This window comes from Phasianus colchicus, chromosome Z (genome assembly GCF_987193195.1).
Source record: "Phasianus colchicus chromosome Z, bPhaCol1.hap1.1, whole genome shotgun sequence".
Lineage (NCBI taxonomy): Eukaryota > Metazoa > Chordata > Aves > Galliformes > Phasianidae > Phasianus > Phasianus colchicus.
This window is the reverse complement of record NC_143476.1, coordinates 24086317-24656357: the sequence shown is the minus strand read 5'-3', so window position 1 is coordinate 24656357 and position 570041 is coordinate 24086317. Positions and strand designations below refer to the sequence as shown.

The following is a 570041-nucleotide window of genomic DNA, read 5'->3' as shown; positions in this document are numbered from 1 at the left end:
ATTCAGGGTAAAGGTCCAAAGTCAAAGAATTTAACTGCTGCAGGATGCAGATCACATTCTGCTTATTTTTAATGCATGCTTAGAAAGTGGTGGAAAAGTGGAAAATGTAAGCCATTACAAGAAATGTAATGAACATTTTCAGGAGTGTCTTATGATACTGTGTTGTATATCAGATATGTATACACACATATGCATATATGTGTCATATATACATTGAGTATCTTCCCATATTTTTTATGTATGCAACGATTCATAGAGGAAAATGGCTTGAAGAGGTTAAGATAGTCAGTAAACAAAAGATGCAGACATCAGCACGATTCAAATGACCTTTCAAAGCGTTTGTGAAAGAACATTTAGATACCGCTTTAAGGCAAGTAAAACAGTAATCAGTATGAGAGCCACAACAGTCTGCATGCTAGCTGCTTTGTTAAACACACTGCAGACCTGATGTCTCTTGTGTACTGTGGCTTAGAGAGTTGTGATAAGTAATCTGTGTGTTCAAACAAGACAAGAGAGTGATGCTAGTTTCTACTCCATCTAGTCTGGTTTTGAGATAAAATTTCAAGAAACAGTGCATCTCAGAAAAGTGAAGCACTAAAAAGAAGGTTCAGAAATCAAACTAAGGACCAGCCCATTTTTTCAGGAGACTTGGCTTCAATTTCCTTGACTGTCCTTGTGACCCTGAGCAAAACATTTGCATGAGCTGTGCCCTCACATTTTCAGCTGTGAGATAAGATTTTTAGTATTCATTTCATTATGCTGTTTTGTGGAAAGAGGCTTTCCAGTGTGTTCCTCGGAAAAAATAAATAAATCAAGGCTATGAATATCAAAACAGAAAGAAAAACCCTTAGAAATTACAACTTTTTTTAAAAGTCCATTCTAAATGATAACACTGAGCAGGCTCCTACTGTTGTTGTGGTTCCGTGTAGTGGAAAATTTTGTTGAAATCACCCAAGAAAGAGGATTGTTGTGATTTTTGTCACCCGAGGAGAGACATTTCTGCACGAGAGAAACAAGTGCCTGGGGTTACAGAGAGAACCCCCTGATGCTGAACTGGAGCAATACATCCATGGCTGTGTTTAACTCATGGGGTAGGCCTAAGGTCCTCATGAACAATTTGTCTCCAGGTTGATTGCATTGTCAGGATGCTGTGAAAGGTTTGTATTAATCTTTTTCCTTAGTTCTTTATTTTATGGACTGTATTTTCAAGGACTCCACCTCCCAGTTCTGTTTTCTTCTCTGATTCACACCGTCTTTGTACCTTGGCTGCAAAATACACTTCCAGGAAGATATTTGAGAATGCCTTTCATGTGAGAAGTGAATTTATTTGCCAGCTCACATCAATGCAGTGCTCAGTTTTTAGATTCAGAAATAATGAAGTGGATTCTTCTTTTAATTAGGCAGATAGCAAGGAGTTTCTTCAGTGATCACGTGTAACAGTCCTGGCTTCCAAAGGACAGTAAGGGAATTGGGTGCTCCATCTGTCCCCTTTGTACCATACCACAAATTCTCCCAGAGTGAAAGAAATACTGTGCAGTTGCAGATCTAATTTAGATAATAGATGTGATGTGCAGCAGGTGACTGTTCAGATATGAATGAACGCAATCAAAACTTTATTTCCTTAATATCTTTTTTTGTGTTTTCTGGGACTACACACCAGTTACATTTGTTGGTTAATGAGAGGAATTATTCCTGTTCTTAGATCCAGTATCTTTCCACAGCCCTAAATTACAAGTGTCACTCATCTCTTGACGCACCTTATGTCAAAGCCAAATGAACTAATTATTGCAGTCTCAACCATGAGGTATCAGTTACAAGACATAACTCTGATTTAAGCCTCTCATTTGCAAGATGTCTGAGACAAGTCATGATTTAGAGCAGACAGAAATACTGTGATGCCTCCTCTCCTCCTGTTATCTTTGGCTTTGGCTATCCTTTTTGTCAATGTCATTTTCTCTTTCTTCCTACAAAGACCTGTTAATTGTATTGGTTGTTGGCTAGCATACAGTTATGCTTGGAAATTATGTCTCTTGCACAGTAAAAACCAGCTTCCTCTTTGATTTTAATGAAATTCTCTTCAATGCTAATTAGAATTATTTGCTTTTCTGTCGTACTTTGTACTGAAGTGATAACTTGCTGAACTGTGAACTGATGCTTATTACCTATGTAATTAATTACATTTCATCACTTTGGTCTCTCTCCTCTTTCACTCTCTCTCTCTTTTTTTCTGTGAGGAAAAGCACTAGAATAAAAAGTTAAGGAGGTTTAACAAATGCCATTTTGGTTGTCCATCTTTCATGCAGTACATTTAGATGTTAAAGGAAGTCATTCATTTGCAGCTATGATACTAACTGCTTTTAAACCCTCTCACCTACTTTAATAGTATACTCTTAGTTCTTTAAGCACATAACTGCCTGGATTTTGTCTGTTCCACTGTTCAAAAAAGCAATGCTCAGACATGTCCTGTATGGCCTACTTCAAGAGGCAGGAAAATTTCAGCGGTTCTGATGAGCATAGGTTATCAAGAAATAGATCAGTTGATGAAAATGGGTATGATTACTTGGCAGAAAAGAGAAGTTACGCTATCAAGTGAGTATGGAAGACATTATTGTGTTAATTTATAATTTTGGTATGATAGCAATACAGAATGTGGAAATGTTCTCTGTCATTGTAGAAAGAAAATTTGTTGTGAATTTCCTGCAGATTGTTCAAGGGAAAAAGTTTGGTGCTCACCATCTCCTCTGCACTTGGCACTCCCATGAAAACATTGTGCTTCAGATCGCTGACATTAAATGCCTAAGGCAGATGACAAGTATATCCAACTTGGTCACAGATTATGTCTACTTCCAAAATGCTCCAGCACCTGCAGGACAGGAAATGGCTTAGAAAATAAAAATAAAATAAATATATAAAAATAAAGAATAAATTAAAATACAAATTCAAGCCATTTGGGCCAGGCCAAATAAGAGGTAGTGTGAGGGGTAGGGATACAGAGTTGGACAGCTAAGGGTTTTATTAAAGCATCCCAACAACTATTTGCTGGCAGACCTTTTTAGGACCACATGCAGTGCATGCAGTGTATGCCATATATTACCTCTCAGTCCTTGTCAGATTACACTGTGAACTCACATTTTGGCTTTTTTTTTCCTTTTTTTTCCCAGACAAATCCAGATGTATTTTGTGACAATCTGTACTTGTTGCTTCTTCTGAAGAACAACAGTTGCATTTGAATAGGTTGTCCAGATTCAGTTTAAGGAGAGGCTTCAACAAAGAAAAAAATACACTATTTTGAGGGGCACACACGTGACAGTTTAGAAATGTTTGTTTCAAAGCGAGGATCGTATCAGCTCAAAGTCCAGTGCTGTGTTATGAGCCAACATCTGTGTGGCTTCAGGAGCTTCTTGTCAGGAGCTTATAGCATTTTTTGATGAAGCAAATAATGCTGATCCTGGAGTTCTTGCCATTTGCTCTGTACATATGCCAAAAGTAGTGCTTTTCTGGTGCTTTGTACCCGTTCTGAAGTCTTTGCTGCACCAAATCAAAGCATACAGTGCTAGGGAAGAGGATATATATGATCACGTTTTATGAATGCTAGTCCAAACAGACTTTGTGAGTTCATTCAGCGGTTCCTATGTTACATCTGCACCTTCTAATGAAATGAGAAAATCAGTTAGAAACACAACTTGCTTTCACACTGCAGCATGAACTATATTCTGTATCCTTCTGTTTGAGTGGATAACTTCTTCCCTTTAAGAAACTAGAATTTATGTGATATATTTTCAGTGTCCAGGGACAGGAGCAGATCAGATGCAACAGACCAGGGAGTTGGTCACAAATCCTGCAGGTGTTAACACACTTTGAGTGAAACATTTCTTCACTTTTCCTTTTGCTTATTTAGATAGAGAAATCTAACAAATTTCCAGTGCTGCTTGTGTATAAAGAAAATTGATATGAGTGGGTAGCAGATTTTCTTTTCTTCCACTCAGTAGGGCCCATTTTCAGTAAATAAAAATCTAACTGGAAAATGAAGGTCATCATCATTTATAGCTCGAAAGCTCACTAGGCACAGAAATCCTTGTTGCCTTCAGAGTAAGCATAGCCCAATTCAAAGCAAGCCAATATCCTGAACTGAAGGTGCACTATACGTATTTGTCAACAGAGTCAGTGTTTGCAGCCTCTACTTCAAATGGAGGGGGACTAGTGTGTTCACATGGACAGAAGCCAGAATTTTTTATCAGTGAACACCTCAGAGCCATCATTTAATACCACGATTTAAGGTGACAACTAGCAAGAATGATGATGACATTATTATCTGCTTGTAGGGCCAATTATTGCCTCTAATTCATGGTTTGCTAGTCACAGGTGAAGCAGCTTTTCCATTACAAGTTTCTTCTATGTGTCTGTATCAATCAGAGCAGGTATTTATCGCAGTAGCTGTCAAACCAGTTATGTGAGGATTTTATGATTAATGAAATTAACTTTATTGCTGTGTCTGAGGCATTTCAGGTGTCACAGTCACTGTTTTCTGGAAGGAAGAGTGGGACAGTTAAGGCTTTGAATAGAAAATTGTTCTGATGCTCAGCTACACAGAGGTGATTTCTTGCCACATGACCAGAATTTTTGATAAAGCAGCAAAATGCAGTGTCTTTGATTTGCACCCCTGCCCACACACTTCTGTGTGAACAAGACTGACTGAAATGTATAAGGAAACTGCTGCAATTTTTGCTTTACACTGAAAGGAAGGTTATAGAATTGGAGAATCTGCTAGCTTTTGTTCCCTCCAACTATTTTCTAATCGTTTTTGAACAATGTCATTTTTGCATTTTTCCTACTTGTTTTCACCACAGTAGCTTTTTTTTTTTTTTTTTTTTTTTTTTAACTGCTTAGAGGACTCTTTGTTGCTTTATATCTACATACTGCAGATAGTGGAGCAAAGCAGGAATTCCTAGAGCAGATGAAGATGCTGTAGACTGGAAAAGAGCTGACTGAGGGGAATAGGATAGAGGAATGTGAAGGAAATAGGGAAGTCATTGTTTCTCATAACAAAATAAATAAGGTACTCAAAATGACACTATATTATTAATTTATTAACATTTTATTAATGTAATACATAGATAATATGAACTATCGATCCCTAGCTCCAAAGTGTTGTGAGGCTGACTTTGCATGGATTAAAAAAGAGACAGGACGAATTCACGGAAGAAAATTAGTTGGAAGTTCATCAGTATGGATAAAGTTGCATGTGCTTTTTGCCTTTTGAAGTTTCCAGCCACAAAACTTAGTGCTTGTGACAAAATTCTTTGGTAGTGTCATTGCAGGTCTGTTCTGACCTTAGATGCATTCTTATCTATGTGGTTTTGGTGTTGCTGAGATATGAAACTGAATAGGCCTTTGGTCTTATCCAGTATGACTATTATTTTGTGCTTTATATGATAGTCTTTGAACTGTTTTCTTCAAGAAAGAGATATGATTACACGGGAGGAAAACTATATTTCCGTTAGCCGTATGGAAACTGTTGCTTTCATTATCAGTCTGTCAACATTCAGAGCACGTCTGCTTCTGATACCAAAATTATGGAATACCTAAATGAAAATTGTCCCGTGACAATTAAAACTGATGGAAAACTTGTCATTTCTGCATATCTGTACACAAGTGCAAGAGCAGGAGAACTTAATTGCATGGATTCAGAAGTGTCTTGAAGAGAAGTGCAGGTTTTGGACAAGTATGGTTTTTTTCCCATTTCATAGTGGAGAGAAATCACTAAATCTGTTGGTGAATCTCAGCTTCTCTTAAATTGTTGAGCTACTCTAAAGGCGGGCTAATGAAAGCCCTATGGACAGTTGCTGATACCTATATATGACTGTTTACATGGATGGACAGTGATAGGACAAGGGGGAATGGTCTTAAACTGAGGTAGAGGAGGTTTAGGTTAGGTATTAGGAGGAAGTTTTTCACCCAGAGGGTGGTGACACACTGGAACAGTTGCCCAAGGAGGCTGTGGATGCCCCATCCCTGGAGGCATTCAAGGCCAGGCTGGATGTGGCTCTAGGCTGGCGACGCTGCACGTAGCAGGGGGTTGAAACTAGATGATCACTGTGATCCTTTTCAATGCAGGCCCTTCTATGATTCGATATATAGAATCATATTGTTCTGGCAGAAGCTTTCATTGAGCTAGAGATTTTTGTGTCAGCAGCAATTTCAGTTAGTCAAGTACTATGCCAGTGATGTGACTGAAGGTGGTGATCCCAAGCTGTCTGCTGGTAGGGTTTGGTGCATGAAAGTTTGTTACTCTTCAATGGCTCTGAAGAGTCTAGATCATGTGCATTAGATAAAATGTTTACACGATGAGGCCTGGAAAATAATCATCTCCCCAAAAACTGCAGAGAGCAGGAGGCTTATACCCTTGTGATAAAACGTAATACTATAGGCCTTATAAAGAACCAGCAACAAAGAGTAAAGGAAGATCTGCAAATGCATTAAGTATTCTCTACATCATTCCAGAAATGAATGCTTTTTGCCATTTCTAATGTTTTCTGACTGTTCTAAACACCTCTTCAATTAAGGAAGTGACTGTAACCCTATACTGATAAATAGACTGGGAGTTGTCATCCCTGAGGAGTAAAGGGAAGCTCTGGGATTCTGTGACAGTTTAATCTTTTTTGAAAAGCTGTATTATGCTGATACTCTGGGAGAAGTTAAGCTGAGATTTAAAGGGAACAGACAGTAGTCTGTCTAAATCTAAATTCACCTGCATCCCAAAGGGAAAGCTGGGAGAGAAGATAAAGGAAATCTAGGAGAGAAAATATACTTGTTTCAAAGGATTTTTTCTAATTGCAGAGACTCTCTTGTCAGTACTCAATGTTGTAGGCTCAGTCAATTAATCTATCCCTATCCAAGTAAGTGGTTCACGAGCTCTTCACTGGGAACACACAGGTTCCACTGCCAGCAACATCTGTTCAGATGCTCTGCTGAATAAGGAAGCACATATAACCATGCATTCAAATTCTTGTCTAAGTCTTTGGGAGAATCAGCTTGCAAATTCAGGTTAGCATGACACAGGAAAGGGTCACAGTGTACAATTAGCCAAAGAACAAGTAAAGATTTTCAGTACAATTTATTTCCCTAAGGCATGCACATATTAACCTCCTTATCCTGGAGGTCCGTGACAGACATTTGTGCAGAGTAATTTTCTACTTAGATACATATATTTTCAGGAGGGCTAGGAGTGCATTTTCCAAATTATGCTAACTCCTGAAAATATCTTTTGCTAAACTTTCTCTTATTACAGCTTTTCCTTGCTGCTACAGTTTTTGCTTTTTTGCTGTGCTTCAGCTTTCATCTTTAAAGTCCTCGTAAAACTGGCATCCAGCTGCAAGCCACATGTGGCTTAAGCCACAAACAAGGATCACAGCCTAGAGAATGCAAAGCTCTTATTTGTTCAGTTATTCAGTTCAGTCCTGTAAAGTCATCTAACTGTTAGAGACCCAACTTTTATTTTGCTTTGTTATGTTATTATGCTTATTAGAGGGATGAGAAAGGGAAGGAAAAGGGAAGTGGTTTTATGAAGAACTTAGAAACCCTGGGGACACAGTCTGACATTCAAGGTTATAAACAACAAACTAAGTTCTTTTCTAGGTCTCCACAGAAAATTTGTGGTTTTCCTGTTACCTTGAACTTGTGTATGTCCCACTGATTCTCAAAGGGAACATCCCACATCTCCCCACTTTGACATTCCAGTTTTCGCTCCTCCCCCTGACCTCGTGTGAAAGCTCATGCAACAGTCAACCAAGTCTGAGAACTGATTAGCTGAAAAAATAATTTTAAAAACATACTTTAAAACTGTCAGACTTAAGATGTTGTGAAATTTTATGCATTCTTCAGCTAGCACAAGGACAGTATAACTGACTTGCCAGGGAATGCAGTGAGAGATAGATATTTCCGTGGGCCTAAAGTGACTGTGTAACAAACAACTTTTTGAGCAGGGGATACTGAGAAGAAGCAGAGCAAATTTTATTTAACAAGTCTGTTCTGTAACAGTTACACAATAAAGGATTCACCAGCCATTTTCAACTTGCTTTTGCATGCATCCCCAGACAAGCTATGTTTTTTGCCAAGGGTCAAGAAAAATCTTTAAGATGTGTTTGGTTTTCTCAAAACTGAAGTATCCTTGAGAAAAAATGGAATTCCCTGGAACATCTAGAAACTCTAAAGCATGGGTGTCCAATCTTTTGGCCTGCCTAGGCCGCACTGAGTGAAGAGGATTTATCTTGGGCCACCACTTGGAGTAATTTGGTTCTCACATGGTGGTGCTCCAGGGAAGAGAAAGCCTATAAGCTAAGTGGACACAGCTGGCACAGTCCATATATGTTTGCAAAATGTCAGGGAAACATGAATAATGTCAATCAGTGGAGAATAAAACTTAGAAAAATGTGCATGCTAGTATTGCCTAACTCATGTTCCCAGGCCAGTTCTAATTTCACAATGTTCACTGTTCTAAACTTGAAAGCCAGGGTCATGGTAAAGAACATATGAGATAGAGTCCCAAGGGCTCAGGAAGAATGTAAGCAAGGCTGGAGTGAGGCCAGGTTGATTCCTGAGGATTCTAAAGGATTGAATATCTATACTTGTGGTGGGAATATTGTATCTGGAAGGCTGTTGGCATCAAAGCTTGTTAGAGAGGGTGAAATTTTGTCCATTTGGGCAGACCATCAACTGGGCTACCTGAGATGTATTTCCTTGCTCCTTTCTTTGGTATGTGCAAGATTTTTGGGGGGTATTAAGAACCCCATACCTCATCTCAGCTGTAGATCCTCTACCTTTTGTAGAGACTGCATGTTCTAGTCACACTCACAGATTTTATATCTGCAACAGCAGAGAGTCATTATGTCTTCATCCTGCATTTGCAGGAGGATTTTTCTGTCTCAGACATTACATTTTCTTAGTGCTTTTGTGTAAATGGTTCATCTGGTGAATCAAAAACACTCTGCCTTACTTCATCTTACTCACAGCAGACCTGTAGCTGTCAAGAGATCCTGCACCATTAATGGGGACATCTAGAAGTCTGCTGTTTTTTAAGCTTTTTGGTTGCAACTACAATGTTCAGACCTTCATGTTCTTGCAAAGAATTGTCATAGCTGCCCTAGAGATTTATTGTCTTACACTTTTTACTCTTGGGTAAAGCATTCATGCGCTTAATACTGAAACTGGGCCAAACTGTTCTAGTTCCTTTAGGTATTCGTATGGGTCTTGATTGTTTTCTTGGCATACACATGCTACAGAGACTAAGAAACTTGCATCATGTCCTTACTTCATACTTTGAGGGCTCAGCTAGAACCTAAGGACTGTGTTGCATTCATCAATCCATTTCCATGGCTCTAGACAGCTCCTGGCATTGAGGAAAGAGAAGAAGAGGAGGACAGGTCAGTGCATGGAGACTCATAAACCGGGAAAAAGATGATTGAGAGATCTTGTAAACTTTGACACTGCAATGATTTTTTATTTTCTGGAAAATTAAATTAAACTCCATTCTCCTCTAAGCTTAAAATCTCTTGTGTACACCACAGAGATATTTCCTTTAGCCCTCTTAACAGACTGATGGGTTTTAAAAACTGATGAACAGATAGAATACTTTTTGTTGTTGTTGTCCACGAATAGATTATTGTCCTGCAAAATTAAGTGCAGTGCCCAGCACTGTCCACAGGGAGGGGCATAAATCCTTGCTCCTAGCATGAGCAGGGATTTTTGCAGAGGCGAGAAAGATCCACATTAGAACATAGGAAAAAAATCTGATTCTGTTTTACCAAACAAAGTGTTCTGGCCAAGATTGCATTTACATTTTTTATAAAGGCAATTATAAAATGAATCTGAACATGAAGAAAGAGGAAGGCATGTCCAACAAAGAGAACTGAGTATAAAATCACAGTCACTCAATGTGTTCTGGTACTTGCTGTCCTAAGAGCTGATCTCTTGGTGGAGATGTATTTCCTGAGCACACCCAGATGCCTATACAACGTTTCTCCATCATTCTCCATGACAGACAAACATAATGCTGACACAGTAAGTTGCAACTGCCTTAGTTCTCCAATGCCAAAGACTGGAGCCAAGTGAGTATGAGACCATGATGAAAATGGGATAGCTAGACTTCTCCCTCAGGTACCTCTGTACTGTGCTCAATCCATGGGCTAGGGATCCCTAGCACTGGCTTAATTCTGCTGAAAGGAATTAGAAAAAGAATGCAAAGGAATGTTGTCCCTATAATCATGTCGCTGTAAACAGTCAGTCCATCTCAACTGTACTGAACCTGCATGTTCATTTTCAAACACGATCTTGAGTCTCTTTACAACAGATTGTTGTAAAGACTGGTGTGATCATCTCCTGGTCAATTTTTGATTGTCCAAATGTTAGATGTTTGTTTTAAGTCCAAACCTCATAGTACCACAAAATCACAGAATCACAGAATTGACTGAAGTTGGAAGGAATCTCTGGTGGCTCAAGCAGGGTCACTTACAGCAGTTTGCCCAAGCCTGTATCCAGGCAGCTTTTGAAGATCTCCAAGGAGGAGACTTCACAGTTTCTCTGAGCACCCCATGCCAATGCTCTGTCACCCTCATAGTACAGAAATGCTCCCTTATGTTTAGAGGGAACCTTCTGTGCTCAAGTTTGTGCCCTCTGGCTCTTGAACCATCACTGGACATCACCGAAGAGTGCTTGATCTGCCTACTTTGCATCCCTCTTTCAGATATTCATACACCTCAGTAAGATCCTCTCTAAGCCTCCTCTTCTCCAGGTTGAGCAGTCCCAACTCTCTGAGCCTTTCCTCACAGAAGAGGTGCTTCAGTCCTTTGACCATCTTGGTAATCCTATGTTGGACTCTTTCCAGTATATCTGGGTCTCTCTTGTACTGGGGGGCCCATAACTGGGCATATCATTCCAAATGTGGCCTTATCAGCACCTGAGTAGAGGGGAAGGATCACTTCTCTTAATCTGTTGGTGATACTTTGCCTAATGCAGCCAAGATACTGTCAGCCTTCTTAGCAGCAAGAGCACATGGCTTATTTGTGTTCAAGTTGGTGTCCACTAGGACACCCAGATCTTTCTGGACAAAGATGCTTTCTGCCTGGGTGACCCTCAGCTGGTCCTGGTATCTGCTGTTGTTCCTTCCCAGATGCAGGATTTTACATTTCTTGTTGAATGTAATAATGTTCTTGTCTTATCTCTCTAGCCTATGAAGATCCCACTGTACAGCAGCACAACTCTCTGGTGAGTCAGCTGTTCCCAGCAGTGCGTTCTGATAAGAAATGGCTTTCCTATCTATACCTTATCCTGTTTGCCACAGATGTCAGTGAGACACTTCACCTTTGCAGGGTACTTATGTGCTTCTCTTGCTGTCCTATGTACATATAAGTCCTCAGCTTGTGCTCTGTGTCAGCCTCCTTTTGGTTTTGTTCAGGCTTTCGTTGGTGGGGGTTGCTTTGTTCAAATGCACGTGCTTAGCATATGAAAGGCTGCCTTCTGTCTCAGGTCCAAGTATGAATAAAACAGTTCATAGCTTCATGCATGGAAGGTGGCTTTGGCAAATTTTGGATGAGGCTTTTGATTTATGCTCAGGGTAGCTAAGCTAAACAAGTTGCTTCTCAAAGTGAAGGTTTGGTCTTACCCTGTGAGTTCAGTCAGACAAGTAGGTGTGCTCAGTCTCACCTATGCAGCAGCAGTTATACTTGTCTGAAACCAAACAAAGACATCACAAATTAATTTTTGTCAAGGAAGTGCAGGAGTGGCTCATCTGCACCTATGGAGTCGTGAAATTTGTGGTTTTTCTCCCTTTACTACTTACTGCCACAGGAGCTGTTTTTTTTCCTTATCCTTTGGCTCAAGAAAAAAGATGATTTATCATGTGTAATGTACGACTTGTACAGAAGGGATTCTGATTTCTTTACTTGCTGGATGTGACGCGGTTATGGGGATTACTATTACAGTCATAAGAAAGCACTGCAATCGCTTTGATTTTATGAGTCAGTGGAAACAAATGAAGTCAAGACTGTTTTGCTGATGCTGTGTGTTTCTCTTCAAATCCCTGGGGAACTATTCTGCTGCAAACATCAAATAACAGCATTGCAGCTAGTATACTTACTCTAAAAAATGAAGAGTCTTTCTGAGAGAGGATTTCATCCTTTTTCTCAGACTTACTATTGACTGCCTTTAAAAGTTAAAATATGTGATGCTTTAGTTTTCTGACACTTTTTGACACTAGATAAGAAGATCAATGCTCTTTAGTAGAAAACTAAATGGGTTTCTATTTTAAATTTGAAGTAAGATTGTAAAAGGAGCCTGCTAGCTGTACTCTAATCATTGAAAACCATGGCCTTAGTTATTTTCAGGTGACAAATCACTCTGTTCTCAGAGATGTTGGATTGCCTTGTGCTACCATCCTTCCATTTTGCCTGAGATAATTAGCTCAGAGAAGGCTAGATGTCTAATTATTATATGTTTGAAGTTAGGTAGGCTAGAAGAGTTGAATCAAATCATATTCTGTTACACTGAGATTTGTTTCTGTAATAGGCGAGGCAGACTGGAGGAATCCTTTCTGCAAGTAACATCAAAGATTTAACAACAGCAGCAAAAAAAAAAAAAAGAAATTAGCTAGGTAGTATTACAGAATCGCAGTCTGGTTGAGGTTGGAAGGGATCTCTAAAAGTCATTTGGTCCAACTTCCTTGCTCAAGGAAGAACACATTCCCAGACTGCTCCAGACAGCTTTTAAATAAAGAAAGGAGACTTTACAACCCCTTTGGGAATCTGTGCCAGTGTTCAGTCACCTGCATATTACAGAAGTTTTTCCTTATATTCTTTTGGAATTTCCTGTATTTCAGTTTTCACCCATCGCCTCTCATCCAATTGCTGGGTATCACTGGAAGGAGTCTGGTCCCACTCTCTTATCACTGATCAGATACTCACTGAGCCTTCTCCAGTCTGAACAGGCCCAGCTCTCTAAGCTTTCCCTTAGATGAGTGGTGTTCCCATCTCTCATTTTATTAGCCATTTTATTGCTGGACTTGCTCCAGGAGCACCAGCTCTCTCTTAAGTTGGGGAGCCCAGAAGTGGGTACAGCACTCCAAATGAGGCCTGACCAGGCAGAGTACATGGGGAGGATCACCTCCCTTGACCTGCTGTCCACACTCTTTTTAATGCACCCCAGGATCCCATTGGCCTTCTTGGCCACCAGGGCACACTGCTGGCTCACAGCCAACCTGTTATCCACCAGGGCCCTCTCTGCAGAGCTCCTTCCCTGCAGGCCAACCCCCTGCCTTTAGTGATGCATGCAGTTATTCCTCCCCAGGTGCAAGACTCTACGCTTGCTCTTGCTGAATTTCAAGAGTCTGACATCAAAAACATTTTCTTCTCAAAGTCTGTAATCTTATCAGTTAAAGTGTTCAGTCATATTCCTTCCAGGACTGTGCTACAGTGATGTGCAATCAATCAGTATTAGTTTTCATTTCCAGGATAAAAATCTTGCATGATGTTATCTGTACTCTTGAGAATATTTGAAAAAGCATCTTGTGAAGACTTCAGTTCAGCTAATTGTCCAGGGCAGCTCATTTAATAAAAAAAGAGAGGGGGAAAAAATGCATGATAAATTGAAGTTTAGAAAGTGTCTAAGATGTCTGGAAACTTACTGTTTTTTTAGTTTTGATATAGCCTGGCATTGCTAGAGGTTGTCTGGGTATATTTAAAAAAAAAAAAAAAAATCAGTGGGAAAAAAAAATCAATAAATTAAAATTCCACTTTTCCCTCTCAAACACAGAAATCTGAAGACCATTTCAACAGAAAATCTGCAATATTTTGTTTGTTTAACCACGGTGCTCAAGGAATCTGCTCAAGTACCCACACTTGCTTGAAGTAAACCTCTGTTCCTGCACATAGGTATCACATACAGCTTGGATATACAATTGAGGTATATTTTATCAGCTTCAACATTAAGGAAAGATACAAGCACTTCCCTGGATTTTGTCAGGACTACAAGAAAGAAGGACTGTTTGCAATTCTGCTACCATATTTCTGTCTACAGCAGGACTGTGAAATACTACAGCAGTCTCCATTTAAATACTTTGCTTCATTGCTCTGCTGTGTGGGGAAAATGCCCTGTAACTCAGAAGCTGAAATTATACTTGTAAAGGAGCTATCTTAGGAGTTTAACAGAAATGTCATAAAAAAGAAAGCTGCTGTAATGGTTCAGTAATGGAGTAAAATTCCAATTGAATCTGAAGGGAAAACTTGATTGTCTAAAAATACCAGACTGTTTCAAATGCTTTGTGTTTCATTTTCTTCCCCATTAATGATGAACATATAAAGCACTTGGACTAGAAAATACCTGCTTTGGCACTCAAGTTTTATAGCTGCTGTGGATGCGTGGTATTTTGCAAAACATAGCCCAGCAGAGACATGTAACGTGAACAGGTTATTTTAGACTGAGATTTAACTTAGGACTGTGGGAGCCCTTAGTTGACTGTAGTTTAGATGCAGCAGACGACAAGTCATCCTGCACAAGACATGATAATTGTCCCCCAAAGTCCACTAATTACTGCTATACACCTAAAGTTCTGTCTACTCTGATGTAAGTGAATGGTGTACTCTTCCCACAATAATTGCACATATCTGTAAACTCTGATTCAATTTCTCACTTGACAACCAAGGAGCTGGCATGTTGCAAAAAATGGCTCATTGTGCCAGAATTAATCCTGGATTAGATGGGAGTTCACATCCTCCTTCCATGCAAATCCAAAGCAGAGCAACTTGTTAAGCAGCTATTAGTAGCAACTATTGTTAGCTCATATTATTAATTATAATTATAGAAGTATAAATATTTACTTGTTATCATCCAAAGAAGATATCTGTTCCACAGCAATGAATGGCAAAACCAGGATATAGTTCCTAAGCTGAATATCTAAACAATTCAAGGTATGAAAAGTCCTTTCACATCCATTTTACAGTCAGAAGCAGAGGAGAGCTGACTGGGAATAGAAATCAGTATTGTAAGAACAGCAAACAAGATGCTCCAGACGTTTCTCATGAGCTTTTCTGATTTGGTTTCAAAAAAAAAAAAAAAGAAAAAAATATTTGTAGGGTAGGTCAAAACCAGGCGTGTTTGTGCTGCCTATGAAGAAGCTAATAGGGTGGATATAAAGCAACCTTAATGAACATAATGAAAACTGATCAAATCTAATGTGACCACATGTGAAGTCTGTGAAGAGATTAAAGCAACATAACTTGGTTCTCTTTTGTCCCAGTTTTTTGTCTAATTTGAAGGTTTATTTATTTTTTTTTTTTCTTCAAATAGTCTTTTTTCTTCAAATTATGGCTGACCTTAAACCAGTGAAGGCCTGGCTCAGTTTCTGTGTTCATTAATTACTGAAGAACAAAGCATAGGAAGCACTAAATGTATTTTAGGAAGAAAAAGTATACAACTTAAAAATCAAGATCCTTCAGTTTTTTCCAACAAAATCATAGAAAAGAGGGAACAAGTATGAAATACGTATTTTTTTCATCACACACGTACAATATTTTTTCTTGTCATAGCAACAGATAAGCTGTGGGCACGATTTATCTCCTGCCCAGCTGCTTTCTGATTGGAGCACTGCTGGTGCAGCAGCAAGATCAGGAGATGAGTCACATCACAGGGAAAGAGACAACATCCAAAGCAGTATATTATTTAATATCTGACTACTGTGTCTCCTCAAGGAATGGTGTGGGAGCAACAGGACAGGATGTTCCTTAGGGCTCTTCCCACTTTCATTTAATATGCTCTCAAAAGCTGAAATTAAGATGTTCAGCTAGTCATTTGCAATATGACTCAGTTGCCTGCATATAGGTGAAAAAACACATTATAGTCTGTTCCTTCAGCTGCCACTCCAGAGGTCCATATCTCCTACAGATTTGTGTCTCTTCTGCAGTCCTAGCTGGATGTCTTGAATGGACTTTCCTATGCCATAGCATTATCAGCTGTCTACCAAGAGAACTGTTTTGTGAGGAAGACACAGTAGTTCAGCCTTTTCAGTCTTAAATTTTCAATACAACTGCTCAAAGATTTATGTTCAAAATGTGCCAGCTAGCTTTACTTATTGATTTATTACTTTATTCTTTTCTCTGAACCTCTTAGGGAAATTTCCTTACTTCATCCAGCAAATAGTCCTACTGATGTACTATGAAAGTGATATTCTGACTTTTCAGGAAGGGAAGGTTCTTATTTTTTCATCTGTGTCCTGAGTTGTCCATCATATATTTTGTCTGACATAGAATGCACTGAAAAAGGGAATAACTTATCTTAACACATCTGTCTTAGAATCACCATGTCTTCACCAATCTCTCCATCTTATAAATCTTTCTGGCTTTCAGTTTTTCCCACTGATGCAAGTGTTACCACTGCAGACAGACATTGCTATTAGGTTTCTTTCTCCTTCTTTTTTTCTTCTCATTTTTACTTTCTATTTTGCAGTTCTGTTACTTCAAAAAAAAAAGATTTGTTAAAAAAAAAATTGCTGCAGAGTTAATGAAGGGAAAAAAAGAGTTGCATTGATCAACTGTGCTAACAGAGATGAATTAGGACTGCTATGCAAACAAGCGTTGGTGCCCACATTTTAAGCAGGGATCCTCTGCAGCCAGGCCTGGAAAGGAGTGCTAGTGTTTTTTTTTCTCCTCAGTGTTTGCACTAAGATAGTAGAAAGCAGTTGGATTTCCCCTCCCTTACATAAAATATAGGCAAAAGGTAGTATATATTCATTCAAATTTGTGCAAATCTGCTTCTAAACATTAAAACATCAATTTCTCCCTTCTTATGGCTGATCTGACTGAATTGTCACAGACACTGCCTTGATGGACAGCAGGCTAGAAGTGAAACAGCAGAATGCCTTTGCAGCAAGGAATGCCAAGCTTTCCCCAGGCTCCCTCAACATGAAGACAGTTAGAAGAGATTTCTGTAATCCTGTATTTCTAAAGAAAGAAAACATTCAAGACCATCTTATCCTTGAGTTGCTTTTTTTTCTTATCATACAAGAACTTTATTCACCTGCTAGGCATAGTTTGGACATGTGGAAAGAAATAGCTTTGAAACTTGAAACCCTGAGCTGATATTTTGCTTGAATCACACACTTTTACTTTGAGATTGAAATAGAATATGAATGTAATGTAAACTGACTTGTTATTTCAAATGACAAAACTTGAAGACCATGCGTGCTGTTGGCTGACTCACTCCAGCTGCAGAGAAACAACTTGTATATTATCCAAAGTGATTTACGGTTCGGTTTGTGATCATATTGATCTGACCTGCTTATTTAGTGAACTAAGTTCAAGTGAAAACAATTCCAAGGACATTAGCAGCAGGCATAGATTTAGCAAGACCAAATTCACTTCAACTACAGGCACTGAGCCTAAGATTCTTACTTTAACATTTTGTAAGTGTTTTTGGACCTTCTTCTCTATCTTTCCTCCTCCACTTGAGGTGACAGTAACCTCTAAGTCCTCCTCACAGTGCTACTCCCAGTGAGTTCTTCTTCCAGTCTGCATACATAATACCTGTTCTCTCTCATGTAATTATGTTTTTTCCCTAGCTATAAATATAAATATTTCAGATTTTTTGTAATCTTTTCAAATCTATCTTGCTGTCCACCCTTGTAATATCCAGTGCCAGAGGTTAATGAAGTGCAGTGTTGTGAGATATTTATTTACAATATTTTTAGAGATATTTTTAAACAAATGGCCTCTCTTTCTTGTTGAAAGCATTCCAGTTCCTCGCTGTCAAAGAGGACAGACAAGAGGATATTGTAATCTGCCTTCATGTAGCCACAAATTGTCTCATTACTGATAGCCCATCCTGTCAATTTTTTCTAGCAGTTATCCCTTTGACTTAGAGAAGTTCCTTCATATACATACAAATTAGTGTGTTGAAGATTGGCTTTGTACCAATACGTGCCTCCATTTCCTGGCAGTTTTGATGCTGTTACCTTCATTGGTTTACTTATTTATTTATTTAAAGGAAGTGCTTACAACCACTGAAATCTACAGTATTCATGTTGGTCTTGACTTTAGTATTTTTTTCCCCTTACTGGTATAAGAGCTTCCCCTTGTATGGTTTGGTGACTTGCTTTTGTTTCACAGGCTGTGCTACAGCTAGAGGGTTTCCCTATGACCCTCTACAACTAGAGGATTGTGCCACAACTAGAGGTGATGGCTACTGAAAGAGTGGACATGTCTTCTTAGCCTCCAGTAAACATACTTCCATTTGATTTATTCTATCTCCCTTTCACACAAACTAAGAATGCACACAGTTCCTCTACCACAGTTTAGATGGCATACAACTTGCTGAACTGCAGCTGTACAGCTTTGCATGATCCCAGACACTTCACCTAGCCATTGTAGCTGTTCCTATCAACTAGATTCATAGATACTTGCTAGAATGACCATAACTGGATTGCAAAGAACATCATTCTTGCGGGGTCAAACTAGGCTCTTTCTGGATCATGATGATGGTCAATTGCCAGTAGGCCAAAGTAACCACCACTGAAATACTGATAGCATTATTGCTCCAACCCTTCCTGACAGCATCCAGACTGCTGGCAGAACGGGAATGGTATCACTGAAGAGCTCATTGTTCTTACTTTTTAATATATACTGCTTATGCTGAACCTCCTCTTTTCATGCCACTGTTTTCAGCTGATGGTTGTACACCACCAGCTTCTCCTCCATGTAGGACAGGAATGGTGAGCTCTTTCAGAACCCCCCAGAACAGAACTCAAATTGACACTTTAAGAGGGAACAGCCATTTCTCGCTGTCAGAAATGTATGTCCTGTGTCTTAGAACAAGAGAGGCCCTAATAATTCTTCCTAAGGGCTGAAGGTTATGCAATTCTCAGTGCTTGCTGAAATGCTTAAGAGAAGGAATAAACATGTTAAGCTACTGCCAGAAACTGCTGTAGTTAGATCTTCCTCCTATACGCAGTGGGAAACTCAAACTGATACTTTCAAGGACTGCACAAATAATGTCCAATCAATCTCATGCTACAAGTAAATCTTTGACTTACATTGATTAAATGGTATTAAATGGAACATGAATTAAGTGGAACATGAAGTTTGTGAAAAGAAAAATAGTTCGTTGTAATTAATTGTGAAATGGGTACAATGGGTCTTGTATGTCTCTGAACATAATTTACAGAAATGCAGCTATTTTTCTCTGCGCAATGTAACAACACAACATTATTGAAACTGGTGTATGTCCAAGGTCCAGACACTGGAAAGTATTTAAATAAACTGTTACTTTCAGATTGCTGAGATTTAGGCACATTAAAGACACCTGGAATTCTTGGCCAAACTGTAGAGTCCTGTGAGCTTTATTGCAAAATATGGTCATAACCTGACAATGTAATCTTATACTCTGATTATTGGATTTAGCTCTGGTACCACAAAGGTGTCTTGACTGCCAGAATAGGTGATTTTAAGAGAACTAGGAATTTATCTTTTCACTGCTGCTAGCTTCTGAGCTACGTAAGCAGAAAGTGTGTTACAAATTCTTTTTATCCAACATAAACAACCTTAGGCCCTCTTGTTTATCTTTTTCAAATCTTTCCATTGAGGAAAATACATACATACAGGCACAAACAGCCCTATCCTGACAAACATAGGACAGCAGAGAAAAATCATGTTAACCTCCACATAAAGTTCTCCAAGAGGCAGCTATAACATTTGCAATGTCCTTCCTAATAATACTAGTATGAAAGCCTGGACCCAATTTCACTTTGGTTAGATAAATGTTTCCGGCATTCCATTCTGTCCTTCGGATAAGGTCTACTTGTGCTATCAGCAATTAGATCACCATTTCCTTAAAGGTATTCAAGGCTGAGCCAAAAGTTGAAAGTAGAATATGTGCTGTCTCAGAATGCAATACAATACAATACAATAAAACAATTGTAAGTTGCGCATAGTGAAGAGACTTCAGTAAAATACTGACAGTAGAGGCTGATGAGGTTCAGAACTGGACTCTAAATCAATTTCTCAAAAATGAATAGGAGTATAATGACTTCAGTTTGTTTTTTGGAAAGACAGAATTTGTCCAGGATAGGAGAATAGTCCTAAACACAAAACATATCTGTAATTGTTTGGTTAGTTCTATTTCTATCCTACTGTATCCTGTCCCCCTGCCACTTGAAGTCGAAGCTTCAGAATGGAGAGCTCAGGGAGGTGGCAGGATTTTTCTCAAGGAATTGTAGCTGTCAACTAGGAAGAGAATTCACACTGAGGCTGGAGCAGCACAGTGGTGTTCACTCATGCCAAGGCATGTTTGGATAAAGCTCCGTGGGAGGAGCACAAGGAGAGAAAATTAACATCTTCACAAGTTGTGTCCAAATGCCAATCTGGTAGACTTGCATTGGTGCTTTAACTCTTAGTTAAATTGATTGCATTAGGAATAGCATTCCTAGCAAGTCAAGGAAGTGATCCTTTCCTTCTACTGCAAGGACTGTGGAGCTTGGCTCTCTTTCTGACCTGAAGGTGAGAGAGCAAAGGCCCCAGTTAGAGGTACAAGGCAAAGGAATCATGGAGAAATATGGGATTTGCACCTTGTTTAAAGGACAAGTATTTAACCCTGCGTGCTCACAGAGTCAAATTTGGGCTTACAGTTCCATTCCAGGCAATGAAATGACCAACGTTTCAAGACACAAGTTTATCCTTGTAGCATCCCTTTATGAGATGCTACTCAGAAACCACCCCCAGCGATTCAGGTGGAGACAGTCAGGGAGCTCCTCCTCCATCTGGACTGTCACAAGCCCATGGGACCGGATGGCCTACACCCTCGGGTGCTGAGAGAGCTGGCAGGGGTGATTGCTGAGCTGCTCTCGGCCATCTATCAGCTCTCCTGGTTAACTGGAGAGGTCCCAGAGGATTGGAAGCTTGCTGATGTGATTCCCATCTTCAGGAAGGGCTGTAAGGAGGATCCGGGGAACTACAGGCCTGTCAGCCTGACCTCGGTACTGGGGAAAGTAATGGAGCAAATCATCTTGGGTGAGATCACACGGCACATGCGTGGTGTCCAGGGGATCAGGCCCGGCCAGCACGGGTTCATGAAAGGCAGGTCGTGCTTGACCAACCTCATCCCCTATGACTGGTTGACCAGACTGGTAGATGAAGGAAAGTTGATGTAGTCTACCTGGACTTCACCAAAGCCTTTGACATGGTCTCTTACAGGCTTCTTCTGGGGAAACTGGCTGCCCATGGCCTGGACAGGTACACACTCCTTTGGGTAATAAACTGGCTGGAGGGCCATGCTCAACAGGTGGTGGTTAATGGAGTGAAGTCCAGCTGGCGATCTGTTTCAAGTGGTGTCCCCCAGGGGCCTATCTTGTTTAATATCTTTACTGATGACTTGGACGAGGGGATTGTGTGTACCCTCAGTAAGTTTGCAGATGACACCAAGCTGGGAGGTGGTGTGGACGTGCCTGAGGGTAGGGAGGCCCTTCAGAGGGATTTAGATAAGCTGGATCACTGGGCTGGGGTGAATGGAATGAGGTTCAACAAGGCCAAGTGCCGGGTTCTGCACTTTGGCCACAACAACCCATGCAGTGCTACAGGCTTGGAGATGAGTGGCTGGATGATTGTGAAGAGGAAAGGTACCTGGGGGTGTTGGTTGATGCTCGGCTGAACATGAGCCAACAGTGTGCCCAGGTGGCCCAGAGGGCCAATGGCATCCTGCCCTGCATTAGAAATGGTGTGGCCAGCAGGAGCAGGGAGGTGATCATCCCCCTGTACTCAGCACTGGTGAGGCCGCACCTCGAGTACTGAGTTCAGTTTTGGGCCCCTCACTACAGGAAAGACATTGAGGCCCTGGAGCGTATCCAGAGAAGGGCAACGAAACTGGTGAGGGGCCTGGAGCACAAGTCTTATGAGGAGCGGCTGAGGGAGCTGGGATTGTTCAGTCTGGAGAAGAGGAGCCTCAGGGGAGACCTCATTGCACTCTACAACTTCCTGAAGGAAGGTTGCGGTGAAGAGGGGTTTGGCCTCTTCTCCTAGGCGACGAACAGGACCCGGGGAAATGGCCGCAAGTTGTATCAGAGGAGGTTTAGGTTAGACTTAAGGAAGAACTTTTTCTCTCAGAGAGTGGTCAGGCACTGGAATGGCTGCCCAGGGAGGTGGTGGAGTCGCCATCTCTGGCAGTGTTCAAGAGGCATCTGGTTGAGGAGCTGCGAGATCTGGTTTTGTGCTTGTGGTAGCAGTGATAGTGTGAAGATGGTTGGACTAGATGATCTTATAGTCGTTTCCAACCTTGTGATTCTATGATTCTATCCTCTTCCACTCCACTCCACTCTTCCTCTCCACAGCCCTTCTGTCCCCCAGGGCATGCCCAGAAAAAAAACAAAACAAAAAACAAAACAAACAAACAACAACAACAAACAGCTTCAATGCCACTAACTGCAGATAGCAAAGGCTGTTTCTATCATTCCGCTTATTGAATGGGCTCCATCTGGGCAGCTGTATTTCAGACATGGGTATTTCTTATTCTAAACAAATATCAGACTCATTTGTTTCCACGAGGTGTTTGCCAACAGTTACAAGCAATTTCACACTTGTGTTTTTATTTTCTATCTCAGATGTATGCTTTACTTATTAGATTATTTTAAGCATTGGTAACAGTAAGTCTCATCCTTCCCCGCTGAGCTGTTGCTGAAAACAAATCAAGGCATAATGTCTTTCTCTATGTTATTGCTTTGGGAGAACAAGCAAATATTGATGCTGTCCTTACTAATACTGTATTTGTAATGCTTGCCAAGCTGAAGCAGTTACAGTACATTACTCGAGCTGAAAGCCACACATAAGCTTTATTTTTCTTTTAATTAGATCTTAATTAAATATATATATATATCTCTCCTTTAATGAAAATGGAGTAACTGCTCTTTTCCAGATTAAAGGCATATCCCATGAGATTATCACAGTGTTCCAGAGTCCCTCCAGGTTTACTAGCTCATTTTTGAAATAAATCTTATGTTTTCCTCTCATAAGAGTGAGGAAAACAATTACTGCCAGATGAAAAGAATCTGATGAGCTAGTAGCTCAGGGTTAGATTTCTCCCTGAATGAATGTTTGCTCTGGATGTGGAAATAATTATTTACCTGGCATTTATTTATTCATTTCATACTCACGAGTGTTATCATTTCCTTCTTTAGCTGGGGCAGAATCAGAAATGATGAAAACCAGTTTGTTCTCAAACATGCTTCTTTTCTGTTTCACATCTATCTAAAACCAAGAAGAACTGATAGACAATGTTTTCAACCAGTTCAGCTTCCAAGCAGATAATAACAATAGGCTTTTCCTTATTATACATACTGCCCTCAGAAGAGATCAGAGACATTTGAGAGTTCCTCCTGTGGATGGAGGAACCTCTTTTCCTCTTTTGGATATTGTTTTCTTGGAGAGAAAAGGAAAACGCTGTTAGATGAATTTAATTTTCATGGAAGGATTGAGGAAATTATTATGAATGGATTTTTAAACTCTTTTCCTCAAATTAAACTCCTTTCCAGAATTAGGCCAAAATAAGGCTTCCTTCTCTTTGGTGGAAGAAGGAAGAATCTGCAGAAGTACTGAATGTTGTTTGATCACTACACTTCATAATCATGTTTCTGCTTTGTTTGTAATAATTTTTGTAAGCACTCCTGTGCAGACAAACACTCAGACAATTGCCTTTTGTCTCGAGTTTGAAATCACTGAATCTCAGTCAAAGCTTCCAACCAAGAGTAAACTGTACAGGCAAAGAATCAGTCTTGAGGGAGACACAGAAGCCCTGGTAGAGACAGAGAGGAATGGTACCTTGAAAGAAAACATATAATGGTAGGATACCAGGTGGAAACTGGAAAATATATGTAAAACATGGTATTTTTTAGTTGTGGAAACTTAACTTACATCCTTAGAATACAAAACAAAGTTGTTATGGCGTTGAGATCTCCATTCAAAAGAAACTCCAGCGAAGAAACTGTTTTATTACTGCATTAGCTAGACAGTGGCTTAATGGGAGCATTGTTTCAATATAGTAGATCAAAACTAGATCTCCATGTATGTATGTTCCAGACATACTTAAAGAACTACTAGCAGCTAAAATGAAAAAAGAGGCTCCCATCAACACATACGTCTGTAGATGTCTGCAGGGAAGAAGTGGTGACTGAACAGTACCAAATTATTCTTGATAGAGTCATTGTTTAATGGGCAAAGGACTATACTTACTTTTAGTTCAGTGCTATTATATAGCCTGTAAAGCTACAGAAAACAGCAGAATTTCAGTTAAAAGGCAGTCGCATTTACTGTCTTCCATGAAATTGTCTTATACTTCTGGAATGAGAGCAGCACTTTATTCCAGGATAGTAGGAGTCCCATAATACTGTTCTTACAAGGCATGAACTCTTACCTCAAAGTGAAGGCTCACATCTTAATGATCTGACATAAAGACAAACAAACAAACAAAACCAGAATAAATATCTGTAAGAGACACTAAGAGGATGTTTAGTCCAGGCTCTTGACTGAGGCTGGGACCAGCTATACGTAAGCCTTTCCTGGCAGAGTTTTTCAGAAGCTACCTCTGCACAAAATAACATCTTCCTGGCATCCTGCTGTGGTGATATCTGTCTACATGGCTGAATAATCATTGCTGATAGCTTAGCTTAGTCTTCTGTACGGCAACTGAAGCTCATTATATCTATCTGCATTATCCAGGGATTGTATGGAAATGGAATGTAGAACGAGGGCTTCTGCTAGAACTGTAAGTATAAGGTTCACATGAGGTTTTGCTGTTAGCAAGCAGTTGGTAGGTCAAACACCAATGGGTGTTTGCAAAATGACCTCTTTACATAAATTACTGCTGATGGGCTGCTGAGTAGAGTGGGCAGTGCTTATTCAAGATACTTGCTGTTATTCTTTTTCTCTACTGAAAGCAGTTGTAAAGTAACTGTTGCATTAATCTGTCAGACAATTCATATATATCAGAATCAATGATGTGTGAAATACTAAATTTAATCAAACAAATCCTTATAGAGCAGCCCATTTACTATAGTGAAATTCACTGATGTGATGTGAGTTTGCCAAAAACATTTTTTTTATCAAAAGCATGTTTGAAAATGAAATTAAAAAAAAATGAAAAAAAGAAGTTTATGACTTTGTATGTAATAGAGGAACGGGCACTAACGGGCCGTTCCCTTGTACCGGTTCTTGGCAGGATTGGTCAGTCAGTCATGTGGATAAGATGCTTGCTTAGCGAGAGACAAAATAACACAGAAATAACTGCAACAGTACTCTATTTCCCCTAAAATCTTAATCTGGAAGACATCCTGGAAACTTACTTTGCCTCCATATTCTGGACAAACAGACAGACATGGAAGTATAGGTAACATTGTCTCACATGATAAAGGAAGCGTAGAATTTCGGTACTTTTATCATGTGATACATCAAAGCAGTCACAATTTACTTTTTCCATTGGTTTATCATTTTATGGCAACACATCAATAAAATCCCATTGTTTTGGAAATTAAACATAAAGGGGGCATGCACCAGATGGATTTGTGTTTGTATTTATGCATAATTTTCATTTTTGAAAGCTACTCTGTGCACTGGATCACTATGAGGGTGAATAGATGTCTGTCTTCTTCCTTGAAAATAAGCACGAATCTGTGTGTATTTCATGTCTCCTTGGCATAGGTTTTGCTCTGACATTAAGTTATACCCATGTGGATCACAGTTTAAGTTCCTTGCTTACTTAAGATAAGTAGCAATCTGCCTAGCTGCTTGGGTTCTGTGGATGTTTCAACACTGAACTAAAATAAATGTCCAGATAATTTTGTAAGTGAGCAATAAATCCATTTTTCCTTCACAAACAACTGATCCTGGAGAAGACGAACTGTCTTTGGACCCTCTGGATCAGCTAATAATAATAATAATAATTTTTAAAAAATAGAGGAGGAAGGAGAAAGAGAAAGGGAAAAGGAAGAAGAAGGAAAGGAAAGGAAAAGAGAAAGGGAAAGGGAAAGGGAAAGGGAAAGGGAAAGGGAAAGGGAAAGGGAGAGGGAAAGGGAGAGGGAAAGGGAAAGGGAGAGGGAGAGGGAAAGGGAGAGGGAGAGGGAAAGGGAGAGGGAAATGGAAAGGGAAAGGGAAAAGGAAAGGGAAAGGGAAAGGGAAAGGGAAAGGGAAAGGGAAAGGGAAAGGGAAAGGGAAAGGGAAAGGGAAAGGGAAAGGGAAAGGGAAAGGGAAAGGGAAAGCATTGCTGTGGAACCTGTGACCTGACAAACTCTAAGAAATCCAAGCATCGGGCTTCATGTCATAACAGTCAGAGGGACTATTCACACCTTCAGTGTCTCAGAGCAGTGTGGACGATGTGATCAGTAATCAGCAGAATGCAGAGGACAAGTGAATATATACTGAAGCTGGTAGCATCTGAGATCATATGATCGCTGTAGGCTGTACCACGTCTTGGGCTTCCTCCATCCTGTTGTGTTTATATATATATATGAGTATCATCCCTGCTTGTACCTGTTCTGTCTGCCTGGTTCTATCTGTTCTGTCTGTCTGACCCTCAATATTACAGGCCACCAGTAGTGACCAGTATAAGATTTGAGTTATGCATTCTCCCTTTGCAGCTACACATGATCACTGCTTGAATAATAAGGTCACAGCTGCAAATGTGAAAAGGTAAGCACTATAGTAGATAGTATCCCCCCCTACTGTGACTTGCCATCTCTGTCCTTTCATGTACCTAGAGAACACAGTCCCTAAATTACAGAGCAGAAACTCAGAAGTAACTCTAGCCAAAATTTTTACAGTTACATGAACATTTCATAATTCCTGTAATTGTCAGAACAATGAGTGTTAAAAAGCCAAAGGACAATATTTTCCTCTGAAAAAGATAGGTAGTAATTTCAAATGCGATTCCTTTTAGGAATGAAGAAGTTATAGTTTGAAGTGTAACACTGAAATTTGGAGGAAGGTTTATTTACCTTTCCCCAGTGGAAAGTTGTTGGGTTTTTTTTTTTTTTTTTCCTGTCATTTTCCATTCTCTTATGACATCTACTCATGTTAGCCACTAATAGTTTCTGGTGTCAGAACAGGCTGCATGCTTCTAGCTGAACTGCCTAGCAATCCTCCAGAAAAAAAATCTCATGCTTCTATCTCATGAAAACAATGTTTGTGTTTGCCCGCCAGGCCTTGCTGTGATCTGTACAGATCTGTACACTTCATCGAGGTATATTAACAATGTTACACAGTGACATACACCTTCATCCAGTACGTTTTACAAAACTATGGCATGCAAAGGCACAAGAAGGAAAAAAAGTCAACAGAAAAGTAGCTGGTAATTAAAATTTTCAGTAAAACAAACCAAAAATAAATTACTTTTGTGAGACAGCTTGATCTTTTTACCTTGACTTCCCCACTCGCTCAATTATAGTGAAAGATGGCAATGATAATAGTGAGATGCAGAGTTTACCAACAACGTTCTATTTTCAAGATCTCCTGGTCTTAACAGATGGTAATTATGTAAAGTGGGGTGTTAGATTCATTATTTTCTTTCAGGAGTACTTTTGGCTGCAGTTTTTTGTCAATGTCAGCTCCAGCTTCCATTAATGGAAGCATATGTGCTGTAGAGCTGTCATGATATATTCCTAAACCAAAGCACATCTCTAGCAGCATTCCTACTCACTTCAATGGGAGCTCCAATGGTTTCAGCCAGACTGCTGACAACAGCAGACACATAAGGAAGGAACTCCTCAAAAAAAACACAAATAGACAAAATGTACTCAGTATGATTGACTGCTTCTTTAATGTCATATACATAAGAGAATACATACCAAACTCTTGCAAAAGTCTCAGAATAATTGAATTTGATTTGTTTAGAAGGTAAACATTGGTGGTAACTCACAAGCATGTTTGTTTAGACGCAATCCATAAATTGCTCAGATGAAATTAGTGATAACACTGATAAAAAAATGGTGGAAAGATAAAGTCATGACAAACTTTTTTTTCCTGCAAGACTATACATGTCCAGATCTCAACCTTCATTACAAAATTTTTCAGGTGTAGCTTTTCTTAAACAACCCTTCCTATTGTCTATATTGTCTATATACATCAAGATGGATATTTTCTCCTTGCTCTTAAGGCAAAACTTCCTCTCACCGAGTCTCATAATATAAGACTTCATAATCTACTGCGTGAGAATGTCTCCAATATTATTTGTATTGTGTTGAGTAGCATAAGATAACAATTCAGACAGAGGCATTTCAAAAATCCTCAACAGTAGACTTTTTTGGTTGTCAAGCAAAGCCAAAAAAGCCAAATAGAGAGCATTACCATTTAGATGAATAGTGAAGTTGCTACAGTAATGAAATGAGGGTAAAGTATGATAGAAGTGAGCAATTTCTAATAATTTTTCTTTGTTTTTCGGATGAGACGATACAGAAGATGGCATAAAACTTGCTTCCACTGGTAACTAGTCCCATGTTTTCAAACAATACATTATTTTTGTATGTGCATATTTACACAAGAAAGAAGTCTGGGGATTCAAAGTACTATTTTGAGCTTTATTTTCTTTTTTAATTTTCAATAATATGTATATTATAATAAATTATTATGTCTAAAGAAGTAATTTTTCTTCTCTTTAGAAGTGCTAGCTTTACATTCTAATTATGCTTAGCAGAATATGCAATGACTCCTGGTTGATGCTGTAGCTGGTCATATACATTACTGAAAAGAGAATGCCATGCAAAATACCTTATTATGTCCTGAGAGAGTTACACATATAACATCTTTAGGTATCTAAAAAAGCCAACAATATAAAACCCAAATCAGATCACTGTTGTACACAACAAGCTTTAAGTGGTGAAATGCTTTAATAAAAATCTACTCGTATTTAAAAATCTGAACCACGATTCAGATGACTGATGCTCTGTGAACTTTACCAAGCCACTTAGCATCACTTCAGTTACTGTTGAAAAAGCAGATTATCTCTGCCTTCTTATTTGGAAGTTATAGAGACCAACTTTCTGAAAGTCTTTCATGGGATGTTCTGCTGCTATCATGTTAATATCATTGAAAGATGTACAGTGCTAATTGAAAATGAACCTTTTTTGTTACTGTCCCATGGCTACTATGAACATGGGGAACTATTTCATATAATTTAGTGTTATGGATTCCTGTTACCATATTCTTCCTATCCTTGGCCAAGAGAAAGGGCACAGAAACATGACATCCAAAATGTAAGCTGCCTGTTGTCTTCCTGCCATTCAAACTGTGCCTCATGAGTCACCTATGGTTCAGGAAGGAAATCAGAGGTCAGCCAGAAGTGGAGGCAGTGTTGCTGACCCAAGGGTTGACCTCTCTGCACTCATATGGAGAGTTACATCTTCCAGTGAATGCTGCCTGGTCATCTAACATCTCTTCTTAAGTGTACTGCTGAATAATGAAAATGTTCAAAGAGTCTAAAGAAAAAAAATACTCTGATATGGGCAGAAGGCTGATTCGAATATAACTGAAAGTGATGTTGGAGAAATGGTAGCCTGAGTCCTGATACTTAGGATCAAATTGCTGCTCTACCAGATATTTATCATCGTAAAATGAACTGTCTCTTTAGTAGAGAGAACATTATTCCAGCATGGAGTCCAGGCCATGTCTACAGTAAAGAAGCCGGAGGAATCCCAGGCATCCATACAGACTGGAAGGAGCGGTTCTTGAGAGCAGCCCTGCAGAGAAGGATCTGGGGGTCTTGAAGGATGAAAAACTTAACATGAGCCAGCAGTGTGTTCTTGCAGCTCGGAAAGCGAATGGTATCTTGGGCTCCACCAGAAGAGGGGTGGTCAGCAGGGACAGGGAGGTGATTGTCCCTCTCTACTCTGCTCTTGTGAGGCCCCATCTGGAGTAGTGTGTCCAGGTCTGGAGCCCCCAGTACAGGAAGGACAGAGAGCTGTTGGAGAGGGTCCAGAGGAGAGACACAAAGATGATCCGGGGGCTGGAGCACCATCCCTATAAAGACAGGCTGAGGGAGCTGGGCTTGTTCAGCCTGGAGAAAAGAAGGCTGCGGGGTGACCTCATTGCAGCATTTCAATACCTAAAGGGAGCCTACAAACAGGAGGGGAATCAACTCTTTGAAAGGGTTGATAATTGCAGGACAAGTGGAAATGGTTTTAAATTGAGAGAGGGAAGATTTAGGTTGGATGTCAAGGGGAAATTCTTTACAGAGAGAGTGGTGAGGTGCTGGAACAGGCTGCCCAGAGAGGTTGTGGATACTCCATCCCTGGAAGTGTTCAAGGCCAGATTGGATGGTGTCCTGGGCAGCCTGGTCTAGTATTAAATTGGTGGCCCCTTCATGTGGCAGGTGGGTTGGAAATTCATGATCCTTGAGGTCCCTTCCAACCCTGGCCATTCTGTGATTCTGTGAGGCTGTCAGGGTGCCCAAGCTTGTCTCTTACCTGTAATCTTGCTGAAGGTTTGTGTCTCCCACATGGACATTGCTGCAGCCTCTGGTGTTAGATGCCTACAGAAGAGTAGGAGAGTGTGTACATCTCTTCTGCTGTGCTTCTGTTTCCTGTACATAGAGGAAAGAAGGCATTGTCCATCCTCACAAAGGTGTTAAGAGGAGATATCTGATGGACTGGGAGAGTTTCTAAGATTACAAACTAAAGAAACACTGAGGCATCTAAAAGACAGTAAACCCAAGGTGCCTTCCAGTTAGAAAATAACTTCTGTGCTTTATTATAGATATAAGAGTGTGAAGACAAAAATGTATTTTGAAAGTGTGTTTGAAAATGAGAGCTAAATGCTTTCCCCAGATAAATGCTGTGTGTGAACAGATTACCTTTGTTACGAATGATGGCCTGCAATTTTAAAGAAACACTAAAACATAACTTGAGAAGAACTATGACTAGGATCTTTAGCATTTCCACTCTCAAGCACAAAGGAAAGGGTCAGGCAGGCAAGTAATTCACTGCTATTAAGTTGGAAAGAACTTATGTGTATAAACTAAACAATTTTGAAGTCCAGGTAAGATTTGTGGGGCTATGACACCATACACTGCTATCAGACATATGGAAGCAGTACCCCAAGTACTCTGCAAAGGATGCTTCAGAACTGGATTTGTTTGTAAAAGGAAATCTTTAAAAACTGTGGATAGAAAAGACATTGTGTGTGACATCTGGGCACTGTGAGGAATTCAAGTGGTGTTATTAGAATAATCTTAGGCAGGACAAGGGAGATTACTTTCCTTATCTATCATTTTTCACTCTGGGACAATATTGCTATCATCTTTGCAGTAGAATGGCTATCTCTTTTTTAAAACATTTTAATAACTGTCTTCTCTCTTTTCCCTAATGTATGAACACGCAATGCCTGTCTATCCTCTTAAGCTGCCATCCCAGAGGACACCATTTTAACCCTGGGAATCCAAGCTGCAGGCACAAAACCCACTGCTGACTCCTACATTGCATTCCCACCCCAGCACAATAAAACACAGCTACCAAGCCCCGCAGGCCCAGTTGCCTCTTTACCAAAGTTTTTATCTCATAGGAGGGTCATGAAAGATGGCTGGAGGGCTGGGAAACCTCTCATGAGGACAAGCTGAGAGAGTTGAGGTTATTTAGCCTAGAGAAGGCTCTGGGGAAACCTTAGAGCTAACAGTTTTAAACGAATAGAGATCTGGTTTAGATTAGATACACAGGTTGCTTTGAAGTAATATCTCCTATTTAGTCCATGGAAACTGCAACCAAGTCTAAGAGCGCAATAACACTATTTGATAAGCAAGGTCTCAGCTTCAAAACTCTCTTTTTCAGCCATTAGTTATGCACAAAAGTCTGCATGCTGTGATCATAAAAATCTGCACTGGCAGAGGTGATCTACTGTTTCACAGCTGCTATGAAAGTATAATTGCTAGGAAAACGTTGCCCACATAGCCCATCTTTCACTGGCTTGAACAGATGGAAGTTAGAAGGCAGTAAATCCAGACTAAATGGTGGGTTTGTTTTTTGTCATATTCAAATTGGTATAGGGCCTGATGTTATGTTGCAAGAGAAAGGTTGTCGTCTTCTCTAACCTGATTCTAAGCCTTCAGTTCAGTTGCTATGCAATCATCAGAGTAACTGTTGCCTTCAGTTCTGCATTGGTTCAATAGGTTCTGACAAACTTACACACTGTGTTCTTCCTGTCTTCTTTCTGTTCCTATGTGAGCATTACTGGGACCCATCTGAAGCAAACTTTGTGATGTTCCTTCCAATGCACTGGAGCTGATAATCAGCTCCATACACACTTCCCTATTTGTAATCCACTGATTTGCACAGATGAACTGATTGAGAGGCTCTTCATTTTGTGTGATACTGGGGTGAGCCAACGTAATTAAGTAGGAGGCGTTACTTCAGACCACCCCTTTCAACAGAAGAAATTATTTGCTGTAGGGGTGGAAAGGCACTGGAACAGGTTGCCCAGAGAAGTTAAGGTTACTCTGTCCCTAGAAGTGTTCAGTAACAGTTTGGATGGGGTTTTGGGTAACCTGGTCTCATAGAAGTTGTTCCTGCCCATGGCAGGATGGGTAAAAACAGCTGATGTTTAAGATCCCTTCCAACCAAAACCATTCTATGCTTCTATGATTCCATAGTTTATGTATATGTGTAAAAATCTTTTTGAAAAGGTAGGCAATGTATTATCCCCAAGAACCTAACTGTTTTCAGCCACACCTACAGGAAGGGTGTAGGCAGATATGTCTTTGCTAAGCGCCTCCCAGGAGATGAATGCAATCTGGGGATATGTGGAGAAACTTCCATGGCAGAATGATTTCTGGGCTTGCCAGGATAGCCTGTTTATGAGGCCCTCTTACTTCAACTACAAGAGGTATAGCACTGACAGGCCCTCATCCTGATGGGGGATTCCAACCATGCAGATGTCTGCTGAGAAAGAAACGTGGTGAGCTGTAAGCAGTCAAAATTCCTGGGGTTCACTGATGACAACTTCTTTGTCCAGGTACTAGATAAACCAACCAGATGTGAAGGGTTACTGGACTTGGTGCAATGCAGAGGAGGTTAAGATTGGAAGCAGGCTGGTCTGCAGCAATCATGCCTTGGTCAAATTCATGATCTTGAGGAACATGAGTCTGGCAAAGAGCAGGGACATGACTCTGAAGTTAAGAAGAGTGAACTTCTGATTGTTTAAGGAATTGTTGGATGAGATCTGCTGGGAAACTGTCCTCAGGGACATAGGAACAGAACAGAGCTGGCAGTATTCTAAGGACACCATACTGAGAGCACAAGAGCTGACCATGCTCCAGCATAAGAAATGAAGCAAAGGAGGCAGGAAATTGGCATGGCTGAGCAAGGTCCTGCTGATCAGACTGAGAGTTACAGAAAAAAAGGGAAAGCAGGGATTTGTGGCCTGGATAGAGTGCCATCTGAACATGCAGAGATGGGATCAAGAAAATCAAGGTGCAGGTGGAACTGAACTTATCGAGGGATGAGAAAATTAGCAAGAAGAGATTATGCAGGTACATTTGTCAAAAGAGGGAAGTTGAGGGCAGTGTACTTACTCTGAAAAATGATGGAAGAATTGGCAACAACAGACATGGAGAAGGCTGAGGTATTAAGTTCTTCTTTGCTTCAGTCTTCAATGGCTGTCAGGCTTCCCATTCCCATGCTCCTCATGTTTCTGAATCTCTAGGCAGGGGTCAGAAGAGCAAAATCTCTCCCACTGTAATAGCAGAGAAAGTCTGAGACCACCTCATAAAACTGAATATGTACAGCTCTATGGGGCTGGATGATGTGCATCGCAGGGTTCTGAAGGAATTCACTGGTGGGGTTGCCAAGCCACTCTCTATTGTACTCAAAAATTCATGGCTGTCAGGTGAAGTCCCCAGTGACTGGAAAAAGGGAAACATCAGTCTCATTTTTAGGAAAGGGAAAAAAGAAGACCTGGGGAACTACAGGCCTGTGACCCTCACCATTGTGCCTGAGAAGATCATGGAGCAGATCCTCCTTTAAGCTATGCCATATGATTTTTCTGCATGATGCACTGGCAAAGCAGATTTAGTAATGCGTTCATCTACAGCATGAAATATGGCATTTATTACACTAACCAATGGAAAATTAGTGTGAAGGTTTTCCTTTCTGCATCTTTTAGGAGAAGGAAAAAAGATTATGAATATTCTTTCTCTTTAGTACTGTGAATCACTGTAAATTCTCTGTTTCTATATTTTCAGCTTGGAGACTGCATATATAGGATAGTATGTACTCAATGTTTCCTCTTAATTGTCCAGCAAAAATGTTTTGAAATGACATGCTTTTGTGACATCAAGTACTGAAAGAATGTGTCTTTCCAGGTAGGGTGCCAACTGAAAACTAGGTAGTTCTTAAATAATAAAACCTTACTAAAGCATGCTGCTTTTTGAAAAAGAAAGAAAACACACATTTTACTGAATGTGAAAGCAGTACACAGAAGGTATGAGATGTGGTTCCAGATATCAAGAAAAGTCTGCTTTTGCTTTAGAAAACATACAGGCAAATCGTCAACACAGTCTTCAACCAAATAGATCTACTCCAGATTTTGAACTCCAGTTTTCCAGAGGTATGTTTAGCCTAAGAGCAGAGCAGCACAGCTTGCTCTTGCAAACGCAGTGCCCAGGGGAGACTTTTGTGGGGGCACACTGCACATGACAAAACTTCTGCCACAGCTTAAGTTCACTGACAGAGAGCCACTTCATGCATATTGTCAGTGTGAGTTGTAATCTATTATATCCAACACACCTCTTCATGAAAAATGCTTGAAAAATGAGAAGACGTGGAGTGTTAAAGCATTTCTGCAAAAGAAATGCCACAAATAGGAGGCATGTCTTGGGGACAATGTCTGTAAGTCCCAGGGACTTACAGCAGCTGACTGGCATGCTGCTGGAAGAAAACTGTGGGGGTGTTGTGGATCCTAGTGACCTCAGTTAGACATGGGGGAAAGATTTTGCTTTCTCAGTAAACACGTCTATCTCAAGGTCTCTGTTTCTCAAGGCTCTACTGACTCTCATATGTCATGTGTCCCAAGGCAATTCAGGGCCCTTTTCTCTGGGACACGTGCCTCTAAATTATGAAATAAGAGTGATGTATAGAACTCCGGTAACAGTGTGAAAGGCTGCGTGGTCTGTCTTCATCTGTTTAATCCATTTCCAGAGAGAGGAAGAGACAAACATTATGGGGAATTTTAGAGTGAATATAGAGATGTATTGTTCTTCCGTTTCCCGGGAGCCCAGTACTGCAAAAAGTCCTCAGTGTAGCCAGGTTTATTCAAAGCACTTGCTTTGTGAGAGATCTCCTATAATTAGGAGTGTCCAATACCCTTGTCAACTCCAAATTTAATGGAAAACTTGAATCTTTGAAATTTAGATTGAGTGTCATCACCAAGGAGAGCTTGCTTCTGACAGTGTGTCAGTATGCATCAGTGACAAAGCCATGATTATTTGCAAATTGAGTGCTCTGCTGTATCTACACAGTTCTTTAGGAAAGAATCTGCTTCCATGCCTAATGGTTTTTGAGAGCAGTGCTAGACTTTTAAACAGCCTGTAATTGTAGTGATGATGATTGGGTCAACTGGAATAGAAATCAAAATTTCAGCATAAAAATGGAACTTAAGATCAAACTGAAAGATGACAATTTTAACTGTCAAAAAAGAGTTTTTGTTCATTTGACATCTGTGTTAGGGTGCCTCATTAAACTTAGAGTACAGCCAGATTTCAAGCAGAGATCTGCCCAGTCAGGTGGTATTTCTCATTTGTCTTCTGCCTTTAAATAAATTATATCTTCAGCTGTGTATTACACAAGCTTTTAAATTCTTACGGTGATTCTGAAATAAAAAAAAGCTTGAGTGAGTAGATCCTTAAAAAGCACTTGTAAATTCCTAGTGAGTTTTTGTTTGTTTGCCTGATAAATACCCGTTTTTAACGTTGGGTGAGCTGTATGCTTATTATCTGCCCCTGTGTTACATAAAATATAGGGGGCCTTTACCCACAAAAGATTGCAAAATGCAAATTGCAAAAGTAACTTCTTTTCCACCTAAGAGTATACTATGATTTTTTTGGATCTGAAGGTCTTATAGAGCAGTCTGCTCAAGTTGCTCAAAGAGCAGCCCTCAACAACAGCTTGGCATAGCTATGTCAGCTGGCAAGCACTGTTCAAGTTTGTCTTAGACATTATGAGTATCTCCAGAGTGACATATATTTCTAAATCACACTCTAAATTCACTGGTAAGAGACTCTTTCCAGGGTGGACTCAGAGTCTGGATCTGTCCCAAAATGTCCATCTTCAGTGATTTTAAAGGATATCCAAGAAGATTGAAGTCTTCAGGCAAACACCTGACATTTTGTGCCAGCAGGCTTGTTCTATATTTCCTGCTACTTCTATAGGTAAGTTTTCTGAAATTAGATCAAAGAGCTTATCAGGTTCCTCTTGAAGAAAGTGATAGGACAGATAAGATGGGAGCAGTTGGAGTGGGTCCAGAGAAGGCCATAAAGATGCTTAGAGGGCAGGAGCACCTCTCCTATGAAGAAAGACTGAGGGAGCTGGGCTTGATCAGCCTGGAGAAGAGAAGGCTGCAAGGAGACCTTCTTGTACCTAAGCAGAGTGTATAAGCAGGAAGGGAGACCAACTTTTACACAGTCTGATAGTGATGGGCATTGGCTTTAAACTAAAAAAGGGGAGATTTAGGTTAGGTGTTAGAAGAAAATACATCACTCAGGGGGAAGTGAGGCCCTGGCACAGCTGCCCAGAGAAGCTGTGGTGCCCCATCCCTGGAAGTGCTCCAGGCCAGGCTGGATGGGGCCCTGAGCAGTTGAGCTGGTGGGGGGGCTCAGGGGAGCTGGGACTGGGTGAGCTTTGAGGTTCCTTCTGACCCAGGTCATTCTGTGATCCTGGGATTCTACGATCAAAGAGATAATCCATTAGCAAGATTTTATAAGACAGGTCTTCATTTAGAACTTACATCAGGCATGACATTCTGGTGAGTAATAATGCATTGGCTTTGTTTTCTTCTCAGGTGCAGGCAGGGACTGACAAAAAAACCTCCTCTTCCTGTGCCTCTGTAGGATGTCCTCGGCAGTGCCATTGAATATCATCATCTCTGATCAGCATGCTCCTGTCAATTTTACTCATGAATACTCTTTGGAAGTTTTGACTTTTCTTATTCTCCTACTGATACAAGGATGAATTTTAAAAACTCCAAGATCTATTAGAAAATGTCTACATTTTAAGTAGTTGTAAAATATTCACCACAATAGCTGTATCTCTCATAATATTTCTCTTTTCTCTAGGAAAACTCTCATCCCAGAAAGTTCATCTGAAATCAAATTGTGGTCCTTCTTTCATTTTGTTATGTTTAGTTTCCATCTTCCTTACATTATCTTTTCTTCAGGAATAAATAGACAAAAATATGGTGAATACAATTTTATTGCACAGAAGCAAACCAGTATTCTGGCAAGAAATGCATTACAAAAAATACAGAAAATGGAATGAAGGCAGACACTGATTTGCATTTTCTGATGGTATAACAATTGTAATTATTGATGTGTTGAATGTGAACTGTACTTTTTATTATAGTTAACTTTGTCTTAGCTCTGCCAAGCCTACGGAGCTGTATTTGCAAGGAGGATTGAGGAGGTAAGGGGTAAGGAAATCTTTATTTTTTTCTTAAGCTTTAATCAATTTTTTAGGCTGTGTTTTCAGTACTCTTTCCACAGTCATCAGCAAGCTTTGATTTAGATGCAAAGAGAGAAAAGGCAATCAGACTAGAACATGTACTGCATATGTCATATATTATGATACAAATGATGTCTTATATAGTTGACGATAACCCCTGCCTAAGCATATCCTATATCTCACATGTCAAATTAGGAGACAAAGTGAAATAAGGGAAGTTCTTATTCTGCACTCCTTTCTAAGTTTTAATTAGATTTGTCATCATGTGGATGGACAAATATCATCACATTTAAGACCCTTAGCTCACTCTCATTAGTCTTGGATTAATAGGTAGTGACAAAAATGGATAGAAGACTTAGCACAACTTTAAGATAAACAGGATAGTTCTCACTGAAACCAGTTATGTTTTCAGGCTGCATGCAGACAGAAGCAGTCATTTTGACATTAATTTATAATCCAAGCACAGCAGTTAGAGGTGTAATGCAATTGTAGTACCACCGCGTTCTCATTTTTGTCCTGATGCCTTCAGAAATGAAAAGCAGGACTCTAGAAACAGTCTAGACCGCATATACAGGCAAGACAGAGAAAGATACAGTGTTCACAGTGTGATGTCTAAGAAGACAAAAAAAATCAAACTTCATTGCAACAACAGACCTGTGGATTTTAGCCTGGAGCTTATTGATAATTAACACACAGAAATCTCAGCTACTCGGGGAAAAATGAAGCTATGACACAGCTTTGTTAATTCAGTTTTCTGAGCTGAATATTAATAGGTTTGTCTCCGGTCATTTGCACTCTTCTTTTACCAGAGCAGTCAGACCTTGACATCTCTACTGCCTATGCAGGTCACCATGTCCCAGAACTCACTGCAACATCTAGAAATTTTTATTCTAGCCTTAACTCCCATAATAGAGCACACGCACTAGTAGCCAGGAAACTTCAATTATTAAATCAACATGGGATTTGAGATAATTAGCTGATCCTGTTAGAATACACTTGCTAGCTAGAAATACTGCTTGTTGAGAGAGACCACAGCTATTTGCCCATGCACGGGGGCACCATGATCCTTGTGGGTCTTTTGCCAAGGAGCTGAGTGGTGTATCACTCTCCTGTTAAAAACAAGCTTCTCTTGCCCTGGGTCCACATCTTCCTGCATGATCTAAGGCTGCTAGAATGGAGTAACAAATCTGTTGAATAGTGAGGCCTGGGACAAAGTCCTGAAAGAGGCTAACAAAGACTGTTTTTTCTTCCCCAAAATGTTAAGATAAGATGCTCTTAATAAATTCTCTTTGATGCTTGCTTTTAGGGGTGTGACCTGGGTCTTTATTTGTAAAGGCATGGGCTTTGGGACCAGCTCTACTAGTATGGAGCAAGTAGGATGCATGAATAGGGCTGGTCAAAAATTAAAAATTTCAAAACCAGCATATTTTTGCCAGAAGTCTTTGTTGGCAAGTTTGCCATGGTTCACAAAACAAACAAAGAAGAGCCAATTAAAGAAAAAGCACAATGCAACAAAGCAAAACCCCGCCACCAAAAAAAATACTGCCAACCATCCCTCCCCATCTCAAACCCAACAAAACTTCTGTTTGAAATGTATCTTAGTTCTGAAGTGAATTCTAGTTCTAAAAGTAATTTTCTGAGAAGCCAAAACACTTGTTTCAAACTTTTGTTTATTTTAACACAATCTGAAAAATGTGAATCAAAACATCATGCTTTTGAGATAACTAGGGAACAACCACCTGAAGGTAGAATTCTTTCCATGAAGAACTACAGAAACCATGATTTTATCCCACTGTGGGAGATGTTTGAAAACGCATACTTTGAAATGTATGAGTATTGGTCAGAAAAGCTTCTCCATACTTTGCTATAATCATATCACTAGACTTGGAACAAGATGAACTTGCTTGTGTAGTGGTTGCAAAATATTAAATAAGATGATATTTTCAAAGGATTTCCTAGTTGGCTTCCTTCTAAAGCCAAGGATTGAACTTCCCCTAGCTTTTAAAGCAGCAGGAGAAAAAGAAACCAGTAGTAACAGCAAAAGTCAATATGGCCTGCAGGATACAGGCCCAGCATAGCCTAACCCAAATGGTCCAGCAACCCAGCAGCAGGTAAGGTCCCAGCATCTAGGGGAAGGCCGGTGAGAAGGAAAATCCCTTTGCTGCTCTCACTGAGTTTGAAGGCATGGATGGACAGGATCTCTTCAGAGACTTGGTATCCCCTTGCATTTGCAGATGGTTGATGTTGATCAGACTATCACTGACAGCTTTATCCTTTTCCCATGGCCATGTAGGGACAGGTCATCCCATCTCTGCAGGACATTTTTCCTGCTCCAGTGGGCCCAGAACTGATCTTGCTTACCTCTAGATATGGCCTCCCTCCAGCATAAGATGGGTGGCTGTTTTCCTGCAGATGTGTGGTCCAGCTGAATAGTCCATGGCTCAGATTCGGCATGTCACTTTGTGGTGTTTACATTGCTCCAGAAAGGAAAAGGAAGCTCTTCTTAGTTAATGGAAAATTTTCCTCACCAGCAACAAGAAGAACAAAGACCAATTCAATATTTTAATTAAGCAGCTGTCTGCAGAGGAGTTCCATGCCTGGGATACATCCTGTAAGGTAAGGATCTATGTCAGCACACAGTGAGGAAGACAGACTCCTCCTCAAATCTCATTCAAGCAAGGTGGGTTTATGGGTGTTCTGCCCTTGTTTGTGCTAGCTCTTACTTCACTTTGATGCAGCATAAAATCAGTGGCATCATGTGGCCTCCTCTCTATTAAAGATGTATGTTCCATATGACAATGCACAATTTCTGTTTCAGCAGTAGCCATGATACTTTCTGTAGGAGCACAGAAGGTGCTGGGAATCAAATATTGCTCCTGCATTAGAATTAGAGAACATTTTGTATTTCGTGGTCTCTGCTGCCATAGTTCTTTTTGGGTGTCTTTCTACTTTACTTGAGGGGTGTCTCTGATAGTTTGCATCACTTATCCTCTAGATGAACTTTCTCCAGGAATGCACACTCAGTATATAGGTGTACATATGCATATTTTATCATGCACATTGCGAGAATATCCTGCTCGAGATTGATCAAACCAGAGAACAAGTCATGGCGTGCGCAAGGAAGCGCCTGAAGAGACATCGGGAAAGCCTGGCATCATCCCGCCCCCCGGTGCTCTTTGTTTAACATAGACTTTGAAGACAATCACCATATCAATACGACAAGAAGAGCACTGAGACATCTTGGAAACAACAGGATGGCTACTGACTGACACCAGGTAACACAGCAATTAACAAATGTAAACTTGGATAAGATTGTGAACCTGGAGTACTCAGCCAATGGGGAAAGAGGGCAGGGGGATGGGCAAAGGGGGAAGCAAGGTACAAATAGCTGTCATTGTGTCCTTAGGGGTGCTTCTACTTGCGGGATGCCCGCCATTGTAATCGCAAATAAAATCTGCTTTTATCAGAGATACCGTTCTGACAAAATTATTTGGATATTTCCAACAGAGTGGAGAAAAGGGTGTAATGACTATAATAGCCAGTGCTCCCTACTACTTCATGGCAGGAGCTAGACTGCCTTTGTACAATAAGGTTGGGGTACAAGAGGAGCCCCTGCATTTGCCCAACAATGATCTTTCATGCATATAATTTGTCCTTTTGTGTGTGTGTGTGTGTGCACACTACTGAACATGTTCCAAGGTGTAAGAGGCTTTCTCTTAAAGGCAATTCTATTTGTGAATGAAAACAGTCTGAGTTTAAAGCAAAATCTTTTAGAGGTTAATTTGCTATTTATGACCCCTGAGTCTTTCACCTTGTGTACTAGGCTGTATGAGAAAGTGGCTTCTGGTGATACAGGTAATTGTTCACAAGGATATTGGCACACAGCTTCCAGATCCTCTTGCAGAGCCTTCCAAAAAGTTGTCAAGTGATGAGTTATGTCTCTGACAACCTGGCCTTGTGGTAGGTGTCTTTCTAATTGATTTTCCTAAGTGGCTTCCCCAGACAAAGAGTTGTCTCAGAGCTCCCCTCCTGACACAGAATTATTCCTGGTGCACCTTTCTTCAGATCTACTACGTTCCACATAGTTTTTGAGTTTGGATTTCCCTTATTTAATTGCAGCAGAACATTGATTCAGTTCTGCCTTTCATACCAAAGGTAGAGCAGTTTTGAAATCACAGAGGGACCCAATAGAGAGGTACATTTTATTTTCAGTTTTCATTATAACCTGGCCAGCTAGTTCAATGCTGACTCTCAGGCAGTGAGACAGGAAGAGTATGGGAGGCAAATCCAATTTCCAGAGATTTTATTATGCCATTTGCCAAGATATTTGAACTTAAAAGGCAGGTTTCCCAAACGTCTTTGGGACCAGGCTGTTCCCATTGTTCTCAGCATACACTGGGGAGATTTTCCTTGTACAAATCAGGGGTGGGATGTGGAGATTTCTTTATTGTTCCCGGACTGGGTGGAGTGAATTTCTATTGTTCTTTAGTGAGAGACAATGGGTTTCAACCACCCTAATCAAGCTGCCGGCTCCATCAGTGTGCTGTCAATGTGCTAGTATGCCTACAGGGCATAATCTATTACTACTACCAATATCTACTATCTACTACCAAGATTTTCTCTGGGGCCTCTATCAGCCATGCTGTGAAAGTAGAGGCTCTGGTTTTAAAAGCTGTATCTTTGACATCACTTCGTGCTTGCAGCCCCGGGTACAGTTTATTCAGCACAAAGTATTCTGTGCTCACAACGTGCCTGCTTTACTTGCCAGCACTAGTCTTCCTAGCATCAGTGCACCTTCATCTCCCTGCAGTACTTGACTATCTCTGCCTCTTACTGTGCTTGCAGTTGCTTTCTGATTTTTTTTTTTTTCACTGCTATGATGCACAAAGTTTTCCCCAAAGCCCTTTGCCAAGGATCGTGGCTATGAAGAATTTCTGCCCATTGAAGTCATGGTCCTATGTATCTAAAAAGTGTTTAAACATGAATGTAAAAGAAGCTATGGCAATAGGCACATCTGTGGTCTCAGACTGCAGATGCATTGTTTTTCTTTTCCCTCATCAGAATGCTTATTTTGGATGTATCTTGCAGAGACTTAGTGGCAAGCCCCAAGCACATCTCCTGAGTGGAAGCATCATCTACTTGTCTTCTCACAGCAGTTATGGCCTGCTTGGGTGGGGAGGGAGATTTATGCAGCAAGGGGAAAAACCATCAAGTCAAACAGACAGCGCCCTTTTCCTCATGGCCTCGGGGAACATTTACCATCTCACAGAGACAAACAAACCATCTTCTCTCCTGAAACCAATTCCCCTCCAAAGGGAAAATGCTGGTGTCCCAATTTCAGCACACAGCCACTCAACCAGCCAAATCCCAAAGTGACTTTGCTAAATACTGAGAGCTATTCATTCAAGAAAGAAATTGGTGTGTCTGACTGGGAGAACCTAATTAAAAGCCTTTCATACCCTGAAAGGCAACACCCTCCTTGTTCATGATGTGTAACATCGAGCAATCAGCAGAACATTGCCTATTTCACAGTGAGATATTCACCACATACTACATTCTTTAAGTCCTTTACTTGAACCCTATCCAGAAAGAGATATTTATGTTTAGAAAGAAAACACACACTTTCCAAAAGGCAATGCGTGGGACAGTATCCCCTTCTGAGCACAAGAAGACTGCACAGAAACCCCTCCTATCCTTACAATTCAAGTCAGGGCAGGTGAATCTGTTCTGTGAAAATGACTCATTCATTTCGGTGGAACGTGAATGTCCAGGCAGCTGTCATCAGATCCTGAGCTCAACCCAATCAGATAGAAAGAAATTCCCTAACATATCCCTAATAGTCCATCTGGTCAGGAAATCTATTTCCAGCATCCAACATATAAATAAACTGTCAAATAAAATAGAAAGCATTCTCTATAAGTAGATTACTCCGTGGACTCCAGAGTATCAATTTCTGTCTTATGGTGTACCCATACCTAAGCCCAAGAGAAATAATCTGTATTATCCTAAGGAGAAGGCCATTACTGCACTGGAAAGCTGTTGAGATCAGGAAGCAGATTCTCTCAAGATGTCTTCAACTGCTTTCTCTCAGGAAAATAAATTGCAGTATTCTGTGCTACAAGCCAGGGAACACTGAAGAACCTTTTACACTTTGATAAAACAAACAAATGAATGAATAGGTAAATAAATAAATAAGCAAACCCCCTAACTCAGAAGACACCTGGTGGGTTTGAGAGTAAAACCAAGGCACCAGGAAAAATTGACTTCTTAGTGCTGAGACATCCATTTTAGTGTCTGAGTTAGTCGGAATTCCGTGGATTTATTATGCTGTGCTGAGACTGACTATGATGAGATTGCCCAATTTACCATATTCAACACATTCAAGTAGAAACAAAAGCATCCTGAAGACAATTACTTCAAGAATGCTAGACATGCTGCCTACACAGCCATTCTTCTGTGCAGAAGAGGGTGCTTGAATTAAAATCCAACCCAGGTGGAAGTTTTGGTATCTTTGATGAAAATACATATGACAACCACGATAGAACCACGTCATGCTCAGAAAAGAGACAAATAGAAGACTCCTGAATCCTGTCCATATCCAAATGGAAATGCCTGCTATTGTGGGAGCAATACAGGAAGTGACAGCTACACCATCCACAGCTCAAGTCCAAAGGAGCTAACCAATTCAAAGAGAGAATTGCTCCTGTGATCATTTCCCCTCGCCAAAGAAGGGCTTGAGCCAAAAGGAAACAGAAGTGCAGGGCTGGTTAATGAAGCTGGCCTGGCAGAAAGGCATGAAGTCCAAGGCTTCAGGAGACCGCTGAGCTTCAGCAGGTACCTGAAGTATTTGTCCAGCACTGGAGCACCATCTGGTGACAAGAAAGGGGAATAGGTTTCTGCAGACCTGATCACGTCTGCAAAGAAACCACATCTTTTCTCTATGATGAACACGTTGTCCAGGCAACTAAGTATTGGAACCTTCAACAGAGAATATCTATTCTCTCGTGGCTCTTTAGCAGGAAATGTGACAGAATATCCAGAGAGGAGGAGTCCATAGCATATACTGATGCAAAATTACTGCATGTCTTTAAATTGCAGGCAAAAAGAAGCTAGCCCAAAGATGTAACCTTGCATACCTAGAAGTTATTCTGTAAGTCTTAATGTAATTAGGAGTAGAGAAGGAAAGACTGTGCACAAGAAAGAATGAGTATGTGTCTAAGTGGTTTGCACTTCCCATGGCTATATTAATCTTGATAGTTTTCAACAGGAATTAATCACCTTATTCCCCTTTGTATGAAATTTCCTGGGCCTTTAAACTTCACTTTTAAAATTAGGACTTCTAGGCTAAAGCATCAATGCTAGCTTTTTTTAATGGTGTTTTTTTTTTTTTTTTTAAACCATTTATATTCTGCACTCTCATGCGAGGATATGTTCAGATCTCTCTTATTTTTATTTCACCAGAAGAAAAAAAAAGGACTATAAAAGGAAACATATCTCTCCAGAGGAAGAGAAACAGATTGCTAAGTTGTTCACAGGGCTCCCTTCTCATCCTTTCTTCACTTTAGATTGGAAAGCTTATGTAATACGTGAACTGGTCATAGCAGAATCTTTAGGATGCCAGTATCTGGCTGTCCAGTGGTGGTTTGCACAGACCACCATCAGAGCTGCTAGAAGTTGCTACCTGTTCCTAGACTGAGGCCTAGACCATCTGTTCCAGCATCACTAGTGAGGCAAAGCTTGTCTCTTTCCACAGCTGTCCAATTGTTTTGTACCTGAGAGCAGAGACGTAAATTTGGAGGCACAACTCACTGGCCTCATGGTATCAGAGAAAAGCATCATCGCTGCATGTAACATTTACAGGATTTTTTTTTTTTTTTTTCTGTGACTAAGTCTTCAAGTCCAATTCATATCTGGTAGTTGGCTGTCCACGTGGCCTACTGGGGTGCAGAGTTGGTAACTTTGAGAGCAGCATGAAATACGATATACGATAAGCTATACCTCCAAACTGGGAAGCCTGATAATATGTAGCATTTGAGAACAGCACCAGCATTTTTCATATTGCAGGACAGCTGTTGCCTGATCTCTGACTCTGGTTTAGATTTCTTAGGTGAAAGAGAACAAATGCCAAAGAAACCCTTTAAATACTGGCTGCATCTCCTTAAAAATGTGTGTTTCAAATTGTGCTCAGTTTTGCAGCTTAGCATGCTAACATTGCTTTTGCAAACAGTGTTGTTAATTGTGCATGGATGTACTACTTTTGGGTAGTCTATACCACAGCTATGAATATCAACAATTCTCAAATCAGGCAGTTATATTTCTCTGGTATTGCTCCTTGCTTGCATTTATGTTAATATTTCTCCATCCCAAAAAGCAGTTTATTCAAGAGTGTTTCTTAAATCAGTGTTGAAGTTGGAGGGAGTTTCTGCAAGACAGAGGAATCTTTCTCATTAACTAGCATATACATTTGCTCTCATTAAATGATGCGCTGGTCTAATTTCTGCTCCTGAACAGGACTGCCAAGGCCACGTTAGATAGTCTAGATGAAGCTGATCCAAACAGAAGCTGATGGATCACACCCTACACTTGTAGAAGTTTTCTTTTTACAATCAAAGCTATCATTTCTTGTCATATGCCCTTGAGGATTAGAAAGTAGTTGTCATGAGGACTGAGAGTACACTCCACACAGAGCATGCTGTGTGACATATAGGTCAGTGGGTGCTCAACTTCTGATTTTCTTTTTCATTTCATACGGCACAAGCTTTAACACAAATGCAGCAGGAGAAGCATTCTCCCAGAACTGATAAGCTAAGCTGTCACTGCTGAACACTACATCCCCACATGCTACATGAAATTTAACACAGCATTGGAAGCTTTAAGACTTTGATCAGTGATTTGTTCCAGAGGTGAACAACCAAACTGTGTCTTGCACTGCAAGTCTAACTGGAAATCCCCATGTTTATGGCCCATTTAAATCCTATTTAATCCTTCTGCTGAGCCTCAGTGAAGGACCCGATGTGAGCCACAGTCCTCATGTGCAGGGATGAGAGCAGAAGCATTAAGTAGTTTACTTAGTAGAAAGAAGGTAGAGTCTGAAAATAAGGAGTGTTCTGTACCAGTAGGAAGAAGCAGTGATTTACACTGTGATGAGACACAACTCTGTTTCTCTGCAGAAGGGAACAGATTGGACTGTGAGTCACTCTGAAAGTACCGTGATCCTTTTATATTTTCAGAGGAACAGGTCTTCCACATACGAGTTGTGACGTTACTGGAAGTATGTGATACAGAAAGAACTTTATTTTCCTTCTGCTATTCACCCACTCGCCTGAAAATCAGACAGCACAATAAACCACTGCGGCAGATAAACACAACTTGCGTTTCTATGTAGAGGCTAAATGCACCCATATTCCAAAGCAGTTGGCAAAGTACAGTAAAGGAAACAAATCCAAGTTTCTTTCCCACATACCTGCTAGTGATTGCCTGCTGTTGCATCTTCCTTTCCCCCAGCCATATCACTGGGTGAGGTGGATCGATGACTGAATATCCTGGCAAACTCTTTCTGAATGCTGAAATTGTGCTGGGGTGAGCTGATAAATATCATGCCATCTTCTTTGACAAGAAAAAACATTAAAGGTAGGAAGGTTTTCAGCACAAAATAGAGAAAACTTTGAAGTTTTCATGCACGTGTTTCTTCCTCCACAGATTTGATAGGTTGTTTTTTATTTGGTTGGGTTTTTAAAAACAAGCCTGAGAAATTTATAGGATGCATAGACTTGCCAGGATCTGCAGATGTCTGAAGTACCATCTGAAAAGCAAAGAATTAGGAAAAGCCATCTCATAGTTTTAAGTACTGTTTCACCTTTATTTTTATTTCTAATTGAAAAGGCACTTAGCTCGAAGGGAGTCGGTTTGTTAGGGAAGCAGATACACTGATGGTGCTTGTGTTCTGAAAGTGCTTCAACCCAGGGTCTGACCTGAGAACTGGAGAACAGCATAGCTGAACAGAACAGCTGCCACTGGGAGGAGATATCTTCGGCTGGAGAAGAACAAAAGAAGCATTCTGCCAATCATATCTTTTCTATTGCATGACTTTTCTGTCATTCAGGTCACACATCCTCACAACCAAGCTCGGCCAGGATGGCTGCAACAGGAAGATGTAACACGCTCATTTGTTGAACAGAGTGGAAGATCTCACTGTTTTTCTGCTCTGGAAGTCTTTTTGTTTTAGAACATGATGGGTAAAACTCTTTGTGCACTTTGAAAGTAAACTCTCCTAAGTGAAACCAAAGCACTTACAGATACCTCCATCTCACAAGCTGATGAGAAACTGGGGCTGTTTAGTCTGGGGAAAGGGAGATTGAGGGGAGACCTTATTGCTCTCTTCCAATATCTGAAAGGTGCTTACAGCTAGAGCAGGGTTGTCACTTCTCACTCGTGACAGGTGACAGGATGAGGGGAAATGGCCTTCTTAAGTTGTGCCAGGGTAAGTTTGGGTTGGATATCAGGAAACACTTCTTTACAGAAAGGTTGTTAAGCACTGGAATAGGCCTGCCCAGGGAGGTGGTTGAGTCACCATCCCTGGTTGTGTTTAAAAACCATTTAGATGTGGTGCTCAAGGACATGATTTAGTGGAGGAGTTGTTAGAGTTAGGGTGGTATGGTTAGGTTGTGGTTGGTCCTGATGATCTTTAAGGTCTTTTCCAATCTCAGCAGTTCTACAATTTTAAGATCCTATGTTTGAATCTCAGAAATTAACAATAAACACTTTGTTGCAAATAACTGTATGTTTATCTAGCATCTGTATCAAAATCTAATATCTGTATCTACTCTCTGTATCTATATAAGAAGAGGCAATTTTTCAACATTCACTTTTCCAAATCCATGGCATGACCAAACTCTTTATGAAAAGGGAAATGAAAGATTTATAGCACTATGTTACACCAAAGACAGAAGCAAGCCTAGTTGCTACCCACAACTGTTCATCTGTGTAGCTCCTAAATGCTTTTGACCAACAAAGCAGAACACATCAATTATTTCTGTATCATGAATGCATACTCAAATCAGGATTTAGTACAAGGCTCATGAAGCAGGCATATGCTTCACTGCAGTATGTGTCCTTGGGGCAGAATAGTTTTCCTTCCATCTCCCCTCCTGGTCCCTGTACTACTATAATTTTAAGATAGACATTTATGATAAACCAACCTGCCTCTCCAGGAAAGGTGGGCTATTTTAATTTCTTGCTTTTATGTCCTGAGCAGGTGTATTTTAGACTGACTGAAATAAAGAAACTCCAGTGGTTAATCATTCATTGCAACTGGTAGCAAAATCTTTCGTGATCAAGTATCATAGCTGATGAAAATGTGCACATTGTTTAAGGGCTGAATTTCTCCAGCTACACTTCTAGCTGTGGAAGCTCCTTTTTCCTCTGCCCACTAGATGGAAGTGCCACATACTGTTTGATTTCATCCCAATGGCAACTGTGTTCTTTCTGTTCATAGGGAATTCACTTAAAATCATGGGGAGAGGTCCCTGTCCTCCTGGAACGTTAGTTCTTTCCAGTTACATTTTGAAAGCTGTCAGACAGGTCTTCATCCATTTAGTGGCTAACATACCAGGTTAGTTCTTGCTTTGAGAACACCCTCCAGTTCCATGTCAAAGAAATACATCAGATATCAACAATATAGATATGCACTGATATTCAGCTTCACTGTAACTAGGAAAAAAAAAAAAATTACATGCTAAACAAGCACTAAAATAAATGAAAATAAACAGCTTTAAAGCCTGATCCAAAGCTATGGACAGAACAGATTGTTTTATTCAAGGCTTTTATTCAAACAGTAGTTTTTTAGGAAAGGAAAATGAAGGTGCAACCCTGCTGGATGCAGACTGCATTCTTTCCAAATGATATTATGGAGAAGAACTGGGCAAGGGAAATAGAAATCCTATTTAGAGCAGTACTAATGCCTCTTATTTCCCTGAATATTTAGGCAGGAGTCATGGAAGCAAAATCCCTCCCACTATAAGAGCAGAGAAAGTCTGAGACCACATCATGAGGCTGAATGTGCATGGATCTGTTGGGCTATACAACATGCATCCCAGGGTCCTAAAGGAACTGGCTGCTGTGGTTGCCAAGTCTCTCTCCATCATATTTGAATGGTCATAGCTGTCAGGTGAAGTCCCTCGTGACCGGAAAAAAGGAAACAGCACTCCCATTTTTAAGAAAGGGAAAAAAGAAGGGAGGAAAGTGAAGACCCATAGAACTACAGGTCAGTGAACCTCACTTCTGTGCCCAAGAAAATCATGGGCACATCTTCCTGGAAGAGATGAAAAGACACATGCAAGATAAGCAGTTGATCTCAGACAGTCAGCATGGCTTCACCAAGGGCAGATTGTGCCTGATCAATCTGGTGGCCTTCCATGATGGAATGATGGCATAAGTGGACAAAGGGCAACTGATGTTTTCTATGTGAATTTCATCAAGACCTTTGACATGGTCCTGTACAACATCCTTACCACTAAATCAGAGAGATAAGGATTTGAAGAGTGAATTAGTTGGTGGATAAAGAATTGGTTGAGTCGCTGCAGCCAAAGGGTTGTGGTCAATGAGTCTGTGTTCAGGTGGAGACTAGTCATGAGTGGTGCCCCACAGGGTCTGTCTTCAGACTGATACTCTTCAATATCTTTATCAATAACATAAATGATGGGATTAAAAGTAACGTCAGTAAGTTCACAGATGACACCAAGCTGACTGATGCAGTTGATGTAATAGAAGGAATGGATGACATTCAAAGAACATGGGAAGACTTGAAAATAGGACCCATGTTAAACAAAAGGAGTTCAACAAGGTCAAGTGTAAAGTGCTGCACTTGGGCTGGGGCAATCCCAAACATGAGTACAGACTGAGAGAAGAAGACATTGAGAACAGCCCTGTGGAGAAGGACTTGGGGGTTCTGGTGGATGAAAAGCTGGACATGAGCCAGCAGTGCGCACTTGTAGTCTGGAAGACCAGTGGTATTTTGGGTTGCATCTACAGAGGGGTGGAAGCAGGGAGAGGGAGGGAGTTGTCTCTTGGAGGTCTTGCCTGGAGGTGCTCAAGGCCAAGTTTAATGTGTCCTTGGAGAGCCTGATCTAATGGGTGGCAACCCTTCACATGAAAAAGGATTGGAACTTGATAAACTTTAAAGAAAGGAAGCAGCAAAGTTAGTAAGAACTGATAACAGCAATCTAAATCATCCCTTGCTCTTCCAATCTCTCTTGTAGTAGGCGTGGCGAGGAGACGGTATGTGACGGGGTCAGGTTCCCTATGCTCAGGGCTTGCCAGGTGCTGTCCCATAATAGGACAGCGTGTATGCAAGGGGTGTAGACAAAGCGGGACAAGAATATTTAAGTGCCTGCTACATTTTAATAAACGCCATTTTGCTTCACCTATACTTGGGGTCTGTGTGAGCATTTGGCCCCGACCTGGTTAGGGTCGGTTTCGCTGGCAAAGCAGCATTTTACGGGGTAGAAAACGAATGATACAGAGAGAGAGACAACACTCTCTCTCTCTTTTTTTTTTTTTTTCAGACAGATCTGCTGCCCTGTGAGAAAGCTGCTCAGTTTCTAAGAAGTCCATAAATGAAATAGCTCTCTAAGAAAACAGAGCACAAATGAGAGAAAAATTGCTCATTGAACTACACAGGCTTATTATAAATATAACAAACATACTGCAGCATACACAGGACTTCTTGCAAAACCTTTTTACACAAAGTTGTGAGGATTTGGGAGTCTTTATATTTGTGTGTAAAATCCAACACAATATTTAGAGGTTTACTAGCTGGCTATCACCAAAAGATCATCAGAGATTAATTCATTTTTAGAACTCTAACTGGTAATGGAATATGGGCATCCTTAAACTGACAAGTCTGAGAATACCTTAACCTCATTTTAAGTATATTCAAGCTCTGCAATTGGTCTTGATTTTGCATGGGGCTCAGTACTTTGCAGTCTTAGCTTCAAGATTGCTGGGTAGCTAATGCTTTTGAGAGCATTATGTTCAATGTGTCTTTCAAATTATTTATAGAAAGTCTGACCCAGTACCTATGGAAGCAGTTCTTGATGTGGTATATAGTCAACCAGAAAGCTGTTACAAAGATTTACTGAAAGCCATGTTTGTATCATTCTACCTTGAGCCAGTAAGTCTTTTCAATTAAGTTCTCAGGCTTTTTGATCATGCCTCTTCACTAATAATGGATGTGTCTAAATATTTCTATGTATTTTTGACTCCTGAGGAAGAGCTGTGCTCTTTTACAAATTAATGAAAACAAAAGCTGTAGTTAGAAAGATATTTTGATCAAGCTTGGTAACTGGTCAATTTTACTGAGCATTTGACTGAGGCATAGCTGTTTGGCTCCCTTAATGAAGGCAGTCAAGCACAAAAGAGGAAGAATTCAATTAAACAACAATTGCATTATTACAGTGTGGTCCGTTCTAATGCTTCATTTGAAAGGCCTGCTGTACTCTCAGAAGTAAGCTCTTGTGAGAACTCACTATATTTTGTCCAGGCCTGGGACCCCCAGCACAAGAAAGACATGGAGCTGAGGAGCGAGTGCAGAGGAGGGCCACTAACATGATCAGAGGGCTGGAGCACCACCTCTGTGAGGACAGGCTGAGAGAGCTGGGGTTCCTCAGCCTAAAGAGAAGGCTTCAACAGGGACCTTACAGAGGACTTCCAGTATCTGAAGGGGGCCTACAGGAAAGATGGGTAGACTTTTCATGAGGGCATGTAGTGACAGGATAAGAGGAAATGATTTTAAACTGGAAGAGGGTAGATTTAAACTAGATATTGGGAAAAAATTCTTTACTGTGAGGTGGTGAGACACTGGAACCGGTTGTCCAGAGAGGCTGTGAATGCCCCCTCTCTGGAAGTGTTCAAGGCCAGGCTGGACGGGGCTTTGAGCAATCTCATCGACTGGGAGGTGTCCCTGCCTACAGCACTGGGGTTGGAACTAGATGATCTTAAATGTCCCTTCCAACCCAAATCATTCTATGATTCTGTGATTCTGTGGTATTCCTAGAAACGTGAAGCAAGTTAAATTGACAATTTCTGGATTATATAGACATGGTATAAAGTTCTCGTGCCTGCAGAATCTTGAAATTAAGTCTAGAACAAAACTACACATGGACTAAGTTATCCTAAGGAAAAAACATACCACTTCTAATCCAACTCCATATGGTGTGAATGGTAGTGACAAGAGGGGGATGCATTCACTCTGTTGCAATCTGCAGTAGACACACATGAAGTTATTTCTGCACAGCATAGTATTAATCCAAGTATCTGACAAATCAAAGTCTGATAAAGCCAAAGCTGGTGCTTTACTCCATGCAGTTATAAGATATGTCACACATCTTCTTGGTTATTTTTTGTTTTTCAAGTACTTTATAACTAGGGTATGCATACTGAGGTTGCTTATGCTCTGATATTGCAAACTGATACTTGTCAAAACAAACTTATGATATTAACTGGAAAAATGCTCAAACCACTCCTGCAAGTGAAATTCAGAATGAATCCAAACTTTCCAAAACTTTCTTGCATAATGTGTGTTGGAGTACTACCTGGGCTGATAAGTCATCCAAGCTAGAACAGGAGAGACAACACAGAATCACACAGAATCACAGAATGACCTGGGTTGGAGGGGACCTCAAGGATCATGTAGTTCCAACCCCCCTGCCTAGCAGGGCCACCAAACATACACCTTTACTAGATCAGGTTGCCCAGAGCCTCGTCCAACCTGGTCTTGAACACCTCCAAGGACGGGGCATCCACAACATCCCTGGGCAGCCTGTTCCAGGACCTAACCACCCTCCTAGTAAAAAACTTCTCCCTAACATCCAACCTAAATCTTCCCTCTTTTAACTTAAAACCATTTCCCCGTGTCCTGCTATTATCAGCCCTTATGAAGAGTTTACTCCCCTCCTGGGAGTAAGTTCCCTTCAGATATTGAAAGGCTGCAATGAGGTCGCCCCGCAACCTTCTCTTCTCCAGGCTGAACAAACCCAAATCCCTCAGCCTGTCCTCATAGGGGAGGTGCTCCAGCTTCATGCACCTCTATATGCATCAGTCCTCTAAGCACAGTAGCTGGGACACCAGAACTGAAGGGATGAACTGCAAATATGCAATAAAAGGGTCTGTGGCATATATTGGCACTGTGATATTTTTATACTCAGACAAGGGATGTTATCTAGTCAGTGTGCGCAATCTTCATAAGTAAGCAGAGATGGTACTGTGAAGTGAATGAAACCCAGGCTCCTGAGGCATGAAACATGTTGGAGAATGAGCAAAAATGTCTCAGAGATAAGATGCGTTACGCATCAACTGTACTCAGGTCCTTGAGAAAAAGCAATCCCATATCTGGGCTCCCCTTTGCCCAAGGCACTGCCATTTCTATGGTTCAACAGGCATTAAGAAACCCTTTCCATGCCCCTAACTCACAACAAACACTCTTTGTCTGCTGCAAACTGCCTCCATACCAGAGCTCCAAAAAGACCTTCCTGCAGGAACACATCCAGATCATTACAGATTGAGGAAGTTTCCCATCAATACTTCAGCTTGGGTGCAAGGCACTGCCACCCTGTCTCCAGAGGAATGAAAGCGCAGGAGCTCCTCCTTTGTCCTCAGCCTTACCCCACCCCCTTTTCCCAACTTCCTGCCATACAGTGTCACAGTACCCATGATGGGGAGCCCCTACATCCCACCCACTGGGTCCTGCAGCCCACAAGTTCATCATCACTGCAGGCAGCAGCCCACAGATAAGTACAGGTTGTGTGACCTCTAAGCCAAGGCTGCTCAGTCTCTGTGCTCTGCATGGATGCATTGTGGACACCCGGAGAAGGGTTTTTTGGTGGTTGTTGCTGACACAGCAACTTGTGAGCCAACCGAGAGATGACAGCACAGTCGTGTCAATTGCTCATCTGGACAGAACACAACCTCAGTTTTCTGTTGTGGCAGCAGCACTTCATGCAGGAGGGAGCATATCAGCAACATTATCACCAGACAGTACTCAGCAGTACAACAGAGGGTGTGTGGCACAAAGTTTATAACACTTGAGACTTTTACTTCATTTTAAATACTTCTTTATATTTGTCAAATAGATTCCAAATACTACAAGTCTTCCAGTGCCATTCAGGGCTTGTGCATGACCAAGGTGCTGGCCCAGCCCTGGTGTCATCAACTGCTGTGGTTTTGTCCTACTGTTGCTTGTGGGGTGGCCTCTTGGGAGGTGGTGTGGAGACCCAGGCAGGGCAAGTCCTCTTTTTCTGGGCTAGAAAAAGAAAAAGAAGTTAGGCTACAATCACTTCATGGTCCCAGAAGGAGAGAAAGAAGTGTACATGTCCCTTAGGGAGGAAAACCTCTAACCTGCTCTACGCGTCTCTACAGCTTCAAGTGTACTTTCTGTGTTCCCTATGCCTTATCTAACCTTTTCTTGAAAATCTTTAGGTCTGGTGACTCTAGCACTTCCCTGGGCAGCCTGTTCCACTACCTCACCACTCTTTCTGTGAAGAAATTTTTCCTATTATCCAATCTGAACCTCCTCAGGTGTAACTTAAGGACATTACTTCTTATCCTATTGCTAGTTACCTGGGAAAAGAGGCTGATCCCCCACCTCACTACAGCTTCCTTTAGGTGGTAGTAGATAGTGATAAGATCTCCCCTCAATCTCCATCAGATCACCCTGGCTATGGTACACATACATACAGCAAGAGAGTGCATTCAGTAAAATCTCATGCAAAGCTGGGAGGTGGCAGGACACCTTCCTTCACTCTTTTTCTACACTCCAGTATGCTAACTAGACCTCTGGGTGCACCTGGTTCTTCCCACAGGAGTTCAAATGCAGCCCTCAGCTTGCTCTCATGTATTTTCTCTCCTAACAGTGCCAGCTTTTCTTCCCAGACTGGTGCTGGCCTTGAGTAGCCTCATGGTGTTTCTTTTTCTTCTCCCTAAGAGTACAGTTAATGTTTTTCAGATAGAGGAATATTCACAGATGGGTAGCCATGTCCTGGCACTGGCCCCCTTGGGCCTTTGTGTACAGGAAGGATTGCAGAAATGGAGATGGTGGTGCCTAGGTCCCTCTCAGCACTGCAGGATCTGAGGAGCATTAAGTGAAGCTGACTGCAGAGAAATGAAAATGGAAGACATTTTTTGCATCATTTTTAACCAATAACTGTGCTCTCAGGAATGCATCCTGATACGTAATGTGATAAAGAGGGGGATGATATTTAAATTCCAATCTTGTGCTCTGAGGAGTATTTAATTGGTAGTATGGGCACGTTCAGATTAGAAGCTTTGAAATTCAAAATAAATTTGTGTTTTTTTCTTTTTCACACTCCTGTGTAAGAAATTACATAGCTTTTAAAGTTTAAAAATAAATTTCTTACATAGTATTTCCAGTAAAAGACAGTTAAATGCTGCAAGAGTTTATGGCCCAGGATAGAGATTCTATCAGCATTCCCATCTGGCCATTAATCTGCTGTGCTCTAATTATTTAATTAATGAAATGGACCCTGCACTTGGTATCACTGAAGAGATACCAAAGAGATACCATGGAAAACTCCATTTCAGAGGGCTAATAGAATTAGGTATTTTAGCAAAGCTTGTTAACAGTTACATCAGTCTTGTTAATTAATATGTAACTTCATTTTAAACATGGTCAAGAGATGATTTTTACTTCTTGTACCATCAATAATATGACTGTAGGTCCTAATGATCTCTGTTTCTTGATGTCAGCCATGCTAGTCCAAGAAAACTGACAGTTTGCCAATTTTGGGAACTGATCTGTGTTAAGATAACTGAAGAACATACAAATAATACACACGTACACTTTATTAGCACAGAGTGTTTAGTGATTAGTACAACATAGTTGGAATTGCCTCTGTCTTTCTCTCTACTCTCGGCTGTTTTGTTCTCACTTCTCAGGAAAAGAAGTTACTTTGCTCAATGAGATCATTATACTTTACAGTAGAGATTTGTCGATGCGCAAACCTGCATGAGCATCTCATAAAATATTCTGAGTAGGAGTGAACAAAAGTTTATCTTCTGTCTCCATACAGGACCACAAAAAATTCGAGCCCTTTGCGACCATCCCTGACCCCCAGCTGCCCTCCCCTGGCACAGCTCCATGCCGTTCCCTCGGGCCCTGTGGCTGTCACACAGAACAGAGCTCAGCACTGCCCTCCGCTCCCTGTGAGGAGCTGCAGCCACCACGAGGGCTCCCATCAGCTCTGTTCTGTGCTGAGCACACGGGGGAACTGGAGCTGCTCCTCAAACACCTTCCCCTCCAGAGCAATCACCATTTTCATAGCTTTCCTTTGACACTCTCTAATGGTTTTATGCCTTTCTTACACTGCGGTACTCAAACCTGCACTCAGTGCTGGAGGTGAGGCTTCACAGAGCAGAGCAGAGCAGGACAACCCCTTCCCTTGATGGCCTGACTGTACCTGATGAATGCTAGGATATGGTTGGCCCTTTTTCTGCCAGGATGCACTAACTCACATTCATTATGCCTTCAACTAAAATACTCAGATTTCTTTCCACAAGGCTGCTCTCCAGCATAATATCCCAGAGTCAGTATGTATAATCAGGATAATCCTGACATCGCTGCAGAAGCCAGCACTTGCTCTTAGTAAATTTCATACAGTTCATGACTGTCCATCCCTTTAATCTGTCAAGATCTCTCTGCAAGCCTCTCTACCTTTGAGAGAGTCAACAGCTCCTCCTAGTTTTCTTAGTGTTCTTTCAACTCCTGCATCCAGATCATTTTCAAAAACACTGAAGGGAACTGGCCCTAAAATTGAGAGCTGAAATTGAACCCTAAAACTGAGTTCTTAATACTTGCATTACTTTTCCATCACAGCTACATGGCTTCCTCGTAACAGCTGTACCTCAACTCCAAAGATTCCTAAATTATTCTTATGTCACCACTCCAGTGGCTAATAGATAGATAGGAATGAGAAAAACATCAGTAGATTAAATTAACTAAGGAAATACCCCCATACTCACCTATCCCCTGTTGTGTCAAAGCTCGGAGATGTACAAAGACATTTTCCCTTAATGGGAAGCTTAGAAAGGGGAAAAGCTAGAGCAGAACAATCTTTATTAATGCTATGCCAGAGTCAACCCAGACTTTTGGAGTCATCTTGGATGAAAGAGAGTGCAAGAGAAAGAATTTCATGGGAAGCAGTGTCTTCTTGACAGCCAAGAACAGGGGTTCAGGAGCAGATCTTCCCATAAACTTTAGATTTGAAATGTGTCTGACAGGAATTACTTTTGGCAGACTCTCTTAACAGTCACTGCCAGACCTTGCAAGGGAGCTGCTGCCAGATTGAAAGTAGACTGTGCTTTGTAGGTAAAAGAGGAAAAGATAGTTACTGACATCAAGATCTTGTTAGCCTGAAGACTAAGCTAAGCTACTACAGCAACACAGGATAGTGGTCTTTGGTATTGAAGATCCCTTGGAGTACTGCCATAGAGAAATGGAATTTGGCATGAATGAAAGCTTGCTTTGCTAGGCTGCCAAGAAAGTTATGAATAAAATTGAACACCTGAAAGTTAGGATGGTTAAATTAGACAGCTGCCATCTTATGGCTGTAAAAGGTATGGACCCCACTGAAGCTCACTTTTTGTTTTAGAGTCTTCTTTTTAAGTGTTACTAATTTTTTGTATGTGTGTGTTCTTTCAGTAAACAATAAAACTAGTAGAAAAACTGAATATGGGCTTTTACTGTATAGAACTGTATGAAATGAGTTTTTAAACAACTGATTGCCAGTGGACTACTTAATTAACATATGGTTAGTGCTTTGCTATGTACAGCATTCCTATTGCCATCTCTTGTGCTGATAAGCACAGTTGAGTTCTTGAATTCTAGCTGACATTAATAAGGAAAACCCTTAACTACAGAACATTTTGGAGGAAGAAGCCTTGAAATGGGTGTTGCCTCTGACTTTGTGAATCAACACAATAAAATAAGAGGCATGACTTTTGGAGCAGCCTTTGTAATAAACTCTCTTGTCTTGTACAGCGGTCCCTAAATCCCGACAATAACCATTTCCAGTATGGTGTCTTTTGATCATGTATACTTGCCACTATAGAATTTTTCAGATTTCTAGGCTCAAGATTCCTTGTATCAGGGCCATGATTCCATCAGCAGCCTCTAATTGCCACACATAGCCTGTTGCTGGCTTTGTTGGCAATCTCCATATTTTACAGGGAAACAGGCTAACGGCTGGCCTGCGGTGTTGATATGAGCTGATGGAGAGTAATTGGGAAAATCCATTATTCCCAAACTTGCTATTGGGAATCCCCTGTATGGCATAAATATAATCCTTCCTGTAATGTGCCTAGCACAGAACATTTCTTAAAAGACCTCTGAAGAAAAGTCAGAGGTTTCAAGGAAACCTGGAGTTGCTAAATAAGCAATAAGTTTACACTGCAGTGAAGAATACGTGTGTTGTGTTGGGAAAAACTTCAGCAGAGTGGTGGTGTGTTTTTTACAGCAGCAGCCTGCAAACTAATATTTATGCCTTGAGAAAATCTGGTCATGCCCCCTGGCAAATGGATTGGTTGACAACTTTTGAGACGAAGACCATGTTTAGAACATGTCATCAGTATCTCTTACTGGCCAGTCACTACATATAGTCTGGAAGAATATTAATGTCATGTAGCATCATGACAGGACTTCTGTCTTTAGATGAATATATGGTAGGAATAGCAGCTCATCTCTGCTTGTTCTCCCTACAGAGAATGCTTTTATTTTGCATCCTTTCTCATTTGATTATGTCCAGATACAACGCACTGGCTATGATTGATCCTCTTATCATTGATAGTACTGTGAAGAGTTTGACTGAATTTGCAGAACAATTTCTGCAGATCATGACATTCAAAAGATGTGGTCTAACTATGCAGAATATACACAGCAGAAAACATTAATATATTTCATAAAACAAAAGGTTTTTTCCAAGCTGAAGTCTTGGTGTAAGCCAGACTAATTTCAGTCATATACAGACTGAGTTCAACTTGCTCTAGTAAAAACTAAGTTCTGATACTTCTTCCTAGTTAGGTTAACTTCACACTTCATTCACTATCAAATGTGTTGTTGTATGTACGTAGCTCTCTGCATCCACATGAGGGGGCAGTTGAATAAAATTTTAAAGAGTTTGCTGCAAAGCTGCTTTTTCATGACTGGTTTTGCGTACAGTGTTCATGTGTGCAAGAGATGAAGAGCAAAGTGACAAAGAAAGTGTATGGAAATAAGCTGAGTAGCCTATCAGTTGATTAGGTAGCTTGTCAAAATCTTCTAATATGTTGTTCTTGCATCATTACGGTCAAGCTTTGCTTCAAGTCCACTAATGCAATGCACACACAAAAAGTAACTTACTAAAGGAAGTAAAAAACTAGCTCATTTAGTTCTGTGGGTTGAAAGGTTTCTCTTCTGTTTCAGAGATCAACAGATCTGTGTCACTTTGTACAGAAGCATTTTTTTTCCATAATTAATGTCTTCACATTTACCTAAAATGAGAAATCTAACAGCGGGAAGAACACAATGCCTTTAATTCAGTCAGACAGAGTGTTAACTGCTAACAGTTCAGTAGCCTGAAAAATCCAGAGATCTCAGCACTGTGCAGAGAAACTGCACCTCAGTTTCACAGCAATTTTTCTTCCAGAATCTGCCTAGAGTATAGCAATGCTTCCTTGCTCTTTCTAGCTCAGTAGCATTCATTTCTACCCAATGTAGAGTTGAATATTTTCAAAACTGCAGCTATAATAGATGTTGGCATTACCTTGAATGTCAGCGGTACCTAGACTCCATCATATTTGAAAAGTCATGGCTGTCAGGTGTGGCCCCGGATGACTGGAGGAAGGGTCACGTCACTCCCATTTACAAGAAGGGGAGCAAGGAGGACCTCGGGAACTACAGGCCAGTGAGTCTCACCTCGGTGCCTGGGAAGATCATGGAACAGATCATCCTGGATGACATGCTTGATCACATGAGGAAAGGGCGTGTGATCCGTGGCAGCCAGCACGGCTTCACCAGAGGAAGGTCGTGCTTGACCAATCTGGTGGCCTTTTATGATGGAGTGACGGCATCGGTGGACAAGGGAAAGGCGACCGATGTCATTTACCTGGACTTGAGCAAGGCCTTTGACATGGTCCCCCACCACATCCTTATCTCCAAACTGGAGGGATGTGGATTTGATGGGTGGACCACTCGATGGATAAGAAACTGATTGAAAGGCCACAGACAGAGGGTGGTCATCAATGGCTCTATGTCCAGGTGGAGGCCGGTAACGAGTGGCGTCCCCCAGGGGTCTGTCTTGGGACCAGTGCTCTTTAACATCTTTATCAGTGACATCGATGACGGAATCGAGGGGACCCTCAGCAAGTTTGCTGACGACACCAAGCTGAGTGGTGCAGTTGATACGGTTGAAGGAAGGGATGCCATTCAGAGGGACCTCGAGAGGCTAGAAAGGTGGGCCCGGGTGAACCTGATGAGGTTCAACACGACAAAGTGCAGAGTTTTGCCCTTGGGCCGGAGGAATCCCAGGCATCCCTACAGACTGGAAGGAGCGGTCCTTGAGAGCAGCCCTGTGGAGAAGGACCTGGGGGTCTTGAAGGATGAAAAACTTAACATGAGCCAGCAGTGTGCCCTTGCAGCTCGGAAGGCAAATGGTATCATGGGCTCCATCAAAAGAGGGGTGGCCAGCAGGGACAGGGAGTTGATTGTTCCCCTCTACTCTGCTCTTGTGAGACCCCATCTGGAGTACTGTGTCCAAGTGTGGAGCCCCCAGTACAAAAAGGACAGGGAGCTGTTGGAGAGGGTCCAGAGGAGAGACACAAAGATGATCCGGGGGCTGGAGCACCATCCCTATAAAGACAGGCTGAGGGAGCTGGGCCTGTTCAGCCTGGAGAAAAGAAGGCTGCGGAGTGACCTCATTGCACCTTTCAGTACCTAAAGGGAGCCTACAGACAGGAGGGGAATCAACTCTTTGAAAGTGTAGATAACTGCAGGATGAGAGGAAATGGTTTGAAGTTGAGGGAGGGGAGATTTAGGTTGGACGTCAGGGGGAAATTCTTTACAGAGAGAGGGGCGAGGTGCCCAGAGAGATTGTGGGTGCCCCATCCCTGGAATTGTTCAAGGCCAGATTGGATGGGGACCTGGGCAGCCTGGTCCAGCATTGAATGAGAAGGTTGACGGCCCTTCATGTGGCAGGGGGGTTGGAGATTCATGATCTTTGAGGTCCCTTCCAACCCTGGCCATTCTGTGATTCTGTGACTTAACTCCACTAACAGACTCAGTGGCAGGTTCTAGTATGCATTTCCCTTTAAAAGATTTAATGTTACTCCTCTTTCCACTCTTGCTTTTGTTCACTTTAAATCCTAAACTCTTGGTACCAACCTTCTGTGCTTTCTTGGGCTGGAGACATCTTGCACAGTGCTCTGTCTTCACTGGAGCACTGAGGGACCTGCTTCTGTTTTGTCAGGATCGTGTGTGTGGTGGAGATGTCTAATTGAAGATCCACTGCAGGAGCAGATTTTGTCCTGTTCATAGATCCAGAGGTTTCCCTGGGCTATATCAGATTTGTCTTACCTCGGGAGGGACAGGGAAAAGATTCCTGCTGACCTCAATTACCAGATTATAAGAGCAAGGAGAGGGAAGAATTAAAAAGGAGATGTGATTTATCTAAAGTAGCATCTTATTTATTGCTGTTTCTTAAAACATATTCCTCTTCTTTTGTCAAGAGGTGGCTGACTCTGCTCTGTCTTCCAGGTGCCCTACAACAGTTAGAAACTAGCTTGAAAACAGTACTTGTAACAAGAGAGCTTATGTGTGGTGGGGACTTGGAATGGGATTAATGAAAGAGAAGGCAGGAAATACTGAAGGTCCATTATTAATGCTGAATGCTGTTCTGTTAACATCTTTGATTATTCAGAACACATTTTATCCACCCTGAAAGCTGTCTACTATCTGACAACTATTCAAGGTCAGCTACAAGAACACCTTCCTGCTTCTTAGACATTGCATCTGCAGAACTGTGGCTGCTAGTTATTTCTTTGACAAAGCTAAGACCATATTCTTTGATTCTTTTTCAGGAGAGGCAGCTGCTTGGCTTCACTTACAGCATTGGATTTGTAAATTCATGAGACTGCAATTGAAAACCAGATCAGTTTTCTAAACACTATTAGCGACACTCTAGGGGATGAGGATTTTAATTTATTGTTATGAATATAAATTTTGTCTCTCTTTTTGTCAGACTGTGAGGGAAGTCTACAACAGACAGGCCTTTCTACTGTGTAGAGGAGTGTAAAGGAGTGTCCCTCAAGCAAAATGGAGACTACAATCAGTATTTTTCCCCTAGTAATATATCTCAACTGCTGGTGGGATATGCATTCCATTAGGAGATGTGATCTAATAAAACAGTGGGCAAACTTCTTGTGCCAACTGTTCCTTTTGTCCAGCTCACACATTTTCTGTGAGACAGTGATGATTTGATGTTCCTATGCTTTCAGTATCTCTCTGCACATCAGACAGACAATTATGCAAAATTTCTTCTTCCTATTTTCAGTATTATCTGAAGAATGGATCCAATAGTACTTTTCACCTTATAACTGGTCCTTTCTGGGATGTCCTCAGAAAATGAGGTGATGCAGTAAGCTGTGGCAATGCAGGAACATGCTATGGCTAGGCATGCTCATCCAAAGCCTTCAGCATTGGCTCAACTCCTTTTCGCTTGATAGTGATTACAACAAATTCCCACTGAGATCAGAATAATCAAGCTAAATTTTCGGTACACTGTCAGCATGTGTTCTATCCTTCCTTTTTCTGAGTGGTGTGTGGGTAGACATTAGCCTAGTCTTCAGTGAGGGATCAGAGAATTTCTGTCACTGTGAACACTGGCAAAATGTTGTTCTGTAACTGTACCAGATGCATCACTGATTGCTAACGGCAGATTTGTAAATGTTGTGGGGTTCAAATCTAGAGAGATGTTATACATATGTCTGTACACATCTGTGTCAAAAGAGGACAAAGGATGATGTAAATAGCAAAATAACAAGAAAGCAGTTGTGTAAAGAGAGCAGTAGGCCTCTGTACAGGTTCAGCACTGTATGTTTTGCTCAGGGCAGTCAGGGACGTATCCAGCCCCGGGCTTGAAAGGAATGCACTTTCATCATGTTATGCTAACTGGCACAGAGTACTGTAAACCAGTTTAAATCTAATCTTTAAGAACTTCTAGGCATATTCAAATAAGAAAAGTCTGAAAACCACCAAATATAAAACACCATCTTTAGTTCAGGAAGTCTGAGCCAATGATATCCAGAGGCTCAAGAAGAAATGCTTAAATCTCTTGCTATGTTCATCTTTTCTTTCCCCCTTTGCTGTAGTCAAACAGCACAATGGCTCATGGGATTTTGTGGGTCTTGTTCAACTGCCCATTTTTCCTCCTCTCTGCTGTTAAAGTGTTCTTTATGCAAGTAAGGCCAAGGTCTTAGGCACAAGTGCATTTTTCTTCTGCAAAGGTTATGGCATTTCAGCAGTTCTGAGGCAGTCACAGTCCAAGGACCAAAGGACAAAGGGATGTCAGCACCTGCAACAAAACACTTTGGCATCTTTAAGCTTTCTTTATGCTTCGCCTCTCCCTCATCCCAAGCCTCATTTTATTCTGCCTCAAGCTCAGTAGTGATGGCATTGAAAACACTAGGAAAGTTCATGGAAAGAAATGGAAAACAGTACAATGGATGAAGGAAGGCAGAATCCAACATTTCAATAATGAAAACTGAGCAATCTAATTTCAGTGTCTTCATCAGTGACATTGACAGTAGGATCGAGTGCACTCTCAGCAAGTTTGAGGATTACCCCAAGATGACATGTCTGAGGAATGGGATGCCATCCAGAGAGACCCAGACAGGCTCAAATAGTGGGCTCAGGCAAACCTCATGAGTTTCAACAAATTTAAGTGCAACATCTGCTCCTGGGTTGAGGCAACCCCCATAGTTAGTACAAGCCAGGGGAAGAAAGGAGAGAGCAAAGCCCTGTCAAAAACGACCTGGAAGTACTGGTGGCTGGCAGATGGACATGAGACAGCAGTGTACCCTCACAGCCCAGAAAGCCAGCCATGTCTTGGGTTGCGTCAAAAGAATCATGGTCAGAAGGACAAGGGAGATGATCATTACCCTCTGCTCTATGCTGGTGAGGCCTCACCTGGAGTACTGTGTCCAAATCTGGAGTCCTCAGTACAGAAGAGACGGGGATCTGCTGTAGCATATGCAGAGGAGGGCCACAAAAATGATCCAAAGGATGGACCATCTTTCCTATGAGGACAGGCTGAGAGAGCTGGAGCTGTTTTGCCTATAAGGGAGGGCTCTGGGGAGATATAACATTGGCCTCTTAGTGTCAAAATAGGGCTGTAAGAAGGAAGACTCTTCAGCAGAATCAGTTGTGATAGGACAAGGGGAGGTGATTTAAAATTAAAAGAGGGGAGATTTAGACTGGATAGAAGGAATAATATTTTTCCAGTAGACTGTTGAGGCACTGGAACAGGTTGCCCAGAGAGGTGGTGGATGCCCCATCCTTGGAGACATTCAAGGTCAGGCTGAATCTGGCTCTGAGCAACCTGATCTAACCATAAGTGTCGCTCTCTGCAGAGGAGTTGAGCTGGATGGTCTTTAAGGGTCCCATCCATCTCCTATGATTCTATAAGGAGATTCTTAAAGCCTTAATTTTTTTCCTTACCACAGACTGTGTGATGAAGAAAGCGGCAATCAGTACTTAATGGTGTAGAAAATCCATCTGCTTGATTGCTTAAGAGCTGTAAATTGTTTAAACTCAAATCTCATGTTGCCTTTTCCTTGGAGAAAGCTCACAGGAAGAACTTCGAAAGTTAAAAGCACAAGAATGATTTTTTTCCTCCATTGCAATGATCAGAGATTTTTGAAGAAAGAAAATTTAAAAGGAAATTCAGCATCCTCAGTGCTCCTACCAGTTATGCTGTCAAGGCCAGGAAAACTCTGACTCAACTGCACAAGGAGAATGATTTGCTAAACGTCTCTGTAAAGGAGAATTTGAAAGTCATTAAAAGCTTTGCCTATTATTTGCTTGACAGAACTGTGGTTCAACAAAACTTAAAGATAATCCTAAAGGAAAACCAGAGAGTACAGACTGGGAAGACAGTTTTTTACTTCTTTCAACAAAAATATACTTGCAAGTTTTGCTGCTGATTTCTTCCCATCTGAAACACACCAAAAATGCTGATAAATACCCCAAACAGCCTTTCTAGTTGCTCTGTGTAGAAAGATGTGAAGTAAATATGGAAAGCAGGGAACAGCAGCTGCAATCACTTAATGGACAATTGCACTTTCAACTAGTTTTGTACTTCCAACCCAAAAAAGTAGAGATTAATCTTCTATGGCACTCTCAGTGATTCTAGATTTTCACAGAACACATTTCATATGAAATACATACACATTCATTAATACATTCATTGCATTCCAAGGATTCCAAGGAAGTGCCAGTCCAGTATTAATGCACATGAAGCCTGATTTCAACTTGTGGTTTAACCCTGCAGTAGCTCAGTATCACTGAGTCTTTTGCTCAATCCCAATTCCCACTGGAATGTGAGAGAGAATTTGGAAAAAAACAACAAAGTAGAACTTGCTGTTTGAGATAAAAACTATGTATTAAGACAGAAAAGGAAGAAAGGAGAATAAGAATTATAATAATTATTATAATAATATGATATATATTTACAGAACAATTGTACACAAAACAATTTCTCACCACTTACTGACCTCTGCCAAGCCAGTCCTTGGGCAACAGCTGCACTCTGGGCAATTCCTCTCAGTTTTTAAATCTTTTTCACGTGATGTTATATGGTTAGGAATTGCTCTTTGGCCAGTCAGGTCAGCTGTCCTTGTTCTGTTCCTTCTCAGCTCCTTGTGCCCCATACCAGACACTATAAAGGGGAAAAAAAACACCCAAAAACCTCTGTCCCAGTTGAAACTAGGACACAAGTACACTTGAGTGATGCAATTTTACAAATACAACATAAAACCACTGACTTAATCCACTGGCCAAGGATGAAAGATCATTCTTGTCCGTATTTGTTCTTGCAAGCAAGGATGGGTTGGGAAGAAAGGTCTTCCTGAAAGACCTCCAACAGTTTCCCTTCATTTCCTTCAGAGAATTAATTAAGAGAAAATGGTAGGGTCTGACATAATAAATACAAGGATTTAGCTCATTATGTATTAGATTGGAATTGGGATGCTGATGTCATTTCTCCAGAATATTTAGAAAACCATATCTAGAATATAACATTTCAGTGGCAACAGGTAGAAAGTTTAAAATGGCTGTTTTTCAAACTTCTCGGCAGTAACATCTTCCTTAACTGACAGCACTTATACAAAAATGAGTGGTTTTCATTTTGGGAAAGAGGACTGAGAGAAGAGATCAAAGAGATCATGGACAGCTACTAAATGTATTTCCATCTGCAAGCATTAAAGATAGAATAGTTATATCAATTCAGTGCGGGTGTTTAGTATCCTGTGTGAAGAAAAAAAAACAAGGCCATATGTGATTTGTATACTTATTTAGGCCCAAAAGTATTTATGCGGACAATAGTAGAAATGTGTATTGTTTCTTATTCTTATCACTGAAAGCAAGATACTCAAATGACTAAGAGTAGTCAGTCATCGTCTTAGGAAAGTTTTTTTCTAATATTAATCAATAAAAGGAACATTTTTCCTGAAAACCTCAGTTGCTACATATGATAAAAGAACCCTTTTAAAAACCAATTGACCTGAAACTTCCTCACTTAAAGGGCACTTGCACTGCAGTGAATGACATGGTGGTTAAGTAACCAGCTGTCTACTTTCAGCATAGCTGTTAGGTAAGATGTGACAATTGCATTGAGCCACAGAAATGGAATCTATTAATGTTCTGTCTAGATCAGGTCAGCCACAGACCTTAAGAGAGAAATACACAGTTTTGTTTCACTACATATAGCACTGAGTAGTTTAGTTGTACAGAACTTGGAATACTTTCCATGGACAGGTCAGTGGGATTGTGCATTGCATTTGGCAAACTTTGCAGTCTTTTCCCATTAAAACAGTGTCTTAATTTGTCAACTGTTTTTTCCACAGACAAAGCAGAAGGCAAGATCAGGAAGGACTTCAAAATGCCTTTGTGAGGGTGGTGAGCTACTGATGCTCTATTAATAGAGAAACATGCTTGCCAAGAACATGGAGGAGAGTGAGCAGTGCCAGCTCTGCATTTCACCACTGCAAAATTAATGCCCAAAGCCAATACAGTGTTCTATAACCTGTGAAGCTGTGTCTTCTGCCACCACTGACCTGTTTATCTATCTCCCTTTGATGGAAACTTGTGTAGTCTGTACCGGATTGTCCTATGATATATTATCTCTGCTTTCTATCACACAAGAATGGACAAAAGGTAGTCTGATGTTTTCAGAATATAAGGCTTGGAAACAAATGATGAAAGAATGGAGTGGCTTGCCTGCAGCTTGTCATGACCTGTTACTTTTCTGGATGTATTGGACTGTTGGAAAGGGCAGAAGCATGGTCCTAGCTCTCTGTATCCATTTTATCCATATAAGCAATAAATAAAATGGTGGCAGCAACTGGAATGGATTTAGTATAAGTAAAGGCAGATTTTAATGCTAACATCAGCAATGGCTGAAGCAGCAGTTGCTGAAAGTAGTATTCTGCCCACATCAGGTTTTCATAGAATGTGACTTGGCATCAGATTGCCCCAGCAAGGCTGAATTTTAAGCTATATGCATTCACATCTGTAAACATAATGTTTCTTGAAATACATCTTAGATCTGACTTCAAAACCTAATACAAAGGTGTAAATAAAAAGAAAGTAGCATCTATTTAACTTCAACCTGAGCCCAGATGGGAAGCTTTCTTACTGTACTGTTGGACTGTTGGATTCTGCTTTCTTTTTCGTGTCCTAATTCTTTAAATCTTTTAATTTCAACATTCAATTATCCTTCTTCACTATCTTCTCAGCAATGTCTGTATCTACTACACTTCCTTTCATTCATTTCCAAACTAACACTTTTAATCACTCTTCAACTGAAAGTATCCAGTTACTGTCAAAATCCTTAGTAGAAAGTGCAAGCTGTTTTACAATAGCAAACTGCTGTACGTAAAGTGGTAGCAGAGTAGGTGCCAGGTTTAAACAGGATAAAACTTTCCTGATAAATGGAACAGAGGCAGATCTGGGTCCTGAACACTGCACAGGGCTATACCCTTAGAATCATAGAATTACTGAGGTTGGAAGATCACCTTAAGATCACTAAGTCCAACCATCAACCTAACACTAGCAAGTCCACTTCTAGACTGCATCCCTAAGTAATATATACACATATCTCCAAAGGTTGCCTCCACCATTTTCTTGGGCAGCCTGCTCCAATGCCCAGCCACCCTCTCTGTGATTTTTTTCCCCCCTAATATCCAGTCTAAGCCTCCCGGAACACAACCTGATATAATGTAGGGTCTGCAGAGACCCTAGACTGAGGTTGTGGCATTTTCTCTTGCTTTTACAAGTAGCCATTATGCCAGATCCTATACGAAAGGTCTTCGAGGCTAAAATGTTTGGTAACATTTGCCTCTTATTACCCCATGCTTCTGTTATTAGAAGCTTATTCTTCAAAGTACCAAGTCATTCTGGTTTCAAATTCTCTAGTCTTGTAACTAGGGCAGAAATGTAACCGATTCTGATTTAAATGGATTCTTGCACTGCCAGCTCAACTGCTCTTGCTCTGACAAATCCCTTCATTGATCACCATTAGAAGATGTGCCATTACAATCTACACAGCATTATTTACTCCTGCAAGTTCACTTTCTTCCACATGTGTGAACAAGTCTTATTATAGAGTTACTAAGGGTTATTTGGAGCTATTCATAGAACCATAAAATGGCCTGGGTTGAAAAAGACCACAATGATCATCTAGTTTCAACCCCCCTGCTGTGTGCAGGGTCACCAACCAGCAGACCAGGCTGCCCAGAGCCACATCCAGCCTGGCCTTGAATGCCTCCAGGGATGGGGCATCCACAGCCTCCTTGGGCAACCTGTTCCAGTACACCACACCCTCTGTGTGAAAGATTTCCTCCTAATATCTAACCTAAACCTTCCCTGTCTCAGTTTAACACCATATCCCCTTCTCCTATCACTATCCACCCTCATAAAGAGCCATTCCCCCTCCTGTTTCTATGCTCCCTTCAAGTGCTGGAAGGCCACAATGAGGTCTCCCTGAAGCCTTCTCTTCTCCAAGCTAAACAATCCCAAGTCCCTCAGCCTTTCCTCATAGCAGAGGCACTCCAGCCCTCTGATCATCTTAGTGCCCTCCTCTGGACCGGTTCCAAGAGCTCCACGTCCTTCCTGTACTGGAGGCCCAGGCCTGGATGCAGTACTGCAGATGGGGCCTCACAAGAGCTGAGTAGAGGGGGACAATCACCTCCCTCTCCCTGCTGGCCTCTCCTCTTTTAATGCAGCCCAGAACACAGTTGGCCTTCTGGGCTGCAAGTGCACACTGCTGGTTCATGTCCAGCTTCTCGTCCACCAGGACCCCCAAGTCTTTCTCCACGGGGCTGCTCTCAAGGAGATCTTCCCCGAGGCTGTATAAAAACCTGGGATTGCCCTGGCCCAAGTGCAGCACCTTGCACTTGGCCTTAATGAACCTCATAAGGTTTTCACAGGCCCACTTCTCCAGCCTGTCCGGATCCCTCTGGATGGCTTCCTTTCCTTCCAGTGTATTGACTGCACTGCTCAGCTTGGTGTCATCTGCAAACTTGCTGAGGGTGCATTTGATGCCAACATCTATGTCATTGATGAAGATATTGAAGAGCACTGGTCCCAGGACCGACCCTTGAGGGACTCTGCTTAAGACCAGCCTCCACCCTGACACAGAACCATTGATAACAACCCTCTGGCTGCATCCAACCAACCAATTCCTAAACCACTGAACTGTCCATCTTTCAAATCCACACCAATTAGAGAGAAGGATGTGGTGAGGGATCATGTCAAAGGCTTTGCAGAAGTCCAGTAGATGACATCCATCGCCCTTCCTTTGTCCACCAATGCCATCACTCCATCATAGAAGGCCACCAGACTGGTCAGGCACAATCTGCCCTTGGTGAAGCTATGCTGGCTGTCTCGGATCACGTATTTATCTCATATGTGCCTTAGCAAAGCTTCTAGGAGGATCTGCTCCATGATCTTCCCAGGCACAGATGTGAGGCTTACCGGTCTTCCTTTCTACCTTTCTTAAAAACAGGAGTAATGTTTCCCTTTTTCCTGTCACCAGGGACTTCACCAGACAGCTATGATTTTTCAAATATGATGGAGAGTGGCTTGGCAACCTGTCAGCTATCCCTAGGATGGATATCATCCAGCCCCATGAACTTAAATACATTCATATGTAGATTTTATATATATATATACACACATATATATAATATACATTCATATTCCATAACACTGTGGAAATGTATGATATAAAGAATAGAAATTGTAAAAGGTAATGTGTTGAGGTGCTCTGGATGAAACAGTTATGATCTAAGATAGCATGGAAGTCACACAGAACGTTGGTAGGTAGTATTTCAAGCTGGAAAGGAGCCACTGGGATTGACACTGCACAAGAAGAAAGGGTGGTTCTGAAATTTCGACCTACCTTTACTGTCACAGCACCTCCTTTCAAAATCTGGAAGGTCGGGAGCTTCATGTGGACAAATGTCCTATGACATATACTTTGCCCATTCTCTAGTGATCTCTCCACAAAGGCTGAGGGGCTTTTAAACTCAAAAGCCAAGTTTTGCCTGAATAAAAATAAATCTTAACTACTAAAACAGAAGACTTGCAGCTACTCTGAGAGACCAAACTGAGATAGATAGACTGGGCACAATTCACCCTGCCCCACTGCTATCCAATAAAGCATTTTCTTCCATTAATCTGTGCACATTCTTCTCACATCTGGAAATATATTGTTCAATGTAAAGCTTTCTGTTACCTCTTGAATCCTGGTGGGTGCTTTCCAGAAATGCTGAGCTTAATGTCCTGTTGTATTTCCTGCCTGTCTTACACTATGGCTTCTGGCATCTCTTCTGAGGCCAGCACAACCTTCTCTCCTCCCTGTAAGTCCATCCAAATCTATTCAAAGAATTCACATGAAGTAAAATGGACTTAGTAGGGCTATTGTTTACACCAGGTAGTGTACCTCATTGAGGGTACAATGAAAATGGAAACTTGAGTCTTGCACCTCAAAGTGCAGCTAGCCCAGGTCAACTTCTTCCAAGCTGGAGAGCTGAAGGGGTTTGGGATTTGAACCCAATTAAAAAGATATGTTTTATCTGAGAAACAACATCAAACACTGTACACCATTCTTCATAAAGACATAGAGAAAATTATGTTCAGATTATGTTGCTAAAATCATGCCTTTATGTACTCTTGTATATTTGATTCCCAGATACAAAGGAGCAAAATATTGCAGGCAGGGTATATCATGAAGCAGAAGAGCCTGAGAGACCAGAGCTTGATCAACATCTGACACATTCCCAGGGGAGCCAAGTCCACCACTCCAATGTGAAAATTGAGTGACATAGAGCCATAAACTCTACACTATTTACCCAGATTGATGTCAGATCTTGCTTGTCTACCCTTGTTAAGCAGCACTCATTTGTTTTTCAGGATCTATCACTTTCTGATTTCTTTCCTCTTCATCACATCCCTGTGGCACATTCCAGGTTGAAGATAAGTGGACAAGCACTAAAGACTCTAGGTCTGACTCTGAAAAAAGTGGAGAAAAAAATGTACTCTAAAAGCCGCTGCTCAAGGGCTCTGAGAAGGAGGTGTTGAGCAGCTCCATGATATGGTGTGCCAGGCTATTTTGGGTAATGAGGCAATGCCAGCTGGCATCCAAGCTAGGTAATTTCACTCAAAGATGAGGAAAACTTAGCACAACAATGATGACTGTGTGGGAGGTGGCAAAGAAATAAAAATGTTGCAAAATTCTGTAGTAGAATACAGATTTACCCAACTGCTTTGTCTTCAAGAAGCCGTCTTACAGTAGCTCCTGTCTCCAGAAATGAATCCCAAATATTTCTAAGGGCAGCAGTGGGGAAGACTGCTATATGCAAGATGTACTGAGACAGAAAATGGATAAAATTTCAGGTGAGATCAAGGACAAATTGCCTGCACCCCACAATGAAATTCAGTCTAGCTGCTCTCAGAAACAGATCCCTTAAACAAGAACTGCATTTTCAAAATGTCCAGAGTTGTGTGGAAAATTATCAGCTTATGTGGTAAACTCATTGAATTGCTGAAGAAGAGAAAAGCTGTTGACAGATTTCAGCTCTTCCTTACAAGGAGTGTCAGGTTTCAGTGGATCAGATTCATGTGACAACATTATGAACTTTCAAAAATCATATGAATTTGGTCCTATTGGATATTGGTTGGTCACCACTCAGCTCAGGTAATTTTTTGTTTCCAGTATAATGGCTAGATGTCTGATTAAACTACTTGCAAGTCAAACCAGCATATTCTAGCCTTTTCTTTGCCTCAAAAGGGGGAAAACTATTATGCAGTACTTTTCAAGGAGCTATCTGTTTCTTGTGTGAGAACAAAGATACAGCATTGGGATCAAACCCATTATTTAACCATGTCTGAGAGTCACATGCATTTTGAATAACCAGGATTTAAAATTTCAGGTCATTTAGAACAATGCATCCTTTTATTCATGAGAGTTGCAGTGGCTAAGTTGACTGTAATTAACCTGATAATTCTGGCTCCTGGGGCAAGCAGAGAATCCTATTATTTTTTGCAGGTATGTGGCCTCATCCGAATGTGATTAACTGACTTTGCTAAGACATCTGCTAGGGAGTTAATTTAGACCAACTGTAATTAATACTATATCACTGTGACTATATTACTGGTAATTTGAAGACGTAGAAAGGGAGAGATGTTATGTAATGACAGAGGTGCCTGCACAACGTCTATTAAGTTGGTAACAAGAGACAAGGAAAAAATTTGAACGCTGTGTCAGAGAGCTCCAGTACAGCAGCATGGGGCATTTTCCTGCTCCTTTATCAGATAGCATATCACAAATAGAAGCTTATAAGCACTTTACACAAGTGAGAGCACACTTTAAACAGGTCAGTACAGTTGAGGTGTGGGAAACAATATGCAAAGATCCACGCAGTTGGTGAATTTTTGTAGGAGTCCAGGGCGTGAGTCAAAGTTTTCAAGGCTTACCTGAGGGGGGAAAAAAAAGCAGAACTTGCAGTCTCTGACTAGCAATTTTTGTAAGATCTAATAACAAAATTGTCTCTGTTTTTGTCTCTATTTTTCATTAAGTAATACATTTTTTTAAATGTCTTTTCACTTTAGAGCCCCCAGCTTGCTCAAAAGACTTCTCTATCTCTGGGACGCTCAGAGGTCACTTATAAAGGCAAAAGAGAAAATACTTGTTCTCTCTTTAATCTGTGTTGTATAATCATGGGTTTCTGCAATACCATCTGCCTATCTAGAGCACAGTGTTGCAAGAAAGAACAAAATGAATAGAAATCACAGAACAGGGAGATGATTTCTAGCAGATACATGGTATAGCATTTCTTGTAGTTAAAGGAACATGAAAGGGATTTATGGCTAACAGTGCCTGCCTGTTGTTGTAGCCTATCATAAAACAAGCTTACTTACAAGGCAAATCTTATTGTGATCTCTGGCAAGTCATTTTAAAGACAGAAGGACTTCTGGGAATACTGTGCCAGTAATTAGAGTAGTCCTTGAAAAATGCTTCATCTGAAAGTGATCAGCACAGTAGCAATGCTATTTCCTAGTGTTTACTTCATTCAGATGTAGGAAGTGTTTTCAGCCCCGTCTCAACTGTTGTTTTCATACCACCAGCATGTTATATCCTCCCCTTTACCTCCTGTAGATATATATATATGAAAATTGCAGTTGATTCAAATCTAAAGTGGACAGCATTTGTTTTACTCCCTTTGCCAGTTTTATGCCTTATAAGTGGCCAGAGGACAGCATTACAAAACATTTGCTATGTGGTCTGGCAGAGTTGTAGCTTCCTGGGACAGAGACACTTTACATTCCTGTACAAATCATATGGCCTGCTACCTCTTGTGCAATCAATGTATGCTATCACTGGGACTGGTGCTTCATGGGAAATGTAACTGTTCTACCACTTGATTTCGAATGGTCTTCAAGTGAGATAGTTAAAGAAATCTTTGTGGCTCTTGGCTTGCTTCTGACCTCAGTTTTTATTTTTATTTTTTGAAGTAGAACTTTATGGAAATCAGTGATCTGCTGTAGGGCAGGTAGAGTCATTGATAACTGTTCTGAGGCTCATAGCTTCAGAACTAGAACTTCTGTGTTCATTTCCACATACCTGAGGTTGCACCTGACCTTCTACTAACAAGTACAAAACATATCACTCTAAACCCTACTTACAGCTATATGTGGATGGTGATATATAATTTTTCTCTGATTTTCTTCTCTTTGGAACTTCTCTGAGCACTGACTTATATGCATCAGTGGTAGCTCTGTCACAGATTCATGGCATGGTGCAAGGGGTGAAATAATCACTGACTATGTTTCTCCAGATAGCCAACAGCTGTTTGTAGCCCAGGGCATACAGTTCTTTCAGTCACTAAACATTGAACTCATCATTTAATGCAGGGCAGAATCAATAGATGCAAAGTTTGGGGCAAAACCGGAGAGCAAGAGGTAAGACCTGGCTTCCTGGCAAAAATCTTTTTCATAGTGTTGAAATAATACTTCAGAGGAGTCATTACGTAGCACATCAGGATGACCAACACAGCCTCCTAACCATCCAAAGCCTCATAACGACAGATTTATGTTGCTGAGAACTGTAAGAGCCATAACAGTAGGGAGAGAGGTTCAGTGGTAGGGGAATGTGTCTGGATCCTATAATTGTTCTGATGTGGAGTTTATTTAGGTGAGATATTTGGGATTATCAACCACTGGGGTCTGTAAAATCCCCACCCTCATCCACATTCTTCCAGAGCCCAAAAAGCTCTGTAGTTAGTCTGGTCAGCATGTTTCCTCTTTTTTTGCTATATCGCTGTTTGCTGTAAACAGAATTCCTTTTTGAGCTAAACCTGCCTTGAATAGTGTGGCTTGCAGATATAACAATCTATTGTGCAGAAAAGGAAATAACACTGAAGAAACAAATCAACAACTAGCTGAACAAAACTTACTCAATATAACTTGATAACTTGATATCAAGTCTGAGTTTTAATGCTACAATCATGTTAAAAATGCAAGGTGCATGACGTTAGCCTGATGTCAAGGACCAACTTATCAACACCTCACTAGAGTGCCCTAGAATTATCTACCTTTGCTTTGAAAACCTGTTATCATGCTGTATGTCTTAACAGCATCACTGTTTGACGTACTACCAGGATGTGCTCTGGTAGAGGCTCTGTCTCATCCCGAGGTGCGAAATTTATAATCTTCTCTTTTCATTCAGAGCTGCACTGCTCCTCTCACTTTCTCCTCACATAGCTGAGACAAGTAAGCCTAGCTTTCTGCAGAGACCAGAGGGAGGTATGGGAAGGGAACTCTGTAGTTAGTCAGAAAAGACTTGTAGATTATGCTGAACTTAAGTTTTCTGTTCTGTATCTGAAGAAAGCAGCTCTCAGAGATTATTGCCTTCACCAGACATTAATGACTGAAGATGTACAATGCAATATGATTGCTTTGTGTTTACTTCGTGGTTCTTAAAATGCATTTCATGTTTGCATTTATGATTATGTGTGTGTGAGAGAGTGGGATGGGCTAACTGGGCCACCTGTCAACCATTAATCTAGGGTAAAATACAAATCAGAGAAAGTAATTACCACAGAATAAATTAGAACATTCAGCCCTTGTAAAACATCGTGTAACCTTTCCTCACTCTTGCAAAGTTCTGCTGCTTCTAGCTAGATTGCTTCCAGCAGCTGCAGGCTGTAACATTGTCTATTATAGTTCAGGGAAGCACTGAGAACAATGTGCCTGCTACTCTTTTGCCTCATCTCTGTGCAATAATAGAGATTTTAGTTTTATGGTTCAGTGATTACTTCTATGAGACAAGGTCATTCTGGAATCTTCAGCAAAAGACAATGTTTAGAAATTTATAACAGAGCACAGAGTTCCCTTCTGAGTTTCAGGCCCACTGTGCTAAGCCATTCTGGTGCCAAGATGCTTAGATACAGTGAAATTGTGATCTCAAGGTCAAAATTCTAACAATGGCTGTGGCAGAAACAAGATTTTGGGAGTACAGCATGCTGGCTTGTGTCCAATCTTTCACTGTATTGCAACTTCACATAGAAAACTTATGAATCTATATCAAATTAAAAGACTGCTCTGGTATAGCATTGTGCATCGGTTAGACTTAGCTTCATATGGATGTCCAAGGAAAGAAAAAAAAATCACAGGACCATACAAGGGCTTGAATTGGAAGGGATCTTAAAGGTCATCCATTCCAACCTCCTTACCATTCCCAGAAGGTCTTTGACTTGGTCAGATTAGTCTAGGCTCCATCTAGCCTGGCCTTGATCATCTACCTCTTCCCAGGTGGAGGCATCAACAACCTCTTCAGATCACCTCTTCTAGCCACCAGTCAGAGTAAAGAATTTTTTCTTTATTCTAAATCCGCTGTTTTAATTCAAAACTGATACCCTTGCTGTATAACTACACATCCTCCTCATCTTTCTTTTAGGCCCCCTTTATAGGCCATAATAAGGTTTTCTCGGAGTCTTCTCTTCTCTAGGCTGAACAGCTCTCTCAACCTCCCTTCATTGAAAAGGAGCTCCAGACCCTGATAATTTTTGTGACCCTCCACTGGACCTGTACTAACAGGTCCGTTCCTTTCTCGTGCTGGGGGTTCCAGATCTGGATTCACTACTCCATGTTGAAGTCTCATGAGAAAAGAGTAGAGAGGAAGAATCATTCCTCCTCGACCTTCTGGCCATACTTTTGGTGCTGCTCAGCATACCATTGATTTTCTGGGCTTCAAGTGCATATTGCTGGTTCTTTTTTGCTCTTTTCATTTGCCAGATCCAAATACTTCTCCACAGGGTTGCTCTCAGTCCATTAATCACCCCAGCCTAAGGATTACTTCAACCTTGGTTCAGGGCCTTGCTGACTCTCATACTATTTGCACAAGCCCATCTCTCAAAGATATCAAGGTCACTCTGGGTGGCATTCCTTCCTCTCTGAAGCATCAACTGCACCACCTAGTTTGGTGTCATCTGCAGACTTGCTAAGGGTGCACTCAATCCCTCTGTCCATGTCATCAATGAGAATAATCCTAGAATCATATAATGGTTTGGGTTGAAAAGGACCTTTAAGTCCATCTAGTTCTAACTCCCCTGCTATAGGCAGGAATACCTTCCACTAGAAGGAAGCAACCACACAGGTTGCTCAAAGCCCCATCCAGCCTGGGCTTGAATGCTTCCAGGGAGGAGGCATCCACAGCCTCACTGTGCAAGCTGATCCGGTGTGTCACCACCCTCACAGTAAAGAATCTCTTCCTAATGTCTAATCTAAATCTACCCTTTTCCAGTTTTAAACCATTTGTCCTCATCCTGTTCCTACCTGCCCTTATAAAAAGTCCCCTCCCAGCTTTCCTGTAGGCCCCCTTCAGATACTGAAAGGCTGCTATAAGGTCCTCCCAGAGCCTTCTCCAGGCTGAACAGCCCCAATTGTCTCAGCCTGTCCTCTTAGGGGAGATGCTCCTGCCCTCTGATCATCTTAGTGGCCCTCCTCTGGACCCACCCCAACAATTCCACGTCTTTCTTGCACTGGGGGCTCCAGAACTGGACACAATACTCCATGTGGGGTCTCATGAGAGCAGAGTAGAGGCGCAGAATCTCTTCCCTTGACCTGCTGTCACACTTATCTTGATGCAACCCAGAGCTGCAAGTGCAATTAATAGTGAAGAGTACCAGTCCCAGTACTGTACTCTGAGGGACTGTACTCTTTGCTGGCCTCCACCTGGACATCAAGCTCTTGACTGCAACTCTTTGGATGGAGCCAACCAGGATGTTTCCTACCCACTAAACAGTCCATCCATCAAATACTTGCCTTTTAGGAAAAAAGGGATTTAGGGAAAAAGAGGATGTGTGGGATCATATTGAAAGATTAACAGAAGACAAAAAGATGTCATCCATTGTTCTTCCCTTGTTTATCAATGCTATCAGTGTTGTAGAAGACCACCAAATTTATTTACTCTTTGAGAATTCATGTTGCTGTCTCCAGTCATCTCTCTATCTCCCTATGGTTTGCAGGAAGACCTGCTCTGTGATTTTCATAGGTATGAAGGTGAGACTCACCAGTTTGTACTTGCTCAGTTCCTTTCATCCTTTTTATAAATGAGAGTGATGTTTGTTCTTTTCCAGTCACTGAAACATTCACTGAAGTGTCACAACTTTTCAAATACATTGACTATCATCTTAGTAGCTTCACCTGTCAATTCCTTCAAGATCCTGAAATGCATCTCACAGGATCTCAAGGGCCTATGCACTTTTAAATTTGTCAGATAGTCTCAAAAATGATTTTCTACCACAGTGAGTAGGTCTTAAATCTCCCAGTTCCTGCTGTGAGTTTCTGTGGCTTGAGAAGTATGCAAATTATAACTGCTGGTGAAGACTGAGGTGAAAAAGTTGTTGACTACCTTCTACATTCTCTCTTTATTCTTTGCATGTCTACCCAAATTGAGATCTATCTGTGCTTTGTTTTTTTCTAATCCAATCCCTACAGTCCTGTACCTCATCCATGTAATCTTTCCAGGATACATATTCCTTCTTCCACTGCATTTTCTTTTTGTGTTTTAGTTTGGTTAAGAAGGCAAACACTGCCATACTGGTCTCCTGCTCTCCTTGCCTGATTTCTTGTAATTGGGAGTTCTTGTTCCCTAAGAAATGACACTTCTTCATGCTATTATATACTATTAACAGACAGAAAAATCAACAAGGTCTTAATATGGGTCACTCTGAAAGTCCAGTGAAGGACTACCAAGATGATGCAACATCTTTGATCTGAGGAAAGGCTGGGATTCATGTGACTCTTGATCCTGCAGCAGAGAAGGCTAGGGGGAATCTCCTCAATATATATATATAAACACCTGGAGAGAGATTTCTAAGAACACAGCAGCCAGGCTGTTTTCAGGGGTGCTCTTCGACAAGGTGAAGAGTGTGCAGGTGACTGAGCACTGCACAGATTGCCTAGAGAGGTTGTGGAGTCTCCCTTTTGGGGATCTTCTAAAGCTGTTTGGACATGGTCCTAGGCAACCTGCTCTAGATTTTTGACCAGAACAAGATGGCTGTTACAGGATTCTTCCAAACCCTGTCATTCTCTGATTCTATGAACATTATTGCATTTTGCATTGCATTAGGACACTTTAAAGTTTATAAAAACAGATTATTGCTACTCTGATGGGCTTTTGGGTAGTGTGTCTTGCTTGCCTTTTACTGACAGCTGGGACAGAAACCTCTGAGTTAATTTTCAGTGCAAAGGAATTGTTTTGCAATAGAACATTTAGAAAAAAAGTAAAGCAGAGATACATCTCCTACTAACTGTTGATTAGCAAAAGTGCTGCTGATAAAAAATTAGTCTTATTATCTACTACAAACAAATGTAATTCCCTCTATATCTTGCAGAAATGACAATATGATGCTTTATCATTGTCAATCTCTAGTTTAAGACAACTGCATCATAGTCGCATATCCTCTTTGCTAATTTAAGTCCAAGAATAGGTATATGCTTTCAATGATATACACCAATTACTCATGCTTGAATCAAGATTTTTAAGGCTTAATCCTTAAGACCTACTTTACCACTCAAGGAAAGTGTAAAATGAAAGAATGGAATTGCAATGCAAAGGAAAACTGAATCTTTTCAGCCAAAGCTGGGAAAGTTAAATTGATTTTATTATTTTGTATTTTGGTAATTAATGTAAGACAAAAATAAATCGATTATTCATATGTGTTTACACATGGTTCCAAGAGGTCAGGATACACGCTTCCATGTGCCACAGATGAGTGAAAGTCATACTCTGGAGGTCTGTTTGCAATGTGAGCAGCTGTACATAGCAAATAACGTGTGTGACTCTCATTAAGCCTCAACCCACAGGAACCATTAACCTGGAGGATCTGCAGAAGAGATTTCAAGCAGACAACTTCTTTATTATGTATAAATCATGCAGTGACTTGGCTCTGGGGAAATTCATTCAAAGCAGAGCAGCTTGGAGGAGAAGATATGCGTATGCATATCTGTAACAAGTGCAAAACATTTGCTTTCTGTCTGTATTCAGCAAGCAGCTGCAGATTCCTTGCGGCACAAAAAAAATGCTCTATTTATATCCAGCAACAATGCTAGTGAATTCCGGAGTTTGCTGGAGCATTCTGGCAATATGAAAACAAAGTTGTTTATTCAATGGCTGAAGGAAGATGTGAAAATGGGAGCTTTCACTGACTCATCACCATCAGAGAGATCATTTCGAAACTAAATTGTTCTCCCAAACTACTATTTCTGCACAAACAACTCATTTGCAATCATAAAGATAAGAGTCTTAGCAGAAATAGGTCCTTCTGTTATTAAAAAGTTACCTTCTTTCTTTATTGTAGATTTCCTTTTCACAAAATGTGTGAATAAATTCTTCATCTCTTCATACCATTTGAAAAGAATGACTGTTATATTAACTTTTCCTTATACAACATTCTCTAAGACAGTATGTATTTTATATTAGTACAACAAAGCAACCATAATTAAAAATTACGCATTAAAAAGAGTATGGCCCGCAGGTCGAGAGAAGTGACCTTCTCCCCTCTACTCTGCCCTGGTAAGGCCTCATCTGGAGTACTCTGTCATGTTTCTGGGCTCCCCTGTACAAAAAAGACAGGGATCTCTTGGAAAGAGTCCAGCAGAGAGCCACAAAGATGGTGAAGGGCCTGGAGCATCTCCCCTGTGAAGAAAGGCTAAGTGATCTGGGTCTGTTTAGCCTTGAGAAAAGAAGACTGAGAGGGGACCTGATCCAGGTCTATAAATATCTAAGGTGTGGGGGGCAGAGGGGCGAGACCAGACTGTTATCAGCAGCGTGCGGAGACAGGACAAGGGGAAATGGCCAGAAACTGGAGCGTAGGAAGTTCCGCACCAATGTGCGCAAGAACTTCTTTACAGTGAGGGTGACGGAGCAGTGGAACAGGCTGCCCAGGGAGGTTGTGGAGTCTCCTTCTCTGCAGATATTCAAGACCCGCCTGGACACCTACTTGTGCGACCTGGTGTGGGGAACCTGCTTTGGCAGGGGGGTTGGACTCAATGTCCCTTCCAACCCCTACAACTCTGTGATTCTGTGATAGTTAAGAATCTGTTCTACTGCCTTCATATATTTTGCTTTTACATTCAGTGTAATTTTCAGCCTGAAATAGGTAACATTTTGAATCAGTGGATTTCTCCTGTGACATCTTAGATCAAATTTGCATACTCTTAACACTTTCAGGGAAAGCTCAGTACAAATGGCAATTCCTTGCTGTAAAATACATGCAGAACAGATTCTGTTCATCAGGCAAGTAGTCAGGATTTCTAGCTGCACCCTGATTTCTGACCTCCATTCCCTGTCCATTTATTTTTCTTAACTTTCCTATCACTTTTTCCAATTTTACCTTCTTTTATGAATAGACACAAGCCTTGATGGGTACCTCTTGGGGCTGTGCTGCAGATCCCACTCTCTGAACTGTTTTGGACTTCTTTGCTCCAGGAGGGAAGCTGAGCTATGCCTGGAGAAGACAGGAGACCACGGTGCAGAGGGGCACTGTGACAAAAGGCATTATGTGAAGGTTAATTTTGCTCTTGCTATAACTCTTTTTTATCTTATGAATGAATGCCAAGCACTTTGAGAACATGGTGATTAAGTTATCAGGACATTTTTGTAACTATTTCTGAAATAAAGGAATCTTTTATTTAGAGACATCAGAAATGATGGAAACTCATCATCAGTAGCCTATGAACAAGACATCAGAAAGTTTATTTGAAGAGTTGTAGTTATTTTATTACTGAATTAAGTGGGGATAAAAGCCTGGCAGAAGATGAGAAGGCTCATTTCTAAGAAACAGGTTTTATGAGCCAGTTCCCATATTTATTTGTAAACTTTCCTGAAGCTCCTTTTCGAGTTAAAGAAAACAGCAAGATAATTTGGTGGAGAATATACCTTTTCTACATATTTTTTTTCACGTAACTTTACATTTATATTTCAAAGCAATGACTCTAACTTAGTTTGTCCTTAACAGATATGTCCTAACTAACAACTGACTTCTTCATGATGTGGACCCTGTCTGAATATACCCTATGCTTTGCAGTGTTGAGATCTAGCCTTTCATTCCCATGGCTCAATCTGTCTTTTGCTGCCTAGTTGTATTTGTGACAACACTTCCAGTTTCCATTCCATACCTATATATTTTCTTCAAAGATTTTCCATGAAAGGTACTCCCAAACACTGTAAAATCAAGACAGATTATAAGCAACCGATTTACTGAACCTGTTTCTATTATAAGTCACAAGTTTCCTACATGGAAACTATGCTAGCTTTTGTTTCAAGTCATTTTACACCAATTCATAAGATTTCATCCTGAGTGGTTGTGCAGTGCACAAACTTCAATAACCTGGAGGTATATCCTTTGTATTTAGAAAAGGAAAGGAAAGGACACTTATCTAGTATCATGGAAACTCATTCAGCAATATTCTTTCTGTGAACTGGAATATCAAATCTATTTCATAACTATTATAAGTTTAAGGGAGATTAACAAATTAAAAGTTCTTTTTAAAAAGGAGTTCTTTGCTCTGAAAATGACAATATATATATATAAATTTAAGAATCTTAAATTCGTCTCCTGGTAACTGCTAAGATCAGAGTTACAGAAAAGGGTGGAGAATCAAAGTTCAAAGAGAAGTGTAGGTTCTGGCTGATTCATTAGCAAAGACAAAGTACTTGATACCCTTTGTGCAAGAAGTGCTACCTAGAAACCTTTACACAGCCCCACCTTCATAGAGTCATAGAATCATAGAATCACAAGGTTGGAAACGACCTGCAAGATCATCTAGTCCAACCGCCTTCCCATTCCTATTAGTACCACAAGCTACTAAGCCATATCTCGTAGCTCCTCATCCAGGCGCCTCTTGAACACTGCCAGGGACGGCGACTCTTCACTGGAGATGAAGCTGTTACGGTTATGAAAAGAGAGAGAATCTCTCTCGAAGTCCCTGTAACTTTTCTGAAAGACAAATACAAATAGACAAACTCTGGAACTCACTGTAGGATGTTGTCATGTTCACCAAATATGCAAAAGAGTTTATAAACAAGTAGACCGGATTACTGGAGCTACTAGACCTTCTAATTAAAGAGGACTAGGTTATATGTATAGTGAGAGGAAGATCAGGTTTTTTTCATTTCACACAGAGCATCTGCTACAGCATGTTGGAAGGGAGGTACTGGACGGATCATTACTTGACCAGTAATTTATTATGCTATTCCATACAAATGATTATGAGCTATTTGAAATGGACAAAATGGAAATGGAAAGAAAATCTTGAAAAGAAAAACTTCATTGCTTTTAAAAAACTTAGAAAACAAACCAAATCCTACAAAAATTCTCTTTAATGAACAATTCTTGTTGTGGGCCATAGTAGTGTTTCCAAAGTGAGTCCTTGAATTTCTGAACTGTATATTTGGTTTTACGTTTTATTTACAGAAGAATACATTGCAAGCAAAGGCTTGGTGAGCATAGATAATGTTAAGACAAATAATTATAGTACTGCCAAGGGAAGGTTTTTCTGATAAAAGAGACAAATGTAATCAAAAGAATGAAAACAAGAGTAAAAAAATTTCAAAATCCACAGAAGAAACCATATCTAAATTTCAAGACTAGGTACCATGGAAGATAAAACATAGCAGATTTCGAGGAATAAACTTACAAATATTTGTTATATTTTAACTAGTTCTCTCAAGAAATGTATTGCAAGCTGCAGAATGTATCTCAATTTATGTGACCTTCAATTGTAAAATCATCTCTGTCCATTATGAGGTGCTCCCATCAGATATACCCTTTGGCTAATGTGGCTAATGTGAAATTCATTTGCTAACTCATTGCTTATTTCAAATATTCCAACCGAGGACTTGACTGAAACGAGGCTTGTCTACATGTATGTATGCAAGGATGTGGAAGGGTTCTGCTTAGTGAGATGGACTGAAGTAGAGCAAATTTTGTCCCATAAGATACTTCTTCAAGTTTGAGAAATTAAATATGCTGAGAAACTGATATTTATTTTCTGTTCAGCTCCAGATGTCAGCAAAACCTTAGGTAGTTGGCTCACTGTCAAGTCTTCTATATGCACACCATGTCAAATGTCTCACCAGATGTTCACTTGCATGATAATCTCTAGGTAATGTACTGAAGTGTGTGGAATCTCTTTGTTGTTCACCCCTATATATTTGTTCTTTGGCATCTCATGTCTGAGCAGCTCAGTGCTTTTTGATGTATATACTTCCAGTTTCTCTGCTGTGGTCACAGGGGACCTCTTTTTAGCTCAGGCCTAATTATTAATTGCTCCTTTCTGCTAGAGGAAGTCTGATACTTGCTAACTCACCAGAGCTGGTACTACCTCTCTCCTCCTGGGCCTCCAATGTAGAGTATTGTAGAACAATGTAGAACAAAGTATTTGAAAGTTTTTCATATTTTTCCCTATATGTTCTAATAATCTACATTTGTGAGACAATATTTCAATGCATAATAGTCTCAGTTGTATGATTTGGTTAAAGGCAAATATTAGAAGAAATTATGAATCACTGGTCCCTGAGCATTCCCCCTTGTTGCTTTAGCATTGGTGAAAAACATACAGCTTGCTCTTTCTTCATGTGTGATCTTTGCATGAAGCTGTTCATTCTGTAAAGCTAGCTGTATTTCTGGTCTTTATATCTGCTGCCCACCAAAAACTAAGCCTACACAACTTTATATTCATGAATGTATTCATAGGCACTGATATAATATCCTTCTTACAGACATACCATTATTTTTGTTAAATGGTGACGAAAAGAGTCTTAGAAATTTTTTTTGTATAGTGCAATTGCTAACAAGCCTCAGAGTTACTAGAGGTCAGTAAATGAAATGATAGACGAAACAAGGCTGAATGTCCTCAGAAAGCCATGCTAAGGATGTGGGAAATGTCTGCTATTGAAGTCATAATTAACAGATTATAAAACAACAATATAGAATCATAGAATCCTTGGAGTTGGAAGGCATCTTTAAAGGTTGTCTAGTCCAGCTCTCCTGCAATGAACAGAGACATTTACAGCTAGATCAGGTTGTTCAGGGCCTGATCCAGCCCTGCCTTGAAGGTTTCTGAGGATGGGGCATTCACCACTACTCTGGGCAACGTGTTCTTGTACCTCACAACCCTCACTGTAAAATACTTTTTCCTTATATCTAACCGAAATCCTCCCTCCTTATGTTTGAAGCCATTTCCCCTTGTTCTATCACCTCAGACCCTGCTAGGGAGCCTGTCCCCTTCTTCTCTTTAGCGCTCCTTTAGATACCGAAAGGCCGCTATCAGGTAACTTTGCAGCTTTCTCCTCTCCAAGCTGAACAGCCCCAGCTCTCTGAGCCTATCCTCCTAGGAGAGGAGTTTCATCCCTCGGATCATTTTCATGGCCCTCCTTAGGACACACGCCAACAGATCCATGTCTCTCCTGTACTGTGGACTTCACATCTGGATGCAGTATTTACAGGTGAGGCTTCACCAGTGCAGAGCAGAGGGGCAGGACCACCTCCCTTGCTCTGCAGACCACACTTCTTTTGAGGCAGTCTGGGATACAGTTGGCTTTCTGGGCTGTGCGGGCACATTGTTTTCACATGTCCAACGTGCCATCTGCCAATATCCCCAGGTCTTTTTCAGCAGGGCTCTGCTCAATCCTTTCATCCCTCAGCTTGTATTAGTAGTGGATGTTGCCTTAACCCAGATGCACTTGGTTTTGTTGAACATCTCAATGTTCACCTGGGCCCACTTCTCAAGCCTGTCTGTGTCCCTCTAGATGGCATCCCATCCCTGTGGTGTGTCGACCACACCCCACATCTTGGTGTCATCAGCAGACTTGCTGAGGGTGCACTCGACCCCACCATCAATATTTCTGATGAAGGGATTAATGAGTATTGGTCCCAGCACTGACCCATGTGGGACACCACTGTCATCAGTTTCATCCAGACACTGAGCCACTGACCGTCACTCTCTGGACTCGATCCTGTGGCTCTTTGTCCACTCATTAAATCTGTATCTTTCCAATTTGGAGAGAAGGATGTAGTGAAATACCATGTCAAAAGCTTTACTGAAGTCCAAATAGATGACATCAATGGCTCTTCCCTTGTCCACTGAAGCAGCTGCACTATCATAGAAGGCCACTATGTTGGTCAAATGGGATTTGCCCTGTGTGAAGCCATGCTGATTTTCCTGTATCATCTCCCTGTATTCCATGTGCCTTAGCATAGCTGCCAGAAGGATCTGCTCCATGATCTTTCCCAGCACAGAGATGAGACTGACAGGTCAATAGTTCCCAAGGTTTCCTGATCAGACGCAAATCTGAGGAGGGAGGAAGATCACAGAGATGGTAAAAGGAAACCACGTGATATGTGAGATGAGTAGCAGGTTTTTAGCAGTGTATTGCACTACAGATTCTGATTATTGGTGCTGGCTGGAAATCATGGTACAGATTTGTAATTCAACAGTTATTGTGGGGAGAGGGAAAAGGAAACTATGCAAATAAATGATTTTCTTATTTAATTATCTTGGGCTTTGGGACACAAAGTCTTACAGTCACTGATGACAGAAGTGAATCTTCCTTTCTTTCTTATGGCAGCCAGTGCAGGTAATAATTCAAAGTCATTTAGCCCACCTTCTATCTACTGATTGTGACATTTTGTGTCATCAATTCAATTTAGAATATACCAAAATGATGCTCATTTTGTGGACATCTAATTTCTAAAGCTACTTAATGTAAGGGAAGACAGATACACTCTTTGTTCTGTTTTAAGAGCAAGAAGGTCAAGTAAGCCAAAACTGGGTCAATTGCATCCCATTCAGATAAAGCCCTTCTTTTGCTCTCTCAAGAGAAGGAAAAAAATTTACTCATTTTTTAGAAAATGATATTTTTGTCACCAGTGTTCCACTGTGGAGTATAGTCTTGACATTTTCTCTGTTAGTTCTGCTTGCTACATTGATTATCCTATATATGTGCTGCAAAAAAAAGTTTTAAAACCCTTCCTTTAGAGTCTGCAGTTAAATCTCATTGGGGTTTAAGTTAGATGTAAGAAGTTGCTAGGGGGTTGGGCAAGATATTTCTCTGTACTGTCAAAAATTCTTGGCTCTGACATTCTCCTGAAAGTGGAACATTTGTGATCAAGTCTTGTTTGTCCGGCTCTTCTTTGTCCTATAAAAGCGAGTTGCCATCTTCTTTCTAGAAAGAGGCTTACCTGGTGTTTCTTGAAAGGATCTCTGCTTTTGCATCCAAGTAGCTTCCCTGAAAAAAGGAATCATTTTTTGCAGAGTCTTTCAGGCACAGACCACAGATTTCATCTACGACTTTATGTACTCCACAGAAGAAGGATTAAGCCTCAGGGAAAAGGATGCTTTATTAATTGCATGTATTTCAAACAAATGAAGAAAATGTCAATTCAAAACCAATGCTTATTTAATACATAGGACCCGCAAGAGGATAATGACAAAAATTCAAGATGTGATTATTTCAATTTCTTGAAATGGAAGGAAACAATCTTACATTTTGGCACTGTCACAAGAGTTAAACTGATATATACTTGAACACTTTCAACACAGAAAGATGATGTATGATTAATGTTGGAGATTTTTGTCTGAACATTGTTTCATTATGTATAACTTTACTTCTAATTTTGCAATGGAAAAATAAGCAGAAAAACAATTTACAGATGAAGTAAATCATAATTACATTTAATATCTTATCAGTTATGCTTCACAAATAAAGAGAGAAATAACTTCCACAAACAACTTTTACATATGCAGTTATATATGAAAAAAGGAGAAGAGGAAAGGAGAGGAGAGGAGAGGAGAGGAGAGGGAGAGGAGAGGAGAGGAGAGGAGAGGAGAGGAGAGGAGAGGAGAGGAGAGGAGAGGAGAGGAGAGGAGAGGAGAGGAGAGGAGAGGAGAGGAGAGGAGAGGAGAGGAGAGGAGAGGGCCATACTTCATGGCAGCTGGCCACTTTGTCCCTTAGAGGATCAGCAAAGCAATTTATGCAGTTAGCTTTGTACATTTTTTGCTTTAGAAAGATTGTATTTATCTTTAGGAGGACTGTCATATACTGCTCTAGATCAGTACCTGCTAAAGAAGCACATTTGGCCTGATCTCCTACTCCCATGGATTTCTGATAGTCTGACACTTAAATTCTGCGAGTGTCTCACACTTCATTTCACTGAACTGTTTAAAAAAGTATATAAGCATATGTATATTTTCAAGACATAATACAAATGCAGCCAGGTTTTGATCACATGCCACTTTTGTATCCTGGTGGGTTGCTCATCCTGACTTATTGTTTTCTGTCCTTAAACTTGTATTCTTATCCTTTTTTAAGGACAGTTAATTTTCTTACACAGAGAATAAGAGGATAACATAAAAATTGTAGCTCAAAAATAGCTGATTTTTGAAGAAAGCTCATGGTTCTCTTGCTATTATTTTTGTACTGATCTTCCAAAAGAGGACAATGATCAAAAGTAGCTAGGTCTACTCAAGTTGTGCCACTCAATCTGAGAAAAAAAGCGCTGTGCTGTTTTCCTTATGATTCTGCTTGTGTAAGTCAAGTAATGGAATTAGCTGAGACTAAAAAAATTTTAACTGAACCTCCAAAGAGGCAGAAGAATAGAAGAGAGACACACATGTTTAGTGAACATGGGCAGTTAATACTGAAATAAGACTTGTCATGCATGCCAGTCACAGCTGACACATGATTTATTAATTGCCTCTCATTTTCTAGATATTTGACTAGCGTGTAATACAGTTTTTTTTCCTTCAAGAATAATGCAAGATCTAAAGCTCTGCACAGAACAGTATGAATGCACTGCATTAACTCTGTCCTCCTGACGCAGGTCTTTATTGATGGAAGGAACATCCTCATATGTGGGGAAACTACCCAACCATGAATTCACTCCTGTTTATAAAACAGCCTTAATCCTATTATAAAATAGCATTGTTTCACTTTCAAAGTAAATTTCTGCCTTGTTTACACCACATCTTTTTAATATTTTCTCAGCATCAAAGGATTTTAATGTAAATGAAAATCAGTTCTTACAAGCTTCTCAGGTATTTGCACATTTATGTAAATTTGGAGACTTGATGTATGCAAAAATAGAATGATATTGTAATAACATAAGGGCTATATGCGTAGAAGCATTTATCTCTGCTTTATGTCTGTTGTAGAGAAATCACTTTGTATCCAAATCTACCTGCAGGCAGGCAATGAATTGAGGACCACATGGAGTTTCATTGCCTTGAAGGTTTTAGGAAAAACAAACAAAAAACCAACATACCACCAACACAAGTAAAAAATACTAACAGGCTTTTAAAAATTATCTTGTATGAAATGGTCTAAACATAAGTAAGTAGAACAGATTTTTTCCAAAAGTGTAAACACTTGAATACCATAATCAGGAGAAAAGATCTAGTTTTTGATTTCTGTAGCTGTTTTATAGTGAAAATAAGGACCAGCTTGACAGATTGTTCTTTCCGTTTGGTCCCAGTTTCCCAATAAACCAAGCTTAATTCCCTCCTTTTCTGTTTTCTGTTCACAGAAAATTTGTCTGCTACTCCTGAAACTGGTAGAAAACAGACATTTTTCTTAGAAGAGTCTTCTACTTTCTGCCTCTCTGCTTCTGGATCAAAGTATTAAGCTTGAATATCTCCAGGGATTTCTTTAAGGAGTCATCTATCTTATTCAAGTTCAGATCAGCATTAACATTGTATATATATGAGCAGCTACTGGATACTGGTGAAAGGTAAAAAAACCAAACAAACAAACCTGTTTTTCATAGGAAAATAAGCTGGGGGTCTAGCTGAAACGAGTTATACAGAGATAACTACAGTATGGTGAGACTCACTGATGGAATAGATCCTCCTGGAAGAGATATTGAGGCACGTGAGGGATGAGTGCATGAGACAGCCAGTAGGGGCTTCACCAAGGGCAGGTTGTATTTGACAAATCTGGTGGGCTTCCATGGCGTGTGAGTGACAACACTGGTGGACAAATGAAAGGAAACTGATGTCATCTACCTGGACTTCTGCAAGGCCATTGACATAGTCCCTCACCAGATCCTTATCTCTAAAGTGGAGAGATATGGGTTTTAAGGGTGAAATATACTGAATAAGTAATTGATTGGATGACTACAGCCAGAGGGTTGTCGTCAATGGCTCGAAGTACAGGCAGAAGCAGCCACTAGTGGTGTCCTCCCAGGGGCTGTCTTGGGACTGATAACTCTTTAACAGCGACGTAGAACAGGGGTTGAGCATACCCTCTCAGCAAGTTTGCCGATGACACCAAGTGCGTGGTGCAGTTGGCATGGCAGAAGGAAGGGATAACATCCAGAGAGACCTTGACAAGATTAAAAAGTTGGCTGATGTAAACCTAATGAGGTTCAACAATGTGTTGTGCTTGGTTCAGGTCAATTCCAGATATGATTACAAGGAAGGAGAAGAACTTTTTGAGAGCAGCCCTGTGAAGAATGATTTGAGGGTCTTGGTAGATGAAAAACGTAACATGATCCAGCAGTGTGCGCTTGCAGCCCAAAAGGCCAACTGTATCCTGTCCTGCAACAAGAGAGAGGTGGCCAGCAAGGTGAAGGAGTTGATTACTCCCCTCTCCTTTGCCCTTGTGAAGATCCCTATGGAGTACTGCATCCAGGTCTGGGCCCCCAGCACAGGAATGATGTGGGAGCTTTTTAAGAAGGCTCAGAGAAAGGTCATGAGGATAATCAGAGAGCTGAAGAACCTCTCCTATAAAGACAGGCTGGGAGAGCTGGGCTTGTTCAGTCTGGAGAAAAGAAGGCTCCAGGGAGGCATCATTATGACATTCCAACATTTAAAGGGAGATCATAAGCAGGAAGTAAATCAACTTTTTACACAGGTAGATAATGATAGGATAAGGGGAGATAGTTTTAAACTAAAGGAGGGAAGATTTAGACTGAATGTCAGGAGGGTGTTTTTCACTCAGAAGTTGGTAAGGTACTGAATGGGTTGCTCAGAGAAGCTGTGAATGCCCCTTCTTGGGGGTGTTCGAGGTCAGGTTGGATGGGGCCCTGAGCAGCCTGATCTAGTGCTTAATCTAGCAGCCACATGGCAGGGTGGGTTGGAACTTTGAGGCCTTTTCCAACTCAATCTATTCTGTGGTTCTCTGATCATATTCACAGCTGGTGAAAGGGCTTCTTTTTGCTACTCCTGTTTTGTGAAGTGCATAGACTTATGCCCCTAGCAAAATTAATTGGAATTGCAGTATTTTCTTTTAGTGCCATTACGATAAATGAAGACCACCTTTGGAAGGTTGTGTTTTGTTGCTGGTAACAAATTTAAGCTATCAGATTTGAAAATGCCAGGAGTTCCCATCTCAGACCTGCTTCACATCAACCCTATCACAAACTGATGAGCAGTTTTTTCCAAAGTGTCGTGAGATTTCAAGAACAAAGTGAAATAGATAGTTCAGGAACTGCATTTATAGTACTGAAAATTCCTACAGAAATGAGTGTCTACAGGACATAAGTTAAATTCCTCACCACAACGAGTTTGTTTTGTAGTAGCTATCAACACAGAGCATATGTCTGTTTCCCTGCTGCAAAAATAAAAAAACAGTATTCCTGTCCTAAGCAGTCAAAATTCCCATGTGCTAATCCTTTCCAAAATGATTGAGGCAAAGATACCACTGGGATCTAATATTTTATTTTTCTGAATGTACAAAGAGAGTTTGCCCAACCAGAAGGCTGGCTTTGTTAACTCAGCAGCAAGTTCATTAATGGTTTGCAATCTAGCCACCAGAGGGAGATAAAAGTCCATATGCATTTCATCTGGGTCATCTCATGTTCTAATACTACAATAATCTGCATTGCTTCTATAAATCTCTTATTAAGTAAGTCTAACTCTTATGTCAAGCATCAGTTATTATTCTGTCGCCATCATACATATGTCACCATCATAAGAAGTAAGGCAAAAAGCTCTTTAGCAGGGTCTGTTGTGATAGGAGAAGGGGAAGTTTTTTCAAACAAAAGAGGGAGGGGATTTAGATTGGGTATTAGGAAGAAGTTTTTCACAATAGGGATGGTCAATCACTGGCACAGGTTTCCCACAGAGGTGGTGGATGCCGCATTTCTTGAGACACTTAAAATCAGGCTGGACAGGGCTATGGGTACCTGATCCAACTATAGGTCTCCCTGTTCACTGCAGGGAAGTAGGACAAGATGGCCTTTAAGGGTCTCTTCTAACTCAAATGATTCCATGATTCTGTGATATGCTACCAGTGAATACCATAATTTTAACTTTGCCTTTGGGACAGCCGATATATACAATCTCAGAGTGGGAAAAAAATTCTAGTGTTATTGGAACGGGTGCATGCTGCCTGTTGAAAATGCTCATAGTGTTCCTGTGCTGTGCACAGATTATTTATTTTATACCTGGCTTTGCTATGTTTTACAGCAAACACTGAAGAAATGCTAAATTACTGTAAACAGCTTCTTTATGTGGTGTTTTTGGAAAAAGTTCCAACCAAGATCAGGCTCTTACTTGTGTTTCTTCTAAAGTATTGTAGGAAAAGGATGTTTTGAAAGAACATCAGTGCTTTTGTCTGAGTTGCTGAACTTGACCATCTCATCTTGTCTCACTTTCCTACTAAATCCATGCTTCACCACCTCTCTGCATGATGCTGAAACATGCACTTCACGCTGCCAGGTAAGAGCTACCAGGGGACCAGCACACACAGATGTGGTGCCAGCAGCACTGAGGTGACAGGCGCGGCCATGATGATGGCTTGTGAAGATCTTATGTGGGCCTGCACCAGGGCCTGCTGGCTCTGCCAGCCCCAGGGCAGGAGGGGACAGTGCTGTGCCTGTGTGCTGTGTGTCCTGTCAGTGTTCTGCAGTGTTTGTCCACCTGTGTCCCTCAGCCTGGGAACACTCCCAAGGATCCAGTCTCTGAATGGAGATGGTCTGCGAAGTGGGAGCTAGGCCATGGCTGCTGGAGGTGGTAACAGATCCTACTATCCTCTAACAGGACAACTTTTATTGAGTATCTTTTGGCACTGACATTGGTACAAAAATGTATGTTTTATGACGTGATTAGCAGGATATCATGTGGGAAGAGTGGGTTACTTTGAGGACTGCAGGGATATAAAGACAGTAGTACGTGGGGTAAGAACACAACAGTGAGAAACAGCCTCCCTTCTGGCAAAACAGAGGAAAGAGCAATATATAAACTGGGGCAGATGGAGAAGCAAATGTGGCCTTTGTGCTTCTGGGTACTTTCAGTAAAAAGCTCCTATTCAAGTCCCTGGTATGATCTCATATGCGTACCTCTGCTGAAGAGTCAGACTGACATTGGGTCAAGACAGGGAAAGCTGTTAGAGCAACTATCAGAAGAAAGGAACAGTCCTTGTCCTTTTTAGATGAGGAAATTGAAATAGCATGTCTTTTTTGTTCTGTGAGAACGAAATCTTAGAGGCAATGCTGAATTTCTCATAAGCAGTCAGGGATGACAAGAGAGGAGGAAAGAATTATTTCAGATAGAGAATCTCCTCATTTTCAGAAAAATGAGCAAAAGCAATTTAAAGTTCCTCCTTGCAAGGCCTTCAGCTTTCTTGCAGATAAAACTACTGCTGCAGTGTGGCAGTCTCTGCTACTGTTGTTCTGTTGTGGAAGACTTCAAGAGCAGAATTCTCATTACATTGTGTAAACAGTATTTTTTTTTTTTTTTAGGTGAAAAAAAAAAAAGATATTTACCCTTTATTTACCATTTTATTGCTCCAAATACTTTTTTTTCCTGCATGTGTAACCTACTATGTTTACTTTTGTGTTCTTTCCTGAAACAGTGCAGGAATGGTGTATATGCACTCTGGATGGACTCCGACCATTTATGTATTCTAAAGAAATTTTTGCTTTTATGCTGCTTTTAACCTTTGCTATATTTGATAACTCTGGTAACTGATGGTTTTTTTCTTTGCTTTCATGGTTTCAAAGCTGCTGGGAAAAAAAAGAAACGAGTACTTTTTTTGCCAGAGAAATTTCAGCCTTCAACACTGCCTGCCATTAATCACACATTATTGAAATTAGGCCTCAGCATATTTTTTATGTGTGAAGTATTCCTACTCTTGAATGCCATCAAATTAAAATATGAAAGACAGCCAAATAAGCTGGTGAAGATGTCAGTGAGTACACGGTAGTTACCAAAAGAGGCAAATGTATCTTAGGGGCTTAGATTCATTTCTAGACCTGCTAACCCTAGCCTGAAGGGTGCTGAAGGTCTTCTTGATACTGAGGATCTGTAGGAATCATCATTTTTTCCTCCGAAACCCTAAGCAGCCACGCATGAGAGTTAAGAACTCAGTGTACTGCATTGTGGAAATTCCCACTGCTGCTGTTGCCCATCCAGACCTGCTGCCACCAAGCGCTGGTCCACAGAGAGCAGCAGAGGGTCACAGCTTGCGAGGGTGCTGGAGTGAACTGCAGAGAGCAGCTCATAAAAGAAGAGCATTGGTTTATGCAGCAGGCCTGGCACTTGGAAGTGGAAGAATGGCAATTTGTCTTGCATGTGTTCTTCTGGAGTTTGTCTGATCTGTGTCACCAGCACGTATTTAGATGATTTACACAGTGCTGTCAAGTTCTGACCTTGTTCTGAGCATGTAAGGGTTATTCTAGTTCTTCTTATCAATGCAGAAGTCTTGACATCTACTCTTAAAACCCTTGAGATAGAAGAGTTTCTGTCAGGAACTGTTTCTTGTTGTCTGCTCACATCACAAACCAGTGAGAAGGCTTGCTGAGCTGTACCACCAGAGCTGACACAAAAGCTGTGTGGAAGGTACTTGTGCTGAATACCCAGCACAATACTGAATGTTTGCTTTGGAAAGCTATGAAAGGATTTCACATGAGCCAGAGAAAGATCTAAGTTTTCCAGTTTTTTAGTCCATACTACTTACTGTGTGGATATGCTGGAGGGCATTGAGTGTACTCATACTGGAAACGAAACTATATTTTTGACATTCTGTCTGAGTATTTTTATTAACTGTTCTTCCAAGACCAAATGCAGATGACTTGATTTTTTCTCCAAAATGAAGTCCTCACTCAGAAAGATGTCTGAGTATCTAAGTATTGGTTGCAGTGCTCTGTTGAATAGCTGAAGTATATTTAACCATAAATGTGTTATTTGGTGCTTAATTAACTGGAGATCCTCACTCAGAATAGTGATTAGTGGGATGGTGATTGCCTTGCAAGTTTAGTTGTGCTCTGGATTGACTTACAAACCTACAACATCATTAAGGAGATAAGTAGTTTTTCATGTTGTTTTTAAAATGCAAATACATGTGAAAATGAAAACTGTGAAACATAAAAGTAGTTTCTTCTACAAAGAAGATAACTTCTTTCCAAATTGCCAGTATCCTAAAAAATAAGCACTACTTCAGTTTTTAAAATGACAGGATGAGGCAAGGGAACCTTTATAAGGCAGGGTATGAAAACAAGAGAGCCTTATCAGCTGGCCAGGGTAGATTTGAGTTGTTGAGCTGCAATCAGCCAGAGTAGCCTGCTTGCAGTGAGGGAGATTAGGTGACACAAAAGGAAATTTATAAAGTGTCACTTTTTAGAAAGTCAAAAATTATCAGCAAGCTGTACTGTCTAGAAATATCTGAGGTCCAATCACAGATTTCATTGCAAATCAGACCTCTTTGTTAAGCACTGCTCAAATTTGGGATGTATTGAAGTAATCAGTAATCTCAGCAAAAAATAAAATATTGTTTTTTTTTTTTGTTATTCACTGCTCATGAATTAGCATTCAGGAGCTTAATACTTAAGTGCACATTTGAAGGAAGAGGCAAGAAAGGACTTCTTGCATTCTGAGTTCAGATGCACACTGGCCATTCTGTCCACACACACTGTATTCTAGATCTTTTGGATACTGTAAAATCTAACAAGTGAAAAGGGTTGTGGGAAAGATACTGGATGCATGGACTGGGAGATGTGTGGATAATGGACAGTACTGTGAAGCTCAAAGTGCTTTAATCAGCCACACAAAGTTTAGCTCGTGGTTAACTAGTAACTAGTGATGTTCCTCTGAAGTAACCAGTAAGGCTGAGACTGCCCAGTGTCCTTACTGATGAGCGGAGTGTTGGGACAGTGCTTTCTTAGCAAGTCTGCTAATGCTTCCTGGCTGGGGTGAGCAGTGGATATATAGGATGAAGTAGCTTTTCAGAGGATCCTCAAAAGGCTGAAGGAAAGGGCAGCTGGGAACCTCCTGGAGTTTAGCCCAGGCAAATGATCAGTTCAGTTTGGGTTCTCTATCAAGCACAAGGCTAACACTGACCCCATGGAGCAAATTCAACAGAGACCATGGAGGTGAGGAGAGGCCTGGAGTGGAGGGCAGCACTGAGCTCTGCTCTGTGTGACAGTGACAGGGCCTGAGGGAACGGCATGGAGCCATCAGGGGAAGCGCAGCTGGGGGTCAGTGAAAGGGTCTGCAGAGGGCAGTGGGCATGGAATGGGCTGCCCAGGGCAGTTGGCATGGCCCCAGTGCTGGAATTCAAGGAGCATTTAGACAATGCTCCCAGACAGAGGGTTTGGAGTTGGGTGGTGCAGCATGAATCCGGGGGTTGGACTGTATGATTTTTATGGGTTCTTTCCAACTCAGGTTATTGTATGGTTCTATGAAATCATCAGAAGTGTCAGGCTGGTCCTGCTGTTTGGTTGGAAAGCATCAGTGAACCACTAGAGGGTTGTTGTTGTTGTTGTTTTAATTAAATGTTAGAAATCTGGGTTCTCCAATGAGTTTTTCAAGATGCAGTCTTGTGGCCTACACTTCTGTTGTTGTTTGCCTATACCGTGCCCTTACACCATTTAGGTTCAGGTGGTATCGCTCTGTGTATGCTTGGAGTTCTGAGACCCTTGCTGATGCCTGTGCCACAGTCGTTTCAATCTGACAGGGTGTTATCTCTATGAGGGAGCACATTACATCCCTACACTACCTCTGTACACCACAGGAACAACATCCACTTCGGTTTAAGAAAGCAGCGGTCGAAAAAAAGCAGTGCCGAATGAACTCCTGCTCACAGCCTCAGAGAGCCGGGGTTCCGGGACTGCTCCAGCCTCCCTGCCAACAGCCCCGGCCGCCGGGGGGCGCACGGTCGCGCGGGAGCCGGGGGCGGCGCGGTGCGCGGGGGGCGGGCGGCGGGCGGGGCGGCGGCGGCGGGCAGCACCATGCGGCCGCGGCTCCCCGCCCTCCCGCTCCGGCTGTGCGCGGCGGCGGCGGCTTCCGCGGGGCGGCCGGGGGCAGGCGAGCCGCCGCCGCTGCCCTCCGCATGGAGCCGCGGCCGCCCGGCGCCACCGCCGCCGCGCTACGGGGGGCGTCGGCGGCGCCGCGGGCGGCGGGCGGCGGCGGCGGCGGCGGCGGGGCGTCCTGCGGGGGATGTGGTGAGTGCCAGCGGCGCCGCGGTGTGCGTGTGCGTGTGTGTGTGTGTGTGCGGGCACCCGGGAGGCGGCCGCGCCCAGCCGGCCCAGAGCCAGCCCCGCGTGTCCCGGCCCGGCGGGCTGCGTGGCTCCGCGGGGCGCTGTCCGTGGTGCTGAGCGCGGCGCCGGGCGCGGCCGCTCCGCGGCGGCTGTGAAGGCACAGAGGGCGCGAGGAAAGGCGGGCTCCCCGTCCTCATTCATGAAACGTAGTCTCCGTGCGGGAGTGGGATAGTCGCTGGGCTAGGGAAGAACGTATGTGGCTGAGCCTTGTCGGGTCCACACGCAGGGTTTTCGATTCAGTCGTCGCAGAAAGCAGCCGGCACATCCGACCATAAGTAATCGGCGAGAACGTAGGGTGACACAAGCACAGCGCGGGATAGCAGCCCAGCGCCGGATGGGCTTTTCTGTTAGCATTTTGAGGCTGTATCTGCTCAGCATTTGTTTGCGGCAGGCAGTGTGAAGTGGCACCCTGCAGTTTTGCAAATGAAAACATACAGTCTGGTTTTGCTGCGCATTAGCTTAAATGAATTTGAGCTCAGTTGAAGCTTACCTCTGTTATTCTTACATTTTCTTAGTCTTATGTCACATAGTGATAAAGCTGATGGCTGGGGGAAAATGCATCCTTAGTTCTAGGAGCAAAATCATTTATTTTAGTGAAAACTTCTCTGATTGTAAAATAAGTAGTAACTATACGCTCCAGTAGAAATCCTCCCTTCTTTCATCCGATGTTTGGCTTGTTAGACTACAGCATCTAACCATGCTGTTCTTCATTGTTTCCATAGCATTTCTTGTAATAAACCTTCTTTTGCATAGGTAATGAACTGCACTGTTGCATGTTTGGAATTACGCTCATTTTTCAATCTTAAATATATTCTTTGCTGATCTCCTGTGTCTCTGGGTGAAGAAGCTATACTTTTGCATTCATCAGTTATCCACAGGTCTTCAATCCTAGATACTCATAAGCTTTAGTAGAAGCTGAACTCTGTAACTCTGTGATGTATGGCATTGTTAGGTTTTTTAATTTTAATTTTATTTAATTTAATTTTATTTTTTGGAAGCTGATAGGAAGTTACCTGCTTAAAAGGCAAACAATACTGCGTATCACAGACATTGCTAGATTAAGACTGAGAGGAGTTAAACTCTGTGATAATAAGTCTGTTGAATAATCAGGAAGGTTAGCTGTGGACAAGAAGCATTGTTTAACTGTGAAGAACCCATCAAAGTACTTTTCTAGAGGTGAAGGTTCCTTATACAAAATGAATAACACAATAATAGCACAATAATTCAGACCAGTCTAAATGGAATTCCATGAAAATCTTGGGTTTGAGGGAGTAAAACTAATAAATCTGGAATCCTCTCAATTTATACTCAGTCTTCTTTTCAGTAGGATTTTTATGTCATTGGCTGGTGTATCCCAGCTTGTAAGCCACAACATATGCTCATTTACTGTGGTAGAAGACCAATGTATTTTTATCATCATTATTTAAGATGAAACTACATCATTTTGCTCGAGTTTGTTCTAAAGAAAATGTTACTTCTTTCCCACTTAGGCCTTTGTTGCTCCTCCTGAAACTGTGGGAGATTAAAAATGAAACAATTCAGGAATGTCTTTACATTCCCTCACATTCCTAAGTTTTCCTTTCCCATTTTCTCTGCTTGTCTAAGTGCTTCTACTGAATTTTGGCAGATTTTACCATGGAAATAAATGTTCCCCACCACTGAAGACAGAACCTTCAGTCATTAGGCTTGTGTGTTCTCTGCTGGCCGTGATTAATCATGCACATAATCATAGATTCTTCCATGCTGGACTGCTCATGTGACTAATGAGAGGAAATCTGAAATGTCTATGTAAAAAGAACACAGAAGCCAATCAATCATGAGATGAAATGTCAACAGAGATAATCTTTTGGCATTCATCTGCCTCTCCATCCCCGTACAGGAGAGGATTTGGGGCACTCAACCTAAGGCTACATGTTGCTTGTGTAGCAACAACTAAACATATATTCCTTCCTACCTTAATTTCTACTGGGCTGTGAAGTTTCCCTGCAACCTCTGCAGAAGGGCTGTGGCAGCACTAGTCAGCATTTGGCTGAGGGTGGGTTCTGATGTAACTTTTTCAGCCTTATGCAGACCCCACATTCTTATTACAAGTACTTCTGTCCCCACTTGCAACATATTTTACTGTCATTGAGCAGCAGTTAAAATAGGAAGAAGTTAAGGATCCAAAATGTTTTGATGGCTCAGTTTTGCAGTCATGTATGCTAATTTTATGGATGGCTATTATAGAATCATAGAATCATTGTTTGGAAAAGACCCATAAGATCATTTAGTCCAACTATCCACCACCACCAATGTTGTCCACTGACCTATGTTCATCAGTACCACATCTGGACTGTTCTTGAGCACCTCCAGGGATGGTGGCTCCTTCGCCTTATTGGGCAGCTTATTCCAATACTACACCACTCTTTCAGTCCAACTTGAAATTCATGAACCAGTTAGCAATAATGTATGTTGTATGTGCTGGCTACAGATGGGCATTTTGACTGGTTTTTTTTTCATGTCTTGAGATTGTCATAAAGCCATATAATGGAATTAACGCTGAGCCTAGTAACAGCCTGATTGTATCTATGTTGGCACTAATTAGGTTTGCAAAAATATCTTTGTACTAACAAAAATTATTTAAACATACTCACCATGGTGCCTAAAGTCCATTTAATTTAATGAGAAGTTAAAATTCATTTTTTCTATTATGGATGGATATAACATGTGAAAATTTTTCATCTCTACACATCAGATTTAACTGCCTGTAGTTGCTTCAGGGGTTGCTCCTAAATTTTAGCAACTTAAAAATACATTTGAAGATCTGAGGTAAAAATAGTTGGCTTAATGTTTGCCTGCAGTAGGGAGTCTGTTTTTATCTTTATTCCCCAGCTTGCACACATGTAATTCTAGTGGGTGTTGCAGGCCTTCTCTGTAACAACAAGGTTAAATCCAGCCCTCAAGTGTGCTAAATCACTTAGGTTTGGTTAGTAGCCCTGTCCGAAGTGTCACGTTTCTTCCTGACATACAGATGTTTCTAATCAAATGAAGAGGGGAGGAATAAGAAAGCTTATTCTAAACTTTAAACATGTTGTCAGCTCAGTCTTTGAATAGCTACGTGATTTCACAGTCATTTTCACAGATGGACTCAAATTAAGAGTAAAGAGCAGACTTGAAACCCACTTTAAATACTTTGCTCTTTCATACTTTGATTTGTAGCCTTTCCCAGCACTACTGAAAATAAACTCCATCAATAGTTCATTTAAAATTGTTTTATCTATAAACATCAGTTTGAGGTTAGCTGAGATTGATTAATGTGTCTCTTTAAAAGAAAGGATGTTCCACTATCTGGAAATACTTATTTCGAGATTGTGTGCTCTGCATGCTTTGCTGAATTGAAAGCATAAATTCTGAATATATTTCTCTGTCTTTCTTTTACATTCATAGTTATGCCTGTGTAAATCCCACATTTACATCATGATACAAATGGGGCAGATTATTTTCTTGAATAGTACTTCTTGTTGGGATAAGCACAGTTCTGAAGGGCTGGATCCTGATCAAGCAGCCTGCCTGGGAGGCCCCTTTGGGACTTTTTCTGTGTTGCTGCTCCAATGGCTGTTTGAACTGCATTTTCTCCTTCTCCCTTTTGCTTGCAGGAGTTTAGTTGCCTGTTACTAGCTCGATGTGCCAAGTTAGATGGTAGCGCTCCTACCTGACTTCTGTGGGCTGGATTTTGCAGCCTTCCTAGCCTCCCCACAATGCTTTCTCACCAATTGCCATTTTTTTTAAGATGGAGAAACTCATCCCAAAAGGCAAATTTTTGCAATGCTAAATGCCTCTTCAGAGTGCACAGTTTACCTCTCATGCTCATCTTGAGACCAATCCCATGTCCTTGAAACAAATGAGAATTTTAGCATTGTCTCTGGCATCTGTGAAGTCTACCCTGTGGTGGGGACCCTGCACTGCCAGGAGGGAACATCTTCCCCCTGACATCACACGTACCTTCATTTACTACTATTTCAACTTACGTGGTAGAAGTAACAGTATTTTTTGACCATTCCTTCCACATGCAACCACACACTTCTGTATTCAGTTTTTTTGACTGGGATTGGTCGTATAAAAGAGTTGAGCAGAGGTTGCCTCTGCTTTGCTTATGTGTCAGTCTCACTGCCCAGAAGGTTCCACTTCTGATACCATCAGCAGCAACAATGGCAAGCATAGTTTTCTTCCAAAATAATATGACTGACAAATCATATCAGAATACCTGCTTTGCAAGATGCATTTCTTAATATTTCTAAATATGAAATGAATCTAGTCACCTTTTTGCATGGGAAAGAAAATCAAGAGATGTGGATTAAATTGTTTTTAGACAACCTGAAAAACTTTGCCCACATTTACATGCATATATATTTATGTATCTTTTGATATGCATGAGAGCTGCACTCTAATGCTTAGTAGTGATGTGCTTTCATTGCATTCTGTTAGTAATTGTTTCTTTGATAGTGAGCATACGTTTTGCCTGCAAATAGACACATCTTTTCTGATTGTGTAATATTCTGGAATAGCATAGGTATATTGCTGTTCTCATGCCAAGATCATCTTCAGCAATGAGATGCATATCTAAATAGGGTGCATCACCATCATTACCTTAATAAAAAGTGAGTCATGCACACCAGCAGTTCCATTGTTAAAATAGTTCACTAAACTGGCATATTAGTTTATTATGGATATTTTTATAATTCATGTCAGCTTACTGATAGGTAGAGTATGCTGTAGAAGAAAAATCTGTTGCTGTACATACAAATAGTCTCAAGCATCTTCCCTGAATCTTGGTGCTTAATTTAGCACTTTATGTCTGAGCAAACTAATGAAGATTTTAAATAAGCATTCACAATGTATGTCTTCACTAACTTTTAACTGAACCTATAAATGTTCAATGATTATAAAGTATGTTATGACTTAACAAAGTTTTAGATTCTTAATTGGATTGCCAGCTAAATATAACAGTTTGTTTTGGAAGGCAGAGAGGAAATACGACTGCTTCATAGCTAGCTCTTAACCTACTATAGCTATTGACAGAAACTGTTGCAGCTCATATCAAAATCTGACCAAAAAAACCCATCCAAAACATGGTCTTCGAGTATCAAATATATGACTCAGAACACCTTTCACATGCTATCTTGAAAAATGTATGCAAGCTCTGGGAAAACAAAAGGGAAACTTGCAACTGTAGAAGCTGTCAGTTCCACATCATGTTTATCTATGCAGGAGATCATAAGTGAGTGAGTCAGAAGAAATTTGGGAAGCATTGCCTTCTTGGGATGATATGATTCCTCCATGTTTCAAGGGGACTTTCTCACTTGCAGGGAAGAAACAGCAAGCTTCAAGGATGCATAAGGAACTTTAGAAAATGTCAGACTTCAACTAAAATGCGTCTGGATTTCTGCACACCTGGGATTCTGGCGTCAAGCTAAGATGCCCAAATAAAAAAAATGCAGTGTAAATTAGCCTATGCATTTTCTATAATGTTCTGAAAATGTTTTCCTGATATTGACTTTCTTAGTAAGTATGTAGCTATCAGAAAATGTTCAGAATGCCCTAATGTATACACAGTACTGCATCTTTTTTTCATCATGCCAGTAAGTATTTTCACGGCAACAGTAATTTATGATCGGTCTGCTTTCAGACAAGAGCAGTTGTTATTTTTTAACGGTTATCTGTATGTACGTTTTAGCACTTTCTTTGTGTGAAGAGCATTTGGTAGCCTGGTGGAGGGATGGAATCTGATTCACAACAGGTGAATAGGGACTCAATTAGTTTTTGGTACAGCTGTCTAAAACAGTCAGTCTTTCTTGCTAGGACAGGCCGCATACATGCTGACCACATTCTTCTTTCTTCTCAACTTTCGTGTTTGTTATTAACTATTTGAGGCTGAAGGAGAACAGTTAATTCTATTGTACTGTTCAATGGGAAACATAAAGCCATGGGAAAAATACCAGCCCCAAGTAGCAAATATGTTTTGATTCATTCCTTTGGTGAAATCATCCGTCATCAATCATGTTTTTACAGAATCAGCTGGCAGTTCAAATTTTTCAGTATTATTTTTTATCATTATTTATTTACAATGTTCAGTACTATTTTTGATCACTATTTCTAGTAATTTTATTTTTCTGAATAATTTTAAAGTCCAGAGTTTTACTACTAGTCGCTGTCTAGTGCTGGTGCTTAAGAATCCAGTCCTACATATTCTGGGAGCAAATGATTGGCATAAAAGAAAAACCATGGCTCCTGAACAATGTTTTACTGGCATATGTTGCCTCCTTAAATCTTAGAGGTGTTTGGCCCCTTTGACTTTGTGTTTGAAAGTGAAACATTAACAGTTTCTAACTGGTGTTGCCATGGTTTTTAACGGAGTGGAAGTAAGCAAAAGATTGTTGCTGTTCAATGGGAATTGTTTTGTAATATACTGAAGAGGCCTACTTCTATCATGGGTGGGAGAATAATAGTGATGGTGTCATACTATTGCTAGTTTTCAACTGGTGCTTTCCTGGAGACAGTAGAGATTAGCACCACAGTGCCTGCTGCTTGATCCTGCAGTGCTTAAACCAAGAACTATTCTACAGACACTCCAAACAGTGGTGAGACAGAACCCTTGGGAGCCAGGGCTGTGTGCAGCACTGATGGAGAGCAGTAGTTCATGACCATTGGTCATTTGTCTTGTTGTGACTGCTGGTCATTGCCGATGATCTCTGTAGGTCAAGTGTGTTTGAACTTAATCAGAAAGAATTCCTGCTGATCTTTTACATCTTATCAAAGAGTTTTGCTGTTCCTTACAAGTGGATAGGTCTTCTCAAGACCAGTGAAGGTTTTGATTGATGTTTTCTATTATGTGCATTGACTGTGATGTGTGGCAAGTCTGAAGTAGCATGAACAAGTCGATCCTTAAGAGATCTGGACATTACTTACACTGTAGGTTTTTGGAAATACACAAAATTCTGATTTATATTAGCACTTGCTTCGCTACTGAAATCAGTGGCAAAACATTTATTGACTTTCACAAACAGCAAGAATAGACCCTGAAGCTGTAGTTATAGTCTAGCATAAATTGCACTGGAAAGCAGTTTGTCAATTTAGATGATTTCAATGGCTATTCTGACATGATTTTTCTCCTTTCACATCCAGTAAATTGCATTGCTGAAAATTTTAAGTATATGCGTATGCTAGAGAATACTTCTCCATCCACTTTCAAATGAGAAGTTTTGGTCCTTTTCACATGGATTTGAATGTGCATCTTCAATATTCCGTAAGAACACCATAAAGATGAGATGGAATATTAATGAAATGCAAGTATTCATTAGAAATATGATACCTACCTATAAACAATGTGCAATGATTACAATTGTTATAATGAAGTACTTGGTGAAATTGGACTAGCTAAGATGTTTTTCTGAGAATCTTTTTATTATACAGTTTAAATTTAAAACAAAACACAATGAATTTTACTTTGGAAATATTTTTTCAGATGCAGAGAGAGCTTTTGACAAGGGAAGATGAAAAATCTCAGGTGATTAATATTTTTTTTCAGAAAACACAAGTAGATAAGAAAAGTAAAACGCTTCGGATCTTTTGCTGGAGATCAAGGCAGCACAGGCTTCATGCTGGTAAATGTGTATTTACAAATATTCTGCAGATTTGAATCTTAATAAAGCTATCAACATTTGAGTACAAAGCTACATCCAGAACATGGAACACAGAAGAAGTGATAGCTTTTCTAGGCATCTTGTCCAAGCGTTTTGGCTGGGAGCTTCAAATCTAGTAAGTGGTTGCTGATGTTTGGATGTTAGAGTATTTTTATTTCATCCAGTTTACTATTAAGTGCTCTGCAGGTTTGTTTTTTGCACAGTAAAGTTATTATGAGCATTTTGACTTTTGGGTAGTTATTTACTGCGAGTTTTGTGATTCGTATTGGGTTTCTGGTGACTAGCTTGTACTGGTCTTGCGATATGCTCTCTTCATCACCTCCTTTCTGTGTCTTGGAGGACCCTGTAGGAGACACAAACCAGGTTTTTATGGAAAAATACCAGAAACCAAGTAAATCCTGAAAGAGTTTATTGACACATCTTTCTCCCTGATACACAGAAATGTATGAAGAAGCTGCTTGATGGATGCTGTGCCAGTAAGTATCTCTGTTCAGATGGATTGAATTTTTGTCCAATTTTGGTAAATGAGTATTTTGTTTCTGGCTTGGAGCCAGATTTTCAATCCTTTAATTTACTTGGGATTTTCTTTTGGCAGGACGGGATGTTCTGCTGTGTCTGTGAAAATGTCTTTCTTTACTGACAAGTTATGAAGGTCAAGAGAAACATTCAGTTAGGTTTGCATGCAGCGATGTCTTCAGAAGATGAATAGTGAGACAGTCGAAGTAGACCATTTACAAATGCAAATTGAATTTAAACTTTCTTCTGTTATTTATATGTAACTGACCGTGCTTTTTACTTTCAATTCTGACCTACTTCCATGTGTAATTCCTGTTCTAGCAGGCTAGTTGTAAGTAGTTCCTTCTGAAAGCATTGTCCAGTCATGGAATAATGAATAATCTCTTTGGTGGTGCAGGTAGGATTGATGCTTTTGCTCCTACTAATGCACAGAAAGTGTGATTTTAAACACTAGCACTTCTGATCAGATTTGCTGACTTTGAGATTTAAACACATATGGAAGGCTATATTCACTCTCTAATGTTGTCTTTGTTCCACATGCTTGTCTTAACTCAGAGTCCCAGGAAACCTCTCATATCAAAAACTTGTTGGCACCTTTAATCTCTCCCTTCCTGGAAGTTCATGAGAAGTTTCTTCCATACATGAAAATTAGTGTTGTTTCTTAAGCTGATATTATAAAGAAAGTTACTTTTAATAGATGTTTATAAAAGAAAAAGAAATACTGATCTAAAGATAATGCTTTGTTTTAAACTTCCTCTATAGCGCAGAGGTGTTTGCTTTATCTGCATCTATTAAGAAGATCAATATTTGCCTTAATATCACAGAGTAGCTATTTACTGCTCCATTGTTATATTGATTTCAGAAATCCCTTTGAAATTAATCTGTCTCACTTTTAGACATCACTCTGGAGACAAAGAACACTATCCTAAGCATGGTCGATTGTGGGATCACCTTTTGACTCACTTAATGAAAGCTTTCCATCTTTCCAGATTCCTTGAACATATTAATCTGCCATCGTGGTTTAGTGGCAGATGAAATTTAAAACTATGATACGTCCTCATCACTTTTCACTTTTGTTTTGCTCAACACAGTTCTAGCAGAGTTGATCATGCTCTCGTATTACTTATGGACACACTTATTTTCTGAAATTTTCTCATTTTTATTTTTTGTATGTGTATAGCAAAACATTGGAACTTTAGAAAACTTTAAATTTCCAGCACTTGTAACAAAGTTAGCTGCTTTTAGTCTTTATGAATTCCTCATGAATTCATGAGGATGAATGAACTCAGGTTTGGTGACCTGGCTAGAAGATAATTGCAGCAAGACATGTAACATACTGAGAACTATGCAGAAGACTGAAATGAAAACAAGTTAATTGCCCGGTGCTAATTTAACACAGGCAAAATGTAGGAAACAGTAACTGTGATGATTACAATTCTGCATTAAAGAAAAACCAACCGGTAATTATATAGAAATGGATGAAACAGATGCTTTTCCCTTTCCCTCCTTGCTTCCCTCCTTGCTTCCCTCCTTGCTTCCCTCCTTGCTTCCCTCCTTGCTTCCCTCCTTGCTTCCCTCCTTGCTTCCCTCCTTGCTTCCCTCCCTCCCTCTGTTCCCCCCTCCCTCCCTTCCTCCCTCCCTTCCTTCCCCTTTCCCTCTTTTTTTTCAATTGACATTGAATGATAATAATTGATAATCAGGATAGGTATTATGTAATCAAATGTTTGAGGAGCTAACTTCTCTTCTTCTACAGGACAGTTCATCTGTAGCTAAAGATCATTGCAATTTTTTTGTGGTTTTATTTCTTTTCTTTTCTTTTTTTTTAATTTTTTTTTTGTTTCTTGTGGGTTGCGATTGCTAGTTGATTTTTAGGTCAATTTTACTGAAATGTATTCTAGTTTCCTTCTTCATATTTTGTGCTAGTCACTTGTTTCTTACAGTTCTATAGGTTTGATCATTTTCTTATGAAGAATAAAATATTTTAGTTTGTACATTTTCATTTGTGGATACTGACTGTTTGGTGTAAAAAGTTGCATTTCTTTTCTTAAGTAGAAGTCAGAAAGGCTGCTTTTGTAAGAAGGAGATTTCATTGTCTCTGGAATTGGAACAGGCTGTTTGTCTTCATCCTCCCCGCTAGAACTTTTTTGTTTTTGAAGTTCCTTTTCTGATAGAAATGTGTATGTTTCCTTGTCACTGGCACTTCATTCTCTGATTGCTCTAAGATCATGCTGGTAGGTGAATCAGGAGGGAGGGACATTTATATGCTGCTGTCACTGTAATGTAATTTGAATTATGCCTCTTTGCAACATGCCATCATCATTTTTGTCTGCTTAAGTCACAACTGCCTCTGCAACTATATGGGACCTTTGCTTAGTTTATAAAATCTTTTGCAATTCAGTTTCAGATTGAAAGAAAACTTGCCTAAGTGTGTACCGGCGATTTTGACATAGAAATCTTTCTTGAGATATTGATAAAAATCTGTGACTGAAGGTAAATGGTATTGATTTAACTTATTAGCCCTGTAGTCTCTCATACTCTGAAACAAAAGTTTTGAGATGAAAGTATTTTAGAAATCAGAAAGCAGTAGGATGCCAATCTATCTAGAGTAATATAGTGACTGTTTATTGGCTTCCTATTCTGAAATAGTCATCTGGAGTAAACCATGAAAACTGCATGTTGACAGTGTGCTAAAGATGGGAGGAGATTACTGGTAGAACATGGCTTTGATCACTTGGTGAGTTGTATGCTATATTAAACAGTATGTACATTTTTACTGTCAGATTCAACAGAGAACTTGTGAAACAGGGACCTTGCTGTACCTTTTGACAGGAGAGCAGGATTTGGAGTAGTCTGAGACAGCATCTATGGAAAGAAATCAGAGTTCATAAACAATGCCAGAACACTGGAACCCACTCTCTTGGAGGAACTGAAAAGATGTTCTTTTAAAAATCTGCTGATATTTGTACATCTTACATTTAAACATGTGGAGTTTCATCTTTCACATGTCTAGTTTTCATGTGAACCCTAGAAAACGATGCAACTGAAGAGATTTCAGAGAAGAACTACAGATCTAGCTAACAGCTGAAAACATGGTTTGCAAGGGATTCAGTCTGCTGTCTCTGCAACAAGCAGAAGTCAATACAATCACTTTCTATTAGAGGAAAATATCACTTGAGGATTTTAAATTAAGACTTTTTGAACAGTGTGGTCCTCCCACATTTATTGGACACTTGAGATCTCTGGGGAAAGTTGTAGAAGCTCTGTGCAGAACTTCAGAAGAGGTAATCTCAGTCATCACTATGTGTCTGAAATTCTAGTAAAAGAACAGTGAAAATGAAATGTCCTAACATTAAAACTTGTTGCTGATTGAGATATGTTTGGTTTTTATCCAACTAAAATCTTGAGAAAAGTGAAATCTTGAGAAAAGTGATAGGCAGACACTCTGTAGTGTTCAAAATATTTATTTGCTGAGACATGACACCTGATTTTCAATTAGCATTTCCAATTTGTGCAGTTGTGTGTGTTTGTGTTCACATCTCTCCCCGTGGCATAATAGAAAATTAAAGCCTTTACGGATAACTCTACAGAGACCAGGTTGTTTTCATGCCCTTTCATGACATTGGTCTATTGTTACTGTCATCCTTTTTTCAGTCATTCTGAAACTCAATGACATTTGAGGGTTTGGAGGGCATTTTGATGTGGATGAGTATACATAAGCAAAGAGATTTGCTATTAAAAAGCTTTGTACTTATATCTTCTGCAGAGGCATTTCCCTAGCTAAAATCTGTCCCTTAAAATTCATTCAGCCTTTTCTTTTGAACTTAGGGACCCATTCGATATTTGGGACAGGATGTTAGAATTTAAGACACAGGCAAACAGACATGAAGTGCCTAGGAGAAAAAGGAAACCTGCTGAGAAGCAATGTGGCCCGGCTGTTAGAGCCCGCTTCCTGGGGACTCAACATATGCCACTGCACTTTAACTTCCCTCTGTTCTTCTGATCAGGTCAGTTATTAACATTTGCAAGAGGAAAACAGTATTACTTTCATGCAAGGATGTGTTTCTGAAGTGCTTGACTATAATGATAAGGAGCATATATTGCTATAAACCTTGGTGCTGTGAAAAAGATTCTGAACTAGCCTTTTTCTGCACTTCCTGTCAACGTACTCTCAACTTCAAGGGTAGCTCCTAGATTCACAATGAACAAAATGTCTTAGTCCTGTCAGGATGGGTGAAGAAGAAAGTAGGATCATCCATCTGTAACTGGAAGTGTCTTGGAGTCAAGAAAGTAACGCGTCATTATGATAGTGAAATGGCTTTCAGATCTTCAGTGATGTTGGCTGGTCACTCACAACATCCTCCCTCCCCTCACTAAAGCAGCACTCTTGCTTTGCCACACTTCAGCCACCACTAGTTTTCTTTTGGGCTGGGAAGTAATTGGGAAGTGGCATCGCTTGTCCCTGAGGAGAAGAATCTGAATTACTAATACTGGCAGTTGTTTGCCAAGCAACCTGATTTTTTTTTTTTTTTAGTGAAACCTGCAGGGACATCCAAAGATGAACATCCTTGGCAGTATCATGCAGGCAATAGCTCCATATGGCTGACACTTAGAGAAAGGGGTCTAATTAGTTTTGGCAGTGGCTTGTAATTCAAAATGACTTGTGTCCTTACTGAAAATACAAGTATGTGGGTGTCTGGTAAACAGAAAAAAACAAAAAGCACTCCTGATTTTCAGATGAGCAAACCTGGTGCATTGGAATTCTGCAGTTATGAGAGGAAAAACTACTCTAGTGTCGTTTGTTTTGGAGAGGTCTCATGCTCAGTTGTCTTGATGATGGGTCCTTCTCAGGGGAATGAGTTGAAGGCATCTTACTGAGTGGAAAAATGATGGAAAAGATACGGAGACAAAAAAGATGATTCCTGCAAGACTCTTTCCTTTATATTGATTTGTTAATGGTCAGCATGGTGGTTCCTATCTTGCAAATATTACAGTAGTCTTGGACCACTGTTTGTTTTAAATCTTAATTAAATTTAATGAGTGATTCTTCAAAACACAAACCTTTAGCATCAGTACTGAGTAGTTTTGAAATCTTCTCTTACTAACAGCTATAATCTTCCCTAATTATTTTTGCAATTAAAACTTAATCTTACTTCATTAATTAACTTATTAACTTATTTGCTCAATAAGTGTGTTGTATCATACAAACTTCAGCATCACTGACTGCAGTACTAATGTTTGTAGATAACCAAGAAGTACCAGATCAGGTCTGCTGCAGCACTTCACTTCTTCTGTACCAATGTATCTTTTTGACCCACTGATATTTCTGATGGACTTACTCACTCATTGCTGGGTTTTTCATTTCCAGTGTTTTAAGCATCATCAACATTTTCCACAGCAACTCACTTTTGCTGCTTCCAGTGCAGATGGATGACTAAAGTATTGCTAGTCTGTGTAATTCTCCCATTGTAACTGTCTTAGTACAGTATTTGAATATGACTTATTATTCCACCTGGCTTAATTCTAATCTATTTTGAAATTAGGTTGCAATGCAGCAGAATACTGTGAACAGCAACAGTTAATTTTTTCCTCAGTAGTTGCTACATAACGTGTAGGCATTTTTCTTAGCAGCTTTGTACATTTGGGGCCACTTCTATGCAGGTAATAATTCATAGCTTGGTATTCAAGATACAGCTCAGAGACATGCAGTTAATGAATGAACACAGTTCTGACAGGCAAATGTCACTATATTTTCAAGAGAAGCCTTTGAAGGATACAATAAATATGAACCAAGTAGGTATTTTAACTGGTCACATGTTGTAAAACTGTCCTAAAAAATGAGAAATGTCTGTGTAGAGAAGACAAGTTATTACAGATACAGGCAACTACATTTCAGATAACAAGATACTGTTGCTTTTTATAGGGCCAGAAGAGACTTCTTGTAAAGTCAGCAATAATAAACTGCTCCATGAGTATTACTCTTAACAGCATACATTTTAATTGTAAAGCAAACTGTGAATAACACCAAACTGCAGTGTGAGGTATTTTCTGTCACATTAAACTTTGATTATTGTAAAATGCATGACTAGCCCTTGGACAGCCAGGAGATATTGTTAAGATGTTGCAGAGGGGAGGAATTTTACAGACACATGTATTAATAACTCATCTTCACTAATGCTGTTCTCTAACATGCTGGGACTAAGATACACACACAATTTTTGCTAATCCTTCTAGAAATAAAGGGGAAAGCCTAATGATGGGAACGTTTAAAATCAGTGCATCAGAATCTAAGTACTTGCCCAAGACCTGAAAGTGTATGAAAAGCAGGAATCTCCCAGGAGAATCAAACTTGGCTCTCTTTTCAGGAAAAGCTAAGTGAACAGACAGGGCTTTTGCCACCTGGCTTGCAGGCACACTTCCTGCTGTCCCTGCCATCTGTGTTGATAGCCATTTAGCCCACCACAATGGCACAGACTGTGTTGGGTTTCACGTTAGAGATGTTATTCATCATTGTTTATGGGTAAAAGCAGTTCCTGAATTTGACACACCTCTCAACTCTGGATATTCAAAGGCTGTGAGTTAGTTGTCAGAAAAAAAAAAAATCAATGTTTTGACTCAGTAAAAATATATTTAGTTGTCCTTTAGTTTTGAAACTCCTTATATAGTCTTCTTGATTGCTGTAAGGGTATTTTAAACAAATAGAAAAGAGAAGATTCTAGCATTATGCTGTAAGTACAAGACCCGATGTAATAAAAAGAAAAGACTAAAATTTGTGACACTCACAGTAAGACAGAGAGGTATTAAAACTGTTATTTTGTTTAAAAGACTCCAAAAGGATGAGCAGAATGGGAAGGTGAGATTTCTGCTAATGTTATGATACTAATCCTGCTGAGAAAGCCTGTTGTCTGTGTAAAAAAAGAAAAAAAAAAAAAAAAAAAGGAAGTTAAAAGAAATAAACAATTGCCAAACACAACCGTATTTCATTCTAGATACTTGATCAATAACTTTAGGAGGAAAGGATTTAAAGAAAAGTATTAAATGTGATGACTTTGGGTACTTCGGTAAATTGGTTAAAGCTTTACTCATGCAAACAATGCTGTGCAAGCAGGCCCCAGCTATGGAGCTAATCCATCTACAAGTAGTGAATTTCCATAACTTTGCTTTTAAGAGTTTTAGCTTTTTAACATTATGTCTGTAAAGGTTAAAAATTGAGACTGTTCTTCATTGTAGCAGTACAATGTCATTTCCCTCCTCATGGACTGTGGTTATAAGAAGTACTTTAATATTTAGAATTAGAATGATGATAATAATAACTACAACATTGACAATGTCTGCCTTGAGGTTTTCTTCTTAATTTGTTTAATAATAGTTGTATGATACCAATTTCTGCCTATTCTGGCAGACTAGAATGTGAAAATAAGTTTTGAAAAGAGAAGACTGAGTAGCAGTTTTGAATTTTAAGTGTTTTTTAATTTTACAATACCTGTGATCATTGCTACAAGCTTCTGGCACATCCACTAAAGTATCTGTTGGAGTGATTCCTGTTTCCTGATTTTACCAAAAAAGCATACAGTATTCTTATTTTGCCTGAGATGCTTCAAAGCTTTGTTCCAGTTGTTTCAAAACTACCAGAAATATGTTGCTCTGCCATTTAAAATATATGTATTGTGTCAGAGCTTATCTTACAAGGTGGTGGGCTCTGGGTTGTGATCCAGCTAAACATTTAGATATATGCTTAAAGTTGGTAACTTGAATGCACAAATCTAGGCACATCTTTAGATGTTCTATTGGAGCATAGCATACTGCCCTGCAGGATCAAAATGTGTAAAACATAACTGCTTTTCCCAGATAGCATTAGCATCACACGGAGAGTACATATGCACAGGCAGCTGTGTGAAGCTGTCAGGATTCCTTTTGAAAATGCATGCATAAGAATTGACATGTTTGTCTGCAATTTCTCAATGCCTGCTGTTTATTAGACAGCTGTGATCACTGCTGAGATGTAGGGGAAAGATGGGCTCTGGAGCTGGTGTCAGCACTCCACCTGAAGTGTTTTTAAGGAGTCTGGCAGTCTGCTCAGGCTCTGTTTTATACTTTATCACTCCAAGCTTTGTCTTTACCAAGGAATTTGTAAACAGCTCTTGTGGAATGACTTTGAAATTTTTCCTTGTGCAGCAAAAACTGTGGCTATTTATTTGAGCTGAATAAATAACTCACAGAGAATAATTAATTAACTGAGTTTCTCTTCTAATTTTCTTTTGTATATATTTCTCACACCTGCAGTGTTGACTTACTGTCATTGAATTGACTGATAGTGAGCACATCTGAGTTTTGGCTATGCAGTCACTAGGTAACGCTTTGACATTGTATTTGGAAATCCTTTTGTGCAAGGCATTGTTTTCACTGTTTTGCAAAAAAATTACCTTAGTCTAATTTATAGTTTTTCTTGCACTACACTAATCTTCTTTCTCATTAAATTGATCCAAAAGCACTGCTTCTGTTCCAAAATGGATAGCTATATTAGACCTTCCAGTGTGAAAATCTGTCAACTACGTCGGTCACTCCAAAAGTAATGTCCTATTTATTTCCACAGAAACTAGAATAGATCCAAAGAGCACAAAGCACTATTTGATAGAGCAGTTTTATCAGCTACAAAACACTATTTTTCAACATAGTTAGCAGCATTAGCTATGCATTTGCACCAGCCTGCATGCTGCTCTTTTAGCAATCAGCACTGGAGGAGGTGACCCACTGTTTTACAGCTGCTATAATAGCACCATAGATAGGAAATTGTTGCCCATGTAGTCCATCTTTCATCAGCCCAAACAGATAGGAGTTAGAAAGTGCTAAACCCATCAGAGAAAGGTTGTATTCTCTGACATTACTCTGGAAACTTAGTCAGCATTGAGATGCAGTGGTTAGAGTTGATGGTTTGTTCTGGTTTCAGAAAATCTGGAAGGATCACCCCTTTCCTATCCTAAAAGATAGTGCACAGTGACCGCTGATGGCTGTGTCTTTAACTTTTTGTTTGATGGGGAATTCATGTCACCACTCCATGGACTCTGTCCTGTAGTGATGACACCACTTCTTGTCACTAGTAAAGATTCAGGAAACTGTCACTGTCAGCCTCCTATTAGATCAGTAGATGCTGACAGACTTGCACGTGGTGTTCTTTCTGTTTCTGTTTGAGCTTTTATAGGACCAACGTGGTACAAACTTTACAAGTGTTTCCAACTCACAGAAGCCAATATTAATCTATGTACACGGTTCCCTGGTCATAATGTACTGATTCATGGGGATGAACTGATTGAGACAATCTTCATTTTGTGGTGTGACCATTGTGCATGGCTGTCCAGAATGTGGCTTGTCTTTCATATTACTGCCACCATTGCTACCACAAAATGTAGTGGAATATTGGTGGGAAGGTTCAATCTCTGCTGTCATAACACCAACCTATGACATCATGGGACATCGTCATAAAATAGGAGACATTACTTTCAGAGCAGCCTTGGAAGCAGCATGTACATTGCCTGCTAGCTCCCAATGAATACCAAATCATAAAGTCCTGCTGAGCATCTCTTTCAATCAATCTGCAAATATATATATTTATGTAAGTTTGTGTTGTTAAAGTTTGTGTTGTGCTTCAGTTTCCTAGCAATATTCACAAGACTTTTAAATTCACTCATTTTTAAATATTAGCAGAAATAAGCTAAATTAGTTCCACATTTGAGGAAAGTGGCCTCAAGATAGAATTAAGCATTTTCTGAAGTAACTTTTTTTTTTGATTGGTTGAAAGGATTCAAATCAGAAAATTCTATGGCTTTTTAATCTGATCCTTTTGACCTCATGGTTCAGGCAGTGTTTACTACAGGCAGTCTGAGAGTTTCTGACTGAACTAGAAAACATTGCAGATAAACTTACAGGTTCTTCTTCTTCAGCACCTCCTGAGGTCTCAGCATTTCTCTGCCACAGAACTCTTCTCCTTGCCTTGCTTTATACCAGATAATCATGAGAGAATTAAATGGCTGTTGATTTTAAAACTACTAATCTCTCAAGCCTCTTTGCATACTAACTTGGATGTTACACATCTACCCACTATTCTTGCCATATGGTCAAAGATGGATCAGAAGCCTTCCTACCGTCAACTATATGTTTATATCTGACTGTTTTCCTGGAAGAACCAACGCTCAGTTCTGACTGATTGCTATTCTTACCTTCTTTCCACCTTTAAATGTAGCCTGCTGCTTCTCAAGCCTCTAGATAACTGAGTGGAGATGACACTGATGGACTGGACTTTGTATTGAACAGGAAATCTGCTGAAGTCGTCTCAAGCAAAGAAAACAAACACTATTGTTGCTATTTGGAAACTTCCATTAAGCAGGACAGAGAAATGAAGTGATGTACACAAAGGATATTTAAAATCCAAGTTAAATTGCCTCTGCTGCTTTGGCTAAGAAAGAATAATTTAGTCTGTCTCTTTATAGCTTAGTTTAGATTTAATTCCCAGCAGGTCTTCACTGCACTTTGTGACTTAGGAAAAGGAGTTGAACAGGCTCAGATCCATTGCCACACCTGGACACAGGCAATTGGATCTGGACCAGTTGTGGCTCTGCATTCTGGAGAGGGATTTTCAACTTCTTCACGGTAGTGCCAACAACTAGCTCTAAAGCCAGGAGAGAATTTGGTTTGCTGCAGGGCATGAGGCAGACCAAGGGACCTGATTATGTAGTGCCTCTCATTCAAGGTACTTCTTGATTACACAATATTAACTTCCATAGTTAATCTCATTCTGTGAGGTTGTGGGAAGCTGCTCTCTCTCTCTCTCTTTTTTTTTTTAATGAAAAAAACCTTTCCTTACACCAGGGCCAAGTTCGTTAGAAAGAAAAAAAGCAATGTGTCTTGCCTCCAAGTAAGATGAGCGATAGGAATGAACCAGCTTTAGGAAAGCTCATTCTGCTGCACAGCCATGGCAGCGCTGCTTCAGGCTCCACTGTTGAGAACACTGCTGTTGCCTCCACTCACCCCTTGCCTGTTCTTTTCTTGACAGCAGATGGGAAGCAGGACACAGAAAACATCCTGAAAAAGTGGTATTACATACTTATCTTTGCTTAATCTTGATTTTTTTTCGGCATCTTCTTTCTTATTAGTTGTTTGGCTGTGCTGTATCAAGAAGAAATCTATTTATGGGACTCTGCAGCTGAAAGTTGTTTACAATGGTAAGTAGAAGGTCTGTCTTTACAGAGATGTGCAGACATGCCCCAAGGGCACACCACACAGAAAAAAATCATTTTCACTTAGTAAGCCAGATCACTGTGCTACCACAGCTGTGTTCACAGAATGAAAGAGTGGCTGAGATTGGCAGGGTCCTCTGGAGGTCCCCAGCAGGGGCACCCAGAGCAGGTTGCCCAGCACTGTGTCCAGGTGGCTTTCGAAGATGTACATCTGAAAAACATTTTTCTTCCTCATCTCCCTTGGATTTGTGCTTAGCCATGTGCCATGGCTGATTTTTTTCTTGCCATTGTTTTCAGAATAATGTGAAGAGTATATGGCGGGTTCTAGAGGGTGAGAGGCCTCTGATTAGTAGACGTGGACATCCTTCCTAGCTTTGGCAAAATGCAGGGAAACTTTACCTGAGAGCAGCACATGCAATTTATCTGCAGAAATGCCAGCCAGACTCCACCTCAGTAGAATGGGTGTATCCTGATGCAAGACAATAGCAAAAGGAAGTTCTCCACTGAGCAGATTTTCAAAACCCTGTAGTGCAGCATCAGCTCTGAACAAGTGAAACTGCTGATGGTCTGAGAGAACTCAGAGATATCTTGTCAAATGGACATACTATAGACAAATGCACATGTATGCATCCTTACAGACTAACACAGATTACAGAATTCATAAAGGCAATTTCATCAAGAATTCTAATTCATTGATACAAGCCCTGAATTAGTGAATAACTTGAACAAAACAACCAATTACTATGAGTCCATTCAGTCCCTGATTTCCGCCCTGTTTCTCACCTTTTAGCACAAAATTCATGTCATTTTCTCATGCATTTTGTGGCCAGATCTGCTTTGTCCATGCTGCCAAATTATTTCAAACTGCGATAATTTTTCTACTAGCATGACACTTAATATCAGGTTTGTATTAGGACTCACAACACCACTGAACTGAAAATGTTTTAGTTAAATAAAAGTTGACAATTTGTCAATTATTAACAGCAGAAACACTGATTATTTTTTTCAAAATACTAAGTCTAGATATATTATTAAGCTCTAGATTTTATGTATTTTGATACTAGAGAGCTTTGGGTCTCAGCTTAGATTCAGAGCTCGCTCTGGTTGCAGTAGTTCCCTTTGGAAGGCACTGGCAAGAAAATTAACATTGATAAACAAGCTTCATAGAGGAAATAGTAATATATGAAGAAGTCACATTCTTTCCATTTTTTTCCTAGAAAAATAGAGTACATAATAACCTCAATTCTTTATTTTTACATCAATTAGAAGCTTCTATCATGGAAGAAAAAAGAATTGCTTCCCTTTGCTCAGGAACATCTTCTTATGCATAGAATAACTCCAGTGTACAGCTGGGCTGTCTTTTTTGTTAGAGAGTGGACTGTGTGCCAAGAGACATTTGGCTGGACCATGGGAATGTAAGGATGCCTGCAAGAGTATGCTTTCAGTACTGTGACAAACAAAAAAGCTGCTTCTTTCATCTGTGAAGCAGGATTCTGGGAAGGGATGTCTTCTCCATGTCAGTAATAACATCTATTTTTCTCCATTCTTCTCCTTTTGAAGAAGATAGAGGAAATTGGGAGGACAACATGTTATAATGGCAGTGGCCGTGCAGGCTCTTCTTCTCAGTATTAGCAGCAGCAGCTGTTACTGCCTCTCTGAAAGGCAAGATTTGTTATAGAAATAGCCATTTGCACTGAAAACCTGTTGTCCTAATTTGGTTTGCTTAGCTAGGCAAAGACAGAAATTGTTTAAAAGGAGAGTGAGGAGAATGTGACTCCTACTTAATCTTGTTATTTGTTTTTTATAAATACCCAGGTAATGAGGAGGTCTGATACTGGCAGCAAGTAATGTAGGTGAGTGAGATAGCTGGCAGCTTGCGAGGACCAGCTCTGTTTTTGTGCATCATACTTGACACCAATCAGAGCTCTCTGTATACAAGCTGCTTCCTCATGAGGTGGTTGAGTCACCATCCGTGGATGTGTTTAGAAATTGTTTGGATGTGGTGCTCAGGGACATGATTTAGCGCAGGGTGGTTAGAGTTAGGGTAGTACGGTTAGGCTGTGGTTTGACTCGATGATCTTTAAAGTCTTTTCCAACCCAAGCGATTCTATGATTCTATGAACAGTGTGTTATTTCTTTCGTGTGTAATGAAGGCTAATGAGGGAAGATTCAGCTTTGCCTCTCAGAGGGTAGTAAGAAGTAAACTGTCCAGACTCATGGCTTCTCTACCTACCACCTGTAAAAACAGGGATTCCCCTGACACCATCTCACAGCTGTACTGACACACTGGCATCTCCTTGCTGAAATGTGAGGAGGCGTTGTGCTGTTGTTAGGAAAGCACTTCTTATGTTGCAGTGATAATTGGTGTTTCTTGCTTGGAGGCTGTTTTTCTGTTGAAGGGAGCTTGAACACATACTGAAAAACATCTCAGATGAAAGTGGTAATTCTTTCTTGTGAGCTATGCTAGGTAATAACAATTCTTCAATTTCTGCAGCTCACAGTCATAACTCTGATGCTACTGCAAAGTGAGAAATGTCCAGGGTAGTTATAGAATGGCTTGAGTTAGAAGAGACCTTCAAGATCATCTAGTCCTAACCCCGTGCCATTGACAGGGCTGCCCTGCCACCCACCAGCTCAGGCTGCCCAGGGCCCATCCAAACTAGCCTTGAGTGCCTCCAGGGATGCAGCATCCATAGCTTCTGGGCAGCTGTGCCAGTACAATACCTCCCTCTGAATAAGAATTTCCTCCTGGTATCTAATCTAAATCTTTCCTCTTTCAAAACTATTCCCTCTTGTTTTATCACTATCAGACTGTGTAAAAAGCGGGCGTCTCTCCTGATCATAATTTGCTGGATGGCTGCAATGAGGTCTTTCATGAACCTTTTCTTCTTCAGGCTGAACAAGCCCAGTACCCTCAGCCTTTCTTCATAGGAGAGGTTCTCCAGCCCTCTGATCATCTTAGTGACCTCCTCTGGACCCTTTCTAACAGCTCCACATCCTTTTGCTGCAGACCCCTGGCCTGCACACAGTACTCCAGGTGAGGCCTCACAAGGGCAGAGCAGATGGGGACAATCCCCTCCAACTCCTGTGCCCTTCATCTGCTGATGCAGCCCAGAATACTGTTGGCCTTCCGGACTTCAAGTGCACACTGCTGGTGTTTTGTCCACTAGAACACCCAGGTCTTTCTCCACAGAGCTGCTCTCTGAGTTATTCTCCCAGTCTGTGCACATATCTGAGATTGCTCTAATCCAAGTAACACCTTGCACTTGACCTTGTTGAACCTCATTTGAGCCCACAGTATCCTGGGATGCATTACAAAGAGCACGGCCAGCAAGTGCAGGGAGGTGATTCCTCCCATCAAAGGTGCCCTGGTGAGATCACATCTGGAGTACTGTGTCCACTTCTGGGATCCACTTCAAGAAAGACATGGGTCTTATAGTCCAGTGGAAGGCTACATAAATGATGCCTGGAGGAGCCTGGAGCATTTCCCACCATATGAGGAAAGTCAGAGAGAGGTGGGGCTCTTATCCTGGAGAAGACTGGGAGGGAGTCATATCAACACTTAAAAATATCCACAGGGTAGGTATCAAGCTGATGGACTCAGGCTCTTTTTGATGTTGCCCAGCAACAGATCAGAGGGTAATAGGAATAAACTGGAACACCAAAAATTCCATACAGACATGAGAATGAAATTCTTCAATGTGAGGTTGGCAGAGCACTGGAGGCTGACCAGAAAGATTGTGAAGTCTCCTTCTCTGGAGATATTTAAGACCCATCTGGATGTTTTACTCTGCAACCTATTGTAGAGTAGGGTACCTGCCTTAGCAAAGGTTTGCACTAGAAGATTCCCAGAGCTCCCTTCTAATCCCTACAGTTCTGTGATTCTATGATTCAACCAATTCCCTATCTGCTGAAACGCTTCAAATCTTTATCTCTCCAATTTAGAGATAAGGATAATGGTGTGGGACCATACTGAATGCCTTGCAGAAGTTGAGGTAAATGACATCAATTGCTCCTCCTTTACTTACTGATGCTGCCATCCCATTGTAGAAAGCTGCCTAATTACTTTTAAATCTTCTAAAATTCATTTGCTTTCTGTGGTCTCTTTCATAGCATGCTGACCTCCCAAAACACATTTAGTAAAGAAAGCAGAATTTTTGTTTGTTTATTTAAGTAATGACAATTAATTTGGATTCTTCACTTGCATCTTCTATATTATGCTGTAATAAAACAGCTCCTGGGCAAAACCTGGAAATTCAAATGCAGATGACAAAGACCAAACACTGCTCAAGAGCATCTCACTGATGATACTATTTCTGTTCAGTTTTCATCAACATTCACTGCCACTGAATGTCACAAAGTAGATGTGGTTCTAATTGGGTTAGGTCAGTACAGGTGTTTCGTGTCTGCTAGTGTAAAGTTTGTGGTCTGTGTAAGGAGAGAAAACAAATGAATTTAACTAACTATAAAGACAGAACCAAGAGCAGAAAATACTACTATGCCTCTTGAATTTTATGCCATGCCCTGAATTGATAGACTACTCTAATCCATGTGAATACTTACATGGCTGCATGTTAAAGTCATGCATTCTGTCTCCTGAAAACATAATTGCTCTTTCTTCAACTCAAATTTTATTACTTAAAAGAAAGGAAAGTAGGTTGAGAGAACAAAACATAGCTTTTTTTTTACCTCATAATGGGTGATCTGTATACTGACTTATAGAGGGCTTTGGCAACATAAATTCTGCCCAAGATGATTCAGAGTACACTGCCAGTAAATTGCATTTCTGGGTGTATAACCTTCATAGAGCTATATAATAATGATAGGAATCTCTCATATTTTGGAGTTCAGGAAGTCACTAGTATAAAATATGTGTAGGAGGTATATATCAATTAATAGTTGAATTAATTTCTATTTTCAGTTTTAAGAAAGCAATGTCTGCTTTTTTTTTTTTTTTTTAAACCTCTTCTCAAGAACAGTATTCCAGCAAAACTCGAAGAAGAAAGTGCAAAGAATATGATCTTTAAAATATGCATCTTTGAATGCAACTGCTTATCATTATTTATCGGAACTGTCAAGCTGTTCCTCGAGACATGTGCTTCTTGCCCTCACTGCTTTCCTTTCCTGTCACTCGCCATTTTTAATGAGGCCAGTTTCTCAGCAGTGTAGTACCTGCCTGAACTTTCTGAACTTGAGCCTGTTACACCTTGGTTCTCTTTGCACCGCTGTATGTGAATCACAGCATTTACAGAGGCTGTGAAATATATGTGCACCTATTTGAGGATTCTCTAACCTGTAGTATTAACAGAAAGCAGTTTCACCATAGGTAGAAAATGCATTATGAAACCTAGTTTTTTTTTCTTGTCGCTTTTCTGTGGTGATGTGTCAATTGAATAGTTGTCCATTTTCTGTTTGAAACTGTCTGAAGTTTTTTTTATCTTGGAATTAAAGCCACTTCATGAGAACTAAGAGTTATTCATACAAAGGAATTAAAGTTAATAGGCACATTTTATTTTTGTGTTGCTGTGCCTCTAAGTGCTTGACTTTGTAGGCTTAATGCTTTTCAAAAGTAGGAAGTTGGTGGGTGAAACTTATTGTGCATGTGTGCAAATGTATGAAAAATGAGTGGTCTGTGGTTCCTAAATCAGTGTCTTGTTCCCTTGATCTAGAGGATTGTATATAATTCAGATGACAATTTTCTTTGTTACTTACCAAAAAATAATAGTCCGCTTCCAGCACTTTTTCTGGATTTGTATCGATGAAGCAACAGAAGATGGATGGTTGGGTCCACAGCAGGCTTTTTTAACATGACATTTTAGTTTGCAGGGTGCTGCAGTGTGATACAGTCTCAAATCAAAGGAAGCCTAAAGAAATAATTTATGCTTCAGGGGAAGAGTGCTGACCTGAATCCTGCAACTGGCTTTCCCAAGCAGAAGTCTAGCTGTTACAAAACAAAGATGTGAAGGAAGTCCAGAGCAGGTCTGTAAGCATGTTTGTGTCTCAGATAGCTGGTAGTCACATAATTTAAGAAGAGTAAAAGGAATTGATCTGGTGCCGAGATCAACAAAGCAATCCTCTTATGTTTTTGTTTGTTTGTTGGCTCGTTTTACTTTGTTACTGTTGTTGTTTTTGTTGGGTAACCTCACCGGTATCTAGATTAGCCTTGAGTTTTGGCAGCTCTGCCTGCCTTTTACAATTGGCCTGCATATTGCTAAGGTCATAACTTCTAGCTTGACAGCTTCTGGTTGAGGAAGAGTCTTGAGAAATCTAGATTAAGGATATTATTCTTATGGATTAGCACCTGGTCAGTGAGAACTAGCAAAAAAGGCAAGTTCCGTATCAGACAGGAAAAGTGATAACATATTCTGTTGATTAGAATGTGTTTCCCACAATTCCCCCGTTAGTAAAGAGGTAGCATCTGTGAAAACTCTGCTGAGAACTCTTGCCACTTATGACCATTATTATTCCAAAGGAACTTGAGAAAATTTGGGCAATCTTAAAGGTAGGTCATTTGTTCTGGAGAGTAACTTTGGAAACTGTTTTGGCTACACTGGCAATGACTGGACTTTTTTCACAGTCACCTGGTGAACTGATGTGTTAATCCTTCTGAATGAGTAGAAGGTTGACTGCAAGTTGTCTACTTGTGTCATGGGAATGTAGACTTATGGGCTTCCTTCCCCTGTGCTGGCATCTTTCTCTTGTACAATTACTAGTCATGTATGGACCACCACCCACAGTCTATCATCTCTGAATAACCCCATCAATCATATCTAGCTGTTGCAGCATGGATGGTAATTTTTTCCTTTTGCCAAGTTTTGCTCATTTATGATAATTTGTGTTTCTGAGGTGATTGTGTTAGAATGGAGAAACACTGTTTTTGTCACATGCTGCAGTAAGCAAATACCAATATGGAAAAGAATGCTGCAGCCTGCATGTCCTGCTGCCAGTTTTGGCCTTCTGACCCTTAGCAATACAATGTTCATGCACAGCATTCAGCATTAACTTGAATTCATCATATGCATCAGTATCCAACAGCTGGCATATTTTTCTTGGTCAAGTTCTTCATGTGAAAGAAGAGGTAGAATTAAGATGCAGACCCAAAACTAGCAATAAAATCAGATGTTAAAAACTCAGCAAATGTGAATTTTAGTTTTGCCTGTAGGGCAGTTGTAGCATCAAGCTGGCTAAGCTGTCAGCCAGGCTTTTAAATGTTGATTAAATTACTGTGCAAGGCTGGAAGACAGTATTACGGCTTGGAAATATGAAGTTGGTGTAAAAGTGAGGTATGCTGTTGTTCTATATATAATCTCAGTATGCTTTGTTCACCCTTTCCTGAATTAGCTCTGTGAAATTGAGATTAAAGCTTTGAATAAATCTAATAGGTTTCTCTTTCATATGCACATTTCTAATTGTCTTGCTCAGTGCTTAGAATCAATATTTAGTACCAGAGCTGGCAGTGAAGCTTGTTTCTTTCTTATATTCCTAGCTGAGCTTTTCATGCAAGATACACAGCAAAACTGTAACCAAATTATGCTGACTTTCTAGATATGTATGAGGTTGTCAGCAAAGAGCTTGTACTGTGGGAATAACATAGGTCTTGGAGAGATAGGTTAGGTTTAATTGTTGAAGAAGACACAGAGTATTGTGGAGATCTTAGCCTGAGGAGAGTGAACTACCTGGTGTTTGGCATACTGGTGCATCCTGGATTTTGGTAATGCACACCAAAGGCATCCCTGCACCAAGAAGAAATTTCTTTTCTTGGCTGTAACATTGCAGAAGAGCTGAAGGAAGTGGTGGAAGATGGTGTAGTAACAGCAGCAGAGCAAGAGCAGGAGCAGAAATGAATGTACTTATGGCCATAGAATATTCTGACTTTTATCAGAAGTAATGTGACCAACAGAACCAGTGAAGGAATTGTCCATCTGTATTCATCACTTAGTGCTACTACCAGAAAGGAGCCTGTAGAAAGGTAGGTGTTGGTGTCCTATTTTAGGGAAGAGGAGGTGAAAAATAACATCAAGTTGTGTTGGGGGATGCTTGGATTCTATATCAGGAGGAACTTCTTCACAGAAAGTATGGTTGGGCATTGGAATGGCTGCCCAGGGAAGTGGTAGAGTTCCCACCCCTGCAGATGTTAAAGAGGTGTCTGGATGTGGTGCTTACAAACAGGGTTTAGTAGTGGACTTGGTAATAATGTTAAATGGTGATTGAATTTCATTATCATATGGGTCTTTTCCAACAACAATACAATGTTTCTATGATGTGTAATTATATGATCTGTGCTGATTTCCACCTCTCTCTGACTGCTGACAGATGGCTATTCTTGTATATTTCCCATGGGGTTGAATGGCAAGGAGCCCTCTGGAACTGTGTAGAGAGGTCCCAGTGATTTTGACATGATTTTGCCACAAGCACAAGGAGCTGAAGATGAAGTAGCACAAAGCTATGGATTCAGAAGGACAGAAAAATTACTACAGTGTTTGTTCTATGAGAACAGCAGATGTGAGGGTTTGTGGAAAATAGGAGAGCCTTTGATGATGAAACAGATCCAAGCAGAGGAAAGGTGTGAGTGTGTAAGGTGGGCTGGGAGGAAGCCCACAGATGCGAAGTGGGTGAGGCAGGAAGGGGTGGTGCGCAGAGGAAGGGTGAGACTGCAATGAAGTTGCTACCAGAAGTTGAAAAAGTTGCATTTCTTACAGAGAGAGAGAAATTGTTAAAATAATACACAGGACATCTGGCACTGTGGAAATAGAGAAGATATCTGCTCTTCAGAATGTCTTGTAGGAAGAAGATGCCAGGTGTGGTTGTGTTGTTCACTTTGTGCTAATGAGTTTTTCTCTGGACTTTGAGAATATGTTTTTCCCATATTTTTACTGTATTGATAAAATCACTAATTAATGATGGTTTAGATGATAAGACATAGGAAGCATTGAGCTTTGCTTATTCTCAGACTTCAAAACTAACTTAGTCTTAAGTGTATGACATATGCTGGGTGTGATTGCTGCACCATCTCAAATATGCTGTTTTCCTAGCAAATGAGAATGCAATGAAAACAACTTGCAAGTTTCAAGAAAAAAATTTCAATCATCCCAAGACCTCACTAATCATCTGCACTCTCCGTTTTCTCCCCATACTTTGGGACTTTGTATGGCTTGTGTAAGGAAAATTAACACAATTCATGTCAGCCATTACCAACTAGTCCACCATCTACGCGCCAGATGCTCTCAAGAATTTGCTACCTGTCGTCTTCTGCAACTATGATTCATGTGAGATGGGAAGGAACCCATGTTTCCCTAAGAGAGTTCATGCTGCAGTTCTGAGCTGTACTACTGCTGTGCCATGGCTGTGACAAATGGGTTTTGACACAGAGGGAGGAAACAGATTCAAACTGGCTGGATGCACACACTGTACCTAGTTTCAGCCCTCCTCCGGGACAGTCAGATTTCACAATACTTTTTGCACAGTACATCTGTCCTTGCTATTGCATTCCGTAGTGAGCAGCATTTGATGGTAATACGCTGCATATTATCTTCTTTCTTCTGTATGTATTCTTCCTCACAAACAACTGTGAGCTTGAATTGGGTCAGGCATGAATTGTCCAGAGTGAAATACACATGTACTGCTCTTGAAGGTGCTCTGGTTCTGACGTTCTTCATGGCTGCACCCCTTGCTCAGCATGCAGTGAAGAGCTGAAACTCAGAAGTGCATTTTTGTTGAGATACATTATACGACATCGGCAGCATACACAGCTCACTGCAAACTTGTTTAAAAAGAAGAAAACTACAAGAACTCTCTAGTGTTGTGTAAATGTTAGTGACTGGCGGTTCTTTCTAAATGTTAGCTGTTACAACAACAACAACACACCAGAAACTTTAAGGTACATTTCCTTTCTTCAGCCCACAGAGGATAACTGATCTCTTTTCCACTTTCTTTTGAGACAGCTCCAAACTGCATCTTTTTCATATGGTCACAAGCTCAAATATTTGTATGATAGTTTTATTAGGATTTGAAAATACTTCCTTGTCTGATGAAATCATAATTTTTTAGCATGCCTGTGATTGTAACAGAACAGCTGATGTGCTGATAAAGGGAGTAACAACTGTTAAATATGAAAATTAGAATTAGTTAGCATTAGTATATATTCTCTTGTTTACTGACCCCTTCCAGCCTTAAAGAGTATCCATGTGAGCATGTCTACTTTTTCTTATTTCTGCTGGTTTTTACAGGTGATAACAAAAATACATGTCTCATCTTTGAGGCGCTCAGGCCTTTTTCAAAAGTTTGGTGCCCATCCTATTGGCTTCTGTTAATAGCATTTGCACATTATGTGTACTAACTGAACAGAAGTAGAACTTCGACAGATTATACTGTCTGCCTATCCAGTGCTGGGTAATGGGTTATGCAAATGTTTGACATGAAAAATGGAATGAAGATAGCGTTCTCCAACTTTCTTGTCCTGGTTTCTAGGTCTCTCGAGTAACCTTGGTACGTTACCACCTTTATTAAGTTCAAGTATAAAAGTGTCTTTGATGTTTGTTATCCTTTCACCCATTATGTGAATTCCACAGCTATAGTTGAAAATCTTTTCGATGTTACAGGTTAAATGTGTTCAGTGCCTCTTTAACACTCCCTACCCCCCCTTTTTTTAATGGCAACAATCTCCTTTAGCTTAAATAGTTCTTCTTCTCCAGGTGTTTACCCCTGAACTATTTATAGACAGCAAACATCCCTTCTCCAGACTTTGTTTTGCTAGGTTAAACATTTAGTTGTGTTCCCTTAGGCAGGCTTCACTGTCTGTATTACTTGCTTCCAATTTCAGTTCAGCCTGCAATGAGACTGTTGTCCAGAACAGAGCACAAGAGTTCATAAGTGCCCTTGGGCAGTGGAAGTGCCATTTCCTTGCAGCCACTAATAACATTTCACTCATTACTGTGTTCCACAGAGGACAGAGAAGACTTTCCTTCTTTTTATCACGGACCGTCATCCATGGGCTATTTGGTCTGAGCAGCATCAATCTTCTGTGTTAACAACAGACTGAACTGCAGCAAGAAAAACAGACTCCTCATAGCCCTGCTATGGCACAACATCTCTGCTACCGAACAAGGCCTGTCAGTGTTTTACCCAGTAATAAGCATTCATTATGCTTGCTGCACATTCATGGGCGTCTAGGAATTTTCTTGCCCCTCTTCTGCTTTGGGAGTCCAGGCAAAACCCTTTGCACTAGCTGTGGCAGTGCTGTGCTGTCCTTTGAGCTGGGAGAGACTGGAGATATGCTGCCTCTGAGTGTGTGTGTCTTCTGTGTGGCCCAGGGAACATAGTCTTCATGGGAGCAGCCTTGCACTGGAGCCAGCTGCTATGTTGCATGGCTCAACCTGCTTAGACCACTCTTGGCACTCTGTTGATGAACTGTGATGCAGAAGGAACTCTAGGAAAGGACTATGCCTTGCACAGAAGCTGCTCCTATACTTTGTGCCCTCAAACGCTGCCCCAGTGTGTAAGTGTATGTTCCTGATCTTCCTTCCATTGCTCCATGGCATGCACACAATCTGTGCCAAAGTCTAGCATAAAGGTACAATAGAGAACACTCATTGATTCTCTTTGCATATTATTAGTTGACAAAAAAGATATCTTAAAGGTCCTGATTTATTTGTGGAGGCATTGCCAACCAGTCAATCAGAGTATGTATCAGGCATTTGCTTTCTGGAGAGTAGACAGCTCTCTTTGCACATCAATCAGAGGAAAAAGAGCATGTTTTTTCTACTTGTTTATTAAAGAGTATTACACTGGTGGGCTTCTTGGTGTATTCTTTGGGAAAGGTGAAACTTCTGTTTTACTTTCAAACAATTCAGTATGCATTTCTGAATGCTGAAGTGAACTGTATTTATTTATGAACTTCAATCTAATATGTAGCTTGTCAGTAATTCTCTATTATTCACAATATTCAGCTCTGCTTTCTCTCTCTCTTTTTTTAGTTTTTTGGTAATATGTAATACTGAATTAGGACAAGTGATGGGTTTGCTACCTACGTGTAATTGGGCCAGTGGGTGTTTGTTGTACGTATTAGCAAGAGTAATTTGTCTAATGACTCATGCTTACTGCCCCTATCTTTTAATGTGCAGTTGAATTACCTTTGCAGATGGAGATCAGCATGAATACATACAGTTTGGGAAGAAAGATCTACCACGAATGTAGCAGTATTAGTTGGGAATTTAAAAGGTTTATACAAGTATTTATGTTCCAGATCCCTGGGGTTTTATTTGCTGCGCATTATGGGCAGATAATCTACTGCTGATGTCAACCCTCTCTTCTCTCTCAAAGAAAATTACATTCAGAAAAGTCCTGATGTAGGTCTCGCAAGACAGAATTGTTTGATGAACCTGGATTCCTTTTTACCTGCAGGGTAAAGGCTGTTTTATTCCAGGCAAACTTTATATTTTAATGGAAATTGAGACTGTTTTTATTATGAAAACATGCATAGTTGCTTCAAATATTTATAAGATTATTCTTAATTTATACATATGCCAGCAAAATATTCATCTTCTTTATAGTCGGTGTATATTTTGTTTAGAAAAATACAGTCTAAGTATGATGAGTTTCACATGAAAAATAAAACTCAAGCTTGTCTTCAAAAGAGAGATGTTGTCTCAAAGCTTTTTTTCCATTCTTTTATGCAGTTTGGTGGGAATGAAATAATATGCTGCAGATCATGGGAATAAGCAGAAAATGTGATGGCAGAGTAACAGCAGCATTTGAGGGAAAGCTGTATTAACATCAGCATCTCAGACTATGACATTCTTGTCTCATAAAAAGAAAAATGAAGCAATTGCACAGATGGAAAATAAAATATGCCCATGGAAAATTGAAATAAGCGTTACATATTGGCAGGGTTTCTTTCCTTGTCTTTATTGATGGATAATCTTTCAACTACTAGAATATAATTTCTACCTCCAGCTGTGCCTAGCCTTGTTTTGACTTGATGATAATTAACATAGGGATTGAAAAGTACTAAGTTGAAGTATAAGTACTTAGGTCATGTTCAGACACCTTTTTCATTCATCTTCCTGCGTGCATTATTAGGACAGTGAAATTTTTTTGGCTGTAAATGCAGATTTTATCTGTAAGTTTTAACTTCAGATACAAAATTAATGTAGGATTAGTATGTTTATCTCACTTCAAGGTGTATTTGTAATAAATTTAACATTCTTTGCATGACCATTTCTGATGGTTCCTCAGTTTCAGATAATTCTGTGTTAAATTTGAAGTTAAGTTCTGTCTCCCTTCTTTACCAGGGATGCTTTTTGGCAGAAGAGATGGTCAGGAGAGGAGCAGAGGAGAATAGGAGAAAAGGTTCTTCCATGTACAGTGAAAAAATCAGTTGAGTGTGAAGAAAAACCAACTACTGTTATATTCCACTCATAAAAGTTGCAGAAAGCATTTAGCATCACAGCTAAATTACTGTGAAGTTGATATCTTTGTCACCTTAGCTCATGCATTAATTCAGGGCCAGATAGGCTGACCCAATGCTTGTATTAGGCCTGCAAATTTCATTTCTAATTCACTTTCCTTTACAGACCAACCAAAGTAGATCAGCCCATTCTCTGTAGGCTTTCCATGCTTGGACAAACCTGATATGCATGGAGTGTTGGCACAATCCTATCCTGACCATTCAGCGTGAGATTTCCCACTTGATTAAAAGCAAGTTCAAACAATACTTGAGACTAAAGGAGAAGAATATTGAACCAGAAGCATCCATGATGACTTTCAGTTTTACAGGCTGCCAGTTTTGTCATGCCCTGTTTTCTCAAAGTCCTGGGCTGCAGGCACAATGTCTTGGTGAAACTTTGAATATTTATTACCAAGATGCTGTCTTTAGGTTTATTGCAATCTGGTGCAATTAAAGGATTGGATACTCCTGTCATTCAGCTCCGTGGGAAGTGTGATATTTCCTCGTTTCACACCAAGCTTAGTCATTCAGACAGACAAGGATGAGGGACATATGTTCATCTTTGGATACCTGAGATAGCAGCCAGGCCTCCTCAGATTCACAGGACAGACACGCGTAGTCTCTGATGCTTCAACCTGTCCTCTGAACGAGCTGGGTATCCACAGCACATGCTTTTGGAAGGAGAGCAGGTCATAAATCAGCCAGGAGTCCATACCGGTGTGGCAATTACTAAATTCTTGCTTGGGTGTAGAAATTAAGAGCAGATTAGAGCTGCAACATTCACCCTCCAACTGCAAGCACTAACTTTTTACTCGTTTGTCTTTTTTAGCTGGTCAAAAATAAGAATACTAGGGCACTATTTTTTTTCCCCCATATTAATGTACCTTATTTTGTTCTCTGTCCAAAGGAAAGGCTGGTTATGGTGGATTATTTCAGGGTTAGGCTTTCTATCATTCCTTTGTGTCTGCTAAGGGCAGCTGTAAAATGCATCATGTATCATTTTGGGGAGTACTTCTGATAGGTAAAAAAAGTGAACTCCTCTACCATTACTCCTCTTCTACTGGTGGAGATGGGTATGTGTAGGTGGGATCAAGTTCTGAGGGACAAGTGCCAGCCTTTGAGTCTTACTAAATGTCTGAACAGATAGAATTAAATATATTAGTAATAAGAATCATAGAATCATAGACTCATTAGGTTGGAAAAGACCACTAAGATCATCCAGTCAAAGCATCGTGGATATCACATCTCAAAAGGGTGTCTAAAAATAGCACACTCAGCTCCCACTGCATACAAATGATAATATAAAGCTGTGACTGAACACAGAGATGCAGCCCTCACAAGGTAAGTGAATCAAAAATTCTTGAAGCCTTGCATGATCCCAGCATTCAGTGTTGCTGGTAGATACACCTATCTCTAAAGAGACAAAACTCAAAGCCTCATTCAGAGACAGTGAACAAATGATTATAGAAGATGTCCTTGGATGCAACTACTATGTGCGCACAAAACACATTTATGACTGCTTCTGTATGCTTGAAGACTGAAACACATTTGAAAATGTGCCGGTACTGAGGGTATTATAAAACTTTGAAGTTAGAGATGACATTGCCATTCATGATGAATGGTCATAGTTTTGAGAATCTCCCATCTATTTAGTGATTTGATTGCTTCTTTCCTGTTCATCCCATACATAATCACCTTGTCATAATGTGAACCAGTAGATGTTTGGAAATCATGCAATTCTAAGTATAAATATCATGGCAATGAAGATATGGAGAATATGAACAAGGGTCACATGTGGTGTAAACCAGACTGCAATTTCTATGCAAACAGATTCTTTTTAATACCAGCCAGGATGCCCAGGAAGGACAGTGAAGACTCTATACACGTGCAGTTATCCTTTGTGTGATGTCAACAAGTCAACAGAGTTTCATTGATTAACACTGGCCAAACATGTGATCTTCTCTTTTATTTTTGCACTCAGAAAAGAAAACATTGGATGAACAATATGGATGTGAAAATTAAAACAAACACAATAATCTTCCAAAGGTACTGTTTTTTAATTTTCAGTGTAAAAACTGGAATTAATTTTTCTTAGCTGCTGGTGCTTTTAGATTTGCAACTGCAGAAGACATAGCTGTCCATCAGAAGAATGAGAATACCTATAATCCTTACATGATTTTAATGCAGAAATAATGGTATACATCTTTTGTACATAGAAATATGTATACTTAAGTAACAGTAATGCTGCTTAAAGAATAATTGTCCTTAAACTGATTTAAGACTTTTTTTTCTGTTGTGGCATCAGCTTGCTGATGAAATAACACCATTAGCACACTTTGCTACATGTTCTCATTGCCAGAGCTCTGAAGATGATGAGGCAAATTCTGGATATAAAAAATGAAGTAATTTTCTAACAGGTACTGTTTGGGACTACATGCTGTCAACTTTCATTTTTTTTTTTTTTTTAATTGCAATAGGACTCTATTTGCTTCTGTAGTTGACTGCTTTTTTTCTCTTTTCACATTAAGAAATTTACACTCCGACCTTTTTTCAGCTTCTGCCCAGTAAAAGTTAATTGTGGGGTTAATGAAATTGTGGTGACTGGGGATATGCACCAGATGGCATAGTCTGACTAACTTAGCTTAATTTACACATGGATTTTCTATGAATTAAGTGACCTTAAATGTCATTGGCTTTCTAATTCTGAAACAGATCTGACTCCCCAGGTGTGAATTCTCTGGGTGGAACCACGTATGTTAGTAATGACATCCATGTGAGATATTTAACTGCAAGTGCAAAAGTCACTCACACTGTGTTGTTTGTACCAACCAAGAATCTTACTATTTACTGTTCTGTGGACTCAGCTCTGCAATGCCCATAGAGGTGTTTAATTACTTTACAGCCAGTTTGCTCCTGGTACTTCGATTTATACATGACTGTCTGCCAGGACTGCCATGGAGCTCAGATATTTATGAGAGTCAGACGCCCAGTCTGTGGAGTTGCATTAACTTAACTTTCTTCCTTTTATTCTTCTATTCCCCTCACTTCTCTTTTGTTTGTTCTGTTTGTTTCTTTTTAAAGCCAATGTAAGTCTACTTTTGACTTTCTGAATTATATAGTGAATGTGTGTGCTGACTAAAATAATGATTAAATAATGTGGATGTATAGCATAACTTTTCAAAAAATTATTAATTGAGAAAATGATAGGAATGCCCAGGATTTTAGTATGGCTAGTGAGTCTCTTGGGAAACATCTCAAAGAGAAAAAGTGGGGAAAAAATAAGAGTAGTTCAATTTAGTTTTGCCAGGGTCTCCTTTATGCAATCCAGAAATGACTGACAGCAGTGGTTTCAGCTTGTTCTCATAATCCAGAATAAAAACAACACAGACTGTACGTTTTCCATCACATTACAGAGACTCTTGGGGCTTCCCAGAGCGTTGCAGATGTCAAGAAGCCTTGCAGAATCCACTCTGAAAAAGCAATGGCTGCAGAGTGAACAAGCACGTATCTCTCCTCTTGAGTCAGTCCCCGATATCTCTCAGGTATTGCCAAAATCCATTTTATTCGTGGCTCCTGCAGTGGGTGTGTGGGCAGGCTGAAGTTCTCTGAGCTGATGGAGATGGTGGTTTGAAGTCAGCATAACAACATCCGCTGGGCACTCTCTGCTGTGCAGTGTAGTGTGTTATGAGCTCACCAGTGGCACTAGGATTGTGCAAGCTGTTTGATGTGTCATTAAGTGTTCCTCGTGCAGAAAATGTATTCAATTAAGTGCTTAGCTGTTTAAGTTCTTTTCACCAGCAACTCCATAAAATGCCAAATAATAATCCTTTCAGAGCCCCAGAATTTCCTTTACAACTAGTGATGATCATTGGTTGCTGAGACAGTGAAGGAGGATTTGAGGAGATCTGGATATAATCCATCTCCGTTTTTCTTCATTATCAAATGTGGTTTTATGAAAGGTAAGTGCTGAAAGTGCTTACAGTGTTGAAGAGTATTTTTCAGAAAAAACATAAATGCTCTGGTAAAAATGATTCAGCTGCTGTATGTAATGTTAAGTAGGTGAACTGTTGTGCTGTTTAATTATGAAAAAGGCTGCTAGGATGCAAATGTGCAGACCATGTGGATCTGCTCCTCATGACTACAGACTGTGGCTCATATTTCAGGATTTCCAACCTTGTACTCTCATAGCTGACAGCTCAATAGACAGACACCATCTCCTGCACTCCTACCTGGTCTGCAAAATATATGGAGCTGTGCAAATGTTGTGGTAGTGGCATCAAGGTTCAAACAGCAGTGGCAAATTCTGTGTATTGCTTGCAGGCTGGATGATCTGGTTTTCATAGTCCAAGAGCATTGACAGAAAATTTGAAAAATCTGGCCAGTGTACAAGATCTCTCTTCTGATCGCTCGAATCTCACTCTCCCTCAAGTGTGTTACTATTTTCAGATCTCGCAGCTTGGTGAGGAGGCTTGCAAATTGCATTAGCACAGCCAAAAGAGACATCTTTTTGTTGTTTAAGTACTACTTTTCTATCTTCAGCTTTAAGATGTTTGTATGGCAGCAGTATTATAGTGACAACAACAGGAAAAAAACACAAACCAAACCACAACAAAAAAACCTAACCAGCCAACTGAAACAAAACAAAACAAAACAAACCCAGTCCTCTCATAGAAAGGGGAGTTTGTTTTCATCTAAGAAGCTCAGGCTCAGACTTGACCAAGCATATATATATGTGTGAGAATGGTGCCCTTTGTACTGAGCCTCCTCACTTTCCTACAATAGCACAAAACCATATGTTACACTGTGAAGGGAATATAACTTCAAATAGACTTGCCTTTACTTATAAAGTACAAATCTTATCTGGAATGATGAAACAATTCCCAGTCAACCTGCAGGATGGTTTGGGAAATGAGTATTTGCTTTGCTTTTAGTTAAATCATATACTAAGTACTTCTGCATGTGCTTGTTTATGAAGATCTCCAGTAGCTTGTCAATTTTAATTTATTTCAATGTTCATTTATTCCTGAATCTTGTTTTCATGGAGGAGCAAGCCACCAGCCTTTTCTTCCTATTTTTCCTCATCTTCCATGGTTACACTCCTACTTATCGGCATTTATGTTAGAGAGCAGTTAGAGATTCAATTGTGCTTTGGAAATGTGCTGGGATCCTTTGAGACTCTACAAACCCAAAGGTACAGCAGGCACTTCTTGGCAAAAGGATGCTGGGGATGATGACATGAGACAGGAGCATGGTGAGTCCTCAGGTGTCACACAGAGCTGCAAAAAGTTTGGCCCTGGTGGTAGCCCTGCCTCAGCCTGGCTTTCCTGCTTGGAGGAGGATCACAGAATCACAGAATTGTAGGGTTGGAGGGATCTCTGGAGATCATCATGTCCAACCCCTCTGCTAAAGCAGGCTCCCTACAGCAGGCTGTGCAGGAAAGCATTCAGGTAGGTTTTAAATATCTCTAGAGATGGAGACTGCACAACCTCTCTGGGCATTTAGCTCCTGAGCTGTCACCCTCACAGAAAATAAGCTCTTCTTCATGTTCAGATGGAACTTCCTGTGTTGTCAGCATCATCCACTTGGGTCCGACCCTTTAGATATTTATAAGCAGTGATGAATTCCCCTCTCAGTCTTCTCTTCATCAGGCTGAACAGTCCCAGGGCTCTCAACCTTTCCTCAGTAAGGAAGATGCTCCAGGCACACAATCACCTTTGTTGTCCTCATCTAGACTTTCTGAGGAGTACAGAAATGGACACAGTATTGCAGACAAGGCCTCACACTAGAGGGGGAAGATCATGTCCCTCGGCCTGCTGGTCACGCTCTTTAATGTGGCTCAGGATACCTGTGGTCTTCTTGAGGCCATGCTGGCTCATGGCCAACCTGTTGTCCATCAGGACACCCCGGTCCTTCTCTGCAGAGCTCTTTTCCAGCAGGTCAGTCTCTAACCTGTACTGAGGCATGCAATTATTCCTCCTCGGGTGCAGGATCCTACACTTTCTCTTGCTGAACCTCACTATGTTCCTCTCCACCCAACTCTCCATCCTGTCCAGCTCTTGTTGAATGGCAGCACAGCTTTCCAGTGTGTCAGACACTCCTCTCATCTTTGTACTGTCACCATGTTTCACAGCCTTGAAGGAGGATGCCATTAGCTGAATGGTGTGCACCAGATCCTGCTAGAGAACTTCCTGACAATTTGTCTTTTGGTTCAGCAGAACAGTTTCAGTCCTACACCCCTGCACTTGGAGTGTTGGTGTTATTTTGTGCTATAAACTCAGACAGTGAACAAGCTGTTTTTGAAAAGGCTGTGGGGATGTTTTCCCTTTGATAACTTTCTCACTGTACTCTTCTGGATTTTTCTTCTCATCCTCTCCACCCCACTTCTGATTTGGATTTGTTACCTCCAGGTAGTTTTGTAAAGTTTATAACAAGCACATGGTGTGATGTTTTTAAAGCAATCTAAGAGAAACTGCATTTCTGACTACTATTTCATGAACAATAATGGTACAGCATTGTGCCTCAGTAAAGCTTGTAATGTTACTGTTTATATAACCTATTTCATTATTTATTGCAGATCTAGATAAATGAAAAACTACAAAGCAAATCTTTCCTCTCCGAAATGACACTATTTAATAAAGTTTTAGTGATGTTGTTATTCATCTCCAAAGAAATACACTAGCCTTGTAATACTTAAAAAGATAAGCTTTTCTGTTTTCATAGAGTGCCCATCAGTCTAAAAGGTATGCCATTCGGTAGAAAGCACTGAATCTAATGACAGCTCATTTGAAATAGGTGTGCCTGCGTTGGATGAGTTGGTATTTGCTTCCCTAATCTGAACATTAAACCTGTTGTTTAAAAACACGCCTGTAGAATTCATATTGAAAAGAGATGGGTGCTTACTGCTCACATGTGTCTGCTCACATTGTCACGATCAGTATCTATGCAGGTATTCACCCAGTAATACCTCACAATATTACAGAGTATTGATACCAGTCCGTCTCCAATATACTCATGTCTCCCTTTTACTGATGAGCCTAAAATTGGTCACAGTACTCTAGTATGGCCTCACCAATGCTCAGGAAAGACCACCTCCCTCAGTTTGCTGGCAACACTCTTCCTAAAGTAGTCCAGAATAACCATAGCTTCTTTGGTAAATTGATAGCTCATGGTCAACTTGGTGTCCATCATGTCCTACTTTGCAGAGTTGTTTTCCAATTGGTCAGCCCCCAGCATATGCTGGTGCCTGAGGTGATTCCTTTGCCTGTGAAGGACTCTGCACTTCCCCTTGTTGAGGTCCTTGTCAGTTCATTTCTCCAACTTTTTAAGGGCCCTTCGGATAGCAGCATGACTGTCAGGTGAATCAGCCATACATCCCTAGACGTGTGTCATTTGTGAGCTTAGTGATGGCACACTCTACCCCATCAGTCAGTTTATTAATGAAGACATTAACGGCATACTGCTGGTTACCGGCCTCCAACTAGACTTTGTGCCAGCAGTTTCTGACTTCTGGGTCCAATGATTCAGGCACTTTTCATCCCATCTCACAGTCTACCCATCCAGCCCACAAATCATCAACTTCTCAGCCTCAGTGAACTCAAAGTAGACAATATCCAGTAGTTCTTTCCATGTTTTCTGACCAGTCATTTTATTGCAGAAGCTTGTCATGTTTATCGAGAATGATTTCCCTTTGGTGAATCTATGCTGACTATTCCTGACCATTTTCTCATCCTTCATGTGCCTGGAAATGTTTTCCAGGATTACATACTGCATCACCTCCCAAGAGGCTGAGGTGAGGCTGATTTGCCTGCAATTCCATAGGTCCTCCTTCTCAAATAAATGAGTGACATTTGCTTTTCTCCAGTCTTTGGGTGCTTTTCTCAGTTCCCTTGTTCTTACAGATAAATTTGCGTGGCTTCACAATGATATCCAGCACCTAATCTGTTACTATGGTTGCATCCCACTAGACCCCATGGAATTCTGTGCGACCAGATCAATCAAGTATTCTCTGTCCTGATTTTTTTCTACTGTAGCATGAGTCTTCTTTGCTCCAGACTTTCCTCCAGGTCTCTGAGTCCCCGGTTTTTGAATGCCAGGCTTAGTTGTAAAATATCTTTTTAAGTATTTATTTAATCATTCACAAGGGAGTTGCAGCTGACGTTAGTTTTGTAAGGGGGTGTTTCTTTGCTGAAATGTTTCTTCCTATGGTTTTCTCTAAGTCAGTGAAAAGCCTGTACCCTTTGCTTGATTCTGGTTTTATAAATGGAAGGCTTGAAATGAAATCGTGAGTGTAAATGAAGATAATTAATTGCTTAAACCTAAATTGCTCAAAAAATCTCAGCTCAGGAACATGGGTGCAAAGTGAAAAGAAAAGCTGGGTCCTAATCAGTGCCATTACAATCCCTTTAGGATCTATGGACTTCTGCTCTTTGGATCCTGTTTTTGTTCTCTTTTCTTGGACAGGGAGACAAGTGTATCCATCACAAGCATTTCCTCTGTCGCAGGCATTGCATTACTAGCCCTTTGGTGAGTAACTGTGTGCAAAGTTCTGTCCCTCCTACTTGCACCCTGCCTCCTATGCTGAACAAGGTTGTCCTAGCAAAGCATAACACAGCCAGCCACCATCTTCCACCGAGGGGAAAGTCCTCCAGATGGGTGCAGCTCTAATTGTATTGGAGCACATTTTGGTCCTGAGACTCCATCTCAGCCACAGTGACTGTGCTTTCCTGCTATGTTAGGCTCAGCTGTACTATTGCAGGGCTTATTGCAGCTATTTAACTTATCGAGGGTGTGGATCAGGGAAGAAGAGAGGTAAAGACATTTCTTGTCTGAAGATTTCTATTGTTTTTTTTTTTTTTTAACTCTCTTTATCCACCATGTGAAGAAACGAAGAAGCAGAAGAGATTCTAACTCAAGCTGTAATAAAGAGATATTTGTTTCCTCACCCAACAACACTGATCAAATTGGAGGCAGAACAGCTTACTCATTTTCATGCTGCTGTTCCAAATTGGTGCCACCTGCCAGAGGAATTAAACCTGATAGATTCCTTCAGCATCAAGAGATGCCAATGGTATATTGGCTCTGTAGCCTTTTCTGTTGGAAAAGCATCTCCATGGTGAATATATTTCTATCCAAAATTATTTCTGCAATAGAGAAAACAGGTAGAGAGTCAGGAGGGTGTAAGTAGAAATTTCCTGACTTGGTGACTGTGATTCTGTAATGTTTGCTAAATGCTGGTTAGCGATGTCTTGGTTTAACTGAGTGCTGTGAGCATCTGCTTAACTTCAAACTGTGTGTGAAAGTATTGCCAACCAAAGTAACAGTTTTGTTTGATCCTCTGGTAGATGTGAAGTACACTTCAGTAGGAGGTAGTAAGAGGTGATCTTTCAAAATTCACAGAATCAGAAAATATCCTGAGTTGGAAGGATCACATGAAGGTCACAGAATCCAACCCCTGGCTCCACACAGTCCAACACCACCCAAAATAAAAAACAAAAAATGTAAGCCAGGCCTTCCCTGGAAGGACAAAATGAGTGAGGAAAATATTTTCCTGAAAGTGTGCAATTATTACATTTCTATTATTTTCATAATGAAACGTAAAATTTTCAAAAGGGTTTTGTAGGCGACCTATCTTAAAACAAATAGATTTAGTGAGAATTAGATGTTCAGAAAACAGTCCTTTTTTAGTATAATATTCTATTTTCCTGACCTACTTGTTTCCATTACCTCAAAAAGCTATATAGGAAAGAAATGCCCTATAGAAAAATGCTAAGCTCAGCAGAACATGATCTAAAAATTGCCCTGAATCTAAAACTTCAAATTATAATCTTAAAAAAAGCAAAAATATTGCAGTAAGATATAAAACATACACAGGTCTTGCAAACAGATTTTTAAAATGCAAGAAGCTTCTAGGGATTAAGTTTCTGTAAAACCATCATAATGATACAAATTCAGAAACTGATTGCACCGTGTGGTGCTAGAAAATCACTGCTTGTAGCTCTCCTTGGGTTCTCTACAGTTCAGTGCCATTTCCCTGAGCGAGTGGGATGTCTAGACCTCCATGGCCACAGGATCTCCAACTGCTATGCTGATTTGTATGATTTGAAGGAGTAATTAGAGCAGCACCTGTGACTTCAAGGCTTTCAAGTTCTGGAGTCTGCTTTTTGCCTTTTGCAGTGATTGCAGCAAATATTCAAGCTGGAAAAAAAACTTCTCAAGAGTGAGGATTGTGTGGAAATACAATGCTGGTGTTCTTGAAGCAGTTTTTCTACTAACTCTTCTATATGCAGTTTCCAAAATCTTGCCTTTGTTCAGACACAAAGGCAAATTCAAGCTGGGAATATGTGATTGCAGATGAATCCAGTAGCCCTGAAGGGAAAATTGAGACTATTCTCCCAGTGAGCAGTTTTGCTTCTTCCTCTACCACAGCAAAATGGCCGTAACTACATTCCTCCCTCCTATTTCACCAAACTGAATTACCAAGAAAAGTTCAGAGTATTAGAAGAATCTAATACTCTGTCTGTAGATCCAGGCTCCTTCTTTCAACTCTTGGATCTTAATCCCTTTAGGCTAGGTGGTAACTGATCCAATATTTTGTCCTGTGTCTTAAATCTAAGTGTATATACTTATTTAACCAAGCACAAGATTCTATTTATCCTCAGGTGCAGTACTGTGCACTTTTAGATACCCTATGATCTTTCACTGGCTGTGCTGCAATGCTGCATTGCAAAGTTTCCATCCTGCAGATGGAATAGTCTCCTCTGGCTTATAATGTTTGCTAAAAATACTGCCCACACTTTTTCTACCATGCACTATTCTTAGCAGCGTTGCTCTGGAACAACATCCCCTTATTTGAAGCCATTTTGTCACTAGGGAAAACAGAACAGACCGCTCTGAATACCTGCACTGGATTTCCTCCTGGATGTCTCCAGATGCATCCTCCTTCTGCATGGGGAAGCTGTGCCTTGTGGGGAGCACACCACTCTTCTCCAGTGTGCCGCAGTCAGAAAGCTGGGATGAATGTGATGGTGGCATCAGGATGCTCTTCTCCTCTGTGGGATCAAGGAATAGGTATTTTGCCCAGGGCTCAGCAGATAACCTGCATTATCAGGAGGGATAACCATTGTGCAGAGAGAGGAGGTAGGATGACCTTGTGTGTTTGCATTGGCACATTTTACCAAATCAATAAATGGCAGTCACACAGCTCTGCTATGCAAGAGATGCCTGCAGCATTTTCAGCCTATTTTTCATTCCTACATGGAACTGGTGACCTCACAGTCCTTGCATCTGGGGCATTCCCTAAGAAAGGATCTAAGGCGTGAAATATAGTACTTTCACAGCAGTAGGTTATAGACAGAGGAAATACTGGAATGCAATTGCCCTCCAGCTGGAAAGCAGTAGAAATAGGTTAGGTGCTGGGAGAGGGCTGCACATAGAAGTTCAGAGTGAGAAGGATTATAGTGGCCAAAAGAGTTGTAATTGCTGGCTCTAAACGGGCCTCTGTGCAAAGTATGAGAAGGAGGCCTGCAGCACAAAAAGGAGGAATATGAGGCTGCTGCTGAAAATCCACTGTATACACCTCTGCGTTGTTGAGGCAGATATGGATAGCAAAAAAATTGACTTTGCACATAACTCTGCTGTTGAACTGTTTGAATACATCCCTGCAATTTTTCTCCCGAATACTGTCAATAGAAACCTTTGAAACATAGAATCACTAAGGTTGGAAAAGACCTCTAAGATCATCCAGTCGACCTATCACCAGTATTTTCCACTAAACAAAACATGTTCCTCAGTGCAAAATCAAAATATTTCTTGTACACCTCCAGGATTGGTGACTCCACCACCTCCCTGGGCAGCCCTTTCCAGCGCCCGACTTCTCAGAGAAGTATTTCCTAACATCCAACCTGAATCTCCCCTGACAATCTCCCAGTGGCAACTTGAGGCCATTCTCTCTAGTTCTGCTGCTATTTATGTGGGAGTAGAGGCTGACTCTCAGCTCACCACCACTTCCCTTCGGGTAGTTTTATAGAGCGATAAGGCCACACGTGAGCCTCCTCTTCAATGTGAATCTAATTGGAATTAGAACATTCTAATGCCAATTTTAAGACATCATGAGAATGAGAGGGAAAAAAAGAGACAGAGAAGTCAGAATTGCTAAGATACTTACAGTTTTTAAGGTTTGTAATGTCTACTTCAGTTCCTAACTACTTCATGGTAACCATAAAAAAAAAAAAAAGAAAAAAAAAGAAAAACATTTTCTTTACTTACTTTCGTAAAAAAGATAATGAAATGGAGCCTTATTGGTAAATATCAAGTCATACATGTTCAAAAAGAGGTAAAGGCTACCGTACTTCTATGCTATGAATGTAATTGTGAGGAGATGTGGTAAGAATAATGTGAGCAATCCTGCACTGAGGAAACAGCAGAAATGATTTTTTTTCATCTCTTCTAAATACTTTAGAAATTTGCATAGTAGTGTTTTTTTGCTCTCAATGTCTTCAGCAGACATGAAAATAATAAATGGTCAAACTGTTTTGACCACTGATTAAAACAAACCTGCTGCTTTCTTCACATTTAGCCAAAAAACATCAGCCCTATCACCCTCCAGATCCAAAACAAATTTATTATTTGTGATCCCCCTTGCTGCAACTTTACCACTGTGTCAGAGAGCTTCATATTTTCTTTCACCTGATTGTCATTTATCTTGAACCATTCTCACCATCCATTATCAGAAATAAAATTACTGAATGTTAAATAATATTAAATTAAAACCTGTGATTTAGCTATCAGTGTTCTGATTGCTGAAATGTCTTGGTTACAAAAAAAAAAAAAGCTGAGATGCTTATGAAACATCTTCATTATCTTCCAAGAGAAGAAAAATCAAATAAAAATCAAACGAAAGCTTGGAAGCCCCACCACATAAAAGAAACAATAAAGGAAAGGAGCAAACAATACATCTTTTCTAAGTATGCTGTTGTATTGGTTTTATTTTATGATTTTATTTTTATTTTTTCATTTCAGAGATCTAATTCTAATGAAGACTATTGATAGTGACTGTATTGCCCAGAGAGCTTAAATAAATCTCGTTTGCTCACTCAGCCCCTGGCCATTGTATTGATTTCCATATGTGCTAGCTAGCTAATTCTGTCCTACTTATTTTTACATAGCTACAAGGTCAAGGCTTGCTATGATGCTTCAGCTTCTTTCATCTACATGCCCCAGAATTTTCCTCCGTAGAAATATTATATTATACACACAATATTGTTGTTAATTCACAAAGGCAGTCTGGACTAGCTGGCAAAATGCAGCTCCAGTTAGAATCAAGCCATGAAAAATCTTTCCCTGCTTTCCATCCAGTAGGAAGGAAGGAAGGAAGGAAGGAAGGAAGGAAGGAAGGAAGGAAGGAAGGAAGGAAGGAAGGAAGGAAGGAAGGAAGGAAGGAAGGGAGGAAGGAAGGGAGGAAGGAAAGGAGGAAGGAAGGGAGGAAGGAAAGGAGGAAGGAAGGGAGGAAGGAAGGAAGGAAGAAAAGGGAGGGAGGAAGGGAGGAAGGAAGGAAGGAAGAAAAGGGAGGGAGGAAGGGAGGAAGGAAAGGAGGAAGGAAGGGAGGAAGGAAGGAAGGGAGGAAGGAAGGGAGGAAGGAAGGGAGGAAGGAAGGGAGGAAGGAAAGGAGGAAGGAAGGGAGGAAGGAAGGGAGGAAGGAAGGGAGGAAGGAAGGAAGGAAGGAAGGAAGGAAGGAAGGAAGGAAGGAAGGAAGGAAGGAAGGAAGGAAGGAAGGAAGGAAGGGAGGAAGGGAGGGAGGGAGGGAGGGAGGGAGGGAGGAAGGAAGGAAGGAAGGAAGGAAGGAAGGAAGGAAGGAAGGAAGGAAGGAAGGAAGGAAGGAAGGAAGGAAGGAAGGAAGGAAGGAAGGGAGGGAGGAAGGGAGGGAGGAAGGGAGGGAGGAAGGGAGGGAGGAAGGAAGGGAGGAAGGAAGGAAGAAAAGAAGGGAGGAAGAAAAGAAGGGAGGAAGGAAGGGAGGGAGGAAGGAAGGGAGGGAGGAAGGAAGGGAGGGAGGAAGGAAAGAAAGGAAGGAAAGAAAGGAAGGGAGAGAGAGCAAGAGCAAGAGCAAGAGAAAGAGAAAGAGAAAGAGAGAAAGAAAGAGAGAGAAAGAAAGAAAAAAAGAAAGAGATTATCCTAAAACAGTTTCCTTGGTAGAAGGAACCCTTTTGTTAACCAGGATGTTTGATAATGGTCAACATCCTCCCAGACAGAGAATGTCAACTGGCAACCTGAATAGTAGCCACATATGGAAATCCACATATGGGATCCTGTGGCTTTCCTGCCCAGATCCAGAGGCAAATATTTATCAGCTGTGGTGCTGAAACACAAATATACAGTTTATCTCATGATGGATGTGCACAGTAATTCTGAACCTATTATCATATTATCAATAGGTGTCATTTTTAGGATCTCCATGGAGATGTGAAAGCCCAGAGTATAGTCTCAAAAAGTGAGGTTGATACCTCTAAGTGTTGGTCTTCTGTAAGCCTTTTGCATCCAAGTCTTTGAAGTAAGTTTTAAAATTCACTGCTAATATTTATCTGATTATTAATGGTTGGAGCCCTAATCTTTATCTTCCAAGGGAGCAAAAACCTCGAACCTCTTTTAGTATAGAGGAAAAAAACCCACAACTACAATGAACTGCAAAAGCGTCAATAACAGAAAAAGTGAAAAAGATCTCTGAGTATGCTGGTTTTTTTTCTATGAGATTTTGATCATTTCACGCACAGAAGCAAAGGTCAGCCAACATCATGCTTTTGTGAAATAAGTTGCTCTGGGGGATGAGTGCTTTGCAACCATCAACATTGATGATAGTGTCTCCTAAGAGAATGGGATTTTACCAAATCTGAGGTGATAAAAGAGCACAGCTGGCTCACAATAAGGCATGAGTACTGTGAGCCATATGCCATGGGTACTGCCAGAGATGTAGCAGTGATCTTTAAAACACATTCCTTCTGGTTGCATCAAAACACCTTGTTCCCATGAACTCAATATGAGTCAATAACATTTGAATTTCTGTTGGTTAATTCATTCTTCAACTTGTTTTGTAAATGCCAATCATGCTTGCAGCAAAAGTCCTACATAAACAGGTTCAATGCCTGCTTCTAGTCACACCGGACCTTGTCTGAGCCTCATTACAGAATTAGTAGTCATAAGAAGGCACCTAAGCCTGTGACACGAGACACCAGTGTGTGACAGAATCTGCTACGGTGAGGTAGAAGCTCCTGTTTCCGGGCTTTCAGGTTCTGATGCAACTGGATTCAGGCACTGAAGTTTGGTAACAAAATAAAGGAAAGCAGTAACAAAGTACCAAACTTTAAATAACTCTGCCTGCCAGGTGTTTTCCAAACATCCATCAGATCTGGAGAGAGAAACATTTTAATTTTATTTAAAATATTCTAAGTTTTGAACATACAGACACTTTCAAATTAACAAATCACTGAATCACTGGAGTTGGAAGAGACCATAGAGTTCAACCCCCTGCTATAGTATGTCCTGTAGAGTAGGTTGCACAGAAAAATGTCCAGACAGCTCTTCATCTCCAGAGAAGGAGACTCCACAGCCTCTCTGGGCAGCCTGTTACAGAGCTCTGTCACCTCATCCTCAGAGCAAAGAATTTTTTTCTGGTGGAACTTCCTGTCTTCCAGATTCTGCCCTTTGCTCCTTGTTCTATTGCTGCACACCAATGAAATGTGTCCACTCCCATCGACCTGACTCCTGAACTTCAGATGTTTATGAATGTTGATAAGATCTTCTCTCCTCTCTCAGTTTTCTTCAGGTTGAACAGTCCCAGATCTCTCAGCCTTTCCTCATACAGTAGATGCTCCAGGCCCTTAATCATCTTTGTGGCCCTTCGCTGGACTCTTTCTAGGAGATCCCTGTCTTTTTTGAACTGAAGATGATGGGATTAATTAAAAAAAATCTGCCTGAGGAAGGTAGTTAAGTGGTCTTGGTGCTTTTCAAACACACTTATTTCTGATGTTTGATTTCTCCACTGAGCCTTCTTACATTTTATCTGTTAATGTCATAGAGCCTTACAAGGAACTTCTGTGAAAGCAGTGGGTGGATGCATATAAAGAAGGAATAAAAATGATATTTCGGTTCTCATGCTTCTACTGGAAAAAAAAAAAAAGCTATCTAGAGGCAACTCAACCATGATTATTTCTTATATGCATTTTAAATGAAAGATTTAAATGAAAGATTTTCAACATTTAGAATAGTTTCAGAGAAGACATTTAGGCTATAAGTTATGATAAAAAGTTCTATTTTATTCATTATGCTATACATTCTGTCAACTATTATTAAGCATGATGTTTAAAACTCACATTCTTCCTGTGCAGCATTTTACATAAAATGTGCTTTAATGAATTTTTTCTTACTTTAATAAGAACCTTATAGGCATTATGGGAAAGACTTCTCAAAGAGAGTGGGTAAGAATCAGATGATAGGTCAGTCACAGGGAAAGCAAAACAACCTTTGTTTTTGTTTGGACTAGGAGTACTGATTTTTAGTACAGTCTAAGTACAGCAAGACTGCAGGAAATACAGTACCAGCAGGTACAAAACCTGTCCTTTCAACCAGGGGCCACCAAATATGTATGGTATTTTCTTGGTGTTTGCTTTAACTGTCTAGTCCATCATACTGCACAAAAGTCAAAGGAAAATTTATATCTCCAGTTTGAAAAAGTTGAAATAATTAAATCTATGAAAAGTTCTTTTTTTTTTGTATCTGGTATAAATAACAATAAGTACGTTTTTTGCATAATTCCTTCTTTTTGTCCTTTCTCATCAGATAACTTCTCTTACAAATCAAAAATGGTTCCTCCTGTGCATTTGAGAACATAACTCTTCCTGGGCTCTGTGCAGGCATGTTAATTTTTCAGCATCAGTAAGTGGCTATGAGGGAACCTCTGTGCTCCCCTTTTCCAAACTCCAGCATGTATGAAGTCCACTGGGAATGGCAGTGCCACTAAAATTGAGGTTATCCTGTCCAAATGCTCCTTGGACTCTAGCAGCTTGGGGCTATACTCACTGCCCTGTATATCCCATTCCATGCCCATTGTCCTCTGGAGCAGAACCTTTCCCTGACCCCCAGCTGCCCCTCCCCTGACACAGCTCCATGCTGTTCTCTCAGAACCTGTTGCTGTCACACAGAGCAGAGTTCAGTGCTGCCCATCTGCTCCACTTTGTTCTAGGCCAGTTTCTGTCTGGCTATGTTTAGCCATACAGTAAATCATTTTTCTTTAAGGTCTTTGAAAATGAAGTGCAAGTTCATTTTCCCTCCATCATCTGTGAGTTAATAAAACAATAAGAAAGGACAAAAGTAAGAAAAACAGGCAGTTCATTTAAGACATGAAGGAATGTCACAGTGGTTATTAGTCTGAAGTAACTGACTGATATTCTGGAACTGATTCCACATTTTTTTGAGAAGAACATGTGATGATACAGAAGAGATGCTCTCCCATCTCTTTCTCTGTGGAAAAATCCAGTGTAAACTTGATTCCAAATTATTCAGCAAATAAGATTGCTGTGTACTCATTCTGTAGCAAAATCCCTAGAATCTTCCTGAAATAGAAGACGTAGGGATTCATGCCTATTTTCCTTGCTTATTAAATAAAATAAGAAGAATGATTGTCATAAATTAGATTTTCAGATTTACTGTGAATTCCTAGACTGCACTTAAGCCTTCTGGAGTTCTCAAGTCACATTTCAGTTGTCAGAAAAATTGTGAGAAAAATGTTCTTTACAAAGATCGTCATGTTGCCAGATGTTTGCAATACTACTATCTCTTAGTAGGTGATGTTTTCTGTATGAGGCTATGCTGGAGACATGACTGAATAGTAACTCTTGCTTTGGCTTTAAAAACCCACACACATATGTTGGTGCTGATGTATCAGCCACCATTGTAAACAAAGGCTCTAGATGATTTCTGTCAGGAAAGACAAGAAGGTCCTACCGATACTGTTTACATCAGTTTAATCTGTTCTTCACTTTATTTTGATGAAGCCTAGCTGAAAGGCTTCATGTTGCCATTGCTAACCACTCCAAAAGACAAAGCAGAGGCAGGCAGGCACAAGTGCTCCTTGACTGGCAGGTAGGGAGCAGCCACTTGCCTGTGGCTTACCTTTGGTTCTAATTACATAGCTAGGCAAATGGCTGTGGTATTACTTTAATAGGAGTCAGCTATGACTTTTCTATGCAAGAAGACTTCCCCTCATACTTACCTGTCCTGCAGTGATGCTCCAGAGTCCAGAACCAAGACTCCCACAGCACTAAGTACTGTGCAAACTCAGGGCAGGACATTTCTGCCTCTGAGGATGTGATACTCCTTTTCCGTGCTGAGAGTGCCTAGGAATGATGTGATGGTTAGAAAGCTGCTATTTCAAGGCACAGGCTACTGCTTTCAAATTCCTTCAATTTATTCTCCTCAAAAGGCACGAAATGCACTACCTTCTGATTGCAGGACCCGCAACATAATGTTCAGAATAGAGCAAATAGCAAAATGTGTAGCACAGTTCACATCTGGGAAAAAATCATAATGTGTCTGATGAGGAGAAAGGAAAGCCACTCAGTGCAAAATGCAATTCTCTAATTCAAACTTTTCAAGCAAACTGGTACTAGTCCATCATTGCTACAGCCCCAATTGCCCCAAGCCCTTTCATTTTTAAATTGGTTACACTGAAACCTTGACTTCTCACCAAGTGGCTTCTCAGTGAAGATCATTATTAACTGTGTCTTGATGAGAACCCAAGTGGACAAAAAGTCAGACAAGGGAAAGGAAGAGTTACAGTTGGAAAGAAGAGAGCATTGTGCACACAGCAAAGAGGGGTGAAGTCACAGTGTCTCCCCTTTTCTGCAACTCCTCCTTCCCCAGGGCCCTGTGCTGTTGGCCATAACTGCTCAGCAGTGCTTTTCCCAATCCTCAGGACCTTTAAATCAGTTCTTGAGAGAGGTGGCTTAGGGATGGCTGGTTTATTCATGCTCCTATTGCTGGTTCTTCTTATCTGAGAAAGTCCTTAATGGTTCTTGCAATACCAGCTGAACTTTAGACAATTCTTCCAGGCAAACTTAGAGAGGTTCTAAGAACATCGTCTGAATTACGTCATGAGTGACTCTGATGAATGAAGAAGCAGCGTGGGATACTCAGTGACAGTTACTTCAGTGCCTTGTAAATCTTGGCCTGAATCTCTGCTACTGCAGGAATGTAACTCAGCTTAACCTGCAGGTGTCCTGAAAGTAAACATCATGTTATGAAGGGTGTGGTAAAGACGTGTAAGTAAATGGAATCATCATAAATTTCAAGCATATAGTTTAAATTAACTGGACTCCAGAAGCTCCCTTCTAATGAATTTGTGCTTGGTGATTACACTGACCTATAGCATGGCCATTTGTTGGTAGTTTTACTGGCTATACATTTTACAGAGATACAGGAGAGATGTTTCTAATTAGAAATCTACAAAACAATTTGTCAAATTAGTAGAATATGCTTCTGGTGCATTTGGCAAAGGGAAAAACAAACACAAACTAGCATTCTACTCTGCTAAATATCTCACAGCCCTTAAAATGTTGTTTCTTGATTAAATTTATTTATGTGTCAGTGAAACAATGCAAAACAATTTTTTCTATCTGTGGTGCATTTATATACAGCCCACTACAGAAACTGGTTAGAGTGAGAAATGCTAGTATTACCAATAAATTATTGTCAAACTTCCACTGACACCGATTAATTAGCATTGAACTTCTGCTAAAAATAGATATTTTTTAGTCTGAATAAGATACAACATTATAAAATATTTAAGGAGACACTGTAGATGAAATTTGTCAGTCCTATTTAAAAAATAAACAGCATTTAAAACATGAAAGGAGAAAAAAAATTGTAAGGAATTATTAAATAGAATTTTGTTTTAAGAGTTTACTGGTTTATGTCTCTGGAAGAGGTGTAATAGTTTCCAGTATGGGATGAATATATTATAATCATTAACTGTAAACACAAAACACAGAAAGTCAGACACTACAAAGAAGGATGGTTTTCTGGTTATGGATCCAACAGTCTTTCATCTGACTGAGAAATTTGCCAAATACTTCTTGTGTTGCTTTCAGCAAAGCACTGAAGCTCACTCAAGCTGTCAAAACTTATGCGTATACCTGATTTGCATTTGTTAGCACAGATTATCCTGTTAGAATAAACCCCTCTTTCCAGAAAACCTTCTCAGGGCACACTTGTACAGATCTTGTAAAAAATATTTTTTTAAATTTGGAATGAATTTTTCAGTAAAGGAGAGTGTAAAGGCTGTACATTAAGTTTTCCTGTGACAATTTGTTTTCATTTCTTTTTCTTCCAGAAAAAAAAGAAAAATCACAGTATTTCTATTATCAAAAACTCTCAATATTTTTTGTGTTGTTCGCTAGATGTCAAGTATACATTTTCTGTCTTTCCAGTACAGATCTTGCATTTCTTTATACAAAGGTGTTTTGTTGTTGTTGTTGTTGTTGTTTTTAATAAATCTATCACTAAAATGGTTTTGTTAGAAGTCTTACATGAATAGTCTGACAACAGGCACTTCTGCAATCTATGCACAGAAGTGTTAGATGCAAGATAACCTGTTGGAAGTGGCTGCCTCATGCCATTCTCCATGCGGAAGTTCTTTGTTCATGATGGTTTTTAGCAGGGAAGTATCATTAGTTCTAAATTTATCTGCATATTTAAAACCCCAGGCAACTCTACAGGCTTGGGGAGGAGTGGCTAGAAAGCTGCCTGATGGAAAGGGACTTTGGTGTACTGTTAGACAGTCGGCTGAATATGAGCCAGCAGTGTGCTCAGGTGGCCAAGAAGGCCAATGGCATCCTGGCTTGTATCAGGAATGGTGTGGTGAGCAGGACTAGGGAACTCATCCTGCACCTGAACTCGGCATTGCTGAGGCCTCACCTCGAGTACTGTGCTCGGTTTTGGGCACCTCAGTACAGAAAGGGCGTGGAGGTGCTGGAGCAGGTCCAAAGAAAGGCAACAAGGGTTGTGAAGGGCTTGGAGAATATGCCCTATGAGGAGAGACTGAAGGAACTGGGGCTGTTCAGTCTGGGGAAGAAGAGGCTGAGGGGAAACCTTATTGCTCTCTTCCAATACTTGAAAGATGCTTGACAGCGAGAGTGGGGTTGGTCTCTTCTCAGTGGTGACAGGTGACAGGATGAGGGGAAATGGACTCAAGTTGTGCCAGGGTAAGTTTAGGTTGGGTACTAGGAAAAACCTCTTTACAGACAGGGTTGTTGAGCAGTGGAATAGGCTCACCAGAGAGGTGGTTGAGTCACTACCCCTGGGTGTGTTTAAAAACCATTTGGATGTGGTGCTCAGGGACATGATTTAGCAGAGGGTTGTTAGAGTTAGGGTGGTATGGTTAAGTTATGGTTGGATTCGATGATCTTTAAAGTCTTTTCCAACCTGAGTGATTCTATGGTTCTATGATTCTATGATTGTATGGATTTTTATTCTTGTAACAAGAAAAGAATAAAATTTTAAAAAATTGTCCTTAGAGAAGGAAAGAGGATGAATACTGTTCTCTCTTTTAAATTCCACTGGTACTGTAAAATAAACAATGGATTGTTTATTTCTTTTCATCTCCCTGCCACTTCTTTCCAGAGATACTGCAGCCTTGGATGACATCCTCCATGATGGAAAGGCTTATTTTGCTTGAATATTTGATGTCATTCAACTTCTGATTCTGAAACCTCTCAATTGTACAAAGCACCTGTTTGGAAATTTTCCACTTGCAGAAGACAAGTCTGTTTAGCTCTCAGGTAGAATGATAAAGTGAATATATTTTAAGTGCTGGATGGCATGCTATATTCAATTTAAAAACTTTTTGAGAGTTATGAGTAACTTCAGTGTTTCTACAGTGAAGACCAAATAAGATCAGAATGGATTAGATTTTCCTGTTGTCAAAGGAGTTACAAATGAATATCATTAATTTACAGACAGCACAGACTTTCAGAGAGAACAGCACTATTTCTCAAACAAAGTTATCTTGACTTTGGGTCACAAGACAATAGCTGGGAAAAAACAGTCTTGTTCCTCATGACTAGAAACTATGCAGAAATGAACTGCTTCAGTGCTCCTGGAACTCAGCAAAGCATTTATTTCAGAGTTGGCACCTGTAATTTAGCATTGCATTTTGTGTTCAGGCTTCCCCCCCTTGTCCCCCCCTTTTTTTTTAATTATTATTATTATTATTCGCCAAAATTCAGACTGGATTCACACCAGCAGAAGATTTGTAAGATTTAGGCAACAAGTAAATGAGGCCCTCCTTGATATCTTTCTTTGAGGATTATTATTTTCTCTGTAGAGTTGGAGCACCCATAGTGAATGTTTCATGATATTGCCCTTCCCATTCAGCTGCTGGGGTTTTCCCTCACCAGTTGATCAGAGAATAACATGCGTTGGACACTGTATTTCTAAATACTCCTCTGTACCTTGGATTTTCTGAAGTTTTCTGCTTCCATCTTGTTTCAGAAGCAGGTGGTGCTAGCCAGCAGGCCATCTAACTCTTGAAAGATCTCCCTGCTCCAGTGAGACAGTGACTAAGAACAAACACAGAAGTTTTAAAATCTGAAAGAAAATTAAATAAAGCAGTTCCAAAATATACTCAAGTGAAACAAATGAAGACTGTACTCACAGAAGATAGAAATAAGAACACATTTAATCCTGACTGAAAACCATCTTCTCCTTCTGATGTTGTCCTCAAGGCAAATTATGGTTATTCAGATATTTTGAAAGTCTTGGCTGTATTTCCTCTCATATTTCCTATGTAGCCTAATGTGCTTCCATGGTATAAATGCACCTTTCTACATTTTCTCAAGAGGGCTTCTGCTTATATAATTACTCTGTGCTTTGTCTTCTGAACACAATAAGATTTGGCAGTGTCAGTCTCATTTTTCCCAGCTTATCTTCACAACAGCATTCATGAAGCATTACAGGCTGTAAAGTTAGTCTCCATCAACCACTGGTATCCTCAAATTGCTCAAAGCAAAAATCTGGGCGCACGTGTTTCTGTGTATGCCTGCAAGCAAATAAAGAGGTGGAGGGGCATTGAGGGGAGAAGGGAAATAAAAAGTCAATATTCAGAATATAGTCTAATTTTTAGTGGCTGTAAAGACATTTTGGCATTGCTTGCAATTTGGTTTATTCCTTCCTCTTTACCCATGGGCAAAAGAAAAGATATTTCTTCATTTAGAAACGGCTGTGAAATGTTGATGAGAAAAACAGGGAAAGACTCAACTTTTCTTTTTGCAGTCTAAGCACACAAAACTGCCATTGTAACCTTCACACACAGAAATATTATTGTGTTGATACATTTCTAGCCAATCAGTAATTGGTGGTTTGCAGACATAATCTGATCACAATAATTGTGGATATTTGGCTTGTAAATACACACCACAAGAAAAAGACATTAGGAAGCAATTAGAAGGGCTGTGGTAGTATATTAGCATCTGCTGTACCACTAGACCGTAAAGATCTTGAAAACAGTGAGTAGAGACAATCATTTATAACAGTAGGAGAGATAACTTGCTTTCAGCAACTGAGTCATCTGTTTGAGCCCAGCTAAGAGATGCTGAGTAGTAGCCTTGAGGGAATACCATTTATTTGTAATGCCCAATGTCGAATGGATTTGAACAGCTGTTTTGTTTGTTTGTTTGTTTTTCTGATAATACTTCAGATGCAATTAATTTTGCAACTTTTGCCTGACTGGAGTTAGTTGGGAGATAGGGGTCTAAGAAGAGGAAACTTACTACTTCTCAGTGTCATGCTTAAATAGTTACCATGCAGTGATATGTGTGAATTGGCTCTGTATACAGCTAGGACTGCAGAGATTTCACATTACATAAATTGCAAATTACGTAAAGTACAATAAATTATCACAGGAATTCAAGTGGGGCCTTTAAGACTTTTAACTATCTGGATGAGTTTGGCAGTGTTTATCTCATTACTACACACACACTTTTTTTTCTATTGCACCAGCTCCAATGATGGAAGAGTAAGACACAAAGAAGAAACTCATATTGCACATGAGATGAGGCAAAAAGATCTGTCCCAGCTTCTGTTGGTGATGCTCTGATTCCTGGAATTATGGTGGCTTGCAGGATCTGGAGTTGGTAGTAACTGGTGAATATTGACTTGTTTCTTGGGAATTGCTGCCAGTATTTTTCACTAGCTTGTGGCTGAAAAGGGTTGACCAGCACAAGAAAAAGTATCTACCAATTGAATAAGAAAATAGCTAGAAATTACTCATCTTTTTGGGAAGTGAGTGGCTTTGAGAGGGGTGGAGAAAGTTACACGTTGGTATTCGTTCAAGTGTACTCTGTTACCCTTCAGCAAGCAATACAGGAGTGCTTTCACTGTGAGTAAAAGTTAGTCAAGGAGTTCTGTTGGCTATTTTTCCATCTAGAATGCATGTAATCATTACCAATCAATGCACATCCCTACCACTATAGCTTACATGAGATTTCAATATTTTAATATTGTAGTGCACTCACCAGAGGACTGAGCGCTTTCCATACACCTCTGACCTGCTTCTTTGTTCTCTTTGTTCTCAGCCAGGTGGAGCCTAAAACATGAAAGTTGTTCCATAGTGCGTGAACCTTGCTTAGTTTCTTTGCAAAACTTGGACAATCCTAACTTCAAAAGAAGAATGTTAGAGTTTAGGCTCAGTAAGAGCATTGATCCTTGTGCGTTCATGAGTGAGAAAGAAAACGTATCAGTATGAGAGCTCTTCAGAACAGTGTTGTAAGTTTTTAAGTGTTGGAATGTGCAGTATCACCTCTGGTTGACACTGAGAAATAAAGCAATGTTCAAAGGTTTTAAAAGGCTGTAAATGTTGTTGATTTTGTGCAGACAAATGTTTCTGCTTGTGCAGCATGTTGCCTGTTGCTTCCAGACAGGGTGCCCTATGCTATTATGTTATGTGCATACAGTTAATAAAAGAAAAAAGAGAAGAAAAACAAAGATGGGAAAAGTTTATTCAAAGAGTGATTATATATATTAGGTTGCAGTTTGTTGCAGCTCTACTGAAGGAAGATACTAGGAGATAAATCTTTGCTCTTAGAGTCCTTCTTACTCCTTATCACAACAAGTAAGACTAAAAGAGAGAAAAGAAACCTAGGCATGGTGAGCTTGCATCTCACACAAGTACACAGGCATATCTAGGATTAAATGTCCTTCAGTCCTCCTGAGGGTAGTTATGATCCAACAGCTGGCCAATGCTGTCAGGCTCTAACAGACTCATTTTCTCTTAGTAACATTGAGCAATGTCTGAATGGAGCTGAACAACAACTGGCATTTTTCTTAACATATTTTGCTTGTCTGTTTACATTTCCAGTGTAACTACTGTGAAAGAACTGACAGTTCAGCCTTGACGCTAGCATTAGAAAGATTACCACAGAATGACTAGGCCTTTTTAAGTAGGAAGGAAGAAAAATGGTAGTGTAAAGATTCGATTTCCTACCTGCCGAATGACCTAGTAGGCTGCAACCCATCTGTTTTCCTGATCTGCATGTGTTTCCAGAGCCTGCCAGGTACTGGAATGAGAAAAAGGCAATCTCCAGTGGGAAAAGAGAGTTTTCAGGACTAAAGGAAGGAGAGTGCCAGCTGTAGAAAGAAAGAGAAGAATAAATATAACAAACGAAAGGTACAGCTAGGCATGGCAGTAACTGGAAAAAAATTTCATTGGGATGCAGCTGAATATATCCTGAGGAGTGGCAGGGCAGATGTCATGGTTCAAGATGCTGGTTTATTTGACTAAAATTGCCTTTGTTGGTGGCCTTGAACAGCCAGGAAGTTCTGTAATGGTAGATACTGCAGTAGGTAAAAGGTGCTTTTCCTGGGCTTCTTCTGAGCTCTCCCCAGCCCATTTTCACTACTTCTATACATTTGGCCAGCTCAGGAACCAAAATAACTAAAAGTAGGTGTGAGTAGCTAATAGGGCAGTATTGTAGTGAATGTAAAATGAGACGTCTGAGACTACCATAAAAAAAGTTAAGGGTTCATCAATGAGAGCAACGTTTGTTGGCACAGTTTGTGCTGTTCCTTAAAGAGATTGCTGGATGGTTGTGTTAGGTGAGGTCTGTGTAGTCAGCAAAGCCCCAGAGTGCACACTAAGTTTTCTCTGGGGTCAGTAACGTGGAATGGCAACAACTGCAAACCCTGTTTTAACTTACAAGCCCTCACATATGCAGAAATGTATGGGGTAGTCATTTGGCCAGAGAGGCACAGGCAGGCACTACATGTTTTCACCTTGTTCTTCAGGAATGCAGGGCCATGTGAGGAGTATTTACCTGACCACCTGAAGAGCACAGGCTGGGGCACTTCAGCCAGGCCTCCTGCCATTTCCTAGGTAGGGTGTAGTTAAACTACAGCAGTTCTTATGCAAGGACAGCTTTTCCTCCCCAACATGTGAGATGAAGAAAAATAGAGAACATGCTGCTTTTCTTGCTGTCCCTGTAGAGCTTTTAATTATACCCCACTTCTTTGCTATCTTCTATAAGTCTTAGTTTAAACCAGCCCACTTTATTCTCCCTGCCGCTGCCTCTTACTCGGCCTTCGACCAATTGAAAACAGGAATTGAAAACAGTCCTTTCTTGTAGCACACGGCTTTTCCTTTATGCAATCTGATCCATTTGTTCCCTTTGTTCCTGCAGTAAAATCATGCTCTGTTGTTTATGTGATCCAGCTGTGAGCCTTCTACGGCATTAAACATTTTTTTCCAGCTGTATATAGGGTCCAGTTTTTCAGCCTTCTACCACTCAGAGGCACCTGTATTGGTTCTCCGTGCACCTGGAACAGTCCTGGTTCAGACCCTAGGCCTGTGGGACAACATTTGCTGCACTTCAGCATGGTGACCATGGCATCACAGGTACTAGAGAAATACTTTTCTTAGTCTCTGTGCTCAGACCAGTAGTGGCATCTTATCTCTGGTCCCTCAGGAGGCTGTCATATCCAGTCCTACGGGGTACTGGAGCTGCTTATAAGGGGAGGAGAGACCCCAGGTAGCATGTTGTGAAAATGTACCAGAGAAAGCAGCCTTGGCATTTGCAGTGATTTGACAGCTGGTGGGTGTTTGTTCTACGTGACTGAATCATCGTGTACAGCACCAAATCAGCAAGCACGATGTGGTTTCTAAGCCTTTTCTCCATTATGTCCAAAGCACGTTTGCAGGGCAGGAGACACAAATCCAGCAATCAGCTGGTGAAAACCATTCACGTTTCTCTGAGCATTTGGTTGAACAGACATGCTAGAAGCTTTTAAGTTTTAGCATGCCGTCCGAATTGCCTACCGTGTGTTTCAGCTCCAGTGCCTTAAGAAATCTAAATACTGCCCAGAAAGATTATGATCCTCTGTTGTTCACTTGCCTCTGGCTCTCAGGTTGCTTAGGGGCAACCTAAGGGTATACAGAACACTGTGCTGCCAACAGTTTAAGTTGAAGCTAGTAACATACTAAAGAAATTTGTAGTCTAGCAAGAAAATAAAAGAGAAGGGACTGATATTCTCTGGTAAATACTAAATGGCTAATTGTCTCGAGTCACTGGATTTTTTTCAACTGTAACTAAGATTCTTGCATTGTAATTGTAATAACCAAAATCAATAATAAGAAATTGGATTATAAAGAAACATTGCGATATTAAATACATTATTGGCATACTGAAATCATTTACAATCTAATAATCACACCTCTAACACTGGTTACTGCTGATTGTAATAGGAAAAGTTAAACTGTGAATCACAATTCTATACAATGCTTTATGTTTATTCTGTGATTCATAAAGATAAGATACATAACAATATATTTGTTTACCTGTAGTAGAAAGCCTATTCATTTTAATTTATTGTGTTTCATTTTGTTGTTGTTGTTGTTGTTTTTTTAATAGAACAGGTAGAGAATGATTCTTTGGTTGCTTACCCTTGAACAAATAAAGATCTTTCCTCCAAAGGGTGGGCTCATTTGCGTTTTTGTGCCATATATCAGAATGTCTATTGATCTTTCCTTTTCACATCACTATCTTCTGCTCAGCAAGTTTTATATGTTTGGAAGGTGCTTTCAGCTAAATCATAGATTAGTTTTGACAGCATGCTGTGGAGCACTTGTCAAGAAAAACTGTAGTTTGTTCAGATCTTGGCATGATCTCATCCCTTTAAAATTAATGTAGAATTATCAGAGATGACTGTACTTTAATCAGTGACATGTCTGCAGATTGCCTGATATTATAATCTGGCAGAGATCTGGAAACCCAAAGTCATGACCTTTTAATGCTTCTGATATTGAAATAAGCTTGTGATCAGTATGTGACTTCCAGTGCAATGCTGTTTGAAAGCTTATTAGAAACAGGATGATTGTTCTTTCTTATCTAATTTTCCTTTCTACATTATTTTGAAAGTTGAAGAACAGTGTGACTTGTCACAGCTAGAACTTTAGCTACCTAATGAAGAAGAGATGATGTTCAGCCTGGAGAAGAGAAAACTCTGAGAGAGATCTCATTGCAGCCTTTCAGTACTTAAAGGACATTATACGCAAGATGGAGATTGACATTTTACATGTTGTGATAGTGATAGGTCAAGGGGAGCAGTTTTGATCTAAAAGAGGGGAGATTTGGGTTAGATGCTAGGAGAAAAATCATTACTGAGAGGGTGGTGAGGTCCTGGCACAGCTGCCCAGAGAAGCTGTGGTGCCCCATCCCTGGAGGTGTTCAAGGCCAAGTTGGACGGGGCCTTGGGCAGCTGATCTGGTGGGGGGCAGTCCTGCCCACAGCACAGGGTTGGGGCTGGGTGGGCTTTGAGATCCTTTCCAACTGAAACCAGTCTTTGGTTCTATGGTTTTGTTTTGTTGTGTGATTGAATATTTTTTTCTCTGATTTGTCCCTGCCTGTCTGTAACATAAGTTTGCTGTTACATATGGGAGAGTGGAGAAAGACAGAAAAGCTAACACATGTTGTTTTTCACTTGATAAATAAATCTCCCAGAAGAGATCCCTGCCAGAAAACTATGATTCTATTCTTGAATTTTCTAAAGCACTCTATAGTATGACTGTTTTTCAGTAGCAGTTATCTGAAATTCACTTTTGTAACAATAAAATAGGGCATGTTTATATGCAAAAAATGGTGCTTCTAAAAACATGCACAATGTTGTCATATTTGTCACTATTCAAATTAGGTGAATTAAAGATATCCATTTTGTTTAATACAAATATTTGCTTGTAAATCTGGCACAGAGTGTAGTCTCACAATAAGACGTGTCTGTTTTGAGTTTTACTTCTACTAGATAGTTCATGAAAGCTTTTTTTCCCCCATACGTACTCTAATGTGATAGGAAATATCAGAACAATGTTTGATTTTTTTCTCCCAGAGAAAGATGAGAGGTGTTTTTACCTATTAGAGTGTAAAGTTAGTTTCCCCTGACAGTAGCAGTGACCTTGAAGAGTGACATGGCGACGTACCTCAGTTTTCGAGGTACCATAGTTAATCTAGCTTTACTAAAAAACAAACAAACAAACAAAAAAAAACAACAAAACAATCAAAAGGATACTTCTAGTGTTGTCTGGAGGTGTGTTTTCTGCCACTGCAGCCTTCAGACTTGGTTGGTTCCCAGGGAGGGAATACAAGAAGTCTGGATAGCTTTTACTGCCCTTGAAACAGAGAGAGAGCAGTATTCAAGAAGTATGCTAGTGTATTTCTTTAGAAAATGCAAAAATATGTATTATTAACCTTTTAAATAATTGTTCTTGATTAAAGTGGTGAAACGTTAAGTTACGGAATCCTTCTACAACAAAGGGAATTTGGACCTTTTTGCTTTCTGAGCTTCAGCAGACAGACAGATGATTAAAGCATCATGACTTAAAGAGTGCTTAGTGAAATGGCAGAATGTTTTCACATGTATGCTCATCCTTATGGTCCCTCCAGCAGACATAGGAAATAAACTTGTTTTGCTTTACCAACACCTGAGTGTGCTACCTGAATCTACCTAGTGATTCCTGAATTTGTTACGTTGGAAGGACACTGCAAACTAAGAAATCCTTATCCTGGATGTGTGCTATTTTCCCCTCCAGCATATGCACAAAGAAGTCTGAGAACTATTGTTCAAAAATATTAAAATTTTCACCAATACCTTGATTTGTGAAAAACCTTTTCTGACAAAGTAAAGCAAAACAAATCAAAACAAAAAAAACCCCACATCATTTAGAAAGAAAGAAAAAGAAATCCTATAGGATTGTTGGCACCTGAGACAACTTTTTTACTTTTGTTTATTATTTCCCACTTCTTTACTTTTCACCATCTCATGTTCAGTCACTATCCTCAGTCTTATGTTTAAAAAGTAGCTTTCCAGGGCATATACTTCCATTTTTGTTCCCTTCGTGTTGCACTGGGAACAGTAATATAGTGAATATGATGGTTCATTTGAGTAATTACAGATTGTTTTCAATTAAAATTGTGGCATCCAAGCAATTTATTCTAAGAAAGCAAGCAAATATTCACTTGTACAAGCATAAAGACAAAACATAGTGTGAGCAAGTGGTAAAGCTTGTATTTATCTGCAATGAATATGGAAGCGAATGCAACTCCTAGGAAAGCAAAATAGCTTAGCTCCATTCTAGTACGAAGAAATATTGTGCAGTTAAACTATAATGGCTCAGAACTAAAAGACTGGTTATTGGCTGTAACTGCTCAATGGTTTCTAAGAAAAATCAATCACTGATAAGCTTGTGATGTTGAAAGGGACTGGAAAGTATATCTCAAATCAGAAACTGACAACATAACTAAGAAAGCCTTGGCAAATGAATGTATTTTTCATTTGTACACCACTTGCTTTTCACTGAATTTCACAACTTGTCTGTACAACCAACAGCAAAAAGACCTGATGTAGAATCTTATTTCAGCTGCTAAATAAGAAAAAAGTTGAACCTAAGGGAAGTAATTATAAGGTCAGGGAATGTAGATGTGAACTGACAACAAGGTTATCATGAAAAAGCTGAACACATAGATTCCACCGGCTAAGAGTGAATTCACTCAGTCTAAGAGTGTCCCAAATAACTAGTTTTTATAGTTTCTCTGACAGGTTAGTGGCAGTTAGCTTTTTTTTTTTTTTTTTAGAGAGTTTTGATATGAAGAAATGATTATAGTCAAACAGAAAATCTTATCTTTTGATAAACTCTGGCTGCACATCTCATATCTCATGATGTTGTTGACCTCAAAAGATTGTGGTTGTTTATGGAGCTGCTAATCAGAAACACTTATATTTTTGACTGTTCTCTTTTATTAAATAATACTGACTGGTTGATATTATGGGTGGAGCAGAGCAGACAAAGGATTATGATGTTCAGGGAAATGTAGACAAACTTATAGCATAGATCCAAGAAATCTATGTCAGATGTTGGCTAGTTGGCTAAGAAGCTGAACAATTCTTGAATTGCTCCTCAGCTTCTGTCAGTTTAACTGTTAGTCTGCCCTTAGAAGGCCACAGTCTGTAAGTAAGCTTGAAATTTGAAATGCTTTGAGAGGCATCCATCACAGTCTTTGAGATTCATTGAACAGCAGGAGAAAACAGAAGGCAGCCAAGTTTGCAGGAATAGAGCAAGTTCTGTGTGAAAATTGTGTAATTTATAGAAAAGAGTCACCTGAAAAACAAACCTGTTAAAAAATATCCTTCTGGTCTCATCTACTTTAATTTAGTGTCTGTCATGACTGAATTTCAAGAATGTACTTTGCATAGCTGCAGAAGGGCATGGCTTCTGCTTAGTTTTTAGGCCAGATTACCCGTGTCTCACACTGTACCTTTTCAGCTCTTGCAGCACAGTATTTTCCAGCAAAAAGTTGACATCTTTTTGGCATTGTCACTATGCCTGATTATACAACAGTGCAATGATGGATCTCTCTGACCTGGTAGGTTATCCTTACAAGTCAATTTCTATCAACATACGTGTCTTTTATAACATTAATTGTTTTTGCTGGGAATTCCTGGGGATAGACAGTGACTCTCTGACTGATCTATCAGCAAAATGCCTTAGAAAGGTGACAGCGCTGTAGCTGAGATGGTGCTGTTATTTACAGTTTTACTTCTCTGACAGTTCTAATGCTAAGATGTCTGTTCACAGCCTTTTGAATTCAGTTGGCTATAATCCTGACAGGAGTACTGCCGTGCTATATGATGGGGTCTTCTCCTTGTTAGCAAGCTAACAATAATAACCTGTGTAGTAAATACGATGCACTAAGAAGTTAAGCTCCAAGTTTAACTTGTCCGTGTTGATAAACTGCATGAAGTGGATTGTGCAAACTATTATTATTTATTAGTGCAGCTCAAACTTATTGTTTTGTGTTTAGTTCTAGTGTGCTATCTATAACACACAATAACACTGTAACCTATCAGTCTGTGATAACATAACTTGAATCTCCCCCTTCCAGGCAAACCAGCTGCATTCAATCTGTAGTTATGGTGACTAGGTATGAGATTTATTTACAGATGCTTGCTTTCATATCTGAATAACATATGGGACCAGGTTGACTTACTGTGTCTATTAATATTTTTACAGACGTACAGGTTCCAGAGTGGATCAAGGAGAAGAGAAATGAATACACAAACAAATTGGTCATTTGCTTCTACTGTAGATCTTAAAATAAACAGCAGTTAAGGAGATCAGTTAACCTTCTTCAATAAGAAGAGCTAAAAAGCAGATTAACTAGAGATGGCAGCATGAGAAATTAAGAAGAAAAGGCTGTAAGAGAAAAAAATAGCAGGAAAATTAGTAAGAAATATCTTTTAACTAAAACACCATTCTCAGTGTGACATCTGTGTTCCATGCAGATGTAGCAAGGGCAGTGGATTCCGCTTCCATGCCCTCCTTACCTCAATTCTGTTTCGGTTTGATAATGATTCCTTCATGTTTAGGGATGTTCTGTGGGAATTATTGGCAAAGCTGAGAGGAAACATACAGGTTTGTTTTTCGTTTATTTCATGAGAAGCTTTTACAGGTCTTGAAACTCTCAGTCTAGTACATTTATTTGGTGAGTGTTTCTTTACAGTACTGACAAAAATACAGTACAGTACTCTCACACAGCTTGCTCTTCTCTTCAGTTGTGTGAGCTTCTCTTTCTGCAGTACTATCACCACCTAAACTGGTAGACATAGCTGCTTCTTATTATCCTCAGAAAGATGTTTGCATCTTGCAGTATGGCATTTCTTCCATTTCTCATCACTGGGGTGGTGAGGTCCCGGCACAGCTGCCCAGAGAAGCTGTGGTGCCCCATTCCTGGAGGTGCTCAAGGCCAGGTTGGATGGGGCTCTGGGCAGATGAACTGGTAGAGGGCAGCCCTGCCTATGGCACGTGTTGGGGCTGGTTGGGCTTTGACATCCATTCCAAACCAAACCGTTCTAGGATTCTATGATCTCATTGTATCTGCCAGCAGTTGGGTTCTTTTTTTTTTTTTCTTTTTTCTTTAATAAGATTTTTTCGACTTCCTTCATTTGGTTGCACTAATAAAAGCACATTGTGTGTTTATTTGAGATACCTTGCAATAAGCTTTGATTAGTCTGTGAAGAACATGAATGGGTTTCCTATTATCTTACAGAACCTTGTGTACTGTCAGGGTGATATGATCTGTGGGTGGCAAGAAAAAATCTGTGATGTCTCTATCCAAAAGAGAATATCAAGCCTGTTGAAGTCTCTCAATTTGTTTGAACCAGGAATTTTTATAGGAGAATTCAACTCGGTATCTCTGGGGTAATGCCTCATAATATAGTCAAGTGGCTGATGGCAGATTGCAGAAGAACAGGCAAAAAGAGTTAAAGATATATTTCTCATGAGGATTGCACAAAAGTAATGAGGAATACATGGTTACAAATGTGCAAGCCTCCTGGATGAGCAGGGAAACAGACTAATGCTGATATTTGAAACAAATACCCAGTCCTCTGCCTGGGGCTTTAATTCTTCTCACTGTCAAGTCTTCTGTTGTCTGTCTGATTTCTTGGGGTAGGGAGAATAGAGAATGTTGCAAGAGAGCAAATCCTCATTATGAAGTAACAAAAAAATGACAGAGAAAATAGCAGCAATTTTCAGGAGCATGGTTTAAGCGTCTCATGAAAAGAAAAAAATATATTCAGTGAAGCATTTAGTTCACTTAGCTTTTATGGTGCTAGGCAAATAGAGTTATGACTGCAAGTGTCATGTAATTGTATGCATGCTTCTCTCAGATTACTGCGATCACCAGAATGGTGGTAATGCTAATTAAAGGTATTTTGAAAACACAGACTGTTTGGAAGTGTGCCTGGGAATGGGATTTTAGGAAATGGATTTTTCTTTTAATGGAAAATGGATTCCATTAAATTTTCAGTGGTAAACTTCAAACTAAAATGTTGCTTCACAAAATTATTTGCATGCTGATACTATCAAATGAATGTCTTTTCCTTTTCTAACTATGAGGACTGTGCTAATTTCAAAAGTTTAACTATTTCTTGTCTTCTCTTTTTTGTTCTTGCAACATAAAGCAAGAAAATTACAGGTATGGATTTTTCTTTTGTGCATTTTTCCTTTTTGCATAATAAGTCCTTTTAAGCTGACTTTTAGAAAGAATTACTCAATTCTTTGTGTTCAAGAGTAAAAAAGTATAAATAAGTAAAAGGAGAGATTGGACATAAAAAATATTCAGTGTCTTGAAATCTAAGCATAGGGTGTCAGTGTGAATTAGTATTTTCAGTTTAAAAAGCAATTCTTCTTTTAAGCAGTTTTCAAGGAGAAGAATCACCCTTTCTTCAGCAATGTGCAGCCGGACATATTCACTTTGTGTTGAGATGTTTTCATGGAAAGAATCATAGAATTGCGGAATTGATTTGGATTGGAAAGGATTCTTAAGGATCATCTAGACTGAGACATGTTCCACTACATCAGGTAGCTCAAAGCATTGTCCAACTTGCAATGAAAGGACATCCACAGCTCCTCTGGACAACGTCTTCCATTGTCTCACCACCTTCATCATAAAAATTATCTTCCCTATATCCAATCTAAATCTACTCTCTATTAGTTTAAAACCACTGCCCCTAGTTGTGCCACTAAGAGGAATCCCTTCAGCTGGAGCTGTATGACTAGAGCTCTCCACAACAGAGAACAACAACCTTTGTTGTTTGTTGTGACCTATGTTCTTTGCTGTGGAGCAAATAAAATCAGTAGAATGAATGTGTAAGAGAACTTTCTTGAGTACATCCTGTCTCAAAGGCTTCTGCCCCTCTCACGTATACACTAAGTCCACTTCAGAACTTATCTCAAAGGGAACTTAAGAGACAGCTTAATGTTTTCTTCAAAATCCAGACAATTAAGAAGTTGTTCAGTTTATTTATATGTATCTGTCTCCTTACCCTTCTCATCCAGACAAACATTTTTGTGCTGCATCACCATTTCTTTTTTCAAGCCTTCCCCCAAGGCAGCTATTTTAAATGATTTATTAGAGCACAAATACTTCAGCACAAGATAAAACCATGGATTCATTCTACAACTGGGTGACAGTAGTTTGGCTGAACTGTCAATTAAACAAATTGCTTGAGTACGTTTCCAAGTCTCTTCATTCTTCAGAAATAATAAAAAAAAAAAAAAAAAAAGAACTCAGAAGGCCAGAGCTGGCCTGCATGGAGGGATTAATATAGTGAAAAAAATTCACGTTTAACCTTTTCAAGGTAAAATCTTCATACAGGTTAATTACTGACTGTTTTTCTGTTGATGATATTCTAATGCCTCTTGTTCTTCTGCAGCTAGAACTGTTCCTAACAGATCTTTGCATAGCATTAAATTAACATTTTCCATTTCTACAGTACTTTATTCATCACTGCATCTAAAAACTTTTTACAGATGAGTCAGTTATGTGCTGGCAAGTGAACATCATATGAGCTCAGTGCAAGAACATTGTATAAGAGCCGGCTTTATTTCTTGTAGTTGCCACTTATCTTACAGGAAAACTTTTAAGGATCTTTTGAAACAGCAGAAACAGATGTTGAGTTTTTCAGTTTCTCGTTCGATTTTCTGAGATACTGTTTGTCTCTCACTTTCTCTCTTCCTAGTCCAAGGCTAGCTCTGTGTCTGTACTGGTCAGCAACAAAACACAGGATCACATTTCATCTTTCAGTGTAGATTTCGAGTCAGAATGACCAGGAGAGAAAACAAAAATTAAGAGGTCAGAATTGTACTAGTGCTTGACAAACGCATGTTTATATTTCTGACAGATGCTTAAATGAAAATGAAAATTCTAATCATATGAATCTATAATGTCAGTGTAACACCACAGTCATATGGAAATCCTTCGTCTAGTACCCCAGAATTCAGTTCAAGATATTCAGATTTGCAGAAGCATGCTGGTGGCCATTCTCTCTGTATGCTTGCCTCAGTGTTAGGAGGGCTTCCCATGGTACTCAAGACGTGGGCTGGAACAGTCATTTCCTCCTCCTTTCTTCTCCCTACTCCACTCCTTTTGGTGTCTTCTCCCCTCTTTCTTCCTGCAGAAAACAAGACCATTCGTCTCCTGTGACAGTGCCTGGAAATTATCTTCCTAATTCACTCACTTTGGCAGTGCAGAAATATGTTCTGTCTGGTTCACCTAATGCACAGGAAGAGCTATTTTGAAGGCAGTTTCTTCTGCAGTGTTTAGTATAAAATCAACTAAAGGTTGGAGGAAGACAGCAACGAAAGGCCATTTCCAAAAGTTCCAGAAGCTTAGGCTTAAAGTTAAGCTCTTCAGAATGAGCAAAGTTTTTGTCCCTTTTTTTAGCTAGTGGACTTGATCTTTATACAAAAAGAAATGTGTGAATTTGAAGAGGTGCATATCAAGCAATTAGGATCACCTTGTTGTTGTCAGTGCCTGCAGTACAGGCAGAGCTTCTGAAAGCACTTACAGCTTCTGAAAGCCTGTGGATAAACATGACGAAGGGCAATTTTCTCTTCTCTGTTCCCTACAGAGAAACTCCATGTCCAAGGACAGAAGCAATGGTATGAAATGTTCTGCCAACAGCAGGCATAAATGTGAGACCAAAACTGAGGTGCAGTTTCTCTGATTAATATAAAGATTCCATTAGATCAGTAGGCGTAATTAAAAACACATGAATGTGTAACAAAAATGAGAGTTTTGCATTTGGAATAACAGCTTGTAACTTCTATAGAAATGCCTTATCTTCAGTGCTGAGAAGTGTTCAGAATGTACCTACATACTAGTTATACATAACAGAGTGTTCAGTGAATGCTGTAAATATAGCAGTGAAAATTAAGACTTATGCAGTCACCACTGTCAAGCAGAAGTTCGTTTGGCATATAAAAAACTCAGAAATGAATCCCTGAAAATAAAGCTCCCAAAATGTTAAAGAAAACAACATGCTGCCACTTTTCTTCTCTTTAGTTTTAAATGGTAGGAGTTTTGTGTGTAACCTAAACTGACAGAAATTTGAAAGCACGGATTAAGGAAAAAAAAATCTGTCTCTAATAGAACTAATGGGTGTATGATTTTTACTGCTTGGATGAATGTTTGCACTAAAAGATAACCTTCCTCTAAATCTGCTTAAGAAATCGTGGGGAAAGAAGCTTCCAAGTTTGAAACTTAATTTCTCTTGAATCATTTAGCACTTCAATTATGATTTTCTTAAAATACCATAGAATGCATTTTCTGTTCATGTCATAATAATAATAGTCAAGGGACTGGCATGTGAGAAGAGATATCTTCACAAGTACAAATAAAGGGTGTTTTGAGGGAGAGAATTGATTGTTCAGAGGGCTGCAGGGATGCAAGAAGCACACAAGTTTTTGGAAACCGACTGGAGATGTTAGGTGCTTAGCTTTATGGTTGCATTTTTTGCCTTCTGAATTATGTCCTGTATTCCAGTTCTCAAGTAAAAGGAAAAATGCAATAAATAAATAGAGTTCTGAATTGTGAAGAATTGTTTGGACATGTTATTCTCCATTTATTTTAAAGAATGAAAGCAGATATTAACAGTGGTACTTTACTCCAAACAACTGCACAGTATTTTTAATAGAGACCTCAGGAGGGGTTGTAGCAAATATTCAGCAGTGCTCTATTTTTTTCCATTGTAGAATAAAAATATTTTACCATCTACTTCAAAAGAAGGCCTTTTGAAATAGCATCTGTTGCTATGAATGACTGCTATTTCTTTTGAAGGTGATGGTAGAGATAGTGGGGATCAAGAACTGGAAAGGTCTGGTGGTTCTCTGATTCCATACTCCTCCTGTTGCAGCATATATCATGCAATGTCATATGTAGTCATAGCATATTATCTTAAAACAGCTAAATCTCTTGGCTTAGCTGTTTATGTTGACAGCAGCTCTGATGCCATACTTCAGTGGATTTTGAAACTGGAGTCTGTCATTTTGAATCCATATTATCTAGTCAAGATATAGTAGCACACCTTGGAAATTATTCCTGCCTCAAAAGAACAATCTCAAGTCTCTAGTCTCCATTCTATCTTTGAAAAATAAGAGAATGTAAAAGAAGTTTCTTCTTATGTACCTGCCAGAGTGCACAAAAGGTTTGGAATCTGATCTTCGGACACCATCAAGACTTTTTTTGAGTCTTTGATACCTTTGACTAGATTTTTTTTCCTTTTAACAAGATTCAAGAATCACTTATGTTGGCAAAGATCCTTTGGATCATCAAGTCTAATCATCAATCTAATTCTACCAAGTTTACCATTAAACCTTTTCCTTAGTATCATTTCTATATAATAAATACTTCTTGGGATGGCAACTCCACCACTTCCCTGGGCAGTCTGTACCAATGCCTGAATACCCTTTCTGTGAAGGAATTCTTCCCCATATCCCACCTAAACCTCTCCTGGCACAACTTGAGGCAGTTGCACAGTGTCCTATCACTTGTCACCTGAAAGAAGTGACCAAAACACCATACGATCTCCTTTCAGATAATTGATAGTGGAAAGAAGACTCCTCTCACTGTCCTTTTCTCTGAACTAAGCATCTCCATTTTCCTAGGCAGTTCTTCTTATGCATAGTTTTATATTTAACTAAGTATGTGGTTTTCCAAGTCTCACAAGAGTAATTGGAAAAGAATTCTATGCTGTTTAAATATATTAAAGACTTCAGTGCATACCGAATAGTTTTATTTTTACTTTCTTCTCTCTCTCTCTCTCTCTCTCTTTTTTTTTTTTTTTAATTAAGGAAAAGTACTGTATACTGTGGGAATGGGGAAAAAATGGGACTGGAAAAGGGTGGAATAAGAAATCAATTCAGCAACAAATCTTTATTCTGGCCTCCCTGGAATATTCATTTAGCCCTAAATTACTGACAGTTTTCTATGTGTTCTTATATAACTCTGCTGCTTCTCAGAAATTAATTTTCTTAATTTGGAGAGAACTGAGATATTGCCTTCCACAGCAGGTCCAAGGTTATCATGCCAACTGTTTGTCTTCTTTAATGTGGCTCTGAATTATGCATTTGTATTATTAAGTTGGCAATAGGCTTGACAGAAATGCTACAGTGTCAGATAGTCCACGTTAGAGTCAGAATTAAGAAGAAATGTGTTTGTTATTTTGACAATATGTTTTTTGACAATGCTAGATACGTCCTCACCTATGTGACTGATTATTAGGCAAAAACAGAAACACAGTCCTTCTGTATGATTGTCTTCAGCTCTTAACTTCTGTTACTGTATGAATGGCATCCATGCTCATTTATTCTCAGGCAATTTCAAACCCCTTCAGCTCACTGCTACACCTCCTCACAACCTTCCGGGTGAGGTGAGCCTCATTACTCACTAAAAGTCTGATAAACCTTTATTTATTTATTTATTAAAGCTAGACTGTCTAGCAGACAAACTGTCTCTTTCTTACTGCTGAAGTAGTTTGAATTCATTTCTAATACTCGCTTTTTGGTCAGTTTGACTCTTCATTGCTTTGGGCAAGTCCAACAGTTCATAATTCAATTATTCAATTATTTCTCAAGCATCTAGCTATGGATTACTTTTTTTCCTTCTTGGAAAGGTAGTGATGAAATAGCTTACCACCCTTGGAATTTGTAATGTGTTTTTCAAACAAAGATCAGTTCATACAATCAAGTTTGGAAATGTGGGTCTGCTCTCTCTGTGTATCTATAAAGAATAATGCTGTAGCTTACAGAACAGTTGTGAGATAAAAATTCTTCTCTGCATTTTTCTTGACAGTCATTTTATGTTACCAAAAGAAATGGGGAGAAAAACATGGAACCATGTTGGAATATTTTATATTTAAGTTAAGATAAATGAGAAAATCTGTTTAGCTTGTAGGCTGTTTATCTCTGAATATTTGCTAAATTTTATGAGATTTAGATTTAATTTCAAGCCATAAAAATCTTGTTAAACTCAAGGTAGAATTGATAGTAGAGGTCAGTCATTTAAAGGTGAAAATATTGATTATACGGAGATAGTAACTGTCTTGGAAAGAATTCCTAAGTCTGAGTTTTAAACAGTTAGTGATGTGCCAGAGAAGAAGGCATGTCAGAGGTGGAGTACAGCCCTAGGGTGCACTCCGATTAGGCCTGAATTTTCAGCTACCCTCTGGAGTTTCAAATCGGAATATGCTCATATTGCCCTCTACTTGTAGTGAATTGTTTTTGAGCCCAAACCCAATTATTTGCTTTCTTATTTTCTTACTTCATCATTTATTTTCTCCCCAGGACAATATGCCTAATATTCCTTAACAAAGTCAGCAGGAGCTCTGAGGGCAGGACTTCAATGGATATGAATTCACCCCATCATCTCAATACTTCTGAATAAAGAGCTATCCCACTCCAAGCACTGACCAAGCACTTTTTGCAGCCTGCCTGAAGGGACCTGATTTAGTTAACTTCTGGTTGCTGATGTGTTTTGCAGAATATGTAACTGTTGTAAATTTGAGAATATAGTTTCTAGAAGGCAATATCTCTGTTAGAGATCATGTTTGTGTCCAGAATGGCACTTATACAGAATCAGATGAATTTTTCATACTGTTAGTTGCTAAAGAATCCTAGCATTTCTAACTTCTAAAGGGAAAAAAAATGCAGAAATAAGCCAAGTGATGATCTCCCTCCCGCATGTTTGAACTGCAAAGTTAGCATTTGGTCATTGCTATTAATGTAGTCAACAAAATTACATTGCTTTCTAAAATTAGATTTTCCCAAATCATACCCCTTCCCCATGACAGGTCACATCAGCTTAGTGATCCTTCTCTGTCTCAAGGCAGAATAGGTGAAATTAGAGGATATGACTAATTAATACAACATAAACTGGACAATATATGCCCACTAGCACTTTGGGCTTGGTATCAGGAGTGGTACAAAAAAAGAATGATAACCTATATTATTTATTTTGTTTTATCTGTATCATTTATCTTGTCCTTTATGCTTTCTTGTCCTTTCAGGATGCAGATAAGACACCGAAACACTTTTATCCCTATGTAGCTGGATAGCCTACCCCTTACTCTTTGTGCTAACAAAGACCTGCCTTTAATGAATATCTGCCATGAGGATGGTGGATAGACTGAGAATGGGGAGGGTGGTGTTTATCTCATCCGTTCTTTCTGAACCTGTTGTTGGCTCTACAACTCTCACACTAGGAGGTGTAGAATGATCTGTGGGGTAGGGAAGGAGTGAAGTATCTGCTACATCCTTCCTTGAGAAATTTTGTATTTGATTTTATGTAGACTGGTTTTGGACAAAGCTCAGCTGCTGTATCCTAGATCAAAGTTAAATTCTCATTAACTTTTGAGAGGCAATTGCTGTCAGACTTTAGCCACAGGTTTTACTCCACCATGTACTTTGAGAGTAGGGGGGGTTGTTTGTTTGTTTATTGACCGTACTCCGAAAAATTTGGGATCATATTTTAAGGAAAAGTAAGTGTGTTGGAAAAAAAAAGAAAAAGATTGAAGAATAATTCACCTGGCACAGAAAAATGAAAGGACATAAAGGAAGCATAAATCTTTAGGTATAATTATTTATCTTCAGTAAGAACAGCAGTTGATCAGGTGGTTCAACTGTGGTGTATTAACATGCAGATATTGCCAGACTAAGTCCTGCATGTTTTTGTCTCTGCTGAGTACTGTTTATCTAATAAAGAGAGAAAAGGAAAAACCTAAGCTAGTTAAATGTGGCCAAGAAGTGAAAAGATATGAACAATCCAGCAGTCACAGCCACATTTATATCTCTGCTGCTAAACTTGATACAAGATCTCCCACAAAAGCTGTCTTGTGTCTAGGACTTAGATCTCAGCTGAAAACTGTGCTAAAGCAGAAACTACCATACTTCAGGCTTTGCCCCTTCAACCTGTTATATTTAATTTAATTTTATTTATTTTTAATTAGGATGACACAGAGGTAAGAAGATAGACTTTGAAAAATGGACATGTATAATTGCAGATGCTGCATTGCAAATACAGTCAGGTACTTGAAAAGCTATTTGATGATTGGTTATAAGGTGAGTGGGTTTGAGCTATGAGTGCAGTTGCAGGCTATGATACAGAGCTGTGGGAACCCATGTAGTTGCTGAGGTTGGAAGGGATGTTCAGAGGTCATTCTATCCAACATCCTTGTGCAAGCAATTTCCTTCTGTGATTTAATTTCATAGCAATATATAATCAACACTGTGCTGCAGCTAAATGTGGAAATGCTCTGTAGAAGCTTCTGAAGAGCCTTTGCTGAAGAACTGAAGGAAAAGCACACTGGTAACAACTTCAGGAAAGCATTTACATTCCTCATGTTGCTGGGGTCTTTTTAGCCACCATCTGAAGTATTACTTTACTAAATGTTTTCAGGAATTCAGTTGTAGGACAGGAAATGTCATTCTCAAAGGTTACTTGAAAGAAAGAGAGAACACTCAGGACTTGACATGTGTTATGAGAAGAATCAGAAATTTAAATTGAAAGCTGTGTCAAAAAGCATATTGATTTTCAGTTCTCTCGTATGTGACAGTCTTATGACAGCCTTTCACAAAGTCTAGCACTGAGAACATCTCATCACTAATTCTGCCACATTTGGTTTATTGTAGAGGCAAAAACTCTGATCTCCCGTTCTCCAGGTTGAAATTCCCATGGCTCAGCCTGGTAGGGAAGCTGAAGTCCCCAAGGCAGCATGCTGTCTCCAGAAAGTGTCTTCACAGAATCACAGAGTTGTAGGGGTTGGAAGGGATCTCATAGATATGGAGTCTAACTCCTTGCTAAAGTAGGTACCATAGAGTAGGTTGCACAGGAAAGTGTCCAGATGGGTCTTGAATATCTCCAGGGAAGGAGACTCCGTCGCCTCTCTGGGCAGCCTGTTGCAGTGCTGCAGTACTCTCACAATAAAGAAGTTCTTTATTGTGTTAACATGAAACTTCCTGTGTTCCATTTTCTGCCCATTAAAGAAAGAATTTCTTCTTAACATCCAACCTCAATCTTCTATCTTTTCGTTTAGAACCATTTTTCCTTGTCCTTTTACTATCAGACCATGTAAAAGTTGCTCTCCCTCCTGCTTATAAGCTCCATTTATGTACTGGAAGGCCATAGCAACAAATCCCTGAAGCCTTCTCTTCTCCAGAATGAGCAAGCCCATCTCCCTTAATCTTTCTTCACAGGAGAGGTGCTCCAGCCCTCTGATCATCTCTGTAGTCCTCCTCTGATGCGAGGGACTTTTCTTACTGAAACCTCTTAATTTAGTTTTGCGAGGTCAATTCTATACACCTGTATTGAATTACCAAAAGTTTTAAGATTAAAAATATTTATTGTGTATCTGTGTTTAATATAGAAAGAAGGTTTGAAACTGGGTTTGACAGTAGTTTGATTTCAGTCCTTCTTGGACAAAAAAGAAACCGAAGGTCTTCAGGTTGGCTGTTGATAAATCGATTTTTTAATGTTTTTCCTCTGTGAAGCCAATTTTTCAGGTTGTTTCAAGCTCTAGTGAGGAACCTAAGTATACTGAAATGCTTTTATTTAAAAATTACATCAGGAGCATGATAATTACAAAGGTAAATTTCCTGTGTGAGTCAAGGAACAAGACCAACTGCTTTCCTGTTATGTCATGTGTTGTCTTTAATAAGCCCCACTTCTGATGTCCATTACTAAATGCTCATGCTTTTATTTTCCTTTCTCTTTTAAAAAACAAAACAAAACACTTCAAGTTCATATCTTTTAGGGAAAATCTTAATAATGTGTATCTTCTTAAACTTAACAATATGTGTTTTAAACCTTGAGGCCTAGGAAAGCAAGCCAAGTATGTCCCCCACATGCTCAGGGACCTTCAGGTATTCTTCTGAATGCTGTCCATGTCTGAGTGCCTCTACAAACCTGAGCCAGGGAAGGTGAAATTGTCCCTATGGACACCTAAGGACAGGGAAGCCTGATTCCAGCATGCAGTGGAGGCACAAGATTTCGGGCAAGGTTGAAAGACACAGAGAGGGCATTTGTTATAGTTAGGCAGAGCTGTCTGAGTTATACTGTAATTTAGAGAACTGATGGGGTGTTTTAAGCAAAGCTCTTGATGCAAAACAGAATCTCCCCATGCTCCAGTTCCCTGGGGATTTAAAAGGAGTCTGCTGCTGTTTTTCACCTTGAATTTCTACCTCTTTCTGTTTTTGCTAACATCTTTCCCTAATCATCTCTTTTCCGTGCTCTTCTTAGGGTTTCACAGATCCTCTCAGTGAGATGCTTGCTGTCAGCCATATATCCTCCTATGTGGTTCTTGTTAAGTGGCTGTCTTTTTTTCAAGCTATCATGCTCACACTCCTTACTTTTCCAGTCCTATCATGCATTCCACTAAGAAGTTTAAAACAGGCTAGTGTAAAGAGCAATATTCACCTGCTGACAGCCATGGCACATTATGATAAGCATCAAAATTCTCATTATTTGTGAATTGACACTAATGTTTTGGTAAAACTCCTGGGACATCCTCCTTAAAAAAACAGATCAGGAATTAATTTCGTTGCTCCATGTCACAAAGCACAGTTTGACTCTGCAAGGCTGTTGTGTGCAGAAGCTCGGGATTTGGGCATGAAGTCGTGTACCATGTCACATGCCACTATGGTCAAATTAAAATAGTGAAGTACATGAATGTGATGTATGGGGGTGGTGCAGGCGAACCAAGAATGTCTTTACAAATCACTCTCTGCCCTCTTCTACATCAGTCTTACACAGACTGTCCCCAGATGTCCCATATGGCATTCCTCAAGCTCAGGCACACACACACACACAGAGAAAGCTAAAAGAATACAAAACACATTAAAACCTTCCAGCAGTGACCAAGCTGTGGTATTGCCTGCAGAACCTCACACAGATACAAGAAGACTGTTAGAAAGTAATGCACTTAGCAGAACAGGGAATGAATTTTTATTTATTTATTTATTTATATAGAGAACTATCTTTCAAAATTAGGAAAAAGAACATTTTGTTGTCTCCTTCTTCTTCTTCTCTTCTATAGATAATTTACCCAAACTTTATTTCTGTTGTCCTTGGGCTTTGCACTCCAATTTTGGTCTTTCCAAGCAGCCTTTCACACTTGCCAGCACTGGACACAAAATATGAGACTATATAACATTTTCTCTGAGTCAGAGTACGTTTTCTGTGTTACCTAATTAATTTAATAATTCTGTAAGGATTGGATTTGAAAGAGCACTTTGATATCATCGTATGAAATGCTTGTTATTCTCACTGGAGCAGTCACCAGATGGAAGTGGTAAAGTCTTGTTCAGTATGCAAATGTTTCACAGCATTTCCAAGAATAGTATACTTTTTTGTGTGTTGCAGCTTTCTTCTGGTTTGTTAGGTATAAATGATAGAAGGTTGCCAAGTTTTTTAAGAAAGAGGTTATTTGTTGAATGTTCAAACAGTATTAGAAACTGGGAGAGATTCATTGCGGTGTCACTCAGTTGTGCGCTCTTTGTTCCAGAATTTGGAAGTAGATCATACTTCTTCCTCAATATTTCTGACTTGTTTTCTTGTGCGATACTCAGAACTATTTTTTTTTCTTCCCATAAGTTTATTATCCTGTACTGTAGTGTTTTTGCATTTGCAGCTCTTGTGTTACTAGACAACCTCCTTGTAGAGAACCTTGTAGATGTAGCTCCATTTCCTCTTCTGCAGTAGGAGTGTGTTCTGGAGGAAGAGCACAACATCAGTTTTGACTTATGGGATTTCCTAAAGAAAAGTCTCTGCGTCTTCAGAAGAAAAGGGATCATCTGTGCTGGTGTGCATGCTGGAATGCACTATTCTCCTAGATCCTGAGTTCCAGTAAGTTCTTTGTTATGCTTGTAGTTACTGTGTGCACTTAAAACACAGGAATTTCCTCATCTCTGTTATTTGGACTGCAGGTCATGAACATCAAGAATGTGGTGTCTGCTATCTTCTCCTCACTGGTGAACAGAATGCTGGGGATGAGGAGGAACTGTACAAAGCCACTGTGAAAGGCTCTGATCAATGCAATGCTCTTGTTAGCTCTGTGATCATTTGTATTTTTGTCAAGAGGTCGGCAATTTTCTGTATACTGTTGGTGAAAAGCACTCCAGCTGGGCTTTAAGGCTGCTGAGCTATTGAAAAGCCAAGTTTAGGCAGATAACATCCATGTCTTAAGCAGTCACTCTATCTTTCAAACTCACAGAAGAGCAGTGTACACGATTTGTCTAACCAGCTTCTCTGTGCCACTGAACACTTAGTTACTGCAAAGCCATTTTATTTCATACGTACACTGAACCTGTAAGACATTTGTTAAAACTCAGTGTCTATTTACTCTTATAGACTGTAACAACATATGAGAGGGAAGCAGGGAGGGGTGGAGCATGAGACTGTTTAAAAAGAACTCCACTCTTTATACCTTGAGACGGGTGATCTGTATGTTATGTACTACATGGGGAGAAACATTTTGCTCAGACCCACGTAGCTCATTTTACTGGAGCTGTTTGGGATGAAAACTGGCTGAATCTGATTGTGCATTGCAAGATCAGATTTGCCAGGAAGCATGATATGGTTATCAGGCCCCCTATCCTTTTAGTTAACTATTCTGCTGAGTATTTGGGGTTGTAAATATGGTATAGTTTTGGAAGAATTCAACTCACTCTTAATTACAGTGAGAATGCAATCCTTTAGATAGTTGCCAAAATTTTTTTCATATGCCCTTTGCAAAAAAGAAGAGGCCAGAAAAAACCACCAAGTATCACTACTGTAATTCAGACAGGATTCACTTCACACAGCCTATAGAGGCATAGGTGTTCGTGCTGATTTTGAGGGGTGAGTACTTTCTGTGATCATTATAGTGTTCCCATGGCAGTTTTGAGAACTTCAGTGACCAGATTCTGGGTTTGCTGTAAAGTGAGGAGTGGAAGAAGACAAGGTAACCTAACCCCTAACCCCTCCTGCTCTTTGTGAGCTGTCTCTGCCTTGGAACGAGGGTCATCTTCTCATTAGAACTGTGGATGGCTTGTCTGTAAATGGAAGGATTGATAAACGTCTCTTCAAATAAAGTACGCCTGACCTATCTCACTCCACATTTGCTGTCAGTAAGACCTGGCCACTGTACCTATTTCATGCTCAGCTTGTGCAGTCTCATCGGTCCAAAGTGGACATGGTGAGGACTGCTTTCTGGGACCCAATCAGGTTTTGTAGGAGGTACATGGTTTTAAGTGCTGGAACTGGTTCAAATCTTGTGCATGATCTGTAGTCACATCTTGTACTTGAGTGGACCTAATCATGCTCACCCTATTGCAAAAATTAACAAGAACAAATGACTGGAGACTATTAAAGAACTAGTACAGATCCTGGCTGCTATTTCTTAGCAAGGAGCATTGGGCCTGGAACAAGTTTGATTTATCAAAAACCTGCTCTAGTTTTGCAAGAAATCCATTGCACTCTAGCTTGTAATGTGAATGTGCTGCGGTGGGATTGTATAATACTGTGGTATAAAATTTTGATGTGCAGTAAAATTGGCCTTGTGTCTTTATCTCAAATAGAGAGAGAGAGAAGGGAGGACATCCAAACCTTATAGAGGAAATGTTGCTATGACAATTTACACCATCTAAAAATATACTCCTGGAAACTGAAGAGCACAGCTAGTAAAAGCAAGGTTCCTATTCTAGAGTGAAACTGAACGATTTACTGAGAGTTCAGAAAGTGGTAATTCTGCCAGGAGAATTTCATCCTTGACTTATACCTTTACAACCAAAGAGTGTAGTCTCCACAGTGGACAGTAAACATTTAAAAATACCATCCTGAATTTATACGGAAAATACAACTTTTAAATCATAACTCGGAATTCAATTCCAATCAATCTAGTAGTTAAACCACAGTTACCATAATGCCAAAGCAGGCATTTTGGTGGCTGGGTTTTCTGTGGAGAGTTGCATGTTATCCCAATAGATTACAGCTTTCAACAGGTACTCTTTTCACAGAGATCCGTTCCATCTCTAGTTATTCTTTTACCTGGCAGCTATTCATACATGAATTGCAAATAATCCTTTTTCAAATGCACACGTCATTAGCATTCAGACTGGAGACTTGTTTCATGCTACATTATTAGAAAACCAATCCTAAAGAAATGAAGCACTTTAAATAAGTCCTTTTTTTCCATGTGCATAAGAGCTGCTTTTTATTTCTGTTGACTTTCAAGTAGCTGTGATTTCACTTCAGTGTTCTTGTTGTGAGATCTAAATGTTCACAGTGCTGCACAATTACATAGTGAGATGCATAAAGTTATCCAGAACCAAGCAGAGGATGGAAGGGTGTGGGATGATGTGGGAAGAAATGCACCTGAAGTGTTCCACAGCCATTTTGTGACAGAGTAGAGGTAAAAAAAAAAACAACTGATTTTCATGGCTTCTTTTTGCCTTTTCTGTGTCTGTAAGGTCTCCTACAGCTATCTGGTCAGGCAGCAGCAGAGCTAATATGTTGGCAGTTTACAGCTCTTCTCAAAAAGGTTTGCTGTGTTAGTAGGGATAGAAGTGAGGAGTGGCATTTTCACCTGTTGCAGGGCAATACTGTCTAACTGCCTATCAATAAAAACTCACATATGAGAGTTTAGAGAGTGTCTGGGTGTCAGACTCCTTTAACTGCATTTTATGCGAATGCAGAAGTGTCCATGTTACTGTGCACTCCCATTATCTCTGCAACTCAAGCAGGAGAGTAGACTGGGTTTGTCTTGGCCAGTAGTAGAGATAAAGTAGTAGGTGGAAAATGAGGAAAATACCTAAGATGGCTAGCTTCCAACTAATTTGCAACTCGTGCTCTTTCTGAGTAAGAGGTATAATTTAGAAATTTTATAACCCTAGGTGTATTTTTCATTGCTTTGCTGAACTCATGACCTTTTATCTTCTAAACTTCCTACAGCATCAAAAATCCACAGCTGAAGTGTTCACCAGATGACAATAAAAAAAAAAAAAAAAAAAAAAAAATCTGCCTTATCTTTCTCAGAAGCTCTGCAAGATACTATATAAAAATGTATAAAAAAAGAAACACAAATAATTCTTAACCCACCCTGTGCATATCTCAGGTGATTTTATATTTCACATATCAAATATACCATCTTTTGGGGGGGGGGGGGGGGGTAGGTGAGATAAAGCTTACTATTTTTGTTTAAAGTTTCTGAGATTGAAAGGGCAAGAACTGCATATGATATTCAAAACACACATGACTGTACAGTGAAACAGAATTGTAGAACCATTAGCAGAGCAGCAGATTGCCCAGGGCTATGTCTAGTCAAGTTTTGAATAACTCCATTGATACATACTTTGGGTAACCTGCTCATTTCCTTGTGTTTTCATGGGATTTCCTGTGTTTCAGTTTGTGCCCATTGCTTCATACTCTGGCACGGGTCACCACAGAAAAAGGCATGACTCCATTCTTCATATCGTCCCACCATATGTTTATAGATATTGACAAGATCCATTTCAGAGCATCCTATTTTCTGGACTGATTCTCAACCTCTCTTTATAGCAGAGATGCTCCAATCCCTTTATCATCTTGATGGCTCTGTGCTGGGCTCTTTCTGATATGTCCACGTTTCTCCTGTGCTGAGGGGGACCGGAGTGAGTGCAGTACTCCAAGAGCAGTCTCATCAATGCTGGGTAGAAGGGAAGGGTTGTGTCTCTTTACATTGCTTAATGAAGCCAAGAATAGTAAGTCTTCCTTGCATCAAGAGCATATTACAGACTTGTATTCAACCTGGTGTCCACCAGGACCTCCAGGGTCTTTTTTGCGAAGCTGCTTTCCATCTGTGTGGCCCTTAGCATGTAGAATCCTCCTCCTTGCCCTTCTTGAGGTTCAGTGTGACATCTTGTTTCTTCCAGTCCTCAGAGGCTTCCCACCATGACTTTTCAAAGATAATTGAGAGTGGCCTTACAATAATATCAAGCAGCTTCCTCAGCACTCATGGGTGAATGCCAGCAGAGCCTGTAGACTTGTGCAAGTTCAGCTTGTCTAAGTGTTCCCTAATCTTGTCCTCCTCCACTGGCACTAAATCTTCTTTGCTTTGATTTTCCCAATGCACCCAGTGGCCTGGTATATTTGCAGCCTGATCTTGTAAGTAAAGATGGAAGCAAAGAGGCCACTGATACCTCTGCTTTTTTTCATGTCCTTTGTTACTGGGGCCCTTGCCTTCTTTGTCAGTGGGCCCACTTTCCCCTTGATTTTGCTCCCAGTGTGCCTGTATGTGTCTTTCCCGTTGCCTTTCACATGCCTCGCTATGTGAATGCCTGGTGGGCTTTGGCTTTCCACCCCTATTCCTACACTCACAGATGATGTCTCTATGCTCCTACTGGGTCAGCTGCCTATTTGTTCGTCCTATTTGTTCGTCCATCCAAAACTTCTGCTGCCTTTACTTGATTTCTTCTTGTTAGGAGCTCGTGTACCAGTGATAATGTCTTCATGTCTTATTCTCTGTTCTTTTCTTCATTCTTGTTAGCCCTCATTTTGTTTTTGATCACCACTAAACACCACACTGATGTTGTCAGATAACTGCTATATTTCTGAGATGTTTTCTCTCAAATTGAAGAGAAACCATCATTAAAATTAGACCAATATGGCTTAGTTTGTGTATTACTTTTTATTTACCGAAGTGCTATCGAAAAGACCTACTGTGTTTCTCTTGTCTGAATCAAATAGGACTACCATCGAGTTTTGTCATATCTATTAAATGGCCATTACTGGGCTACCTTTACCAGTGCAGGGTCTAACCTGTACAGAAGCGGGCAGTTCATCATCTTTTTATGAATTTCTTTAACAAGAGAATAAGTCTGCATTGTTTTCATGTTTCTATATGAGATATTGAGAACAGAGGAATCTTGTATGCTGTGAAAATTTTACTAAAGCTTGTAACCATTCTCATCCAATCTCTGAAATCCCCATGAGAGGACATAATATAATACATAGAAGAAATTACACTGTTCCTTCTACTGGTATTTTGAGGAAAGCATATGATAAAGAAAGTGGACAAATTCATATGATAATTGAAAATAAGCGAGTCAAATTTGGAAGGGTCAGTTAATTTATTTGCAGGCTGAATTACTAGGCACAATTCTCTGGACTTCATCAACATCAGGACAGACCACATCCTTGCAATACTAAAAGAAGTTTAGGAATGACCAAAAAGCACTATAATCAGAGTAGTCCCTTTTTTTTTCATACAGGTAAAAAGTTAGATTGTCTTTGGCTTCTTTTTCTATTGTGTCTTTCAGTTTAGGCTATGTAAATTGTTTGTAGTAACCTGCATTTTCTTAGTGTGTTCAGCTTTTAAACTGTTGTGTGGGTGGAGAAATTGGCAGAGCATTGTTTTTTTTAAATATAGGGTATTTATCAGCAAAGATTTTCAAAATAACTTCACAGTTCTTGCACTTCTGTTTCATTTAATGCAACTAGAGAATGAACTGATTTTTTTTGTAATTTTTCTGGCCTTTATTTTATCTAAAAATCAGCAGATCATTTAGCAAAGTGAAATTTCAGTGCTCTCCTTGATTTCTTTTTTAAGAATTCTGCACTTAAAAAGTAACAGCTCTGCTGTCAGTTCTATATATATTAATAACTTACCTTTTCATTCAGCTTGAGTTTTCCTATGCACACTGAAGGAGTGTTATCCTTAACTGTGCATTAAAAGCCACCCTGGTACATTATTTTGCTTGTGCACATCATATTTCTTTATGCATTCGAAAGGCTACTTGCACTTATCATGGCAAACTGTTCCATTGGATTGGAGCCCTGGTTATACAAGTAAGAGTAGAGCTGAGTCTCCAGGTCTTGTGTTCTTAGCCTGAGCTTTCCCTGTATCTTTCTGCACGCTGCAAACTCCATAATCTTGTGCTGATAATTTCCTTACAGTCACCTATCCAGTGGGGTTTGTATTCTGTAAGGATAAATTGCAGAGAAATTCTTAGTGCTGTTAGCACGTAAATCGCCTGGCTGCTGAGCTGAAGGATGGATGTTCTAGCACAGTTTGGGATATAGGCCTAATCAAGTAATTTCTGGGAAGTATGATCTAAGAAATATATATATAGTTCCAGGTCTGCAGAAAAAAAATGGGGAGATGGAGGAGAAGAAAAGAAGAGAAATGAATTCATTAGGATAGACACTTTTTTTAGAAATACATGACAAAGCAATGAATAACACTCTAATAGCATCAATTATCATCTCTTGGGGTGGCTGGATGAGGACATTCCAGTCCTCACAGCAGGTTGCACAATGCAACCTTCTCTCATTGCAGCCTACTTGGTTTCTACCTCTGATCAGAACCATCCATTTCCCCTACCATATTAAGAAGTAATGCATTTCCAATCTAAATGGGCATGTACAGATCTTTGTGAGCAAGATGAAAAAAGTTTAAAGAGATCTAAGTGGAAATTGAATTTTCTTTCCAAAGGCAGGAGAGGCTCTCTCTTGATGCTACAAGGACAACAAAATCCTTGTTACAAGAGATACTTAAAATTTTAATTTGTTTGTGATATGACCTTCGATGTGGAAAACCAGGATATATTTGGGGATTCATGTTAGTGTCTTGCAGTTTTTATGAGTGCTCTGTGTGGGTACAGCCAGCAAAGTTCATAAAGAACCAAGGCTAGATCTTGAATTTATAAAATAAAAGAGGGAACACTGAATTACTTACAGTGTTTTGAGTTTGTCATGTGCTATTGCTTCAGAATCATATATTGAGGAGGCTTTGTGAAAAGATGTGTCCTTGGATACTTGTATTACAAAGATTTTCTTTTATATTGGGATTCTTAATAGTGGGAGGATATCTGTCAGCTTGGAAAACAAGCTAAGTATAAGCATACTTTCTAACTGCTTGTACTGAAGCTATTGTCTCAGGAATCCAAGTACTTGGTATTGACTCTGCCTCAAAGAAGCATAGAGAAGTATAACTTTTTTTTTTTGCTGAGGAAAGGAAAGCAAAGGCTCAGGGAAAATATGCTGTACTGCTACAAGGACACTGGTTACACTGGATACTATCAAAAATGGAAAACTTTATGAGATTCCTCACTGCTTGCTTGTCTTTAGAACTGAACGCAGTATTTCCTTTGAATTAATATCACCTTTGGAAGGTAGCAGAGAGAAATAACTGTAGATATGTGTTTTGCTTTGTTTGCTTTGCTTTGTTTTGTCTTGTACTGATGCTTAAAGGTAGGCAGCTGGCCACCAGCACTGCAGGAACCCATGTCATCTCTCAGGATGGGGGCTGGTGTTTGAGGAAATGTACTCAGCATTGGTATAAATATAATGCATTTTGGGGCCATGACAAGTGGATTCTATCAGCATCAGGCTGGGAGAACAAAACGCTGAATATCATAGTCTCTGTATTAAGCACAAGCAAGATTTATGGAGTTAGGACAGAGAACTAGGTTCCCAAAATGTTTTGCTTGCAGGATGGACTTTTTATTTTCCACTTCAAACACTTTAAATGTAACCTTTTTTTTCCTAGACAAGCTAAGGCATCAGAGGTGAGCCCTTTCTAGTGGATTTATCAATCCTGTCCTGGTGTTTTTGCCTTGACATGTATTTTTAACTTTGTACTGATTGCACTGTCTTGTTGAGTCTGATGGTGGAATCCAGGCCTGGAACTACCTGTGCTAAAGTGGAGCTGAAGAAAAGCCTTCGCTGATTCATATGCAATGGCATATTTGGGATTCCAGCCTGTTTGGATGCCTGGGATAAATCTACAGATAAAAGGAATGAAATTCACGCAGCAGCATGACATTCAAGGGGAGGAGTTCTGATGTATTTGTTTTCCAGGGTGAGCATGGAAATGCCTTTCTATCCCAGGGAAAGGCATTGAGGCAAGGAGCAAAATGAGAAGCCTTGCAACAGCAGGGTAAGAGTTTCAACAGTAGTTAGGGAGTGGAGGAGTGGGAAGAAGCAATAATCCTTTTTACTTCTGCATAGAAGAATCTAGCAGCCTCAGAACACCAGCTGTTGCCTTCCTTGCAAAGGAAAATGAGATGTATTTTTGCCTTGCTTTGAAGTATGCAAGGCAGAGCACCAAGGTCAGTGATGACTAACTCAGTGATTGGGGGTGTGGAGGGAAGGGGAAGTTACAGCTCTGTTCCCACCAAGCCTGCAGACTTTGCACTATGTCAGTTTCTCTCTCTGACCCAGTTTCTCTGGGAGAAACTCAAGTGCCTTGTCCTAAGGAGATGTTGTGAAGACTGAATATTGCAAAGAGGAGACACAGGTCTGTTCCTTGGCAATAAAGTACCTCCTAACTCCAACAGCTGTGCTAAAGTTTTTATACTTGATGGTTTTAGGATGGATTTGTGTGATCTTTTCTGCTCAGATTCTTGTACAGAGTTGGAACCTGAGGAGAGGCTTTACCTCTTCTTTCAGCCACTGATGGCCTCTTCTTGGAACTGATCTTGCCTTCCTGAATTGCTGGTAAAAATGCAGATGCCTCTGATTAATTAATGTGCGTCTTCTTTTGGCACAGGGCATTGTCATGCTGTCCATATTTGGATAGGATGTTGCAGGAGAGCATTAAATCTGGAGCTGTTTTCTGTTTCTCCATGTAGGTTCCTAAGTGGGTGCATCTCCATACTTGAGTTCAGTTTCCCGAGTCACTATAATCTGCCTGGTTTCCTTTTTAGTAAATGGTGCTGATTTATAGAGCAAAAAAAAAAAAAAAAAAAAAAAACCAAAACAAACAAACAAACAAAAAACAATTTTGGCTTCATTACATATTTTAAAATTAGAATCCATTGACTTAGGTTGCTTCTGATACATAGTTAAGAAGTTAAACAACTTTGACTTTCTTCTTATGTTGATGTTTAACAGAGATGGACACATTAGTTGCTGCCTGCAAATTATTTTGTTTTAGAGTAAAATGACTTTAACAATGTATCTGACCAGAAAGAAGACAGCCTTTGCCACAGGCTGGTCAATACTTCTGGTGTAGATGTTTTCAGTGGAAAAAAAAACAAAAAACAAAAAACAAAAAACAAAACAAAACAAAAAAACAAAACCAAAAACAAACAAAAACAAAACCCACTAAGATTTGAAGATCAGCCTTTTACCTTCTGGCATTGTCCTTCAGTTTTCTCACTTCTATCTCTCACTGACGTTTGGCAACAGTGTTATAAAGAACATTGAATTTCTTAATTTTAGAGTTGCCAGGAGAGGCCTATGTTTTCCAAGTTCCTCTTTCTTCTCCTTCTGTTCTCATTTAGAAGAGCAGGAGAGGCTCTAATCTGACAAACATGCATGCACAGATTGCTTCCTTGAGGTGATGGTTTCAATGTGATCATGTGTGTCAGCACAACTATCTGGGAAAAGGTTAGCACTGGCTTGACTTGTCTTTTAGTCCCCTCCTCATGGACAGGATGTACAGGGGCAGGTTGTCAGTATTACTAAAGTATTAAAAAGAATTACTTTTATCTCAAATGCAGTGACATGACTGAACAGTATTTGAGGTTCTGATTTCTCTACTTGTGATTTGTACAGAGTCATGACAACTTGTGAGAGAAATTGGTTCAAAAAAGTAAAATCAGAACTCTGATACCCAGCCATTTTGGTAGGTGTTTTTGCTCCTACCTTATATGAAGACTACAAAGTATGTCAGTAGTGGAAGACCAAAGCTGTAATCATGGCGATCATGTGAGCCATTTTATTGCCATTTTCTAATGCTGTGTTGTGGTTTAATGCTAGGAAGCAACTCAGCACATGCAGCCACACACTCCCATTCTACTGCAGAGCAGAATGGGAAAAAGTAAAAGATAAAAGCACAAGAGCTTCTCCACTGAGATAAAGACAACTTACTAGGTAAAGCAAATTTATGTGTTCAAGCAAAGAAAAACAAGGAATCCAAGGAAACTAGGACTTGTCACAGGGAATGGCAGCTTGAGAAGTCAAACAGTGTAAGTCTGATGTGTGCCTGCTCTTTCTCTCCCTGCAGTTTTTACTGCTGAGCATGATGCCATAAGAATGATGACCTCTGTAGTTATGTGCATCAAATACGTCAGCTGAAATTACACTGTCTTGCAATTGCTCCTGATGGTGGGAGAAGTGTCTGGCATTAGGAACAAATTAATACTAATTTACCATTGAGAACCTCTGTAGTACTTATTAGTAGTTTCCTTCGGTGTGAAAGACAGATTTGTCAATGAAGACCTGCCATTACATGACATGGTTTGCTGGTTAATATTGCAGAACAGAGCTGTGGATGTTTCCATTGTGATCTCTTATGTGTACTCAGCATTTCATCTTATTCACTGGGTCAGTGTGAATTTCATATCTAGCAAGCTAACCACCTAATAATGATGTGAAAAGTACTGTGAGCATTGACTTCTTTTTACCTTGCCTTTGCTCTAGGAAAGTGGGAAGTGAGAAATGTGCTAAGGAAAATAAAATGAAAATTTCTTGAAATTTTGACAAGCCTCCCAGGCAAACAAAAAACTGTCAGTTACTCATGAATAGTCTTCTCTAGTAATGATATTATATGAACAGAATGAGAATAAAACACAGGAGCTCAAGCAATCTAACCAGAGCTTACTCAGCGGTGAGTTTAAATTGTTACTTTAGTAATCAAGAAATGGACTGTCAAAAATCCTTTCCTTTTTGAAGGCTTGAAAATATTCAGCTGACTAAAGATAAGTGAAGCTGGCAGTGGATCGTTATCCCTGAAAACGTATGCTCCAGTACTTTGCTTTGGTGAACACTGTGTATATGTGTGGGAATGAAAGAGCTGGAAAAGTTGTCTGGAGAAACTAATCAATTCTTCTACTTTCTATCGGTGTGATTGGAACTGACTGACTTACATTCTACACCAGCAGCCAGCTATTTTGTTTTCCAAGTTAGAATTACTGGGCAGAATTAGTTATCCTAGTTTAGAAGTCAGTGGGATGGGAAGAGGATGGGAGGAGGGGTTTTAAAGCAGAAAAAAATAAGACCCTCTTGTGACAAGACTTTATTATTTTGTCAATGTCTAAACCGATGATACAATAACTTGACATCAGACTTTCACACTGGCCCTCCAGAAATTAGCATAGAAACAGGGAAATCTCTGAGATTTTCAGTGAGATTTTTTAAATGTTGTTTTCTAATTAGTATATAGGTTTTTTAGCTCAAGTATAATTTCAAATGAGTATAACCTAATTTGATACTTTAATTATCCCCTGTCCACATTCTTCTCCCTGTTTTAGATAGATTGCCTTATTTCAGAGTGAAGCATTGCTTCAGTAGGTACTTTGCATCCTATTATACCAATCCCAGGGGCAAGCAAGCTGTACTTCTGTTTAATTAATTCATTTGATGTTGGAAAGTTGCTTTGAAGATGGTAAGCACCCTCTAAGTGCTCATATAATTGTCACCTTATCAAGTATGTTGCCAGGTGAAAGTGTAAGACGGGTATGATTAATCCAATATGGTAACAGGCAGGAGTCTCATGGCATGTTAATTGCTTGGAAACCACAAGCAAAAGCATCAATAGTTTACAGTTTAAAACATACCTTAGGGAGACAAGTGTATCAATAAAAATGCAATCAATAACAAATTGTCTGTGGTGAATGTGTGCAGATACAGAAGCAAGCTGCACAATATAGCAAAAAGGATAATCTAAGTGCTTTTGAAGGGATTGGCCAACGTTGCCATCTTTTTGCAACAAAAGTTGGTGATGAGAGCACTGCTTCCATTTCTCCCTCTCGCCTTCTGACACTTCCTGCCCTGCATTTTTTCGTGAGCACTGCTACATGATGAAAGGCTAATGAAGAATTGTCTATATTTACACTCCAATTTTATATCCTCTTGGCTTAATAGTCAGGCTCAACAGGGCCTGCAACAAGGTGTGAATTCAGGAACATGATTGCTCACAGTGTGACTACTGACTGGGGTAAAGTCACTAGGCTCATCTGGAAAGGCATCAAACAACTGGAACTTCAAATAGGTCCATAATGTCTTTGGATCCAAGCTAAAAACAGTAATGACTGTACACTCCTTATTAGGCTTCTCTTAGAAGGCAGTAAATAGAGCTGTATTTTACCATGGGTTTATTGGCCATGGACCAAATCAGGGGAGCACAGACAACCAGGCATATATATTCACACCCTCTTGTGCTGACCTCAGAGTTTACCCTAACTGTGCATAATTTCTGCTTGATGCAGCAAACTATTTTTCATATTGCTGTGGCATGTCACCTCTGAACTCCAGTTGTACACATAGTTAATTATATAAAAAGGCCTATTAACTTCAGTAAAAGGACTACTCATGTAAAGAAAGCTGAGCAGTGCTGGGCCAGGTGCTGATCATGTTATTTCCAAAGGCAAAGACTATTTGAGTTTTTCTTATAAGTTTGAATTAATTTTCGGAGGCAACTGAATTAGGAGTTTCAATATCTGTGTTGGTGATAAGTCTCCCACCTCCATTCTCCACCATTTATATTCACTGGCTGTTACAGACTGGAATCTCTGTTGTTTTGCTTCTCTGCACCGTGGCATTTTATTTTTTTCATGTACAAGGGTTCTCTGTAAAATCCTCTGGCAGCACCTTTTTCCCCAGCACACTTCTTCCTATCTGCAAGGTTTATACGTTTTAATAAACTTTATTTTTTTTCTGTCTCAGGCTGTCAGAAAAGTTTAGTAAACATTGTGTCCTGTGACAAATGCATTTAGCAGGTGGATGGAGCATATGTGCAGCGTGTTCTCTTTGGAGTTGCTGTCTCTGTAAATTACTGAGCTCCAGACCAAAAACATCTGGCATGCCCTTTAGGGATTGCTTAATACTGACCAATCCTAGCAGGTCTCACTGGCTTCATCAGAAAAAAAAAAAAAAGCAGTCAGGGAAAATAAAGCATTAAGTATGCTTGCACATGCATGCAGTTATATAAACCAGTTGCAACGTAGGGCAAGAAGGTGACAGCCCCCACTTCCCTTAGAAACCTCTCCTGCCTGGATACATCACTGTATTCCTTGTAGCACGGTGTCATGTTAGGTCTTTGTCTTGCCCAAATACTAGGACAGAATCATTATCCTGTCAAATGCATCTGGGCATTTCAGTGATGGGATACAAAGGCTGGGATCTTTTGAATGTGTGTGCATGGGCCAGCCACAGGACAATCATGATTTTGCACTCAAAATGTGACCTGGGGCCTGGATGGCTCCCCTTCAGCAGTTGTCTGGAATCACTGCAGCTGAGTTCCTGGGAACGGTGTGGGCAGGACTGGGCTGAAACTGTGAAAGCAATTTTTGGATTGGAATCTCCTTTTGAAGGCAGGACTTGGACATCATAAATGAGCTTCTTTCCCAGGAAATGCTACTGCGTGTCTGCTCCCATTCCAATGAGGAGCAATTTGTGAGTGTAGCAAGTTTGCTGGAAGGCTGAAGGTTATTTGTAAATGTGGTATGGAGTTTCAAAAAAGTTGCTTCTTGAAATCATTCCGTTGAATGGAATAACAATTTGGCTTCTGCTGAATGTGCATACACAAAGGACCCCAGAATTGAATAGTAAATGAGAATGGGGACAAACACATTGGTTTCTTGGGAAGAAGGAAATGAACTGACATAGCACAATGATATGCTATTCAGTGACCTTTAAAATGGTGCCATAGTAGCTAGCCAATGAGGAAGAGGATTTAACCAGGGAAAGGAACTCCAAAGGGAAGAAACCATAGGACATGTGAGGTTTGATGCACAAGATATGCACAGAATCCATACATTGAGATTTTTCATTTAGTTGTTTTGCTGTGTAAAGCTATTTGCAAAGACCGAAAGACAGAAATCAGTTACTATTAAGAGCACACGGGTGTCTGAGCTACTGGATTTTAGCATATGTGAGCTTCCATAATAACCACATATAACAGATCTGAAGTAATACAGTATACTTATTTTAAAGAAGAAATTGCATTTTAAAGTTAATAACCTTGATCAGCTCTTGCTATTTTTCCTGACAGTCTTGTCTGGTGGATGCTGAAAACAAAGAAATTACAGTTCCCATAAATAGCTGCTCTATTTTAAGAGGGTGACATAGGCCAATGGGCCAGAACACAAGAGGTGAACACTTGCCAGGTAACCCTGAGTGGATGTTTTCATAACTATGAGCTTTCAACCACTGGGTAGCTGAAAAAGGAAAGAAGGGGAGCTAATTGCACCTCTTTTATGTAACTATTTGAGACATGAGGAAAAAGCTCACTGTGTTACAGTCAAGGCTGACCTGGAGTTGAACATTCTGAAGCATGCTGGTTTAGATACATAGTTCTTTCATCTCACTATCATCTGTAAGTGAAAACACTTGTTTCTAATTCAGGTTCTTTCTGATCTGTTTGTTTAGCCTGTTTTTCAAGGTTAATGGTAGATGGATAAAAATAGCACCGAAGATATACACAGGATTTGCTGGAAAAAATGGTGCAAAATTGTACTTCCCCTGTAATACCACCTGTTCATCATCTATCAGAGTCCTAAAACACAAGGGATTCCTTTTCCTCTGAGTTATAGCTGTTACAAAAGAAAAGGATTTAAAATTGCCAGTCTAACCTTCTGAAACAACTGTTTGAGGACAGAAGAAGAGATTCTATAAGAGAATTAGTTCCCTTGTATGAGGGTTGCTCCAAAAGTAATGCCTCATATTTTATGACGTTGGCCCTCGACATCAGAAGCAGATGTTGGTGGTACGACAGCAGAGGCTGAACCTTCCTACCAATATTCCATTTTGCTGCCATGTGACAGATGGCAGCAGAGGGTCAGTCTGATAGCATGGTGTCTGACATGGAAGTGCAGATGAAGCAATGTAAATGAATGATGTGCAGATGATGTGTAACTGAATTCCTCCATGTGGAAAAAATGGCACCCATGACACACAATGACACTTGGTGAACATTTGTGGAGATGAGCACTGGATGTGAGCACAGTGAGGCAGTGGGTGATGCATTTCAGCAGTGATGACAATGGAATACCATGACCCAGCAGGCCATACGCTGTAGTCACTTCACAAAAGGAAGGGTGTCTCAACTAGCTCATGCCATGAATCAGAAGATTATGACTAGGGAACAGTACACGGAGCTGAATATTGGCTTAAATGAGTTGGAAACAATGATGTCAACATTGGAATATTGTAAAGTTTGCACCAGGTGGATCCCATGAACGCTTAGACAGGAACAGAAAGAACACTGTATGCAAGGTTGTCAGGACCTACTGAACTAATATGAGGTTGAAGGGGACAGTTCCCTGAATTGCATCATTACTGGTGACAAGATGTGAAATCACTGGTAGGAGCCAGAGTCAAAATAGCAGTCCTCAGAATGGTGACATGAATTCCCGATCAAATAAAAAGTTCAAGACACAGCCCTCGGTGGGTAAAGTGATGTACACTGTCTTTTGGGATAGGAAAGCGGAGATCCTTCTGAATTTCCTGGAATCTGGATAAACCTCAACTCCAACCATACATCACAATGCTGACTAAACTGAAGGCTCGAATGTCCAGAGTCAGGCCAGAGAGGAAGACAATCTTTTCTTACAGCATGATAACACCAGACTCCCTATCAGTTTGAAGACAGTGGAGCACACTGCCAGTCTTGGCAGGACTGTCCTACCATACCCACTGCAGAGTCCGAATTTGGCTCCTTCTGACTTCTGTCTGTTTGGGTCAATGAAAAATGGACTGCATGGACAACATTTTCCTAGCAACAGCACCATCATAGCAGCTATAAAATGGTGGATCACCTCTGCTGGTGCAGATTTTTGCGAATGTGGCGTGCAGGTTCTTGTTCTTTACTAGTGGAAATGTGTAACTAATTGTGACGACCGTTGAAAAACGGTGTTTTGTATACTAGCCAAATAACTTAGCCAATATCACATAACAACTAAGAGTAAATATTATGAGTCCTGAAGAAATATCCTACCCATTGAATTGTCTGCCTTTTAAGACACAGGTTCTGTTTGAATAGTTGAAGTTATCCAGAACAATAATATAAAGGAATCAATTCAGGAATAAAAAATGTAGTGCCTTAGGAAAATTATGTCAGTACTAATGACACCTTGATGACATATTTCGGTTTTCAGATAACAAAATAAATAAATCTCAAGTTAAAACCTAGCAGTAGAACACAATTCTTTCAGATACTTGTAAAAATGATGTTATTTTCTCGCTTTTGTGTTTTTCCACCTGCTGTCAGGGATGTTCCAATAATAAGCATAATAGACGGAATCAATGACATCAATTGTTGATCATTTCTCCCTTTTTAGGGCAGTGTACACTCTGTGTATGTGTGTGTGCACTTACAAATATGTGCTTATCATTCTGAGTTCTGACAGAGTGTAAGAGAATAAGGTAGCACCCCTTGAAGGAGTATTCATGCTTTCCAGTGTTGCTCTTTTCAGAGGTTTCCAGAGAACAGCTGGTGCAGCTGGACTGCAGAATGTAGTATAGCTTGAAGTTTTCATGTTTTTGCAGTGAGGACAGCTCGCTTTCCCCTGAGAATTTCCGTGGGAATTTTTTTCATGTTTTTATTTCCCTATAGAAGTACAGGCACCAAGGGGAAGAGCCTGAATGAAGAAATGGTCATGAAGTATTTGTACAGTAGTTTTCCTATAGAATACGGGGTTGGATGAAACAAATCTATGAACTATTACTAACCGGAGGTTAGAAAAGGCAGCAGTCCCAGACTCATCCTGTGCTTTCATAATTCATGGTTACATGTCTTGCTCTCAGTGATGAATAATTACATGGAAATTATACAGATCTCTAAAATAAGTCTCTCAGAGACATCTACTTGATTTCAAATATTTAAAGATTACTCAGGGCTTTAAGCAAATCTGCATAAATTTCCTGCATCAATGCCTGCAGTTTTGGGAGGTTTGGTCCAAATATAGAGCATCATATTAGTAAGACTATTACTCAATTTGCATTACATGCATCCATAATCTGAGTCATCATAGATCACATATTTTCAAAGAAGTTCGTAATTTCACCTAGTAGTTTCATCTCTTGCTTGTATTGGGGGTCTCATAAATGAGGAACTGAGTCATGCTTCTTCTATGGTGGGATCAAACAGTCTCTGATCTCACAGTGAGCCTCTGACAATCTGGTTGCAAACAGTTCTGCACTCAGTCATCTCAACCAGCAAAGGCAATCATCTTTCCCTCCATCTGGTACCTGAAGAATGTATAGATAAATAAGTTCAAAATGTGCAGTCTTCTGCAATTTCTGCCCTGTTACTCGTGTTTGAACAACTGTTGCCAGGGCATGGGGAAGAAGATTGCTGCTGGTGGTTTTTGTGGACTCTGACCATATCTGTAAATAATTTAGCAAAGGAAGAGCACAGTAGTGAGCTGGAAAATTTGATGCTGGAATCATGTCAACACTGCATGCAATTTATTTAAGACTGAATTTAGTCTTAACTAAGCATCCAGATTCATGTGAATCAAAGCAGTTCTAAGCAAAAATCTTTGGTGCAAATTTTCATGTCTCCTTTAAAGTTTGGTGTGCGTTTCCTGTGAGTTAGAGAGCACAGCTTTTTGTATGGGTTTTCTCTGTAGAGAATGCACATCACATATCCAAAACTATCATTTTGATTTACATCTTGAAACAGTGCTCAGAAAGAAGGTGTTTCTGTCTCTCATGTAACCACACTGCTCCTTCAAACAGAAAATGCTGATGTACCTATAGCCTGTCATGGGGATAGTCCAGGAGACATGACAGTTGTTTGCTGCACTGACACCGTAGTCAATGCTGTGGTGCCTTGACACCAGTCCTGCTAGTTGCAGTGGAACCATTCCTAGTGCAACTGACAGCAAGCTTACAAAATTGCTTTTTTAAACACTGGCCCTCTTCATGTCATGAACATTAATGTGATAAGAAAACTTATTCCATTTGTCCATGTGCAATGCTTCTTGCTACAAGCAACATTTTTCAGCTTGCTTTGGTCTTTCCATCTGACAGATTTCATCATGGGAAAAAATCAGAGGTTTTGAAATCTGATGTATTGAATTAGTCATTGTTTCATCTTACCATGCTGTGAGAAATAAGCAGAGTCATTAACAGCTGCTCTCCTGAAGTGCTGTATACCAGAAGATGATGGGTGCATATTCAACATTTTGAGTCATACGCAATTACAGAAATTGTGATGGATTAGTTTCAAAGTCAGTAATGATGTGTAGCAAGAGTTCTGATCCATAATTAGCGTGACCTATCTAGATTGGTTTTTTACATATTTTTGAAAAGTACACATTATTAATCTCAAAAATAAGCATAATATTACGTATGAATTTGGATGAGTAACAGTAGCTGTAAAAGATACAAAAAAAGCTTTGCTGTAAGCTCGAACGTAATTCTGATAGCAAGGTATCTTTAGAAGCTCTGATTCTGTCTGGAAGATGGATATGATTTAAGTACTACGAGATATATGTAGAAAATTGGGTGAAAAAAAAGCAGAACTAGTCCTAATCAGTGTCATCTGCAGAGTCCTACAAATGGAAACGTCAGCTACACTTTGAACCTGATGTGAAATCTTGCCTGAGAAGGGGACAACAAGCCATAAAATATGCTCATAAGACGTTCTGTACAATCTTCAAGCTGCAAAATTTATCTTGAATTAAAAATTTTTGCCTCAAATACACCATCAACTATTATAAATCTGAGTTTTTAATTGAGTAGGTCTGCTAAAATGCTGTAACAGCAACCTTCAAATGCACACATCATATATTCAGACTATGCTATCATCAAACGATAATGCTGTGATTGAAACAGGCAGAGAAAATCAATGGTTACACTTAAAGGGACAAATGTTTGCACGGTAAGTGAAGGCAGCTGTCACAGGTCATGCCAGTACACACAGGTGTTTGTGAACTCTACACGTAAACATGTTTATTATGTTTTTCTACAAACACAGTTGTGACAGAAGCTAGGTAAAACATCATAGTGATGAAAGTCTTAGACATAAAGTCTGCCTGCCTCTTACTCCTGTGTACTCTTGTCTTCTTACTCCAAGTATGGTCAGATCAGATGGTCCTGGTCCTGAGTCAAATAGGTATCAGTTATGCAGTCAGGAGTAAAGAGTAGAGCACAGAAAAGTGAATCTTAGATAGATATTCCACTTTAAGTTCAAAGCATTAATTAATCCAGATTGATCTCCCATGTATAAACAGTCTTTCAGAAAGTGAGGCAGGCAAGTTGTATTCAGTATGTCATGGGATCCATCCCTTAAGTTCAGAGCTTGGATTAGGGAAGAGGCTTTTTAGATTGCAAGTGCTAAGTAATGCTTTACTTTATGGCCAGAGTGCCAAAAAGCTATTTAGCACCAGCTATTTATGTAAACACTGCTGTTAACAATGCTCTGTGTGCACTCCTCCAAAGAGGATGAAGTCGAAAACCTCAAAGGCATTTTTCTGCGGAATTAGATAACCTCCACAAAGACTTAGAAAAGAATAATAATAGCACATTAAATTCGCACCTGAGCTCATATGACAATAAATTCCCTATGTTGACATGTTGTAAGAGCACAAATCTCTTAAGTGGAGTGCACGACTAAGGTGCAGTGTGATCACAGCACACAGGCAGTCAAGAAGCCTTGAGTGCTCAAGAAGAAGCGGCAGAGCTTTTGGTGGTGAATTAAACAATCATACTGTTGCAGAGCAAGACAAATGAAGTAAAATATAAGTTGGAGACAGTTTTAAAATAGTCATGCCAGCTGGAAAGCTGTTGTATAGAACCTTGAGAGATTTTGTGAAAGGGGTATAAAGGTCTGGTCTTAGACATTTTAAGATAATAAGACTTCATGGAGCCTTGCAGTGTCTAATCTCTGTTTATAAAAGTAATCCTTAAGATAACCACAATTTTTTTAAAAAATAAATTGCCATGGTATTTTAGTATTTTACTTGTAGTACTTCATTTCTAGTATTTTTCTAGTACTTTTCGTGGTGTGCTGGCAACAACAGTAACAGCAATCTTTCTTTATCCCCACTACAGCCATAAGCATTATTGTCAAGCTGAATGCCACTTGTTTTGTGCATACTCTAGTCTGGTGTTTCAGGTTGTGCATGTGCACAGAAGTGCTGGCCTTGGCATGCTGTTTCCAAGCAACTTGCAAAGCACTGTTGAGAAATACCACTTTCTCTGCTGTTTTTGGACTTCTTCTGTGTTCTGTTAGTGGGATTCTGTACCTCTTTTATTCTTTACTCATGGTTTAAAGCCCTTCCAATCACTCAGTTGAAGGTTGCTTTCCCGACTTATAAACAACAATAACTATTATGAAGACAGCTCCCAGGATATCTATGATTTCCCATTGCAGATGTTTCTGAGCAATACACAGTACTTAAACCACCTGCTCTGTAGGTACAGGAAAGGCAGCCACTGAGCTGACCAAAAAAGAGGTGATGTAGCATGTGGGTGAATGCACTGCCCCTGCACCAGCTGGAGGACTGAGTCTGCATTCCCAGAGATTTGTGGTGATCAGACACCTGGATTTAAACAAATGTTTCATACTGTTGAAGAGGGGCAGATGGGCTCTGAATGAATTTCTTTGTCAGTATTTTGTCTTTGCTTAGCACAATTTGGGCCGAAGAGCTTTTCTGAGTTTAGAAAGCTCTTGTGTTTAGATTGGCAAATGAGAGGTGGACTGAGGGAAGCAGCCTCAGAAAAATATTGCTCCGAGGCAATGTTCTGTACACAGGTAATATTGCAGCACCACAGACATCCATTATTCTGCAAAGCAGCTGCTTTGCCATCTCCATTTTCTCAGTTACTTCTGTGCAGTCTTGGGCAAAGCTTTCTGAATACTCTTGAACATGCTCTTGATGGCCTTGCACTGTAAATGTTTTATGTGGAAAGACATTGCCCTGGAGCTGAGAGTACAGGGAGGTAGGTGTTTATCACAGCCATCAAGCTAACCTGCTTGGGTGAGCCTGGGTAACAGAAACCCACAGTCTGGGCTGTGACACTGTGGCTGAAACCCTATGCCTTGTTTAACCACAGCACTCCCTGCCTTAGCAGTGGACTGAAAGGCCAAGCTGATCTTTATGACCAGCATGTCAGGAGTCACCTGTGCATGAAGCATCCACTCTGCGCTACCATGGAAGCGTCTTTGCAAAAACTGTCCATCTATCCACATTCTTTAGACTGCACTTTGCACACAAGGCAAAGCAGGAAGCAAGTAAACTGAGCTTGGACTTGCCGTGGGCAGAAAATATTCTCTCAGATGCCAACCTTCTCCTCTAGCTCGAGTTTCTCAGATCCTCATGTCTGCTCTTTTGTAATTTATTTTCATTTTCTAATGAAATCTATGTGATGAAATGAGACAATGGTCCCACGTGGGACTTGAATAGGCCAGCTCATGCTTGCCATTAATTAGCTGAATTTCAGTTCTTGATTTCAAACTATTAAAAATAATTAAGTTTTTACGGAGGGTTAATCACAGAAAGATGCCTTAATCTTACATTCAGTAATGTCAGCAAGAGTTCTATTGGGTAACACATTTCCAGCTGGCCACTTCCAAGCATTGTTTCTGGTGACCTGCTTGTATCATCTAACTCATAGCTATCCAACCTTTTGGTTTGTCTGGGCTGCATTAAGTAAACACGAGTTGTCTTGAGCTGCCTATAAAATGTATTATATTGTTAATGTATACCAGTAACTAAATATTTTAAATGTATTTTCATTACAACATAAAAATAATAAAAAAAAGAGAGCAACAAAAACATAAAACTAGTGTAATATTAGACCCTGCATTTGTGATACTAATGCATCAATGTCTGGTTCAATGGAAGGAGCCACAGTTCTTAGTGAGTTCTCAAGGTTTTCATCAGAGATTTTTAAAGAAATATTACTCTTCCTGTACTTCATCCTTGACAATAATTTCTCACAAATGTATGTACTGCCTAAAAGCAATGACATTAATAAGGCAGGACTATGAAGCAAGGGATATTTTTCTCTGTTAAGACAGAGAAAGTCTCCTAGTAAGGAAACCTGACCAAACTTTTCTTTGAGCTGAATGTCTGATTGCAACTCTATACATTCCATGTGAAAGTTTATTTATGTCGACTAAAAATGGTATCACAAATATACCAGAAAAATAAAAGTTTTTTTTTTTTTTTTTAATTTTGAAACCTATTCTCAAATTCCTTTATCAAAATAGAAAGCACAGCTGCATGGTTTTTTTGCTGTTCACAGGTACAGCCAATGCATCAAAACATACAAAATTATTTGCAGTAACTTCAGCTTGCCATCAATAATGTTTAATTTCAACTGCTGTTGCGGTTTGAAACACAGCACAGGTGATAAGCTGATTTTCATCTTGAAGATGAATGGTTAATTACTTTAAATAAGCAGTGAAATCCACCAAAAATGATACATCTGAGAGCCATTTAAAATCTCCAGGTTCTGGCACAATTTTTCCTTTTGATTCCATTAAGGACTTCATTTCACTTTGCAAATCATAAAGTCTATTTAGCATTTTACCCCAGCTTGGCTACCCTCCTTCAGAAAAGTAAATGGTGTCTGCATAATTCAACATCAGTACTTCTAAGGAACTAGTGATGATTCAATCCCTTGGACTTTATGGAATGCAGCTCTTTGATGATGATTTGCATGACATTATCCATTGTCAAATCTTTTGCAGGAAATTTTTCTTGATGTCTGATGCAGTGATATTTTCTCAAATATGAGTTGCTGGTGGCAACTGCATCATCTTCTGTTAATTTTATGTCCCCCCTTTTTACCAGCTGTCACCAAAGAACGTTCAGTAGCTACACCTGATAAGTTGATAAAGGTTGTAGAAAATTGCTTTAATGTATTTTTTTAATGCTTCATACAAACCAAGAGATTTATTGTGTCTTTTAATGGCACCAAATAAGTCATTTCTTGGGCGACGTTGTATTTGTTATCATTACCTCTAATGAAAATGGCAAGTTGAGCTGTATCTGTAGCATCAGCACTCATATATTGCCAAAGCAAAAGATTTGGAATTAGCAGATTTACTTCTCCAAAATTATTTCAATAGATGTTCCTGTTACTTCAATTTGCCCAGCCACAGTCTGGTGGCACGAAATGATTATAGAATAATCTTTTCTTTTTTTCTTTTATCAAGACACAATATATCTGCCATTCTTTCCATACATTTCCTACCATCAGTAAACAGTCTTGTTTTTTTTTTTTTTGCAGTCAGATTTGCTACTACATTGTTTTATAACAGAGTCTATTTGAATTTTAACTCTGTTAAAAAGATTTTATTGAGGTGACGGACTTGCATTGACGGACAGTTCTGCTATTCTGTCTTTACCGAGCATTTTTCAATACACACTGAATTTGGCATCTGTGTTTCTGTTTATAATTATGTTTATAATAGTTTCTGTGTATAATGACTTCTTAAGTTGCAATCTTTGAAAAGTGACACAATCTTCTGAAAAGTGATTTCCTTGCAAATTACGCATGGTACCATATTATTTGTTTTGACAAAGTACTACTCAGTGTCCATTTTCCCCTGAACACTCTCCCTTCATCCATGATTTTTCTTTTTTTTTTTTTGGAATTCTGTTTTCTTTTGAGATGCCATTAGGTGACATCCAGACAAGCCGGTAGGGTGGTGCCTTAGGTACTCATGTCAGTGACATTATCTTACATGCATCTTAAAAATATTCCTACATTCTTGGCTTAGGTGAAATGGAAACAATACTTTACAACTTAGGGGTTTTTGAGAATGTTATTCTACAGCATAGATATGAGATCATTTTTGTTTGTTTATTTGTTTTCCCTTTTTTCTCCCCCTCATACTGGGGAGAGAAAACCATATGGCACAAAGATGAAGGGAAGGGAAACAGCTCACAGTGCAGAAGTAAGGATAACAAACCAATATATGAGAATGGGAATACTGAAGTATGAAAGCATTGGAATAGAATGTAAAATCATGCTGAGAAAAAATTAAGTGTTCCTTGGTCTGAATGTTACACCTAGGTCTATTTGATCTGCAGGGGTTTTAGAAACAAGTAACAGAAATAACCAGATGTGGCAGAATATCAATAAGTAGTTGAATGTCTGCTGCCTATAGTTAGGCAAGAGGTGAGAGCAGTGGCAGGCAAACCCTGTGTGGAAGAACAGCATTACACCATACTTCAGGGATTCTGTTCTCCTTATGGAATCATTCAGACATTCAGTTTTGGGTAAAGTGCATAGGTGACAGGCCAAAGACTAGGTAGATCAGTATTTATGTTATGAATAGTTCTTTACAGTGGCAATGTAATACTAGTGGTTCAGTGCTTTTAATTTTATTGTTTTGTACGCTTCCTCTAAGAAGATTCTACAGCTCTTCCTTTCTATGCGGCTTTATCTCTGCTAATGGAGATTAAATCTTTGCTGGAAGAGCAGAAGTGATTCAAAGCCTGTCAGAAAGCAGCAGGATATCCCTTCTCCCCCAGCATCAAGGAGCTGAGAGGTGTTGTCTGCATGTTACTTTGAAGCAAGTGCAGAGGGAGATAAGGAGCGTTCCGTGTCACCTTTAGCACTGCAACAATGCTTGTTATATTTAGGGGCTGCCGGGATTGGATTGCATTACTTCAAAGTGTCCATCTGAATGTTCAAATGCTCTGCCTTCATAGAAACAGGCTGCTTTGCATAGATAAGTGCTTAAGCAGGTTTTGGAGCGCTATTATCTGTGTTTGCCAGCATCTGGATGGACCTTTCTTCATTTTCTATCTCTTTTTATTTCTCGGGTCTTTCTAAAGGACCTCTCTGGAGGTCCCTTCCAACCCCTACCATTCTGTGATTCTGTAAAAAGTTTGTAAATATGCACTCATACACACCATGCATACAGTGTGCACACACAGACTGCAAATTCAGATTTCCATTAATATCTGTAAGGGACTCAGGGCATGCACGTGAGCTTAATATTTTTCATTTGGGATTAGAGAGAGGGATCTCTTCTCTGGTTATGTTTCCCTTCAGTTTCAGGCAATTTCTTCTGAAATGACCTCTCATGTAAACTACCTTTATTTAAACTGGCAGATACAGCCTTCCATATCCATATCCACTTCCTTCAGTGCCCTGATGACATTTCCTAATATAAAGAAAAAGCAGTGAAGTGGACACTGCTCCAGGGTATGAGTGTCTGCTGTTCAGCACAGAGACACACCTTTACTGACAGTCTCAAAACATCTGCAATTTCCCATGCTGACTAGAACCAGTTGTTACCACTGATGAAACGAAGTCCAATCTGCACAGCCTTGTGCTGGATGGTGTTGCACTGGGATGAATTCATGGTTTTTAGGACATATTACAGGGAAGCTGCATGTGCCCCACCAATCTGCAAAATTTGTCTTCGCTGTTATCATGGCAAGCTATTACTTGGGCATCAAATTGGAGAGGTGATAGCGCTCCCAGAATTGCTGATGTGAAAACCTGTTATTGCACTTCGGCTAGAGCAGCTGTACCTCCCCCATCTGCAGAGAGGTTTGAGAATAACGGAACAGAGCTTGACATATCGCCAGCACAAAATAAAGTGAAATGAAAATGTGGAAAGGGTCTCTGATATGAGTTGTAAAGAGTGCTGTTTTCTCTCTCTGAAGGACACTGACGACTCTGGATACTAAAAATAGGTAGAAGTGCATTTCCTATTTCAGAGATGACATTTTCAATCACTTGTTCCAGGGCTGTGTTACAGCCACATGTTACTGACTGGAAAGGTGCAAACAGGACATAACTATGGATGTCAGCCACTGCTTCCGCTTACCTGCTTTTTGCACATGATTGGATCTATTTGCAGAGGTCCTATCTTCCTAGTCTGCTGATTAAATCTTGCTTTTAAAAGAATGTCTGGAGAGAAGTTTACCACAGCACTGGGACTGATTACTTCTTGGTGAACCTGTGCTTGGATTGGAGCTATGCTCCTGTTTGGTATCTCAGAAGATCTCATGTAGTGTGCACACTGCACACAGATATGCCAGACTTGATTATAGTGAAATCAAGCTTCCACATCTGGCTGGAAGATGATGTATGCAAAACACGTGACTGCCTGTTGCTTCCCTTCATCCCTGGCACTGCCTCTTTCTAATCCTTTTCCCATTGTCTTTCAGCATCAATTTTGCTTTATTCCTGGGAAGCTGTAGTAAAAATATCCCCATTTAGTTCCTCCATCCACAGAACAACTTGTCTGAAGGAACAAAATGATTTCTGTTGCTCTCCATGGACCTTTAACCAAGCCCTTGCTTTCCCAGCACTGAGAAGAGGTGGAAGGCACCTCAACCTCAGCTACTGTTGCATGCTGTAATCACCCAGTCCCTGGAGCTGAACCTGCTGAGACCCAGGTGGATGCAGGGCTCTGGTAGACGGGAGCTGGGGAGGCAGTCCTGTGGGACAGCTGCTGCCATGAGCTCAGCAGGTATGAGATCAGCCCTTCTTCATCAAAAGTGTGCTATCGGGGACACTTTTTATGTACAACTCCTCAGTGGCCTTTAAAACTTCTGCTAAGAACCTTGCCTTTGCTAAACTTTATGGATTGTAAAGGGAGTTCATTATCATATTGCACTTGTTTCTCCCAGAAGAAGCATGGGAAATAGTAAGTAAGAATTGTCCTGGTATCCGATAGTTATTTATCTCCCATAAGTGTTTGGATCTAGTGTTTGTATTCTCGTGCCACTTTCTTTTTCACATGTTTTTGAGGCCTATGCATCTCCTCTTGAAAGGGCTTCCTCTAAACCCAAGCCATTATCAGAAAAACGAGCACGACACAGCAGCTGTGCAGCTCATTGCACATCTAAGGCAGGCACCAAAAATAGCTTTGTCCATGGATCAGGAAAGATGACCTCTTTTTTTTTTCTGAAGAGACATTGCTGCTACAGCTGCCATTTCTCTGCAGGAGATACCTCATGTAGCAGCTTGGATAACTGGTCCCGAGAGGATGGTTCTCACTATAAGAAATTAAAATGCGTTGTAATTATAGCAGTACCTGACAAATCTGCTGCTGATAGGCAGAGCTGTGGGATTTAGCAGAGCAAATAGCTTGGTTTCAAAGTGCTATTATTATTATGGGGAGAATTATCTCTCTGAGAGGATAAATTGTATGCACAAAATGTGGGTGTAACAACAAAATAAAAATAAAAAAATTAATAAAAGCTCTCTTCTTGTATATGCTGTGTAGCCTTAGGGAAAGCAGAGCTGTGGCTTGCTCTTTTTCCCCAGATGAAGCAGTGTGAGGGGACTGCCATGCTGCTGTGCCATACAAAGGCTGGGGACAGCCCCTGCATCCACAGTACAATTTGCCTTCTGCATCCATGCCTACCAGCAGGGACTGCAGTAAAAAGTGGGGCACAGAGCTTATGTATTAGTCTGTGCGGGGTTCTGGCAAGGTGATGGCGAGACCATTCGTGCCCTGCACAGGAGAAGCATTAAGTATAGCACAACCATGTGGATGTGGCACTGCGGGACATGGTTAGTGGGCACGGTGGGGATGGGCTGGTGTTTGGATGTGGATAATTCAGAGGTCCTTTCCAACCTTAATGGTTCTGCGGTTATGTGATCTACTTGTACTTTGTGTCCTTTAAATAGGAAGTCTTTCTAGCTCGTTACAGTCATAGTGGCTAATAATCACTAACAGATGGACAGAGGTCTGAACACAGCCAGAAATCACCAACACAGCAGTGATGTGGGTGGTGCAATCGCTGCCTTCAGTGACCAAGCTCTGCATGTCACCTCAGTGGGGCGACTGAGCCTCTGCTGTGCCTGCAAACTGCACACCTCGGCTCCTGGTTTGAAGATCTCCATGTGGGAGCTGGGAGATACTGAAAGTTATCCTCCACACTTTAGTCTGTCGTTGGCCTCACTCCCAGAATGCAGCACACTGAAACTTTGAATTTAATGTTGCAGGGAGGTTGGAAGACTTCTTTATCAAAGGAGGAAAAACCTTTCACGATAAAACAAAATTATAAATAAGGTGGCTGGAACTGAGCATAATGAAGAGACAAATCTGAAATGATAGAAGGTACATCTGATGTGTTGATGTGTACAGCCTTAGTCACCTGCCTTTAATTTTTTTTGTTATATCAAGCTTTGAGAGCCAAAGTTACAATGGCAAATATAAGAAGTATTGAAATTAAAAAAATAATTAATTGAATTCAGTCTCTGAAGGTAACCTCCCACTTTTCTTTTTTTTCCCCCTAGTCTGAGACATACTGAGATAAGCTAACACTGGAAAAACAAAAAGAGGACTGTGATCTTGAAGATTCATGAAAAACCTGTTTGCAAGTATCTCCCTTAATTAGAAGATTTCCAGTTATTCAGCGAATTATTGCTTCAGGGCTAGAGAAAAAAAATCCATCTGATTAATGCAGTTTACTACATTTTGAATTGTATGTTTGATTGCTATGTTCATAATCTTTACAATAATGTAAATCACTGTGTGAAGAGGAGAAGCAGCATAACATAAAATTGTTCACCATGTGTATGTAGATAACTTTAAAAGCATTGTGAACAATTTCAAAGCAATTAATGAAAAAAAAATGTTCGTAACTTTAGATTGTTTTAATGATCTCTGTAATTTTAAAGCACTGATCAGTCCCTCTCTGATATTAAGTGATAACTCAGAAGCATGAAATTCTTTAAAAAATCACTTTGCAGGTTAGACTCAGGAAAACAGTCAAATTGTTTCTTGTTTGTGTTATGACAGATCAGTTGAAATCAGTGGTATAATGAAAATATTGTATTCTTGGCACTACATATACTTACACAAACCAATTCGAGAGCACTGATGTGCATATGCACTGCAATCATGCACACTTGTCATTCGATGCAAGAACGGCTGTGAATAAACAGTAGTGAATCATATTGCCTGGTGATGTTTGGAGCGCATTTCATTAGCATTACCAACCAGCTCCGAGCCTGCTGGATGACTTTTACTTGATGTACAAGCTGGCAGAGAAACAATCACCTTTCCGAGAAAGGAAAGGTTTGTTATATGTCTGACAGTCCACAGTGACGTTCTGTGTCTTGTAGGGCTCTACGTCAGTTTGTTGGACTACAGAAACTGTGGGGTTCACATCCATTAACTGGAGGGTTCCATCACTCTAGCAGGAAAAATGGGAAGTGTGTTTATTCCAATAGATGGTCTCTCAGTGTGTCTTTCAGGCAGTGCACTGCTAAGGCAAAGATGGTCAAGACTACGAACATAGCCCAGTATTAGTAAATGTCCAGTTGCACACAGGGCTAAGGGGAGCCTCATGAGATTCAACAAGCCTAAGCTTGTTGTCCCCCCAAGTTGGTGACAAAAGGATAGAGCACAGCTCTGCTGAAAAGGGCTTGGGAGTTCTGGTGGATGGCAGCTGGGCACATGGCAGCAATGTGATCTCACAGCCCAGAAAGCTAACCGTATCCTGGGCTACAGCAACAGCAGCATGGCCAGCAGGGCAAGGGAGGTGATCCTACACCTCTGCTCTTCACTGGTGAGGCCTCACCTGGAGTACTGTGTCCAGATGTAGAATCCTCAGTGCAGGAGAGACATGGAGCTGTTGGAGCGTGTCCAGAAGAGGGCCACAACAATTATCCAAGGGCTGGAACACCTCTTCTATAAGGACAGGCTGAGAGAGCTGGGGCTGTTCAGCCTGGAGAAGAGAACGCTCCGGGAAGATTTGATAGTGGCCTCTCGGAATCTGCCACAAAAATTGTGGTTGAATAACATATGATCATTAATCATTACCAACTTTGGTTTCAGGAGGAATAGTCTATTATTGAATACCTTGTAATACTTCAAAATCTTACAATTTTTGCAAGTTCTGTGCTTTGCCTAACCTGTAAGTTTTCCTCCTGTTATTACAAATCCCCTATGTGTTTGCAGTATCCTCCATGCATTTGCTACCCATGAGTCACCATGGAGGAACAGAAATGGAAATGAGCACATAAAACCACTTTTTTTTTTTTTTTTTTTTTCTGTGTAGATTATAACTTTTTTCCTTTATACTTGGGTCTCAAAAGCACTCTGATGTTTTAGGCTAGTGATTTAAGGAAGAATTAATTTGGAACTGATATTTTCTCTGCAATTTTGCAGAGAAATTTTGCAATCTCAGCCCTTTGCTTTTGTTTCACTACATCTACTGCTGAAAGAAGTATCACCTATTTATGTTATGAAAGCTGTATGTCAATATCCATCTCAGATGAGGACAGAAAATTTGTCTTCTGGTTGTTGGTATTACTTAGTTTCCATAAAAGCTGAAACCTGACATTTTAAATCAATGAAGGAATTAGTTCCTGTTTCTTTTCTCTTTCTACCTCAAAATATACAAGGTTGTGTAAGGCTTGGTTTATCATTCTCCCAAAAATCATTTCTTAAATAACCTGATTAAATAATGAGAAAAACTGCAGTCCCAATTTTATGAACTAAAAAACTTTGCATGGAAAATGGTCAATACTGAATTTAGTTAAGTAATTCAGGAGCTCTGCAGCACAGGGGTTTGGGAGATGCCTGCCTTTGCTGCTGTTTTACAGACTCCTGGAAGGAAGCCAAGTCTTCCACTCTTGTTTCTGACATAGAAAAAGGACAGGCAGTTCTATCTGCACTAAAAATGAAAACACACTTTATTGAGAGACACCAGCTACATTCTGAGATCATAAAAACAGTGACTATTTTATAAAAAGATGTGGATGGAAAGGGACTGGATGGTAATATAAAAAATTAGATACACAGAGGTGTTAAGTCACTGAACTTGTATTTCATCTGATGAGACATAAATTCTTCATAAAGCCTGGGGACCTGGACTGGGAGCAAGCATAGCCAATGAATATCAGTCCTGGCAAGCTCAGCACTCCCAGAATAAAATGGAGGTGGCTCAACACCGCCTGAGAAACAAATATGCTGTTTTGATTTTTTGTTTGGTGTTTGTTTGTGTTCGTCCAGCTCCAGAATTCATAAGTGGTGCCAAACTTGCTGTGCAGGCCCTGTCCCAGGTCATCAGGTTTCTTCACTTTTGAGCTCACACAGATCACAACTCTAATCCAATCTCTGTGTGAAAAGCAGCATCTAAATAACTGCAGAGAGCTCAGCTTTCCACCCGTGAAGAAATGTGAAAGCGAATGTGTCATAGAGTGGTGAGAGTGAAAGTTGTGAGACATTCATGTGCTGCGGTAGCGGAGATGACCAATGAGTGTTCATAGATACCAAGGCTCCCTAAGTTTCCTGCTCACCTAGATCACATTTTGCCAATTTTGCTATGCTTATGTATCATTTTTTTGGAACACACAAGCAGAAGTTTGTTCTGGCTGCAGGATGGATCCCACAAACATACAAGCAGTTCCCTGCCGTCTATCTCAGGATTAGCCACTGTGTTTCTGACCCATACTTGTTTGCCTCCTTTTACTCACTTCTGCCCCACTCCTGTGACTAATTCTGTATAAATAAGCAGCTTTTGAGTACTGATATTTTAGGAGGTGTCTGGATTCTGCATTTGTAAATACAGTGACCACATCTCTGCAGCCTCTCTTACTGAAATTTTCTGGCTTTAAGGGTACATCTGTGTTTGCATTACCTATACCCAGTTAACCATATGACAGTGGACAGTGATTCTCACATCTCTGGCATAACCTCCAGGAGCACACTGTGATCTTAAATTATATGCTGTACTAATTGGTAATCAATTTCTGAGTGTTATCTTGTTGTTCCTTGTTGTCAGATCAAAACCAGAGGAACTGGTGGATAGATAGGGTGTTGCCTTTAATTTTCAATCTTTCAAAAGCCTCAGCTATTGGGAAAGATTAATAACCTTGGCCTGCTCCACTGGCCCAGCTTCGGCTGCAAGACTTTTTGTCTGTGAAGTCTGAAATGTTATGCGTAGTCAGGAGATTCTGCATTTCTTCATTGATACTGACTTAGGGAACGCAGCAGTCCACTGAATTCTGGCAGAAGATTTGTTGTTGTTGTTGAAGTGTTTTTAAGAAATCCTTCCAACTTCAGCTATGCTAGCCATTTCAAACTGACTAGTTTTCTTAGTGTGATACAGAATCGAGTCAGTGAGTACTGAACTCTTTTTCACACTTTACCAGTGGCAGCCTTAAAAAGGTGAAAAAGCTGATAGCTTCTGGGTAAATCTTCTAAATATTCACATATGTCCAAGAAATAATGAAAACTTCCTCTCTTAGTCCATGTTTTTTACATGAACTCTATAAGGCAAAACTCTCTTTCAGTAGTGTCATTTGAAAGGTCAGGTCACGAATCTACAGACATTTCTAATCAGATCATATGCACTATGCTTATACTTGTCTCATAAACTCAGAAATATTGTGAAGTAAATGTCTGGTGAGAATTTCAAAAAAGAGAACTGACATGGGGAATTTTAGCCCTAAGAACTACTTGTCACTTGCATGAGTTTGCAGCCTTCATCTACATGCAGATTGCTGGTGACAGAATGAAAAACTGGGCACTTTGGCTTTAGAGAGAAAAGCCTCAAGTATTTATACTTGTTTTGTCCTTTTTTTTTGTTTGTTTATTTCTGAGTGAAATTTTGAAGGAAAAACGATTTTAAAGCTTCAAAGGTTTCAAGTTTCAAAGAACAGACACACAACAGAATAGTTCCATAGTGTCATAGTCTGCTTCAGGAAATCAATGCATTATGCTGATAGTGTTTCTACAAGTATCTATCAACCCTTTATGGGACCATTAAAAAATAGAACTTGTCTTAGAAATAATTTCCTAATACAGAGTTTTTGGAGAAGTCTTTTAAATTAAATTCTTCCCAGTGAGTTCCTTCAGCATAATTAAGTCTTTATTTAATTCACTTAAAGCAAAATGTAACATTCTCCCTTTACATCTATTTCAACCTCTACTTTAGATGATCTCTTTCCTTATCCCAATCTTGCCAGCTGTATTACCAGTATCGTGCTTATTACATCGCCATCTAGTGATTTAAAAGAATTGCAAACCTTTTAAGAGTTTCCCTGACGACCAACTGTAAGTCACAGTGCTGAAGACACTGTGCTTCCTTGCCGGTGCTCTTATAACTGACCAAAAATGTTTTGTAAGAATTTGAATGGGTGATCTTTTTTCTTTAGCATTTTTATATGAAATAGATGCAACTGAAGGGAGGAAATGCTCCACTGCCTGAAATATTCTTCTGAGAAAAGTACCTACATGATCTGACATGCTGAAACACAGCATCACTAACTGAAAGTTGTATGTGTCTCAGCATGTAAGAGGTCTCTGCTTTCTGTTGACTTTTAGCACGACCTTCTGTTATCTATTTATGTACTTTGTATTCCTGTGTTGTCTTCTTTTCAACCTACAGTTAAGAAAGTATGCAAAACAAATAAATGGCATATTTTTGAAACATACTGGTGGTTCTACTGGTCAGTACTGGGTTGATTTATTTTTGCTGTTCACAAGGTGGGAAACAATGGGATGGCCACGTCTGCATGGTTGTCATGTTCATAGAGGGAGATGATACATGCTAAAAGAATGGGTGCTTCTCTTCATTTGGACATGTTGATAGCATTTATCAAATATTTCAGAGCTAAGCAACAGATGTTAGGTCGGCTCAGGATCTCTGGTATCATTTATCCACTGCTGTGCGGAACGGGCAAGATGTCACTTCTAATCTGAGAGACCAACAGCCCTTTTGTTCCTTGCAACAGCATCATTTCTCACTGTTCATCTCTCTCAGTGTTCTATATCTGGTCATGTGTAAACGGAACCATTTTTATTTGGCCTTGTCTGCAATGAGAATTTCCAGCAAACCATGAGCAGTAAGTAGAAGAGGCTTTTGCAGAGCTGACAAGGTTCTGCCAGTTTGCTGTCTGAAAGAGATTAGCTAGATGTGACAGCTCTAAATTATTCCTCAGATATTTCCTTTGCAATGCTAGGCTCTGTCAGAAACAAACCACATGTAATATCAGTGGCTGAAATAACTTTCTTCATGAGTATTAAACTAGAGTGCACCTATCTGTCCTCTTGAAGGAAGTTTATAAACAAGAGGGAGACCAGTATTTTACACTGATAGTGACAGGAAAAATGGGAATGGACTTAAACTAAAAGAGGGGAGTTTGGGGGTTTGATGTCAGAAGAAACTGTTTACTCTGGCACAGTTGCCCAGAAAAGCTGTGATGCCCCATCCCTGGGGGCCCCCAAGGCCAGGTGAGATGGGTCCTGGACAGCTGAGCTGGTGGGATGCAGCCCTGCTCAGTGTTTGTGTCTGTGACTTGTGCTACTGATGAAGAAAACACTGACTGAAAAACCTTGTAACGATGTAAGTAATTGTTTTCATCAAAAGTGTGTGGGTCTGTATACCTGCAAGAATTTTCCAGAAGTGAGTGTAAGTATCTGTGTTTTACAAGGCGAGAAGAGTGAGCAACTGGCTGTAGACTACGGCAACTTAAATAATTTCTCCCTGCGAACCAGGCCAGGAAAAAAAAAAAAAAGCCAGAAAATGAGAAATTATCTAATAGCATTATCCCCAGAGAACATATAAAATGGCTTCACAGACCATCTCCATATTTAAATCTGGGGTTTCTTTTTCTCCCAAATAGTGAGCTGTTACCATGTTCCTTTTGTGAAGTGGAAGGAAAGCCTCAACTCCCATGAGCACTGAAGTGGCTCTGGAAGTGAGGCATACCCTTATATGATGTACTGCAAAATCATACAATTCGTCCCTGAGAAAGCATCACAGATGATTTGAAACTGAGGAGTGTATCTTCTTTTTGTCTTATTTCTGTGCTAGGTTAATTACTGGTAAGCTGACTGCACTGATGACTTGTATTGTTGTGTGGGAGTCATCAATTTGTCTGCACAGCGCACTGGGTTTGGGCTCAGTTATGGGTTTAGAGCCACACTATTGTTTTTTTCATATTATATTCAGGAATAAACATTGCCATAACTATTGCCGTGCATATAATGACTTAATTCATCCCAGGATGACAGTACAAAGTTATTCTGACTTTAAACACACTATGCAATACAAAAGTAGTCTATGCCTGTGGAATTTTATGCAGAGATTAAGATCACGGTTAGTATGGTAATGGCCTGCAGACCCTTAGGAGATGATATGATTTTTGCTGTGGGTGTTTGAGGAAGATCTGTCCAACTGAGAAATCATTTTCTGCCTTAGAAATGTGCATCTCCTTCCTGTTTAGACTTGGGACTGAAAATAACTCTTCTCCATAAGTCACTGTCCCCTTCAAAAGAGGTTGTGGATATTTTGTCTGTAATTGCTGGTTTGCTTTAGCTCTATATTTTAGATTATTTCTTTGCCATTACCAAGTGATGGACCTCATTACTTGCTCTTGGAGAGTGGCAAAGCCAGGTCTCATGGGCCTGTTCACAATTTCCTCAAAAAGCAACAGCCCTGTTTTCTTTGTCTTTGCTCTCTTGTGGTGGTATTAATGTTTAACAATGCAGAGGGTCTGAGACTTTTCTTGTTGTTATGTCACTCTTAAAGGCTTTTTCCTGTTAAAATTCCCTTGCACTGAAAAATATGCTCTTCCATCCTTTGCTAAAGGAACAGACTGTTGTCTGACAGCTCAATTTTACCATCTCTTTCTCACAATTTTCTCAAGCTTTTAGAACTGAGCATCACTGAGAGCTCATTCTTGCAGTTAAATTTAGATGAGGTCGGACAAAGGGTTTTTAAGAGTTGCAAATAAGCAGCAATTTGCTATCAGAGGCAAGAGACAGAATGCACTTCACCTTCTTTGAATCACTACTGAAAGATAAGGCATTTCTGCAGCCTTATACTGCTGTATGAAACAAGTTTGTATAATCTTCTTTCATTGTCCAGCATCAAACTGTTTTAACAGTTCGTTGTGCAACTGTGCCAACATGAAACTTTTCATATAGCTCAGGATTACTTAAGAAATACATAGCAGTGCCTTCTTTTTCCAAAAAGGAGTAGAAGCATATTGATCACATGCATTCTTTAGTAGAAAATCGAACATAATTGCTGCATGATCTCTATTTGGGTCTTATTCTACAGTACTAGGAATCCCTTTAAAAGATTTGACGTCCTTTGTCTTGCTGTTAATTTCACCTGAGGATGTAAGCAAAATTAAAAAAGAGAACGTCCTTGATGGATAGTTCTGTCCTAAGCAGTTCCACTGAGTGGTGTAGCAGCAATCAGACATTTCACTTTTGTGTATGTTGGGCCACGAGGCATGAAGGTGATTCTTGGAACCTTGCAATGTAAGCACCCAATATAATAATTTCTAGAGCTGTAGATTCGTTCTGCTCTATTGACTATTCGGTGAAATTAGCTGTTAAAAGTACACTGATAGGGCAGGTCACTTTCTGTCAGAAGAGATTACTCTTTTTGGCCACTTGTAAAACTTAACATGTGAGTGAGCCAGGGACATCTCGGGGCTTCTTGCAGTAATCAAATAAAATACAACAGCAATGATATAAGATCAAGTTTTCTCCTGTAGCAAACTGGTTTATCATCACTCTTTTGGATTTATATTAATTGAGCATCATTTTAACACAGTAACGTTGAATTTACTGGGAGTTTTCTGTTTGGCTTACCTATTTACTACCATCTGTTGGCAATGTTTGGAGTGCTTATTACTCACTATGCAATGTTTTAGCTGTGACGTTCTGTGAAGAACTGCTTGATTTACCCTTTATTAACAGAAAATAAAGTGCAGAGAGTTGTATGGCCTGTTTGATACAGAAACTCATGTATAAAGGGACCTGCCAATCAGAGTTCTATTGACGTGATGATCTACAAATGTTTCACAGAAGATGATCCAGTTCAAACATGTTTATGTTATATGAGGAATGACAAATATGAAAGGAAGAAGTGGTATTCCCAAAGTCATGACAGAAGTCTATTTCAGAACCAGCTATGCTCCCTCCTTCCCTTGCTCCTCATTATTTCCTTTGCATCTTGAATTTCTCTGGATGTAAACAAATCCTTCAGCTAAAATACATGTATTGCAGTGACGGGGGAGGTTCTGGGAAGGAAAATGGTTGAGAAAAAAAGCAATTTGGTATCTCAAGATTTATTAAAATACTTTAAAGTTTGTATAGTGAAACAGCATCCTGGATTAAAGAGACTTTTAATACAGTACCGCTACAATCTTTTAAAAAAGAAATGAGAGAGAAAAAGGCATAACTGGTGAATTGCAGGCAATGAAAAGTTGGATTCAATTATTCATTAATCACCAGATCTTTTATAGCATTTCTTTAATCAAGGCATTTTTAGTTTAAGTCTAGCCAATAGTGCCTCCTATCGTTCACAGTATCTTGACAGTACACTCTTCACAGTATCCACAGGGCAGTATCTTGATCAAGCAGATCTGAAGATACTTGGAGGTGATGTATCTGACTAGGATTTGATTTACATGTGTGAAACTCATGGGCATGTAAGCAAAACAGCAACAGCACTACCAGAGAGATAAGGCTGGGTTCCTAAAAGGGAATCTGGAGGTGGAAGTGAGCTCAGAGTTGTAGGTTGCAATCATACTGTCTTTGCAACAACACTTTGTAGCAGCCTCGACCAGTACAACTGTGACAGCACTTCTGCAACACAGTGAAAAGTTGATTCTCTGTTTGAAACAGGAACCACACAGCACAAAGCAGAGAAAACTTTCCAGCAAACTAAGCATTAGCATCTGCTTATGTCAGTGCATCTGGTAAAAGGTAACATAATTTTCCCTAAATCCTTTAATCAGCTTCGATCGTTTGATTACTGCAACAACATAGAATTTATGGGAGTCATACTCAGAAGCAATTGACTCTCATTCCTAAAAGGATCTCAGTAGTGCTACTCTTCTGAGACTTAGTTGAATTTTCAAGATGCAGCATAGACCACATCTTAAAATTTTATTCATTATGACTGACTTGCAAGTGTAAGCGACACACAACCAGGAAATCTTTAAAGCAGAAGGACTTGAAGCTTTGGCTTTCTTAGCTTCCATCACACTATCAGGCTGTTTTATTGTCTGGTAAAGTTTATTTTATGTTGACTGAGTAGCTGCACATAAATATGTGCGCTGATTTGCTTACTTTGCAAGCTCATGCTTACTCTCAGTCTCTACTCTTCTGGAAGAGCTGGTGTGCTACGGTCTGACTGCAGGTCATGCTGTTGCATGCTTGTACTGTAGATTTCTCTGTCAATGGAAAATACTTGAGTCTGGAGCTTCTAGAAGAGACCAAGAGCACAAATCAATGGGACTAGTAGGCAGTCCCATGCAACCTGTATGCATATCATGAGTGATTTTATGCCAAGTACATTGAAAGACTGAGTCACAAGGGAAAAAAATCCCTCCAGGCTTCATTTCCCAGCACTTCAAATGGGGCAGATTCACAAGGACTAGGAAGGAACTGTACATGCACACTTCAGCCTTCTGCTCATTGTTCACAACAGTCAACTCTTGGTTTCCAACAGAAACTTGCCAACAGGAGGCAATGAGGTGTGCAGGGCTTTTCAGGCTCTCCTCCAGCGATCATGGCTAGATAATTATTTAGCCAGTAGATGGCATCATCAGTATAGGCAGGCTCCGAACCAGCTGGGAATAAACTCCAGATTCAGTTCTGCTGTGAATTTGAAACCTCACTGGGTAACCTGGGTTAACTCCAGAAACCATTCAGGTTGGGTCGTTTCCATACATTTTTTTTTTTTTTTAAAATTATTTTAATTTGCTAAAGTACCTCCTACCTCCCAATCACCTTTGTGGATATTTCCTGAACTTTTAGCCATTGTTGTCTTGTTCTCGTGGAAGGTTACATCACGCACTGACTCTTTTCTCCTGCTCACTTAGATGGTACAGCTGTCTCTACTAAAATGATTATGCAGCATGTTCTTAAAAAGCAGGAGGAACCAACGAGATCTTGGAGAGCAAAGGGCTTTGTGAACTCATGGGCTGACCATGCCAGCTATTGTTAAGAGCATCCACTTATTTCATATTTGATCTGTGTAGTAATTAAGCTGTCTTTCAGGACACTACTGCAATTACCAAGGGTAGAAGCCGGTGTACTGGGATTTCTTCTGCAGGAGACTGCCTCAGTGTTTCCTAGAGGGCAAGAGGCACAAGCCATCTATGTCAATTGCTTCATGTGTATCTATGAAAGAGTTGCACCAGGTCAGACTAACAAGTTAAGCAATATCAGTGACCATAAGAAGAAAAGACTGATAACGTTCTCAAGTAGTAGTTTTTGTCCCATATTAGCAAAATTGCACTAGTAATGAATTTGATCTCTGTTTTGCACAATAACAGTGAATGGAAAAAAGTGGATACTTCAAAGCATTTCAGAAAAAAAGACCAAGCCAAGTTCCTTGTAAAGTGGTCTGTGCTTTGGCAAAAGTTGTAGTGGTTAATGGGTTCATGAGTTAGTGAAATTAATGTATTAGAATTTCTCAAGTGTTTAGAGATTGATTAGAGAACTTTGCAATTGTGTTTATGACCTGATGCACATACATATATATTTTAGATCCTTTTGGATTTGATTTCTGGTTTGAGTCTTTTGCTTGTACTTCATTTTTCAAGCTCTATGCTCCATAAAGGGCCAGAAACTTTTTTAAAAGGAACCTAAAATTCTTACTTGCTGTAAACCTGCCCAAGAAAATTGGAGGGATGCAAATCTCATAACAGAGCAGTGAATTTATCTTGATGGGTGGTACTGGGATATGCATTCTATGTTTAATAAATGCATAAATGTACTCCACCCCAGATAAATATTTCTATTCTCCTGTCTTTTCCTGAGGGGGAGCTCTTGGTGCCTTTTCACAGTTTTGAACCACTGTTCTAAAAATAGGTGATGTTTGGACAAAAACAAAAACAAAAAACAAACAACAACAACAACAACAACAACAACAAAAACAAGCAAAAAAAACAAACCAAAAAACAAAAAAACAACAGGACAGAGACAGGTATCAAGAATAGCAAGAAGCCAGTGGAGAAAAAACTTTTTTTTTGAGCAGTTCGAGATAAGTTAAAGCTGGAGATAAGCTAAGGTACAGCCTGGAGTCAGGCTCAAAAAGGAAAGGATAACTTGGTGGGCTGTGTGCAACCTAGATGTGCATCTAGACAGCTTTCAGCAGCATTGCACTCAGCTCAGAGAAAACTATTTTTCTAAGTTGTGTGTTTCTGAGTGGGTATTTTGTAAGACCAGACAGTCTCTGGCAGAGTTTTTCTTGGAATTTTGATGTTGCCATTTCCTTAAATAGAACACTTTTTTAAAATTATCTGTGAGTTTTCTTTTGATTGCAAAGTAAACAAGTAAAGCTAACACCAAGGACAAAATCAGCTGCATTCGGGACCACAAGCTCAGTGGTTTAAGATTCCAGCAAAAGCACTTTATTATAGCTTTTTACTGTATTTTTTTTCCCCCTTCAAACTTGTTAGGCTTCATGCCAACTGATTTTCACTGTGGTTTTATGTTTCCACAAACCATTTAAAACTATAAGAATCTGAGCCAGCTTGTGGATTTCTTCTTTGTTGGTTCTTAACTCACTCACTGGCAAGCTCACTTTATCCTTTCACTCTCAGCCTTGCCAGAACATCTCAGAACCCACCAGATCAGCAGATACCTTAAAAGACACAGAGCTGCTCATCATTGTTCGCTTGGGCCTCAGCTTTTTTATATTTTCCACAGTCCCTAACACAGCTAGGAAGTCTAGACACTTGCTTCTTCATGAAAATCAGGCTTTTTATCTACTTCAGAACCTGTGGAGAAGATGATGAAATTCTCAGTGTAATTACCAGCATTGATGAAATTCTCAGTGTAATTACCAGCATTAGTAATATTGCTCTTCTGTTGCTTTTAAAGTCACAGGCTGAAATATTCACTGTTGTCTGAACTTCCCTCAGTGTGAGTGTCTATCAAAATTAATAGGAGTGACCTAATTAAGAAGACTTCTGCAAGGGATATGAACATCATATTTCATATTCAAAATTGTGCTTCATATTCATTCACACTGTTAAAATAATTCACAGTGCAAATGACATCAAAAGTTATTTTGAGCCATGGAAATAAACTTCAAATTCTCACTCAAGTGGCAATTCTCTTCCAGTTTTTAAGACATAATCTGAATTTCAGCTTGCAGTTTCAAGATTTTCTTCAGTTTCACGTACCATTTCCATATCATTGTTTGACAACAGAGAATTGCTACTTTATATTACTTCTTCAGAACAAAATTGTATGCCATAGAGCCATAGGACAGCTTTTGAGTTGGAAGGGATATTTAAAGGCCGTCTGGTCCAACTCCTCTGAAGTGAACAGGGGCACCTACAGCTCCATCAGGTGCTCAGAGCCCCATGCAGCCTGACCCTGAGTGTCTCCACTCAAGGAGTGGAGCATCCACCACTTCTCTGGGCAAACTGTGCCTGTGTCTCACTACCCTTATTGCAAAAAAATTCTTCCTCATATCCAGTCTAAATCTCCCCTCTTTTAGTTTGAAACCATTTCCTCTTGTCCTGTCACAGCAGCCCTTGTTAAAAAGTCTGTCTCCTTCTTTCTTACAGCCCCCTTTTTGGGTGCTTTTATTGGGTCTCCCCAGAGCCTTCTCCAGTTCTCTCAGCCTGTCCTCATAGGAGAGGTGTTCCATCCCTTGGATCATTTTTGAGGCCCTCCTTTGGACGTGCTCCAACAGCTCCATGTCTCTCCTGCACTGAGGACACTACACCTGGACACAGTACTCCAGGTGAGGCCTCACCAGTGAAGAGCAGAGGGGCAGGATCACCTCCCTTGCCCTGCTGGCCAGGGTATGGTTGGCTTTCTGGGCTGTGAGGTCACATTGCTGCCATGTGCCCAGCTGCCACCTACAGTACCCCCAGCTCCTTTTCAGCAGGGCTGTGCTCTATCCTCACATTCCTCAACTTGTACTGACAGTGGGCATTGCTGTGACCCAGGTGCAGGACCTTACACTTGGATTAAGATGCTTTAATTTTGTATCCCTGTAGGCTCAGCAGGTCTGAAGTCACAAGAGATTTTTGTGTGTGATTGAAAAATCCTCTGTGTGGGGCACCTGTGGATCATCTGTGCTATTTAAGAAGAGCAGAAAGCAGATGATGTATGGTGTTACCTCTCAGTGGACCTTAACAAAAACTCACTGAAATCAAGAGCTGTCTCTCTGTTGGCTTAGGGCTGAAATTGCTGCAATACTGGAGAAGTGTGGGTGTTGTCTGTGCCATTTACTGCATTATCAGAGGTGTCCCATAAGCAAAACAACTTGCCCAAAGATATCCAACAAATGAGGGCTAATCGGAAAAACAGCACTGATTGTTTTCAGTCCTTTAATTTTAAACATATGTGAAATGACAAATAGTCTTTACAGACAGGAAAACACTAAACACCAGGGAAAATATATCACTGAGGAATGTTGCACCTGGTATTACCCAAAAGTGCCTTTAATCTCACTGAACTGTTAATATGCAGCATTTGATGATCAGCTTGGTGCTGTCATATTTTTTCTTTCTCAAGATTCTATGCATTTTTAAAGAAACAATTCAGTACTGCATTCATGCTGCCTTTAACAGTAGGTCTATAAACAATTAAGTGGGAGGTATTTTTTGACTAACGAACTTGTTAACAGTTTGGCTCTGAATTTGATTTTGCATAAAGCACTTTCCCCTTTCTTCTGCTTAAGATCCTCATTAAGGAAAGCATGCCTACTTAAAAAAAAATAATTAAAAAGTCTTGAATAAGTGAATAAGAAGGCAGATAATTTTATTATACTACAGTTTGGCAGAGTAAACACACATTTGTCACCAATAAAATGACCTATAATATACAACAGTTGTCTTGCCTACACCAAGAATTTGACTGGTGCAATTTAAAATGTTTTATAATGAAGAAATGAAACTATTACACAGAACTGAACTAAGAAGGAACCAGCAGCAAGAGATACTGGGGGTAATGTTGGTTTCCCACTGGAAAAGAAATCGTAGGTGAATGCTGTGGCCACTTGCCGTACCTTGTTTGTTTATTCTTATTTATGCTGCATGCACTGCTCCCAGAAGCAATCGCAGAAATCGCCTTACCTTCATAATCTCACCCAATACATCTGTGTCCTTTTTCAAGAAAGCTGCTTTTCCCTGAGAATTTGCTCTGCCAGAAAGATCTGATGTGGTCATGCAATTCTCTGTTGCTTGTTGCAGCACTCTCGCCCCACAAAAACTTCACGTCCCACTGACTAGCTGCTGAACGACTAAGGAGAAGGAATCACAAAAACGTGTACATCACTCTATCACCTACTGACTTCTGTTCTAAAAATTCAGAAAAAAGTGATATATTTGATGACAGCCACATAGTCTGTAAACTGGCAAGCCCAGCCAGGAGTTAATTAGAGTAGAAGATGCCTGGTTATAACTGTAATATGCAGAATGAATGAATTGGATAAATCCCAAAAGCACAGTGTTAAAAAAGAAGGCTGAAATGAGGCTGAAAAGAAGTTGCTTAACATTTGAAATATGTGATAGCAGCGCATACCACTTTTCATAAACTGCCCGCTTCATTACTTGGTAGGAAATTCCAGAATGATGAAACTGGAATGAATTCTAATGCTAAGAGATGCTTTTATCTAAAATAATAAGTACTTGAACTGAAAATATGTTTTACATAATTGGATTTTGTGCTATTTTGCTGCTCTGCTGGCATATGGATTATCATTTTCTGAGTGTTATCTTATACTTTTCACACATAAATCATCAGAAATGATTTGAGTATTCTCAGTAGACTATGCATGCTCCACACTTACCATTTTGTGCTTTGAGAGCAGCACAGTGATCATCTATGGCAGGCTAAGTAGCTTCAGGCAATGAATCAATGAGATGCATTTTCAGGTGCAACTTTCCAACCTGAAAAGAATAATTAGACTGATGTTTCAAAACATGAATTCTGCAGAACACTGCAAGATGTGGCCAAGGATACAAGAATGAAAAAAAAGTGTCACGTAATCCATTTCACAATTGTAACTCCAGTGTTGTTTCCTTACAATTAAATGTTTATGCATCAACAGTGTTTGCAAAAGGAGAAAATAAATATTCAGAATGTTCATGACTCCATCGTACCAGGTAAAATATAACTCTGAAGAGATGCTTTTGTTATTCTAATGGCTGGAAATGGAAACTAGCAGTCTGCATGCACTCTCTGGCAGATGTTTGGACAAACTTTGAATACTGTGCCCTGCAGAGTGTAGGCACATGTGTAGTCACAGTATAGGCATAGACCAGGACAGAACTCACTGAAGACATTCTGTACATGAGAAACAGCTAATTTTACTGAACTCCAAAATGTTTGACTTGAAATACTGTGATATCTAGTGTCCCAGCTTTTCCCCTGCCTTTTAGAATGAGAACATCAATTTACTATTGTTAATGCAGATCACATGAATCTAACCCAAAGTAAGGAAAATTTCTGCCAGTGATAGTGGAAGTTGAAGACTGCAGAAGGCAATTAGGCTATGCAAAACCAAGCAAACAAGCAAACAGACAAACAAACCCAATCTGCCTAGTTTGCTGTTTTTAACTTGATGTCAAAGTTACAAACCTTTTGTTTTGAAAAGTTCTGTTATCTTCTAGTTTGAAGATGACAGTAAAACCACAGCTTAAAATACAGGCTCATGTGATAGCTTATTTCTCTTGATTTCTTTTTGAACTTTCACTAAACTATTGCTTTGCTATCCCTGGAGAAAATATGAATTATGATGGCATCTCTTGGCAAGTGCTGTCTTCAGAATCATGTACCTGTCAAAATATGTGATGAAATCAAAATGGCCTCAAGGGAGGAAAATATCTCTCCTTTGTCATCATGACAAGTAATTTATCCCTATGAAAGAGTCTAAGAGATTAGTTTATCGCAAGAATCAAGAAACTTACTTTGATAATCAAACTTCTTCACAGCATACTAGCTGTTTCCTCCCTCATTCCCTTCTTCCTCCCTATAGCTCTATAGTTCTCCCCAGATAGTTTCACTGTTCCTGTCAAAGTGAGATTTCCATCCAAAATTCAGCTGTGTAGCAAAACAGCCCGCTATCTTTGTGGACGCAGGCACTGAATGTATTTAAAAAGGGTCTATGATTAGTATCAGGTGAGATACCTTTGCCACATACAATGTGTCATACGTGCTGAGTATTCATCTATGAGTTGATCATGTCTAGAGAAGGAAATTGAGTCAATTTCCTCTGGAAGTCATTCCCAGCAACTGAGTCCAGCTTTCGCTTTAGACAGACCTATCCCTAACCGTCCATTAATGCAGCCTTGTCTTTTTTGAACCAGTGTTGAGCTGCAAGGCTGCACCATCCTCTGCAAATTCCAACAGGTTTTCCACTGTCTGACCTGAATCCTGCCCTGAATACATGGCCTGAGTCCATCTTGCTACACCATCTGCAACTGTTGAGAATAGCTCTTTGTAATTCCCCTCAAGTAAGCTGCTACTAGATCACTGCTAGCATCCTCTTTGCATTGCCAAACAAGCCCAGCACCTTTACCTTCTTCTCTGAGTTATACTCTGGGACATTGACCATGTTGATATCCTTAAACTCTTCTGAGCAGAAGTTTCTGAGACAGAACTAGAAGACTAAACAGTTTTGAGAAATGAGAATTTAATCCATTTCTTTATTCCATCATTAGCTGCTCTGTGTATGTTGATTAGTTTTGTTTTCCCATATGGTAGGACAGAAAGAAAAGCAGGTGCTAAGTCTGAAATGCTGATTTGGAAAGACTACACAGGGTGAAAAGATGATCATATGAAGAGTGGTGGAGAACAAGTGTCCTCTTGTATGGTGTGGTAATGGCTAATATAGATAGAAAGATTAGTGTTGCTTGAAACTCCTCATTGTTTCCTGCTGGAAAAATTGTACCTCAGTTGAGAGATGCTGGTGGAATTTTAAGGGACTGTTGACAGCAGCCGTGGAGTATGAGAGTGCTCTGTTTCAGCACTGAGTGTGGTACACCACGATGATGTGCTTTGGCCTGGGTTTCACCTCCTCACACAGAATTGACACAGTGGATTGGAAAGGAAATGAAGTTAAAAAATGATGTTTAAAAAGTTGTGGCTTTCCCCAGTCTTGCAAACTAAGAAGGCAATAACAGTAAATGGTAGCATCCTTTTCAAGTCCATAAGATCACTGTCACTCTCACTTACATACAAAAGCAGGAATGAAAGAGGTGCTGGAAGGTCACTATCCCTGTGCTCTGGTCATCTGGGCAAACAAGATGTGTACCTCAGCTGATTAAGTAGAAACAGCCTGACGCCTCTGCTGAACTCACAAAGAGTTTAAACTCCAGAATTACTCTACTGTAAAATAAAGTTTATATCAGCAAGCAACCAGGAGAGATGCAAGAATGAGCCTGCAGGCATATGGCTTGGTAATATTGAGGTTAACTTCAGAAATTCTATCCCCAGTATTCCCACTTTTCCACACTGTCATCTTGGTTAAGTTTCCGTATATTAATTCAGGGGCTTGTTTGCTGAATATATGATCAAGCCAAGCTCAGCAGGATTACACCAGCAGAAAGATTTGCCTGGAAAAGAAGGTAAATGACAAAGGCATATTCATGCAACTACATGGATTACTGCCTGCAAAATGTCTTAAGGTCCTCCAGTGGCATCTGTAAAAATGCACTGGGTTATCATTAACTATACTCCAGTGAGCACTGTAATTCAGAAAAAAGCTAAGCACTAAATGCCAGTGTATTGTAGTTTACAGCATCTTCTTGTTTGTTCCCATTTCAAGCATCACTTATGTGGCCATTTCTGTTCTCAGTTTTTCTCTTCTCTAAGTCTTTGGCAGCCAAGCAACAAAGCTACAATAAGCCTGAATTATGTGCCTAGGTGCCAGGTCTTCTCACTCTGCTTAGCTGGTAAGCGTCAAGTGCCGCAGCAGCAAGGATTTAGCAGCAACCTATTCAAGATTACGTGTCTTACATTTTGAATATGACATGTATCTGAGCTACCAGCATTTTTCATTGCAGGTAGTAGGTGAGAGTGCAAGTATTTGTATGCAGGGGAGGAAGGCTGTAAATCAGACAGTTTTCCATAGATAAACAAAAATTCCCTTTTGCAGCACTTTGCATCGACACTTCCTCAATTTGTTATAAAGAAGGCTTGTATCATTCTAGTATCAGAAGTCTGCTTGGATGAATGACTTGCTGGCTGTGTAACAAGGAGCCCAAGTCCAAGCCTTTGTTATCTGGTAAGGCAGAGAGGTAGTAGCTCCATTGACATGCATCATGTAAAGCTACCCTGGCAACTCCAGTCATTCAGACAAGCCTGAAACATTCCTCTTGCAAAGTCTTGGGTGAGTTAGTAGCAGTCTCAGCATTCTTGAGTGATGGTTTCAGCTCTTGGCTGGCTGTGTTCAATGCTCAGTCATGCAGGAAGCCTTGTGTCACTACAAAAATGCTATGAAACAGTGCTTTCTTTACAAGTAACAAGCGAAGGCACAGCAAGGATGTCAGATGTTCAAGGCAGAACCTTGAGATGCAGTGGCTGTGCACTTTGATGGGAGGTGGTTGTGGGAGGACCAGCAGTGGACATGAGAAGGAAATAGGCTGGTGAGAAAAAGACAGATCCAGTTGAGGTGTGAAACATTGTCTGGCTGAGGATCAGCTTCAAAACAACTGAAAAACATACATCTTAATGATGTAAAATAAAAATCTTTAGAAGAAAAGTATGGAGACTGCACGAAGCAGGTGGCTTATATGAGGGATGGATGGAAAAGACAATGGAAATGTAATGAAGGAAAACACATGTAGCTGTTAACATACTCAAGCCTGTGATGCAACCTGACATAAAAGCCTGGCAGAGGCACTGGACCAAGCTTCCCCTGGGCAGGACAGCCTTGGGGTGCAGAGTACATGCAAGGCTGGGAGGAGGCTGAAGGCAGGGCTTGTTGCAGCCTGCTGAGTCCCAGCTGCAGGAAATTTACTACTGACATATCTTGATGAAAAAAAAAAAAGAATTTGCAGAGGCTAAGAGGTGGCCTGTGGCACTGCATGGTACCCAAAACTATATTCATCCTACTTGAGGATGAATATTGCCTTTAACAGATGAATAAAGTCGTGTGCAGAAATGAAGTGAAGCTTGGAAAAAAATAATAATTGAGTGAACTTTATCCAACAATTACAGCTGTCAAATACAAAAAGATCACACAGTTCTGTTTTGGAGGTTTACATGTTTAGAGATTTAATATCTTTTATGTTCAGAAATAGCCAAAACCATGTACAAAACTTCTGTAAAGAGCATGCAAAGCTAGTTTTTCAGGCATGGCTAGCAAAAGTAGCAACTCAGATGCTAGTTATCCTCCTGACACTTTGACAGAAGCTCTCAGCACCCACCCCAACCACATCAAAAAACAGCTGTGAGAAACCCAAAACCATTCTGCTAAGGAAAGGGCCTAGCATTATCACTGCAGCCTGTGCCTGCCTACATGCAGCCTGCAGTCCAGCGTGGGCTGCTTGGTCTTCTCTGTGAGAGAGGCATCTTACAGAGAGCACTCATCACTCTGTCCTATTTCACAGTACAAAGACAACCCCAGGTTGCTTGTAGAACACTGTTTTGAGCCATAGAAAAGCAATTTCCATCAAAGCAAATGGCCTGAAAATGTTCCTGTAGTATGTGGAGGAGTTGGCCTTGGTATTATTGTCATTTTATCTGTGTGACAGGTTGAGTGCTATTTTCCAGATTTATTGCTTAATTGAAATCAGCCTAGCAGGGGAAAAGAACCGAAAGAGGGAAGCTTTGCTTCCAGGATGCTCGATTCTGCCACACAGAGCTGCCCCACACAGAGCCCTTGCTGTTGCTGGCCTGCTGTGCTGCCCCTTTACAAGGTCTTTCACGTTGCTTTTTTCTTCATAGAGGACCCACTTCTTCACCTCCCCAGTATTTTCCAGATGCTCAGCTCCCCATCCTCATTACTTTCTTTTCCATCTCACAGACTGGCTTTTCCAGGCTGTACTGAAGCTGACCAGGCTGGTATGCATTACCCTCACTCACGCCATCAGGTGGATTAGGGGAGGATGGTGGAAGTGGAAGTCACTAACTGATGTTTTTTCTTGTGAAAGGACTTCTGGGCTCTGAATTGTTTTGGACCTGTCCTTCATGGCTGGCAATTTTCTGCTTCAAGGGGATATCTGCTTTCAGATCTTTCCATGTGCTAAAAATTGTAAGAAATACGTTTCCTGGGAAGAAATGTTTTACAGCAACAATTAAGCCTACCATTCTTCTAGAATTTTTGGATTAAAAAGCCTGTCATTGCAGATAGCTAGTGTAATTGCCAGCTTATTGCACTGACATGACCCAGATCAAATCCAGTGATGGCACCAAGCATTCAAAACCTTTTCAGCAAGTGAACCTTCTGATTTCATTTCCTCTAACACCCCGTAATGAATTCCCTCTGTTAATTAATGTTTTGGACAGCTGAATAGCAGTAAAGCATTTTGTGTTGAACCACTGCCCAGATAAGTATGGACTGCATCTGAATTGTCAAGTTGTGGCTATTTAACAAAGGAAAAAGCCTGAAATGCTTACATTTCTGTTGTACTGAGTAACAATGCATGTGAAATCTTTGCTATTAGACAGACTGACATTCATACTTTCCAAAGCAGTCAGTAATTAGGACTTAGTGATATTTCCAGTTTGTCAAATAATGATGGCTGCCATCCAAATGTGTGGCTTCTGGACATTGACAGATTCATATGCTAGCAGTACAAATAGTGTATTTTGGGTTGCAAGTGTGTACTCTCATGGCTCTCTCTTCCCCTATACCCAGGAGTGGATTATAATAATAAAATGCTCAAATCCGTTTTAAATAATTAAAAATAGGGGAATTTGCTCCCTTGTGTGTAGTACTTGGAAAATATAGGCTTGCTAGATGAAGTGCTTTATGATCTGTCTGTAGGGTGTCTCAGACACTGTTCCCCTCCATCAGCCATTTTACACCAATCTGAAGCTGGCGTGGTGCTGTGACCTGGCAGCTGCCACTGCTCTCAGCTCTGCAAGTGACCAGGACATTTTACTGGTAATCTCCCTGTCCCTTGGGGTCCTTCTGTCACAGTTGAGTGTCTTGAGAAGAAAAAGCCTTATTTCAGCCATAAGCTATGCCGAAATATGAAATCAGTAGGTGATGCTAATGACCCCTGAATGCAGCAAGTGAGCAAGTTAATTAATTTTAGACCTGTTTCTAAAGTGCTGGTGTTCATATTTGGAAATTCAAAGGGAGGGGATTAGGTCCAGGGAAGCTTCCTTATCAGGCACTGTATGTTGAAGCTCTGCAATTCTTCCTTTCAGGAGAATCAACCCTATTTATTTATTTATTTGAAGAAAAACTGCTTTCTTGAGTGTAAGAGGTGGAAAATTTCTAACCAAGTAGTTGTCTAGAGACCTATCAGTGCAAAGTAGAAGGGAGATGTTCAGTGTAGCAAAAAATTCCCTTGCTCTTCTCAGAATGGCTCAAGATTGCTGAGAATAGTACGGTATACTGAGCATATGACACCAAGAAAATGTCAATGAGCAGAGTTAGCTGTGTGTTACAAATGAAGTGGTAATTAAGGGCACGTCTGGACTCCGTGGCCTTTCTATCTTCCAGGATTTTCATTCTCTGCAGTTGCAGATATCAACCTTAAAAATAATGGGTTACAGCAATCAGAGCCAAACCTAACCAGTAAAGAAATGCAAAATAGGAAAGTTGTGAACGGGGCTGACATCTTCAAAGACAGCTCCAGCTACATGCTGCTTCCTAGCTAGAAATAGAGCTATTATCAGCATTTCTACTCGTGACATGTCTTTGACTGCATGTAAGTTTGGAGCTTACATCCTGAACAAAAGGGATTGTGGACAGGGAAAATGAATGCACAAAGCAGGGAAGCAGTTTACTCAGATTTAGCACAGAATGTGAGAATTGGCACTTCAGCAACAGATGGACCACCATGTGTTAGCACTTTTGCCCATCTCACAGGCTAATAGTGCTGAGATTAAGTAGTTGCAACAGTACATGGAAGCTTTAATATGGTCACTCTTAATGATTGATGGGGCTTAAAGAAGCAAGCAATTCCTTACTACTTCAGATATTTATCAGGGAAATGCATCCATTGATTGCCTCACCTGTTGCTCATGCATGCTATTAGGCAGCCCTGAACTGGAATTAAGCAGGTAAAATTGACTCTGAATTCCAATGCAAGGATTAGAACAGATCTCTACTTACTGGGGTCAATAATTTTCTTGTCTCACCTCAGTTTCTATTTCTGACTTTTGTAATGTGGTCTTGAGAAGGATATTTTGATCACACTCCCCCAATAGAAGAATGCAGCAGAACATTACTGGAACTTTCAGAACCACATCTTTTTAGTGGCAATGTTAATCTCACTGCTGTCTGTCTTACTCAGGATGGTGAAAGTGCAATCCTGCTATGATATATGCCAGCCAAATTGGTAGCTTGTGGAGAGCTCAGATGTACTTTCTCCCTGCCTCAGAGGAGGGAATTTTGTGATAGATTGTCTCTGTAATGAACTGTGAGGGAACATAATTCAAGACTTCCAATTCAAGAAATCCATGACACAAACATGGTGGAGTTCTTTGCCTTCTCTGTTTCAGTCCTTTGAATGTTTCAGTGCATTCTGTTCCAAAAGGAAAGGTGACATCACTGTTACCAGTTTAACAGAAATGAACTAATATTGGAAAACTCTACGTGCTTACCTGCAGGTATGGACCTGATTTCATGCATACCAGATGGATATTTACTAACCACAGGAGTTCTTCTGAAGATGGCACCCAGAAAGCTTTACATTTTTTTTCCACAAATTGCCAAGAATAAGCCTCCCCCAAGGGCTTCAGCATCTCTGTATGTTTAGTGGCCAGCATCACACTGGTTTTAAAAGTGTTCTCTTTGGATTTCCTCTGTCTCTCATGTGGTCCAGGAAAGAAACATTCTCTTCCTCCTTTCCTCCCTTTCCCCCTTCCCACTTTCCTCCCTCCCTCCTTCTCTCCTTCCTTCCTTCCTCAATAATTATAAAATAGTAATAATAAAATACTATGCAACAGCAATCTGGAGAATTGCTGTGGTTTGAATTAAGTGTATGCTCAGAGAGCAGATGGTTTGTCTCAGTTCCTCTCCCCCTTTTGTAGGCTCTGAGCCATATAGTTCTCAGGCAGTTTCAGCAGGGAACTTCAGTAAGCAGCATCAATGGAGTATGGAAGTGCTCGAAAGCTGGGATGCAATTCCTTTTGTGGACCCAGCTAAGGTTGTTCCTGCAGCTAACAAGCCTCAAGTGGGCAGTTACCATCATCTTAGCCCTTCGGACAGGAAAAGGAGGATATGAATTTTCAAATGTGTTAGTGCAATATTAAAAGACACTCTGGGAGTGTCGTAGAAGAAGCTGTTGGGAAAACTTGTCACACATGCAATGTGAAGGCTCATCCTAAGTGAAAGCACGGAACGTTCTCATTAAAGCAATCAGCTGAAGACCATGCATACTGTGAGGCAGCATGTTTTCTTCAGCAGACATTTGGAAATGCCTCTGCTCTAAATTCCCTGACAAAGGTATTTGGCGGGCAATCCAAACTCACCTAGAAATTATGTATTTTGGATTTGTTGATAAATTTTACTTAAAGGTGTATCTACGTGTGCTTGAAAGTGGACTGGAACAATCTGCTTAACTCTCCTCCAGTTGGCATTCAGAGTTTGCAGTGCAAACTGAAATCAGTTTAGACCATCGTGATTTCTTTTTTTTCTTTCGCATGCGTCATTCATTCCAGGCTATCAGTTCTTTGTTCTTGAGGGTACAAGGACATGCTTGAGCTTTTGGGATCACCTGTTAACACCTGCTATAAATGTGATTTTATTAGTTCAAGTCTTCAGTCAATAAGTGTAGAGTGAAACATGAAATTGCACAAATAACATGCTGTACACAAAATTTGCACAGGAATGCTTGTCACTAGAGTAAGGATTAATTTTACTGTGTATTTCAGGCCAAGAATCATCAGTATCCCCTCCTGAAAATCCCCAGTTTACCATTATGTTTTTATCATAAACATATGCTCATCACTTAACAAGCTCACCTCTGAAATGTCAAATTCAGAACTTCCCACAGCAGCTCAGCATTCCTACTACTTTCTGCGAGAGCAAGTGCAATTTTTGAGAGATTTTTAAGTGAAGTGAATGTGGCTTTGGCAAGGTGTTTAAGAAGATGCTTAATTTCAACCATGATTTTTATTTATTTATTTATTTATTTATTTATTTGAGAACTTTAAAGCTCACAGTTATCTAACACAGGAAGGAATATGTTTTTTCTCATAAGAGCCTGTAGCCAATCCCCAAACTAGGGAGATTCTTCCTTTCCCCCCTTTCCCCCCTTTCCCCCCTTTCCCCCCTTTCCCCCCTTTCCCCCCTTTCCCCCCTTTCCCCCCTTTCCCCCCTTTCCCCCCTTTCCCCCCTTTCCCCCCTTTCCCCCCTTTCCCCCCTTTCCCCCCTTTCCCCCTCCCCCCTCCCCTCCCCTCCCCTCCCCTCCCCTCCCCTCCCCTCCCCTCCCCTCCCCTCCCCTCCCCTCCCCTCCCCTCCCCTCCCCTCCCCTCCCCTCCCCTCCCCTCCCCTCCCCTCCCCTCCCCTCCCCTCCCCTCCCCTCCCCTCCCCTCCCCTCCCCTCCCCTCCCCTCCCCTTCCCTCCCCTTCCCTCCCCTTCCCTCCCCTTCCCTTCCCTTCCCTTCCCTTCCCTTCCCTTCCCTTCCCTTCCCTTCCCTTCCCTTCCCTTCCCTTCCCTTCCCTTCCCTTCCCTTCCCTTCCCTTCCCTTCCCTTCCCTTCCCTTCCCTTCCCTTCCCTTCCCTTCCCTTCCCTTCCCTTCCCTTCCCTTCCCTTCCCTTCCCTTCCCTTCCCTTCCCTTCCCTTCCCTTCCCTTCCCTTCCCTTCCCTTCCCTTCCCTTCCCTTCCCTTCCCTTCCCTTCCCTTCCCTTCCCTTCCCTTCCCTTCCCTTCCCTTCCCTTCCCTTCCCTTCCCTTCCCTTCCCTTCCCTTCCCCCTTTTTGAGACTCTTCTTCAGCCCTACCACCTCACTTTCTCTCCAAAAATATGAAAAGTGGGGAAGGTAATGGCTTGTAAGTCAAGCTTGGGTCCCTCTGAATTCTTACATTTACTTTTTCTCATCTCTTTTTCCATAGCACTGGGTAAGTTATTAGTTTTCCTGACTTAAAATGTAATAATGGCCATCAATGTGTTTGTTGCTCACATCAGAGTTCTCTGAATTTGCTGCTCAGTTTAATATCAGCACACATGGAAAATAAAGATCATATTTCATGCTTACTGAATATGATGTTACAGATTTTTTGCTGGCATGATAGAATTTGTTTGTTTGTTTGTTTTTAGTAAAGTAAATATTGGTAGATCCAATAGTAAATTTTTGAATGTGCAGATATTTACAGAGCAAGACATATACTTGGCAGAACAGGACAGGTTTTCTTTGTAGACAAAAGAAAAAGCATTCAGCATTGAGCTAGTATCAGCTTGGTGGGTATAAATACGTTGTCACAACAATCTAGCAGGAGATCTGTAGGGTGTCCAGACATCTTTCTTCTTGAGCTTAGCACTTACTTCAATCTGCTCAATTTTCTTACTGAGAGAAACTACGTAGTTTCTGTCATCCTACATCTTAGTGCATTTCTGAACAGCAAATTTCACAAAGAATACACAACTTAGTTAGGAACAGAGGAAAAAAAAAAAGTAAATTCTTGCAATGACTCTAGTAATGATGAATGCAAATTGGGTACATACACACATAGATCTATCATTCAGGACATTCAAGCAGTCATATTTCTAAAAGATCCCATGTAAACTTCCAATATAGCTGCACCAGATATGTGCACCAGGATTTGCACCAGCTTTGTTCAGTTTGAAGTCTGAGATCATTTGTTTCACAAATGGTTACCCTGATGACTTGCTGATCCATACAAGAAAGATACATGCAGCAACTGGCAATGTTTTACAGCAATCCAAATAGGATTTCTATCTTGGCATCAAAAGTAGCCAGATTTCTCCCTGGATTTTGGTTCACGACAGTCAGAAAGACATGTTTAGCAGCACCATACCCAAAGTTTATAAAGCATTGAATGGTCTTTGCTTGGTTTAAAGACTGTCTTTTGTATGCATTCCACAGTTTCATCAGTCACTAATATGGTGAATGCAGAGTGGGTAGTTTTCCTCAAAACTATTTCTTCTGAAAAAAAAGTTGCAAAGCATATCCACAGATTTGTAAAGGTTCAGCAAAGTTTACAGTATGGAGCGATTGCATTGAACTGCTAACAACTTCATAAATTTTTACCCATAATAAAAATGAAGCATCTTGGTTATAAAGAGGATGACATGATTACCAGATAGCCCATGTTTTTGCTCTTCTGTTTAAACACTTCGAATGCACAGCAGGCATTCACTCCAGTATAAATGATCAGACTTCTATCTTTTGGCAAGCAGAATGCACATGTGTTGAAAACAGTAAATCAGCTTGTTATCTCACATTTTTTTTGTTACAAGTCCTTAAAATATTAGGGAAACACTTTTATAAGCCCTGGCTCTCAGTGATGCAGAGTTCTACTAAAATAAATTGGAGAGACTGCATATCTTGAACTGAAAGGCTCAAATTTCTGAGCCTAAACCCAGCAGGATCTGGATGTCAAGGGACTGTGAGAGCATGTAAAACCTGGATTTTTTGGAATGAGAGGTGAAATATGTAGTAAGTTCCTCCCGCTCTGAATGAGTACAAATAGGAGTTTGGAATACCAGCCAATGCAAGCTCATCCTTTAACTCCTTTCTGTTTTTTAAAAATCCTTTTTAAAACACTAGTCTTAGCATTAATGTTGGGATTTGTCATAAGCTACTGGGTATTTCAACACTGTGCCCCTCCTCTCTGTTACCACTGAAGGTCTTGGTGTGGCTCTTACAGTTTGCTTTAGCTGTTGTCTACACCCTTATCCTTACAGGAGTCCTCTACTCTCCTGACATAAGTGCTCGCAGAGGACCTCACACTCCATATCAAGAAACAAACTGGAAGAAGGAAGCCCGGCAGCCTGTGCATGTTGGTCGTGCAGGTCTGAGCAGAACAATGTGGAGCAATGATCACTTTTCTTAAGGATCTGTTTTGTTTCTGACAAGTACAGGAAGCCCTTGATCAGAAGAAAGTCATTGACATGACATTTTAGTTTTTGGCACACCTTAAAAGTAGAAAGGGTGTTATGTGATATTCTTCACTTCTGCGAACCCTTTACAAATTCATCTCCATGTAGCATTTTAACCAGAGAAAGACAGGGAAAGCACCATCAGAAGGAAAAGCAGAAGCAGTAGAAACTGCAGCTGATCCTGCCTAATGAACTCCTGATTCCCTCACAACACTGAAGTGATACTGGGGCTGTTGCATTACATAGAGTATATGTGTTCCTCTCCTGAACAGGTATTGCTTCCTCAGAAAGAAGTTGGTGGGACCAAAAAGACTGATGATTTTTGTGTTTCCCACCCAGGTAGTTGTGGGCTTGTGCAAGCAAAGCCACAATTGCTGGAGCAGGCATTAAGAGGAGAGAGCTTGAAGCGAGTCTTTAGTTGCAGCTCAGTGTGAGGCAGCAGGAGTAAAAAGCAACTGGAAAAATTAATTACTTCACTGAGTAGAGATGCAGAATCCATAGCTGATCCCGTTTAGTCTGAGTCAGATGTTAAAACTTGGTGTTCCTGTTTTGTGCCTTGCCAAAACTACTCCAGTGCTTTTGTGAAGCTTATAGATAAATGAAGCATAGCAGACCTGTGTGCTAATAACGGAATAATTAAGAAAGCATAAAGTATTATGTGAGTACCTTGACAGGATGTTCTTGTTAGCCAAAGTGGTATATTGGATCAGGCACAGCTGACCTGTGATGAAGAACCAGGTGGAGAAAGTCCCTCGTGGCTCTCTTATTCCCATGTTAGAGTAGGTCAGCTTTCAAATAGTGGGAAGCATGGCTTTGGCACAGAAATAAGCAGAGTGGGAATGCCTGGTACAACAGAGGAAAGACTGGATATAAAAATGAAGTTTTTTACTCAAGGTCAGGCTGGATGGGGCTCTGAGCACCTGATGTAGCTGTAGGTGTCCCTGTTCACTGCAGAGAAGTTGGATTAGATGGTCTTAAAGCATTCCTTCCAGCTCAAATGATAATATGATTCTATAATCAGGAGATCACTTCAGGGAGACTTCAGTCTCCCTGTACACACCTTACACTCTGGTACACAGAGCAGGTGAGAAGCATGGAGGGGGTATGTTATTAGACAGCTATGGTAAGTTTCACAGCAGCATCTAGTCCTGTCTCCAAGTGTTTCTGATACCTGAGGGCTTTGAGTCGTTCTTAATTATTGGGAATTTCTTCCAGTCATCCAGTTGTCAAAACAGCATTAAAATAATTTCCAGAGGAGTGAATAAATGATGAAGAAAGAGTATCTGTTACTTGCACAGAGTATGGAGCTAGGGAAGGCAGCAACAAATAACCTGTTGCAGAGAACTGAACATCACAATCTTGATTTTTTTGTTTGATTGTTTTTCTTTTTTTATTTTTGCTTTTTAGCTGTCAACTTTTTAAGGTATTGCCTTATTTTCTTGCTCCTTCTTATCTTTCTGTAATGTCTGAGGCATGAAATATATATAAAAAAAAAAAGTGCCTAAAGAAGTAATTCTAATATGTGAAAAAATAAAACAACAAAGAACATGGCATTGAGTTACATTTTTGTAGCATCTTTGTTAGCAAAACAGTGGGGAGGGGGTACTTCTTTGTTTATGGTCGCTGTATTTCAGGCATCAAAGAAAAGCCAGTATTAAAGATCAAGAGGAGCACTGAAGTGGGCTGTGCTGAAGTCAAGGATGTTACATGTAGAGGATCTCAGCTGCACTTTTCCCCCTTCGTGCTTTTTTTTTTTTCTTTTCTTTTTTCATTTTGGCAGCAGCTCTTCTTTCAACAGCTGAGACATGGAGTGTCTCATGGCAGAATGCAGGAATCCAGGGATGTGATGAGAAAGAATCAAGTTTTAGAATAGGCTCCAGGGATGATCTGGACATCTGTCTTCTCTTGCTTTGATCTTCTTTTATAGTTCATCTTCTTTACATCCATGTGTGGTTTTAATCTAGGACATGGGAAAGTGTAACCGTGCCTTGCACAGTGTCTCTCCATGCCAAGCCTGTAATTAACACCTAAAATGTTGAAAAAATAAAAAGTTTCCAGGAGGAACTCATTCCTCATGGTGGCTGCAGCTCCTGACAGGGAGCGGAGGGCAGCGCTGAGCTCTGCTCTGTGTGACAGCCACAGGGCCCGAGGGAACAGCATGGAGCTGTGCCAGGGGAGGGGAGCTGGGGGTCAGGGTCTGCACCAAAGGGTGGTGGGCGTGGAATGGGATGCACAGTGGCCACAGCCTTGAGTTGCCGGACATCAAGGAGCATTTGGACAGTGTGCTCAGGTATAGTGTCTGAGTTTTGAGTGGTCCTGCATGTAGACAAAAGTTGGACTTGATCATCTTTCCAGGATCCCCTTCAGCTCGGGATATTCTCTGGTTCTGTGAATCCATGACAATCTGTCAGACCTTGCTTTCAGACCTCACTGAATTCTCTGCATTATCTGGAGCAGACATACAGGACTTGTCAGGCATCTAGAGCTGCACGCATCATACGATAGGAATATGCACATTTGTGTCATGTTTTGTGAATATAGCCATGGATATACACATGAAACTTTAACCAGGACTTGTGGTTATTCCTTTATATTTGTGTTGCTGAGCTTCTCTGGGCAGCTGCCTCACTACCCTCTGAGTAAATAATTTCTTTCTAACATCTAAGTCAAATTTCCTCTCATTTAGTTTAAAGCCATCCCCCTTTTCCCTATCACTATCAGACAAAGTAAGAAGTTGGTCTCCCTCTTGCTTATAAGCTCCCTTCAAGTACTGGCAAGTCTCAATGTGATCTCCCTGGAGTCTTCTCTTCACCAGACTGAACAAGCTCCACTTCCTCAGCCTTTCTTCATAGGTGAGGAGCTCCATCTCTCTGATCATCTTCATGGCCTCCTCTGGACCCACACCAGCAGCTCCACAACCCCCTTGTGTTTGGGACCCAATGTCTGGACACAGTTCTCCAGATGGGGTCTCAAGAGAGCAGAATAGAGAGGGAGAGACCCTCCCTCTCCGTGTTGCCATCCCCCTTTTGACACAGCGCAGGATACTGTTGGTCTTCTGGGCTGCAAGCACACGCTGCTGGCTCATTTCATTTCATTTCTTGTCCACCAGAACCTCCAGGTCTGTCTCTGCAGGCTGCTCTCAATGAGCTCTTCTTCCAGCCTGTACACCATATCTGAACTGACTTGACTTTGCCTTGTTGAACCTCAAGTCTGTAAATATTAATGAGACTACTGCAGAATTGATGAGAGCAGCTGCTGGGAATCCCTCCTATAAATAACCTGTGTGTGTGTGCAAATGTAATTAGCACAACTCTCTTAATGCTATTTTCTTTAATAGCTCTGGAATCTGACAAGACATTAGTTCAGTATTAGCTGTTTTGCTCGTATCTTTTGGTTTGGGTAGGCTGTGAAAAATCTCTGTTAGGTGCCTCAGCACCAGAACATTTTCTATGGCCACTGTACCCAGAAATATGCTCTGCTGCTTTTTGTATTGTGTAGAACTGGTTTGTGTCTCAATTCCACTGCACTGGTATCTGTCCTTCTGGAAGAAACTACTGTAACTTCTTCATGAAGTTGTTTTTCATTCTGTTTATAACTGGATTTCAGTGCCAAAAATAACTATTCCAAGCTTTTATTATATTGGTGATGTACTAACCTAGACATGAAAGCTGTAGCTATGTTTGAAAAGCTTTGGAATGACTTAAGTGTGTTGACTGCATATAGAAAAATCATAGATTGCATCTGTGTCCTTTCTCCCCATGGAGACTAACCAGGAGCTAGATGTGCTAGAAGGGCAACAGATGGGGAAATATATTAACCACACTTAGGGATGTAAAATCCACTGGCTGCAAGGAGCAGTCTGCAAGTCCTGCCTGCTGTGCAGGGACTTCCATATAGCACATGATGGGAATGAAAGCTATGCATGTTCCATCCTGAGATAATTTCTTTTCTTCTACTTCTTGGCAGTATCCTAAAATAGATTGTATAATGAGCGCTCTAGAGTGATGTGATTGTCAACTGTGCAGAAATTCCAGTGCACTGACCCCAGAAAATTATCAGAGGAAGGTGCAATTATTTGTAAAGTAAATCAGGCTGGGATTATGAAATATTTGCTCGTGTAATTCTCTTAAAAAGAGACAGCGTACTGTTACATTTCCATTGACCTTTCTGTGCAGCCCTCTGACATTCCAAGTGGGTGGAGGGAATGTGGAGGCACTGATTTTATCAACATAGGCATTAAAAGGGCCAAGCTGCTGAGGATTTCAGGAGAGAGGGGGCACTTAAACCTTGCACAGCAAAACAGTGTGTCTTGTCGAGAGGCAGCAACCACATCCACCTCACTTCCTTGCTTGTGGAAGTATAACACCCTTGTACCAGAAAGCAGAAGCTATTGAGAAAATCAGTTGGTCTCCGATTGCCTTTTCTAGCTCATCTTCTGTGAAACAAGGAGATGTCCGTAAGAAAACTGTACATAGTCACAAAATAAATGCCCTCAGAAAATAGGCAGTGTAATGGGAACTGCTAGATGTATTGAGGCCATATGAGAGAAAGCTGGGTGGGTATAGGTCTTTCTTGGGGGTTATTCTAGAGCACACTATTTGTGCTTGCATCAAATTCTGCAAAGTATGAAGGGAGAATGGATTCCCCATAGCTCCACACCATCAAATTTTACCAGTTTGCTGTATTTTGGCAGCAGATTAGTCTCCTTTTTTTGTCACTGGAGTTACAACATAATAAAAGCTGCTGTAAAAGAGGGTGATCTGATACAGTTAGTGATCAGGGATTGCGCCATCACTTGGCTATGGCACCCATCAATACACTTGAAAAGGGTTCTGAGAAGTTGTGTCTCTCATCCAAAGATAACTTCATAACATGTTCTTCTAATTCTGGGTACCTATTAGGCATATTAGGAGGAAGTTTTTCACACAGAGGGTGGTGACACACTGAAACACACTGCCCAAGGGGGTTGTGGGTGCTCCATCCCTGGAGGCATTCAAGGCAGGCTGGATGTGGCTCTGGGCAGCCTGGTCTGGTGGTTGGTGACCCTGCATGTAGCAGGGAGTTTGAAACTAGATGATGATTATGGTCCAATTCAAACCACGCCAGTCTATGATTCTATGATTCTATGATTCTATGATTCTATGATTCTATGATTCTATGATTCTATGATTCTATGATTCTATGATTCTATGATTCTATCACCCTCAGGAAACCCTTGCATTACTGTTTTAGGAGGCTACCAATTTGGCTAATATCATTACCTGAAAATGAATTTTTACTTTTTCTTCACTCTTCTATAAACAATACAGGGTGCAATTCTTGCTTCACCCACAGCCACAGTCTGGGTCTTTCTCAGAATGCTCCATGCCAGGAGTTTGATGTGTTATTATACACTGTAAAATGTACTGAACTGAGCATCACCTCCAGTAACTAGGGTGGTATCATACAGACAGTATGGTGAAATTTGGTGTGTATTTTAGTGTTAGCATCCCCTACCTCCTCATTTTTATTTGTTTATTTAGCATAGAAATCCACTGATCCACTGCAGCTGTTTGTGCTGCTGAGTACAAGGGTTTTCTTTTTCCAGACAAGTAAAAATTTAAAAATTGTGGTGCTACAGCTCCATCTTTGGTTTCTGAGAGACCTGGTTTGCTTGGTGGAGAGAGGAGGGTAAGAGGAGTAGGATCAAAATAAGATCTGAATTCAAAACTCTGTATCTCCTTGCAGTTCACGAATATTTGATTCTTTATTCAGAATTACCTTAAACTGAGTAATTCGGAATAAAATTCTCTGATTCTTACACATCGGTGCTGGCAGATAAAGCTGAGACTAGTTGTTCTAGAGAACATCCCTAAACAGAACCCCCCAGAGTTACGACAGCTCCTGTCCTTTGCAGGCCAGTGACACTGAAACCCTGGCTGCACAAGATCCCATCCTTCCCATGAGTAACTATCTAGCACTCACTCCTGGGGCAAGTTTGACAGCTATTTTTTTTCAGACATGCTGAGAAGTTTTCAGATTCTGATATGAGAGATGAGAATTCCCCTCTTCCATTCCATCACCTTGCAGTGTTTAAAATATGTCATTTGAAATCATGGAACTGTTCTTGTTTGTTGATGAGTTACAGGGTTTCAAAAATACTGGAACTTAAAAAAAAAAACTTAAAAAAATAAAAGACCTCTGTAGTCTGGGTCCTTTCGTCTTTAATTCTTGGGTTGTGAACTTCTGTGGGCTCTTCTTAGCCAAGAATTTCCACAGCTGAAATAGCTAGGCATTTACTGCTAAATAAAATACATATATATACATTTTTAAAGTGTTGTTGACATTCTCATAGAGTTGTATGACAACATACAAATGTGTAAGCTGAAAAATCATTATAAAACAAAAACAGAACTAATATGAATCTAGATGAAATAATGTGAGCAGCCAGGGCTGATTTTAATGTTTTGGTTGCACAAGATCACAGATGTTCAAGTCCCCTATCAAGCTGATAAGTGGTAGCAAACTTTTAGTTGCTTTCCACAGAAGGCCACTGCCTGCTGCAGTAGACAGCAGACTTGATGACACATTTTTGACATCAATATCATCTTCCATACAGAGAAATTGAAGATGGGGGTCTTTTGGTCTACTTAGAATCATAGAATCATTGAATCTTTTGGGTTGGAAGGGACCTCTAAAGGCCACCTAGTCCAACTCCTCTGCAATGAACAGGGACAATTACACTAGACTAGGTGCTCAGAGCCTGTCCAGTCTGGCCTTCAATGTCTCCAGGAATGGTGCATCCACCAAATCATACTCAAATAGGTTATTTATCTCTTTTAAAAGATTAATTTGATATAATAGCACTTTATCTCAGTAAGATTCATTTGCACATTGTTCAATTTAGATCAAAAGAGTCCCACTAACAGAGTGAAATCCTCCCATTGGATAATTTCTATAAAACCAGAAAAGTGTTAAAGATAAACAGGCAACAAAGCCTATGTTTCCTGCAGCTTAACAGAAACTTAAGCTGTGCAGTGTGTCCCAATAAACCATAAGCCATGGTAATCAAGATGCTTAGAGTAGTCATATGTTGCTCTGGCCACCAGCATTTTATGAAAAGAAAAACTTGCAATATAAAAGCAGAGAGAATGCCATACTTCAAAGTTCAGTTGGCAAAAGGCCCCCGGTGGACTGAGGTGCTGAACCTCCGTGGGGGACTAACAGTCACAGTCCTTGTGGCCGAGCAGGGATTGCTGGGAACAACGAGGCAGGTTATGGACATCATGGGTCAGGGTAATGTGCATCATAAATCTTCATGGTGGTTTCCCTTGTGTCCATCCCTGCTTCACACCAGCAAAAAGCAGGGTTTGCTCACAAATGAGTTTGGTTTCTGGTGAAACTGAGTGCTGTTCTCCATTGATGGTTCCTCCCAAGTTTTGCATAGAGAACAGCTTCTCAAGATATGACTTCACCTGGAAAACAGTTGGATTTACCTGATTCCAGGAATTTGCATTTTTCCTGAGGAATGGTGCTGAGTGAATGCACACTGCACACAACAGCTTCCTCTGAAGCTGGGAGCAGAAGGCTACGTTCATTACACTGCTTGTTAGCAGCCTTTTGTGCACCATAGTGAGCAACAGCTTAGTAACTCGCTGGAAATTGTGAAGAAAATAGAGAAATACTCTAAAACCAGCAGTCAAGCTGAGCTGCACTGCAAAATCAGATGTCTGATGTCAGCAATTACATTGTACTGCAAATTCAAATGTCTGATGTCAGCAATTACATTATATTGCATATCCTCCGTGTTAAAAATGGTTGATGCCTGTCAGTTATCTGTGCTTTGCAGACACAGATGTGCAGCATTTGGACTATAGAGACTCCTGTGTTTACCATACAGCTGCTGTAATAGCAGTTATTTCCCGATTATACTTATCTTCAAGAACATCAACTCCCTGCTTCTCGTGCAGTGCATATTCTAGCAGTATTTCCAAAAGGCCAACTGCCTATTATTTATAAATAGTTCAAACCAGTAATTACTAGAACAGCTTTTGGTAGTTTTGAAAGCTGTATTTCAGGTTGTTTTTTTCCACAGATGAAGATTAAACTTGCTTCTCTCTAAGGGACTCTGCCCAAGGCCCAAAGTTTTGCCAGCATTAGAGATATAATCATAAAATCATAAGTGTTGCAATTTTAGGTTGATTTTTTTGGCAACTTCCACAGGCAGCTTTAGTAGTTTTAGATAATCTTTAAATTGATTGTATTGTTTGTGTCTATTTTGAAGCTGCATCAAGCGTTCAGCTGGCTACATTGCACAAATTCTCCTGAACTTCTGGAAAAAACCTATTCTAGAATATGCTGGCTCTCAGATTTTGTTAGATATGCCTGAAGCCACATCTAAATGGGGAAGTTAATCTGGAGTAAAATAGTTTGTGGATTAAAAGCGGAGTGACTACTTTCAATTAACATCTTCTATTGGCACCACTCTATGCATGTAGTGTAATGGAAGCCAAATTGGCATTCTTTCACATGCAGTGAATAATGGCCTTAAAATACATATGGTCCTGGCAAAGCATAGAGAATAGCAATTGCTCTCAAAGATCTTCAGAGATTTGGCTGTCAGTGCCCAAAATGTTCTCCTCTGACTTCAGCTGGCTTCAGCATGAAGATCGGCTCACTTGCTCAGGCACATGTGCCCTTCCAGACTCTTTGAAACTTGGAACTGAGTTCTTTCAATAGGTAGATTATTGAAAGAATTTCCCTATTTAAAGATGACTCAGGATCTCCTGTAACAGACATCTCTTTGGCCTGTTTGTTTTCTAGATTTTATGACAAGGACCCATCATCTCCCTGAATCTCTAGGTCATACTTGTGGTCCAAATCACATAGATCAAGAATGAATATAAGGATGGAACTAGAAAAGAACAAGCCTGAGGTTCAGCTTCAGCAAAGCTCTTCTGCATTTCAGTTATCAACAGATATTTTTAAGCCTCATATGAATGGGTGTCTCCTGCTTGTGGTCCTTTGCACACAGACAGTCAGGTTTGGTGCTCTCTCTGAGTGCTTTTAGACACGTGTTGTGGCAGTTATTATATTGGTAGGTAGGATAGTGTCAGGTATTAATGAATGCATCTAGAACAGGATGGGGTATTAGAGAAGTTACCAAGTCTCCTGATATTCCTCATGTGAGTGCCTTTAGCTGTAATGATTTTCCTCAACCTCCATAAATCAGATTGAGGTAATAATCCCTTTCTATTGATCAAAATCATTCTATCTTGATACATCCCTGCCTGAAGGTGATAGATATGAGAATATGTACACCACATAAAAAGCTCAGGGATGGTCTAAACAATTTTTCCTTGTCTTGTTATCTCTATCTGATAAAGACCATACGTATGCCTATATCCCTACTGACTAACTCCTGAAGTACAAACAGATGAACAGCCACTGCAGACAGGACACAGGAGTTCAAAGTGTTTTCATGGAAAAGCACCATACACGCAAAAAAATTCTATCCACTAGCTCTAGCTCCTTTTTTTTGTTTGTTTTTTTTTTTTTTTGTCCCAGCCATCAGGATCACAACCTCAGCCATTTAACCATGGTTTATGCTGTTTCACAGTTCCTCACAGCAAACCCAAAAGCTGCTTTTCCTGGGTGTGGGTCCAGGGGACCACGAAGACCATCCAGATTTCTCTCATACTTTTAATCCCACTTCCCACATGGATCTTCCATGTGCTTGGGCCCTCCATGTGGTACTGTAGTAGGGTAGATAACATAATGGGCTGCTTGAGCAGGATGACCTTGAGACCCAGTTGTGTACTTGTGTTAATGTCCATCCTGGGTGAAGTATGGATATTTGGAATTTAAGATCTGTAAATGTTTAAATGTTAAGTTTGTGTGTCTACAGAAAAGCTCTTTAAACAGAATAGCAACCACCCACACAGTGGGTGTGTGCCTGATAGTAGTGTGACTAGGCCTGGAAGATTCAGCCCAGTGAATTTAGTGAAGTGAAATTAAAGAGCTTTTCTTCCAACAGCATCACAGCCATTTTAAATTTTTCACTTTTGAATTTTTATTTTATGTGTATTTACTTTGTGCACAAAAAGAAAAGGCTGAAAATTTCTGGGTTTTTATCATTCTCTTGCTTACACCAATTGCAAGACATCTTGTATTAGGAAATTTGGTGAGATTCTGGGTATGTCCTTGCAAAAGGTACAATAAATATACTACAAATTGTAACAGCAATACCACAGTTCAAAGGTTTTTCTTCATGTTACAGTGCTCTGTGTTGTTATTCTAATAAATTTCACTTCGTGAAAACTGCTGTAGCCAAACAGCTGGGTTACTTATAACAACTACAGCTTATTGATGATGTCCCACCCTATTCAGACCATATGAGACAGAGTAACAGCACTCATTCCTCAGGTGGCTAAAACATGAGCAGCACCTACACTTTAGCTGGTGCTGCTCAGCCTTACAGTCTCCAAAAAACACCCCTACGCAGTCTTACACTTTTTTTTTTCTTTTTTTTTTCTTTTTTTTTTTTTTCTGGAAAGTTTTCATTGGAAATACAACTTCGTCAAGTTGTCCCCGAAATGAAGACAAAATCCTGTCAACACTGAATTATCTCAAGAAGTGTTTTCCAATGAATATTTTTTTCTGTGAACCTGTGATCCTGCGAGGTTTCATTGCAGTAGCTTCAAAGACAAGTTGTATAACCCAACTGGAGGCAATCACGTCCATGCTGCTGGTCACATTCATTACCAGATAACTGAGAAATCTTCCAGGACTGTTATCAGTGAATTACAACCTTTTTTTACCACTGAATTAATGAGTATTCTTTCTTTCATCTGGATCTGCAGGGGACTTGAGGGAATTTGGGGTTTGGGAACCATTAATACTTCATTGGTTCAGCCATGTTAATTTCTGTGTATATGGCGCTCACACATCTGTAAAAGGTACTTGTTCTTGGTACAAATGATTTAGCATGGATATCATAAATGCACTAGCTCTGCTTATGAAGAAATGCTTATCAGATGCATTACCTCCTGCAGAGTGACAGCCAACCTGAGCCTCTTACACTATGTCCAGACCCTGAAGTGTCTATATGCCACCATAATGCTAAATGTGAACATGTTATTTGTGACAGTCTCAGATAAATATCAAGCTAGACAATGGGACAGATCTTTTTTTGCTTTAGATGATACTTGTATAAAATATGAATGAAAAGCTTTTATTTTAGGGTTAGAAGACAGTTCACTGGAGTCAGTTTGTATTTCACTTAGTGGCCTTTTGCAAATGAAATTAATGTTTTGGGCTCACTTCTAGCCTAATTATATGTTTGGAGAGGGAATGGAATAGCAAGAGAACATATAAACGTCATTGCTAAAGGGACTTTAGGCAAAGATTTTATTTTAACTGTAAGCAGAAAGAAAATATTCCATAGTTCATTTTCACATATATTTTCTTCAGGTTGGGCACTTATTGATATGTGTTGCCTGATGTGGAAAAAAACATCAGTACAGGGTACACAGTCATGAGGATCTGGGGCCCTGGCAAAGTCTTACTGTGGGATCTTAGGGAAAGCATCTGTGCTGTGCATCTGTCTTGTCTGTTTCCATTTCTTGTCTCTGTCTGTTGAATATCTACTGTACCACTGATTCAAGCTGTATACGCACTGGAAAAGATAAAATTTCCTGTTTTCCAATACCTGTCATATAACCTTATGAAGTAGATACTTTGGATCACAGGAGATAAAAGAATCATATCTTAGCCTACCACATTTCTTTGGCAATGGATATTTTCTTTTGCTATAAAGCAGTGTGCATGGTCTAAGTTTATTTAGCTCAATGAGTAGGGAACTAAAATTATGGCAAGCTAATCCCACTGGAAGTGTAACGGAATCTTAGTTGCCATAAGTTGAGGCAAATTTCAGCTGGATCTCTGCCACTTTGCATGAGTGAATTCTATGGTTTGTTGTTTTTTTTTTTCTTGAGAAGTTTGTGGCCCTAGTATGTTTTAATATAAATGTTCTCTTTGTTTCTGTAACATCTGCCTCAGATGGGGAGTGTCAGTCTGTCAGAACATCTTCATTTCTTCATGAGGCTTTCTGCTAGAATATCTTTTTTTTTTTTTTTTAGTAACATGAACCAAATCAAAGCCTCTGAATTATATCACCTTACAAAAAGCTTTTAGCTATTGCTTTAGCTATTTAGTTCTTTAGCTATTTGAAAACGTTAAGACTGTGCTGTGTTTATAGAGGACCCTGCCTTATTGAATTACTCTCCTATATAAGGCTGAAATCACATTGTTATGCAGTGCCAGAATCTGTTTAACTTCAACCTATACATGTCTAAAAAAAAAAAAAATTTTGCTTCAAAAAATCACTTTAAATGAATCTTTAGCTCAGTATGGTTTTTGAGAAACCATTTATAGATTGCCACTTACCTACCTAGAATCAGGCATTCTTCCATGAAGGATTTGAACTAAATCTGTTTTATTTCCTCTTCGAATTCTTGATTTGTTGAAAGTTTTTCACTTTGGAATAGTTGGGTTATTGTTGCTTATAACAGTGTGTCTATTCTCCAGAAAATACACTTACTTGCATAAATGCTATATGTTTTAGAGCTGTATCATGTTTCTCTTTGCTTATAATAATCAGCCTCCATGTAAGTATTTGTAATGCAGCAAAAATATAGACTATGACTAGACTCTTCTACTCTTTATAGAGAAAGCTACATTTAATCAATAAAGCACAAGTCTTCAGGTCCCTTAATAGATCAGATCATTCTTACTCAAATGCTATGCTCCTCATAGACTATAATGGGATGGTGATGTCATAGCAAAGATGCAGAGGAAAGGCTGAGTATTTGGCATTTCCAAAAAAAAAGAAGAGCTGAAGTAGAAAGTGAAATCCTCAACATAGTGGATTGTTACAATTTTTATCTTTACAGTCATTTGCTAATGATTGAGATCCTCAAACAGTGATGAAGATGAACTAATTATGTGTGTGTGCAGAATAAGATAGCTTAGTCCCAATAGCTTAACACTATAATAGCAATGGCCCCATGCCATGGTACCTGGCTAGGACTGCTGAGTTCTGAATGTAATGTGAAATTGAACAACAGAGGATTAGCTTGTGAAAAACAATGCTGTTTCTCAAACACTGCTGAAGTACATGAGAATAGACAATCAAGACCCCATATATATTAATAATTACTTACATATACATAAAGTATATAATATAGTATCGATTGTACATGTATTTATATACATAAGCATATATATAGTATATATATTATATATACATATGCATGTATATATAATATACATAATGTATTAAATATATTGTATATGTATTATATTAGTGTGGAATATGTGATATATAATATATATTACATATTTTATAAACAGGAGGGAAATCAACTTTTTACATGGGTAGATGATGAAAGACAAGGGGGAATGTTTTTAAAGGAAATGAGAGAATTTTCTGATTAGATATCGGGGGAAATTTTTCACTGAGTGGTGAGGTGCTGGAACATGTTACCCATAGAAGTTGTGGGTGCCTCATCCCTGGAGCTGTTCTAGGCCACATTGGATGGGTCCCTGTGCAATATGATCTAGTGCTTCATCTAGTGGTTGGCAACCCTGCCTGTGGCAGGGGTGTTGGAACTTGATAATCCTTGAGGTTCCTTCCAATCCAAGCCATTCCATGATTCTATGATTCTATGCTTCTATGATTCTATGATTCTATATACTAAGGAATAAATGGTAGAATAACATGTAAATGTTGAAATGGGTAATGGAAACTACATTGGATTCCTTCCTTACTTTGCCAATAATTGTGCCTTTGCTCTCAGTGGGACTATATAAATTTTTTATCAGAAAAAATATCCTACAATTAGTTAATTAAGTTGATGTTTTAAGTGGAGCAGTAGCGACTTTAGACCTAAAGTTAGTGATGTCTTCTGAAATGAAGCACATTTCTTTAAAATGAATTTATCTTTGATAAAAGGAACGTTGAGATCAGAGGGGCTCCCTACACTGACCCTAATCAAATCTTGTCATAATCTCTACAGTAGGTTGTTTTTCTCTCCACATCATTGAAAAAGGTAAATAACACCTTAGTTGTATTTATTGACCTCTACATTTTTGTATAGTAGTTACCAGTAAATATTTCAGTTTAATTCACTCAATATTTCCTACAGACATTTCTTTCTTTCACATAACTAAAACTTTACATGGCATGCATTCAGTTTCATCTTGGGGCAAAGTAATTTTTTTATTTTTTTTTATTTTTTTCCCAAAACACTTTAGTTGCAGGATTACCTTGTGTCTAACAGGCAACAAGTTTTTATCCAAAAGTGCTCACATCTTTGGTGCGCTGATGATGGGACTGAATTATCTTAGTGGTCTTTTCCAATTTGAATGATTCTATGATGCTATGATCTTTCTAAAATATGAAAGTAGAGTGATTAATTAGAATTAAAAAAAAAAAAAAGTAAATTGTAAGTGTAGTGGTCTTTAAACCTGTCAGTAAGTAATTTCAGGATGATCATTTCATCAAAACGTGTGAGGAAAAATAGCTAGACATTTCTCTGCAAAGAGCTGGGAGAGTTCTAGTACTAGTGTCTAGTATAGTACAAAGCAAAAGAAGAACTTTGAGCACACCAGAGTTCTGTAAAAAAAAATCATGTGTGGTACAAAGGGCAAGATATTAGGATATTAAGTTTTGAAGTTGCTGACCTCTTCTTGATTTCAGCTGGTAACTATTTGCCCATGGGCTGTAGGTAAGACTGAATGGGTTAGCCTTTATGTCTATGCAGATGAAAACTGAGAAAGTTTATGTTTTGGCAAGCTTACAGTTAGATACCACAAGTATCTAGCAAGTATGTGGGAGTGTAATACATGGGTAAAGAGAGAGAATAAACTGAAGATCACTAAGGAGTTGAGCAGTTAGAAAAAATGGATTAAAGGTTCATTTTTCAAGATCTTGTTCTTTAATCTGATTTTATTCAAAGTAATTAGTTTATTCTCAGCTCCAAAGCTGTATGTCCTGCTCGAAGAGCCAGGAAGTTGTCTAGCAAGTTATCTGATCTTCATGATGATGACTATGGAATCCTGGAAATTCAGGTACTACATGGCAGAACTTAAGAAATTTCTTTCAGTGCTAGAACCAGTAAAATATCTATTTTCTCTTCAATTTATTTTAAAAGGAAGCAGATCCCCAGATAGTAAAGTCCATATGAACTTGCTGAGACAGTCTTTGTCTTTTGATTTGTTGTTACTTTGTTGTTAACCAGATGACAAAAGGCCAGACATGGGTGATGATATACAGAAAAGGGAGGGAATCCTGTTGGTACATCTACAATCAAATTTTTATTATTTCTGCCAACATCTCCTGTCACAGTCCTACTCCAGTGTTCTCAAAAGAAGAAATATCCTGTGAGGTTTTCCTTCATATTTACCAGACTTAGATCTACCTGAATTTCTTCTTCTTTTCCATAGAGTCATATACATAGAAAATCTGTATCACTAGATCAGTGAAAAGAAACTTGCTATCTAAATTGGCTGTCCTTGTAACCTATTTAAGTGTGTATTCTGAAGTTTATTAACAAAATTCACACATTCCGGTTAAAGTGTTTAATTATGTATTTGTAAAGTTCAGTTTAAGTTTTCGCCACAGTGTGCTGCTAACGCAGATGTGTGGAAGTACTAGTAGTTATACCTTGTATGTGAGCTGATTCTTCAGCACCATATTTTGGTGAGGGCAAGTTTATCCTCTGCAGAGCACATAGTAGTTGAAATGCTGGTGAATGCTAAAATAATTTACAAGTACTACTATTGTGATGTGGCTAGAAAGGTGAATATTTACATCAGAGAAACAGCTGTATATCAAGTGATAGCCTCTGAAAACATCTAGCCTATTCCACAGTCCCTGAACATGGTCAACTTTATTGACACAATGTTCTTTTAGTCTTTGAACTCTTTGAAAGTGTAGCATGAACTATGTGTTTTGTGGTGCAGACAAATGGAAGGTGTAAATGAATGGAAAGAATGCATTTTGCTTTTGGTCAGGGTTTGCTTTCTGCTTTTCTTCCTCTGCCTGACTGTACTCTTCTGGAGTTTATTCCTCGCACCCTTCCCTGACACATCCAACAGAAGGCCTCGGTATAACCCTGTTACTCTGCTTATCACAGACACACACAGCATCTGTTGTCATAGGTAGGAAAGAGGAGCTATGTGGAGGCAAGGCAGCTGTTGATATAACTGAAGGTTCTGGCATCAGTCCTCTGAATTAGGTGGAGAAAGAAGAGAGCGAGACGACATTTTTAGAAACCAGGAGGCTGGAGAAAATTACCTCACGCTTGAAGTCTCTGGGTTTTATCATTTTAAAGTGATAAAAGAAAATATGGAAATGGCATCTTTCTACATCTTTCCATGTCCTTATTTATCCCTCATCATTTTCCCACCCTCACTGACTTCTAGTCTTAATAACTGGATCATTGAAGACCTTTAATCATAAGCTAAACATTTTGTTTTTCACCTGTCTTCTGGAGGTTAGAGGTTAACTTCAGGCCAATTAATAGAAAACAGAGCCAAGAAAAAGGATGAAGAGTTGGATTTTTAGTTGAGCTCAAAATCTGTCTCTTCTTTTTGCCACTGATGTTCAAAGTAACTCTATGAATTTTGGTATTGCTCTATTGCCACCAGTATCATGCTAAAGTAGCTGGAGATTTTAAGGAGAACAGAACTGGGTGAAAGCTCAGCTCTCCTGACAATGCCTTAAATGGAGCTTCTTGTGATCAACTGGCAAAATGCATCAAAAATTGTTTTTACAGTTCTCCAAGGTTCGTTCCTGCCTGTCTTCTACTCTGCTCTTGTTTCTCCTCTCAGGGACCACCTGGGCACTCACAGATTGTCCAAGTTGTACCTTTGTGCCACTGATTTTTCTTAGCTTTTTTGACTTCAGTAGTGTTTGACTGACATAGCTACATTAAAAATAGTGTGCATGTTCACAGCTCCTGCACCCACAGCCCCTAGTGCAAGCAGAATGCAATATTATTATCTCAGCAAATGAGGTAACAATGCATCACATGAGGTACATGTACTTTCCTGCAGCCTCCAGGAAAGGTTGCAGGGCAAAAAGCACTAGGAGAGGGAGAGCAAATGGATTGCATTTATGTATATATATTTATATACTGGAAAGCATCGTGTTTACCATCCAGGTAATGGTTACCATCCAGTGATATTCAGGAGCTGGGAGTTCAGGAAAAGGTAACTCCTCAGCTGAGGTTGTCTGCAGACTTTCAGGTATTATGATGAATTGGGAAAAGGTTATTTAAATGTTGAAAATACTTCTCTGGTGAATCATAAATATTAAATATATTACTCTATACTGTAGTTTGCTAAGGAAATGAACATTAGAATGTTATGTGAAGGCGGGTACCTCAGTAAAGTCTAGCTGATTTCCCTGTGTTACCCAATGTTTTCACCTTCTGATGAGCATCAGCTAATTTTGGTGGTAGGGCTGTGATCTCCATACTTTTGAGATTCTAAAAGTACTTTTTCATATAGACTAAACTATCTAGAGAACTAATTGAATTATCTTAACTTCTTCTTCACTTTGCAAACTACAGTCTGTGCCCAACATTTGTAGAGCAAGGTAATGAAACCAATTGTTTATCATTACAGCTCATGAGTATCTTCTTGAGCAACATCTTGAGAAATACAAGTGATAGATTTTTATTGAAGCTAAACTCTTTATTGTTACTCAGCCACGCATTTTGAAAGGAGTATGAATTGCTTTAGTACTCTGTAGATGGATGGATGTTGTTTACCCAGGTGACTAACTGGCCATGTACTCTCCTCCAGTGACTGCAATTTGTACAGTACAAAACTGATCATGTCAGATGGCTTTGTAGTAAAACCATTATACATGTACTAATAGTCAAAGACCTAAACTCTGCCTTTGTTCCACAGTTGCAACTCTCACTGCAGCTCTAAGGTTGTAAGTTTTGGCACTCCAGTGTGCAATGTCTCTTAGTTTTGGCTCTTAGATCAGAGAGTCTTTGAATTTTAACTAACACCTGTAATCATTTTGATGGCTTTGTTGACAAGTAATTACATGCTTGAGTATTTTGTTGAATTAAGATCTGACCTGTAAGCTTCCTTTCTTTATCTAGTGTTTTCTGATCTCTAAGGAAGGCAAGTTGAGGGAGGTGATCCTGCCCCTCTGCTCTGTGCTGGTGAGGCCCCTCCTGGAGCACTGTGTCCAGATGTAGAGTCCTCAGTGTAGGAGAGACATGGACCTATTGGAGCACATCCAAAGGAGGGCCACAAAAATGATCCAAGGGATGGAACACCTCCCCTGTGAGGACAGGCTGAGAGAACTGGGGCTGTTCAGCCTGGAAAAGAGAAGGCTCTGAGGTGATCTGTTAGTGGCCTTTCAATATCTAAAGGCAAGCTACAGGAAAGAAGAGGGCAGACTCTTTAGCAGGGTCTGTGGTAATAGCATAAGGGGAAATGGTTTCAAGCTTAAAGAGGGAAGATTGTTTGGACATAAGGAAAATATCTTTTACAGTGAGGGTAGTGAGGCACAGGTTGCCCAGAGGAGTGATGGATACCCCAGGCCTGGAGACTTTCGAAGCAAAGTCTGGATCAGACTTTGGGCAACCTGATCTAGTTGTGGTGCCCCTGTTCAGTGCAGGGGAGTTGGTCTAGATGGCCTTTAAATGTCCCTTCCAACTCTAATGGTTCTGTGATTCTATGAATACTTTACTTTAAGGTTGAAAGACCTACCTGATTGGAGTGAGTACCTAATATGTACAAAGACATTCTATAAAATGTTGTTCAAGAAAACTATTTATTTATTTATTTATTTATTTATTATTTTTACATCATTGGCAAAAGTAAAAAAGAAATAAAAAGTAACACCTGAAGAACATTTCTGCCCCTGGCAAGAGGATTTCTGGGAGCCTACTAACTTGCTTACTATTGATACAAGGTCTATAAAAGATTGAGTTTTAAGGTGCAAATCTAGAACAGATTTAAAGAATTTTAACACTGTAAAGTATCAATTGGTTTACTGCACTCAGAAACACTAGAAACAGTGTTGTCATCTGACAGCAACAATGAACTAATCCTTCTAAAGCAGGACCACTATTTTCAGTAGAAATAAATACTCTGGGGGAGTATTTTGCAAGGTGTCCTGAATGTAAGCTGCCTGTGATCTAAAAGTTTCTTTGCTCCTGTACAGAGAGGTCCTCTTTACTCTACAGGTACTTTTTTCAGTTGGCAAGATGGAGATTGAGCTCTTGAGTGAAGGATTTTTATAACATCTCCTGGCTTACAGACCTAGCTGGAGGAGTGGTTCAGCTTCAAGCACTGCCTGAATGATGCAGTGCTCTCAGTGCAGGCAGGAGTGCTCTCAGAGAGGCAGGAGATGCAAATGAAAGCCCCACCAAAGCATTGTCAGAGAAGTGTTTTTAGTGTGTTTATGACTGAACCTAAGCAGTGTTTTTTTTCTGGATAGGACACTACTGAGTGATGTAATTCTCATTCCTGCAGTCACGTAACCCAGTTCATTTCCCAGATATACCAAAAGGTTAACTTGCTAAGATTTGGTGAAGTGACTGAAAATCAATGTTGTTCCCTGTTCCATACATCCAGTTTTCCAAACTTTTTTGACATATAGGACAGATACTGAAACCAGTAATACAAGTACTAGTGTTCAGAGTCTTTTGTTTGGTCTTCATTAGCTGGGTGGGTTGTCAAAAAATGAGTGTGTTAACTGTATTTTGAAGGCTACTGAAAGTTATATTTCAGAAGGCTCTAAATTCTGTTATGTTTTATTTAGGTAAAAGAAAAGTGAAGAGGTGATGTAGTGGCTAATAAATATTAATGTTAATTACAGAAGTTACTGAAATGGCCATCTCTGCTATTCGTGTGTGTCAAAGGCTATTCCCTTGGATACACATCTTCCTTTGGTTCCTTCAACAAGAGATCAGTTATGAAGGGAAAGGAAGTACTGCAGATACAAAAGAATTTGTTGAGACTGCATATGCCCTTATCCTGGAAGGCTTCACAACTTAGACAGTGAAGTGAACACTGTGCTAGTTTAAAAGAAAAAAGCATACAAAGGAACTAGAGCAGTGCCTTGCTTTCCATGTATGGGAGGATTTGGGTGTTGGTCTCAAGAAGTGTTAATTCACACAAGCCCATAGTCAAATCACTAACACTGTGAGACATTCCGTCAAAGGCAATAGATATTTCAGCTTTTAAAACAGAATGCTTCTTCAAACCCAGTTGTTGTGGTTTAATGCAGCAAGCAGCTCAGCACCACATATGCCTTTGTTCACTCCTTCCACTTCCCAGTGGAATCTCCTGATTCTCTTCCTTATTTCATCCTTTCCATCAGCTGAAAAAATTCTGCTATTGCATGGGAGAGGGGCTTGGCTCTGGGCAAAGAGGTTTAGGAAGAGCTTTGAGTTGTCACAGGACACAATACTTTTGCATTCATAAGTTGGCAAATCTGGAAGAGGCAGCAGTGAGGATGTCAGTATTAAAGAACTGACAAGCTGAGTTCCAGGGCTGTTTTCTTCAGGTTCAGTATCTCTGTTGGCTTAAAGGCTTTGGTCTTTGAGGTAACTGGTATACTGATGCCTTCTTATCTCTCAGTGACTTGTAGAACTTAATTAATCAACGTTTCTGAACAGTGAATTCTTCCTCTGGTAGAAGCTATTAAATTTCATAGCAAAATAAGAATAATCTTGGCATGATCAAATTAGCTCTACATTGGTATATGTGTAAACAGAATGAATTACACTTGCTACATCGTAGGGGATATCTGGGTTATTGCAAATGCTACAATCCTTTTCCTTTGGATTTCTGAGCTATTTTTATTATACTAATTCTGATTAAAATATTAAGCCTGATTGTCAGCTCTAATCCATGCTTCCTCCTTGCATATCTAGCAGTGTTAAATGCTATGGCTAGTTTAAAGCATTTAAAACCACTGCCACATGTAGGAAACTGTGAGGAAATCATCCAAGCTACAGACATTTCTCCATCTATTTAAAGGGAAAGTTTATGGAGCTGCACAAGCCAGGATGGTTGTTGTATTTAGCATACAGTCCCAGTTTGAAAACAGCTGATTTAAGTTTTAGCTGTTTGTTAATTCGGTGTGAGAAAGCAGAGCACAACTGTAGTTTCACTGATGTGAAAAATCATTTATCAGTTTTCAAGTGTCATAGTTTTTTTATTTCTCATTAACAGCAGTTACTCAGCGCTACTTCTAATAATTGTAGTGGCTGCATAAGACAGGGCTGGAAATGCCCATCCATTCCCAAAATGAGTGGAGTTGAGACTGCTGGAGACTGGCCCTAGCCTGTTTTCTGGGCAGGGTAAATTTGTTTTGAGACTAGTCCAAATTATATCTGGGCAACAAAAAGCTTCAGCAGGCTACTCAGCAGCATGCAGCCCATGGTAGAAATCAAGAAAAAAATGCATCTCTGGAGTTGTGTCATGTTCTTAGGCTGTTTTGGCCCACACTGGGTTGTATTTTGGGCTCTCTGTACTGCAAATGCAAACTTGCTATGCAATACTGAATGTTCATACCTAAACAGCTCGGCTAACATCTCAGAAGTGCAGAACTTCTGTGAGAGGGCTGTCAGGCACAAAGTGTGAACTCTGTAGCACTGCTTTGAAATTAAAATGAGAAAAATACCCCAAAGAAGGTTTTCAAAAATATGTAAGTCTGATTTATTTTTCACCATCTTACATGTAAAAGTTTTTGTCACAATTTTCTAGTGAAAGCTAACTTGGCTGTGCAAAAAGCTATTAAATTAGACCATGTTTTTCTGTTTTATCTGATGTTTAAATAATTTAGAAGATGGAAATAATATTTTGTTGGTGTTATTATTTGTTCCAACAATAAAGATTTTGCTCATTACATGTTCAAATGAATTACGTGAGGCACATAAAGGCAAGAAAGGACTAATAAAGGAAGCATCTGAGGTAAATATATTTGATTCTGTAGAGCTTGGCAACAGTAGGTACTGTTATTTTCTGACATGGGCTCAAAGAGGAAAATGCTACAATAAAAATAATAAGCTAGAAATCATCAAGTTGAAGTCTCCATCTTCAAACTGCTGTTTAAATTCTCTATTTCCAGCTTATTGCTGAATTGCTGCAATGGATGGCATCTTAAAATCTTCCTCAATAATAGAGGAGAATCAAATTTATTGGCTATAGAGATGTGTGTAGGAAGACCCAGTGTGTATACTGCATTTCAGTTATGTGGTTAAAGCTTTAAAAGTAGTTTGAATGCAGCACTGTTATTCACTATACATCTAAAAACTGCCTACTGTAGGAAAAGTATGTGCAAAACAAACAAAAAAATTAAAACTCAAATAAGTAAAATATCACTATGTTTTAGGTTTATGCAACTGCTGTGGCTGAGATCTGTGTTTATAATATAAGTGTTCACTGCAAATGGTTAATGACATAATTAGAGGACAAGGGCACAGATTGCTTTCTGCACTGAAAATCTATGCATCAGGACATGTTCGTCCATGCTATTGTCTTGCATGGACCATCAACATATAAGATACCCACTTCAACACTACTCAACTTCAGAAAGACTTCTTCCTGCTTGTAGAGTGTGCCACAAGCTGAGAAATTAGCCTTCTGCTTCAGCATGGTATAGTCACTTGAGGAAGGTTTTTCTTTGAAACAAGAATTTACATTAATTGTTTGGCTGTACAGACAGAGGAGATGGGAGATTAATAGAAGTAGTAGCAGTCAACACAAAGCAAGTAAAGGGTGGGCGCAGAGAGCAGTGGGGGGATTTTGAGAGCATGTATGGCAGCTTTTTTGAGGACACAGCAATCATTTTGAAAGCACAGACATGGCTGGGATATATACATTTGTGGGAAATTACTTTCATTAATCACTTTTTCAAGGGGATTGAGAGTTCAGGTTTCATTGTTCCCAAGTATATGTGTTGCTCAATTTTAAAAGAATTCTTCAGAATATGTGGTTTTAGCACTTTCAACAATTCAGTTTCCAAATAACCAAGACTGACCCTTGTGCTTCTTTTTCCTTATCCTGCCATCAAAGTCAGGACTACTTTTAAAATATTTACTCATCTACAGTATATTTATTTAAAGTACATTAAAATACATTAAAATAAAATTTATTTTAAAATAAGAAAATATAACAGCAGATACATTTAAAGAAATGCATTTTCCCCCACGCAATAGTGATTGTGCTTTATCACCATTACGTCATTTTTCCCAGGTTGATATTTCTGGCATTAACTAGAGCCACCGAAAGATCTTTTTTTATGATACAATGGACAAGTCTAGTCTTTCCATCCCACAACTGCGAAGCAAACAAGGCTATGTAATATTCTGGGTTTATTTTTAGCTTTCTGCAAGCTGTTGCCTCCTCCTTCTTGGCTCCTGTGTCTCCAGGCAATTGGGAGATGCTGTCTTCCTCTCTCACAGTCTCACCTTTCTGCCCTAGTGGTTATACACCATCTGTTCTGGAATTTGTGCTAGTTCTTCAAATAAAAGTAAAGATATGATTATCAGTGGTAGATATTTTAAAACCTCAGTCTCCCTAGGTGAATTCTTAGGTCAAAACTGTTGACTTCAATATCATACATTTCTTTCTTGTTTGAAGTGACTAATTGTTGATGTCTTGATCATAAAACCATTTTATTAAGAAGCATTATGAAAGCCGTGTCACACAAAAATGTGACACCAGATCAAACCAGTGTTCTCTAAACCAAATGTCTTGGCTCCAAACAGGAATTCTTGTATGAGGAATTACAAGAACAGGGAAAGCATATGGTGTTTTGACATTTCCAAAACTTGCAGACATAAGTGGCTAAGGTACTTACAAAACTTCTTGTTTAGAAGCCCACCATGAACTTTATTTTTTGAATCTGCCCAATTGACTCTGAAACCTGAATATTTTTTGGTATTTAGAGTGCTTTGTGGCTGGGATTTCAGCAACTGAAATAAGGTTGCATAAATAAATACAATCCTTTTGTTTTGAATATGCTCTATTTGCTACTCCATAATTCTTGGATGATAAGTGATGGTGAAGGTTGCTCCCTGGTCATAGATTTCTCTGATTTTTATGTCTTTATGGGCATGTAACATATCATTTCTCAGTTGCTTTCCCTAGCCTGAAGAGGTGTCAACTGTTAGAGTGGGTGCAGCTCCTTAAGGACACAGATGCACAAGAGAGTTTCTGCCTGTCACGGGTTCATATCAGGGAGAAAGCTCTTGCAGAGAATTCCTTCCCTAAGGCTTGTCCAGAGGTCTTTCACAGCACACGTTCATTCCAAATTGAATGCTTATTAGAAGTGGGCTTAATGGTGCCACCAGCAACACTTACAGAGCAATGAAAAACAAATGCCAAGATTCATTTAGCTAGTGACTTCTTAATGTGAATCAAGAATCACAGAACAGCTTGAAAGGGACCTTCGGGATCATCCAGATCCAACCCCCCTGCTGTGGATAGCAGCATCTCCCATTAGAAGAAGCTTCTTTGTACTTTGGTGTTTCTTTTATATTCCTGTGTTGGTTTTTTTTTTTTTTTTCAAGATGGGAACAACAATGCTACATCCAGTGCAACTTTAAAGAGCAGAATTATGCAAAATACGGTTCTGACTTAAAGACTTTTTAATAGGGAAATCCAGAGGATTAACATTTCTCTGAGTTTAGTCATTGATTTTTCATCTTCTGCTTTGAAGTCATTAGATGCAAGAGTTAATCATTCTTGATATTTTTATTGCTAGTGAGTTCTTGTACTGATAATGTTGGATACTATCAATGCTAATGACGGCATTTTTACTTATAGCTGTGTTCCATACTGCTGTGTAAGTAGTAGTGGAGTATTCTGGGATGAGCTAGAAGTATTGACACAGCATCAAGGAATTATAGATTACACTCACAAACTGTGTTAATGGACATTAGTAGGATAGCATTGCAGTTTTAGGAACTGCAAGAAATGAGCCTGTCTGTGCAATCTTTATCTGATGAAGTACATGCTAAGCTACTCCACTGCCTTTTAAGTGGAGTCTTTTCAGATGTTAAAGGCTTCTTCACAGTGAATGTGCAAAACTCTTTCCCCATCAGAGAAATTCCTGCTCTATAGTTAGAACAACCACCATGCTATGAAAGATTTGAGGCCTTTAACAGGTTGCATTTCCCAGAGGTCAGTGCTGGGTCTGATGTTTAACATCTTCATCAACAACTTGGATGAAGGGATAAAGCCCACCCTCAGCCAGTTTGCTGATACAAAGCAGGGAGGAGTGACTGACACATTGCAGGGCTGTGCTGCCATTCAATGAAACCCACACAGCCTGGGGAGCTGGGCAGCAAGGAACATGATGAGGTTTAACAAGAGCAAGTGTAGTGTCTTGCACCTGGGAGGGAATAACTGCATGTATCAGTAGAGGCTGGGGGCTGACCTGCTGGAGAGGAGCTCTGCAGAGAAAGATCTGGATGTCCTGGTGGACAACAGGATGGCCATGAGCAAGCAGTGTACTCTGGTGGCCAAGAAGGCCAATGGTATCCTGGGATGCATGAAAAGGAGCATGTCCAGCAAGTCAAGGCAGGTGATCCTCCTGCTCTACTCTGCCCTGGTCAGGCCTTACCTGAACTACTGTATCCAGTTTGGGACTTACCAGAACAAAAAGACAGAGATCTCCTGGGAAGAGTTCAGTGGAGGGCCACAAAGATGATAAAGGGCCTGGAGCACCTCTCTTGTGAGGAAAGGCTGAGCGACCTGAGTCTGCTTAGCCTTGAGAAAAGAAGGCTGAGAGAGGATCTGATCAATAACTAAGATGTGGAGGGCAAAGGGATGAGGCCAGACTCTTTTCAGTGGTACATGGCGATAGGACAAGGGGAAACAACCACAAACTGAAGCATAGGAAGTTTCACACAAATATGTGTAAGAACTTCTTCACAGTGAGGGTGATGGAACACTGGAACAGGCTGCCCAGAGAGGTAGTGGAGTCTCTCTGGAGAAGTTCAAGACCCATCTGGATGCCTACCTGTCCTGGGAGCCTGCTTGGGCACGGGGGTTGGATTCAGTGATCTCTGGAGGTCCCTTTCAGCCCCTACAATTCTGTGAAATCTGTGAAATCTGCTATGCTTCTCTTACAGTGCTGATGAGCTGTGTAGGTACTGTCTGGTACCACAGTCCACAGAGAAGGACAAAGAGAGTAAATCCATGGTAGGGCAGAACATGTTTGTTGTCCGCTGGAACTTCATTTGGTGCAGACCTCCACCTTCTGGAGGTCTGAGGAGGGTTGGGGAAGTTATCAGTTGCCATTTATATACTGTTTGTCTTGTTCTATTTGTGAAAATTGGTAATCTGTATCAATACTAAAGCATTCCCTGGAACTGCATACTTTTAAAATCAGTGCAGTGAAAGACTTAGTTGTTTGTCTTCCCAGCTGTAGACATCTGTATACACCGGGATTTTGATATTTACATGTTGCTTGTTACTAACTGCCAAGGTTAAAAAGCTGAAATTCTATTTTTCTAAAATTGCATTAAGCAAGAAAAACAAGACAGCATTTTGCAAGTTCACTCTTTGGTATTCATCCCCATTCACAGTGGGACTTTGATATTTTGGCCTCTAGATGCATGAATGGATGAACATTTTCAAAAAAAGTCAGACGATGCTATGGGAATGGTAGCATCTGCTACGAGATGGGGTTTCCCCTGAGTGAAACTTGCAGCTATGGCTGCTGAAGACACTGCATCAATGCTTTTCTTGCAAGCAGAAAACTGCTGTTTTTCTGTTGAGGTTAAAACCTGAAATGAGCTGGAAAATGAGAATCTTGCTTCCTGGGAAAAACAGGATTTTTCTACCCTGAGGAAGAACAGCCCTTGTGAGAGAGATTTGTCTCACAGCTGAAGGAAAGTTGGATAAATTGGGAAATACACTACAATCTGGATTTTGTTTTTGTTTTTTTTTTAAATTCTAAGTAAAAAGCAAACTATGGAAGGATTTTCTTCCACAAGCTTGTAAGCTTCAAAATATACAACATCTCCAAAATACACAACATGACGTAAGCAAGCTAAAATGTCAGGGGTTGTTTTGCTTTAGGTAAATCATGATCTTTATTTTTGTTTCAGTGCAGGTGATCACTTTGACCACTGAAGTGTTTGGCTTCTTAGACTCTCCTTAATACTTTCTTATCACTCTGGCCACAGAATTTGTATGTTGAATCCTCTAGCATCTTTTTAAACTGTGAAGCCTGTAAGAAATTAGTATAGATGCAGATGAGGGCAAATCAATGACAGCAGCTTGAATGGCAATGGAAAAAGTTGTGTGGAATTTGCAAAAAATCAAATCTACTCGACTTTTACAGATGCTGGATATATCAAACTCCTTTTAGGTTTCACTGAGGTAATGATACTATTTTCCTGAAATATCAACGCTACACTTTGTAGTTTGAGAGCATAGCCTGGCCCTTCAGAGGAATGTCATTTGGAAAAAAAAAAAACATAACCACAATGTGTTAGTATGTGTTAGAGGGTTTTATTGTAGTTGTTTACCACAATTTCAAATAAAAGGCTGAGAATATAGGTCTAGCCTTGTGTATTGGGGCGACTGGAACAGTTAATGCTGATGTGGTTGAGAGGGTCTTTGCTCTTTCTTCCCCCACAAAGCATCACCAGCTTATTCAGTTTGCCTCCCTTAGGTACAGATCCATCCCTGTATTAGGAATGTTGGGGTTCGAGCATTCTGAGAAGTGATCAGCTTCAGTGAGAAATTACCTGCTGGTGTTTGGTCCCGTTGGGTCTCTGCTCATGCTCCTTGCAGCTGGCAGCAGGTGTTTTCCCTGGCTGCTCTTCTGCCCACAGCCCACATTTGGGAGAGTGAAGGAGAAGTGCTGAGTTCTGGCACACTATCAAAAATGGCCGAGAAAGCCCTTGTATGCTGGAAGTACATTTTTAGGATAGCCCGCAATTCGCTTGCTGTCAAAGGCCAAAACTGTACTTGATAGCACTGCATAAACTTTGTGTGTCCACCTTTTATAAATTCAAGATGTATACATAAATTCTTTTTTTTTTTTTTTTTTTTTTGTCTTGATCAGTAGATTGTTCACTGTAGGAGATTTCAGGCACTAAAATGCTTCTCTGTAATCTTTTTCTCATCATCTGTATCTGTCAAGGCAGCATCCTTTTTGCTCTGTTTTGATCGCCCTCTGATTCTGCCCTGCATTTTGCCTGTACTGTGAACTCAAGCTATCTCTAGCTGAATTACAGAGGGCACTTCATATGAAATCAGGTAGAAGATGTACTGGCTCTTCACTTTTCAGAATAAATAAATAAATAAACCTTTTGAAATCACCATGATTGGACTAGAATGAAGCTTCAGGATGACTTATTACTCAGCTGTAAGATGGTTATAATTTCTGACTCTCAACTCTGCAAACTTCTACCTACTTTTTGATGCTTGTGATAAAAGCAAAAATAGTTTAATGGAGAATGTTGGACAGTTTACACACTTTAGTAAGGAAGCAAGGGCAGATCAGGTGTAAATAACTGGGAGTTGAGATACTTTGTGAGATATGAGTACTAAAATGATATAAAATTTAAAGAAGCAAAGCTACTGTGCAAACAGAAGTGAGGAACAAACAGAAGTTACAGATCCAAGGACTTGGGTCAAAGGTGGGAAACTTCTGCAAAAATCTTCATAAACAAAAAGAATGCCTTAGAAGAGGCTTCTTTGGTAAACTGAGCATGGGTAAAGGCCTAGGTAGGAAGCATGGTGCTTTTTAGTAGATACAAGTAGGTACTTGCCCCATCCCTGGCCCCATCCAAGGCCAGGCTGGATGTGGCTCTGGGCAGCCTGGTCTGGTGGTTGGCAACCCTCCACATAGCAGTGGGGATGAAACTAGATGAGCATTTTGGTCCTTTTCAACCCAGGCCATTCTATGATTCTATGATTCTATGGTTCTATACTTCTGGAAAAGAAAGTAAAATAGCATTGAACAAAGAGTAGTTTTGAAAACCTTTAAAAAAAACAAACAGCTGAGGAACTCAATGTATCACCACCTTACTTCCTTCTCACTGAGATAATCTGTGTACTCCTGTTGCACAGGAAAATGCAGGAGAACAAGAGCTCATAAAAAAATACCATTTTTCTCTGACAATCTTGGGCAATTCTGTAGATTCTGAAAGTGTTTTGGCTATTGCTGTTTTTAATGAAAAGTTGTTGCAAGCAGATATAAATAAACATACAAAACCCCTAAGAGGTTGAAGTCTTCTGTCAAAGTATCTCAAGGGAAGTATCTTAAAATTTGTGTTCTGTCAGAATTTGGATGGTTGTACTGCAGTGTAGAGACTATAAATATGAAATATCTTCCTCAGTGTTCACTCTCACAAGACCCAAATTGCTTCAATGCTATTCATCTGCATTCGTGTGAACGGGTGAAACCAGCTGTCAGCAATAACTTAGCATTAACTGCTCTTTGATTAGTATAATGCACATTTCTAGATGGTGTAATGCTCAGTTGTGTATATCAGAGCTTTCTAAAGTGAAGAATTAATTCCACATAACATCTCTGAGAAGTGCTATAACTAATGTGAATGCTGTTTTATCATCCGTGTTAAGTGTATGTATTGACTACACAAATTCTGTGAGAACAAGAAGGGAGTTTAAAGAGAATTGGGAGCATAATAAAGGCAGTGCTTATTTACAGAAAGGCAGCTGCACTCATTCACTGTTGACTTAATAGTCAGGCAGAGATTTAGGATTGAGGGACAGATGCTAAGATTTTCTCTACCTTGCTGTAAAATCTCCTCATGTTAGTATAGCCATATACTTATGGTACTTATGGGTTCACTGTTTTCTCTGTAGTACTAGTACAAAAGGTATTTCATGGAAAGCCCCGGGAACCTTTAAGATTCATTGGATTGCACATGGTGTAGCACTCACACCTCAGGGACCTTCATGAATGCTGCAAGTAAAGCAGGATTAGATGAGTTAACTCTGATGAGAAAGCAGTGAAATCAAGAAGTGGAGAAGGAAATAGATTGGAAATGTAGTCAGCATGACCTCGATTGTTAAAACTGGTGTACCCAAGTGCTCTCAATCTAAGAGGCTGCCACTCCACCTCTGGTACCTCACATACAGAGCAGTATATCTGAAATGAGGCACATCAGGGTGGATTGATGGCTGCATCTCTGGACCTTCTATGGGCAGGGACTATTCCCTGCATAGCAAATTCACAAGTGCAATCTGCTAAGGAGATACATCAGCTTAATTACATTTCTTTTTCTGACCCAAGTCAAACATACCCTTATTAACAGAGAGGATTTGGACTATGTTTTTTCTGTGAAAACAAAGTAAGTTATTCCTACTGAGAAATGCTGCCAAGATACTTTTTCTGCTGTGTCTGCTAATGAACAGGACAGCAGGGCTGATTTTCTCATGTTAAGCATTCAGGTCCTATTGCCTGTGTCAGTCCTGAAAGATACGTTGAGAAGTTAACTTGGGCTGACTGCCTGATCTGTAGGGATACTACATGTTAGTGAAGTCCTGTACATAAATGTTTTAAGTTTTGTAATTTATGTGTCCTCTACCCTCTCTAATGACTCCAGAACAAGGTATCTTGCTTGAGTTGCCAGACAAGCTAGCCTCTCTGGAAGGTCTTGAGGCAATTAACCTCTCATTTCTACTGAGGTACCTGAATTTGTGTGTATGATTGGAGTATGTGAATGTTGTTGGGGAAAGGAATTCACAGAAGTGGTGTTAGAACAACACTGCAGGTCTGTTATGTAAGTTTATCTAAATATATCCTTTTCTCCCCCTTCTCTTCCCCTTCTCTTCCTCCCTTCTCTTCTCCCCTTTACTGTCAGGAAGGGCCACCTCTGAAGGTCCAATTCAGTACAGCCTGGCACCAACACAGACGGACGTCAACAGCAGTTACAACAGTGAGTCAATTTGCAATCAAGGAAGTCCTTGAAAAGATACTGTTTTATGTGCATGTGGAATGTGCAAGAATTCTGCAGTGGGCTCTGGGAGGAGGGGTGGAGAAGGTCTGTTGACCCGAGCTCCATCTGGTTGGAGCAGTTTGCAAATTTTTAATGCCTCACTAAAAGCATTGGGTAAACTTTTCCTGAAAGTCAGAGAGAGGGCTGATATGTGAGGGCTAGTGCAATTTTCTGACACAATAGGCTGTAAGGAGCTGGATTCTCCTCAGAGAAAACTGGCCACCAAGAATGCTTAAGTCACTTAGCACACTGCAGAAGAAAACACTTGAAGCCATGCATAACAAGACCCTCCACTGAATTATCACTTGCCTGCTCTTGTTCTGGGTGTAAGGGCTGCTAGTCTCAGATGACTGCAGGAGTACTGGTCTGCTCTAGGACAAGAAATTATATCCTTCATGCAGGTTTGAGGTAATTTAGCTGCTACTGCTTCAATTCTGTGGTGCTACCTGAGGCATCTGACAGGGAAAATGAACCCTTTCATGGTAAGTCTGCCTCACTGGTTATGTACACACACAATGCTATCCAATGTTTGCAATCCCAGCTCTCAGTAGCTATCCAGTCATGATATGTTCTGCTTATGCCCTTGGTGGTTTGGGGTGCTTTGGGGTATTGATAAGGAAAGTTTGCTGGACCTTTCTATGGAGGTACATATGTGGCTTAAAGCTCTAGAAATAAAGTCGGGACAGATGATGGTGATTTTTAATATAGTTTCTCTCCTAATAGTTACAGACACTGGAAGTATACTTGTGTGTACTCTACTTTTCATCTTACCTTTTCATGCAAAACTTTATCCTGCCTCCATCTACTGCCTTCTTTTCATAATTTGTGCTACAGACTTGGGTAATGAAAAATGTTAAATGACAGACATATTAATGAGAAACTGGTTTTAATTGAGCAACTGTTTCAGTAATTTCGGACAAGAATCATAGTGGATTTCTTTCACCTCTTTCAGGAGTGAATGGCACCTGAAAGATGTCAAGGAATTTGAAACCTTTGAAAAACTCAGTGATAAGGTGGAACCAGAGTCAGAAGACTTGAAAGGTTCAGTCCTCTGATGCATTTCTGTTAAAAGATGGTCTTTTTAGTTCATAGCTCTTACTATTAAGTAAAGACTTCAGGGGATCATGCTCCTTGTAATTTGGCATCCACCAGCTCTTCCTGGCAGTGAAGAGAGAACTTTTTCTGTAGGAAATTTAGAATTGTTTTCTTTAAATTTGCTGTGAGAGATCAAATAACTGGAAAAGAACAAAACAGGTATGAGTTATGTGTGAAAATGACTCTTTTTGGTACTCTTCCACACTTCTGTCATGCAAACAGATTTCGGGGCCCATGTATATAGTGTTGAGTGAACATCTGCTTTGGCAATGCCTGTCTCAGGAGGTTCAGTGGACAGGGCTGGCAGATGCAGGAGGCAGCAGCAGATGCAGGAACCTTGGCCTCATGATGGTGGGTTTCGCTGTCTGGGTAGCCACATCAGTTCCTGTGGTTACAGAGGCTACTGAGGCCACAGAGGCTGCAGGTCTGTGCCAGGTGGAGGCCACAACAAGTTCCTTGCAAGCAGCTGCTGTTGAGAGACAGTGCCCTCGCTCCCCAGCCATCACTCCTGTACAAACCTCTGGGTGCCAGGGACTGCTGAGGCCTTTCCTGTCTCTCGGTGCTGCAACTGACACTGCGGCTCTCTGACAGATGGTTATACTTCAGCACTGAGTGCCCCTGGTGTGCTGCCAATGGATGTGGCGACATCTCCAGGCAAGCATGATGTTATAGCATTTGCCCTGCCCTGATGGAGGAGAATCCATTTCCATTGGTTCTTCCTCTGGAGGTAGATCCACCTCGAAGTCACCTTCAAGTTGATCAGCATCTGTGATCTGGACAAATTCAAGGATGGTCATTGTCTGCATGAATAAGAGGAAGTGTTGGGTTCTGCACCGGGGATGGGACAGCTCTTGCTATGTTCAGTGTGGGAGACAAGTGGCTGGAGACCAGCCCCGCAAAAAGGGATCATAGGATTCTGTCTGACAGTGAGTTGAACGTGAGGCAGCAGTATGCTCTGGAGCCCAAAGGGCCAACCATACCCTGGGGTCAGCAGGCCCAGTGCTGCCACTGGGTGCCCCCCAGACTGCCCCCTCTGCTCTGCACTGTGAGGCCTCACCTACAGCACTGCGTGCAGGCTGGCTGCCGCAGTGCATGAAGGGCATGCAGCTATTAGAGAGTGTCCAAAGGAGGGCTGCAAATATGGTGAAGGGTCTGGAAGGCAAGGCTGTAGACAGGGAAAATAAAATTAATTACATGAAACAAAAAATGACACCCGATCCTCTGTGCTCCTGGCATGTGTCTTCCTCTAAGTGATTCCCTGTGACCCAAGATATTTGGCCTGACATCACAAAAATGCGGAAGAGCTTGTGTGCTAAAGGAGTAGTGGACAAGTGGATGATCTGGAGGAGATGAAATTTGGTGATGGTAAATGGAGACATGACCAGAAGGGATAAGATTGAGAAAAGATCCAGTGACAGCAGTTCTGGACTTCCAGAAAAGCAGTCTGGAGGGCTGAGAATGTCACAGTGACCTGGGTTTTAACTAAACTATCTGACTCCATTTGTGTACGCAGCCCACTCCTTTTTCAAAGTCAAGAGGACCAATGATACCTTCTATCCTAGACTGAGTGAGAAGACCTTATCTGTCATTTGTTTAAAACTGACCACCAGAGCTGTATAGTTTACGTCATCTCATACATTCGTGTAAAGGTCAGATAAAGCAGTTGCAAACTACTGCAGAGTGATGGGGATTGTCCCTGTGGTTTCTAGCTGTGTTGTCTTCAGTATAGTTCTAATATTCTCCATGCATTTGCTAAACACTCAGTCTTTGAAAATACAGCTTTTTATCAATTTATTCAACCATATTTTTTAAAATTTTGCTGACAATCCATAAATAAAACTGTAATAATGTTATCATAAGTTATACTGAAATCTGATCTTCTGCTGCACAATGAACAATGGAAAATGTACAGCACAAACTAATATCTCATTGCTTTGTGACTCTTAAGCAAATAATTGGTTGTTTCTTCTTGCCATACTTTGCCTGATATACTTGAGTGAGTCATACCATGTTTTTCTCCCTTTTTGTTTTCTGTTGGTTTGTTTAAGTCCCACAGTTCGTGCATTCTGATGATTGAATCTGTAAACTATTGGTTGGAAGTGTTGATATCCTGGGCAGTACATCAAACCAGATGTTTAAGCAGCTGTACCCTTAACCCCATGAACAATTCTGTGTTAGTAAACATGTGGATATGGACCTTGAGATGAACAGCACGACTCACTGTAAAATTGCAGCATGTAGTTGAGGTATCTGGACATGCATTCATGCCAGGTGGATTTTAAAATCAAGCGTATATCTCAAAGATATCAGGCAGAGCACCTGGCGATTTTAAGCTAATGCAGATGTACTTCATGCTCAATGAGTGCATCTGGAGTGTAGCATATGGGGCTTGCATTTTCCAAGCTCTGGTTAGCAGTAGGAAGTAGCAACCGCCTCAGATACAAGAAGAGTCATGGTTTGGAAGAGGATGAGCTGTTATGCACTTTTGGGGAACATAATAGCCTCCAAAATACTTACCTTCTTTCAATTACAACATTATAAAATATCATATTTTCCTATTAGCTCATCTAGTCTTCAGATCTCTACTTGTCCAGCTCCCCTCTCCATTCCTTCCCTTTCCACTTTCCTTTCTTCTCTCAAGGGCAAGTAGACAATACTGTCCTTCTATACAGACCCTGGGGATCAGAACTAGAGGCTGCTCATTCTGACCGCATTGCTCCTATTGTGTAGCTAAATTGAACCAGGCCAGATCCTGCAGTTGTCATTCCAAGTAAGTTTGCACAGTACTTAGAAAAGTGGTAGATGTTCTCCAAGAGCTTAAAGCCAGTGACTCTGATGCAACACTGTGATAAAGTCTAAGGCTCTTTCAGTGGGAAGAAGGTATTGTTGCATGCGTTTCTGTGATACCACATCCTCTACTCTTTTATTGTGTGTTTTCAAACTCTTCAGTCTCATTAGGTTTTGATGGACACTAGCTTTTGTCTTCTGAATATTTTCTTCTAATCATTCTTTCTTAGAGTGATGGGAATCTAAACTGAGAGACTATAAATTCCTGCTGTGCATACTGAGCTAGTAACTATTACCTGACACGAGGTCTGTGGGAAGAGAAAACAGCAGATAGACCAACATAGACAGATATAGATGTGAAAAACAAACTGATTTTATGACACATTAGTTCATATTCAAATCTGAAACAGCAACAGAGAATTTCAAGCAATTATGCTTCATTTTGGATTTCTTGGCTATTGTATTTTTCAGTTTAAGGCTGTCGTTCAGAATTTACTGAGGCTGGTTGGGTGGCTGCAATGGATTTTGGTAGGTTTGAGGATAAGTATCAGCAGGTTTAATAATTATACTATAGTTTATGTGTTTTTTCTTACTGTTTATGGCATGACTAGTGTGGGTTTTTATAGTGGTTGTTCATTAAAAACAAAACTAGGTGACTTGCTGAGGCATGCCAGATTTCTTTTCTGCTGTATGCCAGTGATCATTAATTCTGTTGGCACAATTCACAGGGAAAATTTAGCAAGTGAATCTACATTACCAGCAGTGCTACTGCAAGCTGATTTGTTATTACAAGAGCTAGACCCCTTAGACATTCTGTCCTCTGACTGTAATGCCTTCATTCTGTCAGCATTCTAATCAGGTCTATCACAATAGAAATGGAAAGGAAAATCTTCCATGGGAGTTTCCTGCCCACGATTTTGGCATTAACAAGAAATAATAGTGCAGTCCCTTCCATTACAACTTCTGATTTCAAAAGATTGGTTTTGTTTAATTTAATGGAAGCTGCTACAGAAGTGTCACTGGCACAAACTTTGATGTCAAGATTTGCACAACAGCAGCTACTAACAGAGTCCAACGCTCTTACTGTGTGAGGATCTTTGAAGGAAACTGAGGTGGCTAGCCATTATTTCTTGTGTTTACAGACTCCTAATGTGTGATAATCTTTTATAAACCCAAAGTGAACAAACTTGGGGTGAATTTGTAATAAGATAGGGGCATAACACTGCTGACCTCTTTCTGAGGTGATGCATACCAGTGCTGGATAATGGAGCTCAGATTTGTTATCTGCAATACTAAAATGCTGCAGCAAAAAGGCTTTTTTTTCTGGTCAAGGGGGCAGTCAGAGCTGATGACAGATGGCAGAAGTTCTTGAGGAATATGGACCTGGAAAAGAGCAAAGTGAGAACCCCAGAATTGAGGAGAGTGAAATTTTATCTAAGGAATTCTTGGATGAGATCCCGTGGGAAGCTGTTTTTAGGGATAAAGGAATGGAGCAGAGTGGACAGCTCTCTAAGGATGCCTTTCTGAGAGCACAAGATCTCTTCATCCCCCAGCATAAAAAATGAAACAGAGGAGGCAAGAAACCGACACAGCTAAGAAGGGATGCGCTGATCAAAGTGAGAGTTAAGAAGGAAAAGTATAGGAAGTGGAAGCAGGGATGAGTGCAGGGAAGAATACAGGGATGCTGTCTGGACAGACAGAAATGGGATCAGGAAAGCTAAGGTAAAGGTGGAACTGAACTTGGCAATGGATGTGAAAAATAACAAGAAGGGATTTTACAGTTACATTGGCTAGAAGGGAAATGCCAAGGAGATTGTACCCCTTCTATAAATGAAAAGGAAGAAGTGGTTTCAACAGGCATGGAGAAAGCTGAGGTACTTAACAAAATCTTTGCCTCAGTCTTCAGCACAAGACAGGCTCCCTATGTCTCTCACATCCCTGAACCTTTACATGGGATACAGGTGAGCAGAATAATCTTCACTGTAAAAGCAGAGCAAGTCAGAGACTACCATATGAGACTGAATGTGTACAAATCTATGGGGTTGGATGACATGCATCTCAGGGTCCTGAAGGAACTGGCTGGTGTTGTTGCCAAGCCACTCTCCATTATATTTGAAAAGTCATGACTGTCAGATGAAGTCACCAGAGACTGGTAAAAGGGAAACATCACTCACATTTAAAAAAAAAATGTGGGAAGAAAGAACGACAGGCTGGTGATCCTCACATCTGTGCCTGGTAAGATCTTGAAGCAGATCTTACAGAAAATTATATAACAGCATGTGCAAAATGAGGTGATCAGAGACAGACTGTGTGGCCTAACAAAGCACAGATCATGTCTGACCAACATGGTGGCATCTATGATGGAAGGATGGCTTCAGTGGACAAAGGAAGAGCAACTGATGTAGTCTACCTGATGTTATCTGCAGATCCTTTGATATGGTCCCACTCCACATACTAATCTCTAAAACTGAGAGGTATGGATTTGAAGGCTGGACTATTTGGTGTATAAATAATTGGTTGAATAGCCATAGCCAGAGAGTTGTGGTCAATGGCATATGTCCAAGCAGAGACTGGTCACAAGTGGTGTCCGCCTTGGGACTGATGCCCTTCAACATGTTGGTCAATGACATAGTGGGATCAAGTGCACCCTCAGCAAGTAATAAGGTGCTGATAACACCAAGCTGAGTGGTGCAGTTTGGCCACAACAACCCCAGGCAACGCTACAGACTTGGGGCAGAGTGGCTGGAAGACTCTGTAGAGGAAATGAACCTGCGGGTATTGTATTGATTGATGCTTGGCTGAACATGAGCCAGAGGTGTGCCCAGGTGGCCAAGAAGGCCAATGGCATGCTGGCTTGCATCAGAAACAGTGTTGCCAGCAGGAACAGGGAAGTTATTTTCCCCCTGTACTCAGCTCAGGTGAGGCCGCACCTTGAGTACTTGTCCAGTTTTGGGCCACTCACTGCAAGAAAGACATTGAGGCCCTGGAGTGGGTTCAGAGAAGGGCAACAATGGTGGTGAGGGGTCTGGAGCACAGGCCTTATGAGGAGCGTCTGAAGGAGCTGGGATTGTTCAGTCTGGAGAAGAGGAGGCTCAGGGGAGACCTTACTGCTCTCTGTAACTACCTGAAGGGAGGTTCTAGTGAGCTGGGGTTGGCCTCTTCTCTCGTGTACCTGGTAATAGAACTGGAGGGAATGGCTTCAAGCTATGCCAGGGGGGATTTAGGCTGGACATTAGAAAATACTACTTCTCTGAAAGAGTGGTCAGGCACTGGAATGGGCTGCCCAGGGAGGTGGTGGAGTCACTGACCCTGGAGGTGTTCAAGGAAGGTTTGGATTTTGTGTTGAGGGACATGGTTTAGTGAGAGCTATTGATGATAGGTGGACGGTTGGACTGGATGATCTCGAAGGTCTTTTCCAACCTTGGTGTTTCTGTGATTCTGTGAAGAAAGATGTGGAGCTGTAGGAACAGGTGCAGAGGAGGGCCACAAAGATGATCAGAGGGGTGGAGCACTTTTCCTATGATGAAAGTCTGAGGGAGCTGGTCTTGTTCTGCCCCAAGAAGAGAAGACTCTGGGGAGAGCTCATTGTGGCCCACCAGTACTTAATGAAATTTTGTGAACAGGAGGAAGACAGACTCTTACATAATCTGATAGTGTTAGGAAGAGGGGGAATGGCTTTAAGCTAAAAGAGGGGAAATTTGGCTTAGATGTTAAAAAAAAAAAAAATATTTACTCAGAAGGCAGCGAGGCTCTGTCATCGGTTACACAGGGAAGGAAGCTCTGGATGTCCCATCCCTAGAGGTAGTAGGTATTCAAAGCCAGGTTGGATAGGACCCCAGGCAGCCTAATCTAGAGGTGGCAATCCTTCCCATGGCACAGGGCTGGAACTGGATGACTTTTAAGATCTCTTCCAATTCAAACCATTCTATGATTCTATGATTAGATAAAAACAGATGCCACTGCTAGTGGGAGGTTGGCAGTTCAATGAAGTCTCAGCATTGTTCGTACTGCTGCGATATGTATGTGTCTCAAACTGGAGGGCATGGGAAGAGCACTCTTGGGATTCAGAAATGCAAAACTAAATACTTATGAGGAGTTAAAGCTATGAAGCATTCAGGTTGCATCTTCTAGTGTTTTGCTTTTAATTGCTACCTCCAAAGAATGGATTTAAAAGATAAAAATACTTCTCGTAGTTACAGCCCTTTCCCTCCTCCCTTCCCTTCCCTTCCCTTCCCTTCCCTTCCCTTCCCTTCCCTTCCCTTCCCTTCCCTTCCCTTCCCTTCCCTTCCCTTCCCTTCCCTTCCCTTCCCTTCCCTTCCCTTCCCTTCCCTTCCCTTCCCTTCCCTTCCCTTCCCTTCCCTTCCCTTCCCTTCCCTTCCCTTCCCTTCCCTTCCCTTCCCTTCCCTTCCCTTCCCTTCCCTTCCCTTCCCTTCCCTTCCCTTCCCTTCCCTTCCCTTCCCTTCCCTTCCCTTCCCTTCCCTTCCCTTCCCTTCCCTTCCCTTCCCTTCCCTTCCCTTCCCTTCCCTTCCCTTCCCTTCCCTTCCCTTCCCTTCCCTTCCCATCCCTTCTCTCCCTTCCCTTCCCATCCCTTCTCTCCCATCCCTTCTCTCCCATCCTTTCTCTTTTTTCCATTCTTTTCTTCCTCCTTTCCTTTTTTTTTGATTTATATCATGTATGTTATTCCATATATGTATTCCATAGGTATTCTGGAATTGGTTTACATGCAAACAGGCAGTGTGATCTGAATTAATTTTTGAAAAGCATATATTATACAAAGATTCTGCTGTGGGTATTCTCAGAATTAAGCTGAAGTAAAATAAGGGTTTTTAAATTCCAGAGCAGAGTAGAAAAGACAGTGATGACAGGGAGATGTTGCTGTCACTTATATTTTGTGAAGCTCAGAGGAGACAAAATGCTGTAGACAATGTCCCCCATCTGAACAAGTTGTTCTAGCTTCATTGAGACCAGCTGAGCAAATCTCACAACAGGAGGGTATTCACACCAAAAGAACTACTCTTCATCAAAATGGAGCTGTTGGTATGCAACGTTTTCTATAGGCACGATTTGCTTACAGGCATTTTGTTCTGCTTAAAAAATAACTACATAAGTAAATAAAATAAAATAAAATAAAGCTCTGGTAAAATATTAGAGCATGGAAAACAAAAAAGTTCTGTTTGAAATTTTCCATCATCACTGCATTAAGACTCAAGCATATTTTCTCAGCAAGAATAAGTATTATCCAGTGATTATGTACAAGAGAAGAGTTCTTTAAGAGAGAATTTGGCCCTTTAACATGTAGTTATCCATGCAGGATGTGACTGTTAAGAATTAGCTGGGTTGTAGGAAAAGGGCATAAACTGCAGAGGTTTACAGAAGTGTTCATTGTTTAGACTGAGTTAAAGAAGCCTCTTTTTTTGTGTAGGAATCAAAATACTGTATTTGTATGTTAGTACTCTTGCATCTGCCTGTTTCTTTTGTAAATAGTATAAATAAGAGATGATGGAAAAAATAAAAGGGATTAAATTAATCTGGACATGTGGGCATAGGAACTTCTGCTTGAAAACATAAGAACTAATAGAAATTGAAGATGACAGTTTTGCAACGTATAATTAGACTGGAATACACTGCCATGGGAAGATTTCAAAGCCAAAAATTTAATTAAATTCAAAGAAGCATTAAAAACTTGAATTAGTTACAAGATACCTAGACAGGTAATAATTAATTATGATAAAAATTCTGGAAGGGTTGTAAGGGATATATTAGATAATGCACTTTGAGTATTCATCTAATCTCTATCACGAATCAACATGAGATAATCTAGCAGACAGACAACCAGCATTATGCTGAAAATTACTTGAGAAATACCTGGGATCGATCAATATGAGACATAAGATTTAGAAGTCCTTGGGTCAGATCCAGGCTATCAATTGATCTTGCTTCCTTTTCTAGCTGCCTCATCTTTATTTTGGCAGAGTTAAGCCTTTCAGTGTCCAGCCTCTGATGAGTAATTTTTCTGCTCATACGGTTTCAGAGTGAGTCAGGAAACCTGACTTTTTAATGCAACTTTCAGAAGAATTGTGTTGAGCTCGGGGTAGCTGGAATATTGTCATATATGACAGTGTTGAGGAAGTAAGTGAGCAGGTTTAACCCTTAGCTAGTATGATGTCAGACAATTCTGGCCAGCTCTAAGGTCTCCTGTTCCCTTGCTATCAACTGTATCATAGAATCAGGATAATTTGGTATTATCCTTTAAGTTCATCTCATTCCAACCCCACTTCTGTAGGCAGGAACACCTCCCAAGGACCAGGTGGCTCAAAGCCCCATCCAGCCTGGCCTTGAATGCTTACAGGGAGGGGGCATTCACAGCCTCTCTGGGCAACCTGTACTACTGTCTCATCACCCTCACATATAGAATTTCTTCCTAATATCTAGTCTAAATCTAGTCTCTTCCAGTTAAAGCCATTTCCCCTCGTACTGTTGCTACCTGTCCTTATGAAATGACCCTCCCCAGCTTTCCTGTAGGCCCTCTTCATGTACTGGAAAGCCACATGCTCCTGGAGGAGCCTTTTCCTCTCCAGGCTCAAGAGTCCCAGCTCTCTCAGCCTGTTCTCTAGAGGAGGTGCTCCAGCTCTCTAATCATCTTCATGACCCTCTTCTGGACCTGCTCCAACAGCTCCCTGTTCTTCTGCCCCAAGAATTGGACTCAGTACTCCAGGTGGGGTCTCATGAAAGTAGAGTAGAGGGTCAGAATCACCTCTCTCAACCTGCTGGTGAGGCTTTTCTTGATGCAACCCAGTATACAGTTGGCCTTCTGTGCTACAAGCACACACTGCCTGTTCGTGTTGAGTCTCTCATCAGCTGACACTTCCAAATCCTTTTCCTCAGGGCTGCTCTCAAGCCATTCTCTATCCAGCCTGTATTTCTGCTTGGAATTGTCCTGATCCAGGTGCACTTGGCCTTGTTCAACTTCATGAGTTCGGCATGGGCCCACCTCTCAAACCTGTTCAGGTCCCCCTGAGTGGCATCCTTTCCCTCCAGAGTCAGCAACAAAGCGCAAGTGGAGTTAAGCCCTGAGGAATTCAGAGTCAATGGGAGTCAATGCAGATCAGCTATCACACTGTAATGCAACATCTGAATGCCTCAGAACTTCAACTTTCCTTTATTTGTAAGACACAAAGCAATTATCTTCAATGTCAGGAATTACAAGATTCCTTTCAAACATGTGCTTTATCTATGTGCTTTGTTTATGTCATGTTAAAGATCATTTGAACTAAACCCTTAGCCATTCTTTTTCCTGTAACTGTAACTAAGTTCAAATAAAATACTTTATTGGTTAAACTACAACTTGATACACCTTCTCTGTGTATTAAATTGAGTGACTTCATGTCATTTTTGCTGCATAATGTGCACAAACACCAGCTGACATTTGATGAAATCTCTACAACTGTGCTAGCCATGGGATCTCTGAAGCAGAACTTTAAAATTGCTCAGGTTAGCTAACAAAGCTACTCTGAAAATAACTGTCTCACTTAGAACAACCAAGAACAACCATAATTCATTATAGTGATGATTTTGGAGTATTTTTTGTTTGGTTTTGGGGTGGGATTTTTTTTGTTTGTTTTTTTTCTTGTTGTTTTGTTTTTGAATGCAATTCTTTCACTATGTCACTGTCTTCAGTTATGCAATTAGATTCTGTCCTTTGCAGTGTTTTCACATAAGGCTTTGTTCTTATGAGGAAGCCCCTTTTCAGCCCTGGCTGCTGCAGATCTCTTTCCATTCTTGCAATAACAAGGTGGGGTGCTCTTAAGCATAACTTGAGTTATGTTTTCAAAGAATCAGACAGCAGAGAAGAACAGAGGAGTTTGTTTGAGAAAAGCATAAGAACAAGGTGGATGAGAAGAGCAGCTAACTGCTTGCAAGCCAGCAGATACTTAGATAAATGAAGTTATTCAAGCTTACACAGCTAACTGAAGAGCGCAACACAGCGTTAGTTATCACACTTCAATCTTTGACTGGTCCTTAATTCTGAAACTTGTACTGGTAGCATCCAGAATACCAGATAGATAGCATCCAGTAGGATGAATACAATAGCAGGCTGTACATGATGAAATAGAACAGGAATAGTTTATACCTCAGGGAGAAAAAGGCCTTTCATTCCTTTCCCTGGTTCACTTTGTTCATGCATAACTACCTAAGCACTGTGGTCTGCTGGCTGCCTATGAGAGAGACTCCTTGCCTGTGTAAAACCTAATTGCACCTATAGAGCAGTTAATGAAGTGCACAGAGATTTTTGTTACTGATTTTGATAAGATTTTGGAGGATGATACTTCTCAAGAGAAGCATTTTGGCTGGTCACGCTAGTGTGTCATTAAGAATCTTTTCTTATGTTAATCTTAGTATGTCTCATTTATAAAAGAGAGAAAGTATTTTTCCTTCCTTTTATGTCCACATATGGTCACAATGCTAGTTCATATGTATCCATTACTGTCACAGGGTAACTCTTGCTGTATTGGTGACTAAGCCTACAGAAACCTGAAGGGAATTCTGTGCATGTCACTGGCTGTAGCCCTCTCCTGGCATCCTCCCATAATCAAGGTCCTCATTTCCTCTCACTCACAGAATTGCAGATGAGGACTAGGTCCAGAGGGTTTACATAGGCAAAAATGGAAAAGAAAAAAGGTTTCCTACTGCAGCCAAAATAATTCATGAGGGAGAAAAAACCAAAAAATGCCACGCAATCTAATGTGAAGTTGCTCTAATACAAGACCATGTCCCCTTTCATAATTCCAGTATGAAAAAATGGATGTGTGATTTTGTATGTTCAAGAGTTATAGCCTTAACCTGTCCCAATTACTGAAGTTTTTCCAAATACCTTTCTATTACCATTTTTCGGGACCAATTATAGCAATGATCTATTAGCACAGTTATAAGAATAAATAGCAAGGCTTAGGCTGTACCATCCACACATTGCCAGTTTATGTTGTCTACATTTCCGTCTTCTAGTCCTCTCTGAGATGTCTGTGCTGTATGACAAGCTCTGATTACATCTGGTCATTCATAAAGATGAGATGTTACTCTCTTCTTTCTCTGTTAGTGATCTTTTCTTCTAACCACATCTGTAAAGAAATGGGAAAGCCCTTCATGAAGGAGTCTCAGAGCACTGCTGAAGTAGACTGGCTCTGTGCATGCCCCAGCTCCCACTCACACTTAGTGGGCCTCCCTCTTGAGGGAGCTCTCCTATGCCTGCAGTTGCAAGATCTGGCTGAACATTTAAGGTTCCTTCCAACTCAAGCCATTCTGTGATTCTTTGAAAGCCCTGCATGAGTGGAAAGGCTTCTACAACTGATCGGTCTAGCTGCAAAACAGCACCACACAGAAGCATTGTTAATACTGCTGCCTGCAATATGATGGCAATGGCAAGAACACTTTAACTCACTGTGAGCATTACTGGAATGTTCTAATACCTGGGAGACAAGCAGGTCTCATGCCTCGTGGGGTTTCATAGGCTTCCCTTCTCAAGAGAATTCTTTTGTTTTTCTTCCAATTACTTTCACTTGTTGCCAGCCAATTCTTACAACAAGATCTTCTGCAAGACTGCTTTTCTATGGAATACAGGTAGTTTTCTCTTATCATAGCTTCTTGAAGTGCTTTCTACTCTCCCATGTCTTCAACATGTAACACCTGTTCATGCAAAGTTATGCAGGATAATTACCCAGCAAAACAATATGGCTGGGTGTGGTGAGTTCTCTCATTCATGTGGCCTTTACACCAAGACTGGAGTTTGGACAGCCAGAAATTCTTTTTTTCCTAAGTGGAATTCCACTGTGAGAAAAGTCCCCATTCTTCAGGGGTCAAGCCTACGTTTGACCATGGAATTGGTCGTGGGGTTTTCTGACAGGGCAACCTCCCTGCTTTTTAAGAGAAGAGGTGGGAGTAGCATAACTCACTCACCCCATCTACATCCTGAGATAGTGTCCTCCCTGTGCAAATGCTTCTTGTTCAGAGTAAATGGAGAAGTCGTGTTTGACAGGTTCCTGTGATGTCTTAAGCCTACTGTTATAAGTCAAGCCTCAATACGTTTTCCATCCTTTTTCTAATGAATGCACAATGATGTCTATTTTGCTTGCAGAGAAATACCTCACTTCTCTTCTTGTCCATTTTTACTGGCTTTTGTTTTCCCCAGCATGATCTTGGCCTTTTGTTTTACCAGCATGATCTTGGCCTTCAAGCATCAGTATGCATCAGCTCTTAAATTTAGAGCACATAGTTATGCCCTCAATTTCCATTCTTTGGAAACCTGAATGTAATAAAATTACAATAGACTGCAAACAGATGCATAATGATAACGCAGTCCAGCTTACTTGTTCCAACTGCAATTTCTGTTGTGAGGATTTAGTCACCGTCTAATGGGTAACTTATGTAGGGGTTCAATGAACCTGATGGACCTGGGGCGTTGGCACAGATATGTTAGATCTGAAATTTAGATTTCTGAAAGTTTTGCATACAAAGCTAACTAAGAAGCTCAGAACTGCCCAACCCCAGGAAAATACATACTCTGGCATTCCATCCAGATGAAAGTTTGACAAGTAGGGACATCACTCTTCCTGGGTGCATGAGAATAATAGTAGTCAGTTCTGTTTGCCTTGCAATGCTCATGCAGAGGAAAATGGGTCATTTGGCTTCTGTATTTGGAAAACCTTCCTTAACAAAGCCTTTAGAAAAGAGCCTCCAATTTTATTTATTTTGTATCAACTGAACTTTCATGAGCAAGGACAGAAAAGGTGAGCTTAAAACTAGGACACTTAAGATCTTTTCTGACAGTAAGCAAGAACTGGTCAGAAGATGTGACCGGAAAAGGCAGAGGTGACCATGCTTGCATCTGGAGATATATATCTGAAACAACTTTTTCATGCATTTCATGTTGCTAGTACCAGATGTTCATGTGCCTCCAAGATGAGTTTGGATTCCCTATATCAAGACAAGAGCATTAGTGTATCTCTACCCACAAACCTGTGCTTATGCCAGCAAGACCTGTTCTTACGCCAGTGCTCACTGTTTAATTCTGGCTTTAAAATGAAAAAATCTCATTGTCTTTTCATTGTCGTTCCACATCAGGAGTGATTCCCTCCACACGAGTTCTTTACTGCTCTTAATTTTATTATTGTTATTTTTCTCTTTCTACTATTCAAATTAAAACCTTAGAATCTGGACTGGTGTGCCTGACAGACTGTGTGGCTTTTTTGGATTACTAAAAACATCTCCCCACAATCCACTTTTCAGTGTGAGAATCCATGAGATCCCCTCTCTCAGAGACCTGAGAGTCACTGGGAGCCAGAGACCCCAGGAAAAGAAATAAGAGGTAAAAAGCCCTGATTCTTTGTTTTCTTGCCTATTCTGCTAAATCCTTGAATCATGTGATGAGAAAACATGTGAGCAAAATAGAAATTGGTAAGGCATGTTTTTATAACAAGAATTTCTACTTCTTTTCAGTACAGTAGTTTCAGACAAAATTAGATATGTCAGCCCACACTTGCTATCACACTTAGGTTTTGGTTTTGTACTGCCAATGTTTCTGCAGAAAAACGAATATAAATGGCAACATGATAGAGGAAAGAGGTGAAAAAACTAAGCAGGACAGTAAAGGCAGCAGTACCTGGGATTTTATTTCAGGCATTTATTTCTTACTGGAAATGTAAGAGTGAGAGATGGGAAGCGTGAGAAGAGCAAGTTCATATGATACGATAATCTTAGTTTTCAGGTGTCCTGAGCTCTGTTCATTGCATTCTTTAGGTAAGACTTGAGTGATTTCAGACTGTTTGACTGTTCCTCAATCATGTCAGGCTGGTGATCTCTGTCTGTCCATCGTATTTCATTAGTAAGAAGCAACCAAATCCATCATTGTACGAGATACAGCTGTGAAATTAAAAGAAAAAATAAAAAATAAATAAGAAAAAAGAAAAAAAAAATTGACTTTGTAGAAGAGTTATTTAAAAGATCTTTAGTTTCTAATCTATCTTCAGTGATAGCTGAAATTGGTTAATTACAGCCACTAGCAAAGGAATGCAATCTAGAACAGGACTTCTTTTTAGTCTCTTCTTAAAAATTAACATTATTTGTGTCTCTTCATTGCCCCTCCAAATTGCTATGTCACTTCCATTCAGAATAGAATTAGGAAGTGAATTTCATGATCAGGAAGGACACAGAAACTTTCAGCATGAAACAGTTGCTTTCAGATACTGGGAAAGTTCCAGGAAAGTACCAGAAAACCCAGAAGTTGCATATTCCATTTTGTTTGTTTGTTTGTTGTTTGTTTTGTTATTGTTTTCTTTACGAAATCTTTGCAGAACTCTATGTATAGAAACTGGATCAGAAAAACAGAACTTACATGAAATTCTTTCTCCTCCTCCTCCAACTTCTGCTCTGAATATATGAGTGAGTAAACCTCTTAAACACACCCCTGGAAGCTTCACTGTAATTAGGCTGGAATGGCTGATGCCAAAAAGTTACCATTGCTTCAACCTGAATATCAGTGAGAGCTATTCCTTGACTAAGCAAATGTAGTAATTGGCTCCAGCAACAGGAGCCAGAATATGTTACAGGTAATAATCAAGATTTAACAAGCTCAACAAAGCTGAAAACTATAGCTATTTTCTGCAGAGGAATGTGTTTAGGATTGAATTATGAATCCTGGTGCTGGCAGAGGAGAGCATCCCTAATGTGACTGATTGGGGGAGCTCTCTGACAGGATGTGTACTCCTCCACTCCACAGGAGCAAAGTACCTTTGGAACAGGACTTGCTCATGCAATCACTATGGGAAGTGCTGCTACCCCTTTGTAGACCCTCCGTAGTTTGCAGTATTCCCACTGCTTTTTCTTGAGTTAAGCAGGCCTCTATCCACTTAACTCAGGTGTTTGTGCAGTTCTGACTTTATTTCCCAGTTCTCTAATGAAGACGAAAATTGAAATCAAATACTGTCTGCACATTCTTCAGTGCCTATTTAGAAACATCCCTAGAATAATCTTTTGGTGCCATAAAGCTTTTGCATCCAGACTTATAATTTAGGACTGGACAGGTAAAACCACAGGAAAATAGCTGAAACATATAAACAACTAAAAATAAACTACAGTTATGCTGCCCAGGATGCTTATCTTTCGCAGGGAATAATTATGCATTAAATTAGATGTCAAACAGTGTGCCTTGGAGTAGATGGAGTGGCTGCCAGGCACTGTCTGAAAGAAAGGGAAGAGATTTTCAAAACTATGGTGTTTTATTCTGTGTATTGCTCATACAGGCAGCCTCTTGACTGTACTTTGCAAATACTCAACTTCTATTTACTTAAGCCTTCAGTTCTACCAGTTTCTGTGTATATCATACACTGTGTGGCTAAGTAGACTATCCACCAAGAGTAAGCCAGGTTACAGAAAACTGTCTTTATGTTTAAGTCTTTAAGATTGGCTTGCGAGCCTATTTTTAGGCCTCCAAATCTCCTTCACTCCCTTCTCCTCCCCTTCCTTCTTCTCTCCTCCCCTCTCCTCTCCTGAGGAGCATGTGTAGTTTATGGGTGTGCTCAGAGCAGAGCAGAGGAGCTGAGAGGAGCCCTCATGGCAGCTGCAGCTCCTCACAGGGAGCGGAGGGCAGCGCTGGGCTCTGCTCTGTGTGACAGCCACAGGGCCCGAGGGAACAGCATGGAGCTGTGCCAGGGGAGGGAGCTGGGGGTCAGAAAAATGGTCTGCACCAGAAGGCGGTGGCATGGAACAGGCTGCACACGGCAGTGGGCACGGCCCTGAGCTGCCAAAGCTTATGGAGCATTTGGACAGTGCCCTCAGGCATAGAGTTTGGATTCTGAATGGTCCTGTGTAGAGTCTACCATTATCAACTTTCATTATTTGCTTGCAGATTGTACTGAAAATGAGTTATTAGCTCTCTAATGATTCTGTTTTATCAGTGGCTGTTGTCAGTTTGAAAAGCTGCTTCAAATGGGGTGTAGGTTATACAAGATATCCTAACCCCATAGTCTATAAAGTCTTTATTAGATACATTGTTATTTATCAACTTAACTCTTCTGGTCTGGAAAGACAAAAATTACTCATTTTGTTTTTGAAGTTCTTCTCTCTGGCATCTTAAGTACCTTTGATTGCAACTGTTTGGAACAAATACTGGTAATTTGTCTTGTAATCCATGCTGAAAGCAAGAGAAACTAAAGGGATGGCCTTCAGAAGTCTTATTCTCATTTCAGAGGATGATTTTTTCTGAGGCCTACAGAGCTTCTGACTGCAGTTATTTCATGCAAGATGCCATGACCTGGTCATGAAAAAAAAAAAAAATTAAAAATGCTTTAATGACTTTTTAATTAATTAAAAGGATTCCCACAACATAGGTGACTGTTCTCCGATCTGTAAACCAACCACTATCCACAAAAAAAGTTCCTGGAAGGCATTAGAATACATCAGTTTCAATGGAAAATTTAATAGAAAGGTCTTTCTCATAAGAACACTATTTACACCAGCCACTGTTGATTTTAACCTCTCTGTTCACATTATTTCCACATGTGACTGCCCGGACTATCCCATATGAGATCATCCTACATAGTTACAGGCCATTAAATCTTGCTGAATTATTTGAGTGCTCACTTGTTTATTCCTGCCAAGATACCAACTACCAATTGCTGTGAAGCCATACCTGCAGAACATTCACTGTGAATTTTATTCTCATATGGCCCGTTTAGAATCATGGAATCACCAAGGTTGGAAAAGACCTTCAAGATCATCCAGTCCAACTATCCACCTATCACCAGTATTTGCCACTAACCCGTGTCCCTCGATACAACCTCCACACGGTTCTTGAACATTTCCAGAGACAGTGATTCTACCACCTCCCACTGCCTGTGCCAGACCACTCTCTTGGAAAAGAATTATTCCTAATGTCCAACCTTAATCTCCCCTGGCACAACTTGAAGCCATTCCCTCTAGTCATAGTTACATGGGAGAAGAGGTTGACCCCCACCTCACTGCAACCTCCTTTCAAGCAGTTGTAGTGATAAGGTCTCCCCTGAGCCTCCTTTTCTCCAGACTGAACAATCCCAGTTCTCTCAGCTGCTCCTCATAAGGCCTGTGCTCCAGACCCCTCACAGCTTTGTTGTCCTTCTCTGAACACACTCCAGGGCTTCAATGTCTTTCTTATAGTGAGGGACCCAAATCTGAACACAGTACTTTTTCCTGTACAAAGCAGAGCCACTTCTCTAAAAGTGGGGGAAGGGTTTCCTATCTCCCGATATTCATCTGTTCAAGTAGTGTTACAGATACCCTGACAGAAACATTTCTCAGTCTTGATGTGCATGCTCCCTTCTAATTTCTGTGTGTGTGTGTGTGTGTGTATTACAAATACAGAGATATCTGTAGAAGAGAAGACTGGGGGGGGGGGATCTTATCGGTGCTTATAAGTATCAAATGGGTGAGAGTCAAGAGCTAGGCTCTTTTGATTGGTGTCCAGTGACAGGACAAAGGGCAGTGTGTTCAAGCTGAAACACATGAAATTTGTCTGCTCATGAGAAGAAAAATTCCTTACTGAGAGGGTGGAAGAGTGCTGGAACAAACTGCTTAGGGTGGTTGTGGAGTCTTCTTCTCTGGAGATACTCCAAACTCATCTGGACACTTTCTTGTGTGACCTACAATAGGGAATCTGCTTGGGTTGGACTTGATGTCCCTTCCAACACCTATGGTTCTGTGGTTCTGTGAAATATGTCCAGTTGCACAGTTGGTCTGTGGTGAGAGCCAGGGTATAAATCTCCTTTTCTTAAGCCAAGTTTCTTCTCACAAGAGTGCCTTTAACGTGATACAAAAGTCTACTCTCTTTCCTCTGTCTGCCTTTCCATCTCATGTCTGCAATAGCATTCTCTAGAATGGATCTTTCAAAACATATTTCTGGCTCCACTGTTTCTCATAAAAGCATCACTAGTTGCATAACTAATGCAATATCGCACAAAACTTTTCAGCTTGATATAAAGAAGGATGTATTTGTTGACAGAATTCTTTATTAAAAAAAAAAAAAAAAAAATCCTTAGCAAGTACTAGTATCGTGCAATCGTATCCACTTGTATGTATATTTGAAATATGGACTTTACTTATCTTTAGTCTTGTTTACCATCCGAGTCAAGAGAAATGTGAACAACTGAAGTTGCTGTCCCTCATATTCAAAACTGATCTCAGTGTGCATCTGATTCCACTCAGGCTTGAAACAGAGAATTAAATACAGTGTTGCCTTTCAGTATATATGTGAGCAGGTATTACTGAGAGGTATTCTGTTGGACAGCATTGTCCTGAGTGTGTGAAGGTTGTAGGAATGTCTATCCCATAGCAGGTAAGTAACTAAGTGTGGCTGTATCGCATGAATGCTAGAGTGGGATGTACTGTGAATGCTCAGTTGAGGCCACATATGTAATGATTTTGAAAACTAAGGCTGAGAAAATAAGTCATTTGCGAGGGCTGCTCTGAAAGTAATGCCTCTTATTTTATTATGTTTGCCAGTAACATCAGAGGTGGGTGTTGGTTTTACAGCAGCAGAGGCTGAATCTTCCCACCAATATTCCATTATATTTTATTGCTGTGCGACAGGTCGCAGCAGAGAAGGGTTGTATGGCAAAATGGAAGTGCGGATTAAGTAAAGATGTGTCATTGAATTTCTCCAAGCTGGAAAAATGGCGCCAATTGACATTAATTGACACCGAACACTTACGGAAACCAAATAGAAAGTGTAGAATACTGAGGCAGTGGTAGTGCATTTCAGCAGTGGTGACAGCAGCATGAAAGCTAAGCCACATTCTGGACAGCTGTGCACAGCTGAAATGAAATGAAGAGTGTTTCAAACAGCTCATCCATATGACTCATCAGATTAAAATCATGGAACTGTGCACAGAGCTGAATATCAGCTTCATTGCATTAAAACTGTTAGATGTTGACAGTGTCAGAATATTGCAGAATTTGCGTGATGGATCTCATGAATGCTTACATGGGAATGGAAAGAATAGTCCAAAGAAAACCTTTCTCTTGCAACACAATCACACAAAGCCCTTTACTTGAAGACCATCAAGCACATTGCCAGTCTTGGTTGGACTATCCTACCATACTCACTAAATAGTCTCCATATGTTTAGCCAGTGAAAGATGGACTGTGTGGGCAACATTTTTTTAGCAGTTGTGAAACAATGGGTCATCTCCACTGGTTCAGATTTTAACAAGCACAGCATGCAGGCTCCTGTTTGTCGCAGGTGAAAATGCGTATCTAACAGTGGTGACTATGCTGAAAAAGAAATTTTTGTAGTTGAGAGTTTTCTCTATCAGGTAGTGTCATTATACTCTTTGTATCTATTGTTGTTTCCATGGAAATAAATACAAGGCATTACTTTTGGAGTGACCCAGAAAGCTCCTAGAAAGGAATGTCATCTTTTGCTCCTTGGGCCATGGAAATGGGGGCATGGAAGCCTGGATGGAGAGTTTGTACTTCACACTTGTGAGAAAAAGAGGATAAAAAATAAAGAATTTTTTTGACAGCAACAGAAGGCTCAGAAAGAGAGAGTTTGTTTCACTTAGTAATTATTGTAAGCACTACTTATAAATGTTGTAATTCTTAAAAAATGTAAGCATTCATGTACAATTCAAATAGATAGGTCTGTGCATGTGATAGTACAGTAAAAGTTGAGCAAAAGCATTAGGATAGAAAAGTTTGGGATTTTGCTGAGCAAGCTACTGGTAGTTTTCATATTTAATTCATTTATATCTGTAATTTTGAATTTATGAAAGACATTATTCTTGTAATTTAGTGCAAGAGTTACCCAGTATCTGTCAAGATTGGCTGATGACTAAACGAAAAATTTGAAATTGGAAAAAAATACTTGCCTTACATAAAATCTGCAAGAACAAATAAGTTTGAGATTTATTCACATAGATGGTTTTTTTTTTCCTTAGTTAATACTGGGGAATGAGGAAAGTTCTGGTGCATGACAGACATTTTTGTGGATCATATGTTCCTTTTCAATAATTAATAATCTGCAGGAAGAGTAATAGCAGTCAGTGCCCCAAAGGGCAGTTACGAAGCATTGCAACAAATGAGGAGCTGGATTCATCCTCCCTTTTCATAAGTTTGTAAGGTCTGAGTGAACTGTAGAATAATGCAGATACCCATCTGTGCCCAAAAAACTTGAGTCAAGTGGGATGAACCAGAGCTTTAGCTAAACTATTCCTTTGACTCATTACCCACTCACATAAATAAAATAACCTAAACCACGTTTCAAACTAATTTATAGCTAGGCTTAAATGTGAGATAAAGACTCACAGCTTCCACTGAAAGGGACAGCAGGAGGTGTCTCATCCAACCACCTGCTCAGGGGTCATTACAGTATCATGAAGACTGAAGAAACTACTTGCTTGTTTGAAGCATGTAATATCTGTGTGACATAAAATGATTTACATCAGAATGTATAGACAAGGATGACCCTCTGTGAAACCTAGGTGGAGGGACAACAAGAAAATTTAGTTATGGTTCAGTTCTGATGTGTGCAACAACTAACTGAGCAAGCATTCATCAGTTAGCATCACCCCAGAGCCATTAGAGCTTGACCCTTCATAGAATGAATTCTCTAGATGCCTTGATCATGTGTCTGCAGTAGCTGGCATTAGCATTCATACTCCAAAATCACCTCACGTGAACTTTTAACTAAGTAACCATCACTTGCCACGATGGACTTTTAGACAATGAACAGAATGTAAAGCATCCTCTTTCCAGAATGGAGTATTTTTCACAAAGCTGTCACTCTGCTTGTAAAGGATAGCTTACTAAGCACCTTCAAAGGACAAGCTGAGAAATTTAAATCCTTAACTCTATTAAATACTGAAAGTCATATGTTCCTAACAGGTATTTATTTTATGGCACATTACTGTTTTTCTTAATCATTAGACATAATCATTGTGTCTCCTGCTGCTAAAACCCTTCCTCAGCCTCATGGGAGCCAAGTAGTTTGTTTCTCTTGGGTAGTCTGACATATTAACATACCTAGTCATACTTGAAAATCTTCATGTGCCAAAAAATCAGGTTTATTTTTTTCCAGCTCTCTTTACTTTACCAAGTGGAAGACTTAACCTCCTCCTCAAACCACACCATAATTGCATCATGACCTTTATTACCACAAGTTATTCTAAAAAAGATAAATATGTAGAGGTCAATTCTATCATTGCCTATTTAAAATGACATCTGGAGGATGTATCAGAAAAGAATTACTTGATAATCACATTTTGATTTAATACGTTTTCTTAAATTAGCTGTTAGTGATAGAACACTAACTAGATGGATTTTTGTTCTGAGTGAGGACTAATCAAAGCATGTGCTCACAAATCACATACTGACAAATATCTATTTCTCAAACAATTGTTTCGTCATTTCGATTAACTTTAAAAAAAAAAAAATAAAACCAGAGTTATGTTTCACCCTTATAAACAGGAAAAAGGAAATCTATGGGATTGTAAGGTTAGCGTCTCAAAATGGAGAGTCCAATTCCCTGTGTAAACATGCATTTGCCATAAATACACTCTTAGAGCAAAAATAAATCAACAGTCAGAAAATAAATAACTGAACAGTTGAGTATGGTCAAAACAAGTGTCCAAATGAATGCTTCACTAGAACTGTTTGACAGCATAAGTCCATTTTAATTATGCAATTTATAATGTGTGCAACATGTTTCAAATCAAGATATATACTACCTGACTATTGCAATCTCTTCACACTACTCATGTTAACTCATTCCCATCATTCTACATTTGACTGCCAGAAGCAATAGCATTGTTTTTCTGTACACATTTGGATTTCTGCAGGCCCTGATCAGGAATCAGGCAGAGCCTGGAACATCTGACTCAAAGGAGAGAAACGCACTTCTTTGCAGTGTGTTTGTTCTTCATTCTCATTAAACTACAGGTAATTTAGATAGGCTTCTGCATAGCCTTGCATTGGATGCTGTCATTCACAACAGCACAAAGCTTGAATGTAGCTACCTCTTTCATTTCTTTATATTTCAAGGATTCTATTCTGGGCAAATCAGTGAAGGATTGAGTCTTTTCTATTTATCAAGCAGTAGGCATGCCAATTAGATATTTGCCTTTCCCTCCCAACCTCCCCTCCCTCAGATCTTTAGAAAAGACTATTTTAATTGCTAATTGGAGATGAAACAAACAAAACAAGCAAAACAGAAGGAATAACTAAGCCGCAATCTGAATACAGTAAAACATGTAAGCACTAAATCTTCGGCACTTATTTTGCTTGGTACATGGGAAACTTTGGTGTTTTCTGATGTCAGAACTACTCCCTCGGGAAGCACACATCAATTGAAATCCAGTTCTTTTTAGGAAAACAGATCTTCCATACGTATATAGATATACAAATATATTTACAATTATTTTGATCTTTTTAAAGCAGGTTCTCTGGAAAATACGTTTATACTGAACTTTTAATAAAACATACTTCTTATCCAAATGTGTGAGTTTAGATGCCTTAACTCCTGTTAAAAAATGTTGCAGACAGTTAAATTCTGATCTGACGTTAGAATTTGCATGGCAGAATGAATTATTCTTTTTAAATTTTGTAAGTGAAAATGTTGGATAATTTAAAAGTACTTCTACCTTCTATTCAAATCCAAAACAGTGTGCCATCACATTCAGTCTTTTGCCAGTCTTTGCGTCATAAATTACAGCATTCCAATTTTTGCCAATTTAGAAAACCTATCTCATACACTCACTTTCAGAGTACAACTTTCACTAATCTGCCACTTGTATGAATTCATGCTTACTGAAGAAGGTACAACATTTCATATGTGCGAATATGCTTGCATGTATGTGTACAGGATTTATGGAATGCTGCAGAAAACCAGAGGATTACTTTGGCAAACATAGTGAAGGCTCAGGTGGGAGTTGTGAGCTGTCTCTAAACCAAATCTGCAAGGGTTAAATGTGATTTTGTACTCCCACCTACAGGCAAGTTTCAGCTGAATGTTTTCTTTAGGCTGGGGAGGGATTGCTTGAAAGCTGTATGGCTAGTGGAAGAGTTCCTGTTGGAACATCTGGCACACAAATCCTTTTCTGAAGGAGAATTACTGTTAAGAAGCAGATTAACTGGGCAATTCTGGCAGAAGACTGACTGTTTTGCTTGTGGAGCAACAGGCAGCTGTGGATATGGCTCATGTCTTCTGTCCTGCTTACAACAAGCAGCTGCTCACCTGGTTTCTTGCACTCTGAAACCATGACATCTGGTTTTCAGTGGCTGTGAGCTTAACTTTCCTTCTGAGCTGACACATTGCTTCATGTCTCATCATACTGCTTGTTCTTAGTTGAGGGACAGTACACTTCTTTTCTAATAGTTATTCTGGTGGTGCTCCCTGCAATGCTTGGAGACCAGTTTTGTAGATTCCCAGGACAGAGGGAACAGTTAGATCTCTTACGCCGACCTCCTTCATAGCACAAGAAATAAAGCTTTGCTCTGGTATCAAATTGGAGTTAAATCACCTACCCCATATACATACGTATATATATATATGTATACCAGAGCATTTTATGCTGATTGAGAACCAGTTACATTTTCATTTCCTGCTCAGCAGTGAGGATGTACATAGCAGGTCTGTTCATTATGAAACGACAAGCAAACTTCTCCTTTGCTCTGTGGATAATTATTTCTACGCTATTATAGTGTTCAACGAGCAGCCTCAGTGACTCTGATACTATTAAGACAGTTCATCAGAGTGGAGTCAGGAGGAACCTATCCTTTGCCCAGCGCATCTCACAGGTGTCATGGCTATGTCTCTCTCTGTGCATTACCAAGAGAAGCGTTGCACTTTTGGACTCTGGTAGTCAACCACGAGCAGCATGTGGATTGTAGCACCCTACAAGCAGCAGTAGATGGATAAGCTCAGCCAGCCAGCCTCTTTGCAATTCCAGCAAGTAGAGTAGTAGCGTTGCCTGCCAGAGGCAAGATTTGAAAGACTGAGCAGACTTTCAGAGTTTGTTTTTAGCTGACAAATAATCTAAGTTCATACCAATTATCTCCTCCAGAGAAGCTGTTCATTTGCATCTGACTTTTTGGGACAGCACATATGAGTCTATATATGTCACTCAGTTTGGTTCCTCATAGAAACTTGCACAAATGCAGACTAAGTAAAATATTGCTTTGACTTGGTGGCTGAGTGATGTGTATAAAATTATTGGGCAGACGGTCCTTATGTTTCCACTCATGCAGATGCTATATTTATCTGAGACTTATATATCAAATTGGTTTTCGTATCAAGATACACTGAGAAAAGTAAAGATAAGCAACTACCCAAACTAATTAAAGCATCAATGGGGGGCAGTATTGGTTCAAAAGTAAGATAGGAAACATGAGACATGAAAAAACAACATAACAGTTTTAGTTGGATATTTCACAGGAAAAATGATGATGATGAGCCTCACATCTTTTATGCTGCTGTAGGCAGAACACCTTGAGCTGATGTTGCTGCTTCAGGTACGATGTTTTGCAGGAAGTTAATACCCCAGTGTTGGCCACAACCATCTTACAGAGAAAGATTTGGCCAACAGATAACAGTGAGAATGAATGTGACCATGAATAGCTGGTTCAAGGTCATGGGTTTGTTTGTCTAACAGACAAAAGTATCTAGATAGCCATACAGGGACAGGTTTTCAAACATGAAAACATAAGTGAATCAATAGAAAACCAAGGAACGTTACCTATTACCCTAGATTTCACAGAATATATCTGATTCACTGTTTCCTCTGTGAAAGAGCTCAAATGCAGCAATCACTCATGAAACAGCAGAGGCCCAAGGAAAATTATTTTAGGCAAAATTCATCATCATTTGGCTCAAAGAAAGTGAACTGAAAAGGTTCTCTTGATTTATGGCTATGAGTGAAAGGCTGAATATATGTCTCTTACCTGAGCAGACAACTGAAAATTAGCAGTAAGTGAATAATTTTCACAATTTTTCCATGCTAAATAGGACTGTCTAAGATCAGCAGATAGTATCTTTGAGCAGAATGAGTCACCTCGGGATGTGACTTTTGCTGACTTTTGTTGATGGCAAGTTGAACATGAGGCAGCAGTGTGCCCTGGAACCAAAGGGTTGATCATCATGTGGGGTGCACCAGGTCCAGCAATGCCACTGGGAGAGGGGAGAGGTTCTTCACCAGAGGGTGGTGGACATGAAATGGACTGCGCAGGGCAGTGGGCACAGTCCCAAACTGCTGGAGTTCAACGAGCATTTGGACACTGCTCTCAGACACAGGGTTTGGATTTGAGGTGGTGCTGTGTGGAGCCAGGGGTTGGACTTGGCGATCCTTGTGGATCCCTTCCATTTCAGGATATTCTATGATTCCATGATTCCATTGGGAAGTCTTTTCCCTGCTACTTTCACCCATCTGATACCAAGAGGACTACCTGCAATTTAGTGATGCTTGCAAATAAATGAAAGTGTAGAAGCTGAAGAAGTAGCTATATCCAGTAGATGTTTTCTCTCCAGCACATATTAATGCCTACTTGGTCTTAACCTGTTTCTGCACAGAAGCTATTCTGAAGCCATTTCCAATGTTTGAAGTTCTCTCAAATAGCATCTGTGACTTCTGCTTCTGGCATCAGGTTTCCGAAAAGTTCAGAATTGCAGTTACAGACCCACATTCCAATTTTGGGTCTTGGCCTCTCCTTTCATTTCAGGACACTTTCTCTTTATAACAAAAGACCAGAAACCATTATTTAAGTCTGAGAAAACTCAAGGTACAGTTGATCACAGTTTTGCTTTTCACCAGTTTCAGTGAAAAAGTACAATAGGGATGGTGTTTACTGACTGATTCTGAAGGTGTTTCATCTGAATCACTTTAAAAATAAATCACAGCATTACAATCTAGGGGATTTGCTATGGTTTCTTCCTCTTCTGTCTCTTTCTCTTATATAAGTATGTATGCATGCACCTTTGTGAGTACACATGCCTTACAGATACTATTACTTATTAAACTGTAGTGAGTAGCAGAGCGTTCACTGTTTTCACTATAGAGGTGAAACAAAATGTACCAAACCATCATCAAGCAAACATGCACAGTCTGCCCTTTGGAAAAAAAAAAGGCAGAGTGATTGATGGTCATGAGTTAGTCATGGAAAACATTTTTGGTAACACATACATCATTCCTCCACCAAGAAACTCCTTCGTGGCTTTATTTTCATTTGGTGAATTTGCCAAAAAAGGCTAAAACATTTTGGTTTGAAGTTTTGAAAAATGGCATCCCATATTGAAATGACAGTCCACATTTGCAAAATATGGTACATCCACCACATAATGGAAGCATCCAAAAGAAAAAACAAAGTATGAATAGGATTATAAGTTTATATTTTCTACTTTTTTTTCAGGTGTAGTCTGCATTTGCACAAAAAGCATCTGACTGAGGCCAGGCTTGAAATGGATGAAACAAACAAGTTTTTTCCACTTCTCTTAAGAAAAATAGAGAAGCTCCAGTAAGTGATAGTGAAAGAGCTCCATTAGATAACTTTGCAGGCATTAAATCCAGCTGAAATCTTTAAAATAAAGGCAGTTTTAAAAGAACACAAGTTTATGTATGGTTTTGCCAAGCAAATACATTTTCTTAGATGAAATACGTGAAAGGTCTCCTTGAATTGACTAAATTGCAGTTCATTGATTACGTACAAGATCCTTGTTGTGCTGGAGCTCTGCTTGCAGTCTCCATGTCTACTCTCATGCTAGTTTTCCTGGATTTGCTTAATAACTTTGCTTTGGCATCATTGGATTGAAGGGACTTGGGCAGTCACTTCACTGTCCACATCTCTACTTCTTCTGCCCTTTTCTATTGAAATAATTTTGAATTATAATCATTCATCATCTGGACATTTGAGGTTCTGGGACATGAGAAAATTAATTATTTTAAGAAACTAACAAGCTCGTGTGACTTTGTTGACCATAAGAGTGTAGGACCAAACTTCCTGATACACGTATCATGTAATCAAGCTTTTCCTGTTTCAATATATTTTGGATTGTATCTGAGAGAGATTTGGTATTTGTGTCTATAGGGTGTGTTTTAACAGGAAAGTGAGCAACAACTAGGTAGACTGCTAAAATGGGGAGTTTAGCTGGATGAGGATTTTGACATACAAATTCTCCAAAAATCAAACTCTTGGAATTACTGAAGCCGCCTACACAGGTTCAGAAGTGGGACTCTATAATGCCTTGCCACAACCCTTTAGGCTGTGATGATATGCAGCTGTGTTATTTACACTCTGGAGGGGCTTAGGAGATGAGAGCGTGTGCCTCCTCTGTGCCACAGATGGCTGTATGTGAAAGTGCCTCATTAAATCCCTGAGAGTCAGTGCTAAAAAGTACATGGGATTTCAGTACAGGCTGTTCTTCCCACTCCCTGCCCTGACTGAATGGTATTACATACAACTGACTGCTTGAAAAATTAGTGTTAGACAGGCTTTTATTTGTGCTTTGATGAATTGCAGGTATGCTGGAAATTTATGTCTCCATACAAAAAGGGATCACTGAATCTTAACAGATACCTTACATTGGAAGGGCACAGAGTTGATCCCATGGCTGCAGGAGGAAAACACTGCTTTTTCCTCCTTGTTCCCTGGGCAACACTCATTTTTGTATTCAGCACCACTCTAGCAGCCTAGAGAGCGTAATTGGATAAGTGAGGTGGTGGGAGTGAGTGGGGGATAGCACGTCATGTAATTAATTCTGAGCGTGGCTTGCAAAGGATGGCACACTTTCAACCTCTGCTGTAACACCTCCATCCTCAGCCAGAGGAGCTAGTAAAAAAAAGGGGGGACGAGGGGAGCCTGGGAGGGGAGAGAGGGCAGGGATTAACTAGATTTCCAAAGGGAGAGCTGTGATTTCCAAAAATACCCTACCCAGTGATTGAGCTACAGATGTTTCACTATTTATCAGCAGACCAAACCATCTGCTGTAGTGTTTCCCTGGAAACTCCTTGTCTTTTTCCCCTCATTCCTCCTCTCTCACCATCCCCTGCTATCAGAGTGGGCGAGTGCCCTCCCATGCACAAACCATGGAAGTGAAATGAAACAAGTTCCCAGTGATGTCATTGACACTTCCTTACCCAGGGAATTCCTAAGCAGAAAGAAACTCTCTCAAGCACCGGAGTCAAATAGTAAATCTACATCTATAAAAGATTACAGGAGAATAGGAGCTGCTGTAGTCCACAAAGTGAAGTCTTCATCACTCCTTTTGTTTATAGAACTATTCCCTCCTGCAGATTTCTCTTGGGGAAAAACAAAAACAGAACTGATGTACATAAATGCTTCCTGAGCAGCGATGTCAGCTCTGTAGCAGATTACTTTAAGTTTTCCATTAGCTGTTTCGGAAATGTTGAACAAATGATACAAAATACAGGGAATTTTTAGGTCCTCCAGACCCTAGACGAGCTGCCAGGTGCCAAAACCCCATCTTGCAAGTGTTCTTAATGCAGAAGTTTACTCCAAAATTGAATTTTCTTTCTAATCAAAGGAATTGATGGAGGCACGTTAATATATCTTTATTTGCCTCTCTTATATATGTATTTTTATAATGCAAAAGGTACCTAGAAGTAGTGGCCCTTTTGTGAGGTACTAGAATGCTGAAGGGGTATGTGTTTCTGTCAAAAATTCATAAAGGCAACAAATGTTCCCAGAACACCCTCTCTATACCAAATACAAAATTGCTGAGAAAATCAATGACATTGCTAGCAACCAGCCACTAACTGATAGGCTGAAACCACACACCTCAAGGAATACAAAACAAGTTGGGTTTTGACTTGTCTTGTATAATGGCCCTTTCCTCTCTTTCAGGATAACTAGATGTTATTTTTTCTGTCCGATGCATCAAGCTCAATGTATCCCCCTGCTTTGCAAATAAACTCAGAAGAAATGGAAAAATTCAACTTGAAGTGTGTTCCAATACTTGCTATAACAAAAATTCAGAATTTTAAAGATGAATTGAATAAAGGTACTACTCTGATCTGTGGGTACAGTTTACTTTTAAATCAATACCTTAATTTGATCTTAACTGTATTTTTCATTTAATTAATTGGAAAAATTTGTTTTATGTATTTAAGCCTTTTATTCTAGTGAATGCTGCAGATTTGTGACTTTTTTAACAAATGCCTCAAATTATTATTCCAGTCCCATAAAACTAAAATATAGTGCCTGCAGACTTAAATCCAAAATTCTTATTATCCATAATAGATCTTAACAAAGATTTTGATCTTTCTCCAAGGAATAACGTAGAAATAGATTTCCTTTCTTACGGTTGGTCTGGCATTCTTGCTGTCTTTTCATTTTTATTTCTGCTTCTCAAAAACAATATTTTTCTTTGTCAGTTTATTTTACTTTCTCATTTTTAATGTTGGAGAATCAAGTATGAAAATTCAGACAATAAAATCCTACAGTTTTATTCCTTTTGAAATTTGTAATGATGCAATCTTGTCCTTACTCTAAGTGAAATATTGGATGATAACTTAATTGCAAAGTTCAAATAAGAAAATATTTCCTTCCACAAGTATGGCCTGAAAGAAACAGGGGGTTTTTGGAATCTGTTATGAGGCTGCTCATGTTTTATTGGTCCTATTGGATTATTACAAAATGCACACCTGAGAAGATCAAAACTAAGTATGCATTGCTCATATTCTGCCTATTTTACGTGTTCCAGAGGGTGTCGGTATTGTTTTCTGATTTAGTTTTAAGATATTGTTGTTTGCACGTTCGTTTTTTAATTTAAAAAATTTGAACATTTCTGAATTGAACATGTGGCACAGATATAATTAATGACTCAACAAATGCTAGGTGTGTGATAGAAGAGTGGTTTTGTATTCAGAAGTTCTCTATAGCCATGGTCATAAGTAATTTCCTTACTTAGAAGAAGACTATAGGTCCTGTATGCTTGTGTTTGAGAAACAATCATTTTGCTTGGTATATCTCTTTTGATGCAGTTTTTAATATTTTGTAACACCATCATATTTTAGTCACGCTAAAACTCATAATTATAGTACTGCTAGTGCATAACTGACAACATACTAGTGCTGATCAATAACTCAAGGCATAAACATTTGAGTATTAGCCACCACCCAACTTCAGTTTATTGAGTAGGTGGTATAATTACTGATTTCTTTGTATGGGCTCACCAGGAATAAAGAAGCCATGTTTGATTTATTACCTGCAAGCAAGGGGAGGTATGTGAGCCACACAAGGTGCATACTGACAGTGTAATGGCCACTGGCAATCTTCAGTTGGACTCATCCTCAGAACAAAACTGTGGTTAGTTTTTAAAGCAAAATTCAAATTTCTTGTGAAAGGAAGTATGGAATAATTTGCTAATAAGTCAGCAAGGCCTATGGCTTCAGAGTTGTTTCATTCAATTTAACAACAATTAGCAAAATGGATGCTAATGAAGGGTTAGACATTATTGTCTAACTAACTAAACTCAACTTTTTTAATCCACCCATTTGAAGATGTGTGCAATTTACAAATCTAGTGAAGAGTCCCTGCAAAAATTGGAGACTTTCTTAAGCTCAGGTTTGTACTAAGTGGAAGTGCTGGTGTCTTTGGTACCTTGCACATAATTTCTAAACCTCTACTGAGGCTCAGACTGAAACGACCATGCTGTTTTCTGAGAAGTTTTCATTTAAAAGGATTGGTCTTTCCTTTGTAACTTGTTGTGCTTGCTCATTCTGGATGTTAGATGTTGGCAGAGTGGTTTGCTTTAAACTTTCTCAGGATAGTTTTCTTCGTCTGCTGTCCTTGCCAGCCAGAATGGAGAAAAATTGTTCCAGTGGTCAGCTGCTGCATCATTCCATATGCAGATTGGGACCGCATCCTGGCAGTTTACACTGCACTGTTGTTGATGAGTTCACTGCCTTTTCAACCAGGGTTGTCCTTAGGCCTTGTTTTCATGTTCACTGAAGAGTTTAGTTTTATGTCTAGCTGCATTAAGGCACCCTCTAGCCTTGAATTAGGATATCAGTGTTTAAAAATTCAAGTTGCACCAGCTAGTCTTTAGTAAGAGTATGAAAAAGCATCTCTGTTAACTATCCAGTTTATGACAGAAAGACCTGCTGAGAATTTGAATCTGAGCAAAACACCCTAAGGTGTTTAACATGGGCTAAGATGACAAACAAAATAAGATCATAAGGAACAAAACTGAGCCTTGAGAGTAGTGTAAGTGCCCTAGCACAGTTTTGTCTGACTAAGCAAATTGCACTGTTGCTGCAATGTGAATAAGCAATTTATGCAGGAGTTATGTGGCTGTATATTTGAATATTTTTCAATCTACAACTTGGTGAATGAGGTTTCATCTTCTGATTGCTTTACATAATGCAATATGCAAGATATGCAAGACTTTCCTTGAATGCTGGACACGTTAGGTCCAGATATGCCACTCATAAAAATCGTAAATATCCTTCAGAACACATGTTCTACAGTACACAAATAATCATGATAGTACAAGTAGCCTACACATTGCAAAAGAGTAGTGTTTCTGTAGTCCTTCATAATGTAGTAACTGTTACTTCACAGTTGAGTGCACCACTCTTCCTTCCTATGTGATTCGTGATTCAAACATTGCAACGGTGTACGCGTCAACTTCCGATGTTGTGAGCATGGTTAAGTGTGCTGTTTATAGCAGTACAAAGTTTAGATTTTAGTGGTTGCACAACAACACATTACATAGGAGCCTCGTAGGCACAATTTTAAGATTGCTCAGTCATTAATCTGTTTCTGCAAGGAAATTGTTTTTACCTCTATGGAGCAAAGACCACATGGAGTTTAGATCATGAAGCGCTTGTTTAGCTTTGAAACCAACATAACAGGTTTCAGTGCCTAAAGCAGCTGCAAGATTGACTCAAGTCACTGACAGATTTCTTTCAACATCAGAGGCTGTCACATAGATTTGAAAATCTATGTATGATCTTTCCTATTCAAATTGACCGGGAGCTTGGTATAGCCAGTAGCCATTTTCCATCACTAGTGTCCAGGTGAGTTTATGGTTTGCATTGCAATTGTGTGCATGAGATCAAAAGACTAAAGTACCTTAGTAGAGAAGAGCTGAAATTAGAGCACATGTAAAAGAAACTTTCATTAGAAAACAAACAAACAAACCAAACGAAAACAAGACAAAACACAGCAATAAAGCATGGTATCAGAAATCCCTGACACTCCCTGTCTACAGCAGTGTAGTAATGGTCCAGTGATATCCTGAGACTTTCATTATTGATATAGCAATGGACATAATCCAGTAGACTCACCTAACCCAATAAAACAATCTCACTTTGTAGTCAGCCTCCCAGTACTAGACTGGTTCACCAGGAGTGAACCAACATATGCTGGAGTAAAATATATGTCAACTTTAGGCAGCTTTGAATCAGTCCCTTCAAACTCTGAGCAGCTAGGGGTAGCAGTGGAAATACTCTTCTCTATAGCCTGCTCCCTGTAGCACAAAGATGTGGAGCGGACCAAAGCTGCAGAGTTCATCAGGGAAAAGAAGTTCTTCTGGTCAATGACTGTAGCATGAGCTACTTCATGTATCTCTGCAGTGGAAACTCCAAAGTGTTTCTCTGCAAAGAATGGGATTGTTCCTGAGTGAGAAAGTGCCCACATTTTACTTTCAAAATAAACCAGCATGGCAGAGCAGACAGAGGCATGGACATGTGAAGTTATTTTCCTGTTGCATTAGAAAATCAGATGCAGTGCCAGAAATTAGAGACAAACTCTTTCAACTACAGCTCTGCTCTAGGGAATAAAGACAGGAGGACAAGAAAAAAGCTTTTTAATGGTAAGCTACCGATGCATCATCCTGAAAAAAATTCCACTCTTGTTTTCTGAAAGCCACTTTCTAAAAGTGATCACAAATTTTGTGTTTGATGCTATATTGCCATATTAATAGCTTCTTGAGGATGATTTTTGAAGCAAGCTCTTTTCAGTATTTGAGCCAGTTGCATGGGTCAAGATAGAGCCAGGACTTTCAAGGTACTTTCTGGCACAACTAACTGGGAAATAAAACATACATATTTTGAAATAATGCTCCCTGAAGTATTTGTTTCATCACCACAGTGGATAGTTTTCACTATGTCCACAACCTCCTTAGAGGGTCAGCCTGGGAGGTGGAGTGACTCATTTCCCTGACATATTCACTCTTTGTGGGATCAAAGGAAGCATCATCTGGCAGCAAGCAGACAAGGTGAGTACATGCTGATGTCATGCTGCTGAAGAAGAGATATGGTGAAGGACATTTCTCATAGCCTCCAGAAAAACATTTTGCAGTCTTCAGGATTGAAAAAAATGACTGGGAAATTTTGTTCTCCTGAGAGCAGCTCCGTGGAGCTTAGTGTTTTGTGCCAGAAGCCTGTGAGATGTCAGCCCTCACCATGGAAGTTAGGTACAGAGTATCTTGACAGTGATGATGTCAGGGTTTTCTTTTCATATTTTTGGTGGCTTTTTTGTGTTTTGTTTTTTTGTTTGTTTGTTCATTTGTTTTCTTTTGTTCATATGTTTTCTTTTGATTTATTTTGTGTGTGTGGCTGTTCCTTCCTCCACATTCATGTCAATATGTGTTTTGACCAGGAATTGTCTTCCTGTAACACTAGTGTTCCTCATTTCCAAAGGTGAGTCATTCTTAATGCTGGCTTTGCTAGCATGCCAAGATTCTCCTCCCCATTAAGCTTCCGGATGGGGTTATTCAGAAGTGTACTGAAAAGCCACAGCATCCTGAAGATGGGGGGATTAACAAATTACTTTGTATTGTAGCAGCATCATCTGTGTATGGCGAATCAGGTCTGATTCACAAATTCATCACAGGAATGTGCTTCCAGACATATAGCACTACCTACAGAACAAGGGGAAAGGTCACAGTCAGCCAATGCAAATTGATGGAGGTGCCTCACACTTTTCATAAAAATCTTTACTTTCTGGTACATATGGCAGAATTGAGGAGACAGATTTTACAGACTTCTAATAATAAAAAAAAAAAAAGTATCAAGGCTATTAAGATAGCCTGGAATGAATCTAGTTAGGTCAGAAAAAGGTGTTAATCCTTGCCCTGAAGGGAATGAGGTATATGACACTCAGTTCATCCAAAGTAAGATCATACATGAATCATGATATATAGATGTAAAGAGATGGATCAATAGATAGATAAACAGATGATATATTTATACATTTCAGTATTACTTAATGCAATAGACTTGTCACGTAAAACCACTGAACTAAACAGTGCCAGCATATCAGCTAAGTATCAGGAGCTGGGTTTCTGTCTAGAGAAAATTGTTATGGCTCTGCTTGTAGTTAACAGCTTGATGGCATTACTAAACACAAACTCCACTGTTTCAAGTTTCCATTAGATGGGAGCACTGGATCCTCTAGCCTGACCTGTCTAGCAAATACATTTCACTTCACAGTTTGAACTCCTGTTCTGATTGAGCTGGAAGGAGTGTTTAGGGACATGGTAGCTTGAATAATGATTCAAAATGGAGAGAATCCACAAGACCCTTTGAACTATCTTTTGTATTAAGAGAGAAACAATTACAATTTAAAAATGGTGATTCTTTCTAGTCTGAGTCCATCCTCAGTACCCAGGCACTGCCTTGGTTCAAACCTTGCTATACGGCCTTTTTCTTGACAGCAATGCTACTTAAGGAGGTTTATTTTGTGTATTCAGTCTGCTCTCACTGTCTTTTCTGCACCTCTGTCCTCTTTCAGTTGACCAACAGATGTTTAGAGTAAGACATTATATCTGTTCAGGTCTTCTTTTGCAGAATTATCTTCAATCCAGATCCTTTTTTCAGAAAGTTTGACTTAAGTTTCAGCCCTATATACAGTCATATCACACAGCTGAAGGAGTGGCGTAGAGGAAGGTGTGGAAGACCTTGTAAAGAAGAAAAGGAGATAATTTATATGCTGCCAAGAAGAAGGTAGGTAGTCTCATCATCTTTCTTGCCGAACAGTTAACAATAATCTTTCCATGGCCAAAGTTGTCTGACCATACTTCACCTGTTAATTCATCTCTCAGCTTTTCCCTTCATTGAGTTAAGCAAGCTGAGTGTCAGTTCTTCATAACAATCACATTCCCAGATCCCAGGTATATTTTAGAATCTACAAAGGTTCTCTTTTAGAAAATATGACCTGAAATAGACCCTGTTTTGCAACAGTACCCAGAAAGAGGTTACCGTCCTTGTCTTGGGCATTCTCACACAGCCAAGACCAAATGACTTGTTTTAGCCACCAGGTGGAAAAGGAAGGTTGTATCAGAAAATTGCCTACAGGCCTGCTGTTTTCCAAACAATGTTTCCTTATGTCATTTGTAAAGCAGTTTTATTTTTTATTTCATTTTGCAAATCATTTCTCTCACTTCCTCCTATTTTCAATCTTCCTGAAGTGTCTGTTGGTCTCTCGGCCTGAAGTGGAACATTAGTGCTTTATTTCTGTGTCTTTTCCTCATTTTCAATCTGAATCTTTGATTTGCTTGTGAATGTTGGAATTAAAACATCTACTAGTAGCCAAGCATATCATAAGAGTCAGGTCAGAGCCATTCACAGTTCTTTGCCCAGACTTGCAAGAATGGAGAAGACTGGAATGTCATTGTTATGCTCTGAGCCTTTCTAGCAAGGTGTGTCTTCCCCCTTTGCCTGAACTTGCAAAAATGAAGGTTGCACCTGCGGCGCACTCTGTATAAACTCAGCCTGCTGTTTTGTATTAAAGGGGATGACAGAGCAGAAGTGAAGGAATGTGCCATTAAAACATGGAAAAGTAAATACCTTTCAGATGGTGCTTGCCAATCACCAAGACTTAATTTAGTTCATCATTTCTCTGGATGCATTTGTTTCTTAGAAAATAGAGAGGCAGGTAAGGGTACAATATCAAAGAATCTGTTAAAATGTCAGTCATTGCCAACCATTACCACATAGCTATCATAGACAATGAGGAAGATAAGTGCATTGTTTGCACAGTGCCAACAGTACATAATAAGTGATGTATAGATATTCCTTAGTAAGACTTACTCCATTCATCTCTAGGTTACGCTTCCAATACCAGGATGCTAGTGACTCCAGTAGATGTAGGCAGCATTGTCAGAACGGTCTGTATCTTTAGGAGTTTAGTGTCTTCCACAAGAAACATATGAAAAAGAAAACAATGTAAACAGAAAGACATTGCACAGTTTATGTGGTAAGTTTAAAATGCTCATTAATTCCAAAACACACAATAATGAGATGTACTATTTCCAAATACTGTATGAAAACAGTAGAGATGAGAAGATGCTCTCATATCTGTAGAAAACCGTGACTTAAAGAGGATAGCTTATCTTGAACTTATCTGTGATCCTCAGAATGCTCTTTAACAAAAAAGGCTGTCTTTAGGTTAGTTTATTAGCTGACCTCATTGTGGCTGTGGTTTTTCAGTTCTACTATAAAGAGTTGTCCCGAGAATGAAGTGGGAAGTATCCACTTTATTCCTACCAACCTGGGATGAAAGACATCAAGTGATCAGAGACCCTGGCTCAAATATTTCCAATTCCTCAGTGTAAAGAGTGTGGAATGTATGGTTTGCCTTGTCATGGTGATGCCCCAACCTCTTGGTTATGCGGAAAGGGATTGTCATTCTCTCCTGTAGGTGTTTTATTTTGATGAAGATGTGAAACTCACTGGGTAACTGCTATCCTGTAGGATGAACTCAGGCACTTTCTGAGTCAGTTAATACAGAAGCAATCTGCAGAGTTTCAAGAAATGCTCCTGGCTGAACTGAGAGGGGTTGTGAGCATGGCTATCTATACTCTGCCTGCTTCAGTGTTCTGATTAATGAGCAACAGCACTGTCTCTTCTTTGTTTTGTCTTAGTACTTTTGTGAACCTGGCAGTATCCTAAGTATTATTTAATTAAAAAACAAAAAACAAAAACAAAAACAAAACCCTACGGAAGATAATTAATTGTGGAATTAAACATAATGTTCAGCTCACATGGTCCCACTGCTCAGCATTTCTCAAACCAGTATTTATTTCAGGTTGAGCAGCTCCACACTGAATAGCTACTTACTGTCATTAATATTTTTTTCTTCTATGGTTGTTTTTTCTATTTTTTTTCTTTCACACTATATATGCAGTTGACGTCTACAGTCACAGACATTCAGGAATTAAAAGAAATATGCTATCATGTCATGATTTGGAACTGCAGTAGTTTGACAAACAAAGCATCATGGAAGTGTAAAAGTATCTTGTTGGGAGCTGAGCTCTTTACTAGCTGTTACAAAAGCTGGATATATGAAAGCATTTTGCTGAAACCCAAGACTGAGTCTTTGTAGGTGATACAGGGAACTGACCTACCATGGAGCAGAAGAGGAATCTGTGCTGCCATGAATGACTTCGGTGTTTTTCTGCTAGTAGCTGTTGGATCTTCAGTGCCAACCTGCTGCATTGTGAACAGCTGAGAACGTTTCAAGACTATGTTATAAAAACTCTCATAACAATTCACTCACACTTGCACAAATAAACTGTGAGAACATTTCATAAATCTCATGGAAATGAGTAAGTGTTCTCTCCTACATGGCAGCATCAAGTTCTCAAAAATATCTTGCTGGTAACTAGTAGGGCAAAATAAAAAAATATGTGTGAGAGCCTACCTCCTATATTGCTCTTTTTTTGCCATGGCCTGAGAATTGAAATACCATTTTTCTGCCACATGAAAACAGACTTTAACAATTACTACCAGTTGTTTTTTCAGTATGGCAGTGAAAATATCCTAAGAAAACCTTCTAACCAGACATCCATAAGTCATAAAGATGAAAGATGCACAAATAGCATAGATAGTAAAGCACCAAATGTTAGGGTTTTTTTTTTATTGTTTGTTTGGTTGGTTGGTTTTTTTTTGAAAAATTAAGCAAGAGCACCCTGTAAAATCTCAAGGGCAAATAAGAATTGTGACTATAAACTTTAAATTCCAAATACCTCTTTTGCAATTCATTGTGGCACTATGATATGCTGGAATGCTAACACTCTTAAGAGAATAACCACAAAGCAAACAATGCATACACACTGGGGCAATATTGAGAAATGGCTGATAGTGTAAAGATGGCTGGCCCTCCAGGAAGTTTTGAAGGTGGTGAAATTAAGTAGATTGACAGCTTCACAGCATCCATCTTGAAGTTTCAGAGCCCTTCTGAATACTGCTACCCTCATTTGAGAAAGCAGCTGTTGATTTGAGTAGATCCAAAATTTTGAATGCTTTGATTGACCTGTTTTATAAAGATCCATTTCTTCAAAGCACATGTTTACAACTGCCCTGAACCACCAGTCAGTTCTGATTTAACTGCACTGCAAATATGCAGCACAGCACTCTTTGGCAGATTGGAGTTGCACGTTTTCTCATGGATGGCAGAGTGGGCCAGACTTCATGCTGTGTCTTTTCTAGGAAGAAGCTAGTCATATGGTGATGTTGTATTTTCATTTCTGCCTGCAGCAGTGCATAAAATTGATTTTAAAAATATGCATATTCTTTTCTTAGCTTACTTTCCATGCCTGTAATCACTGTGAATATCCTAAGGTGGCTATCTGATGTGTGTAGGCCGGAGGTATCTACACAGCAGTATCATCTGCACAATCAGTCTGCTGGGCACTCAGGAAAATCACCTTTAGAAACAGAGTAGCTAAGTCACAGTAAATGTCTGTGTGAGTAGTCTTGTTGAGAATTTAGAAGTAACTCTTTGGTACAGAAATCCTTAGAAATACAGCGATTTGTCTTCCTGAATTCATGATGCCTCACGTAACCATCGTGAGAGGTAGACACTTCCCTGTGGGCTGTGACTACTGCTACTTTATTTTAGACAGGACAGGCAAAAATATCAGTAGTAAGTCAACTGCTGCAAAGAGTCTCTGAAAATATTGACAAGATAGGACTACAACAAAAGGGAAGGAGGATAGTAGAGGAGTGTGATTAAGAGGTTTGCTCAGGAAAGTCCATCCAGCCTATTCAGAGGTTCTGAATGTTTCTCAGGAAATAATTAACTACTGCGACTGCGTTTGTCCAGTATTACATCAAAGATAACACATTTCAGGCTTGCTGAAGTTTTCACTCTGCTCTTACCATGGAAAATAAGGTAATAAGGTTATGTTCACTTTGATTTTTGGTCAACTCTAAGGATCAGGATGAATTCCGCTGCTGCTAGTTCATTACAGCTGTAATTTTAGGCAGCACTCTTGTTATGAGGGCACCAACATAAGCAATAGACTTAAGCAATGACATTTTGTGATGCTGTCGAAGCACGCTTTGTGTTTTATAACAAACAGTGCTTACATGGAGGCTGTGTCTCGCCAATTGTTGCAGTTTTGCTTTCTAAAACTTACCACTTTCAGTTTAGAAAAATTGTAGGTAAAAGCCTAGCTGAGTAATAAGGAATTGTCCATGCTCTGTGCTTTGAAAATTGTTACAGCATTTGTATTGATGTGAAAATGACAAAGTAGATGTGGACCCCCAGAGAGTGTGGCTGTGAGGAATAGGCTGCCAACCAAGGTCTTTACATCCAGTAGCTGTACATGGCAGGATTAAACATAAGAGCTGGTTACACAGCCTTGCAGCAGAAGTTAGTTTAAGCTGCAGCATATTGCTTATTATCATAACTCAGTGCAAAGACCTATACAAACACATACAGAGAGAAGGAGATACAGAGAATGTATGTCAGTGGGAGAACAAGAAGATGCTGAAGCTGAGGTAAACTACTCAGTTGTATCCACAGGCTGGTGAATAGTTTCACACACCTCTGCATGAACAGATTTGCTGGGAGTAGTCCTTCATCTGAGACATTTGCAGAAAACAACTGGCTCGTCCACCTATATCAACTTTGTCAGTCCCAATATTCTCTTTAGATAATGGTGATAAAGCCAAAAAAAAAAAAAAAAAAAAGACACTGCTCTCTTGTAGGACCACAGCTCAAAACTCCTCAAAATCCCCTGTCAGTCATCACCCTGAACTGTGTCTTGCAGCAGAACCAAAGCACTCTGCAAAGACTGAGTCATAAAACGTTTCTGACTCCTCATGGATTACTGCTTGAACAGCTGCATGTGGTAAAGTTACAGAATCTCACGTACTGTAGGAGATGAAGTTGTAATGCTGTGTGCAACAGTCTGACTTTGATCTTGTTGTTGAGTTGATGCCTGCATATTAATCTTACTAGTACCTACTTCCAACCCAATTGCAAGGATTGAGGTCATGTGGTATTACTGCAGTTTTGCAAATCAGTCCCTACGTGATAACTGAAAAGCTCCACAAGTAAGCCTCCTTTGTTTTGTTTCCACTGTGCTTAAGAAACACATGCGTTTTGTCTTAACACAGATGGTGGCCTGTCAGTCTTGAAAGCAGTCAGTGGGACTTGGAGAATTATTTTTAACATGGAAAATGCTGTGGAAAGCCACTCTGAGGCTAGATTCTGTATTCCAGTGCCCTTGGAGAAGCTAGAGAAAAAATGTATCAGCTGAAAGCTGAGAATGCAGGAGAGCTTGGAAGCCCTTCCAGCCCCTGCTTCCCCATGGGTCATCTGCTTAGTGGGACAATGCATCACTGAGGGCACATATTGTTGACATTAACCAGTTACATAAGCAAGAGGGACAACATCAAACTTAGCATCTGCCATAGAGCTCCTGCTGTCTGTCCCCCTGTGTCACACTGCAGCCCCAGCCTTGCTAGGGACCTGCATAGGCACCTCTCAGAGAGGTGTGCAGACATCTACACAAAGTAAAATATGTCCCAAATAATTCACTGCCAAAGCATAGGAAAAGGCTGAATGGCAAAATTATCAGAATGAGAGACCACAGACATGTGTGAAGGAGGTCTTGTTGCAATCAAGCTTCAGTCTTTTGGAGTGGAACTTAAGCTAGCTGGGTCCACAAACTAAAAGATGCACCTAAAGGGCCTTCATCAGATCCCATACCACAATGTGAAAAGCCAGGGCCATTTTCGAGTTCACAACAGCAGAACCATAGGAAGTGATGCCCAAGGAAGTGTGCATGCTGCTATACAGCAAAATAGATGCTGCCGTCTGAAGAACTTTCTCCTGTACTCCCCACACAAGACCATGTACAATTCTACAGATCATCCACGAGCTTTAATAAAAACAGCAATCATGAAGAGCCCAAAGTACTCATGTTTAAAAGGGATATTTGACCCTGAAATATATTTTCACGAATCTTCCAGATCTGTACCTTATTGATTTTCAGTGGAGAGGCTTGGGTTACTTAGTAATTTGCCTCATCATGGTATTTTATTCAGCAAAATGAAAAGTCAGATATCCTAGAAGAGAGGCAAGTAAGTTGTATGTGTAAAATAGATATCTATGTCCTATAGTACAATGCAAAAGAGCTAATGGATCACAGCAGAGGTCTTGTTGATCAGGGACCTTCAAAGCAGTGCTGTAAGATAATCAGGACTTGTAAAGAATAGGAAAATGCTAGAGGCAGGGAAACTGTTGTGCCTGTATGCAGAACTAAAAGCATCAAAACAGATGTTAGGAATTTGGAGACAGTATCATAAAAGAAAAGCAAGTATCATTTGGAGTTAAGAAAGTTCACTTTACTGTGATGTTATTTGAGAAACATGGTCCGTTTCCAATATTCAAGGGACTTGATTTGAAGAGACTTACCTGCAGAAGGGATCACAGACCTTTCTTTCGTGTAGGCTCTAGCAATGGCAAGGAGCCAAAGCTAGTGTAATTCAGACCAGAAACAGAAGTGGAAAAGTTTATAGAGAGAATGAATCACAATTCACTGAGAAACATAGCAAATTTTCCAGCATCTGTGGGCTCTAAAATAAATTTAAGAAATACTGTGTTTGGGTTCAAGGTTATTGAAATTCAGTGGCTGCCCATTATAATGGAGTAGATGATCTCTGTGATGTACTTAAGTCCTCAAGCTTAAAATATACCCAGAGGTTGTAGTAAGCTTTGCATCTTTTCAGCTATTTGCTAGTTAATCTATTCATTTGTGTAGAAATGAAGTTTATGGCTTGAGCACAAGCACTGTAAGGAGAGGTACATATCTATGATACGCTGTTGAATTCTTGTTGCATAAAGCCCATATTCTGGAAGAAATAAACAGGAAGGATAGATGCTGAGTTGCAAAAACATAGAGAAGGAAAGCATGAAGCAGAAGTAATTCTCAGGCCTCTGGATGTGGCCTTGAATTATAAAATTAAATTACTCTATTGAATGTATGTGGAAGAGTTTCCAGCAGTAATAATGTAAGGAGAAAACTCATTGTGCAGAGAGTTAGGGGGTGGAAGGCCAACAGGAATTATTTTTTGCATCTCACACAGGCATCATATGCCTGTAGCCTGCATCCAAAATATCAGTGAGCCTGAAAGGTTCCCTAGGGAACAAACTTTCAGGGCAGCCTGGACCTGTGGACCTTCTTTTTGCTCTTTTTGTTTTTCTTCCTTTAGTTGCCTTCATCTGTGTGCAAAGTCTGCCATTGCTAGTAGAGTAAATAAAGGGGAGACGAATCTGTGAGGAAAGAAGACAGGGGCTCAGCCTTTTTCTGCCCTTGGTTCAGGGAGGTCCCCTGGAGTAGCTCACAGCCAGGGACTTGTTTCCAGCCAGCAGCTAAAAAGCAGGAGATTAGGAACAAATTAAGGTCAGCAGTGCAGGCTGGAAGAAGCAGAGAAGCATTAAAAGCTTATTTCCATAGCTGGCCCTAGGAAATAACTTTCAAGCTAGAACTTGCAGGAGAACTTGTTCTGTCTCTACTGCATCATTACTTTTTTCACCCAACTACACTGCTGTAGTAATTTCACTCCCTATTGCCCCATCTTGCCTATGTAATGAATGGCAATTTCCCAACTTTTTGCAGAATGCTTTAAAATTGGTAGAAAATGGAGACTAACTCAGAGGCAGCAAGGATGAGCAAAGCAAAGCACCAGGACAAGGAGGCCTGTGACTGCTTGCTATGTGACTATTATCACAGCCATTCTTATCCTCTGTAACAGACCTTTCAAACTTCATGTCACAGTCAGCCAAAGTCCACAGACACCACCGGGAAGAAACTTGCTGACTTAAATGGAGAATGCAAGGGAGACCCTTTGATGCAAGAAAACATGAGCACATGTGAGCTGTGATCTTTGCAAGGGTGACAGTTCTCCTACAGGTGCACTACATCACATAGAGAAAGATGCATTCTTCCCTATTTTCAGCATTGACTAGTGAGTACGTGATTTTCATTACAGCTGAACCGAGACACAGATGTTGCAAACTGACAGAGGACTGATGCAGCTGGGGAGCTCCAGAGTGTGCCACTGCTTTAGTATTTATCACTGGAGGGTGAGGACAGTCCTAATTCCAGTGTTACAGCTGTGGTGGGTTTCTGTTACAGCTCCAACACCATATGTGCCTTCACCAGCTGATCTCCACCCGGATATCCTTTGGGAAATAATGTTTTAGCTTGAGCTTGTTATGCATTTATCTGTCCTCAAATAACTAGGAGCTATTTGCTCTCCTGTGCAATGAAGATTTCTCTTGATGACAGAACCTCGACCATTGCTGCTCCATCTTATTCAGCAGAAGGGTGTGGTTATGAATAATCTATCTCTAAACAGCATAGTGTGCATGCATCAGGAAATTGCTAGAGGCTGCAGATATTTGGAAAACGTGTCTTTTCCTACCAGTCTGTCCCACATCTCCTCACAGAGAAGCAGACGCTTCTTCACCCAGCACAGCAGTGGGCCAATTGAGGTGCTAAGGCAGTGCTCAAACACTCCCTCCTCTGGGAAGTATTTCTGCTCTGTTCTGCACTCTGTGCTTGGGACTAAGGACAGCCTAGTTCTCTTTCTTAATTATGAGCTCATCATCTCAAGAAGTCAAAAACTAGGCCCTGGACTGCCTTATTCCAGGGCCAGCCTTCAGCAAATGATACAGGCCATAGTGCTATAAGGCAAAGCATGTTACACATCTATTGTTTGCATAGGAATGCTGAGAGAGAGGTAACTGAAATGGACTGTTTTGAAAGGGCCATTCATCTCTGTGGTGTGCTCAAGTTAGGACACAGCACTTCATTGTGATAACCTCTGTTCCCCTAGATGTCCCCTCTGGAGATTGCAGCTTGGATCATTTTTTCCATGTTTCTGCAGATGAAGGCATTTCAGTGCTTTTAGGATAGTGGTATCTGTAGTGTTTTCCAGAGGTTTGCCTGTGTGCTATAATAAGAAAGGACTATGTAATCGTTATGTATTGTCTGTCTATCCAATTGCAAAGTTTCATGATGTTCCTGGGAAGTTTGAAGTCCTGTGCCCAGAAAGTTAAAGAAGTGCTCACCTGTTCTGCTCACGTAAACTGAGAAATGTCCAGTGGCAGGGGTTTTCTTGGCTAGCCCTCCCAACTCAGACTCCTGAGTCTGAGGGAATCAGAAACAACCCAAGATTCCTATGTCAGGTCCATTCAATCCTCAGTTGCTTACAGAAGAAAGAGAGAGGTACTGGAATAAAATATATAACAGTACTCATCAGGCAAATTGAACACTGGGTTGGCTATAACCATAAAGTAATAATAAAATAGTAATTGCAAGTTAATATAACCTTCAGGGTTTACCAATATGTTTGTGTTACTGATACAGTAAGATCATATGTGCTGCAGTGCAATGTGTTTGATAGTAACTCACGCAATATTTTACAAGGATATTCCTGTCAAAATATGTTCCATGCTTTGACTTCCTTGATTTATTTGCAAAGTACTTGACAAAGTTTCAATTTCACCGTGCTTTTTGGCACACTTTGAGTGCTGTCATATTGCTAAAGAGCTGTTTTAAGCAAGTTGGAGCTTATCAGCAGGGCATTTCCCTCAGCATTCTGTACCCAATATTGGCGAGTGCTCTCTGTTTATGGTATTACTAAAGACTAAGCCACTGTTGTTAGGCTGGGACACAAGAGACTTCCATTGTGCTTTTGATCAAAGAGCACTCACAATGCCTTCTAGCTTGAAAATCCCCTTCATTTGCAAAATTACATTAAAAAAAATAATAATAAATCTGCAGTTTTAAGCAAACTCTTTTTCTGACCAAAAGGAAAACAATGACAACTGTGCTATGGCTTTGTTCAGACACGTTAAAGCAGAGGCGTATTGACTTTTCCGCTGTCCTTTGCCTCCAAGTTCTGCTCCACAAACTTGACAATATTGTCACAGGGGGATAAGCACAAGCAGTGCCAGGGAAGTGGGCTGGTAGTAGTGCTTCCGCTCAGCTGGGATAGTTTTCTCATGAATCACCCATCTCATGAATGAGAGTACCCATCCCCTACACAGAAAGTGGGGAGGCAGAGGAGAAGACAAGGAGTTCCTTGCTACTGCTTCTCACACCAGGAACATATTGTGAACAACTCTGAGTACTTACTGCACTGCATTTGTTTTAAGCCTAGGACAAAGGAAAGGGGATTTTCTTTGATCACAGGTGTTTTATGTGCTATTCTATCCACACCATTCATTTTTCATGGTCAGTGGTGTGGAGGCAAGCTACACAATGAATTCCTTGAGGAGAAGAACCCTTGGGAAATTTCTGTGGCTCCACACACAGATTTGTCTTTCAGTTGTTCAGTAAGGGGATGCCTGAGAAGGGTTTTCTCCTGCTCACACTTCTGATGGCCATGATTCAATAAGAGCAGAAGATCCATGCACATTCCACAGCAAGCAGCCTGCTCACCCTGTTCCCTCTTAACCTTCAAGACAGAGAGAGAAAGGGTGTAGAGACCTTCTTGCCTCAAACTGCAGCTGGTAGCAGGGCCATCTTTGTCCTTGTTCCATTTTCCTTTTCTGTTGTGCCATTTGCAGCTTTCTGTCCCTGGCATCCCATGAGTAGAGCAGTGCTAAGCTGTAGAGGTTGTGTTTTACCCATGGGTAAGTACACCAATGCATTTCACAGAAGCAGTGAATGGATCTTGGAGACAGTGCTGAGCCTTGTCTCAGCATTATCTTTTGATGTATGTCAGGAAAAGAGAAAAGATGACCCAGAAGCTGAATTCCAAATACTGGATTCTGGTTCAATCCCATCCTATGGCACAGACTCCCTGCTATAAATATCACTTAAAATTTTCAACATCCACATGGCAGAGAAGGGATGAAAGATAAGAGCGTTAATTCATTCACTACAGATTATCAGCTGAAATCTGGGAACCCCTACACACAGCACCTGGATTTACTTTCAGCACTGAACTGTGCCTGCAGCCAGTCTAGCACAATCCCTTGGAGCACCTGTGTGTGCAGGAAACAGGAATAGTTTCTGGAACTCCAGAAATGCTGCACAGGTTTTTACAAATTAACTTAAACTCTACATCAAGATTAACTCAATTAATAAAAATTTATTTCACTACCACAGGGAGTGTTAATATGAAGATGTATATATATGATTGTAACAGACTCTATTCTTCTTTCTGCCCAAAGTGAGGAAGGGATGATATGTTAGATGCTTTTATGGATATTCCTCACTGCTGACAGTGGTGGGAAAGTCTGCAAAATCCTTCCTGCAGAAGGAAAATACTCTGCAATGCAAGTGGAACACAGAGCAAGCTCTCTGTTTTTTTCCTCATAACAGTTATTGAAATGCCTCTTATACAGGAACTGAATTATTGGCAAGGAAATCACAAAGTCCAGGAATATGCCAGGAAAGGGCTTCTAGACTTCTTTGAGTATATATGCTGGAGCAATCCTGTACTGGACAATTAATTGAATTACAGTCTTTGATTCACTGGGTTGTTTAATTTTTATCCACTCATGTGAGATCTTTCCTGTCAAATTGTTTGTAAGGTTCAAAGGCACATCTGAGGGGATTTCATAGAAGCCAGGTTTGTTTTGCAGTTTATTTGTGGCAAAACGATAGGAGGAACAATTTTTTAACATCAGCTTATTATATGGACTGCAAGTGCAAATGGACAGGAGCAGGAAGCCATTAGATGGATTTCATAAATCCAAAAAAATCTTTTAAAATGCCACTAAAATATTCTTTTGAAATGAGTTCTGTTACAGTACATCGATACTGAAGCTGCAGTCTGCAAGAAAATCTTTTTGTCCTGAAGCAGCAGAGGGAGCTCTGCTGACATAATTAGCTGTAGTCCGGGTTTCTGCTGTTGTGAAGGTAGGCTTTTGTGTGCTGCCTGTTCTCTGTAGAAAAGAGAAAATCTTGGAAATGTGCTGAACTGTGATACTATCAACAGGGAAGTGGCAAAACATGTGTCTGAGAAACCAAGATGAAAAGTGAAACAGGAGAAAGTGGTCAAATGCTCTTAGGCATGAGAAAAAAACAAGAGACCTTGCAGGTTGGTGGGGTGCATGCTTCTCAGGCACTCTGACATTTCTGAAAATTGCATTTTTCATTTCAAGAATGTGGGGAATTCCAGTCATTACTTTGGGAGCCCAGAAAGGCCTTTTCTCCACCATCTACATCTTCCTACATCATCCTGACAATGGCACCAACTCACTAGGCTTTTAGCCATCTACTCAGAATGTAAGCTTGCATCTCACTGACTACTCAGAGGAATATGCTGCACTGACACTGAGGCACATGCTTACACACATGGTTGTTCAAAAGAAGAGGCTGACCATTTATACTCCTTTAAGAGATTTGCTTGTAGGCCTATTAATGCCTACCAGTAAATCTTTTGGGAGATAAATAACTAGAAAATCTTTTAAATCTGACACATTACCATGAGAGAAAAATAATGAAAAGATTCTCTGCACTGTTTACATGTGTCAGCCATTTAGATAAGCATATGTATTTCTGCTGTATGTATGCATATGTACAAAAAAAAAAAAAAAAAAAATCTCATTGAGCAGTATAACTTTCCTGTTCCTCTTCCTGTCTTACTTCCTACTCTTCCAGTGACAAACAGAGAAAACATGTAAATCCAAACACAAACATTGCCTCAGAGATCAACACAGAATTTTTGGCTCTCAGTCCAGGGGAGTGAAATTGCCCAAGACAAAGCAAAATCAAAAGAAAGCTTATCCCATTACAGTATGAAACTATAAATTCTGGCCTCAATTCCCAGACCTGAGACAGCTCCTTAATAATGAAGTTTTCAAAATAATTGACAGGAGAATTGAACACATCCACAGACTGGTTTTTACCCTGTAGTGTTCAAATTACTCCCATTAGTAAAAGGCTCATGGATGCTCTTGCAGTACTGTAATGTGTCTTGGGGTAAGATAGTTAAAGGATTCATTGCTTTATTAGATTGTTAATTTCATGGAATCATAGAATTGTTTGAGTTGGAAGAGATCTTAAAGGCCATCTAATCCGACACCCCTTCAATGAGCAGGGGCACCTTCAGCTACAACTGGTGCTTAGAGCCTCATCAAGCCTGGCCTTGAGTGTCTTTAGGCACGGGGCATCCACCACTTCTCTGGGCAACCTGTGCCAGCACCTCACCACCCTTACTGTAAAAGACTTCTTCCTTATATCCAGTCTAAGTCTTCTCTTCTTTAGTCTGAAACCATTTCCTCTTGTCCTGTAACAACAGACCCTGCTCTTTCTTGTAGTCCCCCTTTAGATACTGCAAGGCCACTATCAGGTCTCCCCAAAGCCTTCTCTTCTCCACACTGAACAGCCCCAGCTCACAGCTTGTCCTTGCATGGGGGATGTTCCGTCCTCTTCTTTTTCCTCACCATCACTTTATTTCATGTTTTTATTATTATGGGTGTTACACTGAAACTTCCTGAAATCACAAAGCCTGAAGCTCTGTATAAACACCCAGCAGTGGGATTCATGTTCCCAGAGTCACTTCCCAGCTGCATCTCCTCTTTGTGGAAACTTCCTACGTCTGTCAGAATCAAACAGAGCCTAAACAAAGTCTCAGGTACCTCTCTTAGCATCTAAAGGCACGGGCTTTGCATTATTGGAAACACATGGCTTTTGGATATTTTGTATTCTCTTTCTTCCTCTCCTCCTCCTTATGTCTGCTTTTGTTCTGCTGACTCCATTTATTGTGTCTGCCTCTGATAGAGTAAATAATCTGTAGCTTTGGGGTATTTTTTTTATATTTCAGTTTTAAAGAGTATTGATTAATTAGCGTAAGAAATAATATAAAGAGAAGGGGAGACCATGATTGACCAACCTGATAGCCTTCTATGATGTCATCACTGATTGAGTAGAAGAGCCATGAATGTTGTGCACCTTGACTTCAGCAAGGCTTTTGTCACTGTCTCCCACAACATCCTTGTTATGAAACTTATAAAATGTGGGATAGATGAGTGGACAGTCAGGTTGATTGTGAACTGACTGACTGGAAGAGCTCAGAGGGTTGTCATCAACGGTGCAGAGTCTGGCTGGTTTGGTTCTGGGTCAGGTCTTGTTCAACATCTTCATCACTGACCTTATGAGGCCTTGTGAGGAGGGGCTGAGGGAGCTGGGATTGTTCAGTCTGGAGAAGAGGAGGCTCAGGGGAGACGTTATTGCTCTCTATAACTATCTAAAGGGAGGTTGTAGTGAGCTGGGGGTCAGCCTCTTCTCTTGTGTAACTAGTGGTAGAACTAGAGGGAATGGCTTCAAGCTGTGCCAGGGGAGATTTAGGCTGGACGTTAGGAAATACTACTTTTCTGAAAGAGTGGTCAGGCACTGGAATGGGCTGCCCAGGGAGGTGGTGGAGTCACTGACCCTGGAGCTGTTCAAGGAAGGTTTGGATTTTGTGTTGAGGGACATGGTTTAGTGAAAGCTATTGATGATCGGTGGGTGGTTGGACTGGATGATCTTGAAGGTCTTTTCCAACCTTGGTGATTCTGTTATTCTATGACCTGGATAAAGGGATAGAGCTCACCCTCAGCAAGTTTGCTGATGATACAAAGCAAGGAGGAGTAGCTGATACACTGCATTCAGTGATACCTGGACAGACTGGAGAGATGTGCAGAGAGGAACCTAATGGGGTTTAACAAGAATAAATGTAGAGTCTTGCAGCTGGGGAGGAATGACCAAATGCTTCAGTACACATTAGGGGATGGCCTGCCAGAGAGGAGTTCTGCAGAGAAGAACCTGGGTGTCCAGGTGGATAAGAGGTTGGCTGTGAGGCAGCAGTGTGCTCTGGTAGCCAAGAAGGCCAGTGGTATCCTGGGGCGCATGAAAAGGAGCATGGACAGCAGGTTGAGGGAGGTTATTCTCCCCCTCTACTCTGGTAAGGCCATATTTAGACTATTCTGTCCAGTTCTGGGCTCCCCAGTAGATAAAAAGAGAGCAATCTCCTATAAACAGTCCAGCAGAAGGTCACAAAGATTATAAGGGGCCTGGAGCACCTCCTGCATGAGGAAAGGCTGAGTAACCTGGGTCTCTTCAGCCTGGGGAAAAAAAAAACAACTGAGAGAGGATCTGATGAATGTCTATAAATATCTAAAAGGAGGTGGGAGGCAAATGGATGAGGTCAGGCTCTTCTTTGTGATATATATAGCAATAGGACAAGCAGTAATGCCTGAAACTTGAACATTGGAAGTTCCGTACTAACATGAGGGAGAACTTATTTACTATAAGGGTGACGGAGTACTGGCACAGGTTGCCTAGACAAGTTGTAGAGTCTCATTCTATGGAGAAGAGACACATGCGGACCTGTGGGACCTATTGCAGGGTACTTATTTATCGGAGAGGTTGGGCTTGATGATCTCTTGAGGTCCCTTTCAACCCCTGTGAATCTGAGATTCTGTGATTCTGTAATTGAATACAAGTCAATCGTAAAAAGACTACACCTTGAAGTCAGCAATAATGAAGAATTAAACAGAGAAGTTTTCTGGTTGAGGAGTACAAAGGCATGTGGCAAGAAGACAGTGAGAAAGAAAAAAATCAGGAGCAAAGACTGAGGGGAAGCAAACACTAGCTTCCACACTACTCCTGCCAAGATTGTGGCTTAGTTACAAAGGCCATGCAAAAAGCAGTGACTTCATTGTGCTTCTTGAGACTAGTTTTTTTTTCTTTGAATGTGGTCTTTGATTGCACATGATCAAAGTAAGAAGTCTGTATTAAGGTTTTTCTCTCACAGAAACTATCCATCTTTCTTGATTCCAACACAGCTACTCTGTCCATTGCTCTAGCAGGAACAGTGTCAAGGCTGTGTCCCTCCTCTACCTACCTCGTCCTAGACACAATGAGAAGTCTGAGAACTATTATAATTAACTTGAGTACATCTTAAAGATGAGTAATACACTTTGGACAACATCAGAGCAAGGGATGAAGGAATCCACGCAATGGGAGTAGCAGTGTCCCATTGCATCTCTGGCTATTCTCAACTTTCAATACTTCTTTAAAAAGCTTAGCTTCATTTTTATGAAGCAAGCACCTTTGACATTTGTAGCCCACTTCCTACACTGTGAAATACAGTGTTTTTTATTACTTAATATATATATATTTTAAATAGAAATGGTCAGTACAGCAAGAGGACTGATTAATGCAGTTTGTTTGCACGTGAAATGCATCCTTCAGCCAGTTAAGCACTGTCACCAAAGCAGAAAGCACGTGAAGCACTGACACAGCTCACTGCAGCTGGGACTGCATCCCTCTCAATGTCTTTACTGTCCAGTCAATAAACAAGAGATAAAATCAACAGCCAATGTCATCAGTGTATTTCCATTACAGAAATAGACAAAGAAATAAAGTTAAAGTTGACATAGCTATGTAAACACTGTGTGTTAATCATGAATGATAAAGGCTTATGGGGCTTTTGGGAAGTGGCTAAATTCCTTAACCATCCCTGTCTAGACAGACTTATTAGTTCTGGGCAGGAAATGGAGGTGAGGGGAAGGAACCTTTTCTTCCCCATGACAATGCTTCTCAGCAAAATTTCTCTTCAGAAATGTCTCCAACCACGATTTTCAGTCTGAAGTCATGGTAAGTCCCTAAGCAGCCCAAGTAGTGACAAACAGATTTTCTTCAGGAGCTTTCTTTCTGCCCATCACTGATTTTTCTTGTTCTTCATTTCCGCTTCATTCTTTTCTAACTTTTCCAGTTTGGTTTGTGACTAAAGAGTCTCTTCTTCAGCAGGTCCAAAGATTCAGAGAGCAGGGAGGGAATGTATGCTTTGTCACTAGGTTAATATTTCTAATTGTAACCTAGTAAACCTGAGAATTAGCTTCTGGGAAGTCTACATGTAAAATGGAAGCATGTAACAATTAATGAGTCTTTCCCTTGCCCAGAATCCTGAGATTTATTTTAAACCTGTGTGATTTAAAAGATGGACTGTTTTCATGGAGCTTTGTATTTCCCATGCTGGAAGGAGGAAAGCATGGATCCCTTCCATTCTACATTCTCAGAAGGTCTCTATTTAAAATGGAAGCTGCAATTTCAAAATGATATCTACAATAAGTAGAAGGAACCTTCGAGGGCACAACAAATATTCTCAAGTTTATGAAGATATTCCCAGCATTATACATACAGGTGTGTCAAAATTCAGAAGACAAAACAGGAGCCCTTTCCTTTTGCAAAGCACGTATCCCTTCTGATAAGATAAATGTGAGTACTGCTAGGATGTGGGTTAACTATACTAGAAAAAGATCTTAATGGCAGAAGGAAGAAACATGCATGTACAGATAGGAGTCAGTTTTTGAGGTCAAACATTAGTATGCTTAGAACAGAAGAAAAAAAAAAGAATTTACATACTACTGATCCAATGAGAATGGCATTGTTAAAATGTGTGTTTGTCTTAAAGAACATCATGGATACACTTTCCATTATTTACATGATGGAGATTGAAGCAGTGTTCTTTGGGATTAATTGGCAAATTTTTGGCACAGATCTCTGATTACTTAGTTCTTTGTCACTGTAAATTGTTGCCATCCTTTGACAAGCCTTCGGCCTCATGTATAAAGAGATTTATTTGTAGGCTTTAAAAACAGTGTATGGATGGAGAAAGAGTTGCTTGTTTTCGTTAATCACCAGACAGTTAGACTGCAGTCACAATGCATAAGCAAGCAAAATGTTCAGTTACACAGTTTGGCTGCATTCTAATATAAACATCATCTATTCTCTAACAATGCATTTTCAGGAGAAATTGGGATCACATCACACAGTATGCCCAATTATCACACTCTTTTTATCTAAGCTTCTCAGAAAGGCATAAATCATTTCCATTAAATCACAGATTTGCCACCTTTATTAGAAAAACAATGAACTACTGGTTTCTTAGCTCTGAATGTGAAATAAAAACATTATTCTTTGAATGAAAGGTCTATAAAATATTGGAGTTGCTAATAGTTAGGTGGAGGGGTGTTTCCATGACTTCTGAGAGCTCAGAGATCTTTTTCTCTCAAGAGCTATGCCTACGCTTCTATACAGTGCAGTATTAAAGTACTGACTCCAAGCAAGCTACCCAGGAAATGGTAGTTCTTCAGACCTGGAAACACTATAATGAGAAACCTGGCAGATGCTTTTGCCTGCAGCTCAGGCTGCTGTGACTAAGCTGTGTGTCTTCATAACACTATGAAGTTTTCAGTGTAGATCTGTTCCTGGGCTTTTCAGTGGAGTAGCTGTGCTTCGAAGGAAAAAAAATGATTATTCTGTTTAACAAGATGTTGCCTAGCTTGTTGGGAAAAGTGATCCCTAAGTTTCATCTTGCTTCACTGAATTTACCTCTCCTAAATTTATCAAATAGGAAGTTCCATTCTGGGACAATTTTTGGCTGATGCACTAATGAACGCTGTCTTAGGCTGAAGCAGTGGGAAAAGGACGAGATTCTTTCAAAAGTAAGCATAAAATTGCCCAGTGTTGAGGAACTAGGAACACAATGAGGACACGTCACCAAATTGTTTGGTTCTCCTCCTCGTACATATTTGGTATGCATGTAATTACAATCACATAAGCTCTTCTTTGGAAATCCTTTTGCTTACAGTTGGACTCAGCTACTGATAAACAGAGTCAGATCAAAGGTAAATAACCAAGGAATTAGGCTTTGGGTGGTGGTGATTTAATTAAATAAATGATAGCATAGCCCATATGCCACTTCTTGAATTAGAGAAAAAGTAATATCCCGAAGAATGTTTGATGAGGTCTGTCTAACAGGGCTATGCCTGCTAATCCTGGATATGTCCTCAAAAGCTACAGTAGTAGCTTAAAATACTTCCTATAACACTTTTCAATGCAAGTTCCTTTTCTCCATCTTTCCTTTTTGCATTTGTCATCACAGATGATCAGAGGGGTGAAGGAGTTCTACATCCTTTGCCGCATCCTGAAGTTTTCATTTTGATATCAATATGATACCTAGCAATTATATGTAACACATTTGTCCCATCACTTGATGCTATTTCATGTGATGGGCTTCCCCTTCTTTGCGGGTCCACTTAAGCCAAAAGTAGTCTAGTCCATCTAACCCAGGAAGAAAAACACAAACCTCTAAATAGATAGTACTAAGGTTGAAGGAAGAATGCGTTGGTCAGTGTTTACCAAGACTAAACCAAATTCTTGAAGCAGTGATTCAAATTTACTCCTCCTGCCAATGAAAAATCAAACTCTGAAAGAGATCATCCCCCTTCCCCTTCTCCTTCTTCTTCTCGTGTTTGAGAGCTAGTAGTTTATCATTGTGCTGTGTGCTTCAGATCACACTGAACTAGATCTGAATCACGTCGTTCTGTGTAATGCTAACTTCTGTGATTAATCGGGTCCAACGTATCTCAAATACCATACCTGAATGCATTATTATTTCAGTGCCTCTTATCCTCCTCTATCCCACGAATAGGATAATGGCCTCCTGTCTCATTGTGATGATAACTGCATGTTTCTTAAGCTTTCGGATAATATAATAATGAAAGACATAATAATTGAGGTAATTAATAGCAGTTCATTTACATTGGGCTTTTCGTACTAGGAATGAAGGAAAATTGGAGAAAGAGAACTGTGTAAGTATCAGAAGGGTGGAAACTTCCACACTTTTGGAACAGTGAAGGAAATAACAATATAGTCTTACTGCAAAAATCAAAGTACTTCTCTTACAAGCACTAAACAAGTTTGAGGTCAGACCGTTAAAACCTGAATCATGATACATCCTCAGTAAAAGCAATGAAAATGGGAACTCAGGCATTATCTAACATTTCATTGCTCAGTATTGCAGACTTCTTGTGTAACTGTCCATACAAAATGTACGCTGAGATTAAGAGCCTGATCTTGCTCTTTTTGACTTTTAAGATATAGATCTTGCTAGTCTCACATTTGTAACTAACACAGCTGTAATTCTGTCAGGAAGTTTTAGTGGTAACAGAAACCCTAAGATGAGAACTCCAGATAACTTATCTCCACGATACATGCATCCAAGAGGACCTGAATTGCAAGAAATGAAAGTGGAAAGTTTGTAGTAGGAAATCTGAGTGCTGGTGGTACTTCCCTATCTTCAGACTAGCTGCAGAAGCTGGGAGATATCTCTGAAGAGGATTGTGGATAACAGTGCTCTTCTACAGGTATTGTAGAAGAGCTGTTTTGAACTCTACCAGGATGCAACACCACCAAATGACCAAAGCAAGTCTTTGGTAATCTGCACTTTGAAACTGCTTAGCAATGCCAGGAGCAGCCCACGTGGCAAGATGGCAGTGAGCAACCATATCTGTGCTGTTCCAGTATGCGTCTGTGTATAAGGAGACAATATTTCTCTTTGTAAGATGAGGTGAGTTAGTTTCTTACTATTTTTATCTTGAATACATATCACAGTTTTTTTTCTGATTTAACTACAACTGTACTGAAGTTATCCACACCCTTCTGTCAGTAAGGACTACCATCCATCACACCTTCTGCTGATATGGCAACAAGAGATACCTGAAGAGCACAGCTGGCTCTGATTGAGCATCATGCACTCCCACAGCTGTCTTAAGGGCTACGTTGAGCCCCAACATTTCTGAACATCATTGGCTGAGCTGCCTGCTGGGTTGATTTCCGTTTTATGTTACAGGTTCATGTAGGAAGTCTGTAAAGTGAACAAATCTTTTTGATTAAGATTTCTCCATCCTAGTTTATCAATAGGATGGGAATTAGGTCAAAAAATGGTCTTGTCCAAACTAAACTTTTGAGCTCTTTGACTTTCCCTGTCCTTTTTCCAAATCTGTGCTTTGCTTAGCTTATATTTTCAAGATAAGAGATACCCTTGACTGTCGTGACCTCACATTGTACCTATTAAGAACTGTTTCACTGTATCCAAAGGCTGCTTCATAAAACAGTACCTTGCCTAGGAGTAGTCCTGGTTGCCAGATGTGAAAGTTTATCTACTAGTATCCACAAAAGTCATGACAGCCTCTAGGCACTGTACAGGCTGAGTCATTGGATAGTGACTAAGACTGGTTATTCATCAGTAGCTGGCAACTAAGCAATCTTGCAGCCTTGTGGGACAGCATCCTTCAAAGCTTTGCAGAAGGTTGCCTTTAACCCTGCATTTAATTGTCATTTTTTTAGGTTGCACATTATGAATAACATTGTGATTCAGATGTTTTAGAGATGTTCAGAAAGCTCTTACAATAAGAACTCCATGTCATAATTATTAATCATAATATTCCCAGAAGAAGATCCTCCCATGCAACATGACTGTTGAATGCAGGCACTGCATGGAGAACAGCCTTCCACACTGATTTCCAGTGTAAGTAACAGAAAATGAAATAAAGAGAAAGACGTAGCTACCTCTTGTGAGTAGATGTGGCAATAGCTACTTAGGATTACTGACATTGCCATGTCACAAGGATAACAGATTTTCATAGCTCTGATTCTCGTGAGGGTGAAAAAAAACACAGTCAGATTCTCAATCAGAAAACTTACAGCTATTTCCATTGACTTTAGTTGGGAGATTCAGTTGGGTTGGTCTCCATGAACCTCCATGCATGGTTTTCTGCAATTGAGGCTTATTAGGTTGCCAAGCCAAGATCAGAGAACCTCAGATGACTGCAGAATTTTTTTTTTTTTTTTTTTTGCATAATGTGGAAATGAAATGTTTGCTTCTAACTCATCTATGCTAGATCAAACAGGAAAAACACACTGGCAATCAGCTTATTTTCTTCTTAAATCACTGTCAAGTCTTACAGGAATACAAGAAATCAAAATCTTAACGTTCTAGGTTTGACTTCCACTGTGTCCTATATAGTCTCATGCACATCTTATCCTTCTTAACTAGGGAAATGTTGCCTGCATTTTTGTAACAGCAAGGAGAGGCCTTAGAGAACATAAAGCATGGCTGTCCTTCTCCAATTTTTCTTTTTCTTTTTCTTTTTTTTTTTTTTGCTTGTTTTTACACAGTTGCGTAGATTTTCTTGCTTGTTTTTATCTTGCTTCATACCTGCCCATCTTCTTTGGATCTTTGTTCTTCAGCCATTTGGAAGTTATTAGGGGGGCTGACTTCTGTCCTGTTTCTTTTCTTCATAGTTTATTTTTGTGTCTGACTGCCTTTCCTGAGGTGGATAGTGGAATTTGAAGGGGTATGTTTTGAAACTAGAAACTGGCAGCCTCATGTTCAGCAACTTATAAAGTAGCTTTAATAGGCAGAAACACAGGCATTATGTGTTGACTGACCTATATCCTACAGATATGTGATCAGTTATAAATTTCCTTGCATGTACCTTCCATTTATGTACAACTCAAATACTTTCAACTGAAGAAAGTATGCTATCTGTACAAGAAGAAACAGAAATTGCCATTTTTTGGGCAGTCCATGTGACAAGGCTTAGGCCTGCTCTTGGTGACATTAACAAATTAAGTTGTACAGTGTGAAAGTAGGATTTGCACATTTTATTCCTTGTGTCTTTCCTAAGAATTCATATGTTCTGTTTACCTTTTGGACTGTACTTGAGTATCAAATGACACTTCCATTAGCTTGTCATGGGTATGAGATCTCCCCCTCCATGTGGCTATTGCTGATGTTTTAACCTGTTGTTGGGTCTGTAAAGTCATGATTCTTGTTTCCAAGATTCTTATTTTCTGCAGAAATCACTTTCTACAATCTGAAAGGAAATTGCTGTGAGGATGGTGTTGGTCTCTTTTCTCAGGTGACAATTAATAGGATGTGAAGAAACTGTAGTAAGTCGCACAAGGGAAGGTTTAGATTGGATGTTAGAAAGAATATCTTCACAAAAAGGATGGCTAACATTGGAACAGGCTGCTCAGGGAAGCAGTGGATTCGCCATCCCTAGAGGCATTTGAGTTAAATGGATGTGATGCTTAAGGATATAGTGGTATAGTGGTAGACTCGTTAGTCTTAGGTAGTGATTGGACTTGGTGAATTTAAGGGTCTTTTCCAACATAAATGATTTGATGATTCGATGATTCCTGCATAAAATGACATTTAACATCCTCTCATCTGGAATAAACTTTTGCATTTGTTGTCCCACATAATATAGTATTGTAAACACAGTGTTTCAGTGTCATCAGTGAGTTCATCTTCCACAAGCTGTTACTGATTACAAGGAAGGAGGACATTTATGAATGCACATACAAACCAGTCCTTCAGCTGGGATGAAGTCCTGTGCACTCTCGGGTCAGGGGAACATTGCCACTGATTTCCAAGAGGAAAATAGTGCTGATTGATGGTGAAAATGGCAGTAATTTCCAAGTAGCCCAAGACATCATTATGGTGCTTTTTCTAACACCTGGAGTATGTTATAATTCTTATTCTGTTATCTTGGCAACAGCCCTGCGGTTCAAGGAAAATGCTTATCACTGAAGCTATGAAAGAACAAAAAATGTTTCCCTAGAAATCAGTATTTGCAGAAAGATAAATTCAGCTGAAATGATACATTTCAAATGCAAATGTCATTGCAGCCTGTACAAAAAGCATCACCAGCACTGAGCTTCTGCTGGAGAGGCTGTTTTTACTATGCTCTGTCTTCTAATCTTCCACAACTAACAATCTCAGCTCCAAATATCTGTGAATCAAAGGATTTCCTTCAATAGAAGACTTGGGTTAAAGAAATAACTCCTGTACAGCTGTGCTTCAATATAAGTAAATACAGTGTTAATTTGAATACTTGCTCTTGGATCCTTTCTAACTGAGAGTAAGGCAGATCCCAACATTCATTTATTTGGGTGATCCTCCTTTTTCTATTTCTGAAGTTTGTCTTAGTGATGGAAGAGTTGTCTCTGTCTCTGATTGAAATGCTGGATCTAAATCGACAAACCTTTTCCCTCCTCCATACGTGAGGTGTTTCAAGGCAAGTGTTCACTGACATGGTTCTGCTATACAGAGCAGTAGACACATGTGAGGATATGTGCAGAAGAAACTCACTTGCAGCAGCTTACTTTACATGAGCCAGACCAGCCTAGAACAGACGGAGGGATAAGGGCAGAAGTTCTACAGGAAAGTCACTGGGACAAAAAGACAAAATGTAATAAACTAGGACCACTGCATGACAGGCATATTTCTTCTAGCCATATGCACCTGCTGCTGAAAGTAGGAACAGACTGAGTATGAAGCACATAGTGAATGCTGAGTTCTGATAGGTCTAAGGCTAGGCATTCATCACTTATTTTCAGGGATGGAAAAAATAATAACAATTTTAATTCCATGTAGCAAAAAAAAAAACACCACAGAATCACAGAAAGGCTTGGTTTGGAAATGATCATAAAGATCACCCAGTTCCAGTACCTCAGCATGGGCAGGGCTGCCATCCACCATATCAAGCTGCCCAGGGTCCCATCCAACCTGACCCTGAGCACCTCAACTGCTTCCTGTCTGCTCATCCACGGTTTCTCTGGACAGCCTATGCCAGTGCCTCACCACACCCTGAGTAAAGAATTTCCTCCTAATACCCAAACTAAATCTCCTCTCTTTCAGTTTAAAGCCATTCCCTTATGTCCTATCACTATCAGACCATCTGAAAAGTCTGTTCCTCTCCTGCTCATAAGCTTCCTGCAAGTACTGGAAGGCTGAATAACATCTCCCCAGAGCCTTCTCCTCTCCAGGTAGAGTATGCTCAGCTCTTCATAGGAGAGATGCTCCAGCTCTCTGAGCATCTTTGTGGTTCTCCTCTCAAGGCACTACATTTTTCTTGTGCTAGGGCCCCAGGCCTGTATGCAGTACAGCAGAAGGGGCCTCACGAGCGAGGGCATAGCAGAGGGAAACAATCCCCTCCTCCTCTCTGCTGCCACGCTTCTGTTGATGCAGCCCAGGTTACCATTGGCCTTCTTAGCTGCAAGCACACACTGCTAGCTCACACAGCTAGCACACAGCTTTTCATCCTCTAGGACCCTCTCTGCAGAGCTGCCCTCAATGAGCTTTTCTCCCATATCTGGGATTGCCCTGACCAAAATTTAACCTTATGAGTTAGTCATGCCTTCCTTCTGTCCTATTGGCTGCATCACTGCACTTAGTGTCATCAGCAAGTAAACTTGCTGAGGGTTCACTTGATCCCACTGTCCAGGTCACCGATCAAGATGTTGTCCAAGGTAAGCCCTTAGGGGACACCATTTGTCACCAGCATCCACCTGGATATAGATCCATTGACCACAGCCCTCTGGCTACAATCATCTAGCCAATTGTTTATCCACTGAATAGTCCTCTCTTCAAATCCATATCTATCCAATTTGAAAATAAGAATGTGGCATGGGAACATTTCGAAGGCCTGTAGTTGACATCAGGTAGATGACATTTGTTGCAGTTCCCTTGTCTATTGATGCCATCACTACATTGTTAAAGGCTACCAGATTGGTCAGGCACAATCTGCCCTTGCAACAATCAAATATCATCTTCCCTGAACACCAGCAAAATTTTTTTTAAAATTACATTATTTGAAAACATTATTTGAAATTGGAAACTCAAGGCCATGCTGTTATAATCATGCATTTTTTAACCTCAACCTCCTTGAAAAATGCAGTCTTCCTAAAATAATTGATGTGTTCATGCAAGAAATACATAAAATGCTGAATACTTGTGGGATAATTGCTGTTTACTTGACATTTGTTGCTGCCCTAAATTTCAGCTGTTTATACTGGCACAATTCAACCACTAATAGTAAGCTTAACAACAGCCACTTTGCAAAGTTAAATAATTCAGCTTTTTGCATTTGTCTACTAATTACTGAGAGCAGCCATCCACACAAAGGATTAAGTGACTGAAAAATTAGACTATTATTGTGCAGGAAGAGGTCTAAAAATGTTAGCTGGTACATTCATGCATAGCATCTCTAGGAATTAGTTAATGGAGTTCAGCAAGTTAAAAATGTGTCCAGGCCTGAATATCAATTTCCACCTTGATGTGCTTTTAACTTTAGCAAAACATTTTAGAATGGAGGTGGCATTGGCTCTTTACTTAACTGCTACTGGTGAGCAGCTATCTTACTGCTAAAATGAAACAGGTCATTGAAAAAAAGCCATCGAGTCCAAAATATCTTGTAGTGGGCATTAATGAAGACAGCAGACTCTTCTGTGTTTGGGCTGCTGAGAACAACACAGTAATATATAATCAAATGAATACTTTATGAGTCACTGTAAATCTGTCTTGTGATAGTGCCTAGAAACTAGACTCACATTCTTCCCCTACATACTTTTATCTTAGCGGAGAATTTTTTTACAAGCAACTATGACTTTTAAAAGATTTCCTTCCCTTTGCATTGATAGCTCCTGTAGAGAGTTCACCAATGAGAAATCAAGGGATACATCTTGAGGCAGTAATTTTTAGAGTGTTCTGTTCGGTTTGATTAATCTGCTACATACGTATCTCAAGAGTTCCTTTGCTGGTTAAATAAATACAGAGACATTCACTAAATCTTGCACTTGCTGCTGTGCCACTAGCAATGGCACTCCAGTTTAGCAAAGAAAAAATAACTGTACTGGAAATAGCTGTAAAATATAAGATGACATCTCATCCTCAATTAAAGCAATTTAGTTTCATTCGTAATTTTCACAAATAGAAGGGGCCTATGGTCGTGATTCTTTTGTGTATCTAAGAGACTTCTTTGCTGTCTGTAAGCAAAGGGTCTGCCTGCAGAGCAAGGTGTGATGATGTGCAGCAGACACCGGTGTGGACAGTAGGAGATGCAGCTGAATGTGCACTGTGTTACACTTGGAATCACTTGCTCTCCAGCGGGGCAGATCCATGTACAGCAGCTGCACTCCTGGCTGAGAACTGACAGCTGGGCCATTACTCAGTGATTCCTGCTGTTCTCAGGAATGCTTTCAAAAGATGCACGCTTCTAAATCTGCGACTGAACCTTTTGCCAGTGTATGCATCATTAGGCGTGTTTTCGAAAGAGGTGGAGAGCTCATGGTACAACTGAATTGTGCATGCATTAGGAATTCTGGCCCTGCTTCCTGTGCCAATACCTTTTATGCCAGGTTACACTGGATGCTGTAAGAAGGATGGCTCAGAGTATTGAAACCCTAAGCAGAAGACACCTTTGCCTTTACTGTCTGGAAGACCTGTCTTCATCCCAGTTTCTCAATTTCAGTTGTTGCTTTGCTTCCTATGGAGTAGCAGCATTGCCTTCGTGTAGCATCTCCAGGACAAATTCAGCAATGCCCAGATGTTTGAGAAGCTTTAGGACAGTTCTGGATGGTCCTTCGTAATTGCCACAGGCTTGCATTATTCTACAGAACACATGGACCTGTTTTTCTGAGTTAGTCACCTTCTGCAAATCTCACAGGGTCTGTATACCCCCATGGCTAGGAATGTCTGCTGTGTGAAATACAAGCATTTGTTGCAATTACTGCAGTCCAGAGGATGATGGAAAAATACTCACTTTAGCAATGCTCTCAAACTTTACTCTTATTTTGCTCTTTCTTGTAGAACCTACAGCCTACTGAGCTTCCGTTCTTCCAAGAAAAGGTCATTGGACTTCTGCTCTTGTGTAATCTTTGGTCTTCAAAAATATTTCGCAGTTTCACATGAATATCTAGATCTCTATGTTGTCTACAAAAATTGCTGTGTGCCACCGTGAAAAGTTGATGTGAGCAATAGACATGGTAGTTTTGGCAAGGATTTTAAAACCATTAAAATCCAGATAATACTTATGTTCTAGTATTTTGTTGTGCAGGAGCCCACTTGTGACTTCTGGAATATCTTTACTTGCAGAAGTGAATGGGAGAAGAACTTTCCAGGCTTTATTTTAAGGTTACATTCTTGCAAGAGCAATATGTGATTAATGAATGTTCTGAGCTTGTTATAGGCATGGCAGTCCATGCTGTAAATGGCTATAAACACAGCAGGAGAAGGTAGTGTAGCTAATTCTTAGCCAATGTTTATAAACAACTTGTCAAACTTTATCACTGTTGGTTAATGTCTATTAATAATGTATTAATGCTTTATAAACTATTTATAAATGGAACCTTAATATAGGAGGAAACTTATGCAACTCAGTTCTATGCCTGTGGTTAAGTACGTCTTCTCCAGCTCTAGGCTGCACTGGTATTTCTTCTAAAGTCTGAGAAGGTAATACTGAACAAACACTAACTGTTGTTGACACTGATACATTGACAGACAAAAGCATACCTATCAGTAGATTGGTAAATGGAGTTCCCCAAATGCTCTGCACTAGACCGTTCCTCTCCATGTGGCTGAATGCAGAACATTTTGCAACATTTGGCTGTTGGTCCCAAGTCTCACATTGTTTAAATACACAGAGCACAGCTTTGCTGTGTGATCATAAGTGACAAAATCACACAGTACGTGGGCTTTCTTAGACCATGGAGAAAATGAAGTGCTGCTGAAGAGTGAGTAATTCTCCAGGCTTAAGTGAAGAGATGGGCAGACAACCCTCTGGAGTAGCCACCAGGAAACGTTAAGCTCCATTATTTCATCTGAACTCCATCCAGATGGATATACATTCCTACTTGCTCTCTCCCTTCCACAGGAGACTTGCAGGGTCAAAATCAACATTAAACAATTGATGTTACTTCTTCAGAGCACTGCTCCAGGCACCATTAAAACTCTTGAATTAATTCAATTTTTTGCGTTTTAGAAATGCAACATTTTACTGAAAATAAAGTTGATAAACCCTACAAACTTAATTAAATTGACTTTAAAAGATCAGAATACTGCTCTGATAATTACTTGAGTGTTTCCAAATGTTATCTAAAATAATTTGTCTAAAGAACTTTCATACTTCTGCTTTACAGCCAAATCTCCATTATCCACGAGTGGGCTACATGCTTTTCAAGTTAACTAAACCATACTGAAAAAATAAAGTAAACTCAATTCTTTTTCTTGTTACATTCACAAGTAATTCTACATTCTCTTTTTCAAAGATAAGCATGGTGTGTTTTGCTAATGTAATTTACAGGCAGAGAAAATTGTTTGTATAATTCGTTCCTTTTCTTTTCTTTTCTTTTCTTTTTTCCCCCTCTTTGTTTGGGCTATCCGTTGTTTGTACTGGATAGCCAAGCCCTGGTCATGCACCCTCCTACCTCAACACTCTGTACTGTTATTCAGTGGCTGTAATGAGTAGAACAAAGGGCAAACCTCTGTGCAGTACAACACAGTTGTGACCTAGCAATAAATTTTTCTCATGACGTGTGTCCTCTTAGGCTCCAGCTGACGTCACTGATTTCCAACTTTATTCCCCAGCCTCTCTCTCCTCCAAGTATACCAAAATCCAAGAGGAAGGTGAATAAGTTCCTGGGCACATGTGAAGTATGTATATATTCGTTGTTATATTTTCTTACGTTTTTTTCCTCCGATCTGATTTGAAGTGTACTTTGTGGAGGCTGGAAAACAACATAATATTAATGTGCATTTATGAACAAATGCAGGCATTCAACACGTGCTCACACTGAGTTTAAAAGTGACAGAAGAGAAACTGACTGTATGACCCAGTGAGTGATTCTGATGACACTAAAAAGAATGACCTGTGCTGTACGTCTCCAGCAGACAAACTTTTTTAATAAAAGCTAGAACAAGAAGCAGAACACAGGTGAAGGACTAGAATGATTAAAAACAAGGCATATGTTATCATTTCTAGGGCAAAAGAAGAAAAAGATAAAGGCAAGGTCTTATAAAAACATATTGTGACAAAAAAAAACCTAAAATTAAACTTCTGTGTAATTTGTTTGAATTAAAGGCTCAGAGGAACTTGCAAATGTACTGTCAGTGCTGAAAATGGCAAGCTCCAGGAATGAGGCACTGCATGAACCACATAAAGCAAACAAAGCAAATGAAAATTTTTGAAACCACCAAGGTGATTTAATGAGTTATTACCAACTTCAGACAGGCTTATGAGAGACTACGTTTTGTTGCCTGTCAGCGAAACATAGGTTCCTAAGTGCCTACAGCCCTTGTCTACAAAGGCCTTTACATATCAAGATGGAGTGAGGAGTGAGTGTCTGCTGACAGGACCAGGCATGGGACACCAAGAAGCTGACAGCCCACAAACTCTGAGCCAGCTGCCTTCCCCCATCTTCATGTTACCCTGCACGTAATGCATGATCTCAGCTGGCTGTTCAAAAATTTCCAGATTTTGTCATTAGAGGTTGCAAAAGGTAATGGTCTTAGCAGGTGGACTCTTGAGTTTCCTGACAGATCTCCTCAGAACAAAGCAGAAATGTTTGTGGAGAATTTACTCTCAGAGCCTTTCTTTGTTTCCTTATGTTCTGTCCAGCCCTTTGGGATGAAGTGTCACGTGTGCCAGTTTTGGTAGCTTTTTATCAACTAATCTGTAAATAAAGGGAAACTTGAAATATCTGAGTCCTAACAAAGGTCATTGCTTATGGGACCCCTTCTTGTTGCCTCTTTGGTGTCTCTGCTGGTTTTACTTCCCATTAATGAATCACTCTATTTGACAATTGAGACAGCCCAGATTAACAAAGTCATGGTTTGTTTTCACGGAGGATGTGCTGGCAACTCCAAAGTGAATACAACCTGTCAGACAATTACACTCACTTCAGAGTCAATAAACTATCTCCTTCACATAAATTGATAGCAAATCATCCATCACACCATCCCACTTCTTTATTTTTTCTCTCTAATCTGTACATGAGAGATTGATCCGTACCATCTCATCAACTCACATTCTCCTGTGGCAAAATCTGCGATGGGCTCCATTTGACATGAGAATGAGAATTTCTGATTACCTCCTCGAAGGGTTTTATTTTAGACTGGCTGCTCAAATGAAAATGTGGAGTTCCACTAAGCTGTTTGTGTCTTCTCTTTGCAGTGCAGTCTCTTGCTGACTTGAGAGTCAAACTGAGCAAAACATCTACAGGGCAGTGCTATGGCTGGGGTCAAGAGCACTTTCCTTTAAAAAAGGCATCCTTTGGACAGTTATAAAAGTTGACCTTTATGCCCTCAGTGGAATGAAAGCTGTTGATACAGATCTGTAAAAGACTTTTTGACATCTTGTCCATTAACGCTGGCAAAGCTATTCCCCACAGTTGTAGCTGAGCAGATCTGACACTTCATCACAGGCAGACTTCAACAGCAACTCTTTGTCATGGCAGTAGAGATGTGAGGTTCAAAGTGAAACAGAGGAGAAACTTCTGTTGGAAATATACTACTACTTTCACACACAACTGAGCAAAAGGTCTCCAAGAGGCTTTGGAGACTGATGCACTCAGGCATATATGGAGCCCTCTCTTTGACAACTATCATGGTTCTTTAGAAGGCACAGAAGGGACTTCACTTCAACGACAGTAACAACAACAAGTTGAGGCAAGGAGAACTCAAATTTAAAGCACGTTTTTCCTCAAAAATGCTACCAAGGCCCAAGTTCTGACCACCTATATATTTCTCCCTTTCTCAACTACGTGGAAAGGATTTAATGGAGATTCTTTTTTCCTGCTTTATTTTGTTAATTGGAGTTAGGAACGGACAGAAAACTCTTTATCTGAGGGTATGTCTACTCTGGATTCGAGTACAGTCATATCAGACTGATTTTTCCTAAGTAAGCAAATGCTGAAAGAGAAACTTTAGTAAAAGAGAAGGCTACTTCATCATAATTCCTGTGACTTTCAGATGAAAAGAGGACTTACGACATATCCATGTACTTTGGGAATAATGCTTACATTTAAGAAGCAATCCAAAATACCATAATAGACACTGACGGGTTTTACAGTCTCATTTTTATTTACAGAGAAGAACATATTCTGGTAGTTCCAGAAAGCTTACATTCTGTGTGCTGATCTTCTATGCCTGTTGTAAAGGTCAAGGCAACAGTGGGTGAGATTTCTGTCTTTTCACAGGAGTATAGTACCGTAAAGGGAGCAGGATGGGGAGAAGAGTTATATGTCACATAACTGTTGAAGGACAATGTAATTGGGAGAACAGTTTTTCCCTGGTACCAGCTACACCTTTATGTGACGAGCAGTCAGCACCTGAATATCTATCATGAGTGGTGCTTCATAGATACAAATCAGAACAAAGATAAGGACTTGATTTTTAGGTCATTTGCAGAAATGGTCACTTGCCTGCTATGAGCCCAAAGACAGAGGCTGAGGAACAGATCTTCAAAATGTTTTTCAGTGAACTTAGAGGTTTCCCATGAAAATTTCCTCCATTCTTGTGATAGACTGGTAGTTTACAACTAAATCAACAACAAATGAATTTCTAAGTAAAAGAGATCCCCAGATCCCCTAAACCGCAATGAGCTATTTCACTGGGGAAGCTCTCTGTGTCACCATCCATCCTTCAGTTGAGTGTGTTGCAAAATGTTTGATCTCATTTCTCTGAGACAGTGTGTAAACAGAAACAAAACTTGGTCTTACTTAGAAATTTATGCTGCTAGTTAGAAGAAATGAGGCAAAGTATCCATCCAGTGCAGTCTACAAGTCACTTCTGTAATAACAGCCAAGGGAGATTCTCCTATATTTTGCTGAAATTTTTCCAATCCAGTTGATTGAGGTGCTTTTTTCTTCCTAGTTTGTAACTTAAATAAACTTTTAAGTGTTTGATTCTTCTTTTCTCCTTCCCATTCCTCTCCTCTCCTCTCCTCTCCTCTCCTCTCCTCTCCTCTCCTCTCCTCTCCTCTCCTCACCTTCAATAGGCCTGGAGCACTCACCCCATGAGGAGAGGCTGCAAGGCTGGGGCTAGCTTAGCCTGGATCAGAGAAAGCTCTGGACACCTAATAGTATGCCTGATGCCTTCAGGGAGAAGATCAGCAGTGCATCCCAGAAGCAGGAGAGGAGCAGAGTCATGATCTGACACATCAAATAGTTAGGAGAATTTCTAACTGGATGTGCAGGTTGGGGGGGAAAAACAAAAAACAAACAACAACAACAACAACAAAAACCCACAAAACACTAAAAGGCTAAATATCCATAAGAATATCCATAAGTTCAGAGAGGCTATGGGATTTCCTTTGGTGGCAGTTTTCCAGCCTCAGCTGGCCAAAGTCTTGAGCAAACAAGCCTGATCTAATAGATAACTCTGCTCTGAACGGGAGGTTCAGAGACTAGATAACTGTCAGACATCTTCACAGTGTGAATTGTTCTGTGATTCTAAGAATAGGTATAAGAATTAATAAAGCATACTTTCTTTAATGAGAAGGATAACTGAACATGCTGGACAGGTCCCCGCCATGACTCAGCCTTGACTGCAAGTGGTCTAAGCATAGTTAATTTCTCATTACCATTTCTGCTCAAATTCAATCGTAAAAATCACAAAGGAACATGCAAAGTCTCACATAAGCATGCCACACACAGAGACTCCTCTGGTGTGGCTTTGAGGGTTGAAATCTGTGCCCTTACATAAATCTCCATGGCAGTGAACTTTAAATTTGCATATCAAGCCACTTGTCCCAAAATCTTAGAGCTGTCTGAATCTTTGTCTCAGACCTAGCAACACATTCAGGCTCCTGCTTCAGTTTAAATTCTTAGCTAATATTTACATGAAGTATGTCTGATTACTACACTTGATCTTGAGTTACACTTAAGGACTGGTATACTAAATGGTTTCTGGCTTGTAAATACTGATATTCAACACAAGTGGAACATACAGCTTCAATATATCAGCAAACAGCTGCCCTGGGGCACTGTGAAATGCCCAGACTGGCACCTGTAGTGCAGCATTAAGGCCAGTCACTCACTGCAGAATTCACATTCAAGCAAACTCTTCTGACATCCAAAGCTTCTGATGTGTGGTTGTGGTGCACACTGCACTCATGTCTTCCACAGGCATTATGCTGTTCTATTTTTCTCTGAAAGTGAGAAGGTCACTGGCTGCAATCAGAAAAAACACAAGTACTGAGAAACTTTGTAGACTCCATAAGAGCTGTGAACCATGAAGAACACATGCTGTAATAATGATGGTCATTTATCTTTGTTAGTAGCATTAAAGATGTTGCAGAAACTTGTAGGAAATTCCTAACCAGAGCAAAGAACAGCTTTCTACCCCCACCTTGCATCTTCATTGCATCTCTTGCAGGACACAAACTGTTACAAAATGACCCAAGTCTGCCATCACAGCACTGCCAGTGCACAGGGTTCTACTTCTCTGGAAGTAGAGAAGTAGAAGTAGAAGTAGAGAAGTAGAGAAGTCTCTACTTCTACTACTCTAGATCCCACTGCCTTGAGTCCCAACTACAATTAAAGAAAGAATTTTCTCACATCTGTGGTTTGGGTGAGGATCTTTAAAATATAAGCTATTCAAAAACCTGGAAGCCACTAAGAACTTCTCAAACATTATTTTGCAGTTCTGTGGTTTCCTTAGCTTATTTCAAAACAGAAGGGGATACAGGACATGAGCAAGAGAGTAGCTGACTCAGTTTTTACTTTTGAAATGTCACTAATGGCCATATTGCAAAAATGTGAATCGAATAGCCCATGGTATATTTTCCAAAGAGCTCTACCAAATTCCATCAAAAAGGAAATTATCTCTTTTTTTTAAAAAATGGTCCATCTCCAACCCGGAGCATGATTTTCTTTGGAAAAATAGAAAAACAGGATTTCCAAATTATCTTATTAGAGAGGATACATTTGAATGCTTTGGTTTTAATCAGCCAGATGGGAAATGAGCATTTGGTGATATACATCGTGTGTAAATTTAGCTGGGATTTCTGCTGCAGTTTCTGTGCTTTGCATTCCCTAAAAATTCAGAAAATGGTAAGATCAGAATCATAGAATTCTTAGAGTTGGAAGCAACCTCTGAAGGCCATTTAGTCCAACCTTCCTACAATGAACAGGGACACCACAGTGTCACGGGCATTAACTGATCTAGTTAATTCCGTGACAGATCAGGTTGCCCAGGGCCTGATCCAAACCTCCCTTCAGAGTCTCCAGGGATGGGGCATCCACTACATCACTGAGCAACATGTTCTAGTGCCTCATCACCCTCACTATAAAAGATTTTTTTCCTTACAGCTAAACTAAATCTACCCTCTGTAAGTTTGAAGCCATTTTCCCTTGTTCTAACACCACAGGCGCCACTAAAGAGTCTGTCCCCTTCTTTCCTGTAGCTGCCCTTTAGATACTGAAAGGCTGCTATTAAGTCATCTCCCAGCCTTCTCTTCTCCAGGCTGAACAGTCCTAGCTCTATCAGTCTGTCCTTGTAGGAGAGATGTTCCATTCCGTGGATCATTTTTTGTGGCCCTCCTCTGGACATGCTCCAACAGGTCCATGTCTGGCTTGTGCCCACCATCCCATCCACCCGTACCCTCAGTTCTTTTTTGTCAGGGCTGCACTCAATCCTTTCATCCCTCAGCATATATTGGCAGTGGGTGTTGCCTCGACCCAGGTGCAAGATCTTGCATTTGGATTTGTTAAACCTCATGAGGTTCACCTGGGCCCACTGCTCAAGTCTGTCTAAGTCCCTCTGGATGACATCCCATCCCTCTGATGGGATACACTCCACATCTTGGTGTTATCAGCAAATTTGCTGAGGGTGCATTTAACCCCACTGTCTACATCACTGATGCTAAAGAGCATCAACCCCAGCACTGCCCCATGTGGGGCACCACTCATTACCAATCTCCATCCAGACATTGAGCCATTGACCCACTGATCACCACTCTCTGGACTTTTCCTGCAGTCAGTTCGTCAATCCACTGAACAGTACACCCATCAAATCCATATCTTTCTGATTTGGAGATAAGGATGTTGTGAGACATCCTTATCTATTGACGCAGTGAGACCATCATAGAAGGACACTAGGTTGATTAAGCAAGATTTCCCTTGGTGAGGCCATGCTGGTTCTCCTATGTCACCTCCCTGCCTTACATATGTCATAGCATATCTTCCAGGAGGATCTGTTCCATGATCTTCCCTGGCACAGAGGTGAGACTGATAGGTCAGTAGTTCCTTTTTACCCTTTTCAAAAACAGGTCTGATGTTACTTTTTTTCTGTCACCAGCGACTTCACCTGATTGCCTCAACTTTCCAAATATCATAGAGAGTGACTTGGCAGCTACATCAGCTGATTCCCTTAAGACTCTGGGATGCATGTCACAGGGATCCATAGACTTGTGAATGTTCATGTTGCTCAGGTGGTTATGAACCTGATCTTTTCTTTCAGTGGGGATATTGCTTTCTTAAATCCTCCCACCAAACCAAATGTTTGAGAGCTGTGTGGAGAGCAGCTATCAGGGAAGACAAAAGCAAAAAATTTGTCAAGTACCTCAGCCTTCTCCTTGTCTGTTGTTACCAGCCTGTCTGTGTCAGTCTCTAGGGGGATGTACACTCTCCTGGACTTTCCTTTTCTGGTTGAGGTACCTGTAGAAGACTTTCTTGTTCTTTCTGGCATCCCTAGCCAAGTTCAGTTCAAGCTGGGCCTTGGCTTCCCTGACCACATCCCTACACAGCCTAACAGCTTCCTTTTACTCTTCCCATGGCACCTGTCCCTGTTTCCACTGCTTGTGCATTTTCTTCTTGCTCTTCAGTTTGACCAGCAGGTCTTGATTCAGCCAAGTATAGAAAACAAAGGAGTGGTCCTGTGCTTCTCACCTTTACCTCTCTGATGCACCAGCATCTAAACCAGCTCTAGTGCCTATGCATAAATAACCAGTCAGATCAGGGAGTCAATCTGCCTTAAAAGCAACATCTTACTATCACATGCCATATTTTTTTCAGGGTTAGTTTTCTGCTAGATGTTTTCCCTTGTCCCTGGTTGCCAACACAAGAGAGACAATCAGAACAAGAAGTAAAGTGCAGAACAACCTGTTTAGGGAATACGCTGCTGTATAGCAGTCAGAACATTTCAGAAGTAGGGCATTAAATTCTTTCATGCCACCAGACATAATAATTCTTGATATGGAAAACACGTTTTCTTATTTTTCTACAGAAATCCCATACACATGAGTTTGGTTACTGTCTCCTTTTTGAGCAGTGGGAGTGGGTGCCTATTGCTGTGCTCTGAGCAGTCCTTGAGCTATTCAAAGCCTTACGCCTTTCTTCTCAAACCCATATCAGCATGTGCTTGGCAAAAAATAGTAGCATTGTCATACTCCCAAACACAGCACATGAATCTGCCCCACAGCTCAAAAGTAGAAGCGTAGTAGAAGATTTTTCTGGCTGATAAAGATTATCTGCTGTTTCCTGTTCTAGGGACGAAAAATGAGCAAAAATAAAGGTCATCTGTGTTTATATTAACAATACAACAGTTCCACTATGTTTCGTAACAAAGTTGGGTCATTATTTATCCACTTGTCCTTTATATCATTGCTTTGAACTCTCTGAGTTTGCTTATCATGATATTTCTAAAACCTATAAACAGTCAGGGAGAAGCATTTCTAGTTTTCTAAATAGAGTATTAGGTCATTTTATTATCAGGGAAATATAAAGCTGCCCATCTGTTGTTCTTCCACATGTGGAACAGCAGGCAGCCTCCCCCTAACCGTTAATTATTTCAAGGAAGTTGCTACAGCAACTTTGCCATATGGGCCCAGTTTCATTTCAGCTCTTCGACATACTCTTCTTTGCAGTAATTGGTGAATTACAGCAATGTTTTATTATGAAAACACACCTATCCACGCAAATTCCAGCTAATGAGCATACAGTTTATCGTAAATGTTTCAGCTTTTCCTAATAGAGAAAGGATAGGGTTTCATTTTCACTTCAGAGCATTAACTCATCTCTCTGGTCAAAATTCAGTTTGCTTCTTTCTTGAGTCCTCTAGAAAAGAGGAGATTCCGCCATCCCTAGCCTATTGTTATCATTGGGTCACTGTGCTGCTTCCTGCAACATGATTTCTCTCTCATTACTTTCATCCACCACGTAATGCAGGAGGGCAGTTAAGGGACAAAAGAAATCATGGTTAACTAGACTTGAAGGTCCTGGGTTCCTCTGTGGTTCATTGAAAGCTTTTTCTTTCATGTCAGAGGATTATAGAAAAGTTGAGGTAATTCAGGCCCCAAATAAACAGAAAGTGGTTAAAAGCTCCACTAAGCAGGAGTTACATTTCTGCATGGCCTAGGAAACTTTGTTAGTCTGTGCAAATGCTAAAATAGTGCCTCTTTTACCTGTTTTGTATATCCAAACCACATAGCAAAATGCATGAGAATCACCTTAGAAAACAGCACATGCTGAGTCCTCTCCTGAGGATGTTGATGATGAGGCCAGAAATGGGATTCTGGTTGTTTTAGGTTTACTCCATAGTGTGAAGAGTCTCTCCTTGAAAATGGAATTAAAATCTTCCTTTTTCTGCAAAAGCAAGGGTGTGCTCCTAGATTGACAAAGAGGAGTGAGAATGTGTTATCTACTGTGGGAGTAAGCCATAGCCAATTACTAGCTTATTTCCCAGCCAGAATAGGCTGTGGTGATTCCCCTGAAAGATATTCTACATTTTAGTCAAAACAACCACATCTGCTTATACTGATGCCTTATCTAGCATGGGGCAAATCCCAAATACAATGCTCATTTACTCCATATGGATTCCCTCATGACTCCGTTGAGGTACATGTTTTCAGGATTCTATCCAGGATTTTATTACCTGAGACTTTATCAAGGAGCAATTTGTAATGAAATAAATTATTGTCTTCCTTAGATTGAGGCTTACTACAGTTAACTGTCACGTCTGTATGAGTAATTCCCTGAGATAATTTTCAACATGAAGACTACTCTTCTTTTTATGCCCTGAAGGAGGTACATTTTATCTTTTTTTCTTTTCTTTTTTAAATCCCCATTGACCTATAATTGTCTCTGTGAGCATATACTACATTTAATATACTTTTTTAAAAAGGGAAGTAGAATCTGCAAATAACTGACAATGGTAGTTCTTGTTTTCATGTTTTTCTAGTATGTATTTTTGTGTGTCTGTGCTCCACAAACAAATAGCTCATAGATCTGTATTAAGGCAAGATGACCTTTCAGGTTTGTGGTACTATTAAGCTATTGTGGTACTATTCCATTCTGGAGCGTAATGGCCCCATAAGCAAAGCCTGCATATTCAGTACAACATCAGGGATGATCCGCAGAAGTGTCCTACACTCAAATCATTGTTATTCCTTGATGTGGATGCTGCTGCAAACACATTTTATCTCTCTCCCTTGTTTTTCTGTTCCTTTCACTGAATTGTTTATCTTTCATCCAAAAAGCTTGCAACATGATAAGAAAGTCCCATGTCCTCAATCTTAATTCTATCTTATTTGCGTGTGAGTATGCTGTGCTTATTCCATCCACTGTGAACACTTAATTTAATAATTAAAGTTTACTCCCATTAACTTTGCTGTGCTTTTTAAAGGTGAAGTTTTCTCTCGCATATGGGGCAGGCAACTCTTCCTAAATGAATCTATGGACAGAGAAGTCTAACAATACTCACCAAGTGTTTCCGTGAGCACAGGCCTGTATTTCTGCTTTAGATCCTCACTGTGTAGGTCTTTATCATCACCAACATTATTTCCAGGGATGGCAGCACTGCTCAAGATAGGCAAAGATTTTCCAGCATGTACATTTCTGCCTGTGAATCTTCTATAGGGATTATATGAAACACATACAAAGTACATAACAAAATAATACCAAATAATAAAGCAGCAATAAAATAAATTAGAACGAGGGTGAGTTAGGCTCTAGGAGGGAAGCAAAGAGACTATAAAAACAGGAGGGAAAGAATGAAGGTCACCTGTTTTCTATCAGAAATCTAATTTAGAGCTCCAAATCCATTCCCACAAGGACAGAAAGATGTATGTGACACATGAGGAAATGAACTCTCCAGGATGTGCCTTGGGAGTGCTCTAGTACAGAGGCATTTTGGAAAGAGGTGATAATGGTCTTAAAGGGCAGTGATGAGATTGTGGAACACTTTTGTGTGAATTCTGGGGGAAAAAAAGAAAAAAAAAAAAAAAGATATATCTGAATACCACCTGAAAACAAAAGCTCCCGGAAAATATAAGCAATTGGGCTGGGCTAGTTACAGACACTCAGAAAATGGAAAATCATTTCCCTATTTATTTTTTCTAAAAACAACATCTTTTGTAACCTGGCTTCTGTTCAAATCCATACTTTGTACTCTAATACTATTCATCAGCTTGCAGTAACAACTTTGTGAAAACTTGTTGAATGGTAGGTTTTCAAAGATACTTCTTTATTCAGGTCAATTGCCGGAGTCTCTTCTTTGTATTAAGTTCTGTTTCAAGGGCTGACAGGACCTTGAAGGCTGTGATTCTACTATGAAGTATCTCCATACTGTTGATCACTAAGGTCTACTGCAAGACTCTTTTTTTTTTTCTTTTCTTTTTTCCAAGGCTGATTAAAAAATAGACAGATTGTTTAAATTAAAATGAGCAACATGCATGCTTCTGGCCTGCAGTTGTTTTCTTTTTCTGCAATGCTTTGTTTTCTTTTTCTGCAATGCTTAGTGATTTCCTATTATCTTTATTGGAAGATTGCTACTCTTGACTACTTTTCCAGTTTTGTCTAACATGTTGATCTAGTTAGCTGTCATTCTTGTAATCCGGTGAATCTTAAGGATATTCTAGGGATACTTGTGTTTTATACCCAGTTTGTTTGCTGCTAAATGTTGGAAAACATGACATGGAAAACTAGAGATCCAAAATTCTGCTGAGCTATTTAAAGAGGTAAGAAAAATCTTGAACAGACTTTTCTTACACTGGTGTAGCATCATTCTATAATCTCCGGGTTTCACGGTTCATTATGTCCATTGGAGTCCTTCTTGATGTGAGCTGTTTCTTTCTCTACTGAACTTCAACTCAGTCCTGGAAGTCCACAGCAAAAAAACAATGGGGCTCTAGGAGGTACAGCAGTTTGTTGAGATCTGCCACCCAGAGTATTGCCAGGGTCTGTCCAGAAGAATCTTGGTCATTTGCAAAGTATTTGGCTCTTCCATTAAGTACAATCTTTTCTGCACTTTAGCAGTTCCAGGGAGGCTTAATCAAAGCACTGAAAATTACTGAAAAGACCAGGAGAAATCCACAACATTGAGTATTCAGTTGATATTTTGAATCATGTCCAAAAACTAAAGTTCACTCCACAATGCATCTGAATTGGTGCACAAGCTATGTCTACTTCTTTCTTTCCCTTGGTGGAAGCCAACAATTAATCATGGCACAAGAGGTAAATGAGTGGGGGATGTCAGTGTAAACTGTGCTGGTGAATTGGTAAACATTCCTGGTATTGTTGCAAATAACCAACACAAGTGTAAGGAATGGAAGTTTAGCTTTAGGCCTGTATGTTTACCATTATGACTTTAAACTGTTTACAAGAGAAAGAGTACTTTAAATGTTCCTGAGTAGATGGGCAAAACCACATGGCTACTTAGGATTTAACTGAGATAAAATGTTTGCCTTAAAATTCAGAGAAATGTGGTCACTTTTCAGCCGTAGTTTGTTAAAGCGTTGCTGTTGACATTGTGCTGTGACGCCAGCCTAAAACATTTATGATTAACTCCAGCAATGAGGTGTATAGGAAGGTGGGAGTCAACATCTGGACTCTTCCTTATCACTGTGTCCTCAGATAGAACTAATTCAGAGTTGTACACATAACATAACAATGCAAAAAAAAAAACCAAAAAAACCCTGTACCTGCTGTTTTGATTGCAGTAATAAATGTGCAGGTTTGTACCGTTTTCAATAAAATTCCAGGATGTGTGGCTGTCAGTGAAAATGTAGATGATCAATAAAACACTGACTGGGATTTTCTACCAGTTAGGCCACCAACTAAGAGCTTGGGAGACCTGGGTGTTCTTCCCTTGCAGGATGTGAACTGGGCATCTCACTTCAGTCTACACAGAGGCCTGATCCATTGCCTTCAGTGCCAGATATCTTGGAGTCTGTGGCTCAAATACTCCCTGTGTGAGAGGGGTAAAACCACCTTTGTCCACCATCAAGGGGCTCTACAAGACAATAGCAAAATTTTCTCATTGAAATTGTTTTCTTTCCTGTTAAAGTTGTTTCATCCTTTGGAAAAAAATAGAAGCAGAAGAGAGATTGGCTCTCTAACTGGGTCATAGATTGCTGGGGTGGAACAGTGACGCCCTTGGTTTCAGCCACTGTTCCAAGGCCTTTTTAAACATCCTGTGAGGCTTGGCGCCCTGACTCATGATCTGTAAACATGTGACATTGGCAAGTAAGAAACTGAGCTATCCCTGCCAGTACAGGTGGGGAGGATGTCAGAAAGAGAAGGACTCTCACCTTGGTGAGAGGATTCTCTGTAGTTCTGGTCAAACTCAATGCAGAGGCAGTTCACCACAACCCAGTTTTTCCCATGGAGATGATACCTCTGCAGTATCTTGTTATTTCCTTTATTAACATCCATAGTTGATGGGTTTTTGTCAGTGTGGTACCAAGAGGGCTCCCTGACCATGATGGAGAATATACAGTACTGAGCTGATGACAAACAGCATATCTCAAGGAAACTTTAATTTAAACAGGAAAGACAAAGCATGAAATGAAAGATAAGCATACTTAGTCTATATTTTTGTTTTTGCCCTTAAGCTATATATTTCCTAGGCATTTGGTTCTGCTAACCACAAACTGTGCCACCCAAAAGAGAGCATGTCAGTTTTTATAAACTTCCTTTGCAGGTTAGTTTCGCCTCATTCATACTGCCCTGAAGTCAAGTCTTAGCAAGTAGCGTGGTGTTGTGCTCTTACTATATTTGTGGCCTTAGTCATCTGAGATCTTTCCCAGTCCCATTGCCGAAGGGACTGTACTCTGCAGTCTTCACTGGGCTTATACTCTCTTTGTCCCTGTGAGGAAGAATACTACTTCATACTCATCTTAGAGAGCTCTGCTCCCAAATTTTGACTACCACCCACTGAATATCCTCGGTATTGCAAGTGCTCTATTTCTGAAGCTATACATGAGACAACCTGTTCCATGTCATGGAACCACTCCTGTGGAAAGTGTAATGAGGCAAAAGTACTTGGTGAGCTGGAGGGGAAATATGCCTTCAGTGTAAAGGATATGATATAGATAGAACATCTGCCAAGTTCCTTGAGGATTTCCTCTCAGATGTAGAGAGCCTGCCAAATAAGGATTTTCAGGATAACCGAGGGCTTGGTATAGGGATACTATCTTGGATGGAAAATACGGATTAATGTCATGGGATAAATATTCTCTAGTACTTCTCTAGTCTTGCTAAATTATCTTCATATTGAAGTAACCTTTTGAAATAACAACATGTGGATTGCTATTTTGCTCAAGTAGATTTTACCTTTTAGGTCCCTAAAAAGTCCAGCTCAGCCAAGGTGCTGTAAGACAGGCTGTATTCAAACTGCTCTAAATGTGGGGGATATTTGATTTTCAGTGCTTGGTTTAGCTAATGAGCTGATGAGGAAGAATTTTGAGTGCAACTGTTTATAAGTATATAGTTAACATCTACCTTCAATACAAATGGGTCATGCAGGCCTGTAGCCCACTGAGATTGTACCCAGGACAACAGAAATACATTTGCAAGGTAAAGATAAATCATTACAAACTGACAGGCTCAGTTAGCAGAATTACAGTATGCCTCTTTATACAGCAACAGGCCAAGTTAATGATCTCTGGTATACAGGATAGCTGCATGCATCTAATGGCCTTTGCTCCTTCCTGGAGGGAATAGTAGTTTATTATTTGCTAACTCCAGAAATGAAACTACTAAGAAATTGTTTTTGTTTTTGTTTTTTTAATTTTCCTCTGCAGAATTGGCCTGATATTATTTCCTTTGCCTTCTCTGAAAGATCAGAATAGGAAAAAAAACTCTTTGACCACTCATTTACACATTCTGTAATGTCGATGAAAAACATATTCTGATTTATACATACATATTTCTTATGCCGATTCATATTAATTTATGTATGTAATTGCATATGTATGCATATACACAAATACAAACTCACAGACAAATATATATATATATACACACATCTATATCTACACTACTGCCCTGATACCCATCGTAGATGCTCTATGAAAGAAATAACTTGCTGGATTCCATTACTGATATTCATCTTGTAACGATGGTCTTTGACACAGAACAATGGTAGATACACAGAAGATCATATTATCTAGGCTTCCTGATTTGTGAATGAGCAACTGCATTGGTCTTGTGCTCTTCATGAGGAGATTTTGCTGGTGAGTTTTCTACATTGTCCTGCCAATTAAGCCTATAAAAAGCTCCATCAGCAGTGTTGAATAGAAACTGTAGGTGAGCCTGTTCCAAGAGTGACCAAAAGGAGCCTGAGTGTGTTTCAGATTATGGTGATAGTAAGAAATTAGAAGAGCATCTGGAATATTTTCTAAAGGAATGGTCATGAAAAATAGAATCTGGCGATAAGGCATAACCCCATGGGGGATATATATATCAGGCCTGTCAGTCTGAGACTCTGGTGGATTTCTATAATGTAATCGCTCCACATTCTTGCTTCAGTAACGAAGAATGAGTCAGCTTTTCTCAAAATTTGTGTTGCATGTGAGAAGCCTCATAATACGGTCTTCAGTTTCCTAGCATTTAACATGCATCATGGACAAACACTAAAACGTAGCAGACAACATTTCAAAATATGAGTCCATACTTGGACACCTGGGTCCCCATTCTGGAAGTCATTAAACATTTTCTAACTTGTCTTGTACTAATGCGTGCTCGGAGTTTAGCACATGTGTGCCTAAGTGCTTTGCTGAATCAATTAGTAACCACTTATATTCTCAGTACAGCCTCTCATCTCGGTTCCTGTCCAGGTTAATCACATTTACAAAGTTCATCAGAAATATAAAGCCACTCATGGGTCAAACATGCATGAATAATCAAATATATTAAAATATGAAGTGCAGTTGTGGAAATCATGTTGTGCCAGCAGACATTCTGTTCAGAGTTGTTAGCACTCTTGGAATAAGTTACTCATTGTAACTTATTCACTCATTTGTTATAAACAATTAGTTGTTACCAGAAATTGTTGACTATTCTGCTAAGTAAAACAGAGACATAAACTGAGAATGAGAAGGAATTTGGTAAATGGAATTTACTTGGGCTTTATTAAGGCACTGTTTTTGAATCATCCAGAATTGTAACTGAACATTTTTACAAGATTGTATTAAATGCTAGATATCAACAACAAAGTTCTGAATAGAGTTCAGACACAAAACCTCTGATCCTCACCCACTGTTTGCAGCCTTGTTTGCCAGCTCTGCAGAATAGGGAGCACATGAATAGAAAGGGTTGGAAGGACTTAGCCAAATAGATACGGATCAGTACTTGCATTGGTGGGTCATAAGAGAGATTAAAAAGCACTAAAACGAGGTTCATATATATCAACTTCATGTCCAAGGGGAGAATTTATTCAAATGGCTGTTTAGGTAAAAGTCTAGAGTGGACAGAAGACATCAAACTAAAGAGAAATATGTTGTGATCAGACTGTAAAATACTGATTGATTTAAGTATCTGCTTCCTAAAGTTAGGTTGTAATGGATCATTTTTATATCTTGAGGGGGTTCACACACCCAATTGTTAGGAGGTTCCCCTGTTTCGGAAAATAATGTAATAACCAGGAAAGGAGATTTAAAGAAAAAAAGAGAGAGAGAGAGAGAAAAAAGGTTTATAATCTGTAAGAATAAATGATAAATAGTACAGTATGGCTTTATTGAAGATATGTTGCATCGATCACACTCAGCTCTACAGGAGTCATCCAGCACAGCTTGGGTGATCTACCTCCCCTTCCTTACTGGTCCATTATTAGGTAAAGACCTTAATAACTAAATTGAAATGAGTCAGTAACCTGTCTTTATAGGATAAATCTTGTCAAAATTAATCCGTTCCTTTGCCTTGTTTCTCTGTGCTGTTTCTCTGTAGCATCTATGCAACATAAAACGAAACACAGAGGAACACAGGACACACCCAAGACTTGAATGAAACAAAAATGGAACTTAGTCATGTTTTTCAGAGCATAAGGATGGGTCTAAAATGCGGGAATTTTAATCACATGAAATATCTATGGAGTCTAGAGGTCTGGGAAGTATCTGTGCAGTATAAAGGGCTGGGAACAGAACCTTGGCAGAGGACAAGACCCTGCAACAGTTGTTACTGGAGAAAACCTGTTTCTGTTCCATATGCTTTTGCCTACCCATGTGAGCTGTGAGCATGTACCAAAAATATTTACTCTGATCTGAGAATGAAATTAAATCTTCTCTTTATTGCAAGATACTTTAAGCATAGATTCTCAAATATATTTGCCACTGGAAGTTAAGTGCCTAAACATATTACTGGGTATGGACCTTACACTCTGGATCAGATATACTCTTAACTTTCTGTTTCAAGTTGCTTCTTCTTTTGAGCTAGCTACCCAGGTGTAGGTGCCACACTGTGCAATTCTGCTGGCAGAGTGGTTCCCCACTATGCTGTAGGCAGAAGCAACTGGCACACAGCAAGGCAAACCCAAGCCCCATAGTTTAGGAGTGCAAACCAACTTGCCTGGGGTGGTAATGAGAATCTGAAGGATGATAACATCATCATCTGGCTTAGCTCAGTGCAGCATCAAAATCTGTCTATAGCTGTAAGGCATGGCACCAGCACCAGCACACTTACTGTAACAACCCTCCTGCCCCTGGGCTTTAAGCTCCAGAATGGAAAACTGTACAAGCAGGATTCAGAGCCCTAAAAATGATGGAGGAGAATCAAAAAATAAAGTCATTTAATGTAACAACAGCTACAAAAGGGTAAACAAAAAGAAAATTCTCTTAAGATTGAGGAGAGCCTGTTATTTCAATTTCATTTATTCTGTGGGTGTTTTTTTGTTTGTTTTGTTTTGTTGTTTGTTTGTTTGTTTGTTTGTTTGTTTGTTTTGAACATTCCCTTTGCATAAAAGTGCACCTGTGATTTTAAACCAATACATCAAAGGAAGTCATGGTGATTTTCAATTTCATCCCCGCACCTCCAGTGTTTGTATTTGATTTCTTGCTTATTTTGAAGCTTTGTTAAATCTAAGCTAAAAGGGTAAGTGTCCTTATTTTGCTCCAATTTTGGAGATGACAGATGGGATTTTCAAGACTTGCCATTATGTAATAAATACATGTTGTTCACAGGTAAAACATCTTTTTCACTGAAAGTCAGGCAAAACAACTCATTCTGAAATTTCCAGTAATGCGTTACAAAAGTAAAATGTAGTAAAAAAAAAAAAAAAAAAAAAAAAAGTGTAAAATCGTGGTAGTATTTTCGTAAGAGCAGTCATGATTAACTACATCCTAAAATTTTCTGAACTGTATCTATCCCCTAAAATCTGCTAACCTATAGCTTCAAACAAGTTTTTATCTTTGATCTCAGTAGTCTGTGTTTCAGTTGTCATATCTCAGTGGGCTTGGGTCTAAACAGAGAACTTCCCCTCAAAAAATCACAGAAAATTATGTCTCTCTGTTGTCAAAATGAGTCAAAAATGATGAGTTTTTTCCACATTCATGCTTTAAAAGTAGCTGATATTTTCCCAACAGCTGACTTTCCACAGCCAGCCTTGTTACTCTGAGAGCTCATGTATTCCATCCTGATGGCAAAGGCAGCCTTTAGCATGGACTAAGAGGCAGTTTTGTTCACAGGCAAAGGGCAATCCCACACACTAGCATTCGCCTGCAGCTGCATGGGGTCCTTCACAATCTGCCCCATAGCACACTGACAGAGCAACACTCCAAAGATGCCTGGCACAGTGGCAGCCTGAGGAGGTGTGTTGGGTCCTTGGTTTGTGAACCCAGTGTTCTGCTTTATGGAAAGCTAAAAGCCTGATATATCATTATCTATTGAGCTTCAGTACACAACTATCTGAGACAGTGTGACTCATCGATGTCATCCATTGACTTCAGCCAAAATTTTCTTGGGTGTCCTTCTAGTTAAGAAAGCAATTTCTAACCTTGAAGACTGATTTAATTGCTTGACAACATTATATTGATATTTTTTTCTGTCATCTTGCTAATATTTGTTGCTGCAATGGTCCTGCAGTATAAACATCATAGCTTAGAGCAGATACTAAGTTACGATGCAGTGTAATAAATCTGGCTCAGTACTAATTCAGCCTCTAATACATACAGATTTTCCTGAGTAGCAGTTAAAAAACAATTTGGCTTTTCTTCCACACTTTCATGTTTTGTTAGAATCCAAAGCCTGAAATAGCATAGCTTATAAGAATAATGCACGAATCCCAGAGATAAACGGTGAATAGACCTGATTCTGATTTATTTCTAAGCAGTCTGACTCATAGGCTCTTTATCTGTAGCAGCTCTGTTACCATTCCGTCTGTCCACCCTGCTTCTCTGCCAGAAGATGCTGCTCCCATGGTGGAGTAAGAGAAGCAAACATGCCTACACCACAGCCCAGTGTATTACTCCAGAATGCTAATCAGCTGTGGGTGGAAAGGCAGAGGTGGTTACACCTCAGTTTATTGCAAATGTAACCACTAGAGTTCAGGATTCAAAGTCCTCGTTGGCCCATCTTTTCACAATGGTGGTGTGAAATGTCCTTAAAGTCTTTATATTAGTATAGGAACAGTGCTACCATGCCCCATTGCAGAGAAGATTCCAGATCCATTTAGAAATAGACTAAGCTTTGTAGATCCACAAAGAAAACCAGTTGCACAGTGACTGAAGCAGCACCTTGTGTGAGACTGTCTCAGGAATCTAAAGGAAAACTGAAGACTCTTAGAGTATTTCTACATTACAAGACAAAGTGAACTCACATGTATTTTCTTTAAAAGTTGCCACATCTAGTGAATTTTCTCCCTTCCTTTTTCAACAAAAACTGAAAATCAATTTTCCACAGATTTGCTGTTCTTTCAAGGTGCATTTGAAAATGCTGCACTGGTTTCCCTGGAGCCTCTTGAAGCTTTTATAACGTCTACCAGCTTGATGTCAGTAGGAAATGTATATGGCCCTCTTTTTACAAAAGTGGTTGACTACTTCAAGTAGATAATCAATTGGACAGCTGACTTAGCAGTCAATTGACCACTCCAGTATTCAATTTGATTGATGATTTTCCCCTTCTTTCCTGGTGAAGTGAAGCATACAAGTGTCTCTTTTGTTGTTCTGGAAACACAGAGATCTGATGTAGCCTTTTATTTAGGTGATTTCACCTTTGAGGCAGGAAATAAAGGCCTTTTGCAGTCAATGTATGTAGATCAAAGCTAACAGGAGATTAAGAGTTCATAAAGTGGAAAACTGAATAAAAGCTGGAGGATAGATGACTGTGGGTTGGGTTGAGCTCTCATTCTTGCAGTCAGACAGATCCATCCACATTCTTTTGTGTCCTTACATTTCCTGGTCAGATAGCATTTGAGAGAACAGCAGTGTCACCCCTCTTGTGTGGAGCTTAGGAAATCAATTACCAGTATTTCCAAGAAGAGAGGTAAGTCTACTCATATATATGCTTGAAGCACCATGTTGAAAAATGACTTTGTATTCATAGATTTCTCTGGATACATCATAGTTGACTTTCAGGAAGCTGATAGCAAGATTGGCTGTCCATATAGATGTCAAATTGGAAATGAAGGTTCAAGGGAAAGCCAGAGACTGATTTATGAAGTTTGGGTGATCCTCTGTGACTGAAAACAGTCAGTGGCTGAGTACATTGGTTCTGACAGCTACAGAAGGGCTAAATATGCCTAAGACGAGCTGCATTAAGCTTAGTCTTTGCCAAAATCACCTTTTGAAGACAATGTAATTATATCCCCTTATATATCCCAGTGGCTTCAGAAAATGTGGCTGAAGACTCTGGATTTTTTGTGCACTTCAAAAACATGTATCTAGAAGAAAACCAGCTTACTGTTTGGTTAGCACTGAGCTGGAGTAGACATTTATAAAAAATACTGCAGTCCCTCTATATGAAGAACAGGCAGGTTCTCATTTTATGCAATTTCTCTTCACGTTGTTGCAGGAGTGCTAAGTGGTTGTAAATACAATCTGTAGGCAATTTAAAGCTATAATATGCTGCCAGAATGACATAAAAGGGACTCTTAGAGGAATAAGGGGCTGCCTTAAGAGTTTATTACTGTCCATATGGTAGCAATGTTGTCAAATGATTATAAATTATACTGAGCTGTACTTCTCACAGGGTGAAGGCAACAGCATCCAGAAATAAGCTTGATGGAAGTCCAGGTGGCGTGATCTGAGTCTCACAAGAGACCATATTCCTATCCTGTGTGTTTTCTAGCAGGTGTGCTCAGTGAATGGCTCAAGCACGTTCCTGATGTCTTGATTTCTTTGTTAAGATACATGCAGCGAGGACTTTCCATCACATTGCAGTAGTGGAAAGAAAGGATGGGATCTATTCACTAATGTGCAGTTCAGCAAGAGAGACGGTGTGTTCAAACTGAAGGTCCCCTTCTACACATTGACAACAGGTCTGCTCTCACTTTGATTTGCCTTACGGTGGTATCAGGCCCACAGAACCCAAATGGCACTGGTTTTATGCAGCACTCAGTGATTATTACGCCTAGTTTTCACTCCAAAAGCTATGGTGAAGTGGAATAGGTTTTTACCTCTCTCAGAGATACAACTTATAAAGAGATTTGAGGTCTGGAGTAGAAAACAAAACAACACAAACCAACACTACTAATTGCAGAGATTTTTCTTCATAAGCACTCACAAATATTTAGATACTGAGAAAGTTCAACATTATTCCCAATCAAAGCTGTTCACAATTCTCCCAGTAAAGCAGACGAGAGGGAACTTACCCACTATTTCTGGTGGAGGTAGTGGGCAGGCTCTGGCTAGGGGCTCAGAAGGGGCAGTTGCTTCAAGCTTTGGGACACAGTGCATACCCCTTCCAGTGAAAGTAGAACTCCGTACTAGGCCATAACCATTTGCCTGTTGATCCTTGGGGAACAAGGATACTGCCCTTTTCAAACAAATCGGATGACAGTTGGAGCCTCTGGTGGCAGAAAAAAAGAATTTACTTCACTTTATTTTATTTTATTTTATTTTATTTTATTTTATTTTATTTTATTTTATTTTTCAACTCTATTTCATTTTATTTTTTCACTTCATTTTTTCATTTTTCCCTTTTTAAGGGAGACAGTAGGAAGAAGTGATTGAAAGTGAAGACTGGGAACAGCTGGCTTTTCTTTTGGATCACAACACTATCCAAACTGTTTGCAAACTCAGGTCTGTAAAGCTAACAAATTGAAAGTCACTAAATCCACCGTATACTTTAGGTTTCATTTGACGCCCACGTGCTGAAACTACCTCCCTTGCATCTGCTAATACAGAGTGATCCTCACCAGAGTGCAGTATCACTGCTGTGCTGCCTGTCTGAACATGCTGATGTTCACTGCTGGGAAAGTTTCCTGGAGCTCTGAGCAGCGTCAGCACAGTGACATCTGGGACTCCCTCTCCCGCCAGCTTGTGCATGAGTGAAGTCAACTGCATGTTCCTTGTAGTTGTTTCTGTAGCAAAGTTCTTGTCTTTCTAAGAAACAGACTAAGTAGGGAGAGGTGTGGTGGAAGAGACACACAAGAGAAAGTGGAAGAGAAAGCAGGCAGTGGATCTACATATTTCCATAAACCCTCATACAGCTGCTTGCAGTCAACTTAATCTTTGCCTTAGGTGAAAGGAAATCCAGGAGGAGCAAAAGTTTCACAGTAGAAAATATCAGTGGGGCACGTATGTGACTGTGTCACTCGTCCAGCTGCACTCTCTCACTCAGATTGTTAGTTAAAATAAAAAAAACACATTAATACAGACCATTAAAATTAAATACATAAAAAGTAATAATACTTGTAACAGGTTTCCACTAAAACGCCAGATACCTAGGTTTTCAACTGCTTTCAAATATCTTGAATTTTCCAGTGCAACTTCCTTTATGTGTTTACTTTATTTTTATATAACTGTTATGACAGCTCTCAAAACCCATAGACCTGTGCTGTTGTGTTCTAGGATTTAGAAAACTGTAGATAAAAGCATTCCCCAGCTTTACTGAATTTGAGATATGCTACTAATGCTGACGTTATAGCTTATAAAAAAGTGCTCTCCAGGCCAGATCTCAAACTCATAGCCTGAAAGAGAAGACACAGCAGATGAGTTTCAACAATTGCGTGGTCAGAGAAGTAGGCTACTGATAAAGTGGGCTTTACGATGGCCTCATCTATTTCATGGCTTGCTTATTCTTTCTGATGTCTTTCATAACACCTTTTCATAAAAGGAAAAAGGAGTTTAAGCAGCAGCATGGAAAAGCTGTCCGTTGGGAATTTTCAACACTCAAGGAGCTCAGATCTGTTGTTCTTAGGTTTAATTTGTGAAGCTGTCAGTCCCCATTCTGTAACAACTTCCAGCATGAAAAGAAATCCTCTCACAGAGAAAGAAAAGCTGTATGGCTTTCTGAATTCTTTGGTTACCACTTCCAATCGCTGGCAGCTCAGCAGGGCATCAGTGTTAAAAAAGCTCCTTACCTCTCTGAAGTGGTTCCTTTTGGTGTAACTAATGTGAGGATGTGGTCTCAGAAGAGGTACCAGGTGTCTGATACGAACATGGCTAGAGGAAACTGATGCTTTTCCATTTGATTATTTTTTTCAACATCACCTGTAAGTCAGCCAGGGGTTGTTTATATAACCACTGCTTTTTACACACTTCGTTAGTTTCGGTTTGGGCATTTATTTTTCAATCCTTAGCACTTAGCCCAACAACACAGTTTTTACTCATGTTCCAGCAAGGGGCTAAAATCTAAACACCGTTTTTTTTTCCTATGACATCAACTTAAGTAGCAGCGATCAGGTAGTTATTCAGTTTTGTTGACAACTAACTGTACAAGATGATCCCTTCAAAATAATCTGCTTTTCCTTTACCTTCTTCAGGGGTAAAGGAGAGATATCTGCCTGAGCAGTGCAAGCTACCCGAGAAAGAGACCTCCAAATGTTACATGCAGAGGCCTGCCAAGAGCATGGCTTAGAGGTGGCACTAGAAGCTGAGAAGGGTGATGGGGACATGCAACACTTCTCATTCCTTTCTCCTCTCCCAGTGTAATGCTCTCCCTGCATGCGTGTTAAAAGGAAAAGTGACAAACTTAGATGCTTCTCTTGCCCCCTTCTGCCTCATTCCATCACCAGCCTATTTACACAAATTACTTAGGAAGGATGAGGTTGCCTTTCTGTAAAGATAGAGGAAAGGTCGTTCAAAATTATTTGACCGGTTGCTATGGTGCTTACTATTAAGGATGTGAGAGAAAAAGTTACCGATGACCTCATACAGAATTGTCTGATAATTCCTCACCATCTTCAAGCCACATTCATCTGTATTCTTTCCCCTCCCTTCCTCTAAACTCCCTTCAGTAGTATTTATGCCTCCCATTTTCAGCTGCCCTCTTTTCCCAAAGCCCCATTTCTTCCTGTCATTGCCTTTTTTTACACCCAATAGCTTGTGGTTTTTTTCCCCATACACCATACTGATACATTTCCCAGTACAAAAGGGAAGCTACTCCACTTTGTCAAACCTTACTGTCTTCATTACTCAGCTAGCTGGACAATTTTGGAGCCTTTAAAAGTCATGTAGATTTCTGATGAGGTTTTGCTTCACACTCTTGTACACACAAGCAAATTTGTCCACCACTCATGAATGACAGGTAACTTTCACAACTGCAAGTATTCATGCATTGCATGTTTTCAAACTCATCATGAAACAAAAGAAGTAAGTATTTTGTTTAATTAGATGGCTCTAGAATGTCATGCAATGCTCTTTATCAAAACTTAGCAGAGTAGTATTTCTTTATCACTGAACAAAAACAATTCATCCATTGATTCAAATAAAAAAGAAATGACAGACAATGAAAACAAGACTCGTTTAAACATGAACTAAAATTAAAAAAATGAAATTTCAGAAATGTTTAACAAAATAAAACTTTGTTTTGAGTTTTGTTGTTTTAACCTGATAGTACCTGCAAAAATCTGAATGAGTCAGTAAAAAATGAATTGTTAAATGCTTCCATTAAAAGTAGCTCTTTTGATTTTGGGTTCACAAAATGTTTTTAATAACTACATATTTTAAATGTTGGTGAAAATACGTAGTTTTACTATTGCTGAACGCTAATTATTTTTTTAAGTGCAATTCTCCTATAGCAAATTTTTTTTACAATATTTTACAACAATTACATGCACAATTGGCTACTACTCAACAATTTCAGATTATTCAGTATACTAAGAGGCACAGTTCACAATACCAAGGAATCACATATTTGTTGAGATTGGAAGGGATCTCTGGAGGCCATCTTATCCAGCTTCCTTGGTCAAGCAGAGACACCTGGAGCAGATTGCTTAGGACTCCATCCAAGCATGGAGACTCCACAGCCTCTCCCAGCAAACTGTTTCAGTGCTTCATCATCCTAGCAATAAAAAGGTATTCTGTGATGTTCAGATCCTGTTCCTGGTGTTCAGAATCCTTCAGATTCTAAAGCACATTCTGTGCTTCATTTTATTTCCATGGCTTCTTGTCCAGTCATTGGGCATCAGTAAAAGAGTTTGATGCTTTTTTCTTTGCACTCTCCCTTCAGACATTTATACACTAAGATTCATCCCCCAAACCTTTGTCTTCAAGCAGAGCATGCTTTTATCAGAGGAGATTTCTCCAGGCCCATCATCAGCTCTGTGACCCTCCATTGGAGTCTCTCCAGTATGTCCATGCCTCTTTTGTAATAGGGAACCTAGACCTAGGCAAGGTACTCCAGGTGTGGCTTCAGCATTACTGAGAGGAGGGATCACTGCCCTTGACCTGCTGGCAAGGTCTTCCTAAAGCAGCTAAGGATACTGTTGTCCTTTACAGAGAGGAAACACTGGTCACTCATCTTTTACTTGATGTCCACTAGAATATCAAGATCCTTTTCTGCAGAGCTGCTTTCCAACTGGGTTGCCCATGGCATGTCCTGGTGCCTTGCATTGATACTCCCCAGGTTCAGGAGTTTGAGCTTTTTTTCATTCAGTTTTGTGAGGTTCCTGTAAGCCCATTTCTATTGAGGTCCCTCTGGATTGCAGCATGACCATCCGTTTTTTTTTTATTACCCATTATTCTCAGTTTCTATGGTCATCAGAATTGCTGGATTCACACTCTTTGCCATTCCCCAGTTTGTTAATTGAATAGCCCTCAACCCAGTATGGACACCTGGGGTGCACTGCTAGTTATTGGCCTCCATTACTGATCACTACCCTTTGACCTGTCTGTTCAAGCCAGCTTTTTTTCCACCTCACTGTCTGCTTTACCAGCCTATACATTGACAGCTTGTTTATGAGGATCTTACAGAAAGAGTGGCAATATCTTACTGAAGTCCAGACAGAAAGTGTCCTCTTCTACTTCACCAGTTATTTCATTGTAGAAGTTTTTCAAGTTAGTCAACCGTGATCTGATAATATTCTTGTAGCAGACACATGATGAAGTTCATCCAAAAGCTTAAGACAGGAGTTTATGAGGAAAGTCTGCAAGTAGTCATCTTTGGACAGTAGGTTGAAAAATATTTTCAAGTTTGGTGCAATTAAAACATGCAGGAAATCATTGTAGCTTTCTTGATAAACACTGAAGAGCTCACTTTCTGTTTCCCTGCAGTTTCACTTTCTGCAGCAGAGAACAGTCAAATGTTTGTTATTGGGTACCTCCACTTTTCTTGTCACTCACTGTCTGGAGGGAGAGCAGCAAAGGATGTGTCTGTGCCATTGAAAGCTCTGTGGACAGATTATGCTCTGCACATTTTATCACCGACATGACATCCTGTCCACAGAAAAGGGAGAATCCCATCTAAACATCATCATTCACTTATGTGGCTCCATTGTATGCTTGGTATGCTTATACTCTTGACTAGTCTGGGCTTTCTGTGCATAAAAGGGAAGTAAAAAAGTGATGCTACCTCTGAGAAACCACCAAAACTAAAATGTCATAGGTACTAATGCAGGCTTTTGATTTTCATGAGTTTTTAATTATTAATAAACCTATGCCTGCTCTCTAAGACCTATCTTAGCTGTCTGCTGTCTAAATAACTGCAGTAATTATTCATATTAGAGAAAATGTAGCTGGTATGAATGCTTGTTCCTCCAACAAATTTTATTCAGCTAGCTTTATGTCTCGTTTAAAGGTTTCTCCGTGACCTTCCTGAATCAGTGACTTATACCTAGGCGCACGGTAACAATATGTACAGCCTGAGTAATGCACCCCAGGGTTTAGCATGTCAATCCAAGACAAATTTCAAAATCAATCTACATATTATTTTATTAGTCTATCTTTTTTTACATACAGTTTGTATTGAGAAGTCAAATCTTTAGAGTAGCTGTTATATGAGAAAGCACAGTAAAACTTTTACCACATAATTTCATATTCAGTTTATCAGTTATTTCCAAGGTACTGATAGTTCTATTCATGACATTACCTGCTTCTGTCCTTACATCATCACAGGTATAACGTAGTCCTATCCATTCATCCATCTGGAGAGCAGGTGAATTTTCCGGCATGATCAGTGTCTTCTGGATGTGATGTGAACTAGCTTTTACTGTATTTTACCAACTTACATTTAAAAGTTTTGTTGAAGAAATTTAAGATTATAGAATCAAAATCTTGGAAGTACCTCCATGAAAAAATTTGTATAGACTAAGTTTGGATTCTTAGAGTTTGTCCTTCATGAGTTTTCATCTAATACTGCTCTTGAAAAGTCCATGATTAGACTGCTTATCATGGATGAAGAATCTATCTTTAGATGTCTACATTTGAAGCATTTGCTAAGGCTTTCCTTACAAAGAGTATTACTGTTTCATCCTGGTTCGGGAGACCCCATCTCTTTTCAAGAGTCTGATTGATTATTATTATTATTACAGTGGGAAGAAACAAATCTTACTTGTAAGAGACTATATTCCTTTGGCTTTGAGTATCAAAAATTGGCTTAGATTAGTGGATGCTGTTAACAGCACTAGACAGGTTTTCCATCCCCTAAAGTAAGCAGGAATGTCAGTTCTTAAAAGTTAAGCAGTAGCAAATTGAAGGCCACTTGATGGAAAGTAGGAAAAGTTATGTAAAAAGAAATTGATTGAATAGATTACAGATTCTATAGTGCTGCCAGAGCTTAAAAGTGTGGTTGTGGCATTACTCTGATTTAAATTCCCATTCTTCTTCTTGCTTCAAAATATTAATCTAAGCTTTATTGCGGAGTTTAGTCACCTACATTTCACTCAGAAATGTGTTGTTTATCTTCAAAGGCTTCAGGGCAGAGCAGAGTTTGTGACAGAGGTGGGAAGTGTTGTGTGCTTTGGGGTAAAATGGCTGAATTTCTCTAGTCAGTTTTTTGCTAAGGAACTGCTGTTTTGAAGTCCTCATTGTTAGAATGATCCTTCTTATCTGGAAAAACCATCAAATGCCATCAGAAAGAGGGCTTCTTAGTGGTTGTACACACTTATGTTAGACTTAAGCCTGATCAGCCCAACATCTACAAAGCTTATAGACCAGAAATGTGGTGCTGGCTAAAATCAGTCTCCACAGGAAGAGCTTGTGTTGTTGAGTAAGTGCCTCTTTTTTTTAACACCTCATTCTAGGAAAGAGTAAAAATAATTTAAAAAATATTTTTAGCCACTCATCTGATGAATGTTCTCCATGATACTGTTAGGCCAGTGCTTGCTGTTCTGGTAGCTTGATGCAGTATTACCAAGTAAGCACTGTGAAGCTTTCTCAGCAGGCCTGTCTGACAGCAGAAGAATCTCATACCATTGAAAGCAAATCTTTCAAAAGAAGCTAATATATTAGTGAGATCTTTGGTAAATCTCCTCAGCTGGCCAAGAGGTCTGTGCAAAACTGTTTCTCCATAAGCTCCAGGGAAGACTTGATTTTGGAGATGATAAGCCAGAAGTTTTTCTCACAGAGCATTTGGGCTCATAGTCCCATTGCAGCAGGTTCCTATTTTCCAGCTTCCTTGTCCAGAATCAATGAATTTGCACACCTGCTGGAAAACAGCTTGGATGGAAGCAATAGAGGACTTTGCTCCTGACACAGGGGAGATGCTCTTTGCTGTTCTCAATACTATGTCATGTATTCCTTAGCCCAAGAGCTTCCTGGAAAGTGACGCGATACAGGTAACTGCTATGCCTGATAAGACACCACTGAATGCCATCGACCAGCCCCAGCATGTGGCCCACAGTGTGCTGTACAGGAAGGGTGTGCACTTGTTTGGAGTCAAAGGAGTTCCACCAGGAAATGCTGGCGCTTCCAAGAAGTGATTCGGGATATTTATTGCCTGTGAAGTGTGTGCCAGGCTTGGATGAGCAGCATCCCATCTGATTGAGACAACCTTAATCACCTCCCTCTTTTTTGGCACCAGGGGCTAAGTCAGCCTTGCTGAAACTTGAAGGACCTTTGTACAATTTGCATATTTCTGTGACGCTTGAACAGTAACTGTGTTCTGCTTTCATCATCCCCAACAAAGACACATAACAAGACAGTGAAAAAGGAACAAACTGCAAAGATGAAGGATACACTAAATATTTGTGTCATACTTCATAAATGTCTTCATATATTATTCCATAAGATACATAATCAAGATGTAGATGTACAAGACGTTACCATTGGTGACATTCAGCCTCTCAGAGCATTTTGTTCAGATAAGGAAAGTAAAACACCTCCTGTTCCCAATTTCTTGTCCTCCAGAGTAATAAAATTAATAGTATATTTCCAAATTAGTAACAAGTATACATGGCAGGTGAAACACCCAGGTCTTTACCATGTAGACATAACCTTTTTCACCTCTTAAATCAGTCCATTTTTGTAAAAAAAAAATGGAATACATCCACTAGTAGTGATGGACCAGCTCAAATAAATGAACAAACAAACAGCAACAGCAACAGCAATTAAAAAAAAAAAAAAAAAAAGCCACAAAACAAAAACAACAAAATTTCACATTTTGGAATTTCCTGCTTCTTATTTCTTCCTTCTTTGTAATAATCATGTACTCATTGTTTGCTTGGTCTATGTTCTTTCCTTACAACACCCAGACAATTCTGCATTCCTTTCTCTCCAAAAACTTGTGGCTGTTGGAGGGATTGTGTGAAGGTGTTTAAGTTATGACTGGAGCAGGCATGCACAAATTTAAGCATGATCAGGTATTTGTGGCCTGTCTGGAGAACCCTTTCTCCTGATGAGTAGCACTTTCATGAGTAGTTCCACTGACTTAATTGGGATGAGTCATGTAAGTAACGTGCGTTGCAGCTAAGAGGTTGAACACAGGTGGAAAACCAAAAGGTATACGGAAATTCTTCTCTGTTGAGTGTGTGCACCCAGTTCCTGAACAGCATGAGCAGCTAGTGCATGTGTTCACAGGTCCCTTTGTGGCAACGCGTCCTGCCTGGTTTAAGCCTATGCTGGGAATACAGAAAAATCTCAGATTGCTTTGCAGCACCTATTAGTCAATATCTGGATCTTTTAAATTGGTATTTTTCAAGTGGGGGAGGGAGAAGCTGTACCTACCAAGCTGGACTGAGCAACATAGAGTCCTGAGAAATCACACTCTGTAACACTGCTCTTCTGGGTGGCACTTATGATGTGCTACATCTGAGAGTTCCTTTCTTCTGGGAGCATTGAATTGAATACCCAAAAGGCTGTCTATCATCCCAACTGTGCTGATGGAGAGCAAGCTCCCACTGTTCAGCTGAACCTAGCTGCTGGTTCCAGCTGGGATGTTGCATCTTTCTGCTTAGAGTAGGAAACACAAATGAAATGCCCCCTCATCTACATTGTCTGTGTCCTCACTTTGTTTTGGGAAAAGAGAAAAAATTAAAGTCATGCTGATGAAGGTCTAAATTAAACACAAGTACCTTTTAGGCCCACAGGAGAGACCAAAGTCAGTTTAACACCTAACTTACTGCTGGCATTATTGCTATTACTGCGTAACAGATGTATTGGGCATTATCTCACCTTTGTGGCAATGGAGGCCAACCTGTTAATCATGGCTGTTTCAACAGAAAGCAGGATGGAAGTTTGGAGTTATCAAATCCCAGACAATCGTCATTCCTCTTTAAAAAGAGTGCTTCTGTGGATAGAATGTGCCCTAAGCTGTGCAAAGGGAAGCTGTGCATCTGCACCGATGTCCTCCTTGTCAGATTGAAGACATCGTTGTAGTGTGCTGTTTAGGATCCTGCAGCACAATCACTGATAGAGTCATGCCTGCACATTGCAGCCCACTCTGCAGGCCTCTCCAAAGGAAAAGAGAGCCTTGTCAGCTCCACAAGATGAAAAGGAAGCAGACAGGCCCCCTCTCCTCCCCTGCCTTCAGGCGTGTGAAGCCTGGTTAGTGTCCCTGTTGGCAGGAGGGAGATTGTGCATCCTGCTTGTCCTCTCCTCATCCACAGTGGCCAAGGCAGGAGCGATGTTAGCTCAGGCATACTATTGTGCACTAATGACATGACTCCCCTACCTCTTACTTGCTGCCATCAGCTTGTTGATGTGCTGTGCCTGGTTGGCCTTCCTGACCACTCCACCTTGCTGGCTTACCTAGGGGGCAGGTCAGGGGCAGAGGTTCTATGGGGGTAACAAAGCAGAGGCTGACAGCTTCAGCAACATTGCTCTGACTTTCACCAGATGAAAAACTCTTCTTTGCCTTTGCTGGAGATCTTGCCTTTCTTTGGACAGGGACAGCGCGGTCTAATGGCAATTATTGTTATGCAGAAAGTTGAAGTTAATCTCTATTTTCGCATGAGTGTAAATGCCAAGGTCTGCTAATGCATGTTCCAGAAGCAAAGAGAAATTACATATTGGACTGATGGTATTTCATTAGCATTTACATTATCTTTGGACCCAGAGGGTTCTACAGAAATAGAGACTCTCCTCTGCAAGTTTTATCCTTGGCTTTCTTAAGGCTTTGTATCTCAGGTCATGAAAACCTCTGAGGATGTAGATGATATAGACACTGTTGACATCCTGTTCTACTGCCTGGCTGTTGCTGTGGTGACAGAGTGTGTCCTTAACTCCAGCCTGTGCCTCTCTAGGTTCAGCTGATGTTCACTGTTGCTCACCTCCCCACCAGCCATTGCCAGTGTACAGACAGGTGCCACAAAGCTATCACTGCTCCAGGCCAAACCAGATCTGGCCTGCAGCTTCTCCTCACAGAGCTTTATCTCCACAATAATGACATTCTGCTGAGCTCACATCTATTTGTTGATGTCTCTCCTCTATGAGTAGGCCTCAGATAGACTCAGGATGAGGCCTGCATAGAGGAGAGCCTCTGCCACCATTCTTGCCCCGTCCCTGTTTGCAATGACCTGGTACCCAGCTCCCAAAGCTGTTTCATAGGGAATAGTTTCTCATTTCCAAGTGCTTGTGTCTCAGGGATGATGAGTTCATGTTTAATAGCTCTTGAATCACTTTTTGTCCATCAGTTTATCAGATTGGTTTTGAATTCCATGTAAACTTCTACTGTCCGCAAGGTCCTGTGGTAAAGAATTCCACAGTGTAATTAGTTAATGCTGTGTGAAAAGGTACCCTTTTTCGTGTTTGAAAGTAACAGGGGTTGTGTTTGAAGCTTCCGCTTTTGGGTTTTACTGACGCCCCCTTGTGCAATTATGGGAACCAGTGAGTAATTTCCTAGTCAGCTTCTCTGTTCCACTTACGTAAAGTGTATGGAACTCCAGCCACAATTCCCATCATCACTAGACTGCATACTTTCAGTCATCTGTCTTGCTCTTCTCTGTAGCTTAACCAGAGCACATGCAGGGACAGTTTTTACAAAAATATTGGTGCAAAGAGACAGTTTGGCAGACTGACGTTTTCACTTTTCTCTCTTTTCCTTTTGTAAGAGTTCCTACAGGTTTTGCTGTCTTGGTTGGAAGTTAAGATCTCGTCCTGAATGAGGACAATCCACTGAAGCCCCATTTCTTCATCAGTACAGATCAAAGAGTGTTTTTCCTCTGTGATGTTCCGGCCCTCTTGTCTCCTCTCCACTGTTTTGTCTTTTAAGCTAAGATACTTACCATATATATCCTTTTGGGTAGTTTGTTTATGTTCTTACCTGCTTTTAGTCAGCTTCATGAGCTCCAAGCTTTGCCCTTCTGGCCATGAAAAAAAAAGAGGACTATACTTCAGCAAAATACCATTTTTCCCCCCATTGCTCTGAAGGTTTAGCAGCATCTCTATACCTATTGTTCCTGCAGTCCTATTGATTATTTTGACCCTTATACATTGCCCAAACCCCCAAGCTTTGGTTTTTGGAGTAAATTCCTTCAATATATCTAGCCACAAGAAAAGCAGGAGCCATTAAAAGGAGAATGATTTCATATAAAGAACAGGAATGAGGTACCAGTTGGTAGCCTGTACAATGGCAATTGTCTTCCAGTGGCATCATTTCAGAGACAGTAAAAGGACTACAGCAAGAGTTCTGAGTTTGTACTTTAGCTTTAGTGGTCATCTGATGCCCGTCCAGAGCAAAATCTAACCTTTTGCACACTACTGGGATCAAAATGTTGTTGTCTTGAATCAATGCCTAAAGGGAACAGGATTTGTCTTCACTATCTCACATATTCTTAGGAGCATAAACATTTCTGAAAGTGGTATCTGAAGTAGCACAGCATAAAACCCCATGCCATGTTTTTTCTTTCTCTGTGTCTAGTACAGTGTCTGTATTACTATTTGCTCTGATTTCTATGAGGGAGAGATCTGTCCCTCTCGTGTTAATTTCGTGTGAACAGCCTTTCTCAAAAATGTCTGAGGCCTGTAGTGTAGTATATGTTGGACAGCCTGTTACTTGGTGGAACACCCTGGCTGGTAAGAAGGCCAAGACAGGTTCTGCATGTCCTGTATCGCATCTCAGATGAAGACCAGTTGGCCTCCATAGGGATACCAGACTGAAAGGAGCAAGCAGACGCACACTTTGTGTCTGATATAATGATATCAGATGGGACCGTTCTCTGAAGTTTCTGGGACAGTTCTCTGACATCTTTATGGTTCTGTCACAGCTTTGAGGTACTTCCCTGAATCAAACACTTTGTCACATCATTCTTCATTTCCACCTTTATTCTACTGGGACTCATTACAGTGACATCTTAAAAACTAGGAATTATTCCAATTAAGCCAAGGGAATGGGATTGTTGATAATCTTTTCAAGAACCAATGGCATTTCTTGAAGGTGAACATCGTAATTTGCTTGGTGGTTAACAGAAGGCACTCATGGATGGTAGAGCTAATTGTAATTAATCGACCATGTAAAATCGCTGATGACTGAAGAAGCTGACTCAGATCGCACCTCTTTGTTTAAACTGGTCTGTAAATTCTTCACATTTTTGTTTGGTAAGAACAAAGATAAACTGCTTCAAATGTAACCACAGCTTGTAAACGTAACACGCAATGTCTAAAGGATTGGTCAGATTTTCTTTTGGGTTAGTTGGTGCAGTTTCCAGACTGAGGTAGAGAAGTTGTCTCAGCAGTGTCCAAGCTGTGAGCATTTCCTCTCTGAAAAATAAATGGGTCTTTCTGCATAATGAGGAAGTGAAAGACATTTGGTTTAAGGCAAAGGGAGCAAGCAAGCTGTTAAACTGGAAGAAAGGAACACTCTGGGGTGGGCATTTGCTGGAAGAATATTCAGGCTCTTAAAGAACAGGGGGAAAGTGAGGCAAAAGAAAGGTTTAATCATGGCCTTCAGTTAAAAATATAGATGATTAAAGGTTATGAAAATATTGCCCTATATAAATGAATGAAAGATCGTAAACACATGGGAGAAGAAAGTCTATTCAACTCTTATGTAAATTTTACATAGGACCACAGGCACACCAAAGCCACAGGGAATTCTGAACTTGCCCCCTAAAACATTTCAGACACCAAGAGCTGCTGAATACCTCCACAACATCTTATAAAAATGCAAATATACAGATGTCTATGACCTCATCACATGCCACCAGACAAGCACAGTCAAACACTGGTGTTAAACAAAGAGTATCTGCATGCTTGTGGCAGATAAAGTAGTAACTTTGGAACATTGGTACATTATCCTCAGCCAATCTTATCATTACATACATCCCATCCAGACCCTCAGGTGGCTCAGGCTGCAGTACATGCAGTCATTTTGGGTGCTAGGGCACTTACTTCACTGTTCCAAGGGTAGCGAGAGAGTTTCTTTCTCTGTGTCATATTTCAGCCTGCCAAAGCCTTTAGCTTACCTGAGAGACTATGGTATGTTCTGTAAATACCATTTCAAAACTAGGCCTGCCTTCGTGAGTGGGGAGAAGCAATTGTATTTAACTGCTTTGCTGATACTTAATTATTTTAATTTTACTACAGTAACTCTTGCTAGGTAATTATCCTCTCCAAACTAGTCCAGCTTTTTCGTCTATCTCTCATCACTTTGCTCAGGACATTCATTCAGTTACTTATTTTTGCCAAGACACTGGGATCTGTATCAATGTGTCTTATTATTTTCTTGAGGTGTCCCTGGCCATCAGACACTTCATCAGATTCTTTAATATCTTTTGCATCCCGTTGCTGTAGACAAGTCATGCACCTGCTGGACCATCTGCAATTGCAGACTGCATTTCAGCCTACGCACACCAGAGATTTCTTTATCCATTACTTCACACTTTGTTAAAGGGTATCTGTCTATAAAGAGAGGCTCTAGTGACGTTTCGAAGCAAGGCCAGACCAAGATCTTTCAGAAGCAAAGGCAAAACTGATTTTGCTTCTTGCTTTTAAGTCCAAAGTACTGCATTTCTACCTCCAAGAGATGAAAGGAGCATGTAGGAAAACCTGGAGGGCAGTGTGGCATGCCAGATTCTGCCCACCCTGCATCCAGAGGAATGGGAGGTCTGAGACAGTACAGGGCACCGGCCAGCCCAGCTTTTCAAAGCTGTAGTACTGAGCTGGGGAGCAATGGGACTGTTCTTTCCCTGCCAATGTCTTGCCTGTTCCCTTGCCTTGCATCATGTTACTTTCTTGGTCACATTTATTAAACAGCACTAAAAAATCCTGCTGTAATTGTCTGACACTTGCATTAATTTCTGTTATGCTGTTTATTTCTTTCTGCCTGTCAAAAATCAGCCTGCTGAGGACAGTTATTCTACAGGCTTACTGTACACTCCAGCAAAACATCCATCTTTTCATCACTATCCCAGAGCTCTGCATTTGTGGCATTTTTTTTTCCAGTTTCCTTGCAGAATGATCTGAGTATAATACCTCTGTTTTCTTCTGTTGCATATATGACTGCATCACTGAATACCATCCATCTGTCTGTGATATTTTCAAGTAAATTAATTATCTTTTAAAATTTATTTACCCTGGGCTCCGTCTCTATCACATGAAATTAATTTAATCTTGGATACATGTTTCACCGGCTTCAAACAGAATCAAAGATTTGGCAATATTGAATGAAAAGGCTCCCCTTTCTTGCCATAGCTCAAGTTAAGGCAACTGCAGGTACTTTCTGTTAACTCTTACTGGAGCTCATTGAAATTGTGCATCCCCTATGGATACTGTTCTTGGATAACTTTCTTGCTCAGTCTCACAAGGGCAATCCTTTGGAGAGTTTGAGGCCTTTTATTGGTCAGTGTCCCTTGGCAACTGACAGTTTGTCAAGAAACTTGACAAAAATCTCTTTCCTTATTTTATCCCTGTAATATTTTGGTATTCCTAGTGCTGGTATCCCTATCTTGGTGTCCATGCCTCAGTTACTGATATACATTTTAAGGTACTTTTGGCTCCTCCCACTTTTCAGTGACAGGTTTCTATCAAATTATCAGGATTTGCTTAACTTTATTCTCTTTGCTTTTGCCATAGTGTATTTTACTCTTTCACAGTTAAACTGACAGACTAAAGAAAGCTGACAGCTAGTAAGTGGGTGACTTTCATTCACCTCACTGGAGAATGAAACCTTGGTGAAGAAGGAATAGTAAACAACCCTTAACAGAGAACAGAAGTCAGTATGCACTGAAAAAAAGTGGTGCCTGTCAGTCCCATTATTAAATTCACATTCTGTTTTCAATTTGTATGTTGGTTTCCCATCTGGAAACTCAGGCATATAACTGAGATGGTGCCTCTGCATTAACAAGTTCTCTGCAGTATGTGTGACAGATAGTTCAAGAGCAAACTATAGGTTTAAGTGTGTTTGCTTAATGGGCCAGCTTACAACTGTATGTAGTGATCAAATTAGCAAATAATAATTATGTGTTTTCCCTTTTAATGGGCATATTCACAGTCCTCCTGTGGGTTATTTGTGAACAGCCAAAGCTCTGAACTCGTGGAATAGCATATTTGTTGTTGACTTCAACTCATGAATAAACTTGCAGAAGGAACTGCTATTAAATGCATTATTTTTCTGCTCAATTAGATGAACCTACAATTTTCAGCACTTTGCTAGCAAGCTGTACAGGATAGAATATTCAGGGTATTAGGAATTCCTGTCTTGGCTCAGTTTTGAATGTTTTATGAGTCAATAAAACCACTTGAAAGAATTTAGTGTCACAGGCACCACACATTTTATTCCCTGACAACTGAGTCCTGCATTGTTTTCCTAAGGTTAGGATTAATGAAGGTTTTTAAAAAACTTTGCCCTAAAGGGAATCACCCAGATCCCAGTTATTTGTATTTCTAAGGACTGAAACCTGGCAGCCAGGGCACAGCTTGTAGGATTTTTTCAGTGATCCAAAAGAACCCCAAACAAACATGTATTTAGGCCTTCAAGAGTGCTGAAGTACTGCACTTACTGGGACCTGCGTGGCCCTGCAGCATCCCCGGAGTCCTATTGTGTGTGTGTGTGTGTGCATGTGTGTCTGAGCCCTGAGGATCTGGATAGAATTTTGTCCAAAGAGTATTTTACAAAAGTTTTATCGACAGAGGAAGTCACACGAGTCTGATTACATGAAATGGCTTACAGTGCCGGGGGTCTCCAGCAGGACTCACCACTCAAACTTCCTTTAATAGGGAGGAATTAGTCAGCAAACTCCAGCTCTATTTGCTATCTGTATTAAACTAGAACTCATCTGGAAACAGTCATGATGTGTTAAGGCCAAATTTTCAGAAGTGTAAATCACTATTTCCATAGACTTCAAAGGAACTGAATCGGTTTTCCACCCTCAGGGATCTGACCTCTGGGTTTTTTTTCAACTTTTGCACCATGTTCACTACCTTCCTTACCACGCCTTTTGCCAGACAAAGTTATATTTAGCCTTATCTCCAATATTTTATGCTGAATTCAATTTTCCCACCTCCACCAAGCACCCTGCAATACTTCATTCATGCTTTTATACAGCCATGGAAACAAAAAAAAAAGATTCTTTAAAATGTCACCGCAACATTCCCTTGGCAATCATTCAGTAGAGAGATAGCTTAGTGATTTCTGATGTGCCAAAACAAAGAAACAGGAGAAAGTGACAATGGAGGTCTGATCACTCTGATTGTAAAAGACCAATAGGGAAATGTGACTTCACTTGTCTCTATATATGCAGGAAAACAAAAAATGAAAGTATTTAATCTGTGAAGAGGAGACAAGTTCCTATAAACAGCTCAGAATCAGTGCTCCCTTACAGATAACTGTAGCCACGGTGTGCTTTTAGAAACATGACAAAGACCAACGTTGATCTGAAACCCCAGGCACTTGCCAAATTGTATGCAAAACACAAGAACATAAAAGTGGTGATTAAGGGTCAAGCCAAAGGCTGGTCCAGCTGAACACCCAGTTTATAGTGATGGCCAGAAGCAGACTCCTGGAGCAGACTAATAGCAACAAGGCACATAGAGAGTAGTTTTCCACATCCGTGCTTCCAGCTGCTGTCTAGTCAGCCTGATGCTTTGTTCTTAGGGTAACTGCAGATCAGATGTATTTTGGGGTGCATTTTTTACCCTATAGTTGGCAGGCTTCAGAGCATGCAACAACATAGTTCTGCTCTGGCCATCTGCAGGAAACACCCCACCTTCTCCCTACCCACCATGGTACTGCATTTTACACAAATTCAAAACATTATTTTTGAAGGCTTGAAATAACTGAATTTCCCTGGGCTTTAATTTATCACTTGACTAGTTTCTCATTTAACCTTTCACTTCAATCCTTATTTCACAGTGTGAAATGATACCCCTGCACACCATATTTCTCTTTTTTGAAGCGAGCCTACCAAAATTATCTTCTGCTTGGCTGTGATGGGAAGTGCATCCACCTTCTGAAACAACTTGGTGAAAACAAGTTATTATTTAAAAAAAAAAAAAAATTTCAGTGAAAGTTTCAGTTGAGAAACTTTGACTGGAGTAGAGTTTTATCAGAGAGATTTTAACCAAAATTGTGCTTACTTAGAAAGGTAAGGCCATGAAAACATTCTGAAAGAGCCTTTCCCAAGCCCTATTTCTCAAAGGGACACAAGCCTGAGCCTTAAGCAAAGGAGTTGCCATAGAAATACTTGTATGTTCAGTAAGATGAAAACTAAATCAGGGATTTAAACACACAGTAATTAATCACACAAACTTTTATAGCTTGAACTAAACTATCGGGATTTGCTATACATTTCTTATACACACAATGCACAGTAGGGAACCTTACTAATGGTTCAGAATTTAATTAAGTAGATCTTAATTATTTTGTTGGTTGAAAGACCTTAAGAGAAAGGTGGAGTGACTGTACTTCCTTTCTAACAGAGTATTCACTTCTGCTTCGGATTTCAGTAGGAAGAGTTATGGAGAACACAAAGCCCACACAGAGACTCCCCTCCCCATGTGCAGTGTATTTTTGCTTACTGCTGTTCATCTAGCATCGTGGGCTGCAAGAGCTGCAGTTGAATCACAGCAGTTCTGAATTTGCTGAATTCTGAATGTATTTGGTAAGGTATGTGGATGGGAGAAGTCTCATCCATCGTACTGTGTATTAATGAGGAAAAAAACAACTATTACTGCATTTAAAAGCAGAACATTTAGCCGATATCTCCGTGGAATGCATTGAAAAAAAACTGTACATCTGTGTGCCTGCCTTATGGTATGCTTAGGAATGGAAGAATACCTTTGGTATACCCACACACTGGCCCAGAGGCAGAGGAAGCATGGCAGTAGCTAGAACGCTCACATGAAGGAAAGTCTGGTCTATATTCTATTTTCTGCTTTCTTATGTATTCCACTGGTGCAAAATCTGTGGCCTGAGTACCTAAGTGCCTGTGTAACTTCAGAGGAAAGGGAGATGTGCATTTATACATTTAGATCCCTCCAGACAGATGAAGGAACCTGATCTTGGACTTCTCCCACTCGGGGAGAAGGCATTTTGACCACTGACTGTTACTATAGGCAGAAGGGAAGAAGTGTACTCTGTTGCCATTCTCTTCCCACAGCATTTTATTTTTTTTTCCCCCCTGATATTTTTGTTTCAATTTTGGTCTGAGAAAGCATTGAAAAGTCCTAAGCTTCACCCAGACATCTCGTTGTATTGTTAATCTTTCTAACACATAGCTTGAGTGGGTGTCTGCTTAGCAGATGTAGCTGCATGAATCCCACTGCCAGGCACTGAGAAGTCACAGTGCTGTAAATGGAGGGCCTGCGTTCCTGTTTCAGGATGCTGTGTTGGTCACCAGATCATTTAGAGTTTGGGGCCTCAAAGCAGAGAGCTGTTACATCTAAATGCTTTCTCCTTTCTGATTCTTTTCCCTCTTTGATAAAGAAAGAGACTTCTAGATTCCCCACATGGCCACAGGGGTGTTTTGGAGACAAGATACCAAGCAGATTGCATGCCACTGAGATAATCTCATGAATAAGGCTGTTGCAGCCTTGGATGGCAGCACAGGCAAAACACATGTAAATATACTTGGGCTGGACTGATTTACTCCAGAGGGAAGCTGATTGATCCACAGGTTCTGTGGGGTAAAGGTAGCCTGAAATTGAGCCCTTGGAGACCCTTTAGGTTCAGCCAGTCATTTGGTCCATGGCACTGGAATAATAATGTACCATAGTTAACTGCCTCCCATCAGGAGCATCCTTTTGCTCTTGCAGTAGGGTGGAGTTCTATACTGGTGATTGCCCATTGTGCAAAGGAGGGGGTCACAGGGAGGATGGGGAGGGCCACAGTGCCATCCACCTTGCAGAAGAGTGAATTAGACAAGACACAATAACACCTGCAACTCTTGTCAGCTCAGAAGCAGAGGCAGCTTGACGGCAGCCTCTGGGCAGAGCACAGCTTTTGAGCACATGGGTGCAGTCTTCAAAGGTGCTGGGACTGATGTCCGTTCTGGCACACTGCCACAGAGGTGAGGGATGTGTGCTGGCTGTTATGAGGCACAGACCCCCCATGGATTCATGCCCATAGAGCACTGGTCTAATTTGGAAGGCCTATATGTCCCTTGTGGGTGCATCAGGATAACAGGGATTATCATCAGTCTGGGTCCAGAACAGATGTGCACTTAAAGGGAATCTGTCAAACCACATTAAAGCTTTGTTTTGGCATTTTTAATCAGAAGTGAGTTTAATGTGATTAGACTTAATTAGCTTCCCAAGTGAATTGGTCTGAACTTAAAGATTTTTATTTTATCCCGAGTGAGAGTATCCGCACATAAATTAAACGAATTCTCAATAAATACAAAATAAATTTTAGTACACTGTGATGAGAGCACAATGTGAGGATGAAACACCCATCAGTGGGATCACACCACTGTATGAAAGATCTCTCAGTCTCTCAGTGCTGGAGGAGTTTATTGCCTTGTAAATGGGCCTGCTAAAGTTACCCCTTTGAACAGATTTTCACTTACTACATCTTTTAATTTAGTAGATTGTCAGGGGCCACATTTGTGGTTACAATATGATAATATTTAGTACAGGAAGAAACATCCTCATGTTGTGCCAGGGGAGGATTGGGGATTAGGAATAAGTTCTTCATGGAGTTTGTAGTTGGGCACTGGAGTGGGATGCCCAGGGAAGTGGTGGAGTCACCATCCGCACGGATATCTAAGAGACATATGGATACAGCATTCAGGGATGTGGTTTTGTGATAGTTAGTAGTGTTAGGTGATGGTCTGACTCAGTGAGCATTGGAGTCTTTTCCGACCTAAATGGTTGGATGGTTCTATGTTTTTCAGTAGTGCATAGCCTGTAGAAATCTTGTACTGAATACATCTTTAAAGAAGATAAAGCCTATGTCCACTATGCTTTTTTCTTTCATTCATTCCACATCGCATGTTAATATTACTAGCACTTATGATTAGAAGATATAAAAAGTTCTGAAACTGCAAATTTTAAAGTATCCATATCTCTTGTTGTGACAGTTTCCTGAACTTTCACAAACTGAGTCCATAAAAGTTGTTGGTAAATTGGAGACTATCAGTTCTTGTTTGTAGCAACATATATACAGACACATGTACAAACAACTCCAAAGTGTGCCATTTCCTGAACAGAGACGTTAATGGGACGTCATCACCTGTCACGATCGCTGATGTTGCTAAAGATGTTGGTTTGTCAGCTTGACCTTTAAACTGCTCTTAGGATACTTTTGTGTAATCAAGATTTGCATCTTCAAAAATGTCAGCAGAACAAAAGCTACTACTGTTGTCCTGACTCAGCTGAGCAGATGTCAAAGATTTGGTACTTAGCTGCTAACATACTTCCAAGTCCAACTGAAAATGAAAATATACTTTATTTACTGTTACAATTAGGATCTTTAGCATTTTATTTGTATTTATGCTGATGTTGCATACCATTTTCTTGCTGTAAGCTGAGCAGAGAAAAGTGGTTTTATTTTTATGCAGATTTAAGTCCAAAATATGACTTACCTTCATGTGTTTTAAGGGAAAATCAAATTTAGAAAAAGAAATCAGCAGTCCTATAACTGCATGAAAAACAGCCTGAGACTGGGGCTAACCTTACTGACTCAGGAACCAGTTCGTGCATTTTCAATAAAAAAAGAACAATCTCTAAACACTTTTTACTCCTTTTTGTAGGGTGTTGGAATCTCAGAGTGGCTGTAGCTCAGTACCCTCTGGATGAGCAGAATATTTTAAAGAACCAAAAGAAAATCAGATTGTTGACATTTTAGTCAACTGTTTGTTACTCTGGTGGAGTCTTTATTTATTTTTGTTTACTGATCAGTCTCGTTTGCCTTGCATTGCATTTTGTTAAGATGTTTATGTAAGTGAAAAATCAGACTTAGCAGCATTCTGTGTTCACTATCCATGATGTGAACAACTGCACAAAGCCCAGAGTAGCCCAACTGCTAATAGCTGGGTGAGCTGGGGCATACAGAGCTTTGTTTCTACACTGAAAAAGTTTGGATGAAGAGAGCAAGGAGAGAAAAAGCTCCACATGTGGTCTCTACCTGCTACATGTTGAGAAGTGAGAAGTGGACAGCTCTCTTCTAGCTGTCCTATAATGAAGTGATGTGTGTGCTAATTTGAGTTCTGTTCCAGAGGTATCTCTGTAATCTTTAGCAGGTCATGCAACACATCTGAGATATGGTTCTTACTGCAAGGAAAAGTCATAAAGGATCACATCACTCTATTTCAGGAAGTCCAAAATGGCCTCTGAATGTGGGAATTGATCAAGTGCTCTAGGGTCTCTAGACTGAACTATGCTATAGCATCTGAAAATATTGTGCTATGCTGCATGTTTTCTGATCAGCTGCTGACAAGCCCACCTTCTGTCAAGCCCACAATGGAGGGGGAAAAAGACTTTTTTTTTTTTTTTTTTTTTTTAAACACACTGTTAAGTTAGTTGCTACCAACTTTGATAAAGCACCCCACAGCTGGCAGCACAAAATGAGAAGAAACAGACTTTGGTGTTAGAAGTCTGCCTCTCTTGCAGTGGTGCATGCAGAAGTAAATCTCACCTTTTTGCTGCAGATCTGTGATGTATTGCCTAAAATTAATCACGTTCTTCCTTCTGGAAATAATAGTCTTACTTTAGGGACAGCTTCCTGGTATGTTTTCCCAATAAGCGACTCCAGTTTCTGGCAGAGACAGTGCCAAGTAGTCAGAAATTTGGCATTTCTTTAATTTTCGGTCAATCTCCAGACTCCTGAGGTCTTCTCACTGTAGCAGACGCTACAAAAAGGCAATGGCAGCCCAGCCCACGTTCTCAGGGTTCTGCTGATAATTATCCGGGATGATAATCTAATAGTGGTGAGTGTATCGTGAAGGTAATGTTTACCTTGAGCACACAAGCTCTGCAGGACATAGAAAGCCAGGTCATAGCGAGATTATTTAACAGCGCACTCTGTCACGGAGCAGCATCTCACATTCAGCTGTGGAGGGCTTCCTCCTTGCTGAGTAGTGACCCCTTAAGGAGAAATCGAGCCACTGCCGCAGGTAGTACGGCCGCCGGCTGCGCCGAGCTGTGCTATGCTGTGAGATTCGTATTCTGCCCCCTCACCGCCCGTGGTTTATTTCTTCATTCTCAGTTCAGCACATTTACGAAAGGATGTTATAATACCGCGTATTGAGAAATAAAAATAATATTAATAATTGTTGCTGAACCGTGCTCAGCAGCAGGTATCTTCTAGAACTTTTGGGGTCAAGAATTGTCTCCACATCCCTTTTGTGTGTTGTGTGTGTGTGTTCCGATTCATTCACTGATGCTGCACCACCAGGACATTTTGGATGTCTATTTCTTTGCTTTACTGCTTTGCACTCAGTGTTATCCACCTCTCTCACTTTACCAAGGAACATGGTACAGTATGGAACAGATATGGGGTTGGTTTTCTTTTTCTTTTTTTCTTTTTCCTATTGTTGCTTTTATTGGTACCAAAGACCAAATGCTAAAATCCCAGTACCAGTGGTTAACCACAGCTTCCTTCCAAAGCTTCTTGCTCCAGGGCAATATCTGGAAAAACCGAACCCTAAAGCTTCCAGTCAGAGCAGATAAGAATTTAGCATGTGCTGGTGTTGGAGTATTGTTGGGGTCTAACTCAGCAAGATTTTTTTTCAAAGTTTTTGATCAACTACCAGTGAAAAACAGCTCTATAGCATCTTTTGTACATGGTGTATGTCCCAAATCTTTTTGCAGAGTGAAGGACATGTAGAACAGTCTCCTCAAGAATCAGTCGCTAAGAACTGCTAAGTTGCAGTCCTCAATTTAGGCTCTGATCCTATCTGTTTTTCCACACTGCATGACCCTTCCAAGCCTACGTGGAAAACCTTCTTTTGAGCCGTTTCAAGCAGTTTGTGTGGATCCCTTCTATAACTTCTCAGAGTATCATGTTTCCTGCCTAATGGTGCAATTACCTGCACCAGCAGGGAACGTGGCTCACATTAGCCAAGTAATTACACTAAGATTCTTGGACAAGTTTTAAGAGATGACAGTGAAGTTCAGATCGGTGTATTTCCGCTGCCGCCCGTACTTCAGAGCTCTCTCAGGGATGGCTGCGCCGGGTGCGCTGTCATGTAGGAGCAGCTTTACCTGACCCACTCTCGCTCACTTCCCTGCGGTGCGGGGCTTAGCACGGTGCCACAGCGCACGGGTGGGAACGGATCCGCACTGCCAGCGCCCGCCGCTGTGGGACCTTCCCGTGGCAGGATCCCCGCGCTCGGCACCAGGTGCAGCACTGCACTCCAGCCTTGCAAATCCCCTTTTCCCCGAGCATCCGCCGCAGCCGGGGGGTGGCACCGCCGCTAAACCCCGCAGGAAGCTACAGCTTAAGCAGGTGCGTAATGGGAGCACGCAAGCACCCTGAGGACTTACCGCAGCTGCACCCGCCTTTCGCTCCCCCCGCCCCGCGCCTCCCAGCGAGGCCCCCGCCTCTCCTCCGGACCTGCGGCAGGTCGCCTGCCGGCAAAACCGCCCGCCTTCGCGGCGAGCGCGGTGCTCTGCCGGCCGGCGGGGCGGCCCCGGGCTGCAGCACCCGCCCCCGACCCCCGCCCCGTCCTGTCCTGCGCTGGCCCGCCGGGACCGCCGTGCCTGCGCCCTCCCCGGGCCCTGGGCCGTGCAGGCTCCTCCCGAGAGCAAGCGTGTGGTGCCCGGGGCGGGCACTGGAGCGGCGTGTGCCGAGGGGGTGTGTATGTGGGCTGGAGTTTATTATTATTATTATTGTCATTAGGAAAGAAAGAAAAGGGGGAGAGGGGGGGGATTGGGGGAAAAGGGGTGGAGGAGGAGCGGGGGGGTGGAGGGGTGTGAAAGAAAAAAAAAAAGGCCCGGAGAGGAGTTTCCAAAAACTTCCAAGGAACTCGTTGCTCCAAGTCCCAGGCGGCGGCAGCGGGCGAGAGCGATGCTGGAGCCGCGGGCGCTCCGAGAGTCGACGGCGGCGGCGGCGGAGGGGGCGGCCGCGGGGACGGCGGCGGCGACCGCGGAGAGCGCGGGGCCGCCCGGAGCCGGGATGGTCGAGAAGAAGAAAGACGGCAAAGGCAGGAAAGGGAAGAAAAGCAAAGGGCCCGGCAAGAAGCCCGCTCCCACGGAGGAGGGCCAGGCGCCCGGCTCCTCCACAGGTAAGCTCTCGGCAGGTGCGGGGACCGCCTGCGCGGATCCACCGCTCTCTTCCCGGCAGACGCGGGGCCGCTCGCAGCGGGCGCTGCTGCCCCGGCTCCCGGCCCTGCCCGTCCCGCCGGGGGCTGCCCGCGGAGCGGCGTGGTCGGAGCTGCTCGGCTGCCCGACCGGGGACTCTCTGCAGCCCTCCCTCCCGCCGACTCCGGAACACTGAGCGGCTCTCGGCCAGCTGTTGCTCTTCGCTTTTCTTTCTTTATTCTTTTTTCTTTTTTTCCTTTTTTTTTTCTTTTTTTTTTTCTCCCCAGTGATGGTGGTGGTAGTGCATATCTCCCATTACAAAACGTGTTTTCTCCCCCTTTCCTTCCCCAGGAATCACTTAGCTGAGTTGAACAGATGGCAAACTTTCATGCCGGGTATTTTGTTTAAACTTGCAGCTATTTACTCAAGGATGATCAGAGAGGACCTTTTGCTCGTTTAGCAGCACGTGTTGTTTGTCTTATGCCTCTTCTGTATTACATGCAAGGATTTGTGCCATTAAGACCCTAATTGTAGGTGTCCACAGGCTCAGGACTCTGCGGACCTACCCAAAGGCAGGATTGCAGCCATGCAAGCTGCCTCTCAGCCAAACACCTCAATCAATGAAGACTCCTTAGTGCTGTACAAGTACATGATGCTTTTCCTAAAGTGCTCATGCTATGTCACCTAGTTTATCAGAAAGCTTTAGAGGTGCATGCGTAGAGAGAGTTTTTGCAGCAGCCACATGTGCCTGGAGTTTTTGGTCAGACTGTTTATTTGAATTCTTTGTTGCTGGTGGGAAATTATTTTAAAAGAGCAGAGTCAGTTGCCTGATTTGGCTGTTTATTTGCTTTTTTATTCCACTAAATGGAGAAACAGAAAGCCCCAAGGGGCCAATTTCTTTAAATATACCTGAGTTAATTCTGCTTAGTGCATCATGGCCAACGTGATGCAGCTCTAGACTTTAATCACCAGTCCTTAGGGAGGATGTGTGTGATTCAGACACAGCAGGTATCCCTTTGGGCTAATAATCTTTAAAAACTTTCTCTGCTCAGGACATCCTCTTCCCTGTACCTCTTTGGGGACAGATATCTGCTCCCCCAGTATCTCACCCCATTCACCCAGCTTCTGCTCAGCCATGAGTATAAATGAAAAACTGGGGGAGAGCAGGGGAGTTTTCCTTTGGTACACCAAGTTGAGGATGAACTCTTCATTTACTGTCTCTCTCTTTCAGTCCATTAGGAGTCTGTCTGTTGAAGCATTAAAACCTCTGGCAAACTTATCAGTCACAGCTGGGGTGTTTGGGGTGTTCGGGATTTTCTGTTTGTTTTAGTGGCTGACATAGAAAACATGAAGACAGTAACATGCTGGAGGATTTATGACAGGAAATCACTGTCAAGGGAATGTAAGGGAGGTAAACTTCTGACTGTGCGCACCTCAGGGTCCTGCCATGTCCCATCCCTTTCTTGTAGGAGAGCTCTCTCCGCTCTGTGGACAGCTTGCTGCCTCCAGCAGAGCAGGGCTGCTGTATGCATGAGAGGTATGGGCAGTCTCTGGTGGCTGGGGCAGGAGGTGCAGCTTCCTTTGGTTGGGCAGTTGTGCCAGCTGGTGGGGAGCATGAGAAAGAACTGCCAGACCAGAGGAGCTATTACTGGGCAATGCAGCCAGCCTGAGTCTGAACTAGACAGAGGTTTTGGGACCTTGTGGGGAAATCAGAGTAATAAGAGTATGGAGGATGTGTTGGCATTTATCACCTGGAGTTTGGGTATTTGCATCTATCTCTGGTGCTGTGATCTGAGCACGTCTGCCATGGAAAGTGTTTTGTCTGAAACACTGGATGGTGACAAGTGTAGTCTGAGGTTCACCAAAAGAGGGTTAAACCTAGGCAAAGCCTGAGTTCTCAGGCTTTGCTAAAAGTCCTGAGAGCTTGCCAAGCCAAAGTATGACAGTGACTTTAAGTCTTTTAAGCAGAAAGAGTCCAGTTTTCTGGCAAGTGTTTAACTCAGTTTTCCAAAGTGCCAGAATGTTTTTGCTGGTATGAAAGAGTACCGCCTTCATCCATACCTGACATTACTAGTCAAAAGTTTCCTGTGTGGGCAAGAACTGCGCATTCTTCTACCTTATGTAATTAAAATCCCACTCCTTCTGAGATGAGTGCGTGCGGTAATTCGTGTGCGTAGCTGAGCCGTGTGCAGTGATTACAGGTACAGTATCTAATGAGGAGATTGAAATACAGTGAAAGACATCTCTCTACATTTGACTCACAATGAAATAATGTCATGCTGATGATGTTGCATTTATAAATCATATCTACCTTCTTATTTGTGGATATTTTCTGTTTTGGGGAAGCTTAGAAAATGAACCAGTTCTTCAGAAGAGAAAGACCAGTTTTCTTGGTTAATGCACAGTGTAGTAGAGCAGAAGTTCTTCATTTAAAGCATCTGGCTTCTTTTCTCTCTGATCAAGCACATTAGAGCTCAAATTAATGACTGGGCTACACACATTGACTAACGCTGTGTTCTGGCAATGATATGAAGACCTCCCGACTTTGGTAGAACCACAGTTTCTCTTTTTCACTAATACTGTTTTGCAGTGAGAAATTAGGCACCCGATGATCAGTGAGTGTGCTTAGGATGTGCAGCTGAAGAGGTAATGGAACAGTTTTATTTTTTAGTGCCCTGCTTTCTTAAATGGAAGTATGTCAAGAATTGCTGTTTTCTGTGCTGCGTTCTGCTCTATCGGTAGTTTACCTCCTCCACTCATGGGCTTCCTTCCATGTGAAAAAACAGCACCTTACAACCAAGTTTTGCCATCTGTGCACTAGCACAAAAGTCATTATTTTTTTGTTTATGGCTGTTTTCCTGATGGTAGCTTCAATAGGCTTAATTTGCTTATTTCATATTTCCCTTCATGTCTTGTCAAGAAGCATTCGTTTACTGACACAAGGTTAAGAATCATCTTTATTATTTCAAAAAGTAGATGTATGAAAGATGTTTCTTTGCTACATTCTCTCACTAATAATCAGGGAGCTCCAGAATTCCTGTTAGAGAAGATGCTTAATTAGAACATTTAAAATATATATATATATATATGTATGTATGTATACATGAGCAGGTTTTGCCTGCACTGCTCGGTACACATTGGCAACACAGAAAAAAAATCATGTTTTCCATTATCCAGGTGGAATCTGAGCTCTGGGTTTGGTAACAAAAGCTTGGGCTTGGTTTCTTAGTCACAAAAATTATGTAAAAGAACAATTTCCCCTCACTTCAAATGGTCTTGAACAAATTGATTGCTTGCATGAAGTCCAAAGTGATCATATCTTCCTTCAGCAGGGCAGTCCAGGCCATGGTAAGTACAGAGAGTGGAAAACTGAGGAGGGAGTATTAAGAATTGACAGAAGCTTACAGCTTTTCTCCAAATGATTTCACTGATGTGCTGTGCCAACTGAGTGTGCAGACAGGCTCAACAAATCTGCCTGGCTTCGCAGGGCACTCTCAGTGTACTTGAAGTGCCGGGGCAGAGAAACTCCATGCAGGGAAACTGAAATTGCAGTGTACTGCTTCTAGACCTGCCCTCACCTAGGCACTGCTCCTGGCTCAGAGTGATGTTACAGCACTTATCAGGAGTCTGGGACTGGGCCCACCATAGAATCACAGTATCATTACTGTTGGAAAAAACCTCTGGAACCACCAAGTCCAATCAGCAGCCCACCCCACACCATAACCACTAACCACATCCCTCAGTGCCACATCCATACAGTTCTTGAACACCTCCAGGAGTGGTGACTCCACCACCTCCCTGTGCATCCTGTGCCACTGCATCACCACTCTTTTTGAGAAGTTTCCTAATATCCAACCATATCAGCTCTTGAATGTTCTGCCAGATTGACCTCAGTTTTGGACCGCATAAAATGGTGCTAGTGAGGTGACAGAAAAGAATCAGTCTGGGGAAAATCCCTCTGTGGAAGACCTGTGTAAACCAAGTGGTGCACCAGCACATGGCTACCCAGCCTTCTTGTCAAGTGCTTTGAAGAGGCTTCGGGGCTTGAGTAGACAGAGAATGAAGACCATGAGCTATTCCGGAGAAGAACATTTTGAAGGGTGTTGATTGAGCAACAGACTCTGGGTTGTGCCAGCCAGAGTCTTTTGTTCAGCAGCAATGGCAGGAGTAGCAGGGGTCTGTAAGCAGCTGGTGCAGAAAGACAAATTTGGTGTGGAGAAGAAAGATGAGAAGCAAAGATGAGTCCCAGTCATCATTTCAGTGAGGTGACCTCAGAAATATGGTTCTGAACACATCTGTGTTTACAGAAACCAGCAGAGGGAGATCAGGGTCACCGACATTGAAAATAAGTACCTCCTGGTGAGAAATTTAATGTAGTGTTGGACAAAATGCTAGAGCTTTGCAACCATACAATGGAATAAACAGCAAGTTCAGATGAGATGAGTGCAACTGAGCATCACCTTTGACTTCATCCTGTTTGCAGGTTTAGTTGGTGGAAGAAGAAATGGCATTGGTCAGACTGAGGTCCCCCCAGTTCAGGCCTTGGCTGGGAGGGCTCACAGCTTAATCTGAGAGTTGCTAAATTTAAATTGATACTCAGCATTCATAAAGAAAGTTCAGGAAGCAGGTCAAGGTTTTAGCAAGAACCAAAGACAAGAGCCTTGGAGATGGCATGAGAGCTGTGGTTTCTGGTAAAAGCTGTCCAATTCTAGATGAAAACCATTGTTTGGAAGGTGTGACAACTTCTCCTGGTGTTTCCAAGCCAAAGCATTTATGCTCTGCTGGTATGCCTGTAGATTTTTCTGAGAGGAAAGCCTCTCCACCTGTGTGCAGTGCCTGAATGCTCCAAACATTCCATGCAATCTTCAGAGCAATTTTGAGAATGAATCCTTTAAAAAGCATGCGAGTATGTTCATGTTTTGTGAATAAATGAGATTAGTCATCATTCAATCTTTTTTGACTTAAGACTACAAGTACTACTTGACCGTAGCCATGGGAATGCAAATAAAATTGTGAGGACATACCAGTACCGTGGTCCAGTAAATACTGCCTTTGTATAGAAGGACATTCCCTGTGTCAAATACATGCAGAAAACGTTCTGAACTTTGTGCAAATATTGGTGGCAGGGTAAGGCTGGAAAAAAAAAATATCTTTGGTATAGAAATGCCAAGATTGCTAAGCTATGTAGGGATTTTAAAACATTAATCCCTGGAAAAGCTGAGACTCAATTCTTTTTGCAGTTGTGGGCTTCTCTTCTTGGATTTCTGGAAATGAATTAACTGTAATGAAAATAATAACAAAACAGGTTGAGGCAACTCTCATGGGGAAAAAAAAAAAAAAAAAAAAAAGGCCAACATAATTTTTTAGAAGACTTCTTCAGCACTGTTTGAGGGAGCCACAAAAATCACAGAACTGCTGAGCATCCTTGGACAGGAATGTCAACTTTAGTCACTTCGGTGGCAATTCATGGCTGTGAGAGAAAGGAGAGCCAAGTGCCAAACTGTGGAAAATTTGCTTGCAGCCATCTCCGTCCCGTCTCCTCCTTGTAATCTGTCCCTAAGCATCCGATAGTCCTTTGAGGCAGGTACTTACAACCAAGAGCAAAACAGCTAAGAACAATCGTCTTGCAGAGTGTCAGAAGCTCTGGAAATGCTACGAATTCTTACCAAATCAGTGTTTTGTTAACACTCCAAAAGTAACAAGAGTGAATGTGCCTTTAACAGTACTGATAGTTTATCATGTTCCGTTATGATACAAGAAAACAAACCAAGTGTCAATATTTTGCGTGAGTCATTCTAGCTGCACAAAGCTCACTGTGCTTGAAGTATTTCAGTTAACCCTCGGTTGCTCCCGCAAGTACCCTGGGTGGCTGCGGGGGGAGGGGGGAAAGGGAAGGGGCAGGGGGAGATCTTGTTACAGCCCCAGAAAGCGCACGTTGTAAGACCTGTGCTGGAAGGGTGAGGGTCCCCATGCCGGGAGTGCAGGCAGGAAGAAGAAGAGCAGCGAGGAAAGGAAACGCAGCTCGTCGCTTTCTCAGGGTGCCTTTGAGCGATGCTCGTCTGTGTCACTGCCGCTTAAAAAAGAATAACGATGACCACGCTCATAGCGGAGAGGGGGAGCAGAGGACGGATGGCTGCGGCGGGGCGCGGGCCGAGGTGCCGCTGCCGGCGGCGGCCGCGAGAGGGTGCGGCGGGAGCGCGCTGCTCCGCGCGGGGAGCGGGGGGTGCCGGGCCGCGCCGTGCGGGAGCTGCGCTTGTGCGGGGAGGCGGTCGTCTGGCTGTGGGCACCTTTGACAGTTACGGAGGGCGATGAGAAGATGGCGACTTGGAGTGCAAGTCTGCTTGTGTCCTTCCCTTCCCTTCGTTCCTCCTCTCCCCCTTCTTTTTCTTTCTCCTGTTCTTTACTTTCTTTCTCCCTCCCATCCATCTGTCCTCTCCAAGTCTGTTAGTTCTTCTTTGATGTGTCGTTTTCTTCCTTCTTTCTTTTCTCTATCCCTGCTTCCTTCTTTTTCCTTCTCTCTGCCTTCTTTTCCTTCCTCCTTTCCATCTTCCTCCTTTCCATCCAGCCTTCCTTCTTCTTCTCATCCTTCCTGTCTGTTCAACTTCTATTAATGGAGAAAAAACATAAAAGGAATGTTAAGGCAGCAATAAACTGAGAGATTTAACAGATTTAACACAAACCACATCTGGAGTAACTGCTGGCAGTTTAGTTGTACATAGAACACTGTTTGTGCCTATGTTTGCATTTCTACCTGTGTCATTTCTCTGAGAGCATTAGATGTGCGGAGAAATTGGCCAAGTTTGTTCACTGTTAGCCGCTTGACTCCTCCTAATTCTGATAAAGTGTCTATCAGCTTCACAGGTCTGAGAGTGATATTAATCTAATTGTGACAGTTCATTTGGGAATCTTTCCTCATTCTTCCTGTGCATCTGTTTCTCAGGTTTTATGAGCTGATGGTCCTTCCACCTCTGTAAGCAGGGGGAATCCAGGTCAAGCGGTTGGGGCTTGGCATTCAGCACTTGGACTCAGGCTCAGCCTTGCTCAATGGCTTTCTCCTGCATTAACAGCTTTCATTTCACCCCTGAGTCAACCACATGCCATGTCTTACGGCTAATGGTTAATCCCTTTGAAGACAGTTACAGAAGCATGAATGCATACTTGAGATGACTAAAAAGAGTCCTGGTAACATCAACTTGCACAGGTGATTGATAGAGGTTGTTCCCACTGCAGCTACTGCTAGAAGAGTTAGATTTTGATTCCAGTGTTGGGAAATTACGTGTTTGTGCGTGTGTGGGCTTGTGTGAATTTTATCAGGATTTTTGTCCTCTACAGTGACAGTCTTTAGTTTCCCTTTGGAGACATCCACTGGACTCCAAAAGGAGAAAAAAAAGGACTTATACTGACAATGTATTGCACTTGCATATGAAACAATACTGAAATCTACTCTGATTTATTGCATTATAAATGGAATAGAGCCAGTTATACTGTGAGTACTTCTTTGCATATATCACAGAATCACAGAATCACAGAACGGCCAGGGTTGGAAGGGATCTCAAGGACTGTGAATCTCCAACCCCCCTGCCACATGCAGGGCCACCAACCTTCTCATTTAATACTAGACCAGGCTGCCCAGGGCCCCATCCAATCTGGCCTTGAACACTTCTAGAGAGAGGGCATCCACAGCCTCTCTGGGCAGCCTGTTCCAGCACCTCACCACTCTCTCTGTAAAGAACTTCATCCTGACATCCAACCTAAATCTCCCCTCCCTCAACTTCAAACCATTTCCCCTTGTCCTGCAGTTATCTACTCTTTCAAAGAGTTGATTCCCGTCCTGTTTGTAGGTTCCTGTCCTGTTGTAGGTTCCCTTGAAATGCTGCAATGAGGTCACCCCACAGCCTTCTTTTCTCCAGGCTGAACAAGCCCAGCTCCCTCAGCCTATCTTCGCAGGAGAGGTGCTCCAGTCCCCTGATCATCTTCATGGCCCTCCTCTGGACCCTCTGCAACAGCTCTCTGTCTTTCTTGTACTGGAGGCTCCAGACCTGGACACAGAGCTGCTGCAATATATCCTTGAATTGTGCCAAATTAAACTGATACTGTTTGTGTCACTGTAGTGCTTTGAGGTTTAGCTGAAGTCTGCATCCTTCAAACTCCCCTCACTGAAACCAGCTCAGTTGAGAGCAAGCTCCCCTTGCCCAAGAACCTGCATGCCCAAAGCCACACAACATCAGTCTGGTACTAGAGCAGAAACCAAGTCTCCCAATTCTGTCTCTTAACTTCTTTCCACAAACCATCATGTTTCCTGAAGTGTGACCTATCTAGAGATAAGAAGGTAACATACAGAAAACATGAACTCATCTCACTTTTGTTTTTTGACACATGGAAAGATTCTTTTCCCAGTTTCTGGAGGCGCTGTTTGTTGCAGTGGCACTGACTGCAGTGGAACAATATTTCAGTGGGAAAAATATGACCTGTGTCCTAGGGTTGCCTAGGGTTGCCTGTGGCTTTTCTTGTGTTTTTTTGTTTGTTTTTGTTATTGTTTTCGGGGTTTTTTCCACTCTCTGCTGCACTTCTGCAGTGAACCGTACCATTTGCAGCACCCTCTGCCTCACCCAGTGAACCATACCAGCAGAGAAGTTACATTTGAAGAAGGTAGCTAGCATGAAAACATGTAAGTTTCTGGTTGGACCTGTTCTTGGAAAGAGTGGACTGGAGATGCAGAGGTGTAAAGCAAACTCTAAAAACTGTGGGAGAATGAATGGAGCTGCCAGCACAGCAGTGAGACCAGGTAGAAGGTGCTGGAAAAACAAACAAACAAATAGAAGGCATTTCTACATTGGAAGTACTTGCCTGGGCATGTGGGAAATATTCTGTCACTCATAGAATCTGAGGCTGGGATTGATATGTGTTACGTGCTGTACCTCAACCAAAAGCTCTGGGATGAATGCAGACTGGCTGGGTGAGGTTTCCTGCATTTGACAGGTCTCTGGTTTGACTTTCTGCACAAATTATTGGCAGGCTTAATTTTGTAGATTTCAGCGATCCTGGCCTCATCCTTTTGTTGTTGTTGATACATTCTGTTTGAAGAATTTTTTCTCTCTTCAGCATTATGCCTAGCAGTTGAGAGAGTGCTGCAGGTGTGCAAAAGGCTAGGTTCAAATACTAGATGGCTACAGAAACTATGGAGAAAAGAAACCAATTGTCAGCAGAAGTGAAGGTGAGGCTTAGCACAACTTTTCTTGGCTGTGTGAAGTGTTGTCAAAGTCAGAAACTGGAAAGCTATTTCAATAAATTAGCTGGAAAAAAAGTTTTTTTAAAAATAAATTCATATGGAGCTACTTAAGACAGATAAATACCCTTTTTAATTCTTGCCCACTCCTTCCTTTTCCTTTATTATTTCTCCCATCTGCAGGTAAGAATGTCTCTCACTGCATTCCATCCTCATTCTTACAGTGAAGACAATTTGGGTAGAGTCAGGGCCTGTCCTTCCACAAAATGGTCTGCATTTCTCCAGAAGGGTCTCTTGCAGCTGATGTCTGTTCCATAAAGCTGGAACTCAGTGCTCTGAACTACTGGTGTTCTTCCTCTTGTCCTCTGCCTGCTCTCTGCCTCATCCATTCTCCAGATCACACATGAATGGCAGAAGCCAGTGACAATAACCACATTATTTCTAGTCCACAGGCACAGTACGTCTAGTTCCTTGGCTACAGTTGAAGCTGTGCCTAACAGCAGAATGAAGGCAGAGCTTGGTGCTAAGGAGATGTCATCTTCCCCAGTGACCACAAGAAAGATCAGGGGAAGGAGTTTTATTTCTAAAAGGTGTTGAGAGGGTAGTAGCTTAATCTGAGCATTTTTTTTTTAATGGTATGGAAATAATTGCACAGCTGCCAGTGACACTGGCTCATCTTGAGAGAAATTACTCAAAAGAGATTCCCAGGACACTGAGGACAGTAGAGGATGGCTGAGTCCCATAAATGTTTCTCATGGTTCAGTCTAGACATCAGTGGCTTTCCTTCAACTCAACTTTGCCTGCAACATCAAAGCTGAAGTAATCTACCAAGTCTGGATAGTTCTTCTCCTCTTCAGCACCTACAGATTGATTCTTCAGTGTTTGTTTTTCCTTCATTTCCCAAAAATTTTGTTGGTGCTTCTGTAATTTGTTGTGCTGAGTACTGACTGCCATAGTGAGCTTGCCTGGAGGTAATTCCATCATGCTGGGAAAAGGGCAAACTATGTCAGCATGTCAGTTAGATGGAATGGCAGGAAGATGTATGAAATTACTTCTTTTTGCAAGCTATTCTTACGCTTGCATAAACAAAAAGCATTTGGGAGACTTGTCTTCTTGTGTCACATAACGTTTGGCCTCTGAGTTCCTGTGCAAGGTATTTTTCAGATCTGGAGATGTGAAGCCATGCACTTTTGGTAGCCTCTCTCCAGCACTGAAAGCTGCTCAGTGCTTTGCCATGGTGGCTGCTCATGCTCTGCCATTTCCAACATAAGATGAAGTAGCCCAGAGGTTGCTCTGAATTATAGAATCATTTGAGTTGAACTGTTGCTCTCCTTCCCATGGTCCCAGGACATTTAGTCACTTTGCACTCTCCAGGGACATCAAACATAGGATCATAAGGCAGCCCATTGTCAGAATTTCCATGTATTTCTGAGCTACAAAGAACGTACGTGCTTTGGAAAGCCCTTTTACTGTGGCAAAGAATGGACTGTGGTGCCAACTTGCTTCAGTACAGGCAGCTCTCCTTAAATGCATCCCAGGAACCTGCATGCATGGGATGGGTTGGAATAAAAATTGCTGCTTATTTTCAGTCAGACCTCTAGAGGAAAAAGAGCTTCCATCAACTGGCAGAGAAAGGCCACGAGCAGGGCAAAGACTAGATGCAAAATCACCTGTGCAACTGAAAGGGGAACACAGCCCATAGAACAGTGGTTCAAAGCCCCACTGCTTATTATAGGTAGTTGTGGGATGACTGTGTCTATACATCTGCTTGTCCTGTGCACAGTAAAGTCCTGCAAGGAACCCGTTAGTCCAGCTTATTTGCAAGCTAGTAAACCTGTCAGGAATGCACGAAACTCCTTGAAAACCAGGGAGACTGTTTGCAGAACGCAATCTGAGGGCTTGATTACGCACTCACGTAAGTGGAGGTAGCTAGGACTGTGTGAGAGTGGAAGATAGCGTGCTTTCAGTTAGTTAGATTTCCTCTTCTCTCACCAAGTGTCTTTTAGCAAATTCTGAAGGAGCCCAGTGGAAATGCAATCAATGGCACTACAAAATATGTAAACCGAGAATAACAGATGGACTTCTGTCCTGCAGAAACAATATTTGGAAGAAATTGAAATGATGCACTGCATCACATCTGCTGGCCTAGAGATGACAGGGAGAAAAAGACAATTGAATTAAATACTGAAAATTTTCTTCTAGGGCTAATGCTTAACACAACCAGCCCATGAGTAGTACATTTTTAGGTGTTTCTGAATCTTCTTCATTTTATCCTCTTCACCTCAGGGAATTGCTGTCTTTTAACCATTCTACTCTCATCTACATAGCTTTGGCAAAAAGAAAATAAAAGCATTTTTTTCTTTCTAGAGTTATGCTAGATTTAGTAAGATTAGTGCAAACATATATGCAGACTTGCGCAGACACACACATACACACTACCCCTCATGACTTCAGCAAAAGAGGAGTTAATTTTTAGAAAGTTTGAGGGCTTCTAGGGTTGTATTACATCAGTGAATTCCTCCAGTGGTGAAGTGTCATTGAAAGGAAAGTCTTCTTTTCTAAGCCATTTTTAACTTGTTGTTCCATAAAAACTCTGGAGCTCCTGGACCAGCCCCCCTCAGGGAGTGGTCCTGTGAAATGTGTCAACAGCTGGATGGCACAGAGTTGGAAAGCTCTGCTGCCTTTAAAGAACAGAACTGATAGCTGCTGTGAGAAAGCAGTGCATTTTCCCAAATAACTCTTACTTGTATTAATGTTTCAGAGAGGAACAAATACGTATTCTTTTGATAGTGTTAGGAATCAAGCTCTTCATGGAAAAGCAGAAATCTCTCCACTATGCTTACAGCACAGAAGTGCTGAAATGTTGAGAGTAGTGGGGTCCCTTGGTATATTATTTTTAAAGCTGTACTCGGTTAGCGACGCCCTTTACACGTGAAAGAAATACCAGGCAGATGCAGGATCATCTTAAGTCACGATGTGTTCCACAGTGTTTCTTGCTCTCAGTTGCATGGGAAAAGCCACTCCATTTCCAATCAATCCCAAAGAACCCAAGCATAAATAAGAGCTGTAAATTGCTTTGCAGCTGAGGGATAAGCAGCAACTTGAGGGATTAAGAACTAGTTTGTTAGCGGGGCTGTTTCCATTCATAACTCTGTGGTGAGCTCTAGCTCTAACCAGTGAGCAGATAGATAAGATAAAAAAGGTAAAACAGGATTACCCTGACAGTGTTTGCACACCCTTCTCCTGGCTATCAGCAGGGCAGTGCTAGCTGCAGTAACACTGCCTGAGGGTTGCAATCTCTGTTCCCGTGAAACACCCACTTGTTTGTGCCAGGTTCCCCCAGGGTCCAACCAGGAGGGAAGAGAGACAGCTTGCACATCTGCCTCTCACCACAAAGGCTCCTAAGTATGTCCAGCAATATCTCCTCTCTGCAATTCTTTGACCTGGAAGACCTTGCCACAGTCAAGTGTGTCACTGCCTGATTTGTTCTGTAATTTAAGGTTCAACACAGCAAAATGCAAGGTTTTGCACCTGGGCCATAGGAATCCCAGGCATCTATACAGACTGGAAGGAGCAGTCCTTAAGAGCAGCCCTGTGGAGAAGGACCTGGTAGTCCTGGATGAAAAACTGAACATGAGCCAGCAGTGTGCTCTTGCAGCTCGGAAAGCAAATGGTATCCTGGACTCCATCAGAAGAGAGGTGGCCAGCAGGGACAGGGAAGTGGTTGTCCCTCTCTACTCTGCTCTTGTGAGGCCCCATCTGGAGTAGTGTGTCCAGGTCTGGAGCCCCCAGTACAGGAAGGACAGGGAGCTGTTGGAGAGGGTCCAGAGGAGGGCCACTAAGTTGATCAGAGGGCTGGAGCAACTCCCTTCAAGGACAGGCTGAGGGAGCTGGGCTTGTTCAGCCTGGAGAGAAGAAGCTGGTGGGGTGACCTCATTGCAGCATTTCAGTACCTAAAGGGAGCCTACAAACAGGAGGGGAATCAACTCTTTGAAAGGGTTGATAACTGCAGGACAAGTGGAAATGGTTTTAAGTTGAGGGAGGGAAGATTTAGGTTGGATGTCAGGGGGAAGTTCTTTACAGAGAGAGTGGTGAGGTGCTGGAACAGGTTGCCCAGAGAGGCTGTGGATGCCCCATCCCTGGAGGTGTTCAAGGACGGATTGGATGGGGCCCTGGGCAGCTTGGTCTAGTATTAAATGTGGAGGTTGGTGGCCCTGCATGTGGCAGGGGAGGTTGGAGGTTCATGATCCAACCCTGGCCATTTTGTGATTCTGAGATTTTTTTATCTCTTTTGCCTGACACCCACTATCAGCCACCATGGCAGATGGGATGCCAGGCTAGCCCATCATTTGGTCAGGATAGTTAGGTGCTAGAACATGCTTGAGGATGGAATGAGGGATGAGTACATGCTTGAGAAGGGAAAAAATCGGGCATGGAAGATTTGTCAAGCAGGAGTGTAGGATACGAACTTGACCAGGAATTAAAACAGCAGCTCATGGAGTCCATCCTCCAGCATCTGCCCATTTCTCATGTTCTCAGTGCTCTGGTGCTTGCTGCATCGCTTTCCCCAGCACCACCATCTACATTTCTAACAAACCCCCTTGCCTGGAGCATGCTGTACATAACGTTTCTAGGGAGGGATGTGGGGGTGGAAAGACCATATGAGGTCATAAAGTTTTTGTGGAGATGCAATTTGATCCAAAAAGTGAATTACCAGGTGCTTCTTCAGAGAGGGATTGGGGTTTATATTTAAATACCTCATTTAAGAAGGCCTTGTGTTCCAGAAGTGAATCAATTCCACTTATTCTCTAAATGCAGATTTGTTTTACCGTAGCATAATTTCAGGATGATGTCTAAATTGATCAGTAGATTGAACTTAACAAATTTATAGGGGAAAAAAAAAAAAAAAGGACAAAACTTCATGTCATTATTCCTAACACTGAAGGTTTTAGCAGCGTAGTGGGTCATGAAACTTTAACAAAGCAATAGATTTCAGATGCCTTTTTTCAGAAATTTGCTCCTCTCCTTTACCTACCAGAACAGGAAGTCGAGGTGTTGTCCTCATACGGTACCAGCACTGGAACTCAGTGGAACAGTATCAGGATAGATATAGCATCCATCAAGAGGCTTCAGTCATAGAGATGAGGGGTGGAGGAGTGGTGAAGCTTTGATAGATAGCACTCTGCAAGTGTGTGTACTGCTGCCAGAATGGATGTTACCTCTCGAGGAGGCTTCTTGTAACAGTAGGTTTATAGGAAAAATGTTACACTTCTGTGCCTTGTAATTTGGGGTATAGATGTGAGATGGCTGGGTTTGTTCCTGGTTCTCAGGTGGATGGAGCTGCTGGAAGCAGAGGCTGTGTTTTCTTTGTGCAGTGTTTCTGAACAGCAGCACTGAACCCTGCTCTCTTGCCCCCTTGTTCAGGCATCCAGCAGGGAGGATTGGCTGGAGGCAGTAATGGCACTGCTCATGCATATCTGGAAGGCAAGTGCCTGCGGTGAGCAGCCCGATTCTGCAGGGACACCTGGAAAGCCCATCCAAATGAGCTTTTAAAGTGCATTTACTAAGCTGTATTCAATCACCACTTGGATTTTTTAATTTTTTTTTTTTTTATCTAGCTCTAAACTGACTAAAATTAGCATCATTTTATTTCCACCATCCACGCACTGTAGTTTAACTGAAGAACACAGATTCACACTTTGAGTTTGTTCATATAAAGTTTTCTTGTCCAGCATTGTGCCAACAGCCCTAGAATGCCACCACTTGGTGCTAAGCCTGAGATAAGTCTCCAGCCCCAGCTGAGTCCCTGAGGGAAAAGAGAGTCCCAAACCACAGCTCTGCTGTGGCATTACACTGTGGAATTGCAGGGAGACGGCAGCTTGAGAATGTGTTCAAGAAGAGACGAGAGGTGGTAGAGAAGTGTGTATGGGGAACTGACAGTTGAGGATTTGTTGAGCTGGATGTCAAGCAGTGGGAAAAGAGCAAGTAAAGAACAAGGAAAGGAGGGAGGGAGAGAGGAGAGGGCTTGGGAAGCAAGACACAGCTGGGAAGTGAGGGTGCAGGAAGAGTGAGGGGAGGGAAAGGGTCACTTTTGGCTCAGTGGGAAACTGGGGATTTGGAAATGAGGGAAACTGAGGCATGTCAAAGCTGTGTTGGGAGTGGGATGAGTGCAACAGGGATGGAAGCTGGCCTTGGGGGTGGAAGCAGAAAGCTGCTCATGCAGATGACATAACGTAGCCCTTCATCCTCTGGGGTCAGCAGGCAAAATGACTTCACTGGTCATCCTCATCATCTGTTGCCTGCCTTCATAGCCATGCTGTTTCCATGCCGTGACCATGGCAACCCAAGTTTTTGACTGGCTGCTCTAGGATGGTAGCTGTAATGACAGCGGTAATGAGTATTGACGGAGAGGAGGGAGGGGAGAGCAGCTGTGGAGCAGGGGAAGTTGCCTGAGTACAGTAATCGTGTTTGGCAGGTCAAGGGTGAACCGTGGCCTGCGGGAGTTGTACAATGCCCAAGGCTAGCAAAGTGGTGTTATAATAAACCCCAGATGTTTCCGCTATTTACAATGTATACGTTATGTTCAAACCTGAAAATGCATCCTAGGATCTGGTGGGTAGGGAAACAGTTATTAGATGCTTGGAAATGACTTGTTGGTAATGTATCTGTTCCCCCTTGATATTAACTGTTGCCTGTTTAAAATATAAGCCTTCTAAGCAAAAGCTCTCAGGAGCAGCCCTTTTTTTACCTTTTTTTTTTTTTCCTCTCTTTTTTTTTTTTTCTTTTTGTTTCCCCCAAACAAAAAGTGGTTTTCAGTGGTTCTTTTTGACTGCATGAGTAAGATTGCCATCCCCCTCGACAGCTTTTTGGGAGAGCCCGGCCTGGGCACTGCAGGCTGCTCCTACAAATGCCTGTGTGGGAGAGGCCCGGCTGTCAGGCTGGGAGAGCAGCCAGCCACAGGTGCGCCGAAAGCACCATTTAATTTCCCCAGACTAATTGTTTTAGAGCTCAGAGCCAGAACCCGCGCAGTACGTCACGGGCCACAGCACAGCCTCAGTAACTTCGAATAAGAATTGAAGAGGGGGATTTAGCTGATGGAGCTTTTAAGTCAAAGCCGTGGCTTGTCTACAAGAGCAAACTGCTTGACTAAACTGTGAATTTACAGCCCGGTGGTTGCTGTGAACAAACCCTCCAGGTGCTCGGCCCAACAGCTGGTCCTGGCCAGGGCTCAAAACGTCCAGGTTTAGAGTGAATTAGTTCATCTGTGGGAAAACCTGGAGCTGGTGATTCCTGGTTGGGCTCTGGGCTGATTGTAGCAGAATCTGCTCTGGAAGAAATCAAGCCAAAGCAAACTAAAGCCACCCAAGCTCCAAATGGAAGTGTGTGCTTTGGGTTTAATTAACGCAGGCGAAACGTACATCTTCAGGGGATCCTGATTAACCTCTTACACAGGCCCTGATCCCCCTGGGTCAAGCCAGGCCATGCCAAATCGTGTTTGTGCCTTTCCCATGCCAGTGGGGTGCTGAGGGGCTGGCGTGTGTGTCAGGGGTAGAAGAGGTGTGCTTTGTGCAAGGTGGTGGGAAAGCCCTGCTGAAATTCAGGCAGTCCACAAGGAGAATGACTGGCAGTGGAGTCCAAACATGGATGTGCTGGTTTGGTTTATTTCTGTGGAGAACCCTTTTGGCAGCGGAGCCCAGGGCGTGTGGGAGAGTTGAGCAGTCACTCACATCACACAGCTCTTGTCATTTCATGATGAGGCTTTTGGGTCTGAGCAGAAGAGAACCTTCAGGGCTGGGGAGCTAACTATGCTGATTTTGACAGTTTCTGCCAAGTTTTTCTTCCTTGTTCTCTGTGCTTGCCTCAAACACTCCCTGTGCAGCTTTTCCATCATGAGCCTGCTGTGACTTCTATTAGGGGCGATGTCTTTTTTTTCCTAAGCTTTAATGTCCTCCCACACCCCTAGTGCCTTCCTTAGAGAGATTTTCTTGTATTCCAGCTATGATGGACAGCTCCCTGCCTAGCCATCCAGTCTTACAGTATTTCACATCACACCTCCTGAAAAGGGATACACTATGTTCTGACAGCCTGCCCACGTGATGCCGATGCTCTCTGTACCTCTCCCTGGATCACTTGCAGTCATTATTGTGCGTCAGGGACCGTTCATTTTGTCAGATTTGTTGCTGCCCGCTCCAGTTTAAAGTGCATTATGACACTCTACTCCGCAGGCAATATTATATGAATGCAGTGCCAGCGGTGACTGAGTGCAAAATTACCACAGCTATGTGAATTTCTATCCCATCCCATGAACTGTCTTGCCCACATGGAAGCCAAAGTGTAGAAAATTCATTTGTCTGAGATCTTAGAATGCTTTACTGCTTGAGTTTTTTTTTAGCTGTTTCAATGTGATAACTAATTTATTTAAAGTGAAGTTGCTGAATAAGTGTTAAAACAGCAAAATACCCATATTTTTCTTTCTCAGTCTCTATCAGAAAATGAGATGCCTCTCCTTTTTTAAGGACATGATGGCCATACTTAAATGTGACTCTGAAAATCACTTTCAGTCCTTCTTTATTTAATGTATGATTACGAATGCAAAATATGTTTTAATAAAATTTCTACTTCTTTCATTTTCATCTAGCAGATTTGGCTAATGTCATCTCAAAATTCTCTTTCTGTCTCTTGATCTCCATCCTTCTGCAGAATAATCAGTTGGATAAGAAATATAGCAGGTAATACAATATTTTCCAAGATTAAAAAAAAATTCATAGTGTGGTTATCTGAATGTTCAGTTACACAACTGACTAAATGGATGGCAGAGACAGTATATCTTCACAGACTGGAAAACAGAGTTACCAAATTGAGAGTAACAGCTATGCTTAATAGCAAGTAAGAGGGCTATAGTAGTAACCAAAGTGATTTTTTTTTTCTCATTTGTTTTTCTTTTACAAAAAAGAATGGAGTACGAGAGGAAAAAGATTATTAAAACCTGTTGTTTAGATCAGTGCTTCCTCTGATTATTTAAATTATGTTTAAGACTGGGAAAGGAAGCCCTGGGGATTAACATCTGTCAAACCTCTCACTACTATCAAAACAATTCCACCTCATGAGCATTGGAAAATGAAAAAATGAAAAACTTCCCTTTTTCCTTTTCCTCAAAAAGATTGTGATGAAGAGACGGGAGACGACAACTGGAGGTTTTTGCCTTTCTTGCTATAGAAATATGGGCTTCCACAGTTTGATGTTGTATTTGGTGTGTGCTTACTGAGACCTGGAAGGGTCTGTGAAGCCTGCAGAAGGAGGTGCCAAGCACTACCAGAGGAGATTGCCACTCTGTTGTTGTTTTGCTGGATTTCAGTCCTCCTCTATACACTTCCAACACATTTCAGAGCTATTCCTGAAAATGGCTTTTGGCCCTTTCACACATCCATGGTCACAGTTTGTGTTCACATCCTCTCACTCCATCATGAATGGATTAATTCTTCTGAAAGTTTCAGGAAAAAGAAATAATTTTTATGTTTTTACTTAATCCTAGGTGTATTCATTTACTACTGGATGAAGCTGGTGAGATAAAATACTCTGCAAAAATATCATACCTGGAAATAATGACTTTCAAAGTCTGTTTTAAATTCTTTCCAGAAGCAATAAAAATGATTAAAAGATAAAAAAATACTGTAGACATTCAGTGTACTAATACTGGGATTTTTATTACTGTTATTACCTCTTTCATACATGCTAGGTTTTATAACATCTCTTAGTAGAGAGGCAGAGATTCAGAGTCGGTTAATCCTGTGAAAACACTAGGCATCTCTTTAACAGAGCCCTTTTCTGGCTTGCTTTTCTCCAATTTGCTTAGCCATCATGGTGTTCCGTGTGGTTGCTTCCTACTAACATTCCCTTTGCAGCCAGAAGGGGGACTCAGGATATTAAATTTCAGTGAATGCAATGAAAACGTACCTCGTTCTTTCTAATGAACGTCACTTTCTGATACTATTGTGGCTCTTTCTTGACTTCCTCCATCAATCTTTCATGGCTTTCTTTTGCATTTTTATTACTACATATTTACCAACGTAGGACACATTTTGAAGAAGGAAGTACTGCAGTGCTAGAACACGTGACTGGTTGCAGTCCAGCAGGATGAGGCTTAGATATACCTTTTCTTTGTTTATCAGATGCCTTTTCTATGCCTGTCAAGCCCAGTCTCCCACAGTTTCATCTCGTCCTCAGTGCATAGGTAGAATCCCAAACTGCAATTAACAGGGAATTTTTTTTTTTTGTAATTGTGACACCCTAGCGCGTAGGAGTCTTGTGAGACTCAAAAGAGTCCTTGGTCTGCTGGGTGGACTTCCAGACCATTACACAGCTCACGGTGAACAGAATAAATGGGTGTTCCTGAACAGAAATACTCACATTACTCCATGATGCCAGCATTAGTGAAATCAGCTGGATTTTCATTCTCTTGAAGAGAGAAAGACAGAGATAAAAAAAAAAAAAATGTGGTAGAAGAGCCAGATGATTTACATATATCATTTTACATTCACAGCAGACTCATCTTTTTGCTCATCGTGTAGAAATTAATCCTGCCTGCCACTGCAATTCTTGTGCGATGGATAAGGACAGTGCCCATCCATCCTGCCACCCTGCAGGAATGAGCAGTGCAGCTAAAGAGATACACCTGCTAGTTCTGCTGCTGGGACTGCTCAACAGCTTCCACTGCAATACTCTGTTTTTTCAAACCCTTTTTGTATAAAACTTTGATATTTACATTCTTCTTGTAATATGAGGTTTTTTTCTCATGTCTTCTGGAAAATGTGGACAAAAAGAATGATTGGCAATACCCTAGGGTTCAGCATAGCTGGAGAGAAAGTCATGCATTCTTCCTGTTATGTGCCATGTCCAGTGAAAATCAAGAGCTTGACATGACAGCATTTTGGGGGGATAGTGGGGTTTTGTCTGGTTCATGAAAGACATCTTTTTCCTGAAAAGTACTAAAAGGAAGAAAAAACATGACAACACATGGGAATTGTTCAAAGCACTATGAGAATGCTCTCTAAAAGAAGATTTATTTTAGATTGTTTAGATGTTGTACTAAGGAACATGGTTTGGTGGGGAAATACTGTTGGTAGGTGGACTGTTGGAGGTCTTTTCCAACCTTGCTGGTTTGCTGATTTCATGATCAGTTCTTGTTTGACAATCTGACCTTGTCTTGGAGAAACAACCATTCTGTGTCAAGCAGCTGCAGCCTCCTCTAGCATATTCTGCAGTTCTCCAGTTCAGGTGACTTCAGAAAGGCACATGCATGGGATGATGCAGAGCCTTTCTTTCAGTGCTGGATCTGCAAGAACTAGATCAGCAGTCTGCTGTTGTGCACCACGTATAGCAGCATTCCTTCTATGATGGCTGGGCTGAAGGCTGAAAAAAAAAAAAAGCCTGTGGGTTCTTTTTGTTTGTTTGTCTTTGTTTTGTTTTTTTTCCCTGAGGATTTGTCTTGAGATGTTGATTCTGTTGGTACAGTGAACAGTGTGCAGATTCTGGCCTTGCAAGTCTGCTATCCAAATCTGAACTGAGATCTTGGTGGGATTGGCCTCCTTGGTGGCAGTGGCCTCCTGCAGGAGGCTTGCAGTCATGCTACTTATGCTCTGCATTAATTTTATGCTGGATATTACGTATATGCACTGGAGGTGATTCATTATTGAAATCAGTAGAAAAATTTGAAAAAATAGCCATAAAGTGAAATTTTAACTAGCAATTTTGTGGAACAGACAGATCATAGCAGATTATATGTGAAAATATCCGCCTCAGGAAGTTGTTGCTCAGAAGGATCACAGAATTGCTTGGACTGGAAGGCATCTTAAAGATCATTCATTTCAAACTACCCCTTGCTTGGCAAGTTTGCCACCCACCAGATTAGGCTGATTGGTCTGATTTGTCTTCTTCTGCAGAGGCTTAAAATCACGTCAGTGTCTTTCTACTCTGAACAGTGACTGCATACTTACGAGTATGAGTGTTAGCACATGAAGTCACTATCACTGAAGTCAGATTTCTTAAACCAATTCAGTTGAAGGAGACAGAGCATTGCCTTTAGAAAGAGTTGTTATGATTAATTTAATCTTTAAGTTTATCGATTCAACTTAATTTGTCAAAGAAACGATTTTAGCGGCTGTTTAATCATAAATCAGTTTTAAATCAGTTTAAAAGTGTTCACACTGATGCTTTCCAATGGTTTCAATAAAATTTACTTATGTTTGTTTTATTTAGAATCCTGCAAATTTGGATGTAGACAAAGTTTGTGCTTTATTTTTGCCCTCTTATAATGTCTGTAACACATTTCCCAGTCTTCTGGGGTGTAAGTCTATCTGTATCGAATCAATGACAAAGCATTTTATTTTCACAGGGCCTGAATTTTGCCTAATACTGTGCTGGGCCTTCAGTTGTTATCATATAGCAAATAAAGCCCTGGATACTTGCACACTTGATATAATCAATTTTCAGGCTGTGATTTTATCCAAAACTGTGACACATGAAAACCATTTGTAAGTTTTAAAGAATGGGGGAGGGAAAGCTTGCTTGAGCTTGCTTGATTTACCATGTCTTTATTCTTTTTTACCAGCAGCCTGTCCAGAATTTATGTGGACTTGTTGCCCAACTCTTTTTTTATCTATACTTTGCAATATGGTCTCTATTCTGTTAATGGAGAGCTTGGAATGGGGCAAAAGATTTGGTAAATAATGCACATTTCTTATGGTTGATATTTTGAGTGAATTAAGAAAGTCTGCCTGTGATTGCTACGCACAGATATCACTTTCATACAAAAAAAAAAGCCACAATTCCTACCTGACAATATGTACTGGTGGCATTATTATAGGGCTAGATACTTAGGCTGTTAAATAATTGCTGACTATTTAATGCATGTCTTTTTCTCATAATCATAGAATTTAAGGCCACTGAAGGATTCTGACAAAAGATTATGCAAACACCAGCCAGGATGGGGCTGATAGTTACAGGCTGAGAGCTCCAGGCTGGATTTAATGGCCCCTTTGAGATCCATTTCATGATTTGGTGTGATTGCATGGTGATCCCTGTCCTGTGTGACCTGCTACTTAGCATTCACACAGATTCCCTGGTATGCAGTATAACTGCTTTATAGTGTATCTGGAATGTATGTTTTAAAGGCCCTGTAATTTTTCCTACACAATTTTTGAACTTTTGCCTACAGTCCAGAAACCATTCCAGCGTGGTATAAAATCTTTCTGCCCCTCCTCCTGTGACGGCTGGACCGTGGCGTGCTTCTGCATGCTTTGCTGATCATGTGGCTATGGATTTTTTGGAGGTTGACCTTTAAAAAGATGTCTAATCTTGTATAATAATTTAACCAGGAGAGATGCTTCTAAGTAGGTCTTTTTAAGATCTCTTTCTGATTCAAGGTACCCAGCAATATTTATTCTTACAATTTTATTTGTTTTTCTTTTCATTTCTCTGAGGATCACCTACCCATTTTTAAACAGGCATAGTGCAAATGTTTACATTTCACTGTAATTTCCTTCTCTATTTTGCCAGGGCTACGGAACAGAACTGTGGAGTTCTGTTGGAAATAAATTGCATCTTAGAGCATACAACGAGCTCTTTGCCTACTGTGTGAGTGCATCCTGCTGAGCTCCACATTCAGATTTTTTTTTTGAGCTGATGATCTATGTAAAATGCTCAAGTATATCCAGATTCTCAGTTACTAAAATAACTCAGGCTGTACTTTAGGGCTGTAAACTGTACTTTGTTTTTGGGTTTTGCTAACAGATGTCCCCAATAGGTGGCCATCTCAGTGATCTGAAAGGGCTGGGTGAGTTCGTCCTCCATCTAGAATGGTCTGGCACACACTCTGCTCCATGTGTGACAAGCACCTGCTGAAAACAACTACTAAAACCTTTACTGAGACAATTCTGACTAAGTGTGAGTGGAGACAGACTCCGCATGCTTCTGTGGGCCTCTGTCCTGTCATAGTCTGTGCCGAACACCCACATAAATCCCACAAATGGATTATTGCTAGGAGACTTGACCATTAAGGATTTGAAGGAGAGGAAGGGAAGCTTGAAAGTGTCTAAGGTCTTTACACTTTTCCAGCTATTCTTGTTTCCTTCAAATTAATTTCTACTTTTTAGTTTTGATTTTGTTCACGCCAAAGAAGCAAGCAGAACTTAGGTTTGTGTGCACCCCAGGTTTGTTGGAACAGTAAGGAAAACAAGGTTGGAGAGATGCTGACAGGACTGGGAGGCAGCCAAGACTGAGGGAGATATAATCAAGAGCTACTAAACACAAGGTAGTGCATAAGATATGAAAAGCTTACAGAATTCAGCACACAAGACTGTATTTTCATAGAATCGAAGAATGGCCTCGGTTGAAAAGTACCACAAAGATCATCTAGTTTCAACCCCCCTGCTATGTTCAGGGTTGCCAACCACCAGATCAGGCTGCCCAGAGCCACATCCAGCCTGGCCTTGAATGCCTCCAGGGATGGGGCATCCACAACTTCCAGTGCTGTCACCAGCCTCTGCATGAAAAGCTTCCTCCTGATAGCTAACCTAAATCTCCTGTCTTAGTTTAAAACCATTCCCCCTTGTCCTATCACTATCAATCCATGTAAATAGTCATTTCCCTTCCTTTTTATATGCTCCATTCAAGTGCTGGAAGGCCACAATGAGGTCTCCCTGGAGCCTTCTCTTCTCCAAGCTAAACAATCCCAGTTCCCTCAGCCTTTCCTCATAGCAGAGGTGCTCTGGCCCTCTGATCATCTTAGTGGCCCTGCTCTGGACCCACTCCAAGGACCTGCCCTTCCTGTGCTGGGTGCCCCAGGCCTCGACGCAGTACTGCAGATGAGTATTAAGCTCACATGAGTTTTCTGAAGGTGGCAAGTACAGGAGTGTGCCAGAGAACAGGAAATGTCAGAGGGAGAGGAGGAGATGGATTCAAACTTCAGAGCCCTTGGGTAGATGGGCTAAAATTCTAAGAAACTCATCAAAAAAGTGTAAGTCCTGCTTACCTAAATAAATAAATAAATAAATAAATAAATAAATAAATAAATAAATAGATAGATAGATAGATAGATAGATAAAGGGGGAAGGGAATTACCAAGAAATAGATTTTCATTAGCAATCCACTGTTAAGGAGAGGAATAAAGTATGAAATGATACCAAAGTGCAATTAACTTGGAATGTTGTTATGTTGCACCTCTTTCCTTCTTGATTTCTTTTTTTCCCCCCCACTTGTGCTCACTCTTCCTAACATGATATTGAGGCACAGTCGGGTGTCTAAACATGCACCACAGTTGAGACTCAAAGTTCAAATTTTGCACTCCCCTGAGCTCACTGATCTGGTGAGACTTCCAAGTTTGGTTGTGAGCTATACTTACGACTCAGTACTATTAACAATGCAGTCATAGCCTTTACTTTCCAGTGGTGGTCTCACCTGTACTAGTCTCTCTTTGGTGACATATTGAATCTCTTTTTTCAAGCAACTACAGAAATTAGTGATTAAAATACTTATACTCGTGAACAAAGAAGAGAAAGAGAAATATGAATGATGCAGCAGGCCACCCTTCCTCCCCTCATTGGACTTCAAGGCATGCAACTTGAGACAAACTTTTATAAAATGCAGTCCTGTAATTCAGTTCCTAAACCAAAAACAGCCTTATTTAAAAAATAAAAATAAAAAAACACTTGCAAATCCACTTAAAATCCGTGGGATTTATGCCTGGGTAGCATTTCTGTGCATTGAATTGCTTTCTGTTTAGTGCTCAGATAAAGATTCTGGAGTCTACCTTCATGCACTTAGGTATGTAAAATATGGACCTACAGATTTTTATATTGACTTTATGAGCAGTTGTCCCTAAATTGCTTATTGGATATCAAATATATTTATTTTATGCTGTCCTCACATTTTCAGTCTGTATGATCAAATTCTTGTATTGACAGTGCCTAATAAGATCATCAAAGTTTATTAGGGATGCAGCCAGTTGGAGTCAGCTGCAGCATGGTGAAGCAGAGGAGTGAGTATTTAATGTAATCAGGCTGTGTGTTCCTGCAAACATGATCATCAGTAAATAAATTAAGCGTTGACTTTTAAATAGTAATCTTTAGGTTAGATGCTTGCTCACACCCAGTTTCTCATGTGTAACTTGTATTTTGCTGTCTATGAATGCAGTACCCTGTCTCTAAGGAGGTCTAAGCTCAGAAGCTGATATCTTGAGTGACTACATGGGGCTGGATAGCCTGGCATTATCTTGTTACTCTGAATAAATGTACGCTCTCAGCCTTTCCCTCAAGGGCATGATCCTTCTCTGGACGTGCCCATTTTTCACTACCGTCGTTTTTCTGGCTGCAGTGAACATGCTTTTTACTTGTACAGTGAAGGGAAGTAGGAAGACCTCCATTTGCACAGTGCTTTTTCTATATGCCCATTTTGAGTAACCTGTTAAAGCATTACCATCTCAGTGTCGTGTTATCAGATGGCCATGACATTCTCCTAGGAATGGTTTACTGGGCTTCTGTCAGAGACAACAAGAACAAAAAAAAAAGATCAACAAAAGCTCCAAGAACAGCTTCAGTGCTTGGGATAAATATGAATGAATTCTGGTGTGAAATGTACTTGAAAGCATCTCATCCAGAATAAACCAGTACTTTCGTGGAACAACTTTTAATTTGTTGGGTGCACCATTCCTTTGAAAGGACGGAGCGAGACTTCAGAACTGTCATGCTTAAACCTATCAGGTTCAATAGAATCACAGAATCACTAGCACTGAAGAAGACCTGTAGGGTCACTATATCCAACCCATGACCACCATGCTCACTAACCACATCCTTCAGCGCCACATCCACATGGTTCTTGAACAAGTCCTGAAACAGTGACTCCACCACACCCCTGGGCGGCCTGTGCCATTGCATCACCACTCTTTCTGAGAAGAAGTGTTTCCTAAAATTCAACCTGAACTCCATCTGTTACAACCTGAGGCCATTCTCTCTATTCCTATCACTCTGTTCCTATCACTGTTACCTGAGAGAAGATGCTGATTTCCACCTTGCTACAACCTCCTTTCAGGCAGTTGTAGAGAGCAATCAGGTCTCCCCTGAGCCTCCTCTTCTGATACTTTAGACTCAAATGATCCACAGCTGGAGATGAGCAATTCCCAGTCAGAGTACTCAGAGTTGTGGTTGGTCTTGTGATTATCTTTTGAGAGTAGTTACTGTGATTTACTGTGTCATTTACTGGTTCATTTCCTGGTCCAGTGTTCCAAGAACATAGCTGCAGTGCTTTATGCCTATGTTTTGATCTGTTTCTTAACTTGGTACTAGCCATTCATATGGTGTTCCAACTTTATAATAGCTAACATTTCTGCAAAAAAAAAAAAAAAAATCCATTTTAGCATCACCAGGAATAATGAGTTTCTGTGCATTTATGTATTACATGTAGCGCTCAAGAAAAACATTATTTTTGCATTTTTCCTTTAGCTCTTCTGTGCAGACATAAGTATTCAAATCATGCCAAGACCCAGAAGCTGAAATGTATCTGGACATATTTTTGAAATAGAGTTCAAAACTGAAAAAATTCTGTGTAAGCAGCTAAATGATTTGTTTGATTTTCCTTTCTCTTAGCTCATATCCAGTTACTCTGGCAACTGAATAGCCACCCTGGTGGGGGATTATCTATCATTCCCCACAGTGTTTTATCATACACATAATCTGCACAGAGACTCAGTATGCTGGAATGAAATAGCCAGAATTTGAAAAGTGTTCAGAATCCAAATGATGCCTGAAAGAACAATAGGGAGATTAAAAACAAAAGAAAACAACAAAACATTTTGTTTTCTTATACTTGTCCAGGCAGGAGCAGTGTACATTTTAAAGTGTAGCTTACATGGTTTTTACAAGAGGATTTAGAAAATCTGGCCTGCTTATGATAAGCCTGAGCTTGATTACAATCTCATATGCAAGGAGAGAAGGCTTTTTGGAAATAATATAATTTGTCTTGCATTACTGACCTGTTGTGAGCACTGTGCTGGTAAAAAAGCAAATCTGAGTCCAAGGGAATGGGTGTTATTCTTGTGGCTTCTATTACCACTCACCAAACTTGTGGTCACAATTTTGCATGGCAAATTTTGCACATATGCATATACTGGCAAGCATGCCTAATACATTCTGGTCTTCAGACTCTTGAAAGGCTTTGTGCCTTCCTAAGTTAAAAAAAAAAAAGTACCTAATGGAATTTCAGCTGAAAGCGTGTAGTAGTGTGATAATATTTTGCAGGTTTCCTGTTTAATTTGTTCAATGTGTTGAGCTTCCATGCAGATTAACTACACAATCAAACACTGAGGGTGAGGAGATTGCTGTGCTTTGCCAAACTCACCAAAGTCCGGAGAGAAGAAGTTATCTCTAGCCAGTGTGTGTCTTTTGCAGGGTGAATATGGAAAACTGTGTTCCTTATCTGCAATGATATAATGCAGGCCAGTAGATAGACATTTCTGAGTAGGAAAAAAAAAAAAAAAAGCTAAAAATGACAGGCATTCAAGCCACCAAAACAAGCAGAGATCTAGAGGTGACATGCTTTAGTCTGTCATGCCCTCCCAACAGCACTGGATCTTGCCAATGGAAGTGCCAGTTTGGTAGGACTTGTCACAGTCAGAACCACTCTCTTTCTGCTACCACCCCAGTGCTTTCCTAGAAACCCTATCCAATCTGGGAAGTGCATGAAGAGTTGCAGAAAGTTTGAAAGGCGTGGGGTTGTGTTCAGAAGCCTTTCTGTATGTCTGATTGACTCGTAGACATGAGGTCCCCGTTGGGTTCCGGCACATTTCCAGCACAAGCAGTACATACAGTGGATCCTGCCACACCTTTCATTCAAGCAGTGCCAATTTCAGGGTGATAGTTTCCAGTGTCCCTCTTCAGGATCTGTTTATTTTCTTTACTCTCTGGCCCTTGTCATTTCATGATTGATGGCACGTGGGAGACTTCTGCAGCCACAGTACCGCAGTGACTTTCAGTGGCACTGTCCAAAACTCATTCTGCAGCAAATGCTGCAAGTCCCTTTTGGATATGGAGAATATATTTTGACCCTGTCCCAGATGGCGTCTTATCTTCCATGCACGTGCAGGAGACTCAGAAGGCACTTTCCTTGCCCCTTCTGCCTGTCTCCTCCCAGCCTCACCCACAACACAAGGCCTGCAGGGATGGAGCCGTGCTCCATGACAGGCAGCGTGATGGGGTGGAGAGGAGCCCAGCTGGCAGGAGACAGGCTCAGGGACAGAGGGGGAAGGGACAGCGAGATGAGGAGGAAGCTGTCTGTTGAGGAGCAGTATCTGGTTGTCACCGTAAATATTCTTGCCTCCATTGCAGTCGTTTCTATCCCTCAGACAAGGTCCTGCCTTACCAAATCCAGAGAAGCTGACACAGGCTGTGACAAAAATCAACTACCTCTTGTAACACTGCGAACCGTGGCTGATCTCAATCCAAACACACAAAGCTGTAGTTTTATCAGCACGAGCTGTCTTGTATGCCTGGCAGGTCTGATTAGCTTTTGTAAAACTGCAGCTAAAAGGAAACAAACATAGTGTAAGTGAAAAGAAGGAGGGGGAGGGAGAAAAAAACACCAGACTTTTCTGTCATGTCTGTGAACAGCTTTTACTGCTTTCCCTGGAGAGCTGCATGCTTGGACAGCGAGTTACTGTGAATTAGTGAGGGTCACCGCCATTGATTAAATCCTCTTTTATGTTTCCTGGTAACTCCTGAATTATGGCAAGAGTTGAGCATATTAATTTAACACTTTTCTTTCATTGACAGTTCTCAAGGAGAAAAAAATCTGCAAGTCATTTTGTGCAGATAATATTGAATTAAAATAAAAATCAGGAACAAAATCTCTCTTTTATTCCCAGTTTTACTTTGCTAGGTTGACAGGAAAATCAATAATCAGCCAAAGCCTTTAGCACAAAAAAAAATTTGAGCCTTGCAATCGTGGTTATCCTCTTTATATAAGATATGTAATAGGGGTATAACAAGTGAAATATATTCAGATAAGGAATATTACTCTTTATTTCATACCTCGTTTTCTCCTGTAGCAACAAAGGACTATAACCTTAACTGTTAAGTGAATGAAGCTATCAGTGCAGATCTCAGTTGTAAAAGTGTTAATTAATGCTAGTTATTTTTGTTGGAAAATTTGAAAATAGATATTTTTCAATATTCTTCCTCTCTTTTGGGTAAATATCTGAATATTTACACATGTGCATGTGTAGATGTTTGTGGATGAACACATACATGCATACTGTTATCCAAATGGCATATGGGCATTGTTTTTTCAGGAAGCAAAAATTGTTTAGGTAGAATTTTGGGAATGTTTTGGAATTTCCAAACTTGTCCAAACATGAGTGAATGGAAATCAATATACAAGATCCATCAGTCCATCACTCACTTGGCCTGTTGCAGTGCCTGAGATGCTCTTTCCCTGCCCTGGGCCATGTGCCTGTCCCTCGTATCTTCTATTCTGGTGGCTTGAAAGCTACACTTCAGTGGCTCTGTTGCTGTAGGCCCCATTTTAGCATCCACTGCTCTTCAGGCCAATCTGCTCTGGGCCCAGTGTCCAAGGAAATCAGATTTCCCCTGGCTTCCCTGGACTGTCCTGTGCTGAGATCAGAAAGTTTGCCTTACATGCAGAACCAGAAATACTGCTGTCTGTGGCAGACAAAACACAGTGAGCATGCACACCGCATCATTTCATACGCATCTCTTAGAATTAAGGCTGTGACGGTGCTGCTTGATATTTGACTAATTGGAATAATAATTAAGGGCAATTGACGTCAGCAAGTCTCCATGATTACACAGAGTCATAAACATCAAAACATAATCAAGCATGTTCTGGGGTATTAAACATTTTCTTATACAGGACCATACAGGAGATCTGTTGGCATCATGCTGAGAGCTCCTCATCTGCATGTTGTGGAGAATCATGTGGCCATAGTGGCCATTCATATGCTCAGACAATATTGCAGCTGTTTAAAAATCAAAGAACAGTATACTCTTTGATAGAGGTGCTGCATTGTATTACCAGCTCCCTGAAGGTACAGACTAACAACTGCACACAGCTGAGCTGAAGTAGACTTGCATGCTCTCACCCATTAGCTGACCAGCTGTAGCTTCCCATAAGAGCAATTGCATGGTAAAGGTGTTGTCTTGAGCCTCAGGGGAAATAAGTGGTTTACTTTGCTACAGGAGCTTGGTGAAGGCTGCTTTGCAGCTAATGTGTGAGGCCAAATGAAGAGTTGTGATTCCCAGAGGCACTACGTCTTCATGTGAAGCTTGTGCTCAAAGACCAGAGGTCTCTAATTTAAGAAGTCCTAAATGGTTTGAGATGTACCTACATGAGAAACACTTGCAACAACATAGTTTATAACTGAGATGCATCAGCTGGAGCCCAGCAGCGTTTGGGAGCTGTTGGCTGAGTGTTTTCAATACAGTGTCCCCTTCTGGGTCCAAAATATCCTTAATTGATATTGATTCTCTTGATGGGCTTCCAAGACCATCGACTCTTGCCTCAGGGAAAGGATATAGCCAAGATGAGGTTTGAACTAGGTGTATAATGTGGGTTATAATGTTTGGCTGGAGCAGGAGCCTTTCCCTCTCAGGGAAGCTGTTGTATTTACGCTTTTAGCTCTCTGTCACTTAAGTTGCACCTGGAGCCTTTGGATAGCCACTGACTCATAGCAGTCAAAATTAATAACACGTCAAGAGGCCCTCCCTCTGTGTTACCTACCAAGTCTGCACGGCACAGAGAGTGTCTACGTTAGGTGCACATAATCAATTAAGTGTTGTAACTGCTTCATACCGTATTCAGAAGCAACACTTTAGCTCTCTGTCAGAATACATATGGCCTGCAGGATTGTCATGTAGGACTCGTGTAAGAATAAACTAGAGTGTCATTAGATGCATCCTTCTCCTTTCACTTCAATGTGTATGATGCACAAATTACCCTTATTTATCATATTTTGGTGCAGAAGCATTTCTTGTCTGGTTGGGGTTTTGCTGTCTGTGGCTTGCCTATATCTGCTGTGGTTAACTTAACACTGTTTTCCTTTATGAGAACATCCTAATCACCATCTCATTCTTTTATTTCTTTAGCGGTGCCTCCCAAATTGAAGGAAATGAAAAACCAGGAGGTTGCTGTGGGTCAGAAGCTAGTGCTAAGGTGTGAAACCACTTCAGAGTATCCTGCGCTCAGATTCAAATGGTTAAAGAACGGGAAGGAAATAACGAAAAAAAACAGACCTGAAAATGTCAAGATCCCTAAAAAACAAAAGTAAGTACAGGGACATATCTTGCCATTGGGTCTGGGAGGGTTGGGGAAAAGGCTGTCCAAAAGAAAGCAGGCACTGAAAGTATTAACTGCAGTATCACAAAGGTAAAGTCTATGAGTTACAGAAGGAACTTCAAGGAAGCAGACGCTGACATCATGTTTTTTGAATGTATGGATAAAGTGGTAGTACTGTATAAATATTTCATAAATAATTTTTCCTTTCCAATGCATGTTTCTATTCTGATAGCCAAAGGCTATCTTTTTAACCAGCAAGCCTTGGAGACAGGCCATTTTTAAACTACCAATGAGAACAGAGATACCTCATGTTTGTTGTCTGAAGTCCAAGAACATTTAAAGTCATCAAAGCAGTGTAGATTAGAAAATATTTTTGAGATTTGGTTTGCAAGCAATATAGTTTTGAAGAAGAACTGAATACTTTCTGCAGTGGCACCAGTTGTGATATTCAAGCCTGCAGCAGTCCTTTATTAGAGGCATTCCAGCAATATGCAGAAAAGGCGCAGGTCTAACAGATGCCATGTGAATAGCACAGTTTGCAAATGTCTTCTTGCCTGATGGAAAATGTCCCCAGTACGTAACTGTTGACCAATGCCAAGGATTGACTAGTGTCTTTTCTCAGCAGGGAAGGCAGAAGAAGCTACACAATGCATTTTTTGCATTGATGGTGGAAAAAATTTTGGTGTGTGGTCACTACTTTATTGGTTACGTTTAGAAATTTTGACTATGGCTGCTCCTTCATCGAAAGGAGTCATGAAAATCTGTCTGAATCCAGCCCACCAACTCTCACTTCTGCTCTCAGTATACAGGAGTGCAGTTTGCTGGAGTGGGCTTTGCCTTCTCTTCATATGAAGATTTGGGCTAGGCTCTACAATAGATCTTTTCCTTCTGGATGTTAAGTGCCCCCATACTTCACCAAATCTCATATTGCTAGGCAAAACAGCATCCAAAATCAAGGAGGCATCTGACCTTACAGACTTGTTCAGGTTGAAAAACAGATGCCCTGACTTCCCCCATGGTTTCTTATGCTCCAGCACAGGGTTGATGAAATATGAAGGGGCCCAGAGCAGCATCACTGCAGCCCATGTGCTATAGTAGCACAGACAGCAAAAAGGAACTGGTGATGTCTCTTTCCAGCATTTGTCAAATGGAGTCGTTCCAGGTGGCAGGTAGCCTGGCAAACTGTCTGAACCCATTTGCCATATGTCTCTGTCAGGGTTGTGTTGTCATTCCAGTCTGTACAGAAAATGTTCAGGGGCAAAGTGTTTTTCCTTCTGTTACATTTTGGCTAATGTTTATCGATAAAACTCACTGTATCTGGGGCTTTGTCAGGTAGACACCATTAGATCAGTAACTATCTTGATTTCTACCAGGTACTGGGAGACAGCATGAAATGGTTTTTAAAACCCATAAGTCTTCTAGAATGATCTGAGCATCTCTCAAAGTTTTGTGGAAAAGAGAGAAAGAGGGAGGGAGGGGGAGAGAAAGGAATTGGTAGAAGGGACACTAGCTAACAGCCACTTATTAGAGCATGCACATGGAACACTGAAGTCTATTTTTCAGGTTTATATGTAAAAACACATTAAAAATTCCCTAAAAGATAAACAGCACATGGAAAAAAAAAAAAAAAAGAAAGAAAGAAAGAAAGAAAAAAGTTGCCTGCTTCTGGAAAGTGGAGGTCTGATTTCCTTGTCCTTCACTGTAAGTGGGCAGAGTGCGGACTTAGATTTCACACATGTGCTACCCCAGCCAAGGATATCACTCATCCTTAGAATTTCTGTCTCCATTTTGTGTTTCAAAACAGAAATTTCAGCATGGAACACAAAGCCTTTCTGCTCACAGATGTGAAAATCACTAGATGTGGAATGCAAAAAGGGAGAAGACAAGGGTTGCCTTTGAAAATTTTGCTTTTGCTGATATCTGAAGGATTTTCCTTATATTTCTGTTTTTAGATTTTAGCTTGGGGACATATCAGTACTTTGCCTTTTTTTTTTTAATTTTGCTGTTTGTGTGTTCTTCCAGCATAGAGTGGGTGTGAACAGCTTTAGAGGAGATAGATCTGTAGACAAAAAGTGGGACAGGTACATGCTCTAAATTTAGAGGAAAACAGAAGAAGAGGCGGTAAAAAATGAATGTATAAGAGAACGTACATATTACAGTAAACAAATATACATTAAAAAAAGCCCGTTCCAAATGAAAAACAAAAAAAAAAACAAAACAAACAAAAAAAACAACAACAAAACAGGAGTATCATTGATCAAGGTGGAGTTTTTTCCATTTTTTCTATGTATTTATTTTTCCTGACAACACATTGATAAACGTTCGTCATGTACCTGTGCTGTACTACTATGCATGTACCACACTGTTACTGCAGGTATTTTAATGTGAATTCTCTTCTACTGTGAAGTGTGGGAAAATCATCAGTGAAGGCTGGAGTAGTAGTGGAGCTACTTAGGATTAATGTTCACTTTTAGAGGTCAAATGTCTACATAAAAATAGGGTATGCTTCTGCAGCACCATTGTTAGCACACAATCGAAATATTTGAGAATAATATTTCATATATATTTATGAAAATTTTGCTGATTTTTATGTAGTGTCTGAGAGACAGAAGTGATTTTTTATATTTTCATGATTTACAAAAAAATCAGCTTTGTGCCATCGTTGTGTGATGGTAAAACAAAACTTGTGGGGAAAAAATAAATGTGTTTGAGCACTGGATATTTAGCCTGAGATTTTTTAACAAACTGTAAAAATTTCTAGCAGAATTATGAAGTTTCTAGCTTAGAAACAGAAAATGGAGATCTTAGCTTCAGGCCTGGAGCAGGCAAGGAATATATGGTACTGCAGCTTGGTATTTTTGGGTACATTTGCCCAGGGTGAGTGCTACTGCATCACCAAATCTGCAGAAGTGGAGCAGATGCTGACTGCATTTTCCTGCATTTTTGAGAGTTTAGAAGACTCTTTGACAGTGCAGATTTCCTCAAGGCTTATCTTTCTGAAGACTGGCCCTTCATGTAAAATGAGCTTCAGAGATCACTCTACTGAGCTCACTAGGATGATTCTAGGGTGGTTGATTCAGAAGATGCTGGATCAAACATGCAGTGACATTACAGTGCAGCAGGTGAATCACACTAAATGTGTGTGCCCCTTCTTGTCCCACTGGAAAATCCAGAGACACTAAGAATTTAAAATTTGGTGAAAGGTACTTAAATACTCACTTTTTACCTTACATTTCTCACGGAGTAACAGTGTACAGCCAGTGAGTTTCTGCTGCACTTAGGACTGTTCATGATTCAGTATGCCATGTTCTATTGATGGATCTGTACAAGCTTAAGCTATTTCTTTATCTCACTGTAGGCACAGTAAAATCTAAGCACCAGCAAGGCCTTTTCACTTGCTGTTTAAGCATTTCTGCTCGTCTGCTTTTACTGATAATGTCTCATTTTCTTTCTCTGCGTTTCAAACCAACGTGAAGACCTCACAGTTTTGTGTTGGGTAGTATCCTGTACAGAGTCAGGGTCTCTTCATTACATAAATTACAGGATTTTGGGGCAGGAGCTGATGGCTTTGGATAGAGCAGTGCGTGAGAAAACTTTATGTACAAGTGCCCTGTATCTTGGGTTTCATCCAAGCTTAGCCTGGATATTTGTTCACAGACAGGCAATTCTGGATGACAGATGGAGCCTGGAAGTAAAATGAATTCAAGCAGTCAGATAAGTTGGGCTGAGACTGTATTCTGCAATGTATTTTTTCTCTTTCATGTATGAATATAAGATCAGCAGTGCCGTAGTATTGATGGACTAAAGATGTAGCAGAGCAAACTGTAGAGGGAGAGGCATTTTTTGGTGTAGCGTGGTATAGACTGAAAACAGAACAAGCATTTAGGTATAAAATCACTTATCAATTACTTTAAGCAAGTACTGCTGGAGCACCATATTGCTATAAAGGGCTGTTTCATTTACAGCCATTCATGAGTCATCTTCTACTCTGTTTTGAGTTCTGTCATAATATGTCTTGATAATATCCTTGCAGCTATAAATATTCGTTTGATTTCTTGTTCTTGAAGAATTTTTCTATGAATAAGACAAAATTTGGATTGTTAAAAGTAGATTTGTAAGCCATATGGTTGTTTTGGTTGTTTTACCTATTTTAATATCCTGAAGTTATAAAAGGAAGCTTCACTTCCTTAACTTTCTCCGTAGGTGTCATGTAAAAAGAAGAGAATAAAAAAAATGTGTAGGGTAAACAGTGTTACTGCTTCTAAAAGCCAAGAGTGCCATGAAGGATGTTTGCATCAATATTACTTAATGTCATAGAAAGGAAAAGAGACTGCAGCAGACACGCAGTGAGAGCCCAAATAAAAGTGATATCGCTGCAGCTGTGCTTGCTTATCAAAGTGAGCTCCCTAAAGAGCGGAGTCTGCTTATGTTTTCTTTTGAAATACCCTGAAGCTACAGCCTGCTCTCCTTATAGACAAATGTCTGCTAGCGTAGCTGAAAGATAACCTGTGGGATATAGGAATATCACATGTCCATGCTAGTTATTAGATGGTATAGACTACTTCCAGGACAGATCTTCAACAGTTTGTTGTGAGGGGAGGTGTGTGAATAGTGGCAGGAAGTTAAATAGCAGGCTGGTTTTACTGTGGTGCTAAGTGTAGCTGTTGGATGCAAAATTCCATCCAAAGAGACAGTAGCTTCTGTCAGTGTCTTTTCTACTTGTACTCACTCACCCGTTGCCACCAGCTGGAGTCTTCTCTTATATGCTATCTGAAATGCAGTGAGGTATATAGCCCAGTGAATTAATTGAATATTGGGAACCTGAGAAAGGTCTCCAAACTGTCAGCTATTCAGTTGTTTACCTTTGAAGCAAACCTTAGCAAACTGATAATCCTAGGTTAGCTGCTGCTGCTTCTTGGAAGGCCAGCAGCCTCAGGAAAGTAGCCTTTTTTTTTTTCATGGCATGACAGGAAATGCATGTGATATAGGTTTCAAGTAGACTTTTGGATTCCTTGCACAGGTCACATCCCATGTGGGATACGGTGCTGACTCCTCAATGTTAGGACATTTGCATGGAGGCAGGAAAGGCTGAGCTGCCTATAAGCAACGGATGGGATGGTTGATTGTAATGAAGGGAGGGATGGCTCAGAAGGGCACATTGGAAGCAGCGCTGAGTATTTTGGTTGCTCCAGAAGCACTGCTGCTACAAAGACTGATCTTTGGTGTGAACCCAGCCGTGCTCAGTGGTTCCCAGAAGGGGTTACCAGCTGTAGAGTCTGAATGGAGAGTCAGAAAATGTGGCTGTGCTGAAGCAAAGCAGCTCCCCAGACACTGCTTAGCTCAGCACCTAATGGTGTGACAAAGAGATTTTAGACTGAAGAACCTCTGCCTCTTGGGGGGTAGTCCGTAGTGTAAGGGTAGGCTAACACACGTAAGCCTGTGTTCATGTGCTCCACCAAGCAACTATTCTGTGGATAAATGAAGGGGCCTTACTACAGGCAATGATTTCCACAAAGCACTTATTTTAAAGAGAAACTAGAAACAGTGAACAGTGGTAATTTGTATATTTTCCCCAAGCTAGTCATTCTCTGCAGTCTTAGTAATGGGATTATTGACATCACATGAGTTGGGGACCCCTTGAATGACACCAGAACATGTTCTTACCAAATTAATGAGCAGGCAGGAGTTCTGCATTTTGAAATCTAATCTCAAAACCTTGGAGACTGATTAAATTACATCTCTGAGCCAGGAACAAAATGTAGCTTCATGCAAATTGTGCTCCTGCCCATAATTTTTTGTTAGTGCTGGAGAATGATTTACTATTGGGGTTTCAGAGGTTGTTGAAGAGAATGGTGTGTCCTAATCTCATGATTATTTAGTCAAATGTTGGAAGCTACAGTACTTACCCAGAACTCTGCTACTGGCAATGTGAACCTGTAGAAAAGGGTAATTTATTTTAAAATTACACCCATCTCCATGGCATCAGAATAACCAACAATTTAGTTGAGGAAGGAAGGCTATTTTACAGAGATTTCCTTTAAGAACAAAGCCTCCTCTCAAGCAGAAAAGCATAAATAAGCATCTTTAATTGAGTTCATTAATATGCCTGTTTTCCAGCATCTTGTAGAAGAGAGATTTTTTTACTGTCTTCCCTTCTTTCAAACCTGGTTAGTATTAATTTGTCAGAGTATAAGAATGGAAAACAAGAATCCGTTGAGGGTAAAAGTGCATTAGTTGATGCAGTGACTGTTACTCCAACAGAGGACACTTACATGCTTTTTGTCATTTCACAGGAAATACTCTGAGCTTCATATTTATAGAGCCACGTTGGCTGACGCTGGGGAATATGCATGCAGAGTGAGCAGCAAACTAGGGAACGACAGTACTAAAGCCAGTGTTATCATCACAGACACCAATGGTAAGACTTGGCTCTTTATTTTGCTATTGTTTTCAGAAAGACCTTGACTTTTCTGTTATAAGGGCAAAAGAGTCCCAAGGAGGAGGAAGATGTGCAAGTGAAATGGAAGCAGAAATGCTGAAATCTATTAGTTGTGCTGAGAAAATGAAGCAGGGCTGACTTGGCTTCTCTGTCATTGATATGCTTGGCTTTCCTTACTCAAATAGGATGTCTCCTGTGGATCTCCTGTGGCTCTTTCTGTGATAGACTTCCCAACATGAAGTTGAAGTCACAGTCTGAATAGATGAGATGAGAAGATAATGAAGGAAAGGAAATATTTTAATTGTTGTGGTATATATGAATAGCAGAGTCACTAGAGTCCTGTAAGGGAGCTTTCATTTACCATAAACAAGTCTTAATCTCACTTCTAAACCAGAGCTCCCCTTCTTCTCTTCCATTTGCAAGATTCTGGTTGCCACAAGTTTTCCTTTCACTGATTTTGATAGCTTTAGTTTTTTTTCATGATTTCCACCATAGTAAAGACAAAGGCATAGTATTCAAAGGCAGGAATGTACCTTAAGGCACCTTCATGTGCTGCATTTTAAACTTATTTTCAGGAGGAACAGAGATTTTTAGTTACCTGAAGAATTTTAAGTTATTATAGATTTGTTAATTGTTTTTGCAGAGCTCCTTCACTTCATTTCACTGATAGTAAGTTCTGAATGCTCCTTGCAGGATTTAAGAAGTGTTTTCTTGTACATAAATGTTTTAACAGTACTGTTTCTCCTTGCACGTGCTTTGAAGGCGGTGATTCAGCTGAAATGTTCTTTCTTAACTGTGGCATTGTCTAATGTAGTTCTGATAATTCAAACTCCTGTATCTAGCTAATGGTGAAGTATCAAACAAACATACTGTCATTAGCAAAGGAAGCATATATTATGCGTGTACATAAGATGAGTTTGAAGATGATGTTGTAGTGGGAATTAAGCAGTGGTGCTTTTTCTGTTCCACATTGTGCCCCGAAGCAGGATATAGGCATTTCAATAAATAGGAAAACAAATGTAAACCTTTGCCAGTGGGATTTGTCTTTGGATATCTGCTGTTTTGTGGTCACATGGTGATTGCTTGACTGTATTCGCATTGTGTATTTGCTATTCTAATTCATTAACTGAAGAATCCCAAGTGCTAAGATTTCACATGAGCTGTCTGGTATTATAGTCATGATCAGATGTCAGGAGACTCATATAAAAGATCAAGTGTTATTTACTGGAATGTTATTAGGAGCAAAAATGTGTAGGTGTTTCTGTGCAGCTTAGTAAATGCTCTTGGTTTCCATGAATACAATTTTTGATTGCTCACTAGCTGCTTACATGGAAAGCTCCTATACTGTTTCCAAGGAACTGGAGTTTCCAAAACTCGGCTGAAGCACTGTGCCTGGGCAATGAGACAAATAAATGCAAAAAATGTGTGGGCATCCTCCACTACTTCCTCAGAGAAGGAATGGTGACCTATGTGGGGAACACATAGGGAGGATTTAATTCCTACTTTGTGACATGAATTTTTGAACTTCCCTTTGGGCTGTCCTGAATGACAGCAAAACATTTCTACTGCAGAGAATCAGGAGCCTGGATTTGAACAAGAACATTTGCAGGCAAACTTTTCAATGTAAATTTGTAACTGATATGTTAGAATTTGTCTAATCTTGTTGTGAAACATAAGTTGTTTAAAACACCATCATGCATGCAAACAGGGAAAAATTGGATCCAACCTAAACGTAGCAGCTGGCTCTTTTCAGTGAAGATCTAAACTGGAAACTCAGTGATATCTGAACTGAAACATCTCAGTGACATTTGATAACCTAGAATCAGGCATGGCAGCCTTCACTGGATGATTAAATCAATCATGCATATTTGGTTGCCACACATACATTTGAGCCCCCTTTGCTCACTCTTTCTTATAAATTACCAGTAAAAAAATGTTCCTATTTTTTCTCCTAAGCTTGGTATTTTCCACCTGGACTTGAGGAGCAGCATGGGCAACATCTAGTGACTTAAGAGCAATGGATCCTTAAGGCCTCAGAGGGCAACATCTGCTTTCCAAACAGGGACAGACCCCCTGCACTGTTGACCTCCTCACCCCTTCTTCCACTACATTCCATGACCTCTTCCCCTTGCTGGCTTAATGACTGATTTGGGATCCAAACTTGGTAATGAGCCCTGAAGGATAGTCATTATTCAGGTCCCGTATATGTGTGGTCCTACTCTGTTTATGGAGGGAGAACGAAAGAAGGGAATCAACCTGAAAAAAAAGGCTCTTATTTATTTCCTTCCAGTGGGCTTTTAGAGAAGACTTTGAGGTCCTGGACAACACAGGAGCCAGCTGTAGAAAACTATAATGTGGACCCCTGAGAAGGGTGAACCTCTTCAGGGTAGACAGAATGGTTGTTGGTCATCTGTGTGAACCTCACCTATAATGAAGCACATTGTATGCACTGTTGGCGCCTGCATGCTCACCTGGCCATGCTTGTGAAATTGCCCTGCTGTCCGTGAACTATTAGATCCTCCTTTTCCTTTGTGCTGTGTGCTTTAAGCCTGAGGGTAAATAAGGGGATGATATTTCTGGAAATCAGGTTATTTTTCTTTCCACTAAGATATTATTACTTTTCAATGTAAAAATCCTGGGATTAATTCCCTACTTTTTTTTTTTTTTTTTTTTTTAAGTTTATCTTTTTTGATTGACATTTTCGTTGCTGTTTTCCCACAAAAGAGAATTCTAGAGATAGATCAAAGGTCTAACTAGCACTGTGCCTCATCTCTAAAATCAACCAGAAATGAATATTAAGAAAAGTTATATGATGAATAAGGCACAATATGTGACTTCTTTTCCTCAAAAAGAACAGGAAAAAACCACACCTTTTACTCTAAGGCTGTGCATCTGAAAATTACCAATTTCCATTCTCTGAACCAAAGCATAGAAAAATAGGTATTTCTCAATAAACCATTGTAGACATGTATCTTTTTTTTTTTCAATGAGAAAAGCACTTTATTTTTCCTTGATCTAATTCTCAGTAATGATAACACTTTCTTGCTTAAATAGTAATAGTTCAATAGCTCAAGTCTTTCTTACTGCTACTATTATTATTATCATTGCTGTTAATTAAAACTGCCCTGCTTCTTGTACAAGTTTTCACAGTACAAACACACATGCAGGATGTGCACTGTGTTTTCCTGTAGCATTTCTCACATTTTTCCTTTTAAAGACACATTAAGCCTCCTTTGTAGAGCCATGTCTATGGATAAATAATGCAGCAAATGTAAAAATAGGTAGGCAAAATCTGTTTAGCATTCATATGAACAAGTAGTGGGAGCTTTTCTGTTCCTTTTTAAATTTCTAATGAATATAAGTTGCCCACAGGATATGAGCTGCATTCTTAATTTCATTCACTCTTATTCATGCATGCTCCCCTAAGAAAGATTGTAATTGAGGTCAGTTGAGAGCCATGATGTACTCCTGGAGTTGTATAAATCGTACACAGGTTTGGTTGTGTGATAATAGCTACTTTTTGCGACCTAATTTGTCTCTTTAGCCAGGCAAAGGATTTTTACAGTGAACTTTTCTGTTGCTTTCCTCATGAATATAAGACCTTAGCTCATTAAAGGACTCTGAGAGAATACTTTCTACCACAACCAAAGCTTTTAACTACATGTTTGAAAACTTTGTCACAAAAAATCTTATCTAGTTAACTAGGTAAGTGACCTCATTTTCTCAAGTGTAGTGTGAAGGCTGAATCCAGTATCAGCCTTACACTTTAAAACCCATTGACCTAAATCCTTTGTCACACTAAGGAGATTTGTAGTGCCCAGCATGGCTCAGCATGCAGAGGGGTGGATTTCTGCAGAGATGTTTGAGAAGTCAGCAGTGTTCAGTGTTCACAGCTGCTGGATTGTTGCACGGTATTGTGTGAGTGCTCATCCTGCACGTCTGTGCAGAGTAAGCTGACATCATTTGAATCATTAGTAGGGGTGGCTGGGATAGCCTCGCCTGAGTTGAAGGGAACAGGAAGTGTTCAGATGATAGTTACATGTAACTCAGCTGTGGGCAGAGGTAATCCTTGGTAAATTCATGAACTACACAGGCAATGGCCTGATAATCTCCTGGTTTTGCATCCTTACTACTTGCAGCACTGCTAACAGCTCAGAACTGTGCAGTAGCCAACAGAAATCTGGTATTCATCATTCGTTAAAGCATCTAGTACCCACTGAGCATGTGGCCAACTGTGAAACATTTCAAACGCAAGAAAAGTCCCTTCCTACATATGCATTAATCTGAGATTTGATAAAAGCAGTTTTTCATTAACATAGTTACAAGTTATCTAGGACCACAGTTTTTTGTGTTTTTTTTTTAACATGGTAGGCTGACCTAATGGGTTGTATTATCAGTGGGTGCAAATGAACATGTTTGGACCAACGTCAGTGGTTTCGGCCCCAAAAACAATTGTTGCCATTTCTGTGCCTGCTGAAGAACAACTATCAGATGTTCCAGATACTTCCCTTTTCTCTAGATATGTGGCAGCTATGTGACTGACAAAATCAGTGCAAAGGCCTTAAGTCACTAGTAGAAAATAAACCTCAGGATGACATGAGACATTTTTGCAGCTCTCACTTGAATCCCCCTCAGAGCTGAAATTGCTGTCCTGACAGGGTCCTCAGGGACATCTTGGAAGCTGAAACCAGAACCCATAGGATCAAACCCTCAGTTTACTGAAGCAGACTTTCTGTGCTAGGTCTCAGGCAAACTAGCAGAAGAAAAATGGGCTGTAGGGGCATTCAGAGGGCTCTTTACAAAAGTATCTGTATGGCTGTTAGATACTTGGTTATCTCTGGAAAAAAAAAGTCTCTCCTGAGCAGGAAGACCTCTTGCCTCCCTGAGCAGTGATTGTTGCCTTGGCTTTGAACTGTCCCCTCCGAGCAGCCCAGGCAATGCTCTCTGCCCATCAGGTTGAATCAAGATGCCAAGTTCAGCATGAGTGCTGCGACTCCCTTTTGTGTTCAGAGGCTCTTATCCATCTCATCATAAGGGAAAGAAGGATTTGGAGCTGGTCAGAGTTGAGATGGGACTGAGAGACTGCAGAGTCCTGTCCCCTAAAGCATTCCCAAAAAAAGATTTTTTGCCTGTTCTCCCAACGTTTTTCTTTAAGAAAGCTCCAGCACAAACATACTCAGTTTCAGGAAATGGCACCTCACAAAATGTGATCACTTCCTAGAAACTACAGGGGACAGGGAAGGAGCATTTGAGTTTGCTGCTCCTCATAGGGAAACAAGCTGTGGTCTCCATATCTTCAGCAATTGCAAGTACCATGACTGAAACATGCTTGGGTTTTTCCACCTCCAAGTATTGAAGGCTCCCACAAGCAGCCTCATCTTGTTTTCAGATGGTTTGTTGTGTGGAACTGTATTGTCCTTCTTGCCGAAGCAAAGTATTTCTTTTTTACTATTGCGGTGATAAATAAGCACTGCACACAGTTTTTCAGATGTTACCATCCACTGTTAATGTTGCTAGTATGAAAATCACTAACAAGGCTTGGTAAATGTGTGACTTAGCCATGTTTTCCAAACATATCTCTTGACACATTTCTGATGTAGGGGGCTCTGGCTGTGTCTTCCACCGAAAGGGATAATTTCCACCTGTGTTTTAAAGACGTAGCAAAGCCTAGGGATGCAGCAATAAGAAGTACTCCAAAAAGCTCAGCACAAGCACTAAATGGAGCATGGTTTCTTTAACTGGGAAAGAAAAGGTTGCTCCAGTCATGCCAGATGCTGAGCTGCTCAGCTGTCAGACCTCTTCTATCTCTGTTATGACCAAGAAAGGTTAATTGCCCAGACGCTCTCGGTGCACAACAGCAAACTGCCTCCACAGCTGACAAATGGTCCTGAAAGCTGTCTGGCTATGGGCCACTATGTTCCAAAACCTAGTGCAAAGGTTTTGACCTTAAAAATGTTACTGATGATACTCATTTCCATGCCACGCACCACTGGCTATCAGGGAAATGCTGCATAGCACGTTCTCTCTCATTAATGAGATGAAACCAGGTTCTGTTGCCCAGACAAACAAGATATTTGCCAATGGAAACTGGACCAAAAGGGAAAACAGTACTAACAAGATAGAAATTAACACGCTGGCTCAACACAAGCTTAATGATAAGGTCCTGAGGGGAAGACAATTGGGCCAGGTTCCGTCTCTGTTCAAGACTCTATGCAGACTGAAGAACATGAGCAGGAGTCTACCTGAAGAAGAGAAGAAGAACTTTCTTAAACTGTCTTTTCCAATGTCTCTTTTGAGGCTTTTTCTAAACCATTTTCTGTTTGGCCTACCAGAGAATTCTTGGTGTGCCTTGAGGATTCAAGGCAAGACCTTTTCCCTGGCATTTATGTTCTTTCTCCAACCATGGAACTCAAACGTGCACAGCAGTACTGAACTGCACAGATCTAAGGTGGGAAGCTGTTGTGCAAATCTGAAGAAAACTGAGATACATAGAACTGAGGAGTAATTTGTTCATACCTAAGGAAGTCCATGTGGTTGTGGCTTATAGTGTCAGCAGTGCACAGACTGGTGGATGGTGTCATTAGAAAAAGGATACTCCAGTGCAAGAAGTCCAAGGCATTGTGTCAGTGGCAGTAGCACGTCTCCATAGGACCAGGATGGAAGAACAACTTTTCTCCTCTCTTCAGCAAAGCAACTGATTTCCATCACAGCACTCATCCCATGGGAGGCTGGATTTGCATGTGTGACTTCGAAGATTTCACTGAAGTGGCAAGTGACATTATTGGATGTACTTAGCAGCAATCGAAGTGATATGAGCAGGAACATATCTCTGCAAAATTTAACTCTCTAGAAGCGTAAGGAGTGAATACTCACTCTGACGCCTTCCAGAAGCAGAACCATCTGTGTGATTTCTCCTATTGCTACTGATCAGTTATTCCCAGAGGAGTATGAAAGATTGATCAACTGGCTTCTTTGAGAAGTAACAGACTATTTCTTCAGTCCCACCAGCAGACACCATTGTTTTTCTTTTTTTTCCCAAAAGGAAACTTTTGCAAGCTGATGTCTGATTGCAGCCTCTGCAACTGAAACAGAATTTAAGCTTGCTTCTTTGAGCATCTTTTTCCTCTTTTCCTACTCCATTTTTGGAGCTGATTGCTGTTAGAGGAACACCTGGCTCCATATTATAACTTCTTGTTGCCTCTTGTGTTTTCCAGAGAGCACCAGCAAGATACCAGTATCAACAGAAGGGACAAAAACTTCTTCACGTAAGTTCCATTAATAGAGTCTTCCTCTCTATTTCTCTTTGTTTCTTCCTGAACTGCTTCTGCAGCTGAGACTGCTTCTTCTTATCACCTGCATCAGTTCACCTGCGTCCAGAGCCTCAGAGCCTGCTTATGATCTTGAATGCTGGATCTGCTTCAGGGACTAAGAGATGAATGAAGAAGGGTTGAGCATATCTGTTAGTATCCTGGAGCTGTACTGAGGATTATAACGTGGCCTGCAGTTGTCAACCTGCAAGCAGCCCAAATGAAAGCATATTTGAGCTGTTAGGACCTGTGTTTTAAAAAGCACTTTTTGCTCCTGTTCCTGTACATCCTAGCACATGAACTTGAGCATATGGATACACTGGTGTTTCCAACAGAAAGAATGCTGCCTAGACTGCTCTGTTCTTCTGGGCTCTAGGTGGATTGCCTGACAGCTCTTCAAGATTTGTGAAGGTAGACACTACCATAGTTTAACTGCTTTCAAAACTGCCTTTGGCACAATAAGAGCCTTCCCCAGGTCATTTCCTTTCAGGCTGGTGGAATTCTGCTTTCAAGATCCCACTTGCAGTTATGTATTTCATACCTCTAGAGTCACTCCTGGAATGACCCCAACGAGAAGTCTCTTTCATGATTTTAACATTGGAGTTATTTCCAATATGGTTACAATTCTAGCAGTTATCTCTACTACTGAGTTTGGCTGAGGGAATTGTGGATAGGCGCATGTAAACTGAGCATCCCAAGGATTTACAAGATGCACATATCCTGCTTGGCAGAGAGGCTGGGGTCCTGCTAGCTTTTTGAGAAAGCTATGTCTGGCAGAGACAGGTTTTAGTGTGAGATGACAGTGTTTGTAGGCTAGATCAAGGAAAACAGTGTGATTGCCAGATTTTGCATTTAGCATGCCTGCAGCCTTCCCTTTGATGCATCTGCGTGTGTGGCGACCTACTTCTGAAATCTTGGCACCACTGCCTGACAGAAAAGCCATTGGATGTGCCCATATTCTTTCATGTTCTCAATGAGGCCTGTCACCAGTGCTTCACTGGGTATCTTTAAGACCACATAGCTAATAGCAAGTGTCCTGTAACCATTGGAACCATTCTTGTTCAAAGAAGGTGGCATGCTGGTCAGCGACTCCACTGTGCTCCCCCTTCTGCAGCAAGAATGCAGACCCTGCACTTTGCTCCCTTCTTTCCCATGAAATATGTTTCTTGTTATGAGTAGTCTCTTTCCTTGCCTGTGTCCCTTCCAGTGCTTGCTGTTACATTACTGCTCTCTTCTTTGCTGCTATTGTTGACTGGAGGGAAGGAGGCAGGCACTTTCAAAAGGCTGGCTGCATTCCTGATAAATCCACTGCACTTGCAAATGCAGTGTCAAGCGGCACATCATGCTGTTGGCTTGAAGGATAGCAGAAAGCAAAAAAAGTTCAATGGCTGCATGTTGAGATCTTCTGATGTGCATCTATATCATTCTGAATAGGTCTTTGCAATGTGGCTAAATCAGATATCTGTTTGATGCCTGGGTCCAGACCACTTCAGCTTTCCCTGCCACTGCAGCATTCTTCTGCTGACTGATAACATCTGAGATCTTGAGCATCACTTATTTTTTCCAGACCTTACAAATGCAAATAAATTATCAGTGTGCTGCTTCTCCAGTTGGAGATTGGCTGTTGTGAATGACGATGTGTGAATCACCAGGTGTTGATAGGAGGGCTTACAGAGCAGTTTTAGCTTTCAAGTGAGGTTTGACTTTGGCTAAAATCTGACTCTATTAAGCAGCAGGCTCATCTTTTCTGCCTGACGTGACATGTTGCTAAATATTTCACTAAAGAGCATGCCATATGCCTCACCTGCTCCTAGAGATTGCAGGCTGGTTGTCCCTCTCTCAGTGGCATGTCACACTGCTGCCTCAAGCTGACCGCTCTCCCTGCAGACACTTCCTTCCACCTGACAGCACTCCTGAAGCACGCTCCTCAATTCTTTCTTCATGCATGACACTAAATTCTGCTGGACTCTTAAGACAGTGAAAGTCTGTGCACCACCCAAATGCCTAGTCCTGTCTTGCTGCATGGTTCAGTTTCTTACAGTGCAGGAGGTTCAGGCCCTGTACAAGGCTGGCATGCTTCTTTCATTAACTTCTCTGAGTGCTTCCTTTGTGTGATTTCTACTGAGGTCTGTTTCCTTCAGCTGTCCTACAAGATTATTTGCCATCTTGAGAATGTTTTTTGTTTTTTTTTCCCCTTTGCAACCACTTTGGGTCTGATGCTGTGTCCAGTTTTAGTCTGGGACACGTCCTGCTCCCCCTTTCAGCTACAGCTTTCTCCAGAGGCCGCAGCACTCAAGGACCTGCTGTCCTTTAAGCTGCAGAGGTTCTTATCATAGTTGTGGAGCCCTGACTGCCCATTTGGAGTTAGGAAATTAGAAGATAAGCAGCTATTGTGTCCTGGATTGGCATGGGGATCTTCAAGACCTACTGCTTTCCACTTTCCTCTGATGCTGTCACAAACAGCTGAACATTTTGCTCTCTCTTTGCCAGTTTTCTCCTGGTCTTCTCTCCCAGGACTGTGGAGCATTTTTGCTGTAACTGATTATTCACAGTGCGCTAGGACACATTGTACCAACTTTGAAGTTCTTTGCTTTCTGGACCTATCTCATTTTTTTTTTTTCATCTGCTTCAGCGGGTTTCTGATTACTGCAAAAAGAGAAATTAAAAAAAAAAAAATTAAAAAAAAGAGAAATTAAAAAAAATAAAGCCCTTCTTGGGGAAAATGTTTGTGTTCCTCCAATTATAACAGTGTAGTTGTGGCTTTATTCTTACAACTTTGTTGTTACATTCTGTGTGTTGCAGAACCCATGCTTAGGATACAAGCTTCAACAGAAGGAACAAATACTTCCTCCTGTAAGTACATACAAGCTGTTTAAATTATTGCTGGCAAGCATCTTGGATTCAGGTTGGATGGGTCCCTGAACAAATCTGATCTAGTACTTGATCTGGCAGCTGGCAACCTTGCCTGTGGCACAGGGGTGTGAACTTGATGATCACTGAAATCTCTTCCAACTCGAGCTGTTCTATGATTCCATATGATTCTATGATTTCCCACCCTCTAGCTCAGCAAACAATGTGCTTCTATCTAAAGCTACAGTAAGGGCTTGGAAGTGACTGGATAGGATTCTTGAACCTACAAATACATCATTGAAGGGCTGTTATTTCTTGTATATATGAAAATATGATTCTCAGAGCCATGTCCTTTGCAGACTGACGGCTAAACACCCTCCTTTAGAAAGGTCAAATGCATATTTGGGTACGGCGAGGGAAGGGGAAACGGCTTCAGTGTTTCCCATCTGAAATTCCCTTCCCTACTTCCACGCACCCTACTCCTCGAGTAGACAGAACACCCTCCAGTCCAGCCATTCCTAGTTGGAGTGCCTTTCCCTTGATCTCTGTACCAGCTGGTGTGTGTTAGAGCTCCTCAGGACCTTTTCCCTGTGCCCGTTGGGAAGAGGATGAGAAAATTGATGGCCTTTTCATGTGCATCTTCCCTCAGCTGGGACAGAGAACCAGCATAGCAGCAGCCAGAGCTGTCCTGTCCCTCCTGAGGTGGAGGCAGGTGATTGTCTCTTTGTTCATCTTGAGAGCGCACTGGGATCTGCAGAGGCACAAATGAGGAAACTGACTCTTGTCTTCATCTGTAGTTTCTCAGGGAAACATGCTCGCCTGTGGTAATGCTAAGCAATTCCATTCCATAGATCAATCAGGCAAAGCTTTTAAATAGACCCAGACCCACCACCTGCTCAGCCTGATTTTGTGCCATCTAAGAGGACACTTCAGATGAGGTCATTGGTGTTGCAGGAGGTAGGGTGTTGAGCTTCTTCTAAAGCGTGAAGTATTGGTAGCTCTCAGAAATGACATGGCAGGTGGGATAGACCAGTAGTCTCATCCACTGCAGCCGTTCCAGCGTTGCTATAAAATACAGTGCATGCTCTATAGCAAACTGTACATACATGCCCTTAACTTAAATCTCATAGCTACTGTAGAAGCAAAAGGGGAATGATCAAAGCCAGGTCTCTGGATGCTGAATTCTGAACATTTTTGGTATTCTCTATGAAATGCAGAAGAATTATTTCTATAGATTTTCTTCGCCCCTATTAGGTTTATTGGTGTTTTAAGTGTGTCTCAAAGAAACTTTAGAAATAGATTATTTAAAATGATCAAAAAGCTTTCTGCTAGCAAGGTAAGAAGAGTAAGTACTCTTGGTCTTCTTCCTCCAAAGCATAGCAACAGGGAATACAAGAGTAATTCCTGGAGCATTTTAAAACAGTCATTTCTTTCTGCTTTGTTCTCAGTTGAATTGGTGTTTATCAGAAGTAATTGTATCCAACTCACTAAAGTAAGTAAGAGAGAAGAGAGTGCAGCTCTGGATATTGCTGTCTGTCCTGTGTAGCAAAGGTACTACAAAGCAGGAGGGAGCTGATGTTTATTGTTAACAGATGTGAATGTCTACTCAAACCATAGAGCAGTGAGGGAATTGAGTCAATGTACTTATTCTAAAGTTGCTCAGGGCTTTTCTTTTCTGAATTTCAGTGGGACATGTCCATGCCACGCATGTCACTGTCAATCTTGAACAGCTACGGGAGATAAAATTAACTGTTTCCTTCCAGTTCTCAGACCATGGTAGATGTTTCAGAGGAAGTGCTGGCACAGTTACTGTTGACCAGACGCTGAGAAGGACCTGAGAACAGCAGTGATTAAGTAGGCACTCTGCCCCAAGCGTTTACAAATGAACAGACATGTCAGGCTTTGCTTTCTTAGAGTTCCAGTGACAGATGTATTCAGAGCAAAAATTTTCAAAAAATGTTGTCTCTGCCAAACACTCCACAACAAGCATCCCAAAACTGAAAGTCCCTTTGCCCTTTTATGTGCATATGTACTTCAACTCCAGCTTGTTTTGAGAGTGTTAGCCTTCATGTTAAAGTAAAAGAAGAACAAGACCATGATATATTTCCAGTTCCACACAGCAGGCTGATGAGAGGATGAAGCAGTAGTCCAAGGGTGGAGGTGGAGGGTTTTGTGTTCTGTTTCAAAAGGTGAGACTTTATGAGATGTGATTGCTAGCAATCACCCCTGTTAGATAGAAGTGATTCCCGCCTTCCTTTCCACCCACCTCTAAAACTGTCCCATATATGTTTGTTTTTCATTGTGTAATACTGAAACCCAGGTTGAAACTTTTCATTTTCTTTAACAAATAAGTTAAAATCTCATTTTTGTGCTCTCAATACTATCAACTAGAGAGATCATTCTTAAGCACATCAGAACAGTATGAGAGTGGAAGGCATTTTTTGTCCCCTTACTTTCAGGGCTGCAAATCTCCAAAATGCATCTCTTATGTTCCTGAAATTTCCTATTCTTCTGATGTTGCACTGAAAAAAGTAAATCTGAGGCTTCAGTCTAGTGTCTTCACTTTATGGCTTCAGTCAACTGTATTCAAGACTGGAGAAGGAAAATGTGTTGGTCTCTTTGCTCTTCTGGGATGTGTTATTGAAGGAATCTTGGCTTCTCACTGGCATGAAAAATGGCATATGGCAGTCCTCCTTTTCTTTAGAAAACTGGTCTAAAATGTTACATTCTCGTTTGTAAATTTGAACATACCTGGAAAAAAATTTAAAAGCAGTGAAGCTTCCTGTTTTAAAATGATCAGCACTGTGTGCAACCTCCTGATGGAGGAATACTGTGTGAGGGAAAGGAAGTGGTGGGCTTCAGGGTGTCTGTCTGTGGTGGTCACATCTCCTGTTGGAGTAGGAATTGTCTGCATGACAGTACAGGTGTATAGACCATCCATGACACTGTGCCTTAGCTTACTATTTCTAGGAATGACAGCAGTTCTGAAACTCATGCTCAGAGGGTTAAATTGAGTCAAGAGCTGAGTGTTGTTAGTGGTAGAAAATGAAGTTAGAGGGAGCTGGAACTTGTGGAAGTATGTTTCAGACTGGTCATCAGGGAGGGAATCATTTACTTAATTGCATCTTGCAACATTACCTTCATGCCATTGTTTATGCTGCCCATTAAAGAGCTGCTCCTTAACATGTCTGTGGAAATGCTTCCTCCAGCAACAAGCCTAAGTGCCTTGTGTAGCCTGCCTGCTCCAAAACCAATACTCAGTTCAGATTGTCCACTTGCACAGAGTGGTGAGCCAACAACCAGGAAGGTGGATCTGCTTGGAATATACTCTTGATTTTGTAGTGCGTTGATATGATGCCTTCCTGGGGGACATGAGTATTGACAAGAGAACAGGTGGAAGGCTGGTCCTGCCTTGTCTATGGCTTCTTTTTTGGAAGAGTGCAGAGAAAGTTGCTTTAGCTTTTGGCTGGAGAAAAAACCCAGTGTTGGCTTTGTCACATAGGCTAGTTTAACCTTATTTTCCCTCAAATTTTTGTGCAGGCCTTTAAAACCTGCGCATATTAAAAAAGAATAACTGGAGGAGGAATGTGTTGGTTAGGACTGCTTATCTCTTTTCTCTAGATTTTATTATTTGTAAGCTCAGGCCTGTCACAAGAAGGCACCTTCTTAATATTTCCTTTTCTCATTGCGCAGTAACTAATGCCACCCTACATTTTAAGTAGAGATACAGCCCACAGCCATACAAATAATTTTGGCTTGTCAACATTTTCTCACATAAAATATTGAGCTGATTTGTAAAAATATTCTATGCTGACCAGGAAAACCTACTTTGACATGGTGTTTAGAGTCATTGGTTTGAGTGTTTTTAATGGGAATATTTTGCATCTACATGGTTAGCAACCTGACCAGTAAATCATTTGTGTCCTACAATCTTGGCAGGCAAGTTCAATTTCTGTTAGTTCCTTCTTTCCTTCATCTGCTAATCTGAATGCAGTCTTCCTCCCCCATATTGTTTTATCTACTGCCTGACATAGTCCACTTTCAAAAAAACATGCATTTTGCTTAAGAACCATACAAAAGTAAATCATCATGTATAGAAGACAGAAACCTTCTGCTCATGGGATAGGCTGTTTCTCACATCTTCAGGATCCCATCTGAACTTCAGATCAAGGAAATGCAGACTGGAGAGTGTAACTGCTCTCTTAGGACTTTCCTGCTTTCTGAAGCCCATGTGAACTGCAGTTCTTTTAAGACATAATGTGACTCAGTTACCTTGCTGGATACCAGAATGTAATATATGTTGAGCTTCTGCCTTCTGTTTCTTTTGGCTTCATTTTGTTCTGAGTTTGAACAGAATTCTATTTCTGATAATCTAATATTCCTTGCTGCATCACAGTATAAGGACCAGGAAAAAACAGGACAAGCTGCCTGGCTGTTGAACACGTGTTTAACTTCTTTCAACTCAGAAGAGCTTCCCTGTTCTGTTGTGAAACTGAAATGTACTGGTAGCATCTCAGTCACTTCTGAAATGGAACTGTCTTCAAGTGAAACAGCAGAACATTTTAGGAACATCCAGTAGCAAGGCCAGGTCACTTGGGTCTGAGTGGGAAGAGGAGAATACTGTAACCAATTGAAAAAGCTGAAGGAATGAAAATTGTGGAGACAATTAGTGAGGTTGTAGTTATACTAGCACAGCAGGACTCTTCATACCTGCTTGTGCAAGAATTCAGTCTGACATCCTCACGATCAGCATTTAACTGATCCATTTTATGGGCTCAAAGTCTCCTTCTTCAGGCAAACCATTTATCTGATGTTTTGGTGGGGTGGTGGGTACCAGGGAAGCACTGTACTACCTCATGTATATTGCTTTATTCTTTATATTTATTTATTTATTTATTTATTGTGGATAATCATCTCTGGAGAAAATGCTTCACTTTATTGTGAGGATACAGTAGATGAGTGAGAGAAATGTCAGATAAATAGCTCTTGAGTTCTTGTTTAATGTAAAATTAAGTCTCCCAGTTAGCTGAATACTGCTTAAATGGAATGGATCCCCTGCTAAAACCCAGTGTAGTGTGCAATATTTTCTAATTTCTTTCTCCACAGTGGGCACTAATCACAATGGAGAGCACAGTGGTAATCTCAGTACCATTATGATTTGATCTGGCATGACAAATCCTATTTCCTGCATTTAAATTTTGCATATAGGGCAAACTAATGTGAATAGATAACATTTTCCAGAGATACAGCTTTCAGCCTTTGTGTGACTATGGTCTAAGGGTTGTGTGACATCAAATGTCTGTTTCCAAAATACTTAATCTTGCAGAGTTCTCTGCAGCTGCATTCTCATTTCCATGTTCTTGGATTGGCATTGAGGACCTGAGGTTAGGCAGCTCCACTGGAAAGGCTGGACGTGTCAAACTTCTGAGTCGTCACTGCTAATAGAAAGTCAGTTCTCTTCTGTGCTGTTTTGGTGTTTTTTGGTACTTTGGTGTTTGGTTTTGTTTTATTTTCCTTCAAAGAGGCCCTAGAGGTGAAAGGCAGTAATGAGTATGAGCAATATTAAAATTAGAAGAAGCTGACATTACAGTCTTTAAAAGTAAGTGGGACAGTTTGTGGAGCTTTAAAAGAGCTACAGAGTGAAAGGATTTTAAGGACATTGGCTTTATCTATCCTTATATTTGTGCATATAGGTATAAATCTATAAGGCCAGTGCTTGTCTCAGCATGTGTATATGATGAAGCAATAGTGTTTTCTGTATAAGGATGCATACATACGTAGATTTAAGAAGTATGTATGTATAATGGTGAAGGCAGTGGTTTATTTCAGACTGTGATTTCTTAATGTAATGGATTACATCAAAAAAGCACCACCAAGAATGAGGCAGGCCATTCTGCTGCCATACATGTTGTAAAAGAGCGTTAAGCTTGTGTTATTCCTGCACAACTTTTGCAGACACACCTCCTGTTTCCCCTGACATGTTGTGGATCTTCTCCTTCCTCAAGGTTCTCACAGAAACTCTTTCTATCATTTAGCAGGAGGAGTGAGAAGTAAAATGTTTCTCAAAACTGCATTTCTAAGATTGCAAACCCAACAGTAAACCACCTCAAAAATGTATCTCTGTGGGAGGGGAAAAATAAGAAAATCCTGATTCTCTTCATTTCCCCACAGTGCCGAAGTCACCTGTTCTGTGTGCCCAATAGAGACCAAAATCAATATCTTTCTGGTTTGCCAGCTTAGCCTATGCTGAACTTGGAGGATGCGAGCTTATATCATAGAGATACATTAATGGTCTGATCTTGGTCTTTTGGTTGCTGTTTCTTCTGTGGGAAGAAGTCCCTGTTGCTGACACTATGATGAAAACAGGTGCTCAAGGCTTCACACTCCCCATTCTCCACCAGCTAAACCCTTCATGAGTAGTAGCAATGAACGTAGTTTGTGGCATTGGATCAGTCTTCTCTAAACTTTCCTTCTAAAATTCCTTAAAAATTTCCTAAAATTTTCAAGGCAGTCAGGTAGTTCGTACTGAAGGAAGCTACCAACAGGCAGTAATAGTAGCTGGTATGTGGGAACAACATGGAATATGTGACCTTAATAAAAGCATGCTTCTATTTTTGGCACTCTGGTGAATCAAGGTATGCCCTTAACTGGACTGAAATCAAGAATGTCAGTCATCTGTAGGAAAGCATAAGGGAGCCAAAAAGTTCAGAGCAAGTGTGAAAAAAAGGATATTCACAACAGACAAAAAAAAATGATAAATAGTGCTACATCGGTACAGGATAATGCTAATACAACAGGCACTTAGTGACTTACCCCTGAGTCCACAAATTCTGTTCATCTCTTTTTCTTCCATGTATTTTCTAACAATAAATACCTTCCTCTGAGGCACCCCGAGTAAGGCCAGCAATGCCAAGTCCTCTGTGTCCACATTTCAGCTTTGATCGGAAAGATCCAAGAAAGAGGAAAGACCTAAAGGGCATTTGGATTTTCAAGTCTGAATTTCCCAGCATGCCTGGTGGTTTTACTGAGCTTACTTTGTCGGAAAAGAATGCATACCTGGCTTTCTTGGATAGTGTGTTCTGGGCTTTCCATTCTATATTCTCCCAGGGGAAGTCTTAGGCTGCATCAGCAGAGCCAGCCTGGCATAGCAGGGCCCTGCACCATGAAAGGTTGTTTCAAATTAGTGGTCTGGCAGTGGAAGCATCTGTCATAAGGCAGAAATGGATGTAATACAAAGAAGACAGGAGACTGGGTCTGATGCTTTATTTTCATGCTGAGCCTCCAATTCACTCAGTTCTAGTGAGTGTTGTCTAGGATGCTGTTATCTAGGAAGAAGGAACAAAGTTTCTTAGAAAGAAATAAGGGAAGGGAAGGTACCCCTCAGAGTCTTTTGATTGATCTCTTAGGCTCTGCTGATTCCTAAGCAGGAATCCAGACAGCACCTTCCAGTTTAATAACTGGGAGTGCCTCATCATTCAATTGGATTTGTTTCCAGAAGAGAAGTGCAGAGGATTACACAGCAGTAGATAAAGGAACAACAACAACAAAAAAGTATGCTATTATCTTACTAATAACTTGTAAAGTTTATGTCTTTGAGTAAGTTCCAGTTGCTTAAAAATAACTCCTCAGTAAGATACTTCTTCAAAGATGCAAACTGCATGACATGTTACATTTCAAAAGCCATAGGCAAAGCACCGTATACATAAATGTGATCTGCTCTTAACTGTATGGCTTTGAAAAGCCATCACTTTATCCCTCATTAACTTCTCCACACGGTGTTATGTTGCAGTAGAGACTCCAGTTGGACTGTAGCAGGTAAATGAAAAGCAATGATTTCCCTTCATGCTGCTATTCTAACATATTCTAACAGTGCAGTGGAAGCCAAGATAAACCCTCAGGAAGAAATTATCATCCCATCTTTCATGTTCGCATCTCTTCCAAATTGCCTCTTGGTAACCTCTCCTAATTGGATATAAAGTGGGAAAGTTGTATCTCCACTGACTTTCATTATCAAAATGTTCCCATAGGTTCCTAATGGTTTCTGCTCTTCTTGACATTTTCCTGTACAGGGATGAGAACAAATCACTGTACTCACTGCAGCAATTAGAGAGTAGCTTTTTACAGCCATCTTCTCTCTAGGTGTATATCTTCCTAAGTATTTAGTGGTCAGAGAATTGGAGTTGTACCTGCAGCAGTGTGGAAATGCATGTTAAGGAGCACAGAGCATGCATTTTTATTTTATGAAAAGGAAATTATGCCTTGGGGTAATTATCCTGTATGGTTTATGTCTAATGCATGACAATATGTTGTTTTGGTGAATATAATATATTTGTATTTTTCTATGTATCTGAATATGTATATGCTTATATATATATACAATGCAAGGACTCTTATTTCTTTGGATTTTCCTATCCTGACTGCCCACTCTTAGTGCTAGTAATTGCAACTTTATTACAAATATACAGAGCTCATAGGTATTAATAATAATTTCTGTTAGTCTCAGCATCCAACTGTCTGAGATTTATTGGGAAAAGAAGTCCACGTTTTCCCTTCTGTAGGGATCTGCTTGTTGAAAAGAAGAAACTTCCCCTTGACTCCCATTTCCAAGCCACATCAACCCTACTGCAAGCTAAAAGAGCATTGGGCATTTCTAATTTATGGTGGATGTTCATAAAGGCAAAGCCTATGGTGCTAGGTGAAGGGAGGCTGGGGAGTGTTCTGGAGCACTGGAGCAGTTTTTGCCCACTCCGTCACTGATATGCTGCCTTGTGTTATTCTGTCCCTCATCAGCTGCAGCTTTCCAGGGCACTTGGGTGACATTATAAAGGATTGTGTGCATTGAAGCCTGTCCTAGGAGGCAGTATGGGTACCATCTCACCGGCTCATCTCCATTCGCTCTAATAAGCAATCCTATCACATTATTCCAGCAGATGTTGTAATTCCCAGAAACTCCCAGGTGCCTTCATACCATTCAGCATACTTTCATTCAGAATTCAGCATACAGCCCAGTTCACGTCATAAAACTGCCACCCAGATGTGCTCAGGCGCAGCCTTCCCACAGTTTAGACACTGCGACGTGAGAAAAACACAGGTATAAAATGTTTGTGTGAAGGGCAGAGCTGCAGCAAAGTAGTGTGAGATGCAGATGTAGGCCAGGCACAGCACTTGCCCTTGGACTGATCTCTGTTACTGAGCAGCACAGAGATACCCATGCTGAGTCTGCCCTGTTTCATTCCCCTGCAAGAAGTCCACATGAGGCACAGAGCAGCTGACATTATTCCACAGCCCCCCTGAGTTGAGTAATCTGGTCCATACACTGAACACTTTTTGGTGATCTTGTACAGAAAGATGTGACCACACTTCATACGCTCCAGTCCCAAGTCGACAGTGGACACAGCTGTTTTTCCAGCCCTGAGCATCTGACTGTTCTGTTTGTTCATTTGTTTCTGTTTTGTTTATTCAGCACAGAAAAGCTCCTAGCTTCAGAGCTATAAATGTTCAGCACTGATGTTGAGTCAGGGAGGATTTGACCATACAGACCTTTGCTGCCTGAAGCTTTTACAAAGATCATGTGCTGTTGAGCTTATCTTAAAGTTTGGCATTTATACATGGGGTGGTAATTACCTTTCAAAAGCTAATGAGGTCATTATTTTTCTGAGGTTCAGGAAGTGGAAAACTGAACTTTATTACTGATATTTTTCTGGTAATATTCACAATCACGAAACATCATTCTTAATAACACAGTCAAGTGTCTGACAGGTATTTAGAGATTCTCCCTAGAACTTTCCAAAATGTCAGTGTATTTGCCAATGAGTATTACTGCAGTGGTTAATTTTTCAAAGGAAGAGAGAATCCTTACTCCAGGAAAGAGGTGTGAGGGCATTTTTTCACTGTCTGTTTTGGAGGCAGATATCTAGCTGGTTATTCTGTCTCTGGCAAAGGCCACAGCTTCCTACAGTGTAGAAACCTACCCAGTGGATCTGCTGCTGGCAATTGTGGCACAAACTGTCAGTAGCAGAAAGATTTTTCTGGTCTTCTCAAGTTGGAAGTGATGTAATCACATGTGAGGCTTTTGTTCATTCGAAATGTTTGTTTTTGTATATAGTAACAGGGGATGTTCTTTAGCTGTAGCTGGAATTCTGTTGTAATCTTGTAAGTGCTGGCATCCATTGCTCTGGAGCATCAGTTCAACAGTTTAGCTATTGTTCTGAGAAAAGGGTACATTTAAATGTCTGATACTTTAGCCTGATTAAATCCTCCCTGCTTTTACCATAAAAAATAAAAATTAAAAAAAAAAATCCAAAACTGGCATTGAAATAATTATTTAATCCTTCATATTTAATTCCATTTTATTTACAGCAGTACAAATACAGAGTAATTCCACTGACTCCACTGGACAAATAGGGAAACAGGACTGGGGTTTAACCTTGCAGTATATTTTTTATACTACAAGTATGACTTTTATTTATTCCTTAGAACAACTCTTTCCTTTAATTTCCCATTGGGAAATCTTTGGCTTAAAACAAGCTGCAGGCTCTGCAGAGTTCCTGAGTGTTTTAATGATGTACACAAAACCCATTAGTTGCCACAGTGGCAACTACTGCTTGACAAACAGTAGGATAACAGTTGTCTCAGGGTCTGCAAAGCTAGAGAAATCCTAAGCAGTAATTTTGCAGGAAGTTAGAAGAATAGCCTGGAGCAGCAGCACAGCCCAGTTGTGAGTCTGACTATTTTGAGGCTAAACTAGTGTTTCAGTTTTCTATTGTAAAGAGCTCTGAGTCATTTGCTGTCTCTGGTCATAGGCAAGCTACATCTGTAGAGTAGATGCTTGTGAGTCCTTTAGATTTTTGTTGCTTTGGAGGGAAAAGGAGATTAAGGTAGGTCCAGAAAATTCTGCCATTTTTTTGGTGGACTAGTAATCAGGCAAACATCGCTGCAATGCCTAAAAGCACTGGATCAGTCTTAGGCTTCATGGGAGCTTACACAATTCTGAAACCCTCTCTACATCTGGTCAGCCAGCACATTTGGACTGTGTGCAAGCTGAAATGCCTTCCTGGAAGCAGAAGAGAGAAAGTCAGACATGGCTTAGGGATTGTGTACCTTAACCAGTTGCATGTTTCTGTTAGAAGCAGAAGATCCTTGCTGTCTTTCCCATGATTTCTGTATCCTGCCTCAAGTGTGTAAGTATCTCTCTTGCTGGTGGCAGTGTTGCAAGTAGAGTACTTTAGAGGACAGCAGCTAAGCATCAGCACCTTACTAATTCTTACAGCCAAATGGACACCTGACAAGCTAATGTGATGTTGTAATTATTGTTTGAGTTATGTGTAGAAAATATGCAGTAAAACTCTAGATAATTGCATGTGGATGGCATTTGCAATTATATATTCACTGCATAATATACATGCGTCAGAGACCTTATACTCACTGCAGCAAGAGAGCACAGCTATAAGCAGGCTGAGCAAATGGCATTTTTCAATTTAAATGTGCAAATGAATTTTATACACACGGGCACTATTAGCAGATCTCCACTCAGGAAGGCTGTGTATAGGGAAGGAATTCTTACCTTTGAATTTGGTAAGAATCTGGTCCTTAGGAACAGAATCATAGAAAGACTTAGGTTGGAAGGGACTTTAAAGATCATCAAGATCCAACCTCCTTCCATGGGCAGGTTGTCACTCAGTATTTGTTTCATCTTGAGCAATACCTTTTTTTTTGTCTGTGAATGTCTTGTAAAATATGGGACTGTTATTCACAATTACAGTCCAAAAGCAACATGGATGAAGTAATGGATGGAGAATCTTCTCTGGATGGAGAGAAAGTAGTCAAAAATGAGTGAGCCAAATATACTGATTGCTACCAAATCTTCCAAAGATCTGAGCAAGTAGCTGTAGTAGAAACACATCAGCTATTGTTGAAAAACTGAGACCGCTAACAAGAAAAGGACTCTTAGAAAAGCTGTTTAGTGAAAAATGGACATCAGTTAACTTTCTAGAATGAGACGCAAGCAGGGAATGTGTGGCCATTTTGGCTTGGACTTGCTGCTCTCTAGTTCTGCTGAATCCTCATGCTACGGCAGTAGTTGGGTACAGGAAAAGTAACCTGAGCAAAAGAAAGCTTGTGAGCATGATCTAGCATTTCTGCTGATCTTTGTCTCAACCACCTCTTGACATCCATTTATCAAGTGGTGCATATCCTTGGTGTGTCCCCTTTTGTAGCTGCAGGAAATCACCCATGTGACAATGTCTGTTACTGCATTTGCGAGAAACACTCGCCAGTAGAGGTTCACTAAGTCTTTGAGTCTACTTATTTTTCTGATCTCCGAGATTTCTTCCTCAGTAGGATGGCTCCTGTCTTGGCCTCCAGTAGCCTTACAGAAAGCACCTACTCCCAGTGATTTTCAGCATGGTCTCTGCAGACAGTGCTGCCGTTCATACACCAATCGTTCTGCTCTGTCTATGACAAAACAGAGTTGCAACTAAGAACATGCCAGCCTCAGTCTGGGCTTTTCATTAGACACATAAGCAGCTTATGGTGTTCTGTCAGACTGATAAAAGAATACTAAACCTTTTCCATCCATACAGAGATATGAGGGAGGAAAAAGAGAGAAACTAGAGAACACTTACTCTTTCCTGTAAAAACTGAAATAGCTGTGGTTCTTGAATTGCAGTGTAGCTGATCTGGTCAAGCTGATCATGTGTGGTTGTGTCTTGTCTACCTGGCCCACCAGTTTCAGGCAGCATGCAGCAGTTGGTTCCTCAGAGTCTGCTGCTGGAAAGACGCAACAGAAAGGTGATACCTCTGAGAAGTGAGTTTCTAGCGGCGACCATGAGGGGAAACAGCCTTTCTGACTCCTATTTTTCTTTTTGTTAGACCTAAGGGGAGTCTTGTCTCCCTCGTAATCTTGTTTGGCTACTGGCTCCAGATCCTTTCCATTCCCATTGCAAACACCAGCCCACTGTGCTGAAGGTCAGGTTCCTCATTGCCAGGCCTTTCGGCACCCAGTGACATGGGGAGGAGACTGTCCCACCTTACATAGCCAGGGCAGTTAGAGACAGTGGATGATTAAACCCTAAGCCACCAACTTAGCACAGTCTTCTTTTGGTTTGCCTCCTCTTCTCATTCCTTGTCTGAATCAACAAGAAACCATTACAGCAGCAAGCAGCATAAGCAGATATTGAGACTGCCATTTCATATTACATGCCATTTCAGACACCTTGAGTAGTGCTGTACATGATTGATGTGGGAACACAGAGCACCAGACTATGACAGTGCTTTACTGATTGCTGTCTCTAACTGTGGACAGGGCTGAAAAAGGGAGAGGAAGACGCACAAACAGTCTTCAAGGAAAGATGTGGAATTGCTTTATTATCCAGCAAATGTCATCCTTGTCCTCTTGTGATTAACAATTGGCTTATGTGCTAAAGCAGAGGCTTACTAGACCTCACTTAAGAAGTATTTGTTTTTGTTAGTGCAGCAGGGGAATGTGTGCTCCTATTTTCCATGTAGCTGAGGCATCTTTTCTTTTGGCCTGAAGGGAGACTAGGTAAATAGCTGTTTCACAGTGGTAGATAAGAGTTTCTTTTTTGTTTTCTTTTTCTAGATGGGAAAAAAATAAAAAAATCTATAAAATCTCCTAGCATAATTTGGCCATTTGGCCTGCTCCTGGTAGTCCACAGAGGTCCCTCTTGTAGCTCAAGAAGTGGAGGGGACATCCTGACTGCTAGGAGGCATTCCCTTCACTAACAGTGGCAAGTTAACATTGTAAATGGAAAGACTTTGGGGTTTTTAGGAGGACGGCTGAACCAGATGATCTTGTAGGTCGGTCCTTTCCAACCTTGTGATTCTATGATTCTGTGATTCTCTTTGGCTTATATGATGTGCTGAGCAGAAAAGTGTGCAGTTTTTTCCAAGTCTTCTCATAAACCTTAAGGTGGGCTGTAGTTTGACCTGATTACAATTTATTTGTCTCAGAGCAAGCACAATTAACATGTGGGTGGAAATACAAGGAAAACACATTCTCAGCAGGGAGTCAGCAGAAGGCTTTTGTCACTGATGCTTACCTATGCCATGTCATTTTGCCCACTGTCATTAGAAATTCATCAAATATGTCCAGAGAATGTGCATGCTTAGCCTGCTTTGGAAAGAGAGGATTGTCTAGCTATGGAAGGAGATTATGCAGCAATTTCCTCCTCAGCAGAGCAAGACAATGAATCTGACTCTTCATTACAGAGGAAGGATGAGTAAGAACGTTTGCATTTCCTGTGCAGCAGGAGCAACATGAGCTGTGTTCCGGGCTCCTCTGGGAATTTCCATGGTTGTGTCAATTTCAGTTGCAATGCATGTTACTGTGAGAAAATGTAGATGTTTAAATAGGAATGTGGGGAAGGGAAAAGGGATCGATTCATAAAATGAGGTGTTTGATCTCAGCTACAGAGACAGCTATATGAGAGAGGGCAGAAGCTCAGAGTTAGTTACTGGAGTTTTATAACTCATGCACTGATCACTGACAGTAGAAATGTGTTAGAGATATGACTGTAGTTTTTAGTAGATATTCTCACATTTTCTCACCACCAGTGAAAATACTTCCCTGTGTTTTTGTTAGGTGGGAGGCTATAAAGAAGGCTCACAGTTACGTGTGTTTGCTAAATAAAGGAGCGAGGTCTCAAAAATCTTCATTTTTCTCCTGAGTTTTCATATTCCCACTGAGAGTGAATACAGTTTAGTGCTGCTGACCAGGCATCAAACACTCCTGTCTTGTTTCCCAAAGTGTCTAACAGATACACAGCTCTCCTTATGTTTTTCTAAATCATTTATTTGAGGGAAGTTACACAGGGAAGTTACATATTTGCAGATGCAAAAGTGTATCACTGGGACAGCATTCACAAGCACACATTCTCAAATGTTTGGGAAAGAGAGACAGTCCAGTAAGGGGACGTGATCATGGCAGTGGCTGAAATAAGGAATTGCTGAGTAACCCTGAGGATTAGAATGAATGAGAGTTGCAGGCTGGGGTTCAGAAATAAGCTTCAGCAGTCTGTCTCTTCAGAAAATGTTTTGCATCTTTCTGCAAAGATAGACATTGTCTTTGGTCTTTGAGAGTAACTTGGAAATAAGTTGTGCCTAACACAGCCTGCAGTGCTGACACTGAAAACAGGATCTCAGGAGAGGAGAACAGAGGTAGCTCTATCAAATGAGTTTCAAGTAGACCCAAAAGCTACTATTTAGATGTTGAATGATTCCACAATGGTGAAATGATCTGAAGAGCAACTTTGGTTCATCCTGCACCCTGGGGGTAGGAAATGAAGACCTGGGGGGTGGGCAGGTGCAGATGGGAACTAAAGTGCATAAGGCCACATGAAAAGCTGTGTCTTTGTGCCAAGTTAGGCCCATTTTAGTTGCCTAAGCACATTTTTTTTGGAACTTGCTTTTTTTTTTTGTCTTCTCATAAAGGAAATGCAGTGACTTCACATGCCTTATTAAAAGATAACTTGTTTGGCTCATGGCCACAGAGCTTCTTACCGCTTAATAAATCAAGTCACTGTCACTTTAAACACTTCAACTGAATTTCTAATGAGAATCTGAAAGAGTTAAGTCTGCCACTGTGATGTTACTATAGCATTAAAATAACAGCAGATTTGGGGATCATAAATGTGAACCTCTCTTGCAGGGGGATTTGCAAATTTGGAGCATATGGAAAGTACTTGTTAAATTATGCATATTCTGTAAATTCTATCTCTTTTACTCAGAAAATACACAAGTTGACTTGTGGACTAGTAAAGTATAAATAAAACACATGGAAGAAGGCTGAGTGGTGCCTTTTGAATTTGTAGGCATTTCAAGTAAGTTTTTCTTATTTTCTTAAATATTAAACAGTCTTTGACTTAACACAATTTTCCTTATGTAAAGTAAGAATTTGTCTATCTGGGGCTGGAAGGGAATAGTTGGTGGATTCCTTCTGCATTTTTTTCTTTTTTTTTTTCTTTTTTTCTTTTTTTTTTGCTATAGCAATTGAAATCCCTTCTTTCTTAATAGGATTAGCCCAAATAATTACCAGAGAATTTCTCTGTGTCATCTGAGTACAGTTTCCTGTAGCAGTACTAAAAATCCTGTCTGCAGTAGTGAAATTGTCAACGGCACTGGGTAGCTGATGAGGCTGTAGCTCCATGCTGACACTTAAAAGAGAGAAGGTCATCCTCAAAGGCAGGGCTGCACTGTTGTTTACCCTAATCCCCATCATGACCAACTGGTAGGAAGAAGAAACCACAGCTTCTTGTCAGCAAGAAACTACAGCTGAGGGCTGACAGTCAGCAGGGTGAAGCCACAGGCCACAGCCTGAATGGCAGACATTGTGGCAACATGCTTCTCCTGCAGCTCTTCTTGTCCTTGACCTGTTCAGTCACTACAGGTGATCAGTGGAGCTTTAGTATTGCATGTTCCAGATTTTGTGCAACCCCCCTGGTTCTCACTCCAGTCCATGGTCCTCCCTTCTGGCCTATTCAGAAGGAAATATACTTGCATTTTTTTGGTTTATCACTGAAATCTATGCACACACGGTTTCAAGAATAAATGGGAAAAACTTCTGATTCTTCAGTTTTCGGACAGCTCCTTGCTGCCTTTACAGTTTTCAGATTTCATTCACTATGTAAAGGAATTAGAAATTTGTACAGGACATAAACATTTGAGTAGGAAAAGAAATCCTTATTTTGAATTAATTTCTGTGACTTTAATCCATGTATCTAATCCATGACTTCAATTACTTGTTCAAGTCACACCATATTTTTCTGCTGTTTCCTAGCCTTCACATTGGGGGCTCTGGCTATGTGTCTATATTTGTGTAGTATGTTGTCCAGGATAACTGGAAAATGAAATCTGAAAGGCATTTCTTCAGTGTATGTGTGCAGATTTCAGCCTGATAGATAGATGTCTGCAATGATAGATCATTGTTCAGTATGCCAGGAAATGAGCACTTCTGGCCTGACTTGTTTGGCATTCCTTGCAATCACAGGATGAATGTAGGGATGATATTCCTTGAAATCACAGGACATGTGTGGGGATTTTTGCAGCTCACTACAAACACTGTGTTGTTTCTGTGAGGAAAGGTTTTGGTAAAGACCTACATTTGGAGGGATTTGTCTTGTACTACTGTCTGTACCTGTTTCCCCTCTGCTTTGTGTAGCCGCATTTGAGCATAATTGTAGTTCAAAGAAAATACACAACATTACAGTCACAAATTAATTGTAACTGGTATAATTCCTACAGGTTAACCATAGTTGCTTGCCCCAGTGATAGCTTTAGACCCATCATCCCTCACTGACTGTTATTTTCCACAAACCTGCTGTTATTCAGCTACTTCACTTGGCTCTCCTGGAAACTCTCTCATTACCTGATGCACCAGTGAGCTGACTATTGCCAGTAGTTGCAACTAACCTCTACAAAGGTAGGCAGTAAAGCTCAACTTTCTAGCAGCTGCAGCCACATTAATAATGCATTATATTTCCTGTAACTACATACATGCACAGGCACTATTTTTTATTTGCAAGAGGAGGGAGAAGGAGGTGGAGGATGGAAGGTGTTGAAAACAGCTACAACTAATTTTTAATGCCGACTGGACCTCAGCTGCATAGGTTTTTAATTATCCTGTATCTAAGTGTAATAGTCACTGTTGTGGTGATACTAGCACTTCCTAAGCTGGCTAGCATAGGAAGGGAAGCGTATTGTCTGCTTGCATCCAGCCTTTGTAGTGTTAGTAGCACATACTCAAAAGAAGGCCAGAAATTGACCATCTTTTGTTTTTCACTGCTTTCCTGATGAACCCATGAACTGGTGCTTAAGTAAGGAAAAGAACATAATACAGAAAATTACACTTTTTTTTCAAGTATTATTAACAAATCCTCAAGAGAATCATTTCAAACTGATCATTGAAGCAGAAGCACCATTTTCAGTCTTCGGAGTGGAAGGAGTTCAAAATTCAGTACACCCTGTGTTTTTCTCCCTTAGTTGGCCTGGACACTCCTGGAATAAATAGAAACAACATAATGCCCATTAACATGTGTTTCAGCCCCAGTCCACCCTGGGCAGCCATGGCTTTGCCCTGTGGAGTTTGTGTCTTCAGCATCTGATCTATTTTGGTCATATCCTTGTTTTCTCCTCTAGCATGAGCAAAGTTGTGAAGCTATGTCAAAAACTCAGTAGGAAGGACAGTAGGTGAAGTTAGAAACACATAGAGGATTTGTTGCCCCTTGGCACTTTTTAATTTAATTGGAGTTAAGCATTGGTTAAACAGTAGGCAGGGAATTTTGAGCAACAGGAAGGCTGCAGCCCTCAAGTGAAAGCAAGCACTTGATCTTCACTGCTGCTTTGGCTGAGCAGGCTGAAATCTTGCCCACGCTGGCAAGAAATTTGGCCCCATCTTTGCAGCAGTCAATATCTGAGGGACTGCTGGAGTTTTACAGTGTCTGGCTTCAAACTACAGCCTTGATCAGAGCAGGATTTAGAGGCAGAGTTCATCACGGCTGTGTGAGCACAAGCAGAGGCCTCTTGTTGCCTCTGAGCTGGGGAAGGGAGGCAGATGATCCCCACACAGACCTCTTGCCTAAGCATTTAGGCTCCTGTTGATGTCAGAAGTTCAAGACCAGGTGGCACCACGGGCCTACACCTAAGCATTCACCTCACTTTTCAGAATGCAAACTGGCCTGAGAGTTGCTTGTTTTTCTGTGGCAGCTGCCCTATGTTCCCTCAGTAAGAAAAGCAGCCTTTGGCCTTGTCACACAGCTGGTGGAGAGCTGCATTCGCTTGGTCCCAGCAGCAGGCAGGAGTGAGAAAACAGTTTTGCAGGCTGAAGGGTGCACCAGTCTTCAGAAAACCACCATCCTAATTCAGCAAAGCTCCAAAACAATGTTTTCTTCTCTTTGCATCCTCCAGACATTGACTTCTCCAGCATGACACCCACCACATGCACACGTGTGTCAATGATCACAGCTCTGTTTAGGGATTTGGGTGAACTTGGCTGCCTACCGAGGACACAGGGTGACCTCGGGCCTGCCAGCAGGGCCTACTCTTTCAAACACTCTTTCAGAATAAGCTCCTTTCTTCCTCAGGCATCCTCAAGAAAAAGGAAAAAGGCAGTCTGCCTGCCACTCAGTGTAGTCTCATTTCCACTCCACAAACATTTTGGTGAGACACAGGGGAGCAGGAGGCACCCCTGCTAGGCATGGCCTGCAGCTTGATTACAGGAGACGCTGAAGGAGAACAGTGTGTCCCTCAAATAAAATGATGATTACAGCTCTATGTATGAGTGGATAAACACTTCCATGCGTGTTTGTTGTCAGTAGTGGGGAATGGACATAGCTGAGTTTTGTAGCAAAGGCTCTGTTTAATTGCCCTCTACACTGCTTTGAGCTTTGACGACCTACATTTTGCTCCATCGCTGCTTCCTGGGCTTCGTTTCTTGGTTGTTCTGTCTTGCAGGAGGTGTTTCTAAAGCTGCTGTATGGCTCTTAGACCACTCAGCAGCAGCAGCCCCTGCTGCCCTGAGCTTGCATGTCAATTTGTTAAACACAAGCCAGTTACACTGAATCCATTTTTCCCTTATGTAAGCGAGGGCCTGCTTGTTTTCTGAAGCAGCACATTCTGCTCTGTAGGGTCAGTGAAATTACTATTTATATTATAGAATTTGAGAGCTTTTTCTCTCTTGCCCTTAACAAGACCCAACATGGTGCAGAAATGTTGAAGTCCTATGTGTGAGGAGAGTAACTACCTTACGTCCCTTCAAATTTTTCTTTTTTAAAGGTGAGAGGCTTGCTTTTATGCCAGACCATACACAACAAAAAGTGTGTCTGGTTGCAGAAGTGAGGAAGACGTGAGAAGGAAGCATCTTAAAATTCAGGCTGGGGTTTGTATTCAAAACAGCTGTGTAATAGAAATGTATTTGACTAACCTACCAAGAACTCATGACTAGACGTAAAATCTCCTTTGTCATACTTATTTGAATTCTTCTTAATTATTTGCTGGAAATTGACAGTGTTTTCCAGCCAATGCCAAAGGAGTGATTCATGCCTTCTATGGCTTTCTGAATGCACTATGAAAGAATATTAAATATTAAATGCCCTTGATGATGCTGGGATTCTGAGGCATTATGAGAACTGTCATTTTTATTATTGTTGAAATTTTTGCAGTTATAAATGCGATATTGATTTTATATTTTGAAAAGCAAACACCTCAACTCTACCTCCTTATCTTGGACATAATCAGACTTTGTATCTACACAACCAGAGCTAAACCAAGCAGTGTAGCTCAATGCGGATCTTTAGTTAGGATAAGGCAGATTACATTCATTATCTGAAGCAATTTGCAGAAGGCTGCTAAGCAAGCCAGTGCTTGAGCTGAAAGCATAATAACATTTTTTGCAAGCAAAGTTCTGAAGGTTTCAGGTTGTGAATGTGTGACAAGGTATTCTAAGACATACCTTACAAACCTAAGCCAGTAATAAATGGATGATATATTATTAACACCTCTTTATTTAATGATATAAAAATCCTTCAGTGCACTATGCTGGCTGCATGTCTTTGGCTTTATTTGTTTTGTTTGTTTTTCTAGCAGTAAAATTAATAAGTTTGCAAGGTATTTAATAGAAAAGTGCATGTGTAGTTGATTGAAATTTTGAAAACAACACTTTACAGTGAAATCAAGTCTGATGCCTTGAAGAAGCTGAGAATATGTGCAAGTACAAAAATAATTCTACCACCGTGTAAAACTGGAAGGCATAATAAGTAGAATTAAGATATCCTGTTAAGATGTTCTAAGAACTTCTGCCTAAGGTAGGCCTTAACTTGGAAGGATGCTTCACTATGCAGAGTCTTTGGTGAGAAGACTCAGTCGAACTTTTGTGCTCTGAAGCCTGGTTCTCCCGCTGGTCTTCCTGACTGCAGTATTTATGGGGACAGGGTCAGAAGCGGTTGGTAAGCTTCCCTATTTAAAATCATTTTGAAATCTTAAAATAATAGTTTTTAAGTCAAAAATCAGTTTTTTTAATCCAGCTGAGAGCCCAACTAAATGAACATTATTGCTGGATTAGCACAAGTGAGAGGTAGCGTTAAGAAAGAGAAAAGCATGGTGTCATTGGTAAGCTGTGTTTATCATGAAACACGGCACTATAGTCCAAAATACCTTTTCGGTTCCTGAATTAGGCTCTAGTTCAAAAAGGCACTTAGATATATGATCTAACCCATCTCTAATCAGGAAGGCATTTTACCACTTGTTTAACTCCATACGCATTTGAATACTTCATTAACCAGAGATCAGTGGGAGCAGAATAATTCCTTAATTCAAGAGTTTCAGAATGTTTTTTCAAATTTTCTGTGTCCAGGGAGTCCCTCAGCATCAGAGGGACTGTGGATGTGAAAACACTCATGGCCATGGCAGAGGAACATAGTCTCTAGGCTTGCCAGCCTGAAGTCCTAGACAGCCATGTCTGTACAGAGCAGCAGTATTGCCACTGGCCAGCCAGAACCTCAAGGAATTTGCTCCATCTCTGAATATATGTGCTCAACAGCAGGCCCACATGTGCATTTGGCCACTGAGGTGGGCGGGAGTTAATGAGTGCTCCTCAGCCATGTAGTCATTGTGCTGTCCCAGCTCACTGCAACACTGCGAAACAAAGAGACGCCAGTCGTGGGGTGAAGGTTGTGCTGAATCTGAAGGAAACAATAAAATACAGAGGTCTTCCTTCTGCTGTTTCTGCTCATTGGCAGAAGAGCCCAGCTGATGGCATTACAGGTCTTTCAATGTCTTAAATGCTCCTTTATCACACAGCAGTTGTCAGTCTGACCAATGGCTGTGCTCATCCTGGATTTTGTGACTGAGTAGAAGTCGGGCAAGTGAGTCAGTGCCATTGATGAAAAACCCTGACATTTATGGTTTGATGTTGAGTTTCTGTGTCTCATTTAGTGCCACAAACTCTGCTTCTGATTAGGATGAAAGAAACTCAGTGTCTCACATTTCTCTTGAAGATGAAAAGACTCAAAAAACCTTTTGGTTCCCCTGAAATAACAGCCCGTTTTATGGCAGTTTTCAGTTTCAATTACTGGCTGCAGCTATTTAAAGTATAAACATACTCTGAAAAGTCCATTCTGCTCTGTGTTCTGTTGTTTTTTCAAATCACTGTTCTTGTTAGCTATGGCTATTGTACTTAGAGAAAAAGGTTCCTGGTGTAAATGTGCATAGGTGAAGCCAATACAGAAAGTTCTGGCACAAAGGAAATATAAGCTTGCTCAAATATAAACTTTTCAAAAGCACCAAAGTTTGTATTCCATGTTCCAGACAATTCCAAGAAACATTTCTGACACACCTATGTGGGCACTGGAGTAATTCCAGTATAGTTGTTTTGGCCTGAGGGTAAAAAGATGGTTTGGATATGGCTTCCTCCTGTTCCTGTCTCCTCTATTGACAGGAGGTCAATAGGAGGTCCTCTATTGGCAGGGGGTCCTTCCACCTAAAGCCCTCTTACACCCAATTTATTAAGAGTACTAATTATTTTGCTGACATTGATAAATGTACCCTGATGTCTAAGCCTGAATACGTACTTAGGGGTTGTATGTATGTAGCACTCATGTTTTCCTGCATTTTCTTAATGGTTTGGCATCACTTCTCCTTAATCACATATGGCTGCAAATGACCAGAGGATTACCAAAAAAAAAAAAAAAAGTGGAAGAAAGAGGGAATAGGGAAAGACATACAAACAGCAATATCACTTGTATTCTGTTCACTTTCCATCAGGTGAAAAATGAGATGTGTGTGCAAATGACAGCCTGTCCCATTTTTGCATTTGCAGTTCCAGTAGAGAGGCAAAATGAAGTTTTCTCTTTATGTCATTTGATCTGAGAGATGGGGGTTTTAGTGAAGGCTTTTGGAAGGACTCAAAGGGAGAGAGTGCTGGCGTCAGTCCAAGGGAGATGGATTAAAGAGAGGAGATTGGTAGAGCGCTGAAAGGAGAAATAAATTAATTTTTTGCACCAAGTGCGATAGCCAGCTCTTCCCACACTATGGCCGCTGGCACTGATGCTGCTTATTGAGCCTGCCCACTCGCTTTGGGTCACCCTTCCATCTTTAAATAGTGCACTTATTTAATTTGAAGAAAGTGCTTGCAATCAATAAAAAGAGATCCTTTTATCTTCCTCATCAATCTCTTATTAATGAACATGCACTTTTTTTTCTTCTTAGCTTCTTGGTTACGGTGCTTTTAATTTCTCAATGTATGGGGGAAAAAAGGGAGTGCGATCGAACATATGATGGAGCAATTAATGCCATATATTGCCGCTTGTGTCTTCTGAAGAATTGATGTGGTCTTAAAAAAAAAAGCAATGGCCTGGGGGGTGGCCACTTGCCCTGTGGTCCTATGAGCATCCTTTCTTAAGCTGCGACTCAGCAGACCTGAAAATTGCACATGACCACCTGTGCAGGCGGTTACATTCCTCGTGTCCCATTAGCTGCAAGAGCAGATGATTCTTAGAGAATTATGTGGATTGCAGACATTTTATTTCTAGATACTTGGAATACAGTGGTTTCCATGAAAATGCCAGGCCTAATTTTTCCAAAAACTTCAGCAGATTTGAGCCTGATTATGATAGGAGCAAGGGGCCAGTTGAGTGAAATGGCACTATTTGCTATAATTTGCTGGATACTGTCAGTTATGATTATGCATCTGCTCGTGTTTCATTCATGTCTTTATGGCTGGCCAGAGACGGTGTTCATCCACAGCAAGGTAATATAAATTCAGCCTCCTTTTAGGGCTTGTAAAACCAAAGAAGCAGACACATTTTGTTCATCCCCATCTCAGGCTGAAAGTTAATGTCTTGTGTTTCTTTCTCAGTCTTGTGGGAATGGAATTTAGCAAAATAATGCCTGATTCTTTACCAAAACTCTCCCCAAAATAAAATTACAGTTTCATAAGCCAGTGTGTTTCAACCTGCCACTTACACATGGCAAGAGTCCAAATCAGTCACACATTAGCTTCATTAGTCTAGAATCATACCACTTCTTCCTGTAAGCCGAGGCGATCCAAGCTGTATAATAATCAGAAATAAATCTCTGCATTAGAACCTGACTTAGCTGCAAACATGCAAGTAATCTCCTTCCTTTTTGTTTTGCACTGGTCACAGAAGGGCAACTGTGGTAAAGTTTTGTTACCTTCAGGTCCACACTGCCTCTTGCTTTCTCCCAGGTTTTCCTTTCTATTAACCAGCTGCTGGCTCTTTTCCAAACCATTCATCTCCCCTGCGTGGGCCATAACCCATGGATAAGCTGAGCATGCCAGTGCCAGTACAGAAATGCAAAAGGCCCCAACCTGCAGCTGCCGGGAGGGATTTCCACGTTGCTATAGGGCAGCGGAGACCCCGGCCAGCAGCGCATCCCAGGCGGGCTGTCCCGGCCCTGCCTTCAGCCACCTGTGGAGCAGTGCCAGAGAGGCACCGGGTGGTGGGTGATGCAGTATAGCATCCCTCCTTAACCCTCCTGCGGCAAGGGAACAGCGGGGCCCGGCGGGAACGCCGCGGCTGGGGCGTGATGTGCTTCCGCGGGCTCCCCGCGGGGAGAAAGAGGAGGAGGAGGAGAAGGAGGAGGTCTGAGCGGAGCTGGCGGCGCGGTGCTGGGGCAAGTCCGGAGGTGCCGCGGGGAAGGGACGTGCGGCAGCTAAGGGCTCTGCAGCCGGGCAGGGTGCCAGGCCCCGCGGAGATGCTGCGGCCGTCGAGACGGGGAGCGAGGAGAAGCGCGGGGAGGAGCAGCAGAAGCCGCCCCGGCTGCCCTCGTCAGGCCAGACCGCTTGGCACAGCCCAGTATGCCCGGCGGGGCGAGGAGGGAGCGATGCACCCGCGTGAAGGGAGCTCTGGAATGTCCCCACCGCGCTCCCGCGGCTGCGCGCATTGCGGGGCCGACCGAGGTCAGTAGCGGTGGTGGGCTGATGTCCCACCATCCACCTGCACAGCGTTATCCGTGGTGGCTGTGACTTCCAAGGAAAGTGCAGATCTCCAAGCATGTTTCCATTCACCTCAGCAGCAAGAAGATGTGAGCAAAGTATTACAGGAGAGTATTAGAGGAGGGTAAGTTAGCCCAGAAGGCCAGAACAGAGAATGTGTACCTGACAATGGTGTGAAGGTAGCACAGAGACCAGCTCAAAAAGGCAGCATCGGGGAAAAGCTTCTCACTGGAAGTAAGAAGGTTAGAAAATAAGGCATGAATAAAGATGTCAGGACACTTTAAAAAACTTGCATCAAGCAATCAGCTGCTGGTTCTCAGCTTTGAAGAGCAACTCTTCATATTCACACCTGAGCAGCAACCTGTGTGTGTGGAAGTATGTCTCCCTCCCAGATTAATCCAAGAAAGGATTCAGTCTTTCCATAGGCACCTTGCTTGTTTGTACCCACAGGCCATCACTGTTGTCACAACAAGGCTGCTCTGATGTTCCCTATTCTATGGCTGTGATGTTGTTACTGCTGTTTGAAATATGTTTTGAGATACTTGAAAGAGACTACGCTCATGCAAAATGTTTTCAGCTAAGTAGCACGTGTGCTTGATAATAAGAGGAGATGTGTATGTAACTGTGGAATGCAAGCTGTTCGTTCTGTCTGAGGCTGCTGATCACATCATTAACCTGAGGACCAGACACTTCAGCAGTAATGTAGACTTGATTGTATGATGATTTATCTTTTTACGTTCTTCCAGGGACTGTTATCACTGGCTGTGCTTTAAGGTAAATTCTTGAATGTAGCATCATGATTACTTCAGTTGGCTACTGCAGTCTCACAGGAAGCTGTGTGATCAGGCATCCATCAATTAGCCCTAGACAGGAGAGTCTGTGAAAACAGTATGGGAATCATTGAGATTTTGATAAACCTTTTTTAATGTGAATGTTATTAACGTTCCCGTGCAAGTCTTTGTGAATGGGAGGATTATGAGGCAGAGAAAAGAGATGAGTAGAGACAGGCATCTTTTTGATCACTACCAAAATGTATCATTACAAATGAAATTCCATTTTGGGTACCTAACTAAGGTACTGGCAAAAAAATTAGTTCAGGGCAGTTTGAAGCACTTGATTCTTTGTTTCATTATGTATCCTGCAATCATTTACACTAATGTAGCAGGGGTATTCGTACTGCCAAGCCTTTGGTGCAGACATTTTTGCTGAGGAAACTGAGCTGAAAATCCCTCTCCCTTTAGACATATTGTCTCACAGGTGCACTTTTCTGTTGGAGACAGGAGGGGTAGTGAATAAGGGCAGTTCCAGGCTTTGTTACCTGCCTTACTCTGTGCTCTTAGGAATGGGAGTTAGTGCTAGACTCTGGTGGAAGTGAGGAATGACAGCCACATTTAGGAACAAAGTGGAAGTCTTGTTAATAATACAGTTCTTTGGGTTTTCACTTTTTTTATTTTACTCTAAGAAGGAGTGAGGACATAATTTTGCAGCAACCACCTTTTGAGAATTATGTTGGGGAGCTGGCTATATTGCCTTTTTTTTTGTTTTGGAAGAAAATTAAAAACTGACTATATATATATATTAATGTAAAACGATGTCTATAAATGAAATGGAAATTTGTCAGAAGTGGGATTTTTTTTACTTTTATTATTATTATTATTATTATTATTATTATTATTATTATTTGCTGCTTGAACTAATGTGAGTCCCAGCGTTATTCTTAGTGGATCGAACTTACTCAGAGGCATGGAAAGAAACGCTCTAGGTGTTAGGCGGGGAGAAGCTGCTGCGGGAAAGCGGGCTTCCCCCGGGAGGAATCGGGTGTTGCCAGCCTCGGCGAGCCCCGCGCAGCCCGGCGCGCTCCCACCTACACCCGTCCTCGCCCGCCGGTGTCTGCCTCCTCCGACCGCGCTCCGGCTGGAAAGAGAGCGGGCTGCAGCGCGCAACTCCTGCCCGCTCCCTCCCTTTGATTTGATGGCCTTTATTCTTCCTAATTGGATAAAATAGGAAGTCACTGACAGTCCTGCGTTGCTGGGTGCACTGATTTCCCTCAGACCAGCCCTGCAGAGGGCGGGGGGTGGGGACGGGAGGAAGGAGTGAGCCTGTACATCAGAGAAACAGGCTGCGAGGGGGCTGGGGGAGCGGGGCGGGGGGGAAGGAGGAAAGTGAATGAGCGCTCAAGAAGGACAAAGAGGGAGGGGAGAGAAAGGGAGTTACCATCGCCTTGGCATCGCTCTTCCTTTCAAACCTCTGTGTAATGATATTGTTTGCAGTGATGCTCAGACAGCGAGCACCTGCTGCTCTGTAATGATTCAGCCTCTTTCAGCCGCCGCTGTAACGCGACAGGATGCTGCTGCTACTGTCACTTCTGCCGCTGCCGCTGTTGTTACAGATTTTGCTTTTGCTCCTTCTACCGCATGACAATTGTTTTCCTCGCCTAAGCAGATACCAGCCTCAGATGCTCAAGGTGAGAGTCTTGCCTTTCGCTCTGGGCTATTGGTTCACTTAATCCGGTCAATTTGTTCGCTGCTCGTGGTTGTCTTTCTCCCCGCCCTCCTTCCCCCTGTTTTGTTTTGTTTTGCTTGCTTTCGGGGGGACGCTTCTTCCCTCACTCAGAAGAGCTGGAATTGCTTGAGAGGCATATAAGGAATTGTAAAAGTGGTCAGGAGACGAGAGCGCAGTGACTGCAGAGCTGCCCTTGGCTTCAGCAAGGCAGTGTGAGCAGCAGAGGGCTTGGGCAGGGGGTGGGAGGGTCTCCTTTTTCCCTTGCGTTCCTCTTCTCCTGGTTCATATGATGTTACTGAGCTCGGACCTCTCGTTGACTCCTGCCCTGTGATTTTTGCTGAGCGCTGTGACTGTTACTCCGTCTCTTTTTGTCTGTGTTTCACAGTAATGGACTGTGATAGAGTTAAGGCCTTTTGGAGGTGAGCTGTGTCAGAGCTCAACCATGTCTGAAGTAGCCACCGAGACTTTCCCCAGCCCTTCGGCTCAGCTGAGCCCTGATGCATCCCTTGATGGGCTCCCGGCTGAGGAGAACATGCCGGGGCCTCACAGAGAGGACAGCAGGGTCTCAGGGGTGGCAGGCCTGGCCGCGACCTGCTGTGTGTGCCTGGAGGCAGAGCGACTGAAGGGCTGCCTCAACTCCGAGAAGATCTGCATTGCCCCTATCCTGGCTTGCCTGCTCAGCCTCTGCCTCTGCATTGCTGGCCTCAAGTGGGTCTTTGTGGACAAGATTTTTGAGTATGACTCTCCTACACACCTTGACCCTGGGAGGATAGGACAAGACCCAAGGAGCACTGTGGATCCTACAGCTCTGTCTGCCTGGGTGCCTTCGGAGGTGTATGCCTCACGCTTCCCCATACCTAGCCTTGAAAGCAAGGCTGAAGTGACAGTGCAAACTGACAGCTCGCTCGTGCCCTCCAGACCCTTCCTTCAGCCTTCTCTCTACAACCGCATCCTAGATGTTGGGTTGTGGTCCTCTGCTGCACCGTCACTGTCACCATCCTCCCCGGAGCCTACCAAGGCATCTCAGGCACAAGCAACAGAAACCAATCTCCAAACTGCTCCAAAACTTTGTAAGTAGAAGCTATGTGTTTTTTTTATTTGTTTTCCCTTCCACCAAAAAAAAAAAAAAAAAGAAAAAAAAGAAAAAAGAAAAAAAAAAAAGGCCCCTAACTGCAGCTATTCTCCCAGGGAGTCATGTGACTGACATGTGCTGACTGCTGAGATTGGTACCACATTTCTGAACTCTTGTGAATTGTACATAGCAGTGAGCACAGCTTCATCCGGAACCTCTGTAAAGACCTAGTGCCATCTTTTTCTCTGTATCCACCTGTAGGGAAGCATGTGATTTACATCAAGAGTTTACCTGAAATACTATTCCATGTGGTCTGTCAGCCTGTTTCTCTTGCGAATTTGGTTTCTGTCCTGCACTGGGTCTTCCCTATGTGTTCATTTTCTTTGCCTTGCTTGCAGAGCATTTCTGCTACCTCCTTCCTGAAGTCTGCTGTTGGCAGGCATCCCTGCTGTCCTCCTGAAGCAATCAGGGAGAATGGTGGGAAAGAGCGACAGTGTATTTGTAGTTAGTGAACAGGAGTTACTAAGGAAGTGATTAGTCTGTGATCTTTCCCTTTCTTTTAAGAGCGTAGCACGCATTTCTCTGTATCTGTCCCCTTCTCTAGGTGCTGAATCTTGTTGAACAATGAGACAATTCCTCATTGGTTTCTGTGGGGCATTTCAGAAAAGGGATTCTTGTCCATGCAAAGGCAGTATGAAGCAGTTTTCAAATTACTCTTTGTTCATCCTTAAGGTGAAAAAATATCCAGGGTACCTGGATTATTTTCTCAGTGGTGATCATAAAGCATCAGAACACCACATTGTTGAAATGTAATTTCTTTGACATTCCTCATTTTAACCCATCAAGTCTGGAGGACAGCAAGCCAGCAGTTTCTGAGCTGAATAAAATTGTGCAACTCCTGTAAAAAAAAAAAAAAAGAAGGTAGCATGCTATTGCGCCAACAGCACAGGGCTGTGGTTTCCTTCAGATAGCTGCAGTGATCAGAGTGTGCAGCTTAGTTCCTTGCCAATTGTCTTGCAGGACATTCTTCTCTCTTGTGCCTTCCCTGTAATGCCCCAAGATACGCATCTTGTAGGTGTTACCTGCTCGACCTCACCTTGCAAATCTGAAGGCACCATAAATTCACTTCTGAGTTTAGCCCCACCAAAACTGGACTCAGTATAGATACGTGGCAATTGGACTAGCTAGGACATTTTTGGGCCAGCATCTTTGCAAGTGAAAAAGAGCATGATTACAGTGATTTCAGCAAAGATCCTTCCAGCCGAGGACTGGTGCTGATCAACTGACTGTTAGGAACGATTCCAGAATCACAGAAAGGAAATTTTAGGTATTTGTGTAGAATACATGCTGGCTTTTGCTTATATAATGGGTGACAATGGAATACTGGACTAACAGTAATTTATGTGATGGAAACAGTCTGATAGGGAAATACTGCTGTGCAGGCTTTGTCTGTGGGAGGTAAAACGTCATTTGAATTACTGGGACACTTAACTACCTTTTCAGGTATACAAACTCAGTAATATTTTCTTAATTGTTGATGTAGAAAATCTCTTCTGTGCTATGGATGTTGTAAGGGGCATTAAGGATATGACAGCTCTTTTTGGTCCGTATAGTGACCAGTGAGCACTATCTAGTCAAAATGGCCTCTTTCCTACATTAGAGAGAAACAACCAAAAAGCTGGTTGTGTCAAAACAACCCTTCTGAATTTACATATCTGAGGCAAGCCTTTCTCAATCACCTGGTAATCTCATCTCATTAGGAAATAAATGAAGAGGAGAAAAAAACTCTTTGGAGCTGTTACCAGGAAAAAAAAAAACCATTATCTGCTTTCATATCTGCTTACATCTGGGAAGTAAATGGTTGTCCAGAAATCATGTGGTTGAGTTGGGTTTCCTACTGTTGTCTTAATTTTCTTAGCATTTTTAAGACATCATAGACTTCCAGATAAGAACAGACTGAAAGGAGAGAGAGAACTGGCATCAGTTTGAACTCAGGTTGCATTAAGGGAGAAGGTTGTGTAGCCCGCAGTGATTATAACTGTGGTGCGTAATTCTGGCTGTGGCAAAGGGCTGAAGCTCTAATAAAACAGAGCTGGAAAAGTGCACTGCAGAAGATCTGCCTAAGAATTAAAGTAAGCATGAAAAGAACGATTTGGACAGCTCTGAAAGCACTGTCTTGGGGTTTTTGAAACAGCTGCATTTCAAACATGTTGTTGCATTTTATGTAGAGCAAGATTTGTTGGAGAGGTTGACAGATTGCATCAGTGGTAACTTTTTTTTTTTTTATGAGTGCTTTTGACAGCTATAAAATTTTGAGAGATGGCTTGGAGAGCAGCATCGGTAAATTGAATTGTCCCATCTTTTGCCTCAGTGTCCTTTTTGCTGTTCCAGGCAGAGGGAGGTAACTTGTTCCCAGAAATTCCCTTTCATACTATAATACTTTCTTTTTCGGTGCAGAACTAAAAAAGAACTGATACATTTCATATTCTGTGGTACTGCTTCCAAACCAAGCCCTTCTGTGAGTTTCCAAATCCTTTTCTTCTACTCTCTTTTCTGTCTTACTCAGCATATTTCCCCCTTAAAGCTGTATCCTTCAAGGTCATCGTCTGTTGAGAGCTAATTGATTCTTCTTTCTCCTGGAGCCTGGGAGAGAAAGCAGAAGAGAGACAATCCTAGTAATTGTGTCTGGTACATTAGATTCAAGACTGGTCTCCCTCCTATTATTATGCTTTGCCCTTTATCAATACAGAAAAAAATTACTTCCTTTCTGGTTAGTTTCCATCTTATATTATAATATCATGTCTCCTTTACTGAAATAAAAAGGAAAGGTGAATGTTTTAAAGGTGAACATTTTAAAGTTGAGAGTGTCTATCCTAGTGCAATTACTCCAGAGAAGGTTTCTCTGCATGCAGGATATAGTATTACTCACTAAGCTACAATCTCCCTTGCTTGTGAAGACAAGCACATTGTAAAAATGCTAACATAGTTCAGCAGCTAAATTTTACTTCTGCCTCAGTCATCACTTTTAAATACAGTTCCACCATTTATCTAGGTTAGTGACCAGCACACTTTCATTGTACTGTCAGATCTGTGTTTCAGTAACTACATCCGTACATCTGCAAACAAGGCATTCTCCTCTGTACAGATGTTCTCGTGGCCTGTGCTTCCCATTAAGTGATTTCTTCCTAAACAAATCCACCTTTCAGATCAGTCTGGAAAGGAGAGGGCTGACTGGCCAGAGTGCTTTAGGTCTGCAAGGGAGACATGAGTACATAGCATTGTGCTCTCAGCATCAAAAGCAGCTCCATTTATGTCTGCTGCCACATGCAGCTTCTTGTAACACTCCCGAAGTCCTCTGGTCCCTCCAGCCTCTACAAGGCTGTCTTTCTGGGGTGCCAAAGGGCACTTCTGTCCCTTGGCTGTGCCTGAAGAGAAGATGCCCAAGACCTGTCCTGTTCCTGCATTCTTTCCACTTTGACCTCCCTGGCTCCTTGGGGTGCATGAGGTCAGCTACATCTCCATCCCACTACCTCCATGCCCTCTGAGCTTTTCTGGGCCAGCCTGGAAAACGAGGTGAAGAAGAGAAAGTACTGCGTGCCGCTATTAACCAGCCTTGCCTGGGACCACTGTCTTCTCCTTTTTCTCATTTCAGCTGCCTCTTCAGATGCATTGAATAACCATTAGCAAAAGCTGCTGCTTTCTTACCCTGGGTAGAAAAAATGTTGGAAAAAATTCCACAGTGGACATTTACCTATGAAATGATCTTGATTGTCCTCTAAAGTAGTCCAGACATGATGGCTGAATTTCCTGTGTCATTTTAGGGTTATGGATGGGTAAAAGTCAAAAGAAAACTGGCCTGTCACTTAATTTGATATACCACTGCAAGTCCTTGCGAGTTTCTCTCCATATCTGCCAGTTTCACTTATTCATTCCCAGTTCTGAGTCTGATGTCCTTTCCTCTACAGCCAGTGATTGGAAAGGTCTGTATTTTATCTCTTGGCAAGCTGGAGGGAGCCTTTCCCTCCGGTTTATAGGTGTTGCAGCCCAGGGAAAGGTTTCAATTCATGGATGGTGAGGGTTTGCTGATAGCAGCTTGTCATGTGTTTGTTCTTTTTTCTCAAAAAAAGCCAGTTTTGACCCATGCTCTGCAGTTCAAAAAGTCCCACTGCAATGCTGTGGGGTTAACTCTATGCCTGGAAGCATCTGTCAGCATCAAGGTCAGAGAGCTGCAGGTGGGGGTGGTGCACAACAGGCTGTATAGCAGCTTTTCCTGTTTTCACTATTAGGTAGGACAGCACTGCAAAGGAGACTGCTTTTTCTCCAGCGAAGTAGAACATCTTAGAGTTGCTCCATATGTGATACAGTATTGTTGTTGATTAGCCTCAGACATCTAAATGCCTGTGTTAGAAAGCTAGGCTGCCTCAGCTTCCTGGTCAGCATTAAGGAAGAGACCTTGCCTAGGGTGAGACTTATCACAGTGAGACTTGGAAGAGTCACTCCCTTTCTCCGGTAAGTTTTGGCAATTCAACAACACCAAGACTTGTCTTAAAAACTGTGACTTTTCTTTGTCAAAGCCTGTGAATTAACTGTGTCTTGTCATGAGACAGTTATAATTAATCATGGCCCAGATACCAGACAAGTTCTGAGCCTAACTTTAGAGTGTAATGTAGACACACTTACCTCAGTAAGCTCTGAAGACAAAACTGGCCCTCTGTTAACATGCAGCAGTAAAGCAAGTGACAATTTACTGAACCACTCAGTCTTTTTGTGCCTCAGACACTTCTTTCTCCACTGTCCCAAAGGTTGTGGTGACTCACACATCTTCATACAGCAGCAATACTCACTGTAGGGTGCAGTTGGACTGATGGGGTAAGATGCATAAGATGCTGCAAATTTCAGGGAGTTCACATCCCTGATTAAGCTTTCCAATGACGTAACTGATCTATGCATATTTTTTCTCTCCAGCCCAGTCCGTCACACTGCCTATAAAACACCTTCACTAAGCACACAGTTTGGTCAGATTAATTTATTACTATTTTGCTTTTTTATAGTTCCCTGCCTTCCCCATTGTTAAGATTCACTGCTTGCACAGAAACTCTTTTTCTTTTATTAAGCATGCAGTAGGATGAACTGATCAGTTCTGCTTTTCCTTCTCTTGGAAAAGCACCCCAAAGTCACAGCTTTTAAAACATGAATGCAGTTTTTCTTGCACACACAAAGCATCATGGGCAGAGCACAATGGAGAAAATGTTCTGAAGTACATTCTCATAGTAATAGTCCCTGTTTCTGAAGAGTAGCTTCCACTTGTATGCCTTTTTAAAAGCATATATGAATATAGAAATACACCATCGGTACATGGGATCTATGACCACTCTTAATTAAAAATGACAGCCAGGACTGTACTGCATCAAAAGTTTCTAAGCAAAACAGATTTAAAAACAAAAACACAGCAGTGTTTGGATTTTTACCACGAGGCACCAGAATGATCATCTTTTAATATCTGTGGTATCTGTGAGAGAAATGTTTGATTTCCTGTTTGTGTACTGCAAATAAAGACATACAGCTGCCCCACCTCAGATTTGCAGTGTCTCACCTCCAGGCACAGAGAAACCTCGGGCAACTGTCTCAGCATCAGATGAAAAGGCAGAATTTGGCTCACTGGAGAATAGGCAGCAGGTTAATTGTAATGCAGAGCTGAAACAATACAGATGAACGTTTTCATCATTTGCAGTCTTGCTAATGGAGATGCAATAGATTTGCTGCAGAAATCCAACTCGGAATCAATAGCAATGCAATGAGGCAGCTGGTTCAGGGAGAGCACATGTGATGCCAATCTACTGCAGACAGTACCCGAGAAGAGACTGCTTCAGCTCTGCATCAGGAAAGGGCAGACAGCCCTAAAAAGTGCCACAGGAGGTGATGAACGACTTCTAAGGGGAAAAAGCTGGCCTTGCCCAGGATGGGGCAGTGTTAGGAGCAGAGGTTTTGTGTGGCTGAGGGGAGAGAATTATTTCCTTTGACAAAATCAGACTAGTTTGGACCCAAATTCTGTTTTTGCTACAAGGTTCTAAGGGAAACAAAGAAGGACGTCCTTGTGTTTAGGGTTAGGTTCAGACCACATAAAATCAGGAACGGATGGAGGCATGTTGCCTCTTGGAGATAGGTAGATGAATTTGGAGCATCTCTGGTGAAGGGCTTCTGCCCTCTCACTGCCCAGACAGGCTGTGAAGATGAGCAGGTGCTGTCTTTATGTGGATTGCTTTATGGTAGTCATGCTGGCTACCCTTACTGTTTATACTACAGGCAGCCCAGTGTCCTGGGGAGAACACATTGTGAATTACATTTTGCTCCTTCGCATTAAAATGTTTTGTGGAGGCCCAGACTTGGTAGGAGGTACACATTAAACTCAAGACCCAGAGCATGACTGTCATTTGGCAATTAGAGAGATTTGAAAGCAGCAAGGAAGAAATAACTATGCTATGGTTTTGGCCAGTGTAAGGCTGATGTGACTGCTTATTTACAACCTGTCCTGTCTCATTCTGTCTATTCCTCCCCCCCCCCTAATTCTCAGGAGAGGCTTAGTCACCGAGGCAGAAGGTTTTAGCCAGCGAAAGATAGGCAGGAGCGAATCCATGGGGACATGGCTGGTTGCCCCTCTGGACTGCTCTGAGCTAAACTAGAGGCAAGTTCCATTCTGCTGTAGACAAGAATGGTGAGACTGTGGCACCCATCTATTACTTTTGCTCCTGTGTAGTCTTATGATTAAAGCCTTATTCTAATACTTATCTTCTCAGAGAGTGTATTCAGCTATTCCACATATGCTTTCACTGCCCCCCTCCCCCACTTTTTTCTTTTTGTATCTATGCTTCATTCTGGAACTTGCTGGCAGTGCGTTCTCATAACTCAGACAGCTTTTTATTTTGGCAATGAATATTGCTTCAGTTTTTGAGATGAAAGGAAATCAATACTGGGTTGGTAGTCACATGGCATGGGGCGGGGGGAGTATATGAAGCTGTGATCTTAAGCATGATTTGTGACACTGTTCGGTATTTCTATGGAATTCCTGAAAGAGATCTGAATTTTACAATTTTTAACAGTCAATTAATTCACGTGATTAGACAGATCAAAGGAGAAAAAGAAAAGGAATATCAAGCTTGTTCAAAAGCATTTCAGTTAAGAAAAAAAAAAAAGGACTGCAAGCTCACAAAAAATAACTTGAGTCTTCTCAGGTGCTAACTGGAAGTCAGCCTAAAGCTGATGGGACTGGATCTCAGAAAGAGTTGCTTATCCTTTCCACTATTCTAAATTAATCTCTTTAATGAATTTAGTTTTTCAGCTTGAACAAAATGACCTGAATTTTCACTGGTATATTTTCTGGTCTGTAAATATAAAATCAAGAAGATCATTGAGATGCTCTAGTCCATGAACAGCATGGCATAGAGAATCTTCCTGACTAAAGTTTCTTCCAGATATGTTCCATTTGTGGTGTCAAAACCAAAAGAAAGATAGTGTTTTCCCATATTCTATCATTCTCTTTGAAACAGGACCACGCATACTGACTTTTTATATTCTGGATGTTCATTCACTAATACCTTTCTCACCTAGATTTAAAATCTCCTTCATGACATCTGTTTTTCCTCTTGGGCAGTAGTAATCCAAGTCTTCTTGACAGACCAGGTATGCTGAGCTCCATAATTCTCCCCATGGAGGGAATGGTTTTCAGTCCCTGAATTATTTCAGCTCCCTTCACGCTTTCTTGGTTTTCAGATAAATAGTGCTATAATTTTGATACTTATACATGGGCTAGTCCAAAATCCCAATAAGGAGCAGTAAAAACTGTTCATTTTCTCTGTCACTGTTAAGAAACACCCAAGATGCATGAGCTACTGCTAGTGCCTGCTTAACGTTTTAAGCAGTAAATAAGTAATGATGTCCAGTCAGGGCAGAAGGCCCATATGTCATGTATGCAGGGGCCCTTGCTGCCCTGCTTCCTGAGCTGTCCCCAGGGCCATGTGCTGCTGCTTGCTTGGGTGCAACAGCAACTCTAGAGGCCAGTCAAGGGAATAAAAAACTGACATCACCTTTCCTTGTCAGTGCTCTGTGCACTTCAGATGTTCTTCCATCTTTCTCATTCCATAGCTGTTTCTGTCCTACTCTGAGGGATGCCCCCAGAAGAGCTCCTTGATTGAAGAGTGAGGGAGTTCTGTCAGTGGTTTTGACTGTGGAGACTCCATCGGTCACTTGTGGTCATGCTTTCAAAGATTTCTCGCTACTTGCCCTTAAGACATTTCTTGTAATATTGTCCCAAGAATCATTGCATCAGTATACTCATAATTTAGTTTGTTGTCTCAGCTCTTCCAGTATTTGGTTCTTTCTTCCACAAATGACAGGATCCCCAAAGTACGTATACATGGGAGAGAAGGATTTTGGTGTTAGGGTCTATCAGATTAAATACAGCTGAATCATTACATTTCTTCTCACATTTCTGTCCCATAGTTTGTCTGCTGCATGAACTCAGCCTAGTAGGATCAGTTGATGGTCAGGCATTTGGTATCATCACAGAATGTGAGGATTTGGTAGCATGATCATATCAAGAAAGTCACAATGTCTGATGATTTCAAGATACTTTGGTATTTTGAAGACAGCACTCCTCAGGCCATGAGTGTGTTCTGCAGGACAGTTATGTGGAGGTAATAGTAAGGGAGACATTTATCAAGGTGAGAGAAAGCTGCAGGGGAATGGAAGAAGGATCACTTCTGCATCTAGTCTGAGCTAGTGGGGAAGCAAACTGGTGTCCTTGTGATAGACAACTGAAGGTTTCCTGCTGGGTTGATGCAGGGGGCTGGGGAAGCTTGAACTCATACAAGCAACAGAAGAACATAAAGCAGCCAGGAAAGTTCTGGGAAACTGGAAAGAAGCATTTAAATCTGCCAAGTACAGGCAAGCAAGAGACATCTGACCTTTTCTTGTCTGGAACAAAGCAGAAATCTCTCTTCCCTAAAGCCACAGATACCTGCAATCTGCCTTGGACACTGCAGGAGGTAGATTTTCCTCCTGCTGAAGGGCTGGACTACGAATATGAACACCCCTTCTTAGGCCATGCTTTGCTTCTCAGCAAACCTCTGCAAAACAGGTCCCCTCACCATCCATCCGTGCCATCTACATGCTCCTCACCATTGCTGAAATCCAAGGAGATGCCCTTTGTGCCCTGTTGTCTCAGCTTCCCCAAGGGCTGGAGCCACTCTGCTCTGCCTGCACAGGAGCATGGCTCTCAGTCATTGAATTTCCTCCTGTCACTTTGTGCAAAAGCCCTTGGTGCACTCCAGCTATCGCCTTATGCATTTATCAGCCCACCCTGCTTTTTAGAGACTAGGATTTAGCAATAGAGTTAACAGATTGTGAAGGTTATCACTAACAATTTTTACAAACTGTTTCAGCTGTGCAGTTTTCATGACATACAGCTGTGCATGTATTCTTTTTGTGTGCACAGAAAGGCTGCATTTCAGGCCAAACAGCCAATCAATGCAGTAGCACACAGTCTATTTTTCAAAGTCCGTTAACAGGAAGTTACCTCAAAATTCCCCTGTGCTTTACAGAATTGTGTATGGCCATGAAAATCAACGTGTATGCTGGCTTTTAAATGTTCAGAGATTTGAGAACATGGCTAGCAACCTTTTTGTTGATTGCTACTTCCAAGCATGTGAATTCACCATGCAGTGGAGATTAATTGAGATCCCTCAGATAAGTAGCTTTTCAGGCAACCCTGTAATTTTCTTAATTGTTGATAATCAACTGTTTAGTGTTTGCCATTTTCCCTTCTTCAAATTCGGAGAAAGGATTAAAAAGATGTGTTTTGTGAGTGTACACAGATAACTGGTGACAAGCCCAGGAAGCAGATTTACAGCTGTGAATCAGAGGAAGTATCAATTCCCTTAAGCCACTTAGCCAAGCAGAAGCTGGCAGGGGAGAGGAACTTGATATTGGGAGAGGGGGGATAGTGATGGTGGAGGGGAAGAACTGAAGAAAAAAAAAAGCAGAAGATTATTCTGACACCTCCTGAGCAGAGCTGAGATGAACCAAGCGTGGCATGTCAGTATGCCAGCACTCAAATAAGAATTTGGTATCCAAACTGCATTGCCCTTAGCAGTTATTTAGCTGGTTCCCCATGTTGCAGACCAGTATGCATCCATGCTGTGCTCATGTTTTTTTATATTATAAAAGTATTTTCTCAGGACTTTTACTGATACTTCCAGAATTCTCATGCACATTAACAAGAAGCTATAGTAGCGCTGCTGTTGGATGCTAACTTACACTTCTTTTATACATTAATTTTCATGTTTCTCTATTTTACGAATGGGTGGTGATGGCATAATGGCAAAACATTCCTGATAATTAATCCAAAATTTTGACTTAATGGAAATACTAAGAATGTTTTTTAAAAACACAGTTTGTAAATATTGTGCAAGTCATTTAAATCCTGCACTTGCAGAGGAAGACTTTAAAATGTCAATCAATAGGGAAAGATCAGACAAATGACTTCACCATGAATTTTGTATAACCATAAGTCACATCGTAAGAGAAGATTTTGAGTGTTCAGTTATGGCATTGAAACAACACATCATGTGAAAGTGAACTGAAAATAGACTACTCAAGCTTAGAATCAGCCATATTGGTGAAGAAAAAGCCAATTTAACTACTGGCTTTTTATATCTGAGGGTTAACTGACCTGAATCAATCACACAATAAGACAGTGTGCCCCACTGCACCAATAGCACCATGGTTGCTTGCTACCCCAAGGTAATTGGCTCATATCTCGACCTCATCAAGAGAGAAGCTTTAGCAAATTCCAGTCACACTTCCTGGTGACTGTTGATGAATGCAAATTTCTTCATTTTTTGAAATAGCATTTGAAATAGCTCCTTAAGCCCATGCTAACTCTAGATTTCCCTGAAACTAATAGGCAGTCCAGCTACGCTGGCTCCTGCTTTACCTTGCACTGAATTCAGTAACTTCTCAGCTCCTTTCTAGCTGCAGCTTGACCTTCATGTGGTTTGATGTAAAAACAAAAGAAACCTTTGATTGATCATTTGAAATCTAATACAATTCTGCTTTAAATACTGCTAACTTAAGAGCATCATGTTCTTTTCTGATGGCGAGTCTGTACAATGAATGCCCACAGCACATGACTACATAGCAGAAAAGCTACAGATCCACAGATACCTGCAAAATTATGAGATATTCCAGGGTTGCTCACTTGCTAACAGAGCTTTCAAAGTTGTCAGGTTTTGACTTTCCACATGTGATCGCAACCTCAGTCTTTCTTGTGCTTCACTTTCTTGCAGTGCTAGTGATCTGCCCTTTTCTCTGCCCAGGCAGCCCTCAAGCTCATGCTGCTTGGCATTCACAGCAGACTTGGACTAGAGATCTGCTCCTGAATGCAGCTCATGTTTTGAATTATGCATAAGTCCATCATGGAGGGGCTGCATTTCATGGCTCTTCTTTGGGGGTGATGATGTAAGGAAGTCAAAGTAATATAGTGACACTTTTCATTTTTCATGTCCTAGCGTGGTTAAGAGCAACCCTTGAATTGTGTCATTTTTCTCCCATGTGACTGTTCAATCACCTGAGAGTACTAGCCAGAGTTTTGTGGTAAGATTGATTATACTCCCAACAAAGTGCTTCCTTCAGCTCAGCGCCGGGAAGTAGCCTAGTTTAGAAGCTAATGGGCTTTAGTCTGAAGGCGAAATGGTGACTGTGATTGAAAGGTCACTGCGGTGCGTGCAAGCCCTTTGGGCTGCATACTGACAAGTACTGTGATCCTCGGGGGGTTGTTCTTGTGGGGATGTGTTTTTAAGCTGGTCCGTACTACACTGCAGGGACATTTCCCTTTTGCCTTGAAAACATCCACGGGAGCAGGAGTGGGAATGTTCAGACCTGTAAAGAGAGAAGGACGCTGCAGACATAAGGCTGATTTTTTTTTTTTGCTCTGGTAGCCTGTATAGTGCTGGTGCTGAGAGGTGTGCACCATCACTGCTAGCATCAGCAAAATGCACTGCAGGACCAGCAAGGACGCCAGCTTGCACAACATGAGATGCAGAGAGAAGTAGTCATCTTCCACTAAATCTCCCAACATGTGTTTTGGCACCAGGCTGCACTCATTTCTACAGCCAGGCTGTGAGAGAACCGAAGAAGTATACCTATCATCCCACTGCATGGAGAGCAAGTGGAATAACAACGTTGTAGTTAAAAGCTTAAAAACATTTTGCCTTGCTCAGCCTCTGAGCACCAGCAGCTCCTGTTAGGGAGGACAGTATGATTTCACCAGTATCACAGAGAAGACCTGTGGCAGTGCTCACAGCCTGAGAGGAAAAGTCAATCCAGAATCCTCCAGTTCCAGATTTTTTTAAGGTAGTAATTGGAATTATTGCTTAAAATATATAGGAAGACCATGGGTCTTCACTGTTAAAATGCATTCCTTGCTGGCATTTATTGCTAAGAATGCATGAGATACATGTAAACAAAATCAGATTCTGACATTTGAAGTTAGACTATTTTTCTGTCATTGCTTTATTGAATATAATAGACTTTTTGCTAATGGCTTCCTTCAGGAAAAGAAAAAAAATAGCAATGTTGTACTTCTTTGACATTTGACAAGTGAACATTTAGCTAAAGTTTAGGGATCATATTTCCCAAAGTTAAAGCTGTATATGTCAAATCCCTACTGTTGGCCGAATCTCAACCAGCTGCAGGGTCTAGCTGTTTGCATTTGTATTTGTTTTGGGGTGATTTCACTTGTTTGTTTGTTTTCTTAATAGAGGTAGATTTCAAATCCCCAAATCTTTTCATTTTCTGTGCATAAAGATGCAAAATCAGCCAGTCATTTTGAATGCCCTTGAAGTAGGACAGTACGGGATATTGGTGCTCTCTGAGAACTGGTGGCATAGGAGGGGGACTCACAGGTCTCAATGTGATCTGCTCTGCATAAAACCCCCTTCCTAGCTGGTCAGCCTTGCTCAGAGAGATTTTTTAACTTTGCCCTTCACTACTGTCATTACCGTAATAAATTGAGGATAATTGTTTGGCTTGAAACTGCTCTGCCTTCTGCTGTGTAGGTGGGGAAATGATGCCAGGAACAGTCCTTTCTTCTTCTGCCAGTTTGCTTTTCTCTGCAGCGGGGATACTATACATACCAGTACTGTATAGCTGCTGCTGTTAGGAAAAAGCAACCTAAGCACTGCCTCAGCTAGAAATGCAAGATTGATTACATTAGATGTGCTTTACTCTGAGTGTCCTGCATGAAATCAGCTCTTGAGACAGTTAATGCCATTGCTTCAGAGTGGAAAATGCCAGTGTTAACAGAGGGTTTGCTAAGGAAAGTTGGCTTGGTACAGAGCACCAGTGCATGGATCGGAGTGAGTCATTGTCAAACTTGTACCTGAGGAAGGAGGTCAAATAAAGGTTTGTAAGTGATGACGTCTTCTGTGCCAGAGTCAGCACTCTGCCAGTTGCTGGGACCCCTCAGAAAGCTGTATCTTCTGAGGATTTGAGTTCAACTCTGCCACAGTGGCATTTACAGAAAACAGAGATGTGTTTTTAGCCATGTCCCAACTTGTCCTGCTGCTTCAAGTGAACCCCACTTTCAAATGAGACTGGCTGTTCTGGAGCTAAGTAATCGAGTTCTGCTTTGCCCTTACACTGTAAAACTCTTCTTCAGTGGTCCACTGGGCAGAAAGAAATCTGACTTTACCATCATATGAACTCAGCATACTGCCTAGGTGAGACTGTGGTTCTTGATTCTGGGGAAACAGATGTGCAAACAAATGGACAAGTGGTTTTTCCATCCATTATCTCCAAGAGCCCAGCCTTAAAGTTCAGTTTCTGTGTTATGATCAGTGTAGCCTCCCATTTATAAATGTCCTGGCTTGTGCTAGGCTACTCACAGCTAGAGCAGTGATTTTCATGGAGCTGGAGTGAAATATGTGGTCTGCAGGAGTGCCCCAAGACAGTGGACCTCCAGTCCACAGCTGTCCCTACAGATAACTGCACAGAGCCTTGCACTATGCTCTATTATGCGCAAAGTATCTTGTTTGTGACATCCCTTTGCCACTCACTTATCTTGCAGGGCCAGCATTGATGGGTGAATGTTGAATTCACAATATAAGTTGCAGATGCTTAAGAAGTCCTTTTAGGTGAAAAATGTTGATGGTACTCTGTAGAGGACTATACTCTCAAATGGCTGTTCAGGATCTGAAGCAGGTTATAAGGAGGTCCTTAATCTTTCTTTAGGGACTGACTGTGCCAACATAGTTTCATTCTGTGGGTCAGGATCTACTGGCTCCGTACAGTTTTACATGTTCCCTTGTCTTTTGCACCCTCTCAGATCATAACTTCGTCTCTTTCTATCCTTAGGGAAATGCAAGAGCAGTAACTTACTGCAGGGCAGGGAAACAGCAGCTGTGTCTCCTCTTCAGTACCTTCTGTTATTGAGCAAGGATGCATTTTCTTTGGAGTGCTGCAGTCTGCAAGACAAGAGGCAAAATGCTGTACACCTCTTAGACATGAAACAATAAAGAACCATTTGGCTTGCAAACTGCTGGCAGCCAAAGTGATACTCTGCCATGCAACACAACTGTTTTGCATTCAGATCGAGCAGAAGGAGACACATTGCAAGCTATTTTTAACATTTCAGATTAATTGGTAGGGTATGGCAGTGGGCTGATCTTTCATGAGAAATAAAACTAGGAAGGAGGAAACATGCCTATTTTTCAGAAGCTACTTCTACAGCATGGTGCATGCATGAGTTAATGCCTGCTTAATGAAGCCATAGTTTTAGGCCTGAATGCTAAGCTTTTACCAAATACTCTGGTACAGCCAAGCATATGTTTTCATTTACTTTGCTGGGTTTATCTGTGGGACTGGCCTGGACTTTTCAGGTATTAAATCTTAATAGCTGGAAGATAATTGATAAACACAGATTGTTTGGTATAGCCCCATCCTTCAGCCCGCTCTTGGAGGTGTGATAACCCGAAACCAAAAACACCTGCACTAGACAAGGCTTATTAACCTTTTGCTGTCACTGATGTTTCTGACTGACTCTAAATTACCATAATCTATTTTGTATTTCCTAAGCGCTATTTTTTAAAGAGGTCCCTTGCATTCTGCAGTGTTTCAGTGGTTTATTGTTTCATAATCGCAATACCTTATATCATGTCCTGGTTATCTGACACTTTCAGAGAATGACAGTGAAGCTAAAGGCTCTTTATCTATTGTCTTGGGACATGGCTAGGACCTACTTCCACTTATGGATTCAAGGTCTTTGTGGGGGAGAGGGGGAGTTGTCATTGCTTCTTATCAGGCTAAAATTACTATATCATTATGGAGATTAAATAGGATAATCTCAAATGCTCTTAATGTATTAGCGTTGCCTGATTCCAACTAAGAGCTGGTGGAACAATATTTCCAGGGGACCATCTATTATTCATTTCTCTTTCTTCCGCTAAATGAAAGACCATAGACACTGAGCATAACTAGTTTTACCTTTGCTTCAAAAGCAATGCCATGCTGTTTCATCTTTGTAGTGCAACTCACTCCAGTCATTTGGAGAACTGAGCAGCAGTCTGTTCTTGCCAGGGCCAGGGAGGCCATCATTTATTCTAACCAAAATGAGCTCTTCAGGAATATAAGACATAGGCAGAGAGCTATCCATGAAGCTTAATTTATCACCAGAGACAGAGAACTCCCTAGTAAATGAGGATTCTCATACAGCCTCCCACTCCCCTTCTCAGTGTGTTGCCAATTTTAGGGAAAATTAAATAATTTGGCAGGGACCAAAATCATACCGTTTCCCTCAGAACAACAGATACAGCAGGCCTTTCCTTACTATATTTTGCTGAGTTCCTCTCACACAGATCTGCTCTGCTCTATAATTGCATTTCATAAAATGTGTTTGTCTGCCTAACTCCTGCTTCGTCATTACTGCAGCACAGGGTCTCACTGGTGCTAGCAAATGATGCTCTCTCGAGCTTGGGAGAGTGCAGCAACAGGGAGCACTGCTGAAATGTCAGGGTACCACAGAGGGTACTGCGTTGTGCCAAGCCACATGCAGACCAAGCTCCTTATGTATCACAGGTGACGTACATGCTCCCCCGTGTCACTTGAAAAGCACCAATTGTACTACTTTGAGGGACATGCTGCCTCATGCAGTACAGGCAGCAAGCTCTGTTTTCTCAGGACTGGCTTGGCAGTGTCTTTTCACATTCACTTCTTTGGCATCGTAGATATGGCCAGCTAATCACACATGCTTCCCAACTTTTTTTGACCTGTGCCAAATCATATTGCTTTTCCTGGCCTGGGAGAGTAACAGCACTCCAATCCTACTGTTGCTGGTTGGAGCAGCCTTTGCTCTAACTCCCAACCAGCAGAGATCAGCAGGAAATTAGAGGGTTAAATTGAACCTAAATACTGGGTGTGGATGATCTGGTGACACTGCAGGTTTTTGCAGGATGCTGAAGGATCATGCTGAAGGTAAAGTTCAGTCCTGAGCCACTTGAGCCTTTAGCACTGCAATCCCAGAATAAGGCAGCTCTGCCTCTGCTCTGACCATAATTCCAGCCTTAGCATCAGTCTTCTTTAGGACTTGTAATAGACAGACTTCAGAAGGACCAGAACTGCAAATGATGCACATACACGTGGCTCCTTTGGGCTTCTGTTGTAGGTTAGCATAATATTTTCAGATCCATGCCTCCGTACTTTTGTTGTTGCTGACCTTATAAGGCGTGTATTGAGGCTGCAACCTGCTGTACCGACAAACCAAGAGACAGAGCCATTCCTCTAAGCAACACAGTGAGGAGAGACAAAGGGTTGAAGAGGAAAGCAGTGTGACAGTGCTCATACTGCAAGCCCAGTGCAGAGCAAGGGGGTGAACATAAGGCTGTTTGATCACATCTTCCCTGCTGGTGTGCTCACATAAGTGCTGGTGGATGCTCTCCTTGCTGGGATGTCCATGCAATTGCAATATCTATGTAGAAGAAATCATGTACTGTGTGGCCAGTACATGACAAATGTTATCTCTCTTTGTCCCTAAAAAAAGCAAAGCAATACGAGACAGATGCTTTGTAATCCAGAGAGGACTTAGACTTTCTTAGCAAATCTCCTTAGGTGTCAGCCAGCATACTTTGATATTTAACCCTTCCGAAAATCTGCCCGTTCTTCAGAAAAGGGTTGCATTGCCCCTGAAAAATCAATTCTGCAGATTCAGCCTTGGCCCACTGTTTTCCATTAATCCTGTCTTAGTTCGGGGATAACAGGAAGCAAGTCAAAAACAAAATGTTGCCTTCCTGCCTGCGGGAGAGCGGTGATGAGAGCCACAATACTTGCTGTGGTCTCACGTTTTCCCCCACAGCATCTGTTCAGCTATTATTCATTAAGGTTAGTGATAAAAGCCTCCTGATTTTGTGAATTCAAATGGTGTAGATGCTGGGAGCTATCAGTTGGATTGTGGCCTTGATTTGGTCAGCTGTTGTCAAAAACTATTAAACTACTAATGGCTATTGATTAGGGGTCTGCAAATGCTAATTGAGATAGCTGTTCTTAAAGTCTGCTTTATAATAAAGATGGCCTCAGAAGCTTGGATGGTTTGACCAATTGTCTTAGAAGTCGTTAGTAGATGGGTGAGATATCCTACCATGCACTTAAAAGATAAGCAATGGAGTGGCTTGTAAAATCTACCCAGATACTGAAGCAGTCTGGTCTGCAGAGGCTAACACTTGGCTGTTACCATGAGACTCTCAGTAGTCAGAACCTCCTTGACGAAATATGACCTTTGAGTCCTGGTACTATGTGAAAATCTGTACTTCTTTCCTCTTCTGTTTTATTTTTTGCATCAATTTCCAGTCATGATGTTTGCAAAAATATGCCTGAAAATGTGGGCAGCTAAAGCTCAGAAATCTAGAGGCCAGAAACTGATGTGTTGTTTTAAAAGAGATTTTCACTTCCATGCCAATTTCTTGATTTTTGAACGCTTGGGATTGGCAAGACAGACTGTATAACCTTTTATTGAGAATGCAGGCTTCAAATCTTGGCATCTTCAGAAATCCGGCTTTTAATAGAACTTTTTTTTTTTTTTTTTTTTTTTTATAATGATCAAACATATTTTAATTCATTCCATTTTATGACAGGCTCTTCAGGACAGACTTCTGGATGACTTTTTCTTTAAATAACTGTCCTTGTTCCACAAAGTTTCTCAGAATAAAAAGTGTAAATAGACCCCATACGTTATACTGGTAGGATGTGGATGATGTTGCAAATGTCTAAAAACCTCTAGAATGTTTCAGAAATACTTAGGGTAATTTTTGAAACTTCTGCAATTTCTCCACAAATAGTTTTTTTCCCACAAGGAATGACTACTCTATCCCTGGCAATGTGTGTCTGGTATCCTCCAAATGACATTAAGCTGCTGAATTGAGAGTTTTTCTTTCCTGTCATCCCCCATGCAAAATTTAATGTGCTTATATGCACACGTACATGTACACACACACCGTGACCTACACACAGAACATTTGCCAAACACAGTGTTGGAATGTTTTGGTCTCCTCGCTAATTCCTCTACCATTTCAAGAACTGCATGTCCTGCATTGCACAGAAGGTCATATTTATGAAACTAACAACTTTCCCTCTGCTAAGTCTGTAAAAGTAGATCTGAGCCAACCAAATGGTTTTATCAGCTGCCCCATGCAGAATAACAGTTTTCCTAAAAAATGAGCCACTGTTTCATTGTAAGTGTACTGTAAAAACTAAACTCCTGATTTGTTGTCTAGTACCAGTGCTTTGATGCAATGATTTAAGGGTTAAAGAGGGAGAAGTACTCAAGAGACTCATTTCATTAGTGTCCTTCTACCAGAATGAGCATGGAGTAGCTTGTCCCACTGAACAACCTTCCTTGACAATGGAAAGTATGTGCTGCTGGGGAGCCAGCCTCTCCTGTGTGCTGAGCTGCATCTGACACCAGGTAAGTTCAGGTTGGATATTAGGAAAAAATTCTTCTCCAAAAGAGCAGTGCTGCAGTGGCGCAGGCTGCCCAGGGAGGTGATGGAGTCACCACTCCTGGAGGTGTTCAAGAACCATGCGGATGTGGCACTGAGGGATGTGGTTAGTGAGCATGGTGGGGGTGGCCTGGTGGCTGAACTCGATGTTCTTAGAGGTCTTTTCCAGCCTCAATGATTCTATGATTCTTCTGTGGCTATGCTGTTTCCCACTAGCTGTGATCCATAACAACTCCAGTATCTTTTTCTAGAGTCATCCTTACCTATCTGCATGTGTACAGTTGATTACTTTGCTCCTATGCCCCACTGAACAGCACCTTAATATTTCTCCAATCCATTCTGCTGGTTTTTCAAAATCTCTTTTCAAATAGATACTGTCTATCATGCATTCACACTCTCATGACTATAACCGATCTTTACAGTTTTGCCAGTGTGTGACACAGGCCATAGCAATGTGTGACAAATGACATAAATGTGGAACACTTGTGCCCCATTGCGTATCGTGCTGTAACTGACAAATTGTAATCGTTTTCAGCCATAAAACCTGTTTACAGAATGCTTTTTCAGTCAGTGTGAGTCATGTAAACGAGTTTGTGTTGCTCTCTTGTTTATATGTAATTTGAAAATTGGGCTCTGTGGCCAGTTCTCTGATGATGAAGGCAGAGCATCTCAGCAGACATTCTCCATTGGTACCTGAGGAAGTATGAGCGCAGGCAACCATCCTCCTGACTTAGCTCCAAAGCATGTTCCCACCTTAGCCATGCAGATGCTCCTGCACCTCCCTGTAGACACTGAGCTGGCTGCAGCCATTGGTAGATGTGCCTCTTCCAAAAGATTCTCCCCCATGTACTCAAGGCTCAAGCACTGGGATTTCTTCTCCTTCAGCCCCTGCTGGCGGCACGTCAAAGGGCGGAGTATTTTGGAAAGATCAGGCCCCAGCTGTCAGAAAAATGAGTGAAACGGGATTAGTGGCCATGTCTGAGAACACACCAGCTTGCTTATGCCCCTCTGAAAGCATGTGGCAGAGCCGTGGATAAAAACCCTCATCCCCTTCCGGCAGAGCACAAAACTGTAATTGTGTAACCGCTTCCTCCCCGTGCAGTCCTTTGTTGGTGCTGGTTGCTGAGTTAGCTGGTGGGAAGCAGAATAATGCCAGGAAACAGGGATGGGGGGTTTCAGAAGGAGGCCTGCAACCCAGAGGGGCGGGAGATCCCTTTGCTGCTGTCTTGGTAGCCTTGTTGTCTCACATAGATGGTGGCATCTGGGAGCAGCATGCTCCCTCAACATGCCCCCTCAACATGCCAACAGCAACCCAGTATCAGTTTAATGGCAGCTTTAACCCAGCACACATGTAAATGTGCAATCTCACACCCGTTCTAAAAATTTGCCACATTCAAGATTTGCAATTAAAATGAAAGAGAACGCTGCTCTTCATGGAACACTGCAGAAAAGCGATGTTTTTTGTGTTGTTTTTAGAAAGCTGTTACCACAGTGCCCTCATTCCATAAATGTATTATTGACTTTGAGAATAAACTAGCAGTGAGGAATAACTCAAAGTCACCAGAAACGGAAGTGTAAAAAGCTTCTGAAAAAGTGCAAAGATGTCTGCTTGGTTGCTTGGAAATCCCTTGGCATATTTGCATTTGTAATTCTCACTTATACCAACCTCAAGAATCAAACATTATAATGGTATCAGGGCTTGGATGGCAGAGAAATAGATTACCAAAACTGACTCAGCAAAGTTCAACATCTCCCTCCCCTCCTGATCTGATGGCAGGAGTTGTTATGTATCTGATTGTGCACACGGGAGAAGGTCTCACCCCAGCTTCACCAGGAGCAGTGTGGACTCAAAGACACTGCTGAAGCCCCATTCCCTCTCCGCCTCCTCACCCTCCAAAAAGAAGAGGAAAGGTATATTTTACCCTTTCAGAAAACAAATCTGCAGAAAGATATTGCAAGTGTTGAGAGCTGCAGCTGCTCCTTCATAATCTCTGCAAACTGAGTGTAAAAAACTCATAAAAAATCAGGTTCTGAAAAAGCTGTTTCCTTCTACAGTTAGCACCAAATCTGCACAGCAAGAGCCACTATAGGCTGGTTTGCGTTCATTACTTATTGTAGTTATTTTAATGAAGTACTTAAAGATGTAGGAAAGTGCCATGAACATGCTGCTCAAGATTTTTTTTTTTTATAAGCATTGGTAATTAATGATGAGCACTGAATTAGACAGCTTTTTCAATTTCTTGGCAAAGGAATCTGCAAACATATTGCATAATAACTGTTCTCAGGACAATGTTCTGTCATGGAAATTCTGTCATTCGGGCAAATATTTTATAACTGTTCAGAGCCTCAAAGTTTTGAAGACATAACTACTTATCTCACAGCAAGGAGACAAGAAATAAAAATGGATGTTCTCGTTAGCATTCACTTTTGCAATATCATTAGACAGCCTACCATTGAAGGGGAAAAAAGCTTTCCTAATCCACTGCACGTATTGATTTTTGCTTTTGCCTTCATAGTATTTGTTTGTTATATGGCGTGTAAATTGCAGAATTGTGTAAGATTTGTTGATGAGTTTGAATGCTTTGTGGAATGGGTATGAGCTGTTCTACCTATATATTATCTGATATCTACCTAATATAAGCTATATATTATGCTTTAAAAAAAAAAAAAAAAAAAAAAAAGCCATGCCATTAAGGAGAAGATATGTCATTTTTAAAAGAATAAGGCTGATGGGAAATCTGAGAAGGCTACATCCAGCAAGGGGAATTAAAGCAGCATGGTGAAATGTCAGAGGAGAGTGGCTTAGGAGGAATGGACACACATTAACAGTAGGAGACCACAAGTTTGGGACCAGGCCTGGGCACCTGATGAAAACTGGGGTGTTTACGAGGGCTCTGCTCCATGGGAATGTCAGCATGAGTCTGCATGGAGCTGCTCCTCTGCAAAATAGCCACCAGTCTAGGGTCAGCAGCAAGAAACCCAACCCGGTTCCTTTTGCTCCAAATCCCAGGGGCTGCAGGAAAAGACACACCGGTCCTCAGAGGTCTGTGCTTTCTGCTGGGTGCAAACCTTGCACCTCCTGTAGTTGGCTACCTTTGTGCAAAAGGCAGCATGTTTCCTCTCCTGTCTGCACAGCATGCGATGTGACTCAGGGCTGGCTCCTGCAGTTTGTACAGTGCTGGGTTTGCACTGACCATACTGGGATGGAGGCATTGAGAGTCCCTGTTCCTCTGTTTGCATTCTCTATATCCATGTGACTGGTGAAGCAGCTTTCTCAGCATGAGTTCCCAGCAGGGTCTCCATCACAGCTTTGCAGTTCGGTAGCTAATAGCAATAATTGCAAATACCAAAGGGTTGGAATTTCTAAGTTCCCAGCCAGTCCTTACAGGGGATTACTTCTGAGTCCTTTCACCAGAATGAGCTTAGCAATGCCTGAGTTCTTTTGAGGTGTGGTAAAAGCTGCCTGCATGCTTGCGGTGTGTTTTTGGACATGCAGGGGACACAAATCTCCTCACTAGGTATGGTGGTTAACAACCTTCACAGTAGTGATGCTTGTCCAGAGCCCGGCAAAATCAATTGTAGTTGGAATCTGCTCTGTCTGCTTTGCTTCCAGGTGGCTGCTGCCATCTGAGGTCTTCTCTTGATGCCCAGTCATGTACATGTGGCAAGGGTGTTGTCTGAGCGTACTGATGCTGTAGCAGCCTAAAGAGACCGAGTGGATGAGGGCTGCAGTTTCAAATGGTGGAGCACTTGGGCTGATAAAACACTTTTCTCTTTGTTAGAAAGAAGCAAGAAAGGTGCCTATCTTCAGTGGAGCCTAGGCCCTTTAAGGAAAACCATTACTTAGTGCTTTTCAACAGAAGGCACATATGCTTTTTTTTTCCTCGAGAACATCTCTAGTTACCCAGTGTTGCAGTGCAGCTGAAGGTGAGATTCTACTTACAACTGAGAAATTCTCTAATTACTGTGGAAATGTCGTCCTCCTCTCTTCATCCCGTTGTGTTCCGTTCACTAGCACAGCCTGCTACTGTGAGTCATCTGCCTTGGGCTTTAATGAAGTTAGTCTGTGGTGTCAAGAGCAATCAAAGTGCTTTTGCAGAGCAGATCTGCACTCTTACTTTTAGCCCGTCCATTCACAAGCCCTTGGCTGCATCTCCAAAGATCCCCCTGCGTCTGCTGGGGAACAGCTGTGCTGATTTTATGCGTGGTAAGAACAGGGCAGCATCCTTGAGTGCCTTGAGCTGCCTTGAGTGCCATACCAGCCTCCCCTTGTTCCAAAGGCTGCTATCCAAACTTCCTTCTGGAAGCTCTGGAGACATTTTGGCAGAAATGCTCTAGTTGCAGGACATCCATGATTCCTGACAGAAAGACTTTTCCTCGGGAAGAGCACCCATCTTGGCCTGTGCTCTGGGTATCCAGCCAAGCAGATGACATGAACAGCCAGCTGTGTGTGTGCAGCTGTGACCCAATCTCCCTCAGGCCCGTGGCTTGCTGGTATTTTGTTGTCCCTGATGTTGAGATCTCTCCCCACCCAGGGCCCTCAGGCTAAAGCTGGAGCTCAGGCGAAACAAGCTCTGAACATAGACAAGGGATGGATAAGGCTAAGCAGAAAATGCATGGAGAACACAAGGACTGCCTTCCTAAGCCAGGGTGAGGGTGGTACAAGTGCAAGAAGGGTTCCCACAGATTTACAGTCAGAAGCTCTGGAAGCAGGTGATATGGGGAGGAGTAGCAGGGTCTGAGAGGATGTCACAGCAAGCATGGTAGTTATTAGCAGTTCTTATTCCGAAAAAGAGAAACACAGCAGGAAGAAGGAAACAGCAGCTTTGTAGCTGGTGCCTGGCACATCTGCCTGACCCCACTCTGGCATGGGTGGATCCCAATTTCCTTGTTCTCGCTTGTCTTGAGTTTTGCTTCATTTTCTGAGCTTCACTCCTGGCCATCTCATTCAAGCAAAGCAGTAGAGATATGTATTTTAGTTCATCAGTACCTCATCTCAAAATTTGAGGTTTTCTGCAGGCAACTCTGTGTAATGTTTCCTGGCAGTGTGCAGAAACAGGACCCACAAGCAAGGATGTGTTTGTGTGGTCACAGGAGGCAGTGTCAATGCTTGCGAAATATCCTGGACAAACCCATTCAGCAAGGAAGGTCATGTCAGAAATGAGCAGCCTGCTCTGCCTCTGGCATGCAGTCTGGCAGGAGTTGCTTCTGGACTGCTCTGCAGTATGTCTCTTTCCATTACAAGCCAAGGGCAGCAGTGTGTGCAAGCTAACCAAGGCTTCAGTCACTTGGAAGTAATCAGGTCCTTTTTGATTGTTCCAGTTTAGTGCTGAACTGGTCGTTTCCTCTTCTCTGGGTCTTGCAAACTGCTGCCCATTGAGCATGAGCACTGGCAGTAAGAGCATCACCCACCTACGTGCTGGGCTCTGTTGTATTGAAGCTGGTAATACAGCATACCAGTATTAAGTGCAGCCATTTGTATCAAGACATCCTTCTCCACCCTTCCTTTTGCCTTCCACATAGATATGCCACCCTGATAAGGGTGCAGGCAGCAGGGGCTGTTAGTTGGCAGTGGGACAGGGGTGCAGAAGATGCTCAACAGCCCTGAAGAAATGCAACAGTGAGGGGATGGAGCAAAAGTGCTGGTGGAAGCAGGAGTGACACTGACACCTTCTGCCTCTGCCAGCTCAGGTGTGTAGAGGCAAGCAGTATGTCACAAGGCTTCAAAAGAGGGGTGGCCACAGGATGAGTGAGGCGATTGTCCCCTCTGTTGTGCTCTCACAAGGCCCCATCTAGAGCACTACATCCAGGCCTGGTGCCCAAGGCAAAAGAAAGATATGAATCTGCTGGAGTGAGTTCAGAGGAATCCATGAAGATGCTCAGAGGGCTGAAGCACCTCACCTATGAAGACGGGTTGAGGGGGTTGGATGTGCTCAGCCTGGAGAAGAGAAGGCTCAGGAGACACCTCACTGTGGCCTTCCATTACTTGAAGGGAGCTTATAAACAGGAGAGGGAATAAATTTTTACACTGTCTGATAGCGATAGGGCAAGGGGGAATGGTTTAACACCAGGGGTAAGATTTAGAATAGATGTTAGGAAGAAATTCTTTACTCAGAGGGTGGTGAGGCCCTGGCACAGCTGCCCAGAGAAGCTGCGGTGCCCCATCCCTGGAGGTGTTCAAGTCCAAGTTGGATGGGGCCCTGGGCAGTTGAGCTGGTGGGGGCAGCCCTGCCCACAGCAGGGGGGTAGAAAGGGACAGTCTCTAAGATCCCTTCCAACCCAAGCCATTCTGTGATTCTTTGGTTCGTGCTGCTCTGCTGGTGACTGTTTCTGCTTCCTTCTGTCCAGTGGATCAGATGCCCAGAGCCTCTGCTACAAAGCACCCTTTTCAGGAGCGGGTTACTGTTCTTTGCTATAGGCAGCTGAGGCTTCTTTTCTGAACATCACCAGGGGAAGGCAAATGGCAAAGCTCTCATTAAATAAGTAAACAAACTGTAATGCCACCCAGACAAACCTGGATTTTCTTACGTTACTCTCCCTTGGGCAGGGTCTGTGGCACTGTGCGTTGAAAAATAATAATTTACAGCACAGTGTGAAAGGAGAAATGTTGCATGAATATTTAAAAGACCCAGTAAGTCAAAAACAGCTTAGTCATGAGTGAAATAGCCTTGCAACACCCCATTAGCTGCCTGATGTCCTCGTTCTGTTATACAGCCTTGCTGCTTCTGCAGCACTCTTCTGGGGCTTAGCTTTGGTTTGGGTTTTTTGTTGTTGTTGTTGTTTTGTTTTGTTTTGTTTGGGGTTTTTTTTGTTTGTTTGTTTTTAAGAAAACTGATCCACAGCAGAAATACCTACCCTAGTCATGAGGAATGTCACATGGAAATTTCCAATGACAGCTGCCTGAAGCAGGCGGGGGGCAGGGGGCGGCAGGTGGTGCCCTCCGGGTGCACACAACTCCCATTGTTATATCTGCAAAATCAGATGAGAGAAACCTGTCATTTCTACACAGCAGGCAACATTATGGCCAGCTTGCTTATGTCCAGTCCCGTCTCTTGGTTAGCATGTCAGAATTGGCATACAGCAGACACGGAGAAGCTGGCTTCTTGGTTGCTGCCATTTGAATGCTTTGAGCTTGCCTTGTGGTGCAATTTTCCTCTATTTTCCTGTAAGCTACGAAGAGACAGCTTTAACACTCTCATTCTGCCCTCCCCCTTCAGCCTTTAGGTAACTGGTTATTTAGGGGTGCAGGACAGTGCTCCCTGAAAGACAGCTTCATCCTTGTAACTCTTACGTGTTTCCTGCCAGCCAAGGATAACATAAGATTATTAGAAGTGTTTTAAATGATACGTAACATGAACTAACCTTGGAAAACTGCTACTCTGTCTGCAAGTTCACAAAGTGCTAGTCCGGAGGCAAAAGTACGTTGTAAATTGGATTGAAAAAACTACAAACTTTATGTTATGTTATAGTCATGAAAATTCAGTGATAAATGAGTGGGGAGACTCCCAAATGTTGCACATTTTCACTTTTCCATCACTACAGCAAGCACAGCTTCTGCTTGTTGCCTGCTTCTTCCAATGTCCCAGAAAGAGTGCGTTTATATATATTTTGAGGACAAAGCTGGAGAAGATGAGGAAGTTACTGCTCATGGCTGTTCTTTCCTGCCAGTCCTCTAGCATGATGGTTGAGCTACACATCTGAGGGTATTGTGCTGATTTTGAGTAACTCTCTGTAAGTCAGTGACAAATATATGTTTCAGTGGAGTCAGATTAGAAGTAAACCTGCCAACTGCATCCTGATACAAACAGAAATCATAGAATCACTAAGGTTGGAAAGGACCTCCAAGATGATCTAGTCCAACCATCTACCTACTACCAACATTGCCCACTAAACCATGTTCCTTAGTCTACATGGGTCCAGACCTCTCTCGAGATCCTTCCTACCCTTAGACTGATCAACACTTCCTAACAAATTGGTGTCATCTGCAGACGTTTTGCTGACTGGCCCACCTATTGACCAGTCCCCTGATGACAAATCTCTGGCCTCTGGCAGAAAGCTCTTGCCAAAAAGAATGTGGTGACCCAGATTGAGTGCCTGCCCAAAAATGTGTCTGTTCAGGTCTCTGGCTGCAGGGAGTGCCTGAGCCTGTCCCTGATGGTGAAGGGTAGCAGGGATATCACCTGCATGAGGTGTGATCAGGGGGATGATCTGCTCTGTGTGGTGGAAGAACTGGAGGAGGAGGTGGTAAAGTTAAGGAACATCAGGGAATGTGAGTAGGAGGTAAACTGGTGGATCAACTCTCTGCCATACCCGCAAGAAAGGCACCTGGGTGATACATCCCAAACAGTGGTGGACCCCCTGCCCTGCTACCATCAGCAGGGGACCTGAGAGATTGGTAGGAAGGAAATAGATCTCAGCTAGGCCTTGCAGAGAGACCCTATCCCTGTCTTATCTCTATTCCCCAGGCCCCCATACATAATAGTTTTGAGGCCATGCATCTCAGGGGAGAGGTAAGTGGCAATGCTGTGGAAGGTCCACCCAGGAGGTTGTCTAGAGTGAATGGTTGACCCCACACCTCAAGACTGCTTCCTCCAACAAAGAAAGAAGAGTATTGTCATAGATGACATCCTTCTGAGGAGAATGAAGGGCCTCATATGTTGGCCAGACTGTACGTGTAGGGAAGTGTGCTGCCTCCCTGGGGCCTGGGTCGGGAGCATTCCTAGGAGACTCCCTAGTCTGGTTCACCCCTCTGATTGTTACCCCTTACTGATAGTTCAGGCTGGCAGTGATGAAGTTGTTGAGAGAAGCCTGAGGGCTATCAGAAGGTACTTCAGGGCATTGAGGTAGTTAGGTGATGGATCCGTACAGATGGTGTTTTCCTCTATCCCTTCAATGGCAGCAAGGATTACTGAGAAGACCAGTATCTAATAAACACATGGCTGAGAGGCTGGTGTCATTGCAGGAATTTTAGCTTTTTTGACCATGGGACTGTTCACTTGGTGCCTGGCCTGATGGCTGCAGATGGGTCTCACTTGTTCCAAAGGGGGAAATGGACCCTAGTGGAGCTGGCAGGGCTTGTTGAGGGAGCTTCAAACTAGGTGTGAAAGGGGAAGGGGATAAAATAAGGCTTGATAGAGATGAGCCTGGGGGAACAATGCCAGGGTTAGAGTGAGTCATATGGCTCAGTTGAATGTTTCATGGTTTTATACTTTTAGGTATGGCATGGTACATAGTACAGAAGTATATACTATCCAGATTATGATTCAGGTCCTGCTCTTCTCTTGTAATGGGTTGTAATGCAGACAAACTTCTTCCCTGATTTAATTAAAAAAAAAAAAAATGCAGAAAAAAAGAGAGAAACAAAATCCAGTATTACTTCTAGCAGCATTCCCAGGATAAGACAGTGATGTTACTGCTCTGTGATGATAGAATCATTGTTGGGTTTCCTTGTAAAAGCTAGTGATGGAAGTGGGGAAAAAGCCATGGGTGATTCATTGTCCGTGTGTGGAGATGGAATCTCATTGCTAACTTCATAAAATGCCTCCCAGTTTCCATAAGAATGGGAAAGTCTGGAGAAGGGATGGTTAAAAACAGGAAGAGGTGAAGAAAAATGACAGACATGGGCTGAGGTTTGAGCGCTGCACTGACAGATACACTATCATTGCCTTGTAGCTAAAAATAGTCTTCTGCTGGTTTATACATAATGTATATTCACTGTCTCCAAGCTAGGTGTGTGCAGGTTTTACAAATGGCTGTTTTCTCCCCGGGAGGACAGAAGCAAGCTGCAGTCCCCTGCATGCATGCACGCAAGCACTCACTCAAAATCCTGATGATTATTTACACTCGTTTAGACTTTTGTTTAGACTAGGGATGAAGCAAACCCTGCAAGCACAGTGTAAATAAAGGACTCCAGCTCTCACATCCGCCAAAATCCTCTTATGTATTTGGAGGAGTGAAAATGGACTCAGGAAGCAGGAAAAATGGGACCCTTGTGTGGGGCTGGCCAAGCAGGAGCAGCTATGGGTTTCACAGCCCCCAGAGACATACAGGAGCAGGTTTCCAGCTGGTGCTGCTCTGAGGAGCTCTTGTGGCCACTGGAGCTGCAGGGATTTATCACTGCTGAAGCTGAGACTCCCAAGGCTGTAAGCATCTGGTGCTGACTCACGGCTGGGTGCAGCGGCCGGGTGCAGAGACGGTGTGAGAAGGTTCTGACATTTCATGCGCTCTGCAGCAAATACAGCAATCAAAATGGGAGCTGGGCAGGGCATGGTCCCTGCCCTCACCTCATCCTGCCAGCAAGGAGTCTGTGGGGCTTTGTACAGAAGCTGTCAGATTGTGCATTTGTTTTAAATTTTGTTTTCTCTTTTTTTTTTTAAGAGATTTCTTCATCAAAATCCCCTTCTTCTCACTGCCATCTTTCCAACTCCCAAGAACACTGATACAGAAAGCAGCCTTGAACCCAAACTATTGTTTCAGTCATCACAGTGGGATCATGCACAGCCCTGTACAAACTGCTGCTTGGCTGTGCTTCCTCATCCCTGCCCCCTGTCAGATGTCTCAGTTTCCACATGTGCTCAGTGAGGAGCAAGATTTATTGCCGTGATAAGTGGTCTCTGAAGTGCAGTCCTGCTGCTTAGTAATTGAAGCCAAGAGCCAGGCTGTTCCCAGGCCTCGTGTGACTCTGCACGGCCAACACTGCCTGTTCCCTGCAGTGTCCCTGGCTGCACTCGTTCCCCATGTCCTTGCCCAGTGGCAGTGCTTCCTTGAGATCAATCCTGTGGCTTAGCACCATGCAGGCAATGCTAAGCAGTTTACATTTAAGTATATGTGCCCTATCCTGCTTCTATCATCTTAAGTGTGATTTAAGGAAAAAGAAAACCCTCTTGTCAGCAGAATCAGCCATGAGCATCTTCCCCAGCAGTAAAAAATAGAGTGTACTTGACATGAGCAGGTAGAGTTTCCAGGAAAAGCTGATTCTCCTCAGCAGACATTTCACCAGGAGTTTCCAGAGCAGCTGCCCTTTGCAAAATCATATCAGGAAGGGAGAGTGGTCACTGCTGAATCAGTATGAGGCAGACCAGACCAGAAGGAAGATACACACATTGTGATGCATTTTGTTATTGTCTGCTTTCTTTGCTGTTCACATAAGGCTTTCCCTGACACCTTCTTTATGAACTCTGCCTTGCTGCTCAGGGCCCAGCAGGCAGATGCACAGAGCCTTCTGTCGGGGCCCCAAGGGGACTGAGAGCTGTTTCTGCATAAATGTGTTTAGGGATAGCATCAGGAAATGAGAAGAGGTCGAGCTGCAAGGATGGGATAATATGGCTTGAGTTACTTCACAGCTGAAATGTGCTGAATAAGAACAATTAGGTATTTTCCTAAGTACTGTGCCTGTCTGTAGCTCCAAGCTGTGCAAAACATGGAGGGGCGCTGTGGCAGGAAGCAGGCAAAAATGAGGAATCAAACAAGGAGCTGATGTGACTCAACAGATACACTCTGCCATGGACAGCCAGAGAGAAGTACTGTGATGTACAATCGCATTGCTTGGCCTGGACAGGATCTGGCCCTGGAGGATTCTGCTGGTTTCTGAATCTTGTTTTTAACAGATTCTTTGTCCTAGTGGGAAAGGTATTCAGGTGTTTGAGGATTCTCACCTGCCTTGCTCTCCCAGGGTAGATTTCTGAGCTGTGAGACTTGCTCTCTCAGTGCACCTAAGTCCCACGGGACAGTGCCTAAGGACACTGTCATTGTAGTTCCTCCTATTCCAGCACTTTGGAAACAGAGTATGATTTCTCAGGGTGTCCTGTTTCTACCAACTGCTGTGACTCTTGGCAGTAGTGGAGAGTCAGACTGCATGCAAAGAGCTCAACAGATGAACCAGAGCAGATAGCAGGACTGAACTGAGATCTTTTATATCTACGTGCGAAGCTACTGGCTATTGATTATTATCCATGTTGCCAGAAATAGGCTGATTCCAACTCTTAAAACATGCCTTTGAATAAAGAATATGCTCAAATTGTTGTGGGCTGAGGGGGAGCTCATGATTCCCAAGGCCCCATCCAACCTGGCCTTGAGTGCCTCCAGGGATGGGGCACCACATCTTCTCCTCTTTTGGTATTGATAGCCCAGTCTGAAATGCCCTGCAAAGTCCATAATGCAGTACAGACAATTAAAATTTGGTTTTCTGGTGAGCATTTGGTCAAAACTGCATGTTGAAGTTACGTCAGCACTGCTTGGGAGCTAGGGACACAAGGGTGAAGAAACCCGTGAGGTGTCAGACAGCATGAGCTCCCATTTAGGAGCTGGAATGAGAGCAAAAGCCAGTTTGGAAGACACCAACCATGTGGAATGGAGAGCAGTCCTATTGGAGCTGATCTGATGGACTTTGGACTTCCTAAGGCAGGAAAAGCATCAATGAGAGGGACAGAGAGCAAAAGAATGTGGGCTGGAAAGTAGAAGGCAATTCTTACGGATTGGAGCAGCTGTGTTCTGAGCAGGTCTCCAAAGAGCGTGACAGAAAGGAGCAGGAAAGCAGACAACAGACCCTATACTGCAGTATTTCAGATGGGATCTCTTTTTTGTGGATTTACCACTCCCCTCAGTCCCTCCTCATCCTGTTTCTTCTGGATCTAGCCCACAGCAGCAATGAGGTTTCCTCATGCAATAGCCATAGAGCCTATGGGCCAGGATCTGGCACTGTGCTGGGCATCCTGTTACCAAAGCTTAGTGATTGTCCGCCAACACAAACAGCTACATCTCTAAGACTTTGGAGTAACACCAGGAAGCAAAAATAGGTTAGAGGGCAGATTGTGAAGAAATTGTCAGAGGTGAGATGAGTTATAGTCATCTGGGATATTAGCTTGGATATACAGTAACAAGATGCTGTGCTGAGTGACATTTTTGATGCCCTGCTTCCTTTAATTTTGTTCTCCTGAAAGTGACTGTCATGCTGGTTCTTTTCCTTATTGTAACCTGACACAAGATAGATATTATAATAACAGGCTGTTTATCAAGAAGACTCTGTTACTCTGTATTTCACTACAAGTTTATTGCCTTCAAGTTGCAGTCAGTATCCTCCAGTTGTAACACCCTACTCTGAAATACAACATGTGCTTTGTGTCCCTGATGTCTTCCAAGAAAACATTTTGCAGCCCCCAAAAAAGAAGAAAAAAAGAAAAAAAAAAAAAAATGGATAGTATCTTGATTACACCAAGGGACCTAATATTACTAAAAACATCTGCACAGATAGTCTTACAATAGACCAGGAAAATTGAACATGCTGTTTGTAAAGTGATTGTGTTCTGTTTTCCACCAAACCATCTTGTTTAAAAAAATATTTCTCTGTGTGATATGTTAATTCCCTCAAATTGTTTTAAGGTCTCCCTTTCTGAAGTAGGAACTATTCTTGTCAGTTTTATTTATTTATTTTTGAAAGGAAATCTTTCTATGGGAAGAAGAAAGGATGAACACATTCAGTCCTTTTCCTTAATCACCTCTGCTCGAGGAGGTGTAAATTGCATTTACACGCACCTAAACAGAGGACTAAGCTACAATGTCTCTGGTCTCATGGGACTGAAAGTCAAATGAATGCTTTGAGTTGGACAGGATACAAAGAAGTGTGGCTATTGTATTTAGTTCTATACAGACTCATGTTGACCATGCTTTATACTCCTAAAAAGAACAAATATATTCTATTTGCTAGTCTGATAGCCTTACTAAGGTGAAGCTACAGCACCCACTAGATTTGTGCAGTGCCAGAATGATCTTCCTTTGTGTCTGTAAGGAGTTTTCTACAAGCAGCAACTCTCATTAGTTTGAAAGCTGTTCCTGAAAGTTCTCCATTGGGCTAGACTGATGGGTTTTATCCCATGCTTTGGGACTGGTGGCTCCTGTTATGTCCTTGAGAGGACAGACAGAGTGTGATTAGGGTCCCCCCTGCCTGCCATTGCCTCTCTGCACTCCCTTACAGTGTACAGATGAGGTTTCATCACATATCCTAGTAGTAAGAGAGCATAAGATGAAGTTGAATTGTGCTCTTCATTCAATTCTGTCATCCTCCAAACTTGACATAATTGCATTATGGTTCATTGTTAGCTATATCATTTACCAGAAACAAAGATTAAACAACAGCAGCCATGAAATTAGGGTTACCTGCTGCTTTGTATTTGTCTTTAGCTGTGCTACAGGCACATGAATTATTTCTGCATGTCATGGTTCACAGATTGCCTCCAGGGACATCTTTTACATAAGCAATTTTTATGTAAACTCAGTGCTTGCAGTGTGTAAGCACTTCACACTTCTCAGGTGTGAAGTAACATGGTCCCAGCCATGCTGGGGGGAGGGTAGATGATGAGGGAGGCATTTGCTCACTGAGTAATGGAGCCAACAGCAACATGCTGCTTTCTCTCCCCTTGCTCTGCCTCAGTTTTTCATCTGTCCAGGGACTGGATGCCTGGGGAAACCTCCTGTCAGACCCTGACCAGCATTCAAGCAAAACAAACTTTATTTAAACACTTGTTTAGAGATTAAGTGCAAAACTGTTTTTTCCTGCCAAGATCTAAGCTCAGAGCTTTTTATTTCCTCTGCAGCAGTGAATGACATCATTACCACTCTCTTACACGCAGTAAAGCATAAAGAAAGCTATACAGGGCTGTGCAGAAACAGAAAAAAAAACTGCCTAGAAATCTTGGAAAACAAATACATGAATTTCTTTTAAACATCTAATATTTAAATTGTACTACAGGGAATCTGATGGCCAATACCTTGCAGCCAAGGTTGCACAATGTTTTCCATTATAAGCCTATGCCTCCTCTCATTTTCAACTTAGACAAGCTTTAACTGTTCAAGTGGAAATTTTCCCTGTTTCATACTGCAGAGCACAGTTTGGAAAGTTTCAGTGGAAAAGGCTTTTTAATACTTCTGGGATCAAGACTAGGAAAGTGTTTGAAGAACAGATTTGCCTGTGCTGAAGGACAGCTTGCGTTCACCAAGTGGATGTGCTCACAGTCACTCACACGGGTTACTCTTAAGATACAGAGTAATGTGGCTGCAGGGACTATGCTGTAACGTGTATATATTCCACATTATGTGTCATTTACATTATCAGATCACTTAACAAGAAGGTAACAGTGTAGCTAATGTTTAGGGGAGACAAAGTATGTTGGTGTCCAACAGTAGTAGGCAGTATCCTATATTTCATATAACTGTGTGCACTCGGCTCCTTCCTGAACTCCTCAGTGTGAGCATTAACTCCCATGTCTATCTTTGTTCTGACTTTTTTGCCCATTGGCTTTGAAACTTTGTTTGAGTTGGGTGTGATCTGTTGTGGTATGTGGTCTGCATGAGGGATCTGACCTCTGGTAGTGGTCCTGGAGGTCTGCTCTGGTCAGGATTTACTGGCCCACTAGGCTCCTGCCAGCTCCCCAGTGGCACATCTGTTCCTTTGATTCATTCATCGTGGTAGCGTGGTAGTTTTTTCCAGTGGCACCCAGTTTATACTTGTGGCATAGTACCTGTTGCTGTTGTGATCAAAGTGCATGAAATATTTCTGCCTTCAAGGGTTACACATGCCATAAAGTGGCGATGAAGGGGCCACTTTATGGGCAGGAAAGAAATGTCAGCAGCAGTTTTATTTGATTTAGTGGGTTTCTGCTAGGAAGAGATAGATCTGTGCACTGTGCACTGTGGTAACCCTCTTCTCCCAGAAAGAGATTTGGAAAGACAGGAGAAGGGCACACTTCAAAGAGAAACTCACTAGTTGCAGGATTCCTGAGAGCACAGAAGAAGCTGACTTCACTTTTGGCATAGCTGCTTGATTCACCATTAAGGGAAAATAAAGGTGATCTCTGTCCTGGAATGAGTCAGCATTGTATGCTAGGTTGAGAGGAGTTTGACGAGTGTTCCTTATCTGCAGGAAGAGTGATTCTGGGATTGTGACTGAAGACCACACATTGCCCTGAAGCAGAGGGTTTTTTGTTCTTCTTGGTTTCCTTGGCCCTTCTGTTCTCTACTTTCCTCTCCTTTCATATTTCTTTATTTTTATGAATGATCTGATTTACATTTAGCTGAAAGATACAGACTAGCTGATTCACTTGCTGCTGCAGCTTTAAACTGCAAATGGAGAGCAAATTAAAAATTAACAAAAGCAAAGGAAAAAAAAAAAAACAGGGATAAGAGCTGGCATGATCAGTGATCCTTCCAATTGCATTGAGAGGATGTAGCACAGGCCACATTTCTATTTTCCCTTTTGATTTGCTATGAGAGGTTGTGAGTAATGTTAAATAGCTTATGCTGCTACGCTTCTTCCATTCATTTCCATAATTTCTTGGTCATCTAAGATAATGCCCCAGCAGACACAAAGAACATTGGCTTTGAAACAGTGTCTACTTGTCAAACTAATTCTGGCTGCGCTTGGAGAAAACTCTCTCCGATATGTCTAAATCCCTTTCACTCTCTTCGTCTGAACTTCCCTCCTCTATTCAATTGGCAGTTTTTGTTCTGAAAGCCTCATCTCAAACTCAGCCATCATTTAAAGTCCTGGGATAGTAATCATAAAACAGTCTGGCCAGTATTTTAATGAGCATACAATATTTCTGGCATTGGAGGAGACTCTTTTGTTTAGTCTTTTCAATCTAATAGTGAGTGTATGTGCATGCATCTCTGTGTGTGTGCATGTGTGTGTGTGTGGTTTGGGTCATTCTTTGGCTAGTTGCTTTGCTTCACTTTCTACCTGTCATGTTAGAACGGCACCCGTTGGGTTGTGAAAGACAGCCTGACTCTGTGTCTCATCTTAACTGGGACGTGTTTGATTCATTAGTTGCATTGTGGCTGTGGTGAAAGTTGCATTCAAAATGACAAAAACAGAGTAGCAAGTAAGTCAGCATAAAAAAGAGACCGCATCATTTGCTGGTCTCCCTGTAACTGCTCTTGCAGAGCTGCCAGGGCTTTGTTCAGGGATTTCCCAGCTCATGGTGTCTATCACAGGCTGTGTACCTCGTGTCCTCCATCCCCACTTTTCTGGAGCACAAAAATATGCCATGAGCATTGAGGGGTAGTATCTTTTGGTAAACCTGAAGCATTTCAGGAAGAAGACTTTATGCAGTGGTCTCAGATTCCCACATCACATTTTGGCTTTAAATGCACTCTTTAAAACTTACCTTTAAATGCAGTTTAGGAGTCACAGAATGGAGATGGTGATTTTATTTGTATCCTGTCCCATCACAGACACCTCATAAAGTCACAGTGCAGTAATTTATTGTAAAGCTTTTACGTGTTGCCTTCCAATGAATATAATGCAGAACTCTTCTCTCCAAAAGCCACTTGTTTTCTGTGTTTTCCTTTTCCACCTCCACACATCCCTCACATTCCTTTTCAGTGTTATTTATCATGACAGCAAAGCTCTTCCGAGTATTATTACCCTGCCTTGGTACAGAACAAGCATCCAAGTCCTTAAGAAGTAGCATTTCAGAAATGTCAGTAGTGTCAAAAACCCACTTTTAATATCATACTCATGCAACTGATTTTCCCCACCATGATGGTTCTGAAACCTGCTTGGGAGCTGCAGACACTGCTGCTGTGAAAAGCAAGCTTTGCTCTCTCAAAACAAAGAAGAGCTGGTGGTCCCTCTGTAGCTAAGGCTGTGACTAGCTTTCTTTGTTAAGCCTGGAATTAATCTCTTCTTTTCCCCCAGCCAAATGAAACTGGTCCATTTGTGATGTGCATGTAGTTAGTTCTTCCCAGGGAATAGTAGTTTCAGAAAGTCAGGGATAATAAATGGGAGAAGGGAGGAATGTTGTCAAACATAAAAACTCAGAATTACTATTTTTGCATGTCTCTGGTGGCTACTGGATGGAGTGGAGGGGAAGGATGATATACAGAAAAAACTGTGGTAAGAAACTTAGATTTATGTTTTTCTGTTGTCCTAATTGAAAGCCAATGCACTGGCCTGTGTAAAGAGTGCAGCATAGTAGCCCTAGAGGAATAGATAAACCAAATAAACTCCTCCAAATTTCTGGCTTGGGTTTTGTAGTCACATGAAAATAGATCTTTCCTAAGTCAGGAGACTAAAAAATTGCAGTGATCTAGCTACATATTAATAGAGGTTTACTGTCAGTTTTATAATCATCTTAGCATTCCTTCTCTTTTTGGCATCCTGTTTTGTATCACTGGAGAGAATGTGGCTGCTTCCAGTTTCAGAACTCCTTAATTTGCTAACAGTCCAGGCAGTGTTGGAATGAGGCTGATTCATCCCTTTTTACCTTTGCAAGCATGTAAGCACAAGCAGGCATAAGTCCATATCAAAGCACCACCTCTTTTAATTGAGCAGCAGCATTTCATCTGTTATACCAAGATGCCAGACATCCTCTTTCTTCCTATGCTTAACATGCAAAAAATGTTGGGCAGCACGAAGATATGGCAGAGTGGCTGCGGCACTTCACACAGCCCTGCCTTAATAACTGTTAGGGACATAAAGCCTTCCCAGTTTGGAGTGCAACCCCAGTTCATTTTCAGTCCAAGCCACTTGGCTGCATCTACAGCTCTGCTGCACTGTGTTAGTTCTTTCTGCCCAAATCAGCTGGCACAAGCTTTTCCCTCCAGATCATTCCTGTGCTTCATTAGAAGATTTTAGGCATAAGATACACAGCATCTCATAGTGTCCCCACTGTGCCTACAATACCAGGCCTGCACTCAGTAAATTACAAGTTCTTCCAGGATTTTCCAATTGTAGCTCTTTCTGATGGCAATAAAACAAGTCCTCTTGGCTGCATTTTTTCTGTGAGAACTTTAGATCTCTTAGATCTTTCAATGTAGTGGTGGATGGGGACCCATTCTGTTTACCATATATTCATGTGACAGGTAAAATCTTGAGTACTCTGAGCTGAAATGAGTTGGGTTTGGCTATGAATATGAAGTTCAGATTCTTACTGTCCAGTATCCTATTACATAGTTCCAGCCCTCTTCCTTTGGTCCTCCATGTCCTCTGGCAGTTAGTAGCCGAGGGTTAATCAGAAAAGGCAGAAGTAGTGTTCAGAGGAGATGTTGCAGAGGAACAGGCAAGTGGGGTGAATGTTGCCCTCTTGTGTAAAGCTTTTGTGCTTAGCAGTGCAACTCACCAGAGATCTGTGGCGATCAAGTAGGAGTTTGCTCAGATGTATCTAATTGGAATCAAGAGGATGTATCCTTGAACATCCTCTGCAGATTTTTCTGCTATCATTCATTTTGTGGTCACTTGCAGGCTGACTGTTGTATGCTATCTTCTCTCTTTGTCACCTCACGTTTACTCCATGCCCATACCCCATTCTTGAGGCACATGTGTGAATGTAACAGCAGGAGATCAAGGAAAAATGTCACGTGCTTTTACACAGCTGGTAATGTAGAGAAGAAGGCAACATCACATTGGTAACCAGGTCCCCAGCTGTAGCTGCCATATTTCAGGGCCACATAGTTACGTGCTGTCTCCCAGGTACTGCAAATTTATAGATCATATGGGTTCCATGAGATGCAGCCCTTGCCCAACTCATGAAAACCATTAAGATCCATCTCAAGGGATAAACATAAGTCCTAGTAAGAATAATGGTTCTTCAGTGGGGTCAGAGACCAGAGGAAGTAGCCCACTCTGCCTGTATATCACCAATGGCATGGCAGGCATCCTAGAATTTGAAAGGTCTGACCATGCTTGTGCAGAAAGGAGGATCTATTTTAGATCAAGAATGAGCTTTGCATCATCCTCTTCTGCCCTTGAGACCCCTTAGAAGAGAGGAGAGGGGGCAGAGTGGTATCATACACACTAAAGAGAAAAAGAAAAAGAAAAATGAGGCAGCTCAGAAGAGTAAAAGGCTTGCGGTATTTTCTGTTTGCTAAATGCAGCTCCTTCTGCCTCTGCCCTTGCTCCATGTCACCAGAAGCAGTATATCCAAGACTCAAAATGTTTCTTTGTGTGCAAGACTCTGCTTAGAACCAAATCAGCGAAGACAACAGCTGTCAGGAAGGGACATTCTCTCTCTCTCCATTATGATGACATATTATGTAGGGCTTAAAGAGCTGGTGAAATAGAGGTGAGGTTGGAAAAAACACCGCAGATCCTTGTGTTCCTAACGTCATTGAAGCATTCAGCCTACAAAAATGGCACTGCAGAGAACCGATATGCATCCTGTGCCTATTTTTAGTACAAGGTGCTTTTACTATGGTCTTTGTCTCAGAAGCATTTGGAATCATTTTGTTAGTATTTGAATGCCACTGAAGATCCTTGGCTACCTTCTTGTCTCTTGGGGAGACAATTACAAAGATTTTTAGACTCCTAATCTTTACTAATGACTCCCACTGAAAAGTGTGGCTATTTGGATACCCAGATAAACCTGTCCTCTTGCTTTTTGAGCTCTCAAGGTGTGTGCACACAGAAAACCAAGCCAGCACACAGTTCAAAAGAATAGGAAAATGCCTCCTGTAGCACAGCTGGCAAAACACAAGCATCTGTTTCTGCAAGAAGCTCTGAATACACATGAGCCATCTACCCATGCATGGAATAGTGGGGTTCTGGTTTTGCAGAGAAGCAGAGCAATTTGCTGCAACATCAAGGTCAGACAAAGTTAGCATTCATTTGCCAAGTAAAGCTAGACTATTGCATGTCAAGCAAGGGGTCTTTACTGAGGACCAACACCCTCTTCAGTGTTAATATTGAAGTAAAACTAAGATTGCAAGAAAACATTACTGTTGTATAGGATTCCAAATACAGGCAGTTCTATATGGTTTGTAAGGAGACCTCTGTAAAATTCACTTTTATTTCTCCCACAAACTGTTTGAAAAAGGAGAATTGTGCAGAACACATTCTTTCCACAGCACGATTTGTGTTTGTCTGTAACCATGAGTAAAGACTTGTGCAAGAGCTGTGTTCTTCTCTGCCGTTCATTTGCATGTGTTAGTGTTATTATTTTTAATTTTTACTGCTTAGTAACACCCAGGACTGGGTAAATATCTGCTGATCTTTTGCCCAGTCTCACAGTGAAGTCATACACCTGTTTATGCTCTCACAGCCTGTTGTCATGACACCATGACTCCAGACATCTCAAGCAATGACTTTATTGTGAGAACAATTAAGACAAGGGGCTGTGATGCAGATTTCTTTGACACAAGACAAAGTCCAAGCCTTCAGAGCAACTGCAAAGGAAAACTGCAGTGTGGCTGGCTTGCAGTTACCATGTGTTTGCGGCTTTTGTGCCATCTTTCACTGTGTTTTTTGCAGTTATTGGCTGAACAACTTGTTCTTAAAGGTACTGTGGTAGTCTGAGTTTGGCACCGTACATTCCCCTTACTTCGTCTTAGGTCATCTCTCAGAGTTCCCAACATCATATTCGTGAACTTGAATGCCTCATACAGCAATCATCCTTTCTGTTCAGCTAGCTTCCTTCAATCCCCTGACCACCAGCTACCAGTGAATGAAGCTGCCTTACTATTGTTACTCTGCCTTTAAGTAAGTAGTTGTTGAAAACGAAGCAGTTTCACTAACTCCAGTTCAGAAGGTGACAATGATTGAGTGGGCTAGTCTGCCACAATCTCACTGAAATTGATTTGTTAAATTGGATCAGTTGTAAGACCCAGATCTGTATTAGTTAGACAGCTTGCTTTGCTTACTGATTAATGTGGCTGCAAGACTAAAATCTGTTTTTTCTAGAAGATTGAGGAGACAAGGCCTTGTGAAATACAAGCTAACTATCAGAATAGTGACCAGCTCAGTTGTTAAATGTAAGGCAATGCCGTGTTTTTGAAGTCAGAAGATATCAGTGCTACAGATATTATGCATTTTTGCAGAGCCAGCCATGGGTCACGGATCTTTGAGAAGACCAGCTGATACCATTCAGCCTGAGACCATGTGGGTGGCTGCCACTACTAACCTGGCAGTTTGCTCTCCCAGAAGAGAGCCTTCATGGTGGCAGACAGTGATGTTGCAAACTAATTTTCACATTCTCATAGTGCCATATACTTACAGATAAGAAGCACATTGCAAGAGCGAGTCCTGGGTTACAGGGAATCTTCCTACTTGGGCTCTCAGGAAGCTCAGCTTTTAGCTTACGGATGTTTTCCCTTTGGAAAATCTCCAAGGAAGTATGTTGCTGGCACTGCCATCTGTCTCTTTTCTGAGAAAGTGTCTCTAATGAATAAGGAGGAATGCTGGCTGACGACTAATAGCAAATTTTGCCAGTTCTGTCTCTAAAGGCCACTGATCTATAACAAAGCATGGAATATATGATATCAATAATAAATCAGATGGCTGAACTAAAGTATTCAAAATCAAAATTTGTTACAATAAAATTCAAGAAAACCCAAGTTTCTGTTCCAAACACACTTAGAATGAAAACTTATTTACAGAATCCCTGCTTTCAAGGGCTGGCACATCAGTGTGCAGACTACTTGGGGTTGGTTGGGTGATGCCTTCCACCCCACTGCCTGTCTTTGAATCATTGGCACAACTTGCACTGATAATAAATGTCTCTCTCCTTTCTGCAGCAGCTCTGGGGTAGATATCTGTTAGTGAGGAAAACAGGAAAAGGAGAGGAAGGGATGAAATAACAAAATAATTTTTATTTGAACAAAAAGAAATAAAAACTAATAGAGGGAAACACTTTTTCACACAGCACACAATTAGCTTATGGAACTCACTGCCAAAGGATATAACTGAAGCCAAGACTGCAGGCCTGTTCAAAACAGGATTAGGCATAATATGGAGAGCAATGTTAGCCAGACTCATAACGGTTAATACTTAAAAATAAACGAGAGATTTTGGAAGAAATATAAATCCTTGGGCATCAGGACTTAAGCCAAGCTCTAGCTAAGAGGACTTAGGAAGAAATTTTCCCCAGGGCCTGCTTATTCATAACTGAGCATTAACAGAGCTTCTTACACCTTTCTGTAAAGCATCTGGTGCTGGCCACTGTCAGAGAGGGGACAATGGGTGACTGGGCCCCAAGCCAGACACAGTCTGGCAAAACCAGTTTTCTTTAGTGAAATGCATATTCAGAATTAAAATAGGAAAAAAAAAAAAAAGTTTTGGGAAAGCTGAACAAGTTTCCTCATTTAATATTCTGAGAGCAAAAAAACAGAAGTTAGCCTGTCCCCAGACAAAAGCAAGAAACCTAATACCTAGCCTCATGTTCTGATGCAATCCATTGAATTCAGTGAGACTTAACTACATGCAGCTTTAAATCTACATATCAGTATGAATCTGACAAGGCATGCCATCCTCTTCTGCTGTAACACTGGAGCCAGTCAAAAGCCTTTTCTATTTTTAATGTACTTTTCAATTTTTAATGTAATTTCAGTAGGACCTTCAGTGCAGGACAGGAGGTGCTGCAGGTCTGCCAACCCAGCAGGGGTTTTGCCAGCGGCAGGTTTCTCCTGGGATCTTCCAGAAAAATCTTACAGATCTGCAACTCGTCTGTGAAAGAACAGCATGCTTGTACCAAGGCACTTGTGTTTCGTCCCTCTGGAGAGGAGGAGAGGGGTCCCCATGTTTCAGATGAACAGCTGGTAGAAGTCTGCAGCATGGGACAGATGGAGAGATGGGGAATGAAGCACTAGGAGAAAATACAGGGGAGCAAGCAGGAGGCTGACCCAGATGAGAAGAGGGAGTTCAGTAAATGACAATGAAGAAGGTCTGGCAGGTAGTTTAGCCAGTAGTATTCACATGCATCTTTTTCTAGTGAACAGCCTTATACAAAAAAAGCACGCCTGCTAAGCAGAACAGATCACCCAACACTGAGATTACATCCTGTATTGTTAGGAATAAAGTCCTGAAAGAATAGCATAACCTTCCTCTGCCCATTCATTCATCCTCCCTGCTCATCTTCCTCTCTCCCCTGGAGTTGCTGTTCTTGTCCAACCCAAAGTAGCATGTTTCTTTCATTCAGGACAGGCTTTTCCCCAGTGCTGCAATCAGCACTGCAGCAGCAAGCGTAGACAATCTCAAACTTTTCCTCCAGCTATCAAAGACGAGCTTGCAACCTCCATTTGTAGTTAAACCTGTTAGCAAAGAGCTTGCTCAAAGGAAGTGGCTAATGATGCATGGGTCAGCATTGAGAACTTCACTTTGGACAGTGGAAAAGGTTACCTTCTATGAACAACTGCGCCCACAGAGGAGTCAGAGTGGGAGTTGGATTGCATCTGAAAATGGGTCCCAGTAGTGGAAAGTGGCTGCTATAAGATCTTTGGAAAAGTCTGTCTCCGTTTTATTATTTGATTCTTTACTGCTACAAGATTTGATTTCCAATGAAGGTCAAAGTCAAGCTAATTTTCTTCTGTTTTGTTCAAATTCCGCTTTCTAAAGGCAAAGCAATCTCTTCTTAAAGCTAGAGAGAGGATGTTATCACTACTGGAAGTATTCTATTCTGAATAAGGCATAGATGGAAACAGATTAGAAAATCAATGTTGGAAATGTGGGAGGGAAGAAATCAAGGATCTCTTTTTCACTTCAGTATCATATATGGCATGAATCAGATTCCTGGGGAATTGTCACTTTGAGTAAGAAAGTTTGTTAAAGCATCTCCAGTAGTTTCCTATCTAGTGGCTGTTCTGGGGCCAGAGGTGTCAATAAGAAAATGACAAAGAAACAAACAACAAAGAACAAGATAAATACCTATTTGTAACCCAGACCATCCATAAGGAATCCCTGAGACTTCTGGAATGAGGAACATAAGTTAAGAGTTTCCCATTTAATCCTTTCCCTCTACTCTGAAAAAATATATTGTGTAGTCTGTTATGCCTTTCAGTGATAACTAGTTGGCTTTATCTTTGTTTTCTCCTGCTTTTCTCCTTGAAACTTTTGGATCAAAGGCATTGCTTATTTCCTTGCTGAAAGTTAAACCTTGGCCACAAGTAGGTCAGTCAAAATTTCAGTGTCTTGTGCGTGACAGTATTTGTACAGATCTGTTAGAGGAGAGTGTGTGGAATGGAACTATTTCTCATGATTCACACTGGACAGAACTGGAAATTAATACATGATTCAGGGAAAAAAAATAAGAAAAAGAAAAAAAAGAAAACAGCCTCTTAGGGGACTGTGAAAAAGGTAGGCTGGATGCAGAAAAACAGACCATGGAGGCAGATCTATTCCAACAGCCCTCTGTGTCAGTTCCCTTTCCGTTATGTTAGCCTGTCTGAGCTGACACAGGACAGAAATGTAACCAGCCCAACTGTCCGTTTCCCAGGGAGAAATCCAGAGCCACACTGCTCATTCACAGTCTTGGTCTTTGTTCAGGACTCACAAGCATTTTCCCTGCCTCTACTACTGTCTCTCTATCTATCCTTGCTTCTGAACTTTAATTTGGTCCAGTCACTTTGGATTCTAAGTCCCTTTGGGGTGAGTCTACACTTGTGTTGCAGGCATTTTTGAAATAGGAATGGCTTATTCCACTTGTACCTCAGTTCAGTATTATTTTTGTTTTTTTTTTAAATCCAAACAAGGAGCTCTTCTGCATACCCTGTTGTGCTCAAGGACCAACTACGTATATTATGAAATGTATGAATCAGAATGGGAAAGCTATAGGGAAAATGTTGCAATGCCTTCATATAAATTGGTGGTACATTTTTGATGGAGTGCTGCCTGCTGCTTCATTTTGTGAATGGAATAGCAGAAGTAGACAGGGATCCAGCAAGGAGTTGAAACAGCAAGCAGCTTGGAAAAACTCTCCGTGTTTATCGTGAGATTGGAGCTGAAGGATTTGGGGGGACATAATGGGAAGAGTATGATATTAAAAATGGACTTGAGAAGGTCAGCAGGAGATTCTGCTCCCTTTTTACACTGACACAAAGGCTTGGTCACACTGTTTGATGGGGTAAAAGCTGATCAGTAGTAGTTAAACAGTTGATCTTGTTGCCACGGGAAATCATTGGATTGAAATCAGAATGATGCTTTGGTGGATTTGCTTTCTGTGCATGAGATTGTCATGAAAGCCTTGGAATTGCTCAAGGAAACCATTGGTTTTTCTTGTTGGAACTATTTGTGTGGTAATGGCACAAGCAGCAATATCTATCCAGATTCCAGTTCTTCACCAAAACAAGAATATAGGCCAAGGCCCATAGCTGAAGAGGGAGATTTCTCTCACACAGTCCAGGAAACAATGCAGATGAGACAGGTCAGCAGAAGGAAACATTTTAGCTAGGGAGCTAGATAGATGGAGTCTCTGGCTAACCTATCTGGTTATCAGAAACCAAGCATACTGGGGTCCTCCAGGCCACTCGACAGCATCACAAGGCAAAAATGGCAGCTTTCCAATGGCAACCAGCCAGATGCTTCCAGACAGACAGAAATGCACCACAATAGCGCAGACCTTTTTCACCTTCAGTCTCACAGCAGACAAGCAGGAGGACCTCCTAGATCTACCTGGTACCTTGTTCGCCAGCCCTTGCAGAGCAGAGGGTCTTCTGAAGGTGGCAGGGCAGCCCACTGAGCAGAAGAGGGAAACTGCAGGGGTGGATAATAATGGCAGTCCTCCTCCAGGGCCAGTCTACATTTTTACTGCCAGGTGATGCTCAGACCTCACTGACATGTCTTCTATTTCCAACCTTCCTTCCTGCAGGTGCACTACTGAAGTAATGGGGCAGAAAGTGGTCTGGGGGGAGCAGTGAGACTCAGACACTAACTCAGTGCTCCAGATTGAAGGGGTTGTATTACTACTAATGAACATCCCTTGACACCCAGAGAGCAGTCCTGGGTACCCAGGGCTCCAGATTAGCAGGGAGAACAGCCCCAGCTGGGGTGGAAGCTGATGATGCCTGTGTCACAAACTGTGCTCCAAAAAGGACTGTGCTTTCCATTACTGTGCTCTCCTCCCATCATGCTTGTCTTCTTCTCAGGAAATACAAGTCTCTCTGGATGATTACAGCCTGGCCCCGTACTGATAACAATGAGTGGGTTTGCTCCCAACAGTGTGGGTCCAGGACAGGAACAGATGCAACTAGACTTTCATTCTAAAAAATGAAACAGGCAAGATGTTAAAGCTTGAAACCTGACTCTTTACAGGTGGATTTGAATGAGAAATGCTCACTGTTTCTCCAGATACTAATAAGTGTTGACAACGTAAAAATGAGGCATTCTTGCCCATTTGTTGCAGCCTAACTCCAGGCTTTCCAGGTTTTTGAATATAATAGCACAGATCTTTTACACTGTTCCCTTTTTACTCTGCTGGACTGAGACTGTCTGCAACTGATATCAAATAGCCTATTTTGGATGCTGTAACAAGAGATAGCTTTTTGATTGTTTGTTTTTATTTTTATTTTTAAATATTGTGCTCTTCTTGCTTGTGGTTTTTAAACAGTTTTTCAGATCAGAGGAGAAAACTTTCAGTGTGTCTTATCAACACATGGAACATATGATCTCAGAAAGTAAAGCAGAGAGACTAAGAAGGACAAATTAAACATAACACAGAAAACCTTCTAATAGACAGAATCTGAAGTAGATAGTCTAAGCAGAGTGAAACAAATGGTACAGTAACACAGTGAGACAAATGGTACCTCCAGTGCAATTCTGACATATACTTGTGATTTATGGCCATCTTGCTCATAATCTTGAAGTACATTGGTCCTTTCAGGAATTTTTCCTTTTATATGTATCTGTGTTTTTCCTTTATATGAATCTATATACTTCTAATGCTTCTGTACTCTTCTGAAAAAGCCAGCAATAGAATAGACAGTTCTGTATGCTGACTGTGACAGCTTCTGCCAATGGAAGCCTGAGAATTAGGAGGGCATTGAACCCACTCTGGTGTTGCTCAGTTAGACATTGTTTGCACAGCACAGTTAACACCCGTTAAGGCAACCACAGCTATGTTTTCTCCCATTCCCCCCTCCCTGCCTCAGCCCCAGGTTTTTAACTTCCTCGAGTTTCAGATATTCAGAAGCTAGGAAGAATAAAACAAATAATGGACTAGATGTCCCACTGCTTTGCTTCAATGTTTTGGGACTAATATGTCAGACCTTTTTTTTTGTTGCCCCACTGATGCTCTGGCTGTGACTGTGTTCTATGTCAGCTGATACAACACTACCTGTATTCTACCTTGGCAGCACAGGAGTGATGTCCTCCTATATATCAGCTGATGGCTTCTTGCAGCTGAATCAGGTTTGTTATTAGATCAGGAGTAAAAGACAGTTGAGTCAATAAACTTTTGGATTCTGGTTATTGTTGCCTCTATTTCTGCATAGCAGGGCTGGGTAGCTCAGAGACACCTGGCACTCTGGGCACTGGGCTTCTGCCCTTTTGAAGTTAACCAGTTTGCTATCTTTCATCTGTTTTATGCAGGACAAATGAGGCAAACTGAAGCCCCTGAAATCCTTAAATAAAATTATTTTTTCTCTTAGAAGTCCATTGTAACAGGTCTGAAAAGTTGTTTTTTCTCAGCAGAAGAGCTTGTGTTTATTCACCCTTAACAGCCAGCATTTTAACAGTGAATCCAGATGGTTTCAGAGTTTCTTGCAGCTGGTGGAGGCATACCTGGAGTTTGATTTAGGAAGGTTGTGGTGAGCTCACCAGAGTGCCATTAGTCCACCTTTGCTGTATGGCCCCCTTTGCCTAAGCGAACCACTTCTGCTCTGCCTGTTGAGCCGTCTTCCGAAAGACAACATCAGGTGCTTGCACAACACTCTACAAGCTGGTCCCAGCAGTGTCCTTGCACAAAGATCTCCCATTGTCCATGTAGGAACTGTTGTCCTTCCCCTTTTGCTGCTGATGAAATGTCTTAGCACTGTATGCAAAGGTACCCAGGGTCAGGAAAGGGAATTCCCATATGCGTTTTCTTCTGAGGCCTTTGTCTGTAAGAGGAGTAGGAGAAAGGCTCTAGAGCTATATCATAAGCATAATTCCCTCCCCACAGGGCCTGGGGCCAGCACTGGATGCTCTTTGTGCGTGGAGGAATTGGCATCTTCTCTCTTTGAGCTTCCCTTCCACCATAGCCTCCACCACACTTGTTCAGCACTTTTAGGGCATCTCCACAGAGGCACATGATAATGGGAAGGTGAGTGGAGGAAGGATGTAGTTTCATCTGCTTCTGCTGCTACCCAGGAGGAATGAGGTTGTCTCAGCCACTGTCTCATCTGGCTCTAGCAGTATCCCATCTATTGCACATGGCAGGAAAATTTCTTCCTTCTCTTCAGAATCCAGTACCTTCAAAGGCAGTTTGTCCACTGCAGTAGAGGAGATTAGGCCCAGATTTGGTCTAATCTGAATTAAGTGCATGCAGTCATAAGGAGGGCTTTTTGTGGGCCTGTTAACAAGTTGGAAAATGGAACTCTGACAGCAATCACAGCATAAAGCCTCTGCATCCTCATGGGAACCTTAGAAAAGGCTCCTTTTTCTTAACATTCCAGAGTCGGGATGTGCTGTAGCTGCAACAAAACATCTTTAGAATCACCTCAGTGAGCTGAAGCTGCATGGAAATCAGAAGGAAAGGAGGGAGAAAAAGGAAGAGCTGTCAAGATAGTACAATGTTTATTTCACAAAGATCAGGGTGGATTCATTTATTGCCGTTGAATACCCAAATGTTCATTTGTCCAAATTCATTGATCAGCTCAGTTACACAAAACCTGTCAGTTCCAGAGCTTAGCGTCAGGGCCTCAAAACCTTTGGAAGCTTGCCATCAGATTTCCACATCTCATAAATCTCAGATCCTTCCCTGAAAACAGCTGCAATGAGAAATGCTCACATCTCTGTTTTGAATGGAAGTCTGAAAAATTTGTAATAGATTAATTAACAAAAGTAACAAGCTCCTGCCAGTCCCTCTGATTTCAGTGAAAACTTTTCGTACTCAGCACCTGTGAAAAATGTACTATATGGTGACATGGCTTAATGGAATAAATATATAGGTACAAACAGAATTAAGAGTAATGGTGAATTTTGGAAAATTCGCATCACGTTTGAAATTGTGCTTTTTTTTTTTTTTTTTTTGTAGTAGTAGTAGTGTGCTGATTCTAAAGAATGATGGGATTGATCCAGATTTATGAGCAGGGAATAGGGAATTGTATGTGATGTGTGATTTCACATGGTTGAATGTCCACCTGGAAGTAGGCAGTAGACCAAACAGTTTAGTTTTAATGCTCCAAGGGACAAAAATAACAATCACATGCAAAGGATCTGAGGATCTGTAAGTCTTGGGATCCATACGCACATTTTTCTTCCCTGTGTATGTCTTTTCCTTTTCAGGGCTTGATGACCCTTCAAAACAGAAGTACTTACAGCACTGCAGTGCAGTCTGTTTTACATATTGGTTGTAAGATTAATGGCTGAACATACTCCTTAGGAAATTATTAAAAAAAAAAAAACAAAACAGAATTACAGACATGCTATAAATGGTCAGAGATGTGTCTTCTACCTACTCATTCTTTGTTACATGTGTAAGTATCTTCTATACCTAATTCCATGAGCAAATAATTTCTTCAGGTATTTAAGTTACCATACACTCTCTGCTTCCTGTCACTGACCAGAAAGCATGTGACCAACTTCAAAATTTCACTTGATTATTCTGCCTTCATTGTTTTAAAGCCTGCCTTCTCTAAGATGATCAAGGCAGACAATCGTCTGGTTACATGTTTGTTTGTTCTGGGTATTACTTTTACTATATTCTGGGAAAAGAATACTATATTCTAAGAAAAAAGATTACCATATTCTTTGCAAAAGAAAAGATACAGCCTTCTAAAAATATATATATAGAAAAGAATGTAAGGGTACTGCTTACATAGATCTTTTTGAAAAATAAAGGATACCTGACCCTGGCTAATGGTGTGTCCCCTCATGAGCCTAGTGGCTGCAGAAATGACACTGCCCCAAGTAAATTGTGCCCCAAGTCTTTTAAGGAGGAACAGTGTTATATTTAGAAATACGGAAAAGTTTTGCAACTGGAAAGATAGTAGTGATGAAACTGCTGCAGTCCTGTTAACTGCTTTTCATCACCGAAAGCAGCAGGACCAGCATCTCTGAGCTGCTCGCTGAGACATGACTCTAGGCAGAGTTTTTCTAGGCACTTAAGAAATGTCTGTCTGGACTACAGTTTTGTACAGTGTTGAAGCCCAAATGTTAATTACCGTTATTATTTAGCAAACTGGAAAAGTAGATTTCTTACTTCACATTCCTTAATTCTTTGACTGGTGATAGGGATAGGGATAGGGATAGGGATAGGGATAGGGATAGGGATAGGGATAGGGATAGGGATAGGGATAGGGATAGGGATAGGGATAGGTTGGTTTGGCAGGTGATTTAGCTCTGATAATTGTATCACTTTTCTTGCCCTTTATTTCTTGGTAGTTTCCTCTCACGATCTTCCTGTTACTGATTGACTCTACTGAAAATCCAGGGAAACCTAGTCCAGGGCTGTGGAAAGGAAACCAACAAGTAATTTGAATCTCCAAGTTTTGGTGCAAAACAATGACTTCTATATTAGGAAAAACAAAAACAAAAAAAGGAAAGGAAAGAAAAAACCCACAAACAATTAGGCTGCTGAAGTCCCAGCAAAATGGATGACTGACTTCAAAAACACTTTAAAAGACTTCGTATTGGACTAAGCTTCCCTTTGTGACCCTTTATTTAACACCAAGAGCATGTTTTGCATCAAAATATAATAGACCTGTCTGTTGAGAGCAGTCTAGGAGAGAAGCCAGGCACACTAGAAAATGCAGGGGATGCAATTACTGATGTCTCTGGTTACTGTGTCAGAGTTGCTCCTGTGCAAAAACCCCTGAACCTCCATTAGTCAACTGGATTAGACTTCTCCTGCCCTCCAGAAAAATGTGTGCCATGAGATAAGGCAAGAGGACAGCCCTGTTCATATTGTTCAAAGGAAAGTTTTATGCATCTGCACCTTCTCGAGCCCAACAAGTGAGTTGCTGCCATGCACAGCACTAGCATGTGGGACAGCAGGCTGCATTCATCCAAGTCTGGTGATTCTGGAGCTCCACATCATCCTTGCTGGCCTTATGTCTTGCAAGGACAGTGATGTAAACCAGGGTGGGCAGAAAAACTGATATTGCAGGCTATGTGGAGGATGAGAGGGAAGGAAGATGCTGAGGAAAGAAGGCTCAGACAGACAGGGTTGCTGGTCTGGCACAGTCTGGAATGAGCTGTTTGCAGGGAAGGCAAAAGATATCTGAATAGAAAAGGGGAAAATACTGTGATCTGTAGGACCACTGCTGCAACAGTGAGAGCCAGGCTTGGACTTCTGCTCTGTAGGAGTCAGGAGAAGCATCATTTTAGGCAGCTGTAATTCTTTTTCAGCCTCTAGAAACAGAGTGTAGATGACAAATTGCAGACTATTATAAAGCCAAAGACGAAATCCCTGAAACTTGTTTTTTTCCCATTTTTATCTCAAAGCGATAACCTCTTCCATTTATTTCTCTGATGTGACACACTCCACCAGAATATGTGTGAAAGATGGAAGGTAATGAATGGCATCCTGTTCTCACTCATTTATAAAATGTGTCTGCTATTGACTTGAGGCCAAACACTGATCTCAGTTACAAGAAGACAGACTCAGGGTAATTGCACTAAGAGCTCACGCTGTGGCATTTAAACTCAGATTTTAGAAAGAAACTTCTGAGTCTTTTGGGTACTTCCATTCTCAGAGTCCCTGCTTCAGGTCAGCCTTCATGGATTATTAGCCCAGCCTGTCTGAAGAGCAGGCCAACTCAAGGGGTCTTGAACTGCTCCACCCAAAACCAGTAGTTTATTTACTGCTGTTTATCATGCTTATATATTTTATCTGCAGAGGAACCACTTGGGTCCAGTTGGGCTATCCCAACTGAGCACAAAATGAGTAAAAACAGAAAGCATTTTCTGTACAATTTCTTGACAAATAACTATCGTTACTTTTCAGACATGTTTAATTTTGCTCTCTCCAATAAGAATCCATGTCACCAACAGCATGTACTGCAGAGCTATGATAGACACATGTGGGGCACACACCACACAGGAGCTGTATTTTTTGAAAATCTAATCTATTCTGATAATTATTCAGTTCAAAGCATTTTTTTCTCTTTTTAAAAGACTTTCATGTAGTATATTTAATCACAATTAGGAACAAAATTCTTATTGTTTTCACTGTGACTGGTAGAATTAAAATTATTTTCCATTGAAATAGAGAAATATATTCTAAATATAGATCTATCTTTTTTTTCCAGCTTCTTTCAAATCCTTCTTAAAATAGTATATATCCATATTAACAGATACCTACTGATTTCTTGAAATCTTCTCTTTAGTTTTCATTACTCATTTTGGGGAAATAATTCTTTCAAAATGTAAAATGTTCTTCATGCTTTTGAGAGCACAAAATTGTTTAGTATGGTCATCAGGCTCTTTGAACTTCGAGTTTTGTAAAATGCATGAAAGATTTTTTCATTTTATTTTTTATAACATTATCTGGATATCTCTTTGATACTCAAATTTATTCTGATCAGCATCAGTAATGTAGGAAGAATCCCTTGCAGCATATTTCTGAAAGACTGCACAAATCTAACAAACCAAAACAAAAAAAGAAGTCTTACTGTCAGAAGTTAAGCAAATATATTTCACATTAGACTTCATTTGATTTTATTATCCATGATATAAGTCAGTTCTTTATATAGAGCTACCATACACTGATTCAGAATACTTTTCCCCAAATGTGCATGTTTTAAGCTATACTGATTGTATAATCTTTGCTTGCATCCCTACCTAAGATGGAAGATTTTTGTCTATGCTCAAATTCATTAATTTCCTTTCGGACAGCCACAGTCTGTTTAATTCAAATAACTACTCTAAGCCTTAGGAGCATTAACAAAAGACGGTGCTCAAAGAAACACTCTTCATTATGCATGTAAATAAAACCAGATAAATCATGTGAAAAACATCCGTGAGGAGAATGACCCACTCTCTGTTTCTCAGTGGGATCGCTTTCTCATTTCAATCAAGTCATAAGTGACTGTGGCAGATAAATCCTCCTGGCCCATTTGCCCTTTTCTCTGAAAGCAGACTCCTTGCACAGTAAAATGCAATTTCATCCCACTCGGTGAGTTTCATAAATGCTATAGAAATTAATGGCACACAGGGTCAATTGCTACAGTGCTGGGAGAGTAAAAGATTGCACAGAAACTGTAACGGAGCCCATCACTGGCATACTACCAAGCCAAGACTTCTATTTAATCAGTTTTAAGTCAAACTCCTTGCGTATTTCATTGGTGGATTCTCTTTGAGTCATTACTACCATTACATTGTGACTTCAGGTAAGGAAAAAACAAGGTTTTGGTGGAATGAAGCAAGATGTGTTGGGTAAATTGAGGGTGCTAATTAGTGTACTCTCCAAACCAAATACAACCGCCACAGCAGTATTCATCATTCATGCTTTTTGTTGTCCTGCTGACCAAGGTTAAATAAAGCAGACGGCTTTCATACTACATATTGGGCTACAGCTTGATACATCCTCACTAGATAAAGAGAGGGGAAGGGTGACATGAGCTTCTGATTTAACAGGGAAGTTGAAAAAGATAGTAAGTCAGCTTTGCTTGGCTGTAACAGAATACCTCAAAGAAAATGAAAATCACCGTTTTGCCCTGAGATACTCAAATACCGTCTTGTCTGCATTGACCTTGAAATATTTTCCATTGAGGAAATGCATACTGTGGAAGACAGCACTTATACAGGCTGGGCTTAGGCTAGAATTACTTTTATTATTTTACCTTCACAAGCCTCCATCCTATGGACCTTACTTAATGTGTAATGATGCAAATGGGCAGGAGAGACTGTGGAGAGGACAGAGGGATGTGCTTGTTCCATTAGCACTTGTGGCACAGGGAGCTGGCACATTAGGGGCACTTGCCATAGGGCCATAGCCACGAGGCTACAGCCACGAGGCCTGTAAATGTCAGGCTGGCACTTGACTCCTTTCCTCCACATGCCCCTCAGCCCCAGAGAAAATCAGCCAATGACTTTGGTCCTGTAGAAAGGCTCAACATAGTCTAAATATCCCTCGGACAGGAAAAATGAGTTGTTTCTGAAATTATCACCACTTCCCATGGGTAGTGGTAGGTAATTTGTTCCTTGCATTTCACTCTGGGTACAGCAGCTGAGGATCCTGTGAAAACCATACTTAAAGGCAGTTTTTGCAGCAGATTGCGCCATTTCTCAGACTCCAGTAAAATGCTGTTGCAGAGCTAGCAGCATGCAATGTTAGCATAATTCCTACAGCATTTTGTTTCTTTCTTCAAGCTACATTTTAGCTTTCACATGAAATGAAAAGGAAAAAGCCTAATGTCTTAGTTTGCAATACTGCATAAGCTCAAAGGCTGGGAAGCAAGAAACCAGCAAAAACACTGAGTATATGAGCAGAATGTTTTACATCATTCTGCTGTTCTCTTTCTAAAATTATCTTGAGATTCTGAGGGCTTGACTCAGGGCTCTTGAATGTCATAACCCATGATTCTTCTTGCTTTGGCTCATGCTGCGGGACAACATTTTAAAATAAATGCTAAGCCTACAACTTCCATAAATTCAGAAGAGCTCTCGCACTGCTTCTGTCAAATATTTTCCTAATGCTTTTACCTTGAGCACTTGATATCTTTCTCTCTCACTGTTCTGTACTAAATGATTGTCTTGTTCTGGGGACTTCAGGAATTTGTCTTTGTTCCTCACTTGAGATCTAAAGTGGAAAAGACTGACACATCTGCCCAAAAAACATGGTATGTGAAACACATTCTAAAAGGTAGAATCCCCATCTAGCTCCATCAGGCTAGGGTTGTCATTTGGACTTCGTTAATTTTTTTGGCTGAGATGTTTTGCTGTCAGACAGTATGATAGGGGCAGCCCTTGGGATCTCCTCTGTGGGACTGTGGATGGCAGTTTACACAGACAGGACAGGCAGGACGCCTTTACTTAGCAATTTCTCTTTTGTGGAGCATCCTTGTGGAGCAGAAAATCTTGGTTGTCAAGATGCAGAATTTACCTTTGTTCTTTGGTATTCTTGATGTTTAATGGTATCACCACCTCTGTGTAACTTCTTGATCTTTACATGTCCCATTAACTCTCTGCATTTCTGGCTAGTGTTCTCCTTGACATTAGTACACAGTAGCATCTGTGCTGTCTTTACAGTAACAGAAACAATTGATATTAACAAAGAGCCCCTTCTTAGCTGAAGAGTGAGGACCAAGAATGGCACTGGCATAGCAAGAATTATTTACACTGAAAAGAGAGCTTCAACAGGGTGAGATTTTTTTGGTCAGATTTTTTTTCCTGATATGACTAGAAGGACAATAAGTGACTATATGTGCAGTATTGCCACACATCCTCTCTCAATGAAACAAAGAAGTTGGCTTTCTGCTGAAAGTAAGATAGGACTGCAAGCTCTCCTTCAATCTGACATTGCCTCTTGCAAAGAGGGAGACTCCCACTCAGGGAGCTGGACCTTTTCTCATTCCTACAGATCCATTGCTTTTGTAGGTCTGTGTCTGCACAAATACATGAGTATGCCAGTGACTCCATTAGCACAGCAATCTGATGGCATTTCATTATAAATCTGATTTTTGACAGATTTATAACCAGACTGTAGAAATTAACTGCTGGAGGAAATGTGCCATTTAGTCTCAACACAAACACATTTTATTTTTCTACATGTTGTGTTTTTTCATACCAGACTTTTTTAGTGAGTAGAAAAATAACATTATGCTTGTTTTAATGTACTTCTCTTAAAGTGAAAAAAAAACAACAACAACATTTTCATAAACATTTCAAAACTGTCTGACACAATCACATGTTTATCGCATAGTCCTCTATGACATTTTTTGAGATCAGGTACCAATTAGATGACAGTCAGTATATCAGTACATTAACATATAGCTTCAGTGAAGAAATTGCAGATGAATAAAATAAGGTTAGCAGGTAAATAAAATAAAGTGCCACATAAACCAGTGCTGTTGATAGATGGAAGGCAGCCCTCCCTACTGCAACAAATATACTGCTGTTTATTTTTATAAGACTGAGCTGATTGCAGATATTAAGGACAGCACCCAATGATTCTACAGTAATCTGTGGTTTTGCCATGGCACGTGGCCAGTGAGCCCAAGGTAAAGTGCTGTACACCTCTCACTACAAATGGAGAGGCTCATGAGCAAACACTAACTCTCCTACTCTGTCAGTTAGGACTTGTGCAACGTGACACAACAGTAGCTCAGTACCTGCCTCAGAAAAGCCTTGAAATTAGATAATTGTTAATAATCTTTTCCCTTTCCAAGTGAATCCACTTCAAAACCCTTCACTATCAATACAAGTAGGGTCTGTTCTGATGGGACAAGGGGAAATGGTTTCAAAGCAAACTAGGGGATAGTTAGGTCGGATATAAGGAAGAAGTTTTTTACAATAAGAAGGGCAAGGACCTTTGAGGAACTGAAGGAGAACCTACCTTTCATGAACCCATTCTGCCCAGGCCTGATCCCCTAGCACATGCCATGTGATCTCCCTCAAAACAGGCGGTCAGTTGGACTGGATGATTTTAGAAGTCGTTTCCAACCTTGGTGATTCTATAATTCTGTGATTCTATTCTATGAGGCACTGGCACAGGTTGTCCAGAGAGGTGATGGATGCCACCCCCCCAGAGACTCTCAAGGTCAGGCTGGATGGGGCTCTGAGCACCTGATCTAGATGTAGGTGTCCCTGTTCACTGCAGAGAAGTTGGATTAAATGGCCTTTAAGGTTCCTTCCAACTCAAGCTACTCTATTATTCTATGATTCTATGTAAACAGAAAGGCACAGTTTCTGGAAGTAGTTGAGCTGTCATGAAAGCTAGATATTGATGGAGATCCTGCCTAGGCACTGTCTTCCAGACCATTGCTGTGCTTGTGAGCTAGCTGGCTTCCACAGCCATTCAGAGAGGTCCTGGGCAGAGGGGGCAGTAATTACAGGTAGCTTATACTGGAGACAGTCTGAGTTAGTGGCCAATAAAGCTGTGGCTGCTAACAGTTTGCGCCATCCTTTGAAGTCTATTGGAGTTAAGTCTCACTTAGACCTACAGCCTGCAGTTCAGAAAATAAGTAGATAAATAAATAAATAAATAAATAATTTCCACATTTATTTCAGGCTAGTTTCACAGTTTCATACTTCCTATATGGAACTAGTTTCCTCTGCCGTAGAAAGCACTTTCTTTGATAGGAATCTCAAGTGCTTTGACAGTTTGCTATAAAAGTGCCCTACTTGCAGAGTCTAGAGGATCTCGCTGTAAGCAAAGCACCTGCTAATGTTGTTCTCTACCGCTGTCCTCTGGAGAGAGAAATTCCAAGCAGGAAAATGTGAAGTCTGTGTTTTTCAGAAAAGGCAGTCCCATGACTGTGTTGGCGGATAGCAGAGTGAAAATTGCTTGTGCACCACCCACAGAAGATTTTTCTCCTTGGTCTCAGTGAGTAACTCTGTAACAGACCAGGAAGCTGACTCCTCCAGCAAAACCTGCATAGGAGACCCAGTAGTTCTTTCTAACAGTTTCTCACACCTTTTTCAAATTGAATAGTTGATGATTGTATCTCAGAACTTGTTTTGATTTGTAAAGCACGTCAAAAAAAAAAAAAAAAAAATCAAAGTAATTCTGACAAATACATTCAAACTTCAGTGCATTAAGAAGGAGAGTGTCTGTGATAAGTGTTACTGTTCGTACTTATCTCCCATATTTGCCTGTCCTATTGGACGACTTTTCTAGTAATGCTTTCTTATTATAGATGTCTAAGAGATACTTGGCAACTTGTGAGAAATCTTTTGTGTTTTCGGAGTGAAGTTGCATTTGCCATATCTTTCGCTCAGAAATGGAGGTGTATTTCTACTCCAATCTGTATTTCAAAGAGTATATACCAAAAGCTCTTGTTACACAGGAAGGGCTAATCCCTGCTACTCCGCTGTACCTCTCCTGAATCCTGAAGTGGATTAAAGAGAGTGGTTAAAGAGACTGAGATGTTACTCCTCAGGGCTATCATATCCCCTATGAAGCAAAGGGCTGCTGAAGAAGGAGAGTATTAGATGATTTGGGACTTGGAAGGAGTAGAGGGGCATACTCTTAACAACTCTGCAGATAGGCTTCAAAATCAATTAAAGCATGTTTAATTCTGCAATTAGTAAACTAGTAAATGTTCTTCTCTGCAGAGTATGCAACAGAAGACAGATTAATGCCTGCTTGAACATTCGGACTGGACTTTCAGAAATACTCAGGCAGAGGCTGCAGACACAGATCCCTTTTGCAGACCTGGGACATTTTAGTGGACAATTTTTTCTTTTAACTAATCCGAACACTTAAGGCACGGTGCTGAAATTCATTCTTTTCCAGTAAAACTTTTTAAAGATAACAAGAAAAAGCATGGAAGCTGATGTGACTTTAAATTAAGCAGGTGCTTGGGTGCTCTCTTGAATTTGAGCATACACGCTCAGTTTTAAGTAAATTCTTGCTGAAATACTTTCCTGAAGTAGGGTTCCTGGCAATATAGGATTATCAAATTGACTTTGCATGAAATATCATTTGTGCTTGAAAGCTTGCTGGATTCTTTTCATAAGTTGTTGAATAGTCTTTACAGTCCCTGCATTTCTGTGAGTAGATAGGGCTGAGAAGTGGAGAGACGATGCACTTATCTGCAGAGGTATAATTGTACTACTTGGAATTAATAAGAAAAATCTTTATAGAGAAAAGAGGAACAAGAACAGATTTTGAGTCACAATGTTATAATGGGATTTAAGTATTTAAATACTCGATGTGATAAGGAAATATGCAGTATTGCTACGTACTAATCAGGACAAACTTCATGGTGACAGGCAGAACCTGTAATACAGTCTTCTGCCACAGTAACTGTCAGGAGTGGGTAGACAGCCCTGCTACTTGAACTAACTAGTGAGAGTTAGATCTTTTGTTTCAGTGATTGAATGTGATTTGTAGCATTAGTGAACTCCGTGGCTGACATGCAAGGAAAGTGTCAAATGTTGGCCAGAGAAGGGAAAAATCCAGATTTTGCATTCCAAGGCCATGCAAAACCTGCAGTTGGATTTGGACAGCTGACAGGCCCTAGGACACCTTAAGGATTCTTGCACAGTTCTGTGAAGGCAATTGTCTTAATAATTATGATAGGCTTTGTGTCTGTCCTTTTGGTTTTGTCAAAGTTCTTCATTTTTTTTAATTAAAAATCTTCTTTAGTTAAAAGCAATGTGTACAGTTGTTTGGTCTAAGCAGAAATGATGTTCTTCATATCTTGATATGAATGTCACTACTGTGTATAGCATTTGAGACTTCAGAAAAAAAGCCAAGATTCCCTGGTTTACTAGTTAAGTCCATTTCATTTTCCTATCAGCCTCTCTATTAGGTCAGTACCTCTGTATCTTATTCTTCATGATGTATGAAATAATCTGCTTATTTGGGAAGGAGAGGTGCCAGCCATCTCTCCACCATCTCAGTATACCACCCTGCCTGATCTCACGGGTGAACACTTCCATCTCATAAGAGAGGAGAAATATTGCTCCAAACTCACAACATTTTCATGGGGTTATTTGATTTTCTAGGAATTACTGCTGTCATGGATGATGCAAAGGTTTCCACGGAATATGAATTAACATGTGAGAATGTACTTGCATTTGTTTCCCTTATACCCCTTACAAACAGGGTCTCAGTGTGAGGCACAGGGCAGGCACTGCATGCCTGAGGACGTTCATGAAGCTGTCCTGAATTTCTAGCCCAGTGGGTTACTTACCTAACCTTGGTGCACAGAGACCATGGAGAAGCGCAGCATGCAGCCTCTCAACGTGAGCCAGGACTATTTCACTATGGCTAGTTGGCCACCCAGGCTTTTCCTCATTGTGGGATGCTCTCCAGTGCAGCACCACATAAGATAAAGTTTGTTATCGTGACAGTAACATTCAGTCCCTTATCTGCCATCTCCTTTAATCTAAGGTCTGTAAATTTTCAGACCCCCTCACTCATTTCTGGCAGTTTCAGGGATATTCAAGAATCCCCCAGTAGCAAAGACTTTCCCCTATCTATCTGTCAGTTCATCATTCCTGGTTTTAGGCCTGTTTTTCCTGCACTGGTTCCTTCTATGCACATTTCCTCTGCGTCCTCTTTCCATTTCATGCTGCCCATTCCTGCCACACACATACTTTCCTCTCAGTACCCCCTAGCCTGTCACTGCCTCCTGTTTCGCCACTCATGTCTGCCCTCCCTGGGTGGGGAATATTTTCCACAGGCTCTTCCAGACATCTTGCAGACCCTTATCGCGTTGACCAAAGGTGGAAGTTGACATCCTTCATGGCAATGGAAAAACATGCTTTGTCTGGGAGCCCAGTTTTAACCACGTCTCTCTTTGCACCCTTGTTCTCTTACACAATCCACATTCCCTTCCCTTTTCTAAAAACAAAAACAAAAACAAAAACAAAAAAACGGAATGCAGTGTGCACATGCACTTGCTAGGAAAGACAAACTTGCATCCCACCCAGTGCTTGTGTTCAGAGCAGTAATTGTGTTACCTCACAGACAGCTTGTGAGCTGTGTGCATCTCTGTCCATCTTTTCTCCCATCTCAAAATTACATGAAGCAAACAAAGATTTTTCCTTGTCAGGCTGCCTTTAGCATGTGTGCATGTGTCACCTCTCGACCCTCTGTGGTGAGCCAGACGCTGTGCAGGTCTTACTGTCACGAGCCTGCCAACTAGGTCAGTCTGCTGGCCTATCAGGGAGGAAGTGATCTGGTGCAGTGAAATAAGTGTCTGCCTTTTGTTTTTCTGGTTTTTGGGTGTTGGTTTCTTTTTTTTTGGGGGGGGGGGGTGGGGTGGGGAAGGGGTTGTTGGGGTTGTTGTTGTTATTTTTTTGCTTTGCTTTGCTTTGCTAAGCTTGGATTCATGAGGGGAAGCCACTGCTGAATCTGATTCAGGACTCATAGAGAGAAGGAGGACATACTGCTGTGGTTCAGCAAGAGTTTATATGCTCTCAGCCTTTCCTGAAGTTTCTATCTTGCAGACCCAGCAATTTCCTGTTTCCTTCTTGCTGGTTCTGATCTTTATAGAGATAGTGCCGGAGTAAGAAAGCGTTGTCTGAAGCCCAGAGAGTAATTCCCCTAACTTACAAGTGCTCAGTTCCAGCTTCTGGCAAAACAGCAGGCTTCTTGAATGATCTCATGTGAAGGTCCAAGGAATCTGTTTTAGTGCATGTTGTTTCTGAGGACTGAGGCTAAAAAAAAATAATAACTGGGTTCAACAGAGAGTTTATAACAGCCAATGTATTGCATCATCAAAGCAATGTGAAAAATTCTGAGCAGCCTTATGAAATGGACCAGAAATGCCTCCAATAGAGTTTAGAATTTTTTTCCTGAGTTTCTTTCATGGGTTTCATCATAGTAACGCTTTCGTTGCTATGAACTACAAGTAAGCTTTGCTCTACCCTTAGTTTCAGAAAACAGGAACAAGCAGGAGTATGTTTTATTCCTGCCTAGTATTCTGTTCTTTTTTTGTTCATAAAATGAGACTGGAAGGGCTTCTGTCTGCAGTCCACTGAGGTAGCACATTTATATGTGGCCTTCCAGTGAGAATGGCAAACATTCCTTTGTCTGCAGATGACACTTGACTTCATCTACCTTTGGTCATAAGCATCTCATTTGTCACCTTGTGGGGCTTTGAGTGTGTCCTCTGAGTTTACACCAGCTTTGCAGAAACTCAATTCAAGGAGGCATGGATTCTATTCTGTTTAGGTTGCAAAGTTGTTCCTTCTCAGTCTGTACTCAGAGATCCCTTAGGACTCCTTCCAGAATCTAAGCCTGGGAGTCCACTGCTATAGCCACTGTATTTCAGAGGGGGTCTTTGGAAAGCAAGATAGAGAAAGAGAATGCATTTATCTATTTCAGAACAGAAACGGGTCAGAGATCCCCCAGGTAAGCTCAGAATTGTGTGAAGTGATGTCTGCCTGATGTGAAATAATCTTAAGTTAGTTGTACAGCAATAGTTCATGTTTCAGAGTACTTTTTAAAAGATGCTATAGCTGTTTCTCTTTTCCTTAAAAGCTTTGGGCAGTTCTCTTAGGTGGGAGCAGATCTCATTATTCTTCACTGCTAGGTGAATATTTGTATTAGCAGAGACTTTATTCAAACTGCCTGCAGTTGCTTTTTAAGGATGGCATTTCTGCATTTAGGGAAAAAAAGAAGAGAGAGAGAGAGAGAGAGAGAGAGAGAGAGAGAGAGAGAGAGAGAGAGAGAATGCACTGCTTTTAGATGTTAACTTACGCATGACATTTTCAAATTTCATTCTAGCCTGTAATTTACCCTTTAAGTGTTAGTTAGGGGTTTGGTACAGAACAGCAGAACATACCAGCTTTGCTAGTTTTTACTTGTATAGCTGAAGGAAGCATTACAGAAGAGAAAGGAGGTATGAATTTTGGCTAGGTGGATAAAGAACAACGCAGAGATATGTGGTCTGCAGCTGTGCTTTACCTCACCCCTGCAGGTCATTCCCAATATATGTTCTCCAAGCCCCTGTCTGCTACAGAACTATGGAAATGCACTGTTTTAGGAGTAGTTATGGGCTGTATGAAATGGGCTCTGATGAACACCTGCTCCCAAACACCACATTTCTTCCGTTATGTGGCTTTCAGTGAAACCCAAAACCACAGTTAGTGTTTCTTGTTTAATTTGCAAAATAGACTTACAGTGAGTACACTGAATGCTGGCTTTATGCCATAAAAACTATGCATTCTTTGCAAAGAAAAACTAATACTAGAATTAATTCTCACTGGGGACTTTTTTCCTCCCCTCATCCCATGCAGTTACGAAGCTCAGGCAGATTGGGACTGTGGTGCTAGTGGATCAGTAATGCAGAGAAAATTATTGTGCAAGATTTATACGACAGTTTTGAACGTGTGATGCCAAAAATGAAGGGTAGAGGCACTCCTCACAAATACGTGTAAAGCCTTTGTATCATGGGATTTTCTGAGAGCTGCAGATTATTCCCATCTCTTGTAATCAGTTCAGAGCAATTGCTGTTATCCCAAGCTCACTGACATCAGCTTGGAAATAACTGTTACTTTGAAACTACACAGTGATCTGAAGTTGATTGAACTTCTGCTTAAAGAAAAGCTGTAAGCAAGACAGAGAAGACAATTATAGATAGCTACAAGCCCACTTGCTGCTGTATCTACCTTCATAATTCAATTTCAAACATTCCATTAGCCAGCAGCATAGCAATATGGGTTTTTGGCAGAAACACTGCAGACAGTATTGTGGGGTTTTTTTTCCTCCCAAATCAATGCGTTAGCTTTCCAAGTTCAAGGACATCCTCAGAGTGTTTGTCTCTCTAATATTTTAACGAAGTGAAAGGACACAGTTAAGCATGTGCTGTGAGTACGGATAAGTTTAAAAGTGAGTTCACCTGTTACAACTCATGTTTCTTACTGTACAGATGGAATTCACTCACCCAGGTTTCATCATACCTGTGTTCATGTTACGCCATATCGTGTCATGTCAGACATCTCCTTTTGAGCAAGTAATCTAGGGTTTCTAGGGTTTTTCTAAGCCAGTGAAGAAGGAAAGGCTCCTCCATAAGATGAATTACCCAGCCTAAGATTTGTGTCAAGGATGTGGTCAACCCACGGATTTAAGGCATAGACAATCCTTCACCGCTGAGCTGATGGCAATTGTGTTGGCCAGCCTTTTGTCAACAAAGTCTTGTTCAACCCAGGCTAGTTGAAAGAGTATCAGACTACTTTTAAAACATGACCCCTTTTCCTGCTTGTAGACAAGGTATAAATTTATCCTGGTCTGAGAGGTTATACATCATGCTTCGAGGAGCCAGGAGAAAGGAATGTGTTATTCTGAGGATTGAGTACTTCATGCTTGCATTTCATTAGGCCACAGTCTAGATGAGGATCTAGTGAGATATGACACAATGGGTGGCTACAAGGGTGAGAAGCAGAGAGAACTTGAGTTTTGGAAGGGCTTTTTTTGGAGCCCTGTCAGCCTGTTGGAGGAAAACACCCCATACAAACAGGGCATTGTAGAAAACATAAAAAGAGGCTGGCATACGGTGATGGATGGCAAAGTAGAGAAAAGGATGAGAGGCAATGTCTGTACAGGCAGACAGGATTTGGATGGAGCAATAGCGAGGAATTTAAATATATTGGAAACTCATATCTCATTGAAACAAGATAGCTAAACCATTGAAGAGATGGTGCCCGCCACAGCGGCCTGTTCTCCCAAGTGCAGAATTCCAAAAATGCAGTTCACCTTGTAAGATAACGAGAAATGCATGAAAAACAAATGTGGCAGGGACTACTTCATCCTTATTCTCAGAAATAACTCAAAATGCATAAGTGATGCTTGCTAATAGCCAATCTATTAAAAGCATGTTTTCTTTGGATTCTGTGTTTGAGGCAAATGGTAGAAAGTGATGCATCATGTAGCACAAACACGCCTCTTGGGTGCTTTTGTGTTGGAAAATGCTTTGACTATCACACAACTTTTGTGTAGGCATTTGCAGCTTTCTAGTCAGCTCCAGTAGATTAAATCATCATTTCGCCTCAGGGCAGAAGCTATATTTCAGAAATAATAAAACTAGGATTTGTTTAAAACTGTAAGAAAATTTCTTAATTCTGTAAGTCTGGACCCAGACAAACAAAGACCATACAGAAATCACCTCCGTCTTTAATAGATGGCAGACAGTGACGTCAGTTAGTTTTAGCCATTCAGAAATTAGGGAAAATTCTCAAGGCCTTAAGCTTGCTCTGCAGTCAGTGTGGAGAGATGACACAATAATGGGGTGTTTATCCCACCTGCTGGGAGGATAAGGTGAGTGGCTTTGTGTGGGCTGTGGAGAGAGCCTTACCACTAAATTGTGAATCAAACCTGAATGATTTGCCACAAGTCACATAACCCATCAGTGGTATGGTTCCTGAGTTGGGAAATGACCAGCATCCATGCTAGAAGCTCTAAATACTACCCCCTTTTGGTAGTATTTAGAGTAAAACATATCCAAACTGTGGTGTTACTGCACCAGAGATTGTGACTTGGGTGTCTGCAGCAGTAGCCTAGCAGCCGTATGCCTGACTTACGTTTAACCATGCTCACAGAAGCAGTTTTGCAGTCACATGGCTTTAATGAAAATCACTTGAACTATTCACACAATTTAAATAACTGCATGTAAGTCATACAGTCTAATTTAATAAAGTATACCTGAGTGTTGCAGAAATCAAAGGTTGTTTGATGGACTGGATCTAGAGAAATGCTGCCTTCCCCATAGGCTGGGTGTGGGATACCTCCCTGAGGTATGCATTTGAACCCCGCTTGGTGCGTTTATCAGCAAAAAATGGTGTCTAATACTTGTGGGGGCAGTAGATAAGAGAGTTCACTGACATGTCAGATCCACCCTGGACTTACCTCTTCCCTCACATACAAATACACTTACCAGACAGTAGGAAAGTTTAAGCCATTCTCATCTGAATTTTCTCTCTTGTCTTTTGCAGCCACTTCCACGTCTACAACCGGGACAAGTCATCTCACAAAATGTGACATAAAGCAGAAAGCCTTCTGTGTAAATGGGGGAGAGTGTTACATGGTCAAAGACCTCCCAAACCCTCCACGATACCTATGCAGGTAAGAAATCCTGTGTTCTTATTTTGGTGGAACCACCAGGTTCTATAAATACTTTTTCCTTAAAGGTGCACCTGAAAAATTTCTTCTCTTAGACTTGTGGCATGAGGTATTTCTTCATTCTAAATATCTGGATATGAGGCATGTGTGAGGCTAACCAAGTAATCTTCCCATGGCTTAAAAGGCACAGCAAGCCTTATTGATGTATACCTGGCATGAAGTAACACAATTTAAGTTTGTAACGTTAGATATAATGAAAAGATGCTGTAAACTAAATACACTACAAAGTCAAAAAATGTGTGCATCAGATAAGTGCTCTTTCTACAGGACAAAAAGTGGTTTATGTTTATTGTCTGCTCTAATAACTGAACATTTTCTGATAAGAATGTATTCTCAATTGGAGTTTTCACTGTTGTGTCAAATGCATAAAAAGAAAAAATGTTCTGGCAGTTTGTGGAAGTTACTACTTCATATGAGGATTTTGATTCAAGCAATCTTAGGAACATAAACTGTATGTGCTTGTGCATTTCTTCTCAAGGTCTGGCCTGCTCTGTAAAAGGCTGTTGCAGTGACCCATTAGTTTGGAAAGATTCTAGTGAGAAGTACAGTGCTGGAGTATACACTTCCTGCCTGGTAGCACATCATGTAGTATTTACTTTTGGAGATAAATCAGTCTTAGCATGTTACTGCTTCTCTCTGACTTCAGAGGGAAATCAGCATCTAATATCTTAGGTCTATCAGGACTGACTGGAAAGTGGGCACTTTTGTGAAGATATTGCAGCTTTTCAGACAGACAAGAGACAGCTTTCAGTAGAATCTTTTGTCTGCTGTAACTGCATAGAATTTCAGACATCCTTGACTAAAAATCAAATGACAGTACTTGGAAAGAAGATTCTGATAGGTGAGTTACCAGAAGGTCTGTGATGCTTTCATTAGGTGAGAAAGCCATAGGTTGCATGGCACTGTTGTTAATTTAAAAAATAATAATAATCTATGATGTTTGCTTCACATGTAAGTTTTTGTTTGTTTTATAGATTGATGTTTTCTGGACTTTATGAGCTTTGTTTTGCTTTGGCTTTCACGGATTGCGCCATTGCCAAAAGTGATGAATATTTCATTGATTTTAAAATAGTTTTTAGCTAAAGTGAATATGGAACAGTTACTAGCTCTGGTGGACTGGATAGCAGAGAGAAAAAAAGGTTGTGTTGATGTACTCTTGATTGTGTCACATCAACAGGACAAGATGAGCAGTGTGATGTGGTTCTTCTGGGTATGTACCAGAGCCTACCTGCTTGTTTCTACTTTCTGTCTTAACACCACTCAAGAAAATCCAGGGCAGCAGAGCTCAGCATCTACCAGATTTGCTACTAATTAGCATTATCTTGACAATTTTCAGTTGTTTAGGAAAGTTTTTTGGTGTGTTGTTTTTCTTCTTAATATATATTCAGAGATTTGTCTTTGTTTGTTCTGTGATACGGCTAAATTTTTCTAACATACTGTCTCAGAGGCATTTCAGTGGAAAGAGGATTTTCTCCCTCTTGTACACAAGAAATAACCCTTAATTCTGGGTTTGAGTTGAAAGAAAAGGCAATTCCTAAATTTGGCAGATGTGCCTCTCTCTGGGTGGCCCAAGGCCTATTTGGAAAAAGCATCAGAGCTGTAAAATCAGAAGGGGTGAATCTCATTTATAGTAAAACAGTAGAATAGGATTCTTATCCTGAGGACAGTTAGGGCCACTGCTATTTTGCTGGCATTTTGCTATGCCCTCTAATAATTGCCAGAACTGAAACTTTATGTTGCGTAGCGAAACAGGATGCAATGCTGCAATATAAGAAATGAAAGTGTAAGTATTTGAAAGTGGGAGTACTGGGAAACTGAAGAGACGAAATACGGTTCTCTTCTTGTTTCATTGAAAATACAGATGTCTACTTTTAATTCCAGTATTCCAATGTTAATTAAAATAAGTATCTATCCAGTACACATTGCCTTCATTGTTCTGAGAAAGTAAATCTTCCCTCAGAACATGCCTGTGGAAACAGAATGCTTGAAATATGGTACTTGCTCTTCATATTTCTGCCTCAGTAGCAAGTTCACATTTTTCCATATGGTCCATCTGTTGAGAGCAAAAACAAAATTTCTAAAGCATGAGCCATATCATTCTAAATTGGTTTTATCCCTAACCAAAAAAACATGACTCAGAATCACAACAACCATGGAATTTTCCAAGTGATATCTCTGGTTTTGTAAACTTTTCTATTCTATTTTTAAAAAATGGACCTCCTAAGTCCAACTTCTCTTAGAATCTAGACCTATGCATTCAAAAAATGTCTTTAGTAAAATATGCATATAGTGATCTAGTATGAATTAGATCTTGATCTCATGGATACTGATGTGAGCTTCAAGGAAATTCAACACATTTAAGAGATAGCTAGGTGAAATAATAAATGTGTAAAGGCTTAATAATGCATTGTACAGCTACATCTGTGGTTACAAATATGTTTCCTATATTTTTTAACATTATGATCCTAGGCTGAACAAAGCAATCCTAAAATATGAAATATGATAAAATAAGCTTTGAGGCTTATTAATGTATAAAACTTTCAGATGTTTCGTGGGAACACAAGTCACATTTTGAAAATGGTACAGACTTGGAAGCCTGAATGTTACTAGTGTTGCTGAGGTTCTTTCATCGTTTCTGTCCAGCTGGAAGTGTGTCCGCAAGTCTTCTGAGGACAAACACTGAGACAGCTTCTTCTGTAAATGTAAAATTAAGACCAGAGTTCCCAGCATTTACTTCTTATCTGAAGAAAAACATATATGAATATACTATTTGTTACGCTTTTAGAGTGTTCTTTTGAAGATTTCTCCCATGAAGTCCTCGCTGGTCTGACTAATTGATTCCTTACTAGCAGAGATCATCTTTTCTACTGCTTTTTCTATTGATGAAGAAATTAATTTATTTCCTGATTTCACTGGATGAAAATAATATTTTGTGATAATGCTGCTGTATGTCTTAACAGCAGAAGAGTGAATTACATGTTTGTTCATGATACAGCCGGTTGCTGTACTCATATTCAGGCAAAGGCTGTGATGGAGTTGACATAAAGTTCTTGAAAATGCAAAAAGAGCAAAAATGTTTCAATGATGCTAACAAAAATTTTAAAGCTACTCATTTAAAAAATACAATGGAAGTACTAGTTTTGATATAAACTATGAAATGAACTACTAATTGCACCTTGAAAAACCACAATCCTACAGTGCTTTTGCTTACAGGCAGTTAGTGAAACAGAAACACTAAGTTCTGACCCGTTCAGCCTTTCCCCCCCTGCCAAAAAACACTGATGAAATGTGCTTGATGTGTTCCTTTTAAATACTTAATATAGAGGAAAAGAAAAATTATTTTAATCTACTTGTGACACCACCCACTTTGTATCATAAATCAGCAGTCTCAATAGCTTGATACAGGCCCAACAAGCAAACACCAGCCAGCGGCCAGAAGTAATCTTGAGACTTTTAATCAGCTGCGTGCTCATTGGAGTTTTGTAGGGTTGGGCCTGGAGAAGAAGATGGAGATGTCACTTTGAAATAAATGTCAATTTATGTGTAAATGCCAGCTATCAAGGACAAGTATTTAATTAAACGTGCAAAATAAAATAATAGAAATTAAGGGGATGGAACATTTTCACTCTTTTTCAGTAACACAGATCAAAATGCAGTCTTTTGTTGTGCCCAGCAGTATTTATTTCTCATGATAGAATTATCTTTGTTGCATTTTTCTCATCTGAATACATCTGTGGAGACTTGGATCTCTCTACACTGAATGCTTATAAGAAGATAGGATCTTGACTCTGAGGATAATAAATGCCCTTCCTTAATAAACCAGTGTATCTTTACAGCAAATCATCTCCAAGAAATCACCTACAGATCTCCAATTTTTTTATTATACCAAGGTAATTCCTGCATTGTTTATTGAATAAGAAACTAGTGATAATGCCTGACACTGATCACTGCCACAGTGCTTTTCTGGAGTCCTGTCTGTACAATATCTTGATTCTTAGGACTAGAAGAAACTGCTGAAGGTAAAGCCTAAAAAACCAAGCCTGACCTCAGGGGACAGGAAGCTCTGATGGATGGAAGAGGCACAGGATCATTCTGAAAAACTTTCATTTTCAAATAAGAGGCCCCTGAAAAGTAGATGATAAGGTAGCTTGAAATGGAAGCTAGCATCTGATCAGCATCAACAGGAGATTCTTGCACCATGGCAAAACTCATGGAGATTCTCAGAAAGATGGACAACGCAAGTTAAGATGGATTCAAAGAAGTAGGTGGCAGGTCAGTTAAGACTATACGCAAAGTAAGAGTGCATTGAAGAAGAAGAAAGCAGGAAGACTGAAGTTCTTATATGTTTAATGTGGCGGAGAGTCATCCAGATTTATATAAGAAGTACAGTGGCTTGGATTGGTATGCTAATATTTTGAGGGAAAACTGCTGAGCTCCAGCACAGAATCAAGAATAAAGAAAGGTGAAGAAAGAATTGACAGCCGTTAGCAAAAGGGGAAGATAAAAAAAAACATGGAAGAGAAATTCATTCTTTATAGACATGTGGTGACCCGCAGTGAAGTCTTCCACAGAAGACCGTGTGAACTGAAAGGGTGGGCAGCTGTGGATCTCCAGATTTTCTGACCAGACTGACTCATTCTCCATATATCAGCCATGTTAAAGATACTTAAGATACTTTTGCCTTTGGGTTTCAGGTTCTCCTCCCTTTTTCCTTTTTTTTTTTTTTTTTGCTTTTCGTGATTGCTGTTCTATCTAGTCTCCTTTTAAGGAAACTACTTGAAGACACAACATCTCATTACAGAAATAGGGAAATCATGGTATTTTCATAGATTCTGTGTGACTGCAACAGTGTAAATTGCCGCTGTACACTGCATTGCAAATTTTAAAATATCTGGTCTCTTCATGAGGTGGAATAAGCAATGAGATGATAAACGCTTTTGCTAGGCCTGATTCTTCCTTCTTTTTTGAAACAGGCAAACAAAAAGACTTCCTGTGTTTTTCTGTGGTGGATTTTTAATTTGTGAAGTATTATCTTCGGAAAGATTACTCCTTCTTTCCCCTTTTCTGACCATTATTCACTAACACCTAACCAGGAGGTCACTTAGTGCACTACCATCTCCATAGGCCAGCAGATGTCAGTCTGTTAGTGCAGTGCTTTTGGTGTACTATTGCTTATCACGTTTTTGCCCTTTAGGTGCCAACCTGGATTCACTGGAGCAAGATGTACTGAAACTCTGCCCATGAAAATCCAAAACCAAGAAAGTATGTTAAAATAATCTGAACTTTGCTTTCTTCCCCAACTACAGCAACAAAATCAATAGTACTTGGTGTTTTCACAGTTCAGCTGGAACCGGCCTCTTTACGCACTAATTTACGACCTGATTTTCTAAAGTAAAATCTGTACACCATGGCATTATTGACCTCCAAAATGTTTCTCATTTATGTGGTTTTTGATCTTTCCATTCATTTGCAGATGCATTTGTATTGCACACACTGGCAGCTTTCTTGTTTGGGAGACTGCTGTAAAGTGCTACTCTAAAAGAACAAACTCACGGAGATGAGTGATGTACAGATCTTGTGTCCTCGCTGCCTTGTGGAAAGTGCATCCTAAAAGCAATTTGGGAATTTGAAGTGGTGAATTTCTCTCTCACATCTCGAAACACACTTTGATCTGGATTGGTTTGGTTTTGGCTTTTTTTTTTTTTTTTTTCGGGGGGGATTTCTGTTTCATTTCCACAGAGCAAATGAGTTGCTCTCAACATCTTGAGCCATTTTAACACGCTAAACCGAGATACGGTTTCTGAAAGTGAACTCACCAAGTCGTATCAGTTCACACTGACGGAGCTTCTTTCTTAGCATATATTCACCTCTTCTCTTTTCTCTGTTTTTTTCTCTACCATTTTTTTTTTTGTTTGTTTTTCCTCTCAGGTGCCCAAATGAATTTACTGGTGATCGCTGCCAAAACTACGTAATGGCCAGCTTCTACAGTACGTCCACTACCTTTCTGTCTGTGCCGCAGTAGACGCATGCTCAATCGGTGCTGCTTTCTTGTCGCTGCATCTTTCCTCCAGTTTTTTTTTTAATCCTTAACTAGATTTATTGCCTAAGGCCTAATATTGATCGTCTCTGCTTGTTGCATGAACATGGTAACGAAAAGCAATTGCAGTACTCTCCTGGATTGTTTGGCATTGAGGTTATGGGGAAATGCAAAACTAAGGAACGCTATGAAATTAACAGTGAATGGTGTGGTGTATACATCCCACTGACATCAAGCAGATAAAGTGCAAAATGACATATTGAAAGTCATTTTATTTGCCACAAAAAATCTTATGAAACTTTTTATAGAGCAGTACTCACTCAGTAAAGAGATAGGTAGATGAACTATTTATATATGAGTTTCATATTCAGAACAACAAGTAAAAGGTAATTGATATGCTTACATCATTTCTAAGAAGCACATTCTGAACAGGATCAAAGTGTTCTTTCTTCTCATTGTCCAAATTTCGAGGCAAAGAGAGCACAGAAGAAAGAAGAAAAGGAGGAGAGATGGCACAAACAATGGGAACTGACGTATTTATTTGTGGGTAACAGGTGCAAGAGATTGAGTATTTCAGAGCCAGATTAATTGGCTAAATAAGTGAAGCACACACACACACAGACGAGTCTGTATCAGACCACTGGTAGGATCAGCACTGCAGTCACATCTTAGAAGTTTTCCCATGGAGAAATGAATTAATCGTTATTAATTGTCAGTGAGGAAACAGAAAGTACTGAACATTTATTGTCTTATTGGCTATAATGAAGTCAAAGGTAACACATAAGAAAATTGCCTAAATCTTACATTTTAATGCATGAGTACTTTTTATAATTAATTGTCATTGGCATCAGAATGTACTATGATCTAAGATCACTATTTTAAGAAATATTTTTTGATAGATTGCATGCCAGCATGGAAAGATTTCAAAGACTACAGGATAGCTTAATTTAATTTCCATTAGTACATAGAACTAAAAGCTGTTAGCAGATGCTGGACATTTTGGAGCCTGAAGAGATGCATAGGTTTTCTCTTATACTGATGGATGAAAAATGTCCATTCATAATTCATACTACCCATCATGGAAGCTACCCATGTAAATCCCAAGGGCGCTGACTGGAGACCCGACCTTCCAACATTGAAGTCTGTATTTTATCCCTCAGTTTTAAATGCTTTATTAGTGTGAGTTATTTTTAAAATATCTCTGGTAACTATGGATTTAAAAATTTTTATGCTATTGCAGTGTTTAAGTTTACCAAGTGTTAGATTTAAATGGTCTTTTCTGTGTATTGCAATGAAAAGTACAGTTAAATTTTTCTCCATTGTAGAAGAACCAGAAAAAAGAGATGCAGTATAAGATCCATTATTTGCTGATAAATTTGTCCTGAAAACTGTGAAAGAACTATATGGTAGACTTATTTCCCCACCCAGAAAAGAGTGTGTGTGTGTGTGAGAGAAAGAGAGAGGTATTTTCCATCCTCCTTAGCTTTTCAGATTCCTTAAACTGATGGGGATTTTTAAAGGCATCTTTGGGTAGCTGACACCAACCTGAGATTTTCTGAAGTTGCCTACATGATAAAGGCATAGATGCCCTTGCCTTGCAGCAGGAGCGTATGTATGTAGGCCAGTCCAGTACAGCTTTCCTTGAAATGCACTGGCAAAAGAGCATGCAAAGACATATCCTGTAATAGTCTGAGAACGTCAGGAAATTACTGTTGGACTCTGCCACTAAAGTCTACAGTGCATCTGCATTATAACTTCAGATTTCCTAAGTTGCTACTAATCTTAAAATGATATTTTTGGGTAGGATCTAGTGAAGACACGTTTATATTTGACCAGAAGAAAATCAGTAAGGAAGCATTCTTACTGTTGCACCCAATGCAGAGGTGCAAGAATATAGCACAGAGTATACAATCTAAGGGGATTTTATTGGAAGTTCTCTTCAGGCAAAAGTTGGAGCTGAAAAGCAGGCTTTCATATTTTGCACCAAGTGTTGCAGGTTATTGATTTAATTTAGTTCTGTTGATGCAGCTTTTGCAAATTGCTGAGCAAATCAGGGCCAGGAGTAAACAAAAATGTATATGCCTACCTATAAAGTGACATTAGTCATTATTGATTTAAGCAGAATCTTCTTTTTGTTTAGAAAGAAGTTATTTCCATGCAAGTATGCCTGCTGGTAAACTGTCGCTAGCTTAAGGCTGTTGAGAATAAGCTAGCTTCCAAAGTCTGCTATAGGATCCTGAAGAGTCCTAAAGTTATTTGCAGAAGGCCTTTTGCAAGATCAGAACTGAGATGATGCTCAACATTTTGAAAATCCCCAGCCCCAAGAGGGTGTAAAACTCAGTGGTTTATCTTGTCAGTGATTTCCTTAGCCCTTGAGTAGGTAGTTGTCATGTGCACTAAAAACAGGTCAAAATACAAAATACAAAATACAGGATATTTGCTGGACCTCCCTTTTAAGAAAACTTCCCCCAATAGAAATGACATTCCTTTTTGACAGTGGAAATTTAAGCACAGCTTATGTGATGGAGACTACTGAAAGGCACATGTGTATATTGACTGTACCTTGGCTTCCAGCTTTGCAAAACTGTAGGACGTCCTGTTACAGCCAAGAAGTGATGGCTGTTAGGGTCCTCAGTGACAAAATCATCTTCAGCACTGCAGCTACACAGTTGCTCTCCTGATACTTCCCACCACTGCAAACAAAAGGAAAATCAAGAACAAACAGTCTTAGTTTTGCTCATTCTGGAAGCTTGTTTGGTAGACCCTCTAACATCCTTTCCTTGAGCATAGTAGTTGCACTTCCTACCAGATACTTTCCCCAAAAGCTTTTCCAGTGAGGAAGGGCGTATGTGAGAGATACATAGTAGGTGGTAAATTCCAACAAGTTAAGACTGTTGGCCAGGAGTTTGTGCTGCACTCAGAAATGTGAGAAGATACGAGAACACCAGAAGGCTTTTTGCTGCAGTGGTTTTGACTTGAAGGTTCATGGTCCACCAACATTCTGTAAAATATAAGAAGATAGCCCATGGAAGTGTTACAGAAATACCTGTTCCATGTAGATGTACTTGCTGTGTTTTAATGTTCACACGTTCACTTGCTTGAAGACCAAGAGGTAAAGTAAGTGTAGAAAAACAGAAATAATAATTAGTCTTAAAAGTTCAAGCTACTTTTTCTGTAGCTATAGATGAGAGCTCTTCCAACTCAGTAATGCAGAACAATCTTTGGACTAAGTAACACAGCAGAGCCTTGGATTAATAAAAAGCTGAAGGCACTTCTTTAGAACGTAACCACAGGTAAACTATTTGTCTTTTTGAACAACTCAGATGGGCCAAGGATCTCATTCAAAGTCTTGGTGGCTTGTTTCTTCACTGGCTAATATTTTTATATGTATTGTGGATATAGAACAACTTGCACATACTACAGGCAGTCTCAAGAGTTAATTGAATGTAGTGCCTGTATTCCTGAAGTGCCTGTATTCCTGAAGGCAAGCATTTCGGCACGAGACACCAGTTTAATTTGTGATCATTTCAGATCTGCCATGTTTAGTGAGCAAGAGGGCAGTCTCAAGAGTGTCAGTGGGAAATTCCTTTTAGATAGCTCTCCCACATACTCTCAGGATGTATTTGGCTGAGAAATTAAAGGAGGAATAAGGCAAAAGTTCAATAAAACGATATTCTGGAGGGATGACTATAGCATTGTCATTTTTTCAGTCTTTCTACATTAACTACAGACTTTCATAAGTCCATTTTTTTGCCGTTCTGCAAGTTCAATATTTCTCAGAACTCTGCAGCTACATGAAGTTGATCCAAATGGTCCGGTCCCACTGTCAGGTGCAGTGCCTTCACACAGCCCTCCCTATGTCCGAGGCTACCAAGCTCCTAATTCTGTGGGATGGCCACTCCAAAATCATGACTGCCTAGTGACTGTGGCACTGCTGTCATGAATGCAGCATGCAGTTGTAGAAAACCTGTATACTGCAGCATTTCCTGGCATCATGTTCTGCAGGCACTAGACACCAGTATATCCAGTGAGCTGCAGTACTAAGTCACTTAATTGGAAAAACCTGCATTCCGAGCTTTATCCCTTCCAATTCTGCTCCACAAAAAAAATTGCATCTGAAATAAAAAACAATTAGTTAAAAATAATTAATTGCATTCCATTTTAGCGCACATGGACAAATATTGGATAAAAAACACATTGCATCTAATAAGTATGTAGCAATATTGGTTTAAATAGGAAAAAATCAAAAGTGATGACCTGTTTATAAAACAAGAACTGCTGGGATATTCTGCTTTCTTTTAATCATGTCTAGGCAATGTAGCTAGGGATAACAAAGATAAATAAGAGCTATTTTATATCTAGGTTTGAATAAGTGGTGCATGTTTCTTCAGCATGTTTTCTCATTAGGGCTTTCAGCCAGAATATATTCCCATTCTAAGTACCAATTTCTTGTTGAATAATTTCAAATAGAAACTGCATGATATGAATGACTTCCCCCCAAATTAAATTACATCCAGGCAAGGAGTTTTATGTATAAGTAAGCATAAATACAGCAATATATATGCATGGGCATGTCATTCATTTTATCAAAGACTTAACCAAGCTTTCTATGTAACTAATGTATATCATTAGCAGTGTTCATGTAGGCATGTAAAAATGGCTCTTTAGGAAGAGACTTGGGTGGATTCCAGCTTACTTAACCCTTAAAATATTACTGATTGGCAGGAAAGAATTGGCATTCTTGATGTGTACAAAAATCCGTTTGATCAGATAATTAGGATTGAATTTAAATTGCACCGCATTCAAAGACAAAGTAAATGAGAACTGCTATGGTTATGGAGCTGGACCCATGGGAAGGATCTCCTAGGGCACATGGAGGATGGAAGTACCAGGATGTGGGAGTGCTAATGTTGGTGTTCTGGTCGAAACTACAATAGCCCCTGCACCCTTGGGGTCATGCAGCCAGCCACTGGGTTATTCTGATGAAGGCAAGGAAAAGGAACTGGCTCCTTTTCTTCCAGAGATAAGAACCCTGCTGAAGTCAGTTTGCAATGTTGAGAAGGGGTCCTGCTTCCCAGCAAGTGATCCCCGACACCTCAGGGCAGCGACTGACAAGAGCAAGGAACCACACAAGAGGGACGAGAGCAGGGACAGAGGCTGCACACAGCCCATCTGCCAGGGAACACTGCTCTTTGTAAGCCGCTCTGTGCCCTAATGCTCCCATCTGAAAACACCCAGCCATTTCACATGGCATTCTTGAGCAACAGCTCCCTTCATCTCAGTAAAATCTTTAAGGGTTAATGGTTCCCACTGTGTTCACTACACTGTGGCTGTTTATATACCCTATACACATTTTGGTGTGTAAGCTTTACAGAAGCTCTGGTCATGTAGCTCACAAGGACTCACAAGCACTGCCCATTTGACCACATGCCCCTTTGTCCTGTTTCATATGCAGACACAGAAAAGCCATATTACTAATATGTGATTTGTTTTTTGAGTACAGTGTATTGCTCTTTTCTGAAACTTTTTCCTTTTTCTTTCTTTTTTTTTTGTCAACTTTCTGCATTGGCAGAGCATCTTGGGATTGAATTTATGGGTATGGACCAATAATTCCTTATAGCCTGCAGATTTTAGAGCCTGAGAGATAAAACCTGTTTTGTTCCTTTTTTTTTTCCTTCCACCTCCCCTTTTCAATTCTTAACCAATTTCTTTATGCTTTGGAAGGGATCATACAGCTATAACAACAGCCCTTATCAAAATGTTAGTGGAGATCAGTTCACTAAAATTGTAATAGGATATTCCAGATCTAAGGAGATCCTGGAATTACTGAAGTAATTTTAGCACAGTGTACATTCATTTTTCTGCAATGTATTTTTGACTAGTTTTGATATTTGCTTTTGCTGAGTTCTTCTACAGTTGCCTGATTTCAGAAACACTGAAAGCATTAAGCAAAGTGACTAACTAGTCTATAAAAAAGGATATACTGTTATAGGCACTTAAAATTCTGCAAATTAACAGCTTTGAGCTCTGGTTTCCAAGGAAAATTTTATGTGTAAACACACAACTAGATATGTAAATAGGATGTATATACACAAGTGTGAATGATATGCATGTATACATATATTTCTAGGTCTGTAAATAAGCACTGAACTGAAAGTTATTTAGGAGCTTAAATGAAGGTTTACAGGAGGTAAACAGATCCTGAAATCAGCAGATATGTTCAGTATTATTTATAACAAAGTCAACAATTGCACCAAACCAAGAACTTTGGCAGTGGGTAGTATTATTGTGATACGCCTTAAACAGAATGAAAACACATCTTTAGGACCTCTTTATGAAGCGACTGTACTTATCCCACTAACATTTAGTGAGCAGGAATGTGAATAATGCATCTCTTTAACAGGCTAACTCTTGGAATTCAGGTCAGATATAGCATGTAGTCTCCCAAAACTATTGGCAAGTGAGAAGAACTAAGCACTGATAGTATTCATACAGTTTTAGTTCATGTTCTTATTAACAGTGTCCACATAAACTGTCATTAGCTTTAGCTGTGAACTATGGAGAAACCATAACAAATCTAAATTTAGACAATCTCTCACAAGCCAGTTTATTATTATTATCACAAGATAATATTAATTCTAAGTCATAAATACTAAATTGCATTAGAAGACACAAGGCTACATTAACATATGAGAAATTATATTAAAATCCTTAAAAAAAAAAACTAACTTGCAAACCTTGCTTTCAATACCAGTGGAACCATCTCTTGGAACTGAAATCTTTAAAAATTAAAAGAAAAATGAAAACCAACACTAAAGACCTGTAAAAAGAAAAGTTTTAAAACATAGCAAATTTAAGACATTATCAATTATATATAAACTAGGGCGAAGTAAAATTAGTTACATAATGAGTATGTTTGAAGGGCTGCACGTAGAGGGATTTAATATCTTCAGGTCTTAGAACCATGGAATCATAGAATAATTCAAGAGGCCTACTCAGGCTTCTGGGCTGTGGGTGCCACTGCTAGAGACACTCAGGAATGCTTGGAGAAGACTGAGCTCTGCCAGGCCCCCAGAGCTGCCAGCCTTTCTGGGGATCCGCTTCTCCTCCCATTCTGGGGAGCACATGGCAGCAGAGCTGCTCATGTGTTTCCCACTTGGCTAGGTTGTCCTGGCTCTGACAGGTGTGGGATTTGGCCCTTTAAAGCAGGTCCTCAGAAACCCACAAACCCACAGATATGGCAGTACAAGAAGCATCACTCACAGCTTTACCCACAGCTCACTGCACCCTCCTTCCATGCAAGCCCAGGAGAGTTCACACGTGCAGCAAGCCTCAGCCCACTGACAGCATTAGCAAGGTGATAACCAGCTTGTTTGCAACAGCCTTCGCTTGCAGTAATCCACCTGAGTCAGTGCAGTTTATCCCCAGTATAAACAACCAAGCAGACTTTCCACTGTTTACTTAATCTTTCTCCTCTCCCTTCCCATCAGAGGAAAATGGGTTGAAATGTATTTATTCATTTTGCTTTCAGAAGCTAACGGCTGACAAAAAAGAAAAAAAAAGAAAAAGTAGCTTCAAAGCATTTCATATTTGCCCGTAAATTGCTTAGTGCAATTCTCCTGTTTCCTGTGACATCCTTGTAATACACCATTTCCATGGCTAACTAATAAGCGCTTTCAAAAGGGGCATAAATGGGAAGGGGATCAAGTGCCACTAACTAGCCTAGGTGAGAAGTTATGCTGTATGAGAAATCCCTTCAGACTCTGCTTCAGCTTTTTTTTTTTTTTTTTTCTTGTCCCTGAGCATTTCTTCACTCTTTTTTCCAGTATCAAGCATGCTATGCCAGGCCTGCAGTTGATTTCTCAACCCTTTAACCTTGTCTTTCCCTGTTTTTCCCCTTCCTCTTTTTGTCCACATTTGATTTGGATATTCAGCCTTTTCCTCCCTCCCTTTTTTGACTTTCTGTTCTTGGAGTTATTATTTTTTTTCTTTAATACATTTTTGCAGCATCCTAGTTTTACCAAACTCACTTCTTCTCCCCACTCCCTTGTTAATAATCAATGCTATTAATTTTGTCTGACAGTGCTCATGACTTGTTTGCTGGTGTTTTGGTCTTCAGTGGGCTTGGCTTGTAGGAAGAATTATTTCTATGGGAAGATGTATTGTATCAGAGAAATGAAGATTTCTTCTTACTTGGTGATTTGTTGCATGGAAGATTTGCCATCTGTCCTGAGTCTCAGCAGTGAGTAGCTGCTTTGAGACTGGAAAATCTTGGAAGGCTAATGCTCAGCTGATCTTTTGAAAATCTCGGCTCTGGATGTTGGGTAGTATCTGTGCTGGCACCTAGCCATGCAACAACAGTTGGCCAAAACATTTATTAAATTAAATTATTAAATTTATTAAATTTATTAAATTAACAGTTATTTTAGATAAGTTAGTTACAGTAACCACATTTCTGAAACAAAAGCTTCAGCAATCCCACTGCCATCATAGCAGCTCGGATAGATGGCAATCACCTTTATTATATTTATTAAACTCCACACAAATTCCAGGATTTTAATCCCTTGCTGTTCCTGCTCAGAGTCACAGTACCCTGACCTCCCTTCTTTCCCAGAAAGGAAAATAGATGTGGTCCTGTAAGCTGTCACAAATCCTAGTCCGGAGCTCTTTGCACCTTTGTGCCTATAATTTTTAAACTGAACTAAATAAGGACAGAATACACTCTGGTAGAATGAATATTCCCTCCACAGTGAAGAGGGTTTTCTCCTAAGCTGACAGGAGAGGTACCTTCTTTTGCTGGTACATTTTTCATTTCTGAGATGAATTATATTCCGTAATGTTTTATCTCCAAACTCCTTTAAGCTTTTTTCGGGTCGGCATTTAAGAGATGCTGAACTTGGACAGAGATTCACAATATGTGTGAGGGACCAGCATGTAGAGCATGTTACTTCTTTGTAGCACCTGTGAATTGTCCCACAGATTTTATGTTCTTGTTCTTGTTATGTTATTGTTCTTGTTAAGTCCCTCTGGGTAGGAGTAATACTGACTTTTATCCCCATGTGGAGCTGTGTGGCTTTTATTTGTTCATTTATTTGTGATCACCTGTTGGTGTTCTAACTGTGGTCAGTGCTGCAGTCTGACCTAATGCCAGACCAAATTTTCCAGGGCAGGTTTTTGGGACTGTCAAAAATAAGATTTGAGAAAAACCCAAGCCAGATACACAATTTTCTGCTAAAAACAGGAATGCAAATTTGCATTCATAAAAGCTGTCTCGTGTCATCACAGAATGCATGTCTCCATTTCAGAACATCTTATGTAATGTTTCCCCTGTACAATACTCACTGATGCTCTCTGCCAAGAGTGATCAAGGCTGGAATGCAAGAGTAGATCCAATCCAAACGTTACTGGTGCTACTAACATCTTTATAGTACTAAAATATGTCTCATGAATGAGATCAGCAAGAAGCTCTCATCGCTGAGCAAGTTGCCACTCTAGATAGAGCAGTTCATTAGCTAGCCATGAAGAGATGCAAGTTAAAATGCAACATTTCTCTGATACAAGACAGATTTTGTTCCTGATACTGCTGTTTTTTGAGGGGTATGGGAGAAACTTAAGACCAGAGCTCAAAATATATATTCATTTCCAATGGTGATATGATTACAAGCCAAGCTCAAGTCTCAAATGTAGAAGGATATTTTGAAATCTCTCCTGCAAAGACAACTGAGATACCAGTTGGCATGGGGGCAGAGGGATATTGGATATGAAAGCAGTCCAAAAAAGATAGCAGGAAAATAAATTCATCTAAAAGGTCTATAAACTGGCCTTCATTTCAGTTGTCTTTGCAGAGCAAAACTTCCTAAGCATTTGCAGATTTATGTTATTACATTAGTGTGTTGCATTCTTAATTCCAGCAAATGCTGAGTGTTTGTCAACTGTGATGTTTTCTCTTACGTATTATTCTTGTTGACTTAAACAAAAAGAGATTACTTTTGACTGTAATTTTATGGATGATCACTCATCCCTCATATTGTGTAAGAACTTACAGTGTAGTCCTGTTCTCCTTGCAGTCAATAATGAGTTTGCCTGAAGTGTGGTAGATGTGTTTTGGTGTGGCTGTGTGAATCTGTGCAGTGGTATGTAGCATGTCAGCTGTTGACAATGTGTTCCTTGCCAGGCCATCCTCCATGTTGTGACCTTCTCTGTTTTTGTCCCTTTCTAGAAGCTGAGGAACTGTACCAGAAACGGGTGCTGACCATAACTGGCATTTGCATTGCTCTTCTAGTAGTTGGCATCATGTGTGTGGTGGCCTACTGCAAAACCAAGTAAACTTTTCTTTTTTATACCTACGGTTGTTGATCAGGGCTTCTCTGTTGACTGTAGCTTCTACTTCTCTGAGCATAAGGTTTTAACTGGGCTCTTCCAGAGTTGAACTGAAGAGACAGCCCAGTGATCAGGGATCTATGGTTCAAACAAGGAGGGTGCAGCTCTCCATGTCAATCAGCAATGCAAAAATAAGACAGGTATCTGAAAGATCTCTCACCATTCATATGTGATTCATCAACTTGCAATTCATTTATCATGCACTCGTGTTTATTCCTGGCTGGATGGGAGCAAACTCCAACAGTGGAATCATGTTGCTAGCCAGCAGTAAATTTTAAAGATCAGCTTAGTTTGTTTATACTCACTAACAAGATTAACAGTGCTAGGAGTTACTAAACAGCAAAGGCCAAAGAACCGAGTGTGAAAGTGCTCCCAGTGAAAAAGTAGATGCTTTAATGCATTCCTTGAGTCTCTTGAATTACTGGGGGTGACTCTTGAACATGCACAAGAAATTGTGGACCATAAATTATACTAAACATCAGCAGGATTTGTGCTGCCAAAACTTCTGATTGCTGTTATAAATCTTCACACCAAAACATAGAAAACCCTTATCATTTGTATACGCATGTAGATTTACTGTTGCAAGGCCTGACTAGCAACTGGGTTTTTGTTTTCCTTGCAAAGTCTACCAGTAATGGATGTGTTAAAAGCCTGGGTTGGGGGAGATCATTTGCCCCTCCAGTGAGTGCAGCTACACACATGTAGCACCTACCCACAACCTTTGCGCCAATGGTCAACTGGGAACTGAGAACCACTGAACATAAATAAAGAATCAGATCAATTACTCATTTTAGAAATGGCAACAGCCAAACCAGGGCAGCTAAACAAAACATTTTGCGATCCAGAGCTCATTGAAATCAACTAAGGCATCTCCATGGCTTTAAATAAACATTTAATCACATACAGTTTTCTATACAAAATATCCCCATAGTGGATGCTGTGTCACAGTCAGTCGCAGATATCAGCAATGACTGCTAGCCAAAATTGAAGTGTTTTCAAACACAGCTGGTTAGAATGAAAGTGAGTTGCCATTCATGGTCCTCCAAGTGCACTGTTGATACCAGACTGCTATCAGTTAGATGTTCCCCACAGGCTGTTTCTTCCTGGTAGACAAAAACCTAGTAGAAATCCTGGGATGGTGTCAGGAAAACATATCAAATAAAATTAAATGGCTTCAGTTTTGTAGGTCTCCTTGCAAGAGATGCTACTGGTCAAATGCTAAGGCAACATATTCTGGCACGGAGTCTCAATTCAGAAAAGCTTTGTTTGCAAGTCATTTGCATTAGGAAAGGCTCTTCAGAATTAGTGAAGCACATATTAGCATTCTTGTTGTTCTTTCTCCTCAGTTTCCTGGAGGAATATGTTTTTTTTAGTTAGTGTTCTTCTACTAACGGACAAATGACACACATGAAAGTCCACAAAATGAAAATATAATGATCACTGAAATTGGGAAGTAACGTGGATACATTACAGGGGTAGATTCCAAAGCAGTAAGTGCCAGGATATCAGCCCCATAGACACTGAAATGAAACTCCCTCAAAAACTCATTTTATCTACCAACTCAGGGGACTTAGGTCATCCTCAGGTACCTTCAACACAGCTCCAAGGTACCATTAAAGGGTCCTGTGAAATGAAGTTAAACTCGTCTTTGCAACTTCTCAGCCCATGCTGGCCTTTCGGTAACTGCTCAGATACCTCTCTGTTGTGAATTTCCCATTCATCTTAGCCACCTGTGCATCCTAACATGATGCCTGGGGAGCTGTGACTTATCCTCCAAACACAAAGCCCACGTGGACCTGAGACTGTGTCCTGCTGAGACAGGTACATTTCCCAGGCAGCTGTGTCTGCTTACACCATTCATGTGGAGTGACATAAATCAAATGTCTTCTACTATCCAGACCCAGACATACACATAGAATATTTAAAATGCAGTGTGTCAAGCTATTTGTCTTTAAGCTTCCCTGGTTATCAAGCTTCAGCAAGCTTTCCCCCCTTTTTGGGAAACTTGAAATCATCCCCTGAGTTCAAAACAGGATTGAAAATGTTTATGTCTTACAGTATCCTATCCCACCAAAAATATCTGCACTTCTGCATATGGCTTAGGGAATTGAGAGTATTTCAGCTCTTACCACAGCCAAGGTCATATGCGCTCTGCAGTGTATTGAAGCTTGCATCCTCCCTTCACTTTCCTGGATTCTGTGGCAGGATGGTGGAAGTTCTCCAGTATAATCAAGCAAAACTGGGGATAAATTAAGCCTGAAATTGAATAGCACTCTCTCTGATCGTTTATTTTGGTACTTAGTGCATTCTTGTAGCCTTCATAGCACCAGGTTTTAGTATTCTGCAAGTTTTGTTACTGTCAGCTCAGTGGTGTCCTGAAAAGTTCTTTTGAGGAGTGCTGAAAAGATCAGCAGCTAGGGAAGGAGCAGCTGAAAATAAGGCACAATAAGAGTGAATCAGCCAAAGATCAGATCTAAGGTGTAAGCAGAAAATACTGATGGTTCTCTTAATTCTGAATTAACAACCCCTGCATCTGCCTGGTAATCACTAGGTTCTAGAGTTAATCTGATGTTGCTGCAATGAAACTTTCCAGAAGTTGCCAGGGTGGCTGCAGTTTCAAGAGTACCTCATACAACCACTCACTTGGTACTATTTCTGAGGCTTTCTCTGCCCTCTTGGCTTCTTTAACATGTCTGTATGCAAGGGGTATGTCTGGATAAGGATATGAATTCCACAAAGAAATACATAGCTGCAGTATCACAAATTAGTCCCGGTCTTAGCAATGCTTTTAAACTTTGCCACTGTTAGACATGTCAGCCTGCCTATGAAACAAAGGCAAAGCCAAAGAGAAAGCAGAAAGCAGGCTGCTGGTATGCCTTGCCACTACTGCTGTCAGCCACGGGCAGGCCCCTAAGATGGAAGCTATCCTGTGTAGTAGGGAGCAGTCAGAAGCGTGATCGTGGCTGTGAGGCAGTGGCAAGGTGATGAGATTAAAATCCTTCCTCCTTCCCTTTGGAGTGCAGCTTCTCCTGAGACAGAGCGTGGCTTGGAAATGGCCTCTTTCTCCCTCATGCATTTTCCTGTGCCCCTGTGGCCTGCTGACTGCTGGACAGGTGCCCACACATCTCTCCCTCCTGCACGTCCTCACAGCTCCAGCTGCAATTACTGCTGTGATCTTCAAAGTGACTCTGAAATCTTGAAGTAGTGGGGAAAGTTCTGGCAAGAAAGAGCATTTATATTATTGTTATCATCATTGTTCGTCATCGTGCTGAAAGATGCAGCTGCTTTGTTTTTGTCTATTAAAGCCATTTCTGTGTTTTATGTACAGGAAGCAGAGGAAAAAGTTGCATGACCGCCTTCGGCAGAGCCTTCGCTCAGAGAGGAACAATGTGATGAACATGGCGAATGGGCCTCACCACCCCAACCCACCACCAGACAATGTCCAGCTAGTGAATGTAGGTTTTACTGCTCACATTTCAGCCTTGTTTGCCAGTGCCGTGGCAACTGCCATCTACAATATGAACTCACACTTCAGGCTCCTCAACACTGTGCGTTTCCAGGGAGCGGTGCTAGTTGTGATGCCCACTCCAGTTCTCCACTCCAGTGTAACAGCAATGCAAGGCTTTTTACACAGAGTGGAAAGAGTTTGGCACTATCAACTTCTGCAGCAGCTTAAGAGGAAAAGTTGGTGATGAGTTAGGAAAAAAAGCTGCCTCATGTGTAAAAGTCTGAGTGAGGTCCTCACCTGGACAGTACACAGGCTGGGGATATGTGGCTTGGGCCAATAATCCATGAATATGCCCTTGCTTTTTGTCAGAGCACAATGTGGAGAGAGCCATTCAGCATCTAAACCTTCATCCAAGCTCCTGGCTCTGTTAAGGCTGCTAGTATTAGCTAGGGCCAAGACACATTTTTAGAAGAACACAGCTTGAAATATTTCCCCTTAAAAAAAAATTAAATTTGTGCTCAGATTTTTAAGAGAAGGGAAACAAGGAATTTACTTTGAGGAAAATGGAGATTCCTACAGTAACAGCCTCTCTAGTGAGATCAGTAGGGCTCTAAGCATTTCGTTCAGGAGATTGAGCCTCCAGCTTCTTTGTGCTGCAGCCATTGGCTCTGAAAATAGCTATTTCTTGCCCAGACATCTATAGTTCAATGAACAATTAACTACTGCTGTCTTGTCCGTCGGACATCTGGTACCAATGTGTGGATTACCTTTCTAGGTCTCCATCCTTGAGGATTTCTCATTTCTTTCCTGCATATGTATGTTGCTTATGGCCTGATTGTGATGCAGCCTTTTGCTAATTTTCTTATTTCTTTCCTTCTATTTTGATTTTAGATGTGATATGTGTACATGAAAGTGCTTGAGTATGTTAGTGCAGTTTCTGCCTGTGTTTGGATGAGGAAGTTTGTGCTCTTCTGTATGTAACTATATGTCTGAAGATGTGCTGTAAATTCCATTTTCTAAACTTGACATTTGTATATTGCTTTTTTATAGCAGTATGTTTCAAAAAACATAATCTCCAGTGAACGAGTCATTGAGCGAGAAACAGAGACCTCGTTTTCCACAAGCCACTACACCTCAACAACACATCACTCCACGACAGTCACCCAGACGCCTAGCCACAGGTACTAGATTGGAAAGTAAAACAGCACCTGTTGTTGCAGTGAAACAGAAAAGATGTTTAAAAAGAAAAAAGAAAGAAAAAGGAAAAAAAAAAAAAAGGAAAAAATCTAAGATCCACTTTCAGTGTTTTCATTTAATGACTATGTCATGTGACCTAGATAATTATCTTCCCAGGAATTCACAAAGTGTTTTATTGACTGAATGCCATTCCAATATTTTTAGGGCTAATTTCAGTATATGCCGATGTCAGTGACAGCTCTTTTGTTTTAAAGACCAGTCTCCACTACTGGAGACAGGAATGCCCTTCTTCTTTCCTTTACCAATGCATGAAAAATGATGTCAGTGTACATGGATTCCTATAATTAAAAAAAAAATCACCAGCCCTAAGGCTGTGCTGCACATCCAGAGCTGCATCAGAATCCTTGCTTTCCCCTGATAAAACTTCTCCTCATCTCACACTGCTCCCTTTTCATCCTTTCCTCCAGCTGGAGTAACGGCCATACTGAAAGCATTCTCTCCGAAAGCCACTCCGTGCTCGTCAGCTCCTCAGTAGAAAATAGCAGGCACACCAGCCCAACAGGGCCACGAGGCCGCCTCAATGGCATTGGTGGGCCACGGGAAGGCAACAGCTTCCTCCGGCATGCAAGAGAGACCCCTGACTCCTACCGAGACTCTCCTCACAGTGAAAGGTATCACTCACCACCTACCTCACTGCTTCCAGCTGGCAGGGTCTCCCCAAGGGTTTCCTAGCTTGGGATCGTAGGAAGAAACCCGACAGTGACGTTCATGTAGGGCATACCTTCCCTCTTTCATGAAGATGGAAAGCTTGGTAGTAGTCTGAAGTCTTGGAAAAGCAATTCTTCCCTTCCTACCTCTGTTCCTTATAGCTGCAGTTCACATTTGAGTTAGCACAATCGAAGTCATTTTTCAGAAATTTTCAATGTGAGGTAAAAATGGATTTCTGACTGATTCTTGGTTACAGAGGAATTTTATTGGACACAAAAGATGGGGAGAAATGAAAGTATTGAAAATTAAGAGGGTGACAAGTACTTCTAAGAGTACAGATATTCACCTGCCACCTACTTTCTGGAGGATTCCAGATCTTAAACCTGTTATCTCTTTTGAAAATTCCCCTTGACATTTTATTAAATAAAAGCAAAGAACACAAACTGCAAGCCATAAGAACTGAGGTCATTATTAGAGTAGCCAGAGACATAGCTGGCCAACTTTTTTACAAAAAAAATATTTTTTTTCTCTGGAAAACTGATTTTGTTCTGCCTTAAAGTGTATTACTTGTAAGAAAACTTTCACTGAAAAACGGTTCTGGGTTTGAGGCTGAGAAACAGAAGGAGTGAGGAGAAAACGACATTTGAAGAGGGCTTTTCTCTCAGTAATCAAAGGCTGAAGAGAAGAAAAAGAATGGTTACTAGACCAATGCTCTGAGCACTGTGAAATCACATGGAGTTTTGATATCGTGGGTTGTCCATCATGTCAAAAATGTAGCCAGGCAATCCACAAGGAGACTAACTTGTGTAGGAGACTTATTGTGGCTTCCAGAAAAATGAATGTGCATGTACAGCAAAAGCCATTTCAGTGGTACTGCTGCTACACAAAGAACAATTGCTTAGCAGCAGGACAGTGGACCACAGATAAGGGCCCTGTGAACATAAATTGTGGGGCCACAAAGGTCAGCAAACTGTCTCTCTTATATAAAATTTATCTGGTATTTGCCGTGCCATTCAGTTTTCAGGATAGGTGGTTCACACGACATAAAGAGCTATGGCCCCAGTCCAGCAGTGTACTTACTCAGGATTAACATTTAATTGTGTGAGTAACCCCATTGAAATCAGTGAGATCAGTCATGCAGAGTGAAGCTCGATGTGTTCTTTGCAGGATGAGGACCTACAGTATTAAACACCGCACTGTCCCCTACCTAGGAACCAAGCAGGGTGCACTGCCACATGACCACCGGCAGCATGTAATGCAGCTTTGTGTATTTGAACATACGTATTTAGAAGCACAGATCATTCAGCATTCCCGTGCTGATGGCCTTGGATTTGTGAAGTCACAGCCTAACACATGCTGCATAGACTGTAGGGGGAGAAGGAGGTGTTTTCAGGGAGAATGAATAAGGTGTTTTGTGGATGACGGCAAAAGATTACACTACAGGTGAAATCGAGCAACATTTCTGTGATAATTGACCATGCACTGGTGGCTTGGTCTGCACCTGAAGTGCTGAATTTGGCATGGCAAAAATAGTTCCCCAGGCTTTCAATTAGGCCTCTTCTATTTCTAGCAAGCAGGATATATGTGGCAGATGATTTCTGAGAGATGGATTGTATGCATGTGTATATAAGGGAGAAAATGAGAGTTATTTGCAACTAAAAATGATTCTGAAACATAAAGGAGCATATGAGCTGACAAATGACTTCCTGAAGCAATCAAATGTTGAATTAGCAAATCAAGCCTGTGCGCATCCATTCTCCAGGCCCCCAGCTCTCTCCTAGTCTTGAAATGAAATGAAACAGACTTTAAGAGGGTCTCTTTTGCGTGGCCCTATTCTTCTGTTGTATACCATGCCATGACTATGAACAAAGGCCTCAAGCATGTGTATTTTATGAAGTCCTTAGCCATCTAACAGGAGTGGGGCTTGTAAAATACCATGTTTGCATGACAAGCTGGACCATATGGTGAAGTTACCAGCACATAACTGGTTAATTGGCTGAATGTGTATGCACTCTAATCCCTTTTCACTGAGCTAGTATGGTTGGCCAGAAAGCTGGATAAATCCATCACCTTTTAACCTTCCTTTCAGGATGGGCTATAGCTGCCTGTATTCAGCACCTGCACCTTAGCTTGAGGACAGCAGCTTCTTAGTGCTATACAATTATACTGTATGGAACTCTGCCAGGAACACTGAATGCGTAACACACTAGCATTTACACTGATGAAAGTGTGCACATACATTGCACTGAACACTTTTAACTGAGTGCATTTACAGTACCAGATCAGCTAAACTCCAGTATCAAAGGTGTACCAGCTGGAAAGATAGAAAGGCTTCAGTTTTTCAGACAACACCTATTATAAAAAGTGAAAGAGATAAAAAGCTCACTAATGCAAGAAGAAATAAATAATGATTTCATTCATTCATGCACAGACCTATTCATTTCCATCTGCTCTCACTTGCAACCAGCTTGATTAATTCCCATGTATTCCAGATTATTTCTTGTTGTTTGCTTTTTTTTTTTTTCCCCTGTTCCTCAGCTGATGTAAATCATGTACTTCTACTGAAACAGATATATCCCATTTTATCACATCTGTTCAGTGTCTGTACTGGTTTCTCTTATCCAATAACTCTTTGTTTTAAACAACAGGAATATGTTGAGCTGAGTCACAAGTTGGATAAGAAAGTTTGATTCAGATTTATTTTGGTACTTTTGGACTCATATTAATAAACAACAAATAAACTTCATCAACCAGCCATATCTAAGAGAAGGACATAAGTTTGGACAGAGCTGAAACTCAAGCACATGAACATAAGATAAGACCAAAAAGCAAATCCAAACCATGCGAAATGTCGTGCTGGACATTGCTCCCTCAATCAGGAAGTCTCAGGCTGATCCTCATGAATCAGTGTGACTTTATAGCATCATACGGGGCTCTACTGATCCAAACAAGCTCAAAGTCCTCTTCCTTTGAGATAAGCAGTGTGGCAGCACTAGAGCTTCACTTTCATATATTCACTTTCATATATTTGAATCACCTTTGACTACACTCCATCCTAGAAAAACTTAAGAAGGAACAGTCAAAAGCTATCATTTAACAAAAAAAGAAAGAAAAAAAAAAAAACCATAAGAAGCATTTAAATGTTCTATGTTGTTTCAAAACAGAGGCAGTGTTGTAAGACAGCTGCAATATGGAGGTGATTTAACAAGTGCTCAGATAGATGCAGTGCCTGTTGCAGCTTGCTTGGGTGAGGAATGTCCATTTGCTTTTGAAATGCTTGAGGCTCTGTGCTTTCTAGTGCCCACCTTTGTAATTAAACATCCTAGTTCTCATGCTGGATTCCTGGGCTTGTCTCAGGCACTGAGTAGTCATATTTCTTTGCACATAGGCCAGCCTGCCAGGGAGGCAGGATGCACAGAGCAGCACAAAGTTCTCACTAGAATGTGGCTCCTGATTTTGTCCAGCATTTGCTTTCCTCCTTAGCCTGAGACAGTCTGGTTGCCAGAAGAGGGTGAAGCTGCAAGAGGATTGTTCCTCAAATCCCTTCCTTTCTTTCCTCTTATTCATTTGTATGTACCCCAGATTCTACCAGAAGTGAGTGCGGCAGACGTTTGAGAAAATACTTGAAAATCCATTTAGTTTCTGGCTATTCCCATGTTTCTGATTCTCATTCCTGGATTCATTCCAGGAAATGATTTTGGCAAATAATTTACAGTACCTCCACGGATCTTTGGAGGTGAATAGTTCTGGGGGCTTTGCTCTGTTCCTCCTCTCTGAAGCATTTTTCACCATAGTTCCAGAAATCAGAGGTTTCATAGGCTCGTGTGATGTAAGACTAATAGAAAAGAATGTCTGAACACTAAAGATGCACATGAGGATGGTGAGGCCCCTCAGTGGTTCTCTGCTCTATTCTCCACAGCCCACCTGAGCAGCCATGTTCTTGTGTCCCTGCTTGTGTCCGCAACCTTCTCCCATCTCTTTTTGTCAGGTATGTCTCAGCTATGACCACACCAGCTCGCATGTCACCTGTTGATTTCCACACTCCAACTTCTCCCAAGTCCCCTCCATCTGAAATGTCACCACCAGTTTCCAGCTTGACCATCTCCATCCCTTCGGTGGCGGTGAGTCCCTTCATGGACGAGGAGAGACCGCTGCTGTTGGTGACCCCACCGCGGCTGCGTGAGAAGTACGACAACCACCTTCAGCAGTTCAACTCCTTCCACAACGATCCCACCCATGAGAGCAACAGTCTGCCACCCAGTCCTCTGAGGATAGTGGAGGATGAGGAGTATGAGACCACACAAGAGTATGAACCAGCACAGGAGCCTCCAAAGAAACTCACCAACAGCCGGAGGGTGAAAAGAACAAAGCCCAATGGCCATATTTCCAGCAGGGTAGAAGCGGACTCCGACACAAGCTCTCAGAGCACTAGCTCTGAGAGCGAAACAGAGGATGAAAGAATAGGTGAGGATACACCATTTCTTAGCATACAAAATCCCATGGCAACCAGTCTGGAGCCAGCCGCTGCATATCGGCTGGCTGAGAGCAGGACTAACCCAGCAAATCGCTTCTCCACACCAGAAGAGTTGCAAGCAAGGTTGTCCAGTGTAATAGCTAACCAAGACCCTATTGCTGTATAAGACATAAACAAAACACATAGATTCACATGTAAAACTTTATTTTATATAATGAAGTATTCCACCTTTAAATTAAACAATTTATTTTATTTTAGCAATTCCGCTGATAGAAAACAAGAGAGGAAAAAGAAACTTTTATAAATTAAGTATACGTATGTAAAAATGTGTTATGTGCCATATGTAGCAATTTTTTACAGTATTTCCAAAATGGGGAAAGATATCAATGGTGCCTTTATGTTATGTTATGTTGAGAGCAAGTTTTGTACAGCTACAATGATTGCTGTCCCGTAGTATTTTGCAAAACCTTTTAGCCCTCAGTTGTTCTGGCTTTTTTGTGCACTGCATTATAATAACTGGATGTATAATTTGCAAGAATTGCAGAAGTCCCCATTTGCTTGTTGTGGAATCCCCAGGTCAAAAAGCCCTGTTATGGCACTCCCACCCTATCCACTTCACCAGGAAAAAAAAAAAGAAAAAAAAAAAAAAAAGAAAAAGAAAAAAAACACTAAAAAAAAGAAAAAAAAAAAGCTGAAAAAGTGACGAAAAAAAAGCCTGTTTTCTTCTATAAGACATTTTATTTGCTTTCCGTATATGAAAAGAGTTTTGTCTGCTCTCTGTCAGCCAAAAGGTTTGCTTCATTGAGCACTGGGGTAATAGTAGATCCAACAGCATGCTACTATTAATTACAGCAGAATAACAAACAAAACAAAACAAAACAAAAAAAAAACCTGCATTAAGTAATGTTACTTATAGAAAGAAAGAAATACTGTGATTTTAAACCAAATATATTATTAATCAAAGGTCAGCTTGTAATCACTAAGAGCTGCCATTTCATTATTTTCCAGATATTAATTGTTCTAGTTATCCCTTAGAAAATGGGTATAGGTTAGCTGAGGCTTTGAACCCAATACTCTATTTAAAATCTAAAAAAAAAAATTAAAAAAAAAAACTAAAAAAAAACCAAAAAAAAACCAAAAAAAAAAGATTTATATTAGTTTAAGTTAATGGGGCAAATATTATAGCAGATATCTGTAATGAAGCAAGGAAGAGATCTAGCTGGAAAACAAATGCCACTAATAAAAGTGCAATCAGTTTTCACCTCTATTTTTTAATGTTGATTTTTAAAAGATGATTTATTTCTTTTTTTCCCCTCAATTTTCTCCCTTTTCTTCTCCTCCTCAAAAAGAACCCTGATAAGCTTCTAGCAATACCTTGTTAGCATTGCTTTTAGAGTAAGGTTTGTTCTTGGACACAGAGATTACTTTCAGGGAGGAATTTATCTGCTGGATGGTTTAAAGTGGTAGGAAATAGGAAGGACATAGCAAAAGCATGGAGTTCATCTCTAGTTGCTTTTATTGACTCCATTGTTCAGGATGGAGGAAACAAGGCTGATGCAAAGTCCATTATGAAGTCAAGCACATGATTTGGGTTACAGCCATACTACACATGGCTATTAGATATGAATGTCTATATAGACAGTCATGGCCTTGAAGTCTTTGACTGGTAATGAACAAGAGTGCTGTCAGTGCTGGAGCTGTTGCACCCATTCAGACAGAAGCAAATGGCCTCTTTTGCACTGAATTCCTATCAGTTTAGTCAGGGTCACTCTGCCTCTTCTCTTCTTTTGATTTTTGTTGTGTTCAGTTGGCACAGCATAGACTCAGGATTGATGCGGAAAACAAATGTTTTTCCTAGACTCCGGGGATTCTGAAAATGAGAACATGTGTTCTACAGGTATTACTGGACTCTAAATAAGAGCCATGTCAAGAGAAAAAGAATTTCAGCCAAACTACACTCATCCTTTGGGCCACATCCTGGTCCCAGTTAAATGAAGAGAAATGAGTCAAAGAAATGTTGTGATAAGGAACTAAAGTCCTGACTCAGTAAATTGTTCAAGCATATGCTTATGCTAATCCCAGCAAAAGTTATCTTCAGCATGTGCTAGACTCCCATTGATGCATCCGGCATATGCATAAAGTTGAGCATGTGCCTGAGAGTTTTGCTGAATATAGTGTCCTAATGGTTTGAGACCTGAAAGCAAAGTCTAGTAAATGAAGCTCTTCAATAGGAGGATGAAAATTAGCTAGTTTCTTATGGTAGAGATGAAGTGCATCACACTATTAAGAATGTGGAGGAATCCATCTAACCACCTTCAACATAAGAAGAACAATAAACTTAGAAAAGGAGGAAAATGATGACAAAGTTGGGTGCTAGGATGTTGCACCAACATCCTAGTTGGTGCAAAAGATCAGAAAGCTACTACAGCTTTGGGCTACATGGTGGCTGAAATAGCACTGCATATTTGAGAAGTCTGTGGCATACCGCAGAGCTTGGCAACTACAAACTGTCTGGACTCAAGTCCCTTTGCCATTTTTTCCCTAGCTGGCATGTACTTGAACACACTTTGCCTTTGCAGACCGGAACAAAAGATCTGTACAAATTCTACATACCATACATTTATTTTCATCCCCTTAGTCATGCCTATTTATCTGCAGTCCCATGCAGCAGTTACTCCATCTCCCCAGTAACTATAGCTGAGTAGCACAGTGAGCCGGGTGAACTTTATGCAGACCACCAATTTCCAAAGGATTTGTGCTCTTGAGTTTCCAGAGGCACTTGAAAACCTATTCTTTCAGTAAGGCTTCTGATACAGCAACAATCTTGCAAGACAGACAAGGCAGAAAAAAAGAAAGCAGAGGAACAAGAGACTTGTCCCCAAATCACCCATTTTAGTGGCAGAATAGAGATTATCATGCAGGGCTTCTGTAATCTCCTCCAGTATAGATTGCCTACAAGGCCAGCTCACACACAGGGGTCTGTGATACCCCAGATAGATTAATCAGGAAGGAAAGGTAGCTTGCTTTGAAGTGGAGTGAATTATTTGACTACCAAATAAGGTCAGTACAAAAGGAAGCAGCAATCATGTGCCTGGGAGCTGGATACGCACGATTTATTCTGTGTGGATCTAGGGGAAAATGTCACATCTCTTCTGTTGCAGTGCCTCAAAGTGTTGTGCAGTCTCTGCTCCACCCCCAGGTACATACAGTAGTGTGTTGTAGAGTAAGCATGAAACTAGGCTGGGGACTTCACATGGACCTAGGAACAAGAAAATACAATTGGGGATATGGCTGCCTAAGCCCTTAGGTCTTTGGGGAGAACCCAGCCTTACAGCACAACTCATGCAACAGTGAGTTATGGGAGTTGCCCTAGCTTGGCACTCACAGAAGTGGGAGCAGGACACAGCCTCTCCCCTCTGGACTTGTTTTTAGCTTACTGTGAGGATGGTAGGCATTGTCCACATCAGACAAATCTGTACCCCAAAGTTAGCAAGTCTGCATGGCCACAGGTTCTGCTGGCGGGCTGCAGCCATCTCCAGCTGGCCTAGGTGCTGCGGACTGCAGTAATGCAGAGCAGAGCCAGCAAGTGCCTATGGGGAAAGCCAGCTCCCCTGGAGGATGTTCACTTCATTTACCCGGACCTCTGAGCTAGGCAGTCTCAACATACTTGTGCCAGGTTGTTCAGATTGTCCTTGTTTATTTCCATGTCATTTAATTTGAGCTGTGAGCTTTCCCTGTGTTTATTTATATGCAGAAGTTCTCCAGGGTAAAAGGCTTCCTTTAAGGGTATATATCTGGAAGATGTTGTTCACAACCTGGTGCAGCCTGCCTGTTCAGCTGGTATAGAACATTGTGGCTCCACAGAAGTTTTATTGTAACAGAGAAAAACCTACTCCCTCCTCTTGGCCCATGTATTCCCTTCCTCACTTGAGCCACCCCAGCACCCACAGATTTGAGAGATCAATCACTGCCTTTATCAGGAACCAGGGAAGCTCAGTCCTTCAAAACAATACTGCATTTCCCTACTTCTCTCACACACACCACAAGCAGTTACCTGAACATCCAGGATAGCAAACTTGTGTTCCCTCAAAGAACACATCTCAACCTGTTGGACACTTCCTGGCTCTGCAGTGTGGCTACATACCATCAGCTGGGACTTACTTCTAGTAAGAAACAAAAAAAAAGCACCTATGAAATGCTGCAGAGAAGGGCAGACAAAGAACATGGCCAATTATCATCATTTGTAATTCTCTATTCTATTGTAAATACATCTTGTACATACTTGGATGTTTTCATCATTTACTGTCTTTATGGATTATGTGTTAAATGAGACTCTCTTAGTTTATTGTGTAACACTGTAAATAACATAACGTCCTTTATTATTTATGCATAGTCATCTAACACGCGGAGAAAGTTATCCTCATATTATTTTAAGATATATGTCAAAAATATGTTGCATTTTTCTTTTTGCTTTGAAAAAAAATTGTAATATATCCTCTTTTTCCCCTCTTTTCCTTTAAATGAAAAAAAGAATGCTAATTTATTGTTCAGGAGAGAAAGGGGATGTAACTGAAAGGCAAACTGTTCAAAGAACATGCTATGGAAGCCACAAGCTACTGATAAACTAAAGAATTTATTATCCCAAATACAGCAATAAGTAATTGTTGATTTATTAAGGTTTTGTTTGTCATTTTAAGTAAAAGAGGTGCTGGATTAAATTGCTCATGTGTTGTACTGGCACAGCTGCTCAGCAGACTGTGTCAGGTCACTAGCCACCATCTTTCTGGATTCAAATGTTATCGTAAAGATCTTGTTTTGCCTAGTTCCATGTCTGCTATGGAGGCTTTATGCATTGTGGGCCACTGTTCCCTGTGTTTTCTAGTTTTTCCTATGGAGGTCTCTGGCAGACATTTCTGTTCCTAGGTAAAACAATCTTAGTTTCTTAAATTAGAATGTTTAGATTTGCCATGACCATTGTCACCAAGGTGGGGTGGCAGGGGAGGTGGGAGAGTGGGGGCTACTCTGTGAATGTCACCTCAATGCTCAGCAACAGTCAAAATAAACAAATGCTAGGAATTATCACAGGGCATCACCATAACACAGTATAAATTCATGTTTAAATGTAATCACTGGTTCTGGTCTTCTTGTCTCAGAATAGAAATAGTATGACTGGGAATGGTTTGGAGAGCAAGAAGAGTGGACAGATACCTGGAGACAGCATGATTCATAGGACATTGAGTAAACTTGGACTCATTAGGCTGGAAGAAAGGACAGTTGAGAAGTGGTATTAAAAGATCTGTAAGAACATATTTATCTTGTAGAGAATAGGAAAGGACTGGTTGTTCAGTATCTTTTCCAATACAACAGAGGTATCACAGAATCACAGAATTGCCAGGGTTGGAAGGGACTTCAAGGATCATGAATCTCCAACCCCCCTGCCACATGCAGGGCCACCAACCTTCCCACCTAATGCTAGACCAGGCTGCCCATGGCCCCATCCAATCTGGCCTTGAACACCTCCAGGGATGGGGCATCCACAACCTCCCTGGGCAGCCTGTTCCAGTACCTCACCACTCTCTCTGTAAAGAATTTCCCCCTGACGTCCAACCTAAATCTCCCTTCCCTCAGCTTAAAACCATTTCCCCTTGTCCTGCTGTCACTCACCCTTTCAAAGAGTTGATTCCCCTCCTGTTTGTAGGCTCCCTTTTAGGTACTGAAAGGCTGCAATGAGGTCACCCCGCAGCCTTCTTTTCTCCAGGCTGAACACAAAACTTGGGTACCATTTTCAAAAAGACATGGTTTTTCACATGGGGAATGTTAACTTAGAGAACTCCTTGCTGCAAGAGGTAGTGGGTCTATAATGTCTCCATGGTCTTAAGAGGAGCCCAGATCTCAGACAGTAATCCAGTGAGGATTACTAAACCCACAGAAAGCACATAAGATTTGGGAAATATCTACACTGAAAATAAGTGGACATTATGAAAAACAGAATCATAGAATGGTCTGGGTTGGAAGGGACCTCTTAGATCCTCTACCCCCTTGATATAAGCAGGGACACCTCCCTCTAGACCACGTTGCTCAAAGTCCCATCCAGCCTGGCCTTGAATGCCTCCAGAAAATGAGACATTCACAACCTCTCTGGGCAACCAGTTCCAATGTCTCACCACGCTCACAGTAAAGAATTTCTTCCTAATATCTAGTTTAAATCTACCCTCCTCTAGTTTAAAACTAATTGCCATGGAATTGTCCCATTGCTAATTGCTCTTATAAAAAGTCCCTTCCCAGCTTTCCTGTAGGCCCCCTTCAGGTACTGGAAGACCCCTCTGTAGGCCCCCCCAGAGCCTTCTCTTCTTTAGGCTGAAGAACCCCAGCTATCTCAGCCTGTCCTTGTGAGGGGGGTGCTCTGATCATCTTTGTGGCCCTCCTCTGGACTCACTTCAACAGCTCCATGTCCCTCTTGTGTTGGGGGCCTCAGAGCTGGATGCATTACTCCAGGTGGGGTCTCATGAATACAGAGTAGAGGGACAGAATCACCTCCCTTAACCTGCTGGTCATGCTCCTCTTGATGTAGCCCACATACAGTTGGCCTTCTGGGCTACAAGTGCACATTGCCGGCTCGTGTTGAGTCTTTCATCAACCAACATTCCCAAATCCTACTCCGGGCTGCTCTCACGTCATTCTCTGCCCAACCTGTATCTGTGCTTGGATTTGCCCCAACCCAGATGCAGGACCTTGCACTTGGCCGTGTTCAAATTTGTCTATGATTCGTCTAGATTGGCATGGGCCCACCTCTCAAGTCTGTCCATATCCCTCTGGATAGTATCCCTTCCCTCTGAAGGTCAACTGCACTACTCAGTGTGGTATCATCTGCAAACTTGATGAAGGAGCGTTCTGTCCGTGTCTGTGTTGCCTACAAAGATATTCAATAACACCAACCCCACCACTGATCCCTGAGGAATGCCACTCACAACATCACCAGTCTCCAGTTGGACACTGAGCCATTGATTGCAACTCTCTGAGTGCACCCAGCTAATCCACCAAGTGGTCCATCCATCAAATCCATTTTTCTCCAGTTTGGTGACCAGGATGTCATGCAGGACAGTATCAGATGCTTTGCAGAACACCAGGTAGATGATTATAGGTTGTTTTTACTTTATCCACTGATGCTGTAACTTCATCATAAAAGGCCACCAAATTTGTCGGGCACAATTTGCCCTTGGTGAAGCCATGTTGGTTACCATCAGTCACCTCATCTTTCTTTTCCATGTGCCTTAGTAGGGCCTTCAGGAGGATCTGCTCCATGGTCTCGCTGGATGCAGAGGTGAGATTGTGAGGTGGAAGTACTTCCCCTGCACTTAGCTTTCTGCATCTATCTGCCAGCCATGGAGAGTGAGCAGGCCAGACGGCTGAAAAGGTTGTCCTTGTGTGATACTAGTATAATAAAGTTATTTACTATTGACAAGGATTAACTAAGAGGAAAGGTAAGAGTGGGCAAAAGAGACAGGAAAACACAAAGACATCATACATGTGTTTCATATCCACCTGTTCCCAGATCTAACAGTAATGCATAGGTCAAATTCCTTCCACCAACCCATAGACTCTGAATGAGGTGATAAACAGCGGAGGGAGGAAAGGGCATTACCTTTCACTACCTCCCCTGTTCTCAACACAGTGAGTCAAGAACAAGTCTAAGATCAATTTTCCTTCTGATAACCTCTCAGTCTTGCCACTGACTGTAGAGGCATCCAGTAGCTGGGAGTCTGGGTGCTTAAGCTATTTGCATCACCTGAACATTTTAGTTGGCTTTGTCACTTCAAAGCAAGCCCAGGACAGTGTCCCATTACACAGTAGTAGTACTGAGGAGAAGAAAGTGCTCCTCTTATCTTCAATTGCAGGCTGCTGAAGTGGGAATGAATTGCTCTGAGAAGCCAGTCTCCTCGTCAGGGACTCTCACAGGCCTTTCTTGAGTAAAAGAGGAAGCGAGAGGATTTATGAAGAACTTAAGTTCAACATGAGAACCACTCAGAGGCAAAGGAACTAAGGACTTAATATCATGTTCGACACAGTCCATATTTAGAATGTTTTAGGAACCCCACTCTTTTGTGTCCCAAATGAACATTATTGCAAAAATGTTGCTCTTCGCTCCATGCTTTCTTTAACCTATCATCTCTCTCTGTCAACTCCTGCCTCTGAACTTCTCCACAAGTTCTGAATGCAGATGACCTCAGAACAATAGACCAAAAAATACCCTCTCCTCATTTCTGCAGCCTAAAGCAGGGTATGCTGCTGGTGTGCAAATTCTATGTATTATGAACCAGGGATTTGGACAACACATTTCCCAAGCTAGTTCTGTCTGTCTCGTCTACAGATGGTAGGAATAAGACTGTTCTGAATGCCTAGAAACATTGGTTGCTGCTAGTCAATCTGTAGCCAGTGTGTAGCCCAAGCAAGGTAATACAGGCTGTTTTCAGGTTACAAGTAGAAAAACTATTCTTTAGTGACAACAGACCTAAATAATGCCTCCTGGGAACACTTTACAGGTCATTTTACCATTCTGAAACAAGACAGATTTTTGGGAACTTCTGTTCCAGAGTGTCTCTTCTGCTTGATGCTGTGATGCCATGATAGTGTCATTACAGATTAGCCCTGATGAGAAAGGTTCTACTCATTGCAAAATTATTCCTAATGTCTCCAGACTAAGTCTGGCAAAGCAAATGCTATGAATCACTGGTGGAGTTAAAGGCAAGTTTCACACCTTCCAGCAACAAATTTCTGGAATGTTGTCAGGCCTAAGCACATGTAGGATTGCTGTGATATCAGTGACATACAGCAGAATACATCTCTCTCCACCACGGGGTATTTAGAGTTTTGCACTGCAGGGACTGACTGAGCCCAAGACAAAGATGTCAGTATGAACAGAATTCCCCTTCCAAGCCACACCTCACTCTTTAAGTCCTTAGTTCCAAGAGGTAACCCAGCACCAACTTCAATTGGAAGCTGGGCTTTTAATGGCAGCTACTGCTGAAGTTTCCATTTTATTTCTTCCCCTTGGTGATAGCAAGAGATTTCCCTGCACTGGATGTGATGCCCTGGCAACTCAGGAGAGATGAACCCTGGCAGCAATACATAAAAATCAAAGTAAGCCAGCTCTTCTGATCACAGCAACAGCAGAGGTGGTAAGGGAGTCATTGCAATGTTACATGTTCTTCAGCTGGTTGGGAGTACAGTGATTGTTAACAACTGATTAAATCATTACTCTGCTAATGGCCAATTTGAAACCAATCTTCAGAAACCAAATGTGGTGTGGGAGGTATTTTAACTTACCCTGCACATTACTGTGGACAATTGGGTGATGTGTTCTCTGAGTGTACAAACACATACACAGTCTCCCAATTTACTGTAATGATTTCCTGATGTTTGGTGCATGCTCAGTGACGGGAAAGGAAAAATGCTTCAACAAGGCCAATGAACAGCTGCAAAATTGTCTGCAACCAGGAGGAAGCACCTTTGGTACTGCAGAGGAAAAAAAAAAATGAGGGTGGTAATTGACCTGTGCAGCTGTGAAGGGATTGAAAGAGAATGCCTGCTTCTTCCCTCATTGGGTAGACTGGATCATATTCTGCAGAAAAGCTCTCAATAGGACCAGGACTGAGATGACACTGGTGTGCTGAAGGAGTGAAGGGACTCAGCCTAATGCCTCAGGTGGCAAAATGTCTCTCATTTTATTTAAATAACCCAAGGTAAAAAAAATTCATCCAAAACAGAATTACTGAAGACACACAAGTAATGGGCTCATGGGCTTCTCTAGAAGCAGCAAAGAGAGAAAATCTCAGATGGACGATTCTCCCTTGAGTTCTGGCTCTCAGGAGTCCCAGTCTTGAGGTCCACACTGTACACTAACATCCCCAAAGCTGAGGGTAAGACGACTCAAACCCTCCACAGAAATAGAAAATAAGCTGCAAAATGTGTGTGAGCAGAATAAGGTACTTGTGCTTACAGACTCATTCCTGGAAAGAGCAGAAGGAACTTCTAATGCTGTGAAACCAGTAACTCAAAACTATAATAAATAAAGGCCATTTCCGTGAATGTCACTGTAAAAATTCTGGAGCTCACAATTCAGCATCCAATTTTAAAAACACTGCATAGGAAAAGCTCTAGGAAGCAGAAGAATGCCACCCTGGTGTTACACAAAGCATTCTAACCATTAAAAATCTTGTACACTAGCATTTACCAACACTATTTGACCACATGAAATGAAAACATGAGACAATTCTCTGAAGGCTGATGGATTCTGAAATAAAGCTCAAAGTAATAAAACTCCAGAATAAGAACTGGCAAGTCAAGCTGACTTGTTCCTCTCTTATAATCAGCCGTTTAATTGTCATGTTACCAAATAATGCACCCTGAGTCTTTCCAATGAAATCAGAAATGAACTCTTATACTTATCCCCTCTTTTCATTCCAATTGCCAAACTCTTTCAAAGCAGACTTGAATGGTTTGTTACAAAAAGCTTTACCAAATCCAAGATGAAATTACGATTACTGAAGTCCAAGTAACAGGGTTGTCCTCAAGGTAATTCTGCCCTCAGATCTTTCATTAGGTTGCCAGATACAGTCTGGAACCTGTCTGAATATTTATGTGTCTCAATCAATTCATTGCATTTGCCATTTTAGGTCAGATATTCAGATAGCCAATCACAGTATTTTTATTAAATTTCACTGTAGCAACATATTACTGTTTTTGGGGGTTTCAAAAAGCAAGGTTTTCCATCCAGCAGCCCTGTAATACCATTTAACTGACATGCATTCTGCCGACTCAGTAGCAAAAAGCTTTCGGTACTGTCCCCAGGTGATAACAATAGGTTCTCAGTTACAGGAGAATAGCATTCTTGCTGCTTGCTCCTTCAGTATTTCACAGGATCAATGTCAGCATATAGTTCCAAGACCTCCCTTGGAGGTATTCCTTGGATGAAGGTCTGGAGGTGCTATATCCGTCTCTTTCCCAATCATCCTCTTATATGTATGCATCACATCTTTCAGATATAAGAAAATAAAAAGAGATTTTTGGGGAGGGGAGTGAGGGGAAGAAAGAGCAAAGGGGTTGCTATGAGGTTCTGCCTTGGAAGTAAAAGGAAAAAAAAAAAAAAAGCTTTGCCATTAAGCATTTATTTGGCTTAGTTTGGTAGATTTACCAAGCGAGGTTCCACTTATCGCAAGATGGTGGGAGACATGTCACACTGCCTGAGGAACAGGGTGATTCTGAACTTCAGAGCACACGTTCTTTCAGCCAAAGACTAGAACCCACGGATCTGATTGACCTCAGAGCTCCAAACAGTCTTCATTGCTCCAAGAGAGCCATTTGTGAGCACTGCAGTGCATCATGCCCAAGGCATGCGTGGGGGTTCCAAAGGTCAGCCATTCTTGGCTGCAGCTTGCTGTCAGGAGTGTTTAGTGGCTGTCAGGGAAGCCCTTTGGCATGGAGACGCCCACCCAGGCCTTTCTTCCTGCAGTGAGGAGACCCAGGATCTCGGCAGTGCCTCTTGCAGCCTGGAGGAGGAGAAAACAAATATGCAGCTTCTAGTCTGACTTTCTGCTTGTTGGCCTGAAACCAGACACTGTCAGTACTCTGCTATGACAGCTATGGTAGAAAAGATTACTTCATAACAGTAGCATCCAGTGATTTGGAGGCTGAATAATTTCTTGCACCAAAGAGCAAATATTTTCCCTGATTTCTTGGAGGAGCAACAGGTAGAACCTGAGATGAACTGCCATAGAAACCTTCAGCATGCAAGCTGGGTTAGTCCTTATAGGAACAGGATCACAGGCAGCACAGTAGATACTCTAATCTCACCCACAATCAACATGGAGTCTCAGCTTGGCTCTGAAAGCAAATGCACACCAGAACCTCTTAGTGAGAGGATAGGGTTTAGTTTTAACAGAACTGTTTCTTGGTAGGGGTGGTAGAGACAACAAGGTTACAGTTGCCTGTATGCAAGTAGAGTCATGAGTGTCCAGTGACTGTAGCTCTGTAACCAGCTGTCCCATCTAGCCACAGATAAACATTGTACCTATTTGGCAAGAGCTTGATGGAAGTTACCTGCTGTCACTGCAAGACATCAGTTCTGTCTAAAGCACGTAACTGCACTCATCAAAAGTGTAAAATCTCCCACAGGACTCAATAATGCTATCACCTCAGATCTCTCTTGGAGAGTCCCAGAGATTTTGCAAGCTGGTGTCTCACAAACGGGAGAGGGAATATCCTCTTTGCTGCTGGTAGTAAAGCACTGTTGATAATGTGGACCTTACCATGCACTGCCAGCACAGACCATTGAGCTAGGCTCCTGTAAAGATTTTGAAGTTCTAGTCAAGATCTCTGATATGACTGTTAACTTGAATCTACCAGCCTGGGGGTGCCTGCGTGACAGACGGCAAGTGCTCAAGAATTCTCATTTCTAGGAACTGCTAAGCTGTCTTTACGGGTAAACTGGTGGTACTAACTCCTTGTTCTATACTTTGATTACTAAATTATCCACCACTCATCTCCCCAAGATATCTCACTAATGCATATAAAAATAACCCATGCCATGTAGTCTAAATACTGCTTCTCTGGAACAGCCTTTTGCACAATTACATGAAATGGTAGAAATGTTTGAGGTCACGTTCTGCAGGAGGCTTGGAAAAGTGCAAAAGCTCTAAAAAAAGTTGGACATAGAGAATCCTGCTTATGAATGATTAATGCTTAATTAGTGCCTGCCCAGAGCAGAAGTTGTTCTCTTTAGCACAGAAATGAAGATAACCAGGTTAAATGCATAGTTTTCACCCCAGCCTTCCCAGGAGAATCTTGGGTTCATTTCTTGGTCTTTGAAGACTAATGACTTGCCCTGGGGAAGAAAACCTTCTAAAATGAGTGCAGCCCCCATTTATATGTGCTGATTAGCCTCAATATCACCACAGTTTGGTTGTGCAGATGAGCACTCTGCAGCTTCTCAAATGATAATGAATGTTCCTGTCTTCATTCACAGATCTGTAAGGGTTCTGCAATGGCATGAATAACCGCTTTGCTAATATCAATTGCTAATGCAATTACTGGGATTAAAAATAGGATTGCTAATGAAATTAATATCAGGGACAGTGGTAATGTCACAGGGCTGTACAGTATATACTCTCATTATGAGAAGTATGAGCTTGAAATCTGTTACCCTAGAATCCTTTTAGGATCTCTATCAGCTAATATGCCACAAGTGTCAGCAGTAAAAGGCATGTCGTGATTATGAAATATACATCTCACACATTGCCCCAGCTCTCAGTAGGACCCTGGAACAAAAAAAAAGTCTGAGCCCTGTGCAGCTCATAGAAGAAAGAAAAATGCCTCAAGGCCCCTGTTGGCAGTTCTAACATAACAAAACTCTCTGGAGTTCCAAGTAATATGGTTTGATCTAGTTACATGATTGCAAGTGCCCAGAAGATGACTTTCAGGATTCACGCAATATACACTATGACCAACTTTGAAGATGGGAAGAAAAGAGCATATCTATGATGCTCCCATATTGTATTGTGTTTTTCAGTATGGGGATACCTAGACAGACTACTTGCTTTCTTGTGCAAGACAGAACAAAGAATTAATCAAGCACAGGTTTCTTATGTGTCACTGAAGCTACAGTCTCTACCCAGAAGTCCCATCACAACACTGGACTCTTATTTTGGTTCTTTGGTGTTTCTTCTTTCTTATAAAAAGTATTCACTTCCCCTGGGAAGGCATAGATGGCTCTAGCTATACCCAACTGGGACTTGAGCCATGGGACCCCATTAAGAAAAAATATGGAAGCTCTTGTACCCTATTTTCCAACGTTTTCCATAAGTCAGAGGTGTCTGACACTACGCCAGGACTGAAATTTGTTCTAGGAAGGATATCTTGCTCCTTTCTCCTTGGTCTCCTTAGAGGGGTCTAGATCATCTATCTACATAAGCACATCCAAAGACCTTCTAGAGTTATAGAGTATATATATTTCCCCCATTCTTCTCCAGACTTTAACAGGAACTGTGGAGAAATGATCCAAGAGATGGCATTTGTGCAGGTAACAAAGGTCAAAAGCAAGAGAATGAGTAGTTTACAGAAAGCTTGTTCTTGAAAAGCTGTGCACACCAGTTATATTTCTTGTGTTTCCTGAGTTAACAGGATCTCCTAAGTTAACAGGAACACTTGCTTAGCCACCAAGAGATTGTACTAAGAGGAAGAAAAAGTATGACTGCAATACTGAATTATCTGGCTCCCCAGGGTCACAGATGGATTTTAAAGAAGCAGATAGTACTTACTGCAAATAGCTGTGCAGTGACCAGGAAGACCCTACAAGAAACTATGCCAGCATGATCTACACTAGAGGAAAATAGACACGATATGAACAGTTCCGTTCAGACAGTGAGAGATTCTGCTGCAGTCTGCTTTGCTGCAGTGCCAGGAGGTGGAGAGAGATCTGATGGTTTCCTGGCAGGCTGAGATCCTCCATGGCAGGGAAAAAAAAAAAAAAAAAAAAGAAGAAAAAAAAAAAATGACGGTAGGTTTCTGCAATTACTGGTATTAAACTTCCAGAAATCGAAGCTTTTCATCTTTTACCCTAAGGACTGAGGAAGAGTGACTTAACTCACTGCATAGGGCATATTTATATGGTGGTCCTCTAATAAGGCATAGGGCCTGTGCCAATTAATTGACCTGGGTGATGTCTGAATTACATTTATTAGAAAATACTTGTGTCCTTGCTGCTCTGATTTTTCCATACTTCTGAGTAGAAATACATGCATCTTCAAAAACAACACATTAGTTCTGAGTCTATTCCTCAGTATGATATTTGTCCTGGTTATCATGTGTCTAATTCTACCCTGATCTCAGAGAACAAGAACTGCTAGAAAACAAAACTCAGTTTCTCACACTCAAATTGGGCCAAAGATCTGCATGCTGGTCTTCTGCTCATTTAATTGTTCTCCAAGATAACAGCTTAACTTCTGGGTGGTTACAGAGAAAGCAGCTTCCTGTAACAACATTGTTCCGGTCTTGCCACGCATTATCCAGCTGACACAGCTTTTCACTTTCAGCATACTGAGGAATTTATTTATATAGAAAGGTGGCTGGCAGATCACTTAGCATTTACTTCCTACTCAACAGGACTGTGAGGGCTGGGTTTTCCTGAGATGTGCTGTGGACATCTTGCAAGGGTTGCCACTATTAGTAAGGTTCCTGACTGCGGTTTGACACTGCCATTTACATTGCTGCTTCAGTCACCACAGCACAGAGAAAAGTAATATCTCTGCCCAGAGGCTCAGTTATGCTGTTCTGAACTATTCTCACAGTACAGCTATTACTATTTGGAGAGCAAAGTGGTTTGTACTGCCAGAAAAGACCTTGAACGCTAGCCATAAGAAAAGGTGCATATACCTTAACCAGTCCTGTGTGTCTTACGGACAGGCACAGTAAATGCTGGAGATGGACCAAGGCAGTCAGTTTCTTCAATGGTCTACACTGTTCCTTAAAGCCCATCCCTGCCATGGGCAGGGCTGCCCTCCACCATCTGAGGCTGCCAGGGCCCCATCCAACCTGGCCTTGAGGACCTCCAGGAATGGGACACCACAGCTTCTCTTAGTGAAGAATTTATTCCTAATTTCTAATCTAAACATAGCTTCTTCTAGTTTAAAACTATTACCCCTATCACCATACTCCCTAATGAAGAGTCCCTTTCCAGCTTTCTTGTACGCCCTCTTTATGTACCACTGTAGAGTCTGCTTGGAGTCTTCTTTTTTCTAGGCTAAATAACAGCAGCTCTCAGCCTGTGTTTGTACAAGAGGAGCTTCACGCCTCCAATCATCTTCATGACCCTCCTCTGAACTTGCACTAGCAGGCCTATATATATTTTAGCGTTGTGATCTCCAAGCCTAAATGCAGTATTCCAGGTGAGATCTCATCAGAGTGGAGTAGAGGTGAATCACCTCCCTCAACCTCCTAGCTACACTTCTTTTGATGTAGCCCAGGAAGCACTTGCTTTCTGGGCCACATCACACACTGCAGACTTCTGCCCAGTTTTTCATCTGTCAGTTTCTTAGTCCTTCTCTGGAAGGCTGCTCTCAATCCACTCATCACCCCGTCTGTACTGACATCGGGATCAGTCCCAAACCAGGTGCAAGACCTTGCAATTGGCCTTGATGACCCAGTTCACACAGGCCCACCTCTCAGGACTATCAAGGTCCTTCTGGGTGGCATCCTTTTCCTCCAGCATGTTGACCTCAACACACAGTATCATCAGCAGATTTGCTAAAGGCGCACTAGATCTGACTTTCAATGGATTTTTAAGATGCTAAATAATACTGGTTCTGTTAGGGATGTCTGAGGGACCTTGTTCATCACTGGGCTCCACTTGGATATTGAATCATTGACATGGAGTGCAACCAGCACTACCCACTCAGTGGTCCATCTGTCATGTCTGTGTCTCTTCATTTAAGAGGACAGGGTATCATGCAGGACATTGTCTAATGCTTTGCACAAGTCAGTGTAGATTATATCAGTTGCTTTTTACTTATTCACCAATGCTGTAACCCTGTTGTAGAAGGTCATCATTTGTCAGACATGATTTGCCTTTAGTGGAAGTCATGCTAGCAGTCAACATTCACCTCTTTGTTTTCCACGTGTCTTAGCATAGTGCCCAGGAAAATATTCTCCATGATCTTTCTGGGCACAGACATGAGACTGAGTGGTCCACATTGCACTCTGGACCTTCCTTTCCTCCCTTTTCAAAAATGGGGTCTATTTTCAGTCATGATATATTCACCACACCTGACATAACTTTTCAAACATAATGGCTCATCAGCTTCATCTGCTAGTTCCCTCAGGACCCCAAGATGTATAAGAACCCATGAATTTGTGCTCTGTTAATAACGTGACACACACCAAGGTCACGATTTGTGGGAGGGTACCGTACAGCTTTTGCACTCTCTGTGCTTTCCTACCTTGTTACTCTGCATTAAATAAAATTGAAAATACCTTGTTTCATAACTGCTACAATTTTATTACTTAAAAAATTTCCTTAAAGACATACCTCCAACTCTAACAGTATGTCATTCGAAACTGAACTTAGAAAAAGGAAATATAAGAGGGTAAATCATGTTGAAATGCGTTGTTTGGCTTCTCTTTTAGCTGATGATACTAAGTTGTGCTCTGGTTTCCTATGCACTTGGAAATGAAAAGACACTTGTGGGAGTGGGAAATACTCTGAGCAAGATAAAAGTCAAGAAAGTTAATTGATTTTTCTTAAGTTAACTTGTGCATTGAAGTGCAGTCCCTCAGAAAATCACTTTCTGGATGCATAGAATGTGTTGCTGTAGGCAATGAAAGTGTGCCAGAAATTTGATCTGATTTCTGGTCTTGATTTAATGCTGATTCATCTTATCCAGTGCTATTTACACATTTAAAAAAAACCTGGTAGGGGCAGGCTAAGTCACCTTCAGATTAAGAGCACTAAAAGTTGAAGAAATTCATAAGAAAAGGCTTTCCAAAAGGTATAGCCAAAATGAAAGGACAACCAGGGAGTAGTCATAGTGGCCATAAATAATTGTAGTGCCTTGATCTTGTCTTATGCAGGGATGATGCCAGCTTTGAATGCTGCCAGATAATTCATTTTGGAACTAAGAGGGTCTGGGGAATAAAGCTACATCATTTTGCTAGTTTCTAGATACAGTTTTTTTGCATAAAATGTTCACAGGACATGGTCCTGACTGCATAACTTCAGACAGCATAAATATTGAAAAATGAGCTGAACAAATAATTCAATATTCCACCCAATTATACTTAGGCTGTTATCAAATGTCTGCTTGCTGCAGGATCTCATTAAAAAGGGGCATGTTAAAAGGAGGCAGAGAGATGGTGGAAGTAGCTTCTGTTCTTTTTAGTCATGTTGGCCTTCTCAGGATGTTCTGTAGTGGCCAAGAAAAATTGTTTAAAGACACAGACTCTGCTTAAACCGAGGCATCTCTCTCATCTCATAGCTGGAAGGGTTGAGTTGAGTTATCTTCTTCAAGTATACAATTACTTGCTGGACATCCCTCTTGTACTTGGTATGAAGAAGGATAAATCTGCTTTATCCAGCTACATGCACTGCACTGTTTTATTTCTGTCAGTGTATCCTCTCTCTCTGATGTACTTTAGGATCAAGCAAAACGTGGATGGAAATACTTCTTTATTAAGTGTATTCAAGGCAGAGTAACTGTGGCCAGAAACACTTCTCCTCCCTTCCAGGACTGGGTCACCATTTCAGTGATGAACATACTACATCAGCTGGTTCCCTGGCTGCCATCTCTTCATGCAGGAACACCAGTAGAGGGCTTAATTTTAACCTAAGGGCTGAATACAAACTACCCTTGGAGTCAACCACAGTTAATGCCTTGCATTGGTGCCTGAGAGACAAATACAGCTGGCAAGTCTGATGATAACATCCAAGTGGGGCTCTGGGAAAGAGATTTTAGAGCAGAGAAATTAAAAGATGTGTACTGGTGGAACAGAAGACACAAACACATGAATAAAGACCAAAAAGTGAATTGTGACGCTTACAAAATTTAACAGAAGAGCAAAGAATAGGAAAGTTGTTCTGCATACTGCTATGTCAAGCTCATTGTGTGCAATCAGACTGGGACACAAATTCCTGCCTTTGGGATTAGCTGTGAATACCTGCATAAAGAACTAGGCCTGTGCTTGCATGCAAGGCATCAATCAAATTTTGGCCCTTCTGTGCAGCCCGAAGTGTCAAAATAGGTGATCAGGTATGCAAGGGAGACAAATCTGATCCAGAGCTGCAAAGAAAATTTTTGTATCTCCTTATTCTTCAACAAATCTATCCTTAACTTAGCTGAATTTCTTCTTTCAGGATGAGGTCTACTAAAGCTAGGAATGGACTTTGGTTTCAGAAGTACAAAAGCATCTATCTACTAGTATGATTAGCATTTTTATGGGTGTCTAAGAGAGTGTTAACAGAACCACAGAGTATCTGTTTAAACTATTTCAGCAGCTCAGAGAGTTACATAGGGAGTCAGATATTTTTCAGATTAGTCCTTTTAACAGCCGATAACATATGGGTCTGAGCTGGAAATGCTATGATGTAAGCCACACAACAGGCCTGCGAGGCAAATTAAGCAATAACACGCATGATGCTCTGGCATCATAACAAACCGTGTTTCTTCCTAAGTGGCACATAGCAGGGAGAGGTATTCCCTCCCCTTCACCCTCAGGCTCAGGATGACAGACTCTGTGCTAAGTACCTCAGGCTGCTTTGTGTGGCTGAGCACACCAGCTGTCCTTCTGGCAACCTGCCACAGTCGGACAGAAGGGTAGCACCCGGAGGAGCTGGCAGCATTCGTGCCTCCCCCTTTGGTCTCTTACACTCTGCCCCAGAGCCACCTAAGTGCAGGGAGTAGGGCAGGACAACCTGGGGAGCAAGGTTGTCTACCAGTCTTTGGGTGGGAAACTCAGGAGAAGCTGGAAAAGAGTAGCACAAACCTGGGGAGCTGAGAGGGGCTGGAAGAAAGGAAAGGCAAAGTGAGAAGGGGGCCAGGGGCAGGATGGGACCGGATGGTATGGAAATCACCCATGGGCTGGGAGCATTCCTGAACTCCCTTGTGAACAACCAGAAAACCCTACAAGCTTTCTCCCCAGGAGCACCATGTTCTTGCTGCTTGCTGCAGTACAGTATGGGAGACTTAGCACTAGAACTGCATCTCTGCCCTAAGACTATAAAACCAAGTGCTGTCAAAGCTGCAATTTTGTGAGTTTCTTCCTGAAAGGTGACGGTTGGCTGTGGGTTCAACACCTGCTGATGTCACTGGGTGATGACAACCCCCATGCTGTATGCCACAATGAGCTGCCAATGGGTGCTCAAAAGCAAGACCAGGGATGCTGGGGGTTGGAACTGGATGATCTTTAATGTCACTTCCAATCTAAGACACTTTATTATTTCATTTCCTGGTCCCAGGCCTTGCTTCAGCTGGCACTCATCAGCACATCAAAGGAGCTGCAGGAACTCAGTGATAACCCTGAGGTGGCCTCGAGGCCACACTGTTATGCAGGCAGCCTGCAGTGTAAAAGGCCCCCAGAGTGTGTCCCAGAACATCCAGGATCAAGAAGAGGGGCACTTTGGAGTAAAAAGGCAAGACCTGTGCATACACGAAAGGCCATTCCTGTGCATGTTGCACTGAACCCTGAGACGTCCTCAAATCCAGCTGCACCTCTCAGTGCTGGTGCCTGCAGTGCTAATTGCTAAACGTGAGACGTCTGTGCCTTTGTGAGTCCTTAGAAATCCAGGTTGGCTTCAGTAATAAAGTACAGATGGGACATATCCTGTGCTGTGATGCTGTGAAGGGGAAAACTCCTGTTTGTGAAATTTATTATACTCCCTTGCTAAATGGCATCAAGTTCACATAACACTATGTCTGTATTCTAGCCAGGAAACCTGGACCTTGGAGGTGAGATCATTAAAGCCATCCTTCTGGAAACTCAGAGGTGTTTAGAAATCCTGTTAATTACTGTACTAATCCTTCAGACAATGCTGACTCCTGGGATTCCCTGAGCATTAGCATTTTAATAGCAGCTGGACCCAGATTGCTGCACTCCCTACTCATGGGAGTAACTCTTCATGCAAATAATGCCAGTGCCTTCTCCCAGGCCACTGCATGCAGAGGTGAGACAGTCAGAGGAGTGTCAGAAGCTGGCCCTGAGCACTCATAGCAGATGCAGTGCTTTTTGTCTCATTACCACAGAGCTGACTTCATCAGTTTGCTATGTTTATCCAATGTCTATGAAGCGTCAAATGGTCCCTACCCACCATGGAATGAGCTGCTTTTTCTTTCCAAAATGATGTCTCTTCTTGTACCTTTCCCTGGGATGCTCAGCAAGCCAATGGGTTAGCAGGGGGATGGAGTGCTCTGGAGCCAGAACATGGCTTTATGACAGAGTGGAAACCAAATGCCTAATCCATGAAAATTGCCTCTGACAAAATATGAACAACTGAACTCGTAGTTGTAGTAACATTGGAACAGAGCTTGGCAAAACAGTTGTATTCCTTCAATCAGGCGAAATAGCTGCTGCCCCACGGCTCTCACTCTTTCCATCTGGACACTCACATATCCAAACATGTCCCACTGAAGGCAACAGACATCCCCATGCAGCAACTTTTAGATCACTTTCCGTATGTAACTATTTTTGTCAGACTGATCAATAATTTTCTGACAAAATTAATTGTCCTGGTTGAAACGCAAGCAGAACTGACCTGTGTTACTGCACCGGGCATTTAACAAAGCTGGAGCTCCAGGAACCCTCAGTGAGGTCTCCAGTCTGAGCCTGCTCCCTGCAGGCACCTCAGGGCTCTGGAGCTGAAACTGACTCCATGCCCACTGCCATCAATAGGCACGGGGCTCCTGGAAAAGGCCTTGCCCAAGGGCCATCATTTCCCTGGCTTAGTTATACATATAGCATGGAGCGTGTTGTACAAAGCACACTGAGAGAGATGCTTAATTAATAGGGTCTATATTTGATGGTATGCACTGACCATGCTGGAAGTACCAATGTCATTTACCTGGACTTGAGCAAGGCCTTTGACATGATGCCCCACCACATCCTTACCTCCAAATTGGAGGAATGTGGATTTGATGGGTGGACCACTCAATGGATAAGAAATTGGTTAAAAGGCTGCAGACAGAGGGTGGTCATCAATGGCTCCATGTCCAGGTAGAGGCTGGTAAAGAGCGGCGTCCCCCAGGGGTCTGTCTTGGGACCAGTGCTCTTTAACATCTTTATCAGTAACATCAGTGATGGAATCGAGTGCACCCTCAGCAAGTTTGCTGACAACACCAAGCTGAGTGGTGTAGTTGACACGGTGGAAGGAAGGGATGCCATTCAGAAGGATCTCAACAGAATTGAAAGGTGGGCCTAGGGGAACCAAATGAGGTTCAATACGGCAAAGTAGAAGGTTTTGCATGTGGGCTGGAGGAATCCCAGGCATCCCTACAGACTGGAAGGAGCGGTCCTTGAGAGCAGCCCTGTGGAGAAGGACCTGGGGGTCTTGATAGATGAAAAACTTAATATGAGCCAGCAGTGTGCCCCTGTGGCTCAGAAGGCAAATGGGATCCTGGGCTCCATCAAAAGAGGGGTGGCCAGCAGGGACAGGGAGGTGATTGTCCCTCTCTATTCTGCTCTTGTGAGGCCCCATCTGGAGTAGTGTGTCCAGGTCTGGAGCCCCCAGTACAGGAAGGACAGGGAGCTGTTGGAGAGGGTCCAGAGGAGAGACACAAAGATGATCAGGGGGCTGGAGAACCTCCCCTGTGAAGACAGGCTGAGGGAGCTGGGCTTGTTCAGCCTGGAGAAAAGAAGGCTGCGGGGTGACCTCATTGCAGCCTTTCAGTACCTAAAGGGAGCCTACAAACAGGAGGGGAATCAACTCTTTGAAAATGTAGATAACTGCAGGATGAGGGGAAACGGTAAGTTGAGGGAGGGAAGATTTAGGTTGGATATCAGGGGAAGTTCTTCACAGAGAGAGTGGTGAGGTGCTGGAACAGGCTGCCCAGAGAGGTTGTGGATGTCCCATCCCTGCAGGTGTTCAAGGCCAGACTGGATGGGGCCCTGGGCAGCCTGGTCTAGTATAAAATGTGGAGGTTGGTGGCCCTGCATGTGGCAGGGGGGTTGGAGATTCATGATCCTTGAGGTCCCTTCCAACCCTGGCCATTCTGTGATTCTGTGATTCTGTGATTCTGTGAAGTTACTTTTGGAAGAAAATAAAAACAAAATCAGAGAGAGAGAAGGAAAAGGAAAGGACTCTCTGGGATAAATGCGGAAAGAAGCAATGGAGGTTCCCAGGCAGGTGTCTTTGACTTATTTTCATCTCCTGTATTCCCATAGTACTTTCCTGTAGCAACCGATCAGTCATTAGTCCCACAGGCTCCCTCCTGTTTGCCCCTGTTGATGTTGTGGGATGTTGTACCCACTAATGCGCACCTTGCTCAGAGGTAGCACACCATCTGGCTTATGAGATCTGTGTGTGCATGTAACTGAGATCCCAAACACAACCACTGTCACTACCAAAGCCTAGGAAAAGAGTGGAAAGCAGGTAAAAATCTCACATCCATATGAGCATGCATCATGGCAACAGTGACAATGTCTGCAGATGCAAAGTCATAGGAATAGCAGCACCACAACAGAAAAATACCCGAAGAAGCAACTGCGAAAACACAGCTGCATCAGCTTGGGTGAAAAAGTACCCAGTAGTTAGCAAAGTCAGGCTACAAATTCCTGCTTGCAAGGCCTACATACAAAATGCTTTTGGCATTTCAGAGGCAAGCAGCAGGCAGCTCCAGCAGGGAAGGGTGCCAGAGCTGTGCAGTGAGGTAGTCAATAAGCCAGTGAACGAAGAGCTGATTTTCCCTTTGAGAGATGGAGGCTGCAGTTCCTGCTCTATACCTACTCCAGACACATCATGGGCAGGATCTCAGCAGATATCACCCATACTCTAGTTAGGCAGTCTCTAACAGTGGTCATGGCTTCACTGTGCTGGGCAGGAGCAGCCTGCTTAGGAGAAGTGTTTATGCTGGCGATCCTTAGAGAGGGGCCACTTCCTGCTCTGCTCTATTTCCCTACATCTCTCTTGTACCAGGCTTAAGCAGATGTCAGATTGTTCTCTTTTCTCATTGTTGCATTGCTTCAATAAGCCTCTTTGCATAGACAAGAAAGAATCAGAGGCACATGTTTTGTGAGCTGAACATTGGTTCCACTCTGCAGAGATGTGCTCAGCCAGATGATAACACTTGAAGCCATTGTTCAGCAAAAACTGGGCTCTTCATGCAAGAGTAGTCAATTAATGGCTGTTGTAGTATAAAACAGGGTTGCAACCCATCAGTTTTATGTCTTTACTTGAATAAATCAGGTTCAGCGTGAGCAGCTCTGGGTAGGCAGTCCGTGTACATACAGTTCTTTGTAAAACAAAGCAAAGGGCAATTTGCCCTGTCTCCTTGTGTACCCAAGTAAGGACAGCTGAGCCTGGACTGATCTTGAGCTGAAAAGTTTAGGGTGGA

The 570041-nt window shown here is 40.9% G+C and overlaps 2 protein-coding genes and 1 long non-coding RNA gene across 10 annotated transcripts; all 3 read left to right on the top strand.

Annotated features, from left to right (window-relative positions):
- The first annotated feature begins 98417 nt into the window (after nt 1-98417).
- Nucleotides 98418-546496, top strand: NRG1 (neuregulin 1). Of its 7 annotated transcripts, none has more exons than XM_090131421.1 (13): nt 98418-98470; nt 264768-264842; nt 408714-408891; nt 415197-415321; nt 422557-422607; nt 519525-519654; nt 525640-525698; nt 531321-531344; nt 535968-536070; nt 539457-539583; nt 540627-540757; nt 541241-541444; nt 545470-546193. In XM_090131421.1, the coding sequence occupies exons 3-13, from the start codon at nt 408737-408739 to the stop codon at nt 546119-546121; spliced, it is 1761 nt and encodes a 586-aa protein (XP_089987547.1). In that variant the 5' UTR covers nt 98418-98470; nt 264768-264842; nt 408714-408736; the 3' UTR covers nt 546122-546193. The 7 variants fall into 7 exon arrangements, with proteins under 7 accessions (XP_089987547.1, XP_089987546.1, XP_089987545.1 ...); XM_090131420.1 differs by having other exon boundaries at nt 98449-98470; nt 264772-264842; nt 545470-546199; XM_090131419.1 differs by lacking the exons at nt 98418-98470; nt 264768-264842; nt 408714-408891; nt 415197-415321; nt 422557-422607 and adding an exon at nt 453377-454038 and having other exon boundaries at nt 540630-540757; nt 545470-546496.
- On the top strand, nt 116197-129757 carry LOC149912746 (uncharacterized). Of its 2 annotated transcripts, XR_016461652.1 has the most exons (4): nt 116197-116368; nt 117906-117974; nt 123809-123968; nt 128932-129757. It is a non-coding gene; the product is annotated as an uncharacterized LOC149912746 (long non-coding RNA). The 2 variants fall into 2 exon arrangements; XR_016461653.1 differs by lacking the exon at nt 123809-123968.
- Nucleotides 452669-452972, top strand: LOC149912745 (uncharacterized). The gene has a single exon (XM_090131422.1). The coding sequence runs from the start codon at nt 452811-452813 to the stop codon at nt 452970-452972; it is 162 nt and encodes a 53-aa protein (XP_089987548.1). The 5' UTR covers nt 452669-452810.
- Nucleotides 546497-570041: the final 23545 nt, after the last annotated feature.

What these genes read in the sequence shown, in the direction of transcription:
- LOC149912745 (XM_090131422.1), top strand. Translation starts at nt 452,811, where the DNA reads ATGCTGCTGCTACTGTCACTTCTGCCGCTGCCGCTGTTGTTACAGATT.
- NRG1 (XM_031609379.2), top strand. Translation starts at nt 453,411, where the DNA reads ATGTCTGAAGTAGCCACCGAGACTTTCCCCAGCCCTTCGGCTCAGCTG. An exon ending in ACAATGTCCAGCTAGTGAAT is followed by an intron (nt 539,584 to 540,626) that starts GTAGGTTTTACT and finishes GCTTTTTTATAG; the next exon opens with CAGTATGTTTCAAAAAACAT. An exon ending in GACTCTCCTCACAGTGAAAG is followed by an intron (nt 541,445 to 545,469) that starts GTATCACTCACC and finishes TCTTTTTGTCAG; the next exon opens with GTATGTCTCAGCTATGACCA.